General features: G+C 45.6%; 2 protein-coding genes across 25 annotated transcripts; one reads left to right on the plus strand and one right to left on the minus strand.

Moving 5' to 3' along the window:
• Nucleotides 1–144744: 144744 nt before the first annotated feature.
• LOC139276239 (adhesion G-protein coupled receptor G2-like) lies at nucleotides 144745–425790 on the plus strand. Of its 24 annotated transcripts, none has more exons than XM_070893921.1 (45): nucleotides 144745–145379; nucleotides 153114–153226; nucleotides 174331–174963; nucleotides 178643–178678; nucleotides 184163–184207; nucleotides 214743–214775; nucleotides 217330–217368; nucleotides 224598–224627; nucleotides 233707–233751; nucleotides 258178–258225; nucleotides 263447–263494; nucleotides 266981–267028; nucleotides 277498–277542; nucleotides 277892–277939; nucleotides 285268–285315; nucleotides 286147–286194; nucleotides 294725–294772; nucleotides 296017–296064; nucleotides 296841–296888; nucleotides 299538–299585; nucleotides 300811–300858; nucleotides 302086–302133; nucleotides 304278–304325; nucleotides 305144–305191; nucleotides 306417–306464; nucleotides 320338–320385; nucleotides 322959–323006; nucleotides 323849–323893; nucleotides 336176–336223; nucleotides 337075–337119; nucleotides 341894–341941; nucleotides 347769–347952; nucleotides 355835–355991; nucleotides 360959–361102; nucleotides 361557–361682; nucleotides 363046–363091; nucleotides 373170–373273; nucleotides 376415–376539; nucleotides 386650–386918; nucleotides 389372–389471; nucleotides 402378–402661; nucleotides 406428–406529; nucleotides 408302–408448; nucleotides 411826–411867; nucleotides 423083–425790. In XM_070893921.1, exons 1-44 carry the CDS (start codon nucleotides 145327–145329, stop codon nucleotides 411837–411839), a joined length of 3876 nt encoding a protein of 1291 aa, XP_070750022.1. In that variant the 5' UTR covers nucleotides 144745–145326; the 3' UTR covers nucleotides 411840–411867; nucleotides 423083–425790. The 24 variants fall into 24 exon arrangements, with proteins under 24 accessions (XP_070750022.1, XP_070750023.1, XP_070750026.1 ...); XM_070893922.1 differs by having other exon boundaries at nucleotides 184166–184207; XM_070893925.1 differs by lacking the exon at nucleotides 337075–337119.
• A 3600-nt stretch (nucleotides 425791–429390) lies between these two features.
• LOC139275566 (neurofilament heavy polypeptide-like) lies at nucleotides 429391–443767 on the minus strand. The gene is made up of 4 exons (XM_070892737.1): nucleotides 442729–443767; nucleotides 440088–440200; nucleotides 438407–438471; nucleotides 429391–429505 (listed from the first exon to the last, which is right to left on the minus strand). The coding sequence occupies exons 1-4, from the start codon at nucleotides 443765–443767 to the stop codon at nucleotides 429391–429393; spliced, it is 1332 nt and encodes a 443-aa protein (XP_070748838.1).
• Between the last annotated feature and the right edge of the window lie 132949 nt (nucleotides 443768–576716).

The raw sequence follows: 576716 nt of genomic DNA on the forward strand, positions 1-576716 counted from the left end.
CTACGGGATTCATCGGAAACTTTGGCATGTATGACAGAGCTCGTGAACCATTCAGTTCTTACATTGAGCAGTTGCAGATGTTTTATTTTTAAAGCCAATAATATTTTTGAGAATGAAGGTGCAGTTAAGAATGTTCAAGCTCAAAATAAAATAATTCCTGAATGGAAGAAAACAATTTTTCTAACAGAGATCAGGCCAGATGTCTAGGAACATTGACAAACCAACTACAGCCAGGAAAAGCAAAGGATGCATCGTTTGAAGACATTGTCGAGAAATTCGAGGACCATTTCGACCCAAAGCCGTTAGAAATACAAGAGAGCTATGAGTTTGGGACTAAAAACCAAAATGAAAATGAAACCATCAGTGAATACATTGTAGCTCTTAAGAACCTGTCTTTGCATTGTAGCTTCGGCAAACTTTTGGATCGTGCTCTGTGAAACAAGTCTGTGTGTGCACTGCTGGATGAGCGCATACAGTCCACGTTACTGAACACTCCAAACCTAACGTTTGACATAGCATGCAAAATGACCCTATCTATGGAGATGCCATCAAAGAATGCTAGGGAGCTCCGTCCAATTCAAGTGACGCGTGCAACTGAGGTGACAATTCACAAAGCCACCGCCAAACCTAAAACTGTGAAACCGAGTCAAAAGCATGTCGGTGAGAGCAGTTCAGTGAATTGTTATCACTGCAATGGAAACCACTCAGAGCAGTGCTGCCAATACAGAAATGCAAAGTTTTCACTGCCAGAAGCAAGGCCATATTTCAACAGCTTGCAGAGCTGGATCTAAAGCAGGAAGTAAGAACCATTCTAGTGGCTATACAAAGAATTCTGGCCCAACTTCATACTGAACATCAATGGGTCATCAGTATGAAATCAATTGCAAGAAACATAGAAACATAAAAAAATAGGAGCAGGAGTAGGCCATTTGGCCCTTCGAGCCTGCACCGCCATTTAATGAGTTCATGGCTGAACATGCAACTTCAGTACCCCATTCCTGCTTTTAGTAGGCCACTCGGCCCTTCGATTCTGCACCGTCATTCAATATGATCATGGCAGATCCTCTATCTCGATACCATATTCCCGTTTTTTCCCCATACCCCTTGATGCCTTTTCTTTAGAAATCTATCGATCTCTCTCTTAAATATATTCAGTGACTTGGCCTCCACAGCCTTCTGTGGTAGAGAATTCCACAGGTTCACCACCCTCTGAGTGAAAATTCTTTTCCTCATCTCGGTCCTAAATTTCCTACCCCGTATCCTGAGACTGTGACCCCTTGGTGGTTCTAGACTTCCCAGCCAGGGGAAACATCCTCCCCACAGCAGTCTATCCAAACCAGTCAGAAATTTATACGTTTCAATGAGATCCCCTCTCATTCTTCTAAACTCTAGTGAATACAGGCCTAGTCGACCCAATCTCTCCTCATATGATAGTCCTGCAATCCCAGGAATCAGTCTGGTGAACCTTCGTTGCACTCCCTCTATGGCAAGTATATCCTTTCTTAGGTAAGGAGACGAAAACTGCACACAATACTCCAGGTACGGTCTCACCAAGGCCCTGTATAACTGTAGTAAGACATCCTTGCTCCTGTACTCAAATCCTTTTGCAATGAAGGCCAACATACCATTTGCCTTCCTAACTGCTTGCTGCACCTGCATATTTGCTTTCAATGATTGGTGTACAAGGACACCCAGGTCCCTCTGTACATCACCATTTAAATAATACTTTGTCCTTGTGTTTTTCATACCAAAGTGGATAACTTCACATTTATTCATGTTATACTGCATCTGCCATGTGTTTGCCCACTCACTCAACCTATCTAAATCACCTTGCATCCTCCTCACAACTCACAATCCCACCTAGTTTTGTGTCATCAGCAAACTTGGAAATATTACATTTGGTTCCCTCATCCAAATCTTTCATATATATATTGTGAATAACTGTGCCTAAGCACTAATCCCTGTGGTACCCCACTAGTCACTGTCTGCCACCCTGAAAAAGACCCGTTTATTCCTACTCTCTGGTTCCTGCCAGTTAACCAATTTTCAATCCATGCCAATACATTACCCCCAATCCTATGTGCTTTAATTTTGCACACTAACCTCTTATGTGGGACTTTATCAAAGGCCTTCTGAAAATCCAAATATATTACATCCACTGATTCTCCCTTATCTTTCTATCAGTTACACCCTCAAAAAACTCCAGTAGGTTTGTCAAACATGATTTTCCTTTCATAAATCCATGTTGACTTTGTTTAATCCGTTGATATTATCTAAATGTGCCATTATCACATCCTTTATAATATACTCTAGCATTTTCCCTACTACTGATGTCAGGCTAACTGGTCTGTAGGTCCCTGTTTTCTCTCTCCCTCCTTTTTTAAATCATGGGGTTACATTTGCCACCCTCCAATCTGCAGGAACTGTTCCATAATCTATAGAATTTTGGAAGATGCTTTGTTTATTCGCCTGGATTGGGCAGTGATCTTAAACCACTTGATCATGAACACATACATGAGTTTGACTCAGTTCAGGCTTCAGTAGTTCAAGTACCAGGTTCAAACAAGTCAGCAATAGAAACGGGATCATCTTTCAGTTCGGAACCAAAACAAAACAACCTGAAAATTGTTTCAACGCCAAAACTTTCTGTAACGAGTTCAGGAAGACTCCGCCAACCTATTATTAAACTGGATTTGTAGTTCATTTAAAATAAAAAAGCCAGGAGTTTTTGTTATTGTAATATCTTCGGAGAGCACACAACACACAACCTGTAAGATGGCTGCAGGTTCCGGAAACTTCTGACCTGCTGGTCAGGCGACCTGCTCTTTATTAAACAGCACTTGCTGCAGTAACACAGGCATCCACAGTGTGGAGCTACAGATATTACACTTCTCCCTCCCTAATGAAGAGTTATTGGGCTCAAATTTCCCCAACCCCTTTTTCTGGTGCCCTTACCTGAGGTGCGCCGTTTTGTCCGCTTCCAAGCGCGCTGAAAAAAGACATCCGTATTCTGGCCACTCCCCAGCCTCTCCTCGGCCGTGGCGCAGCGTGGCCCAATGAATTGGGGGTGGAGCCAGGTCCCGGCACTGAAAACAGTGCCGGGGCCTCTGCACCTGCGCGCTAGAGTCTGCGCGCATACGCAGTAGCTCCTGGCAGGCCATTTCTGCAAATGTGCGCTGCAGGCTGTGTGGGAGGGGCCCGAAGCATGCCGTCCCTAGCCCCGCCGAATGAGCTCCCTCATTGGCGGCCCGCTGCGTTCCCTAAGATAGGACTTCTATTTTTTATTTGTTATTTACTGATTGATTGATTGCTTATTACTTTGGCCTTGGTGCTTTAGGTGCAGGGTTCCTTCTATTTTTTATTTGTTAATGAATTGCTTATTACTTTTTGTGCTTGGTGCAAATGGACTGCTTTGTTTCGCGACCACTGCACAGCCCCCCCAAACCTGGTTCCCTTCCCTTCCCTATCCCTGCCCTAATGTCCGCTGATGTACTAATGTGCGCTGCTTTTTTCATTGCCCACAATGTTTTTCAGAGCTGGCCACATACGCTGACCTAAGTCCATTTGGAGTAAGTTTTAGCTGGCCAAAATGACATAAATGGCCAAAACTGGTGTAAATGGCTGGGAACGCCCCCTTTTGAAAAAAAAACTGAACTAAAACAAATCGTACCTAAGTTATTCTGGAGCAAGTTTATTGGGGAAAATGGCGTTTTTCAACTTATGCCAGAAAAAATTACTTACTCCAAAAAAATTGGAGCAAGTCATGGCCAAAATTGGACCCAAAATAACAAACAATCATCATACATAACTTGCAAGGTTATACATGACAAAGGATATGGATTTATTTTGCCATATTTTCAAATCAAGCTTAACTACTTGTTTTCTGTTTCGAAGAGGATACCTTCGCTCTCGAACAGAACCTTCCAAACATGGTGTTGAATTTAAACTCATTCGAGGCTGATCTTGAGGGCAGTTTTCCTCCAAGGGATGCCCTTGATTTACATTTGAATGCTCTCTAACTTCAGACTGTTTCTTTTCCTGACTCGGACTCAGACTTAAATTCTGACTTTCTCTTGGATTTGTTTCCAGTGCATTGGATGTAGGATATGCTACTGGTGTATTAAAATTATCTGATGAGTCAGAAATAATTGAATCACTCCCACCTTCAACTACTTCGATGTCTGTGGGTAAAATATGATCAATGTGAACAAACCTAACCTGTCCATGATCAAACATCTTGACCAAATATCTTCACCACTCTTCCTGGTAACCACTTTACCCATTTATGGTGATGGTTCTTCACTCTCACCTTCTGATTTAATTCCACACCTCTCTTTTACTCTACCTCTATCATGATTCTCTTTCTGTCTTAATTGTGTCTCTTCTATGGACTGTGCCAAGTTTGGTTTTAACAACGAGAATCTGGTTCGTGGCTGTCATTTGAAAAACAACTCTGCTGGTGTTCTACCAGTAGTTGTGTGAGGAGTATTACGATACGTTATGAGAAAATTAGCAAATTTGTGGTCCAATGGCAACTGTCGTTTCTTTGGATTTAGATCCAACATTTGTACAGTGCACTCTGCTGCACCATTCGAAGCAGGGTGGTATGGTGGAACCTTGGTATGTTTCACACCATTTTTGCTCGTGAACTGTGCAAATTCTTCTGAACGAAATTGTGATCCATTATCCGAAACAATTTCTTCTGGGAGGCCAAATGAAGAAAATAATCTTCGCAAAATTTCTAATGTTTTACTTGTTGTTATTTTCCACATTGGAAACACCTCAACTCATTTCAAATGGCTATCAATCACAATGAACAATTGTTGTCCTTCTAGCTCAGCAAAATCAATATGTATCCTTTGCCACACCCTGGGAGGCCATTTCCATGGCTGTAATGGTGGTTTCTTGCTTACTGATTGACATGCTGTACACAGACTAACGATGTACTCTATATAAGAACATAAGAACATAAGAATCAGGAACAGGAGTAGGCCATCTAGCCCCTCGAGCCTGCTCCGCCATTCAACAAGATCATGGCTGATCTGGCCGTGGACTCAGCTCCACTTACCCGCCCGCTCCCCATAACCCTTAATTCCCTTATTGGTTAAAAATCTATCTATCTGTGACTTGAATATATTCAATGAGCTAGCCTCAACTGCTTCCTTGGGCAGAGAATTCCACAGATTCACAACCCTCTGGGAGAAGAAATTCCTTCTCAACTCGGTTTTAAATTGGCTCCCCCGTATTTTGAGGCTGTGCCCCCTAGTTCTAGTCTCCCCGACCAGTGGAAACAACCTCTCTGCCTCTATCTTGTCTATCCCTTTCATTATTTTAAATGTTTCTATAACATCACCCCTCATCCTTCTGAACTCCAACGAGTAAAGACCCAGTCTACTCAATCTATCATCATAAGGTAACCCCCTCATCTCCAGAATCAGCCTAGTGAATCGTCTCTGTACCACCTCCAAAGCTAGTATATCCTTCCTTAAGTAAGGTGACCAAAACTGCACGCAGTACTCCAGGTGCGGCCTCACCAATACCCTATACAGTTGCAGCAGGACCTCCCTGCTTTTGTACTCCATCCCTCTCGCAATGAAGGCCAACATTCCAGTCGCCTTCCTGATTACCCGCTGCACCTGCAAACTAACTTTTTGGGATTCATGCACAAGGACCCCCAGGTCCCTCTGCACCGCAGCATGTTGTAATTTCTCCCCATACAAATAATATTCCCTTTTACTGTTTTTTTTCCCAAGGTGGATGACCTCACACTTTCCGACATTGTATTCCATCTGCCAAACCTTAGCCCATTCGCTGTCATATCTTTGTCAAGACCTGGCCACCATAAGTAACTGCGTGCAAAACTCTTGGTCAAGCACATTCCCAGGTGCTGGTCATGGAGGTCTCCGAATAATTTGGATCTGAATTTATTTGGTATAACCACTCTTGCACCCCACATGATACAACCTTTATTGACTGATAATTCATTCCTATGAATGAAGAATAGATGAATATCTTTGTCTGTTACCTGGTTTGGTCATCCATTTGCAATATAATCATACACCTTTGACATAACTGGGTTAGGTTTGGTTGCTCTACCAATCTCTCCAGCTGTGACTGTCAGTTCATCAATGTATGAAAAATAGAACACCTCTTCCCTATCAGGTGTAACTTGTGATGGGGAAGGCAATCTAGACATTGCATCAGCATTACTGTGATCAGCTGATCGTCTGTATTCAAAATCATATGTATGTGCTGATAAAATCAAAGCCCATCTCTGCATACGGGTAGCAGCTAATGTTGGAACTGGGGACTTTGGATGGAGGATTGCTGTTAGGGACTTATGGTCCGTAACGAGAGTAAACTTACGACCATACAAATATTTGTGGAACTTCTTGACCCCAAAAATTAATCCCAAAGCTTTCCTATCGATTTGCGCATAATTACGCTCACTGGCACTGAGAGTGCGTGAAGCAAAAGCAATTGGTCTCTCCTCCCCACTACGTAATACATGAGAGATTACTGCCCCAGCTCCATACGGAGAGGCATCACATGCTAGCTTGATCTCCTGAGATACGTCATAGTGAACTAACATGGTGCTCTCTACCAAGTTGCTTTTACACTCCTTGAATGCTATATCACATTCTTTTAACCACGTCCAATGGACCTGTTTTTTCAATAGTTCATTCAGTGGATGTAATAATGTTGCCAAATTTGGTAGGAACATCCCATAATATTTCAAAAGACTCTAAAATGATCGAAGTTCAGTGACATTCTTTGGAGTGGGTGCATTTTTGATTGCATCGTTTTTCCTTGGTTGGATGTAAACCATCTTTGTCTACTCTGTACCCTAAGTACTCTACTGAGTTTTGAAATAACTCACACTTGCGAGCAGCCACTTGTACTCATAGAAACATAAAAACATAGAAAATAGGTGCAGGAGTAGGCCATTCGGCCCTTCGAGCCTGCACCACCATTCAATAAGATCATGGCTGATCATTCCCTCAGTACCCCTTTCCTGCTTTCTCTCCATACTCCTTGATCCCCTTAGCCGTAAGGGCCACATCTAAATCCCTCTTGAATATATCCAATGAACTGGCATCAACAACTCTCTGCGGCAGGGAATTCCACAGGTTAACAACTCTCTGAGTGAAGAAGTTTCTCCTCATCTCAGTCCTAAATGGCCTACCCCTTATCCTAAGACTGTGTCCCCTGGTTCTGGACTTCCCCAACATCGGGAACATTCTACCCACATCTAATCTATCCCGTCCCGTCAGAATCTTATATGTTTCTATGAGATCCCCTCTCATCCTTTTAAACTCCAATGTATAACAGCCCAGTTGATCCAGTCTCTCCTCATATGTCTGTCCTGCCATCCCTGGAATCACTCTGGTGAACCTTCGCTGTACTCCCTCAATAGCAAGAACGTCCTTCCTCAGATTAGGAGACCAAAACTAACACAATATTCCAGGTGAGGCCTCACCAAGGCCCTGTACAACTGCAGTAAGACCTCCCTGCTCCTATACTCAAATCCCCTAGCTATGAAGGGCAACATACCATTTGCCTTCTTCACCGCCTGCTGTACCTATATGACAACTTTTAATGACTGATGAACCATGACACCTAGGTCTCGTTGCACCTCCCCTTTTCCTAATCTGCCACCATTCAGATAATATTCTGTCTTTGCGTTTTTGTCCCCAAATTGGATAACCTCACATTTATCCACATTATACCGCATCTGCCATGCATTTGCCCACTCACCTAACCTGTCCAAGTCACCCTGCAGCCTCCTAGCATCCCCCTCACAGCTCACACCGCCACCCAGTTTAGTGTCATCTCCAAACTTGGAGATATTACACTCAATTCCATCATCCAAATCATTGATGTATATTGTAAAGAGCTGGGGTCCCAGCACTGAGCCCTGCAGCACTCCACTAGTCACTGCCTGCCATTCTGAAAAGGACCCGTTTATCCCGACTCTCTGCTTCCTGTCTGTGAACCAGCTCTTCAGTATATTACCCCCAATACCATGTGCTTTGATTTTGCACACCAATCTCTTGTGTGGGACCTTTTCAAAAACCTTTTGAAAGTCCAAATACACCACATCCACTGGTTCTCCCTTGTCCACTCTACTAGTTACATCCTCAAAGAATTCCAGAAGATTTGTCAAGCATGATTTCCCCTTCATAAATCCATGCTGACTTGGACTGATCCTGTCACTGCTTTCCAAATGCGCTGCTATTTCATCCTTAATAATTGATTCCAACATTTTCCCCACTACTGATGTCAGGCTAACCAGTCTATAATTACCCGCTTTCTCTCTCCCTCTCTTTTTAAAAAGTGGTGTTACATTAGCTACCTTCCAGTCCATAGGAACTGATCGAGAGTCGATAGAATGTTGAAAAATGATCACCGATGCATCCACTATTTCTATGGCCACTTCCTTAAGTAGTCTGGGATGAAGATTATCTGGTCCCAGGGATTTACCGGCCTTCAATCCCATCAATTTCCCTAACACAATTTCCCACCTAATAAGGATATCCTTCAGTTCCTCCTTCTCACTAGACACTCGGCCCCTTGTATTTCCGGAAAGTTATTTGTGTCTTCCTTCATGAAGACAGAACCAAAGTATTTTTTCAATTGGTCTGCCATTTTTTTGTTCCCCATTATAAATTCACCTGAATCCGACTGCAAGGGACCTACGTTTGTCTTCACTAATCTTTTTCTCTTCACATATCTATAGAAGCTTTTGCAGTCCATTTTTATGTTCCCGGCAAGCTTCTTCTCGTATTCTATTTCCCCCCCTCTTAATTAAACCCTTTGTCCCAGTCCTCAAGTTTGTTGTTTTTTCTGGCCAATGCCTCTTCCTTAGATTTAACACTACCCTTAATTTCCTTTGTTAGCCATGGTTGAGCACCTTCCCCGTTTTATTTTTACTCCAGACAGGGATGTACAATTGCTGAAGTTCATCCATGTGATGTTTAAATGTGCTTCTCTAGCCTTTGAGGACTTCATTCAATATGTTATTATGAATTTGCCTATTTGGTGCTGAAATTAGTACATCATCTAAATAACATACTACCCCTTCAATACCTGCAAAATCTGGTTCATTACCCCTTGGAATATGGCAGAGGCGGAAGGCACTCCAAATGATAGCCTATTAAATTGATATAGGCCAAGATGGGTATTTATAGTCAAGCATGACTTGGACTCCTCATCTAGTTCAAGCTGTAAGTAGGCATTCGTAAGATCCAACTTTGAGAAAATCTGACCCCCTGTCAGTGTTGTGAAAAAATCTTCTATATTTGGCAATGTATCGGGGACATTACCCTCGTGAACCTGGTTTACAGTTACTTTATAATCACCACACAATCTTACCTTACCATTGGACTTAGATACAACAACACTGGGTGTAGCCCAATTATATCGATCTATCTTAGAAATAATGTTCTCAGTCTCTAGTCTTTTGAGTTCTTGCTCAACTTTCTCCTTGAGTGCATATGTACGGAACGTGGCTTGCAGTAAACCGATCTAATGTCCTTCTGTACCCTGACACTCGCCTTGAAGCCTTGGATCGGACTGCCCATTTCACAGAACACCTTCAGATAATTCTTGATGACATCATCCTTTGACGCAAATCTCGTTTCAACATGAAAAATATCACTCCAATCCAGCTTCAGTGATCCCAACCAATTTCTTCCGAGTAAGGCAGGCTTGTCTCCTGCCATTACTATTAGAGGAAAGCTCTGAACTTGATCCTTGTATTTCACCAGCACGGTGATACGACCTACCAGCAGAATGTTCTCTCCCGGGTAGCCTCGCAGCTCTATCTTGGCTTTCTCCAATGGGAAATCCCGCAATTTATCGAGGTATAGCGACTCTGGTACTACATTCATGGATGCACCAGTGTTGATTTCCAAGGGTATCCTGAATCCTGCAACATCTATGTGGATTATGGTACTTTTAGAATCGCCGTCCGTTAACTTCCTGATGACGTTTAACTCTAACATCTCCTTATCTTGTTGTTGTTCTTCCATGCTCTGTAGTCTCTGGGGATTTCTACTCATAGCTTTGAAAGCTGGTTTACCCTTTGGTCGGCATGCCTTCGCAAGAGGCCCAGTTTTCCTGCAGAAGAAACACTCTGCCTTCACAAATGGACAATTTTGAGCAATGTGTTGTCCCAGGCACCGATTGCAGGATGTCAATACTCTGTTCCCATTTCCAGTTTTTTAGACTTTGGGGCCCCACCGCCTTTTACTTTGAACCTGCAGATGATTCAGTCTGATGACTGAAATTAGTATGAAATTCTTGGGAATATTGGTCGGCCATGCTCATCGACCTAGTTGCCTGACAAGCTAAATCAAAAGTCAAATTAGCCATCGTCAATGACTTTCTTCTGTTCGCATCATTTTTCATCCCACAAACAAAGCGGTCTCTCAACGCTTGGTTCTGAATGTCTCTGAAATTACAGTGAATAGATAGCTTTTTTAATGCTACAATGTACTCACTGATATTTTCTTCAGCTTTCTGATTTCGTATTCCGAAATGATAACTTTCAGCAATTTCTAATGGAACGGGGCTGTAATGTTGTTCTAACTTAGTTAGAATCTGTTTCAGTGTTGTATCCTTTGGCTTGTCAGGCACAAGAAAATTTTATCAGCGTTTCATACAACTCGGGCCAGGCCTCAGTTAAGAATATTGCTCTTTTTCGTTCCAACATCGCCCGGTTATTGTCTTCATTACCGGGAATTTCGATGATATTATTTGCAGTGAAAAACATTTCTAGCCGATCCACATACACTCTTAAACTTTCACGGTCGCATTGAAATTCCCCTAAATGCCCTATGACTCCCATAGGGGCAGCCATTTTGACTCTGGCAGTTTAACCAAGTGTGCTCGTAATTTACCTCGGATTTGTAGCTGTTTCCAAAAACAGAGAAGCTCTCAAAGTCTATCTGTCGGCTGGCTGAATCATTCACCAACAAAAATTTCAGCTTTGTATTATCCGATTACATCCCATTGTCATCGCCAAATGTAATATTTTCGGAGAGCACACAACACACAACCTGGAAGATGGCTGTGGGTTCCGGAAACTTCTGACCTGCTGGTCAGGTGACCTGCTCTTTACTAAACAGCACTACCTGCAATAACACAGGCGTTCACAGTGTGGAGCTACAGACATTACAGTTATGTGGTACATGTAATGCTTGAAAAAGATGGGACCATAGTTTGTTGCATTTGAGAGGGGAATACATAATTTTCTTTAAGGGAGAAAGCAGTGTAATGTATTATCACATGGTTTGGTATAAGCATGTTCGCTCTGGTCTAATAAAGCAAGTACATGGACCAGCAACTCATCATGTCTCTGTCCTTCATTTGTCTACTCAAGTATATTACAGTTGGCAAAATTTCTATTTTCCTAATATTGTTAGCTTTGTGTAAACTAGCCTGGATGTATTTTCAATTGGATAACTCTGCCATTGCACAGCAGTAAGATCTGAAAGTATCATACGATGTAATATTAACTCCAAAAGTGTAGTCACACAGAATAAGATGGACGGAATAATGGGCGGAATTTTCTGTATCAGGCTGGGTGCGGGCAGGCAGTGTGGTGGGTCGCAACACCGTTGCTGCTTCCCGCTGCAGAAAATGACTTTGTGATAATGGGCCCTATTAAACCACTCTATGCATTACCCTGCCCAATTAAATGGTGCGGGTCTGAATACGTCATCCATGACATCTTTTCCACCGATATATTTAAAGGGGTCATGGTCATATTGCATTTGAATGTTCATTGCCACCCCACTCCACCATAGTCTCCCGCTAAAGATGTAACCCATTCGTTCCTTACAGTCATTCCATCACTTTCACTCAACCTTCTCTTCTTTCTCTCCTTGCAGGAAAAGAGAGCCCACAATAAGAGGGGGAGGGAGGGAACCAGAGATGGACCTCCATCATTTGAGACCCTCACAACAGCAGAGGTGGCTGCGTTGGAAGTCTTGGGAGTGGCCGAGTAGCTAGAGGTGGAAGATGGAGAGAGGGAGAAAGGGAGACATCTCAGCAACCTGATAAGAAAGAAAGACTTGCATTTATATAGCGCCTTTCATGACCACCATATGTCTCACAGCACGTTACAACCAATGAAATACTTTTGGAGTGTAGTCACTGTTATAATGACAGAATTAGATATCGTACAGCTACATGGCATACATCAGTCACCCAAAAGAACATAAGAACATAGGAAATAGGATCAGGAGTAGGCCATACGCCCCCTCGAGCCTGCTCCGCCATTCAATAAGATCATGACTGATCTGATCATGGACTCAGCTCCACTTCCCTGCCCACTCCCCATAACCACTTATCCCCTTATCGTTTAAGAAACTGTCCATTTCTGTCTTAAATTTATTCAATGTCCCAGCTTCCACAGCTCTCTGAGGCAGCGAATTCCACAGATTTACAACCTTCTGAGAGAAGAAATTTCTCCTCATCTCTGTTTTAAATGGGCGGCCCCTAATTCTAAGATCATGCCCTCTAATTCTAATCTCCCCCATCAGTGAAAACATCCTCTCTGCATCCACCTTGTCAAGCCCCCTCATAATCTTAAAAGTTTCGATAAGATCACCTCTCATTCTTCTGAATTCCAATGAGTAGAGGCCCAACCTACTCAACCTTTCATCATAAGTCAACCCCCTCATCTCCGGAATCAACCAAGTGAACCTTCTCTGAACTGCCTCCAAAGCAAGTATATTCTTTCGTAAATATTAGAACCAAAACTGCACGCAGTATTCCAGGTGTGGCCTCACCAATACATTATACAGCTGTAGCAAGACTTCCCTGCTTTTATACTCCATCCCCTTTGCAATAAAGGCCAAGATTCCATTGGCCTTCCTGATCACTTGTTGTACCTGCATACTATCCTTTTGTGTTTCATGCACAAGAACCCCCAGGTCCCGCTGCACTGCAGCACTTTGCAATCTTTCTTCATTTAAATAATAACTTGCACTTTGATTTTTTCTGCCAAAGTTCATGATCTCACCCTTTCCAACATTATACACTGTTGTGTATCTGGAAAGCATGCACTCCCATGTTCTGCCACCAGGGAGTGCATCCGCTGAAGTTCCAAGGGATCCCAGCATCCCTTGGGAGCACAGTATATAAACTGGCCCTTAAGGCCTGTTCCTCACTCTGGAATGTCTTAATAAAGACTAACGTCACTGTTACTTTAACCTCCCTGTGTGCAGTCACATCTGTGTTAGGAACACAATAACTGGCGATGAGTATACAAATCCAACGCAAAGAGGCATCAAACTGTGGGCACCCTGGAGAAGTTCTCGGAGGGTGAGGACTGGGAAGCCTATGTCGAACGGTTAGACCAGTACTTTGTAGCCAATGAGATGGACGGAGAAGAAAGTGCTGCAAAAAGGAGAGCGGTCCTCCTCACTGTCTGCGGGGCACCGACCTACAGCCTCATGAAGAATCTTCTGGCTCCGATGAACCCCACAGATAAGTCATATGAGGAGCTGTGTACACTGGTTCAGGAGCATCTTAACCCGAGCGAGAGCGTGCTGATTGTGAGGTATCGGTTCTACACGTGCCAGAGATCTGAAGGTCAGAAAGTGGTGAGCTATGTTGCCGAGCTAAGGTGACTTGCAGGACAATGTGAGTTTGATGGCTACCTGGAGCAAATGCTCAGAGACTTTTTTGTACTGGGCATTGGCCACGAGACTATCCTACGAAAACTTTTGACTGCAGAGACACCGACCCTCAGTAAGGCCATTGCGATAGCACAGGCGTTTATGTCGATCGGTGATAACACCAAACTAATCTCTCAGCACACAAGTGCTAGCAATGTTCATAAATTAACTGGAACTGTGTTTGCGAGCAGAAATGTACAGGGTAGAACCCACGAGTCTGCAACTGCCAGCAGGCCTCAGGTGACCCAGATGACTCAGAGTCCGCAACAAAGGATGAATGCAAGGCAATTCACACCTTGTTGGCGTTGTGGAGGCTTCCATTCAGCCTATTCATGCCGCTTCAAGGGGTATGTTTGCAAGAGCTGTGGAACAATGGGGCACCTCCAACGAGCATGCAGACGAGCTGCAAGCTCTGCAAAACCTGCTAACCACCACGTGGCAGAGGAAGATCGATCAGAGAGGAGGCAGAAGCTGAAGTACACAGGGTGCACACATTTTCGACGAAATGTCCACCTATAATGCTAAATGTAAAATTGAATGGCTTATCCGTAGCCATGGAACTGGACACTGGCGCTAGCCAATCCATCATGAGTAAAAAGATCTTTGAGAGACTGTGGTGCAACAAGGCACTCAGACCAGCCCTGAGCCCCATCTACACGAAACTGAGAACGTACACCAAAGAGCTTATCACTGTCCTGGGCAGCGCCATGGTCAAGGTCACCTACGAGGGCACGGTGCACGAACTGCCACTCTGGATTGTCCCGGGCGATGGCCTCACACTGCTTGGAAGGAGCTGGCTGGGCAAAATCCGCTGGAACTGGGATGACATCCGAGCACTATCACATGTCGATGAGGCCTCATGTACCCAGGTTCTTTACAAATTTCCTTCCCTTTTTGAGCCAGGCATTGGAAACTTTTCCGGGGCAAAGGTGCGGATCCACTTGGTCCCAGAGGCATGACTCATTCACCACAAGGCTCGAGCGGTATATCACATGATAAGGGAGAGAGTGGAAATCGAGCTGGACAGGCTGCAACGCGAGGGCATCATCTGCCCAGTGGAATTCAGCGAGTGGGCCAGCCCGATTGTTCCAGTACTCAAAAGTGATGGCACGGTCAGGATTTGCGGCGATTATAAAGTAACTATTAATCATTTCTCGCTACAGGCCCAATACCCTCTACCTAAGGCAGACGACCTATTTGCGATGCTGGCAGGAGGCAAGACGTTCACCAAGCTCGACCTGACTTTAGCCTACATGACGCAGGAGCTGGAGGAGTCTTCGAAGGGCCTCACCTGCATCAACACGCATAAGGGACTGTTCATCTACAACAGATGCCCGTTTGGAATTCGTTTGGCTGTAGCAATCTTCCAGAGAAACATGGAGAGCCTACTCAAGTCGATACCATGCACGGTGGTTTTTCAGAATGAAATATTGGTCATGGATCGGGACACCGTCGAGCACCTACAAAACCTGGAGGAGGTCCTCCAGTGACTGGATCGCGTAGGACTGCGGCCGAAGAGGTCAAACTGCATCTTCATGGCAACAGAAGTGGAGTTTTTGGGGAGAAAGATCGCGGCGGACGGCATTCAGCCTACAGACGCCAAGACAGAGGCTATCAGGAACGCGCCCAGGTCACGGAACGTCAAGGAGCTGCGGTCGTTCCTGGGATTCCACAACTATTTTGGTAACTTCCTACCTGGATTAAGCACCCTCTTAGAGCCCCTACATGTGTTTTCGCGTAAAGGTGAGAACTGGGTATGGCGAAAAAAACAATTAATTGCTTTTGAGGAAGCCAGAAACATTTTATGCACCAATAAGCTGCTTGTATTGTATAACCCGTGTAAAAGACTTGTGTTAGCATGTGACGCATCGTCATACGGAGTCGGGTGTGTATTACAACAAGCTAACATTGCGGGGAAGTTGCAACCTGTCGCCTATGCTTCCAGGAGCTTGTCTAAGGCTGACAGGGTCTACAGCATGATTGAGAAAGAGGCATTAGCGTGTGTGTTTTGGGTAAAGAAAATGCATCAGTACCTGTTTGGCCTCAAATTTGAGCTGGAAACCGATTACAAGCCCCTCATATCCCTGTTCGCTGAAAACAAGGGGATAAATACTAATGCCTCAGCCCACATACAAAGGTGGGCACTCGCGCTATCAGCGTATAACTATACCATCCGCCACAGGCCAGGCATCGAGAACTGTGCGGATGCTCTCAGTCGGTTACCATTGCCCACAAAAAACTGAAATCTCAAAAACAGCCAGATAAGTAAGATTTTCCACACACTGGAGTTGATGACTAATGGTCAGCGTCTTCAATGACAACACTGCTTTCAAGCATTTCATCAACATTACCCAGTAGTTGATTTCGAAATGTCTGAAAGGGGGAGATTTATTAATTTTTCTCTCTTCTGTATTTACATTTTCCAAGAAAGGCAGTGTCTCTTAAACATAGAAGCATACAAAATAGGTGCAGGATTAGGCCATTTGGCCCTTCAAGCCTGCACCACCATTCAATATGATCATGGCTGATCATGCAACTTCAGTAACCCATTCTTGCTTTTTCTCCATACCTCTTGATCCCTTTAGCCGTAAGGGCCACATCTAACTCCCTTTTGAATATATCTAACGAACTGGCCTCAACAACTTTCTGTGGTAGAGAATTGCACAGGTTCACAATTCTCTGAGTGAAGAAGTTTCTCCTCATCTCAGTCCTAAATGGCTTACCCCTTATCCTTAGACTGTGACCCCTGGTTCTGGACTCCCCCAACATCGGGAACATTCTTCCTGCATCTAGCCTGTCTAAACCCGTCAGAATTTTATATGTTTCTATGAGATCCCCTCTAATTCTTCTAAATTCCAGTGAATACAGGCCTAGTTGATCCAGTCTTTCTTCATATGTCAGTCCTGCCATCCCGGGAATCAGTCTGGTGAACCTTTGCTGCACTCCCTCAATAGCAAAAATGTCCTTCCTCAGATTAGGAGACCAAAACTGTGCACAATATTCAAGGTGAGGCCTCACCAAGGCCCTGTACAACTGCAGTAAGACCTCCCTGCTCCTATATTCAAATCTTCTCACTATGAAGGCCAACATGCCATTTGCCTTCTTCACCGCCTGCTGTACATGCTTGCCAACTTTCAATGACTGATGTACCATGACACCCAGGTCTCGTTGCACCTCCCCTTTTTCTAATCTGTCACCATTCAGATAATATTCTGCCTTCCTGTTTTTGCCACCAAAGTGGATAACCTCACACTTATCTATATTATACTGCATCTGCCATGCAGTTGCCCACTCACCTAACCTGTCCAAGTCACCCTGCAGCCTCTTAGCATCCTCCTCACAGCTCACAATGCCATCCAGCTTAGTATCATCTGCAAAATTGGAGATATTACATTAATGTATATTGTAAGTAGCTGGGGTCCAGTACTGAACCTTGCGGTACCCCACTAGTCACTGCCTGCCATTCTGAAAAGGACCGTTTATTTCTACTCTTTGCTTCCTGTTTGCCAACCAGATCTCTATCCATGTCAATACATTACCCCCAATACCATATCTACAGTCCTCCTGGACAACTGTACCATCTCTCCGCTGTCATGTGGCACTCGTGGACCAGACCTGCCGCGTCCACGAGGCCTCCGCGGGGTCGGCGCTGTCCTGGGGACAAATGGGGTGCCCTGTTGCGAGGTGATTGGGGCTGGTACCTCCAGAGTGGAGGCGGGAATAACCGGAGGACCACTAGATGGCCTTGGGGTAGAATGGCTTCTGAAGCGTGCAATGCAGGTTCCTCGAAGTCCGTGCTCTCATCCGTAGAGAACAGACCCAGCGGATTGACGGGCGAGAATCGGAGCACCTCAGCAGATGTAGGATCGTCCGGAGAGTCAGGCCCCGCGCCCCCACCTTCTGGCCTCTGTGGTCTTGCCTGGGGCCGCGTTGCTGGCTGAGCTGAAAAACACAAATGATGTTATTAGAGGAGAAGGGGGTGCAAGAGTCACAAGGTGAGTCCAGTGCTACACACAATATATGCATGACAAAAGCACCACTGCTCTCAAAATCATCACAAACATCACATTTCATGACCATCAACACATTTGCATTGCAATGATTTTCATTAGGCCAGCATTATTTCTAGGACAATTTTAGAAATCATCTATCATATATGATTGTTCGGATATGAGTGGGTGTGGCATCTATTGACTTTACATCACGCAATGATGTAAGATTTACTCACATGGCATCACTTCAGGGTCTACAGATGCTTCCGTGGATGTCCGAGTGCGAGCACCCGCTCCTCCGTCTCAGTGATGTCGCTGGGGACTGGTGGCCCACCACCCGTTTGCCTCTGCACGGACCTCATCGTCGATAGCTTCTTCTGTAAAAGGTGTCAGGACTACATGGCATGAGATCATTGTGTGATATCATTGCTAGGTACTGTCACAGAGACAGATACAACACATTAACGACAGGTGTAATCATGCTTATTATGATACCTAAAGACGTGCACCGTGACCACAGGCTTTGAGTAAAACATTCCCGGTAAAAGTGAAATACCTCACCTCTGCTCATAGTCACTCATGACTGTTACAAATCAAATTATATAAATACATAATACATGTAAATAAATGTAATACTTATTCTTGCGGATCCCACAAGTTCGTTCCATCGTTTGCGGCATTGGTTGCCCTCACGCACCTCTTTGGTCGCCAACGAGACCACCTCTGCTATCTTGGTCTATATCTTCTGGTAGGCCTTTGGGGTGGGCTTCCCACACTCTCCCTGTGTCAAATCACCCCAGCGTAACTCGACCTCCTGCAGGAGGAAGGCATTTGCCTCGTCTTAGAACCTCCTCAGTCTTTTGCGCCCTCCAATATGCTCCTCTCCCACCTCACTGCTCTCTCCGGCATCAGTCTCCACAGTGTGCTGTGACGCTTCCTCCGCTGCCTCCATTATAGGGCAAATTCGGGCAAATATGTGGCTGATAACAGCTAATTTTTGATTCTCTATTTGCTGTAAAGCTCTAAACTCTCCCCCCTTCCTCCCAAAGCAGCCACACCACACCCACACACGCCTTCAATCCCTCTCGGCTCCCTCTCTCTCTGACTCCTCCTGCGCATGTCATGATGACCCTTGACCCTCTGAATCGCTGGAATCGAGTGTTGCCATGCCGTTGCTAAGGACGGCAACACTTGACGGCAGAAGGTCAGTGAGATTTAACACTACCGCCCATTTCATATCGCTCGCGGTGACGCCCAATTTCAAAAATGGAGACGAGGTGCTTTGAGAATTGGCGAGAAGTCAGCGATCTGAAAACCCATTTTTACCGCTCACGCCAGAAATAACACCCATTTTTGGGCGATAAGCAGAGAAGTGTAAAATCTAGCCTTATGTCCCCTAGTTTTAGTTTCCCCTATGAGTGGAAATATCCTCTCTGCATCCACCTTGTCGAGCCCCCTAATTATCTTATATGTTTCGATAAGGCAGTGTGTTCACTTCTGTTGCAATAACTTGCCTTTCACAGGAGGGAGCTGTTGGCACATTTTCCGGATGTAACTTTTGTTAGTGATGTTTTGAGATGCGTGTGTCTGTGTGTGCGTGTGTACCCCAAGACACAGAAGAGTCGGGTGGGTGGCCTATCTATGGGCCTAGGGATCCCCTGCAGAAAATGTTGATATTTTTTTATTTACAGTTAACCTGGTGCAACTTCCAGTGTATCGAAGTAGTCTTTTTAGGGTGGGTTTTCCTCATTATTGTGCCTGGGAATAGGGTTGCCATCCCACCAGGATTATCCTGTAGTTTCCACGAATTAAAGATTAATCTCCAGGACACTGTCATGAGCAACCCAGGAGAAAAATCATGCAGCTATTTTTTTTAAATGTTTGTCATTTTTTCATTTTCTTTGAACACTTTCCTGCATTAGTTATGAAAATATTGGAGGTGGCATAAGAGGTTGTTTGACTGACAGTCAACAGCCAATCGGGTAATTAAGAGCATGTTTGCTTTCTAATTGGCGTGGGAAGGTGCTGCCTTGCAAGGATGGACGTGTTGAGTTACCAATGGCAGGAGAGGGGGGGCGGGATGTTCAGAGGTAAGAAGTTGCGTGTTTGAAACCTCCATCAATACTGGCCAATCAGCATTCCCTGGACACTACACTGCCCCTGGGAGTTCATAGGGCTCTCCTGTGGCTACATTAGGGCCAGGGTATTTACGGGGGGGGGGGGGGGCGCTCCTGGGGCAGCCCAAAGACTGACGAGGAGCTGTCACATTTGGGGATTTTTGATCATTATTTTTTTCTTCACAGAAAGGGCTTTGGGATTGAGTTATGTTCAACAGTTGTGCTTTAACAGAAAGTGAATACGCACAGGTTTTGAAAAAAATATATTCTACAGGCTGCAGGCATTGACTATTTGCATGACAGTTACATCAGCCAGTTTGGGAGATGTCACAATTCAGTCCCTTTCAAACTGCTGCAACAAGGATCTAATGGCCCCTCCCAGGCCAATTAACCAAGGTGACCAAGGATGTTCATCATCTTGTTCCAGGTGGCCAACAAATATTCACACGCATTGTGGGCATTGTATAAGGTGTCCACCGAGAATATACTCCAAGGAGGGGTGGGGGGAGGTAATTGGTTTGGATGACAGACCTGCTGGGGAATCCCTGCTCCAGAAGGTATCAGAGACACTGCCCCTTTGCTTCTTGAGATCAAAACCAACAATAAACAATGAAATACCCATGTTCGGAGGCAGTCAGATGTTGAATAAAACAATGGCAAAGCTGAAAGCTAAAAATACAGGAGATTATGATTCGACATTGTCTAGAGAGAAAAGCATACTCAAAACAAGTGGGTCAGCCCACAAAATGGTTTAGTATGTTTTTCCTCATTTATTCAATTGATGTTGAAATTATATAAGCAAGTGAAATTTGCCTTAATCGTTCCTTTAGGTGTTCACTTGCTGTCTCTGAAATAAAGCAGCTTAATAATTCATGTCTCGCCTTGTTTCGCTAAGTGTTTCTTAGTCCATGTTATGGAGTATTTAAATAACACTCGACACAAGTCTTTATATGGAGAAAAGAGATGTTTATTTTGCTTGACTGATCAAGGGAGACATGGCTTCTACACGAATTCAGTAACTCGGTGACCCAAACCAGCCTTTCTCTCCGAGCAGCTTCAGGGCTGATATTTTTATACAGTCAAAATACATACAAAATCTGGAAGTTCTGTGCGGAAGCTTTCCATTTGTTGTTTCCCTGCCACATTACAAAGTTTCGCCTAACTACTATGATTACAAATATTGGTTAATACAATTATATTGACAGCAAGCTTTGTTACCTTCCCTGTGCACCTTTTATCTGATTAGTTATGTGCTACATCATTTTCAGGTCTATAAACTTTTCCCCTCTTGGCCGATCTGCCCTCAACCGGGTTCTCAATGCTGTTTCCTGTAACCCCATGTGACCTAGCCTTAGTGTGTATTTTTTCCAACTGTCTGTTTTTTTCTGTGATAAGGTAATTTATCTTCCTCAGAGTTCTAGTTTAGCATTTTCCTTGTGTTTCGTAGCATGTATCTTTATTTTTTTTCTTTCAGCCTTGCTTATGGTTTTTAACTTTACTTAATTAGGTTCCCTTTGATTAATTTTTTTCTCTACAGTCCACTTTCAGAAAGATTGGCAAAGTGCGCATGAAGGCCCGTGTGAGAGACATGAGGGCATGAATCTGACATTGTCATGCCTGTTTTATGGACATAAAATGGCCTCACTGATGAAAAATTTAACAGGAACAGGCGTTCGGACCATCGCTGAATTCACCAGGGCCTTTTTTTAAGCGGCCCTGGTGCCTGCCTGTTACGGGCGCTGACTGCATTAAAATGACAGTCCTGCACTAGATAGAGAAGCCGATTGCTAAATCTGTCTTTGGGAGCAACAGATTCGCTGAAGCTTAAGCCAGGCCAGCAAATCACGGCGGGTAGAGTCGGGAAGCAGGCTGCAGGAACGCTATTTAAAAGGATCTTCAGCACCGTCGAGGTTAGTCACTGGTTTATCTTCTTAGGCTGCCGGTGGGCGTTTTTTCTGATATTTAAGAATTCTTTGGCTGTGATTTGGCTGAACATGTCAGAGAGTGATTTGTTGGAAGTCCTGCAGACGTTCACATGATTGTCCTGCAAACTTTAGAGGACAATGGGTCTACCTTTCGGGCTGTAACATCAGGACGAGAACACACAGCAGCAGCAAGGAAGGCAGCAGGGGACTGCACAGCTGCTGGAAGAGGGCGAAGGAGGGCAGGGCCTTACAGCATGAGAGTGTACAGGAAAGGGATTTTGTATCTCAACTTAACAGAGGAGCACTGGGTCAGGTGGCTCCACTTCTCCAGAGAGGCTATCACTGAGTTCTACCACTTGTTGAACAACAATTTCAGCCCAGCATCAGGGCTTCCACAGCACTGTGGCTGTGAAGGTCACTGTGGACCTAAACTTTTATGCATCAGACTCCATTCGACATCCAACAGGTGACATCAGTAAAAACTCTCAGTTTGTTGTGCACACTGCAACCAAGGAGGTCACAGATACACTGTTTGGTAGGCGGCAGCAATTTATCACCTTCCCAATGGAGACTGCCAATCACGATGAGCGAGTGGTGGGCTTTGTGGGAGTTGCTGGATTTCCTTCGGTGCACGAGGTCATCGACTGCACTCACTTGACCCTTCGTGCTTTCGTAAAAGGCCTCTACTGCTACAGGAAAGGATTACATTCCTTAAATGTCCAACTCGTCTGTGATCATAGGAAACAGATTATACAGGTTTGTGCCCAGTATCTTGGTAGCAATCATGATGCCTTTATCCTTTGCCAGTCCTCAATCACCCAGCTCTTCCACCCGGACCATTGTGTTAGAGGTTCGGTGATAAGGGCTGCCTCCTGAAAACCGGGCTCATGACTCCTGTTATGAACCCGGGCACAACATGCATACAATGAGAGCCATATCAGAAGCATGGCTCCCATAGAGCAGACCAGTGGGGACCGGAAGCAAAGGTTCCAATGCCTCGACAGATCTGGAGGTGTGCTTCCATATAGCCCGGAGCGAGTGTCAAGACTTGCCATTGTGTATTGCGTGCTGCAACACTTTGTCTTGAAAAGGGGTCAGGCATTGGACCTGTAAGAGCAGGAAGTAATTGAGGAGGAACAGGAAGTAGGGGAATAGGAAGCAGAGGCTGCAGAGGAAGAGCAAGGCCCACAGTACTGCCAGCTGCCAGAGCTCTCAGGCAGCAACTCATTGAGAGAGTTCTCATGAATGATTCCCTCCCCTCCCCATTGCACCAACAGTCCCTTCATCCATCTCACCAAACCCTCATACAGTCCAAACTTCATGGGTGTTGCTTCTACATGACTAAGAATATTAAGAACAACAGTAGTCGAAGAAAAACAGTTTACTGCACCAGGACACTTAATCACTCTTCATGTGGAATTTGCTTATATTGAGCATAGAGTACTTAAAAATTACCCTTGTGCAAAGCCTTAATGCCTGTTTTCTGCACTCATTAACCTATTCGAGTGCTGCTGCCAGGTGCATCCCCAATGGCTACAGCAAGGGAGGCGGAAGGCTTCTGAATTTCCATTGCAGACCCCTGAGATGGCTGTGGCGGGCAGACTTGAGTGGTTCTGATCCAAGAGGGCCCAGCTGCAGATTGCAACATTTTGCCCGGTGCCGTTGGGGGCTCAGCTGACTGTCAATAAGGAGAGTGGCGTGGTAGCAGGCATGCTGTCATCCTCAGAGAAGACCAGAGTTAGCAGTTAGTCGCAAGGATAAGCAGGGACAGATAAGTGGATGCTAAAAACTTCCTCCTTGCCCAGTGGAAACGATTACACTAGGAAATCTTCCCCTTTAAAACTTAAGTCCATCCTCCACATTGCCCCCGAATACCAGGAATGCCATTCCTACTGCCCCACATTACTAAGGTTCAAGTGAAGGGAAACGTGGGCCCCAATTTTCCTTGGACTTGCAGTTGTTGCGCCAGTGAAACTTCGCTGAAAGTCCAAAAATATTTAGGGCCGAGGTGTATGATGTTTTCCTGTCATTTGCACCTCATTATCAAATTCCTGCCCTTATTTGGGCAGTTGTATTCTATGCCTGGCATCACTCTTGGTAGGATATCACATACATGGTGGCCAGTGGCAGGAAGCCAGCAGGAAGGCTCCCCACAGGATTTCCCTCTGGCTGATGGCTGCAGTTATAGCAGGTAGCCGGCACAGCTCAGAGGGGAAGCAGCCCGAGTCTTTAATTGATATAATTAAGCAATACGTTATTATTTGAATTGACCAATTCTGTACTCCCAGAAGGGAAGTTGGAGAATCGGCGTTACAGTGTCATAGTCGGATCTCCAATCCGTGCAACCCTTGAGTGTGTGCTCCACTCTGGATGTGCAGGGTCGGTGAATTTACCCTTACCGCGTGTTCCCATTATGCAGCACGGTGTGCTGCGGTGAACATTCGAGAAATGCCAGCAGAGGGACACAATGAGCTGAGCATGACAATTGTACTGTCCTTTGGAATAACTTTGTGGGAACTGTTTAAAAAATGGGCCGTGGATTTGCAGTTTTCTCATCAGCTACTGTTGCAAAACAGCTGGAAAAATATATGATACCATAATTTTAGTTTTAATTTTAGTTTTAGCAAATGTCAACAACCTTTGAAGGGGATGTTGCGGTGATTTAGATTACAGAGCAGCTCAAAACTTTGTTAATCAATACAAAAGTGTACATTTATCTATCCGCATAGAGGCACAGTAATGTTCAAAGGGGCAGGCCCATTTAAATTAGTCTTTCCTGAATATATCCAAATTAACTAATTCAGCTTTGTTTGCATTTCCATGGAATTGCATATGATTCTTCAGAACCTCAGCATAACTTCAATCAGGGCAAGCAGGAAGAAATGTCAGTTGACGAAAAGAAAGAACTTGCATTTATATAGCGCCTTTCATGATTTCAGGATATCCTATAGTGCTTTGAAGTGTAGTCACTGCTGTATTGTAGGCAATGCATCAGCCAATTTACGCTCAGCAAGCTCCCACAAACAGCAAATGAAATGTGACCATTATTGCTGATCCCTATTTGCCCTGAGATCGTCGTGGTGATGCCCTGTTGTAGCCTTAGTGGTGAGTGCATTCCTACAATTGCGTTATGCCCAGCGACAATGAAGGAATGACAATATATGCCCAAGTCAGGATGGAGGGGAACTTTGTACTGTTGCTGCAACAATGCTTAAGAGGCTTAGGGGCCCCCGTTTGGAGGCGCTAACAACCGCGAAGCGGGAGCTCCTGCGCCAGGCTCGGAAGTCCCGCCCCGCCACCTATATTCGGGTTACCGCCCCCGAGCCCGCGAGCAGGGTGCAAGGACTCCGTGAAGGGTGCAGCGCTATACGGTAGGACATGTAGCGCTGCCATGTAGACAGGGCTCTCCAACAACAACAACATTGTATTTATATAGTGGCTTTACCATCTCAAGGAGCTTCACAGGACTATCAGGAGAGAAAAAATTTGACACCAAGCCATATAAGTAGAAACTAGAGCAGGAGACCATAAGCTTGGTCAAAGAGATAGGTTTTAAGGAATGTCTTGCAGGAGGAAAGAGAGGTAGAGAGGTTTAGGCAGGGAGTTCCAGAGCTTAGGGCCTAGGCCCTCCCCTTCATTAAAGGGGAGGGCCAAGCTCCTGACACTGCGGGGGAGAAACAGGGCCCTAGCTGGACCACCAGGGAGCGGGGTGCCAGGATAGCAGCCAAGAAAAAAAGGGGAATGCCGGGCTGCAAGATCGCAGCACGAACCCCGCAATCCAACACGAAGACGGGCATTTTTTTTTCAATTCCCCACCTCCCATTTAAATTTCACCCCGCGAGTGGCCTAGGTGCCCCCTGAAAGTGTCGTGGCATCGCCCGGTGCAGCTTTAGGAGGCACTACTGAATTTTCACTCCGGGGCAAAAATGGGTTGCTGCGCATGGTGATGGCGGCGTCATCGGCAGCGCAGCGGAGCGGGGCGCTACCGGTAACTGTGGGGTGTTACCAGTTACCGCCGCTGCTAAACTCCCACGGAATTTCGCAGGAGGCGTTAGCAGCTCCACGCCCGGGCGGAAAGTCGTTTGTGCTAACGGGAGGTGCAAATGCCGCGAATTTCTCCCCCCACTTTCTAGCACTGTTTCCATACTCTCTGAGCTTTGGCTAGCATTATCTACCCTCTTATGTCGCATTTTCTTTTTTGCTGCTGTATAAATGTTAATAATTTAGAGGTAGGCATATCTTACCCTATTATTTTATCTCTGAACTGGCTATTTTTACCTATGTTTTCTATCTGTCTGTCTGTCTGTCTGTTTGTCTTTCTATCTATTTATATTCTATCTATCTAACATTTTTTTTCCAAGAACATTTGAATTTTAACCACTTCAGAATTGGGTCCCCATTGCTTTAAAACTTAGTAGCAGTATAATCCTTGTGGTACGGAATACCCCTCTGTGAATATACAGTGTCACTTTGCAGATCCCAATGGATCTTCTTCAGCTGCACCAGATCTCCCGGGCCCGAAGCAGCAAGCTCCCAATCAGCGGCACCTTTTGTGCCGAGGATTCACTCTTTGTGCCTTTTGAGGCTCGACACCATTAGGTTTCTCAAAGTCAGCTGGGCACAGCTCAGTTGGGCGCAATGCCCATGGTGCGACATTCCCCACCGCCTCCACTCCGTGTCTGAAACTCTAGCCAAAGTCCATGGTGACTGAGGTCAATTGTACTGTCTCCTCAGCCACCCTGCTGAGATCAGGTTGTATAGGGAAATATTCAAAAAGGGAAATTAGAGAAGCGCATTTAACTACTCACGCCAAAGTTGCATTCTCTTCCTACTTTTGTTCAAATGTGCATTGTTATTTAGGTTTCAGATTACTTCCTTCTAATCTGTGGCAGTTTCTTGTAATAATAATTGTGTGTGGCAATAATTCACCATAATCGCAAAGTTGCTGTAGGTGGTGATAAAGAGTTTTTGCAGATTTGAATTCATATTTCGGAATTTCAAAACCATTAGCTTCCTTAATCCCAGCCATATGCCGCGAAGTAACAAACATGTTTTTGTTTGTTACGAAGGACAAGTTGGACGCGTGAAAGAATTTAACCCAGTAGGTGCTGATAATAGTTTGACTTGGACTCACTTTAATGAGAACAGATGTTCCAGGATGTACAACGTTTTGTACAAGGAGATGTAACATGCCATTAGTGATAGGCCCCAAACTTCCATGTGGCCATTTGACCAGATGTTACACTGCTGATCTGGGCTTTCTGCCTGCCTATTCCACTCCGATCACCAGTCAGCTCATTAAAATACTCTCTGGCGTTGGAGGAGCGCAACTCCCATGGAATGCGGGTGTAAGGTAGAATACACGGGTGTCAATTTGTACACAGCAAGCTCCCACCAAATTGCAATGAGATAATGACCAGCTAATCTATTTTAGAAATGTTGGAATCATAGAATCATAGAAATTTACAGCACAGAAGATGACCGTCCGACAAAGAGCTATCCAGCCTAATCCCATTTTCCACCTCTTGGTCCGTAGCCCTGTAGGTTACGGCACTTCAAGTGCATATCCAAGTGCTTTTTAACGTGATGAGCGTTTCTGCCTCTACCACCCTTTCAGGCAGTGAGTTCCAGACCCCCACCACTCTCTGGGTGAAAGACTTTCTCCTCAATCTCCTTCAATCCTTCTACCAATTACTTTAAATCTATGCCCCCTGGTTGTTGACTGCTATACTCATAATAAATGGTCAGACCGAGTACTGTGTATATGAACAAGTGTGACCTTAGCTCCTTTATTGTAGTTCCAGAGTGCAGGTACCTCGTGGATGGCCTGCTTATATACTGTGCTCCTAAAAGGATGCTAGGATCCCTTGGGACTCCAACAGGTAGACCTTCTGATGGACAGGTGTGATGCAGGTTTCAAGGTCACAAGGAGTTAAATACATAACATCACTCCCCCGTGAAGTCAACTTATTTATAAGGTGAGACGATCTGGGGTTTTGCGATCCCTTGTCGATCGTCTCGATACAAATGTTGGTGTGGTTGAGTTGGTCAGTTCTTCATTGGGCTGTTGGGCAGCCGGCCTTGCTGGGCTGCTGGGGATGATGAGTTCTGTATCGTGATCAACTGTGATGTCAGTTGCCACTTGTGTGTGTGCGGCGAGCACCGTAGGAACAGACCGGGCAGCGGAAGGAGCAGTGTGGCAGCATACCACTCCAGGGAGCAGCACATGCTGGAGCAGGAGAGCAACGGCAGTGAAAAGGGATGTCACCAAGGTCCAGGTTGGTGATTGGAGCGTGGGCAGGTACATCAGGAGCGGTGAGATCGGGGTGAAGGAGAGGTGTGAGACTGTAGAGAGATGTGATCGGTGCCTAGGAGAGGCGCGAGTTCGGGGCCCAGAAGAGGCGAGGGCCCGGGGCAGCACGGGCCAGCCCACACTGCAATATGTGTGCGCACTAGGTCCATGCAGCAGAGCAGGTCTCCAGTCGTCTTGGTTAATCCTTGCTACTGGACCAAGACCTAGCTCTGTCAAGCCCGTGCGGTGGCTGGTGTGCAATGGTCACCACACGTTAAAAAAATCCAAGCACAGGCATCTTCCACCCTTCAAAATTTAGTTCGGACCTAGAATTTTAGGTCCATCATTGAAACAACTGTGAACTTTTTGTCGTGGAAGCAAGTCATCCTCGGTTCGAGGGATTGCCTATGATGATGGGAAGGTCAAAGTTGGTGGTGTCCTCTTCAGGTTGTACGTAGCTGTTGGTGAACCGCAGTTTAATTTGGTCCAAGTGTTTCTGTTCGTTTGTCCATTGGTCAGTTTGACTTGAAACACCCTACTCCCCTTTTTGGCTGTGACCGTACCAGCGAGCCATTTGGGACTATGTCCATAATTGAGCACAAACACGGATCATTGATCTCAATATCGCGTGACAAGTTTGTGCGGTCATGGTACACACTCTGTTGATGCCTCTTGTCCTCCATGTGATCATGTAGATCAGGGTGGACCAGAGAGAGCCTTGTTTTAAGCGTCCTTTTCATGAGCAGCTCGGTTGGGGGAATCCCTGTGTGTGAGTGGGGTCTGGTGCGGTAGCTGAGCAGTACTCGGGACAACTGGGTCTGCAGGGAGACTTCCGACACAAGATTCAAGCTTTGCTTGATGGTCTGAACTGCCCATTCTGCCTAGCCATTGGGTGCGGGCTTGAACGGCGCAGATGTGACATGTTTGATCCCGTTGCCGGTCATGAACTCTTTGAATTTGGCACAGGTGAAGCACGGCCCATTGTCGCTGATTAGGACATCGGGCAGGCCGTGCGTGGCAAACATGGCTCGTAGACTTTCAATAGTGGCCATGGACGTGCTTACAGACATTAATGCACATTCAATCCACTTTGAGTAAGCGTCCACGACAACCAAAAAAATTTTCCCTAGGAATGGGCATGCATAGTCTACATAGATCCTCGACCACGGTTTGGATGGCCAGGATCATAAACTTAGCGGTGCCTCTCTCGGTGCATTGCTCAACTGGGAGCAAGTGTTGCACTGGCGTACACATGACTCTAACTCTGAGTCGATGCCTGGCCACCACACATGGGATGTGGCAATGGCTTTCATCATCACGATGCCTGGGTGGGTGCTGGGTACTTCACCAATAAATGTGTCTCTGCCTTTCTTGGGCAAGACCACACGATTGCACCACAAGAGACAGTCCGCCTGCAGGGACAGCTCATCTTTGCATCTGTGGAACGGCTTAATTGCTTCCTGCATCTCCACTGGGACACTGGACCAGCTCCCATGGAGGACACAGTTTTTTTACCAGGGACAGTGTTAGTGTGAATGTTTTCTCAGAAGAATCACTCAACACTCAGAGTCGGTTCCAACGCCGTCGCGGCCTTTATTAACGCTAGCGGGGAGGAAATCACAAGACTGAGTCCAGGCTTCGCTCCACAGAACAAAGGGTTACATGCACTTTTATATGTTTCACAACAGTTACAAACAGTTTACGACAGTTACACAGCCCATCACGGCTGGACACAAGCCAATCACAACGATTATAGATTACATATAGGTTCTTTTAACCCAATAGAATTCCCCTGGTGTCTCAGGAACCATATGTTCGGTTATTGTCAGCTTGGGCTGATTGATGACTTTACTACAGGAGATAGGTTCTCTCCCTATTTGTTTCTTCTTGGAGAAATAATTGGTTTATAACCTTGTTTACAAGAGATGGGTTCCCTTCTTATTTCTTTCTTCCTGGGGAATTAATTGGTTTATGGCCTTGTTTACGGGAGATGGGTTCTCTCCTCATTATTCTTATCCTGCATCCAAGGCATTCCTATAGTGGGCCTCACAGGGTTATTGCTCGGTCATTGAACATTCAACAGTTCACAGCTTGACTACCTGATTTCCCATCATGCCTGGGCAGCCATTTTATGTGTGGCCACTTTAAACTTATATGCGGTTAGATATATCTAGCAGGTGCCTAATGCCTAGTGTTCTGGTATATTCTAAAGGTGCCTACCTCCTAAAACAACTCCCCCTTTCGGTAAAGGGACTAGTCCTAGTCCCCTTTTAACCGACCGTTCTACCTTTATTAGATTTTTGTGCACGGCCCGATACTCCCTGCCTCAACGTGCTGGCCAGTCACGCGGTTTCAGGAGTCCTGGTTGCTTAAATCAAATTGACAAAGGCTAAATCCTCCTGCCCCCTTATCAAACAGGCTTGTTTAGTATCCGGGGAATGGTGATTTGTCCGTCTTCGCTGTGCGTGGTGTCTGCATGCCTGGCAGGCCATTATGCCCCATGTTATCGCTAAGATAAATTGTATCCCGACCAGTATGTGTGAAATTATTCGAATCCAAGGATGGATGTTCACATTTATTCCCCAGTCCCAGACCTTTCTCCACCAACTCTGACTTTGTAAGTCTACATCGATATCTTCTTCCAGTACTTTGATTTTAGTTTGCAGTTGGTGATAGAGCTTTACGGATTGACTCACTCTGAGCCTCAACTCTCTTAATACTTCGGTTAGATGTGGGATAGGGACCTGATCTGGCTCGTCATAATCCTGTAAATGATCATGGAGCTGATCGGTTACCTCAATAACTTCGGACTTCCGGCGCCTAACCTGTGTGATATGCGCTTGCCCGATCGCGACAGGTCATAGTGGTGTAAAGCAAAAGTTTGGCTGTGGTATAGGGCACTGCAGGTCATTATACTGGTATGAACGCTCTGTGGTAGAGACGCAGTACCTTCCCTTCCCTCCATAGCCTGCCCTCGCGAAGTGCATGTGTGCGGGCACTATTTCTAGTACACACCCGTCGGTTCGGTTAAACCCGCACTCATCTAGCTCATCTCGGCCCACCGGGTGAGGGCATACTATGATTTCCCCCTTTTTCTTGCAATCTGCTCGGGAAATCCCGGTAAGTATGTTGTTTCGCCGAACGGCAGAGGTGGTGGTCAGGTAGTAGCGTATGGAGACATTTTCCCGTATTACTCCGATATTCTCTAGTTGGTATAGGGGGAACGGCCCTGAGTCCGGCGTGGCTATAGGGATCATCAGGACTATCCCTATCCCGGTAGTCCTACCCATCTGGCAATCTGGAATTGCTGGGTATACTCGGGTCAGTCCCTTCAGAGTACAATTATCCAGTGTCCCCCTTTGGTTAGCCAACTGAGCTAAATGTGAACTGTCTATCCAATCGGGTACTTCCCCTCATTGGATCTGGTCGAGATTGTGGCGGATCTGTCCCACCATCCACAGACCATAAGCGTGACAGAGTTGCCCCTGTCTTTGTTTTCCTGTATCTTCTTTTTCTCTATCAATGAGGTCATTGATGGTTTTGGCGTGAGCTTCCAGGACTGAGATGCCATCCAACTGGATTTCGGCACCCTCCTTTCCTAGGTTGGCTTGGTCTTCCTGGTTTTGCTCCACCCTCTCTAATAACCCCTTCATCACCCCTCTAAGCTGTTCCACCCTCTCATTTAACCCTTGTATATCTATCGAGTTCACTACGGAGGTCCCTGTATTGAAAACGGTAGCAACATCATTAACTATTTCCCTCTTCATCCTGGGGTTAACCCCTGTCCCCGGAACCTACTGGCACCCATTGCATCGGCAGCCTGCTGCATTACAACTTTACTTAATACATTGTACATTTTCCTTGACTGTTCGGTACAGTATTCCGGCATCTGGATGCCTGAAATATTGATCAGGACAGGCACAATTTCATGTTTAACATTATCATACAACAGTTCCCCCTCGTTGTACATTACAATCCCATTCTCTGGTCCCTTAGTAGTTATGGGACAAGGCAGTTCCTCGGGCAATGTAGTGGTTCTTATGGGGCGCGGTGTTGGAGGGGGTGAGAAACATACATACAATGATATTGCAGCCGCCCCCGCCCCCGCCTCCTCGTAGTACCCACACAGCCCCATTCCCTTCTTGCGGATGACCGATTGCTGGGATTGTCCCGGAGGCGTGCAAATTATGCCGAAAGTACATTCATCGGGCCCTTTGACATCCCTCCGTTTAATGCATCTGCTCCTTATACCCGTGGAGCACTGTGCACATACTCTTATTCTTATTAGGATTCTTATTAGGATTCACTTGTAACCATGCATTAAAATAAGTCCTGTCCTTGCTCCAGTCCTTGGCTGCTGGGATGCACATTCCATCCGTTAAATTAAACAAGACTCCATAGTTCATGTAGTTGTTTATTTCCAGCGTGCTCTGCTGTCCGTCGGTGTTGCCCAGGGTACGTGCATGTCGCAGGGCTATCCATATTATGAGTAGCGCCGTTCGTATTCCCATTCCGGTAAGTATTATCTGTAATTTTAAACAGACGGCCTGGTCGTCACCAGGGGTTAAGTTTTTTGCTCTACGAGTGTCCCTGTCACCCTGCAAAATCAGAAGCACAAGGTTATAATCGAACCATTTCGAGTTGAATCTGTGGGGTGTGCTCCAGTGTCTTTACCCACTTAAATATTACCCAAACTCCTATGACCAAGGCCAAAGCTATTCCTCCGAACATCGTTGTCTGCTTTACCGTTAGGTTGGGTTTGTGGACTACACCTACCCACCGTGGGGTACATTGGCTCTATTGCCATAGGTGATGGTGCTATGGCTGCGCATTGCACTATCCGTCTAGTCCCGTTATCCCTTCCAGCCTGTTTATCTTAGCTTTTAACTCTTCAATTACATAAGCTAGTTCTGTTTTTATTTTTGTTTCCTCTGTTAGGTGAGTCTTTTTTTTCCATTAAGAAATCCAAATTAATAATGTTCAGTATAAAACGGCTGTCAATGGAAAGGGTTAACTCCTTTCCAGGTTTGTAAGAAGACCTGATGTCATTACGTGACTTCACGTAATCATCTGAAAAAAAAGTCTTTGTGCCTTCAAAACTGGCTTCGAAATTAGGAATCCGTTAAACAGCATAAATCATTAGAGTAAATTCCAATGTTGTCTTAACTTCTAATTCAAGTACTTGCCAAAGAATGTTTTTTTTTTTTTTAAATTTCTCTCTCAGCACAAAATCTAAACTTCTGTGCCAGTTCCATTTTCTATAAGAATTTAAGAATTCAGTAAGATTCTCTAATTCCCAGTTTTTTTTTTCTCTGTGCTGAGTTCACATAGCTTAGATCTTCAAAACCCTCCTGCTTGTTTAGACTGTTCGGGACTTTTCTTGATAAACACTGTCCATTTTGGAAATCTTTTCAAACTGCATTGAAACTTTCTCATAATGTTGAGTGTTTTTTTACCTCTTCAAAACATTTTTTTCTTTTTCTAATTAAACCAATATCTTTTTCACAGCAAACATCAACTAGTATTTAGTAAGTTATGTCTTTTTCCATTTAGTCCGTTACATCTTTTTTTTTCTTTCTTCAAATTAGGTCTTGTATTTTACACGGAGGGTTCGTAACTCCATAAAGTTGTTAATTTAAAATCATTTGTTTACTTTCAAAGTGGCGTCTTTATCTTTTTCTTTTTCTCCATAACTGGAATGGAGTCCAGCTTTGAGAGTTTGAGGGCTGCCTTTCGTTATCTCAAAATGCTCCAGTTTCAAAGTCGTTACTAAAGCTTGCTGTTTTTAACATTTTCCAAAAGTCCCTTTTACACCTTCGCAGATAGCTCGCCACTCGCCCAGAAGTTTGACCTGATCAGATTTAATGTAATAATTTTTTTTTGTATCCACCTCAGTATTTTCTGTGCCTTCTCTGAATATCTCAAAATCCCAATTCAAACTTTGTCATTTCAATCTTTATTTAAAACATTTTTTTTTGCTAGAAGCTCTTTTTTTTTTAAAGCATTCTTTATCTCATTCCGAGACTAAATTTATGTCTTTCAACCCAATCAATCATTGCATGTTTTCTTTTGGCAAGTAAGTGAGCGTGTCAAATAAATCTTTTGCTCAACAAACCTATCCTTTATACATTTGTTTACTTTCCTAGCTCCGTAACTTATCATCCGAATAAATCCACACCTGCGTTTCTAACTTAAATGTCTTAAAACTTCCCACATACAGGACAACACTACAAAGGGTTAGCTAAAATAAACAGACACTTGCATTCCTCTTCCAACCAGGCTTTTAGAAACATGACAACATAAAAATTCATTCCGCAGTCACAAAATCACACAGGCACTTCTCATTTAAAACAGACGTTCACAAAAGTCTCTTCTTTTCTATTAATCTTTTTTTTTTCTTTGGCCGGCTCTATTCCTCTTCCATACTTCACTTAAGACAATCACCGTCAGTTTTTTTTTAAATCTTAGTTTCCTATGTTAATTTACATGGGCTCGCAGTATCAAGACCACAGCCTTTTTTTCTTTTTGACTTTCCGTTCCTTCTCCCACCATTCCCTTTGCTTTGCTGGTAGTTCCTGAGGATTCCACCCTGAGCTAATCATTTTTTTTTCAATTATCTTCTTTTGTTTTTTTCCGCCAGATGGCGGGTAATGGACCCTTCTGATCCCCACTCGAGTTTACTTGCTTTCATGGCCATTCCTGGGTAGGACTAGTACCGTTAGGAATCTACTCTCAGAGGTCCGCTTTCTACCTAGCGTAACTTGTAGTAAACCGTCTCCTGGCTACTGTCAGGTCACAAGTTCTGCTGTTACACAAACTTATAAAATTCTTAAAAACGCGTTTAAGCAATTCCCGCAGTGCTCTACGTATCCTTAACGACTACCTACCACCGCTCTGCCCGTTGGTCCGACCCTGTTCACAGGTTTGGATTCCGTTAGCCGCTGTACACCGCTTGGTTCTACCCCGGGGTATTTCAAATTACACTACTGGGTCCGGAAGATGTCTCTCGGTATCACAATCCCACGGTCTAAGTGTGTTCCCTATGCCTACTTGGTTCCTGGCCGTCACGTGGGACAAAAGTCCTCTTAATTCAGGCTCAGGCTAGGCGTTTGAGATATTAGACCGTCTCCTCGTGTCGATCAACCAGCTTCCACCTTCCGCACCCTTTATACTTAAAAATTGTTTTTTATACTCACCCGGGTTTTTCCAAGGGCGTCCAGCGACTCCGGGAAATCCTGCCGACTACGCCACTGTTAGTGTGAATGTTTTCTCAGAAGAATCACTCAACACTCAGAGTCGGTTCCAACACCGTCGCGGCCTTTATTAACGCTAGCGGGGAGGAAATCACAAGACTGAGTCCAGGCTTCTCTCCACAGAACAAAGGGTTACATGCACTTTTATATGTTTCACAACAGTTACAAACAGTTTACTACAGTTACACAGCCCATCACGGCTGGACACAAGCCAATCACAATGATTATAGATTACATATAGGTTCTTTTAACCCAATAGAATTCCCCTGGTGTCTCAGGAACCATATGTTCGGTTATTGTCAGCTTGGGCTGATTTACTACAGGAGATAGGTTCTCTCCCTATTTGTTTCTTCTTGGAGAAATAATTGGTTTATAACCTTGTTTACAGGAGATGGGTTCCCTTCTTATCTCTTTCTTCCTGGGGAATTAATTGGTTTATGGCCTTGTTTACGGGAGATGGGTTCTCTCCTCATTATTCTTATCCTGCATTCAAGGCATTCCTATAGTGGGCCTCACAGGGTTATTGCTCGGTCATTGAACATTCAACAGTTCACAGCTTGACTACCTGATTTCCCATCATGCCTGGGCAGCCATTTTATGTGTGGCCACTTTAAACTTATATGCGGTTAGATATATCTAGCCTAATGCCTAATGTTCTGGTATATTCTAAAGGTGCCTACCTCCTACAAGAGACAGTAAAGGATCCTGGCTGGTCCAGGTCCTGATCTGGCAGGCCGTAACGGGGGATTTCTCATTGTCAAATGCCTCCATGACCATTAGCAGTTCGCTGGCTGTGCCATTTCCACCCCGGTGATGGGCAAAGGTAGCTGACTGAGAGCATCTGCGCAGTTCTCTGTGACCGGTATGTGGCGAATTACACAGTTGTATGCCGATAGCGTGAGCGCCCAGCTTTGGATGCGGGCAGAGGCATTGGTATTGATCCCTTTGCTCTCCGAGAATAGCGATATGAGCGGCTTGTGGTCCGTTTCAAGCTCGAACTTGAGGCTAAATAAGTACTGGTACACTTTTTTTTACCCTTTTTCAACCATGTTGTAAGCCCTTTCAGCCTTGGGCAAACTCCTGGATGCATACGCAACTGGTTGCAATATTCCTGATTCATTAGCCTGTTGTAACACACACCCGACCCCGTATGATGACGCATCACAAGCTAACATTAGTCGTTTACATGGGTTATACAGAACAAGCAGTTTGTTCGAACACAGTAAATTTCTGGCTTTATTAAAGGCAGCCTCCGACCGAATCTCGAACAGGCACTGATTGTAAATAAACAGACCTTTGTGTGTGTTGATGCAGGTAAAGCCTTTCGAAGACTCCTCTAACTCGTCATGCAGGCCGAGGTCAAGTCCAGCTTGGTGAACAACCTCCCTCCAGCCAGGGTCGCAAATAGGTCGTCTGCCTTGGGTAGCGGGTACTGGTCCTGCAGCGAAAAATGGTTAATCGTTACTTTATAGTCACAGCAAATTCTAACTGTACCAGCCTCCTTGAGTACCGGAACAATCGGACTGGCCCAGTCATTAAACTTCATCGGTGCGATGATGCCTTCATGTTGCAGCCTGTCCAGCTTGATTTCCACTTTTTCACGCATCATGTACGGTACCGCCAGAGCTTTGTGGTGGATGGGTTGCGTACTGGGAGCCAAATGGATCTGCACTTTCGCCCTGAGAAACTTCCAATACCTGGCTCAAATAACGAAGGGAATTAGCTTAGAACCTGGGTACATGCGGTGTCGTCAACTGACGAGAGCGCTCGGATGTCATCCCAGTTTCAGTGGATTTTCCCCAGCCAGCTTCTGCCTAACAACGTGGGGCCATCCCCTGGTACAATCCACAGCGGGAGTTCGTGTACTGGTCCATCATAGGAGACTTTGACCAGCTCTGCCAATTACAGGGATTCGTTCCTTTGTATAAGTCCTTAGTTTGGTGTGAATGGGGCTGAACTTGGGCCTGTGTGCTTTCTTCCCCCACAGCCTGTCGAAGGTTGTTTTACTCATTATGGACTGACTTGCCCTCGTGTCCAGCTCCATAGACACGGGAATACCGTTCAGTTCAACTTTTAACATTATTGGTGGGCATTTCGTCATGAACGTATGTACCCCGTACACCTCTGCCTTCTCTGTACGAGTTTCCAATTCCATCTGATCCACTGTGGACCGATCTTCCTCTGCAACGTGGTGGTTTGCAGGGTTTGCAGCTTGCTTGCACATTCGTTGGAGGTGTCCCATTGTTCTGCAGCCATTGCATGCATAGTGCTTAAAGCGGCATTAATGGGGCCGATGATCACGCCCAGAGCGCCAACAGGGTGTTAACTGCCTCGCATTAACAGATGATGGCGGACTCTGGGTCAATTGAGGTCGGGCCACAGCAGCCGGCGTGTACGTTCTGCCATGTACATTTCTGCTCAAAACCAACGTTACTTTATGCACAGTACTGGCCGAAACTTCTTTGTTCTGCAAAATCTGCTTGGTGTTGTCGCTGGTGGATATAAATGCCTGGGCTATCATTATGGCTTTACTCAGATTCAGAGTTTCTACAGTCAACAGTTTGCGAAGGACTGTCTCATGTCCGATGCCCAGTACAAAAACGTCTCTAAGCATTTGTTCTAGGAATCCCTCAAACTCACAATGTCCTGCAAGATGCCTTAGTTCGGCGACATACTCGCCACTTCCTGGCTCTCCGATCGTTGACATGTGTAGAACCGTATCTCGCCATCAAAACACATTCCTTAGGATTTAGGTGCTCCCGGACCAGCATACACAGTTTTTCGTAGGATTTCTCTGTTGGTTTAGCTGGGGTCAGGAGATTCTTCATGAGGCCATAGGTTGTTGTCCCACAGAGAGTTAGGAGGATCGCCCTTCGTTTGGTCATGTTCTCGTCCCCTTCCAGCTTGTTGGCTACACAGTATTGGTCGAGTCTCTCCACGAAGACCTCCCAATCATTCCCCTCTGAGAACTTCTCCAGGATGCCGACTGTTCTTTTCATTTTCGCGCGGTTCATTACCTCGTCGCCAATTGTTATACTCATAATAAATGGTCAGACCGAGTAATGTGGCAACAAAATAGTGGCAACGGGATCTTTTATGCTCACCTGAGAAGGGCATTAAGCATCTCATCCAAAATACAGCAGTGCTCCCTCAGTGCTGCACTGGAGGGTCAGCCTAGATTCTGTGCTGAAGCCTCTGGAGTGGAACTTGAACCCACGACCTTCTGACTCAGAGATGAGAGTGCTACCCACTGAGCGACGGCTGACACACTATACTGGTGGGGTTAGAAATGAAAATGTCGGTCTTTAAACTGTCTAGAATTGCTGAAGATTTCAGCAGCAGGTTGGGGAAGCAGCAGATCAGTTGACTGTCGGGTAGCTGTCGTAGTTAGATCATGTGAAAATTTGTAGCACCTTTGAAGAATGTCGTCTAGTGGAGAAGCGGGCAGAGACAATGGAAAATAGGGAGCAGGGCACTGAAAGGATGCAGAAAAGAAAAGACCAACTTTTCAAAGAGGCAAACTTTCAGACACTTCTCGATGAAAAGCCCCAAAGAAGAGCGATAGACTACTGGGATGCTCATGGGAAGAAACTTGAGATAAATATATCTCTGAATGTCACCTCACACACAAACAAGACTGCAGCTGATGCTGGAACAGATAAGGCCTGACGAGGACAGGCAAGGTACCAGACCGGCCTCTGTCCTTTTCATTCATAGGCACCATGCACACCAGGACACTGTTCACCCACAGATTACTCTTCATACTGCACTGTGAATCAGGGATTTACTGAACCCAACTTTAATCAGGAGTAGGATTTGGTGGCGGGGGCGGGGAAGATGATGCTAAGTACCGAACAGCCCCTGACCCCGAGAGTGGAGGCCCCGGTGATTTTAATCCCCGGTGCCTCATCTGTGTTGTGCCATCCAGCTGCCTGGTGAGTGTGAGCAGAATCTCAGGCAGCAGGAGGCTGCCAAACCAGCACCAAAGGAACAATTGCCGGATAGAAGTTAAGTCATGGGGAGGGGGTTTCAGGATAGTCTCGTGGGAGGGAAGGGGGGAAAACCAGGGCAGGGAAGGCCTAATATTTCCTCCTGTGGGACACAAAGGAATGCTCCTGCTCCTCCTGGCCCCACATGAAAGTAAAGTAAATTAAAACAAGACTTATCTGTTTGGGCCTCTGCTGGTCCCAGCTTCACTTCCAACGGTCATGTCCCACAGCGGCTTCCCCGCTCAGACCACCAGGTAAAATTGCAATCAGGGCCCGATGACATCATCGGACTTCGATCTGCATATTTAAAGAAGGACCCCTCCAGCTTCAGATGGGGACCCTTGTCCCCTGCTCAGAGAGCTGGTTAAAATTTGAAACAGCTGGATCGGTGGTAACTTCATCAAATACGTCACCCGGTCAATGTTAACCACCTGCCAGCTCATTATCCACCGGGTTAAAATCGGCCCTTATGTCGCCAACTCCTCGAACAAGAATTACCCGCATGCAAAACCCCCTGCCTTCACTTTAACAGGGTGGTGGAATCCAGCCCACTTAAATCAATAACTGATAAAAAGAATAAAACATTTAAGAGAATAAAATCTCCATGCACAAGTCCCCTCTCTATCTTTTCCAATGATAGCTGCCCCTGTTACATGAATAACTGTTTATTGAATAAAATGTTTAAATGAATTGCACAAGTCTGGATTTATTGATTTAAGTGTTGTACTGCCTTGATGTGTTAAGCCCGTTTTGCCAATCAATGTGCTAAACTCTCGGTGTATAAATCGCATTATTCAGCGATACTTCAAAATCTGTTTTACCTCATCAGATGCGAGGGCTCAAGCACTTTAGCAATCAAAGTGACGTTTTACTATTAAAACCGCCTAATCGGATGCTAATACTTAACCTTTGTGATGTTAATAACTGACCCATGTTTCAGTAGTGCACAAATCTTTTGGCAATAAACTGACAGAAACTCTAGGTCCCATAATTGAGGGTACGGTAGCATAGTGGTCATGTTACTGGGATAGTAATTCAAAGGCCTGGACTAATGATCTGGGGACGTGGGTTCAATTCCCACCATGGCAGCTGGGGAAATTTAAATTCAGTTAATTAAATAAACTGGAATTAAGAAGCTAGTATGGTGACCATGAAACTACTGGATTGTTATAAAAACTCAACTGGTTCACTTTAGGGAAAGAAATCTGTCATCCTTACCTATACGTGGCTCCAGACTCACAGCAATGTGGTTGAATCTTAATTGCCCTCTGAAATGGCCTAGAAAACTGCTAACAACAAAAGTCAGCACTGTGGGAGTACCTTCACCACATGGACTACAGAGGTTCAAGAAGGCGGCTCACCACCACCTTCTCAAGGGCAATTAGGGATGTGCATTAAATGCTGGCCTTGCCAGCGACGCCTACATCCCATGAATGAATTAATTAAAAAACACCCAGAGGCAGGTTCTGAGCGTGATGGGGCAATAGTGGGCACGAACCCGGAGGAAGTTGGAATTATATAGGATATACGGTACAGGAACAGGCCATTTGGCCCAACCAGTAATTTTATTTCTGAGTTTTGTGTCTCCAATGAGCGATTGCGGCCATGGTGCGCACTTTCACAACGTGATCTCAACTCCACTATTTAAAGGGCCAATTCAAAGACGGCATTTGGAGGAGTTAGGAGTTTGTGCAAAGAGACGGCGAAGTTTAAAGATAGACTCAGATGATCAAGGGCTGCCCACCCCCCTCCCCCCCCCCCACCCCCAGGTTAATGAAGCATCACTTGATGTTTTGCTGGGTGCAATTAGGAACAGGAAGAGGATTATATTCCCCAGCAATGGGAGAAAGAAACCTATTGCTTATACCAAGGAAGTGTGGCTGGAGATGGCCGAGGAGGTCAGCAGCAGGAGCATTGTGCCCCATTCCTGGATTCAGTGCAGAAAGAGCTTTAATGACCTAACCAGATCAGGAACGGTGAGTACTGTTACACATTCACCTACATCCTGTAGTGCACATCACCCCTCCCCTCTCGCCCCACTCTGTCTTATCAAGCCTACTCCATCATCTCAAACCCACTTACATTTCAGGAGCACCCATCATTCTCTTTCTATGTATTTCCTCACATGCCCATTTTTCCATCCACCACTGCCACTCATCTCGATCCTTATGTAATGTGATGTATTTACCTGATAGTCACCCTCACCGAATGCACTGCATCCATTGGGTGAACACATGCCCTTACAGCCACTCATAAGTCAGTTCTGTGGAAGCTGGGACATTGAATAAATTTAAGACAGAAATAGACAGTTTCTTAAACGATAAGGGGATAAGGGGTTATGGGGAGCAGGTGGAGAAGTGAAGCTGAGTCCATGATCAGATCAGCCATGATCTTACTGAATGGCGGAGCAGGCTCGAGGGGCCGTATGGCCTACTCCTGCTCCTATTTCTTATGTTCTTATATGCTTATGTTCTTTCCCCATTGTAGGAGAAGAGAGCAGAGAACACTAGGGAGAGGGAGATGACTGGAGGTAGCCTGCCACAGATTGTGCAGCTGATAACTGCAAAGAAAGAGGAAGACACAATGGAGATCAATGGCATCTCTGCATCCCTGACCATCGCAGATGGAGTGTCCGGGACTTCACAGCTGCCTGGTGACAGAATTAAATATCTCTGACCCACATTTCATGCAAGACTATTCACGCAGACTTGATTTCAGAATGAGTGAAAATGATAAGTATAATAATGCTGAGTGGCAACATTGTTACATTGACAGTACTAATTCATATCCGTTTCTTCTCTCCTAAAGGGCCTTCGGTACATAGAGCAGCAGTCGGTCGCCTTTTCTGATGATGATTCCTCAGAGGACCTCATTCACTCTGAGGGCGCATCATCACGGGAAATACTACCAGACACCAGCACAGATACTCGCACTTCGGTGAATCCTGTTAGACAGTTAGTTGGGTTTTCACTTGCTGAGTCACAGTTGACAAGTGAGCACGAGCAGACACTGGAGGCAGGAACAGCTGTAGAGAGTCCGTGTCAGCCAAGAGCACCTCAACAGTCAGGCAGGGATCGAGACAGCCTGTCTCTACCTCTGCTGAAGTCACAGGGGTTGCACCACATAGGAGTGGTAGAAAAGGAAATTAAAAACATTGTAACTCTCTCTCCTGCGACAGTTGGAGCTGGTGCTCTCCACTCTCTCTCCTGCAACAGTTGGAGCTGACGCTCTCCACTCTCCCGTCCTGTGACAGTTTGAACTGGTGCTCTCCACTCTGCCCTGTGACCATTGGAACTGGTGCTCTCCACTCTCTCTCCTGCGACAGTTGGAGCTGGTGCTCTCCACTCTGCCCTGTGACCATTGGAACTGGTGCTCTCTACTCTCCCGTCCTGTGACAGTTGGAACTGGTGCTCTCCACTCTCTCTCCTGCGACAGTTGGAGCTGGTGCTCTCCACTCTCTCGTCCTGTGACAGTTTGAACTGGTGCTCTCCACTCTGCCCTGTGACCATTGGAACTGGTGCTCTCTACTCTCCTGTCCTGTGACAGTTGGAACTGGTGCTCTCTACTCTCCCGTTCTGTGACAGTTTGAACTGGTGCTCTCCACTCTGCCCTGTGACAGTTTGAACTGGTGCTCTCCACTCTGCCCTGTGACAGTTGGAACTGGTGCTCTCTATTCTCCCGTCCTGTGACAGTTGGAACTGGTGCTCTCCACTCTCCTGTTGGTGTAAGAGGGAGAGCTTTAGCTTCCTGAACAATTGGGACCGCTTCTGGGGAAGGTGAGACCTGTACAAGTTGGACAGGTTACACCTCAACAGAGACGGGACCAATGTTCTCGCGGGTGGTTTTGATAGTACGGTTGGGAGGGCTTTAAACTAGCTTGGCAGGGGGATGGGAACCCAGGAGAGGGCTCTGAGCTAGTTAGAGTGGGTGAGAGCTCAGATGAACAGAACCCCAATGATACGTCCTTACTACACAGTATAAATGCACACGAGGCCCATGCTTGAGAGAAGGTCAGTCTGTGACCTGTCCTTTATTCCTCAGCACTCAAGTGATGAAGGTGGGTGGAGCTTCCCCTTTTATACCTGAAGGTCCAGGTTAGGAGTGTCTCCCACCTAGTGGTCAGTGTTCTCACGGTGTACAACTTAGGTCAGTTTATACATGGGTTACAATGCTGGTTGAATACATGACATCACCTCCCCCCCCAAAGTCTTATTGGGATCACAGGTTGAGTCTCTCTGGTGGTTTACGCTCCCTTGTAGAGCGCCTGAGTTGGGGCTCTGGTTGTTGGGCGCTGGCCTGAGTGTCTGCTGTTTGCAGTGCCTCAGGCTTGTCCGGACTGCCCACAGTGACTGGGCTCTCCTCCCTTTGGTTCTGGTGTTCGGTCACCTGTGGTGGAGTGAACTCTATATCATGTTCTTCCTCTGCTTCTTCTATGGGGTTGCTGAACCTCCTTTTTGTTTGATCCACATGTTTGCGGCAGATTTGTCCATTGGTAAGTTTAACTACCAGAATCCTATTTCCCTCTTTGGCAACCACAGTGCCTGCGAGCCATTTGGGCCCTGCAGCGTAGTTGAGAACAAAAACAGGATCATTTACATCAATACATCGCGCCCTCGCATTCCTGTCATGGTAGTGATATTGTGACTGGCGCCTGCTCTCGACAATTTCTTTCATGGTGGGGTGTATAAGGGATAATCGGGTTTTGAGCGTCCTTTTCATTAGTAGCTCTGTGGGTGGAACCCCTGTGAGCGAGTGTGGTCGGGATCTATAGGCCAACAGGAGGCGTGATAAGCGGGTTTGTAGGGAACCCCCTTGGAATCTGAGCATCCCCTGTTTGATTATCTGCACTGCTCGTTCTGCCTGGCCGTTTGAGGCCGGCTTGAACGGTGCCGTTCTAACATGATTAATTCCATTGCCTGCCATGAAGTCCTGGAATTCAGTGCTTGTGAAGCATGGGCCATTGTCACTGACCAAGATGTCTGGTAGACCGTGGGCGACGAAAATTGCCCGTAGACTTTCTACCGTGGCAGAGGATGTGCTTGAATTTAAAAATGTCACACTCGATCCATTTGGAGTAGGCGTCTACTACAACCAAAAACATTTTCCCCATGAAAGGACCTGCGTAGTCCACATGGATGCGTGACCAAGGCTTGGCGGGCCATGGCCAGGGGCTAAGGGGGGCTTCCCTGGGCGCATGGCCCAGCTGGGCACACGTGTTGCACGTGCGAACACAAAGTTCCAGATCTGCGTCTACCTCTGGCCACCAAACGTGTGACCTGGCAATTGCCTTCATCGTGACAAAGCCCGGGTGCCCATTGTGGAGTTCTCTGATGAACACCTCTCTGCCCATCTGGGGCATGACTACGCGGTTTCCCCACAGTAGGCAATCGGCCTGAATCGAGAGTTCATCCTTGCGCCTGTGAAATGGTTTAAATTTCTCAGGGCATGCCCTGTACGTGACTGCCCAGTCCCCATTCAGGACACATTTCTTGACTAGAGACAATAGCGGGTCTCTATTTGTCCAGACTTTAATCTGACGGGCTGTCACAGGTGAGCCTTCGCTTCCGAAAGCTTCAACAGTCATGACCATCTCAGCACCATGCTCGGTAGCCCCCTCAGTGGTGGCTAGTGGGAGACTGCTGATTGCATCGGCGCAGTTTTCGGTGCCCAGTCTGTGCCGAATTGTGTAGTCATAGGCAGCTAACGTGAGTGCCCACCTCTGTATGCGGGCCGATGCGTTTGCATTTATAGCCTTGTTGTCGGCCAAAAGGGACGTTAGGGGTTTGTGATCTGTCTCCAGCTCAAATTTCCTGCCAAACAGGTACTGGTGCATTTTCTTTACCGCATATACACATGCGAGCGCCTCCTTTTCTACCATCCCATAGCCCCTTTCTGCCTGGGACAGACTCCTGGAGGCATAAGCTACCGGCTGTAACTGACCCTTGGCATTGACATGCTGCAACACACACCCGACATCATAGGACGACGCATCGCACGTTAACACAAGTTTCTTACATGGGTCATATAGCGTTAACAGATTGTTGGAACTTAACAAATTGCGTGCTCGATTAAAAGCCCTTTCCTGGCTGTCCCCCCAGACCCATTCGCGACCTTTGCGTAGGAGCACGTGTAGCGGCTCTAGCAGCGTGCTCAATTTGGGATGAAAGTTACCAAAATAGTTCAGGAGCCCCAGGAACGAACGCAGCTCCGTCGTGTTACGGGGTCTGGGTGCTCTCTGGATCGCTTCCGTCTTGGATGCAGTAGGGCTGATCCCGTCTGCTGCTACCCTCATCCCCAGGAATTCTACCTCTGGAGCTAGGAAGATGCACTTCGCCTTTTTCAGTCGCAGACCTACCCGGTCCAGTCTGCGTAGCACCTCCTCCAGGTTGTGGAGGTGTTCTTCAGTATCGTAACCCGCAATGAGGATGTCGTCCTGAAAAACCACCGTCCCTGGAATCGACTTGAGGAGGCTTTCCATATTTCGTTGGAAGATCACGGCGGCCGAGCGAATCCCGAACGGACATCTGTTGTACTCAAACAACCCCTTGTGTGTCATGATGGTGGTCAGCTTCTTCGACTCACTCGCCAGCTCCTGGGTCATGTAAGCTGAGGTCAGGTCCAATTTTGAAAAAAGTTTGCCACCGGATAGCGTCGCAAAGAGGTCCTCCGCTCTCGGTAGCGGGTACTGATCTTGGAGTGACACCCGATTGATGGTGGCCTTGTAATCGCCACATATCCTGACCAACCCATCTGCCTTGAGCACCGGCACAGTCGGGCTCGCCCAGTCACTGAATTCGACTGGCGAGATGATGCCTTCCCTCAACAGGCGGTCCAATTCGCCTTCTATCTTTTCCCGCATCACGTACGGCACCGCTCTGGCCTTGTGGTGTACTGGTCTGGCGTCCGGGTTTATGTGAATCACTACCTTGGCCCCCATGAAAGTGCCAATGCCGGGTTGAAATAATGAGTCAAATTTGTCCAGGACCTGTGAGCATGATACTCGCTCCACAGAGGAAATTGCATTGACATCGCCCCATTTCCAGTTCATGACAGCAAGCCAACTCCTCCCCAGTAGTGCGGGACCATCCCCTGGGACAATCCAGAGTGACAACCTGTTCTCCGAATCTTTGTGGGTCACGACTACCGTGGCGCTGCCTAGCACCGGAATGATCTGCTTTGTGTAAGTCCGTAGCTGTGCGTCAATCGGCGATAATTTTGGCCTCCTGGCCTTGGATGCCCACAACTTTTCGAACTGTTTGATACCCATCAGGGACTGGCTGGCACCCGTGTCTAACTCCATTGATACTGGGATGACATTGAGGAGCACTTTCATCATTATCGGTGGCGTCCTGGTGTATGAACTGTATACGTGCTCCACATGAACTCGCTGAACTTTAGCTTCCAGCGATTTCCCCCAGTGTCAATTTCTACAATTTCTGCAGGTATTTTGCTCATCTCTGCAAACTCCGGCTGAATGTATGCCTCCACGCCAACAGCATGAGTTGCGGTTTGAAACAAAAGGTCCCTTGCCAGTCGATCGTCCCTGACTGCCCCTGTTATTGTCCTTGAGTGCACCATTAACAGGTGTTGATGGCCCCATTACTGGCCGCATTGTCCCTTGCAATGGCGTGAATCGCTGTTCAGCTTGCCATTGTCTCTGTTGAACTCCCCCTCTAGGTTCGACGACATGTTGGGGCATGCATGACTGCCCTTGTCTGCCTGGAGAACTGTGTGCTGCTTTAACAATGTTGAATCTCTGTACTAACCATTCCTTAACACAGTACCTCTCATCTGTTCTGCTAGTCGCCATGCTCGTGTACAACTTAGGTCAGTTTATACATGGGTTACAATGCTGGTTGAATACATGACACCCAAGAAAGAGTGCAAAAGGCAGGAGGCAACAGAGCAGAGTAGCACTGGGGTAAGTGTAAACCACAAGGTGATAGGAAGGGACAATATGTATGAATATAAAGGGGCTGCAGGAAGGGTCAAAACTAAAAATCATGGTTTAAAAACTAGTATTAAAACACTCTACCTAAACGCACGCAGCATTCAAAATAAAGTAAATGAGTTGACGGCACAAATCATTACAAATGGGTATGATTTGGTGGCCATTACAGAAACATGGTTGCAGGGTGGCCAAGACTGGGAATTAAACATACAGGGTATCTGACAATTCGGAAAGATAGACAAGAAGGGAAAGGAGGTGGGGTAGCTCTGTTAATAAAGGATGATATCAGGGCAGTTGTGAGAGACGATATTGGCTCTAATGAACAAAATGTTGAATCATTGTGGGTGGAGATTAAAGATAGTAAGGGGAAAAAGTCACTGGTGGGCGTAGTTTATAGGCCCCCAAATAATAATTTCACGGAGGGGCGGACAATAATCAAGGGAATAATGGAGGCATGTGAAAAAGGAATGGCAGTAATCATGGGGGATTCTAACCTACATATCGATTGGTGAAATCAAATCGCATGGGGTAGCCTTGAGGAGGAATTCATAGAATGCATACGGGATTGTTTCTTAGAACAGTATGTTACAGAACCGACAAGGGAGCAAGCTATCTTAGATATGGTCCTGTGTAATGAGATAGGAATAATAAACGATCTCCTAGTAAAAGATCCTCTCGGAATGAGTGATCATAGTATGGTTGAATTTGTAATACAGATTGAGGGTGAGGAAGTAGTGTCTCAAACGAGCATAGTATGCTTAAACAAAGGGGACGACAGTGGGATGAGGGCAGAGTTGGCTAAAGTAGACTGGGAACACAGACGAAACGGTGGCACAATTGAGGAACAGTGGAGGACTTTTAAGGAGCTCTTTCATAGTGCTCAACAAAAATATATTCCAATGAAAAAGGGCGGTAAGAGAAGGGATAACCAGCTGTGGATAACCAAGGAAATAAAGGAGAGTATCAAATTAAAAACCAATGCGTATAAGGTGACCAAGGTTAGTGGGAAACTAGAAGATTGGGAAAATTTTAAATTACAGCAAATAATGACTAAGAAAGCAATAAAGAAGGGGAAGATAGATTACGAATGTAAACTTGCGCAAAACATAAAAACAGATAGTAAAAGCTTTTACAGATATAGAAAATGAAAAAGAGTGACTAAAGTAAATGTTGGTCCCTTAGAAGATGAGAAAGGGGATTTAATAATGGGAAATGCTGAAATGGTTGAGACCTTAAACAATTATTTTGCTTCGGTCTTCACAGTGGAAGACACAAAAACCATGCCAAAAATTGCTGGTCATGGGAATGTGGGAAGGGAGGACCTTGAGACAATCACTATCACTAGGGGGGTAGTGCTGGACAGGCTAATGGGACTCAAGGTAGACAAGTCCCCTGGTCCTGATGAAATACATCCCAGGGTATTAAAAGAGATGGCGGAAGTTATAGCAGATGCAGTCGTTATAATCTACCAAAATTCTCTGGACTCTGGGGAGGTGCCATCAGATTGGAAAGCAGCTAATGTAACGCCTCTGTTTAAAAAAGGGGGCAGACAAAAGGCAGGTAACTATAGGCCGGTTAGTTTAACATCTGCAGTGGGGAAAATGCTTGAAGCTATCATTAAGGAAGAAATAGCAGGACATCTAGATAGGAATAGTGCAATCAAGCAGACACAACATGGATTCATGAAGGGGAAATCATGTATAACTAATTTACTGGAATTCTTTGAGGATATAACGAGCATGGTGGATAGAGGTGTACAGATGGATGTGGTGTATTTAGATTTCCAAAAGGCATTCGATAAGGTGCCATACAAAAGGTTACTGCAGAAGATAAACATAGAAACATAGACATAGAAAATAGGTGCAGGAGTAGGCCATTCGGCCCTTCTAGCCTGCACCGCTATTCAATGAGTTCATGGCTGAACATGCAACTTCAGTACCCCATTCCTGCTTTCTCGCCATACCCCTTGATCCCCCTAGTAGTAAGGACTTCATCTAACTCCTTTTTGAATATATTTAGTGAATTGGCCTCAACAACTTTCTGTGGTAGAGAATTCCACAGGTTCACCACTCTCTGGGTGAAGAAGTTCCTCCTCATCTCGATCCTAAATGGCTTACCCCTTATCCTGAGACTGTGTCCCCTGGTTCTGGACTTCCCCAACATTGGGAACATTCTTCCTGCATCTAACCTGTCTAACCCCGTCAGAATTTTAAACGTTTCTATGAGGTCCCCTCTCATTCTTCTGAACTCCAGTGAATACAAGCCCAGTTGATCCAGTTTTTCTTGATAGGTCAGTCCCGCCATCCCGGGAATCAGTCTGGTGAACCTTCACTGCACTCCCTCAATAGCAAGAATGTCCTTCCTCAGGTTAGGAGACCAAAACTATACACAATACTCCAGGTGTGGCTTCACCAAGGCCCTGTACAACTGTAGCAACACCTCCCTGCCCTGTACTCAAATCCCCTCGCTATGAAGGCCAACATGTCATTTGCTTTCTTAACCGCCTGCTGTACCTGCATGCCAACCTTCAATGACTGATGTACCATGACACCCAGGTCTCGTTGCACCTCCCCTTTTCCTAATCTGTCACCATTCAGATAATAGTCTGTCTCTCTGTATTTACCACCAAAGTGGATAACCTCACATTTATCCACATTATACTTCATCTGCCATGCATTTGCCCACTCACCTAACCTATCCAAGTCGCTCTGCAGCCTCATAGCATCCTCTTTGCAGCTCACACTGCCACCCAACTTAGTGTCATCCGTAAATTTGGAGATACTACATTTAATCCCCTCGTCTAAATCATTAATGTACAGTGTAAACAGCTGGGGCCCCAGCACAGAACCTTGCGGTACCCCACTAGTCACTGCCTGCCATTCTGAAAAGGTACGTGGAGTCAGAGGAAATGTATTAGCATGGATCAAGAATTGGCTGGCTAACAGAAAGCAGAGAGTCGGGATAAATGGGTCCTTTTCTGGTTGGAAATCGGTGGTTCGTGGTGTGCCACAGGGATCGGTGCTGGGACCACAATGTTTACAATATACATGATGACCTGGATGAGGGGACAGAGTGTAGTGTAACAAAATTTGCAGATGACACAAAGATTAGTGGGAAAGAGGGTTATGTAGAGGACACAGAGAGGCTGCAAAGAGATTTAGATAGGTTAAGCGAATGGGCTAAGGTTTGGCAGATGGAATACAATGTCGGAAAATGTGAGGTCATCCACCTTGGGAAAAAAAACAGTAAAAGGGAATATTATTTGAATGGGGAGAAATTTCAACATGCTGCAGTGCAGAGGCACCTGGGGGTCCTTGTGCATGAAACTCTTTTGGAGTCTACCTGTAAAACATAAATCATTAAACCGTGCCACCCGCTCTGGATGACACAGCAGACATTTACAAGGGCCTTTTTTTCTTTTTTGTTGTTTTTTTTTGGGGCGCTAAATTCACATTTTTTCCAGTGCCCCCTATAAAAGGGGGAGGGGGACACTAAAAGCACCGGCAATTAAAACAAATTAAACTTTAAAACGTAAAATCAAATTAAAATTTGGTTGCCGGGCGTGATGATGCACTCCAGTCCCTCCGGTGCCCACCTCTCGCGGAAGGCCGCGAGCGTACCGGTGGACACCGCGTGCTCCATCTCCAAGGACACCCTGGACCGGATGTAAGAGCGGAAGAGAGGCAGGCAGTCAGGTTGAACGACCCCCTCGACCGCCCGCTGCCTGGACCGGCTGATGGCACCCTTGGCCGTGCCCAGGAGCAGTCCTACGAGGAGGCCCGCGGACCTACCCGCTCCCCTCCGCACAGGGTGCCCAAAGATCAGGAGAGTGGGACTGAAGTGCAGCCAGAATTTCAGGAGCAGCCCCTTCAGATAATGAAACAGGGGCTGCAACCTCGTGCACTCAGTAAAAACATGGAACACGGACTCCTCCAGACCGCAGAAATTGCAGGCGGCCTGGGAGTCCGTGAACCGGCTTAAAAATTTGTTGCACGGCACTGCTCCGTGCACCACATTCCAGGCCAAGTCCCCGATGAATAGTGGGAGGACTCCCGCATAGAGTGCCCTCCATCGGGGACCCCCGCCTCCTCCGGACGGCAAGATGGTACGCCATGGCATGTCCGGACGGCCGGCGAGGATGGCAAAGTTGAGAGTGTGCAGGAGCAGCCCGTACAGAAAACCCCTCCGCGCGGAACTGAAAGGCACGGAGGTCCTTGTGCATGAATCCCCAAAAGTTATTTTGCAGGTGCAGCAGGTAATCAGGAAGACGAATGGAATGTTGGCCTTCATTGCGAGAGGGATGGAGTACAAAAGCAGGGAGGTCCTGCTGCAACTGTACAGGGGATTGGTGAGGCCGCACCTGGAGTACTGCGTGCAGTTTTGGTCACCTTACTTAAGGAAGGATATACTAGCTTTGGAAGGGGTACAGAGATGATTCACTAGGCTGATTCCGGAGATGAGGGGGTTACCTTATGATGATAGATTGAGTAGACTGGGTCTTTACTCATTGGAGTTCAGAAGGATGAGGGGTGATCTTACAGAAACATTTAAAATAATGAAGGGGATAGACAGGATAGAGGCAGAGAGGTTGTTTCCACTGGTTGGGAAGACTAGAACTAGGGGGCACAGCCTCAAAATACGGGGGAGCCAATTTAAAACCGAGTTGAGAAGGAATTTCTTCTCCCAGAAGGTTGTGAATCTGTGGAATTCTCTGCCCAAGGAAGCAGTTGAAGCTAGCTCATTGAATGTATTCAAATCACAGATAGATAGATTTTTAACCAATAAGGGAATTAAGGGTTATGGGGAGCAGGCGGGTAAGTGGAGCTGAGTCCACGGCCAGATCAGCCGTGATCTTGTTGGGTGGCGGAGCAGGCTCAAGGGGCTAGATGGCCTATTCCTGTTCCTAATTCTTATGTTCTTAAGTTCTTATTAATGTTGGGGATGTCCAGAACCAGGGGTTACAGTCTAAGGATAAGGGGTAAGCCATTTAGTACCGAGATGAGGAGAAACTTTTTCACCCTGAGAGTGGTGAACCTGTGGAATTCTCTACCACAGAAAGTTGTTGAGGCCAATTCACTAAATATATTCAAAAAGGAGTTAGATGTAGTCCTTACTATTAGGGGGATCAAGGGGTATGGCGAGAAAGCAGAAATGGGGTACTGAAGTTGCATGTTCAGCCATGAACTCATTGAATGGCGGTGCAGGCTCGAAGGGCCGAATGGCCTACTACTGCACCTATTTTCTATGTTTCTATGTTTCTAACTCACCAAAGGTATACACATGGGTGTTTGTGAAAATGTTATGTTGTTAAGTTTCCATTTGTTGTTATCTGGCATAAAATATATTAATTTGCACCAATTCCCCGTGTTGTATATTCTTGTGTGCCAAGTGGTTACTTGCCTTTGCAGTTGCTTGTTGATGAATGTGAATCGATGCAACTAATTTGAGGATGTGCAATGGGTGTGTAGTTGGTTACAGAACTGCTTTATGTGAGTGGGGGTTGGGAAGTGGGGTGGTGGGGGGCGTCCAGGGATGTGATAGGTGCCTTGTCCCAGTGTGAGTGATTAACTGAACCTTAGAGCTATTAGGGCATCCCTGGCATCCCAAGTAGCGGCTGGTCTGGCATTGGGTGCAGCTTCTTTTCCTTTCTCTTCGTCCTCCTCCACTTCATTGGAATTGTCCGCAGACGATCTGTGCTGAACGCGTTGTTCCTCCTGCAGCTCCAATCCTCGCCGTTGCACAATGTTATGCAGAGCACAGCACACCATGAACATTCTGGAGACCCTCTCTGGTGAGTAATGTAGGGCGATCTGTCCAGACACCTGAAGTGTATCTTGAGCCTGCTGATGGCTTGCTCAATGACATATCTGGTGGTCATATGGTTGTTGTTGTACCACTCATGGTGTTTATTGGTGGGATTCCTTACAGGTCAAGTTTGAGGGGGCATCCTTTGTCTCCTAGACATCCCTTAAATCTGCTTCCAGGTATGAAGAGGTCGGGGATCTTGGATTGCCCCAGGATAATGGCATCATGACAGCTCCTAATGTATCTGGTGCACACCTGCGTAAACCTTTTCTTGTGGTTGCACAGCAGTTGCGCACTGATGAAATTAAATCCCTTGCAGATGATGCATACGCCTGGTTGATGTGGTGGGGCTCAAATTGTCACATATGTGCAATCAGTGACACCCTGAACCTGTGGGAAGCCAGCCAGAGATGCAAACCCAAGTGCCCTATCATTCTTGCCAGCGACGCCCACATCCCATGAACGAATAAAAAAAATGAGGATGTTCTATCAAGACAGCATGACTATCTTCCTTGAAGGGCTTCAGGAGAACAGATGTCACTGCTTTGATGTCATGTCATCTTAGTGTATTACCCAGCTCATGTAATGAATGTATCAGTTATCTGAGTAATGGATATTGAACGGCAGCCTGGCTGCTGGTATGTTGATTCCCCATAGCTGCTTGAATTGAGTCAGTGACATAAAAAATGAGGTCAGTGGTAACTTTCAAAGCCACAGGCAGAACTGTCCAAGCAGATGACCTTGCCCGTATATCTTCATAATAAAGCTAGCACAGTTCCTATGTAATGCCTTTGGTGATACACACTCTTCTTGTGTAGTAACTCAGTAAAATCTTCAGAAGATCTGTGTGGCCTATAAATTCATGGGGGTTGTTATGTTTTGTCCATGTACATTAAATGTATAGTTACAATGATGTGCCACAAGAGGCACTGTGGTGGGAGACCCGAAAGTACCTGCGAGACAGAGTATAGAAGGCCGACCCACTACACCTGAAGGGCACTCTGGAGTTACACAATAAAGGACCAAGGTCACAGCAGTTACTACAACACCAGACTGTGTGGAGTCAGTGATTTGAGTGCTACATACATTACAAATTGGCGACAAGGACATGGACGAGCTTTTCACGCAACCATGGCTACTTTGGGCACGCTAAAGGATTTCACAGAGGGTAATGACTGGAATGCCTTTACGGAAAGGCTTGAGTACTATTTTATAGCAAACGACCTGACAGGGGACACGAACGCATTGATAGAGAAGCGTAAGGCGATATTGCTGTCCAATTGTGGCAATGAGGTTTACTGTCTCGTCAGGGATTTGCTGGCACCCACGAGCGCCAAGGACAAGTCATATGAGGAGCTGATTGAACTCATTCGTAACCAACTGAAACCGAAGGAGAGCATCCTCACGGCCAGGCACAAATTTTACCAGCATTGCAGACCTGAGGGCCAGGATGTCACAAAATATGCTGCGGACATCAGGAGACTTGTGGCGCCGTGCGATTTTGGCACACACCTTGACGAGGCGTTGCGAGACGTCTTTGTTATGGGGATTGGCCATGAGGGTCTCCTTCACAAGCTGCTATCTACTGAGCCTACAGTCAGCCTGCAGCAGGCCATCAACATCAACCGGGCATTTATGACCTCGACTTACAGCACCAAGCAGATGATCCATACGGTCTCGAACCCGGCAGGTACGATTCACAGGATAGCGCCCGTCATGGACAAAACTGCAGAACGTGGCTCTGCCCAGGGTAGCGAGCACAGACCTCAGGGTCCTGGAACTCAGAGTCCGCCGAGGGGGGCTAATCGAGTAGCACCATGCTGGCGCTGCGGAGGAAGCCATGGGCTCACCGGTGCAGGTTTGCGGAGCATGCGTGCAATACCTGCCACACGAAAGGCCACCTTCACCGTATGTGCAAAAGAAACATGACTCACCGTGTGGCTGAGGAGATGTAGATGATCTGCTATCCAGTGAGGAGCATTGCGGTTTGGCTCGACGGGCATCCCAGCCCCAGGTAGAAGAAGATGATGTGTTTGGACTGTATACGTGTACCGACGATTCGGCCCCAGTGAGTATGGAAGTCAAGATTAACGGAGTCCCAGTGAGTATGGAAGTGGACACGGGGTCGGGTCAGTCGCTGATGAGTCAGGAAACTTTTGATAAACTGTGGATCAACCCAGCTGCACGACCCAAGCTGGTCCCGGTCACGGCGAAGCTGCGCACCTACACCAAGGAACTGATACCTGTTCTTGGCAGACCCGATGTGCAGGTGTCTCACGGTGGTGAGACGCACGGTTTACCTTTTGGATCATTGCAGGCGATGGGCCGATGCTACTTGGCAGGAGATGGATGGGGAAGGTCTATGGGAGCTGGGAAGACTTCATTCCTCCACAGACCACTGTCCCCCATGTTCACAGACAGAGCAGGCCTCCACCTTCAGATTGGATGGCAGCGAAGGAAGCGTGTGTGGGGTTGGGCAGAGCAGCAGTGGCCGCCGACTCCCCCCTGCAAAGTCTGAGAGTGAGAAAGAGGCGCTGGAACCAGCAGCAGCGCCGACCGAGCTGGAGAAGAGAGAAGGGCTTCGACGGGCTGCTCCAGCAGGCACCATCAGCCCACAGGCAGAGGCGGTTGTTCACGGGGCTTGCAGCGGGAGGATCGGCTGCGGCAGTGAGGAGGTCGGCTCAGGAGGACGTGTGTGTGTGTGTCTGGCGACTCCCGGGCAAAAGGTCAGCTGCGTGGGGTGCTCCGGAGGATGCGGCGGTGCGGGGGCCGGTGCATTGTGGCTCCCGGGTGCGTACAGAGTGTGGCCGCTCTCTCTCCCTCTCTTTCCCTCGTGAGAGGGAGAGCAGGCAGCAGCACAGCAAGCTTAAGATGGCGACGAGCCTCGTGGCAGCAGAGTTCTGCAGAAAAAGGCAGGCAGACACCAGCAGAGCACCTAAAATGGCGGCGCCCAGTAGAAACCTCGAGAGAAAAACAAAATAGCGTCTTAAAAGGGAAATGTACCCGGGAGTCTTAAAGGGGCCTTACACCGTTGGCGGTCCCCACAAAGAGACTTTTGTAAGGACAAGAGTGAGTCAAAATGATTACTGTGATTTGTATGATGTGATTTATGACAAGAGTTAATATTTTGATGCTAAAATGATTACTGTGATTAAAATGGTTGAGATGATTGGTGAAAAGAGTTAATATCACAATGCACAGTTAAAAGGATTAATGTGATTTCTGATTTTATGTGATTTATGCAATTGTTCAGCGGCTGCAGACAAGCCGCAAAGGCAACTATTTTCTGAGAACAGAAGCAACGCACTAGTTGCCATACCCTGTCTCAGCGCAGCCCATTACCTCGGGCAAAAAGAGGCAGTATGCCGCCACCACACCTCACCCAGTGGAGCTGGAATTTAATAACTGTTCAGTGTACCTGCAACCTTTTGATATAACTCTTCAACGTATACAAATGTACTGTCTATGAGTACCTGCTTTCCACTGGAGATTATGTTTGTGTACTTGTATCACCCATGTAAGGACTGCTAATACCACATGCTTGCACCGGATCGCAAGCATAATCTCTACATGGGGGGTGGGGGAAGTGGATGGTCATGGACTCACACTCACTAATCAACCAGGACGAACAAGGCCGAGGTTACCGGCAATTTGCTTTTGGAACTGGGGGGAAGTGAGATCTTATGTATTGTCCATGTACATTAAATGTATAGTTACAATGGTGCACCACAAGGGGCACTGTAGTGGAAGACCCGAAAGTACCTGCGAGACGGAGTATAAAAGGCTGCCCACCACACCTGAAGGGCACTCTGGAGTTACACAATAAAGGACCAAGGTCACAGCAGTTACTACAACACCAGACTGTGTGGAGTCAGTGATTTGAGTGCTACATACATCACAGGAGTGGGGTGGGGGGGGCGTTAATATATTGTAACACACATCATCTTCAAATGCTGTTCAGCTCTCCTTTCCTCTCTCTTGAACTAGCCCTTCTCCTCCATTAAAACAGGGAAATGCCCATTGGCAATCGCATGACCTTAACTCAGAATCAAAAGCATCATTGTATGTTGTGTAATGGCTCTTCAAAGCTTCTCTAGGTTGCAGGGTCCAAAGTAAAGTTCAGTATTAGCTGATGCTGCCAACTGGTATAGCTCTGTCATTTTGTTCTAAGTTACCCTTCGAGCAATGTGCACACAAGCTCTATGATTTTGCCACTCCTATACTTATTAGCATTGATCATAACAGCTCCAGGCAGCGTTAACAGGTTCCACAACAATTTGTTAATGTGCTATCCAATGCCAATGCTACACTGGAAATGGTGTGGGAAGTTGGGGCCATAAAATATTTGTAACCTCCCATTAGTATCAGCCCGTGTCTTCTGAGGAGCTGTGTGTGAGCCATCTGGCTTATTACGCTCCAAGCTACTGAACAAATATTTTGTATCGGTCATCACAGTAGAAGGCACTAAAAACATCCCAATAGGGGATAATATAGGGAGGGAGGAACTTAATACAATCACTATCACTAAAGAAGTAGTACTCGGTAAAATAATCGGACTAAAAGTGGATAAGTCCCCTGGTCCTGATGGTTTGCATCCTAGGGACCTAAAAGAAGTGGCTGCAGGGATAGTGGATGCATTGGTTGTAATCTACCAAAATTCCCTGGATTCTGGGGAGGTCCCAGCAGATTGGAAAACCACAAATGTAACACCCCTATTTAAAAAAGGAGGCAGACAGAAAGCAGGAAACTATAGACCGGTTAGCCTAACATCTATTGTTGGGAAAATGCTGGAGTCCATTATTAAGGAAGCAGTAGCAGGACATTTGGAAAAGCATAATTCAATCAAGCAGAGTCAGCATGGTTTTATGAAAGGGAAATCATGCTTGACAAATTTGCTGGATAAGGGGGATCCAGTGGATGTGGTGTATTTGGATTTCCAGAAGGCATTCAATAAGGTGCCACATAAAAGGTTACTGCACAGAATAAAAGTTCACAGGGTTGGGGATATTAGTATGGATTGAGGATTAGCTAACTAACAGAAAACAGAGAGTGGGGATAAATGGGTTATTTTCCGGTTGGCAAACAATAACTCGTGGGGTGCTGCAGGGATCGGTGCTGGGGCCTCAACTATTTACAATCTATATCAATGACTTGGATGAAGGGACCGAGTGTAATGAGGCCAAGTTTGCTGATGATACAAAGATGGGTGGGAAAGCAAATTGTGAGGAGGACACAAAAAATCTGCAAAGGGATATAGACAGGTTAAGTGAGTGGGCAAAAATTTGGCAGATGTAGTATAGTGTAGGAAAATGTGAGGTTATCCACTTTGGCAGAAAAAATAGTAAAGTGGATTACAATTTAAATGGAGAAAAATTGTAAAGTGCTTCAGTACAGAGGGACCTGGGGATCCTTGTGCATGAAACACAAAAAGTGAGTATGCAGGTACAGCAAGTAATCAGTAACGCAAATGGAATGTTGGCCTTTATTGCAAGGGGGATAGAGTATAAAAGCAGGGAAGTCCTGCTACAACTGTACAAGGTATTGGTGAGGCCACACCTGGAGTACTGCATGCAGTTTTGGTCTCCGTATTTAAGAAAGGATATACTTGCATTGAAGGCTGTTCAGAGAAGGTTCACTAGGTTGATTCTGGAGATGAGAGGGTTTATTTATGAAGATAGGTTAAGTAGGTTGGGTCTATACTCATTGGAGTTCAGAAGAATGAGAGGTGATCTTATTGAAACATATAAGATAATGAGGGGGCTCGACAAGGTGAATGCAGATTAGTATTAGGCAGTCCCTCCTATCGAGGATGACCTGCTTCCACACCAAAAAGGGATGAGTTCACAGGTGTTTCAATGAGGGACCTGTCATTCTAGGTCCCGAACTACATACTGAAGGGTGGAAGATGCCTGTGCATGGATTCTTTTAACCGTGGGGTGGCCGTTGCACACCAGCCACCACACGGGCTTGACAGAGCTAGGTCTTGATTCAGTGGCAAGGGTTAACCAAGACGACTGGAGTCCAAGCTCTGTTGCATGGACCTAGTGCGCACACATGCTCCTACTAACCATAGATCGCAGTGTGGGCTGGCCCATGCTGCCCCGGGCCCTCGGCTCTCCTGGGCCCCGATCATGACACTCCTGGGCCCCGATCTCTCACTGCTCCTCCGCCTTGATCACTGAGCTGAAGTCACCCCAGATGTTGGGGGTACCCTCTGCTAACTGTGAGCCCGGGCTGTGAGCCTGGAGTGGAGCCCGAGACCACGGGGATGACATCTAGCCTGACATCTTTGGATCGTTTGCCGTGAAGGCCTCCGCTCAGGCATTGTTCGCCGGGCCCATGCAGAGAGTAAATTTCCACTCATAGGGGAAACTAAAACTGGGGGCATAGTCTCAGAATAAGGGACCGCCCATTTACAACTGAGATGAGGAGGAATTTCTTCTCTCAGAGGGTTGTAAATCTATGGAATTCTCTGCCCCAGAGAGCTGTGGAGGCTGGGTCATTGAATATATTTAAGGTGGACATAGACATATTTTTGAGCGATCAGGGAATAAAGGGTGGGCTGCGAAGCGGAACTGAACCCATGATCAGATCAGCCTTGATCTTATTAGATGGTGGAGCAGGCTCAAGTGGTCAGATGGCCTACTCCTGCTCCTATTTCTTGCATTCTTGTGATATTTATGGTGGTGTGTAATTCTGCCTTGGCCGCCAGGGAACACAACTTCACCAAAGAAAGAAAAACTTTCATTCATATAGTATTGTACCATATCGTACAAACATCTCAAAACAACCATAGAGATCCTAAACCACCAAGGATTAATCTATCATCGCACATCCTGAATCTCCAAGACCATTAGAGGGTTCTATTCTCCCCTAGACTGCCAAGGATGTGATGCACACTCACCAACAGAGCACCAAGATCTTCCCAGATTCAACTTCTAATCAGTGACGGACTAATTGATCTCAATCGGGCTGACAGTGGGCACACCCCATTGACCATAGACTAGAGGGGGGGGGGGTGCGGTAGGGGGTGGCAGCGGTGGCAGAACTCTGAAGGCTTCCTGTTTCTGATTACTATCCAGTGAGCAGTGTTAGAAAATGTGTGCTTGAAGACATTGTTTAAAAGTTAACAGGATCAGGCTTGTGTATGCTGCCGGTCTGGAGGAGTCCGTGTTCCATGTATACGTTGAATGTGTGAGGTTGCAGCCCGTATTCCATTATTTGAAGGGGCTGCTCCTCAAATTCTGGTTGCACTTCAGTCCCACGCTCCTGATCTTTGGGCACCCTGTGCGGAGGGGAGCGGGCAGGTCAGAAGGCCTCCTCGTAGGACTGCTCCTGGGCATGGCCAAGGGGGCCATCAACCGGTCCAGGCAGCGGGCGGTCGAGGGGGTCATTCAGCCCGACTGCCTGCCTCTCTTCCATGGTTATGTTCATACCAGGGTGTCCCTGGAGATGGAGCACGCTGTGTCCACCGGTATGCTCGCGGTTTTCCGCAAGAGCTGGGTGCCGGAGGGACTGGAGTGCATCATCACCCCTGGCAACCAAATTTTAATTTGATTTAAGTTGACTGTCCAAGTTTAATTTGTTTAATTGTGTCAGTTTTAGTGCCCCCCACCCCCCTTTAATCAGGGGGCACTTGTCTTAATGTTATCAACTAAAATAGTTGTGAATGGTGCCGTCTATAGTTGAATAGTCTTTAATGCACTGTCTTGCAGCATCAAAGGAGGCATCATTGCCAACATGCCTCTGATGTGCAACTGTGTATATTTAGTACCCTTTTCTGTCCCAGCCTTCTCCTTACAATGTTTTACTGCATTTAGTTAATTAAAGGCGCTATATGAATGCAAGCTGTTGTTGTTAGTTGTGAGCTGCAGTCCTTTAAGAGCTGCCACCTTGCTAGATCTTCTGTATCCTAGCCATGTTCCACAGGCCGCGTTGTCTGGGCAACTTTTCATGTGCTAGCAAACTATTCAGGTTAGGAAGGTGGTGGCTACCCCTTGAGCTGTAGAGGATGTGAGCATGGGCCATGGGGCAGCTCAATCCCAGTTTTAGCATTACAACAAAATAGAGGCTTATAGCGCTAGTCAGTCACACAGCAATAACACAAAGTGGGAGGGGAGGAATATTTGGCTTCAGACCGGCTGAAGTACGGTGAAGATTAGTCTTGAAGATTCCTTCATTGCTGTAACCCACCTCCTCAGCCTAGCCAAAGTTGGAACCACCAGGAGCCTGAAAAGTTTGACTTTGCCAAGTTGAAGTTGAATCTCATCCTTATTGTGAGGTACTCTGTCTCAGATCTTCTACTATCACCATGCCCATTTCGGGGCAATTTCTGGATAGGCAGCTGTTGGGAAATCTGTAGGGAAGACAAGCCATTGGCTCTCTATGCTTCCACTGCCACTTCCAGGATTTCCTGTAGGAAGTGACTGTTGACTATGCCTGTCCATGTTAGGATAAATTAAAGGTTAAGAGATCATCCAACATACATTTCCATTAATCATCTGGAACGTCATTGTGTTCGATTAAAAACATCGGAGTGTTAAGCAAAATCAAATCTTGATCTGGGCCGACACTGTCGCAAATGCCACAGCAATTTCCTTCCTCTGGCAGTGTGGGGCTGATGATTGCTCCAAATGTGCCTGTGGTGGGGCAGACACCCACCAGCCTCAAGCAAATCAGGTGCTTTCCCATTTTGCTGCCGCATACTCCGACATGGGTCATCGACGGAGGACCCCACGGGATGATCCCAGTGTAACTGCTGGGGTCGCGGCTCATGAATTGTGATGTCCAGTATACAAAAAAAAACCTTCTAAGCCACATTCTCACCATCCAGAAAGTAGGTGGTCACACAGAAGATGGCACAGTTCATGTTAAAAAACATTTCAGGATGTGTGTGTTGCTGCCAAGGTTGGCCTTTGGTTGCTCATTGCTGGTTGCCCTCAGAAGGTGTTGGTGGACCACTGCAGTGTAGCCCTGTTTGTAACAACTGAGTGGCTTGCTTCGCCACTTCAACAGGAAGTTAAGGGACAAGTACATTGGCGTGGGACTGGAGTAACATAGGGTATAAGTAAACCAGTTGGGTTTTTATGACAATCCAACAACTTCATGGTCACTTTTACTGATACCTCTTTTTTTAATTTATGAATTTTTTTAACTGATTTCAATTTCTCAGACATTGTGTGATTTGATCTCATGTTTTACTGGATTATTAGTCCAGGTCTCTAGATTACAAGTCAAGCAACATAACCTCTGCACTACCTTACCCCCTTAATGCATCAACGTCAGCGAAGGCACAGCTCTTCCCTCATTCTTTTATAAGATCTCTGGGGCCCATAGACCCGTTGTGTGTGTGTGTGGGGGGGGGGGGGGGGGGCAGGACTGTTCATACTAGGTTGGACTCATCCTCTTTTAATATTGCCTCACTCTACCTTGTTGTTTTCTGTTCTCATCCTTCTCCTTCAAAATTGAAAACTGGGGAATCCACACAGGGAAATCTATGCTGCTTTATGGTCTCCCTTACTGTGGTGGTGGCAGAAAATGTACTGGTGGCCCGAGAGTCTCCCGCTCTGGCAGAATAAACTGCAGCTCAGCAGCAACAAACAGGATGGGCAGGCTGTAAGCACTTTTAAATGGATCATATCCTTGGGGAGTTTGCACGCTTGACACAGTTATGCTTTTATTTGCTCATAAGCTAGATCAATGGGAACGATGTCTAACTGGGGTAGAAATGATGGAAAGTCAGACAACTCGCACCATCCATCTTATTTACATGTTGCATCGTAGAATGGTCACTGCCACTGAGGCGGAAAGGTTCAGTCAACAGAAATTGGAGCATAACCAAGGTGGGAATTTTTATAAATTTGTTCCTGGGATGTGGGCATCGCTGGCATGGCCAGGATTTATTGCCCATCCCCAATTGCCCTTGAAAATGTGGTGGTGAGCCTCCTTCTTGAACCTCTGCAGTCCGTGTGGTGAAGGTGCTCCCACAGTGCTGCTGCGGAGGGAGTGCCAGGATTTTGACTCAGCGACGATGAAAGAACAGCAAAATATTTCCAAGTCAGGATGGTGTGTGACTTGGAGGAGAACTTGGAGGTGATGGTGCTCCCATGCACCTGCTGCCCTCGTCCTTCTAGGCGGTAGTGGTCGCGGGTTTGGGAGATGCTGTCAAAGAATGAGATTGTCCTAAAATCGAACCCCGAGAATTTTGCTGCACCCACATCATGCCCCACCTTGCCCAGTAGCAGTACAGACTTCACTCCCACCTCCTCCTCCCCTAGCCCTTCCTGTTTGATGGATGCTAAAGGGGAAGTGTGGCTGCATGATGTGGTTTCAGGGAGGTTGGTCCTTCTTAGCACTCTATGGCATCGTCTGTTGGGGCTACTACTGTTAGCTGCCAGTTAAATGCTGTTGCTGATCATTTCACTTGAATCCAGAGTTTACAAGGAGCAGGCAGATTAATGTGTTTCACTCAGCTGTAAGATACTCGTAGATGGGAGTCAAAATGTCAGAGAGCGGATGTGTACCACAGTGATTAAGGTTTTTGGCCAAGAGGATACCAATAAAGAAGATTATCTGGAAGACTGGCAGTGGAGCAGTGGAAGCCCAAGAGAAATGGTTAAAAACGCCCATTAACACCGTTTCATAGATACATAGAAACATAGATACATAGAAAATAGGTGCAGGAGTCGGCCATTCAGCCCTTCGAGCCTGCACCACCATTCAATAAGATCATGACTGATCATCACCTCAGTACCCCTTTTCCTGCTTTCTCTCCATAGCCCATGATCCCTTTAGCCCTAAGGGCCATATCTATCTCCCTCTTGAATATATCCAGCAAACTGGTATCAACAACTCTCTGCGGTAGAGAATTCCACAGGTTAACAACTCTCTGAGTGAAGAAGTTTCTCGTCATCTCGGTCCAAAATGGCTTACCCCTTAACCTTAGACTGTGTCCCCTGGTTCTGGACTTCTCCATCATCAGGAACATTCTTCCTGCATCTAACCTGTCTCGTCCCGTCAGTGTTTTATATGTTTCTATGAGATCCCCTTTCATTCTTCTAAACTCCAGTGAATACAGGCCCAGTTGATCCAGTCTCTCCTTATATGTCAGTCCTGCAATCCCAGGAATCAGTCTGGTGAACCTTCGCTGCACTCCCTCAATAGCAAGAACGTCCTTCCTCAGATTAGGAGACCAAAACTGAACACAATATTCCAGATGAGGCCTCACCAAGATCCTGTACAACTGCAGTAAGACATCCCTGCTCCTATACTCAAATCCTCTAGCTATGAAGGCCAACATGCCATTTGCCTTCTTCACCGCCTGCCGAACCTGCATGCCAACTTTCAATGACTGGTGTACCATGACACCCAGGTCTCGTTGCACTTCCCCTTTTCCTAATCTGCCGCCATTCAGATAATATTCTGCCCTCGTATTTTTGCCCCCAAAGTGGATAACCTCACATTTATCCACATTATACTGCATCTGCCATGCATTTGCCCACTCACCTAACCTGTCCAAGTCACCCTGCAGCCTTTTAGCATCCTTCTCGCAGTTCACACCGCCACCCAGCTTAGTGTCATCTGCAAACTTGAAGATATTACACTCAATTCCTTCATCTAAATCATTGATGTATATTGTAAATAGCTGGGGTCCCAGCACTGAGCCCTGCAGCACCCCACTAGTCACTGCCTGCCATTCTGAAAAGGACCCGTTTATCCTGACTCTCTGCTTCCTGTCTGCCAACCAGTTCTCTATCCACGTCAATACATTACCCCCAATACCATGTGCTTTAATTTTGCACTCCAATCTCTTGTGTGGGACCTTGTCAAAAGCCTTTTGAATGTCCAAATACATCACATCCACTGGCTCTCCCCTGTCCACTCTACTTGTTACATCCTCAAAAAATTCTAGAAGATTTGTCAAGCATGATTTCCCTTTCATAAATCCATGCTGACTTGGACCGATCCTGTCACTGCTTTCCAAACGCGCTGCTATTTCATCTTTAATAATTGATTCCAACATTTTCCCCACAACTGATGTCAGGCTAACCGGTCTATAATTCCCCGTTTTCTCGCTCCGTCCTTTTTTAAAAAGTGGTGTTACATTAGTTACCCTCCAGTCCATAGGAAATGATCCAGAGTCGATAGACTGCTGGAAAATGATCTCCAATGCATCCACTATTTCTAGGGCCACTTCCTTAATTACTCTTGGATGCAGACTATCAGGCCCTGGGGATTTATCAGCCTTCAATCCCATCAATTTCCCAAACACAATTTCCTGACTAATAAGGATTTCCTTCAGTTTCTCCTTCTCACTAGACCCTCTGTCCCCTAGTATTTCCGAAAGGTTATTTGTATCTTCCTTCGTGAAGACAGAACCAAAGTATTTGTTCAATTGGTCTGCCATTTCTTTGTTCCCCATTATAAATTCACCTGATTCTGACTGTAAGGGACCTATGTTTGTCTTCACTAATCTTTTTCTCTTCACATATCTATAGAAGTTTTTGCAGTCAGTTTTTATGTTCCCAGCAAGCTTCTTCTCATACTCTATTTTCCCACTCCTAATTAAACCCTTTGTCCTCCTCTGCTGAATTCTAAATTTTTCTCCGTCCTCAGGTTTGCTGCTTTTTCTGGCCAATTTATATGCCTCTTCCTTGGATTTAACACTATCCTTAATTTCACTTGTTAGCCACGGTTGAGCCACCTTCCCCGTTTTATTTTTACTCCAGACCGGGATTTACAATTGTTGAAGTTTGTCCATATGATCTTTAAATGTCTGCCATTGCCTATGCACTGTCAACCCTTTAAGTATCATTCGCCAGTCTATCCTAGCCAGTTCACGTCTCATACCATCGAAGTTACCTTTCCCTAAGTTCAGGACCCTTGTCTCTGAATTAACTCTGTAACTCTCCATCTTAATAAAGAATTCTACCATATTATGGTAATTCTTCCCCAACGGGTCTCACATGACAAGATTGCTAATTAATCCTCTCTCATTACACAAAACCCAGTCTAGGATGGCCTGCTCTCTAGTTGGTTCCTCGACATATTGGTCTAGAAAACCATCCCTGATACACTCCAGGAAATCCTCCTCCACAATATTGCTACCAGTTTGGTTAGCCCAATCTGTATGTAGATTAAAGTCGCCCACGATAACTGCTGTACCCTTATTGCATGCATCCCTAATTTCTTGTTTGATGCTGTCCCCAACCTCACTACTACTGTTTGGTAGTCTGTACACAACTCCCACTAGCGTTTTCTGCCCTTTGGTATTCCGCAGCTCCACCCATACAGATTCCACATTTTCCAAGCTCATGTTGTTCCTTACTATTGTGTAAATTTTCTCTTTAACCAGCAATGCTACACCACCTCCTTTTCCTTTCTGTCTATCCTTCTTGAATGTTGAATACCCCTGGATCTTGAGTTCTCAGCCTTGGTCACCCTAGAGCCATGTCTCCGTAATGCCAATTATATCATATTTGTTCATAACTGCCTGCGCAATTAATTCGTCCACCTTATTATGAATACTCCTTGCATTGAGGCACAAAGCCTTCAGGCTTGTCTTTTTAACACCCTTTGCCCCTTTAGAATTTTGCTGTAACGTGGCCCTTTTTGATTTTTGCCTTGGGTTTTTCTGCCCTTCACTTTTACTTTTCTTCTTTCTATCTTTTGCTTCTGCCCCCATTCTACTTTACCTCTGTCTCCCTGCATAGGTTCCCATCCCCCTACCATATTAGTTTAACCCCTCACCAACAGCACTAGCAAACACTCCCACTAGGAAATTGGTTCCGATCCTGCCCAGGTGCAGACCGTCCGGTTTGTATTGGTCCCACCAGCCCCAGTACTGGCTTGAATGTCCAGGAATTTGAATCCCTCCCTCTTGTACCATTCCTCAAGCCATGTATTCATCTTAGCTATCCTGCAATTCCTACTCTGACTAGCACGTGGCACTGGTAGCAATCCTGAGATTACTACCTTTGAGGTTCTACTTTTTAATTTAACTCCTAGCTCCCTAAATTCAGCTTGTAGGAACTCATCCTGTTTTTTACCTATATCTTTGGTACCTATATACATCACGACAACTGGCTCTTCACCCTCCCCTCCAAAATGTCCTCCAGCTGCTCCGAGACAGCCTTGACCCTTGCACCAGGGAAGCAACATACTATCCTGAAGTCTCGATTGTGGCCACAGAAATGTCTATCTATTCCCTTTACAATAGAATCCCCTACCACTATAGCTCTCCCACTCTTTTTCCTGCCCTCCTGTGCAGCAGAGCCACCCACAGTGCCATGAACTTGGCTGCTGCTAATCTCCCCTGGTGAGTCATCCCCCCCAACAGCACCCAAGTCGGTGTATCTGTTTTGGAGGGGGATGACCGAAGGGGACCCCTGCACTACCTTCCTTCCACTGGTCTTCCTGATGATCACCCATTCTCTATCCACCTGAGTAACCTTTAGCTGTGGTGTGACCAGCTCACTAAATGTGCTATTCACGATTTTCTCAGCAGCATGGATGCTCCAGAGTGAATCCATGTGCAGCTCCAGTGCCGCAATGCTGTCTGTCAGGTGCTGCAGCAAGATACACTTCCTGCACATGTAGTTGTCAGAGACACTGGAAGCATCCCTGAGTTCCCACATAGTACAGGAGAAGCATGACATGGGTCTGGGCTCTCCTGCCATGACTTAACCTTTAAATTAACTTAATTTGGCAACAATGCCAAAGGTTACCTACTGATAAAGAAGAAAAACTACTCACCAATCACCAGCCAATCACTTACCCCCTTGGCTGTGACGTCACCCTTTGACTTCTTTTTTGTCTTCTCTCCCTGCACCAGCTGGCCTCCTTGATGACTCACCGCTGCGCATCCGACTGTTGGGCCTTTGTAGGTCTCCCCGGACTCCTGCGCCGCCTCCTAGATGACTCACCGATGCTCCTCCAGCTGTTGGGCCATTACAGGCCTCCCCGGAGTCCCGCACCACCTCCTCGCCGACTCACCGCTGCTCCTCCGACTGTTGCGCCTTTGTAGGCCTCCCCGGACTCCCGCGCCTCCTCCTAAATGACTCACCGCTGCTCCTCCGACTGTTGAACTCTTATATGCCTCCCCGGCCTCCTATGCCTCCTCCTTCTCCAGGGCATCGACTGATCCTTGGCTGAAATAAGAGTGGGTGATTGGGAGAATCTCTTGATCATTCTCCTGTGATATGTCTAGACAGATATACCAATAAATAAGACATATATACACAAGAGGATACAGATGAATAAGACTTGTATGCAAGAATATACAATGGCATGATTAAAAGTTACGCCAGTAAAAAGGACACAGATGCATGCGTACACCAATGACGTGCAAATGGAAACACGAGTAAACGAAAAAGTAGCAATAATTATGTTTCAGTTGTTCTTAAGATGAAATTCCTCATTTTGTGACACACATTGGTATCTGGAGGAGTATTGGTGTCATCATTATATAATAGAGGTAGCTATGATGTTTTGAGTGTGTACAGTCTTTTCTCTTCACACGTGCTGAATGACCGATTATACATTACCAGCATTCTCTGTTATAATTTCTTTTCTGTTTTAATTTCAGATTTCCAGGCTTGGTGGTATTTCCTCATTATTTAACAGTCATCATAACACAGCCAACACTGAGTTCCTGGACTCCACCTTAGGGTTGATCACCTGTCAAGAGCTTTTGGGGAATTGGCGTCATATAATTTAGACAATCAAAAAGCTGATGGTAAAAGTCCAGTTTTTGTTTGCGGTATTTAAAAAGCTGAGCGCACGTGCAGCTGGAATCCTCTTCTGCTCACGCATGTAGATTCAGAGCCGTTTTGTGAGTGCAGACAGTGGGGCCGATTTTCATTGTAGGCAGATATCGGGTGAGCTGTGGGAATAGTGGTCGGGAGGCCTGCCTATTGTCACTGTTGAGAGGCCCGAGCTGCCAGGGTCCTCACTTTGATTTGATAGGCAAGCTGCCCACCCCATTTCCAGCACAGACAAGCATGCTCACTGATCGCGGAGGGGTGCGGCAAATCTGGCGGCTCCTTCAGGAAGCCGAGTTGGCAATGACATGGTTAAAGCAAGAGGACAGGTGATAGCCAGGCAGAAAATGTCTGCCAATGAGGACTGACTTGGTTTTAATCTTTCAGCTGCAGCTGCAGGTTGTCTTGAAATCAACTCGACCCACAAGGGATCCCAGTTAGATGTCTGCCGTGGCTCTGTGAGTAACACTCTCACCTCTGAGTCAGAAGTCTCAGCCCAGAGATGTGAGCACAAAATTTAGGCTGACAGTCCAGTGCAGCACTGAGGGAGCGCTGCACTATTAGAGGTGCTGACTATTTGTAGCACCTTGCTGCGTTTAATTACATTACAACAGTGACTACACTTCAGAAGTGCTTCATTGGCTATAAAGCACTTTGGGACACTCCAAGTTTGTGAAAGTTGCTATATAAATGAAAGTTCTTTCCTTCTTTCTATTACCTCTTCTCCTACTCCCACCTCCCAGGAGGATAGTTATTGATTTGTCATTGGACAACTGACCAGTGTGACTTTGAGTCTTTGCTAGGCAGACGACAGTTACCAGGAAGTCCTTACAGGTGGCATTGTTAACAGTGCAACCTGTCATAAAATGTATGAAGCTTCGTCAACATTACCATGTCAACACCATGCCGATACACACGGACACTTGCGCGATGGGACCATTTTAACGGAGTCAGAGGGAGCATCCATGTTCCTCCAGGCAGCACCACCGTTGTTACAGGGATCTTAGATCGGCCTCCAGCATTTCCATTTTAGGACCGCTGGTTTGGCTACTGCACATACGGTTCAACCAAGAGGGGCTTGCAGACTTCACACACTAGAAGCCCGCTATTGCATCACAGTCCTATATACATCATAGCCCAATTTTCCCATGTTAAATAGGCTTCTGCTTGTTTTGGGCAGGGGCAGAGCTCGCCTACTTCGCCCTGGGCTGGATGTCAGCCAGAATGGGATGGTAAGTGCTGCACTGTGATTTTCATTATGCTACTGCCCCATTCACATGTGTCAGAGGAGATGAAAGTCAGTCCCAATGCTTTTCTTTAAGTGACTGTGCAATGATGGTCATCCCACTCCGCTTGATGACAGTGCAAAAATTTAAAGGCGCACAGACGCACATCCCAGTCCTTGGGGCAGTAATCCTCACTCCCTCCAGCAATGCATTGATTGATTTGGACTGTTGCCTTTGAGCAAAAAGTTAACGATTAACAGTGTCGTGCGATGAAGCTATGGCATAACCAGGTGTGTATTTATTTATTTATAAAAAAATATTGACAAAGGAAACAGGAGCTTGAAAGATGATTAACAATGAGCTTGTGTCAAGGGCACCTAATAGACACACAAGGTTGAGGATAAGAACATAAGAACATAAGAAATACGAGCAGGAGTAGGCCATTTGGCCCATCAAGCCTGCTTTGCCATTCAATAAGAGCATGGCTGATCTGATCATGGAATCAGTTCCACTTCCCTGCCCGCTCCCCATAACCCTTTACTCCCTTAACGCTCAAAAATCTGACTATCTCCCCCTTAAATATATTCAATGACCCAGCCTCCACAGCTCTCTGGAGCAGAGAATTCCATAGATTTACAACCTGATGAGAGAAGAAATTCCTCCTCATCTCAGTTTTAAATGGGCAGCCGCTTATCCTGAGACTATGTCCCCTCGTTAAGTTTTCCCTATTTGGAAATATCCTCTCTGCATCCACCTTGTCGAGCCCTTTCATTATCTTATATGTTTCGATAAGATCACCTCTCATTCTTCTGAACTCCAATGAGTATAGACCCTATCTACTCAACCTATCTTCATAAGTCAACCCCCTCATCTCCGGAATCAACCTAGTGAACCTTCTCTGAACAACCTCCAATGCAAATATATCCTTAAATATGGAGACCCAAACTGTACACAGTACTCTAGGTCTGGCCTTACCAATACCCTGTAGCAGGACTTCTCTGCTTTATACTCTATCCCCCTTGCAATAAAGGCCAATATTCCATTTGCCTTACTGATTACTTGCTGTACCTGCATACCAACTTTTTGTGTTTCATGCACAAGACCCCCAGGTCCCTCTGTACTGCAAGACTTTGTAATTTTTCTCCATTTAAATTTTAATTTGCTTTTCTATTTTTTCTGCCAAAGTGGATAACCTCACATTTTCCAACGTTATACTCCATCTGCCAGATTTTTGCCCACTCACTTAGTCTGTCTAATATCCCTTTGCAGATTTTTTGTGTCCTCCTCACAACTTGCTATCTCACCCATCTTTGTATCATCAGCAAACGTATCTACATTTCACTCGGTCCCTTCATCCAAGTCATTCATATAGATTTTAAATAATTGAGAACCCAGCACCGATCCCTGCGGCACCCCACTAGTCACTGTTTGCCAACCGGAAAATGACCCATTTATCCCCACTCTCTGTTTTCTGTTAGTTAGCCAATCCTCTATCCATGCTAATATATTACCCCCAACCCCGTGAACTTTTATCTTGTGCAGTAACCTTTTATGTGGCACCTTACTGAATGCCTTTTGGAAATCCAAATACACCACCTCCACTGGTTCCCCCTTATCCACCCTGCTCGTTACATCCTCAAAGAACTCCATCAAATTTGTCAAACATGATTTCTCTTTTATAGCACCATGCTGTCCCTGTTTGATTGAATCATGCTTTTCCAAATGTCCCGCTACTGCTTCCTTAATAATGGACTCCAACATTTTCCCAACGACAGATGTTAGGCTAACTGGTCTATAGTTCCTGCTTTTTGTCTGCCTCCTTTTTTAAATAGGGGTGTTACATTGACGGTTTTCCAATCTGCTGGGACTGCCCCAGAATCCAGAGTATTTTGGTAGATTACAACCAATGCATCCACTATCTCTGCAGCCACGTCTTTTAAGACTCGAGGATGTAAGCCTATCAGGTCCAGGGGACTTGTCCGCCTTTAGTCCCATTATTTTACTGCGTACTACTTCATTAGTGATAGCGATTGTATTACGTTCCTCCCTCCCTATAGCCCCTTGATTATCCCCTACTGGGATGTTTTTAATATCTTCTACCATGAAGACCGATATAAAATATTTGTTGAACGTCTCTGCCATTTCCCTGTTCTCCATTATTAATTCCCTAGTCTCATCCTCTAGGGGACCAACATTTACTTTAGCCACTCTTTTCCTTTTTATGTACCTGTAGAAACTCTCAAGATCTGTTTTTATATTTTGTGCTAATTTACTCTCATAATCTATCTTTATAATTTTTTTAGTCATTCTTTGCTGGCTTTTAAAAGTTTCCCAATCCCCTCTGGCATCCCACTAGTCTTGGCCACATTGTATGCCCTTGTTTTCAATTTGATACCATCCCTTATTTCCTTAATTAGCTACGGATGGTTATCTCTTCTCTTACAGTCTTTTCTTCTGATTCGGATATATTTTTGTTGCGGGTTATGAAATGTCTCCTTAAACGTCTGTCACAGCTCATCAACCGTTCCATACTTTAATCTATTTTCCCAGTCCACTTTAGCCAACTCTGCCCTCATACCTTTGTAGTCCCCTTTATTTAAGCTTCGTACACTAGTTTGAGAACCAACTTTCTCACCCAGCAACTGAATTTGAAATTCAACCATGTTATGGTTACTCATTCGTAGAGGATCCTTTATTACGAGATCATTTATTAATCCTGTTTCGTTACATAATAGCAGATCTAAGATAGCCTGCTCCCTGGTTGGTTCCACAATGTATTGTTCAAGGAAACTATCCTGGATACACTCTATAAACTCTTCCTCAAGGCTGCCCTGGCCAATTTGCTTTGTCCAATCAATATGAAGTTTAAAATTGCCCATGATTATTTCCGTTCCTTTACTGCAAGCTTCCATTATTTCTTGATTCTGTCATGTATGTACTTTTGGGATCCTAATCACTAGATGGCGTCACTGTTGGAGGCCATTGGGCTGCACACAAACATGTGTGCAGCCCAAATATAAAAGGCCAGCCAATTTGAATAGTAAACACTTTGGGTCTTAATAAAGCAGAGCCAAGGTCATACCGAATAAAGATTTAAACAGTACTCAGTTATTGCATACACAACATTTGGCGACGAGGCAACAAGAACCTTTGATGCAAAAATGAGCACAATTGGATTGTTGGAGCGATTCTTGGAAGGAGAAGATTGGGCAGACTTTGTGAGCCGTTTGAGCCAGTTCTTCGTGGCCAACAAAATGGAGGAGGTCGGCGACGCAGATCGGCGCCGGGCGGTGTTCCTCACGGTTTGCGATCCAAAAATGTATGGTCTGATAAAGAATCTACTCCTGCCTGTGAGTCGAACAGAGAAGACGTATGAAGAATTGTGTACACTGGTACAGGACCACCTTAAGCCAGACGAAGGCATCATCATCTCAAGATACAGATTTTACACGCACGTTCGCTCAGAGGGCCAGAATGCGGCAGAATTCATTGCCGAGCTGAGACGTCTAGCGAGACCATGTAAGTTTGAGGCTGTGTTGGCAGACATGCTGTGGGACTTCTGTGTAATCGGCATCAACCACGAGGTGATCCTGCGTAAACTATTGGTGGTGGAGACGTTGGAATTGAACAGGGCCATCACAATCACTCAGTCATGCATGACGATGGACAGAAGTCTAAAGCAGATATCAGTGAAAAATCTAAACTCAGCAAGTACTGTAAATATGATTGATTCGGCGTTCGGCAGCGCGGCACATGGCAGGAGCTACCTGACTGCATATGTGAAACCTGTGGCTGCCAGCAGGAATGCATTCGATTTCTCCGTGTTGGCGTTATGGGGGAAATCACCGGCACCAGCAATGCCGATTTAAGCAATATAGTTGCAAAGGCTGTCTGAGAGTGGTGCATCTCCAGCACAACTGTCCGCAAATGAGCAAGCGTGCTGCGACACACCACGTGAAGGATGATGGTCAGACTAGCGCGGATCCAGATATGCAATCCGAGATACCAGAGGACGAAGTGTATGGACTGTACTTGTTCCTAACTAAGTGCAAACCGATAATGATCAACATGAAATTTAATGGGGTGCCGGTATCGATGGAACTGGACACGGGGGCGAGTCAATCGATAATGAGCCAGAGGGCATTCGACAAGCTGTGGGATACTAAGGCTGTGAGGCCCAGGCTGAGTCCAGTCAATGCCAAGTTGTGCACCAAGGAACTCATAACGGTGATTGGCAGTGCCACAATTAAAGTGTCGTATGACGGTGCAGTGCATGAATTACCGCTATGGATTGTCCCAGGCAATGGCCCAACGCTGTTCGCCAGGAACTGCCTTGAAAAAAATCAGATGCGATTGGAACGACATCAAGGCATTGGTCAGAGAAAGATACATGTACCCAAGTACTGAGCAAATTCCCCTCGCTGTCCAAACTAGGCATCGGCAACTTCACGGGAGCCAAGGTGCAGATCGGATGCAAGACCCGTCCATCATAAAGCTCGGGCAGTTCCGTATATGATGAGGGAGAAGGTTGAAATCGAACTGGACAGACTCCAGCATGAAGGGATCATATCACCGGTTGAATTTAATGAATGGGCCAGCCCCATTGTTCCTGTGCTGAAAAGTGATGGCACAGTCAGGATCTGTGGAGACTACAAGGCTACGATCAACAGGGTTTCTAAACAGGATCAGTATCTGTTACCGAAGGCTGATGACTTGTTTGCAACGCTAACACGCGGGGGGGGGGGGGAAGTCAAATTTGCTCGGCTGCAGCAATATTTCAGAGGAACATGGAGAGTCTACTGAAGTCTGTTCCCAGAACCATCGTGTTCCAAGATGCCATCCTGATCACACGTCGTGACTCCGAGGAACATCTGAACAACCTGGAAGAGGTTTTACATCGTCTGGACAAAGTGGGACTCAGACTGAAATGCTCGAAGTGCATCTTCATGGCACTAGAGGTCGAATTCCTGGGGAGGAAAATTGCTGCTGATGGCATCAGGCCCACGGATGCAAAAACCAAGGCTATCAAGAATGCACCCAAGCCGTAGAATGTGACAGAGCTGCGTTCATTCTTGGGTCTACTCAACTACTTCGGTAACTTCTTACCTAAATTGAGCACCTTATTTGAACCACTGCACATGCTGCTAAGAAAAGGCAACAACTGGGTGTGGGGTGCGTCTCAACACAGAGCTTTTGAGAAAGCCACTAATCTGCTTTGCTCTAACAAGCTGCCAGTACATTATGATTGATGTAAACATTTAGTATTGGCCTGTGTTGCTTCGTCATATGGAATTGGTTGCGTACTCCAAAAAGCTAATGAGTCGGGTAAACTTCAACCAGTCGCGTATGCTTCAAACAGTTTGTCTAAAGCGGAAAGAGCCTACAGCATGGTAGAGAAAGAAGCACTAGCCTGTGTGTATGGGGTTAAAGAGATGCAACAGTACCTGTTTGGTTTTCGGTTTGAACTGGAGACAGATCACAAGCCACTCATTTCAATGTTCTCTGCAAACAAAGGCCATAGACCTGGCACCGAGAATTGTGCCGATGCTTTGAGCCGTCTGCCATTACCCACACTGGAGGTGGAAACGCCACAACCGGCGGACCTATTGTTATTTATGGATGCTTTTGAGAGTGAAGGAACCCCTGTCACAGCTCAACAAGTTAAGACCTGGACTAGCCAGGACCCGATTTTATCGGTGGTGAAAAGTTGCATCCTCAAATGTGATTGGTCTGCCATACCCAAGCAAATGTGCGAGGAGACCAAACCTTACATTCGTCGCAAAGACAAACTGTCTATTCAGTCGGATTGTATACTGTGGGGCAATCGTGTTGTTATGCCCAAGAAAGGGAGAGAGAAATTTGAACGTGAGCTACATAGCACACATGCCGGCATTGTAATGATGAAAGCCATCGCCAGGTCTCGTGTATGGTGGCTGGAAATTGACTCTGAGCTGGAATCATGTGTGCATCAGTGCAACACTTGCATGCAGCTCAGCAAAGCACTAGTGGAATCGCCACTGAGTCTGTGGTCGTGGCCGTCCAAACCATGGTCTCGGATCCGCATAGACTTTTCAGGTCCCTTCCTGGGGAAGACATTTTTAGTTGTGGTGGATGCATATGTGAAGTGGATCGAGTGTATAATCATGTCATCCAGCACATCCACAGCTACCATTGAGAATCTCAGTGTCATGTTCGCGACACATGGTCTGCCTGACATTGTTGTTAGCGACAACGGATCGTGCTTCACCAGTCAGGAGTTTCAAGAGTTCATGAAACTCAATGGTATCAAACATGTAAGGTCAGCCCCGTTCAAACCTGCATCCAATGGGCAAGCAGAACGTGCTGTCCAAATCATAAAGCAGAGTATAAAGTGAGTAACCCAAGGGTCACTGCAAACCCGCCTGTCATGCATATTGCTGAGTTACAGGACAAGATCACACATGCTTACTGGGGTCTCGCCTGCTGGACTAATGATAAAGAGAGGTCTTAAGACCAAGCTAGCTCTTGTACACCCTGACTTGAATAATCATGTTGAATATAGAAGATAAAGTCAGCATGGGTATCACGATCGTGCAGCTATGTCACGTGATATTTCTGTAAACAATCCTGTATATGTTCTGAATTATGATCAGGATCCCAAGTGGATCGCTGGTACTGTCATGGCCAAGGAGGGCAACCGAGTATTTATTGTCCAGCTCAAAAATGGGCAAACATGCAGGACACATATGGATCAGACAAAGCTGCGGCACACAGACGAACTGGAACAGTCGGAGGAAGAGACAATCGACGACCAACCAACCTACCCCCAGTCATCAGAGGACTCAGTGGTCATCAGTGAATCGGGACTTTCAGTCACTGACATGTTCATTGAAAATGGACTTTCAATCCCTGACATGGCCATTGCCACTTCCATCAGGTCAGCCACCCAGCCACCAGCCACAACAGACTCTAACCACTCACCCAAGGCTGGAGTTGAACTGAGATGGTCAACCCGGGAACGTAAAACACCGGACCTTCTGAATTTGTAAAATTTGTTAATATCTCAGTGGGGGGTATTGTCATGTATGTACTTTTGGGATCACTAGCCACTAGATGGCGTCACTGTTGGAGACCATTGGGCTGCAAGCACATGTGCGCAGACCAAGTATAAAAGGCCAGCCATTTTGTATATTAAGCACTTTGGGCCTTAATAAAGCAGAGCCAAGGTCATACCTAATAAGGGGTTAAACAGTACTCAGTCTAACAGTTATTGCATACATAATCTGTTCAACAGTGTAACTACTGTTAGGGGGCCTATAGACTACGCCCACCAGTGATTTTTCCCCCTTATTATTCCTTATTGCCACCCAAACTGATTCAATATCTTGATCCTCTGAGCCAATATCATTTCTCACTAATGCACTGATCCCATCCTTTATTAACAGTGCTACACCATCCGCTTTTACTTTCTGTCTGTCCTTTTGAATTGTCAAATACCCCATAATATTTAGTTCCCAGTCCTGGTCACCTTGCAACCATGTCTCTGCAATGGCTATCAGATCATACCCATTTGTACCTATTTGTGCTGTCAACTCATCTATTTTGTTACAAATGCTACGTGCATTCAGATAAAGAGCTTTTAAATTTGTTTTTTAACCATTTTTTTTCTGCTTGGACCCCACTTTCTGATTCACTTTTATGTTTATACACTCTGTCCCTTCCTGGTATGCTCTTATGGGTCTTTTGTGTGATTACTTATGCATGTCTCGTATGCTTGTCCAATCCACTACCTGAGTTTTTATACCCTGTCCAACACATACCACCGCACAGATCGGTTACGACTGTATTTTAATATAACAGGATTCAGAAGGTTGGAGTCCCTCCATGTACTATTGTAACAACATTCTTAGACCAATTAACTTAAACAGGTTGATAACTTGATCAAAAAGAGAACACACAGGAATTTGACCCACACACAATAATCAATCCACTGGTAACAAGGCCTTCAACCCCCCGATATTTTTAAATCATGCTAGAGAAGGTTTTCCATTTCAGTGGTGCTGGAATGTCCTGCATCAGTAAAATGTTCAGTACCAGCCGATGACCATCAGCCCACTAAAATGACCAAATGGAAAATCACAACCAAGGATGCTCGATTTCCATGTTTGTGCCGAAGTGGAAAATCTCCTTTTTTTGTCATTGAAAGAGAGGAAGAATCTAAAATATGTTCTAAAATGCTTTGAAACAATTCAATAGAGGGATAATATTAGCTTTGCTAAATCATTTAAATTTGGGATTCATAAGTAATTTGTACTCTCATGGTTCCTAAAATGGTAGCGTGTTATATATCGAAGAGAAACAAACAATACTTTGGTATTATGGCTTCATATATACAGTCCCCATCACTTAAAATCGTCATGTTTAAAACAAGTAGTCACTTGTGTTGTCCAGAAATTAATAAACATTAACCATTTGCAGTTAGACTGTCTGCTCTTGACATCAAGGCAGCATTTGACTGAGTGTGGCACTAAGGGGCTCTAGTAAAACTGAAGTCAATGGGAGTCGGAGGGAAAACTCTCCACTGGCTGGAGTCATATCTAGCACAAAGGAAGATGGTTGCAGTGGTTGGAGGTCAATCATCACAACCCCAGGACATCGCAGCAGGCGTTCCTCAGCGCAGTGTCCTAGGCCCAACCATCTTCAGCTGCTTCATCAATGACTTTCCTTCCATCATAAGGTCAGAAGTGGGAATGTTCACTGCTGACTGCACAGTGTTCAGTTCCATTCACAACTCTTCAGATAATGGAGCAGTCCATGCCCGCATGCAGCAAGACCTGGACGACATTCAGGCTTGGGCTGATAAGTGGCAAGTAACATTCGCACCACACAAGTGCTAGGCAATGACCATCTCCAACAAGCGAGAGTTTAACCACTGTCCCTTGACATTCAATGGCATTACTATCGCCAAATCCCCCACCATCAACATCCTGGGGGTCACCATTTACCAGAAACTTAACTGGATCAGCAACATAAATAATGTGGCAACAAGAGCAGGTCAGAGGCTGGGTATTCTGTGGCAGTTGTCTTACCTCTTGACTCTCAAAAGACTTTCCACCATCTACAAGACACAAGTCAGGAGTGTGATGGAATACTCTCCACTTGCCTGGATGAGAACACTCAAGAAGCTCGACACCATCCAGGACAAAACAGCCCACTTAATTGGCACCCCATACACCACCTTAAACATTCACTCCGTCCATCACCGACATACCGTGGTTGCAGTGTGTACTATCTACCAGATGCACTGTAGCAACTCACCAAGGCTTCTTCGGCAGCACCGCCCAAACCCGCGACATCTACCACCTAGAAGGACAAGGGCAGCAGATGCATGGGAACATCACCACCTCCACATTCCCCTCCAAGTCACACACCATCCTGACTTGGAAGTATATCAGCATTCTTTCATCGTTGCTTTCAAATTCTGGAACTCCCTCCCTAACAGCACTGTGGGAGAACCTTCATCACAAGGACTGCAGCGGTTCAAGAAGGCGGCTCACCACCATCTTCTCATGGGCAATTAGGAATGGGCAATAAATGTTGGCCTTGCCAGCGGCGCCCGCATCCCAAGAATGAATAAAAAGAAAACATCAATTTCAAAGTTGTTGGTTATAGAATCTTAAGTACTCTGTTTATTTCAGGCAGAATCACTAGTTAAGGTGCACTGTAAGTGCTGCAACTTATTTTACATCGTGACAAATCTCCTAAGCATGTTCAATTGGACCAGCAGACTAAGATGATTTTGTCTGCATGGTGTGTTGCAGAATGATAACAATTCTTTATAAGTGTGCACATACAGAGGAAATTGCCCCAGGTTATGTTTTGATCCAGTATGTTTAGAAATAGCATGAGATCATTTGCATAAGCATGTTTCCAGTACTCACCAATGGCCCCTCTATCCAAGCTACTACCATTTTGTGGGGCAGATTGTCCTCCTGAAGAGCTTGGGTGTAAATGATTGCGTGGGTGTGATGCACAAAGGAAGATCGGATAGGGAGAATTGCAAACACAGAATGGAGCTTGCCCAATTTTACTCTATGCACGGCACCCAGGTGAATTTTTTTATGCCCAAGCGTAATAAGAGGAAAATCTGTCCTTCTAATATTGGCTAAATGAAAACAGTGCCCAAGGCCTGAATGAAGTCCCTAAATCCCTAAAATAAAGCAATCAACATTACTTTAAGGTCCATGTGGGATTCACACCAATTGTGGGATGCATGTGGGTACTTGGGTGTTACAGCATATCACCTTGACAATTGCAACATCTCACCTTTATTTTACTCTTCCTGAAGGTGAGGGTAGCAGAAAGTGGCAGAGCTTGATAGAGAGTGGCTCCTCAAGAATTTTCCACCAAGCGTCACTGAGTTATTCTAGGGTGCTGCCATCACTTCAGCAGAAAATATAGGTCAGGGCATGTCACAACTTCACCTTTTCCAATTTAGATTGTTTGAGCAACAAAATGGAAGCTGTTTCTTTATGAGGTTACAGAAATGAACCAGTGAAGTAAATAGAATTCTGGACGGGGTCAGGGATCTTGTCAGTGTGTGGGTAGAAGTTCTGCTTTCCCTACATCCACCCATAAGATCTCCCTAAGAATGTCAACGTGTCTAATCCATGCCATATTTGGTGTGGGAGTGCTTGATGCTGAAGAAATAGTTCGAGTTCTCTTCCCTACCACATTAATGCTCACCATTTGTAGATCCACAAATGTTTGCCAAAGTGAAAAAGAGAGGAAACATTTCCTTGTGTACATTTATGGCTGTAGCAAAACTACAAAACGTAGCTTACTGAAAGATAGTGCCTGTCTTACTTAAACACATCACATTGGCTCTTTCTTCATAAGTGGCACACATTAACCATGAAACTGCAAACTTAACCTAAAGCTGGGAGCTCACACAATGGAGGGAGAATTAGGAATTCCAGCCCTATTGCAAATCCTAAAGGGCTGCAACGGCCATTTAAAACCACATATATGGCCACAAAAATAGTTTCACGCTAAGAAACAGTAGAGGGAAACAATATGTGGAGACAAGAATGGAATCCAGGGACAAATGATGGAATGGTAAAGGATTTAAACCCTTGTCTAGAGCTGGCAGAAATGGCAGAGGATGATCCATTGAATATGATGGCTGGTGGGGTGGAAGGTGAGGACAAGGGGAACCCTGTCATGGTTGAGGGAGGAGTAGCGGTGAGAGCAGAAGTGTGGGAAATGGGATAGATATGGTCGACGGCCACGTCAATCACGGTGGAGATGAATCCTTGGCTGAGCAAAGAGGAAGACATCGGAAGCACTAGTATGGAAGGTGGCATCGTCAGAGCAGATGCAATGGAGACAGAAACTGCGAGAATGAAATAGAGTCCTTACAGGAAGCAGGGTGCAAGTTAGTATAGTCAAGGTAACTGTGGGATTTAATGGGCTTGTAGTGGATAGTGGTCAATAGCTTATCCCCAGAAATGGAGATAGAGAAGTTGAGGAAGGGAAGGGAAGAGTCTGAGATGGACTGTGTGAAGGTGAGGGGAGGGTGGAAATTGGAAGCAAATATGATCACATTTTCTAGTTCAGGGCGAAAGCAGGAAACACCGATACAGTCATCATTGTGCCAGAAAAAGTGGTGAAGGAGACCTGAGTAGGACTGGAACAAAGAATGTTCGACATATCCCACGAAAAGGCAGGCATAGCTAAGTCCCTTGTGGGTTCTCATAGTAACACTTTTTATTTGGAAGAAGTGAATGGAGTCAAAGGAGAAGCTGTTCAATGTGAGAAAAGTTCAGCCAGGCAGAGGAGGGTGGTGGTGGATTGGGATTGGTTGGACCTCCATTCAAGGAAGAAGTGGAGGGCCCTCAGGCCATGCTGGTGGGCAATGGAGGTGTAGAGGGGTTTGGATGTCCATGATGAAAAGGAGGCGGTTAGGGCCAGGAAACTGGAAACATTTAAAGTGATGAAGAACATCGGAAGATTCACAGATGTAGATGGGAAGAGATTAAACAAGGGGAGAAAAAATAGAGTCGAGATAGGAAGAAATCAGTTCCGTGGGGCAAGCACAGACTGAAACAATAGGTCTACCAAGACAGTCCAGTTTGTGGATCTTGGGAAGGAGGTAGAAGCAGGCTGTGCGGGGTTGGGGGACTATGAAGTTGGAGGCCATGGAGGGAAGAATTCCAGAGGAGATGAGGTCAGTGACAGTGTGGGAAATAGTGGCTTGATGTTCGGTGGTGGGATCATGGTCCAAGGGGAGATAGGAGGAGGTATCAGAGAGTTGCCATTCAGCCTCCGCATGGTAGAGGTTTGTTTGTGAAATGACAACAGCACCATGCTGGTTTACTGACAATGTTGGGGTTGGACCTGAGAGAACAGAGTGCTGCAAGTTCATAGTGAGGTAGGTTAGAGTGAGAGAGAAATTGAGACGTCCGATGTCACGCCGGCAGTCCCCAATGAGAAGATCAAATGAGGAGAAGAGGCCAGAAGGGGGGCCCAGGTGGAATGAGAATTCTGAAAGGAGAAAGGATTCACTGTGTGGGAGGGAGATACCTGGCCAAAGAATTGGGCATGGAGGTGAAGGCAATGGAAGAAGTGCTCAGTGTTGTGCTGAGTTTGAAATGTATTGATAAGAGGTGTAAGGGGTTGAAGCTGAAGATGGCATTGCTGAGGACTGATTGTACCAAAAAAGACATACAAAAATGACTGGTTCAGCACAGAGAAATTTACAGAACTGTCTATTTGCTTAATCTTTCCTTCCTTAAAGTTTCTTTCTCTATCTGTTTCCTTGTTATGTTCTGTTCCCCTTCTCACTTGTGAACACATAGACATAATACAATCGCAAAAGCATTATACACAGTATATTGCAGTTTAAATTCTGTTTTGACGGTGTTGCTTGGAGCCAGAATGTTGGGAAATGCAGCATTGTGAAGAAGGTAGGCATCTACATCATGCTGCTGTGACTATCCAATGGGAAGGGAGAGGAAGGTACTGTCCAAACAGACCACTGCATGAGTCATCTGTTTGATACACCTGTGAGCAGCATATTGACTGATGAAGATAATTCTTAATCTAGCCTGGAAGGAGATAGAGAAGGATGTGAGCCTGAATGCCACGGGCAGTGACGTCCCAAAGGTAGAGTTTGGCTGTAGTTGAACTTACAGCAAATGGGTGGCTCTGCAAATTTCTCTGTGCTGAGCCTGCGACTGTAGAGGCGGTTGATTTTGGTCATTAGCAGATCTGTGTGTCAGGGCCAATAGATATGGTTGATGGTATAATGTTGGGCAAGGGCAGTTTGGCTCTGGTGCCAACTGACCTTCCTGTCATGCCTTCTTTCATCTTGTGCCACTTTAACCATGAAATACTGTGATTGCAGTGGTTTAAAAGCAACCTACATCATTAATTTAAATTTGACAGATCAACTTACCTGGGACTCTAGTTTGCATTTAGATGCCTTTTCATAATTGAGCTAAAGTGAAATGGCCCATTTATCTAACATAAATCATCTGAAAATAAATATGTATTTAACTATATTTGCATCTGATAATAATGCTTTCTCACATTTTGGCTAAAAGGCTGGCCAGAAATTAAAGTGTTGGGTGAATGGTAATCCAGCTCAGTAAATCCTTGCCCAATTTCCTGACACTGCCTCCCATTCATTATGCCCATTTGTGCATGTGAAAATCTATCCTTAAACTACAACAGCAAAAACCTGAAATTATATAATTCTTTTAAAATAGAAAAAGTCCCAATATGCCTCACACAGCCATGGTCAAAAACTGAATGTTGAGCCAAAGGAGATATTAGGATGATTGACCAAAAGCTTGGTTAGAGGCAGTGGGCCTAAGGAGCGAATTCCAGAGGGTGGGGCCGAGGCAGCTGAAGACATACCCGGCAGCGAGGTGGGGTGAGGAGGGTGGAGGGATACACAAGACGCCAGAGTCAGAGGATTAGAGAGTTTGGGAGGAGGGGGCTTCAGGGCTTGAGGAGCTTACAGAATGATATGATGAAGAGGTTTAGCCATAGAATCATGGAAGTTTACAGCATGGAAGAAGGCCATTTCGTCCCACGCCGACAGGATGAATTTTAAATTTGAGGCAGTGGGGGACTGGGAACAAATGTAGATGTGTGAGGATCAAACTGATGGGTGAGCTGCATTTGGTGCAGGTGAGGAATGGGCAGCAGAGCTTTGTATGAGCTTAGGTTTGCAGAGGATAGAGGATGCCTGAAAACAGGCAGAAGCCACGCAACGTCTTAGTGCTGTAATACAGTTAACGGTTGGTGGCATTGAGTCTCCGTCTGCTCTCATGTAATATCAGATTGATGGCACGCAAGCTCTGACTGCTGCCATCGGCGTTGGGTCCACCACAGTCCACCGGGGATATCACAGTTTTCTCCAGTGTTTTCCTTTGCAAACATATGAGTGAGATTCCTCTGTGCAGAACTTTTAGTACACTGCTAACGTGTTCATATAAACTTCATGCTGTTTTGTCAAAATTATTATTCATCGAAAATAGACAGGTTAATGACAGGAATTTGACACAAATGCATAGAAAATGCGCTATGTATAGAACAATTTCAACTCTCAAATATGAAACTAATTAACCTTCTAGATATTAAACTAAGTTGAAATTTATGTATTCAAAATCAAATAGCTATATAAAAACTTATTTTACAACGTTTTACTTACATTAAGCAGATTTGCTGTGGCGTCTCTCTTACTTTGACACTTACTTTCTCCTCTTTCGCTGTGCTTCAAATTTTCCTTAATATTTGTTTTCTCTCAAGCCTCAGGCTCTGATTCTCTGTAAAACCTAATAAAATAACCGAGTGTAAACATTTCAACTTTTAAAGGATAGTATCTGCAAATTACACTTGTAGCTTCAGGAGGTTTGGCTGTTCATCGGCGAGTGTTGATCAAACTGCTGAGCTCGAGACAGCAAATCGCGAACTTGAATTAAAGTGGTTGCATCTGTTGTTCCAGGCAATAAGTTATTAGTTGGTGTCCCGTGGCATTGCTCGTTAGTCTGAGAGCCGGAATATGGTTTGTGATGTTTATCATAGCTCACTGCAGCATAAGTGCTGGAGGAAGAGGAGCGCAAACAGCAGCAAGGGAGGAGGCAGTCACTCAATCGGCCTTGTGGAAGGGTGGTCCGTGACCAAAATTCGGTTCCAATGAATTCGAGGCCTCTTCCCGATTGCTCACCACGTCCCCATCATTCCATCAATTTCTCATTCCATATCACTGCGCAAAACTGAAATGAGACACAGCATCAAATCTGCCACATTCCATGAATAAATGTATCCAAATTCAGTAACCACATATATACAACAACAATATTAACTAATCACCCTCACTTCACCTCATTACAGTGCCTTTTGCTAATCTAATGCTCCTACGTAGTGTCTCCTCAGTGGCTGCAGCAGGTCCGCTGGAAGGCTGCTAAGTGTCAGGGCCAGAGACTACAGATGGTTTTGCAGAACGCCCTCGACCAGCTTGGGCCTGCAAGGCCCGGCTCTACACTGCACCATCTCAGGATGGGCGGCAGCCGTGTGGGCTGGATGGATGACAGGCAACGACAAATGCAATGGCAGAGTGGCAGTGCTGGGATCAGGAATGGTGTCATCCTGGGAGAGGACAGCAGAGTCCTGCTCCACTGACCCACTCCCTAGGGGCAGCACCTCAGCACCCCTATCAATCTGCTGGAGCACAGATTGGTGACCTGCTTCGGCACTGTGAGATTGCCGGTCGACTAGTGAACCCAGCGACGATGGCAGCAGTCAGAGCTTGCGTGGCATCCAGCTGATATTACATGGGAGCAGTCTGAGACTCAATGCCACGAACCGTTGACTGTATTACAGCAGTGAGACATTGTGTGGCTTCCGCCTATGCTGCAATGGATGCTGCCACATGAGGTCTGGGTTCCCAGGGTCTCTCTGGGACCTCACCATCCTCTGCAGACTGGAAATGATGGGCTCCATGGTGTGCACAGAGCTCTGTGCAATGTTGGAGGTGGACTCCTCCACGCTCCTTACCATTGCCGAGAGGCTCTCGGGCACCCTTGCTATTGCACCCATCATCGTTGACTGCACTGTCATGTATCTTACATTATTATATATAACTGTATCCTAACATGCTATACACGACTGTAATAAGATATGACCTGTAATCACCAGCATACCTTACCACCAGGGGTGCACTTGCAAGAGACAGGTATATAAGGACAGGTCTCAGGCAAGTGCAGCATTCCAGAGCTGTGAAATAAAGGTGCAGGTCCATAGTGACCTTGACTTCACTACATGCCTCGTGTGAATCTGTACTGAGGGGACAGGACTTTACAGTGGCGACGAGTTACGGGATTACAGAATCCACAGAATGGCGAACAACGGATCAGATGAAAAGTACAATGCGGGAGACAATTGGGAGGACTTTATAGAAAGGCTCCAGCAAAGCTTTGTAACCAAAGACTGGTTAGGCGACGATAAGGCAGACAAGAGAAGAGCCCATCTCTTGACCAGCTGTGGCTCGAAAACATACGCTTTAATGAAGGATCTGTTGGCACCCGAGAAACCAGCAAGCAAGTCGTTTGAAGAATTGAGCACACTGGTAAGAGACCACCTGAAGCCAGCAAGCAGCCTACACATGGCCAGACACAGGTTCTGCAACCACAGACGCTGTGTGGGCCAGAGCATACCCGACTTTGTGGCGGAACTTCGGAGGTTGGCTAGTTTATGTGAGTTCTCCGATGAACTGAGGAGAGAAATGCTGAGAGACTTTTTCATTGAAGGAATAGGCCATGCAGGCATATTCCAAAAGCCCATAGAGACCAAGAACCTGACCTTAGAGGCAGCAGCACTGGTTGCACAGACATTCTTGGTAGGGGAAGAAGAAACAAGGTTGATTTACAATGTAGGTACGACAACTAACGAAATATCGGAACAAGAAGTTCACAGCACTAAACAAGCTGCTACCCCCACACACAGACAAAACCGGGAGAACAGGCTCTCGACAGCAGGCAGAAGCCATCAAGGGCCACAGGAATGGCCGTTCACACCACATCAACCCACAATGCGAGCAATCAACTACAAACTGAGAGAAGCTCAAGAGAGATCAGCCAGACACAGCTCATTCTTTGGGAACACTTTGAACAATGGAACAGATCTGTGCTGGAGGTGTGGGGATGGGCACTCGTCAAGGGGATGTCGATTTCTGCAGGCTGTTTGCAGAAATTGTGAATATACAGGGCATTTGGCCCGCATGTGCAAAAAAACAGCAGCTCGGCTGATATACGAATCGGATGGGTCGGAAAGCGGACCAGAAGATGGTAGGAACAGTACCCGGGACACCGATGTACTGCAGGTCAACACAATCAATGGCCGCTGCTCCTACAACAGGACGCCTCCTATAATGATGAGGGTCCTACTCAACGGGATATCTGTCAACATGGAGCTGGATACGGGAGCGCTCAACAATTTGAACAACTGTGGCCGCATAAAAGAGACAGACCAAAACTCACAAGGGTCGACACCAAACTAAGGACCTATACCAAAGAAATTGTACCAGACCTCGGCAGCGCCATGCTCTCTGTCACACACAAAGGGACAGTGAACCGACTTCCCCTGTGGATTGTCCCCGGAGATCCCCCAGCACCGCTGGGGAGAAGCTGGCTGGTAAAACTAAACTGGAAATGGGATGATATCCATGCCATGTCATTAGAGGAACGGACCTCCTGCTCAACAGTTATAAAGCGATTTGAACATCTCTTTCAGCCAGGTTTGGGCACTTTCAAAGGGGCCAAAGTCAAAATCTACATCACACAGGATGCTGGACCAGTCCATCACAAGGCCAGAGCTGTACCCTATGTGATGAGGGAAAAGATTGAACACGAACTAGACAGGCTTCTGCGGGAAGGCATTATATCACCTGTGGAATTTAGCGACTGGGCAAGTCCCATCGTCTCAGTCATGAAGCCTGATGGATCCGTACGAATCTGTGAGGACTACAAATCTACCATAAACAAAGTCTCCCTGCAGGACCAGTACCCGCTGCCCAGGGCGGAGGACTTATTTGCCACATTGGCTGGAGGTAAACTTTTCTCAAAATTAGATCTCACATCTGGGTATATGACGCAAGAATTGACTGAGGAATCCAAGCTACTCACCACCATCAACACACATCGAGGCCTTTTCATGTACAATCGATGCCCATTCGGCATCAGGTCGGCAGCTGCCATATTCCAGCACAACATGGAGAGTCTGCTCAAGTCCATCCCGGGGATGGTTGTATTTCAAGACGACATACTTATCACGGGCAGGGACACCGACTCCCATCTCTGTAATTTGGAGGAAGTACTAAAGCGGTTGGATCGAGTAGGCCTACGAGTCAAGAAAACCAAGTGCCTGATCCTCGCACCCGAGGTTGAATTTTTGGTCAGAAGGATTGCCGCTGATGGAATCCGCCCAACAGAGTCCAAAACAGAAGCAATTCGCCTGGCACCCAGGCCCCGGAATGTCTCAGAACTGCGCGCCTATCTCGGGCTACTCAATTACTTTGGGAACTTTATGCAGAACTTAAGCACGCTGCTGGAGCCTCTCCATGTGCTACTCAGGAAGGGGTGCGATTGGTTTTGGGGGGACGCCCAGGAACGCGCCTTCAATAAGGCACGCAACCTTCTGTGTTCCAACAGTGTTTTGACTTTCTTTGACCCAGGTAAAAAGCTCGTTCTCACATGCGATGAGTCAGCGTATGGGGTCGGGTGCGTTTTGCAACATGTCAATAGTGCGGGTAAATTACAACCCATAGCTTATGCCTCCAGGTCACTTTCGCGGTCGGAGCGCGGGTACGGAATGGTAGAGAAGGAGGTGCTCGCGTGTGTGTACGGTGGCAAAAAAATGCACCAATACCTTTTCAGGGCCAAGTTCGCATTAGAAACCGACCACAAGCCCCTCACGTCCCTCCTATCTGAGAGCAAGGCAATAAAAGCCAATGCCTCGGTGGGCACTCATGCTGGCGTCCTACGACTATACCATAAGGCACAGACCAGGCACAGACAACTGTGCCGACGCGCTCAGCAGGCTACCCCTGGCGACCACGGAAGGGTCTGACGAATAGGACTGTGAGATAGTCATGGCAATCAATGCCTTTGAGTACACAGGTTCGCCCATGACGGCTCGCCAAATCAGAGCCTGGACGGCCAGCGACCCCACGTTATCCTTAGTAAAAAGATGTGTCCTAACCGGTGACTGAGCAGAGGCTCGCGATGCCTGCCCCGAGGAATTAAAACTCTTTCACAGGCGCATGCATGAGCTATCATTACAAGCAGAGTGCCTGATGTGGGGCAGCCGAGAAGTCATGCCTCTGCGAGGCAGAGAGGCATTTGTCCGGGAGCTCCACCGCGAGCACCCGGGGATCGTTCTCATGAAGGCCATAGCCAGATCCCACATCTGGTGGCCTGGTATTGACGCGAACTTGGAGCTCTGCATCCGAAGGTGCATCATTTATGTCCAACTCAGCAATGCCCCCAGGGAGGCTCCACTGAGCCCCTGGCCCTGGCCTAACAAACCGTGGTCGCGGGTGCACGCAGACTATGCAGGCCCATTCATGGGCAAAATGTTCCTCGTAGTTGTAGATGCATTTTCAAAGTGGATCGAATGCACCATTTTAAACTCGAGCACAACCTCCACCACTGTGGAGAGTCTCGCAACCATGTTTGCAATGCACGGAATCCCTGACATATTGGTCAGTGACAATGGTCCGTGCTTCACCAGCGCAGAATTCCAAGACTTTATAATTGACCACGGCATAAATCACGTCAAGATGGCACCGTTCAAGCCGGCCTCCAATGGCCAGGTGGAGAGAGCAGTGCAAATCATTAAACAAGGCATGCTTAAAATCCAAGGTCCCACGCTGCAGGGTCGCCTGTCGCGACTGCTGCTGGCATACAGATCTCGTCCGCACTCATTGACTGGGATCCCGCCCATGCAACTGTTGATGAAAAGGACTTTAAAAACAAGGCTCTCATTAATCCTCCCAGACATGCATGAAATCATTGAGGCAAAGCACCGTAGCTGACTGAGTACCATGACAGAAATTCGAGGGGGAGATGGAATGAGATAGGGGACAAAGTGTTTGTACTAAACTATGGCAGGGGTCCCAAATGGCTTGCAGGGACAGTAACGGGCAAGGAAGGAAACAGGCTATTGGTAGCACAAATGGACAATGGCAAAACCTGCCGGAGGCATGTAGACCAAGTCAAAAGCAGATTTACCAACAACACTGCGGAACCAGAGGCAGACTACAATGTCGAACTCGCACCATACCTGGTGGACAGACAGAGGGAACAACCTGAGGAAAGGGCAATCCCAACAGACAGCCCAGGCGAGTCAACAACAATCACACCAATCGAAACAGATAGCCCAGGCGAGTTACCAGCAACCACACCCAAAGAAAAACAGACACCAAGGCAAACAACTGAACCACAACTCAGACGCTCCACGCGAGAGCGTAGACCACCTGAGAGACTGAACCTATAAAGACAATAAGACCTTGGGGAAGGGTGATGTCATGTATCATACATTATTATATATAACTGTATCCTAACATGCTATACATGACTGTAATAAGATATGACCTGTAACCACCAGCATACCTTACCACCAGGGGTGCACTTGCAAGAGACAGGTATATAAGGACAGGTCTCAGACAAGTGCAGCATTCCAGAGCTGTGAAATAAAGGTGCAGGTCCAGAGTGACCTTGACTTCACTACATGCCTCGTGTAAATCTGTACTGAGGGGACAGGACTTTACAGTGTGGACTCCTCCACGCTCCTTACCATTGCCAAGAGGCTCTCGGCACCCTTGCTATTGCAGCTATCATCGTTGACTGCATGGTCATCACCTTTCTTGTGGACGCCTCCCCATCGAGGTCCTCATCTGAGTCCTGTGCAATAGAACTCATGCATGAACTCGCCTCCGGGGAGCTGACTCCCAAAGTACCCTTTCCCCCTGGCCTTGCTGCTGCCCTCTCATCCCCGGTGCATCACCCAGTGCAGACCCCTCTACTAAACCTGCCTCTACAGATCGCGTAATGCCAGTATCTGAGGTGGTGCCCATGGGTGAGATGCAGTGACACGGTGCTTTGCTCCTCCTCCTCTTCTACCGTCTCACTCTCACTGGGAGGCTCAGAGACAGGATGGTCATCTGCTGGTTGATTATCTGAAAGCATAAAGGTACAGGACTTGTGTTAAGGTGAGGGCAGGGGTGCAGGAATGGAGCAGGGAATGCAGACAGTATCAGGAGCTGGTGTGAGGGACAAGTGGGATGAGAGAAGGAGAGGGGGTGAAGATACCGTTGTTGCCCACAAGGGGGTCAACATCACCGATGGCTGCAGCACCCACCACCTGCTGCCCAATGAGTCACAGCACTCGCTCCTCCAGGTCAGTAAGCTGCTGGGGCTACACATTACCCACAGCTGTTCTCTGCTGTTTCCTCCTATTGTGGGCCATCTTAGCCTGCAAGAGAAACGAATGTGTGTGAGTGAGAGTGCAACTATTTGTTTGGGAGATGTGCATGCCATAGTTAAATAGCTGTAAGTGTAGGCAAGGGGTGAAATGTGGATGTGAGTTTTTGTAGGTGGAGATGCTGAGTGTGTTAGTGGTGGGGTGTGGTGGTTTGTGCAGTGTGCACAGACTGAGGTTCAGGTGCTGGTATGTAGGACCTGCCAGAAATAGCAGCGAACCTGGGGACTGGGAGAAATTTAGAACTCAGCAGAGGAGGACAAAGGGTTTGATTAGGGCAGGGAAAATGGAGTATGAGAAGAAGCTTGCAGGGAACATTAAGACGGATTGCAAAAGTTTCTATAGATATGTAAAGAGAAAAAGGTTAGTAAAGACAAACGTAGGTCCCCTGCAGTCAGAATCAGGGGAAGTCATAACGGGGAACAAAGAAATGGCGGACCAATTGAACAAGTACTTTGGTTCGGTATTCACGAAGGAGGACACGAACAACCTTCCGGTTATAAAAGGGGTCGGGGGGTCTAGTAAGGAGGAGGAACTGAGGGAAATCCTTATTAGCCGGGAAATTGTGTTGGGGAAATTGATGGGATTGAAGGCCGATAAATCCCCAGGGCCTGATGGACTGCATCCCAGAGTACTTAAGGAGGTGGCCTTGGAAATAGTGGATGCGTTGACAGTCATTTTCCAACATTCCATTGACTCTGGATCAGTTCCTATGGAGTGGAGGGTAGCCAATGTAACCCCACTTTTTAAAAAAGGAGGGAGAGAGAAAACAGGGAATTATAGACCGGTCAGCCTGACGTCGGTAGTGGGTAAAATGATGGAATCAATTATTAAGGATGTCATAGCAGTGCATTTGGAAAGAGGTGACATGATAGGTCCAAGTCAGCATGGATTTGTGAAAGGGAAATCATGCTTGACAAATCTTCTGGAATTTTTTGAGGATGTTTCCAGTAGAGTGGATAAGGGAGAACCAGTTGATGTGGTATATTTGGACTTTCAGAAGGCGTTCGACAAGGTCCCACACAAGAGATTGATGTGCAAAGTTAGAGCACATGGGATTGGGGGTAGTGTACTGACATGGATTGAGAACTGGTTGTCAGACAGGAAGCAAAGAGTAGGAGTAAATGGGTACTTTTCAGAATGGCAGGCAGTGACTAGTGGGGTACCGCAAGGTTCTGTGCTGGGGCCCCAGCTGTTTACACTGTACATTAATGATTTAGATGAGGGGATTAAATGTAGTATCTCCAAATTTGCGGATGACACTAAGTTGGGTGGCAGTGTGAGCTGCGAGGAGGATGCTGTGAGGCTGCAGAGCGACTTGGATAGGTTAGGTGAGTGGGCAAATGCATGGCAGATGAAGTATAATGTGGATAAATGTGAGGTTATCCACTTTGGTGGTAAAAACAGAGAGACAGACTATTATCTGAATGGTGACAGATTAGGAAAAGGGGAGGTGCAAAGAGACCTGGGTGTCATGGTACATCAGTCATTGAAGGTTGGCATGCAGGTGCAGCAGGCGGTTAAGAAAGCAAATGGCATGTTGGCCTTCATAACAAGGGGATTTGAGTACAGGGGCAGGGAGGTGTTGCTACAGTTGTACAGGGCATTGGTGAGGCCACACCTGGAGTATTGTGTACAGTTTTGGTCTCCTAACCTGAGGAAAGACATTCTTGCTATTGAGGGAGTGCAGCGAAGGTTCACCAGACTGATTCCCGGGATGGCGGGACTGACCTATCAAAAAAGACTGGATCAACTGGGCTTGTATTCACTGGAGTTCAGAAGAATGAGAGGGGACCTCATAGAAACATATAAAATTCTGACGGGGTTAGACAGGTTAGATGCAGGAAGAATGTTCCCAATGTTGGGGAAGTCCAGAACCAGGGGTCACAGTCTAAGGATAAGGGGTAAGCCATTTAGGACCGAGATGCGGAGGAACTTCTTCACCCAGAGAGTGGTGAACCTGTGGAATTCTCTATCACAGAAAGTTGTTGAGGCCAATTCACTAAATATATTCAAAAAGGAGTTAGATGAGGTCCTTACTGCTAGGGGGATCAAGGGGTATGGCGAGAAAGCAGGAATGGGGTACTGAAGTTGAATGTTCAGCCATGAACTCATTGAATGGCGGTGCAGGCTAGAAGGGCCGAATGGCCTACTCCTGCACCTATTTTCTATGTTTCTATGTTTCTATGTTTCTATGAAGCATCTACTCACCCTGACCATCTGAGTGAGGTTGTTGAATTTCTTTGTGGCACTGTGTCAGGCTCCTCAGGACCACACAGCTGGCTGAGACCTCCTGGGCCACTTCCCTCCACATTGTCCCGAAGACCTGGGGCAATGGCCTCCTTCCAGTGGCTAGGAACAGCACTGCCTTCCTTCGTTCCACCCCCGTGACCAATACCTCCAATGCCTGGTTGCTGAAATGGTGAGCTCTCTCCCTCGGACTGGGATCAGCCATGGCAATTACTGGATTCAATTGGTTGCAGGTCACCTTCACAGCCAGCAATGTTGATAATGAGGATCTGCACAATGTTGGAATCTCCCCTTTAAGAGCTGGAAGGAGCTAGTGTGAAGGATCATTCTCAATTACATTGCACCTGAAACTCCTTATCACTTTGCTGGTCATCATCATCATCATAGGCAGTCCCTCGGAATCGAGGAACACTTGCTTCCACTCTTAACATGAGTTCTTAGGTGGCTGTACAGTTCAATACGGGAACCATAGTCTCTGTCACAGGTGGGACAGCTAGTTGTGAGGGAAGGGGTGGGTGGGATTGTTTTGCCACACGCTCTTTCTGCTGCCTGCGTTTGATTTCTGCATGCTCTCGGCGATGAGACTTGAGGAGCTCAGTGCTCTCCCAGATGCATTTCCTCCACCTAGGGCAGTCTTTGGCCAGGGGCTCCCAGGTGTCAGTGGGGATGTTGCACTTTATCAGGGAGGCTTTGAGGGTGCCCTTGTAATGCTTCCGCTGCCCACCTTTGGCTCGTTTGCCGTGATGGAGTTCCGAGGAGAGGGAGTCACGTGTCTGCCATGCGAACTGTGTGGCCTGCCCAGCGGAGCTGATTAAGTGTGGTCAGTGCTTCAATGCTGGGGATGTTGGCCTGGTTGAGGACACTGCTGGTAGAGCCCCTACAATGCCCTACTGAGGTCACTGGCGCTTGATTTACTGTTCCAGTTCTTTCCTGGAGCGCTAATAGCCAATTTAGTGGAAGCTCAGACTCATTAGCGCCTGCCGCTAATTTTTTAACATTTCAAAAATTGGCACGCCACCAAATTGCTAGCCCTTAGACTTTGGAATCAAAAACACAATTTCTACATTTGCGGGTGACACCAAATTGTGGGGATAGTCAATACTGAGGAGAAATGCAACAAATTACTGGAGGACATTAATAAACTTGCATAAAGAGCATATAATTGGCAAATCAAGTTCAACATAGTTAAATGTGAGGTATTACATTTTGGTTGGAAGAATAAGGAGGTCACTTTTGATTTGGAGGGTGAGAGTCTTGGTGGGGTCGAGGAGCAAAGGGATCACGGCGTAAATCATTAAAAGTAGCAACACCGCTTAGCAAGGCCATAAAAGCAAACCAAGCATGCGGGTTTATTTCTAGAGGCCTAGAATTGTAAAGTAGTGAAGTTGTGCTAAAACTGTATTGAACCTTGGTTAGACCACACTTGGAGTACGGTGTGAAATTCTCGTCACCATACTATAGAAACGATATAGAGGCACGGGAGAGGGTGCAGAGCAGATTTACAAGGATGATACCAGAAATGCGACGGTATACCTATCAGGAAAGGATGAACAGGCTGGGTCTCTTTTCTCCTGAAAAAAGAAGGCTGAGGGGTGAGATAATATAGATCTTTAAAATTATGAAAGGTAGAATCAGAGAGAATGTTTCCATTTGTGGGGAAGAGCATAACTAGAGACTATCAATTTAAGACAGTCACCAACGAATCAAATGGGAAATTCAGAAGAAACTTCTTTACCCAGAGAGTGGTGTGAATGTGGAACTCGCTGCCACAGGGAGTAGTTGGGGCAAATAGTATAGATGCATTTAAGGGGAGGCTAGATAAGCATATGAGGGAGAAGGGAAGAATGGGTTATGTTGATAGAGTTAGATGAGGAAAGACAGGAAGAGGCTAGCATGGAGCATAAATGCCGGCGTGGACTGGTTGGGCCGAATGGTCTATTTCTGTACCGTAGATCCTGTGCAATCTTAAGTAATCCTATGTAATAACCCTTGGTTCTCTTAGCATCCAAAAATCTGTCTTGAATATACTCAACAACTGAGCATCCACAGCCCTCTAGGGTAGAGAATTCCAAAGATTCACAACCGTTTGAGTGAATAAATTTCTCTTCATCTCAGTGCTCAATGGCCTACCCCTTATTCTGAGACTGTGACCCCTAGTTCTAGACTCCCCAGCCAGGGGAAACATCCTGCATCTAATCAGTCAAGCCCCTTAAGAATTTTATATGTTTCAATGAGATCATCTCACATTCTTCTGAACTCGAGGGAATATAGGCCTAGTCTACTCAATAAAAGCCCCATCCAACCAAGCTCCATAATCACCATTCAGTAATGGATTAATCTGTAGAACCTTGATACAGTTATTGCACATCATCGGTACATTGAAGTCCCTTTGCGATTCACCGTTTATCTGGACAGTATATGTGTGTAGTTATTTACCTGCTGCACAGTGAGGAATCCTGCAGTTCTATAAAATTGCACTTATCTCTACTGCTGCTGTTGCCCATGTGGTATGAGAACCTTTCACTGTTGGCTTACAGGCCATCTACAGCTTCCCAAATACAGAGGTTCACTGTACAGCATCAGTGCTCATGCATTTCCTCTGTGGGCGCCATATGCAAAGTTTAAATCCATGTTCCCATGAATTTTCATATATCTTAAATCTCTGGTACTAACGGATCTTGGTGTTCTGATTTAGGATTTATCCACCAATCAAACAGAGCGAAAATCAACCTTTTTTCTCACAATCTTCCGGCCCACAAATTAAAACTGTAAAAATTAGCTGACGAGAAATATAAGCGCAAATAGAAGTAAGCTGATTGGGCTTCTTGGGCTGGGTCTCCAGGGCAGGAAATGGCCCACAGGTCCTACTTTGGACACCCTGCTGCACTGTGATTGACTGCTATGATATTGCCACTTGGTGTCCAGAAACAACTTGAGTGCTGTAGTCACCTTGACTTTAATTAACAAGGCAGTGCTAAAGGTGAACTAACCCTGCAGTTGTGGATGGAGCAAGCAGCCCAGCACACATAGTATGTCTTTGGACAACTTCATCCTCATGAGGTACTGATGTGAGCTTGAGGTAGCCATTTGGAGCTTGACGTTCCTAGATGCTTTGGTCCACCTCCTGTGCCCTTTGCATCCCTTCTCCATTGTCTCTTCCATCTCCTGCTCCCCCTCCTCATGCCTAATCAGAAGACCAGCTTTCCTGCTGTGCTTTTCAGATATTCTTCGACCTGAAACGTTAACTCTGTTTCTTTCTCCACAGGTGCTGCCTGACCTGCTGGCATTTTCTGTTTTTATTTCAGATTCCAGCATCAGCAGTATTTTGCTTTTGTACATTGATATAGTGTTCCTCATATAATGAAACGTGTCTTGAGAAATCAAGAAATAGTGCTTTATTTTATGTACTTAAGGTGCAATGAAAGAATTCCCACACCACTTAACCACACAGAAATTTTCCTTCTCGCATTTCGCTCTGAGTAAAATACTGTCCCTATCTCCGCGGCAGCTTCTCACAGCTGAACAAGCAGTGATTAAAACACCTATTCCAAAGCTCTCCAATGTGAATTATTCATCATTCACATGCCACTGTTTACATTCTATGTATTTTTAATGATGTGACCATTTGAACAGTTAAATTTTGCTCATCTGAAGATGGTTCACAAAGAACACAGCGTGCAAGAGAAGGAGAAAAGAGTAGTAATTCTAACAGTCTGATTAATAAAAATCTTATTTCAGCTGTAAGTACCCAATGGTGGAAAGGAACCCTGTTAAATAATGAATATTTAGTGCTAGAGACACTTAAGGAAAGAAAGAACTTGCATTTATATCTCATCTTTCACGACCTCAGTTCATCCCAAAGTGCTTTACAGACAATTAAGTACTTTGCAGTGCAGTCATCATCATCATTGGCAGTCCCTCGGAATCGAGGAAGACTTGCTTCCACTCTTAAAATGCGTCCTTGGGTGGCTGAACAGTCCAATACGAGATCCACAGTCTCTGTCGCAGGTGGGACAGATAGTCATTGAGGAAAGGGTGGGTGGGGCAGGTTTACCGCATGCTCTTTCCGCTGCCTGCGCTTAATTTCTGCATGCTCTCGGCGATGATACTTGAGGTGCTCGGCGCCCTCCAGGATGCACTTCCTCCACTTAGGGTGATCTTTGGCCAGGGACTCCCAGGTGTCAGTGGGGATGTTGCACTTTTTCAGGGAGGCTTTGAGGGTGTCCCTATAACGTTTCCTCTGCCCACCTTTGGCTCGATTGCCGTGAAGGAGATCCAAGTAGAGAGCTTGCTTTGGGAGTCCCATGTCTGACATGCGAACGATGTGGCTTGCCCAGCAGAGCTGATCAAGTGTGGTCAGTTCTTCAATGCTGGGGATGTTGGCCTGGTCGAAGACACTAACGTTGATGCGTCTGTCCTCCCAGGGGATTTGCAGGATCTTGCGGAGGCATCGTTGGTGGTATTTCTCAAGCGACTTGAGGTGTCTACTGTACATGGTCCATGTCTCTGAGCCATACAGTAGGGAGGGTATTACTACAGCCCTGTAGACCATGAGCTTGGTGACAGTTTTGAGGGCCTGGTCTTCAAACATTCTTTTCCTCAGGTGGCCGAAGGCTGCACTGCTGCATGGAGACGGTGTTGAATCTCGTTGTTAACTTTTTCTCTTGTTGAGAAGAGGCTCCCAAGGTATGGGAAATGGTCCACGTTGTCCAGGGCCGCGCGGTGGATTTTGATGACTGGGGGCCAGTGCTGTGCAGCAAGGATAGGCTGGTGAAGGACCTTTGTCTTACGGATGTTTAGTATAAGGTCCATGCTTTCGTACGCCTCAGTAAATAGGTTGACTATGTCCTGGAGTTCAGCCTCTGTATGTACACATACGCAGGTGTTGGCCGCGTACTGTAGCTCGACGACAGAGGTTGGGGTGATCTTGGACCTGGCCTAGCGAAGGTTGAACAGGTTCCCCACTGGTTCTGTAGTTTAGTTCCACTCCAGCGGGGAGCTTGTTGATTGTGAGGTGGAGCATGGCAGCGAGGAAGATTGAGAAGAGGGTTGGGGCAATGACGCAGCCCTGCTTGACCCTGGTCCGGACGTGGATTGAGTCTGTAGTGGATCCGTTTAGAAGGATCACAGTCTGCAAATTGTCATGGAGCAGGCGAAGGATGGTGACATACTTTTGGTAGTCACTGTTGTAATGTAGTGTAACAGAGTGAGAGAGGGACAATATGTGAGCCATTGACTTTTGAGAGCTCTGTCTCTGCTATGCAGACAGAGCTCTGTCTCTGTACAGCTTTAAGAAATTGTATAAAACATCAGGATCAAGGCAAGGCAGTATAGCTTTAACTACTTTTAATCAGGAATGACTCCCGGTGTGGAAGGATAAAGGCAGGGAAATAGTTCAGTTGTAAGAGGGGGGAGGGGGTTGGAGAGGAAGGAACTGAGAGTGAGAAGGTGTAGGCTGGAAAGTAATCCCCGTTACAGTTTAGTTCATTGCTGCAGTTAAAGACACAACTGCTGTGGTTGGATAAACCTCACATGTTTCAGGATCTAGTCTGCATGTCTAATTGACCTCTGGGTCCTGGGCCTGTGCTTCAGCTTGTTACACGTGGTGTCAAGAGTAGAATTTTGGCACTCTGAGGAAGATCAAGATCCACCATCATGGAGAAAATGCTTACAGCATTCATGCAGGCTACATTGGCACAACAGGAGGAAACTAACAAGATTGTGGAACTCCAGCAAGAAACAAATCGAATCATGATGGCAAACGCAGAAAGAACTGAGATGGCGATCCAGCATTTGATGCTTAGAATGGTGTCGGGACGATCCAGGGTGAAAAATCCGCAGCCTATCCAACCTAGCAACAGACCCACAGACTATCCAGCCTAGCAACAGACCCACAGACTATCTGGCCTAACAACAGACCCACAGACTATCCGGCCTAGCAACAGACCCACAGACTATCCAACCTAGCAACAGACCCACAGGCTATCCAGCCTAATAACAGACCCACAGACTATCCGGCCTAGCAACAGACCCACAGACTATCCAACCTAGCAACAGACCCACAGATTATCCAACCTAGCAACAGACCCACAGACTATCCAACCTAGCAACAGACCCACAGACTATCTGGCCTAACAACAGACCCACAGACTATCCGGCCTAGCAACAGACCCACAGACTATCCAACCTAGCAACAGACCCACAGACTATCCAACTTAGCAACAGACGCACAGACTATCCGGCCTAACAACAGACCCACAGACTATCCGGCCTAGCAACAGACCCACAGACTATCCAACCTAGCAACAGACCCACAGACAATCCAACCTAGCAACAGACCCACAGACTATCCGGCCTAACAACAGACCCACAGACTATCCGGCCTAGCAACAGACCCACAGACTATCCAACCTAGCAACAGACCCACAGACTATCCGGCCTAACAACAGACCCACAGACTATCCGGCCTAGCAACAGACCCACAGACTATCCAACCTAGCAACAGACCCACAGACTATCCGGTCTAACAACAGACCCACAGACTATCCGGCCTAGCAACAGACCCACAGACTATCCAGTCTAACAACAGACCCAGAGACTATCCAGCCTAGCAACAGACCCACAGACTATCCGGTCTAACAACAGACCCACAGACTATCCGGCCTAGCAACAGACCCACAGACTATCTGACCTAACAACAGACCCGCAGACTATCTGGCCGAACAACAGACCCGCAGCCTAACTGACCCAGCAACAGACCCACAGACTATCCGGCCTAACAACAGACTCACAGACTATCTGGCCTAACAACAGACCCGCAGCCTATCTGGCCTAACAACAGACCCGCAGCCTATCTGACCTAGCAACAGACCCACAGACTATCCGGCCTAGCAACAGACCCACAGACTATCCGGCCTAACAACAGACCCGCAGCCTATCTGACCTAACAACAGACCCACAGACTATCTGGCCTAACAACATACCCACAGACTATCCGGTCTAGCAACAGACCCACAGACTATCTGACCTAACAACAGACCCACAGACTATCCAACCTAGCAACAGACCCACAGACTATCCGGCCTAACAACAGACCCACAGACTATCTGACCTAGCAACCAACCCACAGACTATCCGGCCTAGCAACAGACACATAGACTATCCGGCCTAGCAACAGACCCACAGACTATCCGGCCTAGCAACAGACACATAGACTATCCGGCCTAACAACAGACCCACAGCCGATCCAGCCTAACAACAGACCCGCAGCCTATCTGACCTAGCAACAGACCCACAGACTATCTGACCTAGCAACAGACCCGCAGACTATCCGGCCTAACAACAGACCCGCAGACTATCCAGCCTAGCAACAGATCCACAGAATATCTGACCTAGCAACAGACCCGCAGACTATCTGGCCTAACAACAGACCCACAGACTATCCGGCCTAACAACAGACCCGCAGACTATCCAGCCTAACAACAGACCTGCAGACTATCCGGCCTAGCTTGATATTCGAAAAGATGACTCCGGACGGTGATGTGGAGGTGAACCTTATGGCCTTCGAATGATAAGTAGAGTGACAAAAGTGGCCAAAAGAAACAGCAGGCAGAGATTGTGCCTCCTTTTTTGGTGTAACACATCCGAAAGACAAACTTTGACTTGGAATTGACGGATGCAGCTGATTACCAGATGCTGAAGGAGGGAATCCTGGTACTGGAGCAACCCCCATGGTGAGAGCTTGATGGTTTCAAGCCTGGGCCTATGAGGTGACGAAATCTCCAAGATCGCAGATGTACAACCTGATGCAGCTGGCCTGGCGATGGCTGCAGCCCAAGACACTTCACCCAGTGAAGATCGTGGAGCTCACCATCAGGGACTGATTGATCCGTGCTCTACCCTCGAACATCAGGAGATGGGTCTGACAAGGAGAGCCGGCGGATGCCCAGGAATTGGTGGCAATAGTGGAATGGCACCTGGCAGCGGAAGAACTGGCTCCAGGAGACATCCCCTTCAGGACCCTATGGCACCCTCCTAGATCCAAGACCCACGGAGATCCAATTTATGGGGGAAGCATTGAAGTGGAGCAAGAAACTGTAAAGGGACATTGTAACTGTTATATATGTAAACTTGTACTTACTCTGTACAGCCACCAGAGGGCTCATCCCCTGGAGTCCCAAGGGATCCCATAATCCCTTGGGAGCACAGGTATTTAAGAAGGCTTTACAGGTTGGAGAGGCACTCTGGAGACCTGCAATAAAAGACTACGGTCACACTTTATTTTGAGCTCACTGTGTTCAGTCTGATTCTTTCTCCATACACTACAGTGACATCTTTGATAAACTTTAAAAGTGTTAAAGCTGTTATGGTGTTATCGTTGTGATGGGTTAGGACATATTGCAAGACGCTGCTATAACACTGGGGAGCCTATGGACTGTAGTCTAGGAAACCAGAACCCAGCCTCTGTGGAGGATTATTTGATTGGCATAGTGCAAACCATGAGCCATGTGGAGGCCACCCATTGTTTTTTAACGGCCAAAAAGACAAATGATAAAGAGGTCACTGTGCTGTCTGATTATGGTAGCTCCATGGCCTTGGCAGCCAGCAATCTGAACTGACATTCCCAGCAATTAAAATTCATCAAAGAAATTTCCAAAAGTTTCTGTTTTGGCACAATTGGCAATCCGGGCACAAATTGTGCTAATTTTGCAAAGTGAATATTTGACTGAAGTTACCACTCAAATTAATTTGCATATCGCTGAATGTAAAATTGTCCATGAACCAGTGCAATTAGGGCAACATTTTAGAATGTAATTAAAAAATAATAATCATTTTGCATTAAAAATGTTCCATGATATATGCTAATCTGGTGCAGTTTTAGCAATACAGCTGAAAATGGATTTTTCACAAAAAAATAAGCATTTTTAATCAGAGTGTCTAGTCCACTCTGTTTTTAAATAACTGAAAAAAGGCTTAAAAACCTATGCAGAACCATTTGCTAGTTATATTGGTGTACAGTAGTCAATTTCTTAATAAATTAATAAAAATATTTAGAAGCTTTTAAAGGCTGCCTATTAGTGCTCATGCACCAAAAAACCCCAGCTTAATTTTATGAGCCTCTTCGAAGGCCCACAAATGGACGCAATCAGTGGAAACTTGCCTTGGTGATTAATTCGATTGGAGGTGTGGCCAGTTTTGTGGGCAGGGTCAGCTTCCAGTGCGATCTTTTTTAAACCACTGCAAAGATTGCGGAAACTTAAATTGCACTTGAAATTCCTTGATCTTTTGCACTGGTTTGGCCGGTTTTTTTTGACGAATTGCGCTGGAAATCGGAAACTCCAGGTCAGGATATTTTTACCTCTCATCCCGACAACACTCATGTTATTAAACATGATATCGTAACACCTCTGTGGATAACAGTCTCAGTGAAACTGTACCAGATTCCCGAGGCAAAGAGCTGGACGTGCCCCAAGAGGACAGGTCAATGCTAGAGCTAGGAGTAATAGAAGAGTCTCGCAGTAAATGGTCAAACCCTACAGTTATGGTACCAAAACTTAATGGGTCGTGAAGATTTTGTAATGATTTTAGAAAATTAAACAACGTATCTAAGATTGATGCTTACCCTCTGCCTAGGCTTTAATGGTCCTTTTTTCATCGCCCAGGCTGAGTCATGTGTTGGCCATAAATCACATCATTACCAGGTCACCCCCGCCATTACTTTTCAATCTAACTGGCTGCAACATGACCAATGGCCTAAATGCAGCAAATTTGGGATTGCCATTAACTGAGCGGTGAGAATGGACTTTTATCTGCTTTGGCAGGGCTGATGGCAGAGCGCAACGGAGCGAATGGGCCTGAAAACTATGGCACAACACAACTCATGGCATAACTCACTTACTCTATTACTTCCTGGAACAGTCAAGGATTAACAGTGACACACGCCATTAATACATCATTACCATGGCACGAGTTTGCAGCAAATTCAGGCCCATTATGTGCGAGAGCTTCATAACCGGTGTTTAACCCATGTCAGTGGGGGCATTACTAACCGGCTGTCCATTTCCCAGACCAGAATTAGTCTGTCCATTGAAAGTGGCCAATAGAGTTAATATGTGGCCTCTTCCTCTGAGCTCGGATGCTGTGTGCTCCAGACAACTTGATATATTTGGTATAAAAACACAATATCCCAGAAACGATGAGCAGGTCAGGCAGCATCTGTGCAGAGAGAAACAAACATCAACATTTCAGGTCGATGACCTTTCATCGGGGATATATAATATTTATGGTTCTGATTTATAATAGAAGCTTTTAAGTTCATACAGGTCAATACACTTAAGTCCCGATATTGTGAAGGCATATAAAACCAGATTACATCCACCTATACCAAGGATGCATCTTTGCTGACAGCAGGGAAGGCTGGCCCCACTGAATTATTTTTTCAAGTGGAATAGAAGTTATAACATGAATAAGTCTTGGGAAATAAATATTGAGGATATATTCTGTACATCAACGTGAAATCACTGTGATATTAACGGAGGATCACTTAACTGACATAGGTGCAACCTGCAAGGTGGGCTTAACAATGCACCCATTCCTGTGCCCGTTCCACCGATGTCAAGTTTCGCTTGAATTTTCTGCGAATCGCATCAGAATACGTCCAAACGTAAAATAGGCAGAAATGGTTATAACTCAATGAAAACAATTTGGGCGTAGGGAAATGTTGAGCCAGCACCATACATTCCTTCATTAAGTCTAAAAGTTAAGGTTTCAACTCATTTCACCATCATTCATGTACATCATGTGTTTAAGAATTAGAAGCAGAAAATACAGGGGAGATCTCAGTGAGGATAATTAAAAAAAAAATACACTCACAGAATTACAATAAAATACCTTACTTCCTGCTGCGTCTAAAAATCTGGTCCTAATTTGAAGAGAACCTCTGAGCAAGCGCAATTGCAGGAAACTCTTGTACATTTGAAAAGGAAAGATTTGCTGGGCTGTGGGGATGGACCAGGGGAGAGGGTGTCATTGGATGGCTCTTGAACCGGCACAGACATGATGGGTCGAGTGGCCTCTTTCTGTGTTGTATCGTTTTATGACAATGGTCTGTAACTTTTGGGTGGGGCTATTAACACGACGTAGGTGCATTTGGGAAGAAAGATTGATGGATGATCCTGAAAGATCCAAGAGATTTCGACGTATTGTTCTTGCCCGTGTAACTCACTTACGCCCAAAATTCCGCAAGCTTTCATACACACAAAAAGGCGTAGGCCATTCCATCCCATGCTTTAGATCGATCCTAGGTGCTCTATACCTCAACTCCATTTAGCCATCTTTGTTCCATGTCCCTTGATACCATTAGCTAATAAGAATCTGTCGATCTCAGTCTTGAAAAGTTCGGTTGACCTCAGTATCCACAGCCATTTGGGGCAGGTAATTCTGGGTTTCCACTAGCCTTTGTGTGAAAAACTGCTTACAGATTTCATTCCTAAAAGGCCGAGCTCTAATTTGAAGATTGTGCCTCCTTGAACTGCAATATTGTATTTAGGCTGTATATTTGATTTGCACCCAGACTACACAGGAATTCCAGCCCAATCATGTGACCTTCATCAGTCCACTGTTTAATGAAGACATTCACCATTAAAATAACATTGTATGAGTATGTTATCCATTTGTCTCCTAATGCCATCAATAGTGATTTCTAGTGGTAGGTACTGTTGAAGGAAATTGGAGATTTTGTAAATGCGGGGTGGCGGGGGCAGAGGGTGGAAAAGAATTCAGAAACAAAAGCTGCCAGTATCGCATATCATTTCTAGGCAATCTCGGATAAATCACTACACTGTAAAGTCCGCCGTTTTCAGGGAGCTCTGGGCTAAAATAAGCTGCTGTTGTAACTGTGTAGGAAACATACTCTCTGATAAGCAACACTCATGTACAATTGGATAACGGGTATTGTACCAGTCATAGTTTGTTTGGAACAGTTTTATGGAAATCTAAGGCATTTATATCTTTATCTCTGTTATTTTGGGCAATCTGGATGGAATACCCCTTTAAGATGATCTGGCATCTGCAATGGTGAATTTCTTTAATACTATTCTGGGATCTTTTCACAAATCTAGCATATCTACGATTCATTCTAGCGTAAGTGCAAGTCATCACAGAAAAGCAGGTTAATCAATTCCCAGCCAAAGGAAGTAATTCATGATTCAACATGGTCAAAGTTAGGGAGAAAAGATTATCTTCTCTAGTACACTATCAAACTCTTGAGTGAATCATCCTAAAGAACAGCATAATTTTTACCTTCTTGCCAGCCTCCCCTCCTCAAGCAGCATAAGAAGGCCCCGTCTGCTCTCTCAGGTGGATGTAAAAGATCCCAAGGCACTATTTCGAAGAAGAGCAGGGGAGTTATCCCCGGTGTCCTGGCCAAAATTTATCCCTCAATCAACATAACAAAAACAGATTATCTTGACATTATCGCAGTGCTGTTTGTGGGAGCTTGCTGTGCACAAATTGGCTATCACATTTCCCACATTACAATAGTGACTGCACTCCAAAAGTACTTAATTGGCTGTAAAGTGCTTTGAGGCATCCGGTGGTCGTGAAAGGTGCTATATAAATGTAAGTCTTTCTTTTTTTTAAACTCTCTACCTGTCCTGCACTATGTCCTGCTCACCCATTGCTCCTGCACTCACTCATCTATATTTGGTCCTTGTCCTCTAGTACATTACATTAAAAACCCCTTATCCTCGTCTTCAAATCCCTCAATGGTCTTGACCCCTCCCTCAGCAACCTCCTCGAGCCTTACATCCCCTTTGGTCCTCCTAACCTTGTCTTTTGTCCCCTCCATCCCACTTTCCCGCATCATTGGTGATAGAGCCTTCAGTTACCAGGCCATATTCTCAAACTCCCTCTCTGCCTCTCTAATTCTTCTTGGTCCCCACCTTTTCAACAAAGCTTCCAGTCACACTACCTACCTCTCCCATCTTGGCTCGTTGTCAGTTCCTTTTTTCTTCCACTCCTCCTGCGTCTTTGGAAAGCACCTGGGGATGTTTTCGACATTCAAGGTACAATGTAAATGCAAGCCATTATTATACGATAATAAAAACAGAAATGCTGGATATACTCAGCAGGTCAGGCAGCATCTGTGGAGAGAGAAACAGAGTTAAAGTTTCAGGTCAATGACCCTTCGTCAGAACCAATATTATACGGTTTGATGCAACTCTGTGCTATTGTTAATATGAACAACTTGGCAAAATAAGAGTAAAAGCTCACAAGATAACATAGAAACATAGAAAATAGGTGCAGTAGTAGGCCATTCGGCCCTTCGAGCCTGCACCACCATTCAATATGACCATGGCTGATCATGCAACTTCAGTACCCCATTCCTGCTTTCTCTCCATACCCCTTGATCCCTTTAGCCGTAAGGGCCATATCTAACACCCTTTTGAATATATCTAACGAACTGGCCTCAACAACTTTCTGTGGTAGAGAATTCCACAGGTTCACAATTCTCTGAGTGAAGAAGTTTCTCCTCATCTCAGTCCTAAATGGCTTGCCCGTTATCCTTAGACTGTGACCCCTGTTTCTGGACTTCCCCAGCATCGGGAACATTCTTCCTGCATATAACCTGTCCAATCCCGTCAGAATGTTTTATGTTTCTATGAGGTCCCCTCTCATTCTTCTAAATTCCAGTGAATATAAGCCTAGTCGATCCAGTCCCATGAACTTTTATCTTGTGCAGTAACCTTTTATGTGGCACCTTGTCAAATGCTTTCTGGAAGTCAAAATACACCACATACACTGGTTCCCCTTTATCCACCTTGTTCGTTACATCCTCAAAGAATTCCAGCAAATTTGTCTAACATGACTTCCCCTTCATAAATTCATGCTGACTCTGCCTGACCGAATTTTGCTTTTTCAAATGTCTTGCTACTGCTTCTTTAATAATGGATTCCAACATTTTCCCAACGACAGATGTTAGGCTAACTGGTCTATAGTTTCCTGCTTTTTGTCTGCCTCCTTTTTTAAATAGGGCTGGAGGAGATGAGGATGGCTATTTGTCCCATAGTTACTGTTACATATGTGGACTTGTATTTACTCTGTACAGCCACCAGAGGGCTCTTCCCCTGGAGTCCCAAGGATCCCATAATCCCTTGGGAGCATAGGTATTTAAGGAGGCTTCACAGGTTGGAATGGCACTCTGGAGACCTGCAATAAAAGACTAAGGTCACACTTTACTTTGAGCTCACAGTATGACTCTTTCTCCATACACAACAACTGGCGACAAGGTACAGATAGCGAACCCAAAGATGCAGAGAACAGTGGGCATCCTGGAGAAATTTTCGGAGGGAGATGATTGGGAAACTTTTGTGGAGCGATTCGACCAATACTTCGTGGCCAATGAGCCAGATGGGGAAGAGAGCACTACCAAATGAAGGGCGATCCTCCTCACCGTCTGTGGGGCACCAATGTATGGCCTCATGAAGAATCTGCTCACTCCAGCGAAACCCACGGAGAAATCGTACAACGATTTGTGCACACTGGTCCGACAGCATTTGAACCCGAAGGAAAGCATTCTGATGGTGAGGTACAAGTTCTACACCTACAAAAGGGCTGAAGGCCAGGAAGTGGCGAGTTATGTCGCCGCGCTAAGATGCCTTGCAGGACATTGCGAATTTGAAGGACATTTGGAGCACATGTTCAGAGACTTTTTCGTACTTGGCATTGGCCACGAAACTATACTTCGCAAACTTTTGACTGTAGAGACCCCAACCTTGAGTAAGGACATAGCGATAGCCCAGGCTTTCATTGCCACCAGTGACAATATGAAGCAAATCTCTCAGCACACAACTGCTGCTACAAGTATTGTGAACAAAGTGATGTTGTTTTCGAATCGTAACGTACAGGGCAGGTCACACATATCTGCAGCTGCATGTCCGCAGATGACTCAGAGTCCACCATCAAGCATGAATGCAAGGCCATTAACACTTTGTTGGCGCTGCAGGGGTGATCATCATTTCCATTCATGCCGATTCAAAGAATTTGCAAGGGCTGTGGAACAATGGGACACCTCCAACGAGTGTGCAGGCGAGCTGAAAAGCCTGTTAAACCTGCAAACCACCATGTTGCAGAGGAGGACAGATCCACGGAGGATCATGATGAACCAGAGCTTTAGATCGAAGAGACAGAGGTACATGGGGTGCACCATGAATTGTCCCCCGATAATGCTGAATGTTAAACTAAATGGATTCCCAGTGTCAATGGAGCTGGACACGGGCGCAAGCCAGTCCATCATGGGCAAAAAGACTTTCGAAAGGTTGTGGTGCAACAAGGCCTCAAGGCCAGTCTTAACTCCAGTTCGCACGAAACTAAGAACTTAAACAAAAGAACTGATTCCTGTAATCGGCAGTGCTACCGTAAAGGTCTCCTACGATGGAGCGGTGTACAAGCTACCACTCTGGATGGTACCGGGCGATGGTCCCACTCTGCTCGGCAGGAGCTGACTGGGAAAGATATGCTGGAACTGGGACAACGTCCGAGCGCTATCGCCTGCTGACGACACTTCGTGTGCCCAGGTCTTAAACAAATTTCCTTCGCTGCTTGAACCAGACATCGGGAAATTTCAAGGAACAAAAGTGCAGATCCACTTAATTCCGGGGGTGCAACCCATCCACCACAAGGCGAGAGCAATACCGTACATGATGAGAGAAAGGGTAGAGAGGGCATAATTTCACCGATCGAGTTCAGTGAGTGGGCCAGTCCTATTCTCCCAGTCCACAAGGAAGACGGCACCGTCAGAATCTGTGGCGATTACAAAGTAACTATCAATCGTTTCTCCCTGCAGGACCAATACCCACTACCAAAGGCCAACGACCTATTTGCAATGCTGGCGGAGGAAAGATGTTCACAAAGCTGGATCTGACGTCAGCCTACATGACGCAGGAACTGGATGAATCATTAAAGACCCTCACCTGCATCAACACGCACAAAGGTCTTTTTGTTTACAACAGATGCCCGTTTGGAATCCGATCAGTGGCAATATTTTATCAGACCATGGAATATAATCATTTGAAATAAATCTGTTATTCTTCATTGGTGAGAGGGAGGCTGAGAATTCTGGTTTCCTGTTATGATGGAGGAGAAAGCCAGAAGAAAATGGACTATTATATTTGTACACACCGCCATTTTGTTAATGGCACAAGCCATTCTGACATGATTAAGGGGTTCAGCTTCTTTGAAAGTGGATAAATCCCCAGGCCAGGATGAAATGTATCCCAGGCTGTTAAGAGAAGCAAGAGAGGAAATAGCAGAGGCTCTGACCATCATTTTCCAATCCTCTCTGGCTACAGGTATGCTGCCGGAGGACTGGCGGACTGCTAATGTTGTACCATTATTTAAAAAGGGAGAAAGGGACAGACCAAGAAATTACAAGCCAGTCCGCCTAACCTTGGTGGTGGGAAAATTATTGAAAAAAATTCTAAGGGACAGGATAAATCTTCATTTAGAAAGACACGGATTAATCAAGGACAGTCAGCATGAATCTGTTAAGGGAAGGTCGTGTCTGACTAACTTGATTGAATTTTTTGAGGAGGTAACCAGGAGGGTCGATGAGGGCAGTGCATTTGATGTAGTGTATATGGATTTTAGCAAAGCTTTTGATAAGGTCCCACTTGGCAGACTGATCACGAAAGTAAAAGCCCATGGGATGCCACTTGGATCCCACATGGGATCCAAGTGGCAAGTTGGATCCAAAATTGGCTCAGAGGCAGGAAGCAAAGGATAATGGTTGATCGGTGTTTTGTGACTGGAAGGCTGTTTCTAGTGGGGTTCCACAGGGCTTAGTACTAGGTCCCTTGCTTTTTGTGGTATTTATCAATGATTTTGACTTGAATGTAGGGGGCATGATTATGAAGTTTGCAGATGGTACAAAAATTGGCCGTGTGGTTGATAGTGAAGAAGAAAGCAATTGTCTGCAGGAAGATACCAATGGACTGGTCAGATGGGCAGAACAGTGGAGAAGTGTGAGGTAATGCAGTTGGGGAGAGATAATAAGGCAAGGGAAAACACAATAAATAGTAAGACACTGAGAAGTGTAGAGGAACAGAGGGACCTTGGAGTGTATGTCCACATATCCTTGAAGGTAGCAGGACAGGTAGATAAGGTGGTTAAGAAGGCCTTTTTGGATACTTGCCTTTATTAGCCGAGGCATAGAATATAAGATTAGGGAGGTTATCCTTGAACTGTATAAGGCACTAGTTAGTCCACAGCTACAGTACTGCATGCAGTTCTGGTCACCACATTACAGGAAGGATGCGATTGCACTAGAGAGGGTACAGAGGAGATTTACGGGGATGTTGCCTGGACTGGAAGATTTTAGCTATGAGCAAAGATTGGATAGGCTGGGGTTGTTTTCTTTGGAGGCTGAGGGGAGATCTAATTGAGGTGTATAAAATTATGAGGGGCCTAGGTAGAGTGCATAGGAGGGACCTATTCCCTTTAGCAGAGGGGTCAATAACCAGGGGGCATAGATTTAAAATATGTGGTAGGAGGTTTGGAGGAGATTTATTTTCACCCAGAGGGTAGTGGGAGTCTGGAACTCATTGCCTGAAAGGGTGGTAGAGGCAGACTCCCTCATAGCATTAAAAAAGTACTTGGATATGCACTTGAAGTGCCAGAACCTACAAGGCTACGGACCAAGAGCTGGAAAGTGGGATTAGGCTGGATAGCTCTTTTCAGCCGGTACGGACACGATGGGCCAAATGGCCTCCTTCTGTGCCGTAAATTTCTATGATTCTATGATTCTATGATGCTCATTGGTGAAATTCAAGTCATCATTAATGAATTCAAGGTGGTCAGTGTGTCAGTTATGCTCATTAGTGCAATTAAAGCATGATCACCCTGCCTGCAGTTGCTAGGACCCTTTAGTGTTAACGGTGCGCTAATTATGGATAGTTACAATCAGACAGTTATGGTGCCATTTTATGCTTTTTTGCTTCATTAATTACCAAGCAAAAGTGGATTAAAGCACCCAGAGATGTAAAATGTAATAATACAAATGAACTGATCAACAACCGGAAAATGATTCCTTTTTACCAAGTGTGGCTTGTTCCAGTGACTGAAATACGAATGTTTGTCGACCACGTTTCAGGGAGCAGTATTTTCATAGTCATTAAAAGGAAAATACATGTAATCAAACTGGAAGTAATCTGCAGCTGCTGTGACTCCCAATAGCAGGCATGGATTGCCCCCCGCAAAAATTCACCTGATCTCAAAACCAAAGATCCAGAGGACTGCAGAAAAAAACCTGCTTACCTAAGAAGGATGACAGTGATAAAGATGGTTCAGTAAACACCTGTACAACAGAGCAAGAACAAGAGCAAGAGCATCCCCGATTTCAATCGCTCCACCATTGGTGGTTGCATCTTCAGTTGCCTAGGCCCTAATCTCTGGAATTCCCTCCCTAAACCTCTCCGCCTCGCTATCTCTCTTTTCTCTTTCAAGACGCTCTTTAAAACCTACCTCTTTGACAAAGCCTTTGGGTCATCTTCCCTAATATCTCCTTATGTGGTTCATTGTCAAATTGTGTCTTAAAATGCTCCTGTGAAACACCTTGGGATGTTTTACTACGTTAAAGGCACTATATAAATACAAGTTGTTGTTGTTGTTGGTTCACACAACACTGGCACGTAAAAACGCAAGTGTGAGCAAAAATATGTGTGAAAAATCTAAAAGGAGAATATATTTCCATGGATCAGTACACTGGGTAGACTGGAGGTTTATGCATTAAGAAGAACCTTTATTTGGCTTTTAGTGGCAGTAACATACCGTCATTTGATAACTAATAGAGGGCACTGTAAGGTTCTCAACTCTGATAAGAGTTTATATTACAACAGGGAGTTCGAGATTGTCCTCGCCAATGGAATTTAAATGGCTCTGTGCGTGTTCCCCTCCCCCAACCATGGACTATGTCGTCTATTTGTATGGGCAAAATAATATTAGGCATCAAACCCTAAATGAGCATAATTCTAACTCTTGAGATGGTGGAGGGGTGGGTCAGTAATTAGTTGTAAAATAAAAGGATTCATACAGTTTTACATCACTTGTTCTAGTCACAGATCAGGGAAATGTGATCTGTACATGGACAAGGTCACTGGTGCAAATACCCATGAATAACTTCAAGACAAAAAAAGCTCCACAGAAGCCATGAATAATTAAACAGAACTATTGATTTTTTTTTCAAACATCATTAACACTGAATGATATAAAATCCTCGGTACTTTTATAGACACCAGAAAACCCTTGTAGTAATATCTAGTAGCACTGGAGACTATAAATACTGCACTGGGAAAAACTGCTCAAAACCAAACATTTTCTTGATTCAAATTTTTGAAAAAAATATTCTGGGTTATCTACTTATAAGGCTGGATAAAATAATACAGAAAGTAATATGGAGGTTTGGTTGACTTGGTGAGTTAGAAAGTTGTGTTGACTTGGTGAATTAGTAGGTGGTGTTGACTTGGTGGACAATAGTATTTTGAGGGGGGGCAACTTATTGTCCTTATTTTAATCTATTCACTTATTATTGGCAATTTAGAATTTCATTAAGAAGACACTCAAGAACAAATGCCAGCCCCTTAATGCATTTAAAGAATAGGCCCCTCCTCTCTTTATTTACTAACATATCCAGGGTGTGGGCATGAAAATGGCGTTGATCTTGAAAATGTTCCCCAAATTATCTTGAGTGTACTTTGGGGTCCAGGGCACTTCCCTGGCCTAGGCCTCATTGGCAGTTTCTACATCCAGCCAAATGGCAGCCAATACACCAAACTTCAACAGGTGATTCTTTACCACTCCTACGCTCGGTCCTGATTGAACCACGGGAGCGGGAACTCCCATTTGTCTTGTAACGGTCAGACAGAGGCTCTGGCCCTGACAAGGTGAAGAAGAAAATCCCAGAAATGGTAGCGACCTGGTGCAACCAAGTTTTCACTCTTTTACGAGGAATTGTGCTGCAGTTACGGTTAGGGAGACAGTGGAATTCCTGAGGAATTTGTTCTCCCCTCCCCTGCTTGCAAGGGTTGAAGTTGCACCGGGTGATATTAGTGACAAATGCATCAACTTTTTCATAGTCTTTATTAAAATACTGCAAAGAGGAATTTCATATGAATGTGTTAAAACATTCGTTATCAATATTGCTTGGTTCATTTCCAACCCATATTAATTAATACCTACTGTCAAAACTGATCCTGAAAGATGGAGGAGATTGCCTTTTTTCAAAATTTAGAATCACTGCCTGGAACCAGAAGCTTTCAGACTCAAGGCCCAGGGCTTGACTGCATCATAGCTGAAGGTTATGTTGTCACCATACAAGGTCGTAGACAGACCCCAGCTGGACTACTACGGCCAGTTGTGTTCACCTGAAAACGAATTGTAGGATTTTACAGCATAGAAGGGGACCATTCAGCCCATCACACTGATCATCAGAAGGATATGATGAGGCATTATAATGATTCCGAGTATCAGGGATTTAATTTACGGAGAAAAGGTGAGGATGTTGGGTTTTTTTTCTTTTGGAGAAAAAAAGAGATTCTGAGGTGGATGAATTGAATTTTTCAAGATTATGAAAGGGGTCTGACAAATTCTGCACTCTGGCAAGGGGTTCAAACTTCAGAGGAGACAAGTAAAAATATATAATAAATTAGAAGTAAGACAAAAAGTCAGGTAAAAATGTTCACCCAAAGCATAATGCAATTGTGGTGTAAGTTATTCAGGCCATTGAAACAGACATTGTTGGGTAATTCTAGTGAGGCTTTCCTTCCAGGGTAGAGCCTTGCTTGCGGGTGTGTGGAAAGAAGAATCAGGTGCTGAGGTAAGCACTCCACATTTATGGCCCTGACAATGTTCCTGCGATTTAATCAAATATATTATATGAAATTAAATCAGGATTCATTAATTTAATTAAATTAGAAGCGCCTATCTCAAAACTCTATCTCCGATTCGCATTCCTGTTGAGGAAGCCTCCTTTTGCAATAGTTATCACCATAACGGGGTCCCAGAAGCATTAGGGAAATAGGCATTGAGGAAGAGAATAAGAAGGTGGGTAAGTGCAGTTGAGACCAATCAAAAAGAGAGGTGAAAGTACTGATTACAGCTTAGAATTATGGGTAAACTAGAGGAATCCTGTACAGCTCTTAATTCACGTACAAGAGATTGGATGGGTTCTTATAGTTACAGGGCCCGAAGATGCTGGGGCTAAAGAAGGTGTAAGTTGTATTTGAGTCAGAGGGGCAGGGTTGGAATATGGTTAGCTCCTCCGCGAATCTGCTCCTTTTGGGCCTAAACTTAAAATTCCGCTGGGTGAAAGGGAGAGGTTTGTGGACAAATGTTCTGCCTGCACCCCCTCCCCGCCCCACCCGACCCCCCCCACACCTACTTCAACAGGTTATGTCAGGGAGAGTTCCTGGCCTTCCTGCAGAAAATTCCTCCCTTTATACCCTTAAAAGGCCTCAGCAAAAATCACACCAGTTGGGACCCATGCAAGTCTATGTGAGATGTACTAAAGACCTCACACCTTTGTTAGAGCACAGTAATTGATTCTGGAGGGGATTGATTACCTTCTCTAGTTGGAGCGGCTCCACTGGAAGATGAAAAGTTTCAAAAACAAAGATATTTCTTCAGGCCATTTGACTCCACGGAAAGGAAATTCGGGAGCGATGTATAACGGGCAGCGATATACTTTTGCCCGCTTTACACTAGAGTACAAAGTCAACATTACACACAAGCTGTTCTTCTTGTGTGAATCTTTCACTTCAGAGCAGGCCGAAACATGTCACAGACCCATAGGGAATTTTTTGGTGATTTGTCTCGATTATAGTTATGGCATGTAAAGAACTGAGAACTAAATATATTTGCGACTTCTTGATTTTAGTAACAGTGCACAGTGTATGCACTGTGTTACCTAACTTAATATCAAAGTCTGTATAAGTGGAAGTATTGATTTAAAGATCAAGGACTAAATAAAATAATTCTTCAGTATTGCATTAATTGCAATCAGTGACCTAATGTAATATACAATTAGACTGAGTTGATGCTCAAGAAAGAGCTTTCTCCAATAGCAATATAGCAGGACATTACCTGCAGTTCCTTTTGATTGGAGTTTTTTACTAGTATTATTCCACAGTCAAATACTTATAACAATGTGCTATTGGTAATGTCTTGTCATAAAAGATTAAAGAATCTTGGTAATTTCTTGCATAGATCAAAAGTGTATCTTTTGGCACTAAATTTCCAAGACTTTGGACTAGATTTTGCACTTTTGTGCTTATCGCCCAAAAATGGGCATTATTTCCGGTGTGGATGGTAAAAAAGGGTTTTCAGATCGCCGGCTTCTCCCCCATTCTCAAAGCACCTAGTCTCCATTTTTGAAAATGGGCATTACTGCGAGCGATATGAAATGGGCGGTAGCGTTAAATTTTTTTGACCTTCTGCCATAAAGTTTTGCCGTCCTTAGCAATGGCATGACAACGCTTGATTCCCATGATTCAGGAGGTCTAGGATCATCATGACATGCGCAGAAGAGGAGACAGAGAGAGAGGGAGCTGAGAGGCACTGAAGGTGTGTCTGGGTGTGGTGTGGCTGCTTTGGGAGGAAGGAGGGAGATTTTAGAGCTTCACAGCAAGTAGGGAAACAAAAATTAGCAGATACCAGCCACATATTTGCCCGAATTTGGCCTATAATCGAGAGAGAAGAGGAGGCATCACAGCCTGCTGTGGAGACTGACGCTGGAGAGAGCAGTGAGGTGGGAAAGGAGTACATTGGAGGGTACAAAAGAGCGAGGAGGTTCGCGGATGAGGCAACTGCCTCCCTCCTGCAGAAGGTCGAGTTACACTGGGGTGATTTGACACAGGGATGGCGTGGGAAGCCCACCCCAAAGGCCTACCAGAGGATATGGACCGAGATAGCAGAGGTGGTCTCGTTGGCGACCAATGAGGTTCGTGAGGGCAACCAATGCCGCAAACGATGGAACGATCTTGAGGGATCCGCAAGAGTAAGTATTACATTTATTTACATGTACTTATGTATTTATATAATTTGATTTGTAACAGTCATGAGTGACTATCAGCAGATGTGAGGTCTTTCACTTTTACCGGGAATGTTTTACTCAAAGCCTGCGGTCACGGTGTACGTCTTTAGGTAAAGAATGATAATTTTCATAATAATCATGATTACATCTGTCGGTTATGTGTTGTATCAGCTCTGTGACAGTACATAGCAATGATATCATGCAATGATCTCATGCCATGTCATGCAGAAGAAGCTATTGACGATGAGGTCTGTGCGGAGGCGAAGGAGTGGGGGGGCCACCAATCCCCAGCGCCATCACTGAGATGGCAGAGCGTGGACTTCGAAGAACCTGCATCGCCACGCTTCAGAGGTCATTCCACCCCAAGGCCATCTAGTGGTCCTCCGGTCATTCCCACCTCCACTCTGGAGGTGCCAGCCCCAAGCACCTCCCCACAGGGCACCCCATTTGTCCCCAGGACGGAGCCGACCCTGCGGAGGCCTCGTGGACATGGCAGGGCTGTTCCACGAGCGCCACATAACAGCGGAGAGATGATACATTTGTCCAGGAGGACTGTAGACATTGGTGACCAGTGCATAGAAGCATTTGGGGGCATATCCCGACAGCTGGCCACCATGACTGAGTACATTCCGCGGATGGCGGAGGCCCTGGATGCGATAGCCAGGAACACTGCTGGCGCAGTCCTCCCAGTGGTCCCAGAGCGCGGCACTCCACCAGTAGGTTCCGCACCACCACTGCGAATGACAGATGAGAGCAAGGACCAAGATCCTGCTTCTGCATCAGAGAATGTTGCCCCCTCGGCACCCCCCGCTCCCATACCCGTGCAACCAACGCATCTGCCTTCATCCCCCCAAATGAGGCACCACCTGAGGAGCTCCCCCGTCAGGTGCAGTGGAGCAAGGAGGGGAAGGGGTAGAGGTGGGAAGAAGAAGGGGAGGGGGGAAGGAAAGTGAGGTGCATGTCTTCAGGTGATAGCTGTATTATATCTCCATCTTGTTGTAATGTATGAGGGCTGGGGTCCATCCTCCTGCTTTGCCTTTGTATTCTGTGTTGCTGGACATGTTGAACATTTGATTAATGTCAATGGTGGAAAAAATGGGGTGTCGGCTGGGGTTGGCCAGTGATACTTATGATTTCAGACCAATGTTGGTATAAACATTTTTTTATTGAACATAACCTTGTTGCGCATCGTCTCAGATAGCTGGACCGTTACACACTGGTGATTTCTTAACATGAAAGGGTTAAATACAACTTAACTTCAATCAACGTAAACTTTAACTGGCACCAAGATGATGGGCACCATTGATGTCTGAGCTGCACACACACAGCAGTGTGTCAGCGTTGTCATTCACATCAACGTTCTTTCAGGCAAATCGTTTAGATATCAGCTCCTCACTTAAGAGTCTTGCAGCTATGTAGCCACCACGGGCCCTTTCCTGTGGTCTGGAGGGGTTCGTGGGCATGGTTGCATAGCCAGCCTGATTGTCTGGCCCTAGGTCAGCATCCAGCCCCTCGTCGTCCTCTTCCTCTCTCTCCTGAGGTGGAGCATCAGTCCCTTCTGGCAATTCTCGGCCCCTCCTGATAGCCAGGTTGTGCAGCACGTATTTACCTACTTTCTCAGGGTTGTATTGTAGTTCCCCTCCCGAGTGGTCAAGACATCTGAAGCGCTGCTTAAGCACAGTTATTGTTTGCTGGCCCCATTGCATTGAAAATATAGTAGCGATTGATCAGAAGCAATGATTTCTTCACTAAAATACACCAACAGTAAACCCCCAATAGTCCAGGATCTGAAAATATGTCTGTTGAGATGTTCACTTCACCTGAGAAGAACTCCAGAGTCAATGCAAACTCCCCCAAAGTTGAAGCAGCCTTTTGAATGAAGCAACCTGCGATTTTTAAAATGGCAGCACACTGCTGGCGTCATTCAGAACAGTTCCACTTTTTCTGGGCATTTTTTTGGCAAGCAATATTGTGGATGATATGTGTGCAAAGTGATGAAAGTGATGGTGGGTGATCTCCTGGGCGTTAGTTTCGCCAAATGTGCTCTTTATGACAAAAATAGTGGGCAGGAGGTATTATTAAATCTCGGCGATAATTCGCGCGGAAAATAACGCCGGGTGATATTATGGCTGTTGATTTCGCCCATTCTGATGATTCTGTCCAAAAAAGTTGGGCGGGCGATAATATTTTTTCCCGGAGTTAAGCACACGGAGAAAGTAACGCTCGGTGATAAGTTTCCTAAAAATCCCTGTCATTGTGCCAAATTGGGCAATATTTGGGCATTAGATGTCATTTCAGCAGTAAAATGGGCGTTAAGTGGGCGTTAAGCATGCAAAAAAAGTGGAAGTTCTAGTCAATTAATTTTTACTAGAAATTGTGTTTTATGGTGAACACCAGGGGTTAATAAATGTTGTTTTAAGCCTTATTTGATGTTGGTTGAGCAACTATTGATACTCAAGTTTATCTACACATTGAGTCAACTTTGGTTTGATAAATCTGGATGGAAAACCTGAACTTCAATATCAGAGATTATATTGTCCAGATGCATTAAATTGGGACTGGATCAATGAAGGGGGCAGGAACTCATCGGAAGTAGGAGATAATAGCTATTGATCAATTGTGTAGCTGTAATTTACAATTTAATACGGTACCACAGTGCTGCAGTTAAGCTAAGTGATAATCCTCCATCTGGTTGAGAAGTCGGAGCACTGCCAATTTAAGCAAACCAAAGGTGAAGACATTCTCGGCAACCATTAACAAATTAATTAGACATTGACTTGTCTGCACAATGTCATCAAAAAGGTAAGGAATGTGAGAATATCAGCTTTTAATTATTTAATTAATGCAAAACATAGTCACAGTAATAAATAGCAAACTAAACATTTCCCTTTCTGACATAAATTACTGAAGACATGAATGATTCCAGGAGTGAGGGATCTCAGTTACATTGATAGACTGGAGAAGCTGGGCTTGTTCTCTTATTGCAGAGAAGATTGAGAGGAGATTTGATAGAAGTGTTCAAAATCATGAGGGGTCTGGATAGGGTAGATAGAAAGAAACTGTTCCCATTGGCGAAAGGGTTGAGAACCAGAGGATACAGACTTAAGGTGATTGGCAAAAGAACGGTGACATAAGAAAGGCGACATTAAAAAAATCTTTAACACAGCGAGTGGTTATGATCTAGAATGCACTGTCTGAAAGGGTGGTGGAGGCAGACTCAATTTTATCTTTCAAAAGGGACTTGGATAAGTACCTGAAGGAGAAAAAAATTGGACGGCTACGGCAAAAGGGCAGGGGAGTGGAACTAGCGGAGAGACGGTATGGGTTCGATGGGCCGAATGGTCTTCTTCCGTGCTGTAACCATTCTATGATTGTGTGTGCATTTCTATGTGGCAAAGCTAATTCACTGTGGAGGTAAGTTGATGAGATCAAAGATTTTCCATTTGGTTGCATCATTGCTGATTTGTCGGTGATCAATGGAGAAAATAAATTCTCCTTTTTTGAGCCGTTTGATCAACAGTGGAGAATCCCTACATCCCTACATCCTGGTATTAAACCTCAGACATTGTCTCACTTGGTTTTCTGTTTCCAAGCAGTTGATGGTGGTTCAGAGAAAGGTCATTTCTGGTAATGAAAAGACTTAGACAGTTTTCAGTGTCTCCCCAGGTTACCATTGTGTCCCACAACAGCCCTCAGATAAAATGTGGTAACATCTGCAACAGAAATTAAACACACATCTAAAAACTGCCCTCCAGTCCCAAACCACTTTTCTGAAACACTTGCACATTGCTCTGTTTATGTATTTTATGAACGGAGATTTTTATCAGCTATTGGATTTCCCCAGATGAAGAACAGTATGAAACTACTTGACATCAAGTATAAATAATAAGTACTCGCATTGATAACATAAATTAATATGTGTTTTTACAAAAACAAATGTTATTCTCTGACAACATGAAAAAAATGTTTCAAAGTCCTAAGGAGAATTACAAGGTTATTTGGACTACTGAAAAATCAATAATCTTGGCTTAAATTCCTGATTATCCACCAAAGCTTCAGCCTTTGAGCCTTAACTAGGATGTCCGGTAGATTCATCAAGAAACACTGGAGCGAATGATTTGGCAAAAGAAATAGTTCTGAATGTGCTGGGGTTGAAGTAATATTTGAATAGACAATGATGGTGCATCTTGTGGTGGGAGAAGTCTTTAGAAACATTTCCAAAGTAAATTCACAAATATTGCATGAGGCCAGTTAGTTTTTATGGTCCTGAGTGTAAGGAGGGAGAGGCCTTAGTCTATGTATAAATGACTTTTTACAGACTCTACCCATTCCATTTTAATCTCCTAAGGAAAGGTTTCTCAGACTTTCTCTCTGACCCCTCCATAAATAAAGCAAAACTTCAGAATATTTGTCTACCATTACATCCTACATGAAGCTAACTTGAATTCAGGAGAAGAGATTGAGTTCCATGTGTCTGTCAGCTGTAATAGTTTACTGACAGCACATATGCCAACCATTTGCATTTCACATGGACATTCAGCATCTTGGAGTCATTATCCAAGTCCCCACATTCATAGATTTAAAAAATAGCATTGCTCCCAGCTCTGTCCCTCATTGCTGCTTCCAACCCAGGCATACATTTCTGCCGGCCACAGCTACTCCAGGGAATGGAACATGCTGAAATTGCCGCAATAGCTTTACGAGATCAAGAATTCCCACCACAGAGTGCAGCAGAGTTCCTTCCTCTGTATCAACAACAGCCAATAGGAGCTGGGAGTGGTGAGGGGGTATAAACTTGCAGAATGGGCATGAAATTGTAAAATTAATTTCAATACAGATAAGGGTGAGGTGATGCATTTTGGTAGGCAGAGTAACAAGGCCGCATACTGCTTGGAAAACAAGAGTCTAAATAGGGTAGAGGAGCAAAGGGATCTGGGGATACAGACACACAAATCATTAAAGTAGAGAAGTAGGGCTGAATTTTCGGCTTTTTTCATTTTTGCCCGTTTCCTGGCGCAATTTGCAGCGGAGCCAAAAATTTAACGCCGGGTTAATGTTAGCGGTAGAGCTAGGAACTTTCACCGAACGAAAGTTCACGAGGAGCATTAGTGTTAACCCCGGTGTTGCACCACACACTTTGCGCGCCGGAGCTGAAAGTTCCGGCGCTGAAAAAAAATTGGCAAATCCGCAAATGTTTTTTTTTCTTCCCGCGCTTCTGGTCTGGTCTTCAGTCGCAAATGCTAATGCAGGGCGCGGCCGCGCGCATGCACTGTACAACCGGGGCTGAATCAGCCATTTTACAATTCGATTTTGATCATGGAGGACTACGATTCCAGACAGCGTGCCAGGCGATTCTCCTGAACTGGTCCTGCAGTCCTCATTGGCAATTCCTGTCCCCTCATGATGGTAAGTTGTGCAGCATGCAGCACACCACAATAAACTCAGAGACCTGCTGAGGGGAATATTGCAGGCAGCCTCCAGAGTGGTCCAGGCATCGGAAGCACTGCTTGAGCACTCCAATTGTCTGTTCAACGATGTTCCGTGTGGCTGCATGGCTCTCATTATAGTGATGCTCAGCTTCTGTCTGAGGGTTCTGGAGGGGGGTCACGAGCCAGGTGGCGAGGCCATAACCTTTGTCCCCGAGCATCCAGCTCTGGCCTTGTGGTTGACGCTGGGGCATTATGGATGCTCCATGGATATTGGGCATTGACTCCCACGATGCGCTGAGTATGGTCGCAGATGATCTGTACGTTCATGGAGTGGAATTCCTTTCGGTTTCGATAAACCTCTGGATTATGTAAAGGTGCTCACAGGGCAAAGTGCGTACAGTCAAGGGCACCCTGAACCTTGGGGAAGCCAGAAAATAATCCAAAACCCACAGGGCTCTCGTTTTGGGTCTCCCTGGTCATTGGTAAGTTTATGAAGTCCATTCTGCATGTATACAGTGCATTAGTCACCTGGTGAATGCAGCAATGTGTAGCATGCTGCGAGATGGAGCATATGTGCCCCGCTGATGCCTGAAAGGAGCCGGAGGGATAGATGGCAAGTGCCACAGTCACGTTCACCTCAACAGGCAGTGCAGTCCTGTTGCCGCTGGTAGGCTGCAGGCCTGCCTGTATGAGCTGGCATATCTCTGTGACCATCTCTTTTGGAAGGGCAGCCTTCTAACATACTGTGCCTCAGAGAGCTGCAGGTATGAGCGATGTACCCTGTAAACTCATGGATTCCTCCTCCCCATACATCTGTGACCTCTTCGATTAAGTTGCAAATGATCAACAATAAGCCTTCTTCAAGCTTGAACCCAAATGAATATGGCAGCCAGGATTACTGGCTCCCAACCTAGCATGGCTCCCACCTAAACTGTCCCAAAGCATCCTTTATAAAAACAAAATAGAAACTCACATAAACTTCACAATTAAAAGTATGCAGTAACGCAGCGTTCTTCTCCCAATCCTTTTAATCACTCACAACTGTGACAGGGCGGTAAGTTTTAATGCCGCTACAAAACCATTGGCGGAAATTCCGCCCGGGTGCAAAATCTTGTGCATCTCGTTTCACGTTCCAAAAATCATTTTTGCGCCCCACTGAGGTGCTAAATGGGCCGCGAATCAGCTGAAAATCCAGCATAGGATAATGAAGAAAAAAAGAAAGACATGGATTTATATAATGCCTTTCACGACCACCGGACATCTCAAAGCACTCTACAGCCAATGAAGTACTTTTGAAGTGTAGTCCCTGTCGGAAATGCGGCAGCCAATTTGCGCACAGCAAGCTCCCACAAACAGCAATGTGATAATGACCAGCTAATTTGTTTTTCTGTTATGTTGATTGAGGGATAAATATTGCCCAGGACACCATGGATAACTTCCCTGCTCTTCTTCGAAATAGTGCCATGGGAGTAGGAGAATAGCAAGGGGCCAGAATTGGAGGAGCGGGGCGGGGGAGCGGGAGCAGTCGTAGGGCTGGAGGGGGTTACAGAGATAGGGAGGGGTGAGACCACGGAGAGATTTTGGAAAGAAGAATTGTAAATCGGGCGATGCCAGAGGCCGCAGAGGTTTAGTGAGAGGTGGGTGCAGAACGCGTGACATCAGCGTAAATATGGAAGGTGACCCCACTTCTGTGGGTGAGCTCACCAAGGGGCTGCATGCACATGAGGAAAGGGCTCCCAGGATAGAGCCTTGGAATGCTCCTGAGGGGATAGAAGTGCTCGCGCTACAATCAGATAGGTTGCCGTTTACCTCCTGCCTCCTTCGGTCTTCAGACCCATTCTCAACCGAGATAGGGAACTCATCAACTGGCTGCCAATCCTGAAAGGCCAACAAGAGCCAACAGATTGTCGTGGTGTCAAAGTTGGCTTGGAGCATCTGCAATTTGGCAGCTGCCCCCAAACGTGGAGTCAGTGTGCTACTCGAACTCTGATTGCAGGTATATATAGAGAGCATACTAGATATATACTAGGGTATATACTAGAGAATCATAGAATGATACAGCACAGGAGGAGGCCATTTAGCCCATCTTGCTAAAGAACTATCCAATTAGTCCCACTCTCCCTTGCTCTTTCCACACATCCCTGAACATTCTCCCCCTTCAAGTATTTATCCAATTCCCTTTGGAAAGTTACTATTGAATCTGCTTCCACCGTCCTTTCAGGCAGCGTGTTCCAGATCATAACAACTCGCTGCGTAAAAAAATGTGTCTTCATGTCTTCATGTGCTCAAGTCTCTGGAGCGGCACTCAAATCCATGACCTTCTGATTCAGAGGCAAAAGTGCTACCCACTGCACCACGACTGACATAATGTGATGGTGGGGATCAACATAGGAAGAGGAGGAGGCCCATTCAGCCCCTCGGGCCTGTTCTGCCATTCAATTAGATCATGGCTGGTCTGTACTTCAACTTCATTTCCCGCCTTTGGTCCATATACCTCGATCTCCTTATCCAACAATAATCTGGCGATCTCAATCTTGAAAGCTCCAATTGACCGCCCAGAATCCACAGCCTTTTGGAGAAGAGAGCTCTGGATTTCCACTCCCCTTCGTATGAGGAAGCGCTTCCTGACATCACCCCTGAATAGCCTGGCTCTATTTTTAAGGTTACGCCCCCTTGTTCTGGACTCCCCCCGTCAGAAGAAATAGTTTCTCTCTCTCGACCTCATCAAATCCCTGGAATACAAAGGGGAGGAAGTGATGCTTCAGTTGTACAGAGCTCTGGTCAGACCACATCTGGAGTAACTGCGTCCAGTTTTGGGCACCGCACCTCGGGAAGGCTATGTTGGCCTTGAAGGGTGTGCAACGCAGATTCACCAGAATGATACGGGGCTAAAAGGGTTAAATTCTGAGGACAGGTTGCACAGACTAGGCTTGTGTTCTCTCCAGTTTAGAAGATTGAGGGGTGATCTAGTCGAGGTGCCTAACATGTTAAAAGGATTCGATAGGGTTGATAGATAGAAACTATTTCCTCCGGAGCAGCTGGAACGAGAGGCTGAATGACCTCCTTTGGTCCTAAAGTTCCTATGTTTTTAGATCACATCTCAGGATGCCAGACTAGAGAAAGAATCAAGCTTACTGGAAGAGGGGCTGCAACCTCACACACTGTACGCACACATCGAACACGGACTCCTCCAGACCGTAGAAATTGCAGGCAGCCTGGGAGTCTGTGAACCACCTTAAAAACTTATTGCACATGACTTCTCCGTGCAACACCCTCCAGGCTAAGTCCCCAATAAATAGAGGGAGGACTCCCGCGTAGAGAGCCCTCTGAACAGCTTTACAAACCTGCGAGCATACTCACAGGTGCAAACATTACATGTGGTTCCTCCAGCCTCTTTTCTCTTGCCCGCTCTATGCTTGGCTATGCCTCTTTGAAGGAAAAAACTATGCTATAAAATAAGGCTACGGAAAGCAAAAATAACACTGGGGGATAGAATTGAAAAGTAGTGAAGTTATGTTAAACCTTTTAGAACCTTGGCTAGGCCATACTTGAAGCACATATTATAAAAAAGAACATAGAAGCACTGGAGAAGGTGCAAAAAAGATTTACTAGAATGATTCATGCCTAGCATGAAAGATTGAACAAGCTGAGGCTCTTTTCTCTAGAAAAGAGAAGGCTGACCTGATAGAGGTCTTTTAGATTATGAAAGCGTTCGATAGGGTAGACGTAGAAAAAAAATGTTCACTTGTGGAGGAGTCCAAAACTAGGCACCATGAATATAAGATAGTCACCAATAAATCCAATAGGGAATTCAGAAGCAATTTTGTTACCCAGGGAGTGGTGAGAATATCGAGTTCGCTATCACATGGAGTAGTTGAGGCGAATCCCATTTAAGGGAAAGCTAAATAAACACATAAGGGAGAAAGGAATAGAAGGTTGTACTGATACGGTTAGCTGAAGAGGGGTAAGAGGAGGCTCATGTGGACTAGTTGAACCTAATGGCATGTTTCTGTGCTGCAAATTCTATGTAATTCTATGATGGTGGTGGCACTCTCGTCTCTGAGTCAGAAGCTTGTAGGTTCAACCCCAACTCTAGAGACTTGAGCACGTAATCGAGACTGACACTTCAGTGCAATACTGAGGGAGTGCTGCATTGTCGGGAGATGCCATCTTTTGGATGAGATATTAAACTGAGGTCCGGTCTGCTCCCATAGCCAATATCCCGATCAATATTTATCCTTCAACCAACATCACTAATGCAGAATATCTGGTTATTTATCTCATTGCTCATTGGTTTGTGGGGCCTTGCTGTGCACAAATTGACGACTGTGTTTTGACTACATTACAATAGTGAAGTAATTCACTGGATGTGACGTGCAATGGGATATTCTGAGGATGTGAGAGACATTATTTGAATACAAGTATTTTCTTTCTGGTGTGAATTGAACAATAAAAAGGATAGAATTGCCAGCATTAACTAGGTGGGAGGAAGGGAAGAAGACTGGTAATGTGAACCAAGGAGGTGAGGGGGATGAAGAGTGCCTCCATGAACTGGGGAAGATTGGGAGAATGAGTGCCATAATCCTTCACTGTACAAATGATGATATGTTGGTTACAGCTGCAGCTTATGCTAAGAAAAGCTTGAGTTCCACTGCACTTTCAGTGTAACGACATGACCTGGGCCTATATTCAGTGCTGTTTCCGAATTGGTAGCTGTTGGACCCTCTTACTGTCCCACTCACACCAATCTGGAAAACCAGATTGGTGTGAGTGGGACAGTAAGAGGGTCTAAAATCACGATGAAGCAAAAGTCTGAATAGACTGACAGAAAGTGCACAAGAATAGGAGTGAGGAACAGAGAATGAAATGGAAAAACATCCAAACAAAAATTCTTCTTAACATTTCTGTTTTGTGAAATATTGACATCTCAAAAATCTTTTGTCTCAACTTGGTTTGTTTGGTCGTTTCCTGCTTTTTGACTAATCATAATTACAATTCTCATCTTCCTCACAGGGGTAGAAAGATTGTTCTCCTGATTATTCATCATCCAAAGGCATACTGTAAAAAATGATCATCAATAGACCTAAAACTATGCACGCAGACTCAATCCAGAATACTTTATGTACTCTTGTAAAAATGATGTTGATTATCAGTTAATCTATAAAGATCATTTACAGAAACAGAGTTGAATAAAAAGAAGAGAAAGACTGAGGCTCCTTGATTTTGGAAATATAATTTAGCTGACTTTTCTGATCATTGCTATGAGGAAATGCCAATGCTAAGTAGTACAAGGAATGGAACATTATCTGCCTTTTGCCTATTTAAAATTGTTCAAACCTGTTGTAGAAGAAGGACTTGGATTTATATAGCGCCTTTCACCGGACATCTCAAAGCACTTTACAGCCAATGAAGTACTTTTTGAAGTGTAGTCACTGTTGTAATGTGAGAAACGCGGCAGCCAATCTGTGCACAAGCAAGCTCCCACAAACAGCAATGTGAAAGAAACATAGAACATAGAAATATAGAAATTTACAGCATAGAAGGAGGCCATTTGGGCCCATCGTGTCCACGCCGGCCATCAAAGAGCCGCACGGCCCTCAGTCAGCAGCCCTGAAGATTACATGTAAACGCATGAACAATGAACAATGGCGGAAAGGTAAAGAGCACCCAACCTAACCAGTCTGCCCCACACAACTGCAACACCTCTTATACTGAAACATTCTACACTCCACCCCAACTGGAGCCATGTGATCTCCTGGGAGCGGCAAAAACCAGATAAAAACCCAGGCCAATTTGGGGGGGAAAAAAATCCAGGAAAATTCCTCTCCGACCCATCTAGGCAATCAAAACTAGTCCAGGAGATCACCCTGGCCGTATTTGATTCCCTGCAGTACTTACCATCATATCTGCACCGGCCAACAAGAGGTTATCCAGTCGAAACCCAATTACCAGCTCTAGCTCCGTAATCCTGCAGGTTACGGCACATTAAGTGCCCATCCAACCATCTTTTAAATGTGGTGAGGGTTTCTGCATCCACCTCTCTTCCAGGCAGTGAATTCCAGATCCCCACAACCCTCTGCGTAAAGAAGCCCCCCTTCAAATCCTATCTGAACCTTCCACCAACCACCTTAAAACTATGCCCTCTTGTAATAGACCCCTCCACCAATGGAAATAGGCCCTTGCTATCCACTGTATCCAGGCCCCTCAATATTTTGTACACCTTAATGAGGTCTCTTCTCAACCTTCTCTGTTCCAATGAGAACAAACCCAGTCTATCCAATCTGTCCTCATAACTAAGATTCTCCATTCCAGGCAACATCCTAGCAAATCTCCTCTGCACCCTCTCTAGTGCAATCACATCCTTCCTATAATACGCTGACCAGAACTGCATGCTGTGTTCCAGCTGTGGCCTAACCAAAGTATTATACAATTTAAGAATAACCTCCATGCTCTTATATTCTATGCCTCAGCCAATAAAGGCAAGCATTCCGTATGCCTTCTTAACCACCTTATTCACCTGGCCTGTTACTTTCCGGGATCTGTGGACAAGCACTCCAAGGTCCCTTTGTTCATCTACACTATTAAGTGGCCTACCGCTTAATGTGTATACCCTTTCCTTATTAGCCCTCGCAAAGTACATTACCTCACACTTCTCTGAATTAAATTCCATTTGTCACTGCTCTGCCCATCTGACCAGTAGACCAGTATCCTTCAGCAGCCCATGACTTTCCACTTCATTATCAACCACACAGCCAAATTTTGTTGATTATATACCACAAAAAGCAAGGGACCCAGTACTGAGCCCTGCGGAACCCCATCTTTCCAGTCACAAAAACAGCCATTACCCTTTGCTTCCTACCTCTAAGCCAATTTTAGATCCAACTTGCCACTTTGCCCTGGATCCCATGGGCTTTAACCCTCATGACCAGTATACCATGTGGGACCTTATCAAAAGCTTTGCCAAAGTCCATATACACTACATCATATGCACTACCCTTATCAAACTTCTTGGTTACCTCCTCAAAAAGTTCAATCAGGTTAGTCAAACACGATCTTCCCTTAACAAATCCGTGCTGACTGTCCCTAATTAATCCTTGCCTTTCCAAATGTAGATTTATCCTGTCTTTCAAGGCTTTCCCAATAATTTTCCCACCACTGAGGTTAGGTTGACAGGCCTGTAATTACTCGGCCTATCCCTTTCTTCCTTCTTAAACAAGGGTACCACATTAATAGTCCACCAATCTTCTGGCACCATACACAAATCCAAAGAGGACTGGAAAATGATGGTCAAGGCCTCTGCTATTTCCTCTTTTACTTCGCTCAACTGCCTGGGATGCATTTCATCCAGGCCTGGGGACTTATCTACTTTCAAAGCTGCGAAGCCCCTTAATACTTCCTCTCTCACTTTGTTTATTTCATCCAGAATATCACACTCCTCCTCAATAGCAGTATCTACATTGCCCCTTTTGTTATGTATTTAACCCCTCGCAACCTGTATTACACTACACCAGAGCACCTAACTGTTCGAGTCCCAAGGGATCCTAGCATCCCTTGGGAGCATGATATATAAGCAGGCCACCCACGAGGTACCTGCACTCTGGAGTCTTATTAAATGAGCTAAGGTCACACTTGTTCATTGTACTCAGTACTCAGTTTCATACTTTATTATGCACGCATCAATTGGCGACAAGGTAACAAACAACCACGCGAAAATGCAAAGAACAGTTGTTATCCTGGAGAAGTTCTCAGAAGGGGATGATTGGAAGGCCTTCATGGAGAGATTCGACCAATGCTTTGTGGCCAACGAGCTGGAAGGGGACGAGAATGCTGCCAAACGAAGGGCGATCCTCCTAACTGTCTGTAGGGCCTCATGAAGAATCTCCTAGCTCCGGTAAAACCAACAGCTAAATCCTATGAAAAATTGTGTACGCTGGTCCGGGAGCACTTAAATCCTAAGGAAAGCGTTTTGAAGGCAAGATATCGGTTCTACACGTGTCAACAGTCGGAGAGCCAGGAAGTGGCGAGCTATGTTGCCGAACTAAGGCGCCTCGCAGGACATTGCGAATTTGAGGGATTCCTAGAACAAATGCTTGGAGACTTTTTTGTACTGGGCAGTGGCCATGAGGTAACCCTTCGCAAACTGTTGACTGTTGAAACTCTGAATCTGAGTAAAGTCATAACGATAGCCCAGACATTTATGTTCACCAGCGACAACACCAAACAGATTTTGCAAAGTAAAGAAGTTTTGGCCAGTACTGTGCATAAAGTAATGTCGTTTTCGAGCAGGAATATACATGGCAGAACGAACACGCTGGCTGCTGCTGCCCGACCTCAGATAACCCAGAGTCCGCCATCAATCGTTAATGCGAGGTAGTTAACAACTTGTTGGTGCTGTGGAGGTGACTATCGGCCCCATCAATACCACTTCAAGCACTATGCGTGCAATGGTTGCAGAACAATGGGACACCTCCAGCGAATGTTCAGGCGAGCTGCAAACCCTACAAAACACCACATTACAGAGGAAGATCGATCCACTGTGGATCAGGCTGAATTGGAGACTCGTACCGAGGAGGCAGCAGTGTACAGGGTACACACATTCACCACGAAATGTCCAACAATAATGTTGAAAGTTGAACTGAACGGAATTCCAGTATCTATGGAACTGGACACGGGTGCGAGTCGGTCCATAATGAGTAAAAAGGTCTTCAACAGGCTGTGGGGCAACAAGGCACACAGGCCCAAGCTCAGCCCCATTCACACCAAACTAAAAACTTACACCAAGGAGCTAATCCCTGTAATTGGCAGTGCAGAAGTCAAGTCTCCTATGATGGAACAGTACACGAACTCCCACAGTGGATTGTGCCAGGGGATGGCTCCACATTGTTTGGCAGAAGCTGGCTGGCAAAAATCTGCTGGAACTGGGACGACATCCGAGCGCTTTCATCTGTCAACAACGCCTCATGTGCCCAGGTTCTGAGCAGGTTTCCATCGTTGTTCGAGCCAGGCATTAGAAGCTTCTCCGGGGCGAAAGTGCAGATCCACTTGGTTCCCGGTACGCGACCCATCCACGACAAGGCACAGGCGGTACCATATATGATGCGTGAGAAAGTGGAAATTGAGCTGGACAGGCTGCAGCAAGAAGGCATCATCACGCCGATGGAATTCAACGAGTGAGCCAGTCCGATTGTCCCGGTACTTAAAGAGGACGGCATGGTCAGAATTTGTGGGGACTATAAAGTAACGATTAACCGTTTTTCGCGACAGGACCAGAACCCGCTACCCAAGGCAGACAACCTATTTGCGACCCTGGCTGGAGGGAAGACGTTCACCAAGCTGGACCTGTCCTAGGCCTACATGACGCAGGAGCTGGAGGAGTCTTCGAAAGGCCTCACCTGCATCAACATGCACAAAGATCTGTTCATCTATAACAGATGTCCGTTCGGGATTTGGTCGGCCCCGGCAATCTTTCAACGGAACATGAAGAGCTTGCTAAAGTCGGTTCCTCGTAATATGTCCTTACTTTACAGTATAAATGCACACGGGGCCCATACTTGAGAGAAGATCACTCTGTGACCAGCTACCTTTATTACCAAGACCTCAGAAGGCAGACGGTGGGTGGCGCTTCCCCTTTTATACCGGAAAGTCCAGGTTAGGAGTGTCTCCTACAAGTTCGCCCCCTGTGGTCAGTGTTCTCAAGATGTATAACTTAGGTCAGCTTATACATGGGTTACAATGACAGTTGAATACATGACACCTCACACCGTGGTTTTCCAGGACGACATACTGGTTACAGGTCGGGACACCATTGAGCACCTGAAGAATCTGGAAGAGGTTCTTAGTCGGTTGGATCGCAGGTTGAAACGCTCGAAGTGTGTTTTCCTGGCGCAGGAGGTCGAGTTCTTGGGAAGAAGAATCGCAGCAGACGGCATCAGACCCAATGACGCCAAGACGGAGGCCATCAAGAACACCCCGAGACCACAGAACATGACGGAGCTGTGGTCGTTCCTGGGACTCCTTAACTATTTTGGTAATTTCATAGAAACATAGAATGGCGGTGCAGGCTCATTCAATGAGTTCATGGCTGAACATGCAACTTCAGTACCCCTGCTTTCTCGCCATACCCCTTGATCCCCCTAGTAGTAAGGACTACATCTAACTCCTTTTTGAATATATTTAGTGAATTGGCTCAACAACTTTCTGTGGTAGAGAATTCCACAGGTTCACCACTCTCTGGGTGAAGAAGTTTCTCCTCATCTCGGTCCTAAATGGCTTACCCCCTATCCTTAGACTGTGACCCCTGGATCTGGACTTCCCCAACATCGGGAACATTCTTCCTGCATCTAACCTGTCTAAACCCGTCAGAATTTTAAACGTTTCTATGAGATCCCCTCTCATTCTTCTGAACTCCAGTGAATACAAGCCCAGTTGATCCAGTCTTTCTTAATATGTCAGTCCCGCCATCCCAGGAATCAGTCTGGTGAACCTTCGCTGCACTCCCTCAATAGCAAGAATGCCCTTCCTCAAGTTAGGAGACCAAAACTGTCCACAATACTCCAGGTGTGGCCTCACCAAGGCCCTGTACAACTGTAGTAACACCTCCCTGCCCCTGGACTCAAATCCCCTTGCTATGAAGGCCAACATTTGCTTTCTTAACCACCTGCTGTACCTGCATGCCAACCTTCAATGACTGATGTACCATGACACCCAGGTCCCGTTGCACCTCCCCTTTTCCTAATCTGTCACCATTCAGATAATAGTCTGTCTCTCTGTTTTTACCACCAAAGTGGATAACCTCACATTTATCCACATTATACTTCATCTGCCATGCATTTGCCTACTCACCTAACCTATCCGAGTCACTCTGCAGCATCATAGCATCCTCCTCGCAGCTCACACTGCCACCCAACTTAGTGTCATCCGCAAATTCCTACCTGGGTTAAGCACTCTGCTAGAACCCCTATATGCGCAAGGGAGATGACTGGGTATGGAGGAATTCACAAGAGGCTGCCTTTAAGAAAGCCAGGAATCTGTTGTGTTCAAACAAACTGCTTGTCCTGTATAACCCTTGTAAACGATTGGTGCTAGCTTGCGATGCGTCGTCATACGGGGTTGGGTGTGTATTACAACAGGCTAACGAATTGGGAATTTTGCAACCGGTCGCTTATGCGTCCAGGAGTTTGTCCAAAATTGAAAGGGCCTACAGCATGATTGAAAAAAGGCTCTCGAGTGCGTTTACGGGGTAAAGAAAATGCACCAGTACATATTTGGCCACAAGTTTGAGCTTGAAACTTACCACAAGCCGCTCACAACGCTGTTCTCTGAGAGCAAAGGGATTAATACCAATGCCTCTACCTGCATCCAAAGATAGGCGCTCACGCTGTCGGCATACAACTATGTAATCCGCCACTGACCGGGCACAGAGAACTGCGCTGATACTCTCAGTCGGCTGCCATTACTCATCACCGGGATGAAAATGGCACAGCCTGCGGACTTGCTCATGGTAATTGTTATATATGTAAACCTGTAAATACCTCGTGTAGCCAACAGAGATCTCTTCCCCTGGAGTCCCAAGGGATCACACAATCCCTTGGGAGCACCTGTACTTAAGGAGGCCACACAGGCTGGAGAGGCACTCTGGAGACCTTTAATAAAAGACTACGGTCACACTTTACTTTGAACTCACAGTATCTGGTCAGACTCTTTATTCATACATAACAGTAATGGATGCATTCAAAATTGAAAAGTCACCCGTTACGGCCTGCCAGATCAGGACCTGGACCAGCCAGGATCCTTTACTGCGCTTGGTAAAAAATTGTGTCCTCCATGGGAGCTGGTCCGGTGTCCCAGTGGAGATGAAGGAGGTAATTAAGCAGTTCCACAGGCGCAAATGCGAAATGTCCCTGCAGGTTCTGGGGCAATTGCGTGGTCTTGCCCTAGAAAAGCAGAGATACGTTCATTTGTGAACTGCCCAGCACCCACCCAGGCATTGTAATGATGAAAGTCATAGCCAGATCCCATGTGTGGTGGCCCGTCATCGACTCAGATTTAGAGTCATGCGTGCACCAGTGCAACACTTGCTCTCAGCTGAGCAATGCACCCAGAGAGGCACCGCTACGTTTGTGGTTGTGGCCCTCCAAACCGTGGTCAAGGATCCACGTGGACTCTGCGGGCCCATTTCCAGGCAAAATGTTCTTGGTTGTCGTGGATGCTTTCTCAAAATGGATTGAATGTGCAATATGTCTGTAAGCACGTCCATGGCCACTGTTGAAAGCCTACGAGCCATGTTTGCCACGCATGGCCTACCTGATGTCCTAGTCAGCGACAATGGGCCTTATTTCACCAGTGCTGAATTCAAGGAATTCATGACCCCCAATGGAATCAAGCACGTCACATCTGCCCCGTTCAAGCCCGCATCCAACGGCCAGGCAGAACGGGGAGTTCAGACCATCAAGCAAAGCTTATCCCGACTACCCCAAGTGCGGCTCAGCTACCGCACAAGACCCCACTCGCTCACCGGGGTTCCCCCAGCCGAGCTGCTCATGAAAAGGGCGCTCAAAACAAGGCTCTCTCTTGTCCACCCTGATCTCCATGGTCACGTGGAGGGCAGGTGGCATCAACAAAGTGTGTACCATGACCGCGCAAATTTGTCACGCGATATTGAGGTCAAGGACTCTGTGTTTGTACTCAGTTTCGAACATGGTCCCAAATGGCTCGCTGGTACGGTCATAGCCAAAGAAGGGAGTAGGGTGTTTCAGGTCAAATTGGCCAAAGGACTAATGTGATGAAAGCATTTGGACCAAATCAAATTGCGGTTCACCAACAGCTACGAACAACTCGAAGAAGACACCACCAACTGTGACCCTCCAACACACACACAAGTGGCAACTGATATCATGGTTGACCACAAAGCTGAACTCACCATCTCCAGCAGCCCGGCAAGGCCAGCTACCCAGCAGCCCAGTGAAGAACCAACCAACTTTGAATTACCCGCATCTGTACCGAGATGATCGACAAGGGAGCGAAAAGCCCCAGATTGTCTCACCTTGTAAATAAATGTACTATTGACTTTATGGGGGAGTGATGTTATGTATTTAACCCCTCACAACCTGTACTACCACCAGAGGACCTACCTGTTGGAGTCCCAAGGGATCCCAACATCCCTTGGGAGCATGGTATATACGCAGGCTACCCACGAGGCACCTGCACTCTGGAGTCTTATTAAAGGAGCTAAGGTCACACTTGCTCATTGTACACAGTACTCAGTTTCATCCTTTATTATGAACGCATCACTTTTTCTTTGTGAAAACAGATGCAAAGTATTCATTAAGAACCTTACGAACATCTTCTGCCTCCACACAAAGATTACCCTCATGGTCTCTAACAGGCCCTACCCTTTCTTTAATTACCCTCTTACTCTTAATATATTTATAGAACATTTTTGGATTTTCCTTAATTTTAGTAGCCAAGAATTTTTCATGCTCTCTCTTAGCATTCCTAATATCCTTTTTAATTTTGCCTCTTAACTTTCTATATTCCTGCAAAGATTCTATAGTATTTAGCCGTTGGTATATGATAATGACCAGATCATCAGTTTATGTTGATAAATATTGGCTGGGACACCGGGCTTTACTCCCCTGCTCTTCTTCAAAATAGTGCCATGGGATCTTTTACGTCCACGTGAGAGCGCGGATGGTACCTTGGTTTAACGTCTCATCCGAAAGGTGGATCTGTAAGCTGTAAGTATTCCCATATCAGGGGAAACATGGCCAAATAACCAAATATGTTTCACCCCAACCTAGAAGAAGCAGTTCTACTCTTTGTGATACCTTTAATTCCCAAATCAGCCACCCTGTGTCATCTCTGAGTGAAATGATCAGACTAATAATGAAGTGTGGATCGGTTTATATTTTGTTCTTCTAGCCACTGGGAGCCGAGTTGAGACTTCCCAACCCTATTTCACGTCAGATAAGTTACCGCCAGCAGAGAGCGGCGACTTTTATTCTTCCAGTCTGGGTTGGATCTGTTTCAGTTCCCTCAGGCTGTATTTCACTGCGCCACCCAATTACCTCAGCAGTTTGTCTTTTTTCAGATGATGATTAATTGCAGATTCATGTTGTGTTATATTTCTTAATCACTGTTTCCTGTTATTTACAAATCAAACTACAAAGGGAGCATTGTATGGCCTGCAAACTTACACAGATGAGATTAATGGCTTGGAGCAGCTAGGGCTAAAAATTCGCTTTCCCCCAAAAAACAGGCGTGGGGATCGCAATGCGCAATCACCCTGCGCCCGTTCAAATGAATGCACGGAGCACACTAACTGTGTGCTGCCTGCTGATTACCATGATTCAAAAATGTAGATTAATAATAGATATTTAAAAGTATTTCGATTGAGAGTCTAAAATGTAAGTTTTAAAAGTTCTTCCAAATTGTTTAATAAGTTTAAAAGTTGGTTAAAAATGTAAAAATTAATTAAAAGTTGGTTGGGAGTATGAGACGACGCCACGCCTCGGTCCCTTCGGCTGGTTCGACGTTCCTCGAATCCAGTGCAGAGTCCTTTCGGCCCGGGATGGAAACGGCCGGTACAGGGTCCCTTCGGCCAGGGACAGAAGTGGCCGGTATGGGGTCCCTTCGGCCAGCAACAGAAGCTGCTGAGTGTACTCTCAGGCCTCCAGCGGTGTCCAGACCTCTCCCCAGCGGCGTCCAGGTGTTCACACAGATCGGGGCGGCCCACCCAACACGCCTGTCAGGTAAGGCCAAGCTCACCCGCCCAATTGCTCGCGCTTCTTACTGAGGGGCGGGGCTCAGTGGCGCACGCGCACTTTTAGAAACTTTTTAAATTGGGGTAACTTTTATAATCTAATATTGATTTACAGCTTAGACTTTTAACAACTCTTAGAAACTTTTTAGAAACATAGAAAATAGGTACAGGAGTAGGCCATTCGGCCCTTCGAGCCTGCACCACCATTCAACAAGATCATGGCTGATCACCCACCCCAGCACCTCCCCCTCTACACCCCCCGACCCCCCCCAGCCGCAAGGACCACATCTAACTCCCTCCCGAACACATCCAATGAACTGGCATCAACAACTCTCCGCAGCAGGGAACCCCACAGGCCAACAACTCCCCGAGTGAAGAAGTCTCTCCCAATCACAGCCCCAAACAGCCCACCTCCCCATCCCAATCCCCACCCCCCACCCCCCCGGCTCCGGACCCACCCAACACCGGGAACACTGCCCCCCGCACCCAACCCGCCCCATCCCGTCAGAATCCTTCCCAAATGCCGAACACCCCCGGATGTTGAGCCCCCAGCCCCGGCCACCCCGGAGCCACGCCCCCGCGACGCCAACCACACCACATCCACCAACCGCCATCTGCGCAGTCAACCCGTCCACCCCACTCTGAACACTCCCCGCATCGAGGCACAGAGCCCCCAGGCCCGCCCCTCCAACACACTTCGCCCCCCAGACCTCCGCTGCAATGTGACCCCTCCTGTCCCTCGCCCTGGGTTTCTCCGCCCCCCACCTCCACCACTCTCCCCTCCATCCCCCGCCCCCGTCTCTCCTCAACTTCCCTCTGTACGCAATCAATAAGGAAGGCAAATGGTATGTTGTCCTTTACTGTAAGGGGTTGGAATACAAGAGTAAGGAAGTCCCGCTACAACCGTATAGGGCCTTGTTGAGACCACACCTGGAGTACTGTGCACAGTTTTGGTCTCCTTATCCAAGGAAGGAAATACCTGCCTCGGAGACGGTGCAACAAAGGTTCACAAGATTGATTCCTGGGATGAGGGCTGTCTTATGATAAGATAGCGTGTAGAATGGGCCTATACGCTCTCAAGTTCAGAATAATGAGGTGTGATCTCATTGAAACATACAAGGTTCTGAAGGGGATTGCAGGTTAGATGCTAAGAGGCTGTTTCCCTTGGCGGGAGTGTCTAGTTTTAAAACTTTTTAACAACCCTTAGAAACTCTTGCAATAAATTGGGAATTTTTTTCAACTTTTAACTTTTAAAATAACTTTGGAAGTCACCTTCCTAATGCCTGCCCCCAACCTAGCCTCGGGCCATTTACCATCAATGGCGCTACCCGGCGCCGAGCTCGCAGCCAACACTTCGCAGTAGGCAATTAGGCTTATAGAGCTGTGCCTGGTCTCCAGTTGTCTTGGACCCCCTTGCCACTGGACCAAGAATGTGTTCAGCTAAGCCTGTGTGGTTGCGGGTGTGCAGCGGCCACCCCACGTTAAAAGAACTCACGCACAGGCATCTTCCACTTCGTCAGTATGAAGTTCGGGACCTGGAATGTCAGGACCCTCATGGACAATCCTAACAGCAACAGGCCGGAACGCCGCACCGCCTTAGTTGCCCAGGAACTCAGCCATTTTGACATTGATGTCGCCGCCCTAAGCGAGATCCGGCGGGCAGGGGAAGGCCAATTGAAGGAACATGGTGGAGGTTACACCTTCTTCTGGAAAGGGAAACCAGAGGCAGAACGCCGCCTTCATGGAGTCGGCTTTGCCGTCAAGAATGAGCTGGTTGACCGCCTCAAAGACTCCCCCTGTGGGGTTAACGAATGCCTCATGACTCTCCGTATCACTCTATCTCGGAACCAATGTGCCACAGTCATCAGTGCGTACGCCCCTACACTCGATGCAACGGATGAGACCAAAGAGGGTTTTTATTCCAATCTCGAGACATCTTTTTCCCGAGTCCCCACGGGCGACAAATCGATCCTCCTGGGAGATTTTAATGCCAGGGTTGGCAAAGACACAGCCCTCTGGGGAGGCGTGATTGGCAGAGAGGGGGTAAGGAAAGCCAACTCCAGCGGTACCCTACTCCTGACAAAATGTTGAGAACATGAACTCCTCATCACCAACACCCTGTTCCGCCAGAAGGACAAATACAAGGCATCGTGGCAACACCCTCGCTCTATACACTGGCACCTGCTTGACTATGTCATCGTCCAAGCCAGGGATCACAAGGATGTACGCATCACCCGTACCATGACAGGAGCTGACGACTGCTGGACGGACCACCGCCTAATCCGATCCATCATCAATATAAACATCGTCCCAAAGCAGAGGGGATAGCAGAAGCAGTTCCACAAAAAGTTAATGCCGGGGCACTTAAAGACCCAGCTAAGAGAGCCCTATACAGCCAGCGCCTCACAGCCAATCTGGCGTGCCTTGATGACCCTGAGATGCTGAATCCCCATAGCGCTTGGTCTGCCCTCCAGGCCTCTATAACTAGTGCCTGTGAAGAGACACTTGGTCACTCAACCAGAAACTACCAGTTCTGGTTTGATGAAAATGATCAGGAGATCGAAGAACTAATAGATCGCAAGCGCAAAGCATTTCTGAGCCTCAAGCAACAGCGCAACGCGGGAGCTGCAAAACAACATTACAGATGGCTCAAGGCTCAGGTCCAACAAAAAACTTGGGACCTAAAGAACAGGTGGTGGATGGAGATACAACAACTGGTCGACAGCCATGATCTGCGAGGATTCTTCGCTGCAGTCAAGGCCACCTATGGTCCAAACTCCCAAGGACCCACCCCACTCCTGGCCAAGAACAGGGAAACACTCATCAAGGACACCGAGGCTGTCAGGACCCGATGGAAGGAGCACTTTGAAGATCTCCTCAATCGAGACTCTGCCTTTGACTCGAGTGTTCTCGATTCCATCCCGTAGAATGCGACCCGCCACCAACTCAGTGAAACTCCAACGTTGCACGAGGTAGGCAAAGCCATACAACAGTTTAAGAAAAACAAGGCTATGGGTGCGGATGGAATCCCTGCTGAGGCGCTAAAATTTTGCGGAGAGGCACTGTTGGCGTGGATACATGACCTCATCTCTCTCATCTGGAGGGAGGAGAGCATGCCGGGAGATCTGAGAGAAGCAGTGATTGTAATCATTTTTAAAAAGGGGGACAAGTCCGACTGCGGCAACTACAGGGGAATCTCCCTGCTTTCAGAATCTCCCTGATTGAGTTCTTCTCCCTGTGGCCGAGGAGCTCCTCCCGGAATCACAATGCGGATTTCGTCCCCTATGGGGCACAACAGACATGATCTTTGCAGCGCGCCAGTTGCAGGAAAACTGCAGGGAGCAGCGCCAGCCCTTATACATGGCCTTTTTAGATCTTACAAAGGTCTTTGACATGGTCAACCATGAGGGTCTATGGAGCATCCTCCTCTGTTTCGGATGCCCCCAAAAGTTTGTCAACATCCTTCGCCTGCTTCTCGATGACATGCAGGCTGTGAGCCTTACCAAGGGATCCATTACAGACCCAATCCATGTCCAGATCGGGGTCAAACAGGGCTGCATTATCGCTCCAACCCTCTTCTCAATCTTCCTTGCCGCCATGCTCCACCTCACAATCAACAAGCTCCCCGCTGGAGTGGAATTAAACTACAGAACCAGTGGGAAGCTGTTTAACCTATGCCGCCTCCAGGCCAGGTCCAAGATCACCCCAACCTCTGACGTTGACCTGCAGTATGTGGACGACGTATGCGTCTGTGCACATTCAGAGGCTGAACTCCAGGATATAGTCAATGTATTCACTGAGGCAAATAAAAGCATGAGCCTTACGCTTAACATCCGTAAGACAAAGGTCCTCCACCAGCCTGTCACCGCCGCACAGCACTGCCCTCCAATCATCAAGATCCACGGCGCGGCCCTGGACAACGTGGACCATTTCCCATATCTCGGGAGCCTCTTATCAACAAAGACAGACATTGAGCGGAGATTCAGCATCGCCTCCAGTATGCCAGCGCAGCCTCCGGCCATCTGACGAAAAGAGTGTTTGAAGACCAGGCCCTCAAATCTACCACCAAACTCATGGTCTACAGGGCTGTAGTAATACCCGCCCTCCTGTATGGATCTGAGGCATGGACGATGTATAGAAGGCACCTCAAGTCACTGAAGATATACCACCAACGATGTCTCTGCAAGATCCTGCAAATCCCCTGGGAGGACAGGCGCACCAACATCAGTGTCTTCGACCAGGCTAACATCCCCAGGATTGAAGCACTGACCACACTCGATCAGCTTCGCTGGGCAGGCCACATAGTACACATCCCAGATACGAAACTCCCTAAGCAAATGCTTTATGCAGAGCTCCTTCATGGTAAATGAGCCAAAGGAAGACAGCGGAAACGTTATAAGGACACCCTCAAAGCCTCGCTGGTAAAGTACGACATCACCACTGACACCTGGGAGACCCTGGCCGCAGACCGCCCGAGGTGGAGAAAGTGCATCCGGGCGGGCGTTGAGCTCTTCGAGTCTCAACGCAAAGAGCATGAAGAGGCCAAGCGCAGGCAGCAGAAGGAGCACATGGCAAACCAGCCCCACCCACCCCTTCCCTTGACGAATGTCTGTCCCACCTGTGACAGGGTCTGTGACTCTTGTATCGCACTGTTCAGCCATCAAAGAACTCACTTCTCAATACCTATGATGATGACCATGATTGCAGTGGTCAGCCCACCTCTGAATGCTCTGCTGAGTGGCTGAACGCTCAGCGGGGTCCTAAATTCGTGCAAGGCTAGCACCAATTAAAGCTAGCCTGCACTACTTAAAGGCAGTTCGCACTTCTTAAAGGGAAGGTGCATTCTGTCTGCAGAAGCTTATTCAACTGGCTGGCAAAGAGAGTGTGAGGAGGAAAAAACACCAATGATATCACAACAGGGGAGAGAACTTACGCCAAGGTTCTTCGATGCAGCACTGAAGGTCTTTGTGCAGGAGGTCAACTCAAGGAGAGAGATCCTCTTTCCACAGGGCCCAGGAGGACTTTCAGGCAAATGTGTAAAATCCAATGGGAGCAGATAGCCGCTGTGGAGAATGCCAGCAGTATAGCCCCGAGATCTTGGATGCAGTGCAGGAAGAGGTTTAATGACCTAACATAAGTGTCATGATCAGTGAATTCATCTTCACTTCTCCTGCCTAAAGAAAGTCTGTGATCTCTCTTATGCAGCAGTGAACAGCATATTGGGAGATGTTACAGATGTTATCTGCTCCAACCTGGAAGGATCCTGACGCAATGAAATTCAGGGCCATGGTCACCTTCGCAGTCGCTGGCAGCACTGTCCTTACTCTGGTGTGTGGCTGCAGGTCTGGTTGCAAGAGATGGCAGAGTTCTGTGAGCACCTTCTTCGTAAAGCAAAGACACGGCACACTGCTCCTGGCTCAGACTGAGGTAAGATAATTGCTCTCAGAAGACCCTAAGTAGGTAAGGCCTCCTGCTGAGAGTCCTTCTCCCCATCTCCTCTTCCATCTGTGAGCAGCTTGTCCTCTTCTTCACTGCCTCTGCTCTCGCTCCCTGTCATGCTGCAGGCTAAGGGGGATGACAATGAGAGCCCCCATGACTGGGAGCAAATGGTCTGACCAGAACTCTTGAAGTCAGAACAAAGGCCTTCTCCACTTATACTCCCTGTCACCTCACCAACTTTAAACAACTCTAGAAAGCTCCAACTCTTCCACAAAGTTGGCTGGTGCAGATATGATGGTAAGTACTGCAGGGAATCGAATACAGCCAGGGTGATCTCCTGGATTAGTATTGATTGCCTGGATGGGTCGGAGAGAAATTTTCACAGATATTTTTTTCCCCAATTGGTCTGGGTTTTTATCTGGTTTTTGCCTCTCCCAGGAGATCACATGGCTCCAGTTGGGGTGGAGTGTAAAATGTTTCAGTGTAAGGGGTGTCGCAGTTGTGTGGGCGGACTGGTTGGGCTGGGTGCTCTTTACCTTTCTGCCATTGTTCATTGTTCATAGGTTTATATCTAACCTTCAGGGCTGCTGACTGAGGGCCGTGTTGCTCTTTGTCGGCTGGAGCGGACGCAATGGGCCGAAATGACTTCCTTCTGCACAGTAAATTTCTATGTTTCTATGTTTCTAAACTTGCCCAGAGCCAGTAGAAATTAATCAGCAACTAGCCTTAGAGTGATTGCTTACCCCTTTAAATATCATTGGTGGGGGGGGGGGTCCTTGCTGCTGCTGAACGCATGTTCAGCTGTGCGAGGTTAAGACAGGGCGTTAGCTCCTGCGATGAGGACAAAATTGCACGCTGATTGACGTCACAATCTGCCCATTCAACATACTTCCAGTGCACCCTCCTAACCCCTCCCTACCGTTCTCACCAAGATGGCGTCTGGCACTGCATGCAGCAGAAGTGTGTGCGACACGGACACCACTTTCATCACAAAACCTTTGTTGGATCCTTGGAGGGAGTGCAGCGTGGATTTACCAGAATGATACCTGGACTCCAAGGGTTAAATTATGCCGAAGGATTGCACAATTAGGGTTGTATTCCTGGAATTTAGAAGGTTAAGGGGTGATTTGATCGAAGTTGTCAAGATAGTAAGGGGAACTAATAAGGTAGCTAGAGATAAACTATTTCCCCTGGTAGGGGAGTCTAGAACTCGGGGGCATAGTATAAAAATTAGAGCCAGCCTTTTCAGGAGTGAAATTAGGAAACACTTCCACACGCAAAGGGTGGTAGATGTTTTGGACTCTCTTCTGCAAGCAGCAATTGATGCTAGGTTAATTGTTAATTTTAAATCTGAGATTGATAGCTTTCTAATAACCAAAGGTATTAAAGGATATGGGGTAAAGGCAGGTATATGGAGTTAGGTCTTTGAATGGCGGAACAGGCTCGAGGGGCTCAATGGATTAGACTTCATCCTATAAGGAGGCAGTTGTTTTAGCCAATAGTGACTGGCAGGAGAGCGCATCCTTTAACATGCATAGGAAAAAAAAAACGAGATTCGGTGTAAAGTGAAAATTGCATTGTCTCTACGCGTATTCCACTAGCAGAAGCAACAAAGTGATCATGCCGGTTTTCTTGAAAAGTGTCCTGTGCTCCTATCCTGTGTGTCCCCAGATTAAGTTTAGCATATATGGTCACCCTACTATGAATATATATTTATATATTCTCATTATATATTTGTATGTGTATAATATATCCACTGTGTGTAGTATAAATCTAGTCTATGTATCTATGTATATTGAGTATTTATATATACACATAAGAAAAGCTTATATTTATATTTCACTTCCTCAGGGGCTCCAAAGTGCTTTACAGCCAATTAAATACTTTTAAAATGTTGAATATATGTTAACATACAGATTTTATACATATATCTTAAATATATATAATATTTATTAGTTTATCTAGTATACAATCTAGTTTATATAAACTATTCCATGACTCTACCTTTTCAGACAAGCACCAGATTCCAATTGTAAGTGGATTCCTGTAGCAAAGTTGTCAACAGTTCATGTGCCTCATTACAACAATGACTACACTTCAAAAAGTCATTCATTGGCTGTAAAGTGCTTTGAGACATCCAGTGGTAGCGAACGGCGCTACATAAATGCAAGTCTTTCTTTCATCCTTTCCGATGATAAAGAAATTGGTAACCTGATCAATGGCTCTCCTTCTGTGAAGATGCTTTTATGTTTTTTTTCCCTCTCACACTCGCGTAAGCTGCAGTTTGGGGAAACAGCCAACCCATTGTGTGTACGGGTGGGACTCAACTGTTGCACATCTGTCAACCGGGAAGTTGCAAACCTGGCCACAGTCTGGCTGGAGGCAGGCGAGCTTGGAATGAGGAACTTATTGTCAATCTGGGACCGGCTCTAATCAATTTCAATCAGAGTCAGTTTCGTGACAGGAGGGATCAGCGGGGATCCTCTTCTGCTCGTCATTGTCACGCGAATATACAGAGAGATCCTGAGACTGCCGATTTATTGACAGAAAGAACCCCAGGCTGCTGACTCGATACAACTCACCCCGTGTATGTGACCAGAAGCTGTCACCTCCCGATCCTGTGTCTGACCTGGCAGTCCCCCAAAACACACTCAACAGCGAAACATCGACTGCGAACAAATCGAAACGAGGAAGAAAGTCCGGCCGGTCTCAGCACGGTGCATCTACAGGATAAAACCTCAGCGCGAACAAAAACAAACTTACTCTCCCTTTGACACTTTCAAGACAAACGCAGCGGGATGGATGGTCCCTGACACCGGCGAGGATTCCTTCAAATGAAAGAATTAATTTTAAACCTTTCAGATCCCAAAGTAATAAACCCCGACAGGTAAGTGTGGGGTAGTTGGCGGGGTGGTGATGAGGGGTGGGGGGGGTTGGTGATGAGGGGGATGTCGAGGGTCTTTCATCTTTGGATTCATCTGTTCCTGATGTGATTGATTGAATTGCAAATATATAAGACTCCCTGATTTTCAGAGACTGATTCAAGAACAGTTCCTTATTGGAAAACAAATGGTTATGCTAAATTGATGCATATTTTTCACACACACTTGACACTGACACATTCAGGCACGCACCCACACACACTTGACACAGCACCCGCCCACCCACACACACACACACACACGACACAGCACCTACACACACACACTTGACACAACACACACACATGACACAGCACACACACACACACTTGACACAGCACACACACATGACACAGCACACACACACACACACTTGACACAGCACACACACATGACACAGCACACACACACACACACACACTTGACACAGCACACACACACACACTTGACACAGCACACCACACAGCACCCACACGCACAAACATACACAGGGCGGTGGGGGTACTTTGATCATCGAACCGTACATTCCCCACGCTACCGTTCTGAGTGTATCGATCACTGCCTAGGAGCTGAGCTTCCAGGACGCTCTCCTACTGGACAGAGCTGGGCTGCTGCTCTCGCTGTAGCTCGGGTCTCAGATGAACTATTCAACAGCCTGTCCGCTGCTCCTGGAAATATGGAGACGTTGCCTTTTTAAAAAGCAGTAATTCGATGATAAAATCGTTAAAGTTTCTTTATCGATGAGGAGGATGGGGGAGGGCGAAGAAGCTTTTTATCTCTCATCGATTACAATGCGGAGTGATGTTGGTGAGATGGGCCCTTGCTGCTGTTCAGTGGCACGCATCCAGCAGAGGATCGTTACAAGGTGTCCCCAGTCCCTCTCTTAGTCCCACTGAAATACTGTACGTTTTTTTTAAAAGAGATTCCATCTTAATTAAAATGTGACTCCACCCCCGCTACACATACAAAGATCAGGGGATTTTCTCGATTAGTTATTTGGTAGAGAATTCATAAGCACATGAAGCGAGACAGACTGGCATTTATCCATTGCACTGTCACCTCTCTAAAGGTACATTTGCTCTATAACTGTAGCATCATCATCATCATCATTGGCAGTCCCTCGGAATCGAGGAAGACTTGCTTCCACTCTTAAAATGAGTTCTTAGGTGGCTGAACAGTCCAATACGAGAACCACAGTCCCTGTCACGGGTGGGTGGAACTGGTTTGCCACACGCTCTTTCCGCTGCCTACGCTTTCTGCATGCTCTCGGCAATGAGACTCGAGGAGCTCAGCGCCTTCCCGGATGCACTTCCTCCACTTAGGGCGATCTTTGGCCAGGGACTCCCAGGTGTAAGTGGGGATGTTGCACTTTATCAAGGAGGTTTTGAGGGTGCCCTTGTAATGTTTCCACTGCCCACCTTTGGCTCTACAGGCTCTACAGGATCATAGTCTACAGGGCTGTAATAATACCCGCCCTCCTGTATGGCTCAGAGACATGGACCATGTACAGTAGACACCTTAAGTCGCTGGAGAAATACCACCAACTATGTCTCTGCAAGATCCTACAAATCCCTTGGGAGGACAGATGCACCAACATTAGCGTCCTCGACCAGGCCAATATCCCCAGCATTGAAGCACTGACCATACTTGATCAGCTCCGAAGGGCAGGCCATATAGTTCGCATGCCAGATACGAGACTCCCAAAGCAAGTGCTCTGTAGCATCAGTGGCAATGCTGGAGATACAATAGTCTACAGGCAGCCTGAAATCCAGTGTTGGAGCCTGATTTGACCCTGAAGCCAACTGTGTAAAATTCCCTGGAGGAGAGGGTTTCATTTGGTTTTGCTGGGGGGGGGGGGGGGGGCGGAGGAGTTTGGGCCTGGACACTGGATTTACACAGCACACTTTCAGTGCCAACACAGAGCTGCAACCACTTTACATCAACACTCATGTAAATGCACAGTCAGACACATTCTAGTATCCTGAACAACATTTTTCCTTCAAACCAACACCATTAAAACAAATTTACCTCACTGCTGTTAGTGGGACCTTGCTGTGCGCAACTTGACTGTGCGTCTTATCTACAGTACAATAGTGATTACACTTCAATTGTAGTTCATTGACTGTGATGTTCTTTGGGATGACCTGAGGATGTGAAAGGGGCTATATAAATGCAACTTTAAAAAAATTCTCATGAGATTTCATTTATGCCCCTTATATTGCAGAAGAGCATCTAGTAGAAGTGTTGTGAGTTGTGATTCTTGATGCTTGGATTCTGCCCCATTTATATCACAGGGCGGGTTTCAGAGCACCAGTGGCCCAAAGAAACAGCTGTGCTAACACCTTTAATGTCTTTAGCTGCAGGCCTTCCCTGATGTCAGGGAAAGTTCATGTGGACCTGCAGTGCCAAACCTGTGACCTGCAGGGGCTTGCATGTTCATTTGTGTTTAGTGTTGGCTGCGCTATACCATTGGGGGCACTGGTAAATCACCTTTTGATTTATCTTGATCTCAATGCTGCCCCATTTATTGGACAGTGTTGCCTAAGGTTGGGCTGCCATTGGTGCCAGCACTGGAATATATAGAGGTAATTGGATCACTGCTTGGACCAAGATTCAAGTGACAACTACCCATGGGGCTAGAGCCTGCAACCAACCAAGTGGGGGAGAGAAAGAAAGACTTGCATTTATATAGCGCCTTTCACAAATTCAGGACATCCCGAAGTGCTTTACAGCCATTTAACTACTTTTGAAGTGTAGTCACGGTTGTAATGAGGGAGGGAGGTAGGCCTATCATCATATGGAGGAGGATGCAGTGCAATTCATCATCCAAAAGAACCAGGGGGTGAACTTGCCCTGAGCCCCGATTGGGGGTGGTAACCTGCTGGGGCCGGGACTTCCTGCACCTGGGGCAGAAGTCCTGCCCCCACCGCTGAATTGGGCAGGTCCCGGGGTGCTACTGGGGCGAGGACTGCAGTGCCTCGCAGATGTTCCACGTAGCACTGATGCGCTTCAACACCCCTCTCCTAGGCCATCAGGGCAGCATCGCACCGGACCTGCAACCCGGCACCCAACACAGCAAGCTGGGATGCACGATGCTCGGGAGCTGACCCGAGAGTTGGCAAACCAATTAAGATGCCAGTGCGGGGATCTGGCGACCTCCCCTTTAACTTCCACCTCGTGAGCGGATGTCGGCCAGCGTTGTGACCTGTGACGCCGCCGTTGATATCCGATCATGCCAGCTTCGTGGGCTGCGGGGCAATTTCCCCCACGGTGTTGAAAAGGGTAGGTGCGCGGTGATGAGGGGTTGCCGTGCATAATGATGAGATCATCACTGGTTGTGCAGCGGCCCGGGGCACTACCCATGGAGTGTGGTACTGCTATGGCAGTGCCTCTGCAAACTCCCGAGAGCCAGTAGGAACCTCCCCCTCCCCTCCCTATACAACCCCCCGGGGGGAAATTTCTCTTCCGCCCCGTTAGTGCATCCCCCAGAAGCGCTAACGGGCCTCTAAAAAAGTGGCAATTTCGCGCCCGCCCCCCCCAGGTCTTCTGCCAAACCCATGCTATTCTGCCTCACAAAGGCCATAACTTATGTTGCTTTGTGTCACTTTACAAAACTGTCCAAAAACAAACTGCGTCAGAATTTAAAACAAATCCCAACTATAACATAAGAAATATTGATTGGATGGCAGTGTAGTTAGTCAGTCGTTTAGTTGCTTACCTAACTGCTCGAATTTCATTCGCTTTGGTTACAATGATACATGAACCCCTTGATTTCCATACTGCCCAGCAATCTGACACTGCCTCCACTTTAAATTAATTCTAGATTATTTCCTTGTACAGTAATAGTTCCTAATTTAGCACATTATATAAGATGTGTTTGATACCATTAATGTCATGTCGCCACAGCGCCACATACTTATTACCTTAAATGTAGCTACAATAATAGTTGTATTGTGCGAACTATTGTAATTTTTAAAGTACCACAATGAAGATTGCGTTGTTTTGACCATAATACCCTTACTTTTGTTTACAATTGGATCCACCAAATGGTCTGGAGGATGGTGTGGGCAGGATAGGTTATGAATCACATGGACAAAAGCTGCAGCAAGAATTTTGCCCCAACAGGGAGGGATTTGCATCTTTGCTGAAATCCTGGTGATGCCAGTTGCTTTGGTTCCATTTTTGAAATGAGTCAAAATAAATAAATAAAACAAATATCACCCTCTACCTTTTAGCTATACCCAAAATATGGGTTGTAATCATAGAATGTGACAGCATAGAAGCAGGCCATTCAACCCGTCAAGTATGTGCCAGCTTTTTGAAAGAGCTACCCAATTAGTCCTACTCCCTTTCCCATTGCCCTGCAAAATTTTCTTTTTCGGGTATATATCTAATTCCTTTTTGATAGTTACTGTTGAATCTGTTTCCACCACAATTTTCAGCAGTACATTCCAGATCATAACAATTCACTGCATAACAAATGTCTTCCTCAGCTCCCTCTTGGTGCTTTTGCCAATTATCATAAATCTGTGTCCTTTGATTATCAATCCCCTTGCCACTGGAAACAGTTTCTCCTTATTTACTGTATCAAAACCCTTCATACTTTTGAATACCTCTATTAAATCTCCCTGAACCTTCTCTGCTCCAACCAGCTTCTCTAGTGTTGCCATTAATTACAAGGATTAGTGATTTAGTAGGATTTTGGCAAGTATCATCTTGAGTTAAGTTGCACCCTGAAATTGGCTTGTTTTTCCAGAGGAAAGGATGGAGTCCATAAAGAAAAATATACCTGAGAACATTGACTAAATCCTGCCCATCCGCCCTGTCCCCTCATTTAGTTGTATTGTATAATATATTCCTCTAAAGTTGTTGTTTTACTGGTGGTGCCAACGACATCATTAGTGCAGCAGTGTGAGTTATCCTGCCTGCTCTGTCTGCGACAGTGTGAAGTTGGGTCAGGGCACATGACAGGCACCGTCAGTGTGTCTTCTATTGAAAGTTAGCGCTTTTCAATTAATAGGAAATACAATGGCAACACAGGAGACTACTTAAGTTTTCAAACAGGCAGAAATGGTTTATGTGCTGTCTTCAGTTACACTGTTGCTGATTTGAAGCAAAATTGATGTGAGACCACCTCTGGGATGTCACTTCACTTACATTGATCCGTAGGAGGTCTTTGTTGTCAAGATAAACAATTCTGAAACACATTTTATTTATGGAGAGAAGGGTATGCCGACGTGATCAGTGACACAATTGTATCACCACTAATATCGGCGATGCAGCAAGCGATGCTCTGTGAGGGCGAAATTGCCCTGCGCCCTGATTGGGAGCGGTAATCATCTTGGGCCGGACTTTCTGCACTCGCGCAGATGTCCTGCCCCCGCCGCTGAAATGATCTTTCTGCCCCTCAAAGGAAGCAGAGCGCAATCTCACGCGCACCACTTCGTTTTGGGGTGGTTACTGGAGCAATACTGAAACGGTGAATCAAGTGTCACGCGGATGCTCCATGTAGCGCTGATGAGCTTCAACGCCCTTCCCCTTCACTTAAAGGGAGGGCCGCTGTGCACTCTGCAAGGCCTCTAATGGCCTCCATTAGGCCACCAGGGCACTGTGCTGGGCTGCACACTGGCGGCACGGGCCAGACTAGGGCCACCATCATAGAGCTGACCCGAGAATTGGCAATCAAAAAAAGATGGCGGCCCGGGGCACTGGCGCCCTCCCCTTTAAGGTGCGTCCCAAGAGCGGATATCAGCCAGCTTCATGAACGGGGAAGCAGGCATTGACATCCGCTCACACCAGCCTCATGGCCCATGGTGCAATTTCCCCCGTTAAGGGGTTGGCACGGGGTGCTGAGAGGTTGCCGCACACAGCGATGATGTAATCGGCAGTTACCCTGCGGCCCGGGGCGCTAACTGCAGGATGCGGTGCTGCCATGGCAGCGCCTCTGCAAACTCCCAGCCAATTTCCCAGGAACCGGTAACGCCACCCTTCCCCAGGTGAAAATTCTCCTCTGCCCTGTTATTGCCTCTGGGGGCGCTAATGGGGCTATAAAAAGGGGCAATTTCACCCCCTGTGTGATTTAGTGTGAACTTAACACAACTCTTCTTAAAAAAGCCTTTGAAGTGACAATTCCCCCTTAAAAGACAAATAGTTAGTAGACTCTCTGGTATTTCAAAACTGAGATTGATAGGTTTGTGTTAGGCAAAAATATTAAGAGTTACAGAACCAAGGCGGGTAGATGGAGTTGATTTAGATCAGCCATGATCGAATTGAATAGTGGAACAGGCTTGAGAGGCTGAATGGCTTACTCCTGTTTGTATGCTCCTAGTACAATTGAGAGAGATTTTTGCCCAAACATGATGGCCGAGAAATGCCGGTCGAATGCTTCCCGCGGGCGGTCGATTAAAATAGGGAAAAAAGATGTGCACTTACTTGAACCTGCTGCACCCACGAGAGATCCCAGTCCTGAGGCCTTCACTCACTGCACGTCGGGACGTCCGTAGAGTTGGAGCTGCAGTCACATGGCTCTGGGCAGCCAATCCAGGTACAGTATTTTCTCATTCATAATAATGGAAACTCTGTAATTTGGAGTTCCCGTTATTATGATTGAGAAACCCGCCCCCCCCAACACCCAAAACACTAATAAAAAATAGAAAAAAATACACCACATATTTAATATTAATTTAAATTAAAGTTATTTATGTCTTATAAAGAAGATATATTTTTCTCATTTTTTAAAAAGTTTGTTAAATTATGGTTTAAAATAAACTTAACATAGTGGGGAGGGTTTTTAACAATAACATGTATTTTTAAATTTTATTTTATTATGTTTTTTTGTGTTTTAAAACTCTTACACCTGTAAAAGTAGGCTATGCGCCTGCTTTTATCAGGTGCAGAGTTTTCAGGACATTTGCTGGGCAAGATATGGGTAAATACCGCAATCTTGTCCTTGCAAATGTCCTCGCTTCCGAGATGCGGAGGATCTGTCAAGCTCATCGGAAAAGCCGTTTTCAGCGCATGCACATTGTGCGCTGAAAACCAGCTTTTGCGATGCCTTCCCAGGTCCGTACACACTCCGTACAGACCCGAGGGGACCGGGATTTCTGGGCCAATATTTAATATATAGCAATCCAGTTTGTATATCACATAAGGACAATCTACACTCTGTTTCTATCAATGTGTCTTTTTAATCACTGCAGAGTTAGGTACTAAGTTTCCCCCCACAAGCTGTACAGCTCCATGACCAATAAAGCAGGGCTTCAGGCCTCTATCATTTCCATGGTGTAGCTGGCTTTTAGGCAATCAATGAGACTGGTATTACTCTCAGATATTCACCATCTCCCTGAAATGAAGCATATCTCTCTGTTCCTCCAACTCTTGTCTCTTTGTGCATCCCCCACTCCCTTTGCCCCATCATTGGTGGCTCTGACTTCAGCCCAGGCTCCATGCTCTGGGATCCTCCATAAATCTGTCTGCCTGCCCATCTCTTGCTCCTCCTTTAAGACCTTCCTTAAAAACCATCTCTTTGACCAATTTTTGCTCTGTGTCCATTGTTTTGATTATGCGCCTGTGAAGTGCTTTGGGACCTTTGTCAATGTCAAAGGTGCTATATAAATGGAAGTTGTTGTTTTGCTTGTTGTTTAATTAATTGAGCAAAATGCCCTGAGTCTGTTTCTATTTTAATTGATTTTGCTTTCTAGAATGATTTCCTGTGGAACACGGTACTACAGCTCAAGCAGTTGGATGTTTTCAAAAGCTCGCATTTCCTTCTTCCCTGCAGTTCTTCTCTTTATTCTGGTCACTGTACACCAAGGTAAGAATCAACGGTTGTGTGTTAGTAATGACACAATTTCTACTGAACTGGATCTGTCAAACACATCGCAGGTTAGGAGGTCAACTTCAAATCTGAAATCAAATGGTATTCCACCTGGCAGTGTGGTGGACCCACCCCCAGACGTAGACACTGCAGTGGTTCTAAGAGAATCCTTTCTGTTAGTTGATTCAGACACAATTGTTTTCTTTTCATTTTCTCTCCAGTGGAGTGTAAATATTAAAACATTTAAAAGTTTAAACCGTGGCCATATCAAAAAATTGGCTCATAAAGACGACTCATGATGGAACAACAACTTGCATAATACGGCTCTCCTCACATTACAACATCACCAAGCACCAAGAGAGGAGAATACAATGACCACCAAGTAGGAGAGAAATAAGAGGCAGAATGGAGTTAGGGGCAAGGCCAAAAAAGTGCTTGAAGAGAAAAGTCTTATACGGAATTTTGAATGCAGGAGGGAGGAGGCAGTGTGGAAGGGCTTTTCAGAGTAATTTTTATAGGACAGGAGTTTGGTACTGAAAGTCTGGCCATTAATGGTGGACTGAAGAGAATTGAACCAGTGTTGGAGGAGCAATGATTTGTACTTAGTTTCCATTTCAGCTCAGACTGCTTCTACTAATCAGTGTCCATGGCAGATACTCCACTTCATAGGCTGCTAAAATGGTCACAAATTTGCATATATTTACAAGGATGCCATCTGACTCAGGTGGTTACCTCAACAGCCCAGGAAAATAGTGGGATAAAAAGGCCACGGGTTGGAAATATAGTAGTAACTGCAACGCTTTCAGAAGCAAGGGCAAGGTTTCCACCAGGCGGAAGGAGTTAAAATCCCCCTTTTAATGTCAACCATTTGAGCAAGGATCAAGATGGGGCAAGGAAAGGTAAAACTAGCTGTCCTCAGCATAAATACGGAGCCTGATTCCAAGCTTCCGGATGATGCCATCAAGGGGAGACATGTAAATAATGAAGAGGATGGGGCCAAGGATTGGTGCCTGGGTAGGCATAGGAAGAGAAACCATTGGCGGATACGAGACTTCAAGGTCTCTCTCTGCTGCAGCTCTATTCCCCACACCTTTTACCTAACTTACCTTTTTCTTTTTGTCTTCCCTTGCTCTTTTGTACTCTCCTATTTGTTTTTCTATTCTCTCATAGCAACTGTATTACCTCATGTGAGTGGAGCAAGGATTTCAGTGCCTCCTAGTAGGGAGTGGAGCAGGGATCAAAATAACTAGTTGTGGGTGGGGCAGGGGGGAGTAGGTTAGAGCAGGGATCTCACCTCATAGTTGGGAGCTTGACCAGAAATCAAGTTACTTTGTTTGTGGGAGGAGGGGAGTTAGGGATCTCACTGCTTTGTGGTGAGGAGGGTAGGGTTGGAGCAACATCTTGCTGCCTTGAGCTGGGGGTGAAGCAGGAATCTGACTTCCTTGTAGTGGGGTCGGAGCAAGGGTCTTGCTGCCTTGAGCTGGGGGTGGTGCAGGAATCTTGGTGCCTCATCTAGGGAGGTGGGGCATGGAAGAGTTCTAGTAGGGAGAACACAGGCTGCTGAAGCTGCTACAGGGTACTTCCACAATCAGGTGCTGTGCAGGGAGGAGACAGCGCTATATTGTAGCCCTGATTCTGTGATCCGTGCTCCCTGTAAACACAGTGGAATTATCCCTATAAGTCTTTAAAAAAATCTTTTACTCTGTCAATTTTCAACTCTAACCTGAATGTATTGATTCTCAGGCACTGGCTGCCCTCCCGCATCTTGGCCAAGTGACCTTTATTCATACATGAGCTTTGACTGTAAGTAATAGCAGGTAATTCAACAGCATGGGGACATCACGGCCAAGCTTGCTTCTTTCCTCACCCTGTGATCCCCCCAACGTATACTTCTAGCAAGAGTCACTGGATACAAATCGGGAAGGTGAATCCTGGCATGAATGTCTTCTCCTTATCCTGGAAATAAAGATACTGAGGCCAAATATTGTGCCACTGCTGTCATACCAGCTAAGATCAGCTGACAGGGGATGAAACTTGGGTATGTATCCCTCCTCTATATGGCTCAGGTGCCCACTGGGCAGACTCACTGAGCCATTGGGGGAGTCACATTGCATTATCAATGTTTATGACATCGACGCTTCATGTTCATAAACTAAGGAATTAAGATCTAACAAGTAATTTTTTTATGAGAGCCGTGTCCCTTTAAAAGACTTCTTCAGCTTATAAAGCATTGTGTAGCATTATCACAGAGCGAATGATGTTTCAATTAAATCCTACCTTAATGTTAACAAGGCAGTTAACACAAATGTTTGTTTATAGGGATCATGTTCCTTCCTCTCTCAAGCAATACACACCCATTTCAACCTGAGGTTATCATTGGTTTTGACTTGATATGCTATGGCTAACGTAATGCTGACCGATTGACTGGTAAAATTAAGGAGTGTTTCCACCCACGCCCTGTACACAATCTACAACTGATCCATGTTCCACCTTATCTGCTAACTTTTGAGTCAAATGGCCTGAAGCAAGTTGTCATAGTCACACAGCAACAATCATAAACAAAGTAGAATAGAAGGACCACAGCTTTCACAATGTAGCATATTTTGAGAGATCACCAGAGTACAAGTGATCAGCTGGCACAGAAGTATCTTGCAACCAATCCACTCGCAGTTGGTTTGCCACTTACCTTGAGTTTCTAAACGCTCAAATTTAGCAATGAAGTGGTGTGGACAAATGGCTAAAATTGTTACTTTTTCCTCTTCTGATTGCTTATCAGCTGGGCTCAGTTGGTAGCACTCTCCCATCTGCGTCAGAAGGTTATGGGTTCAAGCTCCACACATAAAAAAAGTGATTGGCTTCAAAGAATAATTAAAAGATTGAGAAACTCTTTGGGGTGTCTTCAGATCATGAAATGTGTGATATAATACAAGTCCTTTTGTTTCCTTCGTAGAATCATAGCAACTCCAGCCCAGAAAGAGGCTGCTATATAAATGCACGTTGTTGTTGTCTGGCCATTGTACCTGTTTTGGTGCTAGCTCTTAGTGCAATTACACAACATTGTCTGGGATGCTACTGAAACATGTCATACTGAGAGGTCACAAGTTAATTTTATGGGCTGTATTGAGGTTGATGACTTCAGTCAGGGTGCCATGTAATCTTTCAGCATTCCTGGGCTAAGAATGGGAAAAAATCAGTCAGGATTCCTGTCATCCAATTAACCCCTCCCAGGAAGTGCATGTCTGTAAACATGGTCGTGTCAACAAGATCAGGCTGGGTTAATACGAACCCCTGGCTACACAACTTGGTGACACATTTATCGATCGGAAGTTTGCTTAGCTCACTTATACTACATTTCTCTTTGTGCCATTAATAACTCGTTTATTTTAAATGGGTTAATGTCTGCTTAAAACTAACGCACAGAGAACGTATTACAGTGCATTAAGAGTTTGGATATGAACACCCCCGATTGGAAAATATTTGGCCTCTCGAGCAAGTACCACATCCCAGTGAATCTCTGCTATTGGGATGGGGGAGAAAATCAGTGAAATCAAAAATTAAAATTAGAACTTTAACATTTTATATAAGCTGCTGTAACATAAGAATGAGTGAAAGACTGTCAGTAATGTTAGCTGAAAGCATTCATATCGAAGTCCTCTCTGCTATTTTAATGAATGTATTAGCCTACTTTGTTTAAACAGGGTTAAGCATTTCCAGGCTTATATCACAGGAGAGACCTGAAAATGGTAGCGACATTTATGAACAGCACTCGACCACCTCTGTGCTATCAGATTATCTGTCTGACATCAACTTGCAGACAAATCAAAAATTCCTCCAACTGAACAGTGGGAAAACCAATTGTTGGTTTAAACTGCTAAATGCTACACTCTCCATGGACATGAGCCTTCTTACTTGCTTAGGCTGAACCAGATCATCTGAAACCTTGGTTACTTGTTTGACCTAGAGTTGAGCTTCACACGCTCTCTTCACAACCACATAATGCATAATTCCATCTCCACCACACTATGGTCTCTGTCCCTACCTCATCCCCACTGCTGCTAAAACACTTAACCCTGTTTCTGTCACCTCGAGACTAAACTTCTCCAATCTTCTCATTGCTGGCCACCTTCTACAAAGTTGAATTCATTAAAAATACAGCCACCGTATTCAGTTGTACACGATGTCTCGCTCATCCATCAACACCTTCATTGACCCTGTTCCCCAATGCATTTAATTAAAAACTCTTGTCTTCATCTTTTAGTCGCTCCATGGCCTCGTCCCACCCCATCTCTGAAACCTCCTCCAACCTTATGCCCTCTCCCACACTCTTTTGTCTTCCATCCCTGGCACCATGTGCATCTCCCCTCCCTTTGTCTCACCATTCGGCCTCACCATCTTGCACCCCCTACCTAAAGGCCTCTACTTCTTCACCTTTCTGCTTTAAAAACAACCTTCTCGACTAAGTTTTCAGTCACCACTCTTAACTTTCCTACTATGGCACACTTTCCATTCCTATATTCCTATTACCTATTTTTCCCTCCTCTTCTATGTTAAAGATGTTCTACAAATAAAAATGATTGTTAAGTGACACACTGGAAGTACTTGCAGAGCTAGTGGTTCATTTGGTTGATAACATTCAGTTCCAGTATTGTTTCTTTTCCACTGTGTATTTATTCAGTATCATTGATTTGTGGATGTTGCTTTTTTCATTTTTCAAGAAGTGTGTACTGTTGCTAAACACATTGGAGTAAAATGTTTGTAGATTATCCACAAGTTCAACCCCAGTCTTAGTCAATCCTATATTTATATAAATAAATATCTTTAAAATCAGTATGGGCTCAAAATCGGCCCATCCGTTTTTTTCGGCGCACACACCAGAGATGCACCGAATTTGTGGGCTGAAAACGGCGCCGAAAAGATGTCTGTGGATTCTGGCCGCTCTGCAGCCTCTCCTATGGCTTGGCAAGGCGTGCTCTTTCGATTAGGGGGTGGAGCTAGGGCCCTGCGCGAAAAACAGTGCCGGCAGCTTAATGCATGCACACTAGAAGTTTCGCGCATGCGCAGTAGCTGCTGCCCCCCAGCTGCGCTGCAGCATAGGACCCGATGCCTCCTGCCCCTATTCCAGGCCAAGTCACTTCTCAACGCGCGCCGGGCTGCTGGAATAGTAAGAGAGAGAGAGTCAGATCGCTGGAATAGTCAGAGAGAGAGAGAGAGAGAGTCAGTCAGAGAGAGTCAGTCAGAGAGAGTCAGTCAGAGAGAGAGAGTCAGAGAGAGAGTCAGAGAGAGAGTCAGAGAGAGTCAGAGTCAAAGAGAGAGTCAAAGTGAGAGTCAAAGAGAGAGTCAGAGAGAGAGTCAGTGAAATATCCAGTGGAAGTAGAGGTTCCATGTCTCCTTTGGCAGGTTGGCAGTTTATCTTAGAAGTCATTTGCTGCTTGGATGTCGGCGGCCTGTGCACTCCCCATCGTCCCGCACCTATCCCCGGCCGAGTGGCCTCCCACACCGGCCGGCCCGCTGACTTCCCGGGCCAAGTTTTGATAGGAAGGTAGGACTTAGTTTTATTTTTTATTTCTTCTTGAATGTTTTTATGCTTCTTGAATGTTGTTGTGCTTTGTTTAGTGCTTTGCAAGGTCCTCTCTACTTCCCTTCCCTCCCCTATCTCTGGCCAAATGGTCTCAGATGTACCTAACTGCGCTGATTTCTTAAATTTCCGCAAGGGTTTTCTGTGGCCACACATGCTGGCCTAAGTTAGTTTGGAGCAACTATTATAGCTGTCCAAAGTGGCCTATATGGCCAAAACGGGCGTAGGTGGCTAGTAACGCCTCCTTTTGAAAAAAACAAAACAAAAAAAAATCCTAACTATCTCACTTAACTGGTGCAAATTGAATGTACAAAATGGGGATTTTTAAGATACTCCAGAAAAATCAAGTTGCTTCAAAAAAATGGAGCAACTCCTGCCCAATTTTGAGCCCATTATTATTATTGTTAAAGATAGTATAAGATCAAAGGAAGAGGCTTATAATGTTGCCAAAAAGAGCAGAAGCCTGAGGATTGGAAGGATTTTAGAATTCAGCAAAGGAGGACCAAGAAATTGATAAAGAAAAGAAAAATGGAATATGAGAGTAAACTAGCGAGAGACATAAAAACACACTGTAAAAGCTCCTATAGGTATGTAAAATGGAAAAGAGTAGCAACAGTAAATGTGGGTCCCTTACAGGCTGAGACAAGAGAAATTCTAATGGGGAATAAGGAAATGGCAGAGAAATTAAACAAATACTTTGTGTCTGTCTTCATGGAAGAAGACACAAAAAACTTCCCGGAAATAGTGGAGAACCAAGGGTCTAGCCAGAATGAGGAACTGAAAGAAATTAGTATTAGTAAAAAAAAGTACTGGAGAAATTAATGGGACTGAAAGCTTATAAATCCCCTTGACCTGATGGTTAACACCATAGGGTTTTGAAAGAGGTGGCTATATAGAAAGTGAATGCATTGGTTGTTACCTTCCAAAATTCCAAAGATTCTAGAATGGTTCCCGCAGATTGGAAGATAGCAAATGTAACTCCGCTATTTAAGAAAGGAGGAAGAGAGAAAATGGGGAAACTACAGATCAGTTAGCCTGATATCACTAGCAGGCAAAATGCTAGAATTTATTATTAAGGACGTGGTTAAAGGGCACTTAGAAAAGAAAAATATGTTTGGGCAGAGTCAACACAGATTTATGAAATGGAAATCATGTTTGGCAAATCTGTTAAGAGTTTTTTGTGGTTGTAACTAGCAGAATAAATAAGGGGAAACCAGTGGATGTGGTGTATTTGGATTTTCAGAAGGCTTTCGATAAAATGCAACTCAAGAGGTTATTAAACAAAATTAGGGCTCATTGGATTGGGGGTAATATATTAGCATGGATTGAGGATTGGTTAACGGACAGAAAATAGAGAGTAGGAATAAACGGATCATTTTCAGGTTGGCAGGCTGTAACTAATGGGGTACTGCAAGGATCGGTTCTTGGGCCCCAGCTTTCACAAACTATATCAATAATTTGGATGAGGGGACCAAATGTTTGCTGAGGATACAAAGCTTGGTGGGAATGTAAGTTGTGAGGAGGATGCATGGCAGATGCAGTATAATGTGGATAAATGTGAAGTTATCCATTTTGTGGCAAAAACACGAAGGCAGAATATTATCTGAATGGCGGCAGATTAGGAAAAGGGGAGGTGCAACGAGACCTAGGTGTCATGGTTCATCAGTCATTGAAAGTTGGCATGCAGGTACAGCAGGCAGTGAAGAAGGCAAATGGCATGTTGGCCTTCTTAGCTAGGGGATTTGAGTATAGGAACAGGGAGGTCTTACTGCAATTGTACAGAGCCTTGGTGAGGCCTCACCTGGAATATTGTGTTCAGTTTTGGTCTCCTAATCTGAGGAAAGATGTTCTTGCTATTGAGCGAGTGCAGCGAAGGTTCACCAGAATGATTCCAGGGATGGCTGGACTGACATATGAGGTGAGACTGGATCAACTGGGCCTTTATACACTGGAGTTTAGAAGGATGAGAGGGGATCTCTTAGAAACGTCTAAGATTCTGACGGGACGGGACAGGTTAGATGCGGGAAGAAGGTTCCCGATGTTGGAGAAGTCCAGAACCAGGGAACACAGTCTTAGGATAAGGGGTAGGCCATTTAGGACTGAGATGAGAAGAAACTTCTTCACGCAGAGAGTTGTTAACCTGTGGAATTCCCTGCCGCAGAGAGTTGTTGATGCCAGTTCATTGGATATATTCAAGAGGGAGTTAGATATGGCCTTACGGCTAAAGGGATCAAGGGTATGGAGAGAAAGCAGGAAAGGGGTACTGAGGTGAATGATCAGCCATGATCTTATTGAATGGCGGTGCAGGCTCGAAGGGCCGAATGACCTACTCCTGCACCTATTTTATATGTTTCTATGTTTCTAAGAGGCTTCAGGGAACAAAGACAGGATAAATGAGTGAGCAAGAAAATGGCAAATGGAATATAATGTGGAGAAATGTGAAGGGATCCACTTTTGTAGAAAAAATAGAAAAGCAGAGCATTTTGTAAATGTTGAGAGATTGGGAAATGTTGGTGTTCAGAGGGACCTGGGTGTCCTTGTACACGAATCACTGAAAGTTAACATGCAGGTACAGCAAGCAATTAAGAAAGCAAATGGTATATTGGCCTTTATTAGAAGTGGATTTGAGCACAAGAGTAAAGACGTCTTCCTACAATTAATTAGGGCCCTGGTGAGACTGCATACCTGGAGTATTGTGTACAGTTTTGGACTTACCTAAGGAAGGATATACTTGCTATAGAGAGAGTGCAATGAAGGTTCACTAGAGTGATTCCTGGGATGGGGGACTGTCCTATGAGGAGAGATTGAGTAGATTAGGCCTATATTCTCTAGAGTTTAGAAGAATGAGAGGTGATCTCATTGAAACATACAAGGAGATATTTCACAACTCTCAAGAAAAATATATTCCTGCGAGGAGGAAAGGGTGTAAGGGAAAAGATAGCCATTGTGGCTAACTAAAGAGATAAAGGACGGTATCCAATTAAAAACAAGGGCATACAAAGTGGCCAAAACTAGTGGGAGTACAGAAGACTGGGAAACTTTAAAAAGCCCCAAAAAAATGATTAAGAAAAGGAAGATAGACTATAAAAGCAAACTAGCACAAAATATTGTTATGTATGGAGAAAGAGTCAGACTGAACACTGTAAGCTCAAAGTAAAATGTGACCTTAGTCTTTTATTGCAGGTTTCCAGAATGCCTCTCCAACCTGTGAGGCCTCCTTATATACCTATGCTCCCAAGGGATTATGGGATCCCTTGGGACTCCAGGGGGTGAGCCCCCTGGTGGCTGTACAGAGTAAATACAAGTTAACATAGATAACAACACTCGCCCCGCAAAGTCAATAGTGTAACTATTTACAATGTGAGTCGATCTGGGGCCCTTCTTGCCCTGGTTGATCATCTCGGTGTGAAAGCTGGTATTGTTGAATCATTTGTTGGGCCCTCGCTGGGCTGCCTGGTGTGTTGGGTCCTGCTGGGCTGCTGTGGAAGATGGGTTCTGCTTCGTAGTCAACTGTGGTGCCGGTTGCCATTGGTGTGTATGTTGGGGCATCAAAAAAGGTAGGGTCCAAGGTGGGTTGCTCAGGGTAGTTTGTAAATCTGAGTTTGATTTGGTCCAAGTGTTTCCGGTGAATGAGTCCATTTGAAAGTTTGACCCAAAACACCCTGCTCCCCTCTTTGTCCAAGATTAGGCCTATATTCTCTAGAGTTTAGAAGAATGAGAGGTGATCTCATTGAAACATACAAGGAGATATTTCACAACTCTCAAGAAAAATATATTCCTGCGAGGAGGAAAGGGTGTAAGAGAAAAGATAGCCATTGTGGCTAACTAAAGAGATAAAGGATGGTATCCAATTAAAAATAAGGGCATACAAAGTGGCCAAAACTAGTGGGAGTACAGAAGACTGGGAAACTTTAAAAAGCCCCAAAAAAATGATTAAGAAAAGGAAGATAGACTATGAAAGTAAACTAGCACAAAATATTGTTATGTATGGAGAAAGAGTCAGACTGAACACTGTAAGCTCAAAGTAAAATGTGACCTTAGTCGGGAAGCCACTAGGGACCTTGTCCATAATTCAATACAAATACAGAGTCATTGATTTCAATCTCGTGTGACACATTTGCGCTATCATGGTATGTAATTTGTTGAAGCCACCTGCTCTCTACCTGTTCATGCAGATCAGGGTGAACTAACGAGAGCCTTGTCTTAAGTGCTCTTTTCATGAGCAGTTCAGCAGATGGGATCCCAGTGAGCGAGTGGGGTCTCGTGCGGTAGCTAAACAGGACTTGGGATATGCGAGTCTGCAGCGAGCCTTCAGTTACCCTCTTAAAGCCTTGCTTGATGGTTTGTACTGCTCTCTCTGATTGACCATTGGATGCTGGTTTAAACGGGGCAGATGTGACATGTTTGATCCCGTTACGGGTCATGATTTCTTTGAATTCAGCACTGGTGAAACATGGCACGTTGTCGCTCACCAGGACATCGGGTAAGCCGTGAGTGGCAATCATGGCCTGCAGGCTTTCAGTAGTGGCAGCGGACATGCTAGCCGACATTATCTCACATTCAATCCACTTGGAATACGCATCTACAATCACTAGGAACATTTTACCCAAGAACGGGCATAGAAACATAGAAACATAGAAAATAGGTGCAGGAGTAGGCCATTCGGCCCTTCTAGCCTGCACCGCCATTCAATGGCTGAACATTCAACTTCAGTACCCCATTTCTGCTTTCTCGCCATACCCCTTGATCCCCCTAGTAGTAAGGACCTCATCTAACTCCTTTTTGAATATATTTAGTGAATTGGCCTCAACAACTTTCTGTGGTAGAGAATTCCACAGGTTCACCACTCTCTGGGTGAAGAAGTTCCTCCGCATCTCGGTCCTAAATGGCTTACCCCTTATCCTTAGACTGTGACCTCTGGTTCTGGACTTCCCCAACATTGGGAACATTCTTCCTGCATCTAACCTGTCTAACCCCGTCAGAATTTTAAATGTTTCTATGAGGTCCCCTCTCATTCTTCTGAACTCCAGTGAATACAAGCCCAGTTGATCCAGTCTTTCTTGATAGGTCAGTCCCGCCATCCCGGGAATCAGTCTGGTGAACCTTCGCTGCACTCCCTCAATAGCAAGAATGTCCTTCCTCAGGTTAGGAGACCAAAACTGTACACAATACTCCAGGTGTGGCCTCAACAAGGCCCTGTACAACTGTAGCAACACCTCCCTGCCCCTGTACTCAAATCCCCTTGCTATGAAGGCCAACATGCCATTTGCTTTCTTAACCGCCTGCTGCACCTGCATGCCAACCTTCAATGACTGATGTACCATGACACCCAGGTCTCTTTGCACCTCCCCTTTTCCTAATCTGTCACCATTCAGATAATAGTCTGTCTCTCTGTTTTTACCACCTAAGTGGATAACCTCACATTTATCCACATTATACTTCATCTGCCATGCATTTGCCCTCTCACCTAACCTATCCAAGTCGCTCTGCAGCCTCACAGCATCCTCCACGCAGCTCACACTGCCACCCAACTTAGTGTCATCCGCAAATTTGGAGATACTACATTTAATCCCCTCATCTAAATCATTAATGTACAGTGTAAACAGCTGGGGCCCCAGCACAGAACCTTGCGGTACCCCACTAGTCACTGCCTGCCATTCTGAAAAGTACCCATTTACTCCTACTCTTTGCTTCCTGTCTGACAACCAGTTCTCAATCCATGTCAGTACACTACCCCCAATCCCATGTGCTCTAACTTTGCACATCAATCTCTTGTGTGGGACCTTGTCGAACGTCTTCTGAAAATCCAAATATACCACATCAACTGGTTCTCCCTTATCCACTCTACTGGAAACATCCTCAAAAAATTCCAGAAGATTTGTCAAGCATGATTTCCCTTTCACAAATCCATGCTGACTTGGACCTATCATGTCACCTCTTTCCAAATGCACTGCTATGACATCCTTAATAATTGATTCCATCATTTTACCCACTACCGACGTCAGGCTGACCGGTCTATAATTCCCTGTTTTCTCTCTCCCTCCTTTTTTAAAAAGTGGGGTTACATTGGCTACCCTCCACTCCATAGGAACTGATCCAGAGTCAATGGAATGTTGGAAAATGACTGTCAACGCATCCACTATTTCCAAGGCCACCTCCGTAAGTACTCTGGGATGCAGTCCATCAGGCCCTGGGGATTTATCGGCCTTCAATCCCATCAATTTCCCCAACACAATTTCCCGGCTAATAAGGATTTCCCTCAGTTCCTCCTCCTTACTAGACCCCCCGACCCCTTTTATAACCGGAAGGTTGTTCGTGTCCTCCTTCGTGAATACCGAACCAAAGTACTTGTTCAATTGGTCCGCCATTTCTTTGTTCCCCGTTATGACTTCCCCTGATTCTGACTGCTGAGGACCTACGTTTGTCTTTACTAACCTTTTTCTCTTTACATATCTATAGAAACTTTTGCAATCCGTCTTAATGTTCCCTGCAAGCTTCTTCTCATACTCCATTTTCCCTGCCCTAATTAAACCCTTTGTCCTCCTCTGCTGAGTTCTAAATTTCTCCCAGTCCCCAGGTTCGCTGCTATTTCTGGCCAATTTGTATGCCACTTCCTTGGCTTTAATACTATCCCTGATTTCCCTTGATAGCCACGGTTGAGCCACCTTCCCTTTTTTATTTTTATGCCAGACAGGAATGTACAATTGTTGTAGTTCATCCATGCGGTCTCTAAATGTCTGCCATTGCCCATCCACAGTCAACCCCTTAAGTATCATTCGCCAATCCATCCCAGCCAATTCACGTCTCATACCTTCAAAGTTAGCCTTCTTTAAGTTCTGGACCATGGTCTCTGAATTAACTGTTTCATTCTCCATCTCAATGCAGAATTCCACCATATTATGGTCACTCTTCCCCAAGGGGCCTCGCACAACGAGATTGCTAATTAATCCTCTCTCATTACATAACACCCAGTCTAAGATGGCCTCCCCCCTAGTTGGTTCCTCGACATATTGGTCTAAAAAACCATCCCTTATGCACTCCAGAAAATCCTCCTCCACCGTATTGCTTCCAGTTTGGTTAGCCCAATCTATGTGCATATTAAAGTCACCCATTATAACTGGTGCACCTTTATTGCAGGCACCCCTAATTTCCTGTTTGATGCCCTCCCCAACATCACTACTACTGTTTGGAGGTCTGTACACAACTCCCACTAACGTTTTTTGCCCTTTGGTGTTCTGCAGCTCTACCCATATAGATTCCACATCATCCAAGCTAATGTCCTTCCTAACTATTGCCTTAATCTCCTCCTTAACCAGCAATGCTACCCCACCTCCTTTTCCTTTTATTCTATCCTTCCTGAATGTTGAATACCCCTGGATGTTGAGTTCCCAGCCCTGATCATCCTGGAGCCACGTCTCCGTAATCCCAATCACATCATATTTGTTAACATCTATTTGCACAGTTAATTCATCCACCTTATTGCGGATACTCCTTGCATTAAGACACAAAGCCTTTAGGCTTGTTTTTTTAACACCCTCTGTCCTTTTAGAATTTTGCTGTACAATGGCCCTTTTTGTTCTTTGCCTTGGGTTTCTCTGCCCTCCACTTTTCCTCATCTCCTTTCTGTCTTTTGTTTTTGCCTCCTTTTTGTTTCCCTCTATCTCCCTGCATTGGTTCCCATCCCCCTGCCATGTTAGTTTAACTCCTCCCCAACAGCACTAGCAAACACTCCCCTGAGGACATTGGTTCCGATTCTGCCCAGGTGCAGACTGTCCGGATTGTACTGGTCCCACCTCCCCCAGAACCGGTTCCAATGCCCCAGGAATTTGAATCCCTCCCTGCTGCACCATTGCTCAAGCCACGTATTCATCTGAGCTATCCTGTGATTCCTACTCTGACTAGCACGTGGCACTAATAGCAATCCTGAGATTACTACTTTTGAGGTCCTACTTTTTAATTTAGCTCCTAGCTCCTTAAATTCATTTCGTAGGAACTCATCCCTTTTTTTACCTATGTCATTGGTACCAACGTGCACCACGACAACTGGCTGTTCTCCCTCCCTTTTTAGAATGTCCTGCACCCGCTCCGAGACATCCTTGACCCTTGCACCAGGGAGGCAACATACCATCCTGGAGTCTCGGTTGCGGCCGCAGAAACGCCTATCTATTCCCCTTACAATTGAATCCCCTATCACTATCGCTCGCCCACTCTTTTTCCTGCCCTCCTGTGCAACAGAGCCAGCCACGGTGCCATGAACTTGGCTGCTGCTGCCCGCTCCTGATGAGTCATCTCCCTCAACAGCACTCAAAGCAGTGTATCTGTTTTGCAATGGGATGACCACAGGGGACCCCTGCACTACCTTCCTTGCACTACTCTTCCTGCTGGTCTTCCATTCCCTCGCTGGCTGTGGACCCTTCTCCTGCGGTAAGACCAACTCGCTATACGTGATACTCACGTCATTCTCAGCATCGTGGATGCTCCAGAGTGAATCCACCTTCAGCTCCAACTCCGCAACGCGGACCGTCAATAGCCGGAGGTGGACACACTTCCCGCACATGTAGTCGTCAGGGACACTGGTGTTGTCCCCGTGTTCCCACATGGTACAGGAGGAGCATATCACGTGACCGAGCTGTCCTGCCATGACTTAACCCTTAGATACACTTAAATTGCCGACAACAATGTTAAAAGTTACTGACTAATAAAGAAAAAGAAAAACTACTCACCAATCAGCAGCCAATCACTTACCACGTTGGCTGTGACGTCACCTTTTGATTGACGTGTATAGTTGACGTGTACCCTAGACCACGGTTTGGAGGGCCAGGACCATAAACTTAGCGGCGCCTCCCTGGGTACATTGCTTAACTGCGAGCATGTATTACATCTGTGAATGCAGGACTCTAAGTCCGCATCGATACCGGGCCACCACACGTGGGATCTGGCTATTGCTTTCATCATTATGATGCCTGGGTGGGTACTGTTGATGAAGGTGTCTCTGCCCTTCTTGGGGACCACTACTCGATTGCCCCACAGAAGGCAGTCTGCTTGTATAGACATCTCATTTTTGCGCTGCTGGAACGGCTTAATCTCTTCCTGAATTTCCACTAGGACACTGGACCAGCTCCCGTGAAGCACACAGCTTTTGACTAGAGATAATAAGCGGTCCTGGCTTGTCCAGGTTTTGATCTGCCGTGCAGTGATGGGTGATTGCTCACTCTCAAATGCTTCCATAACCATGGTTAGATCTGCGGGCTGCGCCATTTCCACCCCCGTGGTGAGCAATGGCAGCCTACTGAGAGCATCGGCGCAGTTTTCTGTGCCTGGCCTGTGGCGGATGGCGTAGTTGCATGTGGACAACGTGAGTGCCCATCTCTGGATGCCGGCTGATGCGTTGGTATTTATCTCTTTACTCTCGGAAAACAGGGATATAAGTGGCTTATGGTCAGCATCCAATTTGAATTTTAGCCCACACAGGTATTGATGTAATTTCTTTACCCCATAGACACACGCTAACGCTTCTTTCTCAATCATGCTGTAGGTTCTCTCAGCCTTAGACAGACTCCTGGATGCATAAGCAACCAGTTGCAGTTTCCCAAAATCATTAGCTTGTTGCAATACACACCCGACGCCATATGACGATGCATCACATGCTAGCACCAAGCGCTTACATGGATCAGACAACACAAGCAATTTGTTTGAGCATAACAATTTTCTCGCTTTTACAAAGGCATTTTCTTGGCTTTTGCCCCAAACCCATTCGTCCCCTTTTCATAGTAAGACATGCAGTGGTTCTAACAGTGTGCTAAGACCCAGTAAGAAGTTGCCAAAGTAGTTCAAGTGTCCCAGAAACGACCGCAGCTCCATCACGTTCTCGATTGCCACCGTCTTTGCATTGGTGGGTCTGATACCATCCGCCGCAATCCTCCTTTACAAGAACTCCACTTCAGGCTCCAGGAAAATGCACTTCGAGCATTTTAATCTGAGCCCCACGTGGTTGAGTCGACTAAGAACCACCTCCAGGTTCTGCAGATGCTCAACTGTGTTCCGACCAGTGACCAAGATGTCGTCCTGGAAGACCACAGTGTGCGGAATCTACTTCAGTAAGCTTTCCATGTTTCTCTGGAATATCACTGCCGCTGATCAGATGCCAAATGGGCATCTGTTATAAACAAAAAGACCTTTGTGCATGTTGATGCAGGTGAAAGCCTTCGATGATTCCTCCAGTTCGTGCATCATGTAGGCTGAAGTCAGATCCAGCTTCGTGAACGTCTTTCCTCCCGCCAGCGTTGCAAAGAGGTCGTCGGCCTTTGGTAGTGCGTATTGGTCCTGCAGGGAGAAACGATTGATAGTTACTTTGTAATCGCCACAGATTCTGACAGTGCCATCTCCCTTGAGGACTGGGACGATAGGACTGGCCCACTCGTTGAACTCGATCGGGGAAATGATGCCCTCTCTTTGCAGCCGGTCTAGCTCGATCTCTACCCTTTCTCTCATCATGTACGGTACTGCTCTCGCCATGGGATGGATGGGTCGCGCCCCCGGAATTAGATGGATCTGCACTTTTGCTCCTTGGAATTTCCCGATACCTGGTTCGAACAGCAAAGAAAATTTGTTTAAGACGTGGGCACACGAAGTGTCATCAGCGGGCAATAGCGCTTAGACGTCGTCCCAGTTCCAGCGTATCTTTCCAAGCCCCAGCGTATCTTTCCCAGCCAGCTCCTGCCAAGCAGCACGGGACGATTGGCCAGTACCACCCAGAGTGGTAGCTTGTGCACCGCTCCATCGTAGGAGACCTTTACGGTAGCACTGCCGGTAACAGGAATCAGTTCTTTTGTGTAAGTTCTTAATTTCGTGCGAACTGGAGTTAAGACTGACCTTGAGGCCTTGTTGCACACAATCTTTCAAAAGTCTTTTTGCTCATGATGGACTGGCTCGTGCCAGTGTCCAGCTCCATTGACACTGGGAGTCCATTTAGTTCAACATTCAGCATTATCAGGGGACAATTCGTGGTGAATGTGTGCACCCCATGTACCTTTGCCTCCTTCGTCTGAGGCTCTGGTTCGTCGTGATCCTCCGTGGATCTGTCCTCCTCTGCAACTTGGTGGTTTGCAGGTTTTACAGGATTTGCAGCTCGCCTGCACATGCTTTGGAGGTGTCCCATTGTTCCACAGCACTTTCCAACGTACCCTTTGAATCGGCATGAATGGAAACGATGATCACCCCCGCAGCGCCAACACGGTGTTAATGGCCTTGCATTCATCACCCTTGATGGTGGACTCTGAGACATCTGCGGACGTGCAGCTGCAGGTATATGTGACCTGCCCTGTACGTCACGATTCGAAAACAACATCACTTTATTCACAGTACGTGTAGCAGCACTTGTGTACTGAGAGATTTGTTTCGTATTGTCACTGGTGGCAATGAACACCTGGGCTATCGCTATGACCTTACTCAAGGTTGGGGTCTCTACAGTCAAAAGTTTGCGAAGTATGGTTTCGTGGCCAGTGCCAAGTATGAAAAAGTCTCTGAGCATGTGCTCCAAATGTCCTTCAAATTTGCAATGTCCTGCAAGGCGTCTTAACTCGGCGACATAACTCACCACTTCCTGGCCTTCAGACCTTTTGTAGGTATAGAATCGGTACCTCGCCATCAGAATGCTTTCCTTCGGGTTCAAATGCTCTCGGACCAGTGTACACAAATCGTCATACAATTTCTCCGTGGGTTTCGCTGGAGTGAGCAGATTCTTCATGAGGCCATACGTTGGTGCCCCACAGACAGTGAGGAGGATCAGCCTTCGTTTGGCAGCGTTCTATTCCCCATCCAGCTTGTTGGCTACAAATATTGGTCGAGTCGCTCCACAAAAGTTTCCCAATCATCTCCCTCTGAGAATTTCTCCAGGATGCCCACTGTTCTCTGCATCTTTGGGTTCACTATCTGTATCTCGTCGCCAATTGTTATGAATGGAGAAAGAATCAGACTGAACACTGTGAGCTCCAAGTAAAGTGTGACCTTAGTCTTTTGTTGCAGGTCTCCAGAGTGCCTCTCCAACCTGTGAGGCCTCCTTAAATACCTGTGCTCCCAAGGGATTATGGGATCTCTTGGGACTCCAAGGTGGCTGTACAGAGTAAATACAAGTTCACATGTATAACAAATATAAAAACAGATAGCAAGAGTATCTCTAGGTATATAAAAAGGAAAAGGGTGGCTGAAGTAAATGTTGGTTCAGTAGAGGACGTAATCGGGGAATTAGTAACGGGGAACATGGAGATGGCAGAAACTCTGAACAAATATTTTGTATCAGTCTTTACGGTAGAGGACACTAACAATATTCTGACAGTGGATAGTCTAGGGGCTATGGGGGGGAGGAACGTAACACAATCACAATCACTAAGGAGGTGGTACTCAGTAAGATAATGGGACTAAAGGCAGATAAATCCCCTGGACCTGATGGCTTTCATCCTAAGGTATTAAGAGAAGTAGTGACAGGGATTGTGGATGCATTGTTTGTAATTTAGCAAAATTCCCTGGATTCTGGGGAGATCCCAGCATATTGGAAAACGGCAAATGTAACGTCCCTATTTAAAAAAGGAGAGAGACAAAAAGCAGAAAACTATAGACCAGTTAGTCTACCATTTGTGGTTGGGAAAATGTTGGAGTCCATTATTTAAGAAGCAGTAGCAGGACATTTGGAAAAGCAAAATTTGGTCAGGCAAAGTCAGCATGGATTTATAAAGGGGAATCATGTTTGACAAATTTGCTGGAGTTCTTTGAGGATGTAATGAACGAGGTGGATAAAGTGGATGTGGTGTATTTGGACTTCCAGAAGGCATTTGACAAGTTACCACATGAAAGGTTACTGCACAAGATAAAAGTTCACGGGGTTGGGGGTAATATATTAGCATGGATAGAGAATTGGCTAACTAACAGAAAACAGAGAGTCGGGATAAATGGTTCATTCTCTGGTTGGCAACCAGTAACTAGTGGGGTGTCGCGGGGATCAGTGATGGGACCCCAACTATTTACAATCTATATTAAAAACTTGGAAGAAGGATCTGAGTGTAACGTAGCCAAGTTTGCTGATGATACAAAGATGGAAGTAAAAGCAATGTGTGAGGAGGACACAAAAAATCTGCAAAAGGATATAGACAGGCTAAGTGAATGGGCAAAAATTTGGCAGATAGAGTATAATGTTGGGAAGTGTGAAGTCATGCACTTTGGCAGAAAAAATCCAAGTTATTATTTAAATGGAGAAAGATTGCAAAGTGCCGCAGTACAGCGGGACCTGGGGGTACTTGTGCATGAAACACAAAAGGATAGTATGCAGGTACAGCAAGTGATCAGGAAGGCCAATGGTATCTTGGCCTTTATTGCAAATGGGATGGAGTATAACAGCAGGGAGGTCTTGCTACAGCTATATAAGATATTGGTGAGACCACACCTGGAATACTGTGTGCAGCTTTGGTTTCCATATTTACGAAAGGATGTACTTGCTTTGGAGGCAATTCAGAGAAGGTTCACTAGATTGATTCCGGAGATGAGGGGGTTGGCTTTTGAGGAAAGGTTGAATATGTCGGGCCTCTACTCTTTAGTATTCAGAAGAATGAGGTGATCTTATCGAAATGTATAAGATTATGAGGGGGTTTGACAAGGTGGATACAGAGAGAATGTTTCCACTGATGGGGGAGACTATAACTAGAGGGCATGATCTTAGAATAAGGGGCCGCCCATTTAAAACAGAGATGAGGAGAAAGTTCTTCTCTTAGAGGGTTGTTAATCTGTGGAATTCGCTGCCTCAGTGTGGAAACTGAGACATTGAATAAATTTAAGACAGAAATAGACAGTTTCTTAAACGATAAGGGGATAAGGGATTATGGGGAGCGGGCAGGGAAATGGAGCTGAGTCCATGATCAGATCAGCCATGATCTTATTAAATGGCAGAGCAGGCTCGAGGATCCGTATTGCCTACTCCTGCTCCTATTTCTTATGTTCTTATGTTCTTAAATTCTTACAGGGCTTGACAGAGTAGATGCAGGGAGGATGTTTCCCCTGGCTGGTGAATCTTGAATCAGGGGTCACAGTCTCAGAATACGGGGTCGGCCATTTAGGACTGAGATGAGGAGAAATTTCTTCACTCAGACGGTGGTGAATCTTTGAATTCTCTACCCCAGAGGAACTCAGTTGTTGAGTGTATTCAAAGCTGAGAGCGATCGATTTTTGGATATTAAGGGAATCAAGGGATATGGGGATAGTGCAGGAAAGTGGAGTTGAGGTAGAAGATCAGCCATGATCTTACTGAATAGTGAAGCAAGCTCAAGAGGCCGAATGGCCTACTCCTGCTCCTATTTCTTATGTTCTTATTATTATCTTTACGTCTGATCTGGCCTTTCTGCTCTGCTGAACTCCACTCTGACTCAACCCCAACTCTCTCTCCTACCTGAATCGATCCTAGCAGACCTCTACCCCTTTCAACCAAGGGGTTATCATAACCAAGTTGCATCCTGACTTTACTTTCACAAGCACACTTTCCAGCAGAGGTGACTGGGGAGAAAATGGCTGCTGGAGTTCTCCCAACCTTTTGGCATTACTTTGAAGGCGTTTCTCTGGGGTTTCCACTAAAGTTATCGCAGGAAATTGGAAGAAATTCCATGGAAATTTTATAACCCCCCCACTCCGCTCCCCAGAAATAAATCAAGAATGGGAATTTTGATTATTCATTCCCCCCTCCCTTGTCCAAATGCACTGAGATCAAATGTAGCTGCTCTACCACCAAGTATGACTGGGGTTCCTAGTTAGGACTTCCCTGGCCTGTATGGCTCAGTTTCACATTGGACAGTGCTGTTATCTATCGATTGGTGTAGGCATTGACAACTCAGACAAAGCCTCTTTTATAAAGAAAGAAAAGAAAGATTCACATTTATGTAGCATCTTTCACCAGACATCTCAAAGCGCTTTACAGCCAATGTCGTACTATTGAAGTGTAGTCACTGTTGTAATGTGGGAAATGCGGTAGCCAATATTCACCCAGCAAGCTCCCACAAACAGCAATGTGATAATGACCAGATAATCTGTTTTTGTTATGTTGATTAAGGGATAAATATTGGCCAGGACACCGGGGATAACTCCCCTGCTCATCTTTGAAATAGTGCCATGGGATCGTTTACGTCCACCTGAGAGAGCAGGCAGAACCTCAGTTTAAAGTCTAATTTGAAAGATGGCACCTCCGATAGTGCAGCACTCCCTCAGCACTACACTGGAATGTCAGCCTAGATTTATGTGCTCAAGTTCCTGGAGTGGAATTTGAACCCACAACCTTCTTAGAGGCGAGTATGCTACCCACTGAGATACAGCTGACATAAGGGATGATAACTGTATCCAGAAACAGCATTTATATCTCCAACAGTTGATTCATATGAAATAGAACATTTTCTTCATAGGCTTTTGACAGTTGAACATTCAGACTTGTTTCTTCTTTGATCTTGAACTCAAATGGCAATGAGCATATACTAACTTTATTTTCCAATTCCTTTAGCAACAAGCACTTCTCTCAAAGGTAAAAAAGCAGTATTCCAGCCTGATGCACGCAATGAATACGGGACGCTGTCGCCAGGAACAAACATTCCTTCGCTTGGCAGTTTTACTCTCTGCATTGACATGAGATTCAAACAGAATACTAAAAAGGGAATGGTAGCATTTACCTACAACACTAATGCCAATTCCAATCCCCACCATGAACTTGGCATCATGGTGAAAGAGAATAAACTGACAATCTGGTTGTTTCTTAAGAAGCTTGAAGTACATAAAGGTCTTTCCTTAGATAACTGGCACTCTTTGTGTTTAACATGGAATGGGCAAACTAATGAAGCACTTGTCTATGTGAATAAATCAATGGTGTTTAGAGAAACACTGAAACAAAATCACAGACTTGGTCAAAATGGGAGCCTAGTGCTTGGTCGAAAGCACAAGCAAAAGGCAGACCGGTTGGAGGTGGACTTTAAGATGGCATTTGTTGGAGACTTGTACTTGTTCAGATTGTGGGACCATGCAAAAGGAGTGCAGTCAATATCTAGGCTGAACTGCGAAGATGGGAATGTCATCACCTGGGACAGCCAACAATGGGACTTCAGGGGATTAAACTTGGAGAGTGACGCCTCGCTGCCTTGCTGTAAGTATCACTGCATTCATTAAATAAGTTGTTTAAGGAATGGTCTTATCACCAGTTTGAAAGAAACAGAATTGTATTTCATAGTCATAACATTACAGTGATAAAATTATATGACAAAGTGCTTTCATTCTATTTCCTTGGAAAAAAGAGTTACATAAATCTCTATTATAATATTTCTTGTGCCATTGCTTAAGTATTGACCATCACGTCTAGTTGCAATTTTCTTCTTCCTCGTTTGTTAAGTATAGGAGATTTTCTCCTTTCTAATTTGTTATATTGGCTAATTTCTATCAATCATATTGCACAAAATCTTTTGCCCAAATTTTAATTCACACTCTACCTAAAAGTTCTACGCATCACATTTCACCCCTAAAATTCTGCCATTATACATTCAAGAAAACAATTCTCTGAGATACAGTCACAATGCTTACCTGACTTACCTCATCAAAAAAAAATTATTCACATAACAAACACACAAAAAGAAAAGCACAAACCTACTGATAAACTACACTTCAACAGCTTCCCTCTTCCACAAACATTGCGATTCACTCCACTAGCCCCTGACCATATTGGCCTTCGGATTCATCATTTCACCCCATATTGCACAATCTTCATCTGGCCAGCTGACTTCTCACATTTGGAGGTTCAGTAACCATCCTGATGTAAACAACCAAAATCCATGTGCACAGGAGTCTGTCTCCAATACAAATGATGACAATTGCCATGACTGTAAAGCATGTGGAAAGGGAAGTGCTTCTTTCTTCATACAACCAACATTATTCCTGAAATGCAGATGCTAACATATGAAAATAATGGGACAGGAAAATACTGGCTTGTCCATTGGGCCAGCCCTATGCATGATGTCTTAACCATCATGGTTCACGACACCCTGTAAGATAATTCAAATCCGACAGCCAAATATGATTTGCAACTTAAACCATTTATTATGTTCGACTAAATCTTTGGCACACGCAATGTCTCTAAGCAGTAGACATACAGAGAAGTAAACAATTTTACCCCATTTTTCTCCGGATAAAGATGTAAACTTCATCGATGCTTTCGATCCTGACTCTCTCTACACATTGTTAAGGAAAGCTCAAGATCTTTATAGACTTCTAGTTAGGCACACTCTCCTTGCTGATGCATTATTTCCTGATAACAGTTATTGTGAACAAACCCCGCAGAAATGAGATTGTTCCTACAAAACTTTCAGATGACCAATCTGTTTGCCATTAAGCATGTAACTAATCATCTTAGCCCCATTGCCAATTTTTTTAAATCTCAAGACAATCAAGGCTATCTCATTTCACAATGTGGTAACAAAAAGAAGTCAGCAGGCACGAATTACACATCCTGCACTCACATCTGGCACATTCAGCAGAAGCTAAACAGCACAGTGAGCTCAATTGGACCCTGACACATTAAACCCTAAAGTATCTTGTGAATGAACAACTCTAACCATGTCATTGTTTCTAGCTTCAGTACAAATCTGCAAGCTATCTATAAGTAAAAAATAAAGCAAAAACTTTAATCATATGAGATTAAACCAAATCCTAATCCTATATGTATATAAGAATAGGTTATCTTCCAACCCCCAGCCACCAGCAGCATTGTAACCTCCTAGGAGATGCAAAAAATAAAATAAAATTAAAGGCCAATTTAGGAATAAAAATTGGAAAATTCCTCTCCAAAAGAACCCCTTAGGTGATCAAAACATTGACCGTGATTTAGATGACTTTGTATTCTACCTACCTTTTGTATACCTTGAACTCCACCCCAGTTAGGATCTGATCCGGCTCTCTTTTGAAGGTGGAACCGTACTTATTGCCCGGGCCGACAACTTGTTCCATGGGTCTACGATCCGCTGGCAAAAAAAGAATCTCTTGACACAGAACCTAGTTCTGCCCTTGTGTAAACGTATATGCATACATAGGAGATTTTTTTAATGAACAAACTAACTTTATTTATTTCAGCAGTGCAATGGCCCAAAAATAGGGAGAGATGAGAGAGGGGAGATGGGCATTGTTGGGTGAGACAAAAGAGAAAGAGCAATATGCTCTTGAAGAGTGGAAGGAAGTGGAGTAAAACTCAATGGAAGGAGCAGAAAGAAGAGGAATATATAATCCCTGGAAAAAGTGTGAAGGGAAAGGAAGAGAGACCCTTCTGGAGGCCTTGTTGAAGTCAGGGGAAAGTGGGTAGGGGCAGAAAAGAAAGCAAAAGAATGAGAGAGGCCCTTTTGCATTATGGCTGGAGGGCATCTCAGGCTCTGCTGGCAGTGAGAGGGAAGATTGTTGTGTCCATAATATAAAATAACAGGTCCTTTGACTTGTCATGAGCAATGTCACAAGACATCTAATAGTACTTTTCTGTCAAAAACCCATTTTGAATGTTATAGTTAGACATTGAGATTGATTTTAACTCGGGATGTAATCAGTGCTGAGGGGAGTGTCTAGACGGGTGATAGACCCAAGCATCATCAGATTTTAACTGCCAGGCCTAGTTTACATGTAACTTGCTAGCTCCCTGTCCGGCGAGCAGGAGTGGTATTTTGGGTGACAGCAGGCCACTGCTGGTGACACATGAGAATAGTTTCTGGCACAAGGTAAGTACATCGCAGGGCTCAGGGAGGGGAATCGCGGTTATGGAGGGAGGAAAGCCTGTGGCAGGGAAGACCCAAGGTTTCTTTGGACTCCTGATCCTCTGGCCCACGAGGAAACTTTAAAAAAAAGAATGGTTCCCCACTGCATTTTTCTTCTCCACATGCTTATTGTCAGCAGAGGTTGTCCTAAAGATTGCTGGGATGAGGGCCTTCCCTGGGATCCCCATGGACCAGAGATTCGGGAAGGGTCTGGGAAGGCAGGCTGAAGACTCATGAGACAACATATATTTTTAATCAACACCCACTCCCTGTCCTCCACTTGGATGACTCAGGGCCTTCTGACTGCTGCTCTCCAGAAGCACCAAACAGGTCCTGAACTTGGCAGCCTTCTGCTGCACACAGATAGCTTTCCGCATTTTTAGATGCATAGGCCAGGGAAGGAGTGAGCCTGTACCTGGAGTTCCCCAACCCATGTGAATGGCCCAGTGGATAAAAGACACGGGCAGTATATCTGAGATGATTCGGCTTACAACATGCCACTCGAGTGTGTCTTTAGAGTCTGTGTGCAGATCTATAATCTGTATCAAGGATGAGTTTATATCGTACAGACACACGGGATTACACATGTATGTATGGAACATACCATTATTTAATGCTCCAGCCACTAATATGTTACGACATAATAATTCTTTGGCGATGATGGTTTTAAAATCTGTGCATTATTCTCTAAGTTAGTTTTGCTCCCAAAAGCTTCTTGGTGCTGAGTTTGAAATGGTATCAACAAAAGCTTCAGGTTTGACCTCGTACTGTGCAATATTTATAATGAATATGGTGACATGTGCGTATGAAAGGCACTCATCCATTTCAAATAAACAGATCAATGCCTTTGATCGAGTGATGGACAAAGAAAATTCACTTCCATGTGTTTACATTTGTGTGACCAACGCCAGACTGAATTTCAATCCACCAACATTGCAACTCATGACCAAACCGGTAATAAGTGCAGTTCTTCTTCTGGAGAATGCAAGTCATCTGCATGTTTAGCTGGGACAGACTATTGATAAAATTCTGATCTTTTAGGTCAGCAGTTTCTCAAATCTCGTTTCAAACATTCAGGTAAGGAGGAAAACATTACATGTACTTCGGGAGCTTCCTGGTTTAATATTATCTTACTCAAACCTTTCTCATCTACCCTTAAAGGTCTTGTGCAAAGATGTGTTTTAGCTCTAATATGTGCAGTCTAGTAAGGACATGGAGGAAACAGCCAATGGTAGAAGTTTGAAGGCTTCCTTATCTGCTTTTGACAGTAAGGGCCAGAAGTTAAGTGAAGAGCTAATAGTGGCCAATTCGCAACTGATAGTTTTAGGTAGCTTTGAGAATGCAGATTATATGGAAACATTATACCGTTATAATTTTTGACTTGTGTTCAAGTGTGCTGTCAGTGCAGCATCCTTTTCAAACATCTACACAGCATAACCTATGATCTGCATGCAGTGTTTGCGGATTTGCATGGCATCCTCACTTCATCACTAGTTCATTTTTCACTTCCAAGTACATCCCTGAACCTGGTTTCATTTTCTTGACAATGCCTAGAGCTGCACACCAAGCTGCAGATTATTGCTTCTGCTGTCTTGTCAAATCTCATCTGACTTCAGATATATGAAGATTAACTGGAATTAGGATTCAGTCTTTCTGTCTATTCACTTACCATTCCTCCCCCCAACCACTAGGAGGATTGTAAATTGCAACCACACAGGTGTACAGGTTGAAATCTTTTCATCAGTCTCCCGCTTGATATTTCCAAGCCAAGATATCTGCGTTTGGCCTCTTCTTTTGCCATTGGATTATCCTTCCAGACTGGTACCTGTAAGTTCTCCACTGTCAGGAAAGGAAGGGACGAAAACTGGAAAAAAATCTCATACTAACTGAAGAACATCCTCTCCTCTCACCTCAAATATGACCCAACCACCATAGTACAAAGGCCACATTTAGTAGCTGTTCAGGTGCAGCACAGCTGTACTGACTGCCCTATCCTGACTATGCAGGTATGCCTCAAGTTTCAGAAGGAACACTTCACCATGTAGAGCTAGATCTATCATTAATATTAGCTTGTGGTTCTTACAGCCAACACACAATGCCCACTGATTGAATTAACCATTATTTGTAACTTATTACTGATAGGCATCCTTAAGTGACCCATTGCTGGGAGAATCTGCTCTCCTATCTTGAATCCATTTTCACAGTGGAACAAAAGGGAAAAATACCAAGGGAACCTAAAAATAAGTCAAAGGGAGGAACTTTAGTATAATTTTTTTTTAAATGGTAATGGTGAAAATAATGGGACTTAAGGTAGACTGCTCTCCAGGATTGAATGGTTTCCACGACAGAGTAATCAAATAAAAATGTGAAGAAATTGCAGATGCATTAATCAAAATTTTACAAAGCTTTCTAGATTCAGGAATTCGGTCTTTCGATTTTCAAGCCTAAATTTGATAAATTTTTGTTAGGTTATTAAGGGACATAGAGCAAAGGCAGATAAATAGAGTTGAGGTACAGATCAATCATGATCTAATTGAATGGTGGAGCAGCCTACGCCTGTTCCTATAAAGGGTTGACACTGTGTTGCTGTATCTCCCTGATGCTTACAGCATTCATCAAGGGACAATGAGGTAAATTTAATACTGGAAAATCAGGGGTATGCTGACTGCTGCTCCTGATTCCTCATCAAACGAGGGAACAGAGCTTCACTAAATTTACTCCAATAAACAGGCAGAACAGGACAGCCTAAAATACCTGACTGGATTAGTGCTGGACTGCTTCCAAACTCAGAAATCACTGCATCACATAAGTTATTATTTAAGCTAAACTACATCTTTAGATTAATTTAGTTATTAAATAATACTTCTGACATCATTATGACTTTCAAAACTTAAAAATAATATTTCAAAAACATATTTTAAATCCAACATGTAGAAAAAAAATACTTAGAGGAGAAAACCAGATGATATTGGTGCTGAAATTTCTTTCTAAATTGTCCTGTTTTTGATGTTGAGATTAAAGAATCATTATCAATGTGTGGCTTTGAAATGCTTCCTGAGAGTTCAGTTCTCTTGGTAATGAAAAACTAGCATTCAATCATAACACATGTGCAATAATGCTTCTTTAACATTGTTAAGCAGCTAATGAGCCTTGTAACAGGTGTAAATGTCACAAAGTTGATTCACAAAGCTGGAGAGTGAGCAATTTTTGTGGAAAGTGGAGAAAATTTCTGATTTACCCACAAGGCTCTGCACATGTTCGGGTCCACAGTGAAAGCTCTGCTTCACCTGCTCAAAAATTATTGAAAATATACCCTTTTGAGCTTTAATAACTTCTGGAAGGCTCCCAAATTTTCCTGTATGTCTTCTGCCTCTGAATTGCGAGTCCTTCAATCACCATCTTATGACTGCACAATATGATACAAACAGTGTAAGACAATAACAGTTACCGTCAGATTGTACATATAACCCTGGACTCCATATGCTGTGAGACAGTGTCACTGTTGTTACTGCTATGGTGATACATCAACAATTTCTATTTGTTAAATTCACTTCAGCCAGTTCTGACCTAGAGACTCACTGAACGATTTGACGGTGCTGCTCAGGAAAGCTGCAGGAGTTCCTTATCAATGTCTTTTCACTCATGACCTTCAATCCATTTTGGAAAGAGCAGGAATCCCGAGAGCAGAGCTACTCATGGTAGAATAGTCTTTTAGCACTTTCTATCTACATTCCACCAATTATTACTCAAGCTGTCTTTTTTTAACTTGAAATGAATAAAGCCAAGATTTTCAGCCCCTCATCTTTCAGTGTAGTACAGCATATTATGAGATGCTTAAAGAGCCAAGCTTTGCAGAAAATCTTTAAAGGGTTTCTATTTTTGTACATCACTTTGGTAAGTGCTTGCTGGGGGAGAATAATATGTGGCTCCAAGTCCAGGCCTATCATTGATCCAGATATTGATTTTACAAACTCAAATTTAAAAATACTGTCAAAAGTCCAACTTGGAATAAATATCGCAGGTGTGGGATATTTCTGACTGCTCAGTACCTGTGTGTGCCTGGACTTGGAGCTACATATTGGGAAGGTTTACATGGTGGATGAAGGGCCCCAGTTGCTCCTTTACTATCAACTCTTGTAGACACAGTGGTATTATTCATAAAGTTTGTTTTTATTCATTCTCAGGATGTGGGCATCGTTGGCAAGACCAGCGTTTATTGCCCATCCCTGGTTGCCCTGAGAAGGTGGTGGTGGGCCTTCTTCCTGAATCGCTGCAGTCTGTGTGATATTCTTTGTATCGGTTTGATGCAACTCATGGCTTGTTAGACACTTCAGAGAGTAGTTAAGAGTCAACCACATTGGTGTGGGACCAGAATGACATATTGGCCAGACAAGGCAAGGATGACAGGTTTCCTTTTCAAAAGCACAGCAATGAACCAGTTGGACAATCCACCAGCTTCAAGGTCACTATTACTGATACCAGCTATTTATTTCTAGATTTAAAAAAAACTGAATTCAAATTCTGTGGGCTAGAAATTGGCCAGTCTTGCGCCTGTTTTTTCAGCTATATTTCACCTTTTTAGACAGAAAAAGGTGTTCACCTAAATTGGCCAAAGTTGAGCGGCAGCGTTTTTGAAATACCGTTGAAAAGCAGACCGCCATCGTCAATGACGCAAAAAAGCGCTATCGCTTTAAATTGGGCGTTTGACGCACCAGTATTCTGGGTGAACAAAAAACGCCCGAGAAAAGCCTGCGTTGCAGCCCCAGAAACAGCAGTACATATGAAGACCTGCAAAAAAGGTAAGTTAAAGTTTTTATTTTTTCATTCTTTTTCAGCGATTCGCTAGAATGTTTTGTGATTTTTTATTTTTTGTTTTTTGCAATTTCTTTTTTGTGTTTTTCCCCCTCCCAGGGCCTGTATTTTAGCGGTAATCGGCCTTGGACTAAAGTTGGTGAGGACCGCGGTTTCCACCGCGAATCCTTGTGCAACGCCGATTTTTACCGTCGGGCGCATTTTTTTGCCAATTTTAAGCCTTTAAAAAATAGCGGTATTTTTAACGGTATTTTAACGTTATCATCAAAAGACCAATTTCTAGTCCTTAAACTGCCATGGTTAGATTCGAATGTTACGTTCATACTGAATAATGAATCCAGGTCACTAGATTATGAGTCCAGTAACATAACCACTACCATACTCTATAAGAGTAATCAAGAAAGTAATTGCAACTCAGCACATCCATTTGGTAAACCAAACATTTCTTAGATGAGTGAATTTAATCTCATTAATAATAAGTATAGTGATATCAGTAGCCTGAATTAGAGGATTTCATTTTTTACATTCTTAGCTTGACTTACAAAAAAATGCTCAGTTTATTTTTTTTAAATAAGGATGGACTGAAACTTGGAGATTGAAGGTAATGGAGATGCTAATAAATCTTGATAATAGGATGTTGATTGGGCGAGAGACTGGCCAAGATTCGGTTGTCATGCATGGACTGTGGAATGACCCAGATAGTCATTTCTCATTCCAAGCATTCTTATGTTATGTAGAAGCTGGTAATGTCAGCCTTGTTGATGCACTTATTCACTCTGCAGTGCTAAGATGTGGGTTCTCTACATAGATTTTATCACTTGGTGATTTTTTTTTTGACTCAAGGTAAGATATTTTCGGAGGAGGATGTTGTGTCCTCTTTAAAAAAAAATAGACATACGGGCCCAAAAGCAAGGGAGAAAATAACTTTAAGAAATGGATAACAAGCAACAAGAAGCTGCTTTTCAGAAAGCCAGGTGACCAGAGGTGCAGTGTTAGGAGGAATATGCTTGCTGTGCTAACGAGTGGTCGATTGGGGGCTGAGATTGCAGTTTCCCACAAGATAAGTTGTTGTTCCCAATTGTACAATCAAGACAAAGAATGATCAAAAGCACAATGCTGCCCCACAGTGGGGGAGGGACAAAGCAATGGGAGAATTTTTGGCCCAGATGTGCCTCCCAGGAATGGCTGAGGTAGAGTCCAAGGATCAAATTCAATTCTTGCCATTTACCCACCCCCCCCTGCCTGATGGCAGCAGCTCTTCACAGACGGTGGCACCCTCTGGTATCAGCTGAGGGGACATCACATTTGAGCCTGATCCCTGCTCTCACTGTACAGCAGGAGTGGTTGGATAGCGGTGAGGAGCAGAAAATCTGCCTATTTTTACCTCACCCCAGCCTGGGGACATAGGCTGACAGTTCTTTTCCAACACTTACCACACGACGGAGGTCGTAATGGGCGCCGGTCTGGTCTACATGGCTCAGTCCTATAATACAGTGTAGAGCTGATTTCCCAATGAGTGATCCTTGCCGGGAAACCCCAGTCAGGGAGGCAGCCCTCAGATGGACTGAGCTATTGAGAGACCTCAATGCACCATTTTCAATAGGTTAAGATGAAAATGGAAGAAGATAGCGGTGCTGCACTCTGTACCAGGTTTGAAAAATAGGTTAAGAAGGAAGTTATATGTGAAACATGAATGATATTCATTACCTTGGACCACAAATCCTTCTAATACTCATTGATGTTACATAGCAGAGCACGAACACTACAGTACAAGGAAATCACGGAGATTACTTGGTGAGTAAGAGTTTATCACACGGTCATAAAAATGAATCATTTGAAATCATGTGTTTCTAACGTAAACGTTAAAGGGAGCTTTGAAGGGTTCATTGTCTTGGGATTCTCCTGGATCATTTGCTACATTCCTAGGATAAGCTCACCCCAACCTTTAATAAACAAATGAACTTCTTACAAAGCCCATGGGCTAACCCAAGCTCTGTATTACTGAAACATAGGGCCTAATCACCAGCCAAACCAATCATCAATGAACTATCAGGTCCATGAGCTATTAATGAACTACATTGAATGAATGATTAGAAACACCACTCATCTGCTTACATGACCTTTAATAAATCATAAGGCTATAGGTCAACCCATATTCTCCATTAATGACCTATAATAGCCATGGACTACTTGAGACTATATGCCAATGAGTTATATGAACCTTAGGTCTGCCTAAATTGCTAATTCATGAATTATAAAGCCCATGAATCAATTCATACTATCTAGTACTGAACCACCAATGTCCATAGGCCAGCCCTAATCATTCATTAATGAATTTTAACTACCATAAATCTAGTTACATAGGTTCAGGAGTATGCCATTTAGCCCCTTGAGCCTGTTCCGCCATTCAATGAGAATGTGACTGATCTGCGACTTAACTCCATATAACCACATTTGGCTCATATCCCTTAATAGCTTTTGTTAACAAATATCTATCAATCTCAGATTTACGATTAACAATTGATCTAGCATCAATTACCATTTGCGGAAGAGAGTTCCAAACTTCTACCACCCTTTGTGTGTAGCAGTGTTTCCTAATTTTGATCCTGAAAGGTCTGGCTCTAATTTTTAAACTATGTCCCTCTGTCCTAGACTCCTCAATCAGCAGAAATAGTTTCTCTCTATTTACCCTATCTATTCCCTTTAATATTTTGAAAATTTTGATCAAATCGACCCTTAACTTTCTGAAGTTTAGGGACTAAAATCCTAATTTGTGCAATCTCTCCTCCTAATTTAACCTTTGGGGTCCGAATATCATTCTGGTAAACCTACACTGCACTCCCTCCAAGGCCATTATATCCTATCTGAGGTGTAGTGCCCAGAACTGCTCAGAGTACTCCAAGTGTGGTCTAACCAGGGCTTTGTATTGGTGCAGCATAACTTCTACCCATTTGTAATCTAGTCCTATAGATATAAAGACTAGCATTCAATTATTATTCTTGATTATTTTCTGTACCTGTTCATGACATTTTAATGATTTATGCACCTGGACCCCCAATTCTCTTTGGACCTCCATTGTTTTTAGCCTTTCACAATTTAGAAAGTACCCTGTTCTCTCCTTTTTAGGTCCAAAGTTGATGAACTCACATTTGCCTACATTGAAATCCATTTGCCACAGTTTTGCCCATTTACTTAATGTATCCTTAATTAGAGACTGGTCTATAATTTCCTGGTTGCTCTCCCTCGCCATTCTTAAATAGTGGAGTGATATGTGCAATTTTCCAACCTAAAGGGATGGTTCCTGAATTGAGAGAACTTTGGAAGATTGTATTTAGGGCATCTGCAAAGTGCTCACCTACTTCCTTTAATCCTTGGGATGGAAACCATCTGGTCCTGGGCATTTGTCACTCTTTAGTACCATTATTATCTTCATTACTGCTGTTTTGCTTCTGTTAATTTTATTGAGTCCTGTCCTTGATTCAATATTAGTTTCCTTTGGGTTTCTGACGTGCTATCCACTTCTACTATAAATACTGACTCAAAGTAATTATTCAACATGTCCGCCATTTCCTTATTAACATTGACAATATTACCAACATCACTTTTCAAGGGGCCAGTGTTGCTCCTGACCACCCTCTTTTTCCGAATATAATTGTAAAAATTCTTAGGGCTAGATTTTACACTTATGTGCAGATTGCCCAAAAATGGGCGGTATTTAGGCGAGAGCGGTAAAAATGAGTTTTCAGATCACTGGCTTGTCACCCATTCTCAAAGCCCCTAATCTCCATTTTACAAATTGGGTGTTACCACGAGCGATCTGAAAGGGGCGTCAGCGTTAAATCTCTCTGACCTTCTGCCGGAAAGTGTCACTGTCCTTAACAACGGCATGGCAACGCTTGTATCCCGCGATTCAGGAGGTCAGGGGTCATCATTATATGCGCAGAAGGGGAGACTAGAGAGCGAGGGAGCAGAGAGGGACTGAAAGCGTGTGTAGGTGTGGTGTGTGCCAGTAACAAAAAGCCTACTAAGCACCCAGAACATAGTTGACACCGAGTTTTTGTCCAACAAATAATATATAACATGGAAGGGATGGAGGAGGCCCGGGAGCTGGTAGCCAGGAACACTGGTGGCAGAGGGCTCCCAGTGGTCCCGGAGCGCGGCACTGCACCCCAAGGTGCCGCACCTCCATTACCAACGACACATGAGAGCCAGGAGCAACATCTTGCTTCTGGATCGGAGCACGTTTCCACCTCGGGACCATCCTCTCCCGTATCTGTCCAAGCAGCATTTCGGCCGTCACCACTCCCAATGAAGCAGTGCCTGAGGAACTCTCTTGGCCAGGCGGCTTGGAGTCCGGAGGGGAGGGGGAAACGTAGAGGTGGGGATGAGAAGCGGGGGCGGGGGGTGGGGGAAGGGTTGGTTTTTATAGATATACTTATGATTTCAGACAACTGTTCTGTTTAAATGTTTTTTATTTAACATAACCTTGTTGCACATTGGCTCAGATAGCTGCATCGTTAAACACTGGTGGTTCCTTAACATCAAAGGGTATAATTACACTTAACTTCAATCAACTTAAACTTTAACTGTCACCAAGGTGATGCCCACCATTGATGTATGACCTGCACACCCAGCAGTGTGTCAGCCTTGTAAATAACACCAACATTCTTTCAGGCAAAGCAATCATTATGGTTCCGGATGTAAGGCTCTTGCAGCTATCATGCCACCACGGGCCCTTTCATGTGGTCTACAGGGGGGGCGGGGGCATGGCTTCAGCTTCAACCTGATTGTCTGGGCCAATGTCAGTGTCCGCCTCCTCGTCCTCCTCTTCCTCTCTCTAGTGAGGTGGACTGTCAGACTCATCAGGCAATTCTTGTCCCCTCCTGATAGCCAAGTTGTGCAGCATGGAGCACACCACCATAAATTGAGCTACCTACTCAGGGTGGTATTGGAGCTCACCTCCTGAGTGGTCCAGGCATCAAAAGCACTGCTTCGGCACTCCAATCGTTTTCGCCACGATATTGCGAGTGGATCTGTGGCTCTCATTGTATCGCTTCTTGGCTTCAGTGTGGGTGTCACGGAGGGGGGTCATCAGTCAGATGGCGAGTCCTTTGTCACCAAGCATCCAGCATTGAACTTGTGGCTGATTGTTAAACAAGTCAGATACAGTGCCCTCACACAGGATGCGAGCATCATGGATGCTGCCCAGAAATTTAGCATTCACTGCCATAATAATTTGCACGTGGTCGATAACGAGTTGCACATTCAGGGAGTGGAATCCCTTGCGGTTCCTGAAAACCTCTGCATCCTGAAAAAGTGTCCGCATCGCAATGTGCGTACAGTCTATTGCTCCCTGCACCTTGGGAAAGTTAGCAATTTGGTAGAATCCTAGATCCTCTCAGTGTGAGCCTCCCTGGTCATAGGGAAGCTGATAAAGTCCATCCTGCATGCGTACAGGGCTTCAGTGACCTGCCTAATGCAGCAATGTGTGGCATGCTGAGACATACTGCAAATGTCACCAGCTGAGGCCTGAAAAGAATCCGATGTGTAGAACGACTGTGCCGCGGTGACTTTGACCTTGACGGAGAGTGCGGTCCTGATGGTGCTGGTAGGCTGCAGATCTCCCCTTATGAGCTGGCATATCTCACTGATAACCTCTTTGTGGAAGCGAAGTCTCTGAAGGCAGATGGTGTCGAGCAAGTTGAGGTAAGACTGCTTCTCCCTTTACTTGCGGGGGGGTCCTCCTCATCAGTCTGTCACGTCTTATATTGGGCACATGATGCTGTCGAGCGTACCTTCTGCCATCTCGAGTCTGCAGCATGTAAGTGATCATCAAGAGAGGGTGAGAAAGGACAGGCCCCATTCCAATAGCTATCTCTTTTCCACCGATTGGTCACAAAGAATGAATGTCCCCACTAAGATATCTAGTAAATTCCAATCGCCCACAGTATGATGAAGATGTTTGTTCAGATGTTCACATCATCTCCAAAGACCTCAAGAGTACATCTGAACTCCCCCAAGGTTGAAGCAGAGCAGTCTTTTAAATGATGCGACATGTGATTTAGAACATGGTGTCCGTACCGCTGTGAGTAGTTCCGGTTAGTTCCACTTTTTCCCGGCTGATTTTTGGGCGAGCGATATTGTAGGTGAGATGTGTACAAGGTGGTGAAAGTGACACTGGGCGATCTCCTGGACGTTAGTTTCGGCAAATGTGATCTTTACGACAAAATAAAGTGGGTGGTCGGTATTATTGAATCTCGGCATTAATTACCTGCGGAAAGTAATGCTGGGTGATATTATGGGCATTGGTTTCGCCCATTCTGATGATTCCGCCCCAAAAAAGTTGGCGGGCGGTATTATTTTTTCCCAGCGTTATGTACATGGGAAAAGTAACGCTCGGCGATAAGTAAGGAAAAATGGGTGTCAGTTTCCATTTTGTGGCTAAATGGGCGATATCTGTCCGTTATACCTCATTTCAGCGTTAAATGCGGACGTTAAGTGGGTGTTATGCATGCAAAAAAAGTGTAAAATCTAGCCCAGTGTTGATTTTGATATCCCTTGCAGTTTCTTTTCAAAGTCTCTTTTTGTACATCTTACTATCTATTTTGTCACCCTGTGCTCTTCTTTGTAGCTTTGTATCTTTCCCATTTACCAGGATCTATGTTATTTTTTGCATTTTTGTATTCCTTTTCTTTTAATTTTATGCTGTCTCTTACATCTTTAGTCATCCAGGCAGAAACATTTCATTTATTAATTATACAACACATGGACCTGCTGAAGCTACAATTAAATAGTATTCTCGCTTCAATAGCCCAAGCTATCCATGGGTGAACCTTCATGTGCCACCCCAACAATCCACTGATAAATTGTAAGACCATGCACCTACCCAAATCATGTATGAACAGAGTGTAAAGCCAGTGACTTAACCAAATGATCCACCAATAGACTGTAAGATTATGGTTCGATCCATTCCGTTCCCAATAGAATGTAAGGCCATGGACCTTTACATTAAAATTAACAGAACTCAGGCTATCAAAGCTGTTTATTAATAAACTGTAAAGACTGAATACACCAAATAGTTTTAGCTTCACTGAATAAAAGAATAATGTTCTTTTCAAATAACATGGAAAGCAATTGAAACAGAAAATGTTACGATGCATGCACAGTTTGTGCCTATTCTCTGCATGTACGATACTATCTGGTGTCGATAGTCTTGACTCTTAACTTTTAAAAACAGTTACCTTTTTTAAAAAAACATCAATTTTCAATCGTGGTCTTAGTGTGGTACTCTATGTAGTAGCTATGCATCGACTTTCTGTGATGGTGTATTCCCTGTTGGTCTAGTGGTGGTCTTTGCATCTTGTTTTCTTGTAGGTCTTGTGGGGCGTGCATGTGACTCCACAGTGAGCTAATGACAGACTACATTGAATTTCCTTACCTGTTCAATACTGATTTATTATGAAGCTTCAGATTCAGTTACTCCTGAATGTTAACTCATCGTGTTCTGAATCTGACACATGGATTGACCAGCATGCATGTTCATTATAGTAGCTTATATTAACTGCTCCAATGAATAAAAATTGTCACAGACACAGACCTCAGGTGAGTTTTGAGGTGAAGTGATGTGTAGTGGGTAAGCGCTGTGAACTATGTTGACTATATCCAGTGAATATTATTGTGCATGGTCAACCAGGAGAGAATATTTGCTGCAGTGTTTCTGCAATGTCTAACTGTATCTATGTATTTAAAGCGAAAAGAATTGTACTCAGAGGGGGAGTACTTTGTGTCCAATTCACCTCAGTCTGAGAGCAGCTGCATTTATTCTAATATAGACCACAATTTTGGACTAGAAATAGGAGCCAATCTGGACGTGCTATCTTCTAAAAATGCTCTATCATCTGGCTACTGCTGCAAATGCAGCCAGTACAGAACATCCAATTGTAGTATAGCTCTGGATCTGCAAAACAATATGTCATTTTGGAAACATATTTTGTCGAGTAAACCTCCACATTTTCACAAATCTACATGAGCCTCTGCCTGATTTTAGGCATAACCTGAAGCAGGTCCAACTCAAATACTGTGGGCCAAACAAATGAGCACTGCCCCCTGACTGCTCCTGCATTTGTCCTTGTGGAAGTCCTTTTCACTACATTTCTTTTAATTCTTGTTATCTACCTAGGCGATAAAAGAGGTAAGTTGGAAGGTCAAAGTAGACAAGTCAGGCTAGTAGTAATTGGCAAAGCAGTGGATTTTTTTTTTAACTTGCAAGATCAAACTACAAGTAATGTAAATGGGCCAATTTTGCAAGCCAACGGGAAAACAAATGCTAGATTCATGAAGGAATGACTCTAACATCTCCTAATATAGGGTGAGACCATGAATGTAAGATAGTCACTAATAAATCCAATAAGGAATTTAGGAGAATCGTCTTTACTCAGACAGTGGTGAGAATGTGGAATGAGTTACCATGTGGAGTGGTTGAGCTGATTAGCATAGCTGCATTTAAGGGGAAGCTAGATAAGTACATAAGGGAGAAAGGAATAGAAGGATATGTTGATAGGGTGAGATTCAATCAGGTCGAAGGAGGTTCATGTGGAGCATAAACACCGAAATGCACCTGTTGGGCTAAATGGCCTGTTTCTCTGCTGTAAAAGTCTATGGGCTAGATTTTGCACTTTTGTACAGATTGCCTAAAAATGGGTGTTATTTCCAGCGTGGTCGGAAAAAATGGGGTTTCAGATCGCCGGCTTGTCGCCCATTTTCAACGCCCCTAGTCTCCATTTTAAAAATGGGGCATTACCGCAAGCGATCTGAAATGGGCGTTAGCGTTAAATCTCTCTGACCTCCTGCCGTAAAGTATCGCCATCCTTAGCAATGGCATGGCAATGCTCATTTCCCGTGATTCAGGAGGTCAGGGATCATTATTACATGCGCAAAAGAGGAGACAGAGAGAGAGAGGGAACAGAGAGGGACTGAAAGGTTGTGGTGTGTGCTTGTCTGGCTGTTGTGGTGGCACGAGGGAGATTCACCAGCAGCAAATAGCCTACTAAGCACCAAGAATGTATTTGGCACCGAGTTTTTGTCCAACAAATAATAGATAACATGGAAGGGATGGAGGAGATTCTGGAGCTGTTAGCCAGGAACACTGGGGGCAGAGGGCTCCCAGTGGTCCCGGAGCGCAGCACTGCACCCCAAGGTGCCGCATCCCCATTGCCAACGACACATGAAAGCCATGAGGAACATCTTACTTCTGGCTCGGAGCACGTTCCCACCTCAGGACCGTCCTCTCCCATATCCATCCAAGCAGCATTTCTGCCGTCATGCCCTGCCCCCCCCACAATGAAGCCTCGCCTGAGTAGCTCTTTGGCCAGGTGGCTTGGAGTCAGGAGGGGAAGGGGAAGGGGTAGAGGTTGGGTGGAGAAGCGGGGAGGGGGGGGGAAAGGAAAGTGAGGTGCATGGCCGCAGGTGTTGTCTGGGGCATATTTTTAGGTTGCTGGTGGGAGAGTCAAGGTAAGGGGCGAGAGGGCTACCTTGTTGGTTTGCATTTGTGTTCTGTTTTGCGGGAAATGGGGACCATTGTAATGATGTAAATGTGATAAATTTGTTGTGGGGTGGGGCGGGGTGTTTGTTACATATATATTTATGATTTCAGACAAATGGTTGGGTTAAATATTCTTTATTTAACATAACCTTGTTGTGCATTGGCTCAGATAGCTGCACCATTGCACACTGGTGATTCCTTAACATGAAAGGGTATAATTACACTTAACTTAAATCAACTTAAACTTTAACTGTCACCAAGGTGATGCACACCATTGATCTATGACCTGCACACCCAGCAGTGTTGCAGCTTTGTAAATACCATCAACGTTCTTTCAAGCAAAGCGCTCATTTATGAGCTCCTGATGTAAGAGTCTTGCAGCTATGATGCCACCACGGGCTCTTTCCTGTGGTAACGATGGAGGTAGGGCCATGGTTTCAGCGTCAGCCTGATTGTCTGGCCTGAGGTCAGCATCCACCTCCTCGTCCTCCTCTTCCTCTCTCTCCTGAGGTGGACCGTCAGGCCCTTCTGGCAATTCTTGTCCCCTCCTGATTGCCAATTTGTGCAGCATGCAGCACACCACCACGAATTGAACTACTTTCTCAGGGTGGTATTGGAGCTCGCCTCCTGAGTGGTCCAGGAAGCTAAAGCACTGCTTAAGCACTCCAATGGTTTTCTCGATGATATTGCGAATGGATCTGTGGCTCCTGTTGTATCGATTCTCGGCTTCGGTGTGGGTGTCACGCGGGTGGGGGGGGAGGGTCATCAGCCAGGTGGCGAGGCCATATCCTTTGTCACCAACCATCCAGCATTGACCTTGTGGCTGACCGATAAACATGTCAGATACAGTGCTCTCACGCAGGATGCTGCCCAGAAATTTAGCATTCACTTCCATAATAATTTGCTGGTGGTCGACAACGAGTTGCACATTCAGGGAGTGGAATCCCTTACAGTTCCTGAAAATCTCTGCATCCTGAAAAGGTGCCTGCATCGCGATGTGTGTACAGTCTATTGCTCCCTGCACCTTGGGGAAGTTAGTAATTCGGTAGAATCCTAAAGCCCTTTCAGTCTGAGCCTCCCTGGTCATAGGGAAGCTGATAAAGTCCATCCTGCGTGCGTACAGGGCTTCAGTGACCTGTTTAATGCAGAAATGTGTGACATGCTGAGATATGGCGCAAATGTCGCCAGCTGAGGCCTGAAAGGAACCCGACGCGTAAAACGACTGTGCCACGGTGACCTTGACCTCAAAGGACAGTGCAGTCCTGATGGTGCTGGCAGGCTGCAGATCTCCCCTTATGAGCAGGCATATCTCAGTGATAACCTCAGTGACAGTCTCCGAAGGCAGGTGGTGTCGCACAAGTTGAGGTAAGACTGCTTCTCACTGTAAGTGCGGTGTGTAACATCTGGTCCTCCTCATCAGTCTGTCATGTCTTACATTGGGTACATGTTGCTGTCGAGCGTACCTTCTGGCATCTCGAGTCTGCAGCATGTGCATGGTCATCAAGAGAGGGTGAGAAATGACAGGCGCCATTCCAATAGCTATCTGTTTTACACCGATTGTTCACAAAGAATAAATGTCCCCACTAAGACACCTAGTAAATTTCAATCGTCCACAGTATGATAAGATGTTTGTTCAGATGTTCACATCACCTCAAAACACCTCCAAACACATCCGAACTCCCCCAAGGTTGAAGCAGAGCAGCCTTTTAAATGATGTGACCTGCAATTTAGAACATGGCCTTCAGACCGCTGTGAGTAATTCCGGTCAGTTCAACTTTTTCACAGCGGATTTTTTGGTGAGCGATATTGTCGGCGAGATGTGTGTGAGGTGCCGAAAGTAAAGATGGGCGATATACTGGCCGTTAGTTTCGGCAAATGTGATCTTTACAACAAAAAAAAGTGGCGGTTGGTAAATTATTGAATCTCGGTGATAATGACGTGCCGGGTGATATTATGGGCGTTGGTTTCACCCATTCTGATGTTTCTGCCCAAAAAAAGTGGCGGACGGTATTATTTTTTCTCAGCCTTACGTACATACTGGAAGTAACACTCGGCAATAAGTGACCGAGAAATAGGCATCAGTTTCCATTTTGTGCCTAAATGGGCGATATCTGGGCGTTAGGTGTCATTTCAGCGTTAAAATGGATGTGAAGTGGGCAGTATGCATGCAAAATAATGGAAAAGCTAACCCCATGTAATTCTATGTAATATCATTGATACCAAAAGTCCTATTGTGGGAGGTTTTCATGGATGTGACTATTACAAACTTTCTTAGTTAACACGTCAGTGGTTGCATCATTTCACACACAGTCAGCAGATCAATCACTCAAATGAAAGAGTATATATTATGGCCGGGAATTTCCCACTCAGCCAATGTAGCTTCATTGGATGTGCGGCAGAAACCCCGTTAACACACGATGGAATGAGAGGGGGTGTGAGAAAATTCCCCGCCTGGGTTTCATTGTACAGTCAAACTACAACCGCTGCAATGTCTGCACACCGACTGACCAAATTACCACATGTTGTTGTGGTAGTTTTCCACCATACTGTAAATAGAGGAAAGGAAGAGCCTCCATTTATTTAATTTTTTTTTCATTAAACCAATTTTTTCTAACAAGCAATATTAGTGAGCAGCTGTATAAATAAAATTCCATCTAGGTCCAAGCCTGATAATATTTAACCAGTTCATGGACCTGACCAGACATAGAACACTTGGGACTTGGCTTCATGTTGTTTATTCAAACACCGCATCACTCAAAAACCTGTGTGGTGTCCTCTGTATAGGAGGATGGTGTAAAATGGGCGTAATTGAATTGGACAGCCATTATATAGCTGGCTCGATTTTCCCTTCCATAGACTTCTATGGACTTCAATGGAAAGCAAAATGGGGCATGGTATATAACGGACGGCTAATTCAATATCACCCATTTTACCACCATTTCCCAAAGTTACAATTACATCCACCCCCTCCGCGCCCCCCCCAAAGAATTGTTACAAAGTATGGCAAGGTTTCAGATATCTGATCAATATTAACAGATGACCAATTTACTTTGACATTGTAAGCCAGCTTGTTGTACCCACTTATGGAGAGACATTGAAGCACTAACAGGAGCGAACTTTGCATTTTTGAGAATATTTTATTTGCAGAATGTCAGGAAGCATTAACAGCTGCTGTTTCTAGGCAACAGGCAGCAGTTCAGTGTGTAATTATCTGGTGATTTAAAATAGTGAGGCTTCATGTGTCCACAGTGATTAAAATATAAATCTATTAATCAATCACATTGGTAAAAGCATAATTAATTTCCTTATCCATTCTGTGCACAAGAGCCAGTTAAAGGAACACTGTCTTCATGAAAAATGTCTGGCAACCCTTTTTTTTTTACCCGACGTGTTTTGTCTTCTATTCATAACTAAGAGAAATTAGATAAGGTTTTACTGATCACAGGTTTGATATAAATGAATGCATTGAACAAAGATTTGATCATGTTTCAGCTGACAACAGTTGACTGTCCATATTTTCAATTGATGTTTATCCGGGCTGGATTCCCAACTGTATCTCTTTACGTCACAGAGCCACTTATATTTTAAATGCTGAGGTTGCCAGTGCAGTGGAATCTTCTTTTTTATGAATTCCTGAGATCTGGGTGAAGATAGGTCCACAATCCAGTTAGGTAGGGAGTTCCAAGCTTTCGATCCAGCGATGATGAAAGAATGGCGATATCTGTCCTTTTTTATCTTACCCAGTTGTTTCAAAGTCACAGTTTCAGCTTTCACTTTCTTGCCGGGAATGCCTGCAGGCGAGTGGTGAAGCTCAGTACAAGGTGACAATGCTCAAATCATAGCCAGCACCCATGGCCCTTTACATTTGCTGCTGAAGGCACTGCCACTAAGAGGAGCAGTCACACAGCCGTGCATGGAATGAGCGCATAATCTGCTGTAAATACAAGGCTAGTCATCATCTAAACAAGTCAGGGTATGACATCTCAAGTGTGTGCAGTTCTGGTGAAGGGGGCACATTCGAAACATCATAACCTGTCTTATCTCTTTACAGGAGCTGACTGGCGAGTGGGGCTTTTCCAGCATTGTCTGGTTTTTCGATCAGATTTCCAGCATTTGCAGTTTTCCTTATTTCATCTTGCCAACTGAGCTGCCTCTCTGGCGTTCCCTGTTACAATGTACAACTCTTTAAAAATATCAAAACTATTGTAATAAATACCAATTCTCTTTAACGTTCTTTTATTTTCTTCCCATTTCTTTTCTGAAATATTCACTGTTTACACAGTGATAATACAGTTATTATCATTGAGCTGGAAGCTACTGAGCTTGGCTCTGGGAAGGAGTTGAATTGGTGATGGTTTGCCATCACAAACCTGGAATGCTTCATTGAGCTGAGGTGCTTGTTAATTCAGCTCCCCTTATATTTTTTTGTGCAGTAATGCTGTATGTCTGTTAGTGCTACTGTCTCCTCCAACATTGGATTGTGCAGTGTAAACTGGCATAGCTTTCCAAACTCAGTACCTGGAGCAATCAGGTTTTTTTTGTTGGTTTTGAAAATAGAATCCAGATGCCAAGGCTCCCTTTTTAATCAATCCAATTATGAATAAAATGACTGAATTCCAGCTATACAGCTCAAAGACAGGGTAGTAATTTTCCAAGTGCCTGCTGACATTGAGAAGTCTTGCCTGCCTGCAGTGCTTATGCGAAAGTCGCAGGCCAGTGCCCACTTTTTTCCGATATACCCTGCTGGTGGGCAAGTTTACTATTGGCAGTGCGGGCAGGGAAGTGGAACTGAGTCCATGATCAGATCAGCCATGATCTTACTGAATTAGAGCAGGCTCGAGGGGCCAAATGGCCGACTCCTGCTCCTATTTCTAATGTTCTTATGTTCTTATACTCAGAAATGCGCATGAAGGAACAGCAAACAAGTGCCTCTGAATGACTGTTACTATTTCACAAGCTAATTACGGAGAAGGAAGGCACTTGGCTAATCTAATTCATCTATTCCACGTTTCCATCACCCTTTCATGGCCAATCCTTATCCCTCAACCAACATCACTAAAACAGATTATCTAGTCATTATCACATTGCTGTTTGTGGTGGCTTACTTGTGCGCAAATTGGCTGCTGCATTTCCAACATTACAGCATTGACTACACTCTAAAAGTACTTCATTGGCTGTAAAGTGCTTTGAGAGGTTCGGTGGTTGTGAATGGCGCTATATAAATCCAAGTTGATGACCCCGAGACGCAGAATACCCACGACGCTTGGTCTGCTCTCCGGGTCTCCATAATCAGTGCCTGCAAAGAGACGCTCGGTCACTCGATCAGGAAACACCAGGACTGGTTTGATGAGAATGATCAGGAGATTCAAGAGCTAATAGATTGCAAGCACAGGGAATTTCTGAGCCTTAACCAACAACCCAACTTGGGAACAGCAAAGCAGCATTACAGACGGCTCAAGGCTGAGGTCCAACAAAAAACCCAGGACTTAAAGAACAGGTGGTGGATGGAGAAAGCACAGGAGATACAGCAGCTGGCCGACAGCCATGATGTGTGAGGATTCTTCATCACAGTCAAGGCCATCTGCGGCCCAAACTCCCAAGGTCCCACCCCACTGCTGGCCAAGAATGGGGAAACACTCATCAAGGACACCAAGGCAGTCAGGGCCCGCTGGAAGGAGCATTTTGAAGATCTCCTCGATTGAGACTCTGCCTTTGGCTCGACTGTCCTCGATTCCATTCTTCAGCGTGCTACCTGCCACCACCTCAGTGAGACCCCAACACTGCATGAGGTAGAAAAAGCCATAAGACAGCTAAAAAACAAAAAGGCTATGGGAGCAGATGGAATCCCTGCTGAGGCACTGAAGTATGGCGGAGAGGCACTGCTGCCGTGAAGACATGACCTCATCTCTCTCATCTGGAGGGAAGAGAGCATGCCAGGAGATCTCAGAGATGCAGTGATCCTGACCATCTTTAAAAAAGGGGACAAGTCCAACTGCGGCAACTACAGAGGAATCTCCCTGCTATCAGCCACTGGGAAAGTCATCGCTAGAGTTCTCATCAACCGTCTTCTCCCCGTGGCCGAGGAGCTCCTCCCGGAGTCACAGTGCAGATTTCGTCCCCTACGGGGCACAACGGACATGGTTTTTGCAGCGTGACATCTGCAGGAAAAATGCAGGGAACAGTGCCAGCCCTTATACATGGCCTTCTACGACCTTACAAAGACCTTTGACATTGTCAATCGTGAGGGTCTATGGAGCGTCCTCCTCCGTTTCGGATGCCCCCAAAAGTACGTGACCATCCTCTGCCTATTCCATGATGACATGCAGGCCGTGATCCTTACCAACGGATCCATCACAGAATACGCCATCCACGTCCGGACCAGGGCCAAACAGGGCTGTGTCATCGCCCCAACCCTCTTCTCAATCTTCCTCGCTGCCATGCTCCACCTCACAGTCAACAAGCTCCCCACTGGAGTGGAACTAAACTACAGAACCAGTGAGAACCTGTTCATCCTTCACCGTCTCCAGGCCAGATCCAAGACCACCTCAACCTCTGTCATCGAGCTATAGTACGCGGATGACGCCTGCGTCTGCGCACATACAGAGACTGAACTCCAGGACATAGTCGACGTATTTACTGAGGTGTACGAAAGCATGGGCCTCACTCTAAACATCAGTAAGACAAAGGTCCACCACGAGCCTGTCCTCGCCGCACAGCACTGCCCCACCCAGTCATCAAGATCCACGGTGGGCCCTGGATACTGTGGACCACTTCCCTTATCTCGGGAGCCTCCTATCAACAAGAACAGGCATTGAAGATGAGATCCAATACCGCCTCCAGTGCGCCAGTGCAGCCTTCGGCCGCCTGAGGAAAAGAGTGTTTGAAGACCAGGCCCTCAAAACTGTCACCAAGCTCATGGTCTATAGGGCTGTAGCAATACCAGCTCTCCTATATGGCTCAGAAACATGGACCATGTACAGCAGACACCTCAAGACGCTGGAGAAATACCACCAACGATGTCTCCGCAACATCCTACAAATCCCCTGGTAGGGCAGACGTACCAACGTTAGCATCCTCGGCCAGGCCAACAACCCCAGCATTGAAGCCCTGACCACACTTGATCAACTCTGCTGGGCAGGCCACATCGTTCGCATGCCAACCACAAGACTCCCAAAGCAAGTGCTCTACACGGAACTCCTTCACGGCAAACGAGCCAAAGGTGGGCAGCGGAAACATTACAAGGACACCCTCAAAGCCTCCCTGATAAAGTGCGACATCCCTACTGACACCTGGGAGTCCCTGGCCAAAGACTGCCCTAAGTGGACGAAGTGTATCCGGGATGGCGCTGAGCACCTCGAATCTCATCGCCGAGTGCATGCAGAAATCAAGCGTGGACAGCGGAAAGAGCGTGCGGCAAACCTGTCCCACCCATTCCTTCCCTCAACGACTATCTGTCCCACCTATGACAGAGACTGTGGTTCTCGTATTGGACTGTTCAGCCACTTAAGAACTCATGTTAAGAGTGGAAGCAAGTCTTCCTCGATTCCGAGGGACTGCCTATGATGATGATAACTCCAAGTCTTTCTTTTATTTTTCTTTCATGAAAAATAATTTCCTGATATTGGTCTTACATTTGTCTTTTGTAAATGTGAACCTGTGATCCCTTGTTCTACTATCATAATTGAATTTACCTTTTCTGTACCATTTAGAATCTTCTATGCCTGTAGACGATCACTTCTCATGTGCCGCCTTTCTAGGCTGAAAAGCCCAAGGAGTAGAAATAGTTATGCATTGCGCCCGTTTATCAGGTGTACAATGGGCACCATGGTGACAACTTTAACTGTGGAATGGTCCGCGTCGATCGCTAACTTTGTCGGGCCTTTTTTTGCCTGAACGAGTCGCGAGGCCCCTTGCATCTGTTAATGAGGGGCCTAATGACTGTTTTAAGCGCCCTCAGAAAAATTGTTTCGCAATGAGCGGAGCAGGTGCCAGGCATGCTCCCCTGACTCCACAGTCCCCCACCTTGTTACCATTCCACCCGAATTCCCACCAGGATTTCCCTTTGGACTGCTACTGGTGAGTCAAGCTGCCCGACATTCATTGCCATCAAATGCACGCGCTGCCTACGAAGGTCCATCAGGTGATGGTAGCTCACACAAAATGTTAATGAGGCCAGAGGCCAAATTTTGGGCCAGCCTTGGGCCTCATGGTTAGGATGCTCTCTGTCAGCCCATTGTTGGTTATGCGGCTGAAAATGGGCCATAACCAATTCTTACCCCCAAGTCTCTCCAGTCTTTCCTCGTGACTTAGACCTCTCACACTAGGGATTAGCCTTATGCCTCTTCTCTGCCCTGCATCCAACACTTGAATCAGTCCCTTGTACCTGGATGGTTAGAATTAGACACAGCACTCAAGGTAGTGTCTGATCAGAGCCCTCTACAGTTGGAGCATGACTTCCTCTGGCATGTACTCTGCTGCTTTGGATATGTAATTTAACTTTATTTTTTATTAATATCATCAGGTTTTGTTGAAGTAAGAATTTAGTATCATTTTAATATTAAATTGTAGCACTGTAGCTTTCTCAAACTTTCATGGAAATGTGAGCAGCATCCAACTCTAATCAATAGCTCCCTTGTATGCACAGCTGACTCATGCAAGTCTATTAACAATTTTCGCTTCAATCCTTCAATTATTTATTTCAGTGGTTCTATTATCATAATGAATTCAGTGGTGTATAACAAAACCCCAACTGATCATATCAGCTATTGTCAGCTTGTGAAAAGAACAGCCTAAAATAAAAGATTCTAATCAATTATGATACTTAATGCCTTAAACCACTCTGAGATATTAAAGGTCTCTCGTTTGACCTTCAGATTGAAGCTGCAAAGTAGCTGCCAGCGCAGCTTAATCTTTGCTTTGGAAACAAGGGACTGCTTGGACTAGGACCAATTTACAGGAGTCTGTTATTGGATTCAAGGAGTCAAAATGCAGTTATAATGTCCTGCTTCCAGATGCCATTATTCTGCTTTGTAAATGTAAGGTGATACTGTACTTACAATATCTCCCTTGTTGAAATCAAGACTCGACGTTCCATTTCTTATTCTCTTTGTTAAGACCTAAGAAACCGTGGAACTCCTTGCCTGCTTCAGCCTTCCTTTCCACCAACACTTTGTCAGCTTTTAAAACACAAGCTATTAGACTTACCTTGTCTTCTCAACTACTCTCTTCAATTTTGGTGATTTCCTGCACTGTGGGTTTCTCAGCAATGGAAAGGTATTGAAGCCCCAAATTGAACCGAACCTATCTGTGGGTTCGGGTCAGAAGTCCATTAACTTCAATTAGAAAGTAAAATCAGATGGGATGTAGATTAAAATCAGGGCTTTTGCTATGGCAGTGGCAAAACTTTCATTTTTATTACCTTCAGTGGCTTCCCAATTTGGATGGCTTTGGTCTGTTTGTTAGTTTTAATGTCAGTTGTCCACTGGATGGTTGGATGCCAGTGTGGGACTGGATGCAGAGAGCCTGTTATTGCTAATCACGGAGGATATTTGTCAATCCTCACAATCTGGGCTAACGTCAGCCCTCGAAAGTTAAAGTCATGATCAATAAAATCTCAATACAGTGTTCAGAAATAGCTGAAAGGTAGACAGGGATTGCAAGCCCCACCGCCCCCCCCCCCCCACTTCCCCACCCCCACCCCCAGTAAGTGCTGCACTCTCCAGTGGGTGAGATCTGAACAGACTAAATCCTTTTCAAGGGGGTTTTCAATTGTTTGATCTACAGAACTACTACCAAGGAGCCACTGTTCTGTGTCCTTTGCTCTTTCTTTGGAAGTGCAAATATAGGATTCCCCACAAGAATCTCACTTTATTTATTGTCGGGAATTTCCTTGAAGCTTCTCCTGCTCCACTATCAAAACTTTGGCAGAGATCCCATTTACATGGTTTTCCGACAAACTTTTCCGAAGTTTTTAGCGGCAAAGTGGGGGAATTCCTTGAGGAAATTCAAAATGTGTCTCTTGGAGGAAAGAAAGACTTTCATTTATATACTGCCTTTCACAACCTCAGGATGTCCCAAAGCGCTTTACAGCCACTGACATACATTTTGAAGTGTAGTCACTGTTGTAATGTAAGAAACGCAGCCGCCAATTTGCACATAGCAAGCCCCACAAACAGCAATGTGATATTGACCAGATAATCTGATTTTTTGTGATGTTGGTTGAGGGATAATTATTGGCCTAGATAACTCCCCTGCTCTTCTTTGCCGAGTAGACGGGGCCTTGGTGTAACGTCTCATCCCAAAGACGGCACCTCCAACAGTACAGCGTTCCCTCAGTACTGCACTGGAGTGTCAGCCTAGATCTACTGCTTAAGTCTCAGGAGTGAGACTTGAACCCACAACCTTCTGACTCAGAAGTGCTACCCATTGAACCAAGGCTGACACCGGTAGGAGGAGGAAGAGAACGAATGGCTGGCACGTTAGGCAGCGTCACAGGCACAATTATTGTCCTGTGAGCTACCATGCAAGCAGCACTCAGCAGCTCAGGCAATCGTACCTGAATACGTCAGGAGCCTGCACTTCAGCAGACAAGCTGTGGCAAGAGCTGGTGTCATCTGCTCGAAGCAGATTTGCGGCCATGCTGCGGCATAGGCACAACACTGCCAATGGCAGTGAGGGTAAACTTCGTCAGAATTCTTCCGCCACTCACAGGGGACATCTCCCAAACCAGCCAGTCTGTTGCCTAATGGCACATATGTCAAGTGACTGTGAAACTTAGAAACATAGAAACATAGAAAATAGATGCAGGAGTATTCCATTCGGCCCTTCAAGCCTGCACCGCCATTCAATGAGTTCATGGCTGAACATGCAACTTCAGTACCCCATTCCTGCTTTCTCGCCATACCCCTTGATCCCCCTAGTAATAAGGACTACATCTAACTCCTTTTTGAATATATTTAGTGAATTGGCCTCAACAACTTCCTGTGGTAGAGAATTCCACAGGTTCACCACTCTCTGGGTGAAGAAGTTTCTCCTCATCTCGGTCCTAAATGGCTTACCCCTTATCCTTAGACTGTGACCCCTGGTTCTGGACTTCCCCAACATTGGGAACATTCTTCCTGAATCTAACCTGTCTAAACCCGTCAGAATTTGAAATGTTTCTATGAGGTCCCTTCTCATTCTTCTGAACTCCAGTGAATACAAGCCCAGTTGATCCAGTCTTTCTTGATAGGTCAGTCCCGCCATCCTGGGAATCAGTCTGGTGAACCTTCGCTGCACTCCCTCAATAGCAAGAGTGTCCTTCCTCAAGTTAGGAGACCAAAACTGTACACAATACTCCAGGTGTGGCCTCACCAAGGCCCTGTACAACTGTAGCAACACCTCCCTGTCCCTGTATTCAAATCCCCTCGCTATGAAGGCCAACATGCCATTTGCTTTCTTAACCGCCCGCTGTATCTGCATGCCAACCTTCAATGACTGATGTACCATGACACCCAGGTCTCGTTGCACCTCCCCTTTTCCTAATCTGTCACCATTCAGATAATAGTCTGTCTCTCTGTTTTTACCACCAAAGTGGATAACCTCACATTTATCCACATTATACTTCATCTGCCATGCATTTGCCCACTCACCTAACCTATCCAAGTCACTCTGCAGCCTCATAGCATCCTCCTCGCAGCTCACACTGCCACCCAACTTAGTGTCATCTGCAAATTTGGAGATATTACATTTAATCCCCTCGCCTAAATTATTAATGTAGAATGTAAACAGCTGGGGCCCCAGCACAGAACCTTGCGGTACTCCACTAGTCACTGCCTGCCATTCTGAAATGTACCTATTTACTCCTGTGAAAGACAGATGGATTTTGTTTGTCTCCCTGGTCATTCAGCAGCGATATGACAGCTGTGAATTTCTTTCACATGGAGTTTAGGAGACCATGTGCAATAATGTCCTATTGGTGTCTGCCCACAACACCCATGCCCACATGCACCTTAAGGGCTATAAATCACTCACTGTTGCACTTGTGTGTTACCATGAGCACAGAATCTTGTACATCACATTTAAACTACTAGCTATTCCTTTTTTAATGGAATATACTTATTATGCACCTTTGGAATCTCTGTTGCTCTACAGTGAAGATAAGCTTAGTCAGAATTATTGCACCACTCACAGGAGTCATCACACAGAACAGCCAGTTTGTTGCCTAATGGAGCATATGCGAGGCCACTGTTTCTCCTTCCACCTCACCTCAGCTAGCTCACTCCTCATCTTTCTAAAACCTGCCCTAATCCAATCTGCTGTTCCATTTTTTGCACTGACTTTTTTCATTTCTAATTGGATCTCAAGCCTTATCATATTGTGCTCTCTACTGCCGAGGTGCTCACCCACATTTAGTTCAAGTACCTGATCTATTTTCTTAGACATAATAAGATCTAGCAACTCCTCTGATCTAAAACTGCCTGAGGGAGCAGTCCTGCATGCACTTTAGGAATTCCCTTTTCTCCATTCACTCCCTCTCTTTCCCAATCGATAAGTGTATAATTAAAATCTGCTAGGAAACATTTTTATTGTATTTGCTCATCACTCTAATCTGATTGCGGATTTCCACTTTTCCACTTTCCCAGCCCCCACTTTGGAGGTCCGCAATACACCCCTACTAATGGAACAAGCCCATTTTTATCATTGCGCTCCAACTATATTGACCCTGTCTGTACCATTTCCTTGTCTACATCAACCCTCTCTATCACATGTGACCTTGGATAGCTAAGATAGCTGCTTTTCTGAGACCCACCTGCTGCAACTGGCCCATGTTCTTGGCACCCGAAGTCATGAGCTCCCAGTGTGGGTGCTACACATGCAGAACACTCACTTCCTTTGTTTTAATGAGGTGAGCTACAGAAGTATGAACGAGGTCTGACTCCAACCAAATTGAGTGAGCGTGAAGCCCACTGCATTTATTTCCGCCATGGTCTGAAAGATTTATCCCATTGTGTCAAACTTCCATTTGTGTGACATCTGGAGACTGCTATGTAAAATGTTTGATTCCAGTTCTTGATGGGTATCTTAATGTAATGGTTATCCTATTGCATTAACAGTTTAGAAGTCATAAATTCATCTTATCACCGTGCCAATTTGTTGAGTTCAGGTGACAGTGGGGGTATTAGGATTTATGTATATGTACTTGACGTGCATTTGTATATAACAGCACATCAACACATTACTGAGCTGTTTATAATTATATGATAGATGGGCTTAGGTGCAGGTAAAACCCATTATTTAATTTGAGACTATTTAAAGATTTACCTCTTTGTGTGTGATATATGATGCCTTTTGAAGGATCTAGAAAGTCATGAAAGAGCGATAGGCTCACATGGAAACCAACTATTCCTTAGAAAAGCAGGAATAAAGCAGTTCTTTCAGCTACTCGCAGATTAAAGATTACATTGGGGAGGCCATTTGATATTTACGTAGAACTGACCCTACAGACAAATTGCCTGATGTTTACAGGCAAGACAAGTGTTGTACGGTCACTGTATCAGTGAAGGGATTGTTGTCTTATTATTGTAAGGAATGAAACTGGGAATTCTATACAAGATAGTTTATCTCGAAGCTTACAATGCCATATTATTTCCTGATTCCTTTTGGCGTGGTCTTTACAATAAGGAGAACAATCTAATTACACCTCTGCTCCCCACATTACAAAGTGCCTACACCTCAAAAGTATCTCGTGAGCTGTGAAGTGCTTTGAGGCTGCAATGGCACTGTACAAATATAAATTGTTTTTCTCTCTCTCTTCTCATTCCCACTTTTTTATGTGACATCATGAAACATGCCAACAGGGCCCAATGTCTGTTCCATTTTCAGCTCCACCAATATTTTCAGTATTAATTCCTCATCTAGAATGGTCATGTTTAATTGTTCCATCTCCCTCCTCTTGTATCCTTGCATTCCCACTATCACACTCTCCTGTGAAAGCTGAGAAAAAAATACTCATTTAGTATCTTCTGCTGTTCTTTCTTCCTTCATTGGGAAATGGCAGCATAGTGGTAATGTCAATGGACATTGTAATCCACAGGCCTGGACTAATGATCCTGAGGCATGAGTTCAAATTCCACCATGGCAGCTGGGGCATTTAAATTCAGTTAATCAAATACATTTGGAATAAAATCTAGTATCAGTGATGGTGACTCAGTAATGGTGACCATGAAACTATAAGATTGTTGTAAAAACCATCTGGTTCACTAATATCCTTTATGGAAGGAAATCTGCCATCCTCACCTAATCTGACTCCAGCTCTGAAACGGCCTAGCAAGTCACTTTGTTCCACCAAACCGTTATGGCAAAGTCTCTTCACCACACGGAATGCACCAATTCTAGAAAGTGGCTCACCACCAGCTATGTGATTGACTCTTAACTGCCCTCTGAAATGGCTGAGTAAGCAACTCAGTTGTATGCAACCACTACAAAAAACAAGAAGAAGACTAAGACTGGACGGACCACCCAGCATGAGACCTCGGCACCGGCTAAGGACACCCAGCCCAGTCGACCCTGCAAAGTCCTTCTCACCAACATCTGGGGACTTGTGCCAAAATTCTGAGAGCTGTCCCACAGACTAGTTAAGCAACAGCCTGAAATAGTCTTACTCACAGAATCATACCTTTTAGTCAATGTCCCAGACTCCTCCATCATCAGCCCATAATATGTCCTGTCCCACCGGCAGGACAGACCCACCTAAGGTGGCGGCACAGTGGTATACAGTCGGGAGATGGTGGCCTTGAGAATCCTCAACATTGACTTCGAGGCCCATGAAGTCTCATGGCTTCAGGTCGAGCAATGACAAAGAAACCTCCTAGTGATTACTACCTACAGCCCTCCCTCAGCTGATGAATCAGTACTCCTCCATGTTGAACACCACTTGAAAGAAGCACTGAGAGTAGCAAAGGCACAGAATATACTCTGGGTGGGGGACTTCAAAGTCCATCATCAAGAGTGGCTCGGTAGCACCACGACTGACCGAGCTGGCTGAGTCCTGAAGGACATAGCTGCCAGACTGGGCCTGCAGCACGTGGTGAGAGAACCAACACGAGGGAAAAACCTACTTGACCTTGTCCTCACCAATCTACCTGTCATAGATGCATCTGTCCATGACAGCATTGGTAGCAGTGATAACTGCACAGTCATTGTGGAGATGAAGTCCCATCTTCACACTGAGGACACCATCCATCGTGTCATGTGGCACTACCGCTGTGCTAAATGAGACAAATTCAGAACAGATCTAACAGCTCAAAACTGGACATCCATGAGGCGCTGAGGGCCATCAGCAGCAGCAGAATTGTATTCCACCAAAATCTGTAACCTCCTAGTCCAGCATAGCCCTCACTCTACCATTACCATCAAGCCAAGGGGCCAACCCTGGTTCAATGAAGTGTGTGGAACAGCATGCCAGGAGCAGCACCAGCATATCTAAAAATGACGTGCCAAACTGGTGAAGCTGCAACACAGGATTACAGCATGCTAAACAGTGGAAGCAGCATGCTATAGACAGGGCTAAGCGATCCCACAACCAACAGATCAGATTAAAGCTCTGTAGACCTGCTACATCCAGTCATGAATGGTGGTGGACAATTAAACAATTAATGGGAGGAGGAGCCTCCATGAATCTCCCTGTTCTCAATGATGGCGGAGCCCAGCACATGACTGAAAAAGACAAAGCTGAAGCATTTACAACAATCTTCAGCCAGAAGTGCAGAGTGGATGATCCATATTGGCCTCCTCCTGAGGTCCTTACCATCACAGAAGCCAATCTTCAACCAATTCGATTCACTCCACGTGATATCAAGAAGCGGCTGAGCGCACTGGATACAGCAAAGGCTGTGGGCCCCAACAACATCCCGGTCTGCTGTGCTCCAGAACTAGCCACGTCTCTAGCTAAGCTGTTCCAGTACAGCTTCAACACTGGCATCTATCCAACAATGTGGAAAAATGCCCAGCTAAGTCCTGTCCACAAAAAACAGCACAAATCCAATCCAACCAATTACCACCCCATCAGTCTACTCTCACTCATCAGCAAAGTGATGGAAATGTTGTCAACAGTGCTATCAAGCGGTACTTACTCACCAATAACCTGCTTACCGATGCTCAGTTTGGGTTCTACCAGGCCTCTTAACAGCCTTGGTCCAAACATGAACAAAAGAGCTGAATTCCAGAGGTGAGGTGAGAATGACTGCCCTTGACATCAAGGCAGCATCTGACCAAGTGTGGCATCAAGGATTCCAGCAAAACTGAAGTCAATTGGAATCAATGGGAAACTCTCCACTGGCTGGAGTCATACCTAGCACAAAAGAAGATGGTTGTGGTGGTTGGAGGTCAATCATCTCAGCCCCAGGACATCACTGCAGGAGTTCCTCAGGGCAGTGTCCTAGGCCGAACCATCTTCAGCTGCTTCATTCATGACCTTCCCTCCATCATAAAGTCAGAAGTGGGAATGTTCGCTGATGACTGCACAGTGTTCAGTGCCATTTGCAGCTTCTCAGAAAATGGAGCAGTCCATGGCTGCATGCAGCAAGACCTGGACGACATTCAGGTTTGGGCTGATAAATGGCAAATAACACTCATACCACACAAGCGAGAATCTAACTACCGCCCCTTGACATTCAAAGCCACTACCATCACCGAATCCCCCACATTAACATCCTGGGGGTGGGGGGGGGTCACCATTGACCAGAAATTTAACTGGACCAGCCAGATAAATACTGTGGCAACAAGAGCAAGTCAGGGGCTGAGTATTCTGCGGTGAGTGTTTTACCTTCAGGCTACCCAAGGTCTTTCCATCATCTACAAGACACAAGTCAGGAGTGTGATGGAATACTCTCCACTTGCCTGAATGAGTGCAGCTCCAATAACACTCGAGAAGCTCGACACCATCCAGGACAAAGCAGCCCGCTTGATTGGCACCCCATCCATCACCTTAAAGATTCACTCCCTCCATCACTGACGTACCATGACTGCAATGTGTACCATCTACAAGATGCACTGCAGCAACTTGCCAAGTCTTCTTTGGCAGTACCTCCCAAACCTGTGACCTCTACCACCTAGAAGGACAAGGACAGCAGGTGCATGGGAACACCATCACCTCCACGTTCCCCTCCAAGTCACACACCATCCTGACTTGGAAGTATATCACTGTTCCTTCATCATGGCTGGGTCAAAATACTGGAACTCCCTCCCTAACACCACTGTGGTAGAACCTTCACCACACAGACTACAGCGGTTCAAGAAGGCGGCTCACCACCATCTTCTCAAAGGAAATTAGGGATGGGCAATAAATGCTGGCCTTGCCAGCGATGACAACATCCCATGAACAAATTTAAAAAAAATACATTTCCACCTTCATCTCTAATCCACACCCCCTTTTTTAAAAAAACAATTCTTTATGTTTTTTGTGTTTATAAAATCCAATAATATTTCCCTTTAAACTATCTGCCAGATTTTCCTCTATGTCCTTTCCACAGTTCAGTGATTTATAATATACTCCCAGTGAATTAATACTTCCATTCGTAACTCTAATGTAATCGATTCAGTTTTGAATGTTTCTCTCCTTTCCCAGATCACGCTGCCAACCGCCAGTTGAGAATGGCACTCTCCGCCCCATCTCCCCACATTTGTGCTCATATTCTTCTCTTCATCGCTCCAATGTAACCTGGGAAGGAGGGGGTGGATATTGAAGAAGAGTGCCAGTGTGTGTCACGGGGAGCGGGACAGCAGTGCCAGTATGAACAAGCTGAACTGAAAGGACACAGGGGGGAACATGAGGTGTGAATATAAGAAAAGCGAGGGAGATGACTGCCATCATAAACTGAGGAGGTATCGGGGGGACGAAGACTGCCATCTTGAACTGGGAGGAGGGGGAAGAAGCATGGCTATCTGAAGTGCGGGGAGATATGGAGAAGAGTCCCTACATCAACTGGCGAGACATAGAGTCCCAGTGGGAGGTCAGACAAGAGAGCCTCCATATTATTATGACAACCATACAACCAATTTTAATACAAGTTAATCATCAGCTTTAGCAGCAGAGAGTACTAAAAAAAGAAAGGTATGCACTTATATAGCACATTTCATGACCTTAGGATGTCCCACAGCCAATGAAGTACTTTTGAAGTGTAGTCACTGCTGTAATGTGGGAAACGCAGCAGCCAATTTGTACACAGCCAGCTCCCACAAATTGCAATGTGATAATGACCAGATAATCTGTTTCAGTGATGTTGATTGAGGGATAAATATTGGCTCGGACAGCGGGGAGAGCTCCCCTGCTCTTCTTCAAAATAGTGTCATGGGATCTTTTATGTCCACCTGAGAGGGCAGACAAGGCCTTGGGTTCAGCATTTCATCTGAAAGATGGTTCCTCTGACAGTGCAGCACTCCCTCAGCACTGCACTGGAGTGTCAGCCTAGATTTATTTTGCTCTCAAGTCTCTGGAGTGGGACTTGAACCCACAACCTTCATGACTCAGAGGCAAGAGTGCTACTCACTTAGTCATGGCTGACACGACCAATACCCTGAGCTGTCTCCACAAGTGGTGAGGCAAATCTCCTGTTTTTGCTCTATTGTTCTGCTATTAAGTGATGCTGTAACTGCAGCTTAAGTTATGACCAGTTTTTCCCGCACTGTTCTTTTAGTCTATTCACATGTCAGAGGTCTATATTCAGGTTTTTGAGTTGTCAGCTGTTTTGTAGCTGCTGCTCAGCTTTTGAAAGTGCTCTAGACCGAAACTAATGAGAGAATTTCATCGGTAAGAATGACGATGTTTTGTTATCTGATCCAATCATAAAGATCTCCACAGGCCAAAAGCACTGATCGGGGGTCTTTATCATTGAAGAGGCTTAGTTGTGAAGTGTGTTTAATGCTTAAAGCACCCTACCTTTACCCAAAAGCACTTCCACCACTGACACCTTTGGATTCAGTGGCAGTGCGTAAGGTACATGAGGTGATGATGCTGCCTCCAGAGACAATAAGACCCATATGAATGATGGTTGTCCGTGGCATCTCTAGCGACAGCAATATAAATGCTGCATCATCGTTTGGTGATTCTGACTAATTCTGCTGGCTCTCAGCAAGCTGACTGTCTAGCTAGTGAAATAGTTTCCTAATCACTGAACTGTACCAATCTTCCTATTCATTGAGGAAGTTCTCACGTGTGCAGTTGTTTGTCTATGTTGTATGTCCTATGTCTGTTGCTGTGGAAACGAGTGTGTGCAACCCCGATTGCCTTCTGCCTAAGCTCTAAGCTCTGAAATTCCCTCCCTAAACCTTTCTGCCTCTCCACCTCTCTTTCCTCCTTTAAGATGCTCCTTAAAACCTATCTCTTTGATCAAGTGTGGCTTGGTGTTATTGTTGAAGCAAGGGTGTCTGAAAATGGCTGCAATTTTTTTTTCTTTTTAGCCCTTTAGTATTTTCCTTTAAAATAGGGATCAGTCATCGCTGGGTATTTTGCAACTCCATTGTTTTGAAATGGTTGCATAAAATAAATGCAGCATTAAATGAGAAATTACAAGTGCATATGATGCTATAACAGGTACAAAATAGTGCCTAGTTTAGTACACCGAGTGTCCTTCCACAGCTGCAACAGTTCCCAGATTATCGTGAGAGCAGAAACACTCAACAGCTTCATGAAAGTCCCTACAATCACAATGGTGAACCATCCAAAAATCTTTAGCAACCAACGCCTCGCACTTCATCCTGGCACTTGGCTCCAGTCCACTGCTGGAAACAATCTGCATTCCAGGGAGCACTTCAGGGTTAGGCAACAAGCCTGACATTTACACTTTCAAAGAGGAGCCTCCACCTTCACATTCAACAGTCAACAACTCCTTCCTTGTGGATCCTGAAATACCTGTCTTAGAAAAATGTTTGGGTTGGCTAATTACCTTATAAGACAAGTGTGACTTGCCCTTTACAGTGTTAACTCTTTGCACACACTGGCAATGATGTTTCTTTTTTTACTCACAAGCGAAGCCATGCAGTGTATTTTCTATGGGGATGAAAAAGTTAGAGGTTGTCGAGTCATGTCAAATAGTGTCACAGTGTACCTGGGACAAGTTAAGGAGGGCTTCTTGTGCTATACAGTAGACACTCTGCCCAGTTTTACACTCATTGTGATGGTTTAAAAATTACAAATATGCTACATAATGTGCTACAAGTGTATTGTAGAAGCATCGCAAATTGCCCAGAATGCCAGCGCTTGGACAGTAGAGGAAGCAGAGAGAGGAACAGACGGAACAATCAAAATATCGGCATGGGTCAATGCAATCATGATACAAATAGTATTTTACTGAATATTTTCAGTGGTGCATATCAGTGGAGCAATGTGTTATTGCAATAATCCAAAAGTGACGTACTACTTATTTTTTATTTTTACAACATTTACAGTTGCAAATTACCCAGCGATGACTGATCTCTATTGCAAAGAAAAAGCGTACTAAAGGGCTAAAAAGAAAAAAAACTGCAGGCACTGGAAATCTGGTATAAAAATGCTGAAAACTAACAGCAGATCAGTCAGCATCTGAAACAAGAAAAGACAGATTAACGTTTTGGGTGCAGACTCCAAACCAGAGTTCTGATAAAGGTTCTCAGTACAAAACATGAATCTGTTTTTTCTCTTTACAGAGTGTTGACAGATCTGCTGTGTGTTTTCAGGAGTTTTTGTTTTTCTGTCACTAGTACCAAAAGGACTGGCTCTTGTTCCGACCTGCTCTCCCTATCTGGCACATTAGGACAAATTGCCCACTTTCATAGTTTACCGTGTCGGCTGTCACATCAAACAATGGGCCATGCCAATGTGCTGTCGACTCCCCCTGCTGCTCAAGTACTGAGTGTACGGGTAGAATGAACAGCTGGCCACACCAAATAGCATCAGGTCGGCTAACTTAAATATCAGTGTGGTGCTTTCATCACGTAGCACCGAGAGCTCCACAAAGCGGGTGCGATTTCCTGAACTCACTCTTAAAGCATTGTAAAGAGGGGTGGTCCTTTTTGGAAGAGAGGGCCATACCTGTAGTGACGAGTACTGCAAGAAGCTGCATGGACAGAAGTGGCGGAAAGGGGGATGTCTGCACTGTCAGTTATCCACCAAACCGGGGAATCGGTCCACAAGGAACTTTCTAGCCTCAGAAAGGTTGCCAAGGTACATGCTGCTCTCACTTCGCTTTCTTTCAAAATGTTGCCTTAAAGCACATCTTAACAGCACTTCACGGTAAGTTTCTTGCCAAATCATAGAGCCAACACAACGCTCATGCACTTTCCAATTGTACAGGCACAGTCATTTTTTTTCTGTTGAGCTCTGCAGCATGGATAGGATGCAGTGTTTTCCCTGTAGCAGGCATTCAACATGTCCACATCTTATTTAATATAAAACAAAAACAGAAAAGAGTGTCAGGCAGCATCTGTGGAGAGAAAGACAGAGTTAACCTTTTGGGTCGACGACCCTTCGTCAGAACTGGTAAATGCTTGGAAAAAACAGATTCTTAAGAAGCACTGAAAGGGGGAGGAAAAGAAAGAACAAAGGGGAAGGTCTGTGATAGGGTGGAAGGCAGGCGAGATTAGAGAGACAAAAAGGATGATGGGCCGAATTGAAATGGTAATGACAGAAGTTAGAAAAAAGTTAATCTAGATAAGGTGTAAATGGCGGAATAATGACCAGCTGCCATTGGAGACAAAGAGAAAAAAACCATAAGATTGGGGGAGGGAGCCAAAGATGGGCAGAGGTTATGCTCTGAAATTGTTGAACACGACGTTGAGTCCAGAAGGCTGTAAAGTGCCTAAATAAGTGTCCACATCTATTACCTGGTACCACCGAACCGAATGCTTAAGATGCAAATGCACCTGTCTGATATACCTCCTCTGGCCATCAAATCCCTCTTACAAATCCTCCAAATGCAGTGGGGTATCCAGTGGCACTGAGACCCACCTGATGAGATCATTTTCACCATCACCTCCAGAAATGGGAGGTGGGGGTAGCAATGTCTCTGCTAAATAAAAGAGGAAAATGCTGCCACGTTTTCTTGTCGAGCCCATCTACGCTGTTTGTCAATACTTGACCTCTATGTACCTTCCCCTAACTGGAAAGGCCATGAACTCTGACTTAAGAACAACTTTAGGTGCACAGCTTGCCTGTTGTGCAGGTGTTGTGGACTGTACCTTGTGACAAAAAAGAGTTGGGTTCCACAGCACGTGCATCCTCAATTCTGCATTGTCAAGAGGACATTAAAGGGGAGATTTTCCAACGTCAGCCTCCCAGCAGAGGGCCTCGCCGTCAGCACTGCATGTCAGAGATTTGGGTATGTGTTGCTCATGATGCTTCCAACCATTTAACTTAACTAAACATTATAACAGTGACTACACTTCAAAAGTACTTCACTGGTTGTAAAGCACTTTGAGACGTCCGGTGGTCATGAAAGATGCTATGTGAATGCAAGTCTTTCTTTCTTTAATGTTAAGAATTTCATGTGCCTGAATTACTTTCCTTCTTTAAGGTGTAACTAACGTGCACTTCCAATAATTTAATTTATGGACTAGATTATGTGTACTTGGTTAAAGTACTTACATAAGAATGGGACAGATCCCTCAGTCAACAGAGAGTAGAGGGAAATGTGTTTGGGATGAAAGCAGGTGGATGACAAAAGAGGCCTGCACATAGACCTCGGTAAAAGGGCTTTACTCACTCCTGTTGTGTCCACTTACACTATCCCTACTGTTTATGCATACTATATAACCTTCTGACTTGTCTGTTTTCAGCGGATATCACTACTGAGTCTTTGAACACAACAGGTATCAACAGTTTTCTTCTTATTTTGATGTGTACGATTGATTAAGAAACAACAGACAAGTGATTGAAGTTGCTCATTTTCGTTGGAACGTAGTTCTAAAAAATATCGATCAGAAGCAAGTCTGATATTAAAGCCAATGTTTGCTAATTTAGCAGCAATTCATAGAATCATGGAAAAATTATGACACAGAATGAGGCCACTTGGCCCATCGTGTCCGTTCTGGTCAAAAAAGAGCTACCCAGCCTAATCCCACCTTCCAGCACTAGGTCCGTAGCTCTTTTTGAAGGTGATGAGGGTTTCTGCCTTGACCACCCTTTCAGGCAGTGGGTTCCAGACCCCCACCACCCTTTGGGTGATATTTTGTTTCCTCATCTCTCCTCTAATCCTTCTACCACTTTCTTTAAATCTATGCCCCCTGGTTATTGACCCCTCTGCTAAGGGAAATAGGTCCTTTATATCCACTCTATCCAGGCCCCTCATAATTTTATACACCTCAATTAAATCTTCCTTCAGCCCCCTCTGTTCCAAAGAAAATAACCCAAGCCTTCCAATCTTTCCTCATAGCTAAAATTTTCCAGTCGTTGCAACATCCTCGTAAATCTCCTCTGTACCCTCTCTAGTGCAATCACATCTTTTCTGTAATGTGATGACCAGAACTGTACGCAGTACTCAAGTTATGGCCTAACTAGTGTTATATATAGTTCTAGCATAACTTCCCTGCTCTTATATTCTATGCATCAGCTATTAAAGGAAATTATCCATATGCCATCTTAACCACCTTATCTACCTGTCGTGCTACCTTTAAGGATCTGTAGATATACACTCCAAGTTCCCTCTGTTGCTCCTCACCTCTCAGTATCCTACCATTTATTGTGTATTCCCTTGCCTTGTTGCACCTCCCCAAATGCATTACATCACACTTCTCCGGATTGAATACCATTTTCCACTTTTCTGCCTAACTGACCAGTCCATCGATATCTTCCTGCAGTCTAAAGCTTTCCTACTCACTGTCAAACACACGACCAATATTTGTATCATCTGCAAACTTATTTATCATTCCCTCTACATTTAAGTATAAATCATTAATATATACTCCAAAAAGCAAGGGACCAAGCACTGAGCCCTGTGGAACCCCACTGGAAACAGTCTTCCAATCACAAAAATACCCATCAATCATTAACCTTTGCTTCCTGCCACTGAGCCAATTTTGGATCCAATTTGCCACTCTCCCTTGGATCTCATGGGCTTTTACTTTTTTGATCAGCCTGCCATGTGGGACCTTGTCAAAAACCTTGCTAAAATCCATGCAGATTGCATCAAATGTACTTCTCTCATTTAATTTTTTGAGGAAATAACATGGAGGGTCAATCAAGTTAGTCAGACACAACCTTCCCTTAACAAATCCATGCTGACTGTCCTTGATTAAAATGTATCTTTCAAAATGAAGGTTTATACTATCCATCAGAATTGATTCCAATAATTTTTCCACCACCGAGGTTAGACTAACTGGCCTGTAATTACTCGGTCTATCCCTTCCTCCCTTTTTAAACAAAGGTACAACGTTGGAGTTCTCCAATCCTCTGGCACCACTTTTGTAGCCAGAGAGGATTGAAAAATGATGGCCAGAGTCTCTGAAATTTCCTCCCTTGCTTCTTTTAATAGCCTAGGATATATTTCATCTGGTCGTGGCAATTTATCTATTTTCAAAGATGCTAAACCCCTTAATACTTCCTCTCTTACTATGTTTATGCCATCAATATTTCACTCTCTTCCTCCTTAACTTCAACATCGTCATCGTCCCCCTCTTTTGTGAAGACAGCCACAAAGTATTCATTAAGTACCTTATCCACATCCTTCGCCTTCATACATTTTGGTCCCTAATAGGCCCTACTCTTTCCTTCGTGATACAAAGATGTTTTATAATTATGTAAAGAGTAATCTTTACGTAATTATAAAACATCTTTGTATTTTTTTTAAAATTCTACTTGCCAGTATTTTGTTATGCCCTCTCTTTGCTTTCCTAATTTCCTTTTTAATTTCACCCCTACACTTTCTGCAGTACTGAGCTCTCGATGTCTGATATTAGCTTCCCTTTTTTGCCTCTGTTGACCGGTTGTAAGGACATTGCCAACTTGTGCTACATCTGACCGACTCCTCAATTACTTTTTTTTCCAGTTCTCCAGCATTATTACAGTTACATCTACTCCATCAACCACAACAGTTACCAGAAACATACTCCTTTCATATTGTGGCATGCAGAGATATTTCTTACCATAACTCTTTATCAGGTCCCAATATATTCAAGAAGCTAAATAATGGATTGTGCAGAATAAAACAAGGCAGATCACATTAGAGAAATATTTAATTAAATTCTACCAACTTATAGTTAGATGTGCTATGATTTTTTTTTAATGTATGATTTAAAAACTTTAGTCCATAACTTTTTATTGTTTGTTTTCCATTTCTGACTGACTCCATTTAATAGCATTGTTGGTGTCTGACTGTGCCTTACACATATTACTATATATCTGACCTAATCTATTGTCTATTTTCAGCTGACAGTGCTGTTACTTCTGCTGCTTTCACTACATCAGGTAGCACAGTTTTTTAAAACTATTTTAACTTGTAAACTTAACCCTAACCTTAACTTAACTTAAAAATAACCCTAACCCTAAATTGAAAGTGAAACCTGCATTAGAGTTCTAATCGACAATGGTGAAGTGCCCAAATTTGGAAGGTAGGTCATGGAGTTCTACGGAAGGGGAGAGCACGTGTTCTCATATGTATTTCTCCACACGGATTCCACCTCTGTTAGCGCCCCTGAGGGGCGGTAATGGCTCTGGGAATGGTTACCACCTGGGCGGCCAGTTTCCAGCGCCTCCTTCCAGGACATTTATAGGTGGTTTTGCGGCAGCGCGGAGCTGTACTACCCGGGAGCGGTGGTGTGCAACAACCCTGGTTTCTAATGCGTTGTGAAATTCGGTTGGAGTTGGACCCTTGCGCTCCGTAGTGGGACCGCCTGGGAAAGCAGGCAGTCTAAGCTGTTCTGGCGGCAGTGAGGGAAGGAATGACTGCATGAGGTAAGTGTGATTGTTTTTTTTGTTTTCTTTTTGCAATTTATCTTTATATGGGGTCGGTAATATATTGAGAATGTTTTCTCTGTTTGCGTCCCGACTTTTTTTTGTTACAGGGAGGCCTCTGTTAGGGCACTCCGAAGCCAGCTCTTTAGCAACGGATTTTCAGTTGCTCATCTGGCCTAACGCCCTAAGAGAGGTGTGGAACACCCTCCCTTAGCGCTCCGCTCCACACTCAGGGCCCAGCTGCTGAATTTTGTAGATGCCGACGCAAACTATTTTCTGGCGCAAAATGTACCGCCCGCCACCATTAACGGCCTAAGAAGCCTGCAACTGAAAATCCAGCGAATATCTCAATCAGGTTGTTGAGGATGCAACAAGTAGGGGCTAGATCCTTCCTCACAGGCAGGAAGAGGCAACTGGCAGGTAGTCTCCCAGTGCTATTTCCATTTGTCTTTGTGCGACAGAGATTTGAAGAGGCTTGAGAGCAGATTCCTAGCCTGGCTTGTGGGCTGATTAATGGTGAATGGTTCTAAACGGGGAGCGAAATGACAAAAACACAAGTGAACATTTGAAGATTTGATCAAAAATGTGGCCCCTTACTCTTGATGAAATTACTTTATTTGTTTTATTTTTTAGCAGCATGGGAGAAATTCTGACCAACCAATAGCCACACTGCTGGTTAAATCATTGAACCCTTTTTCCTATCTTTGATTCCTACCTCCTGATTCAATCAGGGGCTCACCAACTAATTTCAATTAGAGTCTCAAGAAAATATAACTGGAAGCTCCAAGTGCAGCAGTCTCCTCAAGCCTGTTCACAAATAAGGGGAATATCAACAATGTTCTGCAGGCCCTCTGTGTCCTGTATTGCACATTATACCACAGCAACAATATTACTGTCCTTGGTAGGGAGCAGCATAGGTCAAGCAGGGTGATAGCAAGATTCAGAAGTCATGCAAAAACATCTAGGGGAAGCAAGGGATATGGAGATCGTGTGGGATAGTAGAGTTGAAGTCGATGATCAGCCATGATCTTATTGAATGGCGGAACAGGCTCGAGGGGCCATAGGGCCTACTTTTGCTCCTATTTCTTATGTTCTTATGTTCTTATGTCAAGGGATTTCATCCTGTTCTCATTAGAAAAGAGGAGATTTTAGTGTGATTTAATAAATGTTTCCTATTGAAATAAATAATGGATTTTGCAGTCAATGGCGAAGAGACGGTACTCGCCGCTGACCTCAAAAAAAGCTTCCCACAAAGATTTAGAGCGTGGATTTCCTCTTTTTCGACGTGACATTGAATTTGGTGCCATCTGTGGTGTCCAGCAACAATGCAGGCAGAAGGCAGGCTGATCAGTAGATCAGTTGGAAGAATTCTCACAGACAGCAAAGCAAGAAGTAAAAACCAGAGATTATAATTAACATTTTATCATTACAGAAAGTGAAATAAAGATTGGGAAATACACATGGGATTAAGGGTGGAGCTGAAATATCCATAAACAAACTTAAAAATATATATTATTATTATTTTAAAAATCATGCAATTTAAATATTATTCTAAGGGAATTACACTTGTAAAAGATATTTTTTTTAGGATCAGAGCAATTGTTCAGCATTAATTATGACTTTGTATGCTGTTAAAAACTCAGTTACTCCAGGCTTAACATTTTCATTGGTTTTTACAGTGAGAATAGTGCGTAAAAAGTTGAAGTCAGTGATTCTGTGTTGATTGCATCTGCGAATACTGCAACAGTGCACCCTGTGCAGGATCAGGATATCGTTACAGCAACTTCTGGATTTCTGTGTTTAACTACGCTTGTGCAGGTACCAGGGGGCCGAAATTTCCCCTTTCATTAAGGCCTCTGGCCAGTGAAAAGCGACAGCCAGGGCTCGTTGCGGATTGGTTGCTGACTTTTCGTGGACTATCCGTTGTTCGCGCAATTGCCCTCAAGCGTTTTCTGGCAGTGACCACATCCGCCCCACTCCCCCCCACTTCCGCCCCGCTGCTGCCGAAGCCTCCCAAGTGCGATATCACGCCCCGGACGTGAAATTCACCTGCAAAAGTCTTCCGGCCATGGTACGGTGCCCCCGACAGCTTTTTCTGTCGGTGCAGTCCTTGTTGGTCGGTGGCGTGACCAACCTTAAAAGGGAGGTGGTGAAGCCGGCAGCGCCATTTTATTTTTTAATGTCGGCTGACTGCCAGGTCGGCCCGACAATTATGCCCCTGGGTTTGGCCAGGCAGCCAACAGGCAGCCTGACACTCCCCCTTGGGTGCCAGGCCGCTGACCCGGCCAAAACGCTCCCTGTTGGCCCAGTGGACCTAACTAAAATAAACGCGGAGCTCGTGGCAGCTCTCCCCTTTAACTGAAGGGGAGAGATGTGATGACGCGCCAGCGCAATGACACCAGCAGCCTGGCGATGATGACTAATTGTGGCAGATATTCAGTCCCACCCCACTTCTGCCCCCATTATTACCGACTTCCTCCCTGCTCGAAAAAAAAATGAAGAGCTGAATTTCGCTGGAACACAATAATAACAGTAATTGCGCCCCATTTCCGGTGGAGGGCAATTTCTGCCGCTCAGAAGTTGCTGTCAATTTTACACAGTAATGAAGGCGAGCGCTGACATTTTCGCTGTCATTACAACTGCAAATTCTGGGCCAATATAAATGGGCCAACGAGACAATTGGGCTAAAATTCAACTTTGGTGAGGTTGCAAAGTAGATGCTACTGAATCATTTGCCCATTATACATCTCACCTGATTTTCTTTTTCATCAACTTCACTGGAAAGGAAAATTGTGCGGGGTGTATAGCGGACAGCTTACTTTGAGCCGCCGCTGAAGGTTAATATTTCACCCCAATGCTCACATCAAGCTCCATTGTGTGTTACCAATGAAATTGTTAAGTTGGGGGATAATGACTGTGCAGGAATTTATGGCAAATATTTTAACCAATCCACTTAATAATAGTACACAGAGAAACTTGAAACCCTAAATGTACTTTTGCAGAAAGAGGGGTTTGATGAGAAGGCAGGGAAATGGAATTCACAACATACAAAAAGGGACAGACTTGTTTGACAAAATAATATTCTTTCCTCTTTATAAAAGTTATTATTTCAAATCTCTATGTTCAAACCATCAGTTCTCACCACAAGGCATTTGCTTGTATCTAAATACTGGGCTAGAAATTGCAGGCAGAGGCGTACCTCTGGAGCATGCCTCTGAAGCGCGAGAAATTTACGAAGCGACCTCCAGGCGCCCAGTCTCGGGCCTCCAGGCTTACGGCGGGGTAAAGGTCCATGGATCCCAGGGACACCGGTGGTTCAGAAGCATCCCTGGGATCACGTCATCCCAGTCCTCCACAAAGGAAGATTCCACTGCAGTCATTTAGGAAGGGAATCCCCTAGTGATATGCAATGAACTCCTCAAATAATTACACAATTTATATAATTCTAATAAATATAAATGCACTGAATTTTAATTTTATTTAGAAGTCCCTTAATGCACCAACCTCAATATAAATTACAATTTTGATAAATAATTTTAAACATCTTAATCTGGGCCAATATTTGCATAAACTTATTTAAAGTGTATGTGCATCATTTTTGATTTGTAAATGTTTAAGTTAAGGCTTAGATATACCCTTACAGTGATGAAAACAGCTTACTTTTACCAGCTGTATGAGTTCCGTGGGCAATTGCTGGGCAACTCAGTGCCAGCAATACTGATTTCCCATGCTGTTCAGAAGGTCTTTCCAACTTCTCCCAAGGTCACTTCTGTAAAATCTGCTTCATTAACCACAACAGGTACCAATAACAAACTCGGTTCATATCTGAATGTACAAAAATAATTATTAACAATGATCAGTATCATAAGAACATAACAACATAAGAAATAGGAATAGGAATAAGCCACCTGGCCCCTCGAGCCTACTCCGTCATTTAATAAGATCATGGCTGATCTGATCATGGACTCGGCTCCACTTCCCTGCCTGCTCCCCATTATTCCCTTATCGCTCAAAAATCTGTCTATCTCCGCCTTAAATATATTCAATGACCCAGCCTCCACAGCTCTCTGGGGCAGATAATTACACAGATTTACAACCCTCTGAGAGAAGAAATTCCTCCTCATCTCAGTTTTAACTGGGGGTCCCCTTATTTTTAGACTATGTCCCCTAGTTTTAGTTTCCCCTATAAGTGGAAATATCCTCTCTGCATCCACCTTGTCGAGCCCCCTCATTATCTTATATGTTTCGATAAGATCACCTCTCATTCTGAACTCCAATGAGTATAGGCCCAACATACTCAACCTATCTTCATAAGTCACCCCCTCATCTCCGGAATCAACTTAGTGTACCTTCTCTGAACAGCCTCCAATGCAAGTATATCCTTCCTTAAATACGGAGACCAAAACTGTACGCAGTACTCTAGGTGTGACCTCACCAATACCCTGTACAATTGTAGAGGGACTACTCTGCTTTTATACTCTATCCCCCTTGCAATAAAGGCCAACATTCCATTTGCCTTCCTGATTACTTGCTGTTCCTGCATACTAACTTTTTGTGTTTCATGCACAAGGACCCTCAGGTCCCTCTGTACTGCAGCACTTTGCAATTTTTCTCCATTTAAATTATAATTTGCTTTTCTACTTTTTCTGCCAAAGCGGATAACTTCACATTAGCCTGTCTATATCTCTTTGCAGATTTTTTGTGGCCTCCCCACAATTTGCTTTCCCACAAAAGTTTGTAGAAACAAATCAATAGCCTTTATAATTCATCAAAGCTCTGAATTTGAATGTGACAGTGTAAATCTGTAATATATCTTCAACATCGAATTCTGCCATTTATCTGACACTGTTCAGAAATATAAATATACTGGGATACGGAGCTAGAAAAGCTGCTGTTAATTGTCTTTTTCCATCTCACTCACAGTTGTAGGGTGTTCGTTTTCCACTCTACTTTGATTGATGGACCTTGGGAATTACAGAAAAGGACTCCACTTAATGCAAAGTTTAGGCTTAAACCAACTGTTAGCTTTATTACGCAAAAAAACAATAAAAATGACAGAACAAAACTTCTGACAGAATCGATCGAAGACATACAATCACCCATTCAGCCAGTTGCTGCTCTTTGTCGATCGTAGGCTCGTAGTCATTGTTCCTTGACCGGTTGTTCCTCTCCGATGTTGCCTTCTTCTCATCCTGCTGGTCAACCGCAGTCTTCCTTCTTGGTCTTCTTGATCTTTTTCCTTCTCGTGTTCTCTCTGAGCTGTTGTTTCCAGCTCTTACCTATATACCCATTTTATGAATATATCTCCTGCTGGGCTGCTTTTCCATTAATGCGTCTGGATTGATCTCAATATTTGTGGTGATCTGTTTGAATGGCTGTGAAGATGGGTTTGGATGGCCACAATTTGCACACGGAGTCGACAGGGTAAAAGATAACTCCTTATCTTTAGTGCCCCGTTATCCAAAAATACACACCTTGTGGGACCCTTGGTTGTCCTGGTCTTTCGTAGACTTGTAGTCTCCATAGGGAACTTGTTTTCCCCCTCTGGCCAATCAATCCAGGGGCTCCTCAGCTTGATTGTATCGATGTTTGATCAGGTCTAGCTCCTGGCCACAGAAATTGCATTAATTTGTGATGAGTCACCACCTGCCCCAGGCTGACGCCGTGTTTCTCCCTCCCAACTAGTCCCAAAGGTTTCTTTAGACCATTTTTAGTTTGTGGCCTCTTCCTGTTCCTTTTGTGAAAATGTGTAAACCTTATACTGTAAATAGCCAGAATCAGCACGACTGAATGATGTGAACTGCTGGATTTTCAGCATTGAAGATTTTGGGGAGGTAATGGCGACCGGGTGGTAATGTTTGTGCCCGGAAATAGTTTGCACCTCAGATATCAAAATCACGCAGCTGGGCCCTAAGTCTGGGATGCAGTGCTAAGGGAGGCATCGTACACCTCTCTTGGGCGCTAGCATGGGAAAATCCCGAGCTAACGAACCGGGCCGGCAGCACTCCGAGCCATGCTTGGGGTGGTGGGGGGGGGGGTGAAACCTGAAAAAAACCATTACCAATACATAGCCCTTGCCACCACAATATAAATCGCAGAAAAAATTTAAAGAAAAAACAATCACCTTACCTTAGGCATTTACTTACTTCTCTGCAGTTGGTATCAGTTGGTCCGCCCGTATTTACAGGTGGTCACTGCGAGGTGCGATGTGGGGCATACGGGTTGGGCGGGAGTCAAAAAGTGCGCCGGTGTCACAACCAGGAGTGTTGTACACTGGCACTGCTCTTCTGGCGGTTCTGGTCCGCGCCGCTGTAAAACCGGCCCTAAAAACCCCCACGGGGCGCTGGAGGTTGACTGCCTGCCCAGAAGACCTCACAGCCTCCATTGCCGCTGCTCCAGGGTGAAAAGCGGAGTGTGACAGAGCAGACAATCCGCCCCCATACATCACATATTACAAGTTTATTACATAAAATTGTGGAAATATTGCTTATGACTCACAATCCATATTTCAGTCATAATTATGATAATCATCTACGAGCAAAAGGTATCAATAACAAGAGAAAATCTTTCACTCAGATGAATCAAACTCATTGCTGTTTTGATTTTCAATGCTTTGTTTAAACAATCTTTGCAAACAGAATCTGAATTTGATAGATGTGTAAGATAGTATCTTTCATTTTCCATTCAATATTGTTATCGATTTCTCAGTATTAAATCTGAAATAATATCTTGTTTATCTTCAGATCCTTCCTTGTGGAGTACAAGCACTTCAGGTCTGTTTACTTCATCGTTTATATAAAGTTATTGAAAAAACATCAGTGGAATATTGCACCACCTGAGCTGAGTTCTGACCTCAGGCCGGCAGCAGTTGGGGTGAAGTAGGCCTCAGTACAGCTGAGTGAGAACAGGGCGAAATCTGTCTGATTGCTCTCCAGGGAGCCTTGCCAGAACGCGTGCCCACCTTGACATAGAAAGAAAGTCTTGCATTTATATAGCACCTGTCATGTCCCAAAGCATTTTACAGCCAATGATGTACTTTTCTAGCGGAGTTACTGTTGTCAGGTAGATAGACTGCAAAGTAGCTCCTGTTCTTGCCAGATATCTGCAGTGCTATCTTAGATGCTGATGGAGTGCTCAATAATAATGCAGGTAGGTGAATGGGCATTGTATCGGTGTTCAGGTTGCTGTTTGTGGCGGCTGGATTGTGGGCGTGAGCCCAGGCTGAAGAGGATGGCGTCAATCTCCCAGGAGCTTGGGATGTTGGCTGGACTGGAGAATTTTAGCTATGAGAAAAGATTGGATAGTCTGGCTTTATTTTCTTTGGAACAGAGGAGGCTGAGGGGAGACCTGTTTGAGGTGTATAAAGTTATGAGGGGCCTAGATAGAGTGGATAGGAAGGACCGATTTCCCTTAGCAAATGGGTCAACAGGGGCACAGTTTTAAAGTAATTGGGAGAAGGAATTAGAGGGGATTTGAGGGCAATTTTTTTTTACCAGGAGTGGCTGTATGAAACGTACTGCCTGAAAGGGTGGTAGAGGCAGAAACCCTTACCACATTTAAAAAGTACTTGGATCTGCTCTTGAAGTGTGTAGCCTACAGGGCTATGGGCCAAGAGCTGGAAAGTGGGAGTAGGCGGGATAGCTCTTTGTCGGCTGGCGCGAACACGATGGGGCGAAATGGCCTTCTTCCAAAATTTCTATGAGCCATCTTGCTGCTCTACTTTCCCCGACAAATATGGCAGGCACAGGTGATTGGTGTAAGAAATAATGCATTGTGGGAACTACTGGGAAATCTGTGCTGATCTCCCTGATTGTATTCTGATGATCACATACCAGCTGAGCACTGAGAGAGTAGAAGCTCTTAATGTTCATGTCGGGCACAGTATTAAGAACAAGGGTCTGAACAGCTACATGAAGGTAATCAATTACTCTTTACAATCATGGGACCCCAGCAGTGTGATAGAATTGTACTCTGTCTAGGCCCCAAGCTCTGGATTCACTCCGTAACCTTTCCCAGTTCCTTTTAATATGCTCCTTAAAACCTAACTCTGTTACCTGTCCTAATATATCCTTATGTGGCTCGGTATCAAAGTTCGTTTGATAATGCTCATGCAAAGTGCCTTGGGACGTTCTGCATGATAAAGATGCTAAATAAACGCATGTTGTTGTTGTTGTTGCTGCCCTGCTGTGCTGTGCTATCCTCTCCAAGTACTGACCTTTCACATTAGGAACTTAGGGTGCAGAAGTTGTCTGGAGGTCTTCACTGAGGAGATGGCACAGCTCTGTCACTATTTTCCTATTAAACCTCAGCCTCTTATAGCACTGCCCTTTCATTCATGGCCTCTTCTGCTCTTCATCCTCTTCTCACTTGTCTTGACCTGGCTGGATTTAACAATGCATCATTAGACCCTCATCTGAATATTTAAAGAAGGGCCTTGCCAGCTTCAGGTGGTGCCTGTTTGCCGCCTGCTCAGAAGAGCTGTTATAATAGTAGACAATGGTATCCAGCGGGGACATTGGCACTAAGTCACCCAGTGGCTTTTAACTTCCCCCCTCCTGCCTGGTTTCGTTCAGGCGGGTAGGGATAAAACTGACCCCAACCTTGAGTGTCAGTGGTATAATGACAGATTGTAAATGTCTTTCATAACCTGTAACATCTCAGTGAGAGTATCCATTTCATGTAAAGAATCCTTCAGTCTGTGATCTGAGTATGGGGGAAATCTGGGGGGAATTTTCCCCCTAAAAATGGGTGTGTTGGGGTTGGGTAGGCTGCAAACATGTAAAAAATATCTCAAACCCAAACCCAATCCTCCCCGAACCCTCCACCTTTTTAAACAGGTGGGATGGGATGGGAAGGTGGTCGACCAAGCCGCTCCCAGGAGGCCACTCACTCATTTAAATATTTTAATTTGCTCACGTGCCTCAGATTTTACCTCCATTTTAAATTTCACATACGCTGGCCCGCCGGGTTTCCGGGGCCTCGGGAAACCTGACAGCTGAAGGGAGGTGAGGACTGCTGGATTCAGCAGGTAAATGCCCTTCCAGCACTCCTTGTGTCATCTTCTACCAACCTGGCCTTTCCTACCTCACCCCTCCCCACACCCCCAGGGGGGGTTTCTTTTGTTTATTTATTTTTTATTCGTTCAAGGGATGTGGGTGTCGCTGGCAAGGCCAGCATTTATTACCAATCCCTAATTGCCCTTGAGAAGGTGATGGTGCGCCACCTTCTTGAACCGTTGCAGTCCGGCTAGTGAAAGTACTTCCATAGTCTTGTTAGGGAGGTAGTTCCACGATTTTGACCCAGCAACGATGAAGGAACAGCGATACATTCCCAAGTCAGGATGGCATGTGACTTGCAGGGGAACCTGGAGGTGGTGTTGTTCCCAGGTGCCTGCTGCCCTTGTTCTTCTTGATGGTAGAGGTCCGCCGTGAGGGCTTCTGGAGTATCCTCCTCAGATTCAGCTGCCCTCCAAAGTTTGTCACCATTCTGGTCCTGCCTACTCCACCATGATATACAAGCCATGATTCTGACCAACGGATCCACTACAGACCCATTCCATGTTCGGACCGGGGTCAAGCAAGGCTGTGTCATTGCACCAACACTCTTCTCGATCTTCCTTGCTGCAATGAGCGTGGCGGCCCCGATCTGCAAGAGACCATCAGCGGTAGGTCGGGCCGTAAAAGGAGTGGGGAGCGGCGGCCCTTGGACAGTGTGGCGGCATACCATTTCAAGGTACAGAACAAGCTGGTGCAGGAGGGTGACTGCAGCAAAGAGGGACATCATCAAGGTCCAGGTTGGTGATTGGAGTGCGGGCAGGTACAGCAGGATTGGCGAGGTTGGGGCAAAAGAGCATTGAGAGAATGTAGAGGGATGTGATCAGGACCCGGGAGAGGCGTGAGTTTGGGACCAGAAGAGGCGAGGACCCAGGGGCAGCACGGGCCAGCCTACACTGCGATATGTGTGCGCACTAGGCCCGTGCAGCAAAGCAGGTCTCCAGTTGTCTTGGGTAACCCTTGCCATTGGACTAAGACCTAGCACTGTCAAGCCCGTGTGGTGGCTGGTGTGCAACGGCCACCACATATTAAAAAATCCATGCACAGGCATCTTCCACCCTTCAAGATGTAGTTCAGGACCTGGAATATTAGGTCCTTTATTGAAACACTTGTGAACTCATCCCTTTTTGGCATGGAAGAATGTCATCCTCAATTACTTTAAGGAGCTAGGAGCTAAATTAAAAAGTAGGACCTCAAAAGTAGTAATCTCGGGATTGCTACCAGTGCCACGTGCTAGTCAGAGTAGGAATCGCAGGATAGCTCAGATGAATACGTGGCTTGAGCAATGGTGCAGCATGGAGGGATTCAAATTCCTGGGGCATTGGAACCGGTTCTGGGGGAGGTGGGACCAGTACAATCCGGATGGTCTGCACCTGGGCAGAATTGGAACCAATGTCCTCGGGGGAGTGTTTGCTAGTGCTGTTGGGGAGGAGTTAAACTAATATGGCAGGGGGATGGGAACCAATGCAGGGAGATAGAGGGAAACAAAAAGGAGGCAAAAGCAAAAGACAGAAAGGAGATGAGGAAAAGTGGAGGGCAGAGAAACCCAAGGCAAAGAACAAAAAGGGCCATTGTACAGCAAAATTCTAAAAGGACAGAGGGTGTTAAAAAAAACAAGCCTAAAGGCTTTGTGTCTTAATGCAAGGAGTATCCGCAATAAGGTGGATGAATTAACTGTGCAAATAGATGTTAACAAATATGATGTGATTGGGATTACGGAGACGTGGCTCCAGGATGATCAGGGCTGGGAACTCAACATCCAGGGGTATTCAACATTCAGGAAGGATAGAATAAAAGGAAAAGGAGGTGGGGTAGCATTGCTGGTTAAGGAGGAGATTAAGGCAATAGTTAGGAAGGACATTAGCTTGGATGATGTGGAATCTATATGGGTAGAGCTGCAGAACACCAAAGGGCAAAAAACGTTAGTGCGAGTTGTGTACAGACCTCCAAACAGTAGTAGTGATGTTGGGGAGGGCATCAAACATGAAATTAGGGGTGCGTGCAATAAAGGTGCAGCAGTTATAATGGGTGACTTTAATATGCACATAGATTGGGCTAACCAAACTGGAAGCAATACGGTGGAGGAGGATTTCCTGGAGTGCATAAGGGATAGTTTTTTAGACCAATATGTCGAGGAACCAACTAGGGGGGAGGCCATCTTAGACTGGGTGTTATGTAATGAGAGAGGATTAATTAGCAATCTCGTTGTGCGAGGCCCCTTGGGGAAGAGTGACCATAATATGGTGGAATTCTGCATTGGGATGGAGAATGAAACAGTTAATTCAGAGACCATGGTCCAGAACTTAAAGAAGGGTAACTTTGAAGGTATGAGGCGTGAATTGGCTGGGATGGATTGGCGAATGATACTTAAGGGGTTGACTGTGGATGGGCAATGGCAGACATTTAGAGACCGCATGGATGAACTACAACAATTGTACATTCCTGTCTGGCATAAAAATAAAAAAGGGAAGGTGGCTCAACCGTGGCTATCAAGGGAAATCAGGGATAGTATTAAAGCCAAGGAAGTGGCATACAAATTGGCCAGAAATAGCAGCGAACCTGGGGACTGGGAGAAATTTAGAACTCAGCAGAGGAGGACAAAGGGTTTAATTAGGGCAGGGAAAATGGAGTATGAGAAGAAGCTTGCAGGGAACATTAAGACGGATTGCAAAAGTTTCTATAGATATGTAAAGAGAAAAAGGTTAGTAAAGACAAACGTAGGTCCCCTGCAGTCAGAATCAGGGGAAGTCATAACGGGGAACAAAGAAATGGCGGACCAATTGAACAAGTACTTTGGTTCGGTATTCACGAAGGAGGACACGAACAACCTTCCGGTTATAAAAGGGGTCGGGGGGTCTAGTAAGGAGGAGGAACTGAGGGAAATCCTTATTAGCCGGGAAATTGTGTTGGGGAAATTGATGGGATTGAAGGCCGATAAATCCCCAGGGCCTGATGGACTGCATCCCAGAGTACTTAAGGAGGTGGCCTTGGAAATAGTGGATGCGTTGACAGTCATTTTCCAACATTCCATTGACTCTGGATCAGTTCCTATAGAGTGGAGGGTAGCCAATGTAACCCCACTTTTTAAAAAAGGAGGGAGAGAGAAAACAGGGAATTATAGACCGGTCAGCCTGACATCGGTAGTGGGTAAAATGATGGAATCAATTATTAAGGATGTCATAGCAGTGCATTTGGAAAGAGGTGACATGATAGGTCCAAGTCAGCATGGATTTGTGAAAGGGAAATCATGCTTGACAAATCTTCTGGAATTTTTTGAGGATGTTTCCAGTAAAGTGGACAAAGGAGAACCAGTTGATGTGGTATATTTGGACTTTCAGAAGGCGTTCGACAAGGTCCCACACAAGAGATTGATGTGCAAAGTTAGAGCACATGGGATTGGGGGTAGTGTACTGACATGGATTGAGAACTGGTTGTCAGACAGGAAGCAAAGAGTAGGAGTAAATGGGTACTTTTCAGAATGGCAGGCAGTGACTAGTGGGGTACCGCAAGGTTCTGTGCTGGGGCCCCAGCTGTTTACACTGTACATTAATGATTTAGATGAGGGGATTAAATGTAGTATCTCCAAATTTGCGGATGACACTAAGTTGGATGGCAGTGTGAGCTGCGAGGAGGATGCTGTGAGGCTGCAGAGCGACTTGGATAGGTTAGGTGAGTGGGCAAATGCATGGCAGATGAAGTATAATGTGGATAAATGTGAGGTTATCCACTTTGGTGGTAAAAACAAAGAGACAGACTATTATCTGAATGGTGACAGATTAGGAAAAGGGGAGGTGCAAAGAGACCTGGGTGTCATGGTACATCAGTCATTGAAGGTTGGCATGCAGGTGCAGCAGGCGGATAAGAAAGCAAATGGCATGTTGGCCTTCATAACAAGGGGATTTGAGTACAGGGGCAGGGAGGTGTTGCTGCAGTTGTACAGGGCATTGGTGAGGCCACACCTGGAGTATTGTGTACAGTTTTGGTCTCCTAACCTGAGGAAGGACATTCTTGCTATTGAGGGAGTGCAGCGAAGGTTCACCAGACTGATTCCCGGGATGGCGGGACTGACCTATCAAGAAAGACTGGGTCAACTGGGCTTGTATTCACTGGAGTTCAGAAGAATGAGAGGGGACCTCATAGAAACATTTAAAATTCTGACGGGGTTAGACAGGTTAGATGAAGGAAGAATGTTCCCAATGTTGGGGAAGTCCAGAACCAGAGGTCACAGTCTAAGGATAAGGGGTAAGCCATTTAGGACCGAGATGCGGAGGAACTTCTTCACCAGAGAGTGGTGAACCTGTGGAATTCTCTACCACAGAAAGTTGTTGAGGCCAATTCACTAAATATATTCAAAAAGGAGTTAGATGAGGTCCTTACTACTAGGGGGATCAAGGGGTATGGCGAGAAGGCAGGAATGGGGTACTGAAGTTGAATGTTCAGCCATGAACTAATTGAATGGCGGTGCAGGCTAGAAGGGCCGAATGGCCTACTCCTGCACCTATTTTCTATGTTTCTATGTTTCTAATACGAGGGACTGCCTATGATGATGATGATGCTCCATCTCATCCTCAGCAAGCTCTCCGCTGGAGTGGAGCTAAATTACAGGACAAACAGGAATCTGTTCAATCTCCACCGCCTCCAGGCCAGTTCCAAGGTCGTCCCATCCTCCATCATCGAACTACAGTATGCAGACGATGCCTACGTCTGCGCACACTCAGAGGCCGAACTCCATGCCATCGTCAACACCTTCACCGAGGCATACGAGAGCATGGGCCTTACACCAAACATCTGTAAGAAAAAGGCCCTCTACCAACCTGCCCCCACCACACAGCACTGCCTAGCGGTTATCAAAATCCACGACGAGGCCTTGGCCAATGTGGACCACTTTCCATACCTCGGGAGCCAACTGTAAACAAGGGCAGACATCGATGAAGAGGTCCAACACCGCCTTCAGTGTGCCAGTGCAGCCTTCGGTCGCCTGAAGAAGAGAGTGTTTGAAGATCAGGCCCTCAAACCCGACACCAAACTCGGTCGACAGAGCCCTCCTATATGGCTCAGAGACATGGACTATGTACAGTAGGCACCTCAAAACACTGGAGCAGTATCACCAACGTTGCCTCCACAAGATCCTGCAAATCCATTGGCAGGATAGACTCACCAACGTCAGTGTCCTTGCTCAGGCCAATATCCCCAGCATCGAAGCACTGACCATGCTTGATCAGCTCCGCTGGATGGGCCACGTCGTCCGCATGCCTGACACGAGACTCCTAAAACAAGTGCTCTACTCGGACCTCCGACATGGCAAGCGAGCCCCAGGTGGGCAGAGGAAATGCTTCAAGGACACCCTCAAAACCTCCTTGAAAAAAATGTAACATCCCCACCGACGCCTAGGAATCCTTGGCCCAAGACCACTCAAAGTGGAGGAAAAGCATCCGGGAAGGCGCTGAACACCTCGAGACACTTCGCCGAGAGCAAGCTTAAGCTAAGTGTCGACAGTGGAAGGAGCGCGCGGCAACCGGGCACCCCACCCACGTGTTCCTTCAACCACTGTCTGCCCACATGTGACAGAAACTGTAGATTCCGCATTGGACTCATCAGTCACCTGAGAACTTATTTCTAGTGTGGAAGCACGTCATCCTCGACTCCGAGGGACTGCCTATGATGGTGATAATAAAGGTCGCGGGTTTGGGAGGTGCTGCTGAAGAAGCCTTGGCGAGTTGCTACAGTGCATCTTGTAGAGGGTACACACTGCAGCCACGGTATGCCAGTGGTGGAGGGAGTGAATGTTTAAGATGGTGGATGGGGTGCCAATCAAGTGGCTGCTTTGTCCTGGATGGTGTCTTGAATGTTGTTGGAGCTGCACTCATCCAGGCAAGTGGAGAGTGTTCCATCACACTCCTGACTTGTGCCTTGTAGATGGTGGAAAGGCTTTGGGGAGTCAGGAGCTGAGACACTCGCTGCAGAATATACTGCCTCTGATGCGTTCTTGTTGCCACAGTATTTATGTGGCTGGTCCAGTTAGGTTTCTGGTCAAAGGTGACCCTAGGATGTTGATGGTCGGGGATTCAGCGATGGTAATGCTGTTGAATGTCAAGGGATGATGGTTAGACTCTCGCTTGTTGGAGATAGTCATTGCCTGGCACTTGTGAGGTGCGAATGTTCCTTGCCATTTATCAGCCCAAGCCTGAAGGTCATTCAGTTCTTGCTGCATGCGGGCATGAACTGCTTCATTATCTGAGGAGTTGCGAATGAAACTGAATACTGTGCAGTCGTCAGCAAACATCCTCACTTCTGACCTTATGATGGAGGGAAGGTCATTGATGAAGCGGTTGTAGATGGCTGGGCCTAGGACACTGCCCTGAAGAACTCCTGCAGCGATGTTCTGGGGCTAAGATGCTCGGCTTCCAACAACCACAACCATCTTCCTTTACGCTAGGTATGACTCCAGCCAGTGGAGAGTTTACCCCCTGATTCCCATTGACTTCAGTTTTACTTGGGCTCTTTGAAGGACCCGTGCAGTCGGCTTGCCAACTTGCCAGTTTGGCAGTTGCCGCCTTTTAAATAGAATAACCATGCACGTGTAGTATTTTGAATGGGCTGTGCAGCCTGTTAAAGGGCTTGCACGGCCCCCCAAAAAATTACAGGGAACGTTGGACCAGGTTTCTCAAACATAAAACTGCCAATTCGCTCCTTCCCCGCCTCCCCATAAATATTGTGCCTCTATTTCCGTTCCTGATTTGTTGACTTGAGTCTGTCCTTGCATTATGTCTGAACTAATAGCTTGTACATTTTTTTTTAGGGAATTTTTCTCCCACGACTACCACATCTGTATCGAATGTGACAGGTATTGCAAATATCACTTTGAGAATTTTTGTTAGGAAAGACATTTAAAATCACAGGTGTTTGACTCCGTTTTTCTGACTGTAGAAATGCATTTGTGCTGCACTTGTCAGTGTGCACACGACTAACCTCAATCTGTATTAATTGCCAAATTTTGCTGCCTCCATCCCTAATTGGCCATTTCCCTGCACTCTCTGAATGAGCCACGCACTTCTGGGCTCGCCTGCACATTATCTGCCCCTCAAATCCAAATCGGAGCCCAGGTTCAATGTGTGTTTCCATTCTGTCTGTCCTTTTTTTCCTCACTCTCTCTCTCTGTGGCTCTCACTCACTCCCCTTTGTTTCCAGTTCTTTTCTTTCTCCCTAGTTCGGCAAATAAAATAGATTAAATCCACATGACTTTGCTGTCACCCGTTTACAATTGCTGTGGAATGGTTGTGAGCATTGCTACCAAAGTTTTTTGGGCAAGTATGTAAATGTATGCACAAAAGTTATTTTATCTGATCTCAACTGTTGGAAACCATTAGAAAATGTTGGACATTGCTGGACATTGTTGGGTTGTTGAAGATTTTTGAAGATTGTTGGACATTGTTGGAGATTGTTGGACAGTATTAAAAAATGCTTTTTGGCAGACAGCAAGAGCAGAAAAGCTGACCCACAATTCCCTGATGCCTCCCTGGAGGTTATAATTGAGGAGTTGTGGGGAAGGAGATAACACTCTTCTGCAGAAGTTACAAGAGTGTCTCCAAGGTCAGGATGAAGCAGATGCAACCAGAGGTGGCTGAAAAGATCAGTGCCTCCAGCATCACGTCCAGAACCTGGCTTCAGAATAGGAAGAGGTTCCACGACCTCAAAAGAGCAGCAAGGGTAAGTACAGGTCTTAATTTCTTTACCTCTCTCAACAGCATTTCACAACACTCTTTTCACCTGTAGCCCCACCACTTTTAATAATTTGCTCATCTCAATTACAAGGTTACACTGTAACACCTTGACGTCTCATTACAAGCACATTCACCTCTTCCTTTCTTCTCTACACACCTTATATTAACACCATTCTAACACTTGCACAACAGCCAACTCCTCCCACCTAATTTAACAATAGGCAAAATGGGCTGGATTTTGGGCTGTTTGGATTTCGGGGCGTTAATCGCGACGGGGCATTAAAGTTAGCACCTGAAACTAGTTTGCGTCTCTGCAAGTTTCGGCGAAAATGAAAGCTGGAGGAGCAGTAAAGAAGTTTCATTGTTATTTAGTGCCCTGCAACATAACATTGTATATTGTATGGTTTTATTTTGGTGAAAGTGTTTTTGAGACTTTGTTGCATTAACTCATCATTTGCCATTGGTGTCTTGTGCATCATTCCAACGTTCACCGGAGATGTACCTTTATGGGGGCACATAGCATGTCCAGCATTAGCTCCATCCCTCAGTTTCCTTTTGTGTCTCTGTATCAAAGAGAGCTGGTCCATTATGAGCTGGCGACGTGCGAGTGTTGGTCCGGCAGAATCTCCATGCTGCCTCCCCCGTGGATGGGGTGGCTATCCAATGGGGGCCTTGCCAAGCTCCTCTTCGTCGTCCTCCTCCTCCTTAGGTGGGCCTGCAAACCCACTGGCAATGCCTGGCCCCTCATGATAGCCAAGCTGTGCAACATGCAGCACACCACAATGAATGCAGATACCTGTTGAGGGAAGTATTGAAGGCTGCCTCCAGAGCGGTGCAGGCATGGGTCTGCCTGTAGGAGCTGGCATATCTTTGTCAGCACTTTCTTTTGGAAGCGCAGCCTTCTCACACACTTCTCCTCAGAGAGCTGGAGATCTGTGCATTGATGCCTGTAAATGCCATGGGAGTATAAGCCCGCCTACTGGATGTCTTCGGCCTCTCATCATCCATGGGCCGACATGGCCAAGAGTCCTTCCTCTAGCTTGACACCGCCTGGCAATAGAATGGAGCATGATACGCCGGCGAACTAGTAATGACTCCATTACATTCTCTCACTGAAGTTGTAAGGGCACTGTAATAGCAGATACAAGTGAAGTTTGCAAGTTGGAATTTCACACAGCATTATGTGTGCAACCGTTGTAGTCAATATGACCTGCGATGTAGGATCCTCATCCCTCCATTTAAAATGCTGCCAATACCGCCTGCTTTTTTCAGGTGTTTCTTAGGGCGGGCGTTAAATGAGGCGTTATGGCCGAATGTTCCATCTGGGGCGCCAGCGCAGCGTTGCACGATGATTGACGTCATCAGCACACTAAAAATGGAGGGCGGGTGGTAAGTTTTTGCACCGCGCAAACCAATAGCCAAATCTGCCACCCGGGTGGTAAATCCTGGATGTCTGGCATAACGTCCCAAAACAGCATTTAATGTCCCACCGGGGCACTAGCCGAGGCGCAAATGAGTTGAAAATTTAGTCCAAATCTCTTGACATTTTATCACCTTCTCATCCTCATTCCATCTTGCTGCTTCTTCACCTCTCAATACAACCACTTTCTATACACAAGCCCCACCACTTCTTCTTAGGCAGTCCCCCAGAGTCGTGGATGATTTGCTTCCACACTAATATGAGTTCTGAAGTGACTGATGAGACCAATGTGGGATCTACAGTCACTGTCACAGGTGGGGCAGCTGGTGGTTTGAGGGACGGGTGGGTGGGGTGCTTGATTTGTTGTACGTTCCTTCCGCTATTTGTACTTGGCTTCCGCGTGCTCCCGACGAAGAGACTCGTAGTGTTCGGTGACTTCTCAGATGCTTCTCCTCCACTTTGAGTGATGGGGATGTTTTATTTGTTCAAGGAGGCTTTGAGGGGGTCCTTAAAGTGTTTTCTCTGCCCTCTTGGGGCTCGCCTGCCATGACGTATCTTGGAGTAGAGTGCGCACATCTTCATTCACCAACTCAACACGCACTCATGACCTTCTATCCTCTCTGTCTGTAGAAAAAAAATGACACACAACATGAATGAGAGGAGCAAGATCGTAGGAGAAACATGCAACGTCATTGCCCTCACCCAAGCCCTAGATATCATTGGCCCAGGCTGAGACAGCACCACCAGCGAGGGCTGGTTTATCAGAGCAGGGTGCCTGCAGAGTACATTACAGCCCTTCCTTTACCTCAGCAAAGATGCAGCAAGCTGCCCCTCTTCAAACCTGGCTCTGCTGCACAGGAGGGCAGGAAAAAGAGTGGGAGAGCGATAGTGATAGGGGATTCGATTGTAAGGGGAATAGATAGGTGTTTCTGCAGCCGCAACCGAGACTCCAGGATGGTATGTTGCCTCCCTAGTGCAAGGGTCAAGGATGACTCGGAGCGGGTGCAGGACATTCTGAAAAGGGAGGGTGAACAGCCAGTTGTTGTGGTGCACATTGGTACCAACGATATAGGTAAAAAAAGGGATGAAGTCCGACGAGACGAATTTAAGGAGCTAGGAGCTAAATTAAAATGTAGGACCTCAAAAGTAGTAATCTCGGGATTGCTACCAGTGCCACCAGTGCTAGTCAGAGTAGGAATCGTAGGATAGCTCAGATGAATACGTGGCTTGAGCAATGGTGCAGCAGGGAGAGATTCAAATTCGTGGGGCATTGGAACCGGTTCTGGGGGAGGTGGGATCAGTACAAACCAGACGGTCTGCACCTGGGCAGGACCGGAACCAATGTCCTCGGGGGAGTGTTTGCTAGTGCTGTTGGGGAGGAGTTAAACTAATATGGCAGGGGTTTGGGAACCAATGCAGGGAGACAGAGGGAAACAAAATGGAGACAAAAGCAAAAGACAGAAAGGAGATGAGTAAAAGTGGAGGGCAGATAAACCCAAGGCAAAAAACAAAAAGGGCCACTGTACAGCAAAATTCTAAAGGGTCAAAGTGTAATAAAAAGGCAAGCATGAAAGCTCAGTGCCTCAATGCAAGGAGTATTCTGAATCCAGGAGAGGGCTCTGAGCTAGTTAGAGTGGATGAGAGCGCAGATGAACAGGACACCAAGAAAGAATGCAAAAGGCAGGAGGCAACAGAGCAGAGTAGCACTAGGGTAAGTGTAAACCACAAGGCGAAAGGAAGGGACAATATGTTTGAATATAAAGGGGCTGCAGGAGGAGTCAAAACTAAAAATCATGGTTTAAAAACTATTATTAAAACACTCTACCTAAACAGCATTCGAAATAAAGTAAATGAGTCGACGGCACAAATCATTACAAATGGGTATGATTTGGTGGCCATTACAGAAACGTGGTTGCAGGGTGTCCAAGACTGGGAATTAAACATACAGGGGTATCTGACAATTCAGAAAGATAGACAAGAAGGGAAAGGAGGTGGGGTAGCTCTGTTAATAAAGGATGGTATCAGGGCAGTTGTGAGAGACGATATTGGCTCTAATGAACAAAATGTTGAATCGTTGTGGGTGGAGATTAGAGATAGTAAGGGGAAAAAGTCACTGGTGGGCGTAATTTATAGGCCCCCAAATAATAACTTCACAGTGGGGCGGTCAATAATCAAGGAAATAATGGAGGCATGTGAAAAAGGAACGGCAGTAATCATGGGGGATTTTAACCAACATATCGATTGGTCAAAACAAATCGCACGGGGTAGCCTTGAGGAGGAATTCATAGAATGCATACGGGATTGTTTCTTAGAACAGTATGTTACAGAATCTACAAGGGAACAAGCTATCTTAGATCTGGTCCTGTGTAATGAGGCAGGAATAATAAACGATCTCCAAGTAAAAGATCCTCTAGGAATGAATGATCACAGTATGGTTGAATTTGTAATACAGATTGAGGGTGAGGAAGTAGTGTCTCAAACGAGTGTACCATGCTTAAACAAAGGGGACTACAGTGGGATGAGGGCAAAGTTGGCTAAAGTAGACTGGAAACACAGACTAAACGGTGGCACAATTGAGGAACAGTGGAGGACTTTTAAGCAGCTCTTTCATAGTGCTCAACAAAAATATATTCCAGTGAAAAAGAAGGGCGGTAAACGAAGGGATAACCAGCCGTGGATAACCAAGGAAATAAAGGAGAGTATCAAATTAAAACCCAATGCGTATAATGTGGCCAAGGTTAGTGGGAAACTAGCAGATTGGGAAAATTTTAAACGACAGCAAGGAATGACTAAGAAAGCAATAAATAAAGGAAAGATAGATTACGAAAGTAAACTTGCGCAAAACATAAAAACAGATAGTAAAAGCTTTTACAGATATAGAAAACGGAAAAGAGTAACTAAAGTAAATGTTGGTCCCTTAGAAGATGAGAAGGGGAATTTAATAATGAGAAATGTGGAAATGGCTGAGACCTTAAACAATTATTTTGCTTCGGTCTTCACAGTGGAAGACACAAAAACCATGCCAAAAATTGCTGGTCACGGGAATGTGGGAAGGAAGGACCTTGAGATAATCACTATCACTAGTGGGGTAGTGCTGGACAGGCTAATGGGACTCAAGATAGACAAGTCCCCTGGTCCTGATGAAATGCATCCTAGGGTATTAAAAGAGATGGCGGAAGTTATAGCAGATGCATTCGTTATAATCTACCAAAATTCTCTGGACTCTGGGGAGGTACCAGCGGATTGGAAAGCAGCTAATGTAATGCCTCTGTTTAAAAAAGGGGGCAGACAAAAGACAGGTAACTATAGGCCGGTTAGTTTAACATCTGTAGTGGGGAAAATGCTTGAAGCTATCATTAAGGAAGAAATAGCAGGACATCTAGATAGGAATAGTGCAATCAAGCAGACGCAACATGGATTCATGAAGGGGAAATCATGTTTAACTAATTTACTGGAATTCTTTGAGGATATAACGAGCATGGTGGATAGAGGTGTACCGATGGATGTGGTGTATTTAGATTTCCAAAAGGCATTCGATAAGGTGCCACACAAAAGGTTACTGCAGAAGATAAAGGTACGTGGAGTCAGAGGAAATGAATTAGCATGGATAGAGAATTAGCTAGCTAACAGAAAGCAGAGAGTCAGGATAAATAGGTCATTTTTGGGTTGGAAATCGGTGGTTAGTGGTGTGCCACAGGGGTCGGCGCTGGGACCACAACTGTTTACAATACACATAGATGACCTGGAAGAGGGGACAGAGTGTAGTGCAACAAAATTTGCAGATGACACAAAGATTAGTGGGAAAGCGGGTTGTGTAGAGGACACAGAGAGGATGCAAAGAGATTTAGATAGGTTTAGCGAATGGGCTAAGATTTGGCAGATGGAATACAATGTCAGAAAATGTGAGGTCATCCACTTGGGGAAAAAAACAGTAAAAGGGAATATTATTTGAATGGGGAGAAATTATAACATGCTGCGGTGCAGAGGGACCTGGGGGTCCTTGTGCATGAATCCTAAAAAGTTAGTTTGCAGGTGCAGCAGGTAATCAGGAAGGCGAATGGAATGTTGGCCTTCATTGCGAGAGGAATGAAGTACAAAAGCAGGGAGGTCCTTCTGCAACTGTACAGGGTATTGGTGAGGCCGCACCTGGAGTACTGCGTGCAGTTTTGGTCACCTTTCTTAAGGAAGGATATACTAGCTTTGGAGGGGGTACAGAGACGATTCACTAGGCTGATTCCGGAGATGAGAGGGCACCTTATGATGATAGATTGAGTAGATTGGGTCTTTACTCGTTGGAGTTCAGAAGGATGAGGGGTGATCTTATAGAAACATTTAAAATAATGAAAGGGATAGACAAGATAGAGGCAGAGAGGCTGTTTCCACTGGTCAGGGAGACTAGAACTAGGGGGCACAGCCTCAAAATAAGGGGGAGCCAATTTAAAACCGAGTTGAGAAGGAATTTCTTCTCCCAGAGGGTTGTGAATCTGTGGAATTCTCTGCCCAGGGAAGCAGTTGAGGCTAGCTCATTGAATGTATTCAAATCACAGATAGATAGATTTTTAACCAATAAGGGAATTAAGGGTTATGGGGAGCGGGCGGGTAAGTGGAGCTGAGTCCACGGCCAGATCAGCCATGATCTTGTTGAATGGCGGAGCAGGCTCGAGGGGCTAGATGGCCTACTCCTGTTCCTAATTCTTATATTCTTATGTTAAACTGTATTCTCAAGAATTTCTCCTGCCAATATCCTGCTTCTGTCTCCCATCCTAAGTTTTGTACCTTTTCACTTTCCTCTAGATTCAACTCAGCAGCAAAAACCTTTTGTTAAAAAAGGCAGCTCGCCATTGAGCGAATCCACTGAAGATGCAGCGTCAAGCACTCCAGCCCTCCCAGGTATTAGCTCAGACATTGGCACACTGCATGAGTTACATTGAGAGTCTGAGGAGTCTGTACATGTTGAGTCATGGCACACCAGTGAGCAGCAGCAGGTATTGCTGGCAGGAACAGCACAGGAGACAGCTCACTAGAAAACACTGGCACCACCAACAGCTGGAAGGCCTGCCAAGGAATTTCACTACTCAGGCTGAGAGGTATGGAGCTGTCCACTTCCAGCCTCTATAGTGTCATCTCACACAGCAATAGTGTTCTGCAGTCTACCCTGGAAACTATGTTTCATGTTTGTATGCTTTGCAGTTTTGGGGGAAGCTCAAATGCAGCCGTGCAGACTCTGAGCTCCAGCGTCAGTGGACAGGTGTCCATCTTGAACGTAAATGCATCCAATATGGACAGAGTGAGGTCCATGCTGGATAGATTTGTGGATCGAATAGACAGGGGCATTGAAGGAACCACTCAGTTTCTGCAGTCTGCTCTCCTGCAGATCACTTCCAATGAGAGTAGACTGCAGTAAATAAATGGCTCCTTCAGAGCCCCATGGGAGTGTCACGGTGTCAGACCATCTGCTCCTTCATTTGCAACCCCTCCCCTCACCCCCACTCCACCAGTCCCGACAGCCAATCCCATCACACTGCAGGGAAGTCAGCTGGGCCAATAGACTGCCCCAGCAGCAGCCAAGGAACAGCAGTCTGTAGCTGGGCCTCATAAGCTTGAGCAGCTTGAATACACCAGCCAAGAGTGTCTCACAACTTGATGGACAGCAGCTTTCAAGCTTTGCTGAGGCCACTAGTGCAGTACCCTATTATGGTAGTAGACTTAGGAAATCTTTTACGAAAAGTACAATGGATCCAGCACTTGGATGAGAGATGAATGCAACGTAATTATGCTTAGTATTAAATTCATTACCTTTGGAAGACGTTGATGAATTTTATATAATTTAATCTGAGTCAGAAGGTTGTGGGTTCAAGTCTCACTCCAAAGACTTGAGCACATAAATATAAACTGTCACTCCAGTGCAGTACTGAGGGAGTGATGCACTGCATTGCCAGAGGTGCTGTCTTTCAGATGAGACATTAAACCGAGGCTCTGTCTGCTCTCTCAGGTGGACGTAAAAGATCCCATGGTACTATTCCGGTGTTCTGGCCAATAGTTATCCCTCAATCAACATAACAAAAACAGTTTATCTGGTCATTATCACATTGCTGTTTGTGGGAACTTGCTGTGCACAAATTGGCTGCTGCGTTTCCCACATTATAACAGTGACTACACTCCAAAAGTACTTCATTGACTGTAAAGCGCATTAAGACATCCAATGATTGTGAAAGGTGCTATATAAATGCAAGACTTTATTTTTTTTCTTTCTTTTATTACATTTGACACTTTGGTCCATATTATGATTACATAGTGGCTTCTGAGTCTGCAATCTCAGTACATCATTACTATGGGAGGCATCTGAATGGTGTCAATATTCTACAATGCAGGATTAAGGGACTGGTGACGGAGGTAACAATGTCTGAAAAGCAGAGGGGTTGGGGAATAAGAAGGTCACCAGAATGGATAATATCTCGGTGCAATGCGCTGAGGTGATCCCCCTTCTTCTGCTGCTTCCTCCAATTCACCCTTGTCTTCTTTGTCTGACAAAGCCTGTTGCCGATGCTTTGGCTCCTCCAGCTGCTTGACTACCTTGAAGAAACTTGCATGATCCGGCTTTTGTGATCGACCGCTAGCTGCACATTGATGGGGTGGTTTACTTTTCTATTGATGAATACTTCAAGCTGATGATCTGCCCTGGTGGCAACAGGTGTGCAGTCAATGACACCCTGCATGTGAGGGAAGCTGACCACTGCTGCAAATCCCAAGGCCTCTCTTGCGGGCTATGGAGGTTAGTGGGGCAGGTGATGCACTGGCTAGTCCCTGAAGGAGGGCATCAATGACCTGCTTAATGAAACCGTGTACTCCAGACTAGGACATGTGGGTGATGTCGCTTGGAGAGGACTGGAAATATCCAACAATGAAGAAACTAAGGACTGTTGAGATTTCGAGATCCATTGGCAAAGCATGACCCCTTAGTCCAGCATGTGGGGTCAGAGTGGGAAAGGACCCTGCACCGGCTCTCACCTACCCCGGGCCAAAAAGACCCCCGGCCGCACCTACCCCGGGCCGAAAGGACCCTGCACCGACCTCAGGGCCTCGCCAACCTCGAGGCCTTGCCGATTTGCCAACCTCCCGACCTCAGGGCCTTGCCGACTCCTCAGGGCAATACAGGAGACTACATCTTTACTCTGCAACAGACCCAGAAATAACACGAGGATTGGGCTGCCGGGACTCCCGGGTCGCTGTCGAGGCCGGCTCCGAGCTGGCTGAAGGGACTCCATGGCCAGCGTTTAACCAGCCGAAGGGACTCCGGGGCTGGTCCAACAGAGGGCTGGCGGCACCCATGGAGCAGTGCCAGGGGAATAACCTACTACTGACTCACATTTTAGACTTTTATTCAATTTTTAATCAACTTTTAATCTTTTTTTAAAAACTTTTAATCAACATGGATAACTTTTTAAACAAGTTGGAAAAACTTTTAAACTTTTAAATAACTTGGAAACCTTTGGAGAAACTCTTAATAACTTTGGAAACTTTGGAAGAAACTTTTTAAAATATCCCTCGGAACTCCAGCGGACAGCTGACCTTCCTAATGCATGCCCCCCAACTAAGTCTCGGGCCACCGACTATCAATGGCACTACTCGGCACTGAGCCTGTGGCCAACACCTCGTCGTAGGCAATTAGGCTTATACAGCAGTGCCAGTCGTCTTGGACCCCCTTGCCACTGGACCAAGACCGTGCTCAGCTAAGCCCGTGGTGTTGCCGGTGTGCAGCACCCACCCCACATTAAAAGAATTCCGCACAGGCATCTTCCACTTCGTTAATATGAAGTTCGGGACCTGGAACATCAGGACCTTCATGGACAACTCCAAAAGCAACAGGCCGGCACCGCCATAGACATTTTGACATCGACATTGCCGCCCTAAGCGAGAGCCGGCGGGCAGGGGAAGGTCAGCTCAAGGAACAAGATGGAGGTTACACCTTTTTCTGGAAAGGAAAACCACAGGAAGAACGCTGCCTCCATGGAGTCGGCTTTGCCGTCAAAAATGAGCTGGTCGACCACCTCAAAGATTCCCCCTGTGGGGTTAACGAACACCTCATGACTCTTCGTCTTATCCTATCCCGGAACCAATGCGCCACAGTCATCAGTGCGTATGCCCCAATACTCAATGCAAGAGGGTTTTTACTCCAACCTCGAGACATTCCTGTCTCGTGTTCCCACGGGCGACAAATTGATCCGCCACGGTGACTTTAATGCCAGGATCGGCAAAGACGCAGCCCTCTGGGCAGGCGTGATTGGCAGAGAGGGGGTAGGGAAAGCCAACTCCAGCGGTTCCCTAGTCCTGACAAAATGTCTAGAACATGAACTCCTTATCACCAACACCCTGTTCCGCCAGAGGGACAAATACAAGGCATCATGGCATCACCCCCGCTCCAAACACTGGCACCTGCTTGACTATGTCATCATCCGAGCCAGGGATCGCAAGGATGTGCACATCACCCGCGCCATGACAGGAACTGATGACTGCTGGATGGACCACCGCCTAATCTGATCCATCATCAATATTAACAAAGCCCCAAAGCAGAGGGGACAGCAGAAGCAGTGCCAAAAAAAAGTCAATGCCGGAGCACTTAAAGACCCAGCTAAGAGAACCCTATACAGCCAACGCCTCACAGCTAATCTGGCATGCCTTGATGACCCTGAGATGTTGAATGCCCACAGTGTTTGGTCTGCACTCCAGGCCTCTATGACCAGTGCCTGTGAAGAGACACTTGGTCACTCAACCAGAAAACACCAAGACTGGTTTGATGAAAATGATCAGGAGATCCACGAACTAATAGATCGCAAGTGCAAAGCATTTCTGAGCCTCAAGCAACAACCCAACTTGGGAGCAGCAAAGCAACATTACAGGCGGCTCAAGGCTGAGGTCCAACAAAAAAAACGGGACCTAAAGAACAGGTGGTGGATGGAGAAAGCACAGGAGATACAACAACTGGCCGACAGCCATGATATGCGAGGATTCTTCAATGCAGTCAAGGCCACCTCCGATCCAAACTCACAAGGCCTCACCTCACTCCTGGCCACGAACGGGAAAACACTCATCAAGGACACCGAGGCTGTCAGGACCCACTGGAAGGAGCACTTTGAAGATCTCCTCAATTGAGACTCTGCCTTTGACTCGAGTGCTCTCGATTCCATTCCGAAGCATGCGACCCGCCACCACCTCAGTGAAATCCCAACGCTACATGAGGTAGGCAAAGCCATAAAACAGCTCAAGAATAAAAAGGCTACGGGTATGGATGGAATCCCTGCTGAGATGCTGTAGGGGGTGGTGTTTTGGTCAGGTTTCTCTGACTCCTTGGCGTTTTCGAGGTGCCCCACACCCTGGATTCTAGACTATGGACTGATTTGGGGGTTGTGAGAAACTGAGACAGAGTCTGTTGGGTAGGATGCAAAACTGGTTTTATTGTGTTCAAACAGGGTAGAAGGGCATGTTTTTAATAATAATCAGGTACAAATAGGGAGAAATGGCAACTTAAATGCTCTATATTTGGGAAGAACATGTAACACATATAACAGATTAAAAAAACACAGTCCTCCCACCTCCCAAAATGCACTAAACCTGGAAAGGGGCATTTGGCTGTGGTGTGCAGGTAGTCCTTCTTGGGGCTACTGTTACTGGGGGTGCATCTGAGCCCCAAGCAATTGGTGGGATCGTCCCTCCAGTAAAGCAGTTCACCACTCCCACCTGTCCTGTTTGTCTGGCTGCCCCACCCCCTTTGGGACTTTCACAGCCAGCGGCTGCTGGCTGCTTCTTACATTTTTCGGACTCCCCTGGTTTAAACAGCTTACACTGGTTGATATGGAACCACTTTGTGCGGCAGGGCATCTTTATGGCATAGACCATGGGGCTTGCCTTGTCCACAATGTGGTATGGTCCCATATACTCGGGCAAAATTCCTAACCATCCCCTATCTCCCATTCGTGGTGCTTACGGCTTTCTAGCAGCAATCGGTTGCTCCGATGCTGGTTCCCCATGTTAACAGCAGCTTGCCAGTGAATCTGCTTGAGGTGTTCAAACAGATTCTTGACAAAGCTGTCCCAGTTCACCTCTCTAGCTGACCTTCCGTGAGCACCGGGGCTAGGACATAGATGGGGGTTCGCATGGCCCTACCAGTCATGAGCTCGTGTGGGGAATACCCCGTGCTCTTTGACTGGCTACCCCAGATCTCCATTTGGACCAGTGGTAAGACCTCTACCCATTTTTGGGGTGAGTCTCCCATCTCCTTCTGCAGCCTTTCTTTAATGGTGCGGTTTAAATGCTCCACAATACCTGATGACTGTGGGTTGTGGGCAACTTGCCATTTCCCTTGAATGCCGAGCACCTTAAGGGTTGCCTGCATTACCTGGCCTGTGAAGTGGCTCCCCTGGTCAGACTCCACATACTGTGGTAGTCCCCACTGAGAGAATACCTCTTTCACAAGGATCCTAGCCGTTCCTAAAGTGATGGCTGTTCGGCATGGGAAGGCTTCAACCCATTTGGAGAACACATCCACCAGGACTAGGCAGTACTTATAGCCTCCCTGGGCGGTGGGTAGGGGCCCAATGTAGTCGATCTGAATCAACTGCCATGGTCCCTCTACCCTCCTGATGTGTCCCATAGACACATTCCTTTTCTGGGGGTCAGGGTTGTTAGCAGCACACACTAGGCAGTCGGCGCAGAACTCGCAGATGTCCTCCCTGAGTCTCGGCCACCACCCTGCCTGTTCCACCCGTTGCCAGGTGGTCTCAGGTCCGGGGTGTCCTGCTCCTGGACCCTCATGGGCCAGTTGGAGAAATTCCCTCCTATGTTGCTGTGGCACTGCCCATTGCTCCCCCCAGAACAGCATGCCTTCTTTAATGGTCATGGCTGCTGCGCCATATGGTCCTTCTAGCTTTTCTCCCTTGGTTAGTGCGTTTAAAACAGTTCTTAGGACTGGATCCTGAGTTTGAACTGTTTTCAGGTCCGTGGCTAATACTACCTACCCCTTCCCTGCCTGCCATTCCTACCCTGCCCCTAACTGCTGCTATGGGGTCTAGGGCGTATGGATCCCAAAACTTCCCTGTGCGAGCACCCTCCTTAGCCAGCACGTCTGCCTGCTGGTTTCCCTGACCTCGAGGTTCAGTGGTCGAGTAGGCTTTCATCTTGTGAATGTAAATTTCCCTTTTCTCCCCTACTGCCGTCATGATCTTTTCCAGCAGGGGCTTGATTGCCAAAGGTCTCCCGTCGGCTGAGGTATACCCTCGACAGGACCAGATGGCCAGGTACTCCGTACACCAGTTGCAGGTAAACATACTGTCCGAGCAAATCGTGTACGGGGTAGGGAATTTCTTGGGGTGTGTGACCACATATACCACCCCGGACAGTTCGGTATGCTGGGCGCTCATGGTGCTGGGAAGTTTAATAGCCAAGGCAATGTTCGCCTCTGGGTCATAGACTCCACACCCTGTGAGTCGTTCACCAGCAGTTACTGTGTTCGAACCATCCACATAGATTTTGCGGCCCGTGGGGTGTATCCCGGCCCGAAAACCTACGTTGACTTCCCAAACCCCTTCTACAGAGCACAGGTGGGCTGTCCCCGGGTAGATCATGTTAGCTGCGAGCCTTGGCTCGCAGAGGCCTTTTACCCTTAGGTCCATCTGGGAGCGGAGTAGGGTCCAGCGAGCGATGCGAGCACTGCTCACTGTCCATCCTTAATCCTCCCATCCAGGAGTATCTGGGTAGGCATATGGTGGGTGAGGAGTGTGATAGGGGACCCTCCTGTGAAGGTTAAAGATCTCTTCACAGCCCAGTGAGTGGCCAGTAAGTGCGTCTCACAGTTGAAGTACCCCTTTTCCACATCGGTGAGTAACCTGGAGGAGTAAACCACCGGTCTCAGCTGGCCGTGCCGTTCGTGCAACAGCACTGCGCTCAGACTGTCATCACTGGTTGCCACCTCCAGGAAAAACTCTCTCCCCTGATCAATCGCTCCTAGGGCCGGTGCAGTCTGCAGCCTTTCCTTGAGTTGTTTAAATGCTGCCTCGCAACCCTCGTCCCAATCCCAGTCCACTCCCTTGTGTAGGAGCCAGAGCAGAGGGGCTGCTGTGGCAGCATAATCCTCAATGAAGTCTCTGCAGTACCCTGTTAGCCCCAGAAAAGATCTCACTCCCGTTACTGTGTTGGGGGCTGGTAATTCCTGTACTGCCTCCCTTCTGGCCTTGTCAATGGCTCTTTCCCCAGCGCGCACCGTCAGTCCCAGGAACTTTACTTCCTTTTGGCCGATCTGCACCTTTTTAGGGTTAACTTTAAAACCTTCCTCCCTAAGTAGCTCCAGCAGCTCGGCCAGCAGTGGGCCATGCTCCTCACCCTCATCGGTGAATAGGAGCAGATCATCCACAGACTGGACTAGCTGCCGGGGTCTGCTAAAACCCTTCAAGCAGTTAGCCATGCATTGATGAAAAATGCTGGGGCTGTTGTGAAAACCCTGGGGCAGGCAGTTCCAAGTGTACTGTTGGCCTTTAAATGTAAAAGCAAACTTGTACTAGTCCTCCCTTCACAAGGAAATGGACCAAGACCTGTTGGAAATATCCAGCACCCTGAAGATGGTTGCGGATGCTGGGATACTTCCAATGAGCTCGGCGACAGCTGCGACCGTGGGTACACAGGCGAGGATGTTACGGTTGAGTACCCGGTCGTCCACCGTGGCTCTCCAGGAATTGTCTGGTTTCTTAACCGGCCGCAGTGGGGAGTTCACATGGGTAGCTATCGGTCTCAATACCCCCTGTTTAACCAAAGAACTCCTAACCGTTTCCATGTCTGCCTCTGCTTCCCTGGGGAAATTGTACTGCTTTTGTGGTCGGGTCATGGGGTCCCCACTCACACGGACCTCGACCCCGTTTATTCTCCCACAATCATGTTTGTGAGTGGCAAATGCGGCGAGGTGTGCTCGCACAACAGCCTGGTACTCCACTGGTGTGTTACTGACCAGTAGTTCAAGGTCGTAACCCTCCTTTGGCTTCATTGTACACAGGGTTCCCATTCCCTGTTTCTCTGGGATGACTGCTACCTCACTTTCTTTACCGGTACATGCTGCCCCCCACAGACAATGGTTTCTTAAATCCACTAGAATCCGGTGACCTATAATAAAGTCGGCCCCCAGGATTCCTTTTCCCTCCTGCTTTCACTTCATCAGGACACACGTCCACTTAGTGTGCAGTGTTCCTAATTGAATGGACAGCGGAATGGAGAATGAGCCAGCCTGTTCATTTCCCGTGAATCCCACTAGGCTGTATGGGGTCCTGTTTGATAGAGGTGAGGCTGTGGGGTCATCTGCATAGACTATGGTGCATGATGCTTCAGTGTCCAGCAAATAAGTCCTCTTTACTCTCTCCAGCTCCATCTCGACATACAGTCGCTTGCAGGCATCGTACACTAAGGGACACAGGTAGACAGGCTGCGCTGGTTTTAGTCATAAATCTGGGTGAGATGGGCAGATGGTATCACTGTACCGGTGGCCGTGGCTACCTTCCCCGGACCCATTAGTGCGGTTCGGAGTGCAGCCACCACGGTCTCAAATGTTTGGGGAGAGATCGACGGCTCGGTCTTTTGGGCTGGGACTGTGGGATTCTTTCCTACCCTGTCCTTCCAGGGATTCCTACAGTCCTTCCTCCAATGCCCATTCTTCCTGCACCCAAAGCAATTACGCTTGGTTTCGGAAGGGTTACCTCCTTCCTGGTGCCACTCTTTCTTTCCCTGACTGGGTTTTAACACATGTACCTTTCCCTTGGGTGGCTGCTCTTCCCCCCTGCAGTTCCGATATGTCATGGTCAGTTGCCTGATCACTGTTTCCTCAGTGGTTTGGGGGTCCCTCGGGTCAAACCTAAGCTCTGCTCTGGCTTTGATCTGGGGCAGACTGTTCGCCACTATGCTCCGGAGCCATTGTGCCCGTTTGCCCGGTGTAAGGTTTGCCCGGTCGAGAGCCATACTGCAGGCTCGCTGATACACAGGCCACAGCCTGTCAGCGAAAGCCTGAGAGGTTTCTCCCACGAGCTGCACTGTCCTCTCCACTCGGGAGAAGGGACTTCCCTCATTTAGACCCATGGCCTCCAGAACTTCATCCCGGACATCATCATAAGTACCCCTGCCCTTTCTGCACTCCGCCGAAAGGGACTGGTACAGCTTGCTATCCAGGGAGAAAACAATCAGTTTTACCTGCTCTGAGTCATCACATCTGCTAATCTCGGCTGCATGTTCCACTTCCATGAAGTGGACGGAGGGATCTCCCGTATGTGTAAGCTTACTCAGGTGGCTTACCATAGCCCTCAACTGTTGGGGTAGTGTGGGGAACCACAAATTGGCTCTCAAGAACCTCTGGTGCTCCACCCACAGGCTCGCTGAACTTTTGCTGCCAGACTGGACACATTGGTCCCGGCTCCGACCTTTTCAGTTCTGGCTTACCCTTCTCTCCCTGCTGCCAAACCGAGTTAAACCCCGACGCCACAGGTGGTGATGGTCCATACTCCCTGTCTGCCTGAGCAATTGTCCCTCCCTCCTGCTGCCCAACCGGGTTATTCCCCGGCGCCACAGAGGAGTGACTGAACAGTTCTCTCCTGCCCTTCCAGATCTGCCCGGGTTGTACCCGGACTTATGAGGCACACCATGCCTCTTGCCCTGGACAGAGCGCGGTTTAAACTTTCAATTTGCTGCTGGCAGGGGCCGTGATCTCCCAACTCAAACCCCTTAGTGCTGGTTACTCTGTAGGCTGCCTGGATGTCTTTGACTCTCTCCTCCTGCTCTTTAATTTGTCTATTAAGGCGCACGTTCTCTTCTTGCAATATCAATTCATTCTTCTTAGCCTCGGTGACCTGACACTGCATATAATCCAACCTATTCCTGAACTTCTTCCCTGTGTAAAGCCTTTCCTCATTGTGCTCATGTAACTCTCTCATTAACCTTTCCCCTATGATTGTTTGTGCACTAGACTGTTCCTCTGCCTCTCTCAGTTCAGCCTTTAGTTTCTCCACTGTCGAATCGAAGATTTGGACCTGTTTATGCAAACTTACTGGCCAAATTGCCTTTTCCACTGCCTTTTTGTGAGTTTTACCCTCTGTCCACTGGGCTGCAGCATCCCCTGGACGCTCAGCGCGCAACAGATCGCGTACCCACTTCTTTGTTACATTCACTCTTTTGACCACATAGGAGGCAATCCTCTCTTCCATTTTACTTCTTTTCTCACAACCAAAGTCTGTCTCCTCACATCCCTTTTGCACAGTCCCTTCGTAGTCGTCATTATGTAGTGGGTGATGTTTTGGTCAGGTTTCTCTGATTCCTTGGCGTTTTCGAGGCACCCCACACCCTGGATTCTAGACTGTGGACTGATTTGGGGATTGTGAGAAACTGAGACAGAGTCCGTTGGGTAGAATGCAAAACTGGTTTTATTCTATTCAAACAGGGTAGAAGGGCACGTTTTTAATAATCACAGTAATCAGGTAGAAATAGGAAGAAATGGCAAATTAAATGTTCTATATTTGGGAAGAACACATAACACATATAACAGATTAAAAGAACACAGTCCTCCCACCTCCCAAAATACTTATCCACGAAACCTGGAAGGGGAAAAGACACACAAGAACCTCAAAAGGTAGGAACAGTAAGAACAACCCAACCTCCCAGACCCACTATCTAGCTAGGTTAGAACTCTGGGGTTTCAGGGACCATGCTCACCAATTCCCTTTTGACAGTTCCAACTCCGGGGTTCGCCTTAGTTGTACTGGGCCTGTTCCAAACTCTGGGGTTCACCTTAGTTGTCCGGGTTCTATAGTCTGTACCTATAGTCCGGACTTCAACCTGTGTCACTTCTTCAGTTGGGCTGAGTCCGCTGATGCGGTAAGGTGCGTATTGGACCTGTGGGGTGAGTATTCGCTTTTCCTTGGTCGGGGTAGTCTTAAAAAGTTCCGTTAGGTAATGTTTTACCCCTTGGTCGCGTAGGACCAGCTTGTAGAGTGAAAAAATCTTAGGTCGTTCTTCGGTTTTGTCAGGTTGGTTCTGGTTGACTGTTTGATTGGTCGTGATGGTCCGAAACTTTCCAATAGTCATTTGAAAACCTGTTTGCTGTCGTGGTATTGCCCTTCTGGGTTTTAGAGATTCCTTTCGCTAATATTTCAGGGTCCCACTTTTCGAGGCTGGTGTTAAACTTATGCCACGAGACTGCTACCTTAATAGTGTCTCTAGAAGCACCCCTAACTGCCAGAACAGGCCTTCAATTATACTAAAACAGGCTTCCTTATCTTCGCGCCAAATCACTTCTTGGGCTTTGTTTAAACTGTTCTGTCCATTGATTTTCAAATGTCTCCTTTGTCAGTATTTTTGGTGGGCTAGTCAGTAGTAACTCGATTAGGATGTGATAATATGCTGTCACTGGTTTTGCATTGTTTTAGGATTGTCCAGTTTCCTGGCCATCTAGTTGGGCCCATGATTTCCATAGTGGTTGATTGGGTAATTGGCTTCTTGCATATTTTGGATGAGTTCTGTAGTTTAGATAATGGCTGGTAATTTGATTATCTCTGAGGGGGTGAATTGTTGCTGCATAGCTCCCCCAGACAATCTGGGATCCTTAATACATGAATTTGCTTCACAGAGGTTAGCCCCACCTCCTGTATTCGCTAACTCTTTTTCGCAGCCAAAATGTTGCCGAATCTTAAAAATGATATGCTCCTTCCCATAAATGTTATGGGGATCTCAGGCTTCTGTAATTTAGGTCCATTTTGAATTCTCTTTTCAAAAAGTCCAAACACTGGTGGGGGGGTTCCATGAGGTTGTCCCCCTTTTACCTTTTTCCTTTTAAAACTTAGATCTCCACTTGAAAAATCCAAAGCTCATTTTTAACAGTCCAAGAAGAGCTTTTCTTTAATTTTCAGAGAGAGGGACTCATGGGAATTTTTGGGAACCCTTCAGCGCTAAAGTATGGTGGAGAGGTGCTGTTGGCACAGATACATGACCTGATCTCTCTCATCTGGAGGGAGGAGAGCATGCCGGGAGATCTCAGAGATGCAATGATCGTGACCATCTTTAAAAAGGGGGACAAGTCCGACTGCGGCAACTACAGGGGAATCTCGCTGTTATCAGCCACTGGGAAAGTTGTCGCTAGAGTTCTCCTCAACCATCTTCTCCCTGTGGCCGAGGAACTTCTGAACTTCTCCCAGAATCACAGTATGGATTTCGTCCCCTACGGGGCACAAAGGACATTATCTTTGCAGTGCGACAGCTGCAGGAAAAATGCAGGGAGCAGCACCAGCCCTTATACATGGTCTTTTTCGATCTTACAAAGGCCTTTGACACTGTCAACCGCAAGGGTCTATCCTCCTCTGTTTCGGGATGCCCTCAAACGTTTGCTGCACAGAAGGGCAGGAAAAAGAATGGGAGAGCTATAATGATAGGGGACTCTATTGTAAGGGGAATAGATAGGAGTTTCTGCGGCCGCAACCGAAACTCCAGGATGGTATGTTGCCTCCCTGGTGCAAGGGTCAAGGATATCTGGGAGCGGCTGCAGAGCATTCTGGAGAAGGAGGGTGAACAGCCATTTGTCGTGGTACATGTAGGTACCAACGATATAGGTAAGAAACGGGAAGAGGTCCTACAAGCTGAATTTAGGGAGCTAGGAGTTAAATTAAAAAGTAGGACCTCAAAGGTAGTAATCTCTCGATTGCTACCAGTGCCACGTGCTAATCAGAGTAGAGGGAGCAGGATAGTTAGACTAAATACGTGGCTTGAGCAGTGGTGCAAGAGGGAGGGATTCAAATTCCTGGGACATTGGAACCAGTTCTGGGGGAAGTGGGACCTGTACAAAAGGGACAGTCTGCACTTGGGCAGGACTGGAACTGATGTCCTGGGGGTAACATTTGCTAATGCAGTTCAGGAGTGTTTAAACTAATATGGCAGGGGGATGGGTACCTATGCAGCGAGACAGGGTGAAGTAATATGGAGTCAGAAACAGATGGTGGAAAGGTAAAAAGCAATAGTGGAAGGCCGAGTAAATAAAGGCAAGAAACAAAAAGGGCCACACTACATCATAATTCTAAAAGGATAAAGGGTGTTAAAAAAACAAGCCTGAAGGCTTTGTGTCTTAATGCAAGGAGTATCCGTAATAAGGTGGATGAATTAACTGCACAAATAGATGTTAACAGATATGATGTGATTGGGATTACAGAGACGTGGCTCCAGGATGATCAGGGCTAGGAACTCAACATCCAAGGGTATTCAACATTCACGAAGGATAGAATAAAAGGAAAAGGAGGTGGGGTAGCATTGCTAGTTAAAGAGGAGATTAATGCAATCGTTAGGAAGGACATTAGCTTGGATGATGTGGAATCTATATGGTTAGAGCTGCAGAACACCAAAGGGCAAAAAACGTTAGTGGGAGTTGTGTACAGACCTCCAAACAGTAGTAGTGATGTTGGGGAGGGCATCAAACATGAAATTAGGGGTGCATGCAATAAAGGTGCAGCAGTTATCATGGGTGACTTTAATATGCATATAGATTGGGCTAACCAAACTGGAAGCAATACGGTGGAGGAGGATTTCCTGGAGTGCATAAGGGATGATTTTCTAGACCAATATGTCGAGGGATCAACTAGGGGGGAGGCCATCTTAGACTGGGTGTTGTGTAATGAGAGAGGATTAATTAGCAATCTCGTTGTGCGAGGCCCCTTGGGGAAGAGTGACCATAATATGCTGGAATTCTACATTCGGATGGAGAATGAAACAGTTAATTCAGAGACCATGGTCCAGAACTTAAAGAAGGGTAACTTTGAAGGTATGAAGCGTGAATTGGCTAGGATAGATTGGCGAATGATACTTAAGGGGTTGACAGTGGATGGGCAATGGCAGACATTTAGAGACCGTATGGATGAACGACAACAATTGTACATCACGGTCTGACGTATAAATAAAAAAGGGAAGGTGGCTCAACCGTGGCTATCAAGGGAAATCAGGGATAGTATTAAAGCCACTAAGTGGCATACAAATTGGCCAGAAATAGCAGCGAACCCAGGGACTGGGAGAAATTTAGAACTCAGCAGAGGAGGACAAAGGGTTTGATTAGGGCAGGGAAAATAGAGTACGAGAGGAAGCAGGGAACATTAAGACGGACTGCAAAAGCTTCTATAGATATGTAAAGAGACAAAGGTTAGTAAAGAAAAATGTAGGTCCCCTGCAGTCAGAATCAAGGGAAGTCATAATGGGGAACAAAGTTTTGGCAGAGCAATTGAACAAGTACTTTGGTTCAGTATTCACTAAGGAGGACACAAACAACCTTTTCGATATCAAAGGGGTCAGAGGGTCAAGTAAGAAGGAGGAACTAAGGGAAATCCTTATTAGTCGGGAAATTGTGTTGGGGAAATTGATGGAATTGAAGGCTGATAAATCCCCAAGGCCTGATGGACTGCATCCCAGAGTACTTAAGGAGGTGGCCTTGGAAATAGCAGATGCATTGACAGTCATTTTCCAACATTCCATAGATTCTGGATCAGTTCCTATGGAGTGGAGGGTAGCCAATGTAACCCCACTTTTTAAAAAAGGAGGGAGAGAGAAAACAGGGAATTATAGACCGGTCAGCCTGACATCGGTAGTAGGTAAAATGATGGAATCAATTATTAAGGATGTCATAGCAACGCATTTGGAAAGAGGTGACATGATAGGTCCAAGTCAGCATGGATTTGTGAAAGGGAAATGATGCTTGACAAATCTTCTGAAATTTTTTGAGGATGTTTCCAGTAGAGTGGACAAGGGAGAACCAGTTGATGTGGTGTAATTGGACTTTCAGAAGGCTTTCGACAATGTCCCAGACAAGAGATTAAATGTGCAAAGTTAAAGCACATGGGATTGGGGGAAGTGTGCTGACGTGGATTGAGAACTGGTTGGCAGACAGGAAGCAAAGAGTAGCAGTAAATGAGTACTTTTCAGAATGGCAGGCAGTGACTAGTGGGGTACCGCAAGGTTCTGTGCTGGGGCCCCAGCTGTTTACATTGTACATTAATGATTTAGACGAGGGTATTAAATGTAGGATCTCCAAATTTGCGGATGACATTAAGTTGGGTGGCAGTGTGAGCTGCGAGGAGGATGCTATGAAGCTGCAGAGTGACTTGGATAGGTTAGGTGAATGGGCAAATGCATGGCAGATGAAGTATAATGTGGATAAAAGTGAGGTTATCCACTTTGGTGGTAAAAACAGAGAGGCAGACTATTATCTGAATGGTGACAGATTAGGAAAAGGGGAGGTGCAATGAGACCTGGGTGTCATGGTACATCAGTCATTGAAGGTTGGCATGCAGGTGCAGCAGGCGGTTAAGAAAGCAAATGGCATGTTGGCCTTCATAGCAAGGGGATTTGAGTACAGGGGCAGGGAGGTGTTGCTACAGTTGTACAGGGCCTTGTTGAGGCCACACCTGGAGTATTGTGTACAGTTTTGGTCTCCTAACCTGAGGAAGGACATTCTTGCTATTGAGGGAGTGCAGCGAAGGTTCACCAGACTGATTCCCGGGATGGCGGGACTGACATATCAAGAAAGACTGGATCAACTGGGCTTGTATTCACTGGAGTTCAGAAGAATGAGAGGTGATCTCATAGAAACGTTTAAAATTCTGATGGCTTTAGACAGGTTCGATGCAGGAAGAATGTTCCCAATGTTGGGGAAGTCCAGAACCAGGGGTCACAGTCTAAGGATAAGGGGTAAGCCATTTAGGACCGAGGCAGGTCTGAGAAAGTTACTCTGGGCCTGGGCACCTGTGTACTGGATATGGCCTCTGACAATTAGCCCCCTTCATTTGGTATCTTCTGAAAGACACTGGTTCTTGAAGCTCCCGAGATTTCTGAGGCCCCGATCCTGGCCTTTGGACACCACCTTCGGATCCCGGCCATCCACCCTCCCCCTGCGATCTCTGACCCCTCCCCTCCCACACGATCCTATCCTTCCAACCACTCCTTGAACACTGACCTCTCCCCAATCCCGACCTTTCGATCCCCTCTCCAATTTCGGCCTCCCGATACCCTCCTCCAAACCCGGCCTTCTGATCGCTGCTCCGATCCCAGCTTTCTGACCAGCACTCCGATCCCGACCTGCCTATCCCCTCCAATCCCGGGTCTTCCAGCCCTTCCCTGATCTCTGACCTCCCCCCAATCCCGGCCATCCGATCCCCCCTCCGATCCCAGCCTTCCGACCAGTGCACCAATCCCGACCTTTCTATCCCCCCTCCGATCCTGGCCTTCCGACCCCTCCCTGATCTCTGACCTCTCTCCAATACCGACCCTTCCAACCTCCCCCTCTGATCCCAGCCTTCCGACCAGCGCTCTAATCCCGACCTTCCTATCCCCCCTCCAATTCAGGCCTTCTGATCCCCCCCCCCCCCCGCCTCCTGATCCCGGCCTTCCGACTCCCCCCCACCTCCCCGCTGCCCCATGATCCTGGCCTTCCAAGCTCCCTCTCCCCCGATCCCAACCTCCGATCCCCCCTCCCTGCTCACTGCTCTCTGGCTGCTGCCTGGTGCCTCTCAGTTTGGCTGGCTATGGGAGGGAAACAGAAAAGAAGTGTTAATCAGCTCGTGCCGTTAAATTCGGCAAGGCCTGGGGGAAAGCCGCTCTCCCAGGTTTCCCAACCCCAATCAGCCTCCCCACTCCCTAACTGCCTCCAAGTTACAATCCTGCCCAAAGTCTTACTTAACTATCAATCGCTCCTTGATGACCTCGACTGGCTCTTGCTCCTGAGCACATTGACTTTAAAAGTGTTTGACCTTGCCTACAGTTCCCCCTATGGTCTTGCTTCTCCTCCCTCTGGAATTTTCTCCAACCTTTTGTCCCTGCTCACACTCTTTACTCTTCCAATTCTGCTCTACTGCATATCCTCCCCTTCCTCAGCTCCACCTTCAATGATAAAACCTTTAACCTTCATTTCGCTCCTACTCCTGCTCAGGTCTAACACCCCCACTTGTGGAACACCTGAGGATGTTTTGTACCTTGAAGGCGCTCTGTAAATTTATTTTCCATCACTTGTCACCTATTGGAAGCTCTGCCCATTCTCTAACAACTATATTTTTCTTATCGTGCTTACCATTTGCTTATATCCTTTTTACAGATATCCCCAATCTCACTACTGCAACATCTTCTCCATTAAGCACCACAGGTATTGAAAATATGTTTTTTGAGGATGTGAGATGGAAAAATTACTCTGTACCAATGTGTATTGACATTGTAAATGTATTCAAAATGAACATGTTTTGCAATTCATAATGACCAGAGAAATCCCCACCTCAACTCCCCCCCCAGTTGAGAGAGGATGCTAGATTGGATCATTCCTTGCCTCCTTTTGGAGGACTGCTCATTCCCTAACAACTATATTTTTTCTGATTATGCTTTTCATTTGCATTTTATATCTAAATGTTTAAAACATTTCAATGGCCACAATCAATAATCTCACTTCTCTTGCTCTCACCAAGCTCCTCCTCAGCTTGTTATTGTATCCGAGAAGCCACATACCTGATGCCATGTGGAGTTGTTGGGTTGTAATAGAAGAATGGCAACACCTGGCAAATTATATCCACTTACAATCTGTTAGAGATCTGGAAACTGATTATGAATTCTGACCTTTATATTCTAAGAGAATCTGATAACCATGATGACGTTCTGATGGATTAATTTGTTTTATTTTCAAAGCAATTTTCATTGAAAACCTTTCTCAGGAGCATGAGTGAAGCCACTTCTGACTCACGGCCTGACCCCATATACCACAGGCCTATCAGCTTGCCCCAGAACACTTAACATACTCATGTTTGATGTTTTATTGGAATTAATTGATGCTTCTGTGATTTAAGCTTATTAAAAACATCTGACCCGATGGCTTTTTGCCCTTATCTCATTGCTACAACGTCTCCATTATCATCATCATCATCAGAGGCAGTCTCTCGAAATCGAGGAAAACTTACTTCCACTCTAAGTGAGTTCTCAGATGACTGAACAGTCCACTACGGAAATTACAGTCTCTGTCACAGGTGGGACAGACAGTCATTGGAAGAAAGGGTGGGTGGGGAGTCTGGTTTGCCACACACTCCTTCCGCTGCCTGCGCTTGTTTTCTGCATGCTCTCGGCGACAAGACTCGAGGTGCCCAGCGCCCTCCCGGATGCTCTTCCTCCACTTAGGGCGGTCTTTGGCCAGGGACTCCCAAGTGTCGGTGGGGATGTTGCACTTTATCAAGGAGGATTTGAGGGTGTCCTTGAAGCATTTCCTCTGCCCACCTGGAGCTCGCTTGCCATGTAGGAGTTCCGAGTAGATTGCTTGCTTTGGGAGTTTTGCGTCGGGCATGCGAACAATGTGGCCTGCCCAATGGAGCTGGTCGAATGTGGTCAGTGCTTCGATGTTGGGGATGTTGGTCTGATCGAGGACACTAACATTGGTGCGTCTGTCCTCCCAGGGGATTTGCAGGATCTTGCGGAGACATTGTTGGCAGTATTTCTCCAGTGATTTGAGATGTCTACTATATTTGGTCCACGTCTCTGAGCCATACAGGAAGGCGGGTATCACTACAGCCCTGGAGACCATAAGCTTGGTACCAGATTTGAGGACCTGATCTTCGAACATTCTCTTCCTCAGGCAGCCGAAGGCTGTGCTGGCGCACTGAATCTCGTCGTCGATGTCTGCCCTTGCTGATAATAGGCTGCCGAGGTATGGAATATGGTCCACGTTGTACAAGGCCGTGCCATGGATCTTGATGACTGGGCGGCAGTGCTGTGTGGCAGGGTCAGGTTGGTAGAGGATCTTTTTCTTACGGATGTTTAGTGTAAGGCTCATGCTTTCATATGCCTCAGTGAAGATGTTGACGATGGTTTGGAGTTCAGCCTCTGATAGTGCGCAGGCGCAAGCGTCGTCCGTGTACTGTAGTTCGATGACAGAGGATGGGACAGTTTTAGATCTAGCTTGGAGGTGACGAAGGTTGAACAGGTTCCCATTGGTTCTAAAGTTTCGGTCCACTCCAGCGGGGAGCTGGTTAAACGTGAGGTGGAGCATTGCAGTGAGGAAGATCGAGAAGAGTGTTGGCGCAATGACGCAGCCCTGCTTGACCCTGGTGTGGAGGTGGATTGGGTCTGTGGTGGATCCGTTGGTCAGGATCACGGCTTGCATGTCATCCTGGAGCAGGTGGAGGATGGTGACAAACTTTTGGGGGCAGCCGAAACGGAGGAGGACGCTCCATAGTCCCTCGTGGTTAACAGTGTCAAAGACCTTTGTAAGATTAAAGAAGGCCATGTACAAGGGTTGGTGTTGCTCCCTGCATTTCTCTTGCAGTTGTCGCGCTGTCAAGATCATGTCCGTTGTACCCCGTAGTGGACGGAATCCGCCCTGTGACTCCGGGAGGAGCTCCTCAGCCACAGGGAGAAGACAGTTGATGAGATTTCTAGCGATGAGTTTCCCAGTGGCCGACAACAGGGAGATTCCTCTGTAGTTGCCGCAGTCGGACTTGTTTCCTTTTTTAAAGATAGTCACGATTACTGCATCTCTGAGATCTCCTGGCATGCTCTCCTCCTTCCAGATGAGAGAGATGAGGTCATGCATTCATGCCAATAGTGCCTCTCCACCATACTTTAGTGCCTCAGTGGGGATTCCATCCGCTCCCGATGCCTTGTTGTTCTTGAGCTGACGGCCACAGACCACTGGAGCAGCATGATTGGCAGAGAGCGGGCTAGGGAAAACCAACTGCAATAGTACCTGCTCCTGACAAAATGCCTAGAACATGACCTTGTCATCACCAACACCTTGTTCCGCCAGAGGGACAAGTACAAGGCATCGTGGCAACACACTCGCTCCAAGCATTGGCACCTGCTTGACTATGTCATCATTCGAACCAGGGATCGCAAGGACATGTGCATTGCCCGCGCCATGACAGGAGCTGATGTCTGCTGGACGGACCACTGCCTAATCCGTTCTGTCATCAACATCAATATAGCCCCAAAGCGATGACAGCAACAGAAGCAGTGCCGTCGAAAATCAATGCAGGGCACTCAACGATCCAGCTAAGAGAGCCCTATACAGCCAGCACCTCACTGCTAACCTTGGGACCCTTGATGACCCCGAGACGCAGAGTGCCCACAGCGCTTGATCTGCCCTCCAGGCCACCATAACCAGTGCCTGCAAAGAGACGCTCGGTCACTCAACGAGGAAACATCAGGACTGCTTTGATGAGAATGACCAGGAGATTCAAGAGCTAATAAATTGCAACACAGGGCATTTCGGAACCTAAAACAAGAACCCAACTCGGGAGCAGCAAACCAGCTTTACAGATGGCTTAAGACCAAAGTCCAACAAAAAACCCGCGACCTAAAGAATAGATGGTGGGTGCAGAAAGCACACCAGATTCAATAGCTGGCTGACATCCATGATGTGCAAGGATTCTTCACCACAGTCAAGTCCACCTACGGCCCAAGCACCCGAGGCCCCACCCCACCGTTGGTCAAGAACAGGGAGACACTCATCAAGGACACGGAGGCATTTAGGATCCGCTGGAAGGAGCACATCGAAGATCTCCCTAATCTCTATCTTTGACACGAGTGTCCTCGACTCCATCCCACAGCGTGCTACATGCCACCATCTCAGCAAAACCCTAGCCCTGCACGAGTTAGAAAAGGCCATCTGTCTCCATTAAACACCCCAGGCACTGACAGTACTGTCTTTGAGGATGTGAGGTGGAATAATTTCTCTGGTTGCTATGTATATTGAAATTGTAAATGTATTCAGAAAGTACATGTTTGCAATTTCACCATTCATAGTGACCAGAGAAATCACTACCTCAACCACCACTCCTCACCCCCCCAAACCCAGCAGATGAGATCGAGCCGCAGGACAATGTCTGTGATGATGGATTGGGTCATTGTACAGTGCATATGTTGATAGCACGGTTAGTTAAATGGGAAGCTCAGGCACTTCAATGAACATCTCTTTCAGGGTGTTATTGCTGTTTCTAGCTGCAGAGATGTGTCAGTGGCAACACCCTAGGGTTACTCTTGTAGTCCTAACTTCGATTTATCTGAGCATAGACCTGCTCCTCCATTTTATCCATGGGTAGGCCTCTTTGGATGGCAACAATGCGCAGCATGCGATAAGCAATTATGAGCTTTGATGATCAATGAGGAGGCTGCACTACAAAATGCTTTGATTTGTCTGGGCATCTAAATGCTGCTTCACACTGCCAATATTAAGGTGTAACTACACGGGCATTGTTATATTTACACTATGCTTCATACTGTAGATGATGCAGAAGTCTCATTAGCCAGGGCAGCCTTGGTCTCTGAAGAGCCATCTATCCAGTTTGTCTTGTCTATAAAGAAGTGTGGCACTAATTGTAGTCTTGGGGTGAAAGCACATCCAACAGAGTGTACAGTTTGTACATGATGAAAGAAACACAGACTCGCTAACCATTGCTCTGAGCATTACCATTTAAAAATCATGTTCAATGTTTGATTCTGTTTATATGGTTTTACAAGTAAATTTGTGCTGAATCAAAATATGATTTGCTTCAATGCATACTAATTGATAAATTCTGCCCTTCCCACCCCTGCTTAATGTGATGCATCCCTTTACTATCTGAAATGAAGGATTGGGGCAGAGACAGCATCAATGTGGTAGCTAGGAACTCATGAATATATCTTATCTTAGGATCAGCACAGAGCTCAGAAAAACATTAAATCCACATTTCCTGAACAATAAAATAAAAATGACCCAATAGAGTCTCTGCCAGCTTCATTGGTCAGTTTTGAGCAAGCCCACACAGAGTACATCTCACTTCTTGATTTATTGATTCATTTTTTTCAAAGGGACAGACTAATTTGAATCAACTTGGCCAATACTGGATGAAAGTAAAGATCTATGTGAAACAGATCTCCTTCGGCATGTTGGAATCCTGTATGAGGTGTGGGTGCTCAATCCGCCAAAACATCATTTGCAACATTTAGGTGTAACTGATTTTTGATTATGTTAAATGTGATAGATTCGCTAATCACAATTGATTTATATCTTCTATAAGTTTTACAGGCACCATAGTTTTCACTGCTACAGGTCCACCATCAAACAATGTTCAATCTCTTACAGCCAAGCTTGGTGTCAGCTAATGATTATATATTTTAACCTTGATGTTGCTGTGAACCATGGGCCTGGGATATTAGCCCCATAATACAATTAGGGGTAATTTGTAACTTCAGTGCAGGCGGCGAGCTTGCAGTCGTGTTATACACCTCAGCTGATTTTCTTATCCATTGGATTCAGCCGGGTTCTGTAAAAGGCCACTTCGCCAGATTATTCCCTGGGTGGTGGAAACAGAAATTTAACATATCTGACCTGATCACTTGTAATCTTTTTACAGAGGGTACCTTTACCACAAATCCCACATCACCTACATCTCTTGTGACAGGTAATTGCAAATAGGTGTTTGAGAATTTAAAATTTTGAAAATGACAGCCGTACATTAATGGACAAAGTTTGATTGTTGTTTACTTGACTGTATGAATGTACTTGTGCAACATCTCACCAATGCAGAATGATTGACAATTATGCTCCCTCTGTTCATTGGCCATCAGCATCTCCATTAAGGTGCACAATGATGCACAGGGAAGGACTGGACAGAGAGAGAACTGGTCAGATCCAATTGTCTTGTCACACACCCCATATCACTGTTGCTGGAACCTGTGAAAAACATCAGTATACTTTTAAATAACACAAAAAAAAATCAGTCAGCTGCTTGCAACTGAGATGTACTGACACCAGAGGTTGAAATGGTACGTCAAATGGAGTGCATAGTTTGTAGATATGTGGAAGAAACTCAGCTGTACTTCTGCACATTATCAGTGGTACAATTTTAATTGCAGGGGGTGGGGGCGGGGGAGGAGTTCAATGACTTCGAATTAATATTAACATTTCTGAAAATGGTTCTGATTGGGCTGATTTAAATTCAAAAATGGGCTTTAGACAAAAAAAAGTCCTAAGTTTGACTGGGATTAGATGTTTTTATTCATGGCTGTAACTTGGTTGCAAAAACTGTTGGAGGGAATAGTCTGAATCTATCAAACTCATAAAAAATTTTACATTTCACAATATAATCCTTAAGTAGTTTGCCACTGCCATAATCTGTAGACAATTTACAAAGTAATGTGGCAGACTGGGTGTAGCTGTTCATTGTCTGATCTGAAATCTTGTACATTCTTACAGAATACATCACTGCTGTTAACTTGACATCTTCTCCACAGACCAGTTTGAAAGTATTCAGAATATAAGAAATCTGATGCTGAAATGGAGCAGATTAGAAGCACAGGCTGATTTCATTTAACGTAGATTCATACATGACTGGAGGAGGCTATTCGGCCCATTGTGCTTGTGCTGGCTCTTTGAATGAGCTTTCCAATTAGTCCGACTACACTGCTCTTTCCCCCATAGACCTGCAAGTTTCTCCTTTTCAAGTGTACAACCAATCCCCTTATGGACGTTACTATTGAATCAGCTTCCACAACCTTTTCAGACAGTGCACTTTTGACCATAACAACTCGCTGCGTAAAAATAATTTCTCCTCATCTCCCCTTGAGTGCTATTGCTAATTACCTTAAATCCATGACCTCTAATTACCATCCCTCCTGCCAATAGAAGTAGTTTATCCTTATTTACTCTAGTAAAACCATTCAAAATTTTGAACACATCTATTAAATCTCCTCTTAACCTTCTCTGCTCTAAGGACAACAATCCCAGTCTCGCTAATCTCTTCACATAGCTGAAGTCCATCATCTTTAGTACCATTCGAGTAAATCTTTTTTGCACCCTCTCCAAGGCATTGCCATCCTTCCTAAAGTGTGGTGCCCAGTATGTACAAAATAATCCAGCTAATGCCTAACCAGTGATTTATGGTTTTATTAAGGTGTGATAAAGTTGTTTTACAATATCCTTCTATGCGAAACATTAAGTAGAATGGGGATTTTTCTTGTAATTCCAACACTTCCCGAGTTGCCAAAAACAGCTGCTTTCAGGGAAGAGCTTACATTTGTCTCTCACACACACAGCATAAACTGCAAAGGTGAAGACGAGGGGGCCACGAACTTGCACTCAAACAAATGCACAGAGCATGGCTCAGTTGTCTCCAACAGACTTATCAAAAGTCTTGACTTGGTTGATCACAGGGTGCATCACAGCCAGAGCCAATCCCCTTCTCATCTGGTGTTCACAAGTGTCACTTTCCAGCAGGTTTTATGGATCAGAATCAGGACCAGCAAACCCTTTGGGGGTTTTCCTTAGTCTAATCCAGAAGTGTTGTGGTTAATTGTAAGCCCTGGCACCTTCCTGGTCTGTATGATTCAGAACACCACAGGGCAGTATGTTAGATTACTCAACCCCTGAGGGAGCTGTAACAATTTCTTATTGTGAGGCGAGGTTGTGGTATTCTCCTAATGCTACATCAGAACTGGACTAGTGAGTGGGTCAGATGTGGGACAATCACACTGATTATTTGACCCATGGTTCCATCTGGTACCAGCAGTGAAACCTTATACACTTACCCCCCCCCCCCCCACTCCTCTCCACTCTTGGTTTTCAGTGTTAGCCATGGCTCAGTGAATAGCACTCTCACCTTTGAGCCAGAAGCTTGTGTGATCAAATCTTCACTCCAGGGATTTGAGTACAAAATCTAGGCTGGCATTCCAGTGCAGTACTGAGGGAGTGATGCACTGTCGGAGGTCGTTCAGATGAGCCAATAAACCGAGGCCCCATCTGCTCTCTGAGGTGGGTGTAAAAGATCTCCATGGTACTATTTTGAAGATGAGCAGGAGAGTTCTCCCCAGTATCCAGGCCAATATTTATCCCTCAACAAACATCACTAAAACAGATTATGTGGTCATTATCTCATTGCTGTTTGTGAGTCCTTGTTGTGTGCAAATTGGCTGTTGCGTTTCTTACATTACAACATTGACTACACTTCAAAAGTACTTCATTGGCTGTAAAGTGCTTTGTCACATCCTGATGTCATGAAAAGTGTTATATAAATGCAAGACTTTCTCTTTCTTACTCTGCAACCAAGGCACCATATGTAAGAATGAATCAAGCTGTGCATGTGATTTGTGGTGAAGTTGTTGCTGGGGTTTCTCAGCACTCTAGTTTCAGAGTTAAAGGGCTGGATTTTTGGTCTTCTGCCGCCACTGTTAGCACTCCGGAAGGGCAGCAATAGCGGCGGGAATGGTTTCCGGGCGGGCGGCCAGCTTGCAGCGCCTTGCTGAGAAATTAGTTGCCGGGTTTGTGTGGGCACTGAGCTGTACCGCCAGGGAGCATTGAGCCGATGTGGAACACCACCAGTTTCAACTGACCCTATAGCGTCCCATAGCACGAAATAGTGGGACCACCTGGAAAACCAGGCGGGCAGAGCTGTTCTGGTGGCGGTGAGTGCAGTAAGCAATAAATGAGGTAAGTGTGATTATTTTGTTTATTTTTATTTTTGCGATTTATCCTAATATGGGATGGTCAAGGTATTGGGAATGTGTTTTGTGTGTTTTGTGTCGATTTGTTTTCTTCAAGCAAGCCTCTCTTAGGGTGCTCTGAGGCCGGCTCTTTAGCTCGGGATTTTCAGTTGCTCAGCCGGCCTAGTGCCCGAAAAGAGGTGTGCAACTCCTCCCTTAGCACTCCGACCCACACTCAGGGCCCAGCTGATGAATTTTGTGGCTGAAGACACAAACCATTTCCCCGCGCAAATGTTACTGCTCCGCTGCCATTACCGCCCCGAAATGACCAGAACTGAAAATCCAGCCCATAGGATTTTTGCACATGCAGAGAGCAGTTGGATACCAGTTTTTATGTTTTTGTTTTAAACTTGGTAAAAGTGAAGTCAATGCAGCAGTAACTAATATGAATATCTCTAATTTGTTTGCAGCTGTCAGCTCCACCACTCAGGATGAGAACAGTACAGTAAACAGTGCAGGTAAGTGAGTACTGGGAACATGAGTCTTCAATTTTAACATTCCTGGTCACAACAATCCTGTCCAACAGAGCATTAACATGTGCTTTTTTCACTCATCTACGCCTCAATGCGGAAATACAATTGGGTGTATTGGCAAGATTGCTATCAGTATATTTTCACTTGAAACATGTAGCCAATAAACATGAAAGAGGAATGCCATTATACGCTTCATCTGTAACAGAAGTGTGCTGTTTGGTAGACAAAGTCTATTTTGTAATTTACCTAATCTGCATATGTAAATTATGTCCAACTAGTACACTTCAATACTTTTGTCTCTACTTAGGTATAATAAATAAACACTGGCGTCATTTTCACATGTTGTGCCCACATTAGTCCCAGCAGTGAGCCACACTGCCTGGGAGCAGCTGTGAGTTCTGTACTGGGCTTTTAGAAGGCATGAAACAGTTGAGTGAGATAAGGTATCTATTCCCAGAGAAGATTGATTGACTAATATGGCCAAAATGTTTCTATTTTAGATGAAACAATAATTTTTAAGGAATCTCTTTTTGATGCATTGTTGGCCTCTGGCTTTGATTTCCCGGCACTTCTTTGGGCGGAGTGGACACCTCCACCGTTCCTCTATCCTGATTATGTAACTGAGCCTTTCTAGGGAATTGAGGTGGGGGTCAATGCCCTCTGCTACAGACAACCAGGAGTCCTGTTCTGTTGCAACTTCCAATGGTGGAGTGGAGCTGTTATTATTAGTTCCATTTGTTCGAATTGCTTCCTTCATTTTTTTTTTCCAATTTGAACATTTTATTGAGCTAACCACGACATAGCAAACTGAAGACAATTAACTATCATCTGCCAAACAAGCTTGTTACATTCCATGGCTTGTAAAGCACTTAATGTTTGCAATGAAGACTTCTTCTGAAACAGAGTTCAAACATGAAAGTACCACATAAAATTGGATCCATAAACTTCGAGAGCAAGCGCCGAAGCTCTTTCCTGTCCAATGGAATGCACCAAAATACAGAGGCCAATTCTGGAGATTAAAGTCCGTCATCTGTCTTTTGGGGTGTTGGGGTTAATCCTCTGCCTGTGGTACTGCCCAACTGGATACCAGCGGTGCTTTGTTGTGCAGAACATTTTGCTGAGTTCTTCAATTGTAGGGGCCTGTTTCTCACGCAGGACTTCTTTTTCTAACCTGGCCTTGAGTACCTGGTCGTGAGTCTCCTCTTTGCTCTCCACAGGGGAAGGTCGTGGGATGGGCTTGGTGTATTCGTACGGGGTGTCCACTAATGGGTGGTAACAGACTATTGTCCACCCATCTGATGTCATTGCAAGGTCAACTTTGCAGTTGTAGTTGTTGGGAAGAGCAGCATACGTAGACTTGTGACAAACACAACCCCTAGCTCCACCTCTCAGGGCCGCCGCCCCCCGGCCCAGGACGCCATCCACAAACACCCGGCCGCCGTCAGCGCCATGTTGCTGGAAGTGATACCAGAATTTCTTCCTAACAGCTGCAAAATCTCAAGTGATAAATCTAATCTTCATTAAATTCTGAAATAGCAGTTACAACTAATGAGCTGTGAAATATTTCTGCTTCCTCCTTGAAGTTTCATTTCTTTAAGTAGGCTTTGGGACATTCCATTGGAATATTCAGATACTCCAGTATTACCTTTGAATCACCTCCCAACTCCCCGAAGCCATCTATAAGGCATATGCCAGGAATGTGATGGAATACTCTCCACTTGCCTGGATGAGTGCAGCTCTAACAACATTAAAGAGACTCGACACCATCCAGGATAAAACAGCCCGCTTGATTGGCACCTCATTCACCACCTTAAGCATTGACTCCATACACCATCAGCACACTGTGTCTACAGTGTGTACCATCTACAAGATGCACCGCAGCAACTTGCCAAGGCTTCTACAACAGTACCTCCCAAACCCGTGACCTCTACCGCCTAGAAGGACAAGGGCAATAAGTGTATGGGAACTCCACCACCTCCACGTTCCTCTCCAAGTCACACACCATCCTGACTTGGGAGTATATTGCCGTCCCTTCATCATTGCTGGGTCAAAATCTTGGCACTCCCTCCCTAACAGCACAATGGGAGTACCTTCACCACACGAATTGCACCAGTTCAAGAAGGCGGCACACCACCACCTTTTCAAGAGCAATTAGGGAAAGGCAATAAATGCTGGCCTTGCCAATGATGCCCACAATGAATAAATTAAACACTCAACCCCTATTTTCTCCATGAACTTTGCCCTTCATGACTACTTTACATGAATAGCACAGTAGAGATGTGCCTGGCAAATAGCTTAATTTTGTAATTGCTATTATTCCTTGTATTTCTTTTGAGTTACTTACCGTCAAATGGCCTTGATTCAGTCAGATTGGAGATGAGTAAAGACAGACTGTGTACAGACTTGGGGCTCAATTTTCCCCACTTATCTGCGCTATTTTTTTGGTGTGCACCGTTTTTTTTTGGAGTAAATTAAAATCTCCCAAGTTTCCCCAAAGTTTATGCACCAGCGTAATTCACTTGGGTCCGATTTTCTTAAGCTTATGTTTTTTTTTACCTCATTGGGGGCGTAACCTGCCACCTGCACCAATTCTGGCCAGTTAAACAAGTTTAACCAACTACGATTTTTCTTAAGACAGCGTATGTGACCACTCTGAAAAACCTTCTGGGCAGTTATCAAATCGAAAATCGGCGCAGGTAACAGAATCAATGCAGAAGATCCAGTTCCACGGCCGGGACAGCAGCGGCAGAGAGGAAGGGAGAGGCGGAGGGAATTTGGCCCAGGCTAGGAGCGGCACCAGCAGGGGTGGGGGGGGGGGGGCGGGGGGAGAGGTGGGCGGGGAGAGGGGCCTTTCTAATTCAGTTTACAGGATAGACTTAGAAACATAGAAACATAGAAAATAGGTGCAGGAGTAGGCCATTCGGCCCGTCGAGCCTGCACCGCCATTCAATAAGATCATGGCTGATCATTCCCTCAGTACCCCTTTCCTGCTTTCTCTCCATACCCCTTGATTCTTTTAGCCATAAGGACTATATCTAACTCCCTCTTGAATATATCCAATGAACTGGCATCAACAACTCTCTGCGGTAGGGAATTCCATAGGTTAACAACTCTCTGAGTGAAGAAGTTCTCCTCATCTCAGTCCTAAATGGCCTACCCCTTATCCTAAGACTATGTCTCCTGGTTCTGGACTTCCCCAACATTGCGAACATTCTTCCTGCATCTAACCTGTCCAGTCCTGTCAGAATCTTATACGTTTCTATGAGATCCCCTCTCATCCTTCTAAACTCCAATGAATAAAGGCCCAGTTGATCCAGTCTCTCCTCATATGACAGTCTAGCCATCCCTGGAATTAGTCTGGTGAACCTTCGCTGCACTCGCTCAATAGCAAGAACGTCCTTCCTCAGATTAGGAGACCAAAACTGAACACAATATTCCAGGTGAGGCCTCACCAAGGCCCTGTACAACTGCAGTAAGACCTTCCTGCTCCTATACTCAAATCCCCTAGCTATGAAGGCCAACATACCATTTGCCTTCTTTACCGCCTGCTGTACCTGCATACCCACTTTCAGTGACTGATGAACCATGACACCCAGGTCTCGTTGCATCTCCCCTTTTTCTAATCTGCCGCCATTCAGATAATATTCTGCCTTCATGTTTTTTCCCCCAAAATGGATAACCTCACATTTATCCACATTATACTGCATCTGCCATGCATTTGCCCACTCACCTAACCTGTCCAAGTCACCCTGCAGCCTCTTAGCATCCTCCTCACAGCTCACACCGCCACCCAGTTTAGTGTCATCTGCAAACTTGAAGATATTACACTCAATTCCTTCATCTAAATCATTAGTATTTATTGTAAAGAGCTGGGGTCCAAGTACTGAGCCCTGCGGCACTCCACTAGTCACTGCCTGCCATTGTGAAAAGGACCCGCTTATCCCGACTCTCTGCTTCCTGTCTGCCAACCAGTTTTCTATCTACGTCAGTACATTACCCCCAATACCATTTTGCACACCAATCTCTTGTGCGGGACGTTGTCAAAAGCCTTTTGAAAGTCTAAATACACCACATCCACTGGGTCTCCCTTGTCCACTCTGTTAGTTACATCCTCAAAAAATTACAGAAGATTCATCAAGCATGATTTCCCTTTCATAAATCCATGCTGACTTGGTCCGATACTGTCACTGCTTTCTAAATGCGCTGCTATTTCACCCTTAATGATTGATTCCAACATTTTCCCCACTACTGATGTCAGGCCAACCAGTCTATAATTACCCGTTTTCTCTCTCCCTCCTTTTTTAAAAAGTGGCGTTATATTAGCTACCCTCCAGTCCATAGGGACTGATCCAGAGTCGATAGATTGTTGGAAAATGATCACCAATGCATCCACTATTTCTCGGGCCACTTCCTTAAGTACTCTGGGATGCAGACTATCAGGCCCCAGGGATTTATTGGCCTTCAATCCCATCAATTTCCCTAACACAATTTCCCACCTAATAAGGATATCCTTCAGTTCCTCCTTCTCACTAGACCCACTGTCCCCTAGTATATTCGGAAGGTTATTTGTGTCTTCCTTCGTGAAGACAGAACCGAAGTATTGGTTCAATTGGTCTGCCATTTCTTTGTTCCCCAGTATAAATTCACCTGAATCCGACTGCAAGGGACCTACTTTTGTCTTCACTAATCTTTTTCTCTTCACATATTTATAGAAGCTTTTGCAGTCCATTTTTATGTTCCCTGCAAGCATCCTCTCGTCCTCTATTTTCCCCCTCTTAATTAAACCCATAGTCCTCCTCTATTGAATTCTAAATTTCTCCCAGTCCTCAGGTTTGTTGCTTTTTCTAGCTAATTTATATGCCTCTTCCTTGGCTTTAACACTATCCTTAATTTCCCTTGTTAGCCACGGTTGAGCCACCTTCCCTGTTTTATTTTTACTCCAGCCAGGGATGTACAATTGCTGAAGTTCATCCATGTGATCTTTAAATGTTTGCCATTGCTTATCCACCATCAACCCTTTAAGTATCCTTTACCAGTCTATTCTCGCCAATTCACGCCTCATACCGTCGAAGTTACCTTTCCTTAAGTTCAGGACCCTAGTTTCCGAATTAACTGTGTCACTCTCCATCTTAATAAAGAATTCTACCATATTATGGTCACTCTTCCCCAAGGGGCCTCGCACAAAAAGATTGCTAATTAGTCCCTTCTCATTACACATCACCCAATCTAGGATGGCCTGCTCTCTAGTTGGTTCCTCGACATATTGGTCTAGAAAACCATCCCTAATACACTCCAGGAAATCCTCTTCCACCACGTTGCTACCAGTTTGGTTTGCCCAATCAATATGTAGATTAAAGTCACCCATGATAACTGCTGTACCTTTATTGCAAACATCCCTTATTTCTTGTTTGATGCTGTCCCCAACCTCACTACTACAGTTTGGTGGTCTGTACACAACTCTCACTAGCATTTTCTGCCCTTTAGAATTCCGCAGCTCCACCCATACCAATTCCACATCATCCAGGCTAATGTCCCTCCTTACTTTTGCATTAATTTCCTCTTTAACCAGCAATGCCACCCCGCCTCCTTTTCCTCTCTGCCTATCCTTCCTAAATGTTGAATACCCCTGGATGTTGAGTTCCCAGCCTTGATCACCCTGGAGCCATGTCTCTGTGAAGCAAATTACATCATAACCATTAACTGCTGTCTGTGCAGTTAATTCGTCCACCTTATTCCGAATACTCCTCGCATTGGGGCACAGAGCCTTCAGGCTTGACTTTTTAACACACTTTGCCCCTTTAGAATTTTGCTGTAATGTGGCCCTTTTTGTTTTTTGCCTTGGGTTTATCTGCCCTCCACTTTTACTATTCTCCTTTCTATCTTTTGTTTCTGCCTCCATTTTATTTCCCTCTGTCTCCCTGCATAGCTTCCCAGCCCCCTGCCATGTTAGTTTAACTCCTCCCCAACAGCAGTAGCAAATACTCCCCCTAGGACATTGGTTCCAGTCCTGCCCAGGTGCAGACTGTCCGGTTTGTACTGGCCCCACCTCCCCCAAAACCTGTTCCAATGTCCCAGGAATTTGAATCCCTCCCTTCTGCACCACTCCTCAAGCCACGTATTCATTTGAGCTATCCTGCGATTCTTACTCTGACTAGAACGTGGCACTGGTAGCAATCCTGAGATTACTACTTTTGAGGTCCTACTTTTTAATTTAACTCCTAGCTCCCGAAATTTGTCTCGTAGGACCTCATCCCGTTTTTTACCTATATCATTGGTACCTATATGCACCATGACAACTGGCTGTTCACCCTCCCTTTTCAGAATGTCCTGCACCCACTCCAAGACATCCTTGACCCTTGCACCAGGGAGACAACATACCATCCTGGAGTCTCGGTTGTGGCCGCAGAAATGCCTATCTATTCCGCTTACAATTGAATCCCCTGTCACTATAGCTCTCCCACTCTTTTTCCTGCCCTCCTGTGCAGCAGAGCCACCCACAGTGTCATGAACTTGGCTGCTGCTGCCCTCCCCTGATGAGTCATCCCCCTCAACAGTACCCAAAGCGGTGTATCTGTTTTGCAGGGGGCTGACCGCAGGGGACCCCTGCACTACCTTCCTTGCACTGCTCTTTCTTTTGGTCACCCATTTACTATCTGGATGTGAACCCTTTACCTGCGGTGAGACCAACTCACTAAACATGCTATTCATGTAATTCTCAGCATCGTGCATGCTCCAGAGTGAATCCACCCGCAGCAATGCGGTCCGTCAGGAGCTGGAGGTGGATACACTTCCCGCACACGTAGTCGTCAGGGCCACCGGAAGCATCCCTGACTTCCCACATAGTACAGGAGGAGCATAACACGTGTCCAAGCTGTCCTGCCATGACTTAACCCCTAGATAGACTTAATTTGGCAACAACAATGCTAAATGTTATTTACTGCTATAGAAAAGAAAAAGAAAAACTACTTACCAATCACTTACCCCATTGGCTGTGACGTCACTTTTGACTTACTTTCTACTTCTTTTTTGCCTTCTCTCCCAGCTGCAGCTGCACCGGCTGGCCTCTCCAACTGCCTCACAAACTCCCCGCTGGCCTTTATAGGCCTCACCAACGTTGCTCCTCGATCTCCCGCCTCTCCAACTTTTGGCACAAAGACTTTTTAATATTTTCATGTTGGTAAGCAGCTGCCTTAAATAGCTGCAGGTTGCTGTGAGCGGGCCAGAATGTCTTGTATGTTTCACTTTCCAGCCTCAGCCCGCATTGTGTCCCTCGTTACCCTGGTGACCCGATCTTTTCGTCGCACATCATAGGCTCCACCCACCGAGCTTAAGGACAATCTGTGCCGGGCCACATTCACGTTAAAACAAGAAAACTTTCAATTTTTTTTGGCGTAGTCAAGCCCAAAAAAATGAGCGTATCTCTTTAAATACGTCAAAAAACGGTATTGGGGAAAATTGAGGCTTAACTATTGTGAATTCTGCTCTTTCAATAGATTATAGGACAATTGCAATTCAGGAAGCTGACTTTTTTTAGTCTTTCCTGTCTAGTTTTCATCTAACGGAGCATTCTGTTACCCTTTAGGTGGCCAGACTTAATTTGGTGTCTTAACTGTGGCAGGCACACATCTATTGCAAAGTTGAATGATAGGTTTGAATCGAGAAGGACCTTCAGCCCATTCGATCTCATCCTATTAAAGTACCGACTGCACTCATTTTCTCATTACTGAATTACTACACACATCATAAACCAAAAGTGTTGGATTGGGAAACAGGGATTCAATCACCTGAATGACATTGTTTCTATTCATGGCAGCAAATTTGTTGCAGAAACTGCTGAAGGGAATAGATTGGGCGAACCAAACTGGTAGCAATGCGATGGAGGAGGAGTTCCTGAGTGTATTTGGGATGGTTTTCTCGACCAATATGTCGAGGAACCAACTAGAGGGCTGTCCATCCTAGATTGGGTGATGTGTAATGAGAAAGGACTAATTAACAATCTTGTTGTGCGAGGCCCCTTGGGGAAGAGTGACCATAATATGGTAGAATTCTTTATTAAGATGGAGAGTGACACAGTTAATTCAGAGACTAGGGTCCTGAACTTGGAGAAAGGTAACTTCGATGGTATGAGATGTGATTTGGCTAGAATAGACTGGCGAGTGATGCTTAAAGGGTTGACGGTGGATAGGCAATGGCAAACATTTAGAGATCACATGGATGAACATCAAGAATTGTACATCCCTGTCTGTAGTAAAAATAAAACGGGGAAGGTGGCTCAACTCTGGCTATCAAGGGAAATTAAGGATAGTGATAAATCCAAGGAAGAGGCATATACATTGGCCAGATAAAGCAGCAAACCTGAGGACTGGGAGAATTTTGCAATACAGCAGAGGAAGACAAAGGGTTTAATTATGAGGGAAAAAATAGAGTATGAGAGGAAGCTAGCTGGGAACATAAAAACTGACTGCAAAAGCTTCTATAGATATGTGAAGAGAAAAAGATTAGTGAAAACAAACGTAGGTCCCTTGCAGTCAGATTCAGGTGAATTTATAATGGGGAACAAAGAAATGGCGGACAAATTAAACAAATACTTTGGTTCTGTCTTCACAAAGGAAGACACAAATAACCTTCCGGAAATACTAGGGGATTGAGGGTCAAGTGAGAAGCAGGAACTGAAGGAAATCCTTATTCGGTGGGAAATTGTGTTAGGGAAATTGGTGGGATTAAATCCCCGGGGCCTGATAGTCTGCATCCCAGAGTACTTAAGGAAGTAGCCCTAGAAATAGAGTATGCATTGGTGATCATTTTCCAACAGTCTATTGACTCTGGATCGGTTTCTATGGACTGGAGGGTAACACCTCTTTTTAAGAAAGGAGGGAGAGAGAAAATGGATAATTATAGATCGGCTGGCCTGACATCAGTAGTGGGGAAAATGTTGGAATCAATTATTAAAGATGAAATAGCAGCACATTTGGAAAATAGTGACGGGATCGGTCCAAGTCAGCATGGATTTATGAAAGGGAAATCCTGCTTCACAAATCTTCTAGACTTTTTTGAGGATGTAACTAGTAGAGTGGGCAAGGGAGAACCAGTGGATGTGGTGTATTTGGACTTTCAAAAGGCTTTTGACAAGGTCCCACACAAGAGATTGTTGTGCAAAATTAAAGCATATGGTATTGGGGTTAATGTACTGACGTGGATAGAGAACTGGTTGGCAGACAGGAAGCAGAGAGTTGGGATAAACGGGTCCTTTTCAAAATGGCAGGCAGTGACTAATGGCGTGCCGCAGGGCTCAGTGCTGGGACCCCAGCTATTTACAGTATACATTAATGATTTGGATGAGGGAATTGAGTGTAATATCTCCAAGTTTGCAGATGACACTAAGCTTGGTGGCGGTATGAGCTGTGAGGAGGACGCTAAAAGGCTGCAGGTTGACTTGGACAGGTTAGGTGAGTGGGCAAACACGTGGCAGATGCAGTATGATGTGGATAAATGTGAGGTTATCCACTTTGGTGGCAAAAAGACGAAGGCAGAATATTATCTGAATGGTGGCGGATTAAGAAAAGGGGAGGTGCAACGAGACCTAGGTGTCATGGTATATCAGTCATTGAAAGTTGGCATGCAGGTACAGCAGGCGATGAAGAAGGCAAATGGTGTGTTGGCCTTCATAGCTAGGGCATTTGAATATTGGAACAGGGAGGTCTTACTGCAGTTGTACAGGGCCTTAGTGAGGCCTCACCTGGAATATTGTGTTCAGTTTTGGTCTCCTAATCTGAGGAAGGACATTCTTGCTATTGAGGGAGTGCAGCGAAGGGCAGACTGATTCCCAGGATGGAAGGGCTGACATATGAGGAGAGACTGGTTCTACTGGGCTGTATTCACTGGAGTTTAGAAGGGAGAACCAGTGGATGTGATGTATTTGGACTTTCAAAAGGCTTTTGAAAGTGGTGTGCAAAATTAAAGCATATGGTATTGGGGTTAATGTACTGATGTGGATATAGAGAACTGGTTGGCAGACAGGAAGCAGAAAGTCAGGATAAACGGGTCCTTTTCCGAATGGCAGGTAGTGACTAATGCAGTGCCGCAGGGCTCAGGGCTGGGACCCCAGCTATTTACAATATACATTCATGATTTAGATGAGGAAATTGAGTGTAATATCTCCAAGTTTACAGATGACACTAAGTTGGGTGGCGGTGTGAGCTGTGAGGGGAACATTAAAGGCTGCAGGGTGACTTGGACAGGTTAGGTGAGTGGACAAACGCGTGGCAGATGCAGTATAATGTGGATAAATGTGAGGTTATCCACTTTGGTGGCAAAAACGCGAAGGCAGAATATTATCTGAATGGAGCAGATTAGGAAAAGCGGAGGTGCAACGAGACCTGGGTGTCATGGTACATCAGTCATTGAAAGTTGGTATGCAGGTATGATCTGATCGAAATCTTGTACTTTCCTTATAGAATACATCACTACTGTTAATGTGACATCTCCACAGTACACAACAGGTACTGAAATTGCACTGAATTTTAATGGGGGTTAAAATCAGCGACTTGGAATTAATATTAAAACTTACAAAGTTGGTTCTGTTTGGAATGATTTAAATTCAAAATGGGCATTAGACAAAAACTCTAAATTTGACTGGGAATGGATGTTTTTATTCATGGCTCTAATTTTGTTACAGAAACTGTTGGAGGGAATAGTCTGAATTGCATAAACTCATGAAAAATTAAAGTGTTACAATATAATCATTAAATCGTTCATCTGTGCCATAATCTGTGGGCACTTTACAAAGTAATGTTGCAGACAGGGTGTAGCTGTTCATTGTCTGATTGTAATCTTGACCTTTCCTTACAGAAAACAGCACTACCGTTAATGTGACATCTTCTCCACAAGACACAACAGGTACTGAAATTGCGCACTATGAAAATATTCAGTGTATAAGAAAGCTGATGCTGAAATTGAGTAGTTAAGAACCACAGGAAACTGTTGATGTGATTTATCGTCGAATCATACAGGACAGAAGGAGGCTATTGGGCCCATTGTGCCTGGACCGGCTCTTTGAATGGGCTTTCCAATTAGTCCCACTATTTTGATCTTTCCTCACAGCCCTGCAAATTTCCCCTTTTCAAGTATACAATCAATTCGCTTTTCAAAGTTACTATTGAATCAGTTTGCACCACATTTTCAGGCAGTGCATTTCAGATCATAACAACTCGCTGTGTAAAAATAATTTCTCCTCAGCACCCTTTGAGTGCTTTTGCTAATTACCTTAAATCCATGACCTCTCATTGCTGCCCCTCTTGCCAGAAGAAGCATTTTCACCTTACTTACTCTGGGAAAACCATTCTTTATATTAAACATCTCTATAAAATCTCCTCTTAATCTTCTCTGCTCTAAGAAAAGTAGTAATCTCAGGATTGCTAACAGTGCCACATGCTAGTCAGAGTAGGAATCACAGGATAGCACAGATGAATACGTGGCTTGAGCAGTGGTGCAGCAGGGAGGGATTCAAATTTGTGGGGCATTGGAACAGGTTCTGGGGGAGGTGGGACCAGTACAAACCGGACGGTCTGCACTTGGGCAGGAACGGAACCAATGTCCTAGGGGGAGTGTTTGTTAGTGCTGTTGGTGAGGAGTTAAACTAATATGGCAGGGGGATGGGAACCAATACAGGGAGATAGAGGGAAACAAAAAGGAGACAAAAACAAAAGACAGAAAAGAGATGAGTAAAAGTGGAGGATAGAGAAACCAAAGGCAAGAAACAAAAAGGGCAACTGAATATAAAAGGGCTGCAGGAGGGGTAAAAACTAAAAATTATGGTTTAAAAACTAGGATGAAAACACTCTTACCTAAATGCACGCAGCATTAGAAATAAAGTAAATGAGTTGACGGCACAAATCATTACAAATGGGTATGATTTGGTGGCCATTACAGAAACATGGTTGCAAGGTGGCCAAGACTGGGAATTAAACATACAGGGGTATCTGACGATTCAGAAAGATAGGCAAGAAGGGAAAGGAGGTGGGGTAGCTCTGTTAATAAAGGATGATATCAGGGCAGTTGTGAGGGATGATATTGGCTCCAATGAACAAAATGTTGAATCATTGTGGGTGGAGATTAGAGATAATAAGGGGAAAAAGTCACTGGTCGGCGTAGTTTATAGGCCCCCAAATAATAACTTCATGGTGGGTCAGGCAATAATCAAGGGAATAATGGAGGCATGTGAAAAAGGAACGGCAGTAGTTATGGGGGATTTTAACCTACATATCGATTGGTCAAATCAAATCGCAGGGGGTAGCCTGGAGGAGGAATTCATAGAATGCATACGGGATTGTTTCTTAGAACAGTATGTAACAGAGCCTACAAGGGAGCAAGCCATTTTGGATCTGGTCCTGTGTAACGAGACAGGAAAAATAAATAATCTCCTCTTAAAAGATCCTCTCGGAATGAGTGATCACAATATGGTTGAATTTGTAATACAGATTGAGGATGAGGAAGTTATGTCAGAAACGAGCGTACTATGCTTAAACAAGGGGACTACAGTGGGATGAGGGCAGAGTTGGCTAAAGTAGACTGGAAACAAGGACTAAGCGGTGGCACAATTGAGGAACAGTGGAGGACTTTTAAGGAGCTCTTTCATAATGCGCAACAAAAATATATTCCAGTGAAAAAGAAGGGCGGTAAGAGAAGAGATAACCAGCCGTGGATAACCAAGGAAATAAAGGAAAGTATCAAATCAAAGACCAATGCGTATAAGGTGGCCAAGGTTAGTGGGAAACTAGAGGATTGGGAAAATTTTAAGCAACAGCAAAGAATGACTAAAAAAGCAATAAAGAAAGGGAAGATAGATTACGAAGGTAAACTTGCGCAAAACATAAAAACAGATAGTAAAAGCTTTTACAGATATATAAAACGGAAAAGAGTGACTAAAGTAAATGTTGGTCCCTTAGAAGATGAAAAGGGGGATTTAATAATGGGAAATGTGGAAATGGCTGAGACATTAAACAATTATTTTGCTTCAGTCTTCACAGTGGAAGACACAAAAACCATGTCAAAAATTGCTGGTCATAGGAATGTGGGAAGGAGGACCTTGAGATGATCACTATCACTAGGGAGGTAGTGCTAGTCAGACTAATGGGACTGAAGGTAGACAAGTCCCCTGGTCCTGATGAAATGCATCCCAGGGTATTAAAAGAGATGGCGGAAGTTATAGCAGATGCATTTGTTATAATCTACCAAAATTATCTGGACTCTGGGGAGGTACCAGCGGATTGGAGAGCAGCTAATGTAACGCCTCTGTTTAAAAAAGGGGGCAGGCAAAAGGCAGGTAACTATAGGCCGGTTAGTTTAACATCTGTAGTGGGGAAAATGCTTCAAACTATTATTAAGGAAGAAATAGCGGGACATCTGGATAGGAATAGTGCAATCAAGCAGACGCAGCATGGATTCATGAAAAGGAAATCATGTTTAACTAACTTACTGGAATTCTTTGAGGATATAACGAGCATGGTGGATAGAGGTGTACCGATGGATGTGGTGTATTTGGATTTCCAAAAGGCATTCGATAAGGTGCCACACAAAAGGTTACTGCAGAAGATAAAAGTACGCGGAGTCAGAGGAAATGTATTAGCATGGATAGAGAATTGGCTGGCGAACAGAAAGCAGAGAGTCGGGATAAATGGGTCCTTTTCCGGTTGGAAATTGGTGGTTAATGGTGTGCCACAGGGATCAGTACTGGGACCACAACTGTTTACAATATACATAGATGACCTGGAAGAGGGGACAGAGTATAGTGCAACAAAATTTGCAGATGACACTAAGATTAGTGGGAAAGCGGGTTGTGTAGAGGACTCAGAGAGGCTTCAAGGAGATTTGGATAGGTTAAGCGAATGGGCTAAGGTTTGGCAGATGGAATACAATGTCGGAAAGTGTGAGGTCATCCACCTTGGGAAAAAAAACAGTAAAAGGGAATATTATTTGAATGGGGAGAAATTACAACATGCTGTGGTGCAGAGGGACCTGGGGGTCCTTGTGCATGAATCCCAAAAGGTTATTTTGCAGGTGCAGCAGGTAATCAGGAAGGCAAATGGAATGTTGGCCTTCATTGCGAAAGGGATAGAGTACAAAAGCAGGGAGGTTTTGCTGCAACTGTATAAGGTATTGGTGAGGCCGCACCTGGAGTACTGCGTGCAGTTTTGGTCACCTTACTTAAGGAAGGATATACTAGCTTTGGAAGGGGTACAGAGACGATTCACTAGGCTGATTCGAGAAATGAGGGGGTTACCTTATGATGATAGATTGAGTAGACTGGGTCTTTACTCCTTGGAGTTCAGAAGGATGAGGGGTGATCTTATAGAAACATTTAAAATCATGAAAGGGATAGACAAGATAGAGGCAGAGAGGTTGTTTCCATTGGTGGGGGAGACTAGAACTAGGGGGCACAGCCTCAAAATACGGAGGAGCCAATTTAAAACCGAGTTGAGAAAGAATTTCTTCCCCCAGAGGGTTGTGAATCTGTGGAATTCTCTGCCCATGGAAGCAGTTGAGGCTGGCTCATTGAATGTTTTCAAGTCAAAGATAGATAGATTTTTAACCAATAAGGGAATTAAGGGTTACGGGGAGAGGGCGGGTAAGTGGAGCTGAGTCAATGACCAGGTCAGCCATGATCTTATTGAATGGCGGAGCAGGCTCGTGGGGCTAGATGGCTTACTCCTGTTCCTAATTCTTATGTTCTTATGTTCTTATGTTCTTATGTAAGAAGGTTTGATTCGAGAAGAACCTTCAGCCCATTCGATCTCATCCTATTCATCATCATAGGCAGTTCCTCGGAATCAAGGAAGACTTGCTTCCACTCCTGAAGTGAGTTCTTTGGTGGCTGAGCAGTCCAAAACGAGAGCCTCAGACCCTGTCACAGGTGGGACAGATAGTCGTTGAGGGAAGGGGTGGGTGGGACTGGTTTGCCGCACGCTCTTTCCGCTGCCTGCGCTTGATTTCTGCACGCTCTCGGCGTTGAGACTCGAGGTGCTTAATGCCCTCCTGGATGCACTTTCTCCACTTAGGGCGGTCTTTGGCCAGGGACTTCCAGGTGTCAGTGGTGATGTCGCACTTTATCAGGGAGGCTTTGAGGTGTCCTTTTAACGTGCCCACCTTTGGCTCATTTGCCGTGGAGGAGCTCCGCATAGAACACTTGCTTTGGGAGTCTCGTGTCTGGCATGCGAACTATGTGGCCTGCCTAGCGAAGCTGTTCAAGTGTGGTCAGTGCTTCAATGCTGGGGATGCTAGCCTGGATGTGTACACTGATATTGGTGTGCCTGTCCTCCAGAGGATTTGTAGGATCTTGCGGAGACATCGTTGTTGATATATCTCCAGCGACTTGAGATGTCTTCTGTTCATCGTCCATGCCTCTGAGCTATACAGGAGGGCGGGAATTACTACAGCCCTGTAGACCATGAACTTGGTGGTAGATTTGAGGGCCTAGTCTTCGGACACTCTTTTCCTCAGGCGGCCGACGGCTGAACCGCTGCACTGGAGGCAGTGTTGAATCTCCACATCAATGTCTCCTTTTGTTAATAAGGGGCTCCCGAGGTATGGGAAGTGGTCCACGTTGTCGAGGGCCGCGCCGTGGATCTTGATGACTGGAGGGCAGTGCTGTGCGGTGAGGACAGGCTGTTGGAGGACCTTTGTCTTAAGGATGCTTCGCGTAAGTTCCATGCTTTCGTATGCCTTAGTAAGTACGTCGACTATATCCTGGAGTTCAGCCTCGGAATGTGTGCCAACGCAGGCATCGCCCGCGTACTGTAGCTCAACGACAGAGGTTGGGGTGATCTTCCACCTGGCCTGGAGGCGGCGTAGGTTAAACAACTTCTCACTGGTTCTGTAGTTTAGATCCACTCCAGCAGGGAGCTTGTTGACTGTGAGGTGGATCATGGCCTGCATGTCATCGTGGAGCAGGCGAAGGATGTCTACAAACTTTTGAGGGCATCCAAAACTGAGGAGGACGCAACATAGACCCCCGCTGTTGAAAGTGCCAAAGTGTTTGTAATTGCGAAAAAAGCCATGTATAAGGGCTGGCGCTGGTCCCTGCATTTTTCCTGCAGCTGTTGCGCTGCAAAGATCATATCCGTTGTGCCCCATAGGGGATGAAATCTGCACTGTGACACCGGGCGGAGCTCCTCGGCCACAGGGAGAATATGGTTGAGAAGAACTCTAGAGACAACCTTCCCAATGGCTGATAGCAGGGAGATTCCTCTATAGTTGCTGCAGTCGGACTTGTCCCCTTTTTTAAAGATGGTCACGATCACTGCTCTCCTCCCTCCAGATGAGAGAGATGAGGTCATGTATCCGTGCCAACAGCACCTCTCTGCCATACTTTAGCGCCTCAGCAGAGATTCCATCCGATCCCGCAGCCTTGTTGTTCTTGGGCTCTTTTATGGCTTTTCCTACCTCATGCAGCGTTGAGGTTTCACTGAAGTGGTGGCGGGTCGCATGCTGCGGGATGGAGTCGAGAACACTCGAGTCAAAGGCAGAATCTCGATTAAAGAGATCTTCGAAGTGCTCCTTCCAGCAGGTCCTGACAAGCTCAGTTTCCTTGATAAGTGTTTCCCTGTTCTTGGCCAGCAGTGGGCCTTGGGAGAGACCGTAGATGGCCTTGACTGCGATGAAGAATCCTCGCATATCGTGGCTGTCGGCCAGTTGTTGTATCTCCTATTAAAGTACCAACTGCACTCATTTTCCCATTACTGAATTACAACACTCATGAAGCAACAAGTGTTGGATTGGGAGACTGGAATTCAATCACCTGAGTTTCAGGGCAATACAATCGATTTACAGTTTTATACTACTAAATCAAAAACCTAACTTAAGGTGAAATATTAATCATGTGCATTGCATGTCTATAGTAATATATAAGTAAAACTGATTGTTGCTTCTCTTAAATATGTTAATTTCGCTAATCACATCTTCTCCATCAAACGAGACATGTACTGGAAATGCAATTTCTGAGAATGTTGTGGCTTAATTTACTTGTTGTAAACCAGAGAGAATTGCTGGAACGATGATACAGTGTTGCCAATCTCAGCTGCATAAATTGTGAAAGACCCATGTTGAAGTTGGATGCGTCTCATAGACGTAGACCTGTGATCGCAGTCTTTATTGTCAATCTTGATGCCGCTGTGAACCATGGGCCTGGGACATTAGTCCCATAATACAATTGGGGGTCATTTGTAACATCAGTGCAGGCGGCGAGCTTGCAGTGGCCACCTGCTATACATCTCAGCCGATTTTCTTATCCGTTGGATTCAGCTGGGTTGTATAAAAGGCCACTTTGCCAGATTATCCCCTGCGTGGTGAAGGCAGAAATTGAACACATCCATTTTAACCACTCGTAGTCTTTTTGCAGAGAATACCTTTACCATAACTCCCACATCGCCTACACCTCTTGTGACAGGTCATTGCAAATGGGTGTTTGAGAATTTTAAATTTTGAAAATAACAGCCGTTCATTAATGGACAATGTTTGATTGTTGTTTACGAGACTGTATGAATGTACTTGTGCTCCACCTTACCAATGCTAATGATTGACAAATTCTGCCCCCTCTGTTCATTGGCCATCAGCATCTCCATTTAGGTGCACAATGATGTACAGGGAAGGACTGGACAGAGAGAGAACTGGTCAGATCCAATTGTCTTGTCACACGCCCCATATCACTGTTGCTGGAACCTGTGAAAAACATTAGTACACTTCTTAATTACACAAAACAGAGCAGTCAGCTGATTGTAAATGGCAAGTATTGCCACCAGATGAGGAAACGGTGCATCACAGTGAGTGCATAGGTTGTAGATGTGTGGAAGAAACTCAGGGCAAACAGCTGACCCACAGAACATCATCAGTGGCACAATTTTAATGCGGGTTAAATTTGAAGACATGGAATTATTATTAAAACTTATGAAATTGGTTCTGTTCAGGATGATTTAAATTCAAAATGGGCTTTAGACAAAAAAAGTCTAAATTTGACTGGGAATAAATGTTTTTATTCATGGCTGTAACTTGGTTGCAGAAACTGTTGGAGGGAATAGTTTGAATCTATTAAACGCATGAAAAATTTTACATTTTACAATATATTCCTTAAATCGTTCATCTGTGCCATAATCTGTGGACACTTTACAAAATAATGTTGCAGACTGGGTGTAAATGTTCATTGTCTGATCTGAAATCTTGTACTTTCCTTACAGGAAACATCACTACAGTTAACGTGACATCTTCTCCACAGACCACAACAGGTACTGAAATTGCGCTCGTTGAAAATATTCAGAACAAAGAAAGCTGATACTGAAATTGAGTAGTTAGGAACCACAGGAAAGTGCTGATGTGATTTATCATCAAATCATACAGGACAGAAGGAGGCTATTGGGCCCATTGTGCTTGTGCCGGCTCTTTGAATGAGCTTTCCAATTGGTCCCACTACTCTGCTCTTTCCCCATAGCCCTGCAAATTTCTCCTTCTCAAGTATACAAGCAATTACCTTTTTAAAGTTACCATTGAATCAGCTTCCACCACCTTTTCAGGCAGTGCATTCTAGACCATAACAACTCGCTGCGTAGAAATAATTTCACCTCAGCTTCCCTCAAGTACTGTTGCTTATTACCTAAAATCTCTGAGCTCAAGTTACCAGCCCTCTTGCCAATCGATGCCTTTTCTCCTTACTCACTCTAGAAAAAGCATTCAGAATTTCGAACACATCTATTAAAACTCCTCTTAATCTTCTCTGCTCTAAGGAGGTTTGAATCGAGAATGACTTTCAGCCCATTCGATTTGATCCTACTAAAGTACCAGCTGCACTCATTTTCACATTACTGAATTACTACACACATCATAAAGCTAAAAGTGTTGGATTGGGAGACTGGGATTCAATCACCTGAGTTTCTGGGCTATACAATCGCTTTACAGTTTATACTGTTAAATCAATAAACTAACTTAAGCTGAAAGATTACTCGGGTACAATGCATGTATATATACATGTGCAACATTTAAGTGTAACTGATTGTTGCTTCTGTTAAATGTAATAGATTTGCTAATCACATCTGATCTAATATCTTGTACAATGTTCACAGGCAGCATTTCTTCAAATACTGCAGGATCTTCACCATCTAACAAGACAGGTACTGTGTAAAGTCCTGTCCCCTCAGTACAGATTCACATGAGGCATGTAATGAAGTCAAGGTCACTCTGGACCTGCACCTTTATTTCACAGCTCTGGAATGCTGCACTTGCCTGAGACCTGTCCTTATATACCTGTCTCTTGCAAGTGCACCCCTGGTGGTAAGGTATGCTAGTGGTTACAGGTCATATCTTATTACAGTCATGTATAGCATCTTAGGATACAGTTATATATAATAATGTAAGATACTTGACATCACCCTCCCCCAAGGTCTTATTGTCTTTATAGGTTCAGTCTCTCAGGTGGTCTACGCTCTCGCGTGGAGCGTCTGAGTTGTGGTTCAGTTGTTTGCTTTGGTGTCTGTTTTTCTTTGGGTGTGGTTGCTGGTATCTCGCCTGGGCTGTCTGTTTCGATTGGTGTGATTGTTATTGACTCGCCTGGGCTGTCTGTTGGGATTGCCCTTTCCTCAGGTTGTTCCCTCTGTCTGTCCACCAGGTGTGATGCGAGTTCCACATTGTAGTCTGCCTCTGGTTCCGCAGTGTTGTTGGTAAATCTGCTTTTGACTTGGTCTACATGCCTCCGGCAGGTTTTGCCATTGTCCATTTGTACTACAAGCAGCTTGTTTCCTCCTTGCCCGTTACTGTCCCTGCAAGCCATTTGGGACCCCTGCAATAGTTTAGTACAAACACTTTATCCCCTATCTCATTCCATCTCCCCCTCGAATTTCTGTCATAGTACTCAGTCAGCTTACGGCGCTTTGCCTCAACGATTTCGTGCATGTCTGGGAGGATTAATGAGAGCTTTGTTTTTAAAGTCCTTTTCATCAACAGTTGCGTGGGGGGGATCCCAGTCAGTGAGTGCAGACGAGATCTGTATGCCAGCAGCAGTCGCGACAGGCGACCCTGCAGCATGGGACCTTGGATTTTATGCATGCCTTGTTTAATGATTTGCACTGCTCTCTCTGCCTGGCCATTGGAGGCCGGCTTGAACGGTGCTGTCTTGACGTGATTTATGCCACGGTCAATTATAAAGTCTTGGAATTCTGCACTGGGGAAGCACGGACCATGGTCACTGACCAATATGTCAGGGATTCCGTGCGTTGCAAACATGGTTGCGAGGCTCTCCACAGTGGTGGAGGTTGTGCTTGAGTTTAAAATGGTGCATTCGATCCACTTTGAAAATGCATCTACAACTACGAGGAACATTTTGCCCATGAATGGGCCCGCATAGTCTACGTGCACCCACGACAATGGTTTGGTAGGCCAGGGCCAGGGGCTCAGTGGAGCCTCCCTGGGAGCATTGCTGAGTTGGGCACAAATGGTGCACCTTCAGACGCAGAGCTCCAAGTCCGCATCAATATCAGGCCACCAGACGTGGGATCTGGCTATGGCCTTCATGAGAACGATCCCCGGGTGCTCGCGGTGGAGCTGCCGGACAAATGCCTCTCTGCCTCGCAGAGGCATGACTACTCAGCTGCCCCACATCAGGCAGTCTGCTTGTAGTGACAGCTCATGCATGCGCCTGTGAAAGGGTTTTAATTCCTCGGGGCAGGCATCGCGAGCCTCTGCCCAGTCACCGGTTAGGACACATCTTTTTACTAAGGATAACGTGGGGTCGCTGGCCGTCCAGGCTCTGATTTGGTGAGCCATCATGGGCGAACCTGTGGACTCAAAGGCATTGATTGCCATGACTATCTCACAGTCCTGTTTGTCAGACCCTTCCGTGGTCGCCAGGGGTAGCCTGCTGAGCACGTCGGCACAGTTGTCTGTGCCTGGTCTGTGCCTTATGGTATAGTCGTAGGACGCCAGCATGAGTACCCACCGTTGAATTCGCGCCGAGGCGTTGGCGTTTATTGCCTTGCTCTCGGATAGGAGGGACGTGAGGGGCCTGTGGTCAGTTTCTAATGCGAACTTGGCCCTGAAAAGGTATTGGTGCATCTTTTTGACACCGTACACGCACGCGAGCGCCTCCTTCTCTACCATTCCGTACCCGCTCTCCGCCCGCGAAAGTGACCTGGAGGTATAAGCTATGGGTTGTAATTTGCCCGCACTATTGACATGTTGCAAAATGCACCCAACCCCATACGCTGACGCATCGCATGTGAGAACTAGCTTTTTATCTGGGTCAAAGAAAGTCAAAACACTGTTGGAACACAGAAGGTTGCTTGCCTTATTGAAGGCGCGTTCCTGGGCATCCCCCCAAAATCAATCGCACCACTTCCTGAGTAGCACGTGGAGAGGCTCCAGCAGCGTGCTTAAGTTCTGCATAAAGTTCCCAAAGTAATTGAGTAGTTCGAGAAAGGCGCGCAGTTCTGAGAAATTCCGGGGCCTGGGTGCCAGGCGAATTGCTTCTGTTTTGGACTCTGTTGGGTGGATTCCATCAGCGGCAATCCTTCTGCCCAAAAATTCAACCTCGGGTGCGAGAAACAGGCACTTGGATTTCTTGACTCTTAGGCCTACTCGATCCAACCACTTTAGTACTTCCTCCAAATTACGGAGATGGGAGTCGAGGTCCATGCCCGTGATAAGTATGTTGTCTTGAAATACAACCGTCCCCGGGATGGACTTGAGCAGACTCTCCATGTTGCGCTGGAATATGGCAGCTGCCGACCTGATGCCAAATGGGCATCGATTGTACATGAAAAGGCCTCGATGTGTGTTGATGGTGGTGAGTAGCTTGGATTCCTCGGTCAATTCTTGCGTCATATACGCAGATGTGAGGTCTAATTTTGAGAAAGGTTTACCTCCAGCTAATGTGGCAAATAAGTCCTCCGCTCTGGGCAGCGGGTACTGGTCCTGTAGGGAGACTCTGTTTATGGTAGATTTGTAGTCCCCACAGATTCGTACGGATCCATCAGGCTTCATGACTGGGACGATGGGACTTGCCCAGTCGCTAAATTCCACAGGTGATATAATGCCTTCCCGCACGAGCCTATCTAGTTCATGTTCAATCTTTTCCCTCATCACATAGGCTACAGCTCTGGCCTTGTGATGGACCGGTCTAGCATCCTGTGTGATGTAGATTTTGACTTTGGCCCCTTTGAAAGTGCCCACATCTGGCTGAAAGAGATGTTCAAATTGCTTTATAACTGTTGAGCAGGAAGTCCATTCCTCTAATGACATGGCATGAACATCATCCCATTTCCAATTTAGTTTTGCCAGCCAGCTTCTCCCCAGCAGTGCTGGGGGGTCTCCGGGGACAATCCACAGGGGAAGTCGGTTCACTGTCCCTTTGTGTGTGACAGAGAGCATGGCGTTGCCGAGGACTGGTACGATTTCTTTGGTATAGGTCCTTAGTTTGGTGTCGACCCTTGTGAGTTTTGGTCTGCCACTTTTATGCGGCCACAGTTGTTCAAATTGTTGAGCGCCCATGAGAGATTGACTCGCTCCCGTATCCAGCTCCATGTTGACAGATATCCTGTTGAGTAGGACCCTCATCATTATAGGAGGCATCCTGTTGTAGGAGCAGCGGCCATTGATCGTGTTGACCCGCTGTACATCGGTGTCCCGGGTACTATCCCCACCATCTTCTGGTCCGCTTTCTGACCCATCCGATTCGTACACCAGCCGAGCTGCCATTTATTTGCACATGCGGGCCAAATGCCCTGTATATTCACAATTTCTGCAAACAGCCTGCTGAAATCGACATCCCCTTGATGAATGCCCACCCCCACATCTCCAGCACAGACCTGTTCCATTGTTCAAAGTGTTCCCAAAGAATGAGCTTGCGTCTGGCTGATCTCTCTTGAGCTTCTCTCAGTTTGTAGTTGATTGCTCACATTGTGGGTTGATGAGGTGTGAACGGCCGTTCCTGTGGCCCGATGGCTTCTGCCTGCTGTCAAGAGCCTGTTCTCCCGGTTTTGTCTGTGTGTAGGGGTAGCAGCTTGTTTAGTGCTGTGAACTTCTTGTTCCAATATTTCGTTAGTTGTCGTACCTGCATTGTAAATCAACCTCGTTTTTTCTTCCCCTACCAAGAATGTCTGTACAACCAGTGCCTCCAAGGTCAGGTTCTTGGTCTCTATGAGCTTTCGAAATATGCCTGCGTGGCCTATTCCTTCAATGAAAAAGTCTCTCAGCATTTCTCTCCTCAGTTCATCGGAGAACTCACATAAACTAGCCAACCTCCGAAGTTCCGGCACGAAGTCGGGTATGCTCTGGCCCACACAGCGTCTGGCCATGTGTAGGCTGCTCGCTGGCTTCAGGTGGTCTCTTACCAGTGTGCTCAATTCTTCAAACGACTTGCTTGCTGGTTTCTCGGGTGCCAGCAGGTCCTTCATTAAAGCATATGTTTGTCGAGCCATAGCTGGTCAAGAGATGGGCTCTTCTCTTGTCTGCCTTATCGTCGCCTAACCAGTCTTTGGTTACAAAGCTTTGCTGGAGCCTTTCTATAAAGTCCTCCCAATTGTCTCCCGCATTGTACTTTTCATCTGATCCGTTGTTCGCCATTCTGTGGATTCTATAGTCCCGTAACTCGTCGCCACTGTAAAGTCCTGTCCCCTCAGTACAGATTCACACGAGGCATGTAGTGAAGTCAAGGTCACTCTGGTCCTGCACCTTTATTTCACAGCTCTGGAATGCTGCACTTGCCTGAGACCTGTACTTAGAAGATGAGAAGGGGAATTTAATAATGGGAAATGTGGAAATGGCTGAGACCTTAAACAATTATTTTGCTTCGGTCTTCACAGTGGAAGACACAAAAACCATGCCAAAAATTGCTGGTCACGGGAATGTGGGAAGGGAGGGCCTTGAGATAATCACTATCACTCAGGGGTTAGTGCTGGACAGGCTAATAGGACTCAAGGTAGACAAGTCCCAAGGTCTGGATGAAATGCATCCCAGGGTATTAAAAGAGATGGTGGAAGTTATAGCAGATGCATTCGTTATAATCTACCAAAATTCTCTGGACTCTGGGGCAGTACCAGCGGATTGGAAAACAACTAATGTAACGTCTCTGTTTAAAAAAGGGGGCAGACAAAAGGCAGGTAACTATAGGCCGGTTAGTTTAACATTTGTAGTGGGGAAAATGCTTGAAGCTATCATTAAGGAAGAAATAGCGGGACATCTAGATAGGAATAGTGCAATCAAGCAGACACAACATGGATTCATGAAGGAGAAATCATGTTTAACTAATTTACTGGAATTCTTTGAGGATATAACGAGCATGGTGGATAGAGGTGTACCGATGGATGTGGTGTATTTAGATTTCCAAAAGGCATTTGATAAGGTGCCACACAAAAGGTTACTGCAGAAGATAAAGGTACGCGGAGTCAGAGGAAATGTATTAGCATGGATCGAGAATTGGCTGGCTAACAGAAAGCAGAGAGTCGGGATAAATGGGTCCTTTTCGGGTTGGAAATCGGTGGTTAGTGGTGTGCCACAGGGATCAGTGCTGGGACCACAATTGTTTACAATATACATAGATGACCTGGAAGAGGGGACAGAGTGTAGTGCAACAAAATTTGCAGATGACACAAAGATTAGTGGGAAAGCGGGTTGTGTAGAGGACACAGAGAGGCTGCAAAGAAATTTAGATAGGTTAAGCGAATGGGCTAAGGTTTGGCAGATGGAATACAATGTCGGAAAATGTGAGGTCATCCACCTTGGGAAAAAAAAAACAGTAAAAGGGAATATTATTTGAATGGGGAGAAATTACAACATGCTGAGGTGCAGAGGGACCTGGGGGTCCTTGTGCATGAATCCCAAAAAGTTAGTTTGCAGGTGCAGCAGGTAATCAGGAAGGCGAATGGAATGTTGGCCTTCATTGCGAGAGGGATGGAGTACAAAAGCAGGGAGGTCCTGATGCATCTGTATAGGGTATTAGTGAGGCTGCACCTGGAGTACTGCGTGCAGTTTTGGTCACCTTACTTAAGGAAGGATATACTAGCTTTGGAGGGGGTATAGAGACGATTCACGAGGCTGATTCCGGAGATGAGAGGGTTACCTTATGATGATAGATTGAGCAGACTGGGTCTTTACTCGTTGGCGTTCAGAAGGATGAGGGATGATCTTATAGAAACATTTAAAATAATGAAAGGGATAGACAAGATCGAGGCAGAGAGGTTGTTTCCACTGGTCGGGGAGACTAGAACTAGGGGGAACAGCCTCAAAATACGGGGGAGCCAATTTAAAACCGAGTTGAGAAGGAATTTCTTCTCCCAGAGGGTTGTAAATCTGTGGAATTCTCTGCCCAAGGAAGCAGTTGAGGCTAGCTCATTGAATGTATTCAAATCAAAGATAGATAGATTGTTAACCAATAAGGGAATTAAGGGTTATGGGGAGCGAGCGGGTAAGTGGAGCTGAGTCCACGGCCAGATCAGCCATGATCTTGTTGAATGGCGGAGCAGGCTCGAGGGGCTAGATGGACTACTCCTGTTCCTAATTCTTATGTTCTTATGTTCTTATGTTCTTATGTTCTTTTATACCTGTCCCTTGCAAGTGCACCCCTGGTGGTAAGGTATGCTGGTGGTTACAGGTCATATCTTATTACAGTCATGTATAGCATGTTAGGATACAGTTATATATAATAATGTAAGATACATGACATTCTGGAAATGTGTTTTCTGAGAATATGGTGCTTTAAGTCAGTTGTTTAGAACCAGAGAGAACCGTTTGACCAATGATCCAATGATGTCAATCTCAGCTGCATGAATTGTGAAAAAGCCATTTTGTAGGTGGATGCGTCTCATAGACTTAGACCTGTGATCGCAGCCTTTACTGTCAACCTTGATGCTGTATGGGCCTGGGACATTAGCCCCACAACACAATTGCGGGACATTTTCAACTTCAGTGCAGGCGGGGAGCTTGCAGTAGTGGATTGGCCACCTATTATACACCTCAGCCAATTTTCTTACCCATTAGATTTGGCCGGGTTCTATAAAAGACCACTTGCCCAGATTATCCCCTGGGTCTTCTCCAGATTATCCCTGGGCGACGCAGGCATAAATTTGACACGTCGGTCTGAACCACTAGTAATCTTTTTGCGTAGAATACCTTTACCATAACTCCCACATCGCCAACATCTATTGTGACAGGTCATTGCAAATAGTTGTGGAAGAATTTTTAATTTTGAAAATGACAGCCATACATTAATGGACAAAGTTTGATTGTTGTTTACAAGACTGTGCGAATGTTTAAGAACATAAGAACATAAGAAATAGGAGCAGGAGTAGGCCATATGGTGCCTCGAGCCTGCTCCGCCATTCAATAAGATCATGGCTGATCTGATCATGGACTCAGCTCCATTTCCCTGCCCTCTCCCCACAACTATTTATCCTCTTATCATTTAAGAAACTGCCTATTTCTGTCTTAAATTTATTCAATGTCCCAGCTTCCACAGCTCTCGGAGGCAGTGAATTCCACAGATTTACAACCCTCTGAGAGAAGGAATTTCTCCTCATTTCTGTTTTAAATGGATGGCCCCTTATACTAAGGTCATGCCCTCTAGTTCTAGTCTCCCCTATCAGTGGAAACATCCTCTCTGCATCCACCTTGTCAAGCCCCCTCATAATCTTATATGTTTCGATAAGATCACCTCTCATTCTTCTGAATTCCAATGAGTATCGGCCCAACCTACTCAACCTTTCCTCATAAGTCAACGCCCTCATGCCTGGAATCAACCTAGTGAACCTTCTCTGAACTGCCTCCAAATCAAGTATATCCTTTTGTAAATATGGAAACCCAACCTGCACGCAGTATTCCAGGGGTGGCCTCACCAATGCCTTATATAGCTGTAGTAAGACTTCCCTGCTTTTATACTCCATCCCCTTTTCAATAAAGGCCAAGATATCATTGGCCTTCCTGATCACTTGCTGTACCTGCATACTATCCTTTTGTGTTTCGTGCACAATGTACTTGTGCACCGTCTCACCAATGCTAATGATTGACAAATTCTGCTCCACTGTTCATTGACCATCAGCATCTCCATTAAGGTGCACAATGATGCACAGGGAAAGACTGAACAGAGAGAGAACTGGTCAGATCCAATTGTCTTGTCACACGACCCATATCACTGTTGCTGGAACCTGTGAAAAACATGAGTACACTTCTTAATTACACAAAACGAAGCAGTCAAACATGCTTGTAAATGGCATGTATTGACATCAAGGGGGGGAAACGATGCATCACAGTGAATGCATAGGTTGTAGATGTGTGGAAGAAACTCAGGATAAACAGCCATTCCACAGAACATCATCAGTGGCGCAATTTTAATGCGGGTTAAAATCAACGACTTGGAATTAATATTAAAACTTATGATGTTGGTTCTGTTTTTAATGATTTTAATTCAACATGGGCTTTAGACAAAAAAATCTAAATTTGACTGGGAATAGATGTTATTTTTATTCATGGCTGAAATTTTGTTGCAGAAACTGTTGGAGGGAATAGTTTTAATCTATTAAACTCATGAAAAATTTAACATGTTACAATATATTCCTTAAATCGTTCACCTATGCCATAATCTGTGGACACTTTCCAAAATAATGTTGCAAACTGGCTGTTCATTGTCTGTTCTGAAATCTTGTACTTTCCTTACAGAAAACAGCACTACTATTAGCATGACATCTTTTCCACAGAACACAACAGGTACTGAAATTGCGCACCTTGAAAATATTCAGTGTATAGGAAAGCTGATGCTGCAATTGAGTAGTTAAGAACCACAGGAAAGTGCTGATGTGATTTATTGTCAAATCAACAGGACAGAAGGAGGCTATTGGGCCCATTGTGCCTGGGCAGGCTCTTTGAATGAGCTTTCCAATTAGTTCCACTCTGCTCTTTCCCCATAGCCCTGCTAATTTCTCCTTTTCAAGTATAAAACCAATTCCCTTTTGAAAGCTACTATTGAATCAGTTTGCACCACATTTTCAGGCAGTGCATTCTAGATCATAACAACTCACTGCGTAAAAATAATTTCTCCTCAGCACCTTTCGAGTGCTTTTGCTAATTACCTTAAATCCATGACCTCTCGTTACTGTCCCTCCTGCCAGAAGAAGCATTTTCACCTTACTTACTCTGGGAAAACCATTCTTTATATTAACCATCTCTATATAATCTCCTCTTAATCTTCTCGGCTCTAAGAAGGTTTGATTCAAGAAGGACCGTCAGCCCATTCGATCTCATCCTATTAAACTATGAACCGCACTCATTTTCCCATTACTGAATTACTACACACATCATGACGCTAAAAGTGTTGGATTGGGAGACTGGGATTCAATCACTTGAGTTTCAGAGCAATACAATTGATTTACAGTTTTGTACTATTAAATCAAAAACCTAACTTAAGGTGAAATATTAATCATATACAATGCATGTATATACACTTGTAACATATAAGTAAAACTGATTGTTGCTTCCTTAAATATGTTAGTTTCGCTAATCACATCTTCTGCATCAAAACAATACAGCTACTGGAAATGCATTTTCTGAGAATGTTGTGGTTTAATTTATTTGTTGTAAACCAGAGAAAATTGCTGGAACGATGATACAGTGATGCCAATCTCAGCTGCTTGAATTGCGAAAGACCCATGTTGAAGTTGGCTGCATCTCATAGACGTAGACCTGTATCGCAGCCTTTACTGTCAACCTTGTTGCCGCTGTAAGCCATGGGCTTGGGACATTTGTCCCATAATACAATTGGGGGTCATTTGTAACGTCAGTGCAGGCGACGAGCTTGCAGTCGTGGATTGGCCACAAGTTATACACCTCAGCCGATTTCCTTATCCATTTGATTCGGTTGAGTTCTATAATAGACCACTTCTCCAGATTATCCCCTGGGTGGCGAAGGTGTAAATTTAACATGCCTGTCATAACCACTCGTAATCTTTTTGCAGAGAATACCTTTACCATAATTCCCACATCGCCTACATCTCTTGTGACAGGTAATTGCAAATGGGTGTTTGAGAATTTTACATTTTGAAAATGACAGCCGTACATTAATGGGCAATGTTTGATTGTTGTTTACGAGACTGTATGAATGTACTTGTGCTCCATCTCACCAATGCTGAATGATTGACAAATTCTGCACCCTCTGTTCATTGGCCATTAGCATCTCCATTAAGGTGCACAATGATGAACAGGGAAGGACTGGACAGAGAGAGAACTGGTCAGATCCAATTATCTTGTCACATGCCCCATATCACTGTTGCTGGAACCTGTGAAAAACATCAGTATACTTCTTAATTACACAAAACAGAGCAGTTAGCTGCTTGTAAATGGCATGTATTGCCACCAGAGGAGGAATCGGTGCATCACAGTGAGTGCATAGGTTGTAGATGTGTGGAAGAAACTCAGGGCAATCAGCTGACCCACAAAACATTATCAGTGGCTCAATTTTAATGCGGGTTAAGATCAAAGACTTAGAATTAATATTAAATCTTATGAAATTGTTTCTGTTTGGGATGATTTAAATTCAAAATGGGCTTTAGGCAAAAAAATTATAAATTTGACTGGAAATAGATGTTTTTATTCATGGCTGTAACTTGGTTGCAGAAAGTGTTAGAGGGAATAGTCTGAATCTATTAAACTCTTGAAAAATTTAACATTTTACAATATAAACCTCAAATAATCATTTATGCCATAATCTGTGGACACTTTACAAAATAATGTTGCAGACTGGGATCATTGTCTGATCTGAAATCTTGTACTTTCTTTACAGGAAACATCACTGCTGTTAGTGTGACATCTTCCCCACAGGCCACAACAGGTACTGAAATTGCGCTCTTTGAAAATATTCAGAATAAAGAAAGCTGATGCTGAAATTGAGTAGTTAAGAACCACAGGAAAGTGCTGATGTGATTTATCGTCGAATTATACAGGCCAGAAGGAGGCTATTGGGCCCATTGTACCTGTGCAGGCTCTTTAAATGAGCTTTGCAATTAGTCCCACTATTCTGCTTTTTCCCCATAGCCCTGCAAATTTCTCCTTTTCAAGTATACAAGCAATTAGCTGTTGAAAATTAGTAACGCATCAGCTTCCACCAACTTTACAGGCAGTGCATTCTAGACCATAACAACTTGCTGCGTATAAATAATTTCTCCTCAGCTTCCCTCAAGTGCTGTTGCTTATTACCTAAAATCCATGACCTCAAGTTACCAGCCCCCTGCCAATAGAAGCATTTTAAGAACATAAGAACATAAGGAATAGGAACAGCAGTAGGCCATACCGCCCCTCGAGCCGCTCCGCCATTCAATAAGATCATGGCTGATCTGATCATAGACTCAGCTCCACTTCCCTGCCCAATCCCCATAATCCCGTATCCCCTTATCATTTAAGAAACTATTTCTGTCTTAAATTTATTCAATGTCCCAGCTTCCACAGCTCTCTGAGGCAGCAAATTCCACAGATTTACAACCCTCTGAGAGAAGAAATTTCTCTTCATCTCTGTTTTAAATGGGCGGCCCCTTATACTAAGGTCATGCCCTCTAGTTCTAGTCTCCCCCATCAGTGGAAACATCCTCTCTGCATCCACCTTGTCAAGCCCCCTCATAATCTTACACTTTTCGATAAGATCACCTCTCATTCTGCTGAATTCCAATGAGTAAAGGCCCAACCTACTCAAACCCCCTCATCCCCGGAATCAACCGAGTGAACCTTCTCTGAACTGCCTCCAAAGCAAGTACATCCTTTCGTAAATATGGTAACCAAAACTGCACGCGGTATTCCAGGTGTGGCCTCACCAATACCTTGTATAGCTGTAGCAAGACTTCCCTGCTTTTATACTCCATTCCCTTTGCAATAAAGGCCAAGATACCATTGGCCTTCCTGATCAGTTGCTGTAGCTGCATACTAACCTTTTGTGTTTCGTGCACAAACACCCCCAGGTCCCGTTGTACTGCAGCACTTTGCAATCTTTCTCAATTTAAATAATAACTTGCTCTATGATTTTTTCTTCCAAAGTGCATGACCTCATACTTTGCAACATTATACTCCACCTGCCAAATTTTTGCCCACTCACTTAGCCTGTCTATGTCCTTTTTCAGATTTTTTGTGTCCTCCTCACACATTGCTTTTCCTCCCATCTTTGTACTGTCAGCAAACTTGGCTACATTACACTCAGTCCATTCTTACAAGTGGTTAATATAGATTGTAAATAGTTGAGGTCCCAGCACTGATCCCTGTGGCACCCCACTAGTTACTGGTTGCCAACCAGAGAATGATAGTTAGCCAATCCTATATCCATGCTAATATATTACCCCGTGAACTTTTATCTTGTGCAGTAATCTTTTATGTGGCACCTTGTCAAATGCCTTTTGGAAGTCCAAATACACCACATCCACTGGTTCCCCTTTATCCACGCTGTTTGTTACATCCTCAAAGAACTCCAGCAAATTTGTCAAACATGACTTCCCCATTCATAAATCCATGCTGACTCTGCCTGACCGAATTTTGCTTTTCCAAATGTCCTGCTACTGCTTCTTTAATAATGGACTCCAACATTTTTCCAACCACAGATGTTCGGCTAACTGCGCTATAGTTTCCTGCTTTTTGTCTGCCTCCTTTTTTAAATAGGGGCATTAAATTTGCAGTTTTACAATATGCTGGGGTCCTCCCCAGAATCCAGAGAATTTTGCTAAATTACAATCAATGCATCTACAATCCCTGCCGCTACTTCTCTTAAGACCCTAGGATGCAAGCCTTCAGGTCCAGAGGATTTATCTGCCTTTAGTCCCATTATCTTACTGAGTACCACCTCCTTAGTGATTGTGATTGTGTTAAGTTCCCCACCCACTATAACCCCTTGACTATCCACTGTTGGAATATTGTTAGTGTCCTCTACCATAAAGACTGATACAAAATATTTGTTCAGAGTTTGTGCCATCCCCATGTTCCCCATTACTAATTCCCCAGTTTCGTCCTCTACGCGACCAATATTTATTTTAGCCACTCTTTTTTCCTTTTTATATCCCAATAGAAGCTCTTGCTATCTGTTTTTATATTTTGTGCTTACTCACTCTAGGAAAACCATTCAGAATTTCGAACACATCTATTAAAACCCCTCATTCTTCTCTGCTCTAAGGAGGTTTGAATCAATAAGGACTTTCAGCCCATTCGATTTAATCCTATTAAAGTACCAACTGCACTCATTTTCCCATTACTGAATTACTACACACATCATAAAGCTAGAAGTGTTGGATTGGGAGACTGCGATTCAATCACCTGAGTTTCAGGGCTATACAATCGCTTTACAGTTTATACAATTAAATCAATAACCTAACTTAAGCTGAAAGATTACTCAGGTACAATGCATATATATATACATGTGCAACATTTAAGTGCAACTGATTGTTGCCTCTGTTAAATGTGATAGGTTTGCTAATCATATCTGATCTAAAATCTTGTACAACGTTTACAGGCACCATTTCTTCAAATACTGCAGGACCTTCACCATCCAGCAAGACAGGTACTTGAAAAGTGTTTTCTGAGAATGTGGTGGTTTAAGTCAGTTGTTTAGAACCAGAGAGAACCATTTGACAAATGATCCAGTGATGCCAATCTCAGCTGCATTAATTGTGAAAGAGCCATTTTGATGTTGGATGCGTCTCATAGACGTAGGCCTGTGATCGTAGCCTTTAATGTCAACCTTGATGCTGTTATAGGCCTGGTACATTAGCCCCACAATATAATTGCGGGACATTTTCAACTTCAGTGTGGGCGGGGAGTTTGCAGTTGTGGATTGGCCACCTGTTATACACCTCAGCCGATTTTCTTATCCATTAGATTCAGCCGGGTTCTATAAAAGACCACATCTCCAGATTATCCCCTGGGCAGCGAAGGCGTAAATTTAACACACCCATCCTAACCACGAGTAATCTTTTTGCTTAGAATACCTTTACCATCGCTTACATCTCTTGTGACAGGTAATTGCAAATGGGTGTTGAAGAATTTTTAATTTTGAAAATGACAGCCGTACATTAATGGACAAAGTTTGATTGTTGTTTACAAGACTGTACAAATTTACTTGTGCTCCGTCTCATTAATGCAAATGATTAACAAATTCTGCCCCCTCTGTTCATTGGCCATCAGCATCTCCATTAAGGTGCATAGGGAAGGACTGGACAGATAGAGAACTGGTTTGATCCAATTGTCTTGTCACACGCCCCATATCACTGTTGCTGGAACCTCTGAAAAACATCAGTATACTTCTTAATTATATGAAAAGAAACAGTTAACTGCTTGTAAATGGGATGTATTGACACCAGAGGGGGAAACGGTGCATCACAGTGAGTGCATAGCTTGTAGATGTGTGGAAGAAACTCAGGGTAAAGAGCCGTTCCACAGAAAATCAACAGTGGCACAATTTTAATGGGGGTTAAGATCAAAGATTTAGAATTAATATTAAATCTTATGAATCTCTTTGGATTGATTTAAATTCAAAATGGGCTTTAGACAAAAAAAGTCTAAATTTGACTGGGAATAGATGTTTTTATTCATGGCTGTAGCTTTGTTACAGAAACTATTGGAGAGAATAGTCTGAATATTTTAAACTCATGAAAAATTTAACATTTTACAATATAAACCTCAAGTAGTTCACCTATGCCATAATCTGTGACCACTTTACAAAATAATGTTGCAGACTGGGTATGGCTGTTCATTGACTGATCTGAAATCTTGTACTTTCCTTACAGAAAACAGCACTGCTGTTAACATGACATCTTCTCCACAGAACACAACAGGTACTGAAATTGCGCACTTCGAAAATATTCAGTGTATAAGAAAGCTGATGCTGAAATTGAGTAGTTAAGAACTACAGGAAGCTGCTGATGTGATTTATAATCAAATCATACAGGACAGAAGGAGGCTATTGGGCCCACTCTAACTGTACCGGCTCTTTGAATGAGCTTTGCAATTAGTCCCACTATTCTGCTCTTTCCCCATAGCCCTGCAAATTTCTCCTTTTCAACTATACAACCAATTCCCTTTTGAAAGTTACTATTGAATCAATTTTGCACCACCTTTTCGGGCAGTGCATTTTAAAACTTAGCAACTCACTGCGTAAAAATAATTTCTCTTCAGCACCCCTCGACTGCTTTTGCTAATTACCTTAAATCCATGACCTCAAGTTACCATGCCTTCTGCAAGAAGAAGCATTTTCACCTTTCTTACTCTGAGAAAACCATTCTTTATATTGAACACCTCTATAAAATCTCCTCTTAACCTTCTCTGCTCTAAGAAGGTTTGATTCGGGAAAGATCTTCAGCCCTCATTTGATCTCATGCTATTAAAGTACCCACCGCAATCATTTTCCCATTACTGAATTACTGCATGCATTATGAAGCAAGAAGTGTTGGATTGGGAGACTGGTATACAATCACCTGAGTTTCAGAGCAATACAGTCAGTTTAAAGTTTTATACCATTAAATCAAAAACCTAACTTAAGTTGAAATATTAATAATTTACAATGCATGTGCAATATTTAAGTGTATCAGATTGTTGCTTCTGTTAGATGTGTTAGTTAAATTAATCACATCATCTCCAGCAAACAAGACAGGTGCTGGAAATGCACTTTCTGAGAAAGTGGTGGTTTATGTTAGTTGTTTAAAACCAGAGCGAACCGCTGGAACGATGATCCGGTGAAGTCAATCTCTGCTGCATGAATTGTGAAAGAGCCATGTTGAAGTTGGACGTAGACCTGTGATCGCAGCCTTTAAAGTCAGCCTTGATGCCGCTGTGAACCATGGACCTGGGACATTAGCCCCACAATACAATTGGGGGTAATTTGCAACTTCAGCGCAGTCGGCGAGCTTGTATTAGTGGATTGGCCACCTGTTATACACCTCAGCTGATTTTCTTATCCACTGACTTCGGCCGGTTTCTATAAATTGCCATCGGCAGATTATCCCCTGGGCGGTGAAGACGGAAATTTAACACGTCCGTCCTAACCACTAGTAATCTTTTTGCAGAGAATACCTTCACCATGACTCCCACATCAACTACATCTCTTGTGACAGGTAATTGCAAATGGGTGTTTGAGAATTTTACATTTTGAAAATGACAGCCGTACATTAATGGACAAAGTTTGATTGTTGTTTACGAGACTGTATGAATGTACTTGTGCTCCATCTCACCAATGCTGAATGATTGTCAAAGTCTGCCCCCTCTGTTCATTTAGGTGCAAAGTGATGCACAGGGAATGACTGGACAGAGAGAGAACTGGTCAGATCCAATTGTCTTGTTACACGCCGCATATCACTGTTGCTGGAACCTGTACAAAACATCAGTATATTTCTTAATTACACAAAACAGAGCAATCAGCTGCTTGCAAATGGCATGTATTGCCACCAGAGGAGGAAACGGTGCATCACAGTGTGTGCATAGGTTGTAGATGTGTGGAAGAAACTCAGGGTAAACAGCTGCTCCACAGAACATTGGCCCCAAGTTTCCACATGATTTGCTCCTGATTTTTCGGAGCAACTGCTGTAGAACGGAGTATTTTAGAAATCGGAATTCTCGTCATTTAGTTAGTTAGAACAGTTTCACTTTGGAACAGAATTTTTTTTTCAAAAGGGGGCGTGTCCGGCCACTTACGCCTGATTTCAAAGTTTCGTGAGTGAAAACTTACTCCAAACTAACTTAGAATGGAGTAAGTGAAGATTTTTGTCCGCTCGAAAAAACCTTGTCTACACTTTAGAAAATCAGGTGTAGGTTACAAATTAGGTGTAGGGAACGAGGTGGGGTGGGGGGGGGGGGGGGAGGGGGGGAAGGGAAGTCATTAAATTCTACAATCAATCCTTAGTTATATTTATACAAATAAATCCAACCTGAATAAAAATTTATAAGCAAAGAAAAGATTAAATAAACCATGTTCCTACCTGTGTGAAATAGCATCAGCCTTCGAGCTGCAGTGCTTGAGGCAGGCCTTCATTCTCTTCGTGGCTGGCCGCGAAGAAGCAGCACCGGACGGACCCGAGGCCATTCGACCATGAGATATCAGCGGCGTCAGTGGCTGGCCGGCAGCCGAAGAATCAGCAGTGGACCGACGTGAGGCCTTTCGGCCATAGGATATCAGCGGCGTCAGTGGCTGGCCGGCAGCCGAAGATACAGCAGCAGCCTTCGAGCTGTGAGGGGGACGGAGGCCATTTGGACAGGGAGAGGCAGCCACATCGACAGTTTTATATTTAAATTTGCAGAATGGGTGCTGCATTGTCAACACCACATATTATGCAATGATTTGCCATCATTGTTCTTGGTGGACGTTGATCCATTGCAAAGTTGAATTGGCACTCTTACTTCTCCAAACACACAGTCCTTAATTTGCATGCACCATTGCAGCACCGGTTCTGCAAGTTTAGCAGTGAAAAGCTGAACTCACTGATTTCAGCAGGTGATTTATTCAGCAGTGCTGCTAAAAGCATTCCCTCACACACAGAAATATCAAAAAAAAAATTACAAGCCTTTGCAGGGGTCCAAGAAACAAATCTTCACTTTTTCTGCAGTATTTAAAAAAATGGCCGAGTGCCAATGTTTGTGTGAGACTGCGCGTGCGCGCACGCTCCAACGCGCACGCGCAGGGTTGCCGGCACCACGAAGGCTAATTTAAATTGTACCCGCCCCCTGCTACTTAGAAAATCGGCGCGAGTGTTAGGCTCCGCCCCCTGCTGCGAAGAGCGCGCCGCGCCAAGCAGACATCGAGCTTCAAGGAGCTCGAGAATATCGGATTTTTTTTTAGGCGCAGTTTTCAGCGCGAAAAACAGGTGTCCAGCTCGGAGGTGCGCTGTTTTTGCCGCGGCACGAAACTTGGGGCCATTGAGTGGCACAATTTTAATGCGGGTTAAAATCAAGCACTTAGATTTAATATTACATTTTATGAAATTGGTTCTGTTTGGGATGATTTAAATTCAAATGGGCTTTAGACAAAAAAAGTCTAAATTTGACTGGGAATAGATGTCGTTTTTATTCATGGCTGTAACTTGGTTACAGAAACTGTTGGAGGGAATAGTCTGAATCTATTAAACGCATGAAAAATGTTACATTTTACAATATATTCCTTAAATCATTCATCTGTGCCATAATCTGTGGACACTTTACAAAATAATGTTGCAGACTGGGTGTAGATGTTCATTGTCTGATCTGAAATCTTGTACTTTCTTTATAGGAAACATCACTACAGTTAACGTGACATCTTCTCCACAGACCACAACAGGTACTGAAATTGTGCTCTTTGAAAATATTCAGAACAAAGAAAGCTGATACTGAAATTGAGTAGTTAGGAACCACAGGAAAGTGCTGATGTGATTTACATCAAATCACACAGGATAGAAGGAGGCTATTCGGCCCATTGTGCTTGTGCCGGCTCTTTGAATGAGCTTTCCAATTAGTCCCACTACTCTGCTCTTTCCCCATAGCCCTGCAAATTTCTCCTTCTCAAGTATACAAGCAATTACCTTTTTAAAGTTACCATTGAACCACCTTTTCAGGCAGTGCATTCTAGACCATAACAACTCGCTGTGTAAAAATAATTTCTTCTCAGCTTCACTCAAGTACTGTTGCTTATTACCGAAAATCCATGACCTCGTAACCAGCCCACCTGCCAATCGAAGCATTTTCTCCTCACTTACTCTAGAAAAAGCATTCAGAATTTCGAACACATCTATTAAAATTCCTCTTAATCTTCCCTGCTCTAAGGAGGTTTGAATCGAGAAGGACTTTCAGCCCAATCCATTTAATCCTACTAAAGTACCAACTGCACTCACTTTCACATTACTGAATTACTACACACATCATAAAGCTAAAAGTGTTGGATTGGGAGACTGGGATTCAATCACCTGAGTTTCTGGGCTATACAATTGCTTTACATTTTTATACTGTTAAATCAATAACCTAACTTAAGCTGAAAGATTACCCAGGTACAATGCATGTATATAAATGTGCAACATTTAAGTGTAACTGATTGTTGCTTCTGTTAGATTGTAATAGGTTTGCTAATCACATCTGATCTAATATGTTGTACAATGTTTACAGGCACCTTTTCTTCAAATACTGCAGGATCGTCACCATCTAACAAGACAGGTACTGGAAATGTGTTTTCTGAAAATGTGGTGGTTTAAGTCAGTTGTTTAGAACCAGAGAGAACTGTTTGAGCAATGATCCAGTGATGCCAATCTCAGCTGCATGAATTGTGAAAAAGCCATTTTGAAGTCGGATGCGTCTCATAGACGTAGACCTGTGATCACAGCCTTTACTGTCAACCTTGATGCTGCTATGGACCTGGGACATTAGCCACACAATACAATTGTAGGACATTTTCAAATTCAGTGCAGGCAGGAAGCTTGCAGTCGTGGTTATACACCTCAGCCGATTTTCTTATCTATTGGGTACTGCCGGGTTCTATAAAAGGCCACTTCTCCAGATTATCCCCTGGGCGGCGAAGGTGTAACTTTAACACATCCGTCCTAACCTCTAGTAATCTTTTTGTTTAGAATAGCTTTACCATAACTCCCACATTGCCTACATCTCTTGTGACAGGTAATTGCAAATGGGTGTTGGAGAATTTTACATTTTGAAAATGAGAGCCGTACATTAAGGGACAACGTTTGATTGTTGTTTACGAGACAGTACGAATGTACTTGTGCAACATCTCACCAATGCTGAATGATTGACAAGTTCTGCCCCCTCTGTTCATTGGCCATCAGCATCTCCATTTAGGTGCACAATGATGCACAGGGAAGGACTGAACAGAGAGAGAACTGGTCAGATCCAATTGTCTTGTCACACGCCCCATATCACTGTTGCTGGATCCTGTGACAAACATTAGTACATTTCTTAATTACACAAAACAAAGTAGCCAACTGCTTGCAAATGGCATGTATTGCCACCAGAGGAGGAAACGGTGTATCACAGTGAGTGCACAGATTGTAGATGTGTGGAAGAAACTCAGGGTAAACAGTTGTTCACAGAACATTATCAGTGGCACAATTTTAATGCGGGTTAAGATGAAAGACATAGAATTAATATTAAAACTATTAAATTGGTTCTGTTTAGGATGATTTAAATTCAAAAAATTCTAAATTTGAGTGGGAATAGATGCTGTTTTTATCCATGGCTGTAATTCTGTTGCAGAAACTGTTGGATGGAATACTCTGACTCTTGATAACTCATGTAAAATTTAACACTTTACAATATAAACCTCAAGTAGTTCACCTATGCCATAATCTGTGGACACTTTACAAGATAATGTTGCAGACTGGGTGTGGCTGTTCATTGGTTGATCTGAAATCTTTTACTTTCTTTACAGAAAACAGCACTATTGTTAATGTGACATCTTCTCCACAGACTACAACAGGTCCTGAAATTATGCTCTTTGAAAATATTCAGAACAAAGAAAGCTGATGCTGAAATTGAGTAGTTAGGAACCACAGGAAAGTGCTGATGTGATTTATCGTCAAATCATACAGGACAGAAGGAGGCTATTCGGCCCATTGTGCAGGCTCTTTGAATGAGCTTTCTAATTAGTCCCACTATTCGGCTCTTTCCCCATAGCCCTGCAAATTTCTCCTTTTCAAGTGTACAAGCAATTAGCTATTGAAAATTAGTAATGCATCAGCTTCCACCAACTTTACAGGCAGTGCATTCGAGACCATAACAGCTCGCTGCATAAAAATATTTTCTCCTCAGCTTCCCTCAAGTGCTGTTGCTTATTACCTAAAATCCATGACCTCAAGTTACCAGCCCTCCTGCCAATCGAAGCATTTTAAGAACATAAGAACATAAGAAATAGGAACAGGAATAGGCCATATGGCTCCTCGAGCCGCTCTGCCATTCAACCATTCATGGCTGATCTGATCGTGGACTCAGCTCTACTTCCCCACCCGCTCCACATAATCCCTTATCTCCTTATCGTTTAAGAAGCTGTCTATTTCTGTCTTAAACTTATTCAATGTCCCAGCTTCCACGGCTGCAGCGAATTCCACAGATTCACAACCCTCTGAGAGAAGAAATTTCGCCTCATCTTTGTTTTAAATGGGCGGCCCCTTATTCTAAGATCGTGCCCGCTAGTTCTAGTCTCCTCCATGAATGGAAACATCCTCTCTGCATCCAACTTGTCAAGCCCCCTCATAATCTGATACGTTTCTATAAGATCACCTCTCATTCTTCTGAATTCCAATGAGTAGAGGCCCAACCTACTCAACCTTTCCTCATAAGTCAACCCCCTCATCCCCGGAATCAACCTAGTGAATCTTCTCTGAACTGCCTCCAAAGCAAGTATATCCTTTAGTAAATATGGAAACCAAAACTGCACGCAATATTCCAGGTGTGGCCTCACCAATACATCGTATAGCTGTAGCAAGACTTCCCTGCTTTTATACTCCATCCCCTTTGCAATAAAGGCCAAGGTACCATTGGCCATCCTGATCAGTTGCTGTACCTGCATACTATCCTTTTGTGTTTCATGCACAAGTACCCCCAGGTCCCGCTCTACTGCAGCAATTTGCAATCTTTCTCCATTTTAAATAATAACTTCCTCTTTGATTTTTTGCTGCCAAAGTGCATGACCTCACACTTTCTAACATTATACTACATCTGCCAAATTTTTGCCCACTCACTTAACCTGTCTATGACCTTTTGCAGATTTTTTGTGTCCTCCTCACATGTTGCTTTTCCTCCCATCTTTGTATCATCAGCAAACTTGGCTACGTTACACTCAGTCCCTTCTTCCAAGTCGTTAATATAGATTGTAAATAATTGGGGTCCCAGCAATGAACTCTGCAATGAACTAGTTACTGGTTGCCAACCAGAAAATGAACCATTTATCCCAACTCTCTGTTCTCGGTTAGTTAGCCAATCCTATATCCATGCTAATAAATTACCCCCAACTCCGTGAACTTTTATCTTGTGCTGTAACCTTTTATGTGGCACCTTGTCAAATACCTTCTGGAAGTCCAAATACACCACATCCACCAAATACACCAAATAATTCTCTGGACTCTGGGGAGGTACCAGCGGATTGGAAAGCAGCTAATGTAACGCCTCTGTTTAAAAAAGGGGGCAGACAAAAGGCAGGTAACTATAGGCAGGTTAGTTTAACATCTGTAGTGGGGAAAATGCTTGAAACTATCATTCAGGAAGAAATAGTGGGACATCTAGATAGGAATAGTGCAATCAGGCAGACGCAGCATGGATTCATGAAGGGGAAATCATGTTTAACTAATTTACTAGAATTCTTTGAGGATATAACGAGCATGGTGGATAGAGATGTACCGATGGATGTGGTGTATTTAGATTTCCAAAAGGCATTCGATAAGGTGTCACACAAAAGGTTACTGCTGAAGATAGAGGTACGCGGAGTCAGAGGAAATGTATCAGCATGGATAGAGAATTGGCTGGCGAACAAAAAGCAGAGTGTCGGGATAAATGGGTCCTTTTCGGGTTGGAAATCTGTGGTTAGTGGTGTGCCACAGGGATCAGTGCTGGGACCACAACTGTTTACAATATACATAGATGACCTGGAAGAGGGGACAGAGTGTAGTGTAACAAAATTTGCAGATGACACTAAGATTAGTGGGAAAGTGGGTTGTATAGAGGACACAAAGAGGCTGCAAAGAGATTTGGATAGATTAAGCGAATGGGCGAAGGTTTGGCAGATGGAATACAATGTCGGAAAGTGTGAGGTCATCCACCTTGGGAAAAAAAACAGTAAAAAGGGAATATTATTTGAATGGGGAGAAATTACAACATGCTGAGGTGCAGAGTGACCTGGGGGTCATTGTGCATGAATCCCAAAAAGTTAGTTTGCAGGTGCAGCAGGTAATCAGGAAGGCGAATGGAATGTTGGCCTTCATTGCGAGAGGGATGGAGTACGAAAGCAGGGAGGTCCTGCTGCAACTGTATAGGGTACTGGTGAGGCCGCAGCTGGAGTACTGCATGCAGTTTTGGTCACCTTACTTAAGGAAGGATATACTGGCTTTGGAGGGGGTACAGAGACGATTCACTAGGCTGATTCCTGAGATGAGGGGGTTACCTTATGATGATAGATTGAGTAGACTGGGTCTTTACTCGTTGGAGTTCAGAAGGATGAGGGGTGATCTTATAGAAACATTTAAAATAATGAAAGGGATAGACAAGATAGAGGCAGTGAGGTTGTTTCCACTGGTAGGGGAGACTAGAACTAGGGGGCACAGCCTCAAAATACGGGGGCGCCAATTTAAAACCGAGTTGAGAAGGAATTTCTTCTCCCAGAGGGTTGTGAATCTGTGGAATTCTCTACCCAAGGAAGCAGTTGAGGCTAGCTCATTGAATGTATTCAAATCACAGATAGATAGATTTTTAACCAATAAGGGAATTAAGGGTTACGGGGAGCGGGCGGGTAAGTGGAGCTGAGTCCACGGCCAGATCAGCCATGATCTTATTGAATGGCGGAGCAGGCTCGAGGGGCTAGATGGCCTACTCCTGTTCCTAATTCTTATGTTCTTATGTTCTTACATCCACTGGTTCCCTTTCATCCACCCTGTCCGTTGCATCATTACACCGTTTTGGGTACTGTTGGGGGAGATGATCCATTAGGGGAAGGCAGCAGCAGCCAAGTTCATGGCACCATGGTTGGCTCTGCTGCACAGGAGGACAGGAAAAAGAGTGGGCGAGCTATAGTGATAGGGGATTCTATTGTAAGAGGAATAGATTGCCGATTCTGCGGCTGCAAACGAGACTCCAGGATGGTATGTTGCCTCCCTGATGCAAGGGTCAAGGATGTCTCGGAGCAGCTGCAGCACATTCTGGAGAGGGAGGGGGAACAGCCAGTTGTCGTGGTGCATATAGGTACCGACGATATCGGTAAAAAATGGGATGAGGTCCTACAAGCTGAATTTAGGAAGCTAGGAGTTAAATTAAAAAGTAGGACCTCAAAGAGAATAATCTCAGGATTGCTACCAGTGCCACGTGCTAGTCAGAGTCGGAATCACAGGATAGTTCAGATGAATACGTGGCTTGAGGAATGGTCCAAGGAGGAGAGATTCAAATTCCTGGGGCATTGGAACCGGTTCTGGGGGGAGATGGGACCAGTACAAACCGGACGGTCTACACCTGAGCAGGACTGGAACCTATGTCCTAGGCGGAGCGTTTGCTAGTGCTGTTGGGGAGGGGTTAAACTAATATGGCAGGGGTATGGGAACCTATGCAGGGAGGCAGAGGGAAGTAAAAAGGGGGCAGAAGCAAAAGGTAGGAAGGAGAAAAGCAAGAGTGGAGGGCGGAGAAATCAAGGGCAAAAATCAAAAAGGGCCACATTACAACATATTTCTAAAAGGACAAGGAATGTTAAAAAAACAAGCCTGAAGGCTCTGAGTCTCAATGCGAGAAGCATTTGTAATAAGGTGAACGAATTAACTGCGCAGATAGCTGTTAAGGGTATGAAGTTATTGGGATTACGGAGACATGGCTCCAGGATAACCAAGGCTGGGAACTCAACATCCAGAGCTATTCCATATTTAGGAAGGATAGACAGGAAGGAAAAGGAGGTGGGGTAACATTAATGGTTAAAGAACAGGTAAACACAAAGGAAAGGAAGGACATTAGCGTGGATGATGTGGAATTTATATGGGTAGAGCTGCAAAACACCAAAGGGTAGAAAACGTTAGTGGGAGTTGTGTACAGACCACCAAACAGTAGTAGGAAGGTTGGGGATGGCATCAAACAGGAAATTAGGGATGCGTGCAATAAGGGTACAGCAGTTATCATGGGTGACTTTAACCTACATATTGATTGGGCTAACCAAACTGGTAGCAATACTGTGGAGAAGGATTTCCTGGAGTGTATAAGGGATAGTTTTCGAGATCAATATGTCGAGGAACCAACTAGAGAGCAGGCCATCCTAGACTGGGTCTTGTGTAACGAGAGAGGATTAATTAGCAATCTGGTCGTACGTGGCCCCTTGGGGAAGAGTGACCATAATATGGTAGAATTCTTCATTAAGATGAAGAGTGACACAGTTAATTCAGAGACTAGGATCCTGAACTTAAAGAAAGGAAACTTCGATGGTATGAAACTTGAGTTGGCTAGGATAGACTGGCGAATGATACTTAAAGGGTTGACGGTGGATAGGCAATGGCAGACATTTAAATATCACATGGATGAATTACAACTACTGTACATCCCTGTCAGGCATAAAAATAAAACAGGAAAGGTGGCTCAATCGTGGCTAAGAAGGGAAATTAGGGATAATGTTAAATCCAAGGAAGTGGCATATAAATTGGCTAGAAAAAGCAGCAAACCTGAGGACTGGTAGAAATTTAGAATTTAGCAGAGGAGGATGAAAGGCTTAATTAGGAGGGGGAAAATAGAGTATGAGAATAAGCTTGCAGGGAACATAAACATAGAAACATAGAAACATAGAAAATAGGTGCAGGAGTAGGCCATTCAGCCCTTCTAGCCTGCACCGCCATTCAATGAGTTCATGGCTGAACATTCAACTTCAGTACCCCATTCCTGCTTTCTCGCCATACCCCTTGATCCCCCTAGTAGTAAGGACCTCATCTAACTCCTTTTTGAATATATTTAGTGAATTGGCCTCAACAACTTTCTGTGGTAGAGAATTCCACAGGTTCACCACTCTCTGGGTGAAGACGTTCCTCCGCATCTCGGTCCTAAATGGCTTACCCCTTATCCTTAGACTGTGACCTCTGGTTCTGGACTTCCCCAACATTGGGAACATTCTTCCTGCATCTAACCTGTCTAACCCCGTCAGAATTTTAAATGTTTCTATGAGGTCCCCTCTCATTCTTCTGAACTCCAGTGAATACAAGCCCAGTTGATCCAGTCTTTCTTGATAGGTCAGTCCCGCCATCCCGGGAATCAGTCTGGTGAACCTTCGCTGCACTCCCTCAATAGCAAGAATGTCCTTCCTCAGGTTAGGAGACCAAAACTGTACACAGTACTCCAGGTGTGGCCTCACCAATGCCATGTACAACTGTAGCAACACCTCCCTGCCCCTGTACTCAAATCCCCTTGCTATGAAGGCCAACATGCCATTTGCTTTCTTAACCGCCTGCTGCACCTGCATGCCAACCTTCAATGACTGATGTACCATGACACCCAGGTCTCGTTGCACCTCCCCTTTTCCTAATCTGTCACCATTCAGATAATAGTCTGTCTCTCTGTTTTTACCACCAAAGTGGATAACCTCACATTTATCCACATTATACTTCATCTGCCATGCATTTGCCCACTCACCTAACCTATCCAAGTCGCTCTGCAGCCTCACAGCATCCTCCTCGCAGCTCACACTGCCACCTAACTTAGTGTCATCCGCAAATTTGGAGATACTACATTTAATCCCCTCATCTAAATCATTAATGTACAGTGTAAACAGCTGGGGCCCCAGCACAGAACCTTGCGGTACCCCACTAGTCACTGCCTGCCATTCTGAAAAGTACCCATTTACTCCTACTCTTTGCTTCCTGTCTGACAACCAGTTCTCTATCCATGTCAGTACACTACCCCCAATCCCATGTGCTCTAACTTTGCACATCAATCTCTTGTGTGGGACCTTGTCGAACGCCTTCTGAAAGTCCAAATATACCACATCAACTGGTTCTCCCTTATCCACTCTACTGGAAACATCCTCAAAAAATTCTAGAAGATTTGTCAAGCATGATTTCCCTTTCACAAATCCATGCTGACTTGGACCTATCATGTCACCTCTTTCCAAATGCACTGCTATGACATCCTTAATAAAACTGACTGCAAAAGCTTCTATAGATATGTGAAGAGAAAAAGATTAGTGCAGACTTATGTAGGTCCCTTGCAGTCAGAATCAGGTGAATTCATAATGGGGAACAAAGAAATGGCAGACCAATTGAACAAATACTTTGGTTCTATCTTCACTAAGGAAGACACGAATAACCTCCCGAAAATACGAGGGGACTGAGGGTCTAGCGAGAAGGAGGAACTGAGGGAAATTCTTATTAGTCAGGAAATGTTGTTAGGGAAACTGATGGGACTGAAGGCCGATAAATTTCCAGGGCCTGATAGTCTGCATCCTAGAGTACTTAAGGAAGTGGCCCTAGAAATATTAGATGCATTGGTGGTCATTTTCCAAAATTCCATGGACTCTGGATCAGTACCTATGGATTGGAGGGTAGATAATGTAACCCCACTTTTTAAAAAAGGAGGGAGAGAGAAAACAGGGAATTATAGACCCGTTAGCCTGACATCGGGTGGGGAAAATGCTGGAATCAATTCTTGAAGACGTAATAGCAGCGCATTTGGAAAGCAGTGACAGGATCGGTGTCCAAGTCAACATGGATTTATGAAAGGTTGACAAATCTTCTGGAGATTTTTGAGGATGTAACTAGTAGAGTGGATAAGGCAGAACCAATGCATATGGTGTATTTGGACTTTCAAAAGGCTTTTGACAAAGTCCCACACAAGAGATTAGTGTGCAAAATTAAGGCACATGATATTGGGGGTAATGTATTGACTTGGATAGAGAACTGGTTGGCAGACAGGAAGCAAAGAGTGGGAATAAATGGGTCCTTTTCAGAATGGCAGGCAGTGACTAGTGGGGTGCCGCAGGGTTCAGTGCTGGGACCCCAGCTATTTACAATACACATTAATGATTTGGACGAAGGAATTGAATGTAATTTCTCCAAGTTTGCAGATGAAACTAAGCTGGGTGGCAGTGTGTGCAGTGCGGAGGATGCTCAGAGGCTGCAAGGTGACTTGGACAGGTTAAGTGAATGGGCAAATTCATGGCAGATGCAGTATAATATGGATAAATGTGAGGTTATCCACTTTGGTGGCAAAAACACGAAGGCAGATTATTATCTGAATGGTGATAGATTTGTAAAAGGGTAGGTGCAATGAGACTTGGGTGTCATGGTACATCAGTCACTGAAGGTAGGCATGCAGTTACAGCAGGCAGTAAAGAAATCAAATGGCATGCTGGCTTTCATGGCGAGAGGATTTGAGTATCGGAGCAGGGAGGTCTTGCTGCAGTTGTACAGGGCCTTGGTGAGACCACACCTTGAGTATTGCGTGCAGTTTTGGTCTCCTAATCTGAGGAAGGAAGTGCTTGCTATTGAGGGAGTGCAGCTAAGGTTCACCAGGCTAATTCCCGGATGGCAGGACTGACATATGAAGAAAGACTGGATCGGCTAGACTTATAATCACTGAAATTTAGAAGAATGAGAGGGCATCTCATAGAAACATATAAAATTATGACGGGTCTGAACAGGTTAGATGCAGGAAGAATGTTCCCGATGTTGGGAAAGTCCAGAACCAGAGGTCACAGTCGAAGGATAAGGGGTAAGCCATATAGGACCAAGAAGACGAGAAACTTTTTCACCCAGAGAGTGGTGAACCTGTGGAATTGTTGTTAAGTCCAGTTCGTTGGATATATTCAAGAGGCAGTTAGATGTGGCCCTTACGGCTCAGGGAATCAGTGGGTATGGAGAGAAGGCGGGAGTGGGGTACTGAAGTTAAATGATCAGCCATGATCATATTGATTATCGGTGCAGGCTCAAAGGGCCGAATGGCCTGCTCCTGCACGTATTTTCTATGTTTCTTTTGTTTCTTTCCTCAAAGAACTCCAGCAAATTTGTCAAACATGACTTCCCCTTCATAAATCCATGCTGACTCTGCCTGACTGAATTTTGCTTTTACAAATGTCCTGCTACTGCTTCTTTAATAATAGACTCCAACATTTTCCCAACCACAGATGTTAGGCTAACTGCTCTATAGTTTCTTGCTTTTTGTCTGCCTCCTTTTTTAAATAGGAGCGTTACATTTGCAGTTTTCCAATATGCTGGGACCTCTCCAGAATCCAGGGAATTTTGCTAAATTACAACTAATGCATCCACAATCCCTGCCGCTACTTCTCTTAAGACCCTAGATTGCAAGCCATCGGGTCCAGGGGATGTATCTGCCTTTAGTCCCATTATCTTACTGAGTACCACCTCCTTAGTGATTGTGATTGTGTTAAATTCCTCCCCCGCTATAGCCCTTTGGCTATCCAATGTTGGAATATTGTTAGTTTCCTCTACCGTAAAGACTGATACAAATTATTTGTTCAGAATTTCTGTCATCTCCATGTTCCCCATTACTAATTCCCCAGGCTTGTCCTCTAAGGGACCAACATTTACTTTAGCCAATCTTTTCCTTTTTATAGCCCTATAGAAACTCTTGCTATTGTGTTCCTAACACAGATGAGACTGCACACAGGGAGGTTAAAGTAACAGTGACCTCAGTCTTTATTAAGACACTCCAGAGAGAGGAATAGGCCTTAGGGGTCGGCTTATATACAGTGCTCCCAAGGGATGCTGGGATCCCTTGGGACTTCAGGGGATGCGCTCCCTGGTGGCGGAACATGGAAGTGCATGCTTTACAGATACACAACATCATTCCCTGCCAAAGTCAAAGTGAAAACTATTTACAAGGTGAGGCGGTCGGGAGCCTTTCTTTCCCTGGTGGACCGTCTCGGTACAAATGTCTGTTCTGGTGTGTTGGCTGTGCCCTCGCTGGGCTGGCATGTTGTTGGCCCTGCAGGGCTGCTGGGTGAGCCTGGCCTTGCTGGGCTGTTGGGCGTGATGGGTTCGATTTCCTGGTCCGGAGTGGTGTCGTTGATCATTTGGGTGTGTGTTGTGGGCTTGAAAAAGGTGGTGTCTGCTGTGGGTTGTTCAGGGCAGTCTGTGAACCACAGCCTCGTTTGGTCCAGATGCATTCTACAAATTTGTCCATTGTCTAGTTTGACTACAAACACCCTACTCCCTTCTTTAGCTATCACCGTGCCCGCGATCCACTTGGGACCATGTCCATAGTTTAGCACATACATAGGGTCATTCAGATAAATTTCCCGTGACACAGTGGCGCAGCCATCATTTACATTTTGTTGCTGCCGCCTGCTCTCTACCTGATCATGCAGGTTGGGGTGAACCAGCGAGAGTCTGGTTTTAAGTGTCCTTTTCATGAGCAGCTCAGCCGCGGGCACCCCTGTGAGCGAGTGGGGTCTCGTGCGGTAGCTGAGCAGTACTCGGGACAGGCGGGTTTGGAGTGAGCCTTCTGTGACTCATTTAAGGCTCTGTTTGATTGTTTGTACTGCCCGTTCTGCCTGCCCATTGGAGGCTGATTTAAACGGGGCCGAGGTGACATGTTTGATCCCATTGCGGGTCATGAATTCTTTAAATTCGGCACTGTTGAAACATGGCCCATTGTCACTGACCAGTATGTCAGGCAGGCTGTGGGTGGTAAACATGGCCCTCAGGCTTTCAATGGTGGCGGTGGTGGTGCTTCCCGACATTATTTCACATTCAATCCATTTTCAAAAAGCATCTACCACCACCAGGAACATTTTACCGAGAAACGGGCCTGCATAGTTGACATGGATCCTCGACCATGGTCTGGAGGGCCAGGACCACAAACTTAGTGGTGCCTCTCTGGGCGCGTTGCTCAACTGAGCACACACACTGCATTGCCTTACACAGGACACTAAATCAGAGTCGATACCAGGCCACTACCCGTGAGATCTGGCTATCGCTTTCATCATTACTATACCCGGGTGTGTGCTGTGAAGATCTGAGATGAACATCTCCCTGCCCTTTTTGGGTAGCACTACGCGGTTACCCCACAACAGGCAGTCTGCCTGAATGGACAGCTCATCCTTTCGCTGCTGGAACGGCTTGATTACCTCTTGCATTTCAACGGGGATGCTGGCCCAGCTCCCATGCAGTACACAGGTTTTTACTAGGGACAGCAGAGGATCTTGGCTGGTCCAAGTCCTAATCTGGCGGGCCGTGACAGGTGATTTATCATTTTCAAATGCTTCCATGACCATCAACAAGTCCGCGGGCTGCGCCACCATCAACAAGTTTGCAGGTTGCGCCATTTCCACCCCCGTGGTGGGCAATGGTAGCCGACTGAGAGCATCCGCACAGTTCTCGGTGCCTGGCCTGTGGCGGATGGTATAGTTATACGCTGATAGCGTGAGTGCCCACCTTTGTATGCAGGCTGAGGCATTAGTATTTATCCCCTTGTTTTCAGCGAACAGGGATATGAGGGGCTTGTGATCGGTTTCCTGCTCAAATTTGAGGACAAACAGGTACTGATGCATTTTCTTTACCCGGAACACACACGCTAATGCCTCTTTCTCAATCATGCTGTAGGCCCTCTCGGCCTTAGACAAGCTCCTGGAGGCATAGGCGACAGGTTGCAACTTCCCCGCAATGTTAGCTTGTTGTAATACACACCCGTCTCCGTACGACGACGCATCACATGCTAGCACAAGTCTTTTACACGGGTTATACAATACAAGCAGCTTGTTGGAGCATAAAATGTTTCTGGCTTTCTCAAAAGCAATTACTTGTTTTTTTCCCCATATCCAGTTCTCACCTTTACGCAATAACACATGTAGGGGCTCTAAGAGGGGGTTAACCCTGGTAGGAAATTACCAAAATAGTTGAGGAGTCCCAGGAACGACCGCAGCTCCGTGATGTTCTGTGGCCTAGGCGCGTTCCTGATAGCCTCTGGTCTTGGCGTCTGTGGGCGAAATGCCGTCCGCCACGATCTTTCTCCCCAAAATTCCACTTCTGTTGCCATGAAGACGCATTTTGACCTCTTCAGCCACAGCCCTACATGATCCAGGCGCTGGAGAACCTCCTCCAGGTTTTGTAGGTGCTCGACAGTGTCCTGACCTGTGACCAATATGTCGTCCTGAAAAACCACCGTGCGTGGTACCGACTAGAGTAGGCTCTCCATGTTTCTCTGGAAGATTGCTGCAGATGACCAAATTCCAAATGGGTATCTATTGTAGATGAACAGTCCCTTGTACGTGTTGATGCAGGCGAGGCCCTTCGAAGACTCCTCCAGCTCCTGCGTCATGTAGGCCGAAGTCAGGTCGAGCTTGGTGAACGTCTTGCCTCCTGCCAGTGTCGCAAATAGGTCGTCTGCCTTTGGTAGCGGGTATTGGTCCTGTAGCGAGAAACAATTAATAATTACTTCATAATCGCCGCAAACCCTGACCGTGCCATCACTTTTGAGTACTAGAACAACGGGCTGGCCCACTCGCTGAATTCCACTGGGGAGATGATGCCCACGCGTTGCAGCCTGTCCAGCTTGATTTCCACCTGCTCCCTCATCATGTGAGGTACCGCTCGCACCTTGTGGTGAATGGGTCGTGCCTCTGGGACCAAGTGGATCTGCACCTTCGCCCTGGAAAAGTTTCCAATGCCTGGCTCAAAAAGGGAAGGAAATTTGTTAAGAACCTGGGTACATGAGGCCTCATCGACATATGATAGCGCTCGGAAGTCATCCCAGGTCCAGCGGATTTTGCCCAGCCAGCTCCTTCCAAGCAGTGTGGGGCCATCGCCCAGGACAATCCAGAGTGGCAGTTCGTGCACCGTGCCCTCGTAGGTGACCTTGTCCATGGCACTGCCCAGGACAGTGATGAGCTCTTTGGTGTACGTTTCCAGTTTCGTGTGGATGGGGCTCAGGGCTGGTCTGAGTGCCTTGTTGCACCACAGTCTCTCAAACATCTTTTTACACATGATGGATTGGCTAGCGCCAGTGTCCAGTTCCATGGCTACGGGTAAGTCATTCAATTTTACATTTAGCATTATAAGTGGACATTTCGTTGAAAATGTATGCACCCCGTGTACTTTAGCATCTGCCTCCTCTCTCTGAGGCTCAAAATTGCTTTGATCCACCATGGACCAATCTTCCTCTGCCACGAGGTGGTTAGCAGGTTTTGCAGAGCTTGCAGCTCGTCTGCAAACTCGTTGGAGGTGCCCCATTGTTCCACAGCTCTTGCAAACATACTCTTTGAAGCAGCATGAATAGGCTGAATGGAAGCCTCCACAACGCCAACAAGGTGTGAATTGCCTTGCATTCATCCTTTGTTGCGGACTCTGAGTCATCTGGGTCACCTGAGGCCTGCTGGCAGTTGTAGACTCGTGGTTTCTGTCCTGTACATTTCTGCTCGCAAACACAGTTCCAGTTAATTTATCAACATTGCTAGCACTTGTGTGCTGAGAGATTTGTTTGGTGTTATCACTGGTGGACATAAACGCCTGTGCTATCGCAATGGTCTTACTGAGGGTCGGTGTCTCTACAGTCAAAAGTTTTCGTAGGATGGTCTCGTGGCCAATACCCAGTACAAAAAAGTCTCTGAGCATCTGCTCCAAGTAGCCATCAAACTCACATTGTCATGCAAGTTGCCTTAGCTCGGCGACATAGCTCACCACTTCCTGACCTTCAGATCGCTGGCATGTGTAGAACCGATACCTTGCCATCAGCATGCTCTCCCTCGGGTTAAGATGCTCCTGAACCAGTGAACACAGCTCCGCATATGACTTATCTGTGGGTTTCACCGGAGCCAGAAGATTCTTCATGAGGCTGTCGGTTGGTGTCCCGCAGACCGTGAGGAGGGCCGCTCTCCTTTTTGCAGCGCTTCCTTCTCCATCCAGCTATTTGGCTACAAAGTACTGGTCTAGCCATTCGATATAGGCTTCCCAGTCCTCAACCTCCGAGAACTTTTCCAGGATGCCCACAGTTTGCTGCATCTTTGCGTTGGATTCGTATACTCGTCGCCAGTTATTGTGTTCCTAATGCAGATGAGACTGCACACAGGGAGATTAAAGTCACAGTGACCTGAGTCTTTATTAAGACAATCCAGAGTGAGGAACAGGCCTTAGGGGCCGGCTTATATACAGTGCTCCCAAGGGATGCTGGGATCCCTTGGGATTCAGGGGATGTGCTCCTTGTGGCACAACATGGGAGTGCATGCTTTACAGATACACAACACTTGCTATCTGTTTTTATATTTTTGTGCTTACTCTAGAAAAACCATGCAGAATTTCGAACACATCTATTAGAATTCCTCTTAATCTTCTATGCTCTAAGGAAGTTTGAATCGAGAAGGACCTTCATCCCATTTGATTTACTTCTATCAAAGTACCAACTGCACTCATTTTCCCATTATTGAATTACTACACACATCATAAAGCTAAAAGTGTTGGATTAGGAGACTGGGATTCACTCATCTGAGTTTCAGAGCGATACAATTGCTTTACAGTTTTATACTATTAAATCAATAACCTAACTTAAGCTGAAAGATTACTCAGGTACAATGCATATATATACATGTGCAATATTTAAGTACAACTGATTGTTGCTTTTGTTAAATGAGATAGGTTTGCTAATCACATCTGATCTAATATCTTGTACAATGTTTACAGGCACCATTTCTTCAAATACTGCAGGATCTTCACCACCTAACAAGACAGGTACTGGAAATGTGTTTTCTGAGAATGTAGTGATTTGTTTAGAACCAGAGAGAACCGTTTGACCAATGATCAAATGATGTCAATCTCAGCTGCATGAATTGTGAAAGAGCCATTTTGAAGTTGCATCTGACTCATAGATGTAGACCTGTGATCGCAGCCTTTGCTGTCAACCTTGAAGGCGTTATGGGCCTGGGACATTAGCCCCACAATACAATTGCGGGACATTTTCAACTTCAGTGCAGGTGTGGATTGGCCACCTGTTGTACACCTCAGCCGATTTTCTTATCCATTAGACTCAGCTGGGTTCTATAAAAGGCCACTTCTCTAGATTATCCCCTGGGCGGCGAAGGCGTAAATTTAGCACATCCATCCTAACCACTAGTAATCTTTTTGCTTCGAATATCTTTACCATAACTCCCACATTGCCTACATCTCTTGTGACAGGTCATTGCAAATGGGTGTTGGAGAAATTTTAATTTTGAAAATGACAGTCGTACATTAATGGACAAAATTTGATTACTGTCTTCTTGACAGTTTGAATGTACTTGTGCTCCATCTCATTAATGCAGAATGATTGACAAATTCTGCCCCCTCTGTTCATTGGCCATCAGCATCTCCATTAAGGTGCACAGGGAAGGACTGGACAGATAGAGAACTGGTTTGATCCAAGTGCCTTGCCACCCGTCCCATAGCACTGTTGCTCAAACCTCTGAAAAACATCAATATGCTTAATTACACAAAAAGAAACAGTCAACTGCTTGCAAATGGGATTTATTGACACCAGTGGGGGAAAAGGTGCATCACAGTGAGTGCATAGGTTGTAGGTGTGTGGAAGAAACTCACGGTAAACAACCGTTCCACAGAACATCATCAGTGGCACAATTTTAATGGGGTTTAAGATCAAAGATTTAGAATTATTATTAAATCTTATGAATTTGGTTCTGTTTGGAATGATTTAAATTCAAAATGGGAATTATACAAAAAAAGTCTAAATTTGACTGGGAATATACATTTTTTTCATGGCTGTAACTTTGCACCCAAATTTCCGCAACCCCTTTTTCTGGCGCACTCTCCCGAGATGTGCCGACTTTGTGTGCCCAAAACAGCGCCAAAAAACTTACTAACAATTCTGTCCACTTTGTTGTGTGTCCCGGGTCCTGGTGCAGCATTTCTTGTGGAGTGGGGGGCAGAGCTACAGCCCTGTGCCGAAAACAGTAGCGGCAGTTGTCTGCATGTGCAGTAGAGCATTCGTGCATGTGCAGTAGAGCATTCGTGCATGCGCAGTAGCTCCTCCCATGATTGTGATGATGATGTCTGCAGCATGGGACCCAACGCATCCCGCCTCTATCCTGGGCCGAGTGGCCTGACGCACAGGCCGGCCTCTGCCTTCCCACGCTGAGGGCTACAAGAAACACATTGGTCGGGGGAAGAGTTTCCATTGGGGGCGGGGGAAGAGTTTTGATCAGCGGGGGGCAGGGGAAGAGTTTTGATATGGGGGGGGAATAGTTTTGATCGGAGCGGGGGAAGAGTTTTAATCGGTGGTGGGGGAGAAGAGTTTTGATCGGGGTTTGGGGGGGGAGACAGAATCTTCAAAGATTTTCCAGTACTTTAATATCTAGATATCTTTACGAAAAATTCCCTATCTGCAGTACCTTACATCTCACTTACTACTGCATAGAATTCTAAAATTATACTAATTATCAGAGTCACATTACGCAAAGCTGAACACCAAAATTTAAGTTTATATTTTGAAATACTTTTTTTGTTAAGTCTAACATTTTAAATTTCTAAACCTAGTCAGGGCAATTCTTTGGTGCTGCAGAAGTCAAAATCCAGTGTGATGTGATGCCGCACACGAATTCATTAGGCGAGAGCGTTGGTGCTCTTGATCTATTATTTACAAAGAAAACCCTCCCCTTGCTTAAGTGGCCCCTATTCTTCAGCCTTCATTACAAGATCATTTTTATTCTTGTAAAAACCCCATACTTAGTTTAATCAGGCTGATAGCACCTACACCATGTCCAGTCTTGCTTCTTGGGATTTAAAAAAAAACTAGCATTCCTATCATAACACTGTCATTTGGAGGCTTCCTGCGCTGATTTCTTAACTCTTCGCAAGGGTTTTCTTTGCGGCCACAAGTGGCTACATACACTGGCCTAAGTTAGTTTGGAGCAACTATTAGCTATCTAAACTGGCTTAAATGGCGAAAACAGGCGTAAGTGGCTGGTAAACGCCCCCTTTTGAAAAAAAAACGAAACTAAAAAAAATCCTAACTAACTCACGTACGTTGTCGCAAATTAAATGTGCAGAATGTGGATTTTTAACATACTCCAGAAAAATCAAGTTGCTCCAAATAAAATGGAGCCACTCCTGGCCAAATTTGGGCCCTTTGTTACAGAAACTGTTCGAGGGAATAATCTGAATATATTAAACTCATGAAAAATGTCACATTGTACAATATAAACCTCAAGTAGTTCACCTATGTCATAATCTGTGGACACTTTACAAAGTAATGTTGCAGACTGGGTGTGGCTGTTGATTGTCTGATCTGAAATCTTGTACTTTCCTTACAGAAAACAGCACTACTGTTAACATGACATCTTCCCCACAGAACACAACAGGTAATGAAATTGAATTCTTTGAAAATATTCAGAGTATAAGAAAGCTGATGCTGAAATTGAGTAGTTAAAAACCACACGAAACTGTTGATGCGATTTATTGTCGAATCGTACAGGACAGAAGGAGGCTATTGGGCCCATTGTACCTTTGCCGGCTCTTTGAATGAGCTTTCCACTTAGTTCCACTACTCTCCTCTTTCCCCATAGCCCTGCAAATTTCTCCTTTTCAACTAGACAATGAATTCCCTTTTGAAAGTTCCTATTCAATCACCTTCCACCGCCATTTCAAGCAGTGCATTCTAGACCATAACAATTCGCTGCGTAAAAATAATTCTTCCTCAGCTCCCGTCGAGGCTGTTGCTAATTACCTTAAATCCATGACTAATTATTGCCCCTCCTGCCAGTAGAAGCTTTTTGACCAACTCACTCTATCAAAATGATTCAGAATTTTGAACACGTCTATTCAATCTCCTCTTAGTCTTCTCTGCTCTATGGAGGTTTGAATCGAGAAGGACCTTCAGCCCATTCGATCTCATCCTATTAAAGTACCAACTGCACTCATTTTCCCATTACTGAATTACACATCATAAACCAAAAGTGTTGGATTGGGAGACTGCGATTCAATCACCTGAGTGACATTGTTTCTATTCATGGCTGCAATTTTGTTGCAGAAACTGTTGGAGGGAATAGTCTGAATTGAGTAAACTCATGAAAAATTTAACATGTTACAGTATAATCTTTAAATCGTTCATCTGTGCCATAATCTGTAGACACTTTACAATGTAATGCTGCAGACAAGGTGTGGCTTTTGATTGTCTGATTGAAATCTTATACTTTCCTTACAGAATACATCACCACTGTTAATGTGACATCTCCACAGTACACAACAGGTACTGAAATTGCGCTCTTTGAAAATATTCAGAATATAAGACACCTGATGCTGTAATTGAGTCGTTAGGAACCACAGGAAAGTGCTGATGTGGTTTATCGTCGAATCATACAGGTCAGAAGGAGGCTATTGTGCCCATTGTGCCTGTGCCGGCTCTTTGAATGAGCTTTCCAATTAGTCCCACTACTTTGCTCTTTCCCCACAGCCCTGCAAATTTCTCCTTTTCAACTATACATCCAATTCCCTTTTGAACGTTACTATTGAATCAACTTCCACCACCTTTTCAGGCAGTGCATTCTGTTATGTTCAGAGTAACTCCACAAGACTGTATGCTGTAAGGTCAAACTGACATGACCTTAGTCTCTTTAATCAAACTCCAGAGTGAAAAATCAGCAGGGCAGACAACCTTTTATACTTGCTTGCACGAGGTGTGCAGGTGACCCTTGGGTCTCCAACAGGTGCTCCCCCGGTGGCAAGTCTTACACTATTATAAAGTTTACATATATAACTTCACTCCCCCCCAAAAAAATCTTAGATACAAGTTGAGGTGATCAGGGGCTATTCATTCCCGGGTTGATCACCTGAATTGAAGTCCTGGCATGAGTGAGTTGGTCGGATCATTGCTGCACTGCAGCACGGCTGATCTGATTGGACTGTCGGGCATGGTGGGTTCATCCTCGTGATTGACAGCGAGATCAGTTGCTGGTTGGGTGTGTGCGGGTGGATCAATGATGGTAATGTCCTCTTCAAACTGTTCTTGGTTGTCAGTGATTTGTAGTTTGGTGTGATCCACATGTTTTCTGCACGTTTGTCCATTCAGAAGTTTGACAACAAACACTCTATTCCCCTCCTTGGCTAAAACAGTGCCAGCAACCCATTTGGGACAATGACCGTAATTAAGAACAAATACAGGGTCATTAACCTCAATGTCATGCGATATAGCCGTGCAATCGTGGTATATGTTATGCCGGTGATGCCAGGTTTCTAAATGATCATTGAGATCCAGGTGGACTAAGGAGAGCCCTGGTTTTGACTGCTCTCTTCATTAACAATTCTGCCGGGAGAACCCTGGTAAGTGATTGGGGTCGTGTCCGGAAGCTGAGCCGAACCCGAGGTAACCGGGTCTGCAGGGAACCGTCCGTCACACGTTTCAAGCTCTGCTTGATAGTTTGGACTTCCCATTCCGCTTGACCATTGGATGCGGGCTTAAATGGGGCAGACCTAATATGTTTGATGCCATTGTGGGTCATCAACTCGTTGAATTCTGAGTTGGTGAAACATGGTCCATTGTCACTAACAAGGATGTTGGGGAAACCATGGGTAGCGAACATGGCCCGGAGGCTTTCAATGGTGGCAGTGGACGTACATGATGACATTATTACATATTCAATCAATTTAGAGTAAGCGTCCACTGCTACTAGGAGGAGGATTTCCTGGAGTGTATTGGGGATGGTTTTGTAGACCAATATGTCGAGGAACCAACTAGAAGGCTGGCCATCCTAGACTGGGTGATGTGTAATGAGAAAGGACAAATTAGCAATCTTGTTGTGTGAGGCCCCTTGGGGAAGATTGACCATAATATGGTAGAATTCTTTATTAAGATGGAGAGTGACATAGTTAATTCAGAGACTATGGTCCTGAACTTAAGGAAAGGTAACTTCGATGGTATGAGACGTGAATTGGCTAGAATAGACTGGCGAATGATACTTAAAGGGTTGACGGTGGATAGAGAATGGCAAACATTTAAAGATCACATGGATGAACTTCAACAATTATACATCCCTGTCTGGAGTAAAAATATAACGGGGAAGGTGGCTCAACCGTGGCTAACAAGGGAAATTAAGGATAGTGTTAAATCCAAGGAAGAGGTATATAAATTGGCCAGAAAATCAGCAAACCTGAGGATTGGGAGAAATTTAGAATTCAGCAGAGGAGGACAAAGGGTTTAATTAAAAGGGGGAAAATAGAGTATGAGAGGAAGCTTGCTGGGAACATAAAAACTGACTGCAAAAGCTTCTATAGATATGTGAAGAGAAAAAGATTAGTGAAGACAAACGTAGGTCCCTTGCAGTCAGAATCAGGTGAATTTATAATGGGGAACAAAGAACAGGCAGACCAATTGAAGAAATACTTTGGTTCTGTCTTCAGTAAAGAAGACACAAATAATCTTCTGGAAATACTAGGGGACCGAGGGTCTAGCGAGCAGGAGGAACTGAAGGAAATCCTTATTAGTCAGGAAATTGTGTTAGGGAAATTGATGGGATTGAAGGCCGATACATCCCCAGGGCCTGAATACTTAAGGAAGTGGCCCTAGAAATAGTGGATGCATTGGTGATCATTTTCTAACAGTCTATCGACTCTGGATCAGTTCCTATGGACTGGAGGGTAGTTAATGTAACACCACTTTTTAAAAAAGGAGGGGGAGAGAAAACAGAGAATTATAGACTGGTTTGCCTGACATCAGTGGTGGGGAAAATTTTGGAATCAATTATTAAAAATGAAATAGCAGCGCATTTGGAAAGCAGTGACAGGATCAGTCCAAGTGAGCATGGATTTATGAAAGGGAAATCATGCTTGACAAATCTTCTAGAATTTTTTGAGGATGTAACTAATAGAGTGGACAAAGGAGAACCAGTGGATGTGGTGTATTTAGGCTTTCAAAAGCTTTTGACAAGGTCCCACACGATAGATTGATGTGCAAAATTAAAGCACATGGTATTGGGGGTAATATATTGATGTGGATTGAGAACTGGTTGGCAGACAGGAAGCAGAGTGTCGGGATAAATGGGTCCTTTTCAGAATGGCAGGCAGTGACTAGTGGGGTGCCGCAGGGCTCAGTGCTGGGACTCCAGCTATTTACAATATACATCAATGACTTCGATGAAAGAATTGAGTGTAATATCTCCAAGTTTGCAGATGACACTAGGCTGGGTGGCGGTGTGAGCTGTGAGGAGGATGCTAAGAGGCTGCAGGGTATATTGGACAGGTTAGGTGAGTGGGCAAATGCATGGCAGATGCAGTATAATGTGGATAAATGTGAGGTTATCCACTTTGGGGGCAGAATATTATCTGAATGGCAGCAGATTAAGAAAAGGGGAGGTGCAACGAGACCTGGGTGTCATGGTACATCAGTCATTGAAAGTTGGCATGGAGTTGCAGCAGGCAGTGAAGACGGCAAATGGCATGTTGGCCTTCATAGCTAGGGGATTTGAATATAGGAGCAGGGAGGTATTACTGCAGCTGTACAGGGCCTTGGTGAGGCCTTACCTGGAATATTGTGTTCAATTTTGGTCTCCTAATCTGAGGAAGGACGTTCTTGCTATTGAGGGAGTGCAGCGAAGGTTCACCAGACTGATTCCTGGGATGGCAGGACTGACATATGAAGAGAGACTGGGCCTGTATTCACTGGAATTTAGAAGAATGAGAGGGGATCTCATAGAAACATATAAAATTCTGACGGGACTGAACAAGTTAGATGCAGGAAGAATGTTCCCGATGTTGGGGAAGTCCAGAAGCAGGGGTCACAGTTTAATGTTAAGGGGTAAGCCATTTATGACCAAGGTGAGGAAAAACTTCTTCACTTAGAGAGTGAACCTGTGGCATTCTCTACCGCAGAGAGTTGTTGATGCCAGTTCATTAGATATATTTAAGAGGGAGTTAGATATGGCTCTTATGGCTAAAGGGATCAAGGGGCATGGAGAGAAAGCAGGAAAGGGGTACTGAGGTGAATGATCAGCCAAGATCTTATTGAATGGTGGTGCAGGCTTGAAGGGCTGAATGGCCTACTCCTGTACCTATTATCTATGTTCCTATCTTTCTGTGTTTCTATCTTTCCAAGAAATGGCCCAGCGAAATCTACGTGGACCCTGGACCAGGATTTGGAGGGCCATGACCACAGACTCAGTGGAGCCTCCCTTGGTGCATAGCTCAACTGTGAGCAAGTGTTACATTGGTGTACGCATGACCCCAATTCCGAGTCAATGCCGGGCCACCAAACATGCGATCTGGCAATAGCCTTCATCATGACTATGCTTGGGTGGGTAATGTGTAGGTCGCGTATAAACGTTTCCCTGCCTTTTTTTGGCAAAACCATGCGATTCCCCCATGGGAGACAATCCAATTGGATGGACATTTCATCCTTGCATTGGTAAAATGGCTTAATTTTGTCTTACATTTCCCCGGGGACAGCCGACCAGCTCCCATGAAGGACGCAGTTTTTTACTCATGATAGCACAGGGTCCAGGTCCTGATCTGGCGAGCCATGATGGGTGGCCCTTTGCTCTCAAAAGCATCCATTACAAGAAGTAAGTCTGTGGGTTGCGTCATTTCCATCTCGGTGGTGGGCAATGGTAGCCGACTGAGGGCATTAGCACAGTTCTCAGTGCCTGGTCTGTGGCGGATTACATAGTCATAGGCAGATAATGTTAGTGCCCATCTTTGGAGGTGGGACAAAGCATTGGTGTTAATACCTTTGCTTTCTGAAAACAGCGAATTAAGTCATTTGTGGTCCGTTTCGAGCTCGAACCAAAGTCCAAATAGATTTTGGTGCATTTTCTTAACCCCGTATAAGCATACTAATGCTTAATTCTCAACCATACTGTAGGCTCTTTCAGCCTCAGATAAACTTCTGGACGCATATGCAACCGGTTGCAGTTTGCCTGACACATTGGCTTGCTGTAACACACAACCGACCCCGTACGAAGATGCATCACAAGCTAGTACTAAATGTTTACACGGGTCATACAATACAAGTAACTTGTTAGAACATAGCAGATGTCTGGCCTTCTCAAAGGCTGTCTCTTGAGATTTACCCCAAACCCAGTCATTACCCTTACGTAACAATAAATGCAAAGGTTCCAGCAAAGTGCTCAACCCAGGTAGAAAGTTACCAAAATAGTTGAGGAGTCCCAGGAACGAACACAGCTCCGTCACATTCTGTGGTCTGGGTGCATTCTTGATGGCCTCTGTCTTTGAGTCCGTGGGTCTGATGCTGTCTGCCGCAATCTTTCTCCCTAAAAATTCGATCTCTGGCACCAGGAAAACAGATTTGGAGCGTTTCAGCCTGAGTCCCACTCTGTCCAGTCGCTCTTCTAGGTTGTGCAAGTGTTCGGTGATGTCACGACTTGTGATCGGGATGTCGTCTTGGAACACAATGGTGCGTGGAACCGATTTCAGCAGACTCTCCATGTTCCTCTGGAAGATGACAGCAGCCAAGCGAATCCCAAAATGGCATCTGTGGTATATGAACAGTTGTTTGTGCGTGTTGATGCACGTCAATCTTTTCGAAGATTCATCCAGCTACTGTTTCATGTAAGCAGAAGTTAGATCGAGCTTGGTGAACGACTTCCCCCCTGCCAGCGTTGCGAACAGGTCCACCGCTCTGGTCCTGTAACGAGACTCGGTTGATCATTACTTTGTAGTCTCCGCAGATTCTGACCGTGCCATCGCTTTTCAACACTGGAACAATTCCAGTGGCCCACTCATTGGACTCGACTGGCGATATAATTCTCTCGCGTTGAAGTCTGTCCAGTTCGATCTCGACTTTTTCCCGCATCATATATGGAACTGCTCGGGCCTTGTGATGAACAGGCCATGCATCAGGGATTAGATGGATCTGCACTTTTGCGCCTGTGAAGTTGCCGATGCCTGGCTCAAATAGCGACGGAAATTTGTTTAGCTCTTGAGCGCACGAGGCGTCATCCACCGAAGACAGCGCTTTGATGTCGTCCCAGTTCCATCGGATCTTTCCTAGCCATCTTCTGCTGAACAGTGCTGGGCCATCGCCTGATACAATCCACAGTGATAAATCATGCACAGCTCCATCGTATGATACCTTCACTGCCGCACTGCCAACAACTGGTATGAGCTCTTTGGTGTAAGTGCGCAGCTTTGTATGAATCGGGCTTAGTTTTGGCCTTTGTGCCTTGTTGTCCCACAGTTTCTCAAAAGCCTTCTGGCTCATAATTGACTGACTCGCCCCCGTGTCCAATTCCATGGAAACTGGAATGCCATTTAATTTGACTTTCAACATTATCGGAGGGCCTTTGGTGGTGAAGGTGTGTACCCCATACACTTCCTCTTCAGACTCGGGTTGAGTTGCCTCTCTTACTTGCTCAGCGTGATCCACGCCGGATCGGTCATCTTCTGCCGGCTCTGCCACGTGGTGAATCGCAGCACGTCTGCACATTTGCTGGAGATACCGCATTGTTCCACAGCCTTTGCACACATAGTGCTTGAATCGACATTGAAGGGCTCTATGATTACTCCCGCAGCACCAACATGGTGTTAATAGATTCGTATTCACGCCCCACAGCGGACTCTGAGTCATCCTAGGTCTGGCCTCTGCAGGCGTGTAGGCCCTGCCATGTACAGTTCTGCCTGCTGAAGGCGTTATTTTATGCACAGTACTTGCCGGTGAGCATCGATACTGAGAAGATATCTGCTTAGTATTATCGTTCGTGGACATGAAAGCCTGGGCTATCGTGATGGCCTTGCTCAGATCTAGGGATTCGGCTGACAGCATTTTGCGAAGAATGACCTCGTGGCCAATTCCAAGCATGAAAAAGTCCTGCAACATTTCCCCCAAAAGTCCGGCAAATTCGCACGGTCCCGCAAGGCATCTTAGGTCGGCGACATAGCTCGCCACGTCCTGGCTCTCGGAGCAGTGGTGCATATAAAAGCGATACCTGGCCATTAAGACGCTCTCCTTGCAACTTGAGACGTTCCCGAACCAGCATGCATAACTCTGCCTATGCCTTGTCCATTGCTTTCGTCGGTGCTAGCAGATTTTTGATGAGGCCATATATCGTGGACCCACAAATGGTGAGGTGAGTCGCCCTGCGCTTGACCGCATTACTGTCTGTACCCAGCTCGTTGGCCATGAATATTGGTCAAGATGCTCAACGAAGGCTTCCCAATCATCACGCTCAACAATCTCTCAAGAATACCAACAGCAGCCATAACCGCGTGAAAGTTCGTGATCTGTTACTCGTCGCCAATTGTTATGTTCAGAATAACTCCACAAGACTGTGTGTTGTAAGCTCAAACTGATGTGACCTTAGTCTCTTTAATCAAACTCCAGAGTGAAGAATCAGCAGGGCAGACAACCTTTTATGCTTGATTGCACGAGGTGTGCAGGTGACCCTTGGGTCTCCAACAGGTGCTCCCCCTGGTGGCAAGTCTTACACTATTATAAAGTTTACATACATAACACATTCTAAACCTTAACAACTCACTGCGTGAAAATAATTCCTTCTCAGCTCCCCTCGAGTGCTGTTGCTAATTACCTTAAATTCATGACCTCAAGTTATCGCCCCTCCTGCAATAAAAGTATTTTCTCTTACTTACTCGAGAAAAAAACATTCAGAATTTTGAACACATCTATTAAATCTCCTCTTAATCTTCTCTGCTCTAAGGAGGTTTGAATTGAGAAGGACCTTCAGCCCATTTGATCTCATCCTATTAAAGTACCAACCGCACACATTTTCCCATTACTGAATTACTACACGCATCATGAAGCAAGAAGTGTTGGATTGGGAGACTGGGATTCAATCAGCTAAGTTACAGGGCAATATAATTGATTTACAGTTTTATACTATTAAATCAAAGACCTAACAGGCTAAAATAGTAATCATGTACAATGCATGTATATACGTGCAATATTTAAGTGTATCTGATTGTTGCTTCTGTTAAATATGTTAGTTTCGCTAATCACATCATCTCCATCAAACAAGACAGGTGCTGGAAATGCACTCTCTGAGAATGTGGTGGTTTATGTTAGTTGTTTAAAACCAGAGAGAACCGCTGGAATGATGATACAGTGATGCCAAGCTTTGCTGCATGAATTGTGAAAGAACCATGTTGAAATTGGATGCGTTCCATAGACGTAGACCTGTGATCGCAGCCTTTAATGTCAACCTTGATGCCGTTGAGAACCATGGGCCTGGGATATTAGCCCCATAATACAATTGGGGGTAATTTGCAACTTCAGTGCAGTTGGCGAGCTTGCAGTAGTGGATTGGCACCTGTTATACACCTCAGCCGATTTTCTTATCCATTGGATTCGGCTGGGTTCTATCAAAGGCCACTTTGCCAGATTATCCGCTGGGCGGTGAAGATGGAAATTTAACATGCCCGTCTTAACCACTAGTAATCATTTTGCAGAGAATATCTTTACCATAACTCCCACATTGCCTACATCTCTTGTGACAGGCAATTGCAAATGGCTATTTGAGAATTTTATATTTTGAAAATGACAGCCGTACATTAATGGACAAAGTTTGATTGTTGTTTACGAGACTGTACGAATTTACTTGTGCTCCATCTCATCAATGCAGAATAATTGACAAATTCTGCCCCCTCTGTTCATTGTCCATCAACATCCCCATTAAGGTGCACAATGATGCACAGGGAAAGACTGGACAGAAAGAGAACTAGTCAGATCCAATTGTCTTGTCACACGCCACATCCCACTGTTGCTGGAACCTCTGAAAAACATCAATATACTTCTTAATTACATAAAAAGAAGCAGTCAACTGCTTGCAAATGGCATGTATTGACACCAGAGATGGAGACGGTGCATCATAGCGAGTGCACAGTTTGTAGATGTGTGGAAGAAACACAGGGTAAACAGCCATTACACAGAATGTCATCAGTGGTGCAATTTTAATGGGGGTTAAGATCAAAGACTCGGGGCTTGACTTTCCATTATTTTTGCATCGATTCCGCCCATGTAAAGTCCATTTTAATGCTGAGATGAGGTATAACGCCCAGATATCGCCCATTTAGCAACAAAATGGAAACTAACGCCCATGTATCGCTCACTTAACGCCCAGCATTACTTTCGTCATGTACTTAATGCCGAGAATTAATAATAGCGCCGGTCCAGTTTTTTTTGCCGTAAAGTTCAGAATGGGCGAAACTAATGCCCATAATATCGCCGAGTGTTACTTTTGGCACTTCATCCATATCCGAAAATATCGCTCACCGAAAAATATGTTGAGAAAAAGTTGCTCTCACCTGAACTAAACCCAACGGTATGGACGTCATTTTGTAAATTGGAGGTCGGTTCATATAAAAGGCTGCTTTAATTTCTGGGGAGTTTTGATGTACTCAGGAGGTCATTTAAGGTGATTTGAACATCTGAGCAAACATCTTATCATACTGTGGATGATTTGAATTTATTTTAAGTGTTTTAGTAGGTAAATTTATTGTTTGTGAACAATAGGTATAATACTAATTGTTATTGTAATGGGGCCTGTAATTTTTCAGCCTGTCTTGATGACTACACACATGCTGCAGGATAGAGATGGCAGAAGGTATATTCAAGAGCATTATGTGCCCAGTCAAAGAGGTGGCAGACTGAGGAGGAGGACGAGAACTTACACCCCACATATATACAGGGAGAAGCGGTCTTATCTGAGACAATGCGCAACAAGGTTATGTGAAATAAAAAACATTTAATGAGAACATTTGTATAAAATCATAATTATAGCTGTAAAAAACACCCCACCCCACCCCACAACAAATTTATATAATTCATTAAACTTTTAACCTTTCCAACAAAACTTCATAAACATAGAACACAAATGCAAAAAAACAAGGTACCATCCTCCCCCTTCCCCCAAACCCCCCGACAAAATAGCAACCACAACATAAAAATACTGTGACCAGTACAACTCCTGCGGTCATGCACCTGACTTTCCTTCCCGTCCCCCCCTCCCCCGCTTCTCCTCCCCACCTCTACCCCTTTCCCTTCCCCTCCTGACTCCAAGCCACCTTGCTGAGGAGCTCCTCAGGCGCTGCTTCATTGGGGAGGATGACGGCAGAACCGCTGGTTTACTGAATATAGGAGAGGATGGTCCCGAGGTGGGAACATGCTCCAAGCCAGTCACAAGACCTTCCTCCTGGCTCTCGTGTTGTTGGCAATGGGGACGCGGCACCTTGGGGTGCAGCGCCACGCTCCGGTACCACTGGGAGCCCTCTGGCACCAGTGTTCCTGGCCATCACCTCCGGGGCCTCCGCCATCCACGGTACATACTCGGTCATGGTGGCGGACATGCTGGCCAGCTTTTGGGATATGCCACCCATTGTCTGGAGGATCTGCTGACCTTTTTTAACACTCCTCCTGGATAAGTATACCATGTCCCCGCTCAGATCTGCCGCTCATGGAGCAGTCCTGCTGCATCGAACCAACCTCCGCAGGGTCAGCGCCATCATGGAGACTTGGGGTGCCCTGTGGCAGGGTGCTTGGGCCTGCTACCTCCACAGTGGAGGGGGACATGACCGCAGGAACACCAGATGTCATCGGGGTTGCATAGATGATGGAGCTTGTCGATGCAGGCTCCTCAAAGTCAGCACTGTCATCAGTGGAGAAGGCACCCTGAAGCTCCATGGGTGAGATTCAGGGCTCCTCAGCACCATATTGACAATCCCCCAGTGAAGCAACTACCGGATTCTTGCCTCAGTGGTGTTGCATGTGGCTGCACTGCTGGCTGAGCTACAAAACATAAATGAGGTTATTAGAGGAGAAGGGGGTGCTAGGGTCACAAGATGATTCAAACGCTACACACAGCATATGCACGACAAAAGCACCACTGCTATCAACATCATCACAGACATCACATTTCATGAACATGACCAAATTCTGCATTACAATGATTTTCATGAGGCCATCATTATTTAGATAACACTTTTATCAATCATCTATCATATATAAATGTTCGGATATGACTGAGTGTGGCATCTATTGAATTTACGTCATGCAATGGTGTAAACTTTACTCACATGGCATCACATCAGGCTCTGCTGCTGCTTGCATGGCCGACCGGGGGTGGCTCCCCACTAGTGCCAGCACCCGCTCCTCGATGTCTGAACTCGCTGATGACAGGTGGTCCTCCACCTGTGCGCCGCTGCTCGGCCCTATTATTCGAAAGCTTCTGCAGAAAGTAACAACAGCTTGACTTGGCATGAGATCATTGCATGAGATCATCGCTAGGTACTGTCACAGAGACTGATACAACACATAACTGACAGATGTAATCATGATTATTACGATAATTATAATTATTTACCTAAAGACGTACACTGTAAACACAGGCTTTGAGTAAAACATTTGCGGTATAAGTGCAAGACATCACATCTGATTTTAATCACTCATTACACTTACAATTCAAATTATATAAATAAATAAGTAAATGTAAATAAATGTAATACTCTGGCGGATCTGACAAGGTCGTTCCAGCGCTTGCAGCACTGGTTGCCCTCAGGCACCTTGTGTGTCGCCAATGAGACCACCTCAGCTATGTCAGCCCAAATTAACTGGTATACCTTTGGGATGGGCTTCCCATGCCCACCCTGGGTCAATTGACTCCAGCATGACTCCACCTCCTGCAGGAGGGAGGCATTTGTCTCGTCAGAGAATCTCCGAGCTCATTTTCATCCTCCCACTTCCAGTTTCTCACCTACCTCACTGCTCTCGCCAGCATCCTCACCCTTCACATTGTGCTGTCGCCTCCGCCATGCCTTCCATTTAATTATATTTTTTTCCCCAAATCACCATGCAAACAAAGTTATTTGTGCTCTCAATTCTTTTTACTGCTGCTAAATCTCTTTTCTACCTCGCATAACAGCCAAACAACCATACAACACACCCACACGCTTTCAGTTCCTCTTTGCTCCCTCTCACTCTCTCTCCTCTTCTGCGCATGTATTGATGACCCCTGACCTGAAACGTGGAAAACGACCATTGCCATGGCGTTGCTATGCACGCTGACATTTTACGGCAGAAGGGCAAAAAATTTACCGCTAACGCCCATTTCACATCACTCCCGATAATGCCCATTTTATAAAGTGGAAAGTTGGGGTTTTGAAACTGGGCGATAATCCGGCGATCTCAAAACCCATAATAAATGCCAATGCTGGAAATAATGCCCATTTTTGGATGATCTGCACAATAATGAAAAATCTAGCCTTTAGAATTAATATTAAAAGTTATGAATTTGGTTCTGTTTGGGATGATTTAAATTCAAAATGGGCTTTAGACAAAAAAAGTCTAAATTTGACTGGAAATAGACATTGTTTTTATTCATGGCTGTAACTTGGTTGCAGAAACTGTTGGAGGGAATAGTCTGAATCTATTAAATTCATGGAAAATGTTGCATTTTACAATATAAACCTCAAGTAGTTCACCAATGCCATAATCTGTGGACACTTTACAAAGTAATGTTGCAGACTGGGTATGGCTGTTGATTGTCTGAACTGAACTCTTGTACTTTCCTTACAGAAAACAGCACTACTGTTAACGTGACATCTTCCCCACAAAACACAACAGGTACTGAAATTGCGCACTTTGAAAATATGCAGTGTATAAGAAAGCTGATGCTGAAATTGGGTAGTTAAGATCCATAGTAAACTGTTGATGTGATTTATCGTCGAATCATACAGGACAGAAGGAGGCTATTGAGCCCAATGTACCTGTGCAGGCTCTTTGAATGAGCTTTCCAATTAATCCCACTACTCTGCTCTTTCCCCATAGCCCTGCAAATTTCCCCTTTTCAAGTATACATTCAATTCCCTTTTGAAAGTTACTATTCAATTACCATTTACCACCTTTTCAAGCAGTGCATTCTAAACCTTAACAACTCGCTGCGTAAAAATAATTCTTCTTCAGCTCCCCTCGAGTGCTGTTGCTAATTACCATAAATCTATGACCTCTAGTTACTGCCCCTCCTGCCAGTAGAAGCTTTTTGACCTGCTTACACTATCAAATGATTCAGAATTTTGAACACATCTATTTAATCTCTTCTTAGTCTTCTCTGCTCTATGGAGGTTTGAAACAAGAAGGACCTTCAGCCCATTCGATCTCATCCTATTAAAGTACCAACCGCACTCATTTTCCCATTACTGAATTACTACACACATCATAAGGCTAAAAGTGTTGACTTGGGAGACAGGGATTCAATCACCTGAGTGACATTGTTTCTACTCATGGCTGTAATTTTGTTGCAGAAACTGTTGGAGGGAATAGTCTGAATCGAGTAAACTCATGCAAAATTTAACATGTTGCACTATAATCCTTAAATCGTTCATCTGTGCCATAATCTGTGGACAGTTTACAATGTAATGCTGCAGACAAGGTGTGGCTTTTGATTGCCTGATCGAAATCTTGTACTTTCCTTACAGAATATAGCACCACTGTTAATGTGACATCTCCACAGTACACAACAGGTACTGAAATTGTGCTCTTTGAAAATATTGAGAATGTAAGACACCTGATGCTGAAACTGAGTAGTTAGGAACCACAGGAAACTGCTGATGTGATTTTTCATCGAGTCATACAGGACAGAAGGAGGCTATTCAGCCCATTGTGCCTGTGCCGGCTCTTTGAATGAGCTTTCCAATTAGTCCCACTGCTCTGCTCTTTCCCCATAGCCCTGCTAATTTCTCCTTTTCAAGTGTATATCCAATTCCCTTTTGAAAGTTACTATTGAATCAGCTTCCACCACCTTTTCAGGCAGTGCATTCTAAACCTTAACAACTCGCTGCGTAAAAATAATTTCTCCTCAGCTCCCCTCGAGTGCTGTTGCTAATTACCTTAAATCCATGACCAGAAGAAGCATTTTCACCTTACTTACTCTGGGAAAACCATTCTTTATATTGAACACCTCTATAAAATCTCCCTTTAATCTTATCTGCTCTAGGCAGTTTGAATCGATAAGGACCTACAGCCGATTTGATCTCATCGTTTAAAGTACTAACTGCACTCATTTTCCCATCACTGAATTACTACACTCACCATCAAGCTAAAAGTGTTGGATTGAGAGACTGTGATTCAGTCACCTGAGTTTCAGGACAATACAGATTTACAGATTTATACTATTAACTCAAAAACCTAACTTAATGTGAAATATTAATCATGTACAATGAATGTATATGCAACCTTTAAGCATATCTGATTGTTGCTTCTGTTAAATGTGTTAGTTTCACAAATCACATCATCTCCATCAAACAAGACAAGTGCTGCAAATGCACTTTCTGCGAATGTGGTGGTTTATGTTAGTTGTTTAAAACCAGAGAGAACCGCTGGAACGATGATCTGGTGAAGTCAATCTCTGCTGCATGAATTGTGAAAGAGCCGTAGACGTAGACCTGTGATCGCAGCCTTTAATATCAACCTTGATCCCGTTGTGAACCATGGGCCTGGAACATTAGTCCCATAATACAATTGGGGGTCATTTGTAAATTCAGTGCAGGCGGGGAGCTTGCAGTCATGGATAGGCCACCTGTTATACACCTCAATTTCCTTATCCATTGGATTTGGTCGGTTTCTATGAAAGGCCACTTCTCCAGATTATCCCCTGGGCAGCGAAGACGGAAATTTAACACATCCGTCCTAACCACTAGTAATCTTTTTGCAGAGAATACCTTTACCATAACTCCCACATCATCTACATCTTTTGTGACAGGTAATTGCAAATGGGAATTTCAAATTTTGAAAATGACAGTCCTACATTAATGGACAAAATTTGATTGTTGTTTACGAGTCTGTACGAATGTATTTGTGCACCAATGCAGAATGATTGACAAATTCTGCCCCCTCTGTTCATTGGCCATCAACATCCCCATTAAGGTGCACAAAGATGCACAGGGAATGACTGGACAGAGAGAGAACTGGTCAGATCCAATTGTCTTGTCACACAACCCATATCACTGTTGCTAGAACCTGTGAAAAACATCAGTATACTACTTAATTACACAAAACAAAGCAGTCAGCTGCTTGCAAATGGCATGTATTGACACCAGAGGGGGAAATGGTGCATCACGGTGTGTGCATAGGTTGTAGATGTGTGGAATAAACTCAGGGTAAACAGCCGTTCCACAGAACATCATCTGTGGCATAATTTTAATGGTGGTTAAGATCAGCGACTTGGAACTAATATTAAAACTTATGAAATTTGCAATGTTTGTGCTGATTTGAATTCAAAATGGGCTTTAGACAAAAAAAGTCTAAATTTGATTGGGAATAGACATTGGGCTCAATTATCCCCAGTGATTTGCGCTGTTTTTTTTTGAGCAGGCTGCCTTTTTTGTCCTAAGTTTAAAAAAAAAACAGTTGCCCCAATCAATTTGCACCAGCGTAACTGAGTTAGTAATGATTTTTTTAGGTTAGTATTTTTTTCAGGTGAAGGTGGTGTAACCTGCCACCTGTGCCAATTCTGGCCATTTAGGCAAGTTTCACCAGCTGAGAATTACTCCAGTTCTGCTTAGGCCAGCGTATGTGGCCTGTGTAGAAAAATCTTCTGGAGAGTTAAGAAAATCGGCGCAAGTAAGTAAATCAATGCAGCAGTTGTCCAGAGAGAGACAGGGAGACAGAGAGACAGAGTGACAGAGAGACCGATTCGGGCAGCGGACCGGGGAGGCCATTTGGGATCGGACCTTTGGCTGGGGACATTGGAGATAAGTTGCTGCAATACATTTCACTGTGTTTTTAAGTTGATGCAATGTGTTTTAATGTGTTGCGAGCTGGCTGTATGTTTCACTTTGCAGCCTCAGCTCACATTGTGTCCCTTGTTACCATGGTAGCCCGATCTTTCTGGCTCCACCCCCAAAACTAAAGGACAGGTTTGACCACGCCAAAATGAAGAAATCCAACGGGGAAATTTAGAACATTTTTTTTGGCGTACTTGGGCCCCCAAAACATGAGCATAACTCTTCAAGTACGGCAAAAAAATAGCTTTGGGGAAAATTGAGTCCGTTGTCTTCATTCATGGCTGTAACTTGATTGCAGAAACTGTTGGAGGAATAGTCTGAATCTATTAAACTCATGAAAAATGTAACATTTTACAATATAATCCTTAAATCCTGCATCTGTGCCATAACCTGTGGACAGTTTAAAACATAATGTTGCTGACAGGGTGTGGCTGTTCATTGTCTGAGGCTTACAGAATACATCACTACTGTTAATGTGACATCTTCTCCACAGAACGCAACAGGTACTTAAATTTCGCTCTTTGAAAATAATCTGAATATAAGAAATCTGATGCTGAAATTGAGTGGTTAGGAACCACAGGAACCTGCGGGTCATCGAGTCATACAGGGCAGAAGGAGGGCAATGCAGCCCATTGTGCCTGTGCCAGCTCATTGAATATGCTATTCAATTAGTCCCACTAGTCTGCTCTTTCCCCATAGCCCTGCATGTTTCTCATTTTCAAGTGTACATCCAATTACCTTTTCAAAGTTACTATCGAATCAGCTTCCACCACATTTTCAGGCGTTGCATTCTAGATCATAACAACTCACTGCGTGAAAATAATTCCTCCTCAGCTCCCCTCGAGTGCTGTTGCTAATTACCTTAAATTCATGACCTCAAGTTACCGCCCCTCCTGCAATAGAAGTATTTTCTCTTACTTACTCTAGAAAAAACATTCAGAATTTTGAACACCTCTATTAAATCTCCTCTTAATCTTCTCTGCTCTAAGGAGGTTTGAATTGAGAAGGACCTTCAGCCCATTTGATCTCATCCTAATAAAGTACCAACCGCACTCATTTTCCCATTGCTGAATTACTACACACATCATAACGCTAAAAGTGTTGGATTGGGAGACTGGGATTCAATCATCTGAGTTTCAGGGCAATACAATCGATTTACAGTTTTATATTATTAAATCAAAAACTAACTTAAGGTGAAATATTAATCATATACAACGCATGTATATACACATGCAATATTAAAGTGTAACTGATTGTTGCTTCTATTAAATATGTTAATTTCACTCAATGACATCTTCTCCACCAAACAAGACAGATACTGGTAATGCACTTTCTGAGAATGTGGTGATATAAGTTAGTTGTTGAAAACCAGAGAGAATTGCTGGAATGATGACCCAGTAATTCCAATCTCAGTTGAATCAATAGTGAAAGTTGAAGTTGGATGCATCTCATAGACGTAGAGTGTGATTGCAGCCTTTTATCTCAACCTTGATGCTGCTGTGAACCATAGGCCTGGGACATTAGTCCCATAATACAATTGGGGGTCATTTGCAAATTCAGTGCAGGTGAGGAGCTTGCAGTAGTGGATTGGCTACCTGTTATACACCTCAGCCGATTTTCTTAGCCACTAACATTGGCTGGGTTCTTTAAAAGGCCAGATTATCTCCTGTCATTTTCAAAATTTAATATGTCCATCCTAACCATTAGCAATCTTTTTGCAGAGAATACCTTTACCATAATTCCCACATCTCTTGTGACAGGTAATTGCAAATGGGTATTTGAGAATTTTAAATTTTGAAAATGACAGCCGTACATTAATGGACAAAGTTTGATTGTTGTTTACGAGACTGTATGAATGTACTTGTGCTCCATCTCACCATGCAGAATGATTGACAAATTCTGCCCCCTCTGATTATTGGCCATCTGCATCTCCATTAAGGTGCACAATGATGTACAGGAAAACTGGTCAGATCCAATTATCATGTCACTGTTGCTGGAATCTCTAAAAAACATCAAAATACTTCTTAATAACACAAAAAGAAGCTGTCGATTGCCTGCAAATGGATATATTGACACCAGAGGTGGAATCGGTGCATCACAGTGAGTGCATAGGTTGTAGATGTGTGGAAGAAACTCAGGGTAAACAGCCGTTCCACAGAACATCATCAGTGGCGCAATTTTAATGGGGGTTAAGATCAAAGACATAGAATTAATATTAAATCTTATGAATTTGGTTCTGTTTGGAATGATTTAAATTCAAAATGGGCTTTAAACACAAAAGTCTAAATTTGACTGGGAATAGACATTGTTTTTATTCCTGGCTGTAACTTGGTTACAGAAACTGTTGGAGAGAATAATCTGAATATATTAAACTCATAAAAAATTTAACATTTTACAATATATTCCTTAAATCCTTCATCTGTGCCATAATCTGTGAACACTTTACAAAGTAATGTTGCAGACAGGTTGTGGCTGTTGATTGTCTGATCGAAATCTTGTACTTTCCTTACAGAAAACAGCACGACTGTTAACATCACATCTTCTCCACAGAACACAAAAGGTACTGAAATTGCGCTCTGAAAATATTCAGAGTATAAGAAAGCTGATACTGAAATTGAGTAGTTAGGAACCACAGGAAACTGCTGATGTGATTTGTCGTCGAATCGTACAGGACAGAAGGAGGCTATTCAGCCCATTGTGCCTGTACAGGCAATTTGAATGAGCTTTCCAATTAGTCCCACTCTGCTCTTTCCCCATAGCTCTGCAAATTTCTCCTTTTCAACTATACAACCAATTCCCTTTTGGAAGTTACTATTCAATCAGCTTCCACCACTTTATCTGACAGTGCATTCTAGACCATAACAACTTGCTGTGTAAAATAATTTCTCCTCAGCTTCCCTTTGAATGCTGTTGCTAATGACGTTAAATCCATGACCTCCATTTACCGCCCCTCCTGCCAGTAGAAGCATTTTCTCCTAATTTATTCTAGCAAATCCGTTCTAAATTTTGAATACCTCTATTAAATCTCCTGTTAATCTTCTCTGCTCCAAGGAGAAGAATCCCAGTTTGTCTAGTCTCTCCACATAATTGAAATCCCTCATTCCTGGTCCAAGGTTAAATTCCCTTCACAGTAATGGTGATCATAATGCTATCGGATTGTCATAAAACGCAAATGATTCACTAATTTCCTATAGAGAAAAAAATCTTCTGTCCTTACCTGTTCTGGCCTATATGTTAGTGCAGTCCCACAATGATGTGGTTGACTCTTAACTGCCCTCTGAAATGGCATTCAGTCGATTTAAACCACGACAAAAACTATAATAAGCATAAAATTAGAGGTAACGGGCAGAGAATGAGCTTCCTGGACTTGAGCGAGGGATTTCAGTTATGCGGAGATACTAGAGAAAGTGGGATTTCCCTCTAATTAGTTTTGGCACCGTTAAATGCTGTTTGGGCCATTTAAAATATCACACACGAAAAGGCGTCGTGTGTTCCCTAGAACGCATTGACCACCCGACATCGACCTAGGCATCGGATACGGACACGGCAAAGGCACATCCAGCCCAGTCGACCCTGCAAAGTCCTCCTCACTAACATTTGGGGACTTGTGCCAAAATTGGGAGGGGCTGTCCCACAGTCTAGTCAAGCAACAGCCTGACATAGTCATACTCACAGAATCATACCTTTCAGCCTATGTCCCAGACTCCTTCATCATCATAGAAACATAGAAACATAGAAACATAGAAACATCATCCCTGGCTATGTCCTGTCCCACCGGCAGGACAGACCCATCAGAGATGGCGGCCCTGTGGTATACAGGTGGGTAGCAGTGGCTCTGGGAGTCCTCAACATTGACTCATAGAAACATAGAAACACAGAAAATAGATGCAGGATTAGGCCATTCGGCCTTTCGAGCCTGCACCACCATTTAATATGATCATGGCTTCAATACCCCATTCCTGCTTTCTCTCCATACCCTTTGATCCCTTTAGCCATAAGGGGCACATCTAACCCCCTTTTGAATATATCTAACGAACTGGCCTCAACAACTTTCTGTGGTAGAGAATTCCACAGGTTCACAATTCTCTGAGTGAAGACGTTTCTCCTCATCTCAGTCCTAAATGGCTTACCCCTTATCCTTGGAGTGTGACCCTGCTTCTGGACTTCCACAACATCAGGAATATTCTTCCTGCATCCAACCTGTCCAAAACCGTCAGAATTTTAGATGTTTCGATGAAATCTCCTCTCATTCTTCTAAATTCCAGTGAATATAAGCCTAGTCAATCCAGTCTTTCCTCATATGTCAGTCCTGCCATCCCGGGAATCAGTCTGGTGAACCTTCGCTGTACTCCTTCAATAGCAAGAATGTCCTTCCTCAAATTAGGAGATCAAAACTGCACACAATACTCAAGGTGTGGTCTCACCAAGGCCCTGTACAACTGCAGTAGGACCTCCCTGCTCCTATACTCAAATCCCCTCGTTATGAAGTCCAACATGCCATTTGCTTTCTTCACCGCCTGCTATACCTGCACGCCTACCTTCAATGACTGATGTACCATAACACCCAGGTCTTGTTGCACCTCCCTTTTTACTAATCTGTCACCATTCAGATAATAATCTGCCTTCCTGTTTTTGCCACCAAAGTGGATAACCTCACACTTATCCACATTATTCTGCATTTGCCCATTCACCTAACCTGTCCAAGTCCCTCTGCATCCTCCTAGCATCCTCCTTGCAGCTCACACTGCCACCCAGCTTAGTTTCATCTGCAAACTTGGAGATATTACATTCAATTCCTTCATCCATATCATTGATGTATATTGTGAATAGCTGGGGTCCCAGCACTGAACCCTGCGGCACCCCACTAGTCACTGCCTGCCATTCTGAAAAGGACCCGTTTATTCCCACCCTTTGCTTCCTGTCTGCCAACCAGTTCTCTATCCATGTCAATACATTACCCCCAATACCATGTGCCTTAATTTTGTACACTAATCTCTTGTATGGGACCTTATCAAAAGCCTTTTGAAAGTCCAAATAAACCACATCCACTGGTTCTCCCTTAACCACTCTACTAGTTACATCATCAAAAAACTCTAGAAGATTTGTCAAGCAGGATTTCCCTTTCATAAATCAATGCTGACTTGGACCGATCCTGTCACTGCTTTCCAAATGCGCTGCTATTACATCTTTAATAATTGATTCCAACATTTTCCCCACCACCGATGTCAGGCCAACCGGTCTATCATTCCCTGTTTTCTCTCTCCTTCCTTTTTTGAAAAGTGGGGTTACATTAGCTACCCTCCAATCCATAAGAACTGAACCAGAATCCATGGAATGTTGGAAAATGACCATCAATGCATCTACTATTTCTAGGGCCATTTCCTTAAGTACTCTGGGATGCAGACTATCAGGCCCTGGGGATTTATCGGCCTTCAGTCCCTTCAATTTCCCTAACACCATTTCCTGACTAATAAGGATTTCCCTCAGTTCCTCCTTCTCGCTAGACCCTCGGTCCCCTAGTATTTTCGGGAGGTTATTCGTGTCTTCCTTAGTGAAGAAGCAAAGTATTTGTTCAATTGGTCTGCCATTTCTTTGTTCCCCATTATGAATTCACCTGATTCTGGCTGCAGGGGACCTACATTAGTCTTCACTAATATTTTTCTCTTCACATATCTATAGAAGCTTTTGCAGTCAGTTTTTATGTTCCCTGCAAGCTTACTCTCATACTCTATTTTTCCCCTTCTAATTAAACCCTTAGTCCTCCTCTGCTGAATTCTAAATGTCTCCCAGTCCTCAGGTTTGCTGTTTTTTCTGGCCAATTTATATGCCTCTTCCTTAGATTTAACACTATCCCTAATTTCCCTAGTTAGCCAAGGTTGAGCCACCTTCCCCGTTTTATTCTTACGCCACACAGGGATGTACAATTGTTGTAGTTCATCCATGTGATATTTAAATGTCTGCCATTGCCTATCCACCGTCAACCCTTTAAGTATCATTCTCCAGTCTATTCCAGCCAATTCACGTCTCATACCGTCAAAGTTTCTTTCTTTAAGTTCAGGACCTTAGTCTCTGAATTAACTGTGTCATTTTCCATCTTAATGAAGAATTCTACCATATTATAGTCACTCTTCCCCAAGGGGCCCCGCACAACCAGATTCCTAATTAATCCTCTCTCATTACACAAGACCCAGTCTAGGATGGCCTGCTCTCTAGTTGGTTCCTCGACATATTGGTCTCAAAAACCATCCCTTATACACTCCAGGAAATCCTCCTCCACCGTATTGCTACCAGTTTGGTTAACCCAATCAATATGTAGATTAAAGTCACCCATAATAACTGCCGTACCCTTATTGCATGCATCCCTAATTTCCTGTTGATGCCATCCCCAACCTCCGTACTACTGTTTGATGGTCTCTACACAACTCCCACTCACGTTTTCTGCCCTTTGGTGTTTCACAGCTCTACCCATATAGATTCCACATCATCCACGCTAATGTCCTTTCTTACAATTGCGTTAATCTCCTCTTTAACCAGTAATGCTACCCCACCTCTTTTTCCTTCCGGTCTGTCCTTCCTGAATATTGAATACCCCTGGATGTCCACAGCCTTGGTTACCTTGGAGCCATGTCTCCGTAATCCCGATAATATCATATCCGTTAACAGCTATCTGCGCAGTCAATTCATCCACCTTATTATGAATGCTCCTCGCATTGAGACTCAGAGCCTTCAGGCTTGTTTTTTTGCACTCTTTGTCCTTTTAGAATTATGTTGTAATGTGGCCCTTTTTGATTTTTGCCCTTGATTTCTCTGCCCTCCACTCTTGCTTTTCTCCTTCCTACCTTTCGCTTCTGCCCCCTTTTTACTTCCCTCTGCCTCCCTGCATAGGTTCCCATCTCTCTGCCATTTTAGTTTAAACCCTCCCCAACAGCACTAGCAAACATTCCGCCTAGGACATCGATTCTGGTCCTGCCCAGGTGCAGACCATCCGGTTTGTACTGGTTCCACCTCCCCCAGAACCAGTTCCAATGTCCCAGGAATTTGAATCTCTCCCCCTTGGACCATTCCTCAAGCCAAGTATTCATTTGAGCTTTTCCTACTCTGACTAGCACGTGGCACTGGTAGCAATCCTGAGATTATTATCTTTGAGATCCTACTTTTTAATTTAAATCCTAGCTCCCTAAGTTCAGCTTGTAGGACCTCATCCCATTTTTTAACCTATATCGTTGGTACCTATATGTACCACAACAGCTGGCTGTTCACCCTCCCCCTCCAGAATGCACTGCAGCTGCTCCGAGACATCCTTGACCCTTGCACCAGGGAGGCACCATACGATCCTGGAGTCTCGTTTGCGGCCACAGAATCGCCTATCTATTCCCCTTACAATAGAATCCCCTATCACTATAGCTATCTCACTCTTTTTCCTGCCCTCCTGTGCAGCAGAGCCACCCATGGTGCCATGGACTTGGCTGCTGCTGCCTTCCCCTGATGAACCATCTCCCCCAACAGTACCCAAGGTGGTGTATCTGTTTTGGAGGGAGATGACCGCAGGAGACCCCTGTACTACCTTCCACTGCTCTGCCTGATGGTCACCCATTCCCTATCTGGCTGTGTAACCTTTACCTGCGGTGTGACCAACTCAACAAATGTGCTATTCATGACATCCTCAGCATCGCGGATGCCCCACAGTGAATCCATCTGCAGCTCCAGTACTGCAATGTGGTCTGTCAGGAGTTGCAGCTGGATACACTTCCTGCACATGTACTTGTCAGGGACACTGGAAGCGTCCCTGACTTCCCACATAGCACAGGAGGAGCATGACTCGGGTTGGGCTCTCCTGCCATGACTTAACCCTTAAATTAACCTATTTGGTAACAACGCCAAAGGTTTCTTACTGATAAGAAAAGAAAAAGATTAAATACTCACCAATCCACCAGCCAATCACTTACCCGCTTGACTGTAACGTCACACTTCGATTTCTTTTTGCTTCTTTGCTTACCTGCTCCAGCTGGCTTCTCCCGCCTTCTGGGCCCCTTTTATGGGCCTCGCTGCTCCCAACCTGCTCCGCTGCGACATCCGCTGCTTCTCCCGCCTTCTGGGCCCCTTTCATGGGCCTCACTGCTCCCAACCTGCTCCGCTCCAACCTCCGCTGTTTCTCACGCCTTCTGGACCCCTTTTATGAGCTTCGCTGCTCCCGACCTGCTCCGCTCTGACCTCCATTTTCATTTAAGTGATATTTTTGGAGCAGTAACACTTATTTATTATGTGATTAGTTTGTGAAGGGGACTTCTAATTTTACTTTGATCTATTGAAAATATTATTAGATAATGGAACTGCTGTGGGATATGTTATAAAATTCCTTCATCATTCCACTCTCTTTTTAATCTCAGAAAATGCACCAGAGACCACAACCAGCCAAGAGTTGAATGGAACTAACGTGGCTTCACTGGTGTCCCAACTGGATACTATTTTCGATATGGAGAGTATAGACGTGAAGCAAGCAACAACATTCATTAACATTATAAACAACCTTCTCAATGCCTCCCCTGCCGCTGTTGCTCCATTTTCCGCAAGGTAATTTAGAATGACAACAACAACTTGCTTTTATAAAAGCTCCTTTCACATAGTAAAACATCCTATGCGCTTCACAGGAACGTTAGCAAGCCAAATTTGGCACTGAACCATGTAAGGAAATATTAGAACAGGTGGCCAAAAGCTTGGTCAAAGTGATGGGTTTTACGGAGCATCATAAAGGAGGAGAGAGAGAGGTAGCGAGTTGAAGAGGTTTAGGGATGGAATTCCAGATCTTGGGGCCCAGGCAGGTGAAGGCACAGACACAAATGGTGGGGTGAAGGAAGTCAGGATGCACAGGAGGCCAGAATTGGAGGAAGGCAGGAAGGTTGCAGGAGGTTACAGAGATAATGAGGGGTATCTATTGAACTGTGTGAGTAGGAATCTATTTTATTCATGGACGAAGGCCTCAATATTTATGGGGAGGTAGGAAGAGAGAGGCAGGCAGGTTTGCTAGCTCCCTATATATCTGAAAGGGGGCGGTCCTGAAAAATTAAACTGCCCGACTGCTGGCAATCTTGAAAGGCTGGCTGGGTGCCGGGTGGGAAAGTTTGTGGCACAAGGGGACAATCCCCAGCAATCGAGAAGATTGGGGGGGGGCAATGACAACCAGGAGAGAGGGAGGGTGAGATTGCAGGGGGCATGAGAAATCGCAACAGGGAGAAGAGATCAAGTCAGGTTTGCTTGAGGGGCCGAGGTAGCTCTTCTACTCTCCCTGGCCCACACTCAGTACTGGAAAAGCGCTTACCTGCAGGATCCGGTAGCTCCCGCCTCCCTTCAGCTGCCAGGTTTCCTGAGCCCTGGGAAACGGGCGTTTTTATTTGTAACACCTAAAAGCTCTGATTGGGTCCCCTTGATCACATGACTGATTGCTGATTGGTCCCTATGGAGGATAAAACACACCCAGCAGCTTCTCTGGAATGTATAATTAGAACCGTCCTGCCTCCGTAATCAGCGACTTTGCAAATTGTAATTCAAGCCATTCTGACTGCCGACTACGGACAGAATAGCACTCACTCTCACAGGTTAAGACCTTCTCCACCACCCCAAACAAATTCCTGCCCCACACCCCTCATCCAAGTTTCTGACCTAATCCCCCCTAGCCCAAGTTCCTGACCTAATCCCCGACCCCAAATTGCTGACATACTCCTATCCACCCCCCTGACCCCCCGCCACCAGGTCAGAGTTCCTGGCCAAGTAATCCCCCCCAGCCCAAGTTCCTGATGTAATCCCCTGCCCTCCCAGCTCAAGTTGCTGACCTACTCCCTACCCCCAGCACAAGTTTGTGACCTAATCACCTGCCATCGCCCAAGTTCCTGATGTTGTTCCGCGCCCCTGCAGCCGTGCCCCCCCGCCCCCGGCGCCCCCACTCCCCCAGGTTCCTGACCTTCATCCCCTTCCCAAGTTGCTCCCCCACGGATTCATGCTCTTCTCCCCCAACAAGGTCCTGAACTTCTCACCCCCCCTCCCCTTGCCATAGAGGGGTCATTGTGTGTGTGTCACGAATTGTTAACAGCTTTATTGGGTATGAAGTAAATAGTGACCGTGTCGTGACTTCTGGATTTTGTCCCGTCTTGCCATCTGGATCACACTCTCCATAATCTATCATAAGGTGATCCCTTTTGATCTGGATCACATTCTTCTGCCATCCCCACTGTGCTCTCTGTACACTTTACCCCCCCCACCCCCCGAATTCCTGACCCCCGATTCACCCCTCTCCCTCCCTCCGATGTCCCCTCTCTCTCTGATCCCCCTGCATCTCTCTCTCTCTCTCTCTCTCCGGCCCACTGTCTCTTTCTCTCCCCTCTCTCTGCATCTCCCCTCTCTCTCTCTCTCTCTCTCTTCTTTCTCTCTCCCCTCCCTCTCTCTCCCCTCCCTCTCTCTCCCCTCCCTCTCTCTCCCTCTCTATTTCCCCCAATCTCTCTCCCCCTCTCTTTCCCCCCCTCTCTCTCCTCTCTCTCTTTCCCCTCTCTCTGACACCACTCTCTCCATTCTCTCCCCTCTCCCTCTCTCCCCCCTCTCTCCGACACCTCTCTCTCTCTCTCTCCCCTCTCTCCCCCTTTCTCTCCCTCTCTCTTTCTCCCCTTTCTCTCTCTCCCCTCTCTCTTTCTCCCCTTTCTCTCTCTCCCCTCTCTCCAGCCCCTCCCTCCCCTCTCTCTGATCTCCCTTTCGATCCCCTGTACAGCGTGGGCCATGCTGCAACTGCAACTGTGGGATACTGCGCATTCGCAGCCGGACCTCGGTGACATCACACATGCGCATTAGGGGATGGGGCACGCATGCACAAAAAGGGGCGAGGCAGACCGTACACGTGCACAGAAGGATGGAAAAATGTTGTTGCAGATAATCTCTCCGCTGGGAAACCTGGCCCACAGCCGTTAAATTCAAATAGCTGTCAAAATCTGAGGAAAGCAGCCTCATTAACATATTCTAATCAGCAACCTGTCACTCCAGAGCAGGTTGCTCGGTTGCCCCCAAACCCACCATGATTAAACCGGATGTAGACACGTTTGCAGCAGGTTGGGTCGGATCACACCTTTTTTAGCAATTTAACCCCCCCATCCCCACCCCCACTGACCCCTCCTACCCATCGTGGTAAATTCCACCCGAGGTATCTATTGAACTTTGTGAGTAAGATTTAATGCAAGGGTGATTAGATCTCTATCCATGATGATGCCTACCAATGTAAGCATCTTCCCTGTGAAGAGTTTGCTTCCCCAATAATGAATGTGTTCAATAATCCTGTGTATAAACATTGGAGAAGTAACTTTAACATACAAAGTTTAGAGCTAAAAAATGTTTAGCGATTGACAATAACAGAAAACTTCATTCACTCAAAAAGAGACAGAGCAGTTGAGATTAATGGCATTTGCCTATTCCTAAAATTGCTATTTTCTCAATTTAAAGAGACACTGACATGTTTACAATGCTGCAATTAGTGAATAAAGGGGCTGCCAACCGAAATGAGGAACTCAACACATTGCCCTACTCAGTGACTCCGTGGCACTGTGTGTTGGTGCAATCGCTCAGCGTGTCATGCTGCCAATATATATAATTGAATTCTTGACTTTTTTCTAAATTCAATTATTTCTAAGCTGGCATAATGCTCTTCGCTGGGCATCGAATTTTGAATTGGGGCAGACTAAACAGATTGTAGCTATACCTGTCTTCATCTCAGGCAGCCCATGGTACATTCTAAGAGCTGATGGGCTGACTATTGGGATTGGTAAGGACGTGGTAACAAGTCCGTAGAAAATCACAATATGATTAGGCAGAGTCAACATGGTTTTATGAAAGGGAAATCATGTTTGACAAATCTATTAGAATTTTTTGAGTGTGTAATTAACAGGGTAGATAAGGCAGAACAAGTGGATGTAGTAAAATTGGATTTTCAAAAGGCATTCGATATGGTGCCACACAAGAGGTTGTTACAGAAGGACTCATGGATTGGGGGTAATATACTAGCATGGATTGAGGATTGGTTAGCAGACAGAAAACAGAGAGTAGGAATTAATGGGTCATTCTCGGGATGGCAGGATGTAGCTAATGGATCAGTACTTGGGCCTCAGCTATTTACAATTCGTATCAAGATGAGGGGACCGAGTGAAATATATCCAAGTTTTCTGATGATATAAAGCTAGGCAGGAAAGTAAGCTGTGAGGAGGACACAAAGAGGCTGCAAAGAGATATTGACCCATTATGTGATTGGGCAAGAAGGTGGCAGATGGAGTATAATGTGAGAAGTGTGAATTGTCTACTTTGGAAGGAAGAATGGAACGCAGAATATTTTTTTAAAAGGCGAGAGTCTAGTAAATGTTGGTATCCAGAAGTATATGGGTGTCCTTATACATGAAAGTGAATATGCAGGTATAGCAAGCAATTAGGAAGGCAAATTGTATGAGCCTTTATCGCAAGGTATTTGGAGTATGAGAGTAAGGACGGCTTGCTCCAATTATATAGGGCTTTGGAGTGCTGTGTATAATATTGGTATCCTTACCAAAGGAAGGATATACTTGCCTTAGAGGAGGTGCAACAAAGGTTCACTAGACTGATTCCTGAGATGAGAGGGCTGTTATGATGAGAGATTGAGCAGATAGGACCTATATTCTCTGGAGTTTCCAAGAGTGAGAGGTGATCTCATTGAAATGTATAACATTCTTAGAGGCCTTGACAGGGTAAATGCTGAGATGTTGTTTCCCCTGGCTGGAGAGTCTAGAACTAGGGGCAATAATCTCAGAATAAGGGATCAGTCATTTAGGACTTAGATGAGGAGAAATTTCTTCACACAGAGGGTTGTGAATCTTTGGAATTCTCTACCCAAGAAGGTTGTGGATGCTCAGTCGATGATTGATATAGATAAATTTTGGGGCACTAGGGGAGTTGAGGGATATGGGATTAGGGCAGGAAATTGGAGTTGATGAAGTTCAGCCATGATCTTATTGAATGGTGGTGCAGTCTCGGTGGGCCATATGGCCTACTTCTGCTCTTATAAGAACATAAGAACATAAGAATTAGGAACAGGATTAAGCCATCTAGCCCCTCGAGCCTGCTCCGCCATTCAACAAGATCATGGCTGATCTGGCCGTGCACTCAGCTCCACTTACCCGCCCGCTCCCCGTAACCCTTAATTCCCTTATTGGTTAAAAATCAATCTATCTGTGATTTGAATACATTCAATGAGCTAGCCTCAACTGCTTCCTTGGGCAGAGAATTCCACAGATTCACAACCCTCTGGGAGAAGAAATTCCTTCTCAACTCGGTTTTAAATTGGCTCCCCCGTATTTTGAGGCTGTGCCCCCTAGTTCTAGTCTCCCCGACCAGTGGAAACAACCTCCCTGCCTCGATCTTGTCTATCCCTTTCATTATTTGAAATGTTTCGATAAGATGCCCCCTCATCCTTCTGAACTCCAACGAGTAAAGACCCAGTTTACTCAATCTATCATCATAAGGTAACCCCCTCATCTCCGGAATCAGCCTCGTGAATCGTCTCTGTAACCCCACCAAGGCTAGTATATCCTTCGTTAAGTAAGGTGACCAAAACTGCACGCAGTACTCCAGGTGCGGCCTCACCAATACAGTTGCAGAAGGACCTCCCTGCTTTTGTACTCCATCCCTCTTGCAATGAAGGCCAACATTCCATTCGCCTTCCTGATTACCTGCTGCACCTGCAAACTAACTTTTTGGGATTCATGCACAAGGACCCCCAGGTCCCTCTGCACCGCAGCATGTTGTAATTTCTCCCCATTCAAATAATATTCCCTTTTACTGTTTTTTTTCCCAAGGTGGATGACCTCACACTTTCCGACATTGTATTCCATCTGCCAAACCTTAGCCCATTCGCTTAACCTATCTAAATCTCTTTGCAGCCTTTCTGTGTCCTCTACACAACCCGCTTTCCCACTAATCTTTGTGTCATCTGCAAATTTTGTTATACTACACTCTGTCCCCTCTTCCAGGTCATCTATGTATATTGTAAACAGTTGTGGTCCCAGCACCGATCCCTGTGGCACACCACTAACCACTGATTTACAACCCGAAAAGGACCCATTTATCCCGACTCTCTGCTTTCTGTTCGCCAGCCAATTCTCTATCCATGCTAATACTCCGCGTACCCTTATCTTCTGCAGTAACCTTTTGTGTGGCACCTTATCGAATGCCTTTTGAAAATCTAAATACACCGCACACATCGGTACACCTCTATCCACCATGCTCGTTATATCCTCAAAGAATTCCAGTAAATTAGTTAAACATGATTTCCCCTTCATGAATCCATGCTGCGTCTGTTTGATTGCACTATTCCCATCTAGATGTCCCGCTATTTCTTCCTTAATGATAGTTTCAAGCATTTTCCCCACTACAGATGTTAAACTAACCGGCTGATAGTTACCTGCCTTTTGCCTGCCCCCTTTTTTAAACAGAGGCGTTACATTAGCTGTTTTCCAATCCGCTGGTACCGCCCCAGAGTCCAGAGACTTTTGGTAGATTATAACAAATGCATCTGCTATAACTTCCGCCATCTCTTTTAATACCCTGGGATGCATTTCATCAGGACCAGGGGACTTGTCTACCTTGAGTCCCCTTAGCCTGTCCAGCACTACCCCACCTAGTGATAGTGATTGTCTCAAAGTCCTCCCTTCCCACATTCCTGTGACCAGCAATTTTTGGCATGGTTTTTGTGTCTTCCACTGTGAAGACCGAAGCAAAATAATTGTTTAAGGTCTCAGCCATTTCCACATTTCCCATTATTAAATCCCCCTTCTCATCTTCTAAGGGACCAACATTTACTTTAGTCACTCTCTTCCGTTTTATATATCGGTAAAAGCTTTTACTATCCGTTTTTATGTTTTGCGCAAGTTTACCTTCGTAATCTATCTTTCCTTTCTTTATTGCTTTCTTAGTCATTCTTTGCTGTCGTTTAAAATTTTCCCAATCTTCTATTTTCCCCCTAACCTTGGCCACCTTATATTCATTGGTTTTTAATTTGATACTCTTCTTTATTTCCTTGGTTATCCACGGCTGGTTATCCCTTCTCTTACCGCCCTTCTTTTTCACTGGAATTTATTTTTGTTGAGCACTATGAAAGAGCTCCTTAAAAGTCCTCCACTGTTCCTCAATTGTGCCACCGTTTAGTCTGTGTTCCCAGTCTACTTTAGCCAACTCTGCCCTCATCCCACTGTAGTCCCTTTTGTTTAAGCATAGTACACTTGTTTGAGACACTACTTCCTCATCCTCAATCTGCATTACAAATTCAACCATACTGTGATCACTCATTCCGAGAGGATCTTTTACTAGGAGATTGTTTATTATTCCTGCCTCATTACACAGGACCAGATCTAAGATAGCTTGCTCCCTTGTAGGTTCTGTAACATACTGTTCTGAGAAACAATCCCGTATGCATTCTATGAATTCCTCCTTCAGGCTATCCCGTGCGATTTGATTTGACCACTCGATATGTAGGTTAAAATCCCCCATGATTACTGCTGTTCCTTTTTCACACGCCTCCATTATTCCCTTGATTATTGCCTTCCCAACTGTGAAGTTATTATTTGGGCGCCTATAAACTACACCCACCAGTGACCTTTTTCCCCTTACTATCTCTAATCTCCACCCACAATGATTCAACATTTTGTTCATTAGAGCCAATATCGTCTCTCACAACTGCCCTGATATCATCCTTTATTAACAGAGCTACCCCACCTCCTTTCCCTTCTTGTCTATCTTTCTGAATCGTCAGATACCCCTACATGTTTAATTCCCAGTATTGGCCACCCTGCAACCACGTTTCTGTAATGGCCACCAAATCATACCCATTTGTAATGATTTGTGCCGTGAATTCATTTACTTTATTTCGAATGATGCGTGCATTTAGGTAGAATGTTTTAATACTAGTTTTTAAACCATGATTTTTAGTTTTGACCCCTCCTGTAGCTCCTTTACATTCAGTGGCCCTTTTTGTTTTTTGCCTTGGGTTTCTCTGCCCTCCACTTTTACTCATCTCCTTTCTGTCTTTTGCTTTTGTCTCCTTTTTGTTTCCCTCTGTCTCCCTGCATTGGTTCCCATCCCCCTGCCATGTTAGTTTAACTCCTCCCCAATAGCACGAGCAAACACTCTTAGTTCTTATGTTCTTATTACTCCAGCCCATCCTGAGAGAGGGTGTGTTCAACTCTCTGTCTCTTTCAATATCTTAAAAAATGTGCAATGAAGTTAAATAGCATCCTTAGATGGAATCAGGGTATATAAATATGAGCAAAAGGACCAAGATGCTTCTTTGAGAAGACAGTCCTATAAGTGATAGATTACCACTAGAATCTATTTCAACCTCTCTCTCTGCCCTCTTCAACACAAACCATTCTTCCAGCTGCTAATGGAACTTGTTCTTTATTAGGATAATAGAGATTCTGGAGCAGATCGGGCTGACGCTGAATTTTACAACTGATTCAGTAAACATCACCTCCTCTTCTTTGGCTCTGGCTGTGAGCACAGTCAACGCGACTGGTTTCAATGGGGCAGACTTCAGCATCAGCAACATCACCAACCTGCAGGTAGCACAGACCCAAACTTTCCATCTTGTTTGTCAATGCAGTTGTTTGGAATTTATTGGGCTGGATTTTGCTTTAAAAATAATGGTGAGGCTAACAGTGTTCACCGTTATTTACATGGAAATCGGACAGCAACTTCCGGCGAACACATATGCGCAGTGAAATGTGGAAATCCAGAAGGTGCTGTCCAAGATGTCCTGCTCCTCTAAAAGCTTCCCAAAATCGGCATCTCGTTGTCTGACTTACCATTAAAATGCATTGAACGCCATGAAGTTCCTGTACTTACCTCATAGATATGGACTAAATTGCCCAAAAAAGTTATGGATTGTCCATTCCAGTGTAAGTTTTCTTTTATGGGCATGATAAGTCTAAATTACTGCCAAACAACCTCTCTGGCACTGACAATTTACTTTTACAAGTATGGACTCTCATCCCTTCAGATTTTAATTATCATTGGAAATTAAAATATAAAGGCATGTAAATAAAATGTTTTCTTTGTTTTTATTTCCGTCTCTTATATCTCTCTCTTAATCTAATCTTTCTTTCCCTCTCTTTATTTCACTTTCTGTCCATGATTTGACATTGAATTCAATATTCTAATTGACACTGCCTGATCAGACACTGTGCTGTTCATTAATGATTCTTCAATCTGATTGGTTAAGGAGATACACAGTTGCCTGCCCTGTTCGCACAGGTCCCAGGTGTCCAGTAGAGGACGCTGTGCTTTTTGGATGGGTGGCTGATGGGAACTTCCAGTACAAAAGTCCCTAAAAAGTCTATGGGCAAGTGCAACTGTAATCAACGACTGGCACATTTGTTCACCACTCAGAGCAAAATCTGGCCCATTGTCTGACATGTAGGATGCAAAGTATTCCAGGCACCGAATATATATCTCCAATAAAACGCCATAACATTACCTTGACAATTCTTCAGATTATGTATACTTCTTCCAGTTCTGACGCAATATCTTCGACCTGAAACAGGAACTCTGTTTCTCTCTCCACAGATGCAGCCTGGCCTGAGTATTTCCAGCATTTTCTGTTTTTACTTCACATTATATAGTTTGTTCCCGTGACTGCTCAGAATTTGGAACTTGTAATTTAATTTTATGGATAGATTTGACAGAATAATTTCCCAAACGTTCCAAGATGGCAGATATACTGACAGATATTATAACTTCCTGATTCAAAGTGAAATAGACTCATAGAATAGTACAGCACAGGTGGAGGCCATTCGGCCCATCGAGTCTGGACCAGCTCTTTCGAAGAGCAATCCAGTTAGCCCCATTCCCCCGCTCTTTCCCCATATCCTTGCAATGTTTTTCTCCTTCAAGTATTTATCCAATTCCCTTGTGAATGCTATAATTGAATCTGTATCCACCACCCTATCAGCGAGTGCATTCCAAATCCTATTGCGTAAAAACGTTTTTCTTCATGTTGCTTCTGGTTCTTTACACTTTAACTCTGTGCCCTCTCGTACACTTCAGCCATTAGAAACAGTTGCTCTTTATTTATTCTATCTAAATCCTTCATGATTTGAAACATGTCCATCAAATCTCCTGTTAGCCTTCTCTGCTCCAAGGAGAACAAGCCCAGCTTCTCTAGTCTATCCATGTAACTGTAATCGCTCATTCCTGGTACCGTTCCAGTAAATCTCTTCTGTACCCTCTTCAAAGCCTTCACGTCCTTCCTAAAATGTGGTGCCCAGAATTGTACACACTGGCCCTGAATTTGCGGTGGGTAACAACAGTGAATGAACAGCATTCGCTGTTATTATCCCTTTGAAACTGCCCGTAACTTCAGGATTTAGAGCAATCGCATCCTAATGCGGAAATCCTAAAGTTGCAGTCAGCCATTCACTGCTCCAACACTGGCTGTGCTGAGGCCCCACCCCCACCCCAGCACTCAGTGTAATCAAGGAACTCAGTGAAACTGATGACAACTTTAGCTTTTCTGCAGTAATACCGCTGTTAAATACCCCATTAAAAGTTAGGCCTGGTGGATTAGGTGTAACTGAATTTTTAACAGTTTATTTATTGCTAAACAAATGTTATGGCCCTGAAAAAATAATTTTAATTTTACAGAATTTCAAATTTCTCTATTCAAATAAAAATTATAATTTTTAAGAAACTTTAAAAAATATATTTTTTTTTGAAGTTTGCTCATATTTATTTCAGGTTTACCTTTTGTCCAAGTGAGAGCCCCAATCTTTGTTTTGCTCTCTATAACATTTTTATAAAGTCAAAATAAAAGCACTTCTTCACTTCCTGGTTCCCTGGCTGTGAAAACAGAATATTTTTTAAATGGTGAGAAATTATTAAATATTGGTGTTCAGAGAAATATAGGTGTCTTCGTACAGGAAACACAGAGAGTTAGCATGCAGGTATGTGGACCATGTACAGTAGACACCTCAAGTTGCTGGAGAAATACCACCAACACTATCTCCGCAAAATCCTACAAATCCCCTGGGAGGACAGACGCACCAACATTAGCGTCCTCGACCAGGCCAACATCCCCAGCATTGAAGCACTGACCACACTTGATCAGCTCTGCTGGGCAGGCCATATAGTTTGCATGCCAGACACGAGACTCCCAAAGCAAGCGCTCTACTCGAAACTCATCCACAGCAAACGAGCCAAAAGTGGGCAGCAGAAACGTTACAAGGAAACCCTCAAAGCCTCCCTGATAAAGTGCAACAACCCCACTGACACCTGGGAGTCCCTGGCTAAAGACTGTCCTCAGTGAAGGAAGTGCATCTAGGAGGGCGCTGAGCTCCTCGAGTCTCGTCGCCGAGAGCATGCAGAAATCAAGCGCAAGCAGCGGAAGATGCGTGCGGCAAACCAGACTCCCCGCCCACCCTTTCCTTCAACCAATGTCTGTCCCACCTGTGACAGAGACTGTGGTTCTCGTATTGGGCTGTTCAGACATCTAAGAACTCATGCTAAGAGTGGAAGCAAGTCTTCATCCATTCCGAGGAACTGCCTATGATGATGATGACAGCAAACAATAAGGAAGGCAAATAGCATGTTGGCCTTTATTGCATGGGGGCAGGAAGTCTTGCAACAATTGTACAGGGCTCTGGTGAGACCACACCTGGAGTACTGTGCACAGTTTTGGTCTCCTTATCTATACTTGCCTTAGAGGCGATACAACAAAGGTTCACTAAATTGATTGCTGGGATGAGAGGGTTGTCCTATGATGAGAGATTGAGTAGATTGGGCCTACACTCTCTGGAGTTTAGGAAAACGAGAGGTGAGCTCATTGAAACATACAGGTTGGACCTCTCTGGTCCGGTCCCCTTGGGATCTGACCAGTGCCAGAACAGAGAATTTTCCATACTACGGGAGGTCACTCACAGACATGTGCGTGCTGGCAGCCTTTGGGTGGCTCCCTCAGCACTCGCGCACACACACTCACTGACTAACAGCCGCTCCAGCCAACCGTCGAACACACTCACTAACTGACAGCCGCCCCAGCAAATCGCCAAACATACTCACTGACTGACAATCCCTCCAGCCAATCGCCGAACACACTCACTGACTGACAGCCACTCCAGCCAATCAAAATGTTTTTTTAATAAATCCTCCTCTCCCTCAGTCCCAGCTAATGCCGAACCATGGATGTTTCCGGACCAGAGAGTCCCGGACCAAAAAGTTTCAACCTGTATAAGATTCTGAAGTGGATTGACAGGGTTTGAACTGGCATTCACTGACTGAAAGGGCGGTGGAGGCAGATTCAATTGTGACTTTCAAAAGGCAATTGGATAAGTACTTGAAGGAAAAAAATTGGAGGGTGGTTAGTGGGACCAGCTAAAGTGCTCTTGCAGAGAGCCGGCACAGGCTCGACGGGCCGAATGGCCTCCTTCTATGCTGTAACCATTCTATGATTCTATTCTATGATTCTAGGCTAGATGCTGAGAGGTTATTTCCCCCTGGCTGGAAAGACTAGAATGAGAGGCATAGTCTCAGGACAAGGCGTCAGCCGTTTAAGACTGAGTTGAGGAGGAATTTCTTCACTCAGCGGGTTGTGAATCTTTGGAATTCTCTACCCCAAAGGACTGTCGATACTGAATCGCTGAGTATATTCAAGGCTGAGATATAGATTTTTGTACTCTAGGGGAATCAAGGGATATGGAGATCAGGCGGAAAAGTGGAGTTGAGGTGGAAGATCAGCCATGATCTTACTGAATGGCGGAGCAGGCTCGAGGGGCCGCATGGCCTACTCCTGCTCCTAATTCTTATGTTCTTATATAAAAACAGAAAATGCAGGAATTACTCAGCAGGTCAGGCAGCAACTTTGACTCTGTTTCTCTCTTAATGTTTCAGGTTGATGACCTTTCATCAGGACTAGAAAATGTTACAGATGTAACAGGTTTTAAGCAAGTACAGCAGCAGGGAAAGAAAGGAAGGAAGGAAGGAAGGAAGGAATTTTGAGTGTAGTCACTGTTGTAAAGAACAAAATGGAAGGTCTGTGATAGAGTGGAAGGCTGGAGTGATTGAATGAGAAAAAGTAAAAGAGGGTGGTCATGGGACAAGTAAAGAATCAAAAGATGGGTCTAGAAGAGGTGTAAATGGGAATAGCACAATCAGCACCTGGTGTCCGAATAAATGAGGGCAGAGGTTATGATCTGAAACTGTTGAACTCAATGTTGAGACTGAAAGACTGAATGTTCTTATGTTCTTATGTCTGGCACAATCTGCCAGGTAACATAGTCGAGAACAGTGTGAGGAGAGCGCAAAGGCATTTGGGAGTTAGGATGGAATGAGTTGGATGGGAAATGGTGCAAGCACCTTTAGCTGCATGTGCTCCTTCCTGCCTGATCTTTCAGTATTCGCTGCACCGAGACAATCCAACAGCCCCAGGCGGACCTGGCAAAATCTACCCCTCTTTCCCTTCCTTCACCATTTATTAGGAAAAAACAAAGAAATTTGTCTCTAATATTCTGTGTAACTGTTCTGTTTCATTCTTAAGGTCTCGCTGGATGAAGGCTCTCCTCAAGCCGGTTTTGCAGCTATCAAGCTTCCACCTTCCCTGTTGAACAATCTCATGCCAGAGGACAAGGACAGAGCTTCGAGAATGCAATTCACTTTCTTTGAAAAACCTACACTTTTCCAGGTAGAATTCCAACTGTTGATTTTGTTAGCTTTTCTTTTAATAGATTACACTGCACCCTCAAGAAGTTTAAACATTAATATAAATGCTGGGGGTATAGGTGCGGAAGAGGTTGGACTCAGACATTTTGGCCCAGAATATCCAGGAGACTTGCACCATTGGAAAGGCACAACTGTGGCGTGGGTTTGTTTTACATGATAAAACTCTGAAGAAATGATGGCGCAAGTTATGCCATTATTCACGTTGTGCCATACTTTCCAGGGACTTCTCCGCTGCTCAACCAATACCCTTTCCGAAACCATACAGATTTGATCTTCATGGCTCTGCAATCAAGTCACTGGCGGATTACCAATTTCCTAGCCAATTTTCTTGTTATTGATCAGGGTGCAATGCACCATTTTGTGTCTAGCTTTATTGTCCTCCTTGTTTTTAATGAGTATGTGTCCTTTGTTATCAGGATTCCAGCATTGCGAATACATCTGTCTTGAACAGTTTCATCGTCGCATCCAGCGTTGCCGATCTCAGCATCAGTAACTTGACGGATCCAGTCCGAATCATGTTTAAGAACATTGAGCCCAATCAGGTATTGCTGAGATCTGTGGGTGCTCTTCAGTACACACAAATATTGGGCACTCACTCACTGTTCAATAGTATGTGGTCATTTACTGCATCCAATAATGAGGAACATGATTCAAAAACTATGTTAAGAAAGCCTATTTGCAGATAGCAGTGCAGTTGCACAAGGTGGTAGGGCACGTGTTTATATTCTGGACTGGTCAGTGGCAAATGAAGTTCAATATGGACAAATGCAAAGTACTGTTTATTGGAAGTTAAACAGGAGGAATGTGTACTCTGTGGTGGGGATGAATTTTCCAGGGGGATGTTTGTTTAATTCATTCATGGGATGTGGGAGTCACTGGCAAGGCCAGCATTTATTGCCCATCCCTAATTGCCCTTGAGAAGATGGTGGTGAGCCGCTGCCTTGAACCGCTGCAGTCCATGTGGTGAAGGTTTTCCCACAGTACTGTTAGGGAGGGAGTTCCAGGATTTTGAGCCAGCGACGATGAAGGGACGGCGATATACTTCCAAGTCAGGATGGTGTTTGACTTGGAGGGGAATGTGGAGATGGTGGTGTTCCCATGCACCTGCTGCCCTTGTCCTTCTAGGTGGTAGAGGTCCCGGGTATGGGAGGTGCTGCCAAAGAAGTCTTTGCTGAAAGAGACCTAGGGGAATCACCATTTGAGGTGACAAAAAACATAGCAAATATGATCTTGAGGTATAACATCAAATCAGTTGTGATTGACTCTTCAGACATAACACCACACCTGGAGTATTTAATGCTGTTGTAATCACTGCCACATCAGTGAGCCATGCAGGTCTTTGAGGAGGGCAGTGGAAAATAATTAGGATGCTAATTGGTGTCAGAGGGAAGTAGTTACGAGGCACACATTGATAAGGAAGGTCTCTTCAGCCTTCAAAAGAGCTATTTCAGAGGGGACTTTACAGAGATAAATGAGGTAATACTTAACATGATAGAGAAAATAAACATAATCAAGACCTTCAGATAAGCCAGGGAAGCTGGACAAGAGGGTACAGTTTCAAGGGAGTGAAGTAAAAATTTAGGAGAGCATTCAGGAAGTATTTCATTACAAAGAGGGCAACTAACTCATTTAAGAAACAGCTATATTCTGTAATAGGAAGATGGTAGGTTTGGCATCTGGAAGGTTGAGGTCAAATGAGTTTTTCATCCGCATCTATTTTTGAGATTTACTATTTGGATATTTGCTATAAGAGAATTCAATAAATTGGCATTCATTGCCCAATCACTATTGGAAAAATCTTGCTATGTTATAAGTTGTTAATTCTGCATAAACCATGCATATTTTATGTTTTATTTTGGTACCAAAGAGATTAATAATGGTTAACAATGTGTTTTGTAATTGCAGAATAACTCTGATGTACAGTGTGTGTTCTGGTACTTCAATAAAACCAGTAAGTACTTTATGCCATATTTAAATGTACAAACAAAATTCCATTTATGTAGCACTTTTTATGACCTCAGGATGTCCCAAAATGCTTCATAGCCAATTCAATTCTTTTGAAGTGTAGACACTTGTAATGTAGGAAACATGGCAGCCAATTTGTACACAGTTAGGTCCTTCAAACAGCAATGTGGCAAATGACCAGATAATTTGTTTCAATGGTGTCGCTTGAGGGATAAACGTAGGCCATTGGAGCAGGCCAGGGAGCGGAAGGAGCAGCGTGGAGGCCTAGCCCAGCAGTCTGTGTGGCACCCGGCCTGCGAGCACCATCGGAGCAGGCCGGGGAGCGGAAGGAGCAGCGTGGTGGCCTAGCCCAGCAGTCTGTGCGGCACCCGGCCTGCGAGCACCATCGGAGCAGGCCGGGGAGCGGAAGGAGCAGCGTGGTGGCCTAGCCCAGCAGTCTGTGCGGCACCCGGCCTGCGAGCACTGTAGGAGCAGGCCGTGGAGCGGAAGGAGCAGCGTGGTGGCATAACACTCCAGGGAGCAGCACGTGCTGGAGCAGGAGAACAACGGCAGTGAAAAGGGACGTCACCTAGGTCCAGGTCGGTGATTGGAGCGTGGGCAGGTACAGCAGGAGCGGTGAGGTCGGGCGAAGGAGTGGCGAGAGATTGTAGAGGGACGTGATCAGGGCCCAGGAGAGGCATGAGTTCGGGGTCCAGAAGAGGCGAGGGCCTGGGGCGGTACGGGCCAGCCTACACTGCGGTATATGTACGCACTAGGCCTGTGCAGCAGAGCAGGTCTCCAGTCATCTTGGTTAACCCTTGCTACTGGACCAAGACCTAGCTCTGTCAAGCCCATGTGGTGGCTGGTGTGAAACGGTCACCACACATTAAAAAATTCCAAGCATAGGCATCTTCCACCCTTCAAGATTTAATTTGGATCTGGAATTTTAGGTCCATCATTGAAACACCTGTGAACTTTTTGACGTGGAAGCAAGTCATCCTCGATTCAAGGGACTGGCTATGATGATGAAATATAGGCCGGGAAACTTCCCTGCTCTTCTTTGAATGATGCTATGGGATCTTTTAGATTCACCGGAGAAGACGGAATGGGCCTCTGTTCCATCCAGAAGGCAGCACCTCTGACAGTGCAACACCGGCACAGGCTCGACGGGCCAAATGGCCTCCTTCTGTGTTGTAATCATTCTATGATTCAATATTGCTTAGTACTTCACTGAAGTAGCAGCCTAGGTTATATACTCAGGTTGTTGGAATGGGGCTTAAACCCACACCCTTCTGACTCAGAGGCAAGATTTCTACAACTGAGCCACAGCTGACACCTTGAATTGGAATGCTCACATTGAACAGTAAGAAAGATTAGGTTAACTTGAAAATCGGGGGAGATATATAACGGGCAGCCGATCCGATATCGCCCATTTTATATTGTTGCCAAAAATTAAAAAGACATCTGTAGTCTTTAAAATAATGGATTTTTTTTTGTGATTTGCAAAGAAGGCATTACATTTGGCTTGTATATTAAAAACCTCACTTAATATTAAGGCTGTTGTATTGGCAATGCTCATAAATCTTTTATGCAGTCACTAATCCTAAGTAAGTTCCTCCCTGGGGTCCAGACCTGGGTCTTCGCCTGACCCACTGAAGATTTTAAAAACATTTTGCAAACTTTTGGCCCCTTTATAAAAGGCCATATGGGAATATTGACTGCATCTTTCTTAGGCCCACCTGGAATCCTCCTCCACAATTTCCAGCCTCTCTTGATGAGTGGGCATCTGAGATTTTATAATGAGAAGACCTCCCCCTCACCCTGTATGCTTTGGCGGGGTCAGTGCTGGACATCAACAGCAGGCACCTCCTGGTACTTAAACCGGGATGTCTAGCCTACGGAATTGTGCGACCGCCCTTATTACTGTTTTTCATTAGTTCCCAGTTCACCAAAACGTTGCTGTAATATATCCCTCACAGACCTCACCATACCCGCCTCTGCAACTTTTCCAACCCCTTGTGCCAATGTGCATTCTCTGCTCCTCAGAAACTGGCCTCCTTTACATTCTCCCCACCCTCTTCCGTCCTGCTATTAATGGCACAGCCATCACCTGTCTGAGATTAGCACTCTGGAATTCTCTCCCAATATCATTCTATCTTGCTTCCTCTCTCCTCATCATTAAAAGTTTCCTCAAAACCTAAGTTGCTTTTTGATCATCTTGCTTAATTGTTCTACTACTACTGGCTGTCTCTTCCATTGCTTGAAGTATTTGGGACGATTACTATAATAAAGGATCTATATAAATCCAAGTTGTTGTTATGTCATCATCATAGGCAGTCCCTCGGAATCGAGGAAGACTTGCTTCCACTCTTAGAATGAGTCATTAGGTGGCTGAACAGTCCAATATGAGAACCACAATCCCTGTCACAGGTGAGACAGATAGTCGTTGAGGGAAGGGGTGGGTGGGACAGGTTTGCCGCACGCTCTTTCCGCTGCCTGTACTTGTTTTCTGCATGCTGTCGCCGATGAGCATGCTCAGGTGCTCAGCGTCCTCCCAGATGCACTTCCTCTACTTAGGGCGATCTTTGGCCAGGGACTCCCAGGTGTCAGTGGGGATGTTGCACTTTATCAGGGAGGCTTTGTGGCTGTCCCAGTAACGTTTCCTCTGCCCACCTTTGGCTCGTTTGCCATGAAGGAGTTCCGAGTAGAGCGCTTGCTGTGGGAGTCTCGTGTCTGGGATGAGAACGATGTGGCCTGCCCAGCTAAGCTGATCAAGTGTGGTCAGTGCTTCAATGCTGGGGATTTTGGCCTGGTCGAGGAACTAATGTTGGTGTGTCTATCCTCCCAGGGAATGAGTTGTAGTATTAGCTGAGGTCATCCAAAATTCGCACCGTGTCCTAACTCGCACCAAGTCACCATCACCCATCATCCCTGTTCTCGCTGATCTACATTGGTTCCCAGTTAAACAACGCCTCGATTTCAAAATTCTCATCCTTGTTTACAAATCCCTCCATGGCCTCGTCCCTCACTATCTCTGTAATCTATTTCAGCCTCACAAACCCACGAGATGTCAACGATCCTCAAATTCTGCCCCTCTTGAGCATCCCTGATTATAACTGCTCAACCATCAGTGGCCATGCCTTCAGCTGCCTGGGCCCTAATCTCTGGAACATCCACCCGAAACCTCTCCACCGCTCTACTGCTCTTAACTCCTTTTAAAACGCTCCTTAAAACCTACCTCTTTAACCAAGCAATTGGTCATCTGCTGCAATTTCTTCTTATGTAGCTCAGTGTCAACTTTATCTGCTTTGTCTTATAACACTGCTGTGAAGCGCCTTGGGATATTTTACTATATTAAAGGCATTATATAAATAAAAGTTTTTGTTGTTGTTGTTGAAGCTACCAATCATTACTCTCAGAAATGGTTAATTTAATCAATGCCAACTCAGCAGTCCCAGAACTGTCGCGCTGATCCCCATTCTCACAGTGCTGCCATTCACTGACTGACCCATCGCTAAAATGAGCTGAACACATTCTCAGGGCTCCGCCCCACCTAACATAACAGCTTAGATTTTCTGCTGTTGCAGAACTAGGGCAGTATTGCGAAGGCCCTGGTTGATTTTACAGCATTGGGATCATTTCTATAAAGTTGATGGGTTCCTTGGTCTCCACTGGGAAGTAGCCTCCGAGACAGAAGGTGGAGAATGGCTGCAGTAGTCCTCCGAGGCTCTCGGTTGCAAGTAGCCTCTATGCACCAGACTATTATTTTGTTAATTTGGCACTAACACCTCAGCAATTGCATAGGCTCTTGGGTCATTTAAATGACCTTGGCATCACCCAAGGCAACACTAGACACCAGGAACCAAAAGGTGTTCCATCTGGACAATGTTGCTCGGAGACAAATTATGTAAATTATGTCTGATGATGTATCGCCATCATTGTCATATCCATTCAATATTTCTGTCCAATCCACCCATTTCAATTCCACCCATAGACCACCAGAGGGAGGACGGAAGATCTCAACCATCAGCCGCGATTTCACCACACTCTGTGGGAGCAATGCGGCCGGGGTTGGTGGCCCAATCTCGACTTGAGCCCACTCTCTGTCCCAAAGCTTCTGATGATGGGGCTTGTTAAGCGTGCCCTTCAGGCTTCCTGGCCAATTAAGAGGAAGCCGGTTTGATGACGTCATTTGATGACACGTTATCAGACGGTTTCCTTAAAGGGACAGTGAATAGAGAGTTCACTGCAAACACTTTCAAAGTGCTTACAGCTCTAAAGTCTCTTCAAAAACATGAAGGCCTCAGCTTCTGACATTGAAAAGTGAACAGTTGTGAAATGATAGTTTTTATACCACTTCTGCAGCTGTCAACTAGCCAAAGCAATAGAGAGTCACTGAGAACCAGACTCCACTTACCTGGTGTGTTCTCCGAGGCACGGAAAACCTATCAAAAGATTGATAATATTATAAGTGCCTGCTTTTAAGCCTCTTAACTAGCATTTAAGTACATTTTAATAATGTTAATTACCTGTCCCACTGCTTGCTGTCGGGTCAGCTATCCAAACACAGACCTGAGGTCAGAAACTGACACGGAGACGGGTTCAGATTGGAATCCTGACCCGCTGTCAATCTCGGCCATTTTGACAGCGGGCCCGCCCCCAAACCCGCACTTGCAGGGCCATCATGTCTATTTGGGCAAAGCAATGGTGCACCACTGTTACTTAACTGATGGTTCTTCTGAATAGGTAAGACTTTTGACAATGTAATTGTGGGATTAAAGGCAGTGAAAGAATATTTTCATGATGTATTCATCCTTGTTAGATCGTCATATACCCTCTCTGTTATATATGTATAATTGTATTTACTCTGTATAGCCACCAGAGGGCTCATCCCCTTGGGAGCACAGGTATTTAAGAAGGCTTCACAGGTTGGAGAGGCACTTTGGAGACCTGCAATAAAAGACTAAGGTCGCACTTTACTTTGAGCTCATAGTGTTCAGTCTGACTCTTTCTCCATACACAACAACTGGTGATGAGATACAGTTAGCAAACCCAAAGATGCAGAGAACAGTGGCCATCCTGGAGAAATTCTCAGAGGGAGATGATTGGGAAACTTTTGTGGTGCGACTCGACCAATACTTCGTGGCCAATGAGCTAGTTGGGGAAGAGAGCGCTGCCAAATGAAGGGCGATCCTCCTCACCATCTGTGGGGCACCAACGTATGGCTTCATGAAGAATCTGCTCACTCCAGCGAAACCCACGGAGAAATCGTACGACGATTTGTGCACACTGGTCCGAGAGCATTTGAATCCAAAGGAAATCATTCAGATCGCAAGGTACCGGTTTTACACCTACAAAAGGTCTGAAGGCCAGGAAGTGGTGAGTTATGTCGCCGAGTTAAGGCGCCTTGCAGGACATTGCGAATTTGAAGGACATTTGGAGCACATGCTCAGAGACTTTTTCGTACTTGGCATTGGCCACGAAACCATACTTCGCAAACCTTTGACTGTAGAGACCCAACCTTGAGTAGGGCCATACCGATCGCCCAGGTGTTCATTGCCACCAGTGACAATACGAAGCAAATCTCTCAGCACAGAAGTGCTGCTACAAGTATTGTGAACAAAGTGATGTTGTTTTCAAATCGTAACGTACAGGGCAGGTCACACATACCTGCAGTTACATGTCCGCAGATGTCTCAGAGTCCACCCTCAAGGGGATGAATGCAAGGCCATTAACACCTTGTTGGTGCTGCGGGGGTGATCATCGTTTCCTTTCATGCCGATTCAAAGAGCACGTTTGCAAGGGCTGTGGAACAAAGGGACACCTCCAACAAGTGTGCAGGCGAGCTGCAAAGCCTGTTAAACCTGAAAACTGCCATGTTGTAGAGGAGGACAGATCCATGGAGGATCACGATGAACCAGAGCCTCAAACCGAGGAGGCAGAGGTACATGGGGTGCACACATTCACCACGAATTGTCCCCCGATAATGTTGAATGTTGAACTAAATGGACTCCGGTGTCAATGGAGCTGGACATGGGCATGAGCCAGTCCAACATGGGCAAAAAGACTTTCGAAAGATTGTGGTGCAACAAGATCTCAAGGCCAGTCTTAACTCCAGTTCGCACGAAACTAAGAAGTTACATGAAAGAACTGATTCCTGTAATCGGCAGTGCTACCGTAAAGGTCTCCTACGATGGAGTGGTGCACAACTACCACTCTGGGTGGTACTGGACGATGGTCCCACGCTACTCGGCAGGAGTTGGCTGGGAAAGATACGCTGGAACTGGGACGACGTCTGAGCACTATTGCCTGCTGACGACACTTCGTGTGCCCAGGTCTTAAACAAATTTCCTTCACTGTTCGAACCAGGCATCGGGAAATTCCAAGGAGCAAAAGTGCAGATCCACCTAATTCCGGGGTCGCGATCCATCCATCACATGGCAAGAGCAGTACCGTACACGATGAGAGAAAGGGTAGAGATCGAGCTAGACCGGCTGCAAAGAGAGGACATCATTTCCCCGATCGAGTTCAATAAGTGGGCCAGTCCTATCGTACCAATCCCTCAAGGGAGCTGGCACCGTTAGAATCTGTGGTGATTACAAAGTAACTATCAATCATTTCTCCCTGCAGGACCAATACCCAAGACCAAAGACTGACAACCTCTTTGCAACGCTGGCGTGAGGAGTGACGTTCACGAAGCTGGATCTGACTTCAGCCTACATGATGCAGGAACTGGAGGAATCATCGAAGGCCCTCACCTGCATCAACACGCACAAAGGTCTTTTTGTTTATAACAGATGCCCGTTTGGAATCCAATCGGTGGTGGCAATATTCCAGAGAAACATGAAGTCAGTCCCGCACATCGTGGTCTTCCAGGACGATATCTTGATCACAGGTCGGGACACAGTCGAGCACCTGCAGAACCCGGAGGAGGTTCTTAGTCGACTCAACCGCATGGGGCTCAGGTTAAAATGCTCGAAGTGCATTTTCCTGGCGCCTGAAGTGGAGTTCCAGGGAAGGAGGATTGTGGCGGATGGCATCAGGCCCATCAACGCGAAGACAGAGGCAATCGAGAATGCACCGAGGCCACAGAACATGACGGAGCTGCGGTCGTTTCTGGGACTCCTGAACTACTTTGGTAACTTCTTACCAGGTCTCAGCACACTGTTAGAGCCACTGCATGTCTTACTATGAAAAGGGGGTGAATGGGTTTGGGGCAAAAGCCAAGAAAATGCCTTTGTAAAAGCGAGAAAATTGTTATGCTCAAACAAATTGCTTGTGTTGTATGATCCATTTAAGCGTTTGGTACTAGCATTTGATGCATCGTCACATGGCGTCGGGTGTGTATTGCAACAAGCTAATGATTTCGGGAAACTGCAACCAGTTGCGTATGCATCCAGTAGTCTGTCTAAGGCTGAGAGAGCCTACAGCATGATTGAGAAAGAAGCGTTAGCGTGTGTCTATAGGGTAAAGAAAATGCATCAATACCTGTTTGGGCTAAAATTCGAATTGGAAACTGACCATGAGCCACTTATATCCCTGAACTCCGAGAGTAAAGGGATAATTAGCAATGCATCGGCCCGCATCCAGAGATGGGCGCTGACGTTGTCTGCATACAACTATGCCATCCGCCACAGCCAGGCACAGAAAACTGCGCCGATGCTCTCAGTAGGCTGCCATTGCCCACCACGGGAGTGGAAATGGCGCAGCCCGCAGATCTAGCCATGGTTATGGAAGCATTTGAGAGTGAGCAATCACCCGTCACTGCCTGGCAGATCAAAACCTGGACAAGCCAGGACCCCTTATTATCTCTAGTCAAAAGCTGTGTGCTTCACAGGAGCTGATCCAGTGTCCCAGTGGAAATGCAGGAAGAGATAAAGCCGTTTCAGCAGCACAAAGATGAAATGTCTATATAGGCCTTCTGTGGGGCAATCGAGTAATGGTCCCCAAGAAGGGCAGAGACACCTTCATCAATGACCTCCACAGTACCCAACCAGGCATCGTAATGATGAAAGCGATAGCTAGATCCCACGTGTGGTGGCCCGGTACCGATGCAGACTTAGAGTCCTGCGTTCACAGATGTAATACATGCTCGCAGTTAGGCAATGTACCCAGGGAGGTGCCGCTAAGTTTATGGTCTTGGCCCTCCAAACCCTGGTCTAGGGTACACGTCGACTATGCAGGCCTGTTCTTGGGTAAAATATTCCTTATGGTTGTAGACATGTACTCCAAATGGATTGAATGTGAGATAATATCGGCTAGCACGTCCGCTGCCACTACTGAAAACCTGCGGGCCATGTTTGCCACACACGGCCTACCCGATGTCCTGGTGAGCGACAACAGGCCATGTTTTACCAGTGCTGAGTTCAAAGAATTCATGATGCGTAACAGGATCAAACATGTCACATCTGCCCCGTTTAAACCAGCGTTCAATGGTCAGGCAGAGAGAGCAGTGCAAACCATCAAGCAAGGCTTGAAGAGGGTAACTGAAGGCTCACTGCAGACTCGCCTATCCCGAGTCCTGCTTAGCTACCGCATGAGACCCCACTCACTCGCAGGGATCCCACCTGCTGAACTGCTCATGAAAAGAGCACTTAAGACAAGGCTCTCGTTAGTTCACCCTGATCTACATGAACAGGTAGAGAGCAGGCGGCTTCAACAAAGTGCATACCATGATAGCGCAAATGTGGCATGCGAGATTGAAATCAATGATCCTGTATTTGTATTAAATTATGGACAAGGTCCCAAATGGCTTCCCGGCACTGTCGTGGCCATAGAGGGGAGCAGGGTGTTTCGGGTCAAACTTTCAAATGGACTCATTCACCGGAAACTCTTGGACCAAATCAAACTCAGATTCACGGATTATCCTATGGACCCTACCTTTTTTGATCCCCCAGCATACACACCAGTGGCAACCGGCATCGCGGTTGACCACGAAGTAGAACCCATCATCCACAGCAGCCCAGCAGGGCCCAACATACCAGGCAGCCAGCAAGGCCAGCTGCACAGCAGCCCAGCGAGGGCCCAACAAATGATTCAACAACACCAGCTTTCACACCGAGACGATCAACCAGGGCAAGAAGGGCCCCAAATCGACTCACATTGTAAATAGTTACACTTTTGAGTTTGGGGGTGTGTGTTGTTATATATGTATACTTGCATTTACTCTGTACAGCCACCAGAGGGTTCATCCCCTGGTGTCCGAAGGGATCCCATTTTCCCTTGAGAGCACAGGTATTTAAGGAGGTTTCACTGGTTGGAGAGGCACTCTGGAGACCTGCAATAAAATATTACGGTCATACTTTACTTTGAGCTCACAGTGTTCACTCTGACTCTTTCTCCATACACAACACTGTTAATATCATGAACATAAAATAAATGAATATTTATTATTAACTAATGTTCCCTTGTCCTAGTATCGCAATTTGCTTCAAGTAATTTTACAGATTTTCATTTTCCATTCCCTTAACAATCTATATAATGCAATAAGATCATCTCTCAGATGCCTCTATTTAAAACCCTCCAATCTTTCCCATAGTTCAGACCATTAACACTAGTGATCAGCTTTGTAGCTCTTCTCTGCATTGCCTGTAGCACTGGATTGTCTCCTTTGTGTCTCAATAACCAGAATTGGGCACAGTATTCAAGCTGTAGTCTGACCCGACCTATACAGTTTAGTCATGACGTCTTTTGACTTGTATTCTATTGTTTTCGCTATGTAGTCTAACATCCTGTTGGTTTTGTTGATTGTTGCTCTGCAATGATTGTATATGATGAGCATCGAGCTTACTAAAACACCTAGGTCGCTTTCAACTTCATCCTTTGCTATTACAGCATCATTCATGAATATGTGTGTATTTCCTAATTTCCCTTCCTCTGTGCAGAACTTTATACTTGTCTGCATTAAATTTCATCTGCCATTGTTCTGCCCACATCCATATTTTATCTAACTCATTCTGTCATGTGTGAGCTGCCTTCTCTAATTCAACTGCCCCTCCTAGTTTGATATCTGCAGAGGAGCCTCTCAAATATCAGAACTTAATCTTGGAAGATTTCAGTCATAATATGTTTTTGAATGCTTGCAGCTAACATATCTGGATGGAACTCGGATGGTTGTAGCGTTGTACGGAACACAACCAATGAGACAGTATGTGAATGCAACCATCTCACACACTTTGGCATCTTACTGGTATGTAAACAAAATGAAATATCCCACAATCATGCTACAATGCCCAACCTTCATCAGAACTGGACTGATGTTAAATATGATCTAGGTACCTGCAAGGTTCCAAGTGCAAAGATTCTGTGAACATCAGTTTGACCATTAAGGAGACATCATAGAAGATAAACATTTCTCACAATTGAGGAAAAAAATAGATGTCTTCTATAGGCACCCATACAATGGTCTTACACTGTCTCAGACTGGTTTGGTCTCCTCCATCCCTGACAGTTTCTGAAACAAGTCTTGCACCTGGAGGAATCTGAAGGGACTTACAGTGCTTCAGTTCAGAGATAGGCTTGTTTTGCCAAGAAAATTGTTAATGAAGTAATGAAGTGCTTAACTTTCTTCTGATTTATACAGTGTAAACCCTTAGCCTGGCTGTAGCTGTGGTAAAACCCATCCATCTAGAAAATAGTTTGATCAGACGTTTCAATAAAATTACAGATTGCCTGCTGTCGGATGAACATGTTACAGGGCAGAGTAGGATAGGATCGGGAGCAAGTAGCAGAATTTAAGAAATAAATCATCAGGACAAAAATAAAGAATGCTAGGTGCCTGCATTCTGTGTAATATAATTATTGCTTCCATGGGTTAAGTTGGTTTATAGATTTAATTTTTTCATTCCAAAGAGCTATCTGGGAAATTGTATTTTGCCGAGTAAATCACCTAGTGATGTCATCAGTTCATTACGATTTTATTAGTGTGGTACTACATTTCATATTTTCAATTTTGTAAGTTTAAAAACATCACCTGCCTGTTAATTGCTAAGTTGTGTCCAGCAGTCTCCATAATTAAGGTTGACTGGACAACTCACCAGTCACAAACTCATGACGAGTTTATTGTCCAGCTCACAAGTGTTTTGAATGGGAAATATATTTCAATTCAGAGCTCTGGAAGCCACTGCGTCTAATTTGCAATCTACATTGTTTCCCGTCCTTATAACTAATGGTGGGGGGAAATTGTGCACAATGACATCTACTCCTGAAATCCTACCCATTCCCTGAAGCTCTACACCAGGAGTATGAGCATATAAAAGTATCCCTCACTCTCCACTGCCCCCTTACTTCAGTGTTGCCACGATATGGTCTATCTATTCCATGCACTTAAAATCTCATTTGGAAATTAGAAAATACCTTTGCCGTTCCCTGAACACATATGTACTGTTAAGTTTCATTCTACAGCATGAACAAGTAGTTTAAAAAGATTGATTTAAGCTTCTCAAATTATATAATGAACAAATTAATCTCTGGTAAACAGAACTTTTAAATAATTATATGTGAAGTAATTTATTTTGCATTATCTTCAGGACCACTGATTTATCTTAACTGCCTGTCAAATTCCATTTTTATTATTTATATATATATATAATGCCGGAATATTTACTTGACGCTCTGGGTGCTTTCCCTGATTCCCTATATTTTTCCATGAGAACCAGAGACTACCATCATTTCCTTTTAGTATCCTCTCCTCTGATCCCTCTTTTAGGCCACCAATTCTCCAATCAGGCCCCTCCCAACCTTACTCTGTAATTCAACTATTGAGACAGAATCCAACTGCAATCTATGGTGACTCTTTCTTTGATTCTCCCACCCTTCAAATAGGAAAGTGCCAGCTTCTTCTTGGCAATCTATCCTTGCTGACGCAGACCGGATTGGAAACCTTCAGCGTGTGGGGAGCAGGCATAAAATCCCAGCCCCAATATTTACGGGGAGTCGGGGAGGGTGTGTGGGTAGTGCGTCGAAAACCCAGCAAGGGCGACGACACGGAAGCCCTGCCGAAATTAACAGTAGAACCTCATTATAACTTTCTTCTTCCATTTCCCGCCCAGCAGCCAGGTAGTGTGACAGGTTGGCCGGTTGCAGGGTGGGAAAACAAGCATCAAGAGGTTACAGCCATGGGCCATTGAAGACGTTCCCCGGCAATTAGAAGGGAGCGAGGAAGAGATTGGGGCTTGGGATCAGGGCTTAGGTGGATAGGGGGAGGTCAGCTATCGCGGCAGTGAGCAGAGGCCGCGATTGGCAGTGAGCAGAGTCCAAAGGCTTCCTTGAGGCATTGGGGGGAGCACTCCTGGTCCACAAGGAGTGCTATAAAAGGCATTAACATGCTGGAGCCAGCAATTCACACCTCCATTTTGCTGCCGGGTTTCCTGTACCCTGGGAAAGCCGGCCAGCACGATTAAACTTAAATCAGACTCCCAACTGCACTGTGGATGCTTGATTTAAATGTAATAATGAAGTGTCCCGCCTCTCCAAGATGGGACACACACACGGCACATTACTCACCACCGTACAAGTGGCGGCAGGTGCATACATAGCAGGTTGTCCTCCGATTTTTAATTTTTAAATCCCCTCGACCCTCTCCTGCCCAGTGTGGGGTGAGGGAGGGGTGGGGGTTAATATAACGGTCCATGTCTTAATATTTTGCCAAGCAAGCTGGATTAGCAACAATGTTTTAGTCTCAAAAAGGTCCCTGAAAAAAAAATCTGCTCACTTGTTGGAGGGCAGGTGAGGAAGCCATTTAGAGAGTCCTGGGATGGAGCAACTATTAGAAAGGGTTTTACAGAAGCCATCTCGGCAAAGGTATAGAAGCAAGATATCGGTGCCAGGTAGTCTAAATGGAGCAGCTACAGCCATGTAGTCCTAAACAGTAGATTAAAGATTGTGGCTTAGAAGCTTGAGAGTCACTGTTGGAGATATCAGCAGATGACTGCCTAACATGCTGATATTGCGTTCCTCGCTCTAATATTCGGTGGAGCTGTTAACCCATTCGAAATAAGCTGGTTTACACCTGCATTAAAACAGTGCAGAGAGGACTGTTGGATGAACAAGCTAAGTGTTTATCTATTAATATCTCCAGTGGTGATTTCTAGGCTATGGAGTGTTAGTGTTTGCGTGGAATTGTGCTGTTGCTATAGTTACGTAGATAAAGCAAGAGTTCCATTAAACGGAGCACAGCAATAACTCTGATGAAGCCTCACACTAAACAATTAACCTCTTTCTCTCTTTTTCAGGTACTAATTGAGCTGCTGAACATTTGCCGCGTTTCTCTATTTATTTCATATTTCCAATAGTTGTATTTTTTTTACCTCCAATTTTGCTCTTGTTATAGGCTATTTCCAGAGATTTTGTGATAGATCCAATCAACGCCCGGATCCTCACTTTCATTACATACATAGGCTGTGGCCTTTCATCGATTTTCTTGGCTATTACCTTGGTGACATACCTTGCCTTTGAGTAAGTTGTTTTATTACAAACCTTCAAGAACTCGAATGCTGGGAGATTTCCTCCCCAACCATTATATTGCAGTGTGTAACATACTTAAAACAAATCATGCATGCAAAACAGTTTTACATCTGTAATATGGCATGCATTTATTTGTTTTCACTCCAAGGGTTAGCTTGGCCCAGTATAGCACTCGCATCTCTAAGTCAAAAGGTTGTGGGTTTTAACCCCACTGCCGGACTTGAGCACTGAATCGGCTGACCCTTTCGGCATAATACTGAGGGAGTGCCACCTTGTCAAAGGTGCTTCGCTTTCAAAAGAGAAGTTAAACCCTGCTTGCTTGATCAGGTAAAACATTCCCAAGGCACTTTCTCAAAAAAAGAGCAGGCACTTCTCCTGGTGGCTTGGACAATATTAATTCCATAACTTACACCACCGGATTAACTGGCCAGTTATCTCATTGCTGTTTGTGGGATTTTGCTGTGCACAAATTGGCTGCTGTGTTTGCCACAAAAACAATAGTGACAGCACTCCAAAAGTAATTCATTGACTGTAAAATGCTTTGGGACATGCTAAGGACACAAATGGACCTATATCAATGTATGCTGACTCACTCTTCGCTCTCCCCAAAGTTTTAATCTTATGCAGGAATTCTTAGATCAACAGCTCTATCATGTTACCCCAGAAGGATTCATGTGAATTGCTTTGTGCCTGTTGGTGTTGAGCTTCTTGATTGTTGTTGCAGCTGCACCCATCCAAGTGAGTGCGAGTGTAACATCACATTCCTCTCTTGAGCCTTGTTGATGGTCGATAGGCTTTGAGAAGTTAGGAGATGAACCACTTATCGCAGAGTACCCGACCTCTGCCCTGCTCTTGTAGCCATGGGGTTGATATGGCTGGTCCAGTTAAACTTCTGGTCCATGGTGACCACCAGGATGTTGATGGTGGGGGACTCGGAGATGATAATGCCATTGAAGGTTGGGAAATCTCATTTTGGAACTGGTCATTGCCTGGAATTTCTATAGCATGAATGTTACCTGCCACTTGTCAACCCAAGCTGCAATGTTGTTTAAGATCTGCTGTAAGCTGGCGCAAGCTGTTTTATTATCAGATGAATTACGGATGGACCCAAACGTGGAATCATGAGTGAAAATCCCTATTTCTGACCTCATGACAGGGGAAAGGTAATTGATGAAGCAACTTAAGATAGCTGGGCTGAGGGCGCTTCCACGAGAAAGTCATGTGGTGATCTTCTGCAGCTGCCATGTACTCACTCAGTGCTGCACTGAATTATACCTTTCCAGTACTCACTCTTATCAATGCTGATGTGGAATCTAATGTCTACGATATATAGGTTGGTGAGGGTGAGGTCATGTAGGTTGCACTCTTGTGTTGGTTTGTGGACATTAGATGAGGACAAGGATTGTGTTTGATTGTAATGACCTCCATGGCATATAGTTTGTTAACTATATCCAGTCTCGCTCATATAGAATGGCCCTTTGTGCCAAGGTACTGAAAGGCAGCCAGTGCCATACCCCAGCCTAAATCATTGGGGAGTGGGGTTGGGAGGGAGGCGGTTGGAGAAAAAGGAAGGAAGCTTTAACAAGGGTTAAACCCTGTGTTGTTGGAGGCACCTTTTCCTGATGCCGCACGGATTAACAGAATGTTTTCTAAGAATCAGTCACCAGCCAGGAGTTCTATTAGATTTTGGCAGGATTCCTCAGCCTGAAAATGTCTACCTAAACTAGTTTCATTTTTCATTCTTAACTGGTGTGACATTTTACTGATTTCGGATTTGCATCCAATTTGGCCGGCGGGGGAGGGGGGTGGGGGGGAGAGAAACCTTTGTGTACGTGGTCAGGCGTCACTCTGAGAGTTGTCTTGTTTTAAAATATTTATTGTGCTCCTGTACAGGAAATCTATTCTTCTGTCTGTGTTTATGAGGAGTTATGACATTGATAAAATACAGACTTGCTGCGATATATCATGGCCATTTTCTACTTGGATTGCTTAAGTAAATTACCTTTGAAAAGATGGGTAATTTTTCATTGTTTAAACTGAATAGAAACACAGCCAGTGGAATAGGCTGCTGCAGTACGTCTTCTCTTGTGCACCCCCCACTTTCTTCACCCCACCATTGCTGGCCGTGCCTTCAGCTGCCTAGGCTCTAAGTTCTGAAATTTTCTAACTAAATATCTTTCCTTCTCCTCCTCTCTCTCCCCCTTTACGATGCTGCTTAAAACTCAACTTTTTGACCAAGCTTTTGTTCACCTGTCTCCTTGTGTGACTTGGTGTCAATCCTGTGAAGCAGCTCGGGATGTTTTACTTATGTTAATGATGTTATATAAACGTAAGTGTTATGTATGTTAACTGGGTTTTACCTGCCACCGGAGGGCGTGACTGGCAGAGTCCTAATGGTCACTGGCAGACACGTGCAAGCCATGTATATAATGTTGCCAGCCATGTTGAATCCTCACTTTGAGAATAAATAAACTGGAGTAAGGTCATGTCTGAACTAGCTCACCGTACTTAGCCTCGCGGTGTTATTCGATACTTAACAATTGGCGACGAGTTAAAAATACGAACTTTCACGCAACCATGTCTGTTGGAGTTTTGGAGAAATTCATGGAAGTGGAAGACTGGGAGGATCGCCTCGACCAGTACTTTGTAGCCAAGGGATTGGAAGGAACCGATAACGCAATTAAGCGCAGGGCAGTTCTCCTCACCGTTTGTGGGTCAAGACTTTATGGCCTTATCAAGAATCTACTCTCACCGACTCGACCAATGGATAAGATTTACGTTGAATTGTGTACACTGGTTCGGAACCACTTTAAACCGAAGGAAAGCATCATCATGGTGAGGTATCGTTGCTATATGCACAATTGCTCCGAGGGCCAGGACGTGGCAGAATTTGTCGCCGACCTGAGACGTCTCACTGGACCGTGCAACTTTGGAGCTGCGTTGGAGGAAATGCTGCAGGATTTTTTCGTACTTGCCATTGGCCACGAGGTCATCCTTCGAAAGCTGCTGGCTGCTGAATCTCTAGACCTGAGCAGGACTATTATGCATGTCCACGGACGAAAACACGAATCAGATATCTTCCCAGCATCGAAACTCACCGCCAAGTACTGTGCATAAAATAATATCATCGGTAGGCAGAGCTGCACATGGCAGGGCCTACTCTTCCGTGTTCATACGACCTGTAACTGCTCAAAGTCCGCCATCGGGGATGAATCAAATCTCGCTTTGTTGGCATTGCGGGGGCTATCATCGGGCCCATTAATGCCGATTCAAGCAATACGTGTGTAAAGGCTGTGCAACAATGGGATACCTTCAGCGAATGTGTCCACAATCGAGCAAGCGTGCTGCAACACACTTGACGGAGGGTGATCGATCCAGTATGGATCAATCAGTACAGGCAAAGCAACCCAAGGTTCAGTACAAAGAAGTGTATGGGGTACATTCTTTTACCAAAAGTCCTTCGATAATGCTGGAAGTTAAATTAAATGGGGTTCCAGTATCCATGGAATTGGACACGGGTGCGAGTCAGTCAATAATGGGCCAGAGAGCTTTCGAAAAGCTGTACTAAGGCAAAAAGTCCCAAACTGAGCCCAATCAATGCGAAGCAGCATACCTACACCAAAGGACTCATACCAATCATTGGCAGCACGGTAGTAAAGGTATCGTATGATGGAGCTATGTATGATTTATCGTTATGGATTGTTCCAGGTAATGGCGCAACATTGTTAAGCAGGAGTTAGCTTGAGAAAATTAAATGGAACTGGAATGATATTAAAGCCTTATCAGTGGATGACGCTTCATGTGCTTAAGTGCTGAGCAAGTTTCCCTCATTGTTCGAACCAGGCATCGGCAACATCACGGGAGCCAAAGTGCAGATCCACCTCGGCCCGGATGCAAGACCCATCCATCACAAGGCTCGGGTGGTTCCGTACATGATGAAGGAGAAAGTCGAGACCGAACTGGACAGATTTCAACGGGAAGGAATCATATCACCAGTCAAGTTCAGCGAATATGCCAGTCCAAATGTCCTGGTGTTGAAAAGTGATGGCATGGTCAGGATCTGTGGCGACTACAAAGTAGCAATCAACCGAGTCTCGATACAGGATCAGTACCCGCTACCCAAGGCTGATGACCTGTTTGCAACACTAGCGGGGGGGGGGAAGTCGTTCACCAAATTGGACCTGACCTCCACTTACATGACACAGGAGCTGGTCGAGTCTTCGAAAAAACTGACGTGCATCAACACGCACAAAGGACTGTTTATATATCACAGATGCCCTTTCAGACTTCGCTTGGCGGCAGCCATATTTCAGAGAAACATGCAGAGTTTGCTGAAGTCCATCCCGAGAACCGTCGTGTTCCAAGATAACACCCTGATCACAGGTCGCGATGCCACCGAGCACCTGCACAACCTGGAAGAGATTCTACGTCGTCTGGACAGTGGGACTCAGGCTAAAATGCTCCAAATGCATTTTCATGGCACCAGAAGTCGAATTCCTGGGGAGAAAGATTGCAGCAGACGGCATCAGGCCTACGGACTCGAAGACAGAGGCCATCAAGAATGCACCCAGACCCCAGAGTATGACGGAGCTGCGTTCGATCCTGGGTCTTCTCAACTATTTCGGTAATTTTCTACCTAGTTTGAGCACATTGCTAGAGCCCTTGCACATATTGCTGAGAAAGGGTAACGACTGGGTTTGGTGCAAATCTCAAGACAGAGCCTTTGAGAAGGCCAGGAACCTGCTCTGTTCAAATAAATGACTGGTACACTATGACCCATGTAAACGGTTAGTGCTGGCCTGCGACGCCTCATCATATGGGATTGGTTGTGTGCCCCAGCAAGCCAATGTATCAGGCAAACTCCAACCAGTTGCATACACATCCAGAAGTCTGTCTCTACTGAAAGAGCCTATAGTATGGTAGAGAAAGAGGCTTTAGCATGTGTATATAGGGTTAGGAAAATGCACCAATACCTGTTTGGGCTTCGGTTTGAGCTTGAAACAGACCACAAGCCACTCATTTCATTGTTTTCTGAGAGCAAAGGTAGAAACACCAATGCCTCGTCCCGCATCCAAAGATGGACACTGACATTATGATTATGTCATTCGCCACAGACCAGGCACTGAAAACTGTGCTGATGCGCTTAGCCGTCTACCATTGACAACAACCGGGATGGAAATACCGCAGCCCGCAGACTTGCTGCTGGTCATGGATGCCTTCAAGAGAGAGGGGTCACCCATCACGGCTTGCCAAATTAGGACCTGGAGCAGCCAGGATTCTGTACTGTCAAGCGTAAAAAGGTGTGTCCTAAATGGAAATTGGTCTGCCATTCCCAGGGAAATGCAGGATGAAATTAAGCCTTATAGCAGCCGCAAAGATGAATTGTCTATTCAGTCTGATTGTCTGTTATGGGGTAATCGTGTTGTTATGCCATAAAAAGGCAGGGAAACTTTTATGCGAGACTTACACAGTACCCACCCAGGCATTGTCATGATGAAGGCCATTGCCAGGTCTCACATTTGGTGGCCCGGCATTGACTCGGACATGGAGTCATGCGTGAATCAGTGCAACACTTGCATGCAACTGAGTAACGCACCTGTGGAGGCTCTGCTGAGTCTGTGGTCATGGCCATCCAAACCGTGGTCAAGGATCCACATAGACTTTGCCGGCCCCTTTCTCGGCAAAATGTTTTTAGTGATAGTGGACGCTTACTTCAAATGGATTGAATGCGTAATCATGTCATCCGGCACGTCCACAGCTATTATTGAAAGCCTCTGGGCCATGTTCACTACTCATGGTCTGCCCGACGTCCTTGTCACCATGTTTCACCAGTTCAGAATTCCACGAGTTTATGACCCGTAATGGCATCAAGCATATCAGGTCTGCCCCTTTCAAACTCGCATCTAAAGGTCAAGCGGAGCGGACTGTCCAAACCATTAAGCAGAGCCTAAAACGCGTGACTCATGGCTCCCTACAGACCCGCTTGTCCCGCATTCTGCTCATTTACCGGACGAGACCCCACTCTTACCGGGGTCTCTCCTGCCAAGCTGTTAATGAAGAGAGGCCTCAAAACCAGGCTTTTCCTTGTATACCTAGATCTCAATGATCATGTCGAAATCAGAAGGCAGTGGCAGCAATGGTACCACGATCACGCGGCCGCATCACGTGATTGCTGTTCATGACCCTCTGTTTGTCCTGAATTATGGTCATGGTCCAAAGTGGGTTGCTGGCATGGTTTTGGCCAAGGAGGGGAACAGGGTGTTTGTAGTCAAACTGCTAAATGGCCAAACGTGCAAGAGGCACATCAACCAAACCAAACTGCAATTCAGAGACAACCCAGAACAAATTGAAGATGACATCATCATCGACCAACCAACACACATCCAACCATCAGTTGACCCTTGTGTCATTCACGAAGATAAACCTACCATCCCCGATAGTCCTGTCAGACCGACTGCTCCGCAATGCAGTAATGGTCCTACTAACTCACCCAAGCTTGGGTTCGAACTGAGAAGATCAATCAGGGAGCAAAAGGCCCCGGACCGTCTCAACTAGTAAATACAACCAGTACCAAGGACTTTGGGGGAAATTATGTTATGTATGTTAACTGGGTTTTACCTACCACCGGAGGGCGCGACTGGCAGAGTCCTAATGGTCACTGGCAAACATGTGCAAGCCATGTATATAATGTTGGCAGCCATGTTGAATCCTCACTTTGAGAATAAATAAACTGGAGTAAGGTCATGCCTGAACTAGCTCACCATACTTAGCCTCATGGAGTTATTCGATACTTAATAGTAAGTTGTTGTATTTCTTCTTCTTCAGCAATGCCATGGGCAACATACAATTTTGGCAGATGACGAGTAGCTGCTGGTAATGAAGGGAGAAGGCGATTCACTGGCTTGGGGCACTCTCCTGTCACATCTGGCACCTGTGTTCAAATTCAACCAAAGACTGCTGGTCTTAACTGTCCTAGGGGAAGATTTCTTTACAAATAGGTTTACAATTTTTCAGTTGAAGGTCCAATCTGAGGCAGCCATGGAGCCACTCACCCTGATCTTGAGTCTCAATACCTCCAAAGTGCACAAACTAACCTCTCACCACAAGTACTCTCAATAACTCCTTTCCCAGTGGGATGGAAGAAAGTGCCAATGTAACCTGTCCATTCACGTGCGCACTTTGGCTGTTGCTCCAGACTTGAGCCATTCAATACTTTTTCCACTTTTAGCTTGCAATGTCCTTGAGTACCTCTGCTGGGAGAGGGCAGCAGGAGTGAGTGAATTGCTCTGATTGGACTTTATGGCTTGTCCCTGTAATAACTCTGTCTTTCAATGGTGCTTTTTAAAAACATATGTACAATTCTCATTTTAAAAACAGTAGGTAGAAAAGGAAAAGTAATAGAAAATAAACGACTGAGATTTATCAATTTCGGTGTATATCCTCACCTCTGCTCTGAGCCTCTCTGAAAAAGGTGTATTTTTAACAGGTTCCCTTATTTGAAAACAGGTTTTAGTATACCCCTCATCCAATCTGCTCAGTCAAGGATTGGTAGCAGTTTTGAAAAGAATGGGATAAAAATAAACCTCAGTAATAGAGGCTTGTTTATTCTATAAGAGCACAACATAAAACCTCTATGGACCTCTATATCCACTGCAAAATCCAAAGCAGTTGGCAACGAAGTTATTTCATTATTTGTATTTTGAAGAATTTGGTGCCAATCAACAACAACAGCAACTTGCATTTATATAGCGCCTTTAACATAGTGAAACATCTCAAAGTGCTTCACAGGAGTATTATGAGATAAAAATTTGACACCGAGCCACAGAAGTAGAAATTAAGGGCCCAAGTTTCGCGTGGAGTTGCTCCAATTTTTTTTGAGCAACTAGTTTAGTTTGGAGTATCTTAGAAATCGCAATTCTTGGCATTTAGTTTGCTCCAGTTCTAGTGAGTTAGTTTAGTTTAATTTTAGTTTAGTTTTTTTTTTCAAAAGGGAGTGTGTCCAGTCACTTAGGCCTGTTTTGCAAGTTTGAACTGCGAAAAGTTAGTCCAAACTAACTGAGAACAGAGTAAGTGTCCACTTTTCTAAGTTCTGAATAACCTTACCTAGAGTTAAGTTCAGTGCAGGCACAGCTTGCACAATACTGTAATCAGTTTGTTCCCTTTGCTGCCTCTACTCCATCTCCATTTCATGCTGCAACTCAAGGAGGACTGGAACTGGAGCCCCCAGAACTGGGAGCAAGTAGTGTTCTCAGAGGCCTTCCTTTAAAAGCCAAAACCTTGCAAACATCCAACAGCAGTCCCTGCACACTTTAACAACTTTTTAAATGTATTACATTAAGCCACTACTCCAATAAAATATAAAGAAACCAGCCCAAAAGCAAAAATCTAAACTTACCTGAATGTTGTTTGTGTCCCTTTAAGAAGCACTGGCAGTATTTCTGTTTTATTGTTGCACACACATTCTTCTGTGCATGGTTTGGAGAGTGAGTTACTAAGAGCGGCGACGTCCAAAATCCCAAAACGTCCGTTAATTCAGCGTTGCACGCAGATTGACGTCACGATCTGGATCATTTAACTATATGAAGCGAAAGTAAGCAACGACAGCGCTACCATACTGCCCAAAATGCTGGCCGGGCGTTTCATGTTGGGAGTGGGCAGAAGCGAGGCAGCCACCATTTTTTCTTCCATACCAGCCTTAATGGTCGGGGCAAACGGCTCCAATTTCCAGGCCCGAGATAGAGGAAGAGATTCGCCAATGTCTTTTATGTGGCAGTATGAAACTTCTACCACCACTTTGGCCTCACAATGACCCCATCCCAGATGGAGAGGATAGGGTAATGACCATAATTGGCTCTGTGTCGATGCCTGTACTGACAAGGATACCCACCCTGATGTAGCCAATGAAAGTCAGTGCAGCATCCTACCACTCCGAAAGGGTGAGCCTGAGGTCCAAATTCAGCTGAAGAAGAATTGAATTATATTTTGAGGTGATATCTGGCCCCTGAAATGATAGCAATCAATCCTTCTCGGATTGTAGCATAATGGAGCAGAAGAGCACCTCCCCCTCCGTGGATTGGTAATCTATATAAATTTATCAATGGCGTGGAAACTTGGCGGTGCTAGATTCCACCCCAAGTTATGCCGCCCCCTTCCACCCCATTCAATCAAAGAATTGTGTGTTTAATTCACAGATAAATTTCCGCACAACACATGTGCACGGGATAGGTGCGGGTCGGTGTGGGGTCCTTTCGGCCCAGGATAGGTGCGGCACCAGGGGCGGGGTGGCCATTTGGCCCAGGATGGTTCGGTGTAATTTTCCGTTTCCAGCCCAGCCTCAGCCCTTCATCAGCAGTTTCCAGCCTCAGCCCTTGGTCAGTTTCCATTCCCAGCATCAGCCCTTCAGAGCGTCCCTCGTTACCCTGGCAATATCAGTTTTTGGCGCAAGCCTTAAGCTCCATCCATGGAGCTTAAGGCCAATGTGCGCCGTGCCAAATTCAAAAATAATTCCGCCGATAGTCGGAACTTTTTTTTCTGGCGTAGTCAGGCCACAAAAAAAATTGGACGTACTTCTTCAACTGCGCCAAAAATCGCCCATGTGGAAAATTGATGTGTCACTAGCTACTGTGGTGATGAAAATGGAGTGTGGAAAATGGCCTCAAAAGTGGAGTGACGTGTATTCTAAAAGTGAAAGAAAAAGGATAATTTTCTGAGGTTACGTGGCCTTACCCGCTGGCCAGGAAATCAGGGATGCATTGATGATATTAATGGATGGAAAATTGTGGGCAGCCTGCCTGTGATTTGTTGATATGTGCTGCCCATGGGTGAAGCTTCCCATCAGCAGTGTGATCGCAGACCTGTAGGGATAGCTGTATGTTATTCAATGTCATATTGTCAATAAAAGTTTAATATGTACTAAAGGATACATATAATTACTGATCTTTGATCAGTGCAGCAATAAAATTATATTTGACATGCTATAAGCTATAAGTTATTCAGCCCTCTTAAATTTAAATCCCACTCAATAAGCAATAATGGATATGACATCGCAAATGATTGAATGACTATTTTCTAGTTACTAAATAACTTGTGTTTTTCTTCCAGAAAACTCCGCAGAGACTATCCCGCAAAAATCCTAATAAACCTTTGCACAGCCCTGCTACTCCTCAATATGGTCTTCCTTATTGATGCCTGGATTTCTACCTACAATATTGAGGGTCTGTGCATTGCAGTGGCTGTCTTCCTCCATTATTTCCTGTTGGTTTCCTTCACCTGGATGAGCCTTGAGGCCTTCCACATGTACCTGGCTCTGGTTAAAGTCTTCAATACTTACGTGCACAGATACATGTTGAAATTCTGTGTTATCGGTTGGGGTGAGTAAGCTTCGCAGCTTTCGTCGTAAAAAAAGAAAATATCACGTACAAAATGGCCTACTGTTGCACTGAGGGTAAACACAGGAAGCCTGTGGGCAAGTTGAATCTCAGAGGTGAAGGTTCTCTCTCTAATTAGCGTGTGCATTATTTAAGGTCTAATGAGCTTAGGCGTTTCTGGCAAAGTGTGACCCAGGGCATCGAAAAGGTAATGTGCCTCAAATGGCCATCCTTCTCGAAAGCAAGTATTGGCATGTTATTCAATAGTTGGAAGTATCAACCCTATCCTCACTTGCCATCCACACACTTGTTTTCGAGCAGTGGGGAGGTTACTGGACAATAATCAGGGCTGGCAACGCTGGGCAATTTATTGCTCCCTAGCTCAGGGCAAGTGACACCAGTTGTGACACTCTGCCACTGCCCCAGTAAAGATCAGCTAACTAATCACAGATCAGCGAACATCAGGCCCCTTTCTTTTCTTTAGTCCTGAATAGAGATGATGTGAAGTCATTTGGAATACCCCAAACTCCCGCCCCCCCTCCATGCCCTGAACCCCCCACAACCCACCCCCCACCCCGGCGTTCTGAAGCTGCCACCTGCTTCCTACACACTGTTGTTACCATCCAGCTAGATGGGACTGCACGCGCCTGGTTCCATTCTTATCTATCCAGTCGTAGCCAGAGAATCAACCCCAACGGCTTCTCATTCCGCTCGTGCACCCTTAACCTTTGGTGTCCCCCAAGGATCTGTGGGCAAGTGGAATCCCAGAGATGAAGGTTCTCACTCTAATTAGCGTGTGCATTATTTACGGTCCCCTGCTATTTCTCATCTACATGCTGCCCCTCGGCAACATCATCCGAAAACGCAGCGTCAATTTCCACATGTACACTGACGACACCCAGCTCTACCTCACCACCACCTTTCTCGACTCCTCCACTGTCTCTAAAATATCACACTGCTTGTCCGACCGACATCCAGCACAGGAAGAGCAGAAATTGCCTCCAACTAAATATTGGGAATACCGAAGCCATTATCTTTGGTCCCTACCACAAACTCTATTCACTAGCCATTGACTCCATCCCTCTCCCTAGCAACAATTTGAGGCTGAATCAGACTGTCCGCAACCTTGGTGTCATACTTGACCCTGAGATGGGCATTCAACCACATATCCGCACCATCTCTAAGACCACCTATTTCCACCTCCAGAATATCGCCTGACTCCGCCTCTGCCTCATCCGCTGCTGAAACCATCATTGTGCCTTTGTTACCTCTAGACTTGAGCATTCCAATGCACTCCTGGCTGGCCTACGTAAACTACAGGTGATCCAAAATTCAGCTACCCGTGTCCTAATGTGCATAAAGTCCCGTTTACCCATCACCCCTGTATTCGCTGACCTACATTGGCTCCCGGTTAAGCAACACCTCGATTTTAAAATTCTCATCCGTGTTTTCAAGTCCCTCCATTGCCTCGTCCCTCCCTATCCCTGTAATAGCCTCCAGCCCCATAACCCCCCGTGATGTCAGCGCTCCTCTAATTCTGGCCTCTCAGATTCCCTTGGTGGCAGTGCCTTCACCTGCCAAGGTCGTAAGCTCTGGAATTCCCTCCCTAAACCTCTCCGTCTCTCTACCTCCCTTTCCTCTTTATTTTATTTCTTTAAGACGTTCCTTAAAACCTACCTCTTTGACCAATCGGGCCTAATGTCTCCTTATGTGGTGTCAAGTGTTGTTTTATAATGCTCCTGTGAAGCGCCTTGGGATGTTTTGCATTGTTCACGGCACTATATAAATACAAGTTGTTGTTTAAATTGAAGGGACTCTGAGGGAATCACAATTAAGACTAGTGATTTGTAACGTCGGTATGTGATCCCATGATATTTGCAACGAGTGGGATTCTAACCGAATTAGTATTGTTTAGAAAAAAGCTGGTCACTTTATGGAATTTCTTTTTCCAATCTGCTGCTATCATCCAGTGTGCCCATTAAATTGCGCCTTTGCACTACAGAAAATGCAGTATAGTTGATGCAGTAATGTCAGTGCACTTTGGCTAAGAGAGTAGTGCTAATACGCTATACATGTGACTGCACTACTGCTGACACAATCGCTCCAGTGCACTACTGCTGACACTCTTGCTATTTCCAGCATTTAAAGTTAAGGGTTTTATTATATTAAAAGGCGGCATTTAACAAATACATTTGTTGATAGTGTCACATTCAGAGGAATAATTTGTCAGTGGCACACCAGATTTTGCGAGTGGGACTCCAAATGACAGCCCTATGTTTTATGATGCAGAATCTCAAAATAGTATGTGATTGGCGAATTATTCTCCATTTATTTCAATACTGACTTGCGGAAGAATTCACTGTCCAGTAACAGGGTTGATATTAAAGTACTGCTGCACAACTGGCAACTATGAAGGTGCACCTTACTAATAAGATTCTTCTTGCTGTCTGAAATAGGAACTCCCATTGTGGTGATAGCTGTTGTCCTCATTACTGGCCCAACCAACTATGGACTTGGAAAATATGCAAAGGATACAAACAACACGTTGGATGAATTGTAAGTGGGTCTGCTGGTATCAAACAGCTCACCTTCTGTTGTACTGCCGTTGATTGCTGTCTTTACATTTCAGATAAGTAGCAATGGAAATATTATTTCTGCCCATTCGTTGCGCCCTCACTTGTGAAATATTTCCTCTATGCACCACGTGCAGTGAAATCGTAAACACCTTATAAAAGCTGGAATTACAATTTTGCAACACACAGTCCATGGAAGAAAACGTTCCCTCCGGTTTGTTATGCTGTAGTTTTATTAGGCCCAACTTTGCCCAAGCCCTTTTATTGGCGCATTTACATTAAGTGCGGCAACTTTGCGCGCTGGAAACGGCGCCGCAAAAAAGTCGCTCCATCCTGGCCGCTCTTCCAAGTCCCCGGAGTTCCAGCGTGGCGTGCGTTCTGAAGTGGGGGGCGGAGCAACAGGCCAGCGCCGAAAACAGTGCCGACCCCTGCGCGCATGCGCAGTGAAGTCTGTGCACATGCTCCTGCCCTCCCAGCGTGTCCTGCGGGCTGTGAGCAGGACACGATGCTCGCAGTCCCTATCCCCAGCCAAAGGGACGCCCCGATCTCGCCGCATCCTATCCCCGGCCGAGTGGCCTCCCGTACCGGCCGGCCCGCTGAGTTCCCGGGCCAAGGTAGGACTTCAGTTTTATTTTTTACTTATTGGTTGTGCTTGAGAGTTTTGACTGGGAGGGGGTAGGGGGGAGAGGAGGAGAGTTTTGGGGGGGGTCGGTGGAGAAAGAGTGTTTTTGGGGGGTGAGAAAGTGTGTTTTGTACACCAGCATCTCTCTCTCTCTCTCTCTCGCTCTCTTACTACTACCCGCCCCCCGTGACAACGTGGCCAGCATCTCACATTTCTCTGGTCACTCGTGACTCCCCTATCCCAGGCCGAATGGCCTCACGCACAGCCGGCCCGCTGCCTTCCCAGGCCGACGTCAAAGATTAAGGTAGGATTTACTTCATTTTTATTAGTATTTTAATTGTTTGAGTTTTTCCTTGCAATGTTTGGTGCTTGGTTGTTGAGGTCCTCTCCAGTTCCCTTCCCTCCCCTATCCCTGCCCTAATGCCTGCCGAATGTGCACTGCTTTTTCTTCACTGTCTGCAATGTTTTCAGAGCTGGCCACATACGCTGACCTAAGTAATCAATTGGAGTAAGTTTTTGCTGGCCAAAGTGACATAAATGGCCAAAACTGGGGTAAGTGTCTGGGAACGCCCCCTTTTGAAAAAGAAACTCACCTAAAAAAAAAATCGTACCTAACTGACTTACTCTGGAGCAAATTTTGGGGGGCAAATGGCATTTTTTAACTTACGCCAGAAAAAACAACTGACTCCAAAAATATTGCTGCAAGTCATGGCCAAAGTTGGGCCCATTGTTAGTAAGTACACTGAAATCTTTAGTAACAATTAGGCAGTCCAATATAAAACGAGATCCTTTATTGCATACACTACTTATTATAAAAGGTTTGGGATGGAACTTTGGTCTGCTGTCCCCCTCGGTACCCCAGAGGGGTGGCAATGGTGGCGGAAAGCGCCCCGCCGGAACATTCGATACTGGTATCGATGGGGAGAGCGAGCCGATGTGTAACGCCCCGGTTGCGACACCAGCTCGATATTTGATTTGCGCCCAACCCTTAACGCCCCGTAGCGCGACCTGGTGGGAATGTCTGTGAAAGCAGGAGTTCCAAGCTGTAGCAGTCGCAGTGAGGTAAATAATGCTGACCTCAGGTAAATGCAATTGTTTTGTTTTATTTATTTTTTTGCGATTTATGTTGCAGTGGAATGAGCTATGTATTGGGAATGTTTTTGTTGTTTTTTTCCAGGGATTATTTTCCTCCCCAAGCCTCTATTATTGCGATCCGAGGCCAGCCCTTTAGCTCGGGATTTTCCCTTGCTCAGCCGACCTAACGCCCTAAAAGAGGCGTGCAATGACTCCACTAGCACCCTGTTCCAAACTCCGGGCCCAGTTGATGAATTTTGTGGCAGATGCAAACCATTTGCCGACACAAAATTTACTGCTGCACCCGGGACACCACCCTAACTGAGGCACGACTGAATTTCCACCCCTTGATCTTGAAATGAGCTAAGCCAAATATAATTCAGTTCTTCCAATCCCCTCAATTTTTTAGTGATCAAGGTAAGGGAAATTGGTGCAGGGAATACAGATTCTAATGATTTGCCTCAATAATATACTACAACCAACCTCAGAAGAGCTGGCCCTCAACCTTTGCCCTATGCAATCAGTGTCATTTTTCTCCTATCCCACAGCACCAATCTCAGGTGTCCATTACTCCACATTTAGTGACTTTACTCTCTTTCTTCATTCGGAAAAGAAGCAAGTTTTACAAGATATATTGTCTGCCTTTTCTAGTTTGTTTTGTTAGTATAGGCCAGTTAACATGGTGGGCAGGAGAGCTACTATCAAGTTTCAGCCAAAGCCAATTTCAATTAAAGGCCAACAAGCAAAACACTAATGTTTAACCCATGGAATCATTCTTCTACTAAATGTAAAGGATGATGTTATGAATGAAGGGTCCTAGTGCAGAACTTTGAGTAACAGGAGCACATATTGGGCACTGGGTACAGAATGTCATTCACAGCCCACATAATTTTTTGCCCATTAAACTCAACGGAGGCAAATAATGTGTCAGAGCTAAAACAGGCGTGCCCGAATCCTCGACTGTGGGATGGGGATGGGACAGGAAAACTGCCATACTGGTTGAACTCATTAGCCTCAGTGCCGTGATCGAGGGAGGGGAAAGAATTTAACCAAGGTGGCTGCTCCTGATTTCTATTCAGTGTATCTTTGGGTGGTCGAATGATCAGGTTCAGTTGTGATGCCTCTTACAGGGAGTTTTGCTAGTGCTGTTGGGGAGAGTTTAAACTAGCTTGGCAGGGGGATGGGAACTAGAGAACAAATTCAATAGGGAAGGAAGTAAAGCAGAAATTGGATAGCAAGAATTTAGAAAGTGAATCTGTAAGACAGAGGAAAAAAGGGTTAGTAAGTTGTAATCAAGGAGGTCTTCCTGTGCTAAATGGTATATACTTTAATGCAAGGAGTATAGTGAATAAGGCAGATGAGCTAAGAGCACAAGTCGATACTTGGGAGTATGACATTGGAGCCATTACAGAAACATGACTGAAAGAGGGGCAGGTTTGGCAGATCAATATTCCTGGTTACAGGATTTTTAGACAAGACAAAGAGGGGGGTAAAAAGCGGGGGGGGCGGTGTCGGGGTATTGATTAAAGAAACTATTACAGCAGTGAGGAGGGATGATATGTGAGAGGGATCATCAAATGAGGCCACATGGGTTGAATTGAAAAATAAAAAAGGGGTGATCACACTGCTGGGCGTGTATTATAGACCCCCAAATAGTGGGAGGGAGATAGAGAAACAAATATGTAGGCAAATTGCTGTGAGGGCCAAAAACCATAGTGTAGTAATAGTAGGGGATTTTAACTATCCAAATATTGATTGGGAGAAATATAGTGTGAAGGGTATAGAGGATGTGTAATTCTTAAAATACATTCAAGAGAACTTTTTTAGTCAGTATGTAACAAGCCCAACATGAGAGGGGGCGGTTTTGGATTTAGTTTTGGGGAATGAAGCTGGGCAGGTTGAAGCGGTATTAGTGGGAGAGCACTTGGGTGCCAGTGACCATAATTCAGTCAGATTCAAGTTAGTTATGGATAAGGACAAGGTTAGGCCTGGAATAAAAGTCCCAAATTGGGGAAAAGCTAAGTTTGCTAAATTGAGGAATGATATGGCCTGGAAATAGTTACTTGTGGGTAAATCAGTGTTGGAACAGTGGGAGGCATTCAAGGAGGAGATCCGGAAGGCTCAGGCCAAACATGTGCTCTTAAAGAAAAAGGGTGGCAATAACAATTCTAGAGCCCCTAGATGTCTAGGGACTTACAAGGGAGGATAAAGAAAAAAAGGGACGTTTATGTCATATACCGAAGGCTAAATACTATAGAAGAATATAGAAAGTTAAGAGGCAAAATTAAAAAGGATATTAGGAATGCTAAGAGAGAGCATGAAAAATTCTTGGCTAGTAAAATTGAGGAAAGTCCAAAGATGTTCTATAAATATGTTAAGAGTAAGAGGGTAACTAAAGAAAGATTAGGGCCTATTAGAGACCATGAGGGTAATCTGTGTGTGGAGGCGGAAGATGTTGGTAAGGTTCTTCATGAATACTTTGCATCTGTTTTCACAAAGGAAAGGGGCAATGCAGATACTGCTATTGAGGAGGAGTGTGATATTCTGGATGAAATAAACATAGTGAGAGAGGAAGTATTAAGGGGTTTAGCAACTTTGAAAGTAGATAAGTCCCCAAGGCCCGGATGAAATGCATCCCAGGCTGTTGAGAGAAGTAAAAGAGGAAATAGCAGAGGCCTTGACCATCATTTTCCAGTCCTCTTTGGATTTGGGCATTGTCATGTATGTAACCACAATGTAACACCACTGTATTACTGTATACACACAACCTAGATGCACACCTTGACCACAAGGGGTGAACTTGTGGGAGACACTCCTTACCTGATCACCCAGGTATATAAAGGGAGGTCCCATGCAGGGTCATCACTTGTGGAGTGCTGTGAATAAAGAGTTGAGGTCACAGAGTGACCTTGTCCCCAGAATGTGCCTCGTGTGGTTTCATACTGTAGAGTAAGGACTTTACATTGGCGACGAGAAACGGGAATTCATGACCCACGAGAATGGCCACCGGTAGTGCAGAGGAACGGTACTGTGAAGTGGAAGACTGGGACAATTTTGTCGAGAGGCTTCAGCAAAGCTTCGTTGCGAAAGAATGGCTGGGGGATGCAGCGGCCGACAAGCGAAGGGCTCATCTTTTGACCAGCTGCGGACCAAAGACTTACGCGCTCATGAAGGACTTACTAGCACCCGAAAAGCCATCGGACAAAATCTTTGAAGAACTTAGCAAACTGATCGAGGAGCACCTCAAACCGGCGAGTAGCATACATATGGCCCAACACAGATTCTACACCCACTGACATCGTGAAGGACAGAGCATACCGGACTTTGTAGCGGACCTCCGGTGTTTGGCCAGCCTCTGTAAGTTCACAGACGCCTGCAGGGGGGAGATGCTAAGGGACTTCTTTATCGAGGGCATCGGTCATGCGGGAATTTTCCGCAAATTAATTGAGACCAAGGATTTGACCTTGGAAGTGGCGGCGTTGTTAGCTCAAACTTTCATGGCGGGGGAGGAAGCGACGAAAATAATATGTGTGCGCAATTCTGCCTCTAACGCGGCGATGGATCAGGGAGTCAACATCATCAAGGCGACTCAGAGCCCCACAGGCTGGCAGGGGCAGTCCGACATTTGCCAGGCAGCAATAGACCCCAGAGTAGGACTCCAACAGAGACAATGGCAGGCTGAACGTACACTCACGCCATCACAGCGGACAATGCGGCCCGGGATGGGGCCATTGACACCCACTGATAGGGTACTTAAGAGCAGTCAAAGGGACAGTCAGCGCGGAATGCCTGGCCATTGTCCCTTTATTCCCAACAATGGAAACTTTAAGTCATGCAGGAGGTGTGGGGGAAAACACTCAGCCAGATCTTGCAGATTTCAACAGTTAGTCTGCAGAAACTGCAATCTCAGTGGCCATTTAGCTCGAATGTGCAGGAAGTCAGCAACCAGACTAATATATGAGGCGGAGGGACCAGAAGAGGGTCCTTTGAGGCAGGATGACTTTTGGGGCAAATCGATGGACGCCGAGGTGCAGCGGGTCCATGTGGCGAATATTCACAGTTCATACACCAAAATGCCACCAATGATGATGAGGGTTTTATTAAACAGCATCCCAGTACGCATGGAGCTGGACATCGGGGCCAGCCAGCCACTCATGGGCATTCAGCAATTTGAGAAGCTATGGCCACTTAAAGCCAGTAGACCCAAGTTAGCATGTATTGAGACACAATTACGGACTTACACTAAAGAAATCATTCCGGTGCTAGGCAGTGCAATGTTGGCTGTCACACAATGGGTTAGTGAATCGGCTGCCACTCTGGATTGTCCCGGGTAATGGTCTCGCACTGTTGGGGAGGAGCTGGTTAGCTGAGATGAACTGCAAATGGGGGGATGTTCACGCAATGTGATCTGTGGAGCGAAGTTCGTGCTCACAAGTCCTACAACAATTCGATTCACTATTCTAACCTGGCGTCGGGACTTTCAAAGGCACCAGAGTAGTAATACACATCACCCCGGATGCCAGGCCAGTGCACCACAAAGCCAGAGCAGTGCCGTATGTGATGCGCGAAAAAAATCGAGAGCGAATTGGACCGACTGTTGAGAGAGGGCATCATCTCGCCTGTTGAATTCAGCGATTGGGCAAGCCCCATTGTTCCCATCCTAAAAGTGCATGTCTCTGTCAGGATCTATGGTGATTACAAGGACACCATCAACCAGGTGTCCCTACAAGATCAATACCCACTCCCGGGAGTGGAGGACCTTTTCGCCACACTGGCAGGTGGCAAGCTGTTCACCAAGTTAGACCTCACATCAGCCTATATGACTCAGGAACTGGCCGATTAATCTAAACTACTGACCACCATCACCACGCACAAGGGACTGTTCGCTTACAACAGGTGCCCATTTGGCATTCGATCAGTGGACGCGATTTTTCAACGATACATGGAAGGCCTGCTTAAATCCTGGAGCGATCGTATTCCAGGACGACATCCTCATCACGGGTCGAGACACCAAGGAACACCTCCACAACCTGAAGATGGTGCTATGCCGACTGGACCGGGTAGGCTTGCGACTCAAGAAGTCTAAATGTGTGTTTTTAGCTCCTAAGGTTTAATTTCTGGGCAGGAGGGTTGCTGCAGATGAGATTTGGCCCACCGAATTCAAAACGGAGGCGATTCGACGAGCACCCAGGCACTGCAACACATCGGAGTTGCGTTCATTTCTGGGACTGTTGAACTATTTCGGGAACTTTCTGCCAAACTTGAGCATGTTGTTGGAGCCACTACACGTGCTCCTGCGTAAGGGTTGCGATTGGTTTTGGGGGGACTGTCAGGAACGAGCTTTTGATCGGGCGCAAAACCTACTTTGTTCAAACAAGTTGTTGACCCTGTACGACCCCTGTAAAAAATTGGTTCTGACATGTGATGCATCGTCCTATGGGGTTGGGGACGTGTTGCAGCAGGGCAATGCTGAGAGTCAACTACAACCTGTGGCTTATGCCTCCAGATCTCGCTCTCAAGCAGAATGTGGATATGGGATGGTCGAGAAAGAAGCGCTCGCATGTGTCTATGGTGTAAAAAAAAATGCATCAGTACCTCTTTGGTAGGAAGTTTGAATTAGAGAAGGACCACAAGCCATTAACATCAGACAGCAAGGCTGTCAATGCCAACGCATCAGCCCGCATACAGCGGTGGGCTCTCACGCTGGCTGCTTATGACTACTCCATCCGGCACCGTCCCGGCACTGAAAATTGCGCTGACGCGCTCAGCAGACATCCACTGGCCACCACAGAGGGGGCAGCGGAGCAAAGTGCTGAGATGGTTATGGCTGTCGATGCCTTTGACAGCGCAGGCTCCCCCATCACAGCCCGCCAGATCAAAATCTGGACAAACAGAGATCCCCTCCTATCCCTGATTAAGAAATATGTCCTGACTGGGGATTGGGCGCCCACACATGGAGCATGCCCTGAGGAGGTCAGACCATTCCACAGACGGATGGATGAGCTCTCCATCCAAGCCGACTGCCTACTATGGGGCAGCCGGGTAGTTATGCCCCAGAAGGGCAGGGAGGCATTCATCAGGGAACTCCACAGTGAGCACCCAGGCATTGTGCTGATGAAGGTCATTGCCCGGTCACACGTTTGGTGGCCTGGAATTGATTCGGACCTGGAACACTGTGTTCGCAGGTGCACGACTTGTGCCTAGCTGGGTAATGGCCCCAGGGAGGCCCCGCTCAGCCTGTGGCCCTGGCCTACCAGGACATGGTCACGCATTCATGTTGACTACGCGGGCCCATTCATGGGAAAGATGTTCCTCATTGTGGTAGATGCGTACTCGAAATGGATAGAGTGCATCATTCTGAATTCATGCACGTCATCCACCACCGTGGAAAGCCTACATGCGATCTTTGCAACCCATGGCTTGCCGGACATCCTGGTTAGTGATAATGGCCCATGCTTCACAAGCTATGAATTCCGGGAGTTTATGTCGGGCAATGGCATCAACCACGTCAGGACTGCGCCGTTCAAGCCGGCCTCCAATGGACAGGTGGAACATGCGGTCCAAATCATTAAGCAAGGTATGCTCAGGATTCAAGGACCCTCCCTACAATGCCGCCTATCGCATCTCCTGCTGGCCTATAGATCCCGACCGCACTCGCTCACGGGGGTCCCGCCCGCAGAGCTACTAATGAAACGGACACTCAAAACCCGGTTGTCCCTAATTCACCCAGTCCTGACCGACATAGTTGAGGGCAAGCGCAAGTCGCAAAACAAGTACCATGGCCGTAATCCGAGGGGGAGATGTATAGAAATAAATTATCCTATATTCGTCCTCAATCACGCCATGGGGCCCAAATGGCTTGAGGGTACTGTAATTGTCAAGGAGAGGAATAGGTTCCTCATGGTAAAACTCAACAATGGTCAGATATGCCGCAAGCATCTGGACCAAGTTTAAAAAAAGGTTCAGCTTCGACTAAGGAACCTGAAGAAGACCATGAGATGGAGCTCACACTACCGCCAATGAAAGAGCAACAAGAGCAGTCAGAAGAATGCACACTCCCTGCGGTCAGCCCGGACAGGCCGGAATCACCACAGGTGACAGACACTCATGTCAGTGTCCAACAACCAGAGCCCCAACTGCGGCGCTCCACGCGGGAGCGTAGACCACCTGAAAGAATAAACCAATGATCCTAACAAGACTTTGGGGGGTGGGGGGTGGGGGGAGGGGAGGTGATGTCATGTATGTAACCACAATGTAACACCACTGTATTACTGTATACACACAATCTAGATGCACACCTTGACCACATGGGATGAACTTGTGGGAGACACTCCTTACCTGATCACCCAGGTATATAAAGGGAGGTCCCACGTAGGGTCATCACTTGTGGAGTGCTGTGAATAAAGAGTTGAGGTCACAGAGTGACTTTGTCACCAGAATGTGCCTCGTGTGGTTTCATGCTGTAGAGTAAGGACTTTACAGGCATGGTGCCAGAGGATTGGAGGATGCTAATGTGGTACGTTTGTTTAAGAAGGGAAAAAGGCTTAGGCCGAGTAATTACAGGCCTGTCAGCCTGACCTCCGTGGTGGGAAAATTATTGGAAAAAGTCCTGAAAGACAGGATAAATCTACATTTGGAAAGTCAAGGATTAATTAGGCACAGTCAGCACGGATTTGTTAAGGGAAGATCATGTTTCATTAATCTGATTAGTTGACAAATATTTTGAGGAGGTAACCAAGAGGGTCGATGAGGGCAGTGTGTACGATGTAGTGTATATGGACTTTAGCAAAGCTTTTGATAAGGTCCCACATAGTAGACTGGTCATGGGTTCCAGGGCAAAGTGGCAAGTTGGATCCAAAATTGGCTTAGAGGTAGAAAGCAAAAGGTAATGGTTGTTGGATGTTTTTGTGACTGGAAGGATGTTTCCAGTTCTGCAGGGCTCAATACTGAGACCCTTGCTTTTTGTGGTATATATCAATGATTTAGATTTGAATATAGGGAGTATGATTAAGAAGTTTGCAGATTACACTAAAATTGGCTGTGTAGTTGATAATGAAGAGGAAAGTCATGGGCTGCTTGAGGATATCAATCTACTGGTCAGGTGGGCAGAGCAGTGGCAAATGGAATTTAATTCAGTGAAGTGTGAGGTGATGCACTTTGGGAGAGCTAATAAGGAAAGGGTATACGCATTAAGTGGTAGACCACTTCATAGTGTAGATGAACAAAGGGACCTTGGAGTGCTTGTCCACAGATCCCTGAAAGTAGCAGGCCAGGTGGATAAGGTGGTTAAGAAGGCATACGGAATGCTTGCTTTTATTGGCCGAGGCATAGAATATAAGAGCAGGGAGGTTATGTTTAAATTGTATAATACTCTGGTTAGGCCACAGCTGGAGTACTGCGTGCAGTTCTGGTCGCCGTATTATAGGAAGGATGTGATTGCACTAGAGAGGGTGCAGAGGAGATTTACTAGGATGCTGCCTGGAATGGAGAATCTTAGTTATGAGGACAGATTGGATAGGCTGGGTTTGTTCTCATTGGAACAGAGGAGGTTGAGAGGAGACCTCATTGAGGTGTACAAAGTATTGAGGGGCCTGGCTATAGTGGATAGCAAGGGCCTATTTCCATTGGTGGAGGGGTCTATTACGAGGGGTTATAGTTTTATGGTGGGTGGTGGAAGGTTCAGAGGGGATCTGAGGGGGGGCTTCTTTACGCAGAGGGTTGTGGGGGGTCTGGAACTCACTGCCTGGAAGAATGGTGGATGCAGAAACCTTCAGCACATTTAAAAGATGGTTGGATGGGCACTTAAAGTGCCGTAACCTGCAGGGTTACGGAACTCGAGCTGGTAATTGGGATTAGACTGGAGAACCTCTTGTTGGTCAGCGCAGGTATGATGGTAAGTACTGCAGAGCATCGAATATGGCCAGAGTGATCTCCTGGACTAATTTTGATTGCCTGGGTCGGAGAGGAACTTTCCCAGATTTTTTTTCCCCAAATTGGCCTGGGTTTTTGTCTGGTTTTTGCCTCTCCCAGGAGATCACATGGCTCCAGTTGTCGTGGAGTGTAGAATGTTTCAGTGTAAGGGGTGTCGCAGTTGTGAGGGGCGAACTGGTTGGGCTGGGTGCTCTTTACCTTTCCGCCATTGTTTATTGTTCACAGGTTTATATGTAACCTTCAGGGCTGCTGACCGAGGGCCGTGTGGTTCTTTGTTGGCCGGTGCGGACACGATGGGCCGAAATGATCTCCTTCTGCGCTATAAATTTCTATGTTTTTATGTTTCTAATATCTCTAAGCTCATATGCGAATAATGATGCCTTGAGCAAGGTTTTGGAGGGAAGCTGGCACCCATTGAACTACAACCCAGTAAAGTATCAATTCCTGTTGATGGGCAGCAGAGTGAACTGAGGGAACAAACACTCAGCTATTGCCTCTCAATTGACCACTCTTAGGGCCCAAGTTTCGGGCCGCGCCTAGAACGGCGCAGCCCTGACCTGGACGCCTGTTTTTCGCGCCACAAAGTGCGCCTAAAAAAAACTTACAGATTCTCCGGCTCCCTGCTGGTCCTCTTGAGTCAGGCGCGGCGCAGCACGAGCAGTTGGGGGCAGAGCTAGGTCCCTGCGCTGAAAACAGTGCCGGGACCTCTGCACATGCGCGCTACAGTGGGCGCGCATGTGCAGTAGCTCCAGGTGCCCAAAACTGCGTGGGAGGAGCCCGAAGCACGCAGCCCCTAGCCCTGGCCGAATGGCCTCACTGGGGCTGCGTACATAAGGCTGCCTCCCACGCCCAGCTCCTGCTTCCTCCCGACCCGACTCAACTCCCGCTTCCCCCCTCCCCCCACCGTACCGAACCGGACCCGAACCCCCCCCCCACCCGACCTGACCTCCCTCTCCCCCTTTCCCTTCTCCTCCCCCCTTTCCCTTCTCCCCCCTTCCCTTTCTCCCCCCTTCCCCTTCTCCCCCCATCCCCTTCTCCCCCCCTTCCCCCCTTCCCTTCTCCCCCTTCCCTCCCCCTTCTCCCCATCCCTCCCCCTTCCTCTCTCCCCCTTCCCCCCCCCCCATCTCTCCCTCTACCTCCCCTCCTCCCCCTCCCCTCGCTGTCAGAAACACAGACACTGACAGACAGAGAGTGAGAGACACACACAGACAGAGAGATAGAGACACACTGGGGGTGGGGGGGCATCCCAGCACGCTGATGGAGGGGTCCCGGTGCTGCAGTCGGTAAGTAGAAAATGTTTTATTTATTGATTTAAAAAAATATATTTCTTATTCATTTTTTTTAATTGATTTATTGGTTGATTTATTGATGTATTTATCATTTATTATTGATGGTGGCTCTTTATTTGTAAAACTGAAGTATTTAATGTTTGTAAACTTCCCTTTAAACCCCTCCCCCCCCCCCCCCCCATTCCCTACGCCTAATTTGTAACCTACGCCTGATTTTCTAAAGTGTAGACAAGGTTTTTTCAAGCATACAAAAATCTTCACTTACTCCATTCTAAGTTAGTTTGGAGTAAGTTTTCACTGCCGAAACTTTGAAAACAGGCGTAAGTGGCCGGACACGCCCCCTTTTGAAAAAAAAATTCTGTTCCAAAGTGAAACTGTTCTAACTGACTGGAACTGGAGCAAACTAAATGCCGAGAATTTGAATTTCTAAGATACTCATCTGCCCTAATATCATCTTATGCGACTCGATATCAAATTTTGTTTGATAATGCTTCTGCGAAGCAACTTGGGATGTTTTACTACATTAATGGTGCTATAGAATCATCGAATGGTTACACCACAGATGGAGGCCATTCGGCCCATCGAGCCTGTGCTAGCTCTGCAAGAGCACGTCAGCTAGTCCCACTCTCTATCCTTTGCTCCATAACCTTGCAATGTTTTTTCCTTCAGGTACTTATCTAATTCTCTTTTGAATGCCTTCACCACCCTTTCAGGCAGTGCATTCCAGATCCTAACTGCTCGCTGTGTAAAAAAAGTTTTTCCTCATTTTGCCTTTTGCCAATCACCGTAAATCTGTGTCCTCGGGTTCTCGATCCTTCCACCAATGGGAACAGTTTCTCTCTATCTACTCTGTCTAGACCCCTTGTATATAAGTACAAATTATTGTAGTTGTTGTTTGTTTAAATAACAAATATCTTCAAAAGGTTTGAAGACCGTTTTTTAATCCGTTTTGTGCTTTCCTCCTGTATTTCAGCTGCTGGATCAACAATGACATCGCATTCTATGTTGGTGTAGTCGCATATTTCTGTTTAATGTTCCTGGTGAATGTCAGTATGTTCATTGTGGTGATGATTCAACTCTGCCGAATAAAGAAGAAGAAGCAGCATCAAAGTGCACAGAGGAGTGCATTACGAGACATGAAAAGTGTGGGCGGCTTCACTGTCTTACTTGGAATCACCTGGGGGTTTTCCTTCTTTGCGTGGGGCCCAGTTAACATTCCATTTATGTACCTCTTTGCCATCTTCAATACTCTGCAAGGTACAATTTAATTATTGCTGCCTTAGTTGAACAAAGACTTGTTAAAATTAACCACCGTAACTGCCAATTAGACCCATTCTTACGAAGAGGAATTGGCCCTGACTTTTGGCTTTATCGCTGGGTGGGAAGGAGGTGGTAGAACATAAGAACATAATAAATAGGAACAGGAGTAGGCCATTTAACCGCTCGAGCCTGCTCCACCATTTAATAAGATCATGGCTGATCTGATCATGGACTCAGCTCCACTTCCCCGCCCGCTCCCCATAACCCTTTATTCCCTTAGTGTGATGAAAATCAGGGTACGGCACCTGTCACTCCCATTCCCACCGACATCCAGGCTGCTGCCATTTTTGAAGGGCTCCTTGATATGGGTGAAAACAAGTGGGCACCTTATTAGTTCATGCAAATCCGATTCCTATGATGTCAAGAGGACCCTGGTGCAATTATCAGCTACCAATTGGCATATGCTCCATGCATGCTCTGCCCATTGGTACTTGTCATCGAGTGGCCTAACCAGCAGCCTAAGAACAACAAAAGAAATAGGAGCCATTTGGCCCCTCAAGCCTGCTCCGCCATTCAATAAGATCATGGCTGATCTGATCATGGACTCAGCTCCACTTCCCTGCCCGCTCTCCATAACCCTTTACTCCCTTATCGCTCAAAAATCTGTCTATCTCCACCTTAAATATATTCAATGACCCAGCCTCCACAGCTCTCGTGGGTAGAGAATTCCATAGATTTACAACCCTCTGAGAGAAATGGGCTGCCCCTTATTCTAAGATTATGTCGTCTAGTTTTAGTTTTCCCTATGATTGGAAATATCCTCTGTGCATCCACCTTGTCAAGCCCCCTCGTTATCTTATAAGTTTCAATAAGATCACCTCTCATTCTTCTGAACTCCAATGTGTATAGGCCCAACCTACTTAACCTATCCTCATAAGTCATCCCCTCATCTCCGGAATCAACCGAGTGAACCTTCTCTGAACAGTCTCCAATACAAGTATATCCTTCCTTAAATACGGAGACCAAAACTGTACGCAGTACTCCAGGTGTGGCCTCACCAATACCCTGTACAGTTGTAGCAGGACTTCTCTGCTTTTATACTCAATCCCCCTTGCAATAAAGGCCAACATTCCATTTGCCTTCCTGATTACTTGCTGTACTTGCATACTAACTTTTTGTGTTTCATGCACAAGGACCCCCAGGTCCCTCTGTAGTGCAGCACTTTGCAATTTTTCTCCATTTAAATTATAATTTGCTTTTCTATTATTTCTGCCAAAGTGGATACCCTCATATTTTCTCACATTATACTCTATCTGCCAAATTTTGCCCATTCACTTTGCCTGTCTATATCCCTTTGCAGATTTTTTGTGTCCTCCTCACAATTTGCTTTCCCACCCATCTTTGTATCATCAGCAAACTTGGCTACATTACACTCAGTCCCTTCATCCAAGTCATTAATATATATTGTAAATAGTTGAGGACCCAGCACCGATCCCTGCGGCACCCCACTAGTCACTGTTTGCCAACCGGAAAATGACCCATTTATCCCGACTTTCTGTTTTCTATTAGTTAGCCAATCCTCTATCTACGTGAATATATAACTCCCAACCCTGTTAGCTTTTATCTCGTGCAGTAATCCAAATACACCACATCCACTGGTTCCCCCTTATCCACCCTGTTCGTTACATACTCAAAGAATGGCATCAAAATGGTCAAACACATTTTCACTTTCATAAAACCATGTTGACTCTGCTTGATTGAATCATGCTTTTCCAAATGCCCCACTACTGCTTCCTTAATAATGGACTCCAGCATTTTCCCAACAACAGATGTTAGGCTAACTTGTCTATAGTTTCCTGCTTTTTGTCTGCCTCCTTTTTTAAATAGGGGCATTACATTTGCAGTTTTCCAATCCAAATAATTTTGATAGATTATAACCAATGCATCCACTTCTCTTAAGACCCTAGGATGTAAGCCATTAGGTTCAGGGGACTTGTCCACCTTTAGTCCCATTATTTTATCAAATACGACTTCAGTAGTGATAGTGTTAAATTCCTCCCTCCCTATACAGGGACTGCTGCTGGCCACTCAGAAAAAGGGGCCAAAAGGCTTGTGAATGATTGTAATAGGGCATGGAGGAACATCAATGCTGGGCAGGATTTTTGGACCACTCCAGTCAACAAGCGGCTCGCCAACGGAATGCAAATGCGGCCCAAACATGAAAATTGGTCAGGCCTCTCAGCGGTGACATCGGGTGGGCAACGGGCATGCTCCACCCATTGCCCATCTGGTGTCTGTCAAAACCCAAATTCAGCCACAATGAATTCTGTAGGTTGGGAAGATGTGAGGAAAACTCACAGGCCCAGAAAGTAGGGCATGCCCATCTTTGTTTATTCTCTGTGCCGGAATGGTGAAGCCCGAGGTGCCCCTGATATTGGGACTCAGGCCTCAATATAATAGAGCCGGCGTGGCATCGGAGCCAGTGAAAAGCTGTGCAATATCGCCCATTGCTAAAGTAGCAGTGGCCCTCGGGTAAGTGTTTCCCGGGGTTGGTTCCAGCATCGGGCCAGGGATCGGGGGTCGACTTTCTCCTTGTTTACTCTATCAAAGTCCCTCATAACTTTGAACACCTCTGTTAAATCTCCCCTTCTGAGTAACTTCCCCTTTGGCAGGGTCACCCATGAAGGACAAGTTCCTTCTGTTTGTATTTCAATACACTGTACATTGAACATCATTTACCACTGTGCAGCCCAGGTGAAAGTTTTCATGCAAGTGGTGAGATGCTCAAGCCTGCCCCCCCCCCACTTCCCCATCCCCCGCTCCCCCCCCCCCTCCCCCCCCGAATCCCATCTCCCCCAGCTTGGTATCTGCAGATATAGCTAAATTATATGGACTGTGGATGAAACTAAATTGCATTGAGACTGTGGCACTGCAGTCTTCAGTTCCATATACAATTCCTCAGATAATAAAGCAACATGCAGCAAGAACTGGATAACGTCCAGACTTGGGTTGAAAAGTGGGAGGTAACATTCATGCCATACAAGTGCCAGGCAATGATCATCTCCAACAAGAGAGAGTCTAACCACCTCCCCTTGACCAAAAACTTAACTGGACCAACCACATAAATACTGGCTGGGTATTCTGACATGAGTGTCTCACCTCCTGATGTCCCAAAGCATTTCCACCATCTACAAGGCACAAGTCAGGCATGTAATGGAATACTCTCCACTTGCCTGGATGAGTGCAGCTCCAATAACACTTAAGAAGCTTGACACCATCCAGGAAAATGCAGCCTGCTTGATTAGCACCCCATCCACCACCTTAAACATTCACTCCCTCCACTGCCAACGTACTGTGGCTGCAGTGTGTATCATCTACAAGATGCACTGCAGCAACTCACCAAGGCTTCTTCGACAGTTCCTCCCAAACCTGCGACTTCTACCACCTAGAAGGACAAGGGCAGCAGGCGCAGGGGAACACCACCACCTCAAAGTTCCCCTCCAAGTTACACACCATCCTGACTTGGAAATATTTTGCCATTCCTTCATCATCTCTGGGTCAAAATCTTAGCACTCCCTCCCTAACAACACTGTGGGAGTACCATCACCACACAGACTGCAACAGTTCAAGATGGTGGTTCACCACCACCTTCTCAAGGGCAATTTGGGATAGGCAATAATTGCTGGCCTTGCCTGCAAAGCCCACATCCCGTGAATGAATAAAGCTAAAAAGAGGAAATTAATGAAGTTTTGTATTTGTGCAGGGGTTTTTATCTTCATTATTTTCTGTGCGGCCAAAGAAAATGTTCAGAAGCAATGGAGGCGGTATTTGTGCTGCGGCAAGTTGAGGCTGGCTGAAAATTCAGGTAAGACAGTCTTCCAAAATAACTAGGGGCATTTTCTCAGGGACCAGTCACATTGATCAGTGTTCCTCAACCAACATGCTGCATCACAGTGTGATAGAACACGGTCTGTTCCTTCACTTTCCCATGGTGTACGTGAAGGTGGCAAGGGAAAGCTAGGTGTTGGTGAACAAGTCTTCTTTATAATCTGTCCTATGTACTTTTACCCTCTGGTTTATCCACTGATTTCTTTCAGGGGCTGTTTTGTCAGAGTTGTGACTAATTGCTGGAAAGTTCGCCTAATTCTAGAATTTCATTTCACCCAGTTCACAGATGAAGGCCGACCATTCTACTGAGCTTCAAGCTAGGCATGATTGTATAATTCACCAATGAAGCCAAAATTGGCACTCCTGGATTATTCTACCTGTGCCCAAACCTTACATGCATCTATTCTTTATGGAATTCTGTAGCACAATGACAAACAGAACCCATTAGTTCATAAGGTGAACGTTGCAGGTGCCAGGCACCGTGAAGAAAACAACATGAATCAAAATAAATCACTGCAATAAACTCCATGTAAACAAGAAGATCTTTTTCATGATAACCAACTCCACTCACCTAGCTTTGCACTCACTTTTTTTTTAACAGAGTATTAAAGCTAACATCCTGCCTTTGTGCTATTAAGTTCCAAAAGGTTTTAACTGTTGGATGCTAATCCTAACTGGTCGATTATTTGCTGCCTGGCAGCTCGGTGTAAGTAGAGACGCAGTCTCACTGCCTCCGCTCGTATCAGGTGTCTGCCTTCTGAACTTAAAAGGTCGTCAATAACAGAGATAAAAAAATAAAAAAAATGCAAGTGCTGAAAATCTGAAATAGAAAATGCTGGGCATACACAGCAGATCTGTCAGTATCTAAAGCTGCCTTTACCCTTTTTCCAAATGTCACGGGTCAATTCTTCACTGCCTTTGGGGTTAACGGGGTGGCAATGGCCTCAAAATGGGGTCGGTAGCCATACCATTCCACTAACACCTGCGATGCGGCCAAGCTCCATTTTGAAAGGAACCTACTGCCGGGTGTCCAAAGTGCCCACTTGCTTCAGGAGATAAGCCCCTTTAAACATGGAAATTGGGGTTCTATGACGTAGCTAGGACCCCAATGGCCATTTTAGGTCAGCATTGGTCAGAACCTGCGCCATGCACACTCTTCCCAGTTCCACAGACAATGGAACGGAAGGGGTCTGCCAAAGATAAGTGTACCAGTAATCTGGCCCAGGGCCCCCACTCTCTGCTATCATGACCTCCGCCCCACAACTTGCCTCGCTGCTGGCTGCTTCTGCCCAATCTTGAGGCCTCAATCCGAGAAGCTGCACCGGGACACTTGCTTGACACCCCGCAGCTCACCGTTCAAATTTAAATGAAGCCAAGACCTCAAAATTACAGGGGCCTCTGGCAGAGTGAAGTCAAAATCGACCCCCGTGGATTTGCAGCATATTCTGTTTTTATTTAAGATCATTGCTAAGAGTTAGGGAGAGGATTGAGACCACCATTAGCCCGTCCTCCCAATTTTCATCCCACTGAGGAGTCGATGAGGGTCATTTTAATTTTGGGTGATAGTGTTAAACAAGCGATAGCGATTCACCCGCCCATTATACATCTCTCCTGATGGATGAATCGATATTGCTTGTTTTACACTATCAGCCAAAGTGAAAATTGCCCCAATGAACATGAGCAAATGAACTTAATCTTATGGTACAATACAGTATCTATACTTTTAAAACATTGTTGTTTATCCTACAGATTGGAGCAGAACAGCAACGAATAATACCAAGAAGCAGCAGCCTCTGGTCCAAGCCATGTCTCTGTCCTCAGGCTCTAACCACTCCTTACAGTCCAACTCCTCCCTTTTTCTGGTCCGGGACTACTCCAATCACCCCAATGTGAACGGTGCGTATGGCAGACAAGATAAACCTGTGCTGATTGCTGTTTGAATGAGTTTTGATAGAATAATGAGCTTCAGCTTGTTACAATTTGATCTCGGTGTCAAATTTTGTTTGATAACGTTCCTGTGAAGCGCCTTGGGACACTTTATTGTGTTAAAGGTGCTATATAAATGCATGTTGTTGTTGCTCTAAACGGCTTTTTTAACTAAACCAATTTGCATCAATATAAACAATTTTATTCATCACCAAATGATCACACTGTTACAAATGACTTTTACCACTTGCCTTGCAGTGAGCTGCAGATTTAAGTTGTCGAGTCAGATGGAGGCACTTGGTGAAATCCAAGCTCCTCTTCTGCAGTGAGTAGACGCAAATCTCAGAGCTCTGTGCTGCTCAAACGGGGCGATACTGAATTTCTCCCCCAAAGGTTCCTTGTAAATAGAGAATTTTGAGTCTAATTAATTTGGAGAATATTTACCATGTAACTTAGACAAATATAGAATATAGGAAGCACTAAATCCTGCATAATAGGTATAACGTGTAAAGAATATTGTATCCCAAAATGCAATCAATGTTAATTGAAGGATATTGGATACGTCCTACCCTCTACTTTTCATCAACATCTGCATATTGGAAAACTGGATCAGGATTTTACCAATTTACCAATCATATTTATGGTTTCATATATAACGCCGACATAGGCTCGCCTCAGACTGTCCTCTGTATCCCAGCCTGAAAGACATCAACTGTTAATCAAGCTGAATTTGTGCACAGCAGGGTTGCATTACAATGCTCACTAAATTGTATATTAACTCTTACTTGTCAGGGATATCAGAGATTGTGTCGGACAAAGAGATGCTCTAACTGACACTACTTTATTTAATAATATCTATGATAGACCAATTAATGCCATCACAAAATTAAATACTGGTGATTTCAGCAAAATGTAAACAGATACTTAATCTACATTAAGTAAACAGAATCTACATTATCATAAGCACAGCAGTAATCCTATCACAATATCTCAGCATTAGCTGAGTTTTGCTTAGTAACAGTAAAACAAAATTCTGTTCGATGTCCAAAATTACAGTATAGATTTGGCAACATGCATTCAAAGTTTCCAGTCCTAATGCTGAATCATTATGACGTGACATTAGATCATACAACACCCATTTTTGTAATAGGCTGACTCCTGCAACATTTCCACCTTCCCCTTGGATCCCAGAATTCATGTGGCTCAAGGAAAATTACACAAAGCAGATGAGGCATATCATTTTATAAACTATGGGGAGAGATTCGCATCATTTGCGACTCCCGTTAGCTTCCCTGGGGCGCGGGCCCTCCACTTGACCACCCCGGATGTGGGATGCCGTGGCAACAGCCCGGCAGAGAAGCGGAGTACTGGCTGCACCATCGCGGCATGGACCCCGCAAAATATACAGCGGAAGGCCGACCCGGTAAGCCGGCCGGCAAAAAAAATGGGGCCACGCACCTCCCCTTTCATTTTCACCCCGTGAACGGAGTGTGGCCCAGTTGGCCACCCGCGAGCCTGGCGCTGACATCGCCCGCGGCAGATATTGCGCTAATGGAGCGCAAACGATTTTTCGGCGGGAGGGTGGGGGGTGGTTCTTGCGAAATTGCGCAGGAGTTAGCAGTGGCGCAAAACCGGTAGCCCCACTCCCGCCGGTGGCACATCGAGCCGCTGCACAGGCGATGATGACGCCATCGTCGTGCGCAGCGCACCGTTTTCGCCCCGCGGCGTATAGTGTGCAGTGCCCCGTGAGGCCGCCGTGGGCGATGTCAGCGCCAGGCTCACGGGTGGCCAACTGGGCTGCACTCTGCTCATGGGGCAAAAATTAAAGGGGAGGTACGCGGCCCCATTTTTTTCCCGGCCCACTTACCGGTTCGGCCTTCTGCTGTTTATTTTGCGGGGTCCATGCTGCAATGGTGCAGCCCAGTACTTCGCTTCTCTGCCGGGCTGCTGCCACGACACCCCGCATCCTGGGCGGTAAAGTGGAGGCCCCTTGCCCCGTTACAGAGCTCGCCACATGCCCTCCCCTTTAACGGAAGGGGAGGGCCCTGTGATCCTGGTCAGCGCCACACGGCTCACCTCCGGTACCGCCCCCAAACGGATTTTCAGTTTAATCTCTGTTTCTGATTTCAAAACCCTGAGGTTAATTGTACACATAAAAATCAATAGATTGGTTCCATTGCAATAAATCTATGAACCAGTCTTTCCACATATGAATTGGGTTGTAAAATTCACTGCTCTGCTCAGTTCGCCACTCATTCATATTCTAGCTCATTACTTGGACTGGTTAAGTAGCTGTTAATGAGCATTATGCAGGTGAGTCTTGGTTGGCTTGGCTGCTGCTAGTAAGGTTAATGACATCCAATGGAACAAATTTACCCAGCGGAAAACTGCAATAATTAGTATTTCTTGTCGTAAAAATAAACAACAAATAGCAAGATTAATACACCTGTTTATAAAAGTAGAACACCCCTGTTGCCACTTTTGAGTACTACAGTTTTTTTTCTAAATTGCTATAGGATCTCTGACATTGTTGTTGGAGTATTCCAGTCAGCCCAAACACTTTTATTACAACAATTAATCTGAGCATATCAATTATTTTTGATCAACTAAATGTTGTTGAAATCCTTACAGGTCGGATTCCTTAACAAAGGTTTCAGCCGTGGCTCAGTGGTAGCATTCTGATCTCTGAGACTAAAAGTTGAGGATTCTAATCCCACTCTAGATACTTGAGCAAAAAATCCAGTGCAGTATGGAGAGAATGCTGCACTGTCGGAGGTGCTGTCTTTCAGATGAGATGTTAAACTGAAGCCCCACAAGCCCTCACAGGTGGACATAAAAGATCCCATGGCTCGATTTTGAAGAAGAGCAAGGGCGTTCTGCCCAATGTCCTAGCCAATATTTATCCTTCAACTAATATCACTAAAACAGATGGTTATTATCACATTGTTGTTTGCGCTGTGCGCAAATGGGCTGGCTCATTCCCTACATTACAACAATGTCTACACTCCAAAAGTACTTCATCGGCTTTAAAGCATGTTGGGGCATTCTGAAGTTGGAAAGGTGCCATATAAATTCAAGTCTTGTCTTTTTCTAAGAAGTTGATAAACACTTTGATTACTAACTAATTTCACTGTGTAAGGTGTGTACAATAGAAATTCATGGGTGAGGCTTTGTCGTGAAATGGTGGTATTGAACGGTGCTTAAAAGAAACTTTTAATACTAAACACCATATCAGTTGTTGCAATGTTGTGTTCTTTATTTTGCAGTACTGATTTATTTGTAGGGAGACAGCGCTCACTTCAGTCTGGCTCATTATAAGTAATCTGGTTCTGATTCCTTTTCTATAGGTGTTAAGCTATAAAGTTGCCACCTCACAGTGTGTCAAGCATGTAAGTTCATTCTGCTTTGCCTGGGTTTAATGAAACATCATGGATTACTGTAAAGTGCCAGTCAGCCTCCCAGGATGTATTAGATTTGTATTTTAACATTGAAATGTAAATATCCATGTACCGAACAAGGCTGATTATGAAGGTAGCAATTCAGCAGTCAGTCATTTGATCAGACTTTACAAAGCTGTGATTAAACAAGCTGATTGGCCAAGCAAGCACATGTCTGGCTGGCTGGGCAGTCTCTTTTATGAAGCATTCACTAAATTTGGTTTCTATAGAGAAAACAGCACTGGAAAATCTAAGAATTTTGCTCAATGTAGAAATTCTAGAAGGTTTGTAGTTTGTTTACTGAACAGATCATTTGTGTGTGGTAGTGAGTCCTACAGACCAGAAAGGGTTCAATCCCCCAGTAAATGCCAATGTGCTGGGTGAGAATACTGGGCTCAGTATCCTTGACTAAGGGGGGGAAATCAGCAAGCGTGTCCCACTCCTAATTGCCATCCAGTGACCTCTGCCAGAAGTGAGGGGTATGGGCGTCAGGCAGGATCTGGCTCAGCGCTGATGGTTGCCCACATTTGAGAATCCTTTGCCAGCACTGACTGTCGAGATTCACACAAGAACGGTGACATCTTGGTTGAGGACTACTGGTGCCTGTGGAACTTAACCCAGCATGACTGACTGTGTGCAGGGGGAGGAAGGAGAGAAAATTGGGGAGGGAGAGGCTAGCCGACAGCATTAAGAAAACTTGTTGAACTGTTTTTAAATTAAGCATCCCCTACTGCTATTATTGCGTGGCAATCGCCAGTGCAGTACTGTCGGTATCTGAGCAATGAGCCCGGTTCATGTAGTCCAGCACAGGGTGTCAGAGCTCCACACTTGCACACTCAGAGAGATGCATAAAACATACTAGCCTCCTACAGCAAGGGAGGGTATGGAAATAGCAGATAAACGCACTTGATCAAAGTCAATGGAAATAAAAATGTGGGGAGATGGAGAATGGGCTGCCGATTCGCTATTGCCCATTTTACACTATCGCTAAATGTTATGATCTACCCCTGTCGGCATTATCTTTATCCTGACATTAACCTATTTAAAGTATACAAGTTAACACTGGAAAAAAGGAATTAACCTGAATATATTAATGGTGCACTAAAATAGTGCACAGAGGAATTCAAACTCAATTATTGTTGAACATTTTTCTTATTCTATCTGGTTTATTAAGACCAGACATTTTTTATAGTCACTTAACAAGACTAAATCGTGTTCTTGGTACCTGCTATATTGTCTTGCCTTCAGTAATTATCAGCATCTTTGAATGTACAAATAATAATTATCATATAAAAACTAGTCTTACCAAAAATCTGATTTGACCCTGCTTAGACAGAGGAATCTGGCTGATACAATGAAAGGGAAGGGAGCTGGGAGGTTAGAGTGATGTAGTAGTCAACAGCTTAGATAGGGCTGTGTGCCATATTTTTTATTGTAGGACCCTTATCAGCGAGTGGTCAGTAGTGTCACCAAACTAACCCTAACTCAAAAAGTTACAATTAAACCTAAACTAACACTAGCTGAAACTGTGGAGAGAGTTTTAACGCCACCCCAGCCCACCTCGAGCGCGCCGACTTCCGTTTTAACAGTGGCAGGTTTGGGCTGTCCGAGCCAGCCACTCTCGAGCAGCCGGTCAGTGAGTCTAATATGTAAATGAAACTCTGTTTCTGCGATTTAGGCAGCCATTTTAATGTAACGCTGTTCTGGTTTCCCAGGGTATGGGCAATATTTCCTGAACCCCCCTCCCTCCTGATAGCCGATTCGACTCTCCTCCCACCCCCCCCCCCCCCCCACCCCTCCCCACCAACCCGCTATGTTTCCTGGTTACCGGGGGCTGCTGAAGTCTTCGACCATTGGCCTTCCCACTGTAAGGGGTGGTTTGCAGCGGGTCAGCTTTCCCTTCTGACCTTATATGAGCGGTTCCGAATCGCTCCCACACTCTTGGTTCCAGACACTGGAATTATGAAGAGACTGTGACAGACTTGGACAGACAATCGGTTTCAAGGTAGGAAGCAGGTATGGCTTTATTGTGTTTAAAAAGAAGTAAAAGGCACACCTTTAATAACACACACAGGATAGGAATACCATTACACACTGAGGGGTACAACACATTGAATAAAATGTCAAATGACAGCCTGTGGGGAGAAAAATACAGCTAAACTCTAAATGGAGTAAAGAAGAGAATGCAGATACATTTACACAAGTTATCCCAGCCTCCCCCCTCCCAATTCTCCTAACTAACTAAGTTATAGCTCTGGGGGTTCAGGGGCTATGCTCACCAATCCCTTTAGACAGTTGCCGGTGAATTGCGGTTTTGGGGTTCGCTGCACTTGGCCTTCAAGGCGAGCCATACCCCGGACGGAGGAGCGGACTTCGGACTGCGTAGTCTTCAGTTGGGGTGCATCCGTTGAGGCGGTAAGTTGAGTTTTGGATATATGGAATAAGTAGCCAGTTTCTTTGGTTAGAAATAGTTTCAGTTAGTCCTTTTTGATAATTTCTCACCCATTGGTCATTCAGAAGTAGATTGTAGAGTGGAAATAAATGTTGATTCTTCGGTTTTTGCTGAGTTGGTTTTGGTTGGTCGTTTCGCTGATTGTGGGTGCCAGGGTTTGTCAATTTGGTTGCTGACAACCTTCCATTTCGCGGGCCTCGTGCTTGGTCGGTCCTTGATGACTTCTTGTAGTTTCCTCCACTACTTCATTTCTTCACTGTAGAGGAAGCAGGCTGCTTGAGTCTGTGTCTGTGTTCCAGTCTGTGTCCTGTTCCAGTCTATGTTTTGTTCGAGTCTGTAAGTTTCTCCTTGTAAAACTGGGGGATAGATATACCCCAAAAAGGCTTTCTTATCTCCCACCCCCGCCGAATCTTGCTCAGCTCTTTGTTTTGATTGTCCAGCCCAGCTAACTGAAACTTGATTAAGTGGTTTTAATCTGGCGTTAATAGGCTTTTCGAGGTTGATGAGCTCTTGTCCATTGTGCTAGTCTGGCCTGAGCCAGATATTTCTATGCCTGTTGAAAAGGTGTTGGAATATGTATGTGACATTTGGATCCTCTGGGTGGGGTGATACTGTTTCTTCCATGGTTGATTGTTTGAATGCTAATGTTTTCTAGGGGCAAGTTTTCGAGAGTAAACAGTTCCCAGACAATTTGATTAGCTCCAATGTCCAAACTGGCCATTTGAGATGGACCCCACCCCTTTTCTTGCCGACCCAACATTTATCTTTTAAAAATCCCAAATTTGATTAAAGTTCGTAGTTTCTTCCATGTGCACTTTAGGATTTCAAACTTTCTGGTAGATAGTTCCAAATTAAATTCCCTTTCCTATGAGTCCAAATACTGGGGTGGGAGGGGGGGGGGGTCTCCATGAATGCATCCCCTTTTATCCCCCGCAGGCTTCGTCTGCCTCTTTAAACTAATTTTAAAAGTCCAGAAAGGGGTTCTTCTCCTCTGCAGGGGAAAGGTACCTGGAATCTTTGCGAAATATTGGTAAATTCTACATTCCCCTCTGTGATACCATATCACTTATGGTATCATCTTCCAGGTGAGCAAAGTTCCTGACTCCCAAGAGATAACCTTCCCCGTAAATTAACCGAACTAATACCCAAAATATGCATTACACTTGTGCAACATCACCACAGATACACACTTTTCCCTTTACAGGTACAAACTTTTTACATTTACACCCTCCCAGCTTGGAGGGGGGTTCAGTCACTACAATTGCATTTCAGCACAGTTACATTTCATTTCAATTACATTATATTCATCAGTATGTAGGCAACGTACAACCATTTTACGGAAGGAAGAACATAGATTAAAATTAAACAACATCAATTGGTCTCCTGAGGTTTGTCCATCACCAGGTAATGTCTGGATCCTGCCCTTGAGAACTGCTCTCAGGCTGGCTGACACACAAGATAAACTCAAAACAATCACCTAAACATTACTGCAACATTAACCTTAATTCTAAACTAAACTTAAAATGTAAAATGGTGCAGTCAGCTGCCTTAAATTAAAAATTAGAGCTATGTACAACCGCCACCCGTCTCCGGGCGGCCTGGTTAGTCCCTGTCAGGTCCATGCCTTGTGCGGCCTGATAGCCGCCTGGATGCTAGGGTTTCCCCGCAGCCGGTGAGCTAGAGACCCTTGTATCTGGGACAGCTCATTGCTACTGCTCCTGTAAGACCGCTGGAGGCGGCTGGCTGGGGGTCCCTACTCTAAGCGGCCTTTGTACTTCTGACCTTTGGCCTTCCCTGTCAGGCTGCCCTTCTCCTAGGGTAGAATCGCTGAGGCTTAGATGCCGGTGACCATGGTATCTTTGGCCGTGGTGTACAGAGGGTCCTTCTCAGGGCTTGGGTTACTGGGGGTGCGTCCGAATCCCAAACGATGGGTGGGATAGCCCCTCCAGTACTGCAATTCACCGCCCCTATGGACACGGTTTCTGAGCCTACCACATTCCCTATGCGCCCTCCACTGTCGGGGGTGGCCAACGGAGGGTCCCCGTCCTGAGGACGGTTCACCCCTCCCGGCTGCCCTCTGTGCTTGGCTGACCCTGGGTTTTATAGCTTGCACTGGTTGATGTGGAACCACTTAGTACGGCGGGGCAGCTTTATGGCATAGACCATCGGGCTTGCCTTGTCGACAATGCTGCATGGCCCCATATATAATGCTTCAAAAACCCCTACCCGAGCATAGTTCCTCACCATGACCTGGTTCCCTATCTCCCATTCGTGGTGTTTGCTGGGTTCTAGCAGCAATCGGTTACTCCGATGCTGTCTGCCCATGTTAATAGCAGCCTGCCAGTGAATCTGTTTGAGGTGTTCAAACAGGTTCCTGACAAACCGGTCCCGGTTCACCTCTCTGAGCTAACCTTCTATGAGCACCGGGGCTAGGACATGGGTGGGGGTCCGCATGATCCAGCCAGTCATGAGCTCATATGGGGAATACCCCATGCTTTTTGACTGGCTGGCTCGGATCCCCATTAGGACTAACGGTAAGACCTCCACCCACTTTTGGGGTGAGTCTCCCGTTTCCTTCCGCAGCCTTTCTTTGATGGTGCGATTTAAAAGCTCCACAATACCCGATGATTGTGGGTTGTGGGCAACGTGCCATTTCCCCTCAGTGCCGAGCACCTTAAGGGTTGCCTGCATTACCTGCCCGGTGAAATGGCTCCCCTGGTCCGACTCCACATACTGTGGGAGTCCCCACCGGGAGAACATTTCCCTCACTAAAATCTTAGCTGTCACTAGTGTGGTGGCTGTTCGGCAGGGGAAGGCTTCAACCCATTTTGAGAACACGTCCACCAGGACTCGGCAGTATTTGTAGCCTCCCTGGGCAGTGGGTAGGGGCCCGATGTAGTCAATTTGGATTGACTGCCATGGTCCCTCTACCCTCCTGACGTGTCCTAGGGACACCTTCCTTTTCTGGGGGTCAGGGTTGTTCGCAGCACACATCAGGCAGTTAGCACAGAACTCGCGGACGTCCTCCCTGCGTCCCGGCCACCATCCTGCCTGTTCCACCCGTTGCCAGGTGGTCTCAGGCCCGGGGTGTCCCGCTCCTGGACCCTCATGGGCCAGTTTTAGGAATTCCCTCTAGTGCTGCTGCGGCACGACCCATTATCCCTCTTTAACCAGCATGTCTTCCTTAACGGTAATGGCTGCTGTGCCGTACGGACCGTCTACTCTCTCTCCTCCAACTAGTGCGTTCAGGACAGCTTTCAGGACCAGGTCCTGTGCCTGAACTGTTTTTAAGTTCGGGGCTAAAGCTATCTCTGTACTAGAAACATAGAAACATAGAAAATAGGTGCAGGAGTAGGCCATTCGGCCCTTCTAGCCTGCACCGCCATTCAATGAGTTCATGGCTGAACATGCAACTTCAGTACCCCATTTCTGCTTTCTCACCATACCCCTTGATCCCCCTCGTAGTAAGGACTTCATCTAACTCCTTTTTGAATATATTTAATGAATTGGCCTCAACAACTTTCTGTGGTAGAGAATTCCACAGGTTCACTACTCTCTGGGTGAAGAAATTCCTCCTCATCTCGGTCCTAAATGGCTTACCCCTTATCCTCAGACTGTGTCCCCTGGTTCTGGACTTCCCCAACATTGGGAACATTCTTCCTGCATCTAACCTGTCTAACCCCGTCAGAATTTTAAACGTTTCTATGAGGTCCCCTCTCATTCTTCTGAACTCCAGTGAATACAAGCCCAGTTGATCCAGTCTTTCTTGATAGGTCAGTTCCGCCATCCCGGGAATCAGTCTGGTGAACCTTCGCTGCACTCCCTCAATAGCAAGAATGTCCTTCCTCAGGTTGGGAGACCAAAACTGTACACAATACTCCAGGTGTGGCCTCACCAAAGCCCTGTACAACTGTAGCAACACCTCCCTGCCCCTGTACTCAAATCCCCTCGCTATGAAGGCCAACATGCCATTTGCTTTCTTAACCACCTGCTGTACCTGCATGCCAACCTTCAATGACTGATGTACCATGACACCCAGGTCTCGTTGCACCTCCCCTTTTCCTAATCTGTCACCATTCAGATAATAGTCCGTCTCTCTGTTTTTACCACCACCAAAGTGGATAACCTCACATTTATCCACATTATACTTCATCTGCCATGCATTTGCCGACTCACCTAACCTATCCAAGTCGCTCTGCAGCCTCATAGCATCCTCCTCGCAGCTCACACTGCCACCCAACTTAGTGTCATCCGCAAATTTGGAGATACTACATTTAATCCCCTCGTCTAAATCATTAATGTACAGTGTAAACAGCTGGGGCCCCAGCCCAGAACCTTGTGGTACCCCACTAGTCACTGCCTGCCATTCTGAAAAGTCCCCATTTACTCCTGCTCTTTGCTTCCTGTCTGACAACCAGTTCTCAATCCATGTCAGCACACTACCCCCAATCCCATGTGCTTTAACTTTGCACATTATTCTCTAGTGTGGGACCTTGTCGAAAGCCTTCTGAAAGTCTAAATATACCACATCAACTGGTTCTCCCTTGTCCACTCTACTGGAAACATCCTCAAAAAATTCCAGAAGATTTGTCAAGCATGATTTCCCTTTCATAAATCCATGCTGACTTGGACCTATCATATCACCGCTTTCCAAATGCACTGCTATGACATCCTTAATAATTGATTCCATCATTTTACCCACTACCGATGTCAGGCTGACCGGTCTATAATTCCCTGTTTTCTCTCTCCCTCCTTTTTTAAAAAGTGGGGTTACATTGGCAACCCTCCACTCCATAGGAACTGATCCAGAGTCAATGGAATGTTGGAAAATGATTGTCAATGCATCCACTATTTCCAAGGCCACCTCCTTAAGTACTCTGGGATACAGTCCATCAGGCCCTGGGGATTTATCAATCCCATCAATTTCCCCAACACAATTTCCCGACTAATAAGGATTTCCCTCAGATACTCCTCCTTACTAGACCTTCCAACCCCTTTTATATCTCTGCTGCCCAGTTCTTATTCTTGACCGCTGCTATGCAGCCGGTGTCATAGGGGTCCCAGAACTTTCCCGTGCGGGCACCTTCTTTGGTCAGTTTGACAGCCTGTTGGTTTCTCTCTGCACGGGGTTCAGTTTTTGAATGGGCCTTCACCTTATGTATGTAGACCTTTCCCTCTTCCCCCACCGTGGTCAAGATTTTCTCCAGTACGGGCTTGATTGCCAGGGGTCTCCCGTCAGCGGACGTGTATCCGCGACGCGAGCAGATAGCCAGGTACTCCGTACATGAATTGCAGGTGAACATACTGTCCAAGCAAATCATGTAAGGGGTAGGGAATTCCTCGGGGTGGGTCACCACATACATTACGGCGGACAGTTCAGCATGCTGGGTGCTCATGGGAGCTTGATTGCCAGGGCAATACCTGCCCTTGGGTCATAGATTCCGCACCCGATGAGTTGCTCGCCAGCAGATACCGTGCTGGACCCGTCCACGTAGATGTCCCGGCCTGTAGGTTGTAACCCAGCCCGAAGGCCAATGTTCACCTCCCATACCCCTTCTATGGAGCATCTGTGGGCTTTCCCTGGGTAGATGAGGTTGGCTGCGAGCCTTGGCTCGCAGGGGCCTTCTATTCTGAGATCCATCTGGGAGAGGAACAGGGTCCAGCGAGCAATGCGGGCACTGCTCACTGTCCTGTCTTTAATCCTCCCATCTAGGAGCATCTAAATAGGTGTGTGGTGGGTTAGGAGTGTTAGAGGAGACCTCCCGTGAAGATCAAGGATCTTTTCACTGCCCAATGTGTGGCTAGGAGATGTCTCTCACAGTTGGATTACCCCTTCTCCACATCTGTGAGGATCCTGGAGGAGTAAACCACCGGTCTCAGCTGGCCGTGCCGCTCTTGAAGCAACACTGAGCTCAAACTGTCCCCGCTGGCTGCCACCTCCAGGAAAAACTCCTTTCCTACATCTATCACTCCCAAGGCTGGTGCGGTCTGCAAGTCCTTCTTGAGCTGATTAAATGCTGCCTCGCAACCCTCACCCCAGTCCCACTCTACACCCTTGTGTAGGAGCCTGAGCAGAGGGGCTGCGGTGGTTGCATAATTCTCAATAAAATCTCTGCAGTACCCGGTGAGCCCTAGAAAGGATCTTACCCCTGTCATTGTGGGGGCTGGTAACTCCTGTACTGCCTCCCTTCTAGCCTTGTCTATGGCCCTTTCCCCAGCGCGCTCTGTAAGCCCCAGGAATTTGACTTCCTTCTGGCCGATCTGTGCCTTCTTGGGGTTTACTTTAAACCCTTCTTCTTTTAGCAGCTCCAGCAGCTCGGCCAGCAGCAGGTCGTCCACATACTGGACCAGCTGGTGTGGTTGGCTGAAGCCTTTTAAGCAGTTCGCCATGCATTGGTGAAAAATGCTGGGACTGTTATGAAAGCCTTGGGAAAGACAGTTCCACGTGTATTGTTGGCCCTTAAAGGTAAAGGCGAACTTGTACTGGTCCTCCCATTTTAAAGGAATGGACCAGAACCCATTTGAAATGTCCAGCACCGTGAAAGTGGTCGCAGATGCTGGAATACTCCCTATGAGATCTGCTACGGCTGCTACAGTGGGTGCACAGGCAGGGATATTCTTATTTAGTACTCGATAGTCCACGTTGGCCCTCCATGAGTTGTCCGGTTTCTTAACCGGCCACAGTGGAGAGTTCACATGGGTAGCTATCGTTCTTAACACCCCTTGCTCTACCAGTGATCCCAGCGCCGATGTCAGGTCTGCCTCTGCCTCCCTGGGGAAGTTATATTGCTTCTGTGGTCGGGTCATGGGGTCCCCTTTATCCTAACTTCCACCCCCGTTACCCTACCACAGTCATGTTTGTGGGTAGAAAATGCTGCAAGGTGTGCCCATACATATGCCTGGTACTCCACTGGGGTGTTACTGACCAGTAATTCCAAGTCGTAACCCTCCTTTGGCTTCACGGTACACAATGTTCCCTTGGCCCCTTTTTCTGGGATCACTGCCACCTCACCTTCCCTGTCAGTCCCTATGGCTCCCCATAGACAGTGATTCCTGAGATCCACTAGGATCTGGTGGCTAATGATAAAATCAGCTCCCAGGATCCCTTTTCCCTTCTGCTCCCATCTCATCAGGACACACTTCCATTTGGTTTTGAGTGTCCCGAACTGAATGGTGAGCGGGATGGAAAACGAACCAGTTTGCTATTTGCCTGTGAACCCCACTAGACTGTACGGGACCCTGTTCGATAGAGGTGAGGTACCTGGGTTATCTGCATATACAAGGGTGCTGGAAGCACCGGTATCTAGCAGGTAGGTCCATTTCACTTTCTCCACCTCCATCGTAACGCACGGTCTCTTCCAGGCATCATACTCTAGGGAACACAGGTACACAGGCTGCGTGGCTCTAGTCATGCATCTGGGTGGGTTGGAGCAGAGGATTTTACCGTACTGGCTACTGCACCGGTTGCGATAGCTACTGCTCCTTATCCGTTTGAGTGTCTGTAGGGCAGGGCTGAAGTGGCCTTTCCCTTAGTCTCTTTCCTTGGGTTCCCACAGTCCTTCCTCCAGTGCCCACTTTCCCACACCCAAAACACTCGCCCCCTTTGTGGGGAGGGTTCCCACCTTCCTGATGCCACTCTCTCTTGTCTTGGCTGGGTTTAATCTCATGGACCCTCCCTTTAGAGGAGGGCTCCTCTGTCCCTCTACCGTTCCGGTAAGCCAGGGTCAACTGTCTATCCACGGTCTCCTCGGTGGTTTTGGGATCTCTTGGATCGAACCAGACCTCGGCTTTTGCCTTTACTCCAGGTAAGCTGTTTGCCACCAGGCTGCGGAGCCAGTGAGCCAGCTCGTTAGGGTTCAGGTGGGCCCGGTCAAGAACCCCACTACAGGCCCTTTCGTAGACTGGCCACAACCTGTCGGCGAAAGCCTGTGGAGTCTCCCCATAGAGCTGCACTGTTTTCTCCACTCGGGAGAAAGGACTCCCGTCGTTCATACCCATGGCCTCTAGAACCTCCTCCTTAACCGTACCGTACTCAGGGCTGCCGGTGTTGGTAGTTCGCAATCCTTGCCTGCCCCGCTCCTGAACCCCCCTCCCTCCTGATAGCTGATTCGACTCTCCTCCCCCCCAACCTGCTATGTTTCCTGGTTGCCGGGGGCTGTTGCAGTCTTCGACCATTGGCCTTCCCACCCAACAGCCAGCTAGCCTGTCAACCTGGCCGCCTGCGGGATGGTAAACAGAGTAAAAAAATAATAATGAGGTCCTGCTGTTAAATGCTGATATTTCTGGTTTCCCCCCCCCCCCCCACCCCCCTGCAAATACACGCCTCCGGCTCCCTCCCCACCTCCCGTAAATATCTGGGCTTGTGTTACTAAATCAATTCTAATTCAAACAGTGTTACTTATTAACAGTAACTGTGTTATAAACTAATACTAACTCAGTGTTATCAAACTAACACTATCTCAAACAGTGTTTCCAAACTAATGCTAACTCAAGAAGTTACTAAACCAACACGAGCACAAACATTGTTACCAAGATAATGCTAACATAAACTGGAGAAACATTCGTGTGTTTGCCCTCTTAAACTCATAAGGCTTATAAATAATATCCATCACACAACAAGTCTGCAAGGCTGCGTATATTTGGTTAGAATAATTAAAAAATCAAATGTTGTCTACTGTAGAATTGTCTGTGATGCGTTTTCTCTCTTTAATTCAGGGGATTTTGGTGTTGAGACAGACAAATCGAGCCCTGCTGTATTCACCAAGGAACTTCTCAACAAACAGCTGTTTCTGAAGTGAGGTCCGGAGTGCATTATAAACCTTCTATTCTGAAGGACAACCACTCAATGAGGAATATACAACCACCCTGCCTGAATATGGAAACTAAGCAATAATTCGCTTTCAGAAGTTCTTGAAAAATGTTTTCTTTTAATTCTATAGATTATACAACTGTATCTACCTAACATAACACAGAGTTAAGGTTAATAACATATGCAGTATTGTCAAATATACTTTGGAGCCTTAAGATCTGTTCTTAATTTCCAAAGAAAATTTTGAATGTCAGGTTTGATTATGTTAAGCTAAGGCTACAATATGCATCTACATGGCAACTCTAATGGTGTGAAGGTTTTATGGATGTCCAAGTACTTATTTTTAAAGCGCAAAATAATACAATTCATATCAATTGTAATGAAAATTTATGCTGAAGAAAGGCAAACTTTTCAGTAATTTGTTATGACTGTTAACATTATTGATAAAAGGCAACCCTTTGTGTTGTATCACAGCGAATATCCGACTGAAAAATTACCTTTTATGAAGTCAATATTCCTCATCCCAGCTGTTGCTGAAATTTGACACAATTGCAGATGAATAGCACAGGGCTTTAAATATATGTGAAGTTGATCATGTGATATTAAATTCACAGCATTGTTTGATATTTATATTTTATAACTTCAGATCATCGATCTAAGTCGAATGCCTGAAGAATTCTGGGTGGCATCCATGTTTACTGACAGTACATCAGAGCCTAACTAATTATACCAGATACTAGTGCTCGTATCCAGTCATCCCGGGCAAAAATCGATGAGGGGGTCTCTGTGAGGTCCACACGCATTCCCGTACAGCAGTGGTAGCCAGCAGTGGGTTCCTACAACACTACCTTCAGCTACATCCAGTGATAAAGATAAAACTTACAAAACAAATCATGATGTATCTAGTGTTTGTTAGTGGGAAGTTGCCCTAAAGTCTGGGTTATTTGAAATGCCTGGGATTGTATATCTAGGCCCCCAGATTTAAAGTATTAAAGTATGAGTGAAACTGGGCTATTGCCATCCATTCTGAAACATTTCCTTAAGCAGTTAGAACCTTTTTTTCCACATAATCATAGAATCATACAGCACAGAATCATAGAATGGTTATAGCACAGAAGGAAGCCATTCGGCCCATTGTTCCTGTAGGTACTTTCAATATCATTCTACTCATTACCTCTTCTACAGTGTACATGCACAATTTAAAAAATGCATTGGTGTTTTGAGACTATTTATTTTTCTATTAGTATATAGGGTTATCTTAGTTTATTATCTATATAAATGAAGATATACATGGCATATTTACAAGCATTGAGGAGATTGAACTAAATAGAGCAAGACCTTATATGCACTACACAGTATGACTATGCATAGAAATATCTGCTAATTGCTTCCATAATGAATGTAAGAAATTTAAAAAATAGGAAAAGGGCTTTAGTCCTTGCCATCTATGCGTGCAAGGCATGCTGGGCTTTCACTTGCGGGAACAGACAAAACTCTGTATACCACAGACTGATCTGCGACCTTCCGCATTCACTGCTTTAAGGTCACAGCAATCCACATATTTAACCACTGAACCACCAGCAAAACTTTCATTTTACATTTTTATTAATTATTTTCTGATGACAATATCACTCCTGATTCCTTTATGATGGAATAATGCACAAAATGCCGTCCCAGCAGTAATTTGCAAAGGATACAGACCGAGCTGCAAAATAAAAGCCCATGGTGGTTTCCTTTCTTCTGCTCGGAGCTTCATGTTCTTTTCACTCCAATAAGATAACTGCCAGTGATTTTAGTAACTGCCTGCTGCCAGCTCGGTTCAAAAGCTGATCTGGCTCATTGGCCTCATTTCCCAGTTGTCAGCATTACACTTTTTCCAAGTCTTATAAAAGGCCCAGTCAAGTTCTCCCGCCACTGAATAAATGGAGTCTGAAGGGGCAGGAAAAATAATGGTGCAGGATGACGGGTGTCCTCCTGTTGCTTGCCACTGTGAGTGCTGACGCACGTTAGAAAGAAAAAATTTGCATTGATATAACACCTTTCATGATCTCAAGATGTCCCAAACCCCTTTCCAGCCAATGAACTACTTTTTGAAGTGTAGTCACTGTCGTAATGTAGGGAAGCGCGGCAGCCAGCTCTCACAAACAGCAATGTGATACTGACCAAATCACGTTTCCTCCATAATCAAAGAAAATTATATGTTTTAATTAAGCTGAGGCACATTAAAGATTGGCAGTGTAGAAAGTCTACATTGTATTGTTTTTTTATAGGATTAAAATAGATACTTTTTGATTTAGCTCTCCTAATCGTACAGTTAGAAACACTGGTTAAAGTTGATCGGGAGGGAAGTGGAGGGGTGCAGCATGGTGGAGTCTGACTGTCCTCACAAAGTTCACACAGTGTACAGGAAAATATCTCGACAAGGATCAACCATGCAGAGCCAAGCAAATACATCTGTGGACTGCTGGTGACGCTACAGTACATTTTATGTCCTAATGATTGTCTGATCTTGGTGTCGAATTTTAGCAGTGCTCATATATAAAAATAGTATTTTTTCACTATTCTATTATAAATTGATTAACTAAACCTATTGCAGGCAGTAGGTACTTTTTAATAGTTGTTTATGTTTCTGTTACAATCTGAGACCTCTCATGTGTTCTGAACCTTGTTTATATAAACTTGAAACAATCAAGAATACATTTATTAAAGGGAAGGACCAAGTAGATTGGAACATTTTTAAGTTGTCTCAGTTGCAAGGAGAGCTTTTCATCGCTTCCATCTGTTTCAGTGTGAACTACTGTAGTGCATTTATTGAGTTTTGTATTTTTCATTTGCACTTTAGATTTAGAACATTTAGAAATGATGAGCAGCTAATTTGAATGGTGATATGATGGCACCTTTTCATGTTCCTCTGTTTATAAACCTGGTCAAATATTTTGGAGCTTCCAATCAACCGTGCAGAGCCAAGCAAGACCACGTGCCTACTGCCATCTTGGATGAACTCATGGTCTTACACAGTCTGTATCCATAGTCAGGTCGAGGAAGTCCCCCGTTACCTCTGGCTTGGAGGTGTTTACATGCAGTCCAATTGAATAGGCTGATGAATACACACCATGTTCTGAGACTTCTGCTTTATTCTCAACATTAGTAACAAACACTACAAGCTACACAGTCGATTGACAATTGCATTGTTAAAAATAATTGCCATTACTTTATTTCAGTTCAGAGGCAGCATTTGAACGAACCCAGGAGCAACTCGCTCACTTCTGTGCCCTGTTAGTTGCAAAGCAGTGCACCATGATGCATGGCAGATAGTCTCGTCGTAGGGAAGGTGAGGAAATATTTAACTTAGAAGATAAAAAATAGTAACTTTGGCAAGGGAAAAAGGATGGAATTTGATCTAAAGTGGGTCATTTCGACCAGATGATAGTGTAAAGCAGGCGATATTGAATCAGCTGCCCATTATACATCTTTCCCGGTTATTGGGCCCAAGTTTCGGGCCGCGCCTGAAACGGCGCAGCCCGGACCTGGACGCCCGTTTTTCGCGCCAGAAAGTGCGCCTAAAAAAAACTTACCTATTCTCCGGCTCCCTGCAGGCCCTCTGGAGCTGGGCGCGGCGCAGCACAAGCTATAGGGGGCAGAGCCAGGTCTCTGCGCTGAAAACAGTGCTGGGACCTCTGCACATGCGCGCTACAGTGGGTGCGCATGTGCAGTAGCTCCAGGCGCCCAAAACTCTGGGAGCGGCTCGAAGCACGCAGCCCCTAGCCCTGGCTGAATGGCCTCACTAGGGCTGCGTGGATAAGGCTCCTCCCACCCGACCTCCCCCCCGCTCTCTTCCACCCTCCCCCCTGGACCTCCACGACTTGACCTCTGCTTCCCCCCGCCACCCCCGGCGACCCGAACCCCGCCCCCCCCGGAGACCCGACCTCTGCTCCCCTCCCCCCCCCGGACCTCCGCGACTCTTCCTCCCCACCCCCCAGACCTCCGCGACTGCCCCCCCAAGACCCGACGCCACCTACCTGTAAATCCAGCCCGAAGTCTTGGGCACGGCCATTCAGCCTCCTTCTCTCACTTCTCCCCCCCTCTCTCCTTCCCTCCCCCCCTCTCCTTCCCTCCCTCCCTTCTCCCCCTCTCATCGCCCCTCCTCTCCTCCTCCCACCCCCCCACCCCCCTTCTCCCCCTCCTCCTCCTCACCCCCCTTCTTCCCCTCCCCCACCCCCCTTCTCCCCCTCCCACTCCCACCCCCCTTCTCCCCCTCCCCTCGCTGTCAGAAACACAGACACTGACAGACAGAGAGTGAGAGACACACACACAGACAGACAGAGAGATAGAGACACTGACAGAGACACACTGTGGGGGGGGGGGGCAGGGGGCTGTCCCAGCATGCTGTTGGAGGACTCCCGGTGCTGCAGTCGGTAAGTAGAAAATGTTTTATTTATTGATTTTTAAAAATGTTTTTATTTTTTATTAATTTTTTTTGATTGATTTATTGGTTGATTTATTGATGTATTTATCATTTATTATTGATGATGGCTCTTTATTTGTAAAACTGAAGTGTTTAATATTTGTAAACTTCCCTTTAAACCGCCCCCCCCTCCCCTACGCCTGATTTGTAATCTACGCCTGATTTTCTAAAGTGTAGTCAAGGTTGTTTCGAGCGTACAAAAATCTTCACTTACTCCATTCTAAGTTAGTTTGGATTAGGTTTTCACTGCCTAAACTTTGAAAACAGGCGTAAGTGGCTGGACACGCCCCCTTTTGAAAAAAAAATTCTGTTCCAAATTGAAACTGTTCTAACTGACTAGAACTGGAGCAAACTAAATGTCGAGAATTCAAATTTCTAAGATACTCCATTCTAAACCAGTTGCTCCAAAAAAACAGGAGCAACTCAGGCCAAAACTTGGCCCCATTATTTCTATTTAAATCACTGGAAATGAAATGGGGAGAGATACACATTGGGAGAGATATATAATGGGAGGCTGATCGATATTCAATCATACAAAGACAAAATTACTTCCAAAGGGTCATGAAGTAAAATTTTACTCGTAACCACAATATTTGACATTATAGTTTTAGTCTTAAGCCAAAATTGGATTTATCAAAGCTGATCAACAATGGGCCTTACTCCAGTATATACGGCACATTGAATCACCTGAAACTCACATGTTCTACTTATGATCAATGATTTAAAAATACTTACCTGAACAAGAGGTAATACTGTTTTCGACTGAGTGTTGTTATCGTAATTCACAATTATTTTGCATATTATAACAAATGACGGCAATGAGTGAGTTCAAGATGGTTATACTAATCCAGCAGTTTAGATGATACTGTAAGTTAATGTTGACCGAATCCTTCAGTGGTTAGAACTGCTTTATATCTCATCAGTAACCGCAATACATCATATATGTTGTATTATTGTGAGTTCATTATATCTGGAAGGGTAAACAATATTGAAGGATGTCAGAAAATTGTACATTATTTTGAAAAATAAATTATAGATCTGTTTAAGACATTTTGTTGTACGAAAGACAATCTTTGCAAACCCAGTCAGTAAGATATATTGCACTGCCCAAAGGGATGTAAATTTTTATAGTCAACACTGCTTCATTTTGTGTCACCATTTTAACCAGAATGTATTATATTGTTACCTGTACACTTACCATACCATACAGCCTGCAGATCACCCTGATTGCCCCATTAGTCACACAGTTAACCTCACTGGCTGCCACATTGTTCAACAATAAAATTTTACCTTGTAATTCTGCTGCTCACTTCATACTCCCTCGTGGAACCACATTTTACCTCCCAAAAATATCTCATGAAACTATCGCGGTGAATTTCTTCCCCCTTCTTCTCCTCCGCCACTATATCTTCAGCAGAAGTTCCTTGGCTGGACAGAAAAATGGATGAACCTCTGAAAGGCAGTGACATCTGTTGGACATATATACACTGTGCATGCGAAACATTGCTTTGTTTAAAAGCAACACCACAGGAAAGAAGAAATAATAATCAGTACAAGTGGCTATATAAATAAATATAATAGCTAATAAAGGCAATCATTCAAATTCAAATTCCGATACAAACTGCCGGAGAATTCTTACAGTCCCTTTATAAAGCATAAGAATGTTCCTGCACCTAATTTCTCCATAACTTTGGAAACTTTAAAGCCCTCCATCGTGCCCCCTCATCCTCCTCTTAACACAGTAAAGTCTTAGGCCGCGAAATTCATCTCAGGCGGCGGAAGGCTTGTAGTATCGGATCGGCTGCCGAGCGCCTGATATTCAGTTACACTGACTTGGTTTTGAGCCACCGCCCGAGCCAAATTTCTAGTCCCAAGAGTAAAAATCAGAGATTTATGGCACAGAAGTAGGCCATTGTATGTGTGCCGGCTGAAAAAAAGCTATCCAGCTATCCCACTTTCCAGCTCTTGGTGCGATGCCTTGCAGGTTATGGCACTTCAAGTCCATATCCAAGTACGTTTTAAATGCAGTGAGGTTTTCTGCTTCTACCACCATTTCAGGCAGTGAATTTCAGACCCTCACCACCCTCTGGGTGAAAATGTTTTTCTTCAACTCCCCTCTAATCCTTCTACAATTACCTTAATCTATGTCCCCTGGTTTTCGACTTCATTGCTAAGGGAAATAGGTCCTTGCTATCCACTTATCTAGGCCCCTCATAATTTTGTGCACCTCAATTAAGTCTCCCCTCAGCCTCCTCTGTTTCAAAGAAAACAAATCCAGCCTATCCAATCTTTCCTCATAGCTAAAATTCTCCAGCCCGGGCAACATCCTCGTAAATCTCCTCTGTACCCTCTCTAGTGCAATCACCTCCTTCTTGTAATGTGATGACCATAACTGAACACAGTACTCTAGCTGTGGCCCAATCAGTACTCGATATAGTTCCAGCATAACTTCTCTGCTCTTATATTCTATGCCTTGGCTAATAAAGGACTGTATCCCATATGGCTTCTTAACCACCTTATCTACCTGTCCTGCTACCTTCAGGGATCTGTGCACATGCACTCCAAGGTCTCTCTGTTCCTCTACAGTTCTCAGTATCCTAACATTTATTGTGTATTCCTTGCCTTACTAGCCTTCCCCAAATGCATTACCTCACACTTCCCCAGATTGAATTCCATTTGCCACTTTTCTGCAAACGTGACCAGTCCATTGATATCCTCCTGGAGTCTACAGCTTTCTTCCTCACTATCAACCACACGGCCAATTTTTACATCATCTGCAACCTCTTAATCATACCCCCTACATTGAAGTCTAAATCATTAATATATACCACGAAAAGCAAGGGACCAAGTACTAAGTCCTGCAGAGCCCTACTGGAAGCAGCCTTCCAGTCACAAGTGCACCCATCGACCATTACCCTTTGCTTCCTGTCACTGAGCCAATTTTGGTCCAACTTGCTACTTTCACTTTGATCCCATGGGCTTTTACTTTTCTGACCAGTCTGCCATGTGGGACCTTTCACCTTCCTAAAATCCATGTAGACTACATCAAATGTGCTACCCTCATCGATCCTCCTCGTTACCTCAAAAAATTGAATCAAGTTAGTCAGACATGACCTTCACTTAACAGATTCATGATTACTTTCCTTGATTAATCCATGTCTTTCTAAATGATGATTTATTCTGTCCATCAGAATTTTTTTTCCAATAATTTGTCCAGCACCAAGATTAGGTTGACTGACAAATAATTATGTGGTCTATCCCGTTCTTCCTTTTTAAACAGCAGTTTCTTTATCTTTGCTCATGATACTGCATCTAAGTTCAGGATTCAGCAATGCAGCTTCCCTCTGAGCTCATTCCAAAAGCTCTATGGGCCCGAAATTGGTGGACATACCGCCAACATACCGCCCAAAATCGCCAAATTGATCGAAAAATACCTACATACTGCCCACATACTGCCCGGCGGGAAATTCATCAGTGACATACCGCTGGGCGGTATGCATACCGTCTGCCCATGCACACCGCCAACATACCGCCAAAAATTGCCAAATTGATCACTTACCACCAACATACCACCGACCCTGCACACCGCCCTGGAAAGGTAGTTTTTAAGTCGAGCTTCAGTTGGCAGTATGCATCTTTACCTGTAAAAAATTTTTTTCACTCAGCCCCCATGTCCCTCATTTCTCTCACCCCCCAGTCTCTTCCCACCACCCCTCACAGTGATCTGTTCCCCCCCCCCCACAGCGATCTCCCCTAAGTAGCGATCTCCCCCCAAGCAGCGATCTCCCCCCAAGCAGCGATCTCCCCCAACAGTAGCGATCCCCCCTCTGCCCCACATACTTGCACATCGCTATCAGGCTGGCAGTCACTGTGGATTCTTGTCTGTGCCTCTCGGGGGCGGCGGAGCTTCACAGCAGCATGCACAACTCGAGACCCGAATGACTCATCGCCCGCACACCGCCGGCTGCATTCCGCTCATCCCACTGCACTCTGCTTGGCATACCGCCGAGAAAAAAGCAACGAAAATTGCACGGACTCCGTCCCAGCGGTACCCGATGGTATGAAACGACATGGGTGAGAAATGGGTGGACGACCAATTTATATATTTTCTGTAATATGGAAAGCAAAAGCAGATGCAGTTTCATCAACAGAAGTTAGAACTTCTGTTGGCATAGAACAGACTTTCAGCTGTTAGTATACATTAGACCTGACTGGCCAGTGGTGACTTTTAGACTGATTCCAATGGAAGTGTTATGTTTGAAATCAATATTTTGAGCTTAGTTCATGCGCATAGCTTCAGGTGCAGGGAGCACACTAGGGGCTGGATTTTTCTGGTGCTCAGAGGGCAGGTTCGGAGGTGGGTCCGCCGTCAAAATATAAAAGATTGAACCCGCCACCATGTCAGTTTCCCAAGTCTGTCTCCGCTTTACAGACCCGACACTAAGCAGCGGGTGAGCCAACTGACTGAGTTAGGAGCTAGTTAAAAAGTACTTAAATAGCATTTACCCTGTACTTACCATTTTTCCAGCTTTTTGACAAGTTTCACGGCACTTGGGGATCACGTCAGATAAGTAGTTCGGGTTTTCAATGACTCTCCATTCCTCTGAATAGGTGACAGCTGCAAAAGTGGTATAAAAGCTACCATTTTACAGCTGGTGATTTTCCAACGTTAGAAGCTGGAGTGTTCAGGATTTGGAATACTTCTTTCAGCTTTAGGAAGATTGGAACTGTTTGGAGTAAACTCTCTATCCACTGTCACCTCCTTGGAGCAACCTCTCTCACCATTGACAGATCGTTTCTGTCATCTCAACTTCAGCTGCCATCTATTCCATCAGCATCAATGCCCTTGAAAAAACCTCACCTTGCTCCTCAAAATCTCACCATGATCAGCCCCAACACCAACATCACCAGGCATACCATCAGCACCAACAACAATACCAATCCTCTCTGCAAGCACATGATATTGCACAGGACACAAGGCATTAGCACCTGACCACATTGCCGCCCGGGAGGCCAAGGATGGCCACATTTACTTCACTGGAAGCTGTGCACCCTGACTGCCACATGATGCGCCAGGTTGGCACCACCCCACACCAACACCATAAAGCATCCCTGCAATGCCCAAGCCATTCCTTTCACACTCATCACTGATGCAGGGGGGAACCGATGTCTCACCATTCACTACAATTCACTAAGCCACTTCCAAAGGTGCACACAAATCTGTCCAAGAAGGCAAAATGTTGAAAATAAAGATTTCAATGTTTGACGACACATTAACAGAAACTCTACGTGAACATTGGCTAAAAGACCCGAGTCACTAGTCTTGTGTGTTGTTAGTTGGTATGATTGGACAAAGATGAGGGTGAGTGTGAGGGGTGGCTAGTGAGATGGGGAAGTGATAATGTAGATAGAGAGAGAGGGATGGGTGGAGGTGCAAGGTAAGTTGGTATGAGTAAGGATGTGCAGGAGTAGGGTAGGTAAGGCAGAGTGATGGGGATGTGATGAGTGGCACAGCAGGATGAGGTTGTGTGGTTTTGCAGTAATATTTTGTGATCTACTGAGATCATTGAAAGGCTTGTGCCACTGCAGCCAGATCCTCCTGACAACAGTCCTGCTTGTGCCCTCCTGTGCAATGTGCAACTAGGCTGCGTTAGTATCCTGGGGAGGTCTCTTCCACCCATTGGAAGGGAAGAGAACCACCCTGAGTGCTGTGACACCATCCCTAAGCATATGGAGGGAGACATGGGAGAGCCTTGGTGCAGCTGTGCACCTCTGTGCAATGCTTGTCAGTGTTTGCAGCACCTCAAAGCTGTAGAACACTGACCGCACAACTGTCAAAATCAATGTGGGCATGGTCCCTTTAAGGAAACCGACTGATGACACGTCATCAAATTACATCATCCGACCCGCTTCATTTTCATTGGCCGGGAAGCTCGCAGGGCGAGCTTAATAAGTCGCGTCAGGGGAAAGTCATGGGAGAAGCTGGCATGGAGCCAGGAGTGGGGTCACACGCCCGCCACCTACCTTGGCCACACTGTGCCTGCCTTGGTTGGTGAAATTGGGGTCAAGGAGTGGGAGTAGAACACTGTGGTGGTAATTTTCACTTTTGGGAAGGGGGGAGCCCTGATGGTGCCTGTTATACAGCCAGCACAATTTTCCTTGTCAATGGTAAGGAAAATCAGACAGGCTATAAAATGGGCACCCATTCCGCTAACGGCAGTTTTCTGACAACATGTTTAAATGAAATTTAAAGAGCAGTGGACAATTAAAGAGAACTGTCAAAATAGGAGACAATAATTCTGAAAGCCTTTGAAAAGGTTCAGAAGACATCTCAACCCATTAATAGTCTTTGCCTAGGCTTTAGGGGGAAGGGACTAAGAAGTGAGCACCATTTTTCCAGGATTTCTGCAGTTACGGCAGACGGGCGGGATAACATTCATGGAAATTTATCCTGTGAGGTTTTTTTCACAGTAGCTGAGAAGATTGCAGATCGAGATATATATTCCAGTGAGAAAGAAAGACTATGAGAAGAATGCACCATCCATGGCCAACTAAGGAAGTTAAGGATGCAATCAAATTGAAAGAGAGGGCGAAGATTAGTGGTAGGCCAGAAGGTTGGGAATTCGTTGGAAACCTGCAAAGGATAACTAAAAAATAATAAAGAGGGAGAAAATAGATTATGAGAGTAAACTCGCAAGAAATATAAAAACAGACAGTAAGAGTTTCTACAAGTATTTAAAAGGAAGAGAGTAGCTAAAGTAAATGTTGGTCACTTGGAGGATGAAATATAGGAATTACTAATGGGAAACAAGGAAATGGCAGACTTTGAACAAATATTTTGTAACTGTCTTCATCGTAGAAGACATTAAAAGCATCCAAATAATGGTAGATAATCAAGGGGAAAAAAGGAGAGAGGAACTGAAAAGAATCACTATCACTAGAGAAAAAGTTCTAGGCAAACTAATGGGAATAAAGGCTGCCAAGTCCCCTGGATCTGATGGCCTGCATCCTAGGGTCTTAAAAGAAATGGCTGCAGAGATAGTGGATGTATTGGTTGTAATCTACCAAAATTCCCTAGATTCTGGAAAGTTCCCAGCAGATTGGAAAACCATAAATGTAACGGTCCTATTCAAGAAAGGAGGGAGACAGAAGGCAGGAAGCTATAGTCCAGTTAGCCTAACATCTGTTGTTGGGAAAATGCTGGAGTCCATTATTAAGGGAGTATTAGCAGCACATTTAGAAAATCATAATACAGTCAAGCAGAGTCAGCATGGTTTTATGAAAGGGAAATCGTGTTTGATATATTTATTAGAGTTCTTTGTGGGTGTAACGAGCAGGGTGGATAAAGGGAAATCAATAGATGTAGCATATTTGGATTTCCGAAAAGGCATTCAATAAGGTACAACATAAAAGGTTACAAAACAAGATAAGAGCTCATGGTTTGGAGGTACTATATTAAGCTGGATAGAGGATTGGCTACCTAACAGAAAACAGAAAATTGGGATAAATGGGTAATTTTCATGTTGGCAAACTGTAACGAGTGGGGTGCCACAAGGATCAGTGCTGAGGCCCCAACTATTTACAATTTATATTCATGACTTGGATGAAGGGACCGAGTGTACTGTAGCCAAATTTGCTGACGATACAGAGATGGAAATTCGGTCGTGCCTCAGTTAGGGCGGTGTCCCAGGCGCAGCGGTAAAGTTTGCGCCGGGAAATGGTTTGCGTCTGCCGCCATAAAATTCATCAGCTTGGAGCAGGGTGCTAAGGGAGGCATTGCATGCCTCTTTTAGGGTGCTAGGCCAGCTGAGCAAGGGAAAATCCGAAGCTAAACAGCCGGCCTCGGAGCACCATAATAGAGGCCTGGGGAAAAAAAAAAAACACCAAAAATGTTTGCAATACATAGCTCTCGCTACCACAACATAAATCGCAAAAAAAAACAATCACACTTACCTGAGGTCAGCATTACTTACCTCACTGCGGTTGCTACAGTTTTCACAGGCGATCCCACCAGGGCATGCTACAGAGCGCTCCAGGTCAGGTGGCAACCAAAAATTGAGCCGGTGTCGCAACCAGGGGCGTTGCACACCAGCTCACCTCTCCCGGGCGGTTCATCTCTGTGCCCCATCGATACCAGCACCGAATGTCCCGGCGGGGCGCTGGAAGCTGGCCGCCCGGGGATAAGTGCATTCCGCCATCATAGCCACCTTCCGGGGCACTAAGAGGGGCAGCAGCAGACTGAATTACCACCCCAAAGATAGGTGGGAAAGCAAGTTGTGTGGCGGACACAGTGGAGCTGAAATTCAGGGTCTCAGAGAGACCCGTTACTGTCCGTTTGCGGCAGCCATTCGGTGGAATCCCGTGACCGCTGCTTTGTCGTCAAATGGCCGACCTGACCCAAATTTAGGATTTTTCGGCCTGTTCCCGATTCGGCCCGATCCTGATGACCGCCGCAAGAGAATATCAGAACGTGCGTCGCCACTTTCCCTCAGCTTAAAAATGAACCGGCCTAAATTCAGGTTGAAAATTCATTGCCCCGCCGCACGATGCCCCCGACAACTTTCTCTGTCGGTGCACCTTCTCCGAACTGAGTGCGGCCCGGCAGTGCGGCAGCCCTTCAAGGGGGGGGCCCACTGCTGCGGTCGCCATGTATTTATTTTTGCTGGCCGACTTCTCGATCGGCAGGCAAAATAGAGCTCCCTGTATTTGGCCAGCCTGCCCATTGGCTGCCTCTTGGGTGCCAGGCTGCTGGCCCGGCCAAAACCCTCCCTGGTGTTCCAGTGGCCAAAGATCTAGAATGACAGATCAACGGCAGATTTAACGGCAGGGAGAGAGCATGGTGATGCAGACGCGCTGCGACGTCACCACTACTCCACTGCTGATTGACAGTGGCGGAATCCCGGTCCGACACATATTCAGCCCCTCAGCCTGCCTTTGAGTCTATAGCCCATCCCCACTATGCTACATTTTCTCTACGGTAAATACAGAGAAAAAAATCATTGGTGCACCAACTTTCTTGCGCAACTGAATTTTGGCCCCAAAGAATCTGCAAAGGGATATAGATAGGTTAAGTGAGTGGGCAAAAATTTGGCAGGTGGAGTATGCTTTGGGAATATGTGAGGTTATCCACTTTGGTAGGAAGAATAGCAAAGTAAAATATTATTTAAATGAAGAGGGACTGCAGAATGCTGTGGTACAGAGGGATCTGGATGTCCTAGTACATGAAATACAAAATGTTAGTATGCAGGTACAGCAAGTAACTAGTGGCAAATGGAATGTTGACCTTTATTGCAAATGGGATGGAGTATAAAAGTAGGGAAGTCTTGCAACAATTGTACAGGGCGTTGATGAGACCACACCTAGAGTACTGCGCACAGTTTTGGTCTCCTTAGTTAAGGAGGGATATACTTGCATTGGAGACAGTTCAGAGAAGGTTCACTAGGTTGGTTTCTGAGATGAAGGGGTTGACTTATGAGGAAAGGTTTTGCAGGTTGGGCCTGTACTCATTGAAGTTTAGAAGAATGAGAGGTGATCTTATTGAACCACATAAGATTCTGAGGGGGCTTGACAAGCTAGATGCTGAGAAGATGTTTCCCGTCGTGACAGAATCTAGAACTTGGAGCAATAGTTTCAGAATCAGGAGTCGCCCATTTAAGATGGAGATGAGGAGAAATTTCTTCTCTCAGAGGGCCGTGAATTTTTGGAATTCTCTATCCCAGAGAGGCTGGGTAATTGAACAAGGCAGAGATAGACAGATTTTTGAACGACAGGGGAGTGAAGGATTATGGGGAACAGGCAGGAAAGTGGAGTTGAAACCAAGAGCAGATCAGCCAATATCTTATTGAATGGCAGAGCAGGCTCGAGGGGCTGAATGGCCTACTCCTGCTCCTATTTCTTATGCTGAGTTAAGAGCGGTCTTTAAGATTATGATAGGGCAAACATTGATAAATTTCGTCCATTGATTGGCAAGTCAGTGAAGAGTGTGTACACATTTAAGATAATCATAAAAACAGTTAAAGGCTGGTGAACAAAGAAGTTCTTTGCTTAGTGGGTGGAATTCTATAACCACAAACCATTGTTGGAGCAAAGTAAATGGGGGTGAAATTAATCTCCAGTGGTAGCACAAAATGGGCAATAGTGAATTTTCAGTCTGTTTTACACCTCACCCAATGTAAGCTCTTTGGGACGTCTGGATTTTAATGCAAGTTCTTTCTTTTTTCCTTTTCAGTGACTTCAATTTCACCTTTGTAATGTATTTTCTTCATGGGTTCTTTGCTTAAGAATTCATAGCAACACATTGCTATTAAGAACTAGTTGGTTTATTAACAAAGGTTTAACAATTACACTACACATTACCAGTTCATCCACTGGACTCATAACTACGTACATCATCGTGGATGACCTAGACCCAACTGACTGGGGTTTTATTGAGTCTTGTGACTCAATAAAACCTCTCGCAATGCTGCAGCTCTACAACTTTTTTTTTGCTTTTAGCTCTACAACTATTTTTAGTTGTATCAGTAATCAAGTGCCCCCCTGATTAAAGGGGGGGAGGCATACTCCAAAAACTTTTCAAGTGCCCCCTTGTTTTTTTTTTTGAGGGTACTAAAAACACAAATTATACAAGTGCCCCCTGGATAAAATGGGGGGTGTGGGGGGGAGCACTAAAAACGACAACTTAAACAAATTAAACTTTAGACATTAAAATCAAATTAAAATTTGGTTACCGGGGGTGATGATGCACTCAAGCCCCTCTGGCACCCACCTCTCATGGAAGGCCGTGAGCATACCAGTGGACACTGCATGCTCCATCTCCAGGGAGCAACAGCTCTAGAAACATAAAAACATAGAAACATAGAAAATAGGTGCAGCAGTAGACCATTCATCCCTTCGAGCCTGCACCACCATTTTATAAGATCATGGCTGATCATTCCCTCAGTACCCCTTTCCTGCTTTCTCTCTATACCCCTTGATCCCCTTAGCCATATCTAACTCCCTCTTGAATATATCCAATGAACTAGCATCAACAACTCTCTGCGGCAGGGAATTCCACAGGTTAACAACTCTCTGAGTGAAGAAGTTTCTCCTCATCTCAATCCTAAATGGCCTACCCCTTATCCTAAGACTATGTCCCCTGGTTCTGGACTTCCCCAACATCGGGAACATTCTTCCCGCATCTAACCTGTCCAGTCCCGTCAGAATCTTATAAGTTTCTATGAGATCCCCTCTCATCCTTCTAAACTCCAGTGAATAAAGGCCCAGTTGATCCAGTCTCTCCTCATATGGCAGTCCAGCCATCCCTGGAATCAGTCTGGTGAACCTTCGCTGCACTCCCTCAATAGCAAAAACATCTTTCCTCAGATTAGGAGACCAAAAACTGAACACAAAATTCCAGGTGAGGCCTCACTAAGGCCCTGTACAACTGCAGTAAGACCTGCCTGCTCCTATATTCAAATCCCCTAGTTATGCTTTTGCCTTTTGCCTTCTTCACCGCCTGTTGTACCTGACTGCCCACTTTCAGTGACTGATGAACCATGACACCCAGTTCTCGTTGCACCTCCCCTTTTCCCAATCTGCCACCATTCAGATAATATTCTGCCTTAGTGTTTTTGCCCCCAAAATGGATAATCTCACATTTATCCACATTATACTGCATCGGCCATGCATTTGCAGAAGGCCGCGAGCGTACCGGTGGACATCTCCAGGGAGTAACAGCTCTACAAACCTGTGAGCAGACTCACAGGTGCATACATTACAACCTTCATAACTACATTTCAAGAGGAATCAAATAGTACTCTTCAAAAAGAGGAATATTAATGGGTATGAGGAATGAGCAGAAGAGTGGGGTTCACCTAAGGGACAAATGTGGAGAAAAGCACCGATACACATTTGATGGGCTAAATGACTTGTTTCTGTGCTGTAACATTCTACGATTCTGTAAGTAGATGGAAAATCAGTGAACAGTCTCGAATATTGAAAAAATAAGTAACAGAAAAACTTACAGCAACATCTGATATAGTGAACTTTGCAGGTAATTGCCTGTCAATTCTTTCAGATGTTCCAACATTGCAACTTGGAAATGATTAGCATGCCATTAGACTGATGAGCATTGTAATGTGTTTTCTCCTTGTGTTTTTTAATTAAGAATTCATAGCAACACATTGCTATTAAGAACCAGTTGGTTTATTAACAAAAGTTTAACAATTACACTACGCATTACCCATTCATCCACTAGCATGATGAAGTTTTCAAGAGTTGCAACAGTTAGTGACAGAAAACCCCACTGCTGAAGTATTATGACATGACCAAGCTAATGAGGATTGGTGTCAATGCATCCAATTTAGGAATGTGTCGCATTCCTACACATTGCTACAGGAGGACCAATGCTCAGTCCAGGTATGCCCACATTGTGCTGTATTAATTGGGTGCAAAAACTTCCACCAAACTTCAACCAATATGTGTCTGCTGCAGGTTTTGTGGTGAGAGTGATCATAAACCACTTGAGAAAACTCTGAAGAAGATGCTTCATGAGCTGCCACCAGAACTGCAGAACATGTTCCTGAAGTAGCAAAAGTACAATTCGATAGTCAAATACAAGTGATACAGAGCTATACGTAGCCAATGCAGAGTCAAAATTATCCACTTGAAATGCGATAGCACAGATGGCTTGAGGGGCTGAATGGTCTACTCCAGTTACTCTGTTTGATGATGAATTAATTCTGCACATGATATGCTGTCTCCCAATGTCACAAGACTGGGTAAGATGGTAACAGAAATTGAGTTGGACCAGCCCTTACAAAAGATCTTGGAAGGATTTTCAGACATAAAGAGATAGATTTTGACTTTGTCCTATAGTGTAGATCAGGTGATAACGAATCAGTTTTACTTTTCTTCCAATTTTTATTTTCATTGACTTCAATGAGTCTTCCAGTCAGACGCAAGGTTCATAAGGACAGGGGCCACCACTCCCTGAAATAATGTAACACTACCCGCTATCTGCAAGCTGCTTGATCAGTGCCCCTGTAACTGGACTCAATATTCATCCCCTCCACCACTAGCACAATGTGGTGCAGTATGTATTATCAACAGGATGCACTGCAGCAATTCACCAAACTTGTTCTAACAACACCTCCCATTCCATGACTTTTAACCCCAAGACTGACAAGAGCAGCAAAATCTTGGGAACACCAACACCTCCAAGTCACACACCATCCTGATTTGGACATATACCACTGCCATTCCTACATTATTGCTGGATGATGCAGTAATTATCTACCCAACACCATCGTGGGAGTACCATCACCACAAGTCATGCAGCAATTTAAGAAGCCGGCCCATTACCAGCTTTTTAAGGGAATGGGGGGGGATGGCCATTAAATGTGACCTTGTCAATGCCACCTGCACCCAAGAACAAATGGAAAAAACCTACTCTCGGCCAATGTGTGTGTTGTGGAGGGATCTAATTGAGAGGAAGTAATTAGTTCATTCCATTCCTCTTGCCTGACGGTCTTGCTTCTTATTGCCCAACTCCATGTCCACTTAGGTTTCTATTAACTCTGCTTTTATAAAAATGATAAAGAGCATACTTCATCCCAACACACAGAAACAAAAGTGCATAACACGCAGATCCATTTTTTGTTTGCTAATCTACCTAACCCAAATGTCACTGAGGCCAGGAATGGGCTCTTGCACAGTGCACTCAGGGTTGGATGAGTGGACTTCTTGAACCAGACTACTTCCAGTTAGGCTCATGCCCAATTGGGAATTCTAGATTCGGAGGTCGAAAATGGAAAAGTGTTAACTTCCTCAGCACCAACATCCCTCACAAGCGTGAAATGTTCAAGTGAGATGACTATGCAACGGATAAGAAATAAGTTGTGAATGATCAATCTCGAAAGTGAAATTAAAACAGAGTTTACCTTACGAAGCGTTTGATTAAGTGTTTTAAAAAGTTGGACGAGAACTGAAGGTTACAAGGAGGACTATAATTCTTGATGATAAACTACCCTGTTGAGCAGCTGTTTTCAATCCTGCTAGAGGCCCAAGGAAATTCAGGTGTAAACTGTAATTGGCACAGGTTGACTGGTTTACACGTTAGATTGATGTTCTGAATGTCTTGCCTGATTATTTGCGAGGATGAGAGAGAAATTACTTATCTGTGTCAGGAGATTAGATAAACGGGGAACAAGCCCATAATGGTTGAATTGTCCTTAATTCAGTAGCACAAGTAAGCTTGAGGGCAAGTGATACTTTCTCATTCTGTACTTTCTTAAGTTACTCTTCCAGCGAAGCAATCCTATGGAATTATACAGTGTATGTGTCAGAGCAGTAAAAGGGTGGCTTAGTGTAAAAATGGGAGTGGATCATGTGGTCCCATCACAGAGCTAGCTTCTCTAAGTATCTGCCTTGCCTGTGGGACAGAAAGCAGACCTCACCCAATGCTGTAAGGTAGCCAATTTAGGTACTTTGATCTTGCTCCCAGTATTCAGTGCATGACGTGCTGGGCACACGCCCAAATCAGGAATGGAATGGTTACAGGTCGCCAACAGCTCTTAATGTTTCCTGGCTGCCTTTCAAGCTGCAACTGTCTTATTTTGGAAACGACTATAGCTGCAGCCACTGTAACCCCAGGCATGGATTAGGCATGGGAGGCCTTGATGCAGGAGATCCAGTCATAAAGAGTGGCTCAGAGGGTTAAATTATGAGGACTGGTTGCGTAAACTTGTCTTTTCTTCCATTGAGTATAGAAAATTGAGGGGTGATGTGATCGAGGCGTTTAAAATGCTAAAAGGATTCGATAGGGCAAATAGGGATGAATTATTTCCTCTGGCGGAGGAATCAAGAACGAGGAGATATGAGGAAGCACATTTTCATACAAAGGAGTAGTGTAAATCTGGAATTTTCTGCCCCAAAAGTTGTGGATGCTGGGACAATTGGTGCTTTCAAGACTGAGATCGATAGAGTTTTGTTCAGTAAGGATATCAAGAGATACAGAGGATAAATGCAATTAGGTACAGATCATCCAAGATCTAATTGAATGGTAGAGGAGGCACAAGGGGCTGAATGATGTACTCCTGTTGTTTTTACCTAACTGTACGGCAACTGGGCGGCTGGGCCTCCGGCGGCGACTGGGCGGCTGGGCCTCTAGCGGCGACTGGGCGGCTGGGCCTCCGGCGGCGACTGGGCCTCCGGCGGCGACTGGGCGGCAGGGCCTCCGGCGGCGACTGGGCGGCTGGGTGGCTGAGCCTCCGGCGGCGACTGGGCGGCTGGGCCTCCGGCGGCGACTGGGCCTCCGGCGGCGACTGGGTGACTGAGCCTCCGGCGGCGACTGGGCCTCCGGCGGCGACTGGGCGACTGAGCCTCCGGCGGCGACTGGGCCTCCGGTGGCGACTGGGCGGCTGGGTGGCTGAGCCTCCGGCGGTGACTGGGCGGCTGGGCCTCCAGCGGCGACTGGGCGGCTGGGTGGCTGAGCCTCCGGCGGCGACTGGGCGGCTGGGCCTCCAGCGGCGACTGGGCGGCTGGGTGGCTGAGCCTCCGGCGGCGACTGGGCGGCTGGGCCTCCGGCGGCGACTGGGCCTCCGGCGGCGACTGGGCGACTGGGCCTCCGGCGGCGACTGGGCGGCTGGGTGGCTGAGCCTCCGGCGGCGACTGGGTGACTGGGCCTCCGGCAGCGACTGGACAACTGGATGACTGGGCGACTGGGCCTCTTGCGGCGACTGAGCCTCCGGCGGCGACTGGGCGGCTGGGCCTCCAGCGGCGACTGGGCGGCTGAGTGGCTGAGCCTCCGGCAGCGACTGGACAACTGGATGACTGGGCGACTGAGCCTCCGGCGGCGACTGGGCGACTGGGCCTCTTGCGGCGACTGAGCCTCCGGCGGCGACTGGGCAACTGGGCCTCTTGCGGCGACTGGGCCTCCGGCGGCGACTGGGCAACTGGGCCTCTTGCGGCGACTGAGCCTCCGGCGGCGACTGGGCAACTGGGCCTCTTGCGGCGACTGAGCCTCCGGCGGCGACTGGGCAACTGGGCCTCTTGCGGCGACTGGGCCTCCGGCGGCAACTGGGCAACTGGGCGGCGACTGGGCCTCCGGCGACGACTCTGTCCCCCCCCCCAGCGGTGTTCGGAACATCTCCAGCGGAAGCAGATGGGCCTCTCCTCCACGACAGAGTCTGGGCCTCCTCGATGATGGCTGGACCTCCTGCAGCAACAGGCAGCCTCCTCCTCAATGGCGACTGGGTGGGCTGGCCTCCCCCCCCCCCCCCTCTTTAGCGATGACTGGACCTCTCCTTCCCCACTGGTGACCTGGCCTCCTCTCCTCCTCCAGCACGTGGTGAATACTATGGCTGTGAACCCCCCTGCCCTCCCACTCTGAACCCCAGTGGGCCACTGACCCTCCCAATGTCTACCCCTAAACAAGCCTCGGACCACCTACCACCAAGGGCGTTACCCAGCGCCAGCCTGTGGCCAACATCTCGCCATAGGCAACTAGGCTCATAGAGCAGTGCCTGGTCTCCAGTCGTCTTGGACCCACTTGCCACTAGACCAAGACCTTGCTCAGCTAAGCCCGTGTGGTTGCCAGTGTGCAACGACCACCCCACGTTAAGAGAACTCATGCACAGGCATCTTACACTCCTCTAACATGAAGTTAGGGACCTGGAACATCAGGACCCTCATGGACAACTCCAACAGCAACAGGCCGGAACGTCGCACTGCCATAGTTGCCCACGAACTTAGATGCTTTGATATCGACATCGCCACCGTAAGCGAGACCCGGCGGGCAGGGGAAGGCCAGCTCAAAGAACAAGGTGGTTATCCTCCCCTGTAATTTCCGAGACAAAGAAAAAAAAAGGGACGTTTATATCATATACCAACGGCTAAATACTGTAGAATCTTTAGAGGAATATAGAAAGTTAAGAGACAAAATTAAAAAGGATATTAGGAATGCTAAGAGAGATCACGAGAAATTCTTGGCTAGTAAAATTAAGGAAAACCCTCAGATGTTCTATAAATATATTGTAAGAGGATAACTAAAGAAAGGGTAGAGCCTATTAGAGACCATGGGCTAGAACCTGCACTTTTGTGGTTATCACCCAAAAAAGGATTTTCAGATTGTCGGCTTCTTGCCCATTCTCAAAGCACCAAGTTTCCACTTTGGAAAATGGGCGTTATTGCAAGCGATATAAAATGGGCAGTAGCGTTAAAGTTTTTTGACCTTCTGCCGTAAAGTGTGGCCGTCCTTCGCAACGGCATGGCAACGCTCGATTCCCGCGATTCTGGAGGTCAAGGGTCATCATGACGTGCAGATGAGGAGATGAGCGAGAGGAAGCTCAGAGGGACCATGACTGAGTACATTCCGCGGATGGTGGAGTCCCTGGATGCGATAGCCAGGAACACTGCTGCCACAGGCCTCCCAGTGGTCCCCGAGCGCGGCATTCCAACCCTAGGTTTCGCACCACCACTGCGAACGACAGATGAGAGCAAGGACCAAGACCCTACTTCTGCATCACAGGATGTTGCCCCACCCGGCAGCCCCCACTCCCGTACCCATCCAATGACTGCATCTGCCTTCATCCGCCCCCCCATTGAGGCACCGCCTGAGGAGCTCCTCGGCCAGGCGCCATGGAGCGAGCAGGGGATGGGGTAGAGGTGAGGAGAAGAAGGGGAGGGGGGAAGGAAAGTGAGGTGCATGTGCGCAGGTGATGGCTGTGTTATATCTCCATCTGGGTGTATGCAATTTGTTGCAATGTCTGGGGGCTGGGGACCACGCTCTTGCTTTGCCTTTGCATTCTGTGTTGCTGGACATGTTGAACATGTGATTTATGTCAATGGTGGAAAAAGTGGGGTGTGGGTGGGGGTTGGGTGTTATTGCCTGTGATGGTTATGATTTTAGATCAATGTTGGTATAAAATTGTTGCGCATTGTCTCAGATAGCTGCACCATTACACACTGGTGATTCCTTAATATGAAAGGGTTAAATACAACTTAACATCAATCAACGTAAACTTTAACTGGCACCAAGATGATGGGCACCATTGATGTCTGAGCTGCACATACACAGCAGCGTCTCAGCATTGTCACTCACATCAGGCAAATCGTTCAGGTATCAGCTTCTCATGTAAGAGTGGGATTTAAAAAATGCCAGCCACACCGCTGGCGTTCATTCAGAACAGTTCCATTTTTTGTAGGCGGTTTTTTGGGTGGCCGATATTGTGGGCGATATGTGTGCAAGGTAGTGAAATTGATGCTGGGCGATCTGCTGGACGTTAGTTTCGGTAAATATGCTCTTCACGACAAAAAAAAGTGGGCTGGTGTTAATATTGCATCTCGGCGTTAAATCAGTTTGGAAATTAATGCTGGCCGATATTATGGGCGTTGATTTCGCTCCACTCTGATGATTCTGCCCCGAAAAAGTGGGCGGCCGATAATATTTTTTCCTGGCATTAAGCACCTGGGGAAAGTAACGCTGGCTGATAAGTTTCCAGAAAATGGGCGTCAGTTTCCATTTTGTGGCTAAATGGGCGATATCTGGGCATTATACGTCATTTCAGCGGTAAAATGGGTGTTAAGTGGGTGTTAAGCATGCAAAAAAAGTGCAGGATATAGCCCCAAGAGCGTAATCTTTGTGTGGAGCGGAAGATGTTGGTAAGGTTCTTAATGAATACTTTGCATCTATTTTCACAAAGGAAAGGGGCAATGCAGATACTGCTATCGAGGAGGAGTGTGATATGTTGGATGAAATAAATATAGTGAGAGAGGAAGTATTAAGGAGTTTAGCAGCTTTGAAAGTAGATAAGTCCTCAGGCCCGGATGAAATGCATCCCAGGCTGTTGAGAGAAGTAAAAGAGAAAATAACAGATGCCTTGACCATCATTTTCCAGTCCTCTTTGGATCTGGGCATGGTGCAGGATTTGAGGACTGCTAATGTAATACCCTTGATTTAGAGAGGAGAAAGGGATAGGCCAAGTAATTACAGGCATGTCAGTCTAACCTCAGTGATGGGAAAATTATTAGAAAAAATCCTGAAAGACAGGATAAATCTACATTTGGAAAGGCAAGGATTAATTAGGGACAGTCAGCATGGATTTGTTAAGGGAAGATCATGTTTGACTAACCTGAATGAATTTTTTGAGGAGGTAACCAGGAGGGTCGATGAGGGTAGTGCGTACGATTTAGTGTATATGGACTTTAGCAAAACTTTTGATAAGGTCCCTCCTGGTAGACTGGTCATGAAGATTAAAGCCCGTGGGATCCACAGCAAAGTGGCAAGTTGGATCCAAAATTGGCTTAGAGGTAGGAAGCAAAGGGTAATGGTCGATGAATGTTTTTGTGATTGCAAGGATTTTTCCAGTCGGGTTCCACAGGGCTCAGTACTAGGTCCCTTGCTTTTTGTGGTATACATCAACGATTTAGATTTGAATATAAGGAGTATGATTAAAAAGTTTGCAGATGATATTGAAACTGGCTTTGTGGTTGATAACGAAGAGGAAAGTCATGGGCTGCAGGAGGATATCAATCTACTGGTCAGGTGGGCAGATAAGGAAAGGGTATACACATTAAGTGGTAGGCCACTTAATAATGTAGATGAACAAAGGGACCTTGAATTGCTTGTCCACAGGTCCCTGAAAGTAGTAGGCCAGGTGGATACGGTGGTTAAGTAAGCAAAAGGAATGCTTGCCTTTATTGGCCGAGGCATAGAATATAAGAGCAGGGAGGTTATGCTTAAATTGTATAATACTTTGGTTAGGCCACAGCTGGGGTACTGCGTGCAGTTCTGGTCGCCATATTATAGGAAGGAGTGATTGCACTAGAGAGGGTGCAGAGGAGATTTACTAGGATGCTGCCTGGAATGGAGAATCTTAGTTATGAGGACAGATTGGATAGGTTGGATTTGTTTTCATTGGAACAGAGGAGGTTGAGAGGTGACCTCATTGAGGTGTACAGAATATTGAGGGGCCTGGACATAGTAGATAGTAAGGGCCTATTTCCATTGGTGGAGGGGTCGATTATGAGGGGGCATAGTTTTAAGGTGGTTGGTGGAAGGTTTAGAGGGAATTTGAGGGGGGGGGCTTCTTTATGCAGAGGGTTGTGGGGATCTGGAACTCGCTGCCTGGAAGAATGGGGTTGCAGAAACCCTCACCACTTTTAAGAGATGGCTGGATGGGCACTTAAAGTGCCTAGAGTTGGTAATTGGGATTAGACTGGATGACCTTTTGTTGGACGGCACAGATATAATGGTAAGTACTGCAGGGAATCGAATACGGCCAGGGTGATCTCCTGGACTAGTTTCGATCGCCTGGATGGGTTGGAGAGGAATTTTCCCAGATTTTTTCTCCCTAAATTGGCCTGGGTTTTTATCTGGTTTTTGCCTCTCCCAGGAGATCACATGACTTTGGTTGGGGTGGAGTGTAGAATATTTCAGTATTAGGGGTGTCGCAGTTGTGTGAAGTGGACTGGTTGGGCTGGGTGCTCTTTGCCTTTCCGTCATTGTTCATAGGTTTTCTTTTCTGGCCGGCGTGGGCACAATGGACAAAAATGGCCTCTTTCTGCGCTGTAAATTTCTATGTTTCTATGTTACACATTCTTCTGGAAAGGGAAACCAGAGGAAGAACGCTGCCTCCACAGAGTCGGCTTCGCCATCAAAAACGAGCTGGTCGACCACCTCAAAGACTCCCCCTGCGGGGTTAACGAACGCCTTATGATTCTTCAACTCACCCAATCCTGGAACCAGTGCGCCACAGTCATCAGTGCGTACGCCCCAACATTCGATGCAACAGATGAGGACAAAGTGGGTTTTTACTCCAACCTTGAAAAATCCCTGTCCTGCATCCCCGTGGGCGACAAACTAATCCTCCTCGGTGACTTCAAGGTCAGGGTCAGCAAGGACACAGACCTCTGCGGAGGCGTGATTGGCAGAGGGGGGTAGGGAAAGCCAACTCCAGCAGTACCCTACTCCAGACAAAATGTCTAGAGCATGAACTTGTCATCACCAACACCTTGTTCCACCAGAGGGACAAATACAAGGCATCGTGGCAACACCCTCGCTTCAAACTCTGGCACCTGCTCGACTATGCCATCATTCGAGCGAGGGATCGCAAGGATGTGCGCATCACCCATGCCATGACAGGAGCTGATGACTGCTGCACGGAGCACCGCCTAATCCGATCCATCATTGACATCAACATAGCCCCAAAGTGGAGGGGGCAGCAGAATCACTGCTGCAAAAAAGTCAATGCCAGGGCACTTAAGGACCCAGCTAAGAGAGCCCTATTAGGTCAGCACCTCACAGCTAACCTGGCATGCCTTGATGACCCCGAGACGCAGAATGCCCACGGCACTTTGGTCTGCCCTCCAGGCCTCCATAACCAGTGCTTGCAAAGAGACGCTCGGTCACTCAACTAGGACTGGTTTGATAAGAATGATCAGGAGATTCAAGAGGTAATAGATTGCAAGCACAGGGCATTTCTGAGCCTTAAACAATAACCCAACTTGCAGCATTACAGACTGCTCAAGGCTGAGGTCCAACAAAAAACCCGGGGCCTAAAGAACAAGCGGTGGATGGAGAAAGCACAGGAGATACAGCAGCTAGCCGACAGCCATGATGTGTGAGAATTCTTCATCGCAGTCAAGGTCACCTACGGTCCAAACACCCAAGGCCCAACCCCGCTGCTGGCCAAGTACAGGGAAGTACTCATCCAGGACACCGAGGCAGTCAGGGCCCGGTGTAAGGAGCACTTTAAAGATCTCCTCAATCGAGACTCTGCCTTTGACTCGGGTGTTCTCAACTCCATCCCGCAGCATGCTACCCGCCACCACCTCAGTAAGACCCCAACACTGCATGAGGTAGAAAAAGCCATAAGACAGCTAAAAAACAAGGCTACAGGAATGGATGGAATCCCTGCTGAGGCACTGAAGTATGGCGGATAGGCACTGTGGTCGCGAATACATGACCTCATCTGTCTCATCTGGAGGGAAGAGAGCATGCCGGGAGATCTTAGAGATGCAGTGATCATCACCATCTTTAAAAAAGGGGACAAGTCCGACTGCGACAATGACAGAGGAATTTCCCTGCTATCAGCCACTGGGAAAGTCATCGCTAGAGTCCTTCTCAACCGTCTTCTCCCTGTGGCTGAGGAGCTCCTCCCAGAGTCGCAGCACAGATTTCGTCCCCTACGGGGCACAACGGTCATGATTTTTGCAGCGTGACAGCTACAGGAAAAATGCAGGGAACAGCGCCAGCCCTTATACATGGCCTTCTTCGACCTTACAAACACATTTTGACATTGTCAACTGCGAGGGTCTATGGAGAGTCCTCCTCCGTTTTGGATGCCCCCAAAAGTATGTCACCATCCTCCTCCTGCTACACGACGACATGCAGGCTGTGATCCTTACCAACGGATCCATTACACACCCAATCCACATCTGGACCGGGGTCAAGCAGGGCTTTGTCATTGTCCCAACCCTCTTCTCAATCTTTCTCGCTGCCATGCTCTACCTCACAGTCAACAAGCTACCCACTGGAGTGGAACTAAACTACAGAACCAGTGGGAAGCTGTTCAACCTTCACCGTCTCCAGACCAGGTTCAAGAACACCCCAACCTCTGTCATCGAGCTACAGTATGCGGACGACGCCTGCGTCTGCGCACATATAGAGGCTGAACTCCAGGACATAGTCGACGTATTTACTGAGGCGTACGAAAGCATGGATCTTACACTAAACATCAGTCAGACAAAGGTCCTCCAGCAGCCTGTCCTCGCCGCACAGCACTGCCCCTCAGTCATCAAGATCCACTGGACAACGTGGACCACTTCCCTTATCTCGGGAGCCTCCTATCAACAAGAGCAGGCATTGATGACGAGATCCAACACCACCTCTGGTGTGCCAGTGCAGTCTTCGGCCATCTGAGGAAAAGAGTGTTTGAAGACCAGTCCCTCAAAACTGTCACCAAGCTCATGGTCTATCCGCCCTCCTGTATGGCTCAGAGATGTGGACCTTGTACAGTAGAGACCTCAAATACCACCAGTGATGTCTCCACAAGATCCTACAAATCCCCTGGGAGGACAGATGCACCAACGCTAGCGTCCTCGACCACGCCAACATCCTCAGCATTGAAGCCCTGACCACGCTTGATCAGCTCCGCTGGGCAGGCCGCATAGTTCGCATACCAGACACGAGACTCCCAAATTAAGCGCTCTACTCGGAACTCCGTCACGACAAACGAGCCAAAAGTGGGCAGTGGAAATGTTACAAGGGCACCCTCAAAGCCTCCCTGATAAAGTGCAATATTCCCATTGACACCTGGGAGTCCCTGGCCAAAGACTGCCACAAAGTCTCATCGCCGAGAGCATGCAGAAATCAAGCACAGGCAGCGGAGAGAGCATGCGGCAAACCAGTCCCACCTACCCCTTCCCTTAACGACTATCTGTCCCACCTGTGACTGAGACTGTGGTTCCCATATTGGACTGTACAGCCACCTAAGAACTCATGTTAAGAGTGGAAGGAAGTCTTCCTCGATTCTGAGGGACTGCCTATGATGATGATGCTGATGCTGTAACGATATATACGAAAGCAGCATGCAGCAAAAAAGAGGGTCCATTTTTCAGCAAACCTTCCTTGAAATGCTTATTTCGAAGTGAGTTTTCTGCTCTCACGTTGACCGGACTGAATCTCCTGGGAGAGTCAAAAAACAGATAAAATCCAAAGCCAATTAAAGAATAAATCTGGAGAACTCCTCTCTAATCCTCTTAGGTGATTGAAGCTAGTACAGGAGACCACTCTGGTTCTGATTGATGTTATTCAGTACCTATCTCTTATATGAGGTAATCTCCTCCCCAGTCAGAAACAGGTCCAGCTCTCGCTTGAAGGAATTCAGCAAATCTTCATTCACAGCACTATTCGGTAACCTATTCTAGAGGTCCACTATTCTCTGGGTAAAAAACCACTTCTTGAAATCTAACCTAGTTCTGGCCTTACACAACTTGAAATTGTGATCCCTGGTCCTCCATAACCGATTTAGTTGAATTTAGTCGTGGTGGCACCAAGGTGACATACCTGGTAATGGAGGTTTGGAATTAAGTCGTCTCACTATGGCAGGCTCACTTTTTTAAATTCATTCATGGGATGTAGGCATCACTGGCGAGGCCAGCATTTATTGCCCATCCCTAATTACTCTTGAGAAGGTGAGCTACATTCTTGAACTGCTATAGTCATGATGTGTTGGTACTCCCACAGTGATGATAGAGAGGGAAATCCAAGATTTTGACCCAGCGACGATGAAGGAACGGCGATATATTTCTAAGTTAGGATGGTTTGTAACTTGGAGGTGGTGATGTTCACATGCGCCTGCTGCCCTTGTCCTTCTAGGTGGTAGAGGTCACGGGTTTGGGAGAAGCTGTCGAAGCAGCATTGGCGAGTTTCCGTACTGCATTTTGTAGATGGTACACACTGCAGCCACGGTACGCCGGTGGTGGAGGGAGTGAATGTTTAAGGTGGTGGATAGGATGCCAATCAAATGGGCTGCTTTGTCCTAGATGGTGTCAACTTCTTGTGTTGTTGGAGCTGCACTCATCCAGGCAAGTGGAGAGTATTCCATCACACTCCTAACTTGTGCCTTGTAGATGGTGGAAAGGCTTTGAGGAGTCAGGAGGTGAGTCACTCACCACAGAATCCCAGCTTCTGATCTGCTTTTGTAGCCAGATTATTCATGTGGCTGGTCCAGTTATGTTTCTGGTCAATGGTGACCCCCTGAATGTTATTAATGTGGGATTTGCCGATGGTAATCCCGTTAAATGTCATCGGGAGGTGGCTGGACTCTTTCTTGTTGGAGGTGATCATTGCCTGGCACTTGTGTGGTATGATTGTTATTTGCCACTTATCAGCTTAAGCCTATATGTTGTCCAGGTCTTGCTGCAAGCGAGCATGGACTGCTTCTCTGTCTAAGAAGTTGCGAATAGAACTGAACACTATGGGGCTGAAATTGGTGGACATACCGCCACATACTGCCCACGGACCACTGACATACCGCCCAAAACTGTGAAATTGTTCAAAAAATACCAACATACCGCCCGGCAGGAAATTCATCAGTGACATACCGCCGGGCGCTATGCATACCGTCCGCCCACACGGAGCACCCTACAGACCGCCCAAAAGTCCGATATTGGTAGCATACCACCGACATACCACCGGAGCTGCACACCGTCTGAAAAAAGGTGGTTTTATGCCGATGGTATATCGGCGGTATGTAAAATACAATGTTCCTCCCTGTCGGTGATCTATTTCTCTCCCCCGCCTGCCCCCCCAGCGATCTAGTCCTCCCCCCACAGAAATCTAATCCCCCTCAGAAAGATCTAATCCCCCCAGAAATATGTAATCCTCCAAGAGATTTAATGCCCCCCAGGGAAATCTAATCCCCCAGCAATCTAGTCCTTGCCCCTCAGAGATCTAACCCCCCCACCCACCCAAGAGATCTAATCTCCCCACACCCCCCGGAGATCGAATCCTCCCCCAGAGAGATCGAATCCCTCCAGAGATCTAATCCTCTCTCCCAGAGATCTAGTCCTCACCGCCCAGAGATCAAATTCCCCCCCCCCCCCCCGCCGAGATCTATTCCAGCCCCCAGAAAAATGTGGAAATAAATAAATAACAGTATAAGTATTATAAATACATCAAAAACACTGCACAAAACAATTAAAAATCTAAAGACACTTACCTGCGATCCGACATCGGCGGTCTTTGGCCTCCGGACTGCTCTTCTCGGTGTCGGGGGGATGGGGATGGAGGGCGATGGAAGAGCAAGCGTGCGCAGAACTTGGGACCCGAAGAGTCCCGAGTCTCAGACAACTTACCCCGCACTGCCAGAGCAGACCATCCGTCGCACTCCGCTGACACACCGCTCAGGACCACCCGGACCAATGTTGCCAGCACTCCACCACAGCGGTACTGGGCGGTGAAGATTGACCGACCACTGCGAGACCGCCGAGAATTGGGCAGTCCACCAAGTTTGGGCCCCATGCCGTTATCAGCTAACATACTAAATTATGACCTTATGATGGATGGAAGGTCATTGATAAAGCAACTGAAGATGGTTGATCCTCAGATACTGCCCTGAGGAATTCTTCCATCTTCCTTTGTGCTAAGTATGACTCTAGCCATTGGAGAGTTTTCCCTCAGATTCCCATTGACTTCAATTTGACTAGAGCTACTTAATGCCACACTCAGTCAAATGCTGTCTTGATGTCAAAGGCAGTCACTCTCACCTCATCTCTGGAATTCAGCTCTTTTGTCCATGTTTGGACCAAGTGGTCCTAGCAGAACCTAAACTGAGTATCAGTGAGCAGGTTTTTGGTGAATAAGTGCTGTTTGATAGCACTGTCGATGACACCTTCCATCACTTTGCTGATGATTGAGAGTAGATTGTTGGGGTGGTAATTGGCAGTGTTGGATTTGTCCTGCTTTTTGTGGACAGGACATACCTGGGAAGTTTTCCACATTGTTGGGTAGATGCCAGTGTTGTAGCTGTACTGGAACAGCTTGGCCAGAGGCGCAGCTAGTTCTGGAGCACAAGTCTTCAGTACGACAGCCGGGATATTGTCAGGGCCTATAGCCTTTGTTGTATCCAGCCATTTCTTGATATCATGTGGAGTGAATTGAATTGGCGAAGACCGGCTTCTGTATAGTGGGGATCTCACTTGGCACTTCTGGCTAAAGATGGTTGCGAACACTTCAGCCTTCTCTTTTACACTCATGTGCTGGGCTTCGCCATCTTTGAGGATGGGGATGCTCATGGAGCCTCCTTCTCTCGTTAGTTATTTAATTGTCCACCCCATTCATGACTGGATGTGACAGGAATGCAGAGCCTTGATCTGATCTGATCTGATCTGTCAAAAGCATGCTGCTTCCGCTGTTTAGCATGCATGTGTTTAGCAAAAGTGTTGTTGCTTCACCAGGTTGGCACCTCATTTTTAGGTATGCCTGGTGCTGCTCCTGGCATGCTCTTCTGCCCACCTTATTGAACCAGGGTTGATCCCCTGATTTGATGGTAATGGTAGAGTGAGGGATACCGGGACATGAGGATACAGATTGTGGTGGTGTACAATTCTACTGCTGCTGATGGCCCACAGTGATTCATGGATGCCCAGATTTGAGCCACAAGACCTGTTTTGAATCTATCGAATTTCACCGGGTTTTAGTGCCACACAACTCGATGGAGGATGTCCTCAGCAATGTTCCCTGTCAGTTGCACTTCACTCTGCATGGCCTGTTTCTTTTAGTGCACGGTCCCTTTAAATTTCCACATCTGCTTGGTATTTACAATGGAGAAGCTAGTGAGCAGCCGGCGTGGGACCTTACCTATTAGTGCGCGGGCATACAGCCTAAAGGAAACATTGGTCCGCAAAGTGAAGATGGGACGCCGTCTTCACACGGACTGTGCGAGGTCACTCCTACCAATACTGTCCTGGACAGGTGCATCTGCGACCAATAGATTGGTGAGGACGAGGTCAAGTGGGTCATTAATATGCTACCTCAATTAGACAAGTCCTACAATGCTCCAGGATACTGTTGATGATTCACCAATCTCATCATCATCATAGACAGTCCTTCAAAATCGAGGAAGACATGCTTCCACTCCAAAAGTGAGTTCTGAGGTCACTGAACAGTCCAATACAGGAATTACAGTCTTTGTCGCAGGTGGGACAGACAGTTGTTGAGGGAAAGGATGGATGGGACTGGTTTTCCACACGCTCCTTCCGCTGCCTGCGCGACTCGACTCCCGCTTCCCCCCCCCCCGCCACCAGGACCGCACCGGACCCCCCGGACTGGACCCGACCAACGCTTCCCCCCCCACCCACCCGACCTGCGCTCCCAACATCCCCCCCCCGCCTGGATCGGATCCGACCCAACCTGACCTCCCTCCCCCCGCCCCCGACATGAACTGACCCGACCCCACCTCCCTCTGCCCCCCCCCCACTTACCCGAACCGACCTGACCCCGCTCCCTCCCTCCCCCACCCCTACCCGAACCAACCCGACCTCCCTCCTCCCCCCCGACCTGACCCGTGCTCCCGACTGCCCCCCCCACCTCCCGGACCGGACCCGACCTGACCTCCGCCCCCCCCGACCCGACCTCCGGATCCCGGACCCCGGACCTCAGACCTGACACGACCCGATGCCACCTACCTGTAAATCTGGTGCTGGGGACGGGCCCTGCCCAAAGTCTTGGGCCCGGCCCGTTCAGCCTCCCTCCACCTTCTCCTTTCCCCCTCTTCTCCTTCCCCTTTTTCCCTCCTTCCCCTTTTTCCCCCCTTCTCTACCCCTCCTTTCCCCTTCTCCTCCCCTTCTCCTTTCCCCCTTCTCCCCCCCTCCTTCCCCTTTCCCCCTTTCCTTCCCCTTCTCCCCCTCTCCTTCTCCTCCCCCCATTTCCCCTTCTCCTCTCCCCCCTTTCCCCTTCTCCTCTCCCCCCTTTCCCCTTCTCCTCTCCCCCCCTTTCCCCTTCTCCTCCCCCCTTTCCCCTTCTCCTCCCCCCCTTTCCCCTTCCCCTCCCCCTTTCCCCTTCTCCTCCCCCCCTTCCCCTTCCCCCTTCTCCTCCCCCCCTTTCCCCTTCCCCTTCTCCTCCCCCCTTTCCCCTTCCCCTCCCCCCTTTCCCCTTCTCCGCTCACCCCTTTCCCCTTCTCCTCTCCCCCCCTTTCCCCTTCTCCTCCCCCACCATTTCCCCTTCCCCCTTCTCCTACCCTCCCTTTCCCCTTCTCCTCCCCCCATTTCCCCTTCTCCTCCCCCCCTTTCCCCTTCCCCTTCTCCTCCCCCCTTTCCCCTTCTCCTCTCCCCCCCCCTTTCCCCTTCTCCTCTCCCCCCTCTTTCCCCTTCTCCTCTCCCCCCCTTTCCCCTTCTCCTCTCCCCCCCGTTCCCCTTCTCCTCTCCCCCCTCCTTCTCCTCCTCCCCCCTCTCTCCCCTCCTTCTCCTCCTCCCCCCTTTCCCCTTCCCCTTCTCCTCCTCCCCCCTTTCCCCTTCCCCTTCTCCTCCCCTTCCCTTCTCCTCTCCCCCCTTCCCCTTCTCCTCTCCCCCCCCTTTCCCCTTCTCCTCTCCCCCCTCTTTCCCCTTCTCCTCTCCCCCCCTTTCCCCTTCTCCTCTCCCCCCCTTTCCCCTTCTCCTCTCCCCCCTCCTTCTCCTCCTCCCCCCTCTCTCCCCTCCTTCTCCTCCCCCCCTTTCCCCTTCCCCTTCTCCTCCTCCCCCCTTTCCCCTTCCCCTTCTCCTCCCCTTCCCTTCTCCTCTCCCCCCTTCCCCTTCTCCTCTCCCCCCTTCCCCTTCTCCTCTCCCCCCCTTCCCCTTCTCCTCTCCTCTCCCCCCTCCTTCTCCTTCTCCTCTCCCCCCTCCTTCTCCTCCTCCCCCCTTTCCCCTTCTCCTCCTCCCCCCTTTCCCCTTCCCCTTCTCCTCCCCTTCTCCTCTCCCCCCCTTCCCCTTCCCCTTCTCTCCCCCCCTTCCCCTTCCCCTTCTCTCCCCCCTTCCCCTTCTCCTCTCCCCCACTTCCCCTTCTCCTCTCCCCCCTTTCCCCTTCTCCTCTCCCCCCCTTTCCCCTTCCCCCTTCTCCTCTCCCCCCTTTCCCCTTCTCCTCCTCTCCCCCTCCTTCTCCTCCCCCCTCCCTTTCCCCTTCCCCTTCTCCTCCCCCCTCCCTTTCCCCTTCCCCTCCCCCCTTTCCCCTTCTCCTCCCCCTCCCTTTCCCCTTCTCCTCCCCCCTCCCTTTCCCCTTCCCCTCCCCCCTTTCCCCTTCTCCTCCCCCCTTTCCCCTTCTCCTCCTCCCCCCCTTTACCCTTCTCCTCCTCCCCCCTTTCCCCTTCTCCTCCCCCTCCTTCTCCTCCTCCCCCCCTTTCCCCTCTCCTCCCCCCTCCTTCTCCTCCTCCCCCCCTTTCCCCTTCTCCTCTCCCCCCTTCTCCTCTCCCCCCTTCTCTCCCCCTTCTCCTCCTCCTCTCCCCCTTTCCCCTTCTCCTTTCCCCCCCTTTCCCCTTCTCCCCTCCCCCTCCCCCTTCTCCTCTCCCCCTCCCCCCCTTTCCCCTTCTCCTCCTCCCCCCTTTCCCCTTCTCCTCCTCCCCCCTTTCCCCTTCTCCTCCTCCCCCCCTTTCCCCTTCTGCTCCTCCCCCCCTTTCCCCTTCTCCTCCTCCCCCCCTTTCCCCCTCCTTCTCCTCCCCCTTTCCCCCTCCTTCTCCTCCCCCTTTCCCCCTCCCTTTCCCCCTCCCTTTCCCCCTCCTTCTCCTCTCCCTTTCCCCCTCCTTCTCCTCCTCCCCCCCTTTCCCCTTCCCCTCCTGCCTTTCCCCTTCTCCTCCTCCCCCTTCTCCTCCTCCCCCCTTTCCCCTTCTCCTCCTCCTCCCCCCTCCTCTTCCCCTTCCCCTTCTCCTCCCCACCCTCCTCCTCCCCTTCCCCTTCTCCTCCCCCCCATCTCCTCCCCTTCCCCTTCTGCTCCCCCTTTCCCCTTCACCTCCCCCCCTTTCTCCTTCACCTCCCCCCTTTCCCCTTCACCTCCCCCCTTTCCCCTTCTCCTCCCCCCTTTCCCCTTCTCCTCCCCCAATTCTCTCCCCCCTCCTCCCCATCCCCCTCTCTCTCCCTCTACCCCCCTCCCCTCGCTGTCAGAAACACAGACACTGACAGACAGAGAGTGAGAGACACAGACAGACAGACAGAGAGATAGAAACACTGACAGAGACACACAGAGGGGGTGGGGGGGGGGGGGGGGGATCCCAGCACGCTGTTGGAGGGCTCCCGGTGCTGCAGTCGATAAGTAGAAAATGTTTTATTTATACATTTTTTAAAAAAATTATTTCTTATTTTTGATTGATTTATTGGTTGATTTATTGATGGTTTTATCATTTTTATTGATGATGGCTCTTTATTTGTAAAACTGAAGTGTTTAATGTTTGTAAACTTCCCTTTAAACCCCCCTCCCCCCCATTCCCTACGCCTGATTTGTAACCTACGCCTGATTTTCTAAAGTGTAGACAAGGTTTTTTCCAGCGTACAAAAATCTTCACTTACTCCATTCTAAGTTAGTATGGAGTAAGTTTTCACTGCCGAAACTTTGAAAACAGGCGTAAGTGGCCGGACACGCCCCCTTTTGAAAAAAAAATTCTGTTCCAAAGTGAAACTATTCGAACTGACTAGAACTGGAGCAAACTAAATGCCGAGAATTTGAATTTCTAAGATACTCCGTTCTACACCAGTTGCTCCAAAAAATCAGGAGCAACTGAGGCCGAAACTTGGGCCCTTTAAGTGTATTCTATGACAGATGTGTACATTTTTCTGCCTCAGAGATTTCTAAAAATAATGAGCACAACTGTTTAAAAGAAACTATTAGTGAGTATACTGTGAAAGGAGTCATTGGCAGGAGAGCCTTTACCTTGTTTATGTTTGGCAAAGTTCACTCTATTAAGGAGCAGCTTCTCTTGTACTTCCCTCATTATCATGTGTCATTGTTAAACACTGCAGGGATAGAAAGTTTGACATTAAGGGTGCACGGAATTATACTATCACCTCCACATTGATGCAAAGTGAAGTCTGGCAAAGAATCTGGAGATCTGACTGTTCAAAAAAATAAGCATTTTAAAATGAGATGACAAAATATTGGGGCTAAAATTCCGGCCTCTCCGGGTCCGTATGTTGTGTATACGGACCTGGTGAAGCCTCGCAAAAGCTGGCTTTCCGATCTGTCAATATTTCCCTTGACAGATCCTCCGCATCCCTGCAGCAAGGACATTTACATGGGCGAGATTGGGCTATTTGCCCATTCCTTGCCCAGCAAATATCCTTAAAACTTTTAGACCAGGTAAAAGCAGACCATAGACGTTAGCCTAACATCTGTGGTTGGGAAAATTTGGAGTCTATTATTAAAGAAGCAGTAGCAGGACATTTAGAAAAGCAAAATTCAGTCAGGCAGAGTCAGCATGGATTTATGAAGGGTAAGTCATGTTTGACAAATTTGCTGGAATTCTTTGAGGATGTAACGAACAGGGTGGATAAAGGGGAAATCAGTGGATGTGGTGTATTTGGACTTCCAGAAGGCATTTGACAAGATGCCACATAAAAGGTTACTGCACAAGATAAATGTTCACTGGGTTGGGGATAATATATTAGCATAGATAGAGGATTGGCTAACTAACAGATAACAGAGGGTCGGGATAAATGGTTCATTCTCGGGTTGGCAATCAGTAACGAGTGGGGTGCCGCAGGGATCAGTGCTGGGACCCCTACTATTTACAATCTATATTAACGATTTGGAAGAAGGGACTGAGTGTAACGTAGACAAGTTTGCTGACAATACAAAGGTGGGAGGAAAAGCAATGTGTGAGGAGGACACAAAAAATCTGCAAAAGGACATAGACAGGCTAAGTGAGTGGGCAAATATTTGGCAGATGGAGTATAATGTTGGAAAGTGCGAGGTCATGCACTTTGGCAGAAAAAAATCAAAGAGCAAGTTATTATTTAAATGGAGAAAGATTGCAAAGTGCTGCAGTACAGCGGGAAGTGGGGGTACTTGTGCATGAAACACAAAAGGATAGTATGCAGGTACAGCAAGTGATCAGGAAGGCCAATGGTACTTTGGCCTTTATTGCAAAGGGGATGGAGTATAAAAGCATGGAAGTCTTGATACAGCTGTACAGGGTATTGGTGAGGCCGCATCAGGAATACTGCGTGCAATTTTAGTTTCCATATTTACGAAGGATATACTTGCTTTGGAGGCAGTTCAGAGAAGGTTCACTAGGTTGATTCTGGAGATGAGGGGGTTGACTTATGAGGAAAGGTTGAGTAGGTTGGGCCTCTACTCATTGGAATTCAGAAGAATGACAGGTGATCTTATCGAAATGTATAAGATTATGAGAGGGCTTGACAAGGTGGCTGCAGAGAGGATGTTTCCACTGATGGGGGAGATTAGAACAAGAGGGCATGATCTTAGAATAAGGGGCCGCCCATTTAAAACAGACGACGAGAAATTTCTTCTCTGAGGGTTGTAAATCTGTGGAATTCGCTGCCTCAGAGAGCTATGGAAGCTGGGACATTGAATAAATTTAAGTCAGAAATAGACAGTTTCTTAAACAATAAGGGCATAAGGAGTTATGGGGAGCAGGCAGGGAGGTGGAGCGGAGTCCATGATCAGATCAGCCATGCTCATATTGAATGGCGGAGCAGGCTCGAGGGGCAGTATGGCCTACTGCTGTTCCTACTTCTTATGTTCCTATGTTCTTATAACCTACTTTTCCCAGCGTAAGAATTTTAAAACACATAAAAATAAAATTTAAACACATATTTTTAGAGTGGGGGCCCTGTCCATAAGGTAAATTTATTTTGGGCCTTATTAAAAGAGTTAAAAAATAAATCTAAAAAATATATTTTATTTATAAAACATTTGATTAACTTTACTTTCAATTGGTTTTGGAATTGTGAGGTGTTTTTTTTTGTTTGTTGTATTGTGTTTTTTTTTCTCATGATAGCTATGAGAACTTGGAGTTTCAGAATTCTCATTGTTGTCAATGAGAATACTGTACTGTGATTGGTTGTCCAGGCCCATGTGACTCCAGCTTCTCCATGCGTACCTGGAAGATATGAACACGCTCCGATGCGCGGGAAGAGAAGGCGTCCGACCTCAATCTAAGGCGCCTCCGGGACCACCAGATAATTTCGCAAAAAAATCTCGGGTCAGAGGCGTTCGTCTGAAGGAAGCTTCTGACCGGAATTTCAGGGCATTAACTCTGTGATCATGCAATTTGTTTTTTCAATGATGTCTTTTTATTAAAGTTGTTTTTTAAGTGATTATTTTAGTATGGTAGGGTTAATATTATAATGATTCAGTAATATTACTTCCAATATTATGCAAATGATTTCCCTTAGGTGTTTTCGAAGCACCCCCACTTTACAATAGTTCTAATGCTGGGAGTGATTACTGTACTGAACAGATGAATGAGTTAGGGATGGGTACCTTGGTCTGAGTACCAGCAATTCTTTTATTGAAGCGAAAACACACACCTGCACCCAGTAAAACCACACACACCCTGTAGAAATGCAGTACAATACACAGTCTGGCCCATCTAAACAGGCCCCGATCGCAAAGTACCCACGTCTCAAACACCCCTGCTCGGAACCAAAATTGCACCACTAAATCTGTCCAACATAAATGTGCGTACGCTTATGATCCTTCCAAAAACCTCCCCACTAAAACCTCTAAAGCTTGGTTGGGACACACGACATCCTTTCACACTATATGGTGGTCTTAAAGATCTGTGGGCTGGGATAAATGCTCACCAATTACCCCTCTGGCTTACTCACTGCTTCTCCCAATGAGGCGTATCTTCTGGGTCCATACTGTTGTGCATAGAGAAAGAGTCAGACTGAACACTGTGAGCTCAAACTAAAGTGGTACCTTAGTCTTTTATTGCTGGTCTCCAGAGTGTCTCTCCAGTCTGTAAAGCCTCCTTAAATACGTGTTCTCCCTAGGGATTATGGGATCACTTGGGACTCCAGGGGTTGAGCCCTCTGGTAGCTGTACAGAGTGAATACAAGTTTACATATATAACAACACTGCCCTCCCCAAAGTCAATTGTGTAACTATTTACAATGTGAGTCAATCTGGGGCTCTTCTTGCCCTGGTTGATCGTCTCGGTGTGAAAGCTGGTGTTGTTGAAACATTTGTTGGGCCCTCGCTGGGCTGCTGTGCAGCTGGCCTTGATGGGCTGCTGTGGATGATGGGTTCTCCTTCGTGGTCAACCGTGGTGCCAGTTGCCACTGGTGTGTATGTTGGGGGATCAAAAAAGATAGGGTCCAAGGTGGGTTGCTCAGGATAGTCCATAAATCTGAGTTTGATTTGGTCCAAGTGTTTCCGGTGAATGAGTCCATTTGAAAGTTTGACCTGAAACACCCTGCTCCCCTCTTTGGCCACGACAGTGCCGGGAAGCCACTTGGGACCTTGTCCATAATTTAATACAAATACAGGATCATTGATTTCAATCTCGCGTGACACATTTGTGCTATCATGGTATGCACTTTGTTGAAGCCGCATGCTCTCTACCTGTTCATGTAGATCAGGGTGAACTAATGAGAGCCTTGTCTTAAGTGCTCTTTTCATGAGCAGTTCATCAGATGGGATCCCAGTGAGTGGGGTCTAGTGCAGTAGCTAAGTAGGACTTGGGATAGGCAAGTCTGCAGTGAGCATTCAGTTACCCTCTTCAAGCCTTGCTTGAGGGTTTGCACTGCTCTCTCTGCCTGACCATTGGACGCTGGTTTAAATGGGGCAGATGTGACATGTTTGATCCCGTTACGGTTCATGAATTCCTTGAACTCAGCACCGGTAAAACATGGCCCGTTGTCGCTCACCAGGACATCGGGTAGGCCGTGTGTGGCAAACATGGCCCGCAGGCTTTCAGTAGTGGCAGCGGATGTGCTAGCCGACATTATCTCACATTCAATCCACTTGGAATACTGTCGACAACCACAAGGAACATTTTAACCAAGAACGGACCTGTGTAGTCAACGTGGACCCTAGACCATGGTTTGGAGGGCCAAGACCATAAACTTAGCGATGCCTCCCTGGGTACATTGCTTAACTGCGAGCATGTATTACATCTGTGAACGCAGGACTTTAAGTCCGCATCGATACCGGGCCACCACACATGGGATCTGGCTATCGCTTTCATCATTACGATGCCTGGGTGGGTACTGTGGAGGTCATTGATGAAGGTGTCTCTGCCCTTCTTGGGAACCACTACTTGATTGCCCCACAGAAGGCAGTCTGCCTGTATAGACATTTCATCTTTGCGCCGCTGGAACGGCTTTATCTCTTTCTGAATTTCCACTGGGACACTTGACCAGCTCCCGCGAAGCACACAGCTTTTGACTAGAGATAATAAGGGGTCCTGGCTTGTCCATGGTTTTGATCTGCCGGGCAGTGATGGGTGATTGCTCACTCTCAAATGCTTCCATAACCATGGCTAGATCTGCAGGCTGCGCCATTTCCACCCCCGTGGTGGGCAATGGCAGCCTACTGAGAGCATCGGCGCAGTTTTCTGTGCCTGGCCTGTGGTGGATGGCGTAGTTGTATGCGGACAATGTGAGTTTCCATCTCTAGATGCGGGCGATGCATTGGTATTCATCCCATTACTCTCGGAGAACAGGGATATAAGTGGCTTATGGTTAGTTTCCGATTCGAATTTTAGCCCAAACAGGTATTGATGCATTTTCTTTACTCCTTAGACACACGCTAACGCTTCTTTCTCAATCATGCTGTAGGCTCTGTCAGCTTTAGACAGACTCCTGGATGCATAAGCAACCGGTTGCAGTTTCCCGACGCCATATTACAACGCATCACATGCTAGTACGAAACGCTTACATGGATCATACAACACAAGCAATTTGTTTGAGCATAACAATTTTCTCGCTTTTACAAAGATATTTTCTTGGCTTTTGCCCCAAACCCATTCATCCCCTTTTCATAGTAAGACATGCAGTGGTTCTAACAGTGTGCTGAGACCCGGTAAGAAGTTACCAAAGTAGTTCAGGAGTCCCAGAAACGACCGCCATTCCGTCACGTTCTGTGGCCTCAGTGCATTCTTGATTGCCTCTGTCTTCGCGTTGATGGGCCTGATGCCGTCCGCCACAATCCTCCTTCCCAGGAACTCCACTTCAGGCGTCAGGAAAACGCACTTCGAGCGTTTTAACCTGAGCCCCATGTGGTTGATTCGACTAAGAACCTCCTCCAGGTTCTGCAGATGTTCGACTGTGTTCCGACCTGTGACCAAGATGTTGTCCTGGAAAACCACGGTGTGTGGGACTGATTTCAGTAAGCTTTCCATGTTTCTCTGGAATATCGCCGCCGCTGATCGGATTCCAAATGGGCATCTGTTATAAACAAAAAGCCCTTTGTGCGTGTTGATGCAGGTGAGGGCCTTCGATGATCCCTCCACTTCCTGCATCATGTAGGCTGAAGTCAGATCCAGCTTCGTGAACGTCTTTCCTCCCGCCAGCGCTGCAAAGAGGTCGTCGGTCTTTGGTAGTGGGTATTGGTCCTGCAGGAAGAAACGATTGATACTTACTTTGTAATCGCCACAGATTCTGACGGTGCCGTCTCCCTTGAGGACTGGGATGATGGGACTGCCCCACTCGTTGAACTCAATCGGGGGAATGATGCCCTCTCTTTGCAGCCGGTCTAACTCGATCTCTACCCTTTCTCTCATCATGTACGGTACTGCTCTCGCCTTGTGATGGATGGGTCGCGCCCCTGGAATTAGGTGGATCTGCACTTTTGCTCCTTGGAATTTCCCGATGCCTGGTTCGAACAGCGAAGGAAATTTGTTTAAGACCTGGGCACACGAAGTGTCGTCAGCGGGCAATAGCGCTCAGACGTCGTCCCAGTTCCAGTGTATCTTTCCCAGCCAGCTCCTGCCGAGCAGCGTGGGACCATCACCCGGCACCACCCAGAGTGGTAGCTTGTGCACCGCTCCATCATTGGAGACCTTTACGGTAACATTGCCGATAACAGGAATCAGTTCTTTAGTGTAAGCTCTTAGTTTCGTGCGAACTGGAGTTAAGACTGGCCTTGAGGTCTTGTTGCACCACAACCTTTTGAAAGTCTTTTTGCCCATGATGGACTGGCTTGCGCCCGTGTCCAGCTCCATTGACACCGGGTGTGCATTTCGTTCAACATTCAGCATTATCGAGGGACAATTCGTGGTGAATGTGTGCACCCCATGTACCTCTGCCTCCTCTATCTGAGGCTCTTGGTCATCGTGATCCTCCGTGGATCTGTCCTCCTCTGCAACATGGTGGTTTGCAGGTTTAACAGGATTTTCAGCTCACCTGCACACTCGTTGGAGGTGTCCCACTGTTCCACAGCCCTTGCAAACATACTCTTTGAATCGGCATGAATGGAAATGATGATCACCCCCGCAGCTCCAACAAGGTGTTAATGGCCTTGCATTCATCACCCTTGATGGTGGACTCAGACATCTGCGGATGTGTAGTTGCAGGTATTTGTGACCTGCCCTGTACGTTACAATTCAAAAACAATATCACTTTGGTCACAGTACTTGTAGCAGCACTTGTGTGCTGAGAGATTTGCTTCGTATTGTCACTGGTGGCAATGAACGCCTGGCCTATCGCTATGGCCTTACTCAAGGTTGGGGTCTCTACAGTCAAATATTTGCGAAGTACGGTATCGTGGCCAATGCCAAGTACGAAAAAGTCTCTGAGCATGTGCTCCAAATGACCTTCAAATTCGCAATGTCCTACAAGGCATCTTAGCTCGGCGACATAACTCGCCACTTCCTGGCCTTCAGACCTTTTGTAGATGTAGATCCGGTACCTCACCATCAAAATGCTTTCCTTCAGGTTTAAATGCTCTCGGACCAGTGTGCACAAACCGTCGTACGATTTCTCCGTGGGTTTCGTGGAGTGAGCAGATTCTTCATGAGGCCATACGTTGGTGCCCCACAGGCGGTGAGGAGGATCGTCCTTCGTTTGGCAGCGCTCTCTTCCCCATCTAGCTCGTTGGCCACGAAGTATTGGTTGAGTCGCTCCACAAAAGTTTCCCAGTCATCTCCCTCCAAGAATTTCTCCAGGATGCCCACTGTCTTCTGCATCTTTGGCTTCGCTATCTGTATCTCGTCGCCAGTTGTAGTATATGGAGAAAGTCAGATTGAACACTGTGAGCTCAAAGTAAAGTGTGACCGTAGTCTTTTATTGCAGGTCTCCAGAGTGCCTCTCCAACCTGTGAAGCCTCCTTAAATACCTGTGCTCCCAAGGGATTATGGGATCCCTTGGTACTCCAGAGGATGAGCCCTCTGGTGGCTATACAGAGTAAATACAAGTTGACAGATATAACACATACCAAACTGTGGTATTCCAGTCCAGCCTCAAGATCAGCCTCCCAGTCGAAGTAGCAAGGCTCTCTTGGCTCATAGATGATGGTTTCTTCTCTCCATTCCAGATGGAGTGCTCGGTCCTTGTGCGTTGCAAGCAGGGGTAGAAGAGGGGAGAGCACGAGATGGCTTCCAACTGCCGTTCTTATTCCTGCAAGCCTGATAAAGATCCAACTGTTCTTCCCACCTGAGGCTGTCCAACTGAAAAGTAAATCACATCTCTAGCCTGTCTCTTTGTTACTGGGGCTCTTCCTGTGGATCTGGTTCAGAAAAGTCTGGGTGGCCACATCGTTTCCTTTGTCTTTCGATGGCCTGAAACACCGGCCACTTTACTTAATGTCTCACTGATGAGTTCCCATTCCATGACAAAAGGCGCCCAATTAACCATGATGTTCCTGCTTTCAGCCATTCTCATTCCTGCCCAGGTGATGTGTATTCAAGTTAAAACATGTTTGGACTTGCCCAGGTTAGCTCTTCTGTGTACAGTTAATGTGTTCCAGCAAAATTCAAAACTTATAAGTCCAAAAGTTTACGCCGATGTTTTCGCTGAAACTTATAATAATAATAAAGCTGTATTAATTGTATTACTATATTACTGTGTTGCAGGATCACAAAACCAGTCAACCCAGGGAGATAGGAGGAATATTTGTATTATTGCAGGGCAAAGTTCCAGTTGCTTTGACAGCAGTAACCCTATACTCTGATAGGAATATTTATTTGCCAGTTATCTGACTTGATTGTGGAATAATTAAGTATTGTTTAATGGTACTTAAGTATTGTTTAATGGTATTTAAACACAAAAGAAAAATAAACAAGGCATTGTTTAACTAGGTTATTAATTGAGTACTGAACTAACAATAATCAGATTTATTGCTCACTCATGGTCAATGGGCGGAACATCTAGCTTATATTTAGACAGAAAAATGGTTTCTGTAATAATTAGTGTCACAAAAAACCAGTAGATGGCATTCAATGCCAATGTATCTGTCAGAGTAAGTTATGTGCAATGCAGCTCTGCCATAGTCTGATGGAGATAAATTGTCATAATACAACCAAGACATTCAAAACCATGAATTACAGCTGGCACTGAACCAAATACCCACTTGTTTTATTTTCTCTCATCTGCTGTTTTTCTGCAGGCGGTGACTCCTTGATAAGGCAGTGTCGCTGCTCGCATTCTGGTGCCTTGCCCAAGTGACTATTAGGTGTCAGCCATGACTCAGTGTATCATTCTCGACTCTGACTCAGAAGATTTGTGGGTTTAAATCCCACTCCAAGGACTTAAGCACAAAATCTAGGACAACAATCCAGTGCGGTGCTGAGGGAATGCTGCACTGTCGGAGGTGCTGCCTTTCGGATGAGAGGTAAAACCGAGGCCCTATCTGTCCTCTCAGGTGGACGTTAAAGATTCCATGACACTATTTCGAAGATGATCAGGGAAATGCTCTCCGGTGCCCTGGCCAGTATTTATGCCTCAACCAACATCACTAAAACAGATTATCTGCTCATTATCACATTGCTGTTTGTTGGACCGTGCTGTGCGCAAGTTGGCTGCTGCATTTCCTACATTATAAAAGTAACTACATTTTAAGAGTACTTAAACAAATGCAAAAAAAATGTGGATGTTGTAAATCTGAAATAAAAACAGAAAATGCTGGAAATATTGAGGTCAGGCAGCATCTTTGGTAAAAGAAACAGAATTAATGTTTCAGGTCGATGACCTTTCATCAGAACTGCAGTATGTTAGGGATTGTCAACCGCGATGTGCGAGACTTTGCGGCAGGTGCCTCTTGTGAGAAATTGGGGTTACCATCCCCAAAAGGAAATGGAGCGCAAAATAAAAGGGCCAAAATTGTTCCCTGCTGGAAACTGGATGCACGCACGCCATTTCTGTTGTTTTTACCGCCGTGGTGGATGAGGTGGCCTCGAGTGAAATTCCGCTCTTTGTTTTTTTTTTGGGCGGACCGGAAGTCGCTCATAATGGGAGCTGTAGTGTGGCGGTGAGCACACCAGAGGGCGGAAGTTGGGGGGTGTGGAGTGACCGCGCTGATGACATTATCTTGGCGCCGCGTGACCACGGCTCTCCACTTCAATTAAAGGGGAGAGCCTGCACAATTTTAAAAGTTTGGTCCACTGGGCCACCAGGGAGGGTTTCGATGGGCCAGTGGTCTGGCACCCAAGAGGGGGTGCAAGGCTGCCTGTTGGCGGCTCGGTCGAACATTAGGGCATAATTGTCAGCCCGACATGACAGTCGGCTGGCAAAAAAAAAAACATGCCGGCAGCGGCAGTGCGTCCTCCACTTTATTGCGAGCTGCATCACAATTTTAGAAGGCCTCAGCCTCAATGGACCATCTCAAAAAATCAGATTTTGGCACTGCCCGGCGAGAGGAAGGTTTTCTTGGTGGAATTTCGGCGTAGGGGGAAGAACATCGGCAGTGCGCACGGTGATGGTGCACTTAGCACAGAATGGCAGCAGCGGAGTGGTGGGGGGTGCACGTGTCACCGCCGGGATTCCGCAGGAGCGGAATTTTGATAATGGCGGCCGCTACACGAAAAATCGGCAGCCATTGCAGTCCGCAGCATGGCCGCCACTTCCATGTGTTAACAGGCCTTAAGGGAAGGGGCAATTTTGGCCCCTAAGTGTCCCCTTCCTTTCTGGGGTGCTAGTGGGGTGGACGCATTGGAAGTGGGATACAGCGCTACGCACAGTGCCGCATAGCACTGCTGCATAGGAGGGACGCTTCCCTTAATTAAACAGCAAAAAAAGGGTCTTACCTGAACCGCAGCGGTGCCATGCCAACAGCCCGGCATGCAAGCAGAGTGCCAGGCTGACCAATTGTGGCACGGACTCTGCATTCAAAGCGCCAACAGGGCACAGAAGAAAATCGGAGGTTTTTTTTTACCGCAGCATACCTCCCCTTTAAGTTTCACCCCAGGAGCGGCCGGCCACCCAGTAAGTGTGCCCTGAAGCTGTTGCTGTCATCGCCTGGTGCAACCTCAGGGGATAATACCCAAGTTAGTGTCCAGGGCGCTAACAGGGTGCTGCGCACGGTGATGACGTCATCATTGCCGGCTGAGCGGAGGGGGGCGCTATGTGTTACCATCGTCGCTAAAGTCCCACCGAGTTTAGCGGGAGTCCTTAGTGGCACCATGGCCGGTTGCAACGTCGTTTGTGTCCCGTTAGCGCTAACGTGAGGCGCTAAAGACTCGAATTTCTCAACCTAATAGTTTTTAAGCAAGTACAGGAGGAAGCAGGTGTCAAGCTGGTTCTTTGGACAGGGAGTATTAACTCTACACATGGCTCATGATTCCTGTCCCACAACCCAAGCATAGATATTGACAACGAGAATCACACACAAACCAGAGCTCTCACTGAGAAAATCATAGGCTTCCTCAAATAACGTTGCTGTTTCCTGGGCTGATCCAGTGGAGCCGGGCAGTACATCCGCCAGCGACTCTCCAGATTTGTTGTGGCTTGCCGCATGCCACATAACTATGCCATTCAAAGGGGCCAAGCCTTGCAGTTGCCACAGGAGGCAAATGTGCAGGAGCAAAATGAAGAAAAAGATGATGAGGAAGAACAAGGCCGAGCAGTGCTACCAGCCATAAGGCACCAGATTATTGAGGAGAGATTCTCCTAAGCAAACATACCCCCACCCTCCCTGGGCAGCCCACCATTTGCCCCATTCCTTACACCCAGCTTCTGAATGCCCTTCAACACTACTAGATCATTGGTCTTTTTCTTGCATAACTATAAATATAAAAACCAATGGCAAAGCCAAGCAAGTAAAAACTGTTGACTTCACATCGTGAACATTGTGGGGAACTTTGACTTTGTTCAATAGTGTAAAAGCGAATCACTTTCGCTTATGTTACACTATTGCACAAATTCAAAATTGCCCCCTATTGCTTTACAACTTTTCTCTCCTCTTCATATTGAAATTAAATCACACTAGTGCAATCCCTTTAGGCCTGGTCTCTGTGCTCATTGGCCTATTTTAATGCTCCTACAAAGTGTTTCTCCTGTTGCAGGGGCCTGGGAGATAGGAGGCTACCTTCAGGTTGCCTGCAGCCAAAGTGCACCTCCCCTTTAAGGGGTGGTGCAGCCAAAGTGCACCTCCCCTTTAAGGGGTACAGGCTGCCTTTAAGTAGCGACAGGAATGCCAGAAATTGTAGGCCCCAATTAGGCGACGTGCCAATCAATTGCGGGCCTAATGCTGGCAGTCCACCTATTTACTTATAATCAGGGCCCCTTGACCAATTTAACAGTCTTGTCCCACCCATGTGATTGGGCCCGCACTGATGGCCTTGTGCAGACTCTCAGCCTGAACATGGGTCTACAGAAATATTTACCGCAGACACTTTCACCAGGGGTCACTGCATAGCGATCAGGAACAAGATTCTTTTGGGGCCGAAATTGCCCTCAGCGGGAAATTGGGGAGGGCACTCCGATTTATCCGAAGATTTACCACCCGGCGGGAGTCAGAGGAAAGAGCCAGAAAATTTGCTTTGGGACGCTGTTTGAGGCAGTATCTGGTTGGGTTCGGGTCGGGATGAGGCAGTGTCCAGCAGCACGGTAGTGATGACGTCAGTGTGATGCTGTGTCATGGTGACGCATCACAACGTTCCTCCCCTTCACTTATGAGAGACGTTGCAAGGCCTACGTGGAGCCCACTGGGCCACCAGGGACAGGTTCGGCCAGGCCAGCGGCCCAGCACCCAAGAGGGGATAGCGAGCGGGCTGCCTGTTGGCGGCCCGGCCGATCCAGTGGCCCCCATTGTCGGGCTGACACAGGAATCAGCCAACAATGGAAACAAAATGGCGTCTGTGGCAGTACGTCCTCCACCTGAAGGGCAGCCGCGCTGCCAGCCACTGGCAGCTTCCCGCCATAAAAAGCTGTTGGGGCATCGACTGGCAGCGGCCACACTCCTGCAAAGGTGGAAAAGGGGTCCCTCGCGGGGCGGAAAAGGGGCCGCCACCGGGCGCTAAGGGGTTGGCTGGCTGGGCCGAGCGGAAACACGGGCCGTGGCGAAAATTCGTTCCCGCCATCCCCACCCGGGGGCAATTGCATAGAAACATAGAAACATCGAAAATAGGTGCAGGAGTAGGCCATTCGAGCCTGCACCACTATTCAATAAGATCATGGCTGATCATTCCCTCAGTACCCCTTTCCTGCTTTCTCTCCATACCCCTTGATCCCTTTAGCCATAAGAGCCATATCTAACTCCCTCTTGAATATATCCAATGAACTGGCATCAACAACTCTCTGCAGTAGGGAATTCCACAGGTTAACAACTCTCTTGAGTGAAGAAGTTTCTCCTCATCTCAGTCCTAAATAGCCTACCCCTTATCCTAAGACTGTGTCCCCTGGTTCTGGACTTCCCCAACATCGGGAACATTCTACCACATCTAACCTGTCCCGTCCCGTCAGAATCTTAAATGTTTTTATGAGATCCCCTCTCATCCTTCTAAACGCCAATGTATAAAGGCCCAGTTGATCCAATCTCTCCTCATATGTCAGTCCAGCCATCCCGGGAATCAGTCTGTGAACCTTCGCTGTACTCCCTCAATAGCAAGAACGTCCTTCCTCAGATTAGGTGACCAAAACTGAACACAATATTCCAGGTGAGGTCTCACCAAGGCCCTGTACAACTGCAGTAAGACCCCCCTGCTCCTATACTCATATCCTATAGCTATGAAGGACAACATACCATTTGCCTTCTTCACTGCCTGCTGTACCTGAATGCCAACTTTTAATGACTGATGAACCATGACACCTAGGTCTCGTTGCACCTCCCCTTTTCCTAATTTGCCGCCATTCAGATAATATTCTGTCTTCGCGTTTTTTCCCCCAAAGTGGATAACCTCACATTTATCCACATTATACTTAATCGACCATGCATTTGCCCACTCACCTAACCTGTCCAAGTCACCCTGCAGCCTCTTAGCGTCCTCCTCACATCTCACACCGCCACCCAGTTTAGTGTCATCTGGAGATATTACACTCAATTCCTTCATCTAAATCATTGATGTATATTGTAAAGAGCTGGGGTCCCAGCACTAAGCCCTGCGGCACTCCACTAGTCACTGCCTGCCATTCTGAAAAGGACCCGTTTATCCCGACTCTCTGCTTCCTGTCTGCCAACCAGTTCTCTATCCACGTCAGTATATTACCCCCAATACCATGTGCTTTGATTTTGCACACCAATCTCTTGTGTGGGACCTTGTCAAAAGCCTTTTGAAAGTCCAAATACACCACATCCACTGGTTCTCCCTTGTCCACTCTACTAGTTACATCCTCAAAAAATTCCAGAAGATTTGTCAAGCATGATTTCCCCTTCATAAATCCATGCTGACTTGGACCGATCCTGTCACTGCTTTCCAAATGCGCTGCTATTTTATCCTTAATAATTGATTCCAACATTTTCCCCACTACTGATGTCAGGCTAACCGGTCTATAATAACCAGCTTTCTCTCTCCCTCCCTTTTTAAAAAGTGGTGTTACATTAGCTACCCTGCAGTCCATAGGAACTGATCCAGAGTCGATTGATTGTTGGAAAATGATCATTAATGCATCCACTATTTCTAGGGCCACTTCCTTAAGTACTCTGGGATGCAGACTATCAGGCCCCAGTGATTTATCAGCCTTCAATCCCATCAATTTCCCGAACACAATTTCCCGCCTAATAAGGATAGCCTTCAGTTCCTCCTCCTCACTAGACCCTCAGTCCCCTAGTACTTCCGGAAGGTTATTTGTATCTTCCTTCGTGAAGATAGAACCAAAGTATTAGTTTAGTTGGTCTGCCATTTCTTTGTTCCCCATTATAAATTCACCTGCATCCGACTGCAAGGGACCTACATTTGTCTTCACTAATCTATTTCTCTTCACATATCTAAAGAAGCTTTTGCAGTCAGTTTTTATGTTCCCGGCAAGCTTCTTCTCGTACTCTATTTTCCCCCTCTTACTTAAACCCTTTGTCCTCCTCTGCTGAATTCTAAATTTCTCCTAGTCCTCAGGTTTGCTGCTTTTTCTGGCCAATTTATATGCCTCTTCCTTGGGTCGGCGCTGCTGCGTGCCCCCAGTCGGAAAGGCCTTACTGGCCTGTTACCGCCTCTTAGAGGTGCTAACGGGCCTTAAAGAAGAGGGCAACTTCCTCCATTCCCTCTTAATCTCCCTAGTTTACAAAGACTGAGACCAATTGTAATGCACCTAATGCTTCCTTGGTTCAAATAGCATTTTGCTTATCATAAGGCATGGGCTGTTCAGACCTTGACTGTGGCCAGTTATTTATACTAACACTTCATTAGTTTATTTTCGAGAAAGGAACATTATTGGCTTTTTATCTACTGCAAACTCATGCAGAATCTTCAGTAGGTACTTTTGGTAATACAGGTACAATGTCCAGAATCCTGCAACCTCGGGACCAAGGCCGTTCCGGTTTTTGGGTTTTTCCAGATTTCAGATAAGAAATCTGACGTCCCGATTTCCGGCAACATTGGCAAAATTTTTTGGGTATTTCCAGATTTTGGAGCAGAAAATCCGATGTTCTGAATCTGGCACCCTCGTGGACGAGTTTTGGGTATTTCCAGATTTCGGATACAATCCGACATCCCGAATCCGGCAACCTCATGGACAATTTTCGGGTATTTCCATATTTCGGAGCAGAAAATCTGACATCCCAAATCCGGCAACCTCTGGGCGAGGTCAAGGCTGGGGCCGGGCTGGTTTTCGTATTTATATATGAAAAGGAATGTACTTAAAATATGAAAAGGAATGTATTAAAAGCATGAAATAGAATAAATAAAGGTTTTTAGTTGGTAAACAATACAGGTATGAAACAGAATATAGGTAGTGTATAAAGAATAATATTCTTCTTGTGATCCACTTCCTGAGTAAGCTGCACAGAAATAGGTACAGGTTACAATTGGCTGGAGGTTGTGCTTGAGGGAGAGCTTGGGGTAGAGGGTTCAGCTATGAAGTCTTGGGCTGAAGATGGGCCAGCAATAGGATTTTCAAGTGTGGAAATTGCTGGTGTAGTTGTAGGCTGTAGGTCTTGGGCACTCTGCTGTGATACCCTCTTAAACATATCGACTAATGTTTCTTGTTTCAGCAATTTGGGCTTTTGTCTAATTAACTTTTCCCAAATTTTATACATCTGCATTATTTTCTCTTCACTTATGAAGTTTCATTGCTCTAGGGCATTAATTAATTCAGGATAAAGATTGATAGCTGTGTCAATAGACACTTTTTCCACTTGATTATCAACATCAGCATCGTCATCCTCACTGCTTTCATCCTTTTCCTCTGGACGCAAAACCATGCCACAATTTCCTCACCTGTCACTGTATGCACAGTGGCAGCATCATTGTCTATGTCCATGACTTCTGTGACATCGTCTTCATTCAATGCTAGTGCAGCTTCACAATTCAGCTCTCTTGTGTATTCTAAAAGTTCAGAAATCATTTGCTTTCTCTGGACACATGAAAACCCTCAAAGTCATCAGCAGCATCATCGTCATCTTCACTAAACATAGTTGCTGGCCAGAGGTTATGCCAAGCATTAGTCAAGGTGTCTCTAGTTACCTCACTCCACGCGTCCGCAGCTGCCCATATGGCGTCCTTCACAGAGAAACCTTTTGAGAATGCTGTTATCCTTGTGCATCTGTTCACAGCAATAAGCAAACACCTCATGAATTTGTTCTTGTAGAGATACTTCATTAATCTCAAAATTCCTTGGTCCATTGGCTGTATCAGCGATGTTACGTTGGGAGGTAAATAGATTCCACGGACATTATCCTTTACTAGAAGTTCAGCATCAGGATGTGCTGACCAATTATCTAGCAGCAAAAATATATTGCAGTTTTCTTCAAGGCCAGCTGTCCTACAATGAGCATGCGCCTGGGGAACAAAATGCTTCTCAAACCAGTTCAGAAAAATTACGCTGGTTACCCACGCTCTCTTATTAGCATAATACTGCACTGGGAATACTCTCATGCCTTTGAAACATCTTGGAAGCTGGCTTTTCCTGATGACCATAAGCTTATACTTATGTGTCCCAGCCGCATTTGCACAAGCAAGTACAGTCTATCTATCTTTGGTGATTTTTACACCTGCTGGCTGCATTTTTATCAGCAATTATTTTAATGAACTCATCTATATAACTTTCAGCTGCCTCATGATCTGCTGAGGCTTTTTCACCACATCATCATCATCATAGGCAGTCCTCGAAACGAGGATGACCCGCTTCCACGCCGAAAAGGGATGCGTTCACAGGTGTTTCAATGAAGAACCTAATATTCCGGATCCGAACTACATATTGAAGGGTGAAAGATGCCTGTGCATGCATTTTTTAACATGTGGTGGCCGTTGCACACCAGCCACCAAATGGGCTTGACAGAGCTAGGTTTTGGTTCAGTGGCAAGGATTACCCAAGATGACTGGAGATCAGCTCTGCTACACGACCTAGTGCGCACACAGTGTGGGCTGGCCCATGCTGCCCCTGGGCCCTCGCCTCTTCTGGGTCCTGAACTCACGATCACATCCCTCTGCGAACTCTTGCCACTCTTTCGCCCCGACCTCGCCACTCCTGTTGTATCTGTCTGCACTGCAGTCAGCCGTCGCCCTCCTGCAGCAGCACGCACTGCTATCTGCAGCAGCCACCCCCACCACATACTTTCAATTGCCTGATGCCATGATGCCTTTTAAATTTGGTCGCAGTGAGTTTCAATCTCCAGTGCTGTGTAGAATATCTCGGCTCATTTCATCACCATTAGGCCAGACAAATGAACTTTTTCACTTCTCCTCTGTCGCCACCACTTCATCATTACTCGATCCAACTCATCAGTTTAACGCTTATGCATAGTGTTTCTCTTACTCACTTATTTCTGAATGTCACTTTCTGCACAAAACTTCATAATCTGTTCTTTCTGTTTTTTTATATCATAAATGGTGGAGATCCCAACACCATACTCCTCACTCAGTCTTCTTACTAAAGCACCTCTATCTAATCTCTGGAGTAATCCTTCTGCGATGCGCAAGAGATTTCTGGACAATATTTACGGATTCCAGATGACTCCATCGGCGATGCACAAAATTGGACAATTCCGGCTTTTGGAATTCCAGATTTGGGATGTTGTACCTGTACAAACATTTGTTGAAATGTCTTAATTAGATTTCATAAGTTTCAGATACAAATGAGGTGAGATTATGAGACCATTTGTCTCTGAACAAAAAAAACATCTGTAATCCAGTCAGAGAACTGCATGGATATAAACCATGGGAAAGGCTGAACTCTCGCCTGTTCCAGTCTCCCAGTAGTAGCAACAAATCTAACACTGGCAGGAGATCACCATCCTCAAAAAAAGGAAAGTGGAAAAAAATGAGTCAAAATGATCCCTAAAAATTCAACGCTCCCAAAGAACATGCCCAAATTATATCTAGGGGTAGAACCCCTGTACCAATGCCCAGGGATTAATTGAGTACGAAATAGTCTTCTCCTCACGAGTTGCAGATAAGATGCAAAGACATTCATTCTCCTCAAATACAGTCCCCACCATTTAAAATGTTCAAGTTTAAAATGGACAGTCGCTTATATCGGACGAAAAGCGAAAACCATTTAACATTTGCATTAATGTCACTTTCAAAGCTGCAGCAGTTACAGCATCTTAAGTGCTCCATTTATTTTAGGCAGAAGCAGCTGGAGAGCAGTGTTTTATTGGAAAGTAAGCCAACGATCGATATTAGCACTGCGATTGCAGGTGCGCAAAGCACCAGTGACAAATTGTTTTAATTTCTAGTTAACCTGGTGAAGCTATACATGCCTGAGCTGGACCAGATCAGTCAGCTGGGATTGGGAACTGGACCATGGTCAGCTGGGATTGGGAGCTGGGACTGAGACCTGGAGCCCATCAAATGGGCCTGAGAGCTGGGACTGGATCTGGGACTGGGAGCTTTGACTGGAAGCTGGGACTGGGACAGTGATCGGAGACTGGGAGCTGGGACTGGCACAGTGATCGGGGACTGGGAGTTGGGATTGGGAGCTGGAACTGGGAGCTTCGACTGGGAGCTGGGACTGGGACAGTGATCGGGGACTGGGAGCTGGGACTGGGATCTGGGACTGGGAGCTTTGACTGGGACAGTGATCGGGGACTGGGAGCTGGGACTGGGACAGAGAGTAGGAAGTGGGAGTTTGGACTAAGAGTTGGTACTGGGAGCTTCGACTGGGAGCTGGGACTGGGACAGTGATCTGGGACTGGGAGCTGGGACAGGAAATTGCATCTGGGAGTTGGGTCAGGGAGCTGGGATTGAGAGTTGGGACTGGGACAGAGAGTAGGGACTGGGAGTTTGAACTAGGAATTGGTACTGGGAGCTTCGACTGGGGGCTGGGAGTTGGGTCAGGGAGCTGGGAATGGGAGCTGGGACTGGGACAGAGAGCAGAGACTGGGAGCAGGGGCTGGGATCTGGGACTGAGAACTGGAATCTGGGAGCTGGGCCTCAGTCAGTTTGCAGGCCATATTGTGTCGCCCTGTTGACAAGCGTTATTAAAGCTGAAACAATCTCTGGATAGGTGTAGCTGACATTATTTTTAGCTTGGGGATTGCATTGATTCAGAACACGGTATTTTAGGAAGATTGATTATAATACACTGCACTGAACCTTTAGACGATGAACTCCACCGATAGGAATACTCAGCACTCATACGATGCCATTATACCGGCCATTGTGTAAAACAGGCAGCTGGAGCTCGCACGTATTTGAGGTAATTTGCTGCAGATGTGACAAATGAAACTTTGCAATTTGGAATTTTATTTGTATTTTAGAATATATTCTTAATGGTTATGGCAATTTTTAGTTATCTGTATTTAAGGAAAAACTCAAATAAATAAGCAAAAAAAAAGAATATATAACTACGATTGCCAGCTGATTGAAGAGGCTCAAGAAATATCAATGCCGTCCATAGTGGGTAGAAGTAGGGTGACCATACAGCCTCGTTTTCCAGGGACAGTGCCTGGATGAAGGACCGTGTCCCTGAGCAAACAATACCCCCGGAAGAGACCCCGGGTTCATCCATTCACGAAACGTGGCCCCGAATACCGCGGGTTCAAATCAGGAGTCACAGGACCACCCCGAGCTCCCCTGCGGTCGGTCAATAAAGTAGGCGGGGCTATGCGGCAGGACGGGTTACAATTGGTGGGAGGGATGTCAATCTCCTGTTTTCAACCAGTAAAAGGGATGGACTCACTGAGGGACTTTAATTTATGCAGTGATCGCGCTCTGTGGCCACAGTGCGCATGCTCCGCCCTCCCCACTTTGCCAGATCCCCAACTCCCAACCACCACCCTCGACCCAGCCGCCAATTTTCCAGATAGTCCCCGGATTGCGTGCAGTATTCCTGTGAAATTTGGTTCAAGAGAAAACAGCCCTAGAACCAAAATGTCCGAGTAATGGAGGCCACTGGTATGCGGACTAATGAACTGCGGCTGGAGTCGGGCTGGGGGCCCGATCAGAGCATGCTCTGTGGCCTCGAATGGTGTGGGTGAATGTCAGGCTGTGAGGAGGGGGAGGAGCCGGTGGTTGTGGCCAGCAGGTGCTGTGAATTGCAGCCGCGTTATTCAGGCTGAAGGTTCTGACGCTGCTTTTTGCAGCTTCAGTTTGCATCAAAATGACAAGGATCAGCAACAACCCTCCCTCGCTCCCTCCCCGGAGTCGCCATGTGTTCCTGGGCACACACAGATTGGTTATAACATAAATGGGGTGCCGCATTATTGCAGTTGCCATAGATATGATGCTGACTGTGGGATGGCATATGACATAGAACACACCCAAGATTTGAGATTTGGCTTAAAATGAAAATGGTGTCAAAAAAAGCAGAATTGACAACCAGCTTTAAAAGAAGCAACAACGTCGTAAGGCCAGTGAATTCTGAGATAGCACAGCAACCATTAATAAATCTGTGACAAATAACTGACTTGAGTCAGTGATGTGATGAAAGAGAATTTCTGAATAGGCTGTATAGACAGGGGGTAGGAAAAACTTGAGTTCCTGAACAATGTTATTGCATTATTTATAAACGGCGTCGGAATGTGCTTTAATTGCGTGATATCACATCCGCGGTAATTATATACACATTTGTTTTGTATTTATAGGGTACATGTGCAACTGTTGAAATATAGACTGTTAAAAAAAAATTGCCTCGCTACAATGTGCAGCCTACTTTTTCCATCTTGGCTACATTGCTGTGCTCCTACTCGTTCACCAGAAACCTGGTGGGTGGGCAGTAAAATCGCCCTGGCTCTTACCTGTCCGAAAGCTGCCATGATCACAACATCTGCCATTTTAACCTGCTCTCCTGAACAGGCAGCAAGGATACGCGCCCGGAGCCAACAGGATCCTTCTTTACGTATACATGTTGTGGCCCGATGACATCACTGAGATCCATTTGTAATTTCAACTCAGCCCTGGCATTAAAATCAGGGCCACTACTCCCCGGATTATGTTTAGAAAATATGGTCACCCTCGTAAAAGGAAATGCTCCCTGTGTGGATTTTATTAATTAACTCGGGGGACAGTTTTCCTACTTGGGGCCAGAGACTTGGCTTAACTTGGCAGCAGCTCAGAGTGGGAAAACAGAGTGAACTGGGGCGGGAGGTGTTGCTATGCCTTGACTTTCCTAAAGTTTTCCGCAGAGTGGCGCGTACCTGAGCGGGAGTAGACCAAGACCCGAGAGTGGGGATAAAAGCCACAGCAGACCATAGCATGCGGCCAGTGTGATCTCCGGGACTAGTTTCCATCGCCTGGTTGGATCGGAGAGGAATGTTCCCAGATTTTTCCCGAACTGGCCTGGGTTTTTATCTGATTTTTTGCCTCTCCCAGGAGATTGCACGGCTCCGGGTGGGGAGAACTCTGCAGTGTGACATCACAGGTAAGGCAGGCAAGTGATTGGTAGTGATTGTGGGCTAAGTTTTTCTTTTAAATTAACATATAGCACATAACTAAGTCTTAAACTTTATTTGTTTAACTAATTTAATAAACTATATAGGGTAAATACTTTGATTAACACTAAACTAATTAATTACATTAAATAATGGGAAAACAGGAGATGTGTTGCTGTTGCAATATGTGGGAGCTTCTTGACGTTTTGGTCAAGAGTGACCACATCTGCGGTAACTGTCTGCGGCCCGACCAACTTCGGCTCCGAGTTAAGGAGCTGGAGTCCGAGCTGCAGACATTGCGAGACATCAGGGAGGGAGAAAGTTACCTGGATCCTTTTGCTCCAGGAGGCAGCCACACCCACTAGATTAAATACTTTAGAACTGACGCGTGGTCAGGGACAGGAGGGTGTGACTGCGAGTGAGGCTGGTACGGGGATCCAGGAGATAGTATTGCAGGAGCCTCAGTCCCTGCACTTGTCCAATAGATTTGAGGTTCTTGCAACACTTGTGGACAAGTGTGCAGACTGCGGAATGGATGAGCAGACTGACTAAGGCACCGTGGTGCAGAAAGCCATTCAAGTGGGGGGAGTAAAGAGGAAGGTGGTTGTAGTAGGGGGCAGTATAGTTAGGGGGATAGATAGGGTTCTCTGCAGCCGAGAGCGTGCATCCCGAAGGCTGTGTTGACTACCCGGTGCCAGGGTAAAGGACATCTCCTCTGGGCTGGAGAAGAACTTGGAGCGGGAGCGGGAGGATCCAGTTGCCATGGTACACGTAGGTACCAATGACATAGGTAGGACTAAGAAAGAGGTTCTGCTGAGACAGTTTAGGCAGCTAGGGACTAAATTAAAAAGCAGAACCACAAAAGTAATAATCTCTGGATTATTACCTGAGCCACGAGCAAATTGGCATAGGGTCAATAGAATCAGGGAGATGAATGTGTGGCTCAAAGATTGGTGTGGGAGAAGTGGGTTTCGATTCATGGGGCAATGGCACCAATGCTCAGGAAAGAGAGAGCTGTTCCATGGGGCGGACTACACCTGAACTATGCTGGGACCGGAGTTCTAGCGAATCGAATAACTAGAGAGGTAGACAGGGCTTTAAACTAAATAAGGGGGAGGGGGGGTGGGGGACGGTCGCAGTGGAGAGAAATCTAGAATGCTAAAGAGAAAAAAAAAGGAAGCAATGCAGAAAAATGATTGGATAACCAGATTATGTCAGGAAGGGACAGAGCACACAAACAAAAGAGTGCACTAACAAATAGGGTCCAGGTAAGAAAAAATAGCGATAAGACAAATAGGGCTATAGTACAAAATAATGTTAAGATGTCTAATAATGTTAAAAAGACAAATCTAAAAGCATTGTATCTGAATGTATGTATCTGAATGTACGAAGCATCTGTAATAAGGTGGATGAATTAACAGCGCAAATAGATGTAAACGGATATGATATAGTTGTAATTACGGAGACGTGGTTGCAGGGTGACCAGGGCTGCAAACTGAATATCCAAGGATATTCGATATTTAGGAAGGACAGGCAAAAAGGAAAAGGGTGTTGTTCGTAAAGGATGAAATCAGAGCAAGTGAGAAAGGATATTGGCTCAGAAAATCAGGATGTATAATCAGTCTGGGCGGAGCATGGATAAATGTGAAGTTATCCACTTTGGTAGGAAAAACATAAAGACAAAGTATTATTTAAATGGTGATAGCTTGGGAAGTGTCGATGTACACAGGGACCTGGATGTCCTTGTACATCAGTCATTAAAAGCAAACATGCAGGTGCAGCAAGCAGTTAGGAAGGCAAATGGTATGTTGGCCTTCATTGTTGGAGGATTTGAGTACAGGAGCAAGGATGTCTTACTACAGTTATACAGGGCCTTGGTGAGACTGCAGTTTTGGTCTCCTTACCTAAGAAAGGATGTACTTGCCATAGAGGGAGTGCAGCGAAGATTCACCAGACTGATTCCTGGGATGGCAGGGCTATCGTATGAGGAGAGATTGGGTTGACTAGACCTGTATTCACTAGAGTTTAGAAGAATGAGAGGGGATCTCATTGAAATGCATAAAATTCTGATGGGGTTGGACAGACTGGGTGCGGGGAGGATGTTTCCCCTGGCTGGGAAGTCTAGAACAAGGGATCAGGATATGGGGTAGGAAATTTAGGACCAAGATGAGGAGAAATATTTTCACTCAGAGGGTGGTGAAACTGTGAAATTCCCTACCACAGAAGGCTGTGGAGGTCAAGTCACTGAATATATTTAAGAAAGAGATCGATAGATTTCTAGACAGAAAAGGCATTAAGGGGTTAATGGTGTTGGGATAGAGGATCAGCCATGATCATATTGAATAGCGGTGCAGGCTTGAAGGGCCGAATGACCTACTACGGCTCCTATTTTCTATGTTTCTATGTTAACAAAAAAACAGGCCAAATAAAAATAATTGTTTTAACCTCATCAGGGTGTGTGTATGTGTGTGAGAGAGAAAGAGAGGAGAGACATGATTGTACACTTAAAATAATGATAATGAGAGAGTTAATGCAGAGAGCGTGTGTGGAAGTACAAATGGCCAGTTTGGCAGTGAAATGTAAACTTCCTTTCTTTCACACGAACATATGAAATTGAAATAGGCGAGGAAAAATACCAGCTGGTCCATCAAGCCTGCCTCCCACCATGATGGCTGGTGCATCCTGACTAGACACTTCCCAACCCCACCCCCTGCAGCCATGTAATCTCCTGAGAGAGGTACAAAAACAGACAAAAAGCTCAGGGCCTATAAGGAAACAAATCATCTGGAATATGCCTCTCTGACCCTCTCAGGTGATCGAAAGCAGTCCCTGTGACAGATGCAGACTAATTTATTCACCGAACTGAGAATGTGAGCGGAATAAACTTACTTCTGTATTTCCCTACCTGCAATAGGTGAGGAACTTAAAATTTTTGATGTCTGAGCACTAGGCTCAGAAACTTCTCTCCGAAGACTTTCGGTGTCTATCTGCAACTCCTCCACCCAGCATCTTCTATTCTTGCAATGGTTTAACCAATTCACTGCGAAGTGTTACATAAAATAACAGATATCAGAACAACTCAGGTTTGAGAACGTCGCTTTGTGTAAGCTCGGATATTTGAATAAATTACAGTAGTCATCTCAAAGGCAAAGGTCAGCTCAGTTAGGCAAATTCATAAATGTGCATTATCATCCTATCAAATGAGTTCACTCCAGGAAACAAAAGTGCATAAATCTATGCAAACCATTGAAGTCAACCTGATTATAACTCGGAGATATCAGAGTGTACAAATTTGCATGTTCCATACCAGACACCACGAGTGCAAGAAGATAAGTGCATACATTTATATACTGTACATTCCTAGGCCCATGCTATGTCAAAACAGATTGATTTACTTGGGACCTTAATCAAGATGAGCCACAGAGCTTTTGGCTAAACCTGGCATTTCTACTTCCCTTCTCCACTGTTGCTTGCCTTCGTTGTTCTTATTTCATTAACAAAGGCTTGTATTTGTTGTGACAAACAGCAGATCTACTTTATTTTGGGTCATTTCCTGTCTGTTTTAATCACGCACAATACACAGAGTTTAAAGAATACCTGCTCTGGCCCAACCTATGTCATGACAAATGTTTCAAAGTTTGTTGCTATTGTCTCCATGGTAACTGGCTGGGGCAGGAGATAAACACACATTTTCAAATATATACAGACTTTGTGATGGATATAACAGCCTGTTATTTTTTGAATGAGGCTGGTAGTTATAAATTTATGACAAACCTTGGCAGCTGGTTGAGAGTATAAGAAAGAGCAGAGAAAATTCCTTTGAGTAGAGCTAAGTCAAACAAATTGAAATCTTACCAAAAGATTTAGGTAGCCTGCATAGTTTGGAATGGCGTCAAGAAGTAAGGACGCTGCATACACAAAAGTAATTTATAGACAAACAGTTTGGCATATAGATCACAACTTTTTCACTGAAAAAGATTGAGTTAGAGTAGGATATGGTCAGCGACTCTTGATGTCAATACGATGAAGGTACACGGAGGAAAGGAAGAGTAAGGCGGAGGAAAGGAAGAGTAAGGCGGAGGAAAGATTTGGATCTTGGGAGAAACATGAAAGTTCACCGGAGCACTGTACCTTTATCAATAGTATGTACTCCTACTAAAAATATAATGAAACCAAAATTATTGTGATTACTTAAATATAAAAAAAATAATGTGCATGGAAAATGAAAGAGATCTGGGGGTCCTGGTTGACAGTAAACTGAAGCCATCGTAACAATGGTCAGTGAGTAAAGCAAATCAGATGTTGGGATACATTAAAAGGTTAATGTTGAACCTAAATAGTGAGGAAATCCTGCCAGATTATTAATCATTGGTGCAACTAGACTCAGAATACTGTGCACAATTCTGGTTGCCATTGGACAAAAGGGACATAGCAGCTATTGAAAGGATTTGGAAGAGAGCAACCCGAACGATGGAGGGGATGGAGTGAATGGATTACGAGAAGCGATTATGTAAATTGGGCATGTTCTCACTGGAAAAGAGGTTGAGAGGTGATATTGCTGCTTTTAAAATTCTAAAGGGACTAGATAATATCGACCATGCCAACCTATTTCCTCTTGTCCAGAACAGTGGAACCAAAACGGCATAGCCTGTGCTTCACTCCTGTGCTCACTGACCTACATTGGCTTCTGGTTAAGAAACACCTCAATTTTAAAATTCTCATCCTTGTTTTCAAACCCCTCCATGGCCTCGCCCCTCCTTATCTCTCTGATATCTTCCAGCTCCACAGTTCTCTGAGATATCTGCGCTTCTCCAATTCTGGCCTCTTGAACGTCCCTGATTATAATCGCTCCACCATTGACGGCCGTGCCTTCAGCTGCCGAAGCCCTAACCTCTGGAATTCCCTGCCTAAACCTCTCCACCTCTCTACCTCTCTTTCCTCCTTAAAACCTATCTCTTTGACCAAGCTTTTGGTCATTTGCCCCAATATCTCCTTTTGTGGCTTGGCATCAAATTTTATTTGTTAACGCTCCTGTGAAGCTCCTTGGGATGTTTTACCATGTTAAAGATGCTATATAAATACAAGTTGTTGTTGCTCTTGAAGTGGGGTAAATTCAAAACTAATCTGCAAAATAGATCAATGAGCGAGTGCTCAATCTATGGAAGAGTCTCCCTAGGCAGACACTGGAAGCAGTTAATATTGATTCATTCAAATGAAAATTAGATAGATTTCTTTGAGGAAATAACATTTTGGGATACAGTTTGAGAGTAATTTGAGTCAGGGAATGCGAGTGTAGCATACTTTGAATGAACAGATGATTTTGGGCCTATAGTTTCCAAAGTTTTCCACCACTGGAATTTTCCTCACCTCATGTCTCAGTCTGTTGTAGACTAATTGATGGTGGTTGATTGCCATGATTAGTCAACAACTCTATTATCATTGTATCATGTGGCTGCCAATATGATAGAAAGCGAACAAGATGGACCATGGTCTTTTTACATTAAGCATTTCCTATGATCCTATATAGAGACTGGAAATTATGGACTCAAGTTTTGGCCTGAGTTGCTCATATTTTTTTGGAGCAACTAGTTTACAATGGAGCATCTTAGAAATTGCAATTCTAGGCATTTAGTTTGCTCCAGTTCTAGTGAGTTAGAATAGTTCCATTTTAGAACAGTTTTTTTTCCAAAAGGGGCGTGTCCAGCCGCTTATGCCTGTTTTGCAAGTTTAAGCAGCGAAAACTTACTCCAAACTAACTTAGAATGGAGTAAGTGTAGATTTTTGTACGCTCAGAAAAACCTTGCCTACACGTTAGAAATTAGGCGCAGTGAATGAGATTGGGGGGGGGGGGGGAGTTTACAAACAGTAAACACTTCACTTTTACAAATAAAGAGCCATCATCAATAATAAATGATAAATAAATCAATAAATCAATCAATAAAATCAAAAACATTAATAAATAATTTAAAAAATAATAAAAAATCAAAACAAAAAAAATTTTAAAATTTAAAATTAATAAAATTCAATCAATAAATAAAAAATTAAGTTTTGATGCACCTACTGCAGCACCAGGAGCTCTCCAACAGCGTGCTGCGACGCCCCCCCCCCCCAGGAGATGCCGGTCGGGCGGGCCCAGCTGCCGACCAGGACTTCGGGTGGGTCCCGCCGTCGACCATCACTTCGGGTGGGGCCCGCCGTCGACCATCACTTCGAGCGGGGCCCACCGTCGACCATCACTTCGGGCGGGGCCCGCCAGCGATGCCGAGGACTTCGGGCAGGGCCTGTCCCCAGCAGACGATGGACCGCCGCTCAGGACTTCGGGTGGTGCCCGCCGGCGACCAGTACTTTGGGCGGGCCCCGCCGCCGACCATCACTTTGGGTGGGGCCTGCCGGCGACGCCGAGCACTTCGGACAGGGCCCGCCCCCAGCGAGATGCCGGGCAGGCGGGCCCCGCCGCTGACGAGGTAAGGGCTGTCAGGCCACTCGGCCCGAGATAGGGGCGGCGTCCCTTCGGCCAGGGGTAGGGTCGTCGCCCGGAGACAGACGCACTGGGAGGGCCAGGAGCTACTGCACACGCGCCCAGCCTCCACTGCGCACGCGAGCAGCTGCCGGCACTGTTTTTGGCGCAGGACTGTAGCTCCGCCCCCAGCAGCTCCTGCTGCACTGCGCCAGCTGGAAATGGCCTACAGATATCGGAGAATCGCGAGGTAAATATTTGGCACTTTTTCAGTTCTACAAATTAGGCGGGCCTCTCCAATGTGCGCCGTTCTAGCGGGGGTTCGAAACTTGAGCCCTATAGGTGTAAGAAATCATGAATTGGAAGAAATTGTAAATTGTAAAGAAATAATTGTCTTATGATAAAAAACGGGATTCCCTAGCTCAGCAGTTTGCTTGAGTTGATGACAGAACAATTCTAATCATGTCAGATAAGGAATGATCATAGAGACCTCGGTTATAAGGACATAATGCAGAAACAGGCCTTCATGTACGCAGTACTAGGCCTGATAAGAGGTCAAACGAGAAGTCATCATTAAAAAAACTGTCCATGAGAAGCTAACCAGAGGTCCAAACAAAAGATAAACAAAGGAATGATCTTGTGGGACAGAGGAGGGTATTCATCTGAAGGTTGAGACAAATAACTCAACATACCTTTGAACACCTTGGTTTAGGAAGCGTCCTTATAGATTAGATAGTCCTGTCCATATTCTACTCCAGGCCCACCCCTAAAAAGAGAATAAAAGAGATATCTAAAGAGTTTTTAGCATAGACAGTGGAGAGAAGGGCTGTTCATGCATGCCAGCAGACTGTCCAATTGGGACCGACACCAGATTTTTGTCACAGTCATATGCCTACTATGTCTATCCTGATTCCGTGTTGTATTTGATTATATTTGAACTACCACTCCTTAATAAAAATGACCTATGACTACTAACACTTGTGGGTAATGACCTATAACTCCTAAGACCCTTTTAGTGTAATCCGTGTGTGACCTGTGATCCAAATCTTACATAGGACTGAGCAGATCATCTTTCAGATGGACTTTTCCTTGTATCTTATCCTGGTATATGAGAGCCCTCTGTAAATCTGAATATTAAAAATAGGAACATAAACATACCCATGGGGAACTGATGGCAAAGCAAATACACTTGATTTGATGTACTTTAACACTAAAGGACTAAGGTCAGGGAAAGGATGCATCATTCTTTATGCTGACCTCGATGCTAAAGTTCCTCTTTAACATTGTGATTTAATTAGGACTTTTTCTGGAAGCAGCTAGGTGCTAAGAGCTAAATTGGCAGTCACATTAGGAGCATTTGATAAAATGCAAAAACTCTTTGGCCTAACATGCACCATTTTTCCAAACAGTCTCTTTGAAAAGTTTCATGCATCTGTATAATCATAAATTCTCTTTGTCAACTTTTTTTTGGAAGGATACATTTCTGTATAACCGTTAGAGTGTCTGATTAATAAGATTCAAAGAGCTGTAATGATAAAATAAACATCAGACCTGATCGTCACTCAAAGTTCATCTTATTGTATAAGCTTGAGAATAGTTGAGCATATTATTACAGATGTTGACAAATCTTTACCAATCTTTTGATATTATAAAATTAAATTACTTTGCACTGGCAGGAATCATACCTAGCACAAAGGAAGACAGTTGTGGTTGTTGGAAATGAATCATCTCAGCCCCAGGACATTGCTGCAGGAGTTCCTCAGGGCAGTGTCCTAAGCCCAGCCATCTTCAGCTGTTTCATCAATGACCTTCCCTCCATCATAAGGTCAGAAGTGGGGTTGGTCACTGATGATTACACAGTATTCAGTGCCATTCGCAACTCCTCAGATAATGAAGCAGTCCATGCCCACATGCAGCAAGATCTGGACAACATCGAGGCAAATAACAAATGAACCACACAAGTGCCAGGCAATGACTAGCAAGAGTCTAACCGCCGCCCCTTGAAATTCAATGGCATTACCATTGCCGAAAACACCAACATCAATATCCTGGGGGTCACCATTGACCAGAAACTTAACTGGACCAGCCACATAAAAGCTGCAATTTCATTAACAGCGGTGAGACCGGTGCAGCTGGCATTGATGGCGTGTGGGGAACGCACTCCCGGCCCCATCCTGACCTCTCAACACAATCGTCCATTGATTGGGCTTGTTAAGCCCGCCCTGCAAGGTTCCCAGCCAATTAACAGGAAGTCGGTCTGATGATATCATCCGATGGCGTTTCAACAGCCGGTTTCCTTAAAGGGATCATAGCCAACTTTTTTTTGACTGTTATTCTGTCAGTGTTTTACAGCATTGAGGTGCTGCAAACACTGAAAGGCATTGCACAAAGGTGCATGACTGCACCTAGGCTCTGCAATGACTCCCTCCAGATGCTTATGGAGGAAGTCGCAGCACGCAAGGAAGTTCTCTTCTCTTCCAATGGACTGAAGAGACCTTCCCAGGACACCAACGCAGCCTGGTTGCACATTGCATAGGAGGGCACAAGCAGGGATGTTGTCAGAAGGACAAGGCTGTAGTGACACAAACTTCAATTCTCTCAGTGGATCACAAAGCATTACTGCAAAGCCACACTCCCCACATACCATCACTCTGCATTCCCTACCCTACTCCTGCACGTCCTTACTAACACCAACTGACCTCACACTGCCACCCATCTTTCTCTCGATCTACAGTTACACTTCCCCATTTCACCAGTCATCCCTCACACTCACCCCTATCCTTGTCCAACCATACCAACTAACAACACACAAGGGTAGGCATTTGGGTGCTTTAACTAATGTTTCTGCTAATGTGTTGTCAAACATTGAAATCTTTATTTTGAACACTTTGTACTCTTGGACAGATTTGTGTGCACCTTTGGTAGTGGCTTAGTGATTTGTAGTGAATGGTCAGACAACAACTTGTATTTATATAGCACCTTTAATGTAGTGAAATGTCCTCAGACGATTCACAGGAGTATTATGAGATAACAAATTTGACACCAAGGCGCATAAGTACAAATTAGCGCAGGTGACCAGAAGCTGGGTCAAAGAGATAAGTTTTAAGAAGCGTCTTGAGGGAGGAAAGAGAGATAGAGAGGTGGAGAAGTTTAGGCAGGGAGTTCCAAAGCTTGGGACCTAGGTAACAGAAGACACGACCACAATGGTTGCTCCATTATAATCAGTGATGTCCAAAAGAGTAGAATTAGAGGAACACAGACATCTCGGGGGGCTGTGGGGCTGGATAGGGAGCTACGGAGCGGCAAGGTCATGGAGGAATTTGAAGATAAAGTTGAGAATTTTGAAATCGAGGCATTGCTTTAACAGACGCCAATATAGGTTTGTGAGCACCGGGGTGATTGGTGTAAGTTAGGACATGATCAGACAAGTTTTGGATCACCTCCAATTTACGTAGGGTAGAATGTGGGAGGCCAGCCAGGAGTGCATTGGAATAGTCAAATCTAGAGGTATGAATGAGGGGTTTAGCAACAGATGAGCTGAGGCAAGGGCGGAGACGGGCGATGTTACGGAGGTAGAAATAGGCGGTCTTAGTTATGCTGCGGCTATGTGATCGAAAGCTCATTTCACGGTCAAATATGACACCAAGGTTGCGAACAGTCTGGTTCAGCCTTAGACAGAAGTTAGGGAGAGGAATGGAGTCAATTGTTAGGGAACGGAATTAGTGGCAGGGACTGAAAACAATGGCTTCGATCTTCCCGATATTCAATTAGAGAAAATTTCTGCTCATCAGAACTGGATGTTGGAATAGCAGTCTGACAATTTAGAAACTGTGGGAGGTTCAGAGAAGTGGTAATGAGGTAGAGCACAATGGTGATGAGGACGTTTCGAAAATCATAATGTAGTCAAGCAGTATGGTTTTATGAAAGGGAAATCATGTTTGAGAAATTTGCTCGAGTTCTTTGTGGATGTAACAAGCAGGTTGGATAAAGAGGAATCAGTAGATGTCATGTATTTGGATTTCCTGAAAGCATTCAATAAGGTGCCACATAAAAGGTTACTGCACAAGTTAAGAGCTCACATGATTGGGCATAATATATTAGCGTGGATAGAGGATTGGCTAACAAACAGAAAGCAGAGAGTCGGGATAAATGGGTCATTTTCAGGTTGACATACAGTAACTAGTGGGGTGCCACAGGGATCAATGCTGGGGCCTCATCTATTTACAATTTATATTAATGACTTGGATGAAGAGACCGAGTGTAATGTAGCCACATTGACTGATGATCCAAAAATAGGTGGGAAAAAAAGTTGTGAGGAGGACGCAAAGAATCTACAAAGGGTTATAAATGAGTGGCCAAAAATTTGGCAAATGGAGTATAGAAATATAGAAACATAGAAATTTACAGCGCAAAGGAGGCCATTTCAGCCCATTGTGTCCATGCTGGCCGACAAAGAGCCGCACGGCCCTTGGTCAGCAGCCCTGAAGGTTACATATAAACCTATGAATAATGAGCAATGGCAGAAAGGTAAAGAGCACCCAGCCCAACCAGTCCGCCCCACACAATTGCGACACCCCTTACACTGAAACATTATACACTCCACACCAACCAGAGCCATGTGATCTCCTGGGAGAGGCAAAAAAACAGATAAAACCCAGGCCAATTGGGGAAAAAAAATTGGGAAAATTCCTCTCTGACCCATCCAAGCAATCAAAACTAGTCCAGGAGATCACCCTGGCTATATTCTATTCCCTGCAGTACTTACCATCATATAATGTGGGAAAATGTAAGGTTATCCACTTTGATAGGAAAAATAAAAAAGCAAATTATTATTTAAATGGGGAGAGATTACAAAATGCTGTGGTACAGAGGGACCTGGGGGTCCTTGTACATGAAACACAAAAAGTTAGCATGCAGGTACAGCAAGTAATCAGGAAGGCAAATGGAATGTTGGAATTTATTGCAAAGGGGATGGAGTATAAAAGTAGGGAAGTCCTACTACAACTGTACAGTGCGTTGGTAAGACCATACATAGAGTACTGCATACAGTTTGGTCTCTTTATTTGAGGAAGGATATACTTGCATTGGAGGCAGTTCAGAGAAAGTTCACGAGGTTGATTCCTAAGATGAAGGGTTTGTCATATGAATAAAGGTTGGGCCTATACTTATTGGAGTTTAGAAGACTGAGAGATGATCTTATTGAAATGTATAAGATTTTGAAGGGGTTTGACAGGGTAGATGCAGAGAGGATGTTTCCCCTCTTGGGGGAATCTAAAACTAGGGGGCATAGTTTCAGAATAAGGGGTCGCCCATTTAAAATGGAAATGAGGAGGAATTTCTTCTCTCAGATGATCATAAATCTGTAGAATTCTCTGCCTCTGAGAGTTGTGGAGGCTCAGTCATTGAATAGATTTAAGGTGGAAATCGACAGGTATTTGAATGATAAGGGAGTGAAGGGTTATGGGGAGCAGGCAGGGAAGTGGAGTTGAGGCCAGGATCAGATCAGCCATGATCTTATTAAATGGCAGAGCAGGCTCGAGGGGGCCAAATGGCCTACTCCTGCTCCTATTTCTTATGTTCTTATGTAGTGTGAAACAAAAGGCTTAGTCATTGCAGGGATGCTTTATGGTGCTGATATAGGGTGGTGCCAATCTGTGGCAGCCAGGGTGCACAGTGTCAAATTGAAGTAATTGGGCCATGGTGAAGGCTATCCCTGGCCTCCCGGGCAGCAATGTGGTCAGGTGCTGATGTCCTGTGCAGCATCAGGTGATGCTGGTGTGTTTAGTGATTTTGGTGTTCTGGCTGATCGTCGTGGGATTCTGAGGACCAAGGTGAGATTTTTTGAAGGGTACCGATGCTGCTGGAATAGATGGCAAGCAGATCAATTGTGAGAGAGTTTGCTCCAAGGTGTAATAAGAGCTCCCCCTAGTGACTACTACACCACCTAGTGGACAACCGATGTAATGCAACTACTCATGTAAATACAATAAAAGGATCATGTGACAAGGTCACATGATGACAAGTTCCTGTAGAGTGTGTGTATGTGTGTGCTTATAATGTTGTAGAGACAATATCACATTGGCAAACAAGGATAGGATTTTTGGATTCCCTAACTGAAATTTTTGTTGCTGAAAGATTCCAGCCAACCAACAGATAGACTTTGAGAGGTCCTTTGTTTTGCAGCACAGATAAAGATCCAAGGTAAATTACACGCATACTTGGGTGAACTGAAGAATCCAGGTGGTTGTGCCTATGGGAATAATAGGGTGCTTGGGTGAGTTCCAGCATGACCGAGAGACTTTCGGAGTGTATGTGGAGTGGCTAGAAATGTTTTTCACCGCAAATAATATCGTCAAAGTCCCCAATGATGTCAACCGTAAACGTTTTAGAAAGAAAATGGGCTATTTTCTAGACTAAAGCAGGCCCGAGGTGTATGAAACCCTGAAAAATGTCCTTGTTCCTGTCAAGCCAAAGGACCTGCCACTGACGGAGATGAACAGCACTACAATTCTGAGTCCCTGGAAATTGCTGAAAGTTATCGTTTTGGAAAGTTATCATTGATGAATCAGTGAGTACATTGTAGCTTTAAAGAAGCTATCCATTCACTGTCATTTCGGAAACTTTCAGGACCGAGCATTGCTTGATCAAAAGCGAAGCGATCAGAAGAAAGTTGTTGACAACCCCTAACTTGACGTTTGATCTAGCTTGTCAGACAGCTCTATCGATGGGTATGGTCGACCAATACTCCCGAGAATTTCATGCTATTTCCAGTCATCAAGACAACTGAGGTGAATTGCCTGCAGGTTAAAAGTAAAAGGCAGTTGGGCCCCAAGGCCTCAGTAACTGGCCAGGGTAACAGAGCATTGAAGTCATGCTATCGGTGCCTGGGACAACACATCGCTCAAAGCTGTTCATATGTGAAGGCGGAGTGTTTCTTTGCAAGAAAACTGGCATCTTGCAAAGGCATGCCGACTGAAGAGTAAACCAATGTTCAATGCTATAAATAGAAATCGCCAGACACTACATAGCATTGAAGAGAAGCAACAGGACGAGGAGGTTCTGGAGATACACATCATCAGGAGCCCATTGGTATCTAACAGCAATTTGCAAAGTATTGTCATCCAAGTAGATGTTGCAGGAACCAGGATACCCATGGAAATCGATACTGGCGCATCCATGAGCACAGTACCAGAAGCGCTATATCTCGACACGGTGAGTAATTTTTCACTGAAAAAAATCAAAGATAGAGCTACAAGGCTATTCAGGAGAGCAAATCCCTGAAGTAGGACGTATCACCGTACCGGTGAAATACAAGGATCAGTTTCAGAACTTGCCTCACTTAGTAGTGGCAGAAGACAAGCCTTCCTTAATTAATAGAAATTGGTTGGGATCAGTGAAGTTGGATTGGAATAAGATTTTTCATGTTGAAGTGAGATTTGTATCAAGCAGCATTCTAAGGTATAAAAACAGAAAATGCTGGAAATCTCAGCTGGTCAGGCAGCATCTGTGGAGAGAAAAACAGAGTTAACGTTTCGGGTCGACGGCCCTTCGTCAGAACTGGAGAGTGTTCGGAAAGAACACATTCTTAACGAGCACTGAAAGAGAGAGGGGAAATAAGAACAAAAGGGAAGGTCTGTGATAGGGTGGAAGGCAGGAGAGATTAGCGAGACAAAGGGATGATGGACCGAATTGAAATGGTAATGCCAGGAGTTAGAAAAACATTAGTCAAGAGAGGGTGTGAATGACAGGATAATGACCAACTGCCATTAGAGACAAGGAGAACAAAAGTAGAAAAGAAACAGGCTCGGGGGAAGGGTAAGAATGAGCCAAAGATTGGCAGTGGTTACGCTCTGAAATTGTTGAACTCGATGTTGAGTCCGGAAGGCTGTAAAGTGCCTCAACGAAAGATGAGGTACTGTTCCTCGAGCTTGCATTGAGCTTCGTTGGAACAGTGTAGGAGACCGAGGATGGAGAGGTTAGAGTGGGAGTGGAGTGGAGAATTAAAGTGACAGGCGACCGGAAGCTCAGGGTCATACTTGCGGACTGAATGGAGGTGCTCTGCAAAGCGGTCACCCAACGCCAAATATTCTAAGGTGTTCTGTGAAACAGGCAGTGCGATCCAAGACTTCAAGGTGAGTGTCAGTGTGCAGAAGGATGCTGGACCAGTTTACTGCAAGGCACGTCCCATACCATACGCACTCAATGAGAGAGTTGAGCAAGAACTCAAAAGATTAGAGACTGAGAACATTTTCTCTAAGGTCGACAAAGTGTTCTATTTTTCATACATTGATGAAATGTCAGTCACAGCAGAAGAGATTGGTAGAGCAATCAAATGTGACCCAGTTATGCCAAAGGTATATGATTACAGAGCAAATGGCTGGCTAAACTGGGTATCAGAGAAAGATATTCATCCATACCTCATTCATAGGAATGAATTATCAGTTGATAAAGATTGTATCATCTGGGGTGCAAGAGTAGTTATTCCAAATAAGCTCAGGTCCAAATTATTAGAATATCTTCATGACCAGCACCTGGGAATGTGCTTGACCAAGAGTTTTGCACGCAGTTACTTATGGTGGTCAGGTTTAGATAAAGATATAGATGACTTCGTTAGTCAGTGTACATCATCATCATAGCCAGTCCCTCGAAGCGAGGATGACTTACTTCCACGCCAAAAAAGGATGAGTTCACAGCTGTTTCAATGAAGGACCTAATATTCCTGATCCTGAACTACATCTTGGAGGGTGGAAGATGCCTGTGCTTGGATTTTTTTAACGTGTGGTTGCCATTGCACACCAGTCAGTGTACAACATGTCAATTGGTAAGCAAGAAACCACCATCAGTACCATTACAGCCGTGGAAATGGTCTCCCAGGGTGTGGCAAAGGTTACATACAGATTTTGCTGAGCTAGAAGGACAAGACTTATTCATTGTGATTGATAGCCATTTGAAGTGGGTAAAGGTGTTTCCGATGCAGAAAATGACAACAAGTAAAACATTAGGGGCTAGAACCTCCACTTTCTTTGCATGCTTAACGGCCACTTAACGCCCATTTTACCGCTGAAGTGACATATAATGCCCATATATTGACCATTTTGCCACAGAATGGAAACTGGTGGGCATTTTTAGGAGACTTATCGCCGAGCGTTACTTTCCCCATGTGCTTTATGCTGAGAAAAAATATTACCACCCGTCCACTTTTTTGGGGCAGCATTAGCAGAATGGGCAAATTCAACGCCCATAATATCCCACAGCGTTACTTTCCACATGGAAAATATTAACGCCCGGCCACTGTTTTTTGTTGTACAGAGCATATTTACCCAAACTAGTGGCCATGGAGATCGCCCATCGTCAATTTCACCACCTCACACACATTTCGCCCACAATATCGCTCGCTCAAAAAACCGCCCGCAAAAAGTAGAACTAACCGGAACGAATCACAGCGTTATGGACGCCATGTTGTAGATCACATGTCACATCCTTTAAAAGGCTGCTGTGCTTCAACCTCGGCGGAGTTCGGATGTACATTGCAGGACGTTGGAGTTGATGTGAACATCTCTAAAAACGTCTTGACTATACTGTGACCGATTGGAATTGAAGAGGTGTGTTCGTCGGGACATTCCTTGTTTGTGAGCAATCGGCGGAAAACAGAGAGCTACTGCAATGGGGCCTATCCTTTCTCACTCTCTCTTGGTGACCAAGTACATGCAGCAGATTCGACATCGCCGAAGGAACGCTCCACTGCATTATGTGCCCAATGCACGAAGTAACAGACAGATGAGGAGGACACGACGTTACACCCCCCCGCAAATACAAGGACAAGCATTCTTATCTCGACTTGCCCAACACCACCTGCCTTTGGAGACTGCACTTCCACAAAGAGGTTATCACTGAGGTATGCCAGCTGATAAGGGCAGATCTGCAGCCTGCCAGCACCATCAGAACTGCACTGTCCATCGAGGTCAAAGTCACCGCGGCACTGTCGTTCTTCACCTCGGGTTCTTTTCAGGCCACAGTTGGAGACATTTACGGACTTGCTCAGCATGCCACACATCGCTGCATTAGACAAGTCACTGAAGCCCTGTATGCAGGCAGAAGGGACTTGATTAGCTTCCCTATGACTAGGGAGGCACAGAGTGAGAGGGCTCTAGGATTCCACAGAATTGCAAACTTCCCCAAGATGCAGGGAGCAATAGACTGTACGCACATCGCACTGCGGGCACCTTTTCAGGATGCAGAGGTTTTCAGGAACCACAAGGGATTCCACTTCTTGAATGTCCAGCTGGTTGTTGACCATCAGCAAATTATACTGGCAGTGAATGCTCAATTTCCGGGTAGCGTCCATGATACTCACATCCTGCGTGAGAGCACTGTATCTGACTTGTTTAACAATCAGCCACAAGTTCAATGCTAGCTGCTTGGGGACAAAGGATATGGCCTCACCACTTGGCTGATGACCCCACTGCGTGATACTCAAACCGAGGCCAAGAGGCAATACAATGAGAGCCACAAAGCAACTCGTAATATCATGGAGAAAACCATTGGAGTGCTGAAGCAGTGCTTTAGATGCCTAGACCACTCAGGAGACGAGCTCCAATACCACCCCTGAGCAGGTAGCTCAATTCATGGGGGTGTGCTCCATGTTACACAACTTGGCTATCAGGAGGGGACAAGAATTGCCTGATGAGTCTGACAGTCCACCTCACCAGAGAGAGATAGAGGAGGATGAGGAGGCAGACACTGACATCAGGCCAGATAATCAGGCTGATGCTGAAGCCATGCCTCCGCCCCCCTGTAGACTGCATGATGGATGCAAGAGCCTTACGTCAGGAGCTCATCAATGATCGCTTTGCCTGAAAGAACGTTGGTGTTAGTTACAAGGCTGGCACACTTCTGGGTGTGCAGGTCATACATCAATGGTGGGCATCACTTTGGTTACAGTTAAAGTTTAAGTTGATTGAAGTTAAGTGTGATTATACCCTTTGATGCTAAGGAATCACCAGCGTGTAATGGTGCAGCTATCTGAGCCAATGTGCTACAAGGTTTTGTTAAATAAAAAACATTTAAACCGAACATTAGTCTGAAATCATCAGTATTTCTGTACAAACCAAACCTTTCCCCCACCACCCCCCCTCCCCGCTTCTCCTCCCCACCTCTACCCCGACCCCTTCCCCTCCTGACTCCAAGCCACCTGGCCGAAGAGGTCCTCAGGCAATGCTTCATTGGGAGGGGGGTGGAGGGGGTGATGGCCAAAGCGCTGCTTTGATGGATACGGGAGAGGACGGTCCTGAGGTGGGAACGTGCTCTGAGCCATAAGCAAGATGTTGCTGCTGGCTCTCATGTGTGGTTGGCAATGAGGGTGCGTCACCTTGGGGTGCAATGCAGTGCTCCGGGACCACTGGGAGCCCTCTGCCACCAGTGTTCCTGGCTACCAGCTCCAGGGCCTCCTCCATCCCTTCCATTTTGTATGTTATTTGTTGGACAAAAACGCGGTGCCAACTATGTTCTTGGTGCTTAAGGCTTTTTGCTGCTGGTTAATCTCTGTCATTCCTCCCACAACAGCCAAACAAGCACACACCAAAGCCACACATACTTCCAGTGCCTCTGAGCTCCCTCTCTCTCTGTCTCCTCTTCTGCGCATGTCAGGATGATCTTTGACCTCCTGAATCGCGGGAATCGAGCATTGCCATGCCATTGCTAAGGACGGCCACACTTTACGACAGGAGGTCAGAAAAATTTAACGCTACCGCCCATTTGATATCACTCGCGGTAACCGCCCATTTTCAAAAATGTAAACTCGGTGTTTTGAGAATGGGCAAGAAGCCGCGATCTGAAAACCCATTTTTAATGCCCACGTTGGAAATAACGCCCATTTTTGGGCGATAAACACAAAAGTGGAGATTCTAGCCCTAGATCATTTGCAAAGATTGTTTTCCTCATATGGCCTCCCAGAAGAAATTGTTTCTGATAATGGGCCGCAATTTTGCTCTGAAAAATTTGCACAGTTCATGAGCAGAAATGGTGTGAAACATATCAATGTTCCACTGTACCACACTGCTTCAAATGGTACAGCAGAGCGCAGAGTACAAATTATAAAGCGTGCCCTCATCAAGCAAATGTTGGATCCAAATCCAAAAAAATGGCAGTTGTCATTGGATCTCAAAGTAGCAAATTTTCTGACTACTTATCATAATAATCCTCATACAACTACTGATAGAATACCAGCAGAAACATTTCTCAAATGACAGCCATGAACCAGGTTCTCGTTGTTAAAGCCAAACGTGGCACAGTCAGAAGAGAAACAATTAAGACAGAACGAGAATCAAGATAGAGGTAGAGTAAGAGAGAGAGAAGTGTGAAATTGAATCAGAAGATTAGAGTGAAGAACCATCACCATAAATGGTTAAAGTGGTTACATGGAAGAATAGTGAAGATATGTGGCCCTCAAGATGTTTGATCACGGAAAGGTTAGGTTTGTTCACATTCATCATATTTTACCTACAACTGTGGAAGGAGTTGAAGGTTGGAATGATTCTATTATTTCTGATGAGTCAGATAGTCTTGTTACAAATAGAGTACCAGTAGCAAATCCGACATCAGATGTACTAGAAACAAGTCCAAGAGAAAGTCAGAATTTAAGTCTGACTCCGAGTTAGGCAGACAAACAGTCTGAAGTTGTAGAGAGTGAAAATGTAGATCAAGGTTTGCCCTTGCAGAAAAACTCTCCTCAGGGTCAGTCTAGAATGAGTCTAGATTCAACACCAAATATGGAAGGTTCTGTTCAAGAGTGAAGGGATCCTCTTTGAAACAGGAAACCAGTGGTTAAATTTAATTTGTAAATATGGCAAAATAAGTCCATATCTTTTGTTGTCGATAACCATGCAAGTTATGTATAATGATTATTTTGTTATGATTACTCTTTCATTAAGAAGGGAGAAGTGTAATATAGAGCACCCCTAGTAGACTACTGTGGTAATACAACTACTGATGTATAATAAAGGATCATGTGACCAGGTCACATGTTAGGTTTCTGTAGAGCCATCTTGTGTCCAGTGTGCTTAGTGATGTCATAAAGATTATATCACAAGTACTTTCTGATTGGTTTAGGCTGTGTGTAAAGTACATGCGCTCAAAGCTATTCAGTGTAGAAGGGTTTTCGAGGCAAGAGAAGCATCCAAGAGGAAGGGAACAGACCAATCGCTTAACGTCAAGAGGCACACTTCTATCCAGGACAGAGTGGCTGATATACTTTCTGCTTAGTTCTGTAAACTATCGCTTATGCACTGTAATGTGTTAAGTTTGACGTCTTAAATAAAATGATGTTGAGTCGAATTCCCTAGATGAGATGGGTAACCACAGTGCAAGATGTCAAGTTGGAGCTGGCCTTAACCAGAGTGTAGTGTGAAAGGCAGGCTGTTGTTTCTTGTCCTGTCGTGTCTTAGTATGGACTGCCCTTAAGTTTCTCTCTTTCTCCTTGCAGGTCAACAACAGTTTCTTCTAGCTATTCAGTTGCTACAGTATAATTAGGCTGGGAGAAGATGTACCACTCATCATCATTATAGGCAGTCCCTCGGAATCGAGGAAGACTTGCTTCCACTCTTAACATGAGTTCTTAGGTGACTGTACAGTCCATATGAGAACCACAGTCTCTGTCACAGGTGGGACAGATAGTCGTTGAGGGAAGGGGTGGGTGGGACTGGTTTGCCATATGCTCTTTCCGCTGCCTGCGCTTGATTTCTGCATGCTCTCAGCGTCGAGACTTGCATGCTCTCAGCACCCTCCCGAATGCTCTTCCTCCACTTAGAGCGGTCTTTGGCCAGGGACTCCCAGGTGCCAGTGGGGATGTTGCACTTTATCAGGAAGGCTTTGAGGGTGTCCTTGTAACGTTTCCGCTGCCCACCTTTGGCTCGTTTGCCGTGAAGGAGTTCCGAGTAGAGCGCTTGCTTTGGCAGTCTCGTGTCTGGCATGCGAACTATGTAGCCTGCCCAGTGGAGCTGATTAAGTGTGGTCAGTGCTTCAATGCTGGGGATGTTGGCCTGGTCGAGGACACTAATGTTGGTGCGTCTGTCCTCCCAGGGGAATTGTAGGATCTTGTGGAGACATCATTAGTGGCATTTCTCCAGTGACTTGAGGTGTCTACTGTACATGGTCCATGTTTCTGAGCCATAGAGGAGAGCGTGATGTACCACTAGACTGGCTATAGCTCCTGTTTCCAAATTCCCTGTGGTGAGGTCCTTCTAGTTGCCCCATTAGTACTACTCTGCTTTCTTCTGTTACTTCACACCACTTAGATAGGTGGCTGCTGCAAAGAGCTAAAGCTGTCCAACAACTCCACCAAGTCCCTTTCAATAAATAAATGAAAGTAAATCTACCTTGAATGTTTTCAATTTGCAGAATGTCAAAGTTTTGATGGTTAGCGAAAGATTAAAAAGGCAAATGAGAACTTTACTCTTCAAATCCTTTTTGTAAAGTTATTGACAGCACATGAATATACATGGACTGAGAAACTTAAACACTGGTTAATACTGGTGGATGAGACAATGAGCTTGAAATTGCTGTGAACTTACGCCATCGTTACGATGTATTGTTAATATGTATATGTTCCAGGAAGGCCATGAGTTGTGTTGCGCCATAGTTTCTGGCACATTTGTTCCGCTGCACCGTTAGCCTCGCCAAAGCCGATAAAAGTCCGTTCTCGCCGTTCGACCCTCCATTATTGTCAGTGAGGATTGCCAATTTTCTGGATTTACACCATTGCTCACGCTGCAGCAAATTAGACTGCAAGGTAGCGGCGTGGGTGACCTTGGTAATGATGTGATTTATGGCCAACATGTGATTCTCAGCCTCAGAGAGCAACAAAAGGACCATTAAAGCCATGAAGCTGAAACTGACATGGTGGTGGGTTCAGAGCGAAGTTCCAACCCATTGTCAATCAGGGCCATTTGACAGTGGGCCTGCCTCCAAACCCACACTCGCAGGGCTGGGAAGATTCCAGCCAAATACTCTGGCAACAAGAGCAGGTTAGATGCTGGGTATTCAGTGGCGAGTGTCTCACCTCCTGACTCCCCAAATCCTTTTCATCATCTACAAGGCACAAGTCAGGAGTGTAATGAAATATTTTCCACTTGCCTGGATGAGTGCAGCTTCAACAACACACTAGAAGCTTGACATCATCCAGGACAAAGTAGACCGCTTGAGTGGCACTCCATCCACCACCTTAAACATTCACTCCCTCCATCACTGAAGCACGTGGCCACAGTGTCTATAAGAGGCACTGCAGTAACTCGCCAAGACTTCTTTGGCAGCACCTCCCAAACCTGTGACACTACCACCTAGAAGGACAAGGGCAGCAGGAGCATGGGAACACCATCACCTCCAAGTTTCCCTCCCAAGTTACACGCCATCCTGACTTGGAAATGCATCGCCATTCCTTCACCGTCGTTGGGTCAAAATCCTGGAACACCCTCTCTAACAGCATTGTGGGAGTACCTTCACCACACGGACTGCAGCGGTTCAAGAAGGCAGCTCACCACCACCTTCTCAAGGACAATTAGGGATGGGCAATAAATGCTGGCCTTGCCAGCGACACCCACATCCCAGGAACGAATCAAAAAAAATGAAATGACAAAGTATTGACACTCTGTGAACAGGCACAAAATACTACTGTTAAAAAAAGTACCATAATGTTTAACCAAGTTGAGAAGGAAAACAGTATTATCAGCATTAAATAAAGTCAACATCTGGCTGAAAGTAGAGCTTGGCATATTCCATATAAGTAGATTTGTTTGAGTAGCTTTAACCTCCTTGCACTGACTTTCACAAATGTATTTTTCCATAGTTAGTCAATTTGTTTGGTTCAATTGATTCAATTGATGCCTGGCGTCATCGGCAAACTTGTAATCAGTATATATTTTTAGATTATTTTGACTTACAATTTCAAAATACTTTACTGTGATATGCATGAATCACTTGAACATAATAAGAGTAATGAATCACAAAGAACAAAGTAACCCTGCAATTTAACAGTCAACGGACGTGTTAGTACATTTATTTCAGAACTTTTGTGACTCCAATTGTAAGATGAAACAGAGAAGGAGGTCTCCCTATTACTGTTAATTACCTCTCTGCATTATAAAGCTTTCTAAAAAATATTGCGACAAATTCTGCTCAAAGGTGCCACACAGTAGTTTGGGTTAATGTTTTATCAACCTGTGCCTGTACTAATCTGAACAATGTTATCTGGTAAGTTTGGTACTTTAAACAATATATGTGATTTAAATCAACACCTGCTTTGACCTTGGTTTTTGGGAAAGATTCAGTGAGACAATACAAATGGCCGTCTATCGGTGGCTTTGCCACACATGGATTGTGTTGATATGAGGAAAAAAACAATTGTAGAAACAATGGTTTGTGAAGTAAACTTTGCATACCTTCCACAACATATCTTGTCCTGCGGTTTCTGCACTGCACACGTTCTCCTGACATCGGGGAACGTTGGTGGCCAAAACTGAAGACTGCCATTACACACTATCATTTCATGTTGGTTCGAAATAGCTTTGGGTGATATCAATGTAAAAGCAGAAGTAGAACTGGAGAATCTGGACAGTGACTACTGAGAGCACTAAAACAAGAGTCATGCAACCTTCAAGTTCACATTGGGTGCAGTATAATTCCGTTCTAGTGCAAAGCCACATTTTTAAAGTGCCCAGATTTCTAATTGAAGTTCCTGGAACTTAATAAACTACTTTGGATTTTTTCTCGAATTATTAGAGAGTTACCCTACCGGTCAGATCTCATGACATTAAAAAGTAGCAGCCTTTAGAGCTCTGTGCACATGTCCAAAGCATGCATACATGCTATTCCTTTGTTGTTGAACTCAGCACAGTCATCAGTATAACTCAGGTTTGCCAGATGTACAGGTACAAGCCGTGAGACTGGTATCTGCAGTATAAGAGCAGTATTAAAAGTACAGCTGTTTCAGTGTTGTCATCAATGATTGGATTCTGCCCTGCAATGTCAGTAGGGTGAGCTCAGTGGATAATATACTGCAATGAAAACCTGTCATTAAAGTTCATTATTGGCAGTAGACCTCCAGTTTATTCTTCACATTAAATAGGAAAATGTTGGAAAATAAAAAAAACTGTCAGACACATAACCGGAAGAAACATCACATATAGGGAACAAATGGAATCTCGATCTAAGATCCTGAATGTACAAGCTGGTAGTTATACAATAGTGCAGTACAATTCGTGCATTTCCCATACTTGCCAAGAATCTCTTGAAGAATTATTTTCAAATATCAACTGCTGCAATAAATAAAGGATCAATGAGAGAATTTGTAGTGAAAATCAGGTCACACCCATCATGCTAATGGCATTAATAACATACAAAAGAACATAAGAATTAGGAACAGGAATAGGCCATCTAGACCCTAGAGCCTGCTCCAACATTCAACAAGATCATGGCTGATCTGGCCGTGGACTCAGCTCCACTTACCTTCCCGCTCCCCATAACCCTTAATTCCCTTATTGGTTAAAAATCTATCTATCTGTGATTTGAATACATTCAATGAGCTAGCCTCAACTGCTTCCTTGGGCAGAGAATTCCACAGATTCACAACCCTCTGGGAGAAGAAATTCCTTCTCAACTCGGTTTTAAATTGGCACCCCCGTATTTTGAGGCTATGCCCCCTAGTTCTAGTCTCCCCGACCTGTGGAAACAACCTCTCTGCCTCTATCTTGCCTATCCCTTTTATTATTTTAAATGTTTCTATAAGATCACCCCTCATCCTTCTGAACTCCAATGAGTAAAGACCCAGTCTACTCAATCTACCATCATAAGGTAACCCCCTCATCTCCGGAATCAGCCTAGTGAATCGTCTCTGTACCCCCTCCAAAGCTAGTATATCCTTCCTTAAGAAAGGTGACCAAAACTGCACTGAGTACTCCAGATGCGGCCTCACCAATACCCTATACAGTTGCAGCAGGACCTCCCTGCTTTCGTATTCCATCCCTCTCGCAATGAAAGCCAACATTCCATTTGCCTTCCTGATTACCTGCTGCACCTGCAAACTAACTTTTTGGGATTCATGCACAAGGACCCCCAGGTCCCTCTGCACTGCAGCATGTTGTAATTTCTCCCCATTCAAATAACATTCCCTTTTACTTTTTTTTTCCAAGGTGGATGACCTCACATTTTCCGACATTGTATTCTATCTGCCAAACCTTAGCCCATTCGCTTAACCTATCTAAATCTCTTTGCAGCCTCTCGGTGTCCTCTACACAACCCGCTTTCCCACTAATCTTTGTGTCGTCTGCAAATTTTGTTACACTACACTCTGTCCCCTCTTCCAGGTCATCTATGTATATTGTAAACAGTTGTGGTCCCAGCACCGATCCCTGTGGCACACCACTAACTAATGATTTCCAACCCGAAAAGGACCCATTTATCCCGACTCTCTGCTTTCTGTTAGCTAGCCAATTCTCTATCCATGCTAATACATTTCCTCTGACTCCGCGTACCTTTATCTTCTGCAGTAACCTTTTGTGTGGCACCATATCGAATGCTTTTTGGAAATCTAAATACATCACATCCATCGGTAATCGGTACACCTCTATCCACGATGTTCGTTATATCCTCAAAGAATTCCAGTAAATTAGTTAAACATGATTTCCCCTTTATGAATCCATGTTGCGTCTGCTTGATTGCACTATTCCTATCTAGATGTCCCGCTATTTCTTCCTTAATGATAGCTCCAAGCATTTTCCCCACTACAGATGTTAAACTAATCAGCCTATAGTTACCTGCCTTTTGTCTGCCGCCTTTTTTAAACAGAGGCATCATATTAGCTGCTTTCCAATCCGCTGGTACCTCCCCAGAGTCCAGAGAATTTTGGTAGATTATAACGAGTGCATCTGCTATAACTTCCGCCATCTCTTTTAATACCCTAGGATGCATTTCATCAGGACCAGGGGGCTTGTCTACCTTGAGTCTCATTAGCCTGTCCAGCACTACCCCCCTAGTGATAGTGATTATCTCAAGGTCCTCCTTTCTCACATTCCCATGACCAGCAATTTTTGGCATGGTTTTTGTGTCTTCCACTGTGAAGACCGAAGCAAAATAATTGTTTAAAGTCTCAGCCATTTCCACATTTCCCATTATTAAATCCCTCTTCTCATCTTCTAAGGGACCAACATTTACTTTAGTCACTCCTTTCCGTTTTATATACCGGTAAAAGCTTTTACTATCTGTTTTTATGTTTTGCGCAAGTTTACTTTCGTAATCTATCTTTCCTTTCTTTATTGCTTTCTTAGTCATTCTTTGCTGTCGTTTAAAATTTTCCCAATCTTCTAGTTTCCCACTAACCTTGGCCACCTTATACGCATTGGTTTTTAATTTGATACTCTCCTTTATTTCCTTGGTTATCCACGACTGGTTATCCCTTCTCTTACTGCCCTTCTTTTTCACTGGAATATATTTTTGTTGAACATAATGAAAGAGCTCCTTAAAAGTGCTCCACTGTTCCTCAATTGTGCCGCCGTTTAGTCTGTGTTTCCAGTCTACTTTAGCCAACTCTGCCCTCATCCCACTGTAGTCCCCTTTGTTTAAGCAGAGTACGCTCGTTTGAGACACTACTTCCTCACCCTCAATCTGTATTACAAATTCAACCATACTGTGATCACTCATTCCGAGAGGATCTTTTACTAGGAGATCATTTATTATTCCTGTCTCATTACACAGGACCAGATCGAAGATAGCTTGCTCTCTTGCAGGTTCTGCAACATACTGTTCTAAGAAGCAATCCCGTATTCATTCAATGAATTCCTCCTCAAGGCTACCCCGTGCGATTTGGTTTGACCAATCGATATGTAGGTTAAAATCCCCCATAATTACTGCCGTTCCTTTTTCACATGCCTCCATTATTCCCTAAATTATTGCCCGCCCCACCGTGAAGTTATTATTTGGGGGCCTATAAACTACGCCCACCAGTGACTTTTTCCCCTTACTATCTCTAATCTCCACCCACAATGATTCAACATTTTGTTCATTAGAGCCAATATCGTCTCTCACAACTGCCCTGATATCATCCTTTATTAACAGAGCTACCCCACCTCATTTCCCTTCTTGTCTATCTTTCCGAATTGTCAGATACCCCTGTATGTTTAATTCCCAGTCTTGGCCACCCTGCAACCATGTTTCTGTAATGGCCACCAAATCATACCCATTTGTAATCATTTGTGCCGTCAACTCATTCACTTTATTTCGAATGCTGCGTGCATTTAGGTAGAGTGTTTTAGTACTAGTTTTTAAACCATGATTTTTAATTTTGACCCCTCCTGCAGCCCCTTTTTATTCATACATATTGTCCCTTCCTATCACCTTGTGGTTTACACTTACCCCAGTGCTATTGTGCTCTGTTGCCTCCTGCCTTTTGCATTCTTTCTTGGGTCTTGTTCATCTGAGCTCTCATCCATTCTAACTAGCTCAGAGCCCTCTCCTGGGTTCCGAATACTCCTTGCATTGAGGCACCGAGCTTTCATGCTTGCCTTTTTATTACACTTTGACCCTTTAGAATTTTGCTGTACAGTGGCCCTTTTTGTTTTTTGCCTTGGGTTTCTCTGCCCTCCACTTTTACTCATCTCCTTTCTGTCTTTTGCTTTTGTCTCCATTTTGTTTCCCTCTGTCTCCCTGCATTGGTTCCCATCCCCCTGCCATATTAGTTTAACTCCTCCCCAACAGCACTAGGAAACACTCCTCCTAGGACATTGGTTCCGGTCCTGCCCAGGTGCAGACCGTCCGGTTTGTACTGGTCCCACCTCCCCCAGAACCGGTTCCAATGCCCCAGGAATTTGAATCCCTCCCTGCTGTACCACTGCTCAAGCCACGTATTCATCTGAGCTATCCTGCGATTCCTACTCTGACTAGCACGTGGCACTGGTAGCAATCCCAAGATTACTACTTTTGAGGTCCTACATTTTAATTTAGCTCCTAGCTCCTTAAATTTGTCTCGTAGGACCTCATCCTTTTTTTACCTATGTCGTTGGAACCAATGTGCACCACGACAACTGGCTGTTCACCCTCCCTTTTCAGAATGTCCTGCACCTGCTCCGAGACATCCTTGACCCTTGAACCAGGGAGGCAACATACCATCCTGGAGTCTCGGTTGCAGCCGCATTAATGCCTATCTATTCCCCTTACAATTGAATCCCCTATCACTATATCTCTCCCACTCTTTTTCCTGCCCTCCTGTGCAGCAGAGCCATTGGGCATGCAGATCAATGCATGCCCAATGACATTGAAAAAAGAAAGACTTGCATTTATATAGCACCTTTCACGACCACCGGACATCTCATAAGAACATACGAACATAAGAAATAGAAGCAGGAGAAGGCCAGACGGCCCCTCGAGCCTGCTCTGCTATTCAATACGATCATGGCTGATCTGATCATGGACTCAGGTCCATTTCCCTGCCCGCTCTCCATAACCCCTTAATCGTTCAAGAAACTGTCTGTTTTTGTCTTAAATTCATTCAATGTCCCAGCTTTCACAGCTCTCTGAGTCAGCGAATTTCATAGATCCACAACCCTCTGAGAGAAGACATTTCTCCTCATCTCAGTTTTAAATGGGCGGCCCCTCTAGTTCTAGTCTCCCCTATCAGCAGAAACATCCTCTCTGCATCCACCTTGTCAAGCCCCCTCATAATCTTATAAGTTTCGATAAGATCACCTCTCATTCTTCTGAATTCCAATCAGTAGAGTCCCAAACTACTCAACCTTTCCTCATAAGGCAAACCCCTCATCTCTGGAATCAACCTTGTGAACCTTCTCCAACTGCCTCCAAAGCAAGTCTATCCTTTCGTAAATACGGAAACCAAAACTGCACGCAGTATTCCAGGTGTGGCCTCAGCAATATCCTATACAACTGTAGCAAGACTTCCCTGCTTTTATACTCCATCCCCTTTGCAATAAAGGCCAAGATTCCATTGGTCTTCCTGATCACTTGCTGTACCTGCATACTAACCTTTTGTGTTTCATGCACAAGTACCCCCACTTCCCACTGTACTGTAGCACTTTGCAATCTTTCTCTATTTAAACAATAACTTGCTCTTTGATTTTTTTCTGCCAAAGTGCATGACCTCTCACTTTCTAACATTATACTCCATCTGCCAAATTTTTGCCCACTCACTTAACCTGTCTATGTCCTTTTGCAGATTTTGTGTGTCCTCCTCACACATTGCTTTTCCTCCCATCTTTGTATTGTCGGCAAACTTGTCTACATTATACTCAGTCCCTTCCACCAAGTCATTAATATAGATTGTAAATAGTTGGGGTCCCAGCACTGATCCCTGCGGCACCCCATTAGTTACTGGTTGCCAACCCGAGAATGAACCATTTATCCCTACTCTCTGTTTTCTGTTAGTTATCCAATCCTCTATCCATGCTAATATATTACCCCCAACCCCGTGACCTTTTCTCTTCTGCAGTAACCTTTTATGTAGCACCTTGTCAAATGCCTTCTGGAAGTCCAAATACACAACATCCACTGGTTCCTCTTTATCCACCCTGTTCGTTACATCCTCAAAGAATTCTAGAAAATTTGTCAAACATGACTTCCTCTTCATAAATCCAAGCTGACTCTGCCTGACCGAATTTTGCTTTTCCAAATGTCCTGCTACTGCTTCTTTAACAATGGTCTTCAACATCTTCCCAACCACAGATGTTCGGCTAACTGCTCTACAGTTTCCTGTTTTTTGTCTGCCTTCTTTTTTAAATAGGGGCATTACGTCTGCAGTTTTCCAATCTGCTGGGACCTCCCTAGAATCCAGGGAATTTTGGTAAATTACAACCAATGCATCCACTATTCCTGCCATTACTTCTCTTAAGACCCTAGAATGCAAGCCATCAGGTTCAGGAGATTTATCTGCCTTTAGTCCTATTATCTTACTGAGTACCACCTCCATAGTGATTGTGATTGTGTTAAGTTCCTCCCCCCATATAGCCCCTTGACTATCCACTGCTGGAATATTATTAGTGCCCTCTACCGTATAGACTGATACAAAATATTTGTTCAGAGTTTCTGCCATCTCCATGTTCCCCATTACTAATTCCCTGGTCTCGTCCTCTAAGGGACCAACATTTACTCTAGCCACTCTTTTCCTTTTTATATACCTGTAGAAACTCTTGCTATCTGATTTTATATTCCGTGCTAGTTTACTTTCAAAGTCTATCTTCCTTTTCTTAATCATTTTTTTAGTCATTCTTTGTTGGCTTTTAAACACTTCCCAATCTTCTGTCCTCCCACTAGTTTTGGCCACATTGTATGCCCTTGTTTTTAATTGGATACTGTCCTTTATTTCCTTATTACTTTAGTTAGCCACAGATGGCTATCTTTTTTCTTGCGCCCTTTCCTCCTTACTGGAATATATTTTTCTTGAGAGTTGTGAAATATCTCCTTAAATATATACCACTGTTCATCAACCGTCCTGGACTTTAATCTATTTTCCCAGTCCACTTTAGCCAACTCAGCCCTCATACCTTCATAGTATCCTTTATTTAAGCTTAGTACGCTGGTTAGAAATCCAACTTTCTCACCCTCCACCTGAATTTGAAATTCAATCATGCTATGATCACTCATTGCAAGTGGTTCCTTTACTCGGAGATTGTTTATTAATCCTGTCTCATTACACAGGACCAGATCTAAGATAGCCTGCCCCCTGGTTGGTTCCATTACATACTGCTCAAGCAACCCATCCCTTACACACTCTATGAACTCTTCCTCAAGGCTATCCTGACCAATTTGATTTGTCCAATCAATATGGAGGTTAAAATCACCCATGATTATTGCTGTTCCCTTTTTACAAGCCCCCATTATTTCCTGGTTATGCTCCAACCAACAGAGTTTCTACTGTTAGGGGGCCTATAGATTACTCCCACCAGTGACTTTTTCCCTTTATTATTCCTTATCTCCACCCAAACTGTTTCAACATCCTGATCATTTGAGCCAATATCGTTTCTCACTATTGCAGTGATTCCATCCTTTATCAATAGAGCTACCCCACCCCCTTTTCCTTTCTGTCTGTCCTTCCAGATTGTCAAGAATCCCTGAATATTTAATTCCCAGTCCTGGTCACCTTGCAACCACATCGCTGTAATGGCTATCAGATCATACCCATTTATCTCTATTTGTGCCGTCAATTCATCTATTTTAGCACAAATGCTACGTGCACTTAGACATAATGCCTTTAAATTTGTTTTTGTACCCTTTTTTCATGCTTGTTTCCTCTCTCCTTCATACTCACTTTCTTTATTTTTTTCTTTCTAGTTCCAGCTTTACTCCCCTCCCTACTGAATCTATTTTTAGGTTCCCATCCCCCTGCCAAGCTAGTTTAAACCCTCCCCAACAGCACTAGCAAACCCCCCCCGCGAGGATATTGGTCCCGGTTCTGTTGAGGTGCAACCCGTCCGGCTTGTACAGGTCCCATCTCCCCCAGAAGCAGTCCCAATGCCTCAGGAAATGAAAACCCTCCCGCCTGCACCATCTCTCCAGCCACACATTCATCTGCTCTATCCTCCTATTTCTGTACTCACTAGCTCGTGGCACTGGGAGTAATCCGGAGATTAATACCTTTGAGGTCCTGCTTTTTAATCTCTCTCCTAGCTCCCTAAACTCCGTAAAGCAGGACCTCATCCCTCTTTCTACCTATGTCATTGGTAGCAATGTGGACCACAACCTCTGGCTGTTCACCCTCTCCCCCCAGAATGCCCTGCAGCCACTCAGTGACATCCTTGACCCTGGCACCAGGGAGGCAACATACCATCCTGGAGTCACATCTGTGGCCGCAGAAACGCCTGTCTGCTCCCCTGACTATCGAATCCCCTACCACTATAGCTCTTCCATTCTTCTTCCTCACCTGCCCCCACTGCCCCGTGAAGCTGAGCCACCCGTGGTGCCATGGACTTGGCTCTGGCTGCACTCCCCAGAGCCACCATCGCCCTCACCGGTACTCAGAACAGGGTAGCGGTTGCAGAGCAAGGGGACTCCTGCACTACCTGCCTAGTCCTCCTCTTCTGTCTGGCAGTCACCCACTCCCTCTCTGCCTGCACACTCTTAAGCTGTGGGGTGACTGCCTCTAGAAACGTGCTATCCACGTTGCTCTCAGTCGCGCGGATGTACCGCAGTGATTCCAGCCACCGCTCAAAGCGCTTTACAGCTAATGAAGTACTTTTGGAGTGTAGTCACTGTCGTAATATGGGAAACATGGCAGCCAATTTGGACACATGCAATCGCCCACAAACAGCAATGTAATAACTGACCAGATAATCTGTTTTTGTTATGTTGATTGAGCTATAAATATTGACCAGGACACCGGGGATAACTCTTCTGCTCTTCTTCAAAATAGTATGCCTGAGAGAGCAGACGGGGCCTTGGTTTAATATCACATCTAAATGACAGCACGGTGCAGCACTCCCTCAGCACTGCACTGGAGTGTCAGCCTAGATTTTTGTGCGAGTTGGATGGGATTTGAACCCACAACCTTCTGACTTAGAGGCGAGTGTTCTACCCAGTGATCCACAGCTGACACAGCCATATAGAGTAAGAAAAAACTAGGTTTAATGGCGAGTCATTGCTGAGTAAACTGGTATCACTCCTGATCACTACCCAATGGCCCTGTCGGAATGTGTGGGCACTGATAATACCAGGATCGACAGTGATGCCCCCTTGCACTCAGTGTCTAGACTCAAACACGAAGAACATGCAGTTGGGTGAGGTAATGCATGGGTGCTGTTACCCATGCAGCTTATACGTAGGATGAGCCTGCACCTTCAGGGAAAGTGGGGGGGCAAAATTTTAAAAAAACACTAAACCCAGGGAAATATTAAAATCATCCCACTGCTAATCACTTCTGCCCAAGACTTCCATCTTTAGCTGTGAGCTGTGAGCATGGTGCCTGACGTCATTTATACTGAACATTGACACTCAGTCACCACAACCTGAGAACATAGTGGTTAACAAACAAAGAAACAACGCCTATTATTTAGTCCATTGTATTTCTCCACAGTCTGCTAAAATTAAACAAGTGTACTTTTATTTTGAAAAACTATTACAGATACAGAGTCTTCCTGCACAACTATGGGGGCCTCATTTGCCACATCTCCACCACGATCTCTCGCTGCTCCTCCGCCACAAACATTCGCCGCACCTCCGCCACGATCCCTCACCGCTCCTCCACCACAAAAACACTCGCCGCACCTCTGCCACGATCACCCGCCGCACCTCCGCACCAAACATTCGCCGAACCTCCGTCACGATCACCCATCAAATCTCAGCCACGATCCCTCATCACTCCTCTGCCCTGATCACTCATCACAAGTCCGCCACGACCTTCCCGCTCCTCTGCTTTACCAGGGCCCAGCCGATGCTCCTGCCCACGCTCCAAACGGCGACCTGGTTCCTGATGACGTCACCCAGTCGCCCACCTCAAAGCCGTCGCACACTTGGAGCGGCTCACACTGGAAGCTGCAGTGGTATGCTCCAGCTCTATTTATAGCCCCGACCTGCGGTGGTGTTCTCACACATGTCGGGGCGGCCCACAATGTTCCAGGGTGGAGGTGCGGCGAATGAGGGTATGGGGCCCAGAAGAGCCGTGGGTCCAGGGGCAGCACGGGCCAGTCCACACTGCGATATGTGTGCGCACTAGGTCCGTGCAGCAGAGCAGGCCTCCAGTCGTCCTGATTCAACCATTGTCACTGGATAAATGCCTAGCTCTATCGAGCCCGTGTGGTGGCTAATGTGCAACGGTCACCACACGTTAAAAAAATCCATGCACAGGCATCTTCCACCTCCTCAATGGGAGTTCAGGACTGGAACATCGGGTCCTTCATTGAAACATCTGTGAACTCTTGTGCAAGCAAGTCATCCTCATTCGAGGGACCGCCTATGATGATGGGGGCCTGTGGATGACAGGGCAATGTTATTTATTTGGATTGTATAGCTAAGAAATATTACTACAATTCAAAATATACCAATTAACAGATGTGTCCAAAGGTACTGCAGGTATATCAGATAGAAATGAGAACTCATTGTAGACCATCTTTTGTATTTCTTTTAATGACACCAAGATCCTCAAAGACCTGTGGAGATTGTCTCAGGTGGCTGTGAGGCTTCTTTACGCTGTATTTTTGCTATCGGTGTGCCATTCTCGTAACTATCGACCTAATCTTGGCCTTTATTGCAAAGGGGATGGAGTATAAAAGCAGGGAAGTCTTGCTACAGCTATACAGGGTATTGGTGAGGCCACACCTGGAATACTGCGTGCAGTTTTGATTTCCATATTTAAGAAAGGTTATTAACGACTTGGAAGAAGGGACCGAGTGTAACGTAGCCAAGTTTGCTGAAGATACAAAGATGGGGGGAAAAACAATGTGTGAGGAGGACACAAAAAATCTGCAAAAGGATATCGACAGGCTAACTAAGTGGGCAAACATTTGGCAGATGCAGTATAATGTTGGAAAGTGTGAGGTCATGCATTTTGGCAGAAAATAATCAAAGAGCAATTTATTATTTAAATGCAGAAAGATTAAAAAGTGCTGCAGTACAACGGACCTAGGGGTACTTGTGCATGAAACACAAAAGGATAGTATGCAGATTACGCAAGTGATCAGGAAGGCCAATATTATCTTGGCCTTTATTGTAAAGGGATGGAATATAAAAGCAGGGAAGTCTTGCTACAGTTGTACAGGGTATTGGTGAGGCTACACCTGGAATACTGCGTGCAGTTTTGGTTTCCATATTTATGAAAGGATATACTTGCTTTGGAGGCAGTACAGAGAAGGTTCACTAGGTTGATTCCGGAGATGAGGGGGTTGACGTATGAGGAAAAGTTGAGTAGGTTGGGCCTCTACTCATTGGAATTCAGAAGAATGAGAGGTGATCTTATCGAAACGTACAAGATTATGAGGGGGCTTGACAAGGTGGATGCAGAGAGGATATTTCCACTGATGGGGGAGACTAGAACTAGAGGGCATGATCTTAGAATAAGGAGCCACCCAGTTAAAACTGAAATGAGAAGAAATTTCTTCTCTCAGAGGGTTGTAAATCTGTGGAATTTGCTGCCTCAGAGAGCTGTGGAAACTGGGACATTGAACAAATTTAAGACAGAAATAGACAGTTTCTTAAACGATAAGGGGATAAGGGGTTATGGGGAGCAGGCAGGGAAGTGGAGCTGAGTACATGATCAGATCAGCCATGATCTTATTGACTGATGGAGCAGGCTCGAGGGGCCGTATGGCCTACTCCTGCTCCTATTTCTTATGTTCTCTTATGTTATGTAATTCCAAAAGTGGATACAAGATATGTAATGCATATGATATACTGATAATGGGACCACCTGAGAAAGTATTGCCTTGTGATAAGGATACACACTAAGTATAACAAGTGCGAGGTCTGCCAAAAAGTGCTAAAGTGAAAAGCAAACTCTGACAGCCTACTGTGTTGTATTCAGCAGCTCACCAGTATTAAACATTGCACGAGAAGCCCATATTATAGAATCATGGATTAATACATCACGGGGTGACCATTCGGCCCACCGTGCCTGTGCTGGCTCTTTGAAAAAGCCATCCAATTAGTCCCACTCCCCTGCTCTTTCCCCACAGCCCTTTCTTTTCAAGTATATATCTCAAATTTCCTTTTGAAAGTTACTATTGAATCTGGTTCCACCACCTTTTCAGGCAGTGCAGTCCAGATCATAACAACTCGTTGCTTAAAAATCTTTCTCCTCATCTCCCCTCTGCTTCTGTTGCTCATTATCTTAAATTTGTGTCCTCTGGTTACCAACCCTCTTGTCAGTGGAAACAGGTTCTTCTTATCTACTCTATCAATACCCTTCATAATTTTGAACACCTCTATTATATCTCCCTTTAAACTTCTTTGCTCAAGGGAGAACAATCCCAGTTTCTCTAGTCTCTCCCCATAGCTGAAGTCATTCACCCCGGTACCATTCTAGTAAATCTCTTCTGCACGCTCTCCAATGCCGTGACCTTCTTCCTAAAGTATGCTGCCCAGAATTGGACACAATACACCAGCTGAGCCCAAACCAGTGATTTATAAAGTTTTAGCATCAATCTGTGGCCTGAAATTCAACCTTGGCGGGGGTGCAAAACTAGCAATAGTGGATTGGCCATCTGCTATACACCCCGCCCGATGTTCTTTCCACTCCGTTTTCCATCTGACAATAGATGTTAAAATTATCCCCGCTGTCTTCTGTAAGTTTTTAGCTTTCTTCGTTACTCCCAGTATCCCATTACAGCTAATTATTTCTGTAGATTTGTGAACAGCGAGTGGGAGACGAATGAACATTTCTATTTCAAATGCCCATTTTTTTCTGCCTGTCTGCACTGTGAATGATCCACCGCAAGTAACAGTTTTGACAAGATTGCACCAAATATATGACAAGCATTGTATTTCTGACATGGACATCTTGTAATATTCGCATGACATAACAGATTGCGATCATTTACCAGCTGTATAGCTGTAAAGAGACTATGACTTCTCGAGAAAGGATAGTCTAATAGAATGTTATGTATTGTGCCAGCTGGTGTAATTATCTCGCTAAATGTTAGCCAGCTAGTGAATGTGCATGTATATTACTGAAAGGAGAGACTTTCACTCAAGATTTAGTTTAATCCTTCCTTTACAATACATCAATGCTGCTGCTTTGGCATAAATGAGGCAGTTTTATTGCAGGTGGAGGAGTGTATATAAGGACATAAGAAATAGGAGTACGAGTAGGCCATTTTGCACCTCGAGCCTGCTCCACCATTTAATAAGATCATGGCTGATCTGATCTTGGGCTCAGTTCCACTTCCCTGCCTGCTCCCCATAACCCTTCACTCCCTTATCGTTCAAAAATCTGTCTATCTCTGAGGCAATGAATTCCACAGATTTATGTCCCTCTGAGAGAAGAACTTCCTCCTCATCTCAGTTCTAAATGGGCGGCCCCTTATTCTGAAACTATGCCCCCTAGTTCTAGATTCCCCCACAAGTGGAAACATCCTCTCTGCACCTACCTTGTCGAGCCCCCACACTATCTTATATGTTTCAATAAGATCACTTCTTATTCTTCTAAACTCCAATAAATATAGGCCCAACCTGCTCAACCTTTCTTCATAAGTCAACCCCTTCATCTCAGAAATCAACCTCGTGAACCTTCCCCAAATTGCCTCCAATGCAAGTATATCCCTCCTTAAATAAGGAGACCCAAACTGTACGCAGTACTCTACGTGTGGTCTCACCAATAGCCTGTACAGTTGTAGCAGGACTTCTCTGCTTTTATATTCTATTCCCCTTGCAATAAAGGCCAACATTCCATTTGCCTTCCTGATTACTTGCTGTACCTGCATACTAACTTTTTGTGTTTCATGCACAAGGACCCCCAGGTCCCTCTGTACTGCAGCATTTTGTAATCTCTCTACATTTAAATAATAATTTGCTTTTTTATTTTTCCTGCCAAAATGGATAACCTTGCACTTTCCCACATTATACTCCATCCGTTAAATGTTTGCACACTGTAGAACCATTTAAAGGAAGATCTTACATTTATATAGGACCTTTGGATGTCCCAAAGTACCTTACAGCTAAATAAGTACTTTTTGAAGTGTAGTCACTGTTGTATTGTCGGAAACACAACAGTCAATTTGCATACAGCACGGTGATAATGACCTCGTAATCTGTTTCAGTAATGTTGGTTGAGGGATAAATATTGGTCAGGACATGGGGAGAACTCTCCTGCTGTTCTTCAAAATAGTGCCACGGGATCTTTTACATTCACCTGAGAGGGCAGATGGGACCTCAGGTTTATGTTTCATCCAAAAGACGGCACCTCTGACAGTGCAGCACTCTCTTAGTACTCCACTGGAGTGTCAGCATAGAGATGGTTTTCCAAGGTTCCTCCAGAAACAACAGTGCCAGTGCCGCTGATTTACATGATTATTTGGTTGCCCATACAGGTTAGTGAGACGACCACAAGCTGAAAATCACAATTGGGCTAACACTTAAATAATTTCTTCTTCATTGCCACCAGTGCTGCAAATTTAGAATGTGATTTCAAAGCCCAGAAGTAGATAATATTTATCTCAAAGTCCTACAGCAACAGCAACTTGCATTTATATAGTATATATATACTTTTAATTTCAGATTTCCAGAATCCGCAGTATTTTGCTTTTGCATTTATATCGTGCCTTTAATGCAGTAAAATGTCACGGGGAGCTTCACAGGAGCTTTATCAAACAAAATTTGATGCCGAGCCACATAAGGGGATATTAGAACAGGTGAACAAAAGCTTGGTCAAGGGGATAGGTTTTAAGCAGTGTCTTAAAAAAAGGAATTACATCGCTTAGGGCCGAGCAAGCTGAAGGCACAGCTGCCAATGGTGAAACAATGAAAATCAGGATTGCGCAAGAGGGCAGGATTAGCGGAGCGCAGATATCTCACGGAGTTGTGGGCTTGGAGGATGCCACAGAGATAGGGAGAGGCGAGGCCATGGAGGGATTTGAAAACAAGGATGAGAATTTTACAATCGAAGCGTTGTCGGACCGGGAGCCAGTGTAGGTCAATGAGCACAGGAGCTAAGCATTCACAGGATGGAGAATTGTGAGGCATTGACAATCAATCAATGTAGAAGTGTCATTAGATTGGAAACAGGCCAATGTGCTGCCCATATTCAAAATGGACAACGAAACAGACACAGGGAACTGTGTATATTAATCTTCCTTCAATCTTATGTAAAACAATGTAATTAATTATTAGGAGTAAAGTTGAGGATTATCAGTACAGAAATAGCCTAGTCTACAGTAATTGACATTGGTTAGGAAGGGGGAGATCCAGCCTGCCCAACCGCCATGATTTCTTTGAGGAAGTAATAAATCAACCGGACTGCAGAAAGCCATATGACATGGTCTACCTAGACATCTAATGGCATTTGACAAAGTTTCACATGAAAGGCTGCTATTCAGCTCAAAGCTGTAGGGATTTAAGCAACATCTTGGGAATAGATAGAAATTGGCTGAAGAGTAGAAAGTAGTTAGAAGAGTTATTTTGTGGTGCCCCAGACAGCGTGGCAGTGTAGCACTTCAGGGAGCGCTGCGAGCTGGTGCAGAGGACGACGGCTGTGAAGAGAGTGGCTGGATTGGACGTCACAAAAGGTGCAGGTCGGTGATTAACGCATGGGCAGGTAGAGCAGGAGCGGCGGGGTCGGGGTGAAGGAGCGGCGGGGTCGGGGTGAAGGAGCGGCGTGGTTGGAGCGAAGGAGCGGCGGGGTCGGGGTGAAGGAGCGACGTGGTTGGAGCGAAGGAGCGGCGGGGTCGGGGTGAAGGAGCGGCGGGGTCGGGGTGAAGGAGCGACGTGGTTGGAGCGAAGGAGCGGCGGGGTCGGGGTGAAGGAGCGGCGGGGTCGGGGTGAAGGAGCGGCGGGGTCGGGGTGAAGGAGTGACGGGGTCGGGGTGAAGGAGCGGCGGGGTCGGGGTGAAGGAGCGGCGGGGTCGGGGTGAAGGAGCGACGTGGTTGGAGCGAAGGAGCGACGTGGTTGGAGCGAAAGAGCGGCAAGTGATCGTGGAGCGACATGATCGGGGCCCAGGAGAGGCGTGAGTTTGGGGCCCAGAAGAGGCGTGGGCCCAGGGTTAGCACGGGCCAGCCCACACTGCGATATGTCTGTGCACTAGGTCCATAAGGCAGAGCTGGTTTCTAGTCGTCTTGGTTAATCCTTGGACCAAGACCTAGCTCTGACAAGCCCATGTGGTGGCTGGTGTGCAACAGCCACCACACGTTAAATAAATCCATGCACAGGCATCATCCACCCTTCAGCACGTAGTTCAGGACCTGGAATATTAGGTCCTTCATTGAAACACCTGTGAACTCCTCCCTTTTTGGTGTGGAAGCGAGTCATCCTTGATACGAGGGACCGCCTAAGAAGGAGAAGAAGTTGTGGGGGAGGTGATAGTAAGTACAGTGCCCCAGCATTTAATGTTCGAACCATTACAGCTTCTAATTTACATCAATGACTTGGATTCAGAAACTCAAGACAAATTGGTGACATTTGCAAATGATACCGAACTAGGAGGGGCAATGGAATTTAAGACAGCTCAAAAGTTATTAAAAGGAATTGAACAAAATACATTACTGGGCAGAAAAATGGTAGATAAAATGCAATCAAATAAGTGTAAGATACTCTAACATCTCTCACAGCCAGCCATTTTACTATAATCTCCACATCAGTGCACATTGGAAACTGCTCTCAAGCGATGTAACAGCACAAAGGGTAATGGAAATCTGGAACTTTCGCCACCAAAAAGCTGTGGACACTGGGATGATTGGAGCTTTCAAGATTGAGAGATTGTGGTGCTAGGACGGCTAAATGGAGTTGAAGTGTGGATCAGCCATGATCTAATTGAATGGCGGAGCAAGCTGGTGGGGCTGGCATAGAAGGGGTCTAGATGGTACATCTTTGGCGTCAACTGCAGCCTCTGATAATCCTTCCCTACAGGGCTACCGACCAAGAGCTGGAAAATGGGATTAGGCTGGATAGCTCTTTTTTGGCCTGCATGGGCACGATGGGCCGAATGGCCTCCTTCCGTGCTGTAAATTTCTATGGTTCTATGATTCTATGATTCTATGAATTGCTGGACTGCACAAAGTGATGGCAACTAACACTCAATTCCTGGCAGCAGTAACGTTTGCACTGACAGCAATTTCTAAAGCATCACTGCAAACATGCACCATGCTGCCTGACAGGTTCTGATCAGGTTTAAATACAGTGAGCCACAGGCAAAGGAATTGTAAAGCAATTTGCGTACGTGAAAATCTTGCTGTTGGCTTCAGTCGCTTGAATTATTCATCACTACCCCCTTATCATTTGGTTCCTTCTTATCCGTAAGGTTCTAATGTGCTTTCTCCGCTAGGCATTCAATCCGCTATCATGTACAACATGTTTCATATCCACAATTAATTAGATCAAATCAGTGGTTCTCTTCCTTAAATATCATTAGATGCCTTGATATTTAAAATTACATTTCAAATATTTAAGTTAATAGATTAAATGGGACGGTAACCATATAAAGCCTGTATGCAATAAGAATATAACCAACAATTTAAACAAAAATCATGGTTAAATCAATAGAAACTCATTATTTATGATAATTAACACAGCCTTCAAGTGAAATTAATGATTATGCTAGATGAATACTAATTTCACAATTAATCAAATTTGTTTTTATTAAGAACTTTCACTGCACAATGCCGGTGATAACCTCCAATACCGAATTGGATGAGAATGAAAGGAAATCAGAAAGATCAGATTTCTTTGCAATTCGATGCACTGAAAGCGATACAGTAATGTTGCGACGTGAGACAGCCAGGGCAGCGAGTTGCTCTGATTAAGATGGAATTTTACACAGAATAGGATGCAGGAGAGATTCTTTTAATCAAAATTATAATTGGCAACACCATTAGTGCAAGCACTGCACAAGGCAGCTCATCTTACCCAAGCGGCATGTCCAACATATCACTTCGTTGATAGTTGAGTCACTGACTCACATTATTATTCTCACTTAGGTTTCAGATGATCATATAGTACAGTATAATCAAATCACCCTGAGTATCTGGGAGATGGAATTGATCCGACTGATAATTGTTGCTGAAAAACTAACAGGGACAAAGTTATTCATGGGAAGAATTTCTCCTCCTGCTCCATAATAGGTATTCCATTTATAAAATGGGGATCATGTAGGCATTGTAAGTGGCTTTCCTATTATGTAACAAAGATCAACATAACGAGGATGCTGAAAATCCAAAACAAACCAGAAAATGCAGGAGACACTCAGGACAGGGCAGCAGCTGTCAAGTCAGTGGACGTTTCAGGCCTAGACCCTGCCTTAGAACTGAAAGATATACGAGTATATAGAACACTCTCTTCAATATGAAACGAGACAAAGATGGATATTGTTTCACACGCTGCACATATACTCACAGTCAAAAAGGAAGATCTAAATAATTCCAGGCTCCTTTGTGGTACAGGTTAAACCTCTCCTATCCGGGACTCCCTTATCCGGCACCACCCCTCGTCTGGGAGCATACCCGGCCGCCGGGTGGCATATGCGCAGAACGCGGCCATCAAAATCCTACTCACCAATATAATCTTTCTCTTCAATCAGCTGCCTCCTCCTCATCGCCCTGCTGGAACTCCTGCAGCCACAGTCCTCGGGCCAGCCACTCCTCCCCACAGTGCTCCCTCCGGGGCATTGGGCCGACTCTTCTGGCCCCGCCGGGGCCGGCGACTCTTCGAGGCCGGCTGGCTCTTCGGGGCCCGTCAGCTATTCAAGGCCCCCTGCACATTGATTGGCTGACTAACTGACTGACAGTCAGTCCAGCCAATTAGCGCACACACACACTTACCCCAGCAATAGCACTTAAAGGCACAGTCCACACAAACACGTGACCTCCCCATATCCGGCAAAATCCCTAATTTGGGACAGGCCAGGTCCTGAGGGTGCCAGATAAAGGAGGTTCAACCTGTATTATTGTGTTGACGAGTGACACCACTTTAGTGCTTTGATTTTTTTTTAAGATGAAAGACCTGAGGGAAAACAGGATGAAAGGAAGATGTACAGGAAGGCCAGGACAGCAAGGCAACCATAATCATGACCATCTTCAAGAAAGGTGACAAGTCTGATTGCGATAATTACAGAGGGGTTTTCCTACTGTCTGCCACAGGGAAAATTATTGCAAGAATCCTCCTCAATCGCTTCTCTCTGTGGCTGAAGAGCTCTTCCCAGAGTCGCAATGCGGATTCCACCCACTAAAGGGCACAACGGACATGATCTTCACCGTGTGACAAATCCAAGAAAATTTAGGGAGCAGCATCAACCTCTGTACATGGCCTCCTTTGAACTCACAAAGGCCTGAGTTGACCTCTGTCACCTGTGAGGGATTATGGACTGTCCTTCTCAAATTCTGCTGACCTCAAAAGTTTGTCACCATCCTCCGTCTGCTTCACGATTCTCACCAACGGATCCACCACAGACATAATACAAGTGCAGACCGGGGTCAAGCAAAGCTGTGTCATTGCACCAACGCTCTTCTCAATCTTCCTCGCTGCAATGCTTCATCTCACTTTTAACAAGCTCCCCGCTGGAGTGGAGCTAATTTACATGACAAATGGGAAACTGTTCAACCTCCAATGCCTCCAGTCCATATCCAAGGTTGTTCCAACCTCTGTCATTGAACTACGGTATGCAGATGACACTTGCATTTGTGCACACTCGGAGGCTGAACTCCAAACTATCGTTTACGCCTTCACCGAACCGTACGAGAGGCTGGGCCTTACATTAAACATCCGTAGGACAAAGGTTCTCTACCAACCTGCCCCTGCCACACAGCATTGCCCCCCGATTATCAAGATCCATGACGAGACCTTGGACAGCATAGACCATTTTTCATACAACAGGAGCCAACTATCAGCAAGGACAAACATCGATGATGAAGTCCAACACTGTCTTCTGTATGCAAGTGCAGCCTTCGGTCACCTGAGGAAAAGAGTGTTCGAAGACCAGGATCTCAAACCCGGCACCAAGCTCATGGTCTACAGATAAGTGGTGATACCCACCCTCCTATATGCTTCAGAGACATGGACTATGTATAGTAGGCATCTCAAAGCACTGGAGAAGTACTACCAACGCTGCCTCTGCTAAATCCTGCAAATCCACTGGCAGGACAGGCATACCAATGTCAGTGTTCTCCAACATCCCCAGCATAGAAGCATCAACCAGCTCCGATGCACAGGCCACATTGTCCGCATGCCCGATACTACACTCATGAAACAAACACTTTGCTCCGAGCTCCGTCACGGCAGGCGAATCTCAGGAGGGCAGAGAAAACGCTTTAAGGACACCCTCAAAGCCTCCTTGAAAAAATGTAACATCCCCAACAACTCTTGGGAATCCCTGGCCCAAGACCGCTCAAAGTGGAAGAGAAGCATCCGAGAAGATGCCGAGAAGACAGTCTCTTCGTTGGAAGCACGCAGAAGCCAAGTACAAACAGCGGAAGGAGCATACAACAAATCAAACATCCCATCCACCAGTCCCTCCAACCACCACCTGCCCACCTGTGACAGAGACTGTAGATCCCACATTGGTCTCATCAGTCACCTGAGAACTCATGTTAGTCATCCTCGACTCTGAGGGATTGCCTAAGAAGAAGTGAAGTTTTGATTTTTTTTTAAATTATGAAAGACCTGAGGGCAAACAAAGGATGAAAGGAAGATGCACAGGAAGGCCAGGACAGCAAGACAACCTCACCAGCTGCTGTGAGTTAGGGATAATAGTGATTAGCTGAACATAAGCAGAGTTGCTCAAAGGTTGCTGGAAGGCATGAGAATAGCTATTAATAGCTAGACTTTGGGTTATGGAGGTAATTTTTGACTTTGTGTAAAAGTGTAAAATGGGAGTTAGCAAGTCAGCAGACCGTCTTACATCTCTCCTCATTTTTTATTTCCATCGACTTCAACGGGAGAGATGCAAATCGGGCTGCTGACTCACTATAACCCATTTTACATGTCTCACAATAACAAGATCTACCCCATTGTGTCCCAACATAGAGGGAGTCATCAAACAGACACTGATTTGATCATAATACCAGGAGCACTAACCAGCCAATTACAAGTCATGTAGATAATTGAAAAGAACCCATTGAAGGTTGCTGTGTGAAACATGGCTTTATAACAAGGTTTTACACAGGTAATGTCCATCACCAAGAGTGGCTCGGTAGTACCACTACTGACCAAGCTGGCCGAGACCTGAAGGACATAGCTGCCAGATGGGCAAGCAGCAGGTGGTGAGTAAACAACACAAGGGAAAAATCAACTTGACCTCGTCCTCATCAACCTACTTGTCGCAGATACATCTGTCCATGATAGCATTGGTAGCAGTGATCACCGCACAGTCATTGTGGAGATGAAGTCCCATCTTCACACTAAGAACACCCTCCATTGTGTTGTGTGGCACTACCACTGTGCTAAATGGGATGGATTCAGAACAGATCTAGCAGCTCAAAACTGGGCATCTATGAGGCGCTGTGGGCCATCATCAGCAGCAGAAGACTTGCATTCCACCACAATCTGCAACCGCATGGTCCGGCATATCCCTCACTCTACCATTACCATCAAGCTAGGGGACCAATCCTGATTCAATTAGGAGTGTAGAAGAGCATGCCAGGAGCAGCACCAGGCATACCTAAAAATAAGCTATAAACCTGGGGAATCTGCAACACAGGACTACATAAGAAAATAAGAACATAAGAATTAGGAGCCACTCGGCCCCTCGGGCCTGCTCCACCATTCAATGAGATCATGGCTGATCTTCTACCTCAATTCCATTTTCCTGCACTATCTCCATATCCCTTGATTCCTTTAATATCCAAAAATCTATCGATCTCTGTCTTGAATATACTCAAAGACTGAGCCTCCACAGCCCTCTGGGGTAGAGAATTCCAAAGATTCACCACCCTCTGAGTGAAGAAGTCTCTCCTCATCTCAGTCCTAAATGGCCAACCCTTTATTCTGATACTGTAACCCTTGGTTCTAGACTCTTCAGCCAGAGGAAACATCCTCCTTGCATCTGCTCTGTCAAGTCCTGTAAGAATTTTGTATGTTTCAATGAGATCACCTCTCATTCTTCTAAACTCTGGACAATATAGGCTGAGTCTACTTAATCTCTCCTCATAGGACAATCCCCTCATCCCAGGAATCAGTCTGATGAACCTTCATTTCACTCCTTCAATGGCAAGTATATCCTTCCTGAGGTAAGGGGACCAAAATTGTACATAATACGCCAGGTGTGGTTTCACCAGGGCCCTATATAATTACAGTAAGACGTCTTTACTCTTATACTCAAATTCTCTTGGAATAAAGGCCAACATACCATTTACTTTCTTAATTGCTTGCTATACCTGCATAATAACTTTCAGTGATTCGTGTACAAGGACACCCATTCCCTCTGAACACCAACATTTACCAATCTCTCACCATTTAAAAAATACTCTGCTTTTCTATTTTTCCTACTAAAGTAGTAGGATTTCTCCACACTATATTCCATTTGCCAGGTTCTTGCCCACTCGCTTAGTTTGTCTATATCTCCTTGAAGTCTCTGCATCCTCCTCACAACTTACATTCCCACCTAGCTTTGTATCATCAGCAAACTTGGATATATTACATTTGGTCGCCTCATCCAAATCATTGATATAGATTGTGAATACATAGCTGAATTATATAGCTGGGGGCCCAAGCACTAGTTACAGCCTGCCAACCCGAAAATGACCCGTTTATTCCTACTCTCTATTCTATCCGTTAACCAATCCTCAATCCATACTAGTATATTACCCCCAAATCCCATGAGCCCTAATTTTGTTTACTAACCTCTTGTGTGGCATCTTATCGAATATCTTCTGAAAATCAAAATATACCACATCAACAGGTTCCCCCTTATCTATTCTGCTAATTACACTCTCAAAAATCTTGAGCAGATTGTCAAACATGATTTCCGTTTCATAAATCCGTATTGACTCTGCCCAATCCTATTATTATTTTCGAAGTGCCCTGTAACCACGTCCTTAATATTAGATTCGAGCATTTTCCTTTCTCCTGATGTCAGGCTAATTGATCTATAGTTCCTCGTTTTCTCTCTCCCTCCTTTCTTAAATAGCGGGGTTACATTTGCTACCTTCCAATCTGCGGGAACCGTTCTAGAATGTATGGAATTTTGGAAGATGAAAACCAACCTACCTAGTCAGAGTAGGAATCGTAGGATAGCTCAGATGAATACGTGGCTTGAGTACTGGTGCAGCAGGGAGGGATTCAAATTCCTAGGGCATTGGAACTGGTTCTGGGGGAGGTGGGAGAAGTACAAACCGGACGGTCTGCACCTAGGCATGACCGGAACCAATGTCCTGGGGGGAGTGTTTGCTAGTGCTGTTGAGGAAGAGTTAAACTAATATGGCAGGGAAATGGGAACCAATGCAGGGAAACAAAATGGAGACAGAAGCAAAAGTCAGAAAGGAGATGAGTAAAAGTGGAGGGCAGAGAAACCCAAGGCAAAAAACAAAAAGGGCCACTGTACAGCAAAATTCTAAAGGGTCAAAGTGTAATAAAAAGGCAAGCCTGAAAGCTCGGTGCCTCAATGCGAGGAGTATTCGGAACCCAGGAGAGGGCTCTGAGCTAGTTAGAGTGGGTGAGAGCGCATATGAACAGGACCCCAAGAAAGAATGCAAAAGGCAGGAGGCAACAGAGCAGAGTAGCACTGGGGTAAGTGTAAACCACAAGGTGATAGGAAGGGACAATATGTATGAATATAAAGGCGCTGCAGGAGGGGTCAAAACTAAAAATCATGGTTTAAAAACTAGTATTAAAACACTCTACCTAAACGCACGCAGCATTCGAAATATAGTAAATAAGTTGACGGCACAAATGATTACAAATGGGTATGATTTGGTGGCCATTACAGAAACGTGGTTGCAGGGTGGCCAAGACTGGGAATTAAACATACAGGGGTATCTGACAATTCGGAAGGATAGACAAGAAGGGAAAGGAGGTGGGGTAGCTCTGTTAATAAAGGATGATATCAGGGCAGTTGTGAGAGATGATATTGGCACTAATGAACAAAATGTTGAATCATTGTGGGTGGAGATTAGAGATAGTAAGGGGAAAAAGTCTCTGGTGGGCGTAGTTTATAGGCCCCCAAATAATAACTTCACGGTGGGGCGGACAATAATCAAGGGAATAATGGAGGCATGTGAAAAAGGAACGGCAGTAATCATGGGGGATTTTAACCTACATGTCAATTGGTCAAATCAAATCACACGGGGTAACCTGGAGGAGGAATTCATAGAATGCATACGGGATTGTTTCTTAGAACAGTATGTTACAGAACCTACAAGGGAGCAGGCTATCTTAGATCTGGTCCTGGGTAATGAGTCAGGAATAATAAACGATCTCCTAGTAAAAGATCCTCTCGGAATGAATGATCACAGTATGGTTGAATTTGTAATACAGATTGAGGGTGAGGAAGTAGTGCCTCAAACGAGCGTACTATGCTTAAACAAAGGGGACGACAGTGGGATGAGGGCAGAGTTGGCTAAAGTAGACTGAGAACACAGACTAAACGGTGGCACAATTGAGGAACAGTGGAGGACTTTTAAGGACTTTCATAGTGCTCAACAAAAATATATTCCAGTGAAAAAGAAGGGCGGTAAGAGAAGGGATAACCAGCCGTGGATAACCAAGGAAATAAAGGAGAGTATCAAATTAAAAACCAATGCGTATAAGGTGGCCAAGGTTAGTGGGACACTAGAAGATTGGGAAAATTTTAAACGACAGCAAAGAATGACTAAGAAAGCAATAAAGAAAGGAAAGATAGATTCCGAAAGTAAACTTGCGCAAAACATAAAAACAGATAGTAAAAGCTTTTACCAATATATAAAATGGAAGAGAGTGACTAAAGTAAATGTTGGTCCCTTAGAAGATGAGAACATAAGAACATAAGAATATAAGAATTAGGAACAGGAGTAGGCCATCTAGCCCCTCGAGCCTGCTCCGCCATTCAACAAGATCATGGCTGATCTGGCCATGGGATTTAATAATGGGAAATGTGGAAATGGCTGAGACCTTAAACAATTATTTTGCTTCAGTCTTCACAATGGAAAACACAAAAATCATGCCAAAAATTGCTGGTCACGGGAATGTGGGAAGGGAGGACCTTGAGACAATCACTATCACTAGGGAGGTAGTGCTGGACAGGCTAATGGGACTCAAGGTAGACAAGTCCCCTGGTCCTGATGAAATGCATCCTAGGGTATTAAAAGAGATGGTGGAAGTTATAGCAGATGAATTCGTTATAATCTACCAAAATTCTCTGGACTCTGGGGAGGTACCAGCGGATTTTAAAGCAGCTAATGTAACGCCTCTGTTTAAAAAAGGGGGCAGACAAAAGGCAGGTAACTATAGGCCGGTTAGTTTAACATCTGTAGTGAGGGAAATGCTTGACGCTATCATTAAGGAAGAAATAACAGGACATCTAGATAGGAATAGTGCAATCAAGCAGACGCAACATGGATTCATGAAGGGGAAATCATGTTTAACTAATTTACTGGAATTCTTTGAGGATATAACGAGCATGGTGGATAGAGGTGTACCGATGGATGTGGTGTATTTAGATCTCCAAAAGGCATTCGATAAGGTGCCACACAAAAGGTTACTGCAGAAGATAAAGGTACGCGGAGTCAGAGGAAATGTATTAGCATGGATCGAGAATTGGCTGTCTAACAGAAAGCAGAGAGTCGGGATAAATGGGTCCTTTTTGGGTTGGAAATCGGTGGTTAGTGGTGTGCCACAGGGATCGGTGCTGGGACCACAACTGTTTACAATATACATAGATGACCTGGAAGAGGGGACAGAGTGTAGTGTAACAAAATTTGCAGATGACACAAAGATTAGTGGGAAAGCGGGTTGTGTAGAGGACACAGAGAGGCTGCAAAGAGATTTAGATAGGTTAAGCGAATGGGCTAAGGTTTGGCAGATGGAATACAATGTCGGAAAATGTGAGGTCATCCACCTTGGAAAAAAAAACAGTAAAAGGGAATATTATTTGAATGGAGAGAAATTACAACATGCTGTGGTGCAGAGGGACCTGGGGGTCCTTGTGCATGAATCCCAAAAAGTTAGTTGGGAGGTGCAGCAGGTAATCAGGAAGGCGAATGGAATGTTGGCCTTCATTGCGAGAGGGATGGAGTACAAAAGCAGGGAGGTCCTGCTACAAATGTACAGGGTATTGATGAGGCCGCACCTGGAGTACTGCAGGCAGTTTTGGTCACCTTGCTTAAGGAAGGATATACTAGCCTTGGATGGGGTACAGAGACGATTCACTCGGCTGATTCCGGAGATGAGGGGGTTACCTTATGATGGTAGATTGAGTAGACTGGGTCTTTACTCGTTGGAGTTCAGAAGGATGATCTTATAGAAACATTTAAAATAATGAAAGGGATAGACAAGATAGAGGCAGAGAGGTTGTTTCCACTGATCGGGGAGACTAGAACTAGGGGGCACGGCCTCAAAATACGGGGGAGCCAATTTAAACCGAGTTGAGAAGGAATTTCTTCTCCCAGAGGGTTGTGAATCTGTGGAATTCTCTGACCAAGGAAGCAGTTGAGGCTAGCTCATTGAATGTATTCAAGTCACAGATAGATAGATTTTTAACCAATAAGGGAATTAAGGGTTATGGGGAGCGGGCGGGTCAGTGGAGCTGAGTCCACCGCCAGATCAGCCATGATCTTTTTGAATGGCGGGCTCAAAGGTCGAGATGGCCTACTCCTGTTCCTAATTCTTATGTTCTTATTTATGTTCTTACGTAATACATTCGTTGTCTCTATAGCCACCTCCTTCAAAACCCTAGGATGTAGGGGATTTATCGGCTTTAAGTCCCATTAATTTGTCCAGCACTATTTTTTTACTAATACTAATTTCTTTCAGTTCCTCATTCTCGCTGCACCCTTGGTACCTCACTATTTCCAGGAAGTTTTTTGTGTCTTCTTCCGTGAAGACAGACACACCAGTATTTGTTTATTTTCTCTGCCACTTCCTTCTGCCCTATTATAATTTCTCCTGTTTCAGCCTTCAGGAGACCCATATTTACTTTTGCTAATCTTTTCCTTTTTACATACCTATAGAAGCTTTTACAGTCTGTTTTTATGTCTCTTGCTAGTTTACTCTCATATTCTATTCTGCCTTTCTTTATCAATTTCTTGGTTCTCCTTTGCTGAATTCTAAAATGCTCCCTATTCTCAGGCTTACTGTTGTTTTTGGCAACACTATAAGCCTCTTCCTGTGGTCTAATACTATCTTTAACTTCTCTTCTTTGGCAAGTTTGGACCACTTTTCCTGTGGGGTTTTTGTGCTTTAAAGGAATGTATGTTTGTTGTAAATTATATATTAATTCTTTAAATGCTAGCCATTGTTTGTCTACCGTCATATCTTTTAATGTTATTTCCCAATCAACCTTACCATCATACCTACGTAGTATCCTTTGTTTATATTTAAGACCCTGGTTTCGGATTTAACTAAATAACTTTCAAACTTAATGTAAAATTCTATCATATTATGTTCACTCTTCCCTAAGGCCCCCTTTACTACAAGGTTATTAATTAATCCTTTCTCATTGCATAATATTAGATCTAAAATAGCCTGTTCTCTGGTTGCTTCCTCACTATACTGATCTAGAAATACTGAAGTGGGACAAGTGGGGCTAACATCATAATATCAATGCTTGAATTGCTAGTAAAGTGCATAACTTTGAAATTGACGCTGTTGATGGGCATGATGGGATACTTACAAGCTGGCAACGTGCGACTGTTGGTCCGGTAGCATCTCCATGCTGCCTCCCCCTGGATGGTGTGGCTATTCAATGATGGCCTCGTCAGGCTCATCTTCATCATCCTCTTTCTCCTGAGGTGAGCCAACAATCCCCACTGGCAGTGTCTGGCCCCTCATGATGGCCAAGCTGTGCAACATGTAGTGCACCACAATGAATGCAGAAACCTGTTGAGGGCTGCCTCCAGAGTGGTGCAGGCATGGGTCTGTCTGTAGGAGTTGGCATATCTTTGTCAGCACTTCCTTTCGGAAGCGCAGCCTTCTCACACACTGCTCCTCAGAGAGCTGGAGGTCTGAGCATTGGTGCCTGTAAACCCATGGGGGGTAAGCCCTCCTCCCCGGACGTCTATGGCCTCTCATCATCCTTGGGCCGACATAGTCAAGAGTCCTTCCTCTAGCTTGACACTGCCTGGCAATAACATGGAGCATGATACGCTGGGAAATTAGTAATGCTCCCATTAAATTCTCTCACTGAAGTTGTAAGGGCACTGTAATAGTAGATAAAAATGAACTTGTAAGTCGGAGCTTCAAACAGCGTGATGTGTGCAACCGGTGTAGTCAATATGACCTGCGATGTAGGATTCTCATTTCTCCATTTAAAAATGCTGCCAATACTGTCTGCAGCACACTGGGACCACCTGTTTTTTTCAGGCGTTTCCTGGGGCGAGCGTTAAATGAGGTGTTAAGGCCGAATGTTCAATCCGGGACATTAGCGCAGCGTTGCACGACGATCGATGTCGTCATCACGCTAAAAACGGAGGGCGGGGCGGTAAGTTTTTGTGCCAGCACAAACCAATAGCCAAATCTTCCGCCTGGGCAGTAAATCCTGGACGCCCGGCATAAAGCCTAAAATCAGCATTTAAAGCCCTGCCGGGGCGCAAATGAGTCGAAAATCTAGCCCTAATCTCTCTACTGTCTTTATTCCATCCTTTATTATTTGGGCTACCCCTCCTCCTTTTCCATTTTGCATATCTCTTCTCAAAGTTAAGTATCCTGGAATAATTAGTTCCCAGCTGTGGTCACTTCTCCATAATGGCTATTAGATCAAACCTACTAAGTTCTATCTGCGCTATTAATTCATCTATTTTGTTGCGAATGCTTCGCGCATTCAGATACAATGCAATTAGCTCTGACCTTTGTCTATTTTTCCCTGATGTCACCTTAGTCAGTAATGCCCTATTACCTTTGTCACTCTCTCTCTGTCCTTTTGTGAACCACTCTTTTTATTTTGACCTAAAACTCTGCTCTGCTCGAGAGCCTTAACAATTCTTTGCTGCCTTTAAATTTCCCTTTCCTGAATCCACCCACCCACCCTTCATTATGCGAAGCAGCGGAAGCAGTATGCTATAAACAGAGTAGAGATCCCAAAATCAGTGGATCAGATCAAAACTCTGCAGTCCTGCCATATCCAGTCGTGACTGGTGGTGGACAATTAAACAACTAACGGGAGGAGGAGGCTCCATGAACATCCCCATCCTCAAAGATGGCAGAGCCCAGCAAGCAAGTACAAAAGACAAGGCAGAAGCATTTGCAATGATCTTCGGCCAGAAGTGCCAAGTGAATGATCCATATTGGCCTCCTCCTGAGGTCCTCACCATCACAGAAGCCAGTCTTCAGCCAATTTGATTTACTCCAAGTGATATCAAGAAACGGCTGAACGCACTGGCTATGGGCCCCGACAACATCCCAGCTGTTGTGCTGAAGACTTATGCTCCAGAACTAGCCGCACCTCTAGTCAAGCTGTTCCTCTATAGCTACAACACTGGCATCTATCCGACAATGTGGAAAACTGCCCAGGCATGTCCTATCCACAAAAAGCAGGATAAATCCAATCTGGCCAATTACCGCCCCATCAGTCTACTCTCAATCATCAGCAAAGTGATGGAAGGTGTCGTCAAGTGTGCTATCAAGCGGCACTTAGTCACCAATAACCTGCTCACCAATGCTCAGTATAGATTTCGCCAGAACCACTCGGCTCCAGACCTCAATACAGTCTTGATCGAAACTGTTATGTATGCAATAAAGGTTCAAACTGAATACTGTTTAACTAAGCAAGGTTGTACCTTGCTTCTGCTTTATTTAGGCCCAAAGTGCCTGATTCTCAAGATGGCTGGCCTTTTATACCTGAGCAGCACCATGTGTGTGCTGCTTAGTGACCTCCAACAATGACGCCATCTGGTGGTCACAAACAGAATGTACATACATGACAATACCTCCCTCTGAGATCTTATCACAGTGTTTCACAGGTTGAGACGGTCTGGTGCTTTGCGCTCCCAGGTTGACCGTCTCAGTTCGATTCCAGCCTTGGGTGAGTGTGGGGGGTCTGGATGGTTGGATAACTGACTTGTTGGGGGTGGCAATGGCCATGTCAGGAATTGCAAGTCCATTTTTATTGAACAGGTCCGTGATGGAAATTCCGGATTCACTGATGACCCTTGAGTCCTCTGAAGACTGCTGGTAGGTTGGTTGGCCATCGATGGTTTCTTCGTCCAACTGTTCTGGTTCATCTGTGTGCCTCGGCTTTGTCTGATCCACGTCTTTCCTGCAAGTTTGCCCATTCTTGAGCTTAATAACGAATAGTTTGTTGCCATCCTTGGCCATGACCGCTCCAGCGATCCATTTGGGACCCTGACCATAGTTCAACGCATATACAGGATCATTAACAGAAATCTCGCATGACACATTTGCGCGGTCATGGTACCCTTGTTGACTTTGCCTTCTGTATTCAACATGATTGTTTAAATCCGGGTGTACCAGAGATAACTTGGTCTTAAGACCTCTTTTCTTCATGAGTTCAGCAGACAAGACCCCTGTGAGTGTGTGGGGTCTTGTCCTGTAACTCAGCAGCATGCAGGACAAGCGGGTCTGCTGTGATCCTTGGGTTACTCGCCTCATGCTTTGCTCAATAATTTGTACTGCACGTTCAGCTTGCCCATTGGACGCAGGCTTGAATGGTGCTAACCTTACATGTTATATGCCATTAAGTTTCACAAACTCCTGAAACTCCTGACTAGTGAAGCACGACCCATTGTCGCTCACCACTATGTCAGGCAGACCATATGTCGCGAACATGACATTCTCTATGGTTGCCATGGACGTGCTGGATGACATGATTATGCATTCTATCCACTTCAAATAAGCGCCCGCCACCACAAAAAACATCTTGTCCAGGAAGGGACCTGCAAAACCTACATGGATCCTGGACCAAGGTTTGGATGGCCATGAACACAGACTAAGCGGCGATTCCGCTAGTGCTTTGCTGAGCTGCATGCAAGTGTTGCACTGATGCACGTATGCGTCCAGCTCAGAGTCAATTCCTGGCCACCATACATGGGAACTGGTGATGGCCTTCAGCATCACTATACCAAGATGTGCGCTGTGTAGCTCATGCATGAACTTCTCTCTCCCTTTCTTGGGCATTACAACGCGGTTGCCCCACAATGTGCAATCTGCTTGAATAGACAGTTTGTCCTTGCGACGAATGTACGGTTTGGCCTCCTTGCACATTTACTTAGGTATGACAGACAAATCCCCTTTGAGGATGCAAACCATTACCACCGATAAAATCAGGGCCTGGCTGGTCTAGGTCTTAACTTGTTGAGCCGTGACAGAGGTTCCTTCACTCTCAAAAGCATCCATGATTAACATTAGATCCGCCGGTTGTGGCGTTTTCACCTCCGGTGTGGACAACGGCAACCGGCTCAAAGCTTGGCACAATTCTCTGTGCCAGGTCTGTGGCAAATGACATAATCATAGGCAGATAATGTCAGCGCCCACCTTTGGATGCGGGATGAAGCGTTGGTATTAATACCTTTGCTCTCGGAAACAATGAAATGAACGGCTTGTGATCAGTCTCTAATTCGAACCTCAGACCGAACAGGTATTGATGAATCTTTTTAACACCGTACACACACGCTAAAGCTTCTTTTTCCACCATGCTGTAGGATCTTTTTGCTTTAGACAAACTTTTGGATGCATATGCGACAGGTTGAAGTTTCCCCGGCACATTGGCTTGTTGGAGTATGCAACCAATTCCATATGACGATGCGTCACAGGCCAAAACTAAACGTTTACATGGGTCATAATGTACCTGCAGCTTGTTCGAGCAAAGCAGATTGGTGGCTTTCTCGAAAGCTCTGTCTTGCGATGCGCCCCACACCCAGTTGTTGCCTTTTCTCAATAGCATGTGTGGTGGTTCTAGTAAGGTACTCAATTTAGGTAGGAAGTTACCAAAGTAGTTGAATAGACCCAGGAACGAACGCAGCTCCGTCACATTCTGCGGCTTGGGTGCATTCTTGATGGTCTTGGTTTTCACGTCAGTAGGTCTGATGCCATCAGCGGCGATTTTCCTCCCGAGGAATTCGACCTCCGGTTCCATGAAGACGCACTTCGAACATTTAAGTCTGAGTCCCACTCTATCCAAATGCACTAGAACCTCTTCCAGGTTGTTCACATGTCACAACCAGTGATCAGGATGTCATCTTGGAACACGACGGTTCTGGGAACGGACTTCAGTCGACTTTCCATATTCCTCTGCAATATTGCTGCAGCCGAGCGAATTCCGAAAGGGCACCTGTGGTAAAAAAACAGTCCTTTGTGCGTGTTAATGCACGTAAGTCTCTTCGACATCTCGAACAACTCCTGTGTCATATAGGCCAATGTCAAGTCCAGTTTTGTGAACAACTTTCCTCCAGCTAGCGTTGCAAACAAGTCATCAGCCTTCGGTAACGGGTAATGATCTTGTTTCAAAACCCTGTTGATCATAACCTTGTAGTCTCCACAGATTCTGACTGTGCCATCACTTTTCAACACAGGAACAATGGGGCTGGCCCATTCATTAAATTCAACCGGAGATATGATGCCTTCACGCTGGAGTCTGTCCAGTTCAATTTCAACCTTCTCCCTCATCATATACGGCATTGCCCGAGCTTTATGATGGATGGGTCTTGCATCTGAGTCCACGTGGATCTGCACCTTGGCTCCCGTTAAGTTGCTAATACCCGGTTCGAACAGCGAGGGGAACTTGCTCAATACTTGGGCACATGTATCTTCCTCCGATGACAACGCTTTTATGTCGTTCCAGTCGCATCTGATTTTCTCCAACCAGCTCCTGCCGAGCAGCGTTGGGCCATTGCCTGGAACAATGCACAGCGGTAACTTGTGAACCACACCATTATATGACACATTTATTTGTGCACTGGCAATTACCTTTATCAGTTCTTTGGTGTACATGCGCAGCCTGGGCCTCACAGTCTTAGTATCCCACAGCTTATTAAATGCCCTCTCGTTCATGGTCGATTGACTTGACCCCGTGTCCAGTTCCATCGATACTAGCATCCACAGTAATCAAAATTGGTTTCCTCTTGGTTATGAAGGAGTACAGTCCATACACTTCCTCCTCTGGCATCTCGGATTGCGTATCCGGATCCGCGCTAGTCTGACTCTCATCCTCCATGTGGTGTGTCGCAGCTCGCTTGCTCATCTGCGGACACTTGCGCTGGAGATGCCCCACTCTCAGATAACCTTTGCAACTATATTGCTTAAATCGGCACTGCTGGTGCCGATGATTTCCCCCACAACGCCAACACGGTGAAGTCGGATACATTCCCGCTGGCAGACTTTGGGCAGCCACAGGTTTCGCGAACGCAGCCGGATAGGCCCTGCCATGTGTCGCTCTGCCGAACGCCGAATCAATCACATTTACAGTACTTGCCGAAGTTCGGTTCTTCATCGCTATTTGCTTTAGACTCCTGTCCGTCGTCATACATGATTGAGCGATCTGGATGGCCCTTTTTAAATCCAACTCCTCCACCGCCAGAAGTTTGCGCAGGATCACCTCGTGGTTAATACCGATAACAAAGAAGTCCCGCAGCATGTCAGCCAACACCGTCCCGAACTATCACGGTCCCGCTAGACGTCTCAGGTCGGCAATGAATTCCGTCGTGCTCTGGCCCTCCGATTGAACGTGTCTATAAAACCTGTATCTTGAGATGATGATGCCATCGTCTGGCTTGAGGTGCTCCAGTACCACTGTACACAACTCCTCGTACATTTTCTCTGTTGGATCACTAGGCATGAGTAGATTCTTTATCAGACTGTAGATCTTTGAACCACACACAGTGATCTGCATCGTTGACCCTCTTCATTTTGTTGGCCATGAAGTACTGGTTCAAACAGTTCACAAAGTCTGCCCAATCTTCTCTCTCAACGAATCACTCTAATAATCTAATTGTGCTCATTGTGCAAACAAAGGTTCTTGTATTCTCGTCGCCAAATGTTATGCATGCAATAAAGGTTCAAACTGAGTACTGTTTAACTAAGCAAGGTACAACCTTGCTTCTGCTTTATTTAGGCCCAAAGTGCCTGGCTCTCAGAATGGCTGGCCTTTTATACCTGAGCAGCACCATGTACATGCTGCTCAGTGGCCTCCAACAATGATGCCGTTTGGTGGCTACAAACAGAATGTACATACATGACAGAAACATGAACAAAAGAGCTGAATTCCAGAGGTGAGGTGAGAGTGACTGACCTTGACATCAAGGCAGCGCTTAACTGAGTGAGGCATCAAGGAGCCCTAGTAAAACTGGTCAATGGGAATCATTGGGAAAACTCTCCACTGGCTGGAGTCATACCTAACACAAAGGAAGATGTTTGTGGTTGTTGGAGGTCAATCATCCCAGCCCCAGCACTGCATGAGTTCCTCAGGACAGTGTCCTAGACCCAACCATCTTCAGATGCTTCATCAATGACCTTCCCTCCATCATAAGGTCAGAAGTGGGGATGTTCACTGATGATTGCACAGTGTTCAGTGCCATTCGCAATTCCTTAGAAAATGAAGCTGTCCATGCCCGCATGCAGCAAAACCTGGACAACATTCAGGCTTGGGCTGATAAATGGCAAGTAACATTTGCGCCACACAAGTGCTAGGCAATGGCCATCTCCAACAAGCGAGAGTCTAACCACCTCCCCCGATATTCGACGGCATTATCATTGCCGAATCCCCCACCATCAACATCCTCGGGGTCACCATTGACCATAATCTTAACTGGACCAGCCACATAAATATTGTGGCAACAAGTTCAGGTCAGAGGCTGGGTATTCTGCAGCAAGTGTCTCACCTCCTGTCTCCTCAAAGCCTATCCACCATCTACAAGGCACGAGTCATCATCGTCATCATAGGCAGTCCCTCGGGATCGAGGAAAACTTGCTTCCACTCTTAAAATGAGTCCTTAGTTGGCTGAACAGGCCAATACGAGAGTCACAGTCCCTGTCACAGGTGGGACAGATAGACATTGAGGGTAAGGAAGGGTGGGACAAATTTGCCGCACGCGTTTTCTGCTGCCTGCGCTTGATTTCTGCATGCTCTCGGCGATGAGACTTGAGATGCACAGCGCCCTCCCGGATGCACTTCCTCCACTTAGGGCAGTCTTTGGCCAGGGACTCCCAGGTGTCGGTGGGGATGTTGCACTTTATCAGGGAGGCTTTGAGGCTGTCCTTGTAACGATTCCTCTGCCCACCTTTGGCTCGTTTGCCGTGAATGAGTTCCGAGTAGAGCGCTTGCTTTGGGAGTCTTGTGTTTGGCATGCAGTCAATGTGGTCTGCCAAGCAGAGCTGACCAAGTGTGGTCAGTATTTCAATGCTGGGGATGTTGGCCTGGTTGGGGATGCTAATGTGTTGTTGCATCTGTCCTCCCAGGGGATTTGTAGGATCTTGCGGAGCCATCGTTGGTGGTATTTCTCCATCGACTTGAGGTGTCTACTTTACATGGTCCATGTCTCTGAGCCATACAAGCTTTGTCTCCTCAAAGCCTTTCCACTATCTACAAGGCACAAGTCAGGAGTGTGATGGAATACTCTCCACTTGCCTGGCTGAGTGCAGCTCCAACAACACTCAAAAAGCTCAACACCATCCAGGACAAAGCAGCCTGCTTGATTGGCACCCCATCCACCACCTAAAAAATTAATTCCCTCCATCACCGTTGCATCGTGGCTCCAGTGTGTACCATCTATACGATGCATTGCAACAACTCGCCAAGGCTTCTTTACCTCTCTACCACCTAGAAGGACAAAGGCAGCACGCACATGGGAGCACCATCACCTGCAAGTTCCCCTCCAAGTTACACACCATCCTTGACTTGGAAATATATTGCCGTTCCTTCATTGTCGCTGGGTCAAAATTTTGGATCTCCTCCCTAACAGCACAAGGGTTGCAGCTGTTCAAGAAGGTGACTCACCACCACCTTCTCCAGGGCAATTAGGGATGGGCAATAAATACTGGCCTTGCCAACGATCCACACATCCCTGAACGAATAAAATAATCATAACCTGACTACTGGTAACAGCGTTGCAGTAAAAGCTGTTCCTGGACGCTGTGGTATTCTGCCTAGGAGCTGGGATGACCACTTGGAGCCAATGGCTGTATGTTGGGAAATCGAGCAGTGCAGTGAAATTGGCTAACTCTGTCACGCATCTGTTGTGTCAGCCGTTGTGAGATTGGAAACAAAGAAGTTGGTCTTGCTCAACAATGCAATACTTTCCTGATAATAAATCTGTAGAAAGCAAATTGATTCATACTGCACATGTCTCCTGCGCGTGTCTGAAAGAAGCTGAAAACATAGAAGTTGAGGGCTATGGTCACCTTGGTTCCTAATAGCAGTGCTATGCCTGTGGTGGAGGTTGTCAGCAGATCTCCTGGAAGTATATGGCACAGCTGTGCAATTGACTTTTCTCTGAATCAGACCCTGCAGAAGTAATTACCCTCCATTAATTCCAGGAGGTGGCACGGCCTTTAGATTATAGTTGCTGGTTTAATGGTAGGTGCAGCCAGTCTGCCTGCGGTGCCATCTGGCCTCCCTTACTCGTTCCACTTCATCTTATTCCATTAAGTTTAATGAATCACTGAAAGGAGTTTCTATAACTTGCTACTGAATGGCAGCCATAATAAGTGAAGTGCAAAAGAAAGAAGTAAGAAAGAACGTGCATTTATATAATGCCTTTTACAATTTCAGGACATCCGAAAGCAGTTTACAGACAATGAAGAACTTTTGAAATGTGGTTGCTGTTGTAATTTAGGGAAATGCAGCAAGATCCCAAAAAACAGTAATTAAATAAATTATCAGATTATATTTAGGTGTGGGTTGAGGGATACATGTTGACCAGGAGAAGAGCTCCCTTCTCTTCTTACAGTGTCATGGGATCTTTTGCATCTACCTGAGAAAGCAGATGGGGCATCAGTTTAACATCTCATCTGAATGACAGCACCTCTGCCAGTGCAGCACTCCCTCAGTACTCCACTGGAGTGTCAGCCTAAATTTTGTGCTCAAGTCTTTGCAGTGGGACTTAAACCCACAACCTTCTGACTCGAAGGCAAGGGTGCTACCCACTGAGCCAAGGCTGATACATAGTGCAGCTGTAAAGAATGCCTTCCTAACAGGTGGGATCCTTTAATGCCGATTTTAAATGGTCAAGCAATGGTTAGCACCCTGCATGTGCAGTGCTATAAAACAGGAATTTCACAGGCTCCCTGATTAATGTGATTTGCATTGAATTTGTATTTCAAATGAAGCTCTTGGAAACACAATGAACCCGTCTGTTTTCAGACTGTGCTTGCACAGACACTGGCAATTTCTCTGGCAAGAATGTTCAGCCTGCGGAACTATCTGAAAGACACATTTCGCAACCTTATCTCTGGCTGCTAGAACTTGACTGGGCAAGACCCACACAGGCCAGTGGCAGAATGTGGATAGTGATGTCCCTCAAGGATCAGTGCTGGAACCACTGTTGTTCACAATTTATATTAACGATTTAGACTTTGGAATCAAAATTTGCGGATGACACCAGATTGTTGGGGGTGGATAGTCAATACCGAGGAGGACTGCAACAAATTACAGGAGGACATTAATAAACTTGCAGAATGGGCATATAATTGGCAAATGAATTTCAACACAGATACATGTGAGGTATTGCATTTTGGTAGGAAGAATAGGGAGGTCACTTATTCCTTGGAGGTTGCGAGTCTAGGTAGGGTAAAGGAACAAAGGAATCTCGGAGTACAAATCACTAAAAATAGCGACACAAGTTAACAAAGCCATAAAAAAAGCAAACCAATCACTAAGGTTTATTTAGAGAGGGATAGAATTTTAAAATAGTGAAGCTATGTTAACATTGTACTGAACCTTGTTAGACCACACCTGAGGGCTGAAATTCAGGATCCAGATAAGGCCCATTATTGCCGTTTTGCGGTGCCATACGGCGGAGTCGAGCGGCCGACGACTTCTGGTCCAATTGTCGTCACGATCGAAATTCACCTCTGGGATTTTTCTGCCGGTCTGCACTTCTACCCCACTGCTGCCGACTGTCTGAGCCATGTCATCAAAGCGCGCACCATTGAACTCCCGTATCTCTATACCTCGTATCCCCTGTGAACTTTAGGTCCAAAAATCCACGAGCTGCCACACGGTGCCCCCGACAGCTTTTTCTGTTGGTGCACCTTACTTTCCATGTGTGAGCCATGGCAGCGCGGCGGCCTTTCAAGGGGAGGGCGCACTGCCGCTGCCGCCATGTTTTTTTATTTTGCCAGCCGACTTCCTGATCGGCCGGACAACTATCGCCCCAGGTTCAGCCGGGCCGCCAACAGGCAGCCTGGCACCCCGTCTTGGGTGTAAGGTCACTGGCCCAGCCGTAACCCTCCCTGGTGGCCCAGTGGCCGAACCTAAACAATTGTTGCTTCTCTCCCCTTTAAATGAAGGGAGAGACATGGTGACGCACACGCGCACTGACATCACCACCGCTCCGCCGCTAAGTGACAGCGCCCCCACTTCCACCCCTCACCAGCATTTACCGCCACACTTCCACCCCCATTATGACCGACTTCCGGTCCGCTCGGAAAAAATTGCCAAAGACCTGAATATCAATCAAGAGTCGACCTCTTCCGAGACGACGGTAAAAATACCAAAAATCGTAGGTGCGCCAGCTTTCTGGCGGGCCTGAATTTCAGCCCCTTGGAGTACTGCATACAATTCTGATCACCATATTATAGAAAGGATAGGGAGGCACTGGAGAGGATGCAGAGAAGATTTACAAAGATGATACCAGAAATGTGAGGGCATACCTACCAGGAAAGAATGAACAGGCTGGGCTCTTTTCACTTGGAAAAAGAAGGCTGAGGGGAGACCTATAAGAGATATTAAAGGAGCAGACAGATAGGTGGTCAGAACACAATGCTGAAGGTGGTGAACTAATTAGTATTAAGGGGGTCTGAGAAATTGCCTATGCATGTCACACTTGCTTCTGTAGGTATAGCACACTTATAAGACATTAAAACTGTATCCTTAACCTTAGTAACACATACAAGTCAGCAGTTACAATTTTGATTAGAAGTCTCTGAGGAAGAGATAAGACAGCCAGTATTTTGAGAACAGTTACTTTAGGCAACATGCAGACTAGGGCAGAGGGCAAATGGAACAACACAATGATGGGAGATGGACAGTTGCATATACCACTCAGAGCCAGTCTGATAAGAGTCGACAAATCAATGTAACTCCGTTGAAAGCAATAAACCTATCGCTGATTTTGTAGGAGGGTAGCTCCTCTCCAAAGCCTGTATAAATTATACTCAAAACCTCATGTATTTCGAAGGTTCCACAACCGAACTTTCCCTTGCATTGCTCGAAATAAAGCCGGTTAAACCAAAGGTTATCGTTTACTTCCATGGTCGTTATACAGAGGGCGAAGGGTGAGGTGTCGATTATCTATATCAGGTAGTCTGCCTCGAGGGAGAAAAGCCTTCCTTTTACCTCTACAATTGGCGCTGCGAGCAGGGTGCAGACCCTCCGACCTGGATGATGTGACAGCTAGCAATGGCAGTGAGTATGATTTTGTATCACCTGCAGATGTAGCATTGACGGGGAAGGAAGTAATCTGTATAAAGAACTAGAAGGGGGTCATCTGTAGAACAAAGTTATAGCGAACCACAGAAGGACAAAATCAAGGTTAGGGATAGGTGTATTGCCTGAAAAAAAAGGAATACAACCTAAAAAGAGGGGTGGGAAAACTGGCCAGTGGGATAAAATGAAGACCAAGGGGAGTCTCTGAGATATGAACCAAAAGGGTCCCAGGTATAAGTACTAACAGGGAAAAGACAAAAAATAAAACCGACACTTCCAGTTGGAGTAATCAGATTAGGGGTCCAAGGGCTTGGAAACAGTACAAGGAATCTGGTAGAGGGGTAAACATATCCAGACGAAAAAGTGTTTGCGATTAAGTCGCTGAAAAAACATAGGATAAGCTGTGTTTGGTGAGAATGTCTGTCTTTAAGTGAAAGTGTTCGCGTGGAAGCTTGACTGTTGAATTCACAAAGGACAGCTTGTTTTTATCAAAAGATAAAGATGCAATCTTGAAATCTACAACTGCTAAAAAGGAAAACAAATTGAACGTCTAATTGGGAAAAAAGTATTTGCGATGGGAAAAGTAACTTACTAATACTAGTTGATATTGGCTGTGAAAAAGATATTGGTTTTATTGGAGGGTAATTAACCAATGAAAGCTGAATTTTCATAATGGCCACAGTGAAATCTTGGCTTTGTTTCAAAGTGTGAATATTGGAAAAGAGATAAAAGACATTCTATGTTGATAATGATTTCTGCTGTTTTAATGGATTCCTAAGCTTTTGTACCGAGAGAAATAAAACACAAGATTTGCCCAGTGAACGGGACCTTAAAAAATGAAATGCTGGAATGTGTACAGCTTGTGTGAAAATGTAACAAGTGTGGCAGTTTCCCTGATTGTTTTGACTATGATTTACAGAGCCAAGAAAAATAAACCACAGTTGCCAGTACTTATTTTAATTGGAAGTTTAGAAACAATTTCAGTAAACAAAATAGCTATTAAAAATGTGTGGTCTCATTTTAAATCAGTTAAAACATCTTGGCCAAGTATTTGTATTGGAAGCTTAGAAAAATTTAAGTTTAATCTAAAATGCTGTCTTTCCCGATGAGAAGGTTTTACTTAAAGCTAATTATGACAACTTTACCAATGATTTCTGCTGTTTTAACGGATTCCTAATTTCTAAGCAAGTTTTAAAGGCACAAAGACTTGGAAAAAATTCTGATATTGGGAAAGGTTTAAAAATTACACAAAGTCATGCAATGATGTCAGGCTTTCTCACAAACCTGAAAGAAGTTAACCCTTTCCATTGACAGCTGTTTTATACTGGACATTATTAATTTGGGTTTCTTAATAAAAGAAATGAAAAAGCAAGGATGGCAGCCAGAAGACTCACCTGACAGACAGAGGAAATGGTGGGAGAGTCAGAATAAAATTAAACAGAACCAGCCGATGTAATAATACTCGCCTGCTACAGAAGACAGATAAAAGAAATGGATACTCAAACAAAACAAATTCAAGAGTTAGAAGCTAGGATAAAGCTGGAAGAGATAAAAGATGGGACCAAATGGATAGTGCAGTGCGCAGCCATAGCACCATCACCTATGGCAATAAAGCCGATGTACCCCACGGTGGGTAAGTGTAGTCCACAAACCCAGTCTAACAGTAAACCAGACTGGGATAACGAGTGCGGAGTAGAGTGGCTCCCGGCACATGATAACGGCTATCTATCAGTGGTGCCGATACGCACAACCACAATTCCCACCAATGGACGTAGAGCAGCCCAGGTTACCATGCAGGAGGTGCCTCTCAGTCCACAGGAGAGACAAATTCTATTGAATGAGTTACCAACCCCAAAAGCAAATAGTAGGAATACAGAATTCTGGCAAAAGGTGGAAGAGATGCTAGATGCCCGTAACCTAACCTTAGCAGACATTCACAATCTGGTAAAAACCAAAACGGGTCCGATAAATTGGCACAAAGTGACACCAGAGGTACACAATGGAGAATGGCAGAATAAGGGAAAAGCAGATCTAGCAAAAATGCAAAGATTAAAATTCCTCAAATACGGGATGGAAGGATGCTGGGGACCAATTAGAACCAATTGGAGTAGAAACTGAATGTGACTCAAAAGGCAGGCAAAAGGCTACGGAAGTACGGGGAACGAAAGTGGATTGAGTACAAAGACCACTCTGGGGCAGGTGACCCCGACAAAAATGATGCAGCATTCTTGATAATGTTTAATGACGGACTAGGAGAAGCACATCAAAAGATAATTAAGTTGGGGTTTAAAGTGGGACATGAATACGATGAAACTTTGGAGTGGGCAGAACACGTAGAGGAGCTAAAGTCAGAACAATGGGAGAAGATAGCTAAAATAACAGCAGTTACATTAGTAGCAGAGGCGAAAGGGGAGGAGACACACCTCCGCGCAGCACCCCTGATATGTTTTAGCTGCAATAAGGGAGGAGGCGCAGGAAGGCGAGGCCACCAACAGACAAAGAAGGGAGCACCCTTTTGCAGTATGTGGATGATATCCCTATTGCCTCCAGCACAGAACAACAACACGTACAAGCTTTAACTACAGTGCTCGGAGCTCTACAGAGTGCAGGATTAAAAATAAATCTTAGGAAGGTGCAGGTAGGAAGGAGCGAAGTAACATATCTAAGATACATAATATCACAAGGGAAGAGACAGATGCTTGAGGACAGAAAGGAAGCAATTCAATCAATGCCCAGGCCAGGAACCGTGAAAGGGGTCAGGCAGGTACTAGGGCTATTCAACTACTGCAGAAATGCCGAGATCAGGAAATTGTGGTTGTAAGGTTAAAACAAGCTCTCACAAGTGCTCCAGCCCTGGGATTACCTGACCATAATAGGGCCTTCCACATCTATACCAACAACAGTAAAGATCATTACATGGGGAGAGGCAAAGACCAGTGGCATAGTGATGTCAGAACACATACCCAGCATACCTTAGTAGAATTGCTTAACACAGGAAGGCTAAAAACGGTATCCGACGCGCGAAGGGCAAGGTGGGAAGCAATGATCTTACCACCACCCCTCCCCGGGACGGTAACAATAAAAGACAACTGTAACAATCCTGCAGGATGGATCATTACACAGGGAAAGGAGCATCAGTGTAGCCCGACAGGAGAAGACAGGGCATGTAGTCAGGCTTGAGGAGGCAGACATGGATCTATATGTAGATGTGTCTCGGCGCTATAGCAGCGGACAGGTTAGAAGGGAAGGATGGCTAGAATGGACCTTGTCAGCTCAAGTGGCTGAATTGGTGTCTCTCACCGAGGCTCTAAGGATGGCTAAGGGAAAAAGAGTAAACATCTATACAGACAGTCGGTATGCTTTTGGATTACCGATCAACATCAACAGGGACTGCCGGGATATGGAGGAAAGATGGGAATGTGGTGGCCCCAGAATGCATCCAGGGAAGCCTATTCAATTTATACCACAGGTATGTCCATACAGGTAGAACCAACATGATAAGCTCGATGTCCAGATGCTGGTGGTGGAAGGGAATAGGTCGAGATATAGAGAACCACTATTGAAAGTACGTGACATGCGCAAAATACACATCAGGGGGGAAAGTAAAGATCAGAATGAGACATCAGCCCTGACTGAAAGGACCCTGGGAAAACCTGAAGATGGATTTTACTGGACCGTTACCCAGCAACAAGGGGAAGACATACTGCCTAGTGATATTAGAGCAGTTTACGAAGTGGGTAGAAGCTTTCGCCACTAGAAATTGTTCATCAGAAACCGTGGCCAGCATCCTAGCAGAAGAAATAATACCCTGATGAGCAATGCCACTACAGCTGGACTCAGATCAAGGTACACACTTCACAGGGAAGATAATGAAACAGGCCTGCACTTTACTAGGGATCAGGCAAAAATATCCGGAATCTTTTGGATTGGGGGAACAAATGAATAGGACCTTAAAAGCGGCCCTAGCCGAGGCAATTGAAGAAACTGGAAAGGGATGGGTAGAGAGGTTACCCCGAGTACTGATGAAGCTCAGGGCAACCCCTAGTCGGATTAAAGGACTGACACGCTTTGACCTAATGAGACTGCCAGAAGTCGGTCACAGGAAGCGAGGACCTTTAAAGACAGAATACGGAGATTTGTGATGGAACTCTGTAAACACGTACATGATTTAAAGGCACAGGCTAGAGACCACCAAGTAATCAAGGTCTTAGAGAACGACACTAAGGAACAGAAGGTCCGAATACCCCAAATAGGCAGTATTGTGATGGTGAGGATTACCCCAGAGAGGTCCGGGCTCGCACCCAAATGGACCGGACCCTATCAGGTAATAATGGTAAGTTATGGTAATTATCAGGGGAATCAGCAAGTGGAAGCACTGAACCCAGTTAAAAAAGCATGGTCACTAACTAACCGGTGACGACTGGGAAATATTGTTTTTTTGCAGGACTCTAGTGCTCGTCGAAACAATAGGCTGAGGGACGGCAAGGCCTGTATTACAGGGACTCGGGTGACATTAGTTGAATAAAGAATCAAAAACACTGATGGTGATGGACGGAGCAACAGTAGACTTAAATAACGGGCACAAAACAACTTAACAAAGAAAAGAAATAACATTGGGGATGGGCCAATAAGACGGGACCAATAATTAGTGGGAATAAGACCACGGTGTGTTTTGCACTCATGAGGGAGGCGGGCAAAGTTACTGCACCCAGGAGAAGGGGGAGGTGCAGATAAGGTGCACATCAAATTACACTCAATTCTCCGGGATACCCCAACAAAGAAAGGATTGGAAGATATGCCCGCCCTCTCATAAGAACATAAGAACATAAGAATTAGGAATAGGAGTAGGCCATCTAGCCCCTCGAGCCTGCTCCGCCATTCAAAAAGATCATGGCTGATCTGGCTGTGGACTCAGCTCCACTTACCTGCCCGCTCCCCGTAACCTTTAATTACTTTATTGGTTAAAAATCTATCTATCTGTGATTTGAATACATTCAATGAGCTAGCCTCAACTGCTTCCTTGGGCAGAGAATTCCACAGATTCACAACCCTCTGGGAGAAACAATTCCTTCTCAACTCGGTTTTAAATTGGCTCCCCTGTATTTTGAAGCTGTGCCCCCTAGTTCTAGTCTCCCCGACCAGTGGAAACAACCTCTCTGCCTCGATCTTGTCTATCCCTTTCATTATTTTAAATGTTTCTATAAGGTCACCCCTCATCCTTCTGAACTCCAATGAGTAAAGACCCAGTCTACTCAATCTATCATCATAAGGTAACCCCCTCATCTCCGGAATCAGCCTAGTGAATCGTCTCTGTACCCCCTCCAAGGCTAGTATATCCTTCCTTAAGTAAGGTGACCAAAAATGCACGCAGTAATCCAGGTGCAGCCTCATCAATACCCTGTACAGTTACAGCAAGACCTCCCTGCTTTTGTACTCCATCCCTCTCGCAATGAAGGCCAACATTCCATTCGCCTTCCTGATTACCTGCTGCACCTGCAAACTAACTTTTTGGATTCATGCACAAGGACCCCCAGGTCCCTCTGCACCGCAGCATGTTGTAATTTCTCCCCATTCAAATAATATTCCCTTTTACTGTTTTTTTTCCCAAGGTGGATGACCTCACATTTTCCGACATTGTATTCCATCTGCCAAACCTTAGCCCATTCGCTTAACCTATCTAAATCTCTTTGCAGCCTCTCTGTGTCCTCTACACAACCCGCTTTCCCACTAATCTTTGTGTCACCTGCAAATTTTGTTACACTACACTCTGTCCCCTCTTCCAGGTCATCTATGTATATTGTAAACAGTTGTGGTCCCAGCACCGATCCCTGTGGCACACCACTAACCACCGATTTCCAACCCGAAAAGGACCCATTTATCCCGACTCTCTGCTTTCTGTTAGCCAGCCAATTCTCAATCCATGATAATACATTTCCTCTGACTCCGCGTACCTTTATCTTCTGCAGTAACCTTTTGTGTGGCACCTTATCGAATGCCTTTTGGAAATCTAAATACACCACATCCATCGGTGCACCTCTATCCACCATGCTCATTATATCCTCAAAGAATTCCAGTAAATTAGTTAAACATGATTTCCCCTTCATGAATCCATGTTGCATCTGCTTGATGGCACTATTCCTCTCTAGATGTCCCATTATTTCTTCCTTAATGATAGCTTCAAGCATTTTCCCCACGACAGATGTTAAACTAACCGGCCTATAGTTACCTGCCTTTTGTCTGCCCCCTTTTTGAAACAGAGGCATTACATTAGCTGCTTTCCAATCCCCAGAGTCCAGAGAATTTTGGTAGATTATAACGAATGCACCTGCTATAACTTTCGCCATCTCTCTTAATACCCTGGGATGCATTTCATCAGGACCAGGGGACTTGTCTACCTTGAGTCCCATTAGCCTGTCCAGCACTACCTCCCTAGTGATAGTGATTGTCTCAAGGTTCTCCCTTCCCACATTCCCGTGACCAGCAATTTTTGTCATGGTTTTTGTGTCTTCCACTGTGAAGACCGAAGCAAAATAATTGTTTAAGGTCTCAGCCATTTCCACATTTCCCATTATTAAATCCCTCTTCTCATCTTCTAAGGGACCAACATTTACTTTAGTCACTCTCTTCCATTTTATATATCGGTAAAAGCTTTTACTATCTGTTTTTATGTTTTGCATAAGTTTACTTTCGTAATCTATCTTTCCTTTCTTTATTGCTTTCTTAGTCATTCTTTGCTGTCGTTTAAAATTTTCCCAATCTTCTCGTTTCCCACTAACCTTGGCCACCTTACACGCATTGGTTTTTAATTTGATACTCTCCTTTATTTCCTTGGTTATCCACGGCTGGTTATCCCTTCTCTTACTGCCCTTCTTTTTCACTGGAATATATTTTTGTTGAACACCATGAAAGAGCTCCTTAAAAGTGCTCCACTGTTCCTCAATTGTGCCACCGTTTAGTCTGTGTTTCCAGTCTACTTTCGCCAACTCTGCCCTCATCCCACTGTAGTCCCCTTTGTTTAAGCATAGTACGCTCGTTTGAGGCACTACTTCCTCACCCTCAATCTGTATTACAAATTCAACCATACTGTGATCACTCATTCCGAGAGGATCCTTTACTAGGAGATCGTTTATTATTCCTGTCTCATTACACAGGACCAGATCTAAGATAGCTTGCTCCCTTGTAGGTTCTGTAACATACTGTTCTAAGAAACAATCCCATATGCATTCTATGAATTCCTCCTCCAGGCTACCCCGTGCGATTTGAGTTGACCAATCGATATGTAGGTTAAAATCCCCCATGATTACTGTCGTTCCTTTTTCACATAACTCTATTATTCCCTTGATTATTGTTCGCCCCACCATGAAGTTATTATTTGGGGGCCAATAAACTACGCCCAACAGTGATTTTTTTTTCCCCTTACTATCTCTAATCTCCACCCACAATGATTCAACATTTTGTTCCTTAGAGCCAATATCGTCTCTCACAACTGCCCTGATATCATCCTTTATTAACAGAGCTATCCCATCTCCTTTCCCTTCTTGTCTATCCTTCTGAATTGTCAGATACCCCTCTATGTTTAATTACCAGTCTTGGCCACCCTGCAACCACGTTTCTGTAATGGCCACCAAATCATACCCATTTGTAATGATTTGTGCCGTGAACTCATTTACTTTATTTCGAATGCTGCGTGCGTTTAGGTAGAGTGTTTTAATACTAGTTTTTAAACCATGATTTTTAGTTTTGACCACTCCTGCAGCCCCTTTATATTCATACATATTGTCCCTTCCTATCACCTTGTGGTTTACACTTACCCCAGTGCTACTCTGCTCTGTTGCCTCCTGCCTTTTTCATTCTCAAGGTGCCGATGCCTATAAATATTGAAGAGATTGCAAAGTTTCTTTTTAAAGAATGGACTCAGTCGAGAATATTTTGTGGATTTTACTTTTTTCTGAGCGTATTTTCCCTGTGCTGGGGTCGGCCTGTGTCGACACGTGAAAAAGCTGGTTTTGTTAAAACTCCAGAGACCGCATAGCAGTTAGCTGTGACAAAAGAACTGTCAGTCATCCAGAACGGGTTCGCCCACCAGTCACAGCTAAAGGAAGGGGGCCGTGAATGTTGATAAAAGAGCTATCGGCCACTGACAAAGCCACTCTAATATGCAAAAGCACTTCTCACCTCCATCTCAGAAGGAAAGCAGAACAATGAACCCACTAGCGTGGCCAGCCAAAGAGGAGCCAGGTCTTTCCCAACACAAAGACTGAGAGAGATGCCCAGATTAAGGGCCATCAGTCCAATACACATGCGTTGGATGGCCCATCACTGACTAAAAAACAAAAGGATTTTAAAGATTGGCGGGAAAGATAGGGTTTAACAAGACTCCCATCATGACAGGCTCTCTCCACTTTATTTCTAGCTTGTAGCTTGGAGCTTGCAGCTTGCAGCTTGTATCTAGAGAGAGCTCTCTCCCCCTCTCGCTCTCGCTCCACCAAAATCGATGTACCAGACGAAGAGGCTGCAGTTCCGCAGAAGAAGCCACCGAGATTGAAAACCAGCAGGCAGTGACTTCCCACAGCTGAACTGAGCAAGGGAACCAACTGTGGGTGTAGTGGTGAGTATGATCGCGAGTGTCCTAAGCTGGTAACCAGCCAGGCGAGCTGTCTCGGGTGTAAAGGGCTCAGAATTTTCTCAGAAGTGAAGCTTTTCAGGGCTATTCTGGGGAGGGTAATTCATTGGTAGGGGTGAAGTTAGAATCCACCAGGGAATTACTGCATGTTACTAGGTCTCATTTCTGTACTGTATGTATGTTGTTTGTAACCTGGATTTTATTCTCCACAGAGACAGTGATTTTGTTTAGTAGTGCATGTTTTAGCCAATGTATGTTAGACCAAATAAATATAAGTAAAATTTTTCACCGAAGCATTCCTATTCATTTACACTCTGAATATTAATTCTCGGGTCCAGAACTTTTGTAAGGCAGGGGCGATTCGAACCGTCCGTCTAGCAATTAGGCTAGGATCAAAACCACTAACACCTCATGGTGACCGTGGCAGGACGCGGGTTAAAGGATTGTAAATCAGTTACGGACAGCGCTTCTGGCGAAAGATCCCAAGTGGAGGAAGGGATTTCTTCATATGTATTTAAGTTTGTTAACATCACTAAGAAGTGGGTGCTAGGCTTGTTGCGTGCTGAGCATCCAGTGGATGCAGCGACAGAATGGACGAAGGGCAAGGAGCAAAGGCGCAGCATTGAAAAGGCGATATGGCTCGTCTGTCTACAAAGACAAGTCCAACTGATAGATGAGCAGGTTGGTAAGTTAGAGGCAGAGCTCAGGGAGTCCGAGGCACAGTCAGATGCAAGGGCTGTAGTAGGGAGCAGGTTATGCAGCTGAGGGATGAGAAGAGGCGAAGAATAATCCAGGAGGAAACCTTCCGTAACCATAAGGAGTTCCTGCAATGCCAGGTAACTGAGGCAAAGGGGAATGAGAGGGCAGTTGGGGAGGAAAACGCTCACTTGTCGCATGAGGTAAAGGTGCTGGAACAGCAGTTGAAGGATATTCAGGTGGCACACAGAGTCACCAGCACTAGAGGGTTTGATATGGGTAATCATGGTCCTTGCCAGGAGCAGATCCGGAATTTAACCAATGCTCTATCTAAGGCCAAAAGGATTGGTCTGCTTGGTAGCTCCGGGAATGGCCCCGGTAGATGAGGAAGAGCAGGGGAAAGATAAAGGAGAACTGTGAGGCAGAGGAGGGCGCTTGACCACCACCCAAAGTGCCGGGACCAGGACCCATGTACCCTGTCCAGCAGCGGAAATACGGTGCGCCCGTAGGCAGTCAAGAGCAAGGACCACTGCAGAGTGACTTCGTGGTCCCGTACACGACCTCCCAGCTGCAGACAATGGTCTCTAACCTGACTAAACTGACCAGCAAAGGTGACCCATCTGTCCATTTTATGGATGTGGAGCAGGTCGGGGGGATCAATAATTGTAACGAAGCTGAGGCAGCCAAATTACTTTTGTTTTCCCTGGAGAGTAGGTTGTACCAGTCGCTCTCAGTGGGCAGCAAGAGAGGGCAGGGTACATTAGAGGGGATAAAGGATGACATCCTAGAGGCTTAGGCCTCCATGATGGAAGTCCCTTCTCCCGAGTGGAAAGGAAACTGCAGTTAGCTGGGGATGCACCGCAGGCTTTCGCGGACAGGCTTTGGCCCATCTGTCGGAGTGCCTGTGCGGAGGTGCCCGACTGGGCACAGCTGCAGGGGGAGCCTAGGGCTCACGGGCTGAGGACCCTGGTGGCGAACAGCCTGCCCAGGCTCAAGGCCAAAGCAGAGGGGTGGTTCGATTCCAGGGATCCCCAGACCACAGAAGAGAGGGTGATCCAGCAATTAACTCTCACTTTTAAGAATGGTAGGGGTGAGGATGACAAACCAAAGGGCAGAGTGCACGAGTTAAAGCCTAGTGGAGACAACTTAGAAAAGAGTGGCTCCAGGAAGGGGGTAGCTCAGAGAAGAAGCAGGGTGGTTATGGGTGTTGTGTATGGAGAAAGAGTCAGACTGAACACTGAGCTCAAAGTAAAGTGTGACCTTAATCTATTATTGCAGGTCTCCAGAGTGCCTCTCCAACCTGTGAAGCCTCCTTAAATACCTGTTCTCCCAAGGGATTATGGGATCCCTTGGGACTCCAGGGGGATGATCCCTCTGGTGGTTGTAGAGAGTAAATACAAGTCCACATATATAACAGCACTCCCCCCCCCAAAGTCAATAGTGAAACTATTTACAATGTGAGTCAATCTGGGGCCCTTCTTGCCCTGGTTGATTGTCTCATCTGGTGTTGATGAATCATTTGTTGGGCCCTCGCTGGGCTGCTGTGCAGCTGGCCTTGCTGGGCTGCCTGGTGTGTTGGGCCCTGCAGGGCTGTGGTGGATGATGGGTCTGCTTCGTGGTCAACCATGGTGCCGGTTGCCACTGGTGTGTATGTTGGGAGATCAAAAAAGGTAGGGTCCAAGGTGGACTGCTCAGGATAGTCCGTGAATCTGAGATTGATTTGGTCCAAGTGTTTCCGGTGAATGAGTCCATTTGAAAGTTTGACCTGAAACAGCCTACTCCCCTCTTTGGCCACGACAGTGCCTGGAAGCCACTTGGGACCTTGTCCATAATTCAATACGATTACAGGATCATTGATTTTAATCTCGCGTGACACATTTCCGCTGTCATGGTATGCACTTTGCTGAAGCCGCCTGCTCTCTACCTGTTCATGTAGATCAGAGTGAACTAACGAGAGCCTTGTCTTAAGTGCTCTTTTCATGAGCAGTTCAACAGGTGAGATCCCAGTGAGTGAGTGGGGTCTCGTGCGGTAGCCAAGCAGGACTTGGCATAGGCGAGTCTGCAGTGAGCCTTCAGTTACGCTGTTCAAGCCTTGCTTGATGGTTTGCACTGCTCTCTCTGCCTGACCATTGGAAGCTGGTTTAAACGGGGCAGTTGTGACATGTTTGATCCCGTTACGGGTCATGAATTCTTTGAACTCAGCACTGGTAAAACATGGCCCGTTGTTGCTCACCAGGACATCGGGTAAGCCGTGAGTGGTAAACATGGCCCGCAGGCTTTCAGTAGTGGCAGCAGACGTGCTAGCCGACATTATCTCACATTCAATCCACTTGCAGTACGCGTCTACAACCACAAGGAACATTTTACCCAAGAACGGGCCTGTATAGTCGACGTGTACCCTAGACCACTGTTTGGAGGGCTAAAACCATAAACTTAGCGGCATCTCTCTGGGTGCATTGCTTAACTGTGAGCATGTATTATATCTGTGAACGCAGGACTCTAAGTCCGCATTGATACTGGGCCACCACACATGGGATCTGGCTATCGCTTTCGTCATTACGATGCCTGGGTGGATACTGTGGAGGTCATTGATGAAGGTGTCTCTGCCCTTGTTGGGGACCACGACTCGATTGCCCCACAGAAGGCAGTCTGCCTGTATAGACATTTCATCTTTGCGCCGCTGGAACGTATTTATATCTTCCTGCATTTCCACTGGGATACTGGACCAGCTCCCGTGAAGCACACAGCTTTTGACGAGAGATAATTAAGGGGTCCTGGCTTGCCCAGGTTTTGATCTGCCGTGCAGTGACGGGTGATTGCTCACTCTCAAATGCTTCCATAACCATGGTTAGATCTGCGGGCTGCGCCATTTCCACCCCTGTGGTGGGCAATGGCAGCCTACTGAGAGCATCGGTGCAGTTTTCTGTGCCTGGCCTGTGGTGGATGGCGTAGTTGTATGTGGACAACGTGAGCGCCCATCTCTGGATGCAGGCCGATGCGTTGGTATTTATCCCTTTACTCTCGGAAACCAGGGATATAAGTGGCTTCTGGTTAGTTTCCAATTCGAATTTTAGCCCAAACAGGTATTGATGCATTTTCTTTACCCCCATAGACACATGCTAACGCTACTTTTTCAATCATGCTGTAGGCTCTCTCAGCCTTAGACAGACTCCTGGATGCATAAGCAATCGGTTGCAGTTTCCCGAAATCATTAGCTTGTTGCAATACACACCCGACGCCATATGACGACACATCACATGCTAGTACCAAATGCTTACATGGATCATACAACATAAGCAATTTGTTTGAGCATAATAATTTTCCGCTTTTACAAAGGCATTTTCTTGGCATTTGCCCCAAACCCATTCGCCCCCTTTTCGTAGTAAGACATGTAGTGGTTCTAACAGTGTGCTGAGGCCCGGAAGTTACCAAAGTAGTTCAAGAGTCCCAGAAACGACCGCAGCTCCGTCACATTTTGTGGCCTCAGTGCATTCTCGATTGCTTCTGTCTTCGCGTTAGTGGGCCTGATGCTGTCCACTGCAATCCTCCTTCCCAAGAGTTCCACTTCAGGCTCCAGGAAAACGTACTTCGATCGTTTTAACCTGAGCCCCACGCGGTTGAGTCGACTAAGAATCTCCTCCAGATTCTGCAGGTGCTCGACTGTGTTCCAACCTCTGACCAAGATGTCGTCCTAGAAGACCATGGTGTGCGGGACCAACTTCAGTAAACTTTCCATGTTTCTCTGGAATATCACCGCCGCTGATCGGATTCCAAACAGGCATCTGTTATAAACAAAAAGACCTTTGTGCGTGTTGATGCAGGTGAGGGCCTTCGATGATTCTTCCAGTTCCTGCGTCATGTAGGCTGAAGTCAGATCCAGCTTCATGGACGTCTTTCCTCCCGCCAGCGATGCAAAGAGGTCGTCGGCCTTTAGTAGTGGGTATTGGTCCTGCAGGGAGAAACGATTGATAGTTACTTTGTAATCGCCACAGATTCTGACGGTGCCGTCTCCCTTGAGAACTGGGACAATAGGACTCGCTGAACTCAATCGGTGAAATGATGCTCTCTCTTTGCAGCCAGTCTAGCTCGAACACTACTCTTTCTCTCATCATGTACGGTACTGCTCTCGCCTTGTGATGGATGGGTCGCGTCCCTGGAATTAGGTAGATCTGCACTTTTGCTCCTTGGAATTTCCCGATTCCTGGTTCGAACAGCAAAGGAAATTTGTTTAAGACCTGGGCACACTAAGTGTCGTCAGCTGGCGATAGCGCTCAGACGTCATTTCAGCGTATCTTTCCCAGCCAGCTCCTGCCGAGCAGCGCAGGACCGTCGCCCGGTACCACCCAGAGTGGTAGTTTGTGCACCGTTCCATCGTAGGAGACCTTTACAGTAGCACTGCCGATTACAGGAATCAGTTCTTTCGTGTGAGTTCTTAGTTTCGTGCGAACTGGAGTTAAGACTGGCCTTGAGGCCTTGTTGCACCACAACCTTTCAAAAGTAATTTTGCCCATGATGAACTGGCTCATGCCCATGTCCAGCTCCATTGACACCGGGAATCCATTTAGTTCAACACTCAGCATTATCGGGTAACAATTCGTGTTGAATGTGTGCACCCCATGTACCTCTGCCTCCTCTATCTGAGGCTCTGGTTCGTCGTGATCCTCCATTTGTTACATCCTCCTCTGCAACATGGTGGTTTGCAGGTTTAACAGGCTTTGCAGCTCGACTGCACACTCGTTGGAGGTGTCCCATTTTTCCACAACCCTTGCAAACATACTCTTTGAATCGCATTTGGTCATTTCTACCCCGGCGGAGTACAGGGAGGATGTGCGAGCCAACCTCGTGGCATTTGCTACACACAAGCACGACTGCGGGAGGGTAGCAGGGGTGGAGGTCAGAGCCCATGGCCTGACCACAGAAACAGTACAACTTCCCCAGAGAGGCAGAGACGGATTTAGAGACGGCATTGGTATCACTGGTTGAGCAGGGTGAGTTGAGACCCATAACGACCCATATGAACCCTCCGATTTGGCCGGTTAGGAAACTGGACAATTCGTGGAGAGCCACTGTGGACTATCGGGTTCTTAACAAGAACATCCCAGCCTGTGCTCCCACCGTCGCAGCCGTAGCCGACCTGATCGGGAGTATCTCAGCTTCCGCGAAAACATTCATGGTGCTGGACATTCCGAACGGATTCTGGTCTATCCCTCTCAAAAGGGAGGACCAGTATAAGTTTGCATTCACTTTCAAGGGTCAGCAGTATACATGGACCTGCCTTCCCCAGGGGTTTCATAATAGTCCTTCTATTTTCCACCAATGTATGGCAACTGTTTAAAAGGTTTCAGCAGACAGCTGCAGTTCGTGGACGACCTGCTTTCGTTCTCCAAAGAGGGGGAGGAGCATGGCCCACTGCTAGCTGAGCTGCTGAGTCTGTTAAAGGAAGCTGGGTTCAAGGTCAACCCAGGAAAGCACAGATCGGCCAGCAGGAAGTAAAATTCCTCATGCGTGCTGGGGGAGAGGGCCATCGATGAAGCGAGGAGGAAGGCGGTACAGGAGCTACCTGCCCCAACCAGGGTGAAGGGGGTAAGATCCTTCCTGGGACTCACAGGGTACTGCAGGGATTTTATAGAGGACTATGCCGCTACGGCAGCCCCTCTACTCCGGCTCCTCCACAAGGGCTGGGAGTGGGATGAGGATTGCATGGCAGCTTTTAGTCGTCTAAAGAGAGATCTGCAGACCGCACCGGCTTTAGGAGCAATTGATGGGGGAGAGGAGTTCTTTTTGGAGGTAGCTGCCACAGGGGACAGCTTAAGCGCAGTGCTGCTCCAGGAGTGGCATGGCAAGCTGAGGCCTGTGGTATACTCATCAAGAATGCTCACAGCTGTAGAGAGGGGGTAGACCAATTGTGAGAGGCATCTGTTTGCCACACATTGGGCCGTGAAGAGATCACAAATCTTCACGGGGGTGTCCCCGATAATTCTCTTAACCCACCATACGCCCACTCAGATGCTTCTGGATGGGAGGATAAAGAACGGTGAGCAGTGCACGTGTTCCTATTGATGTTATGATCTGTTGCAAGTGGACTTTATTGCTCTCGCAGATGAATTTGAGCGTGAAAAGCCTCTGTGAGCCCAAGCTCGCTGCAAATTTGATCTACCCAGGGGTGGCTGACAAATGTTCTCTTGAAGGAATATGGGACATAGACATAGGGTTTCGGGCTGGGATCCATCCCATGGGCCGTGAGATCTATGTAGACGGGTCCAGTACAGTGGTGGCAGGGGAGCGACTCACTGGATGCGGGTTTTTGACCCATAGGCAGGCATTGCCAAGGCCATTAAACTCCCGAGCTCCATGAGCGCCCAGCACACTGAACTGTCGGCGGTGGTGTATGTGGTTACCCACCCCAAAGAGTTCCCTACACACTACACAATTTGCTCGGACAGCATGTTCACTTACAATTCATGTACAGTATATTTAGCCATTTGGTCTCGTCGCAGGTTCACATCTGCAGATGGGAAACCTCGAGCAACCAAGCCATTGTTGCAACAGATCATAACATCTATAGGAACCCAGGGGGATTTCTATATCCACAAAGTCAAGGCTGATTCTAAGACAGAACCCTGTGCGGAGGGCAATCAGCCGGCCGACATACTGGCCAAGGAAGGTGCATGAACGGGCACGTTTTGGGATCCTTATGGGTCGAGTCCGGTCGCTGCGATCAGGGACAGAGGTGGGACACAAGGGAGTGCAGGGGTAGCATTGGCCCCGGACCTAAAGATGGTCCAGACACAGGATCCAGTCCTAAAGACTGTTCTGGAGATGCTGGCTAAGGGAGCTAAGGTAGAGGGTCCTTACGGAGTGGCAGAAATTACGGTAAAGGAAGGGATGATTTTCAGAGGGGAACAATGGGTAGTTCCGCAGCAGCACTGGAGAGAATTCTTTCAGTTGGCCCACTAGGATCCAGGAGCAGGGCACCCTGGCCGGAGACCACCTGGCGATGGGTGGAACAGGCAGGGTGGTGGCCACAACTGAGGGAGGACGTCCGCGACTTCTGCGCGGATTGCTTGGTGTGTACTGCAAACAACCCTGACCCCCAGCCGCCAGAAAAGGAAGGTATCCATGGGACACACTAGGAGAGTGGAGGGACCATGGCAGTTCATATCGGACTGCTGCCCACCGCGCAGGGGGGGTTACAAGTACTGCCTGGTCCTGGTAGATAGGTCCTCTAAATGGGTAGAAGCCTTCCCTTGCTGAACAGCCACAGCTTTGGGGACCACAAGGATTCTAGTGAGAGAAGTGTTCACTAGGTGGGGGATACCACAGTATGTGGAGTCCAATCAGGAGAGTCACTTCACAGGGGCAGTCATGCAGGGGGTCTGAAGATGCTAGGTGTAGAGAGTAAATGGCACGTCGCCCACAACCTGCAGTCATCAGGGATTGTGGAGCGAATGAATAGGACCATCAAGCAAAGGTTACATAGAAACATAGATAATAGGTGCAGGAGTAGGCCATTCGGCCCTGCACATTCATTCAATATGATCATGGCTGGTCATGCAACTTCAGTACCCCATTCCTGCTTTCTCGCCATACCCTTTACTCCCTTTAGCCATAAGGGCCACATCTAACTCCCTCTTGAATATATCTAACGAACTGGCCTCAACAACTTTCTATGGTAGAGAATTCCACAGGTTCACAATTCTCTGAGTGAAGAGGTTTCTCCTCATCTCAGTCCTAAATGGCTTACCCCTTATCCTTAGACTGTGACCCCTGGTTCTGGACTTGCCCAACATCGGGAACATTCTTCCTGCATCTAATCTGTTCAATCCCGTCAGAATTTTATTTGTTTCTATGAGATCCCCTCTCATTCTTTTAAAGTCCAGTGAATATAAGCCGAGTCGATCCAGTCTTTCTTCATATGTCATCCTAGGAATCAGTCTGGTGAACCTTCGCTGCACTCCCTCAATAGCAAGAATGTCCTTCCTCAGATTGGGAGACCAAAACTGCACTTTTGTTGCATCCTTTCATGTAGTGCGTTGGGACCATGTGTCTCTCAAATCCCAGTGAGATAGTGGCGATGTTACAGCTCATAAATGGGAGTTTCCTTTTGTTTTTATTCCCCTCACCCCAGGTGGAATGGGTCGTGTGTCTGGTGTTACTCTCAAAGGCCAGTCCGTCCAATGGAGCTCGGAAACGCTGTGCGGAACCCTCCCACAAGCAGCTGTCGAGGAAGCTGGAGCATTTGGTACCTATCTCTGCAGTGACCAGTGCACAGCATTTGAAACCCGGCAAAGTGTTCAAAGCATCTCACACCTACACGTCTCAGATTGAAGAAAGGAGCACTTCCCCATGGTCTTACAGGTAATTATAAAGTAGCACCTAGAACATAAGAAAATAAGAAATAGGAGCAGCTGTAGGCCATTTGGCCCCTGGAGCCTGCTCCTCCATTTAATAAGATCATGGCTGGTCTGATCTGACCTGGTTAATATACTCACCAATGAGCTGCAGCCTTGTATTTGATGCAAATCATTTCTGGTTCCTTCCCAAATAGAGGAACTGTAGGGATTGATGCAGTATGGAGCCACACAGACCAGAAAGTTCTTCGATCCAATCCCTGCATTGAGGTGAATCAGCTGATCTCAGTAAGTAGCCATTTGGGGTGGGGATTGGCGGGATGGGGGGGCTGTGCTAAAGTTGGCCTCAGTGCCCTTTTGATCACTGTCTGGAGATCCTGACTGCAAAGTACTCGTGTCCGTGTGTGCGTGTGTGAGTGTGTGTGCGTGTGCGAGTGTGTGTGCGTGTGTGAGTGTGTGTGCATGTGTGTTGGTTGGGTGAGGAGAGAACAGGGTGCAGAAGAGATATATTAAGTTGATATCAGGGCAGAAAGGTTTTGTTGTGAAGAAAAACTGGAAAAATGTTTTTTTAATTATTATTATCACAACAAAGAAGATTCAGAGGAGTTCTGGTAGAAGTATTCAAAATTCTGAACAGTTTTGATAAGATAAATTGTGAGAAACCATTTGCACTGGTCTGTAACTAGAGAGCATAAGTTTAAGATCTTCACCACAAGAGCAATGGTAGAGGTTAGGATTATTTTTATTTTTTGCTCAGAGGATTGTTAGCAATGTTCCCTCTGATTTCTTTGGATCTCCCTCACCACTGCCCTTGCAGCCACGGATTCGGGGACAGTGTGAAAGGTTGGACGGGGGTGGGGTGGAGTGGGCAGTGGGGGGGGGTGGGGGGGGTGGGGGGGGGAGTTGGTTGTAGGGAGCAACCGTTGCAGGGGCAAGGTCAAAAGTACATAAGTGACGAGAGGAGCAGGTGTACATCCCTTTGGAATAAATTCAAGTTTAGGCACCCAATAGCAAACACTGAACAGAACGAGGCCATTTGGCCCAACGTGCCAGTTCTTTTCTAGATTAATTCCACTGCCCTGTTCTCTCTCCACAGCCCTGTATCTCCTTCAGATATCTGTCCACTTTTCCTTTTAAAAGGTACAAAGGTCTCTCTGCCTTAACCACTCCCTGTGACACATGCATGCCATGCTCCCAACAACCCTCATTGTAAAGACATTTCTGCCTTTGTAGTCCCGCTCACCCGCCGACCTCCTCTCACGATGCTGCTCCCTCCTGAACTTAAGGAAAGGTAACTTCGATGGTATGAGATGTGAATTGGCTAGAATAAACTGGCGAATGATACTTAAAGGGTTGACGGTGGATAGGCAATGGCAGACATTTAAAGATCACATGGATAAACTTCAACAATTGTACATCCCTGTCTGGAGTAAAAATAAAACGGGGAAGGTGGCTCAACTGTGGTTAACAAGGGAAATTAGGGATAGTGTTAAATCCAAGGAAGAGGCATATAAATTGGCCAGAAAAAGCAGCAAGCCTGAGGACTGGGAGAAATTTAGAATTCAGCAGAGGAGGACAAAGGGTTTAATTATGAGGGGGAAAATAGAGTATGAGAGGAAGCTCGCTGGGAACATAAAAACTTCTATAGATATGTGAAGAGAAAAAGATTAGTGAAGACAAACATAGGTCCCTTGCAGTCAGAATCAGGTGAATTTATAATGGGGAACAAAGAAATGGCAGACCAATTGAACAAATACTTTGGTTCTGTCTTCACAAAGGAAGACACAAATAACCTTCCGGAAATACTAGGGGACCGAGGATCTAGCGAGAAGGAGGAACTGAAGGAAATCCTTATTACTCAGGAAATTGTGTTAAGGAAATTGATGGGATTGAAGGCCGATAAATCCCCAGGGTCTGATAGGCTGCTTAATAGGCTGATAGAGTACTTAAGGAAATGGCCCTAGAAATAGTGGATGCATTGGTAATCATTTTCCAACAGTCTATCAACTCTGGATCAGTTCCTGTGGACTGGGGAGTAGCTAATGTAACACCACTTTTTAAAAAAGGAGTGAGAGAGAAAATGACGAATTATAGACTGGTTAGCCTGACATCGGTCGTGGGGAAAATGTTGGAATCAATTATTAAAGATGTAATAGCAGCGCATTTGGAAAGCAGTGACAGGATCGGTTTAAGTCAGCATGGATTTATGAAAGGGAAATCATGCTTGACAAATCTTCTAGAATTTTTTGAGGATGTAACTAGTAGAGTGGACAAGGGAGAACCAGTGGATGTGGTGTATTTGGACTTTCAAAAGGCTTTTGACAAAGTCCCACACAAGAAATTGGTGTGCAAAATTAAGGCACATGTTATTGGGATATTGACGTGGATAGTGAACTGGTTGACAGACAGGAAGCAGAGAGTCGGGATAAACGGGTCCTTTTCAGAATGGCAGGCAGTGACTAGTCGGGTGCCGCAGGGCTCAGTGCTGGCACCCCAGCTCTTTACAATATACATCAATGATTTAGACGAAGGAATTGAGTGTAATATCTCCAAGTTTGCAGATGACACTAAGCTGGGTGTTAGTGTGAGCTGTGAGGAGGATGCTAAGAGGCTGCAGGGTGACTTGGACAGGTTAGGTGAATGGGCAAATGCATGGCAGATGCAGTATAATGTGGTTAAATGTCAGGTTATCCACTTTGGGGGCAAAAACACAACAGCAGAATATTATCTGAATGGCGGCAGATTAGGAAAAGGATAGATGCAACGAGATCTGGGTGTCATGATACATCAGTCATTGAAAGTTGGCATGCAGGTATAGCAGGCGGTGAAGAAGGCAAATGGCATGTTGGCCTTCATAGCTAGGGGATTTGAGTATAGGAGCAGGGAAGTCTTACTGCAGTTGTACAGGGCCTTGGTGAGGCCTTACCCCTGGAATATTGTGTTCAGTTTTAATCTCCTAATCTGAGGAAGGACGTTCTTGCTGTTGAGGGAGTGCAGCGAAGGTTCAGCAGACTGATTCCTGGGATGGCAGACTGACATATGAGGAGAAACTGCCTGTATTCACTGGAGTTTAGAAGAATGAGAGGAGATCTCATAGAAACATAAGATTCTGACGGGACTGTTGCAGGTTCGATGCAGGAAAAATGTTCCCGATATTGGGGAAGTCCAGAACCAGGGGTCACAGTCTAAGGATAAGGGGTAAGCCATTTAGGGCCGAGATGAGAAGAAACTTCTTTACCCAGAGAATTGTGAACCTGTGGAATTCTCTACCGCAGGGAGTTGTTGATGTCAATTCGTTAGATATATTCAAGAGGGAGTTAGACATGTCCCTTACGTCAAAAGGGATCAAGGGGTCTGGAGAGAAAGCAGAAAAGGGGTACTGAGGTGAATGATCAGCCATGATCTTATTGAATGGCGGTGCAGGCTCCAAGGGTCGAATGGCCTACTCCTGCACTTATTTTCTATGTTTCTATGTTTCTAACCTCTCTCCTCATTCTCTTCGTGATTATTTTAAACTGATGACAACCGCACCATCGATTTCCCCCAACCAGAAAATAAAATAGTTTTCAATCATTGCTTATGACCCAGCTACAATATTTTTTGAACTATCCATCCATAAAGAGGTGACATAGGACCTTTGGTACGCAGGCTGTATAGTTTCACTTCCTTGTTATGTGAAAACCTTTCCTGCTCAGCTCTGCTCATGATGAGAATAGCAAAGTGTCTGCGTTGGAGCTCTCGGTTACTGAGTGCACAGTCAATGCATACCTCACTCCAATCACGTCTCCCGATTGTCTGAATTCTTGGCAAACGACACTGCTCGCATCCAGATATTGTAAACTTCGGACAGCTCCCTCGATAATAAGGACTGTAATTCAACCCGGTCAGCATTTTCGCTTTCTCTACGGAAAGAAAACAAGAAAATCAACTTGCATTATTATGTTTCTACGTGTCTTCAAGGCTGCCTCAACCAGCTTGTTGAACGTCAGAAAGCGTTTTACAGCTAATTTGGAGTGTCGTCACTGTTGTAATGTAAGGAAACCCAGCAGCCAGTTTGTGCACAGCAAGCTCCCACAAACAGCAATATGATATGCGGATAATATGTTATCAGCTGGATTTTTGGCTTTGATGATTTCGGGGCGGTAATAGCGGCGGGGCGGTAACGTTTGCGCCTGGGAACAGTTTACGCCTCAGTCATCAAAATTGGGTAGCTGGACACTGAGTGTGGGGCAGAGCGCTAAGGGAGACGCTGTACACCTCTCTTCGGGCGCAAGGCCAGCTGAGCATGCGAAAATCCCGAGCTAAGCAGCAAAGCGTGCTGCGGGGCAAACGGGTCAGGCGGGACTCAAAGTGCGCGCCAGTATCGCAACCAGGGGCGTTGCACACCACTGCAGCTCTTCCGGGCGGGAATACTCTGTACCGCCGCAAAACCAACCCCGAAAACCCTCGCGGGGCGCTGGAGGCTGACCGCCCTCCCAGAAGACCTCACCACTGCCATTGCCGCAGCTCTGGGGTAAAAGAACGGAGCGCAAATGATCAGAAAATCCGCCCCTATATGTATAAAACCAGAAAATACTGGAAATACTCAGCAGGTCAGGCAGTATCTGTGGAAAGAGAAATAGAGTTAACCTTTCAGGTCGATGACCCTTCGTCAGACTCTCCATACATGTTGCCTGACCCGCTGAGCATTTCCAGCATTTTTCTGTTTTTATTTCAGATTCCAGCATCCGCAGTATTTTGCTATTCTAATATGTTTTAGATGTTGGTTGAGGGATAAATGTTGGCCGAGAGGAACTGTTTCCACTGACAGGAGGGTCAGAAACCAGAGGACACGGATTTAAGATAATTGACAAAAGAACCAGGTGGGGAGATGAGGAGAATTTACTTCACCCAGCGAGTTCTTGCGATCAGGAATGCGCTGCCTGAAAGGGCGGTGGAGGCAGATTCAATAGTAACTTTCAAAAGGGAATTGGATAAGTACTCGAAAAGGAAACATTTGCAGGGCAATGAGGAAAGAGCAGGCAAGTGGGACTAATTGGATAGCTCTTTCAAAGAGCTGGCACAGGCCTGATGGGCAGAATGGCCTCCTCCTGTGCTGTATGTTTCTATGAAAGGCCAGAACTCCAAAGGGCTGCTTGTGCAAGTGGCTGATTACCATCAATACTTTGCAGAGTGTGTGTCGTGTCACATTGTTGTAGTGGAGTCCAACAGCTTGATTCATTTCCAGGAGGGTGCGGAGTGTAAACCTCACACAACACGTAGCCCCGTCAGGTTTAGCAGGTATTTCTGCTCTTGCAACATTTCCTCTTAAGGAGAATAAAACCAAATGAGAATGCCACAAGTTGTGTCCTCTACTGGTGGAGTGTGCTCCGAGTGTCAACATCATCAACATAGGCAGTCCCTCGAAATCGAGGAAGATTTGCTTCCACTCTAAAAGTGAGTTCTCAGGTGACTGAACAGTCTAATATGGGAATTACAGTCTCTGTCACAGGTGGGACAGACAGTGGTTGAAGGAAAGGGTGGGTGAGAAGTCTGGTTTGTCGCACGCTCCTTCCGCTGCCTGTGCTTGCTTTCTGCATGCTCTCGGCGATGGACTCGAGGTGCTCAGTGCCCTCCCGGATGCTCTTCCTCCACTTAGGGCGGTCTTTGGTCAGGGATTCCCAGGTGCCGATGGGGATGTTGCACTTTATCAAGAAGGCTTTGAGGGTGTCCTTGAAACGTTTCCTCTGCTCACCTGGGGATCACTTGCCGTGTAGGAGTTATATCTTCCAAAACCCCACAACTAATTAACATAGGGTGTAAGCTGTGACTCAGTGGGTAGCACATTCGTCTCTGAGTCAGGAGGTTGTGAGTTCAAGTCCCATTCCAAGGTCTTGAGTACAAAAATCTAGGCTGGCACTCCAATGCAGTGCTGAGGGAGCACTGCACTGTCGGAGGTGTCGTCTTTCGGATAAGACGTTAAACCGAGGTTCCGTCTGCTCTCTGAAGTGGACGTTGATGAACACTTGGCACTATTTCGAAGAAGAGCAGGGAAGTTATCCCTGGTGTCCTGGCCAATATTTATCCCTCAATTAACATAACAAAAAACAGATTATCTGGTCATTATCACATTGCTGTTTGTGGGAGCTTGCTTGTGTGCAAATTGGCTGCCACGTTTCCCACATTACAACAGTGACTACACTCCAAAAGTACTTCATTGGCTGCAAAGTGCTTTGGGACATCCAGTGGTCGTGAAAGGCGCTATATAAATTCAAGTCTTTCTTTCTTTCTTATCCACAGTTCCTAGCTTCTCACCATTTAGAAAATATGAAATAATGTAATACTGTGGAAACCTCGGTCTACAAATCCACAGTGCAACACTGCAGATTGCTTTGAAGCTATTCATTATGCGATGTTGTTGTGACAATAGTGACACACGGATAGCTCACCTGATGGATGAGTGGGTAAAGGCACCTCTAAGCCACAGAAAGCTGAAGGTCCACGAGTTTTGATTCGTGTTCCCAGATGGGTTACCCGAGGCAGTGATAAGGCTGTTACGATTGGCCTCAGTGCCTCTGGGCTAGGAAAGAAAAAGAAAAGCCAGCTGGCTGATACAGAGGAACAGGAGGAGGCCATTCAGCCTCTCGAGCCTATTCTGCCATTCAAGATCATGGCTGATCTGTATCTCAGTTTTACCTGCCTTGGTTCTGTGTCCCTGGATACCCTTACCTACTAGATCTCAATCTCAAACAAGGATGTGAAGGCCTTAGGAGGGTGCAGAAAAGGTTTACGAGAATGATTCCAGGGATGAGGGACTTTAGTCACGTGGATAGACTGGGGAAGCGGGGGTTGTTATCCTTAGAGTAGAGAAGATTGAGAGGAGATTTGATAGAGGTGTTCAAAATCATGAGGGGTCTGGGCAGAGTAGATAGAGAAAAACTGTTCCCATTGGCAGAAGGATGGAGAACCAGAGGACACAGATTTAAGGTGATTGGCAGAAGAACAAAGGCGACATGAGGGAAAACATTTTTACACAGCGAGTGGCTAGGATCTGGAATGCACTGCCTGAAAGGGTGGTGGAGGCAGACTGAAGCACGGTTTTCAAAAAAGAAATGGATAAGTACCTGAAGGATAAATATTTGCAGGGCTATGGGGAAAGGGCGGGGAGTGGGACTAGCTGGAGTGCCCTTACAGAGAGCCGGCATGGGCTCGATGAGCCGAGTGGCCTCCTTCTATGCTGTAACCATTCTATGGTTCCAACCGTTCTATGATTCAATCTTGAACGCTTCAATTGACCCAACATCCACAGCCTTTTGGGGAGGGAGGAGGGAGTTCCAGATTTCCACTAACCTTTGTGTGAAAGTGCTTCTTGATTTCACACCTAAATGGGTTGGTTTAATTTTAAGGTTATGCCCCCCACCCCTCCCCTCCCCCACCCCCACGTTCTGGATTGTCCCTCTGTATCTAACCTCTCATATCAAAGGCCTCAATCAGATTATCCCTCAGACATTATTTTAAGTTCTAGGTTTGATGTTAGGTGGGTGAGGGTGGAGACCATTGGAGGTACTGGCCTCATTCCCAGTAGGCCTGTTCCTATCTCACTTTTCTCTTTTGTCAAACCACAGAGTTAACAAGAATGAGGCACGATACCCAAGGAGGCTAATGGAAGCATACAGTCTGCACGCGGGCTGCCTGGGGCCCGATGGGCATCTCGATGACACCGTAATAAGCGTACCGTATTACACAAACGTTTTGGTGCTGAGGAGGTCCTCGAAGTCCAAGCACAGACCCACATCTATAAACTGGCTGAGGAAAAAATCCCAATGTTCTATGTCTGTGTTATGCCCAAAGTAGCCAAATCTTAAGCGAAGCAGCTGAGATCCCAGTAGAATGAATGTAACCCACATTGTAAGATTCATGGAAAACTATTTCTGTAAGCCAGTTATAAAAAGGTGGAATATTTACTGAAACTTGAATGTGTGTCTCGCTCTCTCGCTGGCAAAAGGGCTAGCTGGCTTGAAGGTAGGACAGAAGGTCACAGGAGTGCGTCACCATTTTTTTTGGACCCAATGTTGGATACAGCTGAGATTTTACCCTAACCTCTGCTGTCAGTAGAACACGGCGGAGATAATAGTTAGGAGGTGTAATAGCAATTTAAATGTATGAAAAGGCAAGCTCTGCTCATCTGGTAAATTATTAAGTATGGTCCCTGAGGGCTCCCTTTCTACAACGCTCCACATCAACAACAACTTGCATTTATGTAGCACCTTTCACATAGTGCTATCAGCCAAACACCGAGCCACAAAAAGAGACATTAGGACGGGTAGATTTTAAGGAGCATCTTAAAGGAGGAGAGAGAGGCGACCGAGGTTTAGGGAGGAAATTCCAGAGCATGGAGCCTAGGCATTGGAAAGCACGACCGCCAATGATGAGGCGATGAAAATCAGAGATGCGCAAGAGGCCAGAATTGGAGCCTCCCCAATTGCAGAGACCTCAGCGGTTTGTAGGGCCGGAATCTGTTTAAATTAAAATGAGAGAAGTTGCCTTGCCTTTTACAGAGCATCCCTTTAATTGGGATCATTACTAAAACCTGGTCAAATGCACTAACAGGAGCTTCGCTATGGTTCCATGTTGGGGACGGCCGACGTTTGATCCCAGATCTGTGCTGAGTTAACGAACCTCACTCGGATGGAGGTGGCACTAGGGTGCTAGAGGTGGGCTTTAATGGCCGTGGGATGTGCTGGGGCAGAGGTTCCTGCTTCAGGTTGCTGACCCCTGCTGGATTGATCAGTTCGTGGGCAAGACCGGGTTCCCCTCTGATGCATTCTGTTGAATAGCCAACTGACACTAGCTCCCTGGGCTTACCCATGAAGAATGGCCATTGTGGGGGGGAGGGGGGCGGCGGGTGAGAGGCTGATGGAATCATACACCAAGAATGAATCAGCTCTTTCAGGAGCAGGCGGGTAAGGGGAAAAACAAAGAGGAGAAAAAAAAATCTCATTGTAGGACATGCACCCGGCGTCTGTACTTCTTGCTAATCCTCTAAAACCGATCTGTGCTCTTTAAGTGCGACAGCTTTAATCAGAGTTTGGAAGGAATGTAAATGCTGAAAGTCTAAGGTGCATTTACAATGCGCCCATTGGCAGAAACTGATAGCTGCAGTTTGAGACCAAGCAAGGCAGAACCTTGTTTACATTGCTTGGATCCTGTCTGACTGGAATTTGAATGGCTTGGATTAGGAGGGAACCCTGTCCCCATGGATACAAGCTGGGCAAGAGCTGCTTCAGATGTAAATATTTAGAGGGTGGGGAGCAGAGAGTCTTTGCTCCCTGAACATTTAAGTTTGATGTCAAGTAGGGTTGACGCATCTCCATTCCTGTGGTGTCAGAACAAAGAGATGTTTGCTCCCCAGTCAGGTCGGACCTGACTCTTCCTACTGACATCAAACTGGTGGTGTAATTACACTTTGTTGTACAGAAACAGTGCGAGAAACACACAGGACAGCTCAATCAGCATCTGACCTTTGGTTTCATCAGATGGAACTGCCGGTGAACGGACCCAACTTGAAGTTAACGAAAGGAAACGGGAGACTCGCCAAGTAAATGGGTGGAGGTCTTGCCGTTAGTTCTGATGGGGGTCCAAGCCAGCGTGTCTAGAAGCACAGTCCCATGTATAGCGGTCAAAAGTCCCTACCCTAGCGAAGTTTATGACCATTACTTGATCTCCGACCTTCTGCTCGTGGTGCTTCTAGGGCTCAAGCAATAAACGATTTCTACGATGTTGCTTCCCCATGTTACTGGCATCCTGCCAATGGATCTGAGCTCGTAACTGGCAGGGCCATGAAAACATCCAGACATGTACTGGCATCGGTTCTCATGGAAGGTCAGTTGAGAGAGGTGAACCGGGAAAGGTTTGTTAAGAATCTGTTTGAACATCTGAAATAAAGAAAGGAACACCTCATGCACCATTATGGATATTGACTTTTGCTTTACTCCACTTGACGAGAGAGATATAAACGGGTTTATTATAACCCATGAACTAAAGGAAGAAAGATCGATGGGACAATGATGGACATTACCTGAGGAGGTTATGCGAAGGTCATAGGGCCGCAAGGAAAACTGATACTCAAACTGAAAGAGGAACAAACTCAACTAATTGGACACCATTCAACAACATAGAGGATACCCCAGGCGGGGCAGAAATTTGGCAAAATAGAGAAGACCCCAAGTGGAGGAAAGATAGAAGAAACAGAGGATACCCCAGGCGGGGCATAACTCGAACACCGAGAAAATGTTGACTTTTACATGAACTATGCTGGACTAAATGCACTGGTTATAGTGCAAGGGAACTCATCTTGCTAATATTATCCTGTAAAGAAATGTAACTGACGTAAGAGGCAGGCCCTAGCCCATACTATAGTTAAAACATTGAATAAAGGGAGATCAGATAGTCCGGCAGAATAGACTTGTTTAGCATAACCTTGATGGGAAAGCCAACAGGTAGGTCCTGCAGCTCGGGAAGTAGCGCTACCCAAGCGAAAGGACAATCCGGGAAGCTCATGAGGAATTAATTGGGAAATGGCCTATCTTGGGCATATAGCCAAGAGCCATTAGGGGAGACCTGTTAGGGATATAGCAGGCAAAGAGCAGACAGACAGGTGGTCAGAACACAATGTTGAAGGTGGTGAACTAATCAGTATTAAGGGGGTCTGAGAAATTGCCTATGTATGTAACACTTCCTTATGTAGGTATAGCACACTTATAAGACATTAAAACTGTATCCTTAACCTTAGTAGCACATACAAGTCAGCAGTTACAATTGTAATTAGAAGTCTCTGAGGAAGAGATAAAACACAGTATTTTGAGAAGTTACTTTAGGCGACATGCAGACTAGGGCAGAGGACAAATGGAACACAATGATGGGAGATGGACAGTTGCATATACCACTCAGAGCCAGTTTGATAAGAGTCGACAAATCAATGTAATTCCGTTGATAGCAATAGACCTATCGATGATTTTGTAGGAGGGTAGCTCCTCTCCAAAGCCTGTATAAATTATACTTAAAACCTCATGTATTTCGAAGGTTCCGCGACTGAACCTTCCCTTGCATTGCTCGAAATAAAGCCGGTTAAACCTAAGGTTATCATTTGTTTACTTCCGTGGTCGTTATACAGAGGGCGAAGGGTGAGGTGTCGATTATCTATATCAGGTAGTCCGCCTCGAGGGAGAAAAGCCTTCCTTTTACCCCTACATGACATAATAGAGGTCTTTAAAATATGAAAGGTTTTGATAGAATAGATACAGAGAGAGCATAACTAGAGGCCATCAATATAAGATTATCATTAACATATCAAATAGGGAATTCAGAAGAAACTTCTTTACCCAGAGGGTGGTGAGAATGTGGAACTCGCTACCACAGGGAGTAGTTGAGGCAAATTGTATAGAAACATTTAAGGGGAGGCTAGATAAGCATATGAGGGAAAAGGGAATAAAGGGTTATGCTGATAGAGTTAGTTGAGGAAAGACTGGAGGATGCTTGAGTGGTACATACACGCCAGCGTGGACTGATTGGCTGAAGGGACTGTTTCTGTGCCATATATCCTATGTAATCGTATGTAAACTTCCTGCTGATTACCACTTACCGCCCTCCCTCAGCTGATGAATCAGTACCCCTCCATGTTGAACTTGGAAGTGGCACTGAGGGCAGCTAGAGCAAAGAGTGTACTCTCGGTTGGGGACGTCAATGGCCATCATCAAGAGTGGCTCGGTAACTCCACTACTGACCAAGCTGGCCAAGTCCTGATGGTCATAGCTGCCAGACTGGGCCTGCGGCAGGTGTTGAGAAAACCAACTCGAGGGGAAAACCTACTTGACCTCATCCTCACCTAATCTACCTGTCGCGGATGCATCTGTCCATAACAGCATTGGTAGCAGTGACCACCGCACCCTGTCCTTGTGGAGACAAAGACCCATCTTCACACTGGGGATACCCTCCAATGTGTTGTGTGGCACTACCACTGTGCTAAATGGGATAGATTCAGAACAGATCTAGCAGCTCAAAACTGGGCATCCATGAGGTGTTGTGGGTCATCATCAGCAGCAGAATTATATTCCACCACAATCTGTAGCCTCATGGCCCGGCATATCCCTCACTTTACCATTACGATCAAGCCAGGGGACCAACTCTGGTTCAATGAGGAGTGTAGAAGAGAATGCTAGGAGCAGCACAAGGCATACCTAAAAATGAGGTGCCAACCTGGTGAAGCTACAACACAGGTCTAGATGCAAGCTAAACAGCAGAAGCAGCATGCTATAGACACAGCTAAATGACCCCACAACAAACGGACCAGATCAAAGCTCTTCAATCCTACCACATCCAGTCATAAATGGTGATGGACAATTAAACAACTAATGGGAGCAGGTGGCTGCATGAATATCCCCAACCTCAATGACGGTGGAGTCCAGCAAGTGAGTGAAAAAGACAAGGCTGAAGCATTCGTAACCATCTTCAGCCAGAAGGGCCGAGAGGATGATTTATCTCGGCCTTATCCTGAGGTTCCCACCATCACAGAAGCCAGTCTTCAGCCAATTCGATTCACTCCACATGATATCAACAAACAGCTGAGCACACTGGATATGGCAAAGGCTATGGGCCCCAACAACATCCCGGCTATTGTGCTGAAGTCTTGTGCTCGAGCTAACTCTCAATCATCAGCAAAGTGATGGATAGTATCATTGAAATGCAATCAAGCATACTTACTCACCAATAACCTGCTCACTGATGCACAGTTCGGGTTCCACCAAGACCACTCGGCTCCAGGCCTCATTACAGCCTTGATCCAAACATGGACAAAAGAGCTTAATTCCAGAGGTGAGGTGAGAGTGACGGCCCTTAACATCAAGGCAGCTTTTGACTGAGTGTGGCATCAAGGATCCTTAGTAAAATTAAAGTTAACGGGGATCAGAGGGAAAACTCTCCACTGGCTGGAGTCATACCTAGCACAAAGCAAGATGGTTGTTGAAGGTCAATTTCTTTGCCCCAGGACATCACTGCATGAGTTCCTCAAGGCAGTGTCCTAGGCCCAACCATCTTCAGCTGCTTCATCAATGACCTTCCCTCCATCATAAGGTCAGAATTGGGGATGTTTGCTGATGATTGCACAGTGTTCAGTTCCATTCGTAATTCCTCAGCTAATGGAGCAGTCCATGCCCGCATGCAGCATGACCTGGACGACATTCAGGCTTGGGCTGATAAGTGTCAAGTAACATTCACTCCACACAAGTGCCAGGCAATGACGATCTCCAACAAGCAAGAATCTAACCACCGCCCCTTGACAATCAATGTCATTCATCGAATCCCCCGCCATCAATATCCTGGGGGTCACCATTGACCAGAAACTGGACCAGACACTTAATTCAGTGGTAACAAGAGCATGTCAGAGGTTAGATATGCTGTGGCGTGTGATGCACCTTCTGACTCCCAAAGCCTTTCCACCACCCTCAAGGCACAAGTGAGGAGTATGATAGAATATTCTGCAGTTGCCTGGATGAGTGTACAACACTTAAGAAGCTCAACATCATCCAGGACAAAGCAGCTCGCTTGATTGGCACCCCCTCCACCATCAGCACTGTGGCTGTAGTGTGTACCATCGACAAGATGCACTGCAGCAATGCACCAAGCTTTCTTCAGCAGAACCTCCCAAACCTGCGACCACTATCACCTAGAAGGACAAGGGCACTGTAAGAGTACCTTCGATACATGGACGGCAGCGGTTCAAGCAGGAGGCTCACACCACTGTCTCAAGGGCAATTAGACATGGGCAATAAATGCTGTGCAATGGACACATCCTGTGAATGAATAGAAAATGATTTGACTTAAATGAGATGTCCTCTAATCTTTTGACTGACCAAAGGCCCTGACAACTCTCCCTTTAACCAAACCACACTTCCTTTACAGCCCTCTGTTTAAAAGCCAGTGTCTATGTTTAGCTTAATAGTAATATTTTTCTTTCTTTCGACATATTACATCAAGACCCTCCCTCCCCTTGTGGTGGCATGGTCATGTGACAATGACAAAACACAAGATTTTAATCCACTTCGCTAACACATCTCTAAATGAATGTAAATGACTTGTTTGTATTTTGTGGGTTGTACATGCAGTGAGCAAACTGCAACAAACATCTTTTGACTGTTTCCCCATATAACCTACAAATAACATTAATAGATTTAAGAAATAGGAAATGATTTGAAATTCATGTCAATAAATCTTCTGAATTAAAGTCCCATTTCATACGAATTGAAAGGAAAGGGTTTAAAGATTAACACAATTTTTCACCAGTGAAGAATTCCTGACAGCACACTGGCATATTTATGGATGCTGCCCTTGAGGTGCTGATGCCAGAAATGAAGTAAGAAAGGATTTTCCTAGCTTACACTCAAGGGCTCCCTCCCTGAACATTTAAAATGGCTAGCAGGATATAGCAGATAAGGTGATTGCTGTCTGTCTATCCTTGGCCCTACAGCAGGTTCAATGTCAAATCTTGCACATGAGATTCTTGAGCTACTTACTAGGTAAGAGAAGCTGTGGTGATTTACTATTGCCTTCCTCATGGTTTTTATCTTTGGAGTATCTTCTCGTGGGTGGCCTGCAGCCAAAGCTAAAGGGCCCACCTTCCCTTTACGATGGGGGGATGGGAGAGGTGCTCTCACCCCCAACAGATTTTCCCCATTGGATGTCAATGCAGTGTTCAGAGCCAGTACCCCGATCTCTGCTCACCAGTGCTGTCTGGAGTGGTGATTGAACCCAACGCTTCTGACACAGAGATGGCAATGCTCACTCCAACACCCTAAGTACCTGAGTGCAAATGTGGAAGAACTCAAGAAACCAAGGTGGTTTCACTACCCAGCATATTCCTATAGTAGTTTTCTGTCCCAGGCATACATGGTGCAAAATGTGGCCTCAGTAACTTTTACTCTTGTACTGCTTATATCTCTAAAGCTGTTATCTACCCTTAAAGTCCTTTGAATACGTGGCCATATGTACAGCGCATTTAGAACGCAGGTTACATGCACAACTCTTGCCACACTCTGAAATGTTAACGTTGCATCGCACAGCAAATCAGAGCAGTGTGATATATGTTCAGTTATTAATACACAGGATGAGTTTCAGAATCCAGTGCTATGATGAAGTTGAGCAGCCATGCCATTCTGCTGTGGGAAAAGAAATGAAAGTGCTTTCCTTGCTGAACAGTGCATCAGTCAATTGTTTGATATATCTATGAACAGAAAATTGACTGAAACTGCAGATGATCCCCAAGCTAGCATGCAAGGAGGTAGAGGCATAGCAGTTGGAGAGATGGCTGCCACTAGCAGTACCATCCCTATGCTGAAGGCTGGCTACAGGTGTCCTTATAGCAGATGGCACAGCTCTGCTACTGCCCATGTGCTGACCAGGAGCCTGTGGAGACAGTTCCCCTTGGCCATTATTGGGTAGGTGTACTGGGGCCTGCAGATACTTTTGGTGGTTTTGGGCTAGACTTTCAGCACATCATCGCCCATTTAGCGCCCATATAAATGCTGAGATTCAAGCTATCGCCCATTTTTGATGAAAAGTGGAAACTAGCCCCGATTATAGCCCATGTATCGCTGGCGCAACTTTCGGCATACAGAAATGAGCTGCATCGCCCAGCCTGTTTTAAAAAATATATGATGTCATCCTCGTGCAAGGCCGAGAATACTGGTTATAATGGAAACTAGCACCCAATTATCGACCAGATGATCGCCGAGCGCTACTAGCAGCATTTCGCCCATAATTCGCCCAAA

The sequence above is a fragment of the Pristiophorus japonicus genome, chromosome 11 (assembly GCF_044704955.1).
Source record: "Pristiophorus japonicus isolate sPriJap1 chromosome 11, sPriJap1.hap1, whole genome shotgun sequence".
In the NCBI taxonomy this organism is placed as follows: domain Eukaryota; kingdom Metazoa; phylum Chordata; class Chondrichthyes; family Pristiophoridae; genus Pristiophorus; species Pristiophorus japonicus.

What these genes read in the sequence shown, in the direction of transcription:
- LOC139276239 (XM_070893921.1), top strand. Translation starts at nt 145,327, where the DNA reads ATGAAAGAATTAATTTTAAACCTTTCAGATCCCAAAGTAATAAACCCC. An exon ending in TTCCCCACAAAACACAACAG is followed by an intron (nt 336,224 to 337,074) that starts GTACTGAAATTG and finishes CTTTCCTTACAG; the next exon opens with AATATAGCACCACTGTTAAT. An exon ending in GAGGCTGGCTGAAAATTCAG is followed by an intron (nt 406,530 to 408,301) that starts GTAAGACAGTCT and finishes TTTATCCTACAG; the next exon opens with ATTGGAGCAGAACAGCAACG.
- LOC139275566 (XM_070892737.1), bottom strand. Translation starts at nt 443,767, where the DNA reads ATGTTCCGAACACCGCTGGGGGGGGGGACAGAGTCGTCGCCGGAGGCC. An exon ending in CCCAGTTGCCGTACAGTTAG is followed by an intron (nt 440,201 to 442,728) that starts GTAAAAACAACA and finishes TTGCTACTTCAG; the next exon opens with GAACATGTTCTGCAGTTCTG. An exon ending in CTCACGGCCTTCCATGAGAG is followed by an intron (nt 429,506 to 438,406) that starts GTGGGTGCCAGA and finishes TCTTGGGACTAG; the next exon opens with AAATTTGGCTCGGGCGGTGG.